The 493266-nt window shown below is 42.6% G+C and overlaps 6 protein-coding genes and 1 pseudogene across 19 annotated transcripts; 3 read left to right on the forward strand and 4 right to left on the reverse strand.

The window, feature by feature from the left end:
• Window positions 1–8499: 8499 nt before the first annotated feature.
• On the reverse strand, window positions 8500–28883 carry mettl6 (methyltransferase like 6). 6 transcript variants are annotated; one of them, XM_041184669.1, is made up of 6 exons: window positions 28752–28883; window positions 24366–24729; window positions 23057–23191; window positions 20244–20414; window positions 18194–18335; window positions 8500–9622 (listed from the first exon to the last, which is right to left on the reverse strand). In XM_041184669.1, the coding sequence occupies exons 2-6, from the start codon at window positions 24702–24704 to the stop codon at window positions 9468–9470; spliced, it is 942 nt and encodes a 313-aa protein (XP_041040603.1). In that variant the 5' UTR covers window positions 24705–24729; window positions 28752–28883; the 3' UTR covers window positions 8500–9467. The 6 variants fall into 6 exon arrangements, with proteins under 6 accessions (XP_041040603.1, XP_041040608.1, XP_041040605.1 ...); XM_041184674.1 differs by having other exon boundaries at window positions 28818–28870; XM_041184671.1 differs by lacking the exon at window positions 28752–28883 and adding an exon at window positions 28096–28188.
• On the forward strand, window positions 28375–45466 carry eaf1 (ELL associated factor 1). The gene is made up of 6 exons (XM_041184675.1): window positions 28375–28591; window positions 30685–30779; window positions 33713–33849; window positions 36488–36654; window positions 40957–41241; window positions 43191–45466. Exons 1-6 carry the CDS (start codon window positions 28489–28491, stop codon window positions 43235–43237), a joined length of 834 nt encoding a protein of 277 aa, XP_041040609.1. The 5' UTR covers window positions 28375–28488; the 3' UTR covers window positions 43238–45466.
• A 2410-nt stretch (window positions 45467–47876) lies between these two features.
• Window positions 47877–76019, forward strand: mturn (maturin, neural progenitor differentiation regulator homolog (Xenopus)). Its single transcript, XM_041184676.1, has 3 exons — window positions 47877–48260; window positions 64491–64613; window positions 73797–76019. The coding sequence occupies exons 1-3, from the start codon at window positions 48099–48101 to the stop codon at window positions 73905–73907; spliced, it is 396 nt and encodes a 131-aa protein (XP_041040610.1). The 5' UTR covers window positions 47877–48098; the 3' UTR covers window positions 73908–76019.
• A 52898-nt stretch (window positions 76020–128917) lies between these two features.
• On the forward strand, window positions 128918–318850 carry LOC121275928 (E3 ubiquitin-protein ligase znrf2-like). Of its 6 annotated transcripts, XM_041183784.1 has the most exons (6): window positions 128927–130063; window positions 246056–246151; window positions 303210–303254; window positions 304206–304311; window positions 308374–308468; window positions 314565–318848. In XM_041183784.1, exons 1-5 carry the CDS (start codon window positions 129655–129657, stop codon window positions 308429–308431), a joined length of 714 nt encoding a protein of 237 aa, XP_041039718.1. In that variant the 5' UTR covers window positions 128927–129654; the 3' UTR covers window positions 308432–308468; window positions 314565–318848. The 6 variants fall into 6 exon arrangements, with proteins under 6 accessions (XP_041039719.1, XP_041039722.1, XP_041039723.1 ...); XM_041183785.1 differs by lacking the exon at window positions 308374–308468 and having other exon boundaries at window positions 128918–130063; window positions 314565–318850; XM_041183786.1 differs by lacking the exon at window positions 303210–303254 and having other exon boundaries at window positions 128936–130063; window positions 314565–317233.
• Window positions 318851–320063: 1213 nt separating this feature from the next.
• LOC121275927 (nucleotide-binding oligomerization domain-containing protein 1-like) lies at window positions 320064–361933 on the reverse strand. The gene is made up of 12 exons (XM_041183783.1): window positions 361680–361933; window positions 358053–358277; window positions 350665–350839; window positions 346074–347883; window positions 343798–343881; window positions 341540–341623; window positions 341357–341440; window positions 338373–338456; window positions 333460–333543; window positions 332744–332827; window positions 327576–327659; window positions 320064–320201 (listed from the first exon to the last, which is right to left on the reverse strand). The coding sequence occupies exons 2-12, from the start codon at window positions 358236–358238 to the stop codon at window positions 320132–320134; spliced, it is 2829 nt and encodes a 942-aa protein (XP_041039717.1). The 5' UTR covers window positions 358239–358277; window positions 361680–361933; the 3' UTR covers window positions 320064–320131.
• Window positions 361934–375700: 13767 nt separating this feature from the next.
• On the reverse strand, window positions 375701–408957 carry LOC121276076 (annotated as a pseudogene).
• Window positions 408958–411088: 2131 nt separating this feature from the next.
• nod1 (nucleotide-binding oligomerization domain containing 1) lies at window positions 411089–474540 on the reverse strand. Of its 4 annotated transcripts, none has more exons than XM_041184910.1 (12): window positions 474351–474540; window positions 442618–442931; window positions 441045–441219; window positions 438045–439845; window positions 431362–431445; window positions 427807–427890; window positions 423893–423976; window positions 421171–421254; window positions 415524–415607; window positions 414392–414475; window positions 413361–413444; window positions 411089–411631 (listed from the first exon to the last, which is right to left on the reverse strand). In XM_041184910.1, exons 2-12 carry the CDS (start codon window positions 442822–442824, stop codon window positions 411562–411564), a joined length of 2841 nt encoding a protein of 946 aa, XP_041040844.1. In that variant the 5' UTR covers window positions 442825–442931; window positions 474351–474540; the 3' UTR covers window positions 411089–411561. The 4 variants fall into 4 exon arrangements, with proteins under 4 accessions (XP_041040844.1, XP_041040842.1, XP_041040845.1 ...); XM_041184908.1 differs by lacking the exon at window positions 474351–474540 and adding an exon at window positions 467732–467818; XM_041184911.1 differs by lacking the exon at window positions 474351–474540 and adding an exon at window positions 465444–465464.
• Window positions 474541–493266: the final 18726 nt, after the last annotated feature.

The raw sequence follows: 493266 nt of genomic DNA on the forward strand, positions 1-493266 counted from the left end.
GGCAGATGTCATTGCAATGTGGACAAATGCAAAGTTAAAACATTAGGAAAAGACAACAAACATTGGCAATGAAAGCTTAATGGCATTATCGTACAGAATACAATGTAGCAATGGGAGTTTGTGGAGTGGGGGGTTGGGGTGGGTAGGTAGGTTTTGGTGGATTGACTTATAAAGAAAGAAAAAGAAAAAAGAAAGAAATGAATAAATGAAGAGATTCATGTTCATGAAGGGCAAATTTAGGACTGGTTTTTAAAATTACTGCTTTACAAAGGAGTTGATGAAAAGCTAGAACAGGAAGGGATAGAGGCCAAGGCATTTGTTCATTTAGTAAACACTTCAATGGTATAAAATGTAAATGATACATTTGAGTTTTTTTTTTGGAAGGATGAGTGCAAATGGGCTGAAAGGTCTTCCTCATTGGAAGTTATCTTGTGATAATGCATATTTTTTGCCATGCAGAAAAGCTGTAGATAAGGGACTACAAATGTATTTAGATTCAACTCTGAAGCTCTGATACAACTTGTATAATGGAAATCTTAATTATATTTAGAACCATCTGTGCTTCACTGCTGTCTTATCATCAGTTACAGATACTGAAATTCTTATTAGCGAGAGAAACAATTTCCAAGAATTGAACGTAACCTTTACAAACCCTTCAAGTTTAGAGGTACGGGTACAAAGCCTCTTCTTAATCCTGTTAACAAATAATCCTTGCTGATTTGCCTACTCAATGGCAACTGTTAATTCTTAGCTATCAGCAATGATAAATCTTCCCCTCCACATTTCTTTATTTTGACATGGCAATTGGCATATAAAAGAGGTAGTTATTTCTATTATGTTGAATGTTAATGATTCTCTATAGAATTTCTGGCAATGTTACAAACTAATGAAGAACCAAGTGACTGGACAGGTGGCTCATGACTCAAAGCTAAATGAGTTACAGCGACCCACCACATTTTGTGATTTAATTTTTTCCTCGAGTCCCATTGGGTATCCTGTTTATCATAGATGACCAGCTTGGTGTAGTAGTTTGGAAATATGAAACTGTTAACTTAAGATTTATAAGCAGCATTTATCATCGCAAAACAATTATATTTTCCTGTATTTGATCCCACTGTTCTGGAATTGAGTTGGATGCATGAAGATTTTCCAGATTGGTCGTAAGCTGCACTTGGAATTCGACTTTTCAGTCAGGCTACTTTAGGGCTGAGACATTGATCTTCTCTCTCCTGGAATTCTTAGGCCTTGGGATGTTCATCAACAATCAACCAATTCTATGATCTGTCCAGCAAGCATCAGCCTCACCAACACAACCTCCAGAATCAATGGAAGGACAATTGTTAGTGTCCTTCCTGAAGCTAGCTCTATAAGCATTCAGGCAAAGCTCCTGCAAAATCAACTTCAATAGAAAGGACACTGTATCCAGATGGCTGTGAAATATCTACCTCGCCAGGTCATGTTTTCCCAACTCTCAAATGGCCAATGTTCCAGGGGGCGGACAAAAAAAACTTTGAAGACACTCTGAAGCTCTTCTTCAAGCGCAGCAGCATTGACATTAGTGGGAGAAGCTTGCTATCAATCATTAAAAATGGTGACAACTTGTCCAAAAAGAGCTGCATCACGCATTGAGTCACTTAGATCTTTGACCTGAACAATGACATAAATTGGGTGATACCAATGCCTTAACCTCAGTTGCTTCTCTGCCAAAACTAAGCTGACGACCATAGATATACACAATCTACAGTTTGCAGATGACTGCAGTGTCATTGCGCACCAGATTTGCCAGCCACTCTTGATGTCTTCAGTTCAACATAGAAGAAACTTGGCCTGTTCTTGAATGTTGCCAAAACTCAGATCAACATACACCTGGTCCAAGAATTTCACCTCCCTTATCAGTTGAAGGAGAGAATCTGGAATATATTGAGCACTTCGCACACCTTGGCAGCCACCTCTGTCAAAAACCATTAGTAACAAGGAGCTCCAAAACCCAATCAGCTCCCCAAGCTCAGCCCTCTACAAACTAGGGTTTGGCAACAAAGATCTCCACAAGTCAGCAAAAGTCCTAGTGTACAAAACAGTTGTCATCACACTCATCACAGAAGTATAATAATTCTCATAATATAATTGTGATTTATTATAAAAGTAGGTTAATAGTGGGATTGGATAATTTCTCTGTGTGTGTGTGTGGGATTTAATTGGATTGGAGACAGCCTATCTGGAGGATTTGATTCATCAAAAGAGGCTAGGTTTGAAATGCTAAATATGTAAACATGGCTGTCGTCTTAGAATGTAAGGTGAGGAGATTTGCATTTTTAGATAAATCAGGGCAGTTTGAATTTCAAAGAGATGGTAGGATGTTTACACCTAGCCAGAGAAGCTAGGCCAAGAAGTGCTTTTTTTTTCCCAAAGGTTACTGACAATATTAGCACCATGAAAAGATTTATATTATGAGAAAGGTAAAGTTCCAAAGACATATGGGAAAATAGAATTTACATTAAAGGGGAGAAACATGTATAAAGGGAAACGAGGCTATGTGTTAGGGAGGCATTGTAAAATCTAACAGAAGTGTGAGAAGCCTCTAGTATTTGTGCATTAAGCCTGCTGTCTACAGAAACCAAAGCTGGGAAAAGCCATTTTGAAATCTACTGTCCAAGGGATTGTGTTGAATTGCTTGGAACTGTTTAAGATTTTTTTTTACTGTTGCCTTAATGGGTGTAACTGGAAGCCATATTAATTGGGGGGGGGGGAGTGTTAGAAGTTATTATAGTAGTAGTTTGTAGACCTATGTATATGCTTGAAATCTTTTCTTTTATTAATAAATGTTTAATTTAGTTTTCTAAAAAATCACAAGTCTTGGTGGACTTATTACTTCTGAATTCAGGGCATGCATCTCAAAATAAATACAAATTTCAAAACCATTGTGATAGCGTGATCAAGTTTCCCTTGTGGATTTGATCCGCTTGACACATATCACCTGCCAAGTCATAACACACTCATGTACTGCAGTGAGAGCTGGACTGTGTATCAGTGACACATAAGAGTACTGGAGAAATTATATTGGCAAGGCCTCCGCCACAACCTCCAGATTCAATGGTTAGTGTCCTTCCTGAAGCTAGATCTACAAGCATTTAGGCAAAGCACCTGCAAAATCAACTTCAATAGAATGGACACAGTATCCAGATGGCTGTAAAATATCTACCCCGCCAGGTCATGTTTTCTCAACTCTCAAATGGCCAATATTCCAGGGGGCGGACAAAAAAAACTTTGAAGACACTCTGAAGCTCTCCTTCAAGCGCAGCAGCATTGACATTAATGGGAGAAGCTTGCTATCAATCGTGCAAAATGGTGACAACTTGTCCATCGAGCTGCATCACGCTTTGAGTCACAACAGCTTAATGATGAAGCAGAATGGTAGCAGAGAAGGAAAGAAAAGGAAGAAAAGCAAATCCTGCACTCTGGATCCCACTACCTCATGAGACATCCTGTCCTACATGCTCAAAGATCTGTGGGCCAAGAATCAGCCTTTTCATTTGAAGATCCGTGGCAGAAATCTGAGACCTTGAGTATGTGTTGTCATCAAAGGGACAGCCAGTGTCGATAAGTACATTGGAAATGTGAAAATACTGACATAAGATTTACAAGCAGCATTTATTATCACAGGAAATTTACATTTTCCTGTATTGCTGTGCAGAGTTGCTGTTCTCTGCTGCACCAATATCGCAGCTGGTGAGCTCAATGTGTCTGGGCCTGTAATCTCTTGAGTTTCACAGAATGAGAGGTAATCTCATTGAAACCTACAAAATGCTTAGAGCGATAGACAGAATAGATGCAGGTAAGATGTTTCGCCTGGCTGGGGAGTCTAGAACCAAGGGCACAATTTCAAAATAAGGGGGGGAACCAATTAGGTCTGAAATGGGGAGATTTCTTTTACTCAGAGGGTTGTGAATCTTGAGAATTCTCTACCCCAGAGAGCTCAGCCATTGACTATGTTTAAAGTAGAGATTGACAGATTTCTAAATGCCGATGACGTATGGGGTCAAGTGGGAAAAAGGCATTGAAGTAGATGATCACATTGAATGGCGGAGCAGGCTTGATGGGCTGAATGACCTACTCTTGCTCCTATGTTCCTATGTCAGTGATGTTTGCACCTTGTAAAATTGTATGTGGTGCTGCTACTGTCATTTTTGATGAGTTAGAGGGTAAAAAGATAGAAATTAGAAATTTTTCATAGAATGATCAGACAGGTAAATTGTGTATCAGGGTAATGTGTATCAACTGACCTGTATTTTAAGATATTGTCCCTTATTTTTTGGAATGCTTGTCCTTTAGGGACGTCTTTTGTCCCTTATTTCTTAGATGACAGCCCAATGTCATTAAAAATGACTACCATGAGTCAAATCACTGAGAGATTTCTAGTTCCAAGCCAGCTACAATCCAGCAGCTAAAATGGGTCTAGGGCCACCTTGTGGCCAATACATGTATTGTAGGCCATCTGGTATTTTTATTGTATTCACCTTGGGAAATCCCATCCAGAAGTATGCCATCCCGTTGCAATCTGGTGCTTGCGAAAGGTTAATTTAAATAGCTGGAAGGTCATGTGCTATGTACGCCCAATAGGGAGCACCAAGGCAGAAATTTACTGCCACATGATTGTCTTACCAAAATTCAAACCGAGAACTGCGTGGAGTATGCTGTGGAGATCCCAAACTCGTTTTTGAACTGTCTTTTCGATGTCTTAAGTACATAAAAAATTTACAACACAGAAAACTATTCAGCCTATCATGTCTGTGGTGGCTGAAAAAGAGCAATCCAGCATAATCCCATTTTCCTGCTCATTGTAGCCCTGTAGGTTTCAGTACTTTGGGTACATAATATCAAATTATTTTTTAAATGCAATCTCTATTACCCTTTCAGGCAACGAGTTCCAGACATCATCCCCTCTGGGTGAAACCTCAGTCTATCCAATCTTTCCTCATAGCTAAAACACTAAATAGCTAAATTTACATAGTTCTATCCTTACCACCTTGCGCTCATATTCTATGCCTCAGTTAATAAAGTATGCCTTCTCATCCACCTATCCATCTTGCTACCTTCAAGGATCAGTGGACATGTATCCCAAGGTCCCTCTGTTTCTCTACACTTTCAATATCCTACCATTGCCATGTTTTCCCTCTCCATTTGCCACTTTTCAGCCCATTTGGCCAATCCATTGATATCTTCTTGCAGTCTGTGGCTTTTTTCCTCAGCATCAACCAAACAACCATTGTTTATATTACTTACAAACTTCTTAGTCATGTCCTCCACATTTAAGTATAAATCGATATATATATATACACACTAAAAGCAAGGGATCCAGTTCTGAGCCCTGCAGAAATCCAATGGAAACAGCCTTCCAGTCACAAAAATGCCCTTTGACCATTACCGTCATTACCGTTTCCTGCCACAAAGCCACCACTGGATCCAACTTGCCACTTTGCCTTGGATCCCATGGGCTTTTATTTTTCTGACCAGCCTGCCATGTGGTAACTTGTCAAAAGCCTTGCTAAAATCTATGTACACTACATCAAATGTGCTACATTCATCAATTCTCCTTGCTATCTCCTCAGAAAATTCACTCAAGTTAGTCAGACATGACCTTCCCTTAACAAATCCATGCTGCCCTTGATTAATCTGTACATTTCTAAATTATGATTTCTGTCAGTCAGAATTTTTTTGCAATAATTTGCCCACCACTGAGGTTAGGCTGACTGGCCTATAATTACATGGCCTATCCCTTCCTTTTTAAACAACAGTACAATGTTAGTGGTCCACTGGTCCTCCAGCTGAACACCTGTAGGCAAAAAGGATTGGAAAATGATAGTCAGAGCCTCCACTATTTCCTCCCTTCACTTAGTAAGCAGCTTGGAAAACATTTCATCTCAGCCTGGCAGTTTATTCATTTTCAAAGATACTAAGCACAATTTTTATTTTATTTGATCTTGGGATTGCAAGTGTCACTGCTAAGGCCAGCATTTATTGCCCATCCCTAGCTGTCTTTGACACTGTGACCGTGAGCCACCTTCTTGAACTGCTGTAATCCACAGTGTGGATGTATCCACAATGCTGTTAGGCAGGGAGTTCCATGATTTTGCCCAGTTAGTGGAGGAATGACTATATAGTTCCGAGTCAGGATGGTGAGACTTGCTGGGGAACTGCAGGTAGTGGTGTTCCCATGCATCGTGCTAGCCTAAGTGGTAGAGATTTAAGGTTTGGCAGGGCTGTCAAAGGATCATTGGTGAATTGCTGCAGTGCATCTTGTAGATGGTACACACTGCTGCTACTGTGCACTGGTGGTGGTGGAAGTGATAGTGGATGGGGTGTCAATCAAGCTAGCAACTTGGTCTTAAGCTTCACGAGTGTTTTTAGAGTTGCGCTCACCCAAAATTAGGAAGTGATTACCCATTATTTGTTTCTCAGTTCAACATGTATGGCCTCATTTTTAGATCCTTCTGGCATTTTATCTCTCTTCAAAACTGAGATTGTTTTTTTAACCAGTATGCTGCAGTGCAGCCTGCAGATTCTATACACTGCAGCTATATGTCAATGGTAGAGGGAGAAAATGTTTAAACCAGTGGTGGAGTGCTGAGCAAGCAGACTGCTTTGCCTGGTTATTGAGCTTCCAGGGTAATGTTGGGGTTGAACTTGTGCAGATAAGTGCAAGTTTTCCACCACACTCCTGACCTGTGCTTTGTAAGTAGCAGAGAATTTTGGAGACAGAAGCAAATACTGTAGGTGCTGGAAATCTGAAGTACAAATAAAATGCTGGAAATACTCAGCAGGTCAGGCAGTATCTGTGGAGAGAAAAACAGAATTAACATTTCAGGTCGATGACCTTTCATCAACTGGTTTAGTTCAGTTTCTGGGCAATAGCGAGCTTCATACCACTGTGGGCAACTACCAAGCAGAAGTCTGACTTTTTTTACATGGAGCAAAAAATAAAACAATTGGACTAATAGTTGTGATCTTACTTGCTCCATAGTTCTGACTTCCAGTAGCATTTGCTTTTCTTTGTTTGCTAAAAGGCATAAGGAATAGCCCTGAATTGCAGTTTGATGTATAGATCATGACAGAAGGTCCAAAGATATATGGTGCAACAAATCGACACAAAGATAAAGGGAACTGCAACTGACTCTGAGCTACACTGTGAACATCTTTGAACTGGCCAATTCCAACCAGAGATAAACATTTCAGAGGTACCACATGGCAGACTGGTCAGAAAAGTAAAAGCCCATGGGATCCAAGGCAAAGTGGCAAGTTGGATCCAGAGATTTCAGAACTCTCTCCCAAGCAGTTATCATCACCCAGAACTCTTCTTTGGCTAGCCTTTCAGGGTTACCCTTCAGTTACTGCAGAATGGTTAGAGCATGTGTCAGGATCATGGTGACGATTTTCCCCTTGATCCATTTTTGCATCTCTTTCAGTGCTTCCAGCAATCAACAGAACGTGTCTCCAACTTCACCCTATTATGCCTACTAAGAAAAGTTCTACATCTCAGGAATGACAGAGGGCTTCAATAGGTCTTTCATGCAGAGAAGTATAATTTTATGCACAAGTAGGGCAGGATTTTGAGTTTGGTGGGCGGGCGCAGTTGGCGAGCCTAGGAAATGGGCTGCTGCCCACGATCAGCCCCCAACTGTGATTTCAAGCAGGCTGGCCAATTAACGGTCAGCCAGCGTAAAAGGAGCACAGAAATGCTCAGTGCTGCCGGGACGAGGGCAGGAGGAGGGCAAGCGCAGAAGTCAGCACAGGGGAAGCTCACAGAAAGCTCCCTGAAGGCAGGGAGAGCTGTCTCAGGGAGCTGAAGAATTCAAAAGCCATACATAAAGATTTTCAAATGCCAAAAAAAATGTGCACGCATCAGCATCAGTCACCCGAACATACAGCTGATGTAAATTCTGTCCAAACATTATCTTTCTTTAAATATTCCCGCCATTGGATGAGGTTTCCTCAAAAAAGGCAAAGACCGTCTGGCCAATCTGCCCACCCGCCAACCATAACACTGGACAGGCAAGAAAAATCACTATTGATTAATATGTTAATGGCCTTAATAAGCCTCTTAGATGTCAGCGGACGTGCTGCCGACCCTTGCGTGCGCCCACCGACCAAAATATTGCGCAAGTGCACAACGTCAGGATGCTCACCTGATGCCATCACGCTCGAGTGCACGTTTGCACACTGAGCCAAAAATTCTGCCCATAGTCTCTTCTCATTTGTAAACAGTAAGCCAACTGATCATTGCCAGAATGTTATTTTCTATTCCAACCCCATTTCAGTCAGGCAAATCAGTAATTAGACCATCAGAAAGTGTGTGTTTGTAGCTAAAAGACATGTGCAATGCAGGACAATGAAACTAGTTAGTCTGTCAAAAGTTAATAGATCTGCATGCAAGTTTTAAAGTGGTTTGATGTATACAGATACAACACATTACAAACTAAAAAAAGAAAATTTATAGGCCAGTAATGGTGTAAGTTGAAAGTTTTATAATACAATTGACAAGTACAGAAATATTTCGAAGATTCCAGATGTCTGTTTAAAATGGTAGTTTATTAATACAAAGGGTAGCAAATGTCAGAAGAGTTTATAAAACTTCCAATATGACACACTTTATAAAAGTGAAATAATTGAGGGAAGAGGGAGAGCTTCCTAAAATTTCAAACTGGCTTCATGGAGTACAATAATATTGTGATTTTTTCTAAATAAGTTTATGAAATGCTTCATTTTAATTCCTGTTGGTTCTGGTCTCTTCAGGCCGAGCTGGAAATGTTGGCAGATAATCTGCTCCTAAATTTTCAAATCAGTGTTGCCCTGAGTGAGCTGTTAAGAAGCCCACAGGAGCAGCTATGAAGTTCCTCTCTCTTTCAACTTTCTTGCACCTGTGTGGGAAGACACTGAACCTCTGCTCAGCAATCTTCATATAGACAGCAGCACAGCCGAGGATCACCAAATCACTTCCAACTCCTACTGCAGATTTCCAAGGCACTATTTACACTGCAGCATAGGCACACAGGGTGACCAACTCTCGGGAAGAAAACATTAAGGGACACTGCAGCAGGGGGGAACCACATGAGTGGACAGCAGTTGCTGGCGAACCTGTGAGAACAGGGGGTGGGGGTGCGGGCTGCCGGTGGACCTGTCAGATCGTGCAACTAGGAACAGCGCAAATGCACAGATGCGTATTGTGCATGTGCAAAATTTAATGGTCTGAAAAACGGGACAAACATCATCCTGGCAACATACAGCCAAGGACATGGGACAAACCTCAATTAAAGGACGGTCCCATAAAATCCAGGATTGTTGGTCATCCTGTTGGTACATGGGCAGGTGTAGTTTCTCTGCCTGTTTTCCCTGCCAGGGTACTATGCACAGCAAGATGCTCTAGAGGAAAATGTCAAAATATTATACTTTAACAAGACAGCAGCAGTAATATTTCAACATGAATGTATTCCCTCTGGCTTCTTAAACTTGCATTGAAGAAAAACTCTTGGAACACACAGACCTTCTCTCTTATTAACAGTTTCACGGAACACATATTCATTGACCAGCACCTCATACCCAGCAGCTGTCAGGAGCTTTGTCACGTATTCTAGAGTGAAAATATACAAAATAAGTACAAGATTTTAGAATGAACTTCTACAGAGGTGCAACCTCCAAACTCCATCATAGAAAAATGAATAATTCCTGAGATAATAGATATATCTATTGTATGCATGTCCCAATAAAATATATGTTTTGCTACATAATAGATTAATTTCATTTTATATCACATATAGATGATCATCGAACCTACTGGAATGTAAAAGCAATATAATGCAAATGCTGGAAATCTGAAAAAAAAGTGCTGGAAATACGCAGCAGATCTGGCAGCATCTGTGGAGAGAGAAACAGAATTAATGTTTTGAGTCAAATACGATTCTTCTTCAGAACTGAAAGAAGGTAAAATTTGATGGCCTTTATGCTGTTGAAGGTGGTGTGGGGTGGGGGGTGTGAAGAACAAAAGGGAAGTCTGGGATAGGTTAGAGGGCCTGGAGAGATTAAATAACAAAGATATTAAGGAACAAGAGGCTAAGGGAGTGGTCATGGTTGTGGTAAAAAAAACAAAGCATTGTCCAGAGTGAGTGTTAATGGCAAAATAATAAACAGCTCTGCCTGAAAGCAAAAACATGAGAACAAGATACAGATTAGCAGCTGGAAAAAAATAAACTACTAGAATGGTAGCCCCTGAGAATTTTTCCAATCAACCACAGCAAGACGACAATTTTAGGAAACTGCCTTGCATTTTCATGGCTTTTCTGATTAATTAGCCAAACCTCACCATTTTTTGAGAAAATTTGCAACTTGTATGGTGTAATAATGCAAGAGTGACTAGGAAACCACAGTATTAATATTAGTCATCACCTCTACAGACACATAGAAAGAGGAGTTTGTTGTAAGGGAGAAAAAGTATTAGTGGCTGATCACCTTCAATAAAGGCAGAGTCCAAGGAGAGTGCCAAATGTGGGACAGCTGGAAAAAAACAATGAAAAATTGGAAAACAGTGATAAAGGAGTCCTCTTGTGAACAGCAATCTCTAGGAACATTGTAAGGAAAGGCCTTTCAAAGAAGAAACATCAATGATCCTGAGGGAGAATTTGCACTGACATACAACATCATAATGTAAATGAAAAATAATAAGAAAATGGACCAGGTTAATTGTGCAATGGCAATGGTGAAAATAGCAGCTAATAAAAACCCTGAGGCTGAACACATGATGTGTAACAAAAGGGTTAAATTTAGGATTGTGCACCCAGAATTGGGAAAAAGTTTTAATTACTTGAAGTTAAAGATGCTGGTGTGGTTATTTTGACTCCAATTTACTTAAGCAACTCGGAAAAGCACCAAATAGTTTGCTTTATAAAAGATAAGCTTCAGCCTTGAAGTTACGATTGCGATGGTATCTGGTAGAAAATCAATTTGAACTGTTTGAAACACTTTGTTTTAATTGAATTAGAGTTTTTAAAACTCTTGTTGTTTCATACTGTTTAAATAAAAGACGAGTGCTATTATTTTAACCAATTTATACATTTACAGAACAATGGGCTGTAACCTCTAACTAGCATCGGAAAGTGCTGGCCCGCGGAAATTAGAAGAAATAAATACCTACTTACCTGGTCTTGAAAATTACATTGACACTTGCAATTGCTGGAGCTGCCTGGGGCCTACATCGAAAGACTCCTCGCAGGCCCCAGCAAAGTACAACTCCAGCGTATTCTTGGAGGTCAGGCCCCCCTTTTTTTTAAATAGCACTTGCTGCCGTAAAGCAAATAAGCTTAAAGGGCCTGGGAAATTGACAGGCCAGGGGAGGGTAAGTGTCCAAGGTAAGTTGATAGGAGGGGAGTTGGGGATCAGGGCAGGGGGACTGGGGGATTTGAGGTCGGGGCGGGGGAACGGAGGGGTTCTGAGGTCACGGCGGGGGGGTGGGGTCTGAGGTCGCAGGGGGGCTGGGGGGTCTGAGGTCGGGGAGTGGAATGAGGGGGTGTGAGGTCAGTGGGGGGTATCTAAGGTCACGGTTGGAGGTCTGAGGTCAAGGATGGAGTTGGGGGTCCAAGGTTGGGGGTGGGGGGCAGAAAGACTCCAGTGGGGTCGGCCTGGGTCTTTACAATAGTTACTCAGAAGTTAGAAGAAGTTTTAATACTAACTTTTTCTGGGTAACTATTGCTATAACCCTGGCGGAACCATCCAAAGTTTGCGATTTAAACCACATTTTCAGATGATTCCCAGCGCAGCGCAATTGTACAGAGGAAGTTTGCACTACCGGACAATTGCTGTGCAAACCCTTGCTAGAGGGATTCCCCAGCACCTCTTTGGGGTACCCCCCAAATCTGATTCTGGAAGCACAAAAATTACAAGCCATTATGTCTGTCGATGACACAAAGATAAGTAGCAACAGAAACAGTGTAGATTGATGTTTAAAATTACTAAGATATTAATAAATTAAGTGAATGAACAAAACTGGCAAATGGATTTCAATGTAGACAAATGTGAAATCATTCACATTGGACCTAAAGTATAGAACAGAGAACTTTCTAAATGGTGAAAAGCTAGAAACAATGTAAAGCCAAAGAGGCTCGAGCGTCCAAGTACATAACTAATTAATAATGTTGCTGATTAATTGGCTAGAGAAACAGCAATAAAAGGGACTCCATAGGAATCACTCACCTCACAAACACTGGCATCAGTGTGATCAAGTCTGGCCATATCTGATTTGAAAACCCATCAGGATAATGATCCCGATGTGGTAATAACCAAAGAGGCTTTACAGTAAACTGCAGGAAGGATCTGCTCGCTCCTTTGCATGAAATAAGGAGTCACTCGCCCTACATGAAAAGCTTTTGCACTATAAGGATGGTCCCAAGATAATAAGGGTCACACCTCACCATCTCAGAATATACATCAAATCTGTAAATACATCAAATGGCAAGGGGCGGAGGAGCATGCATCCGTTTTTCAGGTTATGGATACGTTACGCAGTTATTACCGGTGGGTAACAATGCTCCAGGGTAGTCAGCATCGCCTAGCCTTGCATTTAATTCATGCCCAAATAAATCTAGCTACTGCAAAGCAAGAAGTTCCAATGGGTTTCTCCCAGCTAAATAACGGTTCATGGGGAACATTACAGTTTAATTATAGGGGTCCATTGCCCACAGCAAAAAAAAAAGTCGGGGGTGCTATCAATTTAGTGTTATGACGACAGCCTATGTTATTCGCTGAGCAAGCTAAATCCCAGAGGAAAACTTGACTTACTGATCATAACTTTCTTGTTTTGTGTTTTGAAAACGAGGGGAAAACTATTGATCCCATAAGCATAGAATCCCAATAACACTTTTAGGATTTTAAAATTAAAAGATTTATTAACAGGAAGCAAAAACTTAAACACACAAGATTAAAATTATACAGTTGAAACATTCCCCAAAGAAAACCCGCTTGTTCAGAACACACAAGTAAACTACTTGACAACAGCTCCCTTATAGATTTTTAACCATAAAAATCCAGTAATATTACCCAAGGCAAAAACTGCTGCTGTTTAAAAAAGTATACCACACGACTTCTCATTCTTCCAATCTGCGGTGGAAATCCGAAGGAAGTTCAGAAACAGTCTGCTTTCAGAGAACAAAGACTTTTCTGGCTTGAAACTGGATGGCTGTTTCAAATTCACAACTTTTTTCAGTACATCTCCCCCACATATCCACACCAACTCAACTAAACATCACCCTTCAGTATATTTTTTTCCCTTTCCTCCTAGACTCCATTGTCCTAAGCACCTCTTTAAACTCAGCTTTTTCAAAACATAAAAATCTTTTCATGTCTTCCACTTTCAGGTCAAATAAAATTTAATAACCTTCCCTTGTTTATGAAACCTTTGTAAGTTGTTAAAGTCCCTTAAACTCCCTTTGAAATTTGGCAGCTGAAAAGTCAAGTCCTTACCTATCACCTAATGCAAATTTCAAAACCTAACCTATTTACTTGTACTTCCAGCTTCACCATAACCTCTCATTACAAATACATGCATATAGCACCTTTACCTTTCATCTCTCAGTTCCCATAGACAAGTTGTCTTTACTAACCTTCCCCCAGTTTAATTACCCATGGACACACACACAGCCTTCTTTACAGAATTCCCCAAAATATAAAAAAAAACATCCATCCTCACATTAGTCATTATTGATATATTTATCAGGTGGATCATAGCATTCTCAGCCTATAAAAATGTTGTTACCACAATGGGAGCAAATTTTTACCTGATGGAGTTTTCCAAAAAGGATAACAAGAAATAATGGCTCACATTTTAGAGCAAAAGTGCTGCAACACCTGTGATGCCTGGTCAGTGTGGACTAACATTTCTACATTCCCTACTGCCTGCAGTCTAATGGCATTTTGGAATGCTTTAATCTAAAGATAGGGCTAAGGAAATCTATCATTGGGGATTTGATAGATTTGGTCAAGACCAATTGTTGATTGGATTACTGCTTTGCCAGATGTTTTGATGGCCATTTACCCCAGACCAGCGGGCTCCATGGGTCACAGTCCGTTTGAACCGACCTCCGATCCCCCACTCCCCAGACACCCCACCATACCCCCAGACCTCCGACATCCTCCTGGACCTCGGTCGCCCTACCCCCCCAAACCTCTAACCAACACCCACGGACCACTCCCCAACACCCCCCCCCAAATCCTATCCACTTATCTTAAACACTTACCTTCCCCTGGCCTGTCAATTTGCCTGGCCCTATAAACTTACCTACTTTAGGGCTGCAAGTGCCGTCAAAAAGAGGGTGTAGCTTCCTTGAATCCGCTAGACTTTGCTGGCGCCTGCGAGGGGTCTTTCAATGCAGACCCCAAGCAGCTCAGGCAAATGGAAATGTCAAGACCAGGTAAGTGTGCTTACCTAATTCCTGCAGGCCAGCACTTCCCGACGCTAGTCAGTAGTTACGGCCCATTGTTTTAATGAAAAGCTCATATATCCTTCAGTCATATTCAATTTTTTTATACTTATTTGGAAAGACACCCGAAGGAAAGGTGACCAAATTTACTGTAAGCATGTGCTATTCTATTTTATCTATATTATGTATAGTTAGTAAAATATTTGTCTGAATTAAATTGGAATTATTGATGTTAGTTAACCTATTAAATTGTGAAAACCAAACTTTTTGTGTAGCCAGTGACCTTGTTTTTTTAAATTATATGAAATACACTAGTTCCTTACATGAAATTATCACATAAATAGTTGGATTTTTTGAATTTTTGACCAATGTCAAGGACTCCATGATTTGAGGTAGTTCTGACTGTTTAATCATTTTGATACTACAATAAAATGTGGGGAAAAGGGGGAGAAAGCTATTGAGCAGCCTGGTAATGATCTAAAGACATATAATTGGATTCTCCCACAGAATTGTTTCACATGGTTTAAAATTAATGGTGGTGTTGCTAATGATTTCCGCCACTTTTAACTGATATTTAATTCATAGGAACAGATAAAAATTTGGTAACATTTTTATGCCTTTGTGGCTTTTATTTAGAAAACTGGAAGTCAAGAAGCTGAAATTTAATTCTGAATTTAATTGTATCATGAATTTTTGAGGAACAAAAACTCCAAGAAGAAGTTTGGTCAAGTAAAATTTCAACTTGTACCAACACTAGTTCGATACTTTAAAGATATCATCATAATGGTGCATTGAAGAATAAATTCCCTTTAGAATGCATGAATGAATTGAATTGGTAATTACTGAATAAGAAAGAGTGATTCAGAATGCAAGATAGAAACAGGGAAATTACACAACCAAATAGGAATCTTTTCTAAAATGTTCTTTGGTGAATTGGAATAAATCACCCAAGTGCAATTCTCAAAAGATATTGATCTGATAACTATTCTTGACTTTAACTAGAATGTAAGAATAGTAAGTTGATAGCTTTCTCCTGGAGGTGTTTGTGTCTTAGCCTATAAACAATAAGAGAACCACATTTAGTAGCCTAGCCACTACCCAAGACATTGGAACCATGCAAGGGGAGATGAGCAAAGATCTCCAGGCGTCCCTTTGATCTTTTGATAAGAGCACCTTAAAACCCAAAAATGGCTTGTTTTAGATGTCACGTGTGATATTGGGATTCTGGTGTGTGATTTGTTACATATGAAAAAACTAACATGCAGAATTACATGGTGAATTTGGACTCAAATGGGTCTCAGATGTCCTCAGTTATCGTCAGTAGTAGTATATGAAATGGTAAATATGGATCATGAATCACAAAACTGTAGAATGGTTTACAGCACAGGAGGCCACCATTTAGCCCACTGTATCCATGCTGACACTCTGCAACAGGAACTTCAGCTAGTACCACTCCCCATGCCCTTACCCAGTAGCCCTGCAATTTTTTCTCCTCCGGTGCTTATCCGATTCCGTTTTGAAAGCCATGACTGAATCTAACCCAGCCACACAGGACAGTGAAACGATTTTTTAAACTATCAAGGCACTGACACATATTCCATCAAATAACCAACATTGAAAGCACCCTGTTTTTAAATAGCGCCTTTAACATAATTAAAAAGTCCCAAGATGTTTCACAGGTGTGTTAAAAAGCAAAATTTGACACTGAGCCACAAGAGTTATTAGAGCAAATGGCTAAAATTTTGATCAGAGTAGTCTTAAGAAGCATCTTAAAGGAGGAAAGGAAGGGGACAGAGATGGAGAGGGTTAGGAAGAGAATTCCATGCTTAGGGTCTTAGCAACCAAGGTTAGAGCAATTAAAATCGGGGTGCTCAAGAGGCCAAATTTAGAGCACTACAAGTATCTCAAAATACTTGTGGGGCTAGAGGAGATAAGGAGGGGTGAGGTCATGGAGGGAATTGAAAACAAGGATGAGAATTTTCAAATCGAGACACTGCTTAACCAGGAGTCAACGTAGGTGAGCGAGCGTAGGGGTAATGGGTGAAGAGGACCTTGGTCACAGGCAGCAGAGTTTTGGATAACCTCAGGTTTACAGAGGGTAAGATGTGGGAGGCCAGCTATGAGTGCATTGGAAAGTCAAATCTAGAGGTAACAAAGGCAAGGATGAGGATTTCAGCAGCAGATGAGGTATGGCGGGATGGAGTTGAGCAATGACACAGAGATGGAAACAGGTGGTCTTAGAGATGGCAGGGATATGTGGTCAGAAACCTCAAACAGTTCCCAGGGAAAGGGTTAGAGTCAGTAGCCACAGAATGAAATTTGGAGTGGGGGACCAAAGACAATATTTTGTGAGTTTTTCCAAGATTTAGATGGAGAAATGTTCTAATCAGTTTGATAATTTAGAAATAGTGAAGGAGTCAAGAGAGGTGGTAGTGAGGTATGGCTGACTGTCATCAGCTTACATGTGAAAATTAACTTTGTGTTTTGGACGATATTGCCAAGGGACAGCACGTAGATGAGAATAGGAGGGGTCAAGGATAGATCCTTTGGGGTTACCAGAAGTAATGGTATAGGAAGGGGAAGAAAAGTCATTGCAAATGATTCTCGGGCACAATTAGGTGGATAAAAATGGTAAAAACAAAAAAACTGCGGATGCTGGAAATCCAAAACAAAAACAGAATTACCTGGAAAAACTCAGCAGGTCTGGCAGCATCGGCGGAGAAGAAAAGAGTTGACGTTTCGAGTCCTCATGACCCTTCGACAGAACTTGAGTTCGAGTCCAAGAAAGAGTTGAAATATCCTATTTCAACTCTTTCTTGGACTCGAACTCAAGTTCTGTCGAAGGGTCATGAGGACTCGAAACGTCAACTCTTTTCTTCTCCGCCGATGCTGCCAGACCTGCTGAGTTTTTCCAGGTAATTCTGTTTTTGTTTTGGATAAAAATGGAATGGAACCAGGTGCAAGTAGTCCCACCCAGCTGGATGACAGAGAAGAGGCTTTGGAGGAGGATGGTGTGGCCAACCATGCCAAATGTTGCAGACAGGTTGAGGAGGATGAGGAGGCATTGTTTACCTTTGTCACAGTCACATAGGATGTTATTTGTATCTTTGATAAGAGTCGTTTAAACAGCATATACTATAAGAAGTTTACTCAGAATTAAGGAAGGGATTACCATACAAAACAATGTGTAGTAAAAAGAGCACTTAAGAGCGAGAAGGAAAAAAATCTAGCTTGCTAAGGAGAAATAGCATTCAACTATAAGTATTTTCTATCTGCTCTGCTTGTATATTGCTTTTTGTGCTGAAGAGCAATTGTAAATTATAAATAAAAAATATATTAAATATCGTCAAAGAAATAAGAATGATTGTAACCACTCAGTGACTTTGTTATTATCCAAGCAGGTTTTTGATAACATCATCCTGCAACACCTGCTGGAAGTATGTCTGATTTCAATAGGATCAAGTTAGGTGTAATGCCTCAGGCTAAATAACATGCCAAGGTCCACTGTGCATGCTCCCAGATGAAGAGCCACCTGTACCAGAGGCCTGCTGGTGGTCAAGTGACAGTACCCCAGTTTGAGTCACCAACTTCAAGAAAGAAAAATGGTCAAGGAATGTCCAAGTACAGCTTCACATAAACAAGTATTTTGCAAGCAAGTACTGTACTACTTACAATTACCATAACCAGCTGATAGTCTTTTGGAAGTACCAAAAAATGTTTTAAATAACACATCTCACCATCAGAAAAGAAGAAAGATCTTGTTCCATCTTGACGAACATAAAAATTAGGTCCGAGTTTGTGGCCGCTTTTGAATCGGAGCATGGTGTGATCATACAGTCCGTAATCTCGGAATAAGATGTGTCCACCAGGTTTCAGTATCTGTCACAGACACACAAAATTCAAAATCACAGTTAATAGGTCTTTTGCAATGATGCACTGCACTGCTAAATGAACAAAGTGGACCTACAGGAGTAATTCACTTTTATTAGCTTAGTAGGTCACATTCTCAGTGAATTAACAAAAGGAAACACAACGAGTTAAGAAGATACAAAATGCAAAAACCTTTATAAGTGAGACTGTATTTATAGAAACAAAGTGTTCAATTGTCTCTTCTAATTTTTATTTTTCTCCATCTACATCCATAAGAAATTATAATTTTTGATATTTCATAACAGCAGTGCTAAATGACTGGGTTCTTCAAAGCCCACTTGTATTTAAATTATAAAATGTTCAACAATGAGAGAAGGTAACATAACCAGTACAACAGATATATAATTTACAAAAACAAAAACAAAAAAACTGCGGATGCTGGAAATCCAAAACAAAAACAGAATTACCTGGAAAAACTCAGCAGGTCTGGCAGCATCGGCGGAGAAGAAAAGAGTTGACGTTTCGAGTCCTCATGACCCTTCAACAGAACTTGAGTTCGAGTCCAAGAAAGAGTTGAAATATAAGCTGGTTTAAGGTGTGTGTGTGGGGGGGCGGAGAGATAGAGAGATGGAGGGGGGGGGCTGTGGTTGTAGGGACAAACAAGCAGTGATAGAAACAGATCATCAAAAGATGTCAACGACAATAGTACAATAGAACGCATAGGTGTTAAAGTTAAAGTTGGTGATATTATCTAAACAAATGTGCTAATTAAGAATGGATGGTAGGGCACTCAAGGTATAGCTCTAGTGGGGTTTTTTTTATAATGGAAATAGGTGGGAAAAGGAAAATCTTTATAATTTATTGGGGAAAAAAAAGGAACGGGAGGGTATATAACTTACTTTAATTTCAAATTCACCACTTTGGCAAAAAACATTTGTCAGAAGATATGGTTGCTAAATTTGCTGATGACACAAAGATAGGTAGGAAAGTAAATTGTGAAGAGGACATAAGGAGGCTACAAAGGGCCATAGATAGGGTATGTGAGTGGGCAAAGGTCTGGCAAATGGGATTGTAATGTGGGAAAATGTGAAATTGTCCATTCTGGCAGGAAAAATAAAAAAATAAGCATATTATCTAAATGGTGAGAAATCCGAGATTCAGCGGAATCTGGGTGGCATGAATCACAAAAGGTTAGTATCCAGGTTGCTGTAATTAAGAAAGCTAATAGAATATTGTTTATTGAGAGGTGAATTGAATACAAAAGAGGTTATGCTTATATAGGGTATTGGTGAGACCACATCTGGAGTACTGTGTACTGGAGTACTGTCTCCTTATTTAAGGAAGGATGTAAATGCATTGGAAGGGTTATTAGACTAATACCTGGAATGGGCGGGGTGTCTTATGAGGAAAGGTTAGACAGGTTGGGCTCAAATCTGCTAGGCTTTTTAGAGTAAGAGGCAACTTGAATGAAACACGTAATATCCTGAGGGGTCTTGATAAAGTGGATGTGACGAGGACGTTTCCTCTCGTGTGAGAATTTAGAACTAGGGGGTCAGTTTAAAAATAAGGGGCCACCCATTTAAGAAAGAGATGGAGAATTTTTTTGTCTCAGAGGATCATGAGTCTTTGGGATGCTCTTCCTCAAAAGGCAGGGGAAGCAGAGTCTTTGAATATTTTTAAAGCAGAGGTAGATAGATTCTTGATAAGCAAGGGGCTGAAAGGTTATATGGGGTCAGTGGGAATGTGGAGTTGAGGTTACAATCAGATCAGCCATGCCATTATTGAATGGTGGAGCAGGCTCAAGGGGCCGGGCGGCCTATTCCTGCTCCTAATTAGCATGTTTGTAAATCCTTTTGAATGTTGCCCATTTACACCACTATGAATGCAATGGCAGCACGTGTACCATTAAATACTAACTTTATAGATATTTTCTAATGCCAGCTGCATCTTGTCAGGATGAATGGCAGAAAGCACGAAGATCAGTGTAACAACATCCACGGCGTCCGCTGGCACATTCTCCAGTAAATCATCTTTTGTCAGATCACACTGAAAGACCTTACATCGTTCGACTTTATACAAGCGGTTTTGCTTTAAAAAAAGAAACAAACATAGGAATGGATAAGATGGAATCTGTACAGGATGCTCCAATCAATTGCATAATTAGCTTTACTATGTTATTGTTTTTTTAAGCTTTATCCATTGATGTCTAAAACAGCTGATGGATTATTTGGGAAATTTGAAGAAGTTGCTAAGTTGAGCAATACAAGTACATAACACAGTTGACCATCCTTTATCCATACATCCAAATTCCGAACACATCCAAAAACCAAAAGTTTTTTGAACGGACCCTAGCCTGAGGCAACATGAACCTCACTGACCTTTCACACGGGAAGCCTGTGACCTGAGCCGACACGAACCTAATCAACTGGACCTGCCCTTTAGCATGGGAAGTCTGTGACCCAAGCCAACACAACCTCACCAACTGGACCTGACCTTTTGCGTGGGAAATCTATTTGTTTGCCTTAGCTTGTGATTTTTTTGGTTATTTAGTGCTTTTATTCCAGTGTCAAAAAGACCATCAGACCCTTATGAGAAAAGGAAAGGGAAGAAAATTCACTATCAATTGCTAAGAAACTGGAGCTGTTGCAAAAACTTGACGTGGTGCATCTGTGAGGCAACCCAGTGAGGAGTACTGGGTGAGTACCACCAACATATACGATTTAAAGAAGCAGAAAGACCAACTGTTGAAATTTTATATTGAAAGTGATCCACAAAAGCTAATGAATAGTAGAAAAACTTTGCATAGGTTGAAAAACGATGAACGTGGTCATGTCATGATGAAGTGGATTTGTCAGTGCAGGATTAAAAGGCTTCCGCTGACTGACCCATTGATGCAACAAGCCAGGATCTTCTACGAAGAACTGAGGCTTAAAGGTACATGTGAGTACACGACAGGCTGGTTGCAGAAATTTAAGAAGCGTCATGCTATCAAGTTTTTGAAAGTTTGTGGTGATAAAGCCTCTGCAGACCATGACACCACTGAAAACTCTACTGATGAGTCTGCTATGCTAATTTCAGACCAAAATTTTTCACCTGCACAAACGATGCTAATGAAACAAGTCTGTACTGGCAGTACGTCCCTAAGAAAATGTTAGTAATGGCTGAGGAGAGTGCACCAACAGCTGTTAAGGATGCCAAGGTCCTTGGTTGTGCCAATGTGACTAGCACACATAAATGTAAATTGGCTATAAATCGGGGAAAGCAAATGTTCCAGGTGCTTCAAGGGCATTCGGACATTTTCAGTTCACTACTATGGCAATAAGGGAGCCTGGGTAGCCAGGGACATGTTTTCTAAATGGTTTCGCAACCACTTTAAGACTCCTTTTTGAATAGTATGCTTGGTGTTGTGAACAGGGACTGGGACTGGAAGGCTTCCAGAAGGAATTTCCAGTAAAGGATGCTATCTACACATCTGTTAATGCCTGATGCCTTGTTGATAAAGACACCTTGACCAACAATTGGCAGAACCTTTAGCTCGCAACAATGTTCATTAAAGATGATAATATTGAAGACGACTTGGAAAGATTTTGTGTGAACAAGGAAGATAGCAAACCAGCTCCTTGCGTATGTGAACTGTAGATCGTTGGAATGCGTGAATACACTGGAGACCAAGGAAATCGAGCAAGTATTTAATATTGACACGATGCTCCCGTTATGCAATCTTTATCTGATGAGGAGGTTGCAGAAATGGTATTATGTCAACATCAACTTGATAAAAACATGATGACAATAGTGAATACGTAGAAAAAGTGCCCATAGACAATATTGTTAAGTTGTGTGACGGGTTGATAGATGTACTTGAACAATGTGCATTTATAAGTGAGCAAGAACTAATGTCTGTGTATAAAATAAAATAAATTTATTAAACAAAAACAAAATTGTTGGTGAGGCAGATGAAGCTGGAAGAATTAATCAAGGCAGCCTCCTCAGCCCTTTCCCTCCACCGCCTCTCTTACAAACTCCTTTACCAAGGTTTAATTAATGCAGTCATCATTTGGATCCATCATTCTTTGAGTGGATAACACCCAAATTATTGTGTAAGTGCTCATTATTTTTTAATCATGTTAATAAAGCAATGTAATATATTACAGGTGTTAACAAGAAGTAAGGTGTACAAGAGTTGGCAAATGGAGAAACAACCTGGTATTTGTTGACAATAGCTAGTCTAGGTTTAGGCTATTGTAAAGTAAGTGGACCTATGCCTACCGTATATACAGTAGGCATATCACATCTGAAAACCAAAAATATTTGAATACTGAAACACAATCAGCCTCAACGATGTCGCATGAAGGATACTCGACCTGTATCACTAAATATCAATTTCTGTTTCAGGGCTGTCTGTGGAATCCTGCTATACTGTTGTGTTTTTCATTACAATAGCAACTACACTTCAAAAGTCCTTAATTGGCTGTAAAGAGCTTTGACTTCCTGAAGTCATGCAAGGCGCTATGTAAAAGCATGTTTTCTTGCTTTTCTTTCTTTCATTCCCTGTTCTTACATTCACATCAATGCCATTGAGAATCTGAATGTATCATTTATTTTCTGTGCAAATTTATTAAAGTATCTCTAGTGTACATTTTCTATCTGATCCACCTTGAAGAATTTCAACACAACATGTAAAAAAAATCAAGAAAATGATCAAAAACAATTATTAACATTGTTTTATGTACCTTTACAAACTCTACAGCTCGGGGAGAGAAGTCACATGCATAAATGAAGACATTCAGATCATCCTCTAAAAGAGGGAATAAACAGTTCCCAACTCCACAGCCAGCTTCCAAGAGTATCAGTTTTTGATTCTGAAACTTCAAAGAGAAAAAAACAAACAATATTAAGAATAATTTGCAATTTTATAGAACCTTAATACAGTAAAATGATCCATTGTGCTTCAAGTAAGAAAAAGTGGACACGACCAGCAGCGTTAAAAGAGAAAACCAGGAGAGGCAGGGTCAGGGTAACAAGTAGAAAGTAGAATTTCAGGAGGAAGTTCAGACAGTAAGGCTGAAGGGTTTGTCAGCAATGGATGAGCGACACGGGGAGATGCACTGGGGACTTAAATCAGAAGACCAAAGGGCATGAAGTAGAATGCAAGGTTGGAGAGAAGGGCGGGGCAAGGCTGAAAATGGGTTTTGAATTCTGAATTCAGTATGTTAGAGATAGGGGACTAGCAGAGGTCAGCAAGTATGGAGTGATTGCAGGTGGAACTCAATGCAGGAGGATATGGAAATTGGAGTTTTGGATGAGTTGTTCTTTGTTAGGGCGGAACATTAAGGAGTCAAGTCTTTGAGTCACAAAAGCATAGTCGAGGTTTGCAGCAGCAATAGGCGGCTGAGACGAGCAACGCTCTAGAGATGGAAGCAAGCAGTCTTGGGGGTGAGAAGGCTATAGGGCTTCAAATACAACTAAATGATAGAACAATGAGCTTATGCACCATTTAAGTGAGGGGCTGGGAAGGTAATGAGATTGCAGCCAAAGGTGCAGACTTTGTGGCGGAGGCTCCATAAGATGGATTCAATTTTCTGTGTACAATTTGAGAAAATGCAGGCTCATTTACACTTAATTATTTGGTAAGCATTCTGGTACAAGGCGCCAATTGAATTAATGGCGAGAGAGAGGTAAAGCTGGGTGGCAGTAGCATATATATTGAAACTGGCCCCATGACTGTGGATAATGTCTCTGGTGGTAGCATGTAAACAAGGCAAGATGGTAGGGGCATATGCTGGAGATGACAATAGGGGGCAGGGGCAAAATTGCAACAGATGAGTTGGCTACAATGGGACAGACAGCAATGGTACCAAGCAGAGCAGCTTCTTGGAGGTGATAGAGGCGAGGTATATGGAATGACTGGCCACATTTACATTCCAAGAACCTTTCTTAAAACCAATATGGTATTTGCAGGTTTTCACGAGACTTGCCTATTGCTGAAAAAGCAGCTCTATAACTCACAAGTTTGGGTTTTCTGTATTCCACATCACTTACTTCTCTACACGTTTTCAGTTCTTCAAACTCCCTGGTTGTCCAATGTCTATCTTTGAAGAAGTTGGTGCTGTTCCTTTTGTAAAATAAATCCCAGTTCTTCTGTGCATCTCTTTCAAGCTTCTGTTGTTTAAAATCCGACAATAAGCTCTGATCTTTTATGAGTTTTTCTGCTTCTTCAGGGGTAAGGATCCTTCCTCTATCCCCTCTGACTTGAAAAGGCACTTCTGATTTGGAGGGTGTTACAGTTACTACCTTAGTGCTTAAAGAGCAATTATTTAGCCCTTCTCTTTGGTATGTTTGGGTAGCATAAGAATAATTTGTTTCCATGTCATCTCCCATTATGTTTGCAATATTGCAGATGTTCCTAATGCAAGAGATGAACAAACTTTAGATTGCGGTTTAAAATTCAGAACAGTCCAATACAATCAAAGGCCTCCAATCTTAAGGCTAGCACTGCATTAAAAGACAATATAGAGTGATTTACTTTTTAAATGTTGGTGAATATATATAATGAAATCTTTGTGGAGCAAATGCTGCGCATCTTTTTATCGTATCTCAGAGACAGCCAGTCATTAGACTGTATTTGCAGGAGAGCCCGTTATCAGTCCATGTATCCCAAGGGTGCCAGTTATCAATATGTGTACCTCAAGCGATTGCCTGTAGATCGGCGTATATCTCAAAGAGCTCCAATTATCAATCCATGTATCTCAGAGAGTGCCAGCTACCACTTTGTGTATCTTGGAGACTGCCAGTTACTGGTCTCTGTATCTCAGAAAGCTCCAGTTACCAGTCCTTGTATCTCAGACAGAGTTGATTACCAGTCTGTGTCCAGAATCATACAATTATTATAACATAAGGAGGTCATTCAGCAGGTCGTATCCATGCAAGAGCCACTCAGCTAGGCGCATTATACCCTGCCCTCCTTTCCCCATAACACTGCAAATTTTCTTTATAAATGCTTATACAACTCTCTTGTGAAAGCCACAATTGAAACAACTCGAGCACTCTCAAATAGTGCATCCCAGATCCTAACCAGTCATTGTATAAAAAGGTCTTCCTCATGTTGCCTTTGGTTCTTTTGTTAATGACATTAAATGTTATCCTCTGGGAACGGTTTATCTGTATCTTGGTCCGGACCCATCAAAATTCTGAACACCTCTAGCAATGAAGCCAAATGCAGCTTCTGCAATCTATCCACGTAACTGAAGTCCCTCAACCCTGGGATAATTTCTGTAATTTTCTGCCCTAGTGGCGCAGGAGGCAGACAAAGCTCGTGCTTACATCTGTTTTCATAGCTGCTTTTGCATGGAACAAGTCACTAGCCTATTGCCAGAGACTATACCTCAAGGGGCTACTTTGCGTCAAGCATGGATGACCAGGAGACTCTCCCGCTCTTACTGCTTGCCATGAACATATTGGAAGGAGTTACAGGTTGATGATCAACCTATTTGGCCATGTTATGAACACACCTTCTGTGGCCATCAAGTCCTGTAGTGGCACTTGAACCCAGAGCTTCTGGCTTAGAGGCAGGAACACTACCCACTGCGCCACAATACCTCCACATCACCCAAATTTAGGCTGGTAATACATATCAACAAAAGCAGTGGTCCTCGTATCAACACTTGGGAACCCCAGGATATACCCTCCATCAGTCTGAAAAACAACCATTCACCATTACTCTCGGTTTCCTGTCACCCAACCAACTTTGTATCCATGTTGCCACAGTCCCCTTTATTCCAGGGGCTTCAGCTTTTCTGACAAGTCTTTTAATGTGGCTCAAATTATCAAACGCCTTTTAAAGTCCACAAATCAACTGCATTACCTTCATCAATCCTCTGTTACCTCATCAAAAAACTCAATCAAGTGCATTAAACATGACTTACCTTTATCAAATCCATGCTGGTTTTCCTTAATAAATTCACCCTCATCCAAGTGACAGTTAATTTTGCCTGAGATTATCGTTTCTAAAAGCTTCCCCATCACTGAGTTTCAACTGGCCTGTTGTTGCTGGGTTATCCTTATACTCTTTTCGAACAAGGCTGTAACATTTGCAATTCTCCAGTCTTCTGGCACCATCCTCTTAGGAGGACTGCAAGATTATGACCATTACTTCTGCAATTTCCATCCTTACCTTCTCTCATGTATGCCATCTGGTCCTGGTGATTTATAAACTTTAAGTACAGTCAACCTTTTTAATCTTCCTCTTTGTCAACTGTTACTTATCATGTATCTCAACTACCTCCCCTTTCACTATGGCATCTGCAGCCTCTTTTTCCTTGGTAAAGGCAAATGCAAGGGAATTATTTAGTACCAAGCCCTCTGCCTCCATGTGTAGATTCCCTTATCAGCCCTTCCTCTCCCCACCATTTATTATTTAAATGCCTATAGAAGACTTTGCATTCCTTTTTATGCTAGCTGCCAGTCTCTTCTCATAGCCCCTTTAGTCCCTTTGCCTCGTGTGTCCTTTTCACTCCCCCGCACCCCCTGAACTTTTCTGTATACAAACTGGCAGCTGTCATAAAACACACTTTTTCTGCTTCAGCTTACTCTCTTTTTCTTTGGTCATTCAAACGCTCTGGCTTTGTTTGCCCTACCTTTCCCCTTTGTGGGAATGTACCTCGACTCAATCCGAATCATCTGCTCTTTAACAAATGCAGCCTTCAAAAACAGAATTAGATGAATACTTGAAAGAGAAAACATTGCAGAGATATGGGGAAAGAGTGGGGGAGTGGAATTAACTGGATTGCTCTTCGAAAGAGCCGGTGCAGACTCAATGGGCTGAATGGCTTGTCTGTGCTGTACCAGTCTATGATTCTATAAATTTAGCCCATTACAATTTTGCCTGCCGATCTTTGATTCCAATTTATCTGGGACAGATCTGTTCTCACCCCAATTAAATTGGCCCTCCTCCAATTGAGTCTTTTTTCATAGTGAACCTAAACCTTATGATGCTATGAGCACTGTCTCTTTAATGTTGCCCTACTGACACTTGAGCTACTTAAAACACTATATTCACCAGCATCAGATCCAGCAATCCTTCCTTCCTTATTAGGCTGGAAACATATCGAACAAGAAAATTATACAGAACACACTTCAGAAATTCTTCCCCCACCACTGCCCTTTACATCATTATTATCCCATTTTGTGTTAGGATAATTATAGTCCCCCATTATCACTGCTCTAAAAAGCTGTGGATGCTGGAAATCTGAAATAAAAATAGAAAATGCTGGAAACGTTCAGGTCCAACACAACCATTCTGATGAAAGGTTAAAGACCTGAAACGATAACTATTTCTGTCTCTCCACAGATGCTACCAGATCTGCTTAGTGCTTCCAGCACTTTCTGTTTTTAATCACTACTCGGTAGTCCTTGCGCCTCTCTCTAATTTCCCTGTATCTCAGAGAGACCCTGTTACTCAGTCCGTGTATCTCAGAGACCGCCAGTTATCAACTTAATTACCTGACAACCTAAAACCTAGTTGGGCCCTGAACTGTCTAAATGCTTGAAAAGGCGTTGTGGGAATGCAAGTTGTTGTTGTTATGCACGACCTGAGCGACTCTCATTCGAGTAGAAGAGAAAGGGAGAGCCGGACAGAAAATAACCCGCTAAAAAAACAAAGATTAAAACCTCCGAGCCCGAACATTTCTTACCGAACAAATGTACCCCAACCCCCCCCCCCAGAGGAACAGCAAGACGATCGAATCTGGGAGCGCCGCGTCCTAGTACGCACGTTCACGCGAGCCACGCCGCTCCGTCCTCGTCCGTGCGCCGCGTCCTAGTACGCACGTTCACGCGCACCGCTCTGTCCATGGGCCGCCTCCTAGTACACACGTTCACGCGCGCCGCTCCGTCCGTGGGCCGCCTCCTAGTACGCACGTTCACGCGCGCCGCTCCGTCCTCGTCCGTGCGCCGCCTCCTAGTTCGCGCGCGCCGCTCCGCCCTCGTCCGTGCGCCATGTCTGAGACAGCGCGCGCGGGCGCGCTCGCGACATTGCCATGTTTACTGTTTGAATTTAACGGCCGCCCCCTACGGGTGCTCGGTCGGTCGCGTTTGAAAAAAAAATAATCGGAAAGGAAAGACGGCAGCGGCCGGTCCGGAGGGTTGATGACTGAAGCGTTCGGCGATGAATGGCACTGCGCAGCCAGCGCTGGGCAAGGAAGAGCATGTGCTGAAACTGGGCGAGAGTTTCGAGAAACGGCCCAAGAGCTCATTCCACACTATCCGCTGTGAGTGAGTGGGAGATGGGGGTAGGTCGAAGAGGGAAGCCCGAGGCCTAGGAGCCTGAGGCCTGGGGCTCGGGCCGCATCCACCGTTGTGATCTTCAGTGGGGAAAAGGGAAGCAGAGAGAGAGAGAGTTCCAGCACTAAAAACGTAAAGCGAACGAACCAGCCACGCCACAGTGTTCAGCAGGCGGCTTTGAGATGACGGGCCTGATGTTGTTCCGTGACCCACCCTTCAAGCGTTGCCCATCCCGTCGCCTCCCTCCTGTTTCCCTGGTTACCCGGAGCCCCGCTCCCCGGCTCCCACTCCAGGTAGCCAACAGGGCAACTGTAGGATAGCAGGATCTAAAGGGCTGAATGAAAGCCCCCTCCCCTCACTCTAGGTTAGTTAAGCTTGGCTTTGTATCCCTTTAATTTATTTTTTGATAAATATACTTTATTCATAAAATATTTGGAAGAACATTACAAAACATTTCTCAATCGCCATCACAAAAAGTGCAATCAGATTCAACTTTTACACGTGGATCATGAGGTGCTTCAATACAATCAATGAATATTACAATCATTTCAATATGGTCATTACCGACAATCAGACAGTGCAGTGGTATTGGATTTATCGACACATCATGTTACACTCTGAGGTGCTTCAATGCAATTATAATACAATTAGTATTCAATCCATACAGCCCGAGGGGTCTATACAATTCCCAGCCCCTTGGTGCACCATGGCAGAAAGGTCTTAGACAGCGTTTACACGGTTGAGGGGTAATCCAAGCACACTTGCCTTTATATATCGCTTTTAACTACCCTGAGATTCCCCAAAGCGCCTCACATTTCAGTTCTGAAGAAGAGTCATACGGACTCGAAACGTTAACTCTGTCTTTCTCTCCACAGATGCTGTCAGACCTGCTGAGTTTTTCCAGCAATTTTTGTTTTTGTTTCAGACTTACAGCATTCTCAGTATTTTGCTTTTATCACATTATTAGAAACCTGGCATCCAATTTGCATACAGCAAAGTCCCATCATTGACAATGTAATCATAACCAGACCATTTACTTTCTCGTGACGTCGGGTTGAGGGATTAAGTATTGTGAGAACTCCCCACTCTTCGAAATAGTGCCAGGATATTTTACATCCACCTGAGAAGATGGACAGGCCCACCCTTTGAAGTCCCGAATGACAGACGGTGCCTCTGACTGTGCAACACTCCTTCAGTATTGAGAGTCATCTGCGATTTTGTGCTCTGTTGGTTTGAGCTCACAACATTCTGATGAGAAGCAAGAGTGAGTCAAGGCTGACACACTGATCTGAATGATGTATTTAAAATGGATGAGGGATTTGATAGGGCATGTACAGAAACTTTTTTCTCCTAAGGAATCCAGAACAAGGGGACACAATCTTCAAATTAGAATTTGGACATTTTGGATTGAAGTCAGAAAGTCCTTTTTCATAAAATGTGTTCCCTAAAAAGTATTTAATTGCAATGCTAAAGGCATGGAATGATAGATTTTTATTGGGTAGGAGTATCTACGGATTTGGAACATAATTGGGCAAATGGAGTCGAGGTGCAGATCAGCCATGATCTAATGAAAAGCAAAGTAAACTAAGAGCCTGAATGGCCTACTCCTGTCCTAATTTTGTACTGTGCTTAATGTCTGACCAGAGTACAGGAACCTGCTCTCCCTACTGCGGGCCTTTCTCATGATCTTAATTATAGGGAATTTCAACGAGTGAGTGCATTCCACCTCATTGCCAACAAATGACTGGTGTGCAGTGCGGTTTTGGGATTCCCAGCATTTTTTTGTCTATTTTCTACCTCTCTCTCCTATGCTTAGTCATTGGCTACTTGTTGGAATGCAACTCCAAAGGCCTTAATCCTAAATCAACAGGGATTCTTGTTCCCAATTGCTGTCCAATGACCCTTGATAGACAAACGTTGGTGTGTGCAGAACACTAGGCATTGTGATTCTCTCATAGTCAAATCACTCATGGATGCTCACTGCTCACATTCATAGGCAAAGAAGCAGATATATGCAGCCATATTTGATCTGTTGAAAAGTTCATACTTTTTTGATAACTGTTCTGTGCATTTCTTTCAGATGATTTTAAACCAGCATCCATCGATACCTCTTGTGAGGGTGAGCTACAGGTTGGAAAAGGTGACCAAGTCACCATAACTTTGCCACACATCCCAGTAAGTTCTTATAAATACAGGTTTTGTTCTTGTCAAATCAAAACTGTTTCCACCTCAAATATGGTTTGGTCCACAAGATCTGTATATCAGAACATGAATAGCTTGCTGTTAATCCATCGAGCACCTAATCCTTCCCGCTGCCTTTTGATAATACACATTTTAAGATGTTACAAACATAAGTGCCAGATTCAGCACATTCGGCATCCAAAAGAATATTGTGAGTGAGGTGCCCAAGGTAACATTTATTTTAATCTCAATATTTCAAATATCCTCTCGTGGCCTCTGAAAATAAAACTTCTTAAATTACAACAAGAAATTATTGTGATTGTGTGCTAAATTCCTGCATTGGCTAGTTGTTCAGTAAAAACCCTACAATGCTTGAAGTTGTAATGAAGATTTCTCTAGGTCAGTTTCAGACTAGTAATTTGGAAGATATTTGTCTCCCAAGTGGGTGTCATAAAATATCTTGGTGTTTCTTAAGGAGGTGGTGGATGCCAAAAGTAAAAGAGAAATTGGGAAAGGTGAGCAAAGTATGTTTGGCACTGCCCAGGAAGTGCCTCCCTAATCTGCTTCATTTTTCTCTTTTTAAGATCTTTCTTAAAATTAACCTCTTTGACCAAGATTTTGGTCACCCTCCTGATATCTCCCATGAAACTTGTTGGGATATTTTTCTTACTTTATAAAATCAGTATAAATGCAAATACAAAGGAATATGCAGGCTGGAGACAGTTATAGAGTAAATGAGGGGTAAAGCCATTTGTAAGTAAAGATCAGATTTTGGACAACAGGGAGCTGATGGAGACTGGAAATAACAGGGTGGTGAGCAAGCAGAATTTAGTGCAGGACAGGATGTGGGTGCCAGAGTCCTGAAAAAATAGAAATTGCGAAGAATGTAAGTAGGTATATCAATGAGGATGTTTTTGGAAAACTTACAGAAGTATTGATAGGCATCTCAGCAGTGATGGATAGATGAAGCAGACAGTATCAATTAGAGCTGAAATTCTGTTGTCATGGTGATAGGATGAATGATTTGAAGCTTTGTTCTGGCTTAAATAATATACCAAAGTTCAATCCGCATTTAGCAGCCAGGGAGTACAATGGAACAACCAGTAAAAGTATGGAAGTTTTTGACAAGAACCAAATAGGGTGCCTTTGTGTGATCTTCAGTTGCGGAAGTTCTGACATTGGATAATCAACCTGACAGCACTAAGATGGGCATGATGTCATGGATGGTGATGAAGGGGTAGGGCTGGCATTATCAAAATACATGTGGAAACTGGTCCCATGTCTATGGATGATGCCTCTGAAGATATCAGGTAAATGTGGAAACAAAAGGACCAACTATGAACCCATGGGATACTCTAGAGGTGATTGTGTGGGGTGGGAAAGAAAGAAGGACTCGCATTTATATTGTGCCTCATGGCCTCAGGACATCCCAAAGAGATTTACAGTCAATGTAAATAGTTTTTGAATTGCAGTCACTGTTGCAATGCAAGAAATACTCATCCAATTTGCACACAGCAAAGATCCACAAACAGCAATACGATCATGATCAGGTAATTTGTTCATGGGTGTTGATTGAGGGATAAATATTGGTCAGGACACCTGGAAGACTCTCCTCTTCAAAAGAGTGCCATGAGATCCACCTGGGAGGGCTGATGTATCCTTCAAAAGACAGCATGTCTACAGTGCTATACTCCCTCAATATTACATTGGCGAGTTGGCCTAGATTATGTGCTCCAGTCAAGAACTCATTGCCAGAGGTGCCTTGGTTATGTTGGAATAGATATTAGCAATAATGCTAGAAATAGGGTAGATAAGAGGTGGGTTGTCTTGCTTTCACCTGTGGTCTTTAGTAATCTTCCCCAGTGTACCTCCAAGTATATATTTACTTGGCTGTGTGATGTCACCAAAGGTGGGATTTAGCGTAATTCTTGTTTTCTAAACAGCAAAAAGATAGGGTGTTATTAGGCAAATCAGTACACAGTTTCATGGAGCAAATTAAAGGTCTATAGCATGAACATGCATTTGGAAATCATCAGATCCGTTACTTAATATTGGAAAATGCGTGGTGTCCACTTAGCAGCCGTCCAGGCTAGCAAATTTGAAATTGAGAATTGAACATATGGGGATCTGTGGTCCCATCACATCTTTAAGTAATATGCTGAAATATTACTGAAAGTGACTCTTGAACTTGAGCAAGTTACACTACTGGACGAACAGTGAAATTGTGTATCACTGTTTTATAAGTTTCTATTTCAGTGTTTGTCAGCTCCAAGTGTGTTCAATCTAGTTATTTACTACAAACTTCTTAAATTTGTATTCATTCAATAATCCCATTAACTGTTGCGTTTTGGTAATACTTAGTGCTATTTCAGATAAGTGTTTTTGATTTGAAGTAAATATTCTGCTCTCTGAATTTTTCTATTCACACTACATTAAAGAAATGACCTCAAAATTACTTGTCAGCCACCCAAAGTATTTATGCACAGATATTCCATTCCAATTTATATGAATGCTCAAAAGATAGAAGTTTTGTGAATCAGTAAAGTATATTCTTTACTTCAATTAAGCAACATGGAATTATCACATTTTCTGTACTAAATTCCAACTTTACTGTTATGGGCATTGCTTGATTAAAATTATTGAATAATTCAGCAATAATCAACTTGAAATTTTCAGTAGTAGAGTAGTACAGAATTTTTTTCAAAACAAACTTTTTCAAATCAACTTTTAGTGCACAATGTTTGTATTGTAACAGGCCTTTACCTTTCCATGTAAGATGTATTTACTGAAGTAGAAATTATCTAGGACCTTTGTTAGAATATTAGTGAATATTTGGTGACTGCAGTTATATTGTTTTGCCAATTTGAACTCTGGCGCAAGCCAAAGTAAAACAAAACTACAATAATATCTGATTTCTTGGTCACCAGGGCTCTACTCCACCAATGACTGTCTTCAAAGGTAATAAAAGACCATATCAGAAGGATTGTGTACTTATCATTAACCATGATACTGGGGAGTTTGTGCTTGAAAAACTCAGTAGCAGTATACAGGTGAAGAAAACCAGGTGGGAATATATACCGGCTTTTAAGTTGATTTGAATAATAATTATTTTTCTGACTGATAATATAGTATTTCTGTCAATACGATACATAGGTTTTTTATCCCATTTTTTTCTGATTTTACACTTGTATAAAATTTTACAATCTAACTAACTATAATACAGTAATAGTACATTGGGTATTTATGGAATCTAAGAACATATCACATAGAAGAAGGCTATTGAACTTTTCGTACCCATACCAGCTCTCAAAGGGCTTACTCGTTCCTCCACTCAGTCCTGATGACCTTTAAGTTGTTAATTTTATTCTCCTAACATCACCCTTTTGTTCTTTTAGTGTTTATAGACACAATGGAATGAATGATCTCCTGAATTATAAAATTAATATCTTTAAAATACTCAGCTTCCAAGATTTCTGCAGATATCAGGCAGATTGCCACTTGATTTTTTTTAAATATCACAATGTCGAAAAGCATTTAATGTTCACCAGTTATTTTATGGCGGCATGGTTTTTTTCATGCGATTTGGACGTCTCTGGCTAGGCCAGCACTTATTGTCCATTTCTAATTACCCTTGAGAAGGTGACAGTGAGCCGCCATCTTGAACCTGCTATAGTCAATGAGTGTACTCCCTGTTAGGAAGGGAGTTCCAGGATTTTGACCCAGTGACAGTGAAGAAACAGCGATGCAGTTCCAAGTCAAAATTGTGTGTGGCTTGGAAGGGAACTTGCAGGTGGTGGTGTTTCCATGCATCTGCTGCCTTTGTGCTTCTTGGTGGTAGAGGTTTCAGGTTTGGGAGGTGCCGTGAAGGAAACCTTGGTGCGTTGCTGCTGTTCATTTTGTACAAACTGCTGCCACTGTGTGTTGGTAGTGGAGGAAGTGAATGTTGAAGGTAGTGGATGGGGTGCCAATCAAGTGGGCTGTCTTGTCCTGGGTGGTGTCCAGCTTCTTGAGTGCTCTTGGAGCTGCATTCATCCAGGCAAGTGGAGAGTATTCCATCACGCCTCTGACTTGTGCCTTGCAGATAGTGGACAGGCTTTGGGGAGTCAGGAGGTGAGCTACTCACCACAGAATTCCTAGCCTCTGACCTGCTCTTGTGGCCACTGTATTTATATGGCTGGTCCAATTCAGTTTCTGGTCTGTGGTCCTGTTCCAGGATTTTGAAAGTGGGAGATTCAGTAATGGTAATGCCATTGAATGTCAAGGGGAGATGGTTGGATTCTCCCTTGTTGGAGATGGTCATTGCCTAGCACTAGTGTGGCACGAATGCTACTTGCCATTTATCAGCCCAAGCCTGAATGTTATCGAGGTCTTACTGATATGGATATGGACCGCTTCAGTATCTGAAGAGTTGCAAATAGTACTGAACATTGTGCAGTCATCAGCGAACATCCCCACTTCTGACCTTATGCTGGAGAGAAAGTCATTGATGAAGCAGCTGCATTTGTTGGGCCATCTTCCTATGACTCCAATCAGTGGAGAGTTTCCCCCCTGATTCCCATTGACTTAAATTTTGATAGGGCTCCTTGATGCCGTTCAGTCACATGCTGCCTTGATGTCAAGGGCAATCACTGTTACTTCACCTCTTGGGTTCAGCACTTTTGTCCATGTTTGGACCAAGGCTCTAATGAGGTTAGGAGCTGAGTGGCCCTGGCAGAACCCAAACTGAGGATAAGGGAGCAGGTTATTTCTGAAGTGCTGCTTAATAGCACTGTTATGTTGTTATCTAGCTATGTTCTGCACGTATCCTAGTTTCCCCAGACAATTTTATTTTAGCCAAGATTGGATACAAAGTAATTCAGTGGATCATATGGCTGCAGTGAGTGTTCTCATCTCTTCTGGTGATGTAAGTTGAAGACTTTTATTGAAAACAAACACAATTAAAATGAATTGCAACAGGCCTTTCTAAGTGAGAGTTCAGTCCTTTGGCATTACAGTTAAGTTCTTTTCAGATTATAAAACAAAAATTGAGGCTTGAATTGTAAATGTGAAATTATTAAGAACCTGAAATGGTTTGTAAATGTCTTTAGTCTTGACAATGTTACACACTTAGACACAGTACAAATTCTTGAATCTTTTCTGGTTGAATTTTTTTGTCTTCTGTTACTACCCATGTTTTTTTTCTAACTTTTGACAACATGGCGTAATCATGAGAAGTTTTACAGGAATAATTCTAGAAAAACATTGTAATGTCTGCTTATTGGAGTCAGTTTTTCACAATGATATACTTGTGCCATTGCTGATCACTACTCGAGTTATTCCTGAAAAATGTGATTATGAACATTGGGTGAAGATACAGTCTTTGTTTTGAGGCTTCCCACAACTAATTATCCTCCTGACACTCAGTGTTGGTCTCAGACATGAAGAATGGCCACTTTGAGGGCAGTTGGTACCCCTGGAACTATGCTCCATTCAGAGTTGATATCTTAGGAGAAGAAGCAAAAAAATGGACATGATAAATAAGAAATGGGAACATTTTTCCCCTTCAAGATCTACTTGTTCTTAAGTTTTATGGAATAATTTAGATATATTCTATTTTCTACAAAAGCTGTTTTTGAGTTGGAAATGTTAAAGGATTTCTTATTGCTGTCTAATAATTGATGTCTGAATACACCCTAATGTTCAACTGCCAATAATTGTTTCAGAGCTGAAGGAAGCAGTAAAATCCAGGCTCAGTTGGAGTCGCAGGTGGTGCGAAGATCTCAGCCTCCTGCACAGTTTAGAGCCCCAAACAAGCCATGTCCTGGACCAAAAACGTCTCCTTCAAAGGACAACCCATCACCTGAACCACAACTTGATGATATAAAAAGAGGTATACAAATAAAAGATTGTATAGGTGTCAACATGGAAACTTTTAGGAGCAGGGAAAACTATATGATGCAACACGCCCCAACAGCTCCTTCCAATATTTTACAATTTAGTGTATATTTTCTATCCTGTTCCTCTTCCCAAAATGTATGACCTCACGTTTCTCTACAGTTTATCCATATGCCCTGCCTACAAACCTGTTTGTCCTTCTGAAGTTGTTTATAGTCGTCTTCAAAGTTGGCCAAGCTTCCCATTTCTGAGTCATCAGATGGAAGAGGTCTGGAGGGTTATGGACTAGGTGCAGGTCAATGGGACTAGTGGAATAATATTTCGGCACAGACTAGAAGGGCCGAATGGCCTGTTTTCTGTGCTGTAGTGTTCTATGGTTCTATCTTTAGATTTTGATAGAGATCTGAGTCCAGGTTATTCATGCATATATGTTTGATAAATAAGTATGTTGAAGAAGTGACCAATTTGGATAGACAAAGGAATACAGTAAATATACTGATGACATTTCAGAAGGTGTTTAATAAGTTACCTCGTAAGCAACTTGTTACAAAATTTCAAGCCTGATATATGAGCAATTGTAGCAGCATAGATAGAAAGTTTGTTGACTAACAGGAAACAGAAGGTGAGGGTAAATGGATAATTCTTTGGAATAGAAAAGTCTTAACAGTGGTGTTCCCCATCAGTCAGTACAAGTAAAGGGTTTGGCTAGTTGGGGGGTGATTGTCAGACTTCAGGAGGTCCTGGATAGGCAAGAGAAACAGACTGGTGATTGGCAGATACAAATTATAGTAGATAAGTGAGTTTTGTATTTTAGAGTATAGTATGCATTCAGAAGGAAAGTCATAAAAGATATGTAGCAACAGAAAGACCAGAGGTTTAAATAGTTCCTTTAAAGTATGAATTCACGTAAATCGTTATAAAAAGGCCAGTAACATTTTGGGTTTTCTAAATTGGGGCATAAAAGTTATGAAAAATAGTTACAAGGCAAAGGTCGAAGTATAGTCGAATGCTGTATGTACATTTTTGGTACCCCATTATTTAAAAGACATTGGAGCCATAGAGGCATACAGCATAGATCCAACAGGAATGAGAAATTATAGTGATGGGGAGATACTTGAGATGAAAGCAAAATACAGTGGATAATGGAAATCTGAAATAAAAACAGAACTGCTGGAAAAACTCAGCAAGTCTGGCAGCACCTGGGGAGAGAGAAACAGAGTTAGCTTTTCAAGTCCAATATGACTCTTCTTCAGAACTCCAGATAGTTGAGATGCTTGGACAGCTTCTGATAGAACAGAGGGGATGAAAAAGAGATTTTAATAGTGTCTTTTAATTATGAAGAATTTTTGACTATTTCCTCCAATTACAGGGGACATCAATTTAAAATTATTACTGATTGAGGCAGGAGTTGTTAGAGCTTGGAATGCTTTACTGCAGACAGTAGCTAAGTAGCTCACCACTGAATCTTTTAAAAGAAAGTTGATCACTATTTGAAGTTGAGTAAGATACTTGGCTGTTGAGAGAGAGAGAGAATCGGACAGTTGGGTTATTTCATGGCAAAGGGCAAGTATGGATATCATGAGTCTCTTTCTGGTCTGTAAACTTCAATGGTTCAACCACTACCATTTAAATCTCTCTAGCTCAGAAAGCATCTATTAGCCACCATTGTTTCTATTCTTTAGCCAACTTCCGATTCGTTTTTTCATGTTTCCTCAATGTAAATTTTTGAGACATAGGAACAAAGCAACAGGGGTGGACTTCTCAGTCCCTCTGTCTTGTTCCACCTTTCTACTAGATTGTGGCTGATCGATATCTTAACTCCATTTACCCACCTTAGTTTCACATCACTTAATACCCTTGCTCAACAAAGACTTCTCAAAAATGTTAAAACTTTGATTATTTGACCTAGCCTCAATAGCTTTTTGGGACCTTCCAGATTTCTACTACCTTAATGTCAGTACATTATTACCTTGAATGCACTAAAATGTAACCTTGTACGGTCAATAATATCCACCTCAGAATGATGAACGTGGAGTCTAACCATATCTTTATACAATAATTTAGCTTGTTTTCTTTGTATTAATTCTCCTTGTTTATGCAACTCAGCAGTTTGTTTTGCCTTCTTTTACTGCAAACATACACTATTTGGTTTTATTATTTTCCACCACAACCTCAAATCTCTTCTGTGTGCCCCATCATGATTGAATTCAGAAAGCATTGTTTTAGTTCCTTGATTACACATTAGTTTTTATAATTGTCAGTATTCAACTGCATGCACCATCTATTTGTCCTGTTTCCCAAAAGATTCAAATTTTTCTAAATTTATTTGCCCTGGTCCTCATTATCTTTCTACCACTTTAGCTTAATCTACAATTGAAGTCTTGGGGCAGGTTTTTCTGGTCGATGGGCGGGGCCCGCTCGCTGACGCATAAAATGACGCGAGGATACCTTGGGCATGCGTCCCGACATCACCTCACATCATTTAGATTTTCAGTTTGGCGGGCACGCAACTGAATCGCTGCTCACCCGCTGAACTGTCAGCGGCCTATTAAGGCCATTAAAAGACTAATTAACTTGATTGACAGACCTGCCCATCCAAGCTTAGGGTTGGCGGGCAGGCCGGGAGCCCAGGTGGGCCTCGGAAAAAGCATGAAACCTCATCCACAGGCGGGATGAGGTTTCATGAGGGCTTTTAAATGTTTATCAAATGTTTAAATATAAATTAAGGACATGTCCCAATTCATGTGACAGTGTCACATGAGGCGACACCGCCAGGGAAATTTTTTAATTACCTTTCTGTCAACTTTTGAATCAGAGCCAATCTCCCTGAGGCAGCACTTTGTCTCAGGAAGATCTGTGCGCTCTTTCACATAGTGCTTCCTGGCGCATGTCACGCTGAGTTAATTGGCCTGCCCACGTAAATGGTGGCACCCCACCCACTGGGGGCACCAGTTGGAAGGCCAGACACTGGTGCCTGCTCCCGCACTTCCCCTCTGACGGGGGGATAATGTTCCCCTTGGTTTCAGTTCCCTTATGGATCTGCTTATGTCTGTGATTACAATCTCTAGTAGCAGAAGCAATGACCCTCCTTATTTTCAAAAAGAAGGTAAAGAAATAGCTCTGTGTGTGAAGAAATAGTTTTGTTTATGCTTGAATAGGAACATCGGAGCAGGAGTAGGCCATTCAAGTCATCAAGCCTGCTCCACCATTCAATATGATCATGGCTGTTCCTTCCACTTCAATGCCTTTTTCCCCACAGGATCCCCATTTCCCTTTATGTCATTGGCATTTAGAAATCTGTCAATCTCAACTTTAAACATACTCAATTACTGAGCTTCTTTGGCCCTCTGAGGTAGGGAATTCCAAAGGTTCACAACCCTCTGAGTAAATAAAATTCTCTTCATCTCAGTCCTAAGTGGCTTCCCCCTTATCTTGAAATTGTGTCCCCTGGTTCTCGACTCCCCAACCAGGGGAAACATCTTACCTGCACCTACCCTCTCTATCCCTTTAAGTATTTTGTAGGTTTCAGTGAGTTCACCTTCATTCTTTGAAACTTAGAGAATACAGGCGCTGTTTCCCCAATCTCTCTTCATAGGATAGTCCTGTCATCTTGGGAACAAGACTGGTGAACCTTCGTTGCACTCTCTCTATGGCAATAATATCCTTCCTAAGATAAGGGGACCAAAACTGCACACAGTACTCCAGGTATTGTCTAACCAAACTTCTATACAATTGAAGCAACATGTCACTATTCCTGTACTCAAACCCTCTTGTGATAAATGCCAACATACCATTAGCCTTCCAAATTGCCTGCTGCACCTGTATGTTAGCCTTCAGTGACTTATTGACAAGGACACCAGGTCCTTTTGTACTTCTACACTTTCTAATCTCTTACCATTTAATCAAAGATTTTGCCAAAGAAGTTCATTATTTTTTTCCTCCCATTAATAACTGTAACTATCACAGATATATTTTTTTCTTTAAAATGTATGGCCTGGTTCTATTTACCACAGATGATCAGAATTACACGGCGATGATATGTCCATGGATTTCAGCTTTATGGCGTAAGGCATTGAAGGTGGAAAAGGATAGATTTTTAAATGAACTTGGTCATTAATATAGTTTTAAATTGTTGCCTTTATTTTGCTGTATTCTATCCTTCCCTATTGAAAATGTTTATTGTTAATGCAAAAACAAGGCACAATGTCTTAGAAAGATTGAGCTACATCTCTTCAAACAAAGCCGGTGAATTTAGAGCTGATATCCTCTGTTAATAGTTTTTTCTTCCCCATTCTAGAATTGAGAGCTGAAGTTGATATTATTGAACAGATGAGTAGCAGCAGTAGTTCCTCAGATTCAGGAAGTTCCTCTGGCAGTGATGACAGCTCTAGCAGTGATGTGGAAAATGAAGCTCACCCCTCCTCTACACCACCACAGATGCAACCCCAACAGCAACCCCAATCCCAACCCCAGCCCCAACAGCAACAGCAGCCACAACAGCCATACCAGCAGTACAGTAACAGAAATGCTGCTACAAATGGCACCAGCAGACCAGGAAGCAATCAGCTTATGAGCACACTGAGTAAGTATGCAGTGCTTATCTGCGTTCTGCATTACTTGTGGTTGTACAAGATACCAAGTTTTTATGTTCCGTTTTCCTTCTGTGCAATACGTGTTTGTAATTAGATGCATGGCACTTAATTAGTCAATATCAAGCTAAAGTAAAAGCTGCTAATGCCAATGCGAACATGTTTGTTATTGGCAAGAATGCCCCAAACCAGTTGGTTATTGCCCAGAGTATTGCCCACTGTCTGCAGTGATTACATAGTTTTCAAAAATGTCCTGAAAAGCTACAGATATCCCCAGTTCCTATCCAAAGGCAACTTTTTATCTCCTGTTTGAGAATATTAGCAGTGAAAATGAACCTTAATCAAATACCCTTAATTTTGATGTCTTATAGCAGGCATTCTCAATCTTTAACTTCTCAACCCCAGCCACCCTCATGCCCCTGTTTTTCCACAGACTCCATTAACACAAGTATTTTTATGTATAAAAATTAGTTATACAATTAAACATCTATATTTATTATTTTTGTTTTATTTAATGGGAAACTTGGATATCCTGAGGAATTTGCCCCAGCTTCCATCATTAAGATCTGTATGTTTCTAAACCCATGCAAAACTTGACATAAGTAGAGATATGTATAAATTATTAATAAATATTCAACATTTAAGTTGGGGAAAGGTATCAAAAGTGGTTTTGTTTATTTTTAATCACTGGAAAGTTTGCAACCAAAAGTCCAACAAGATCTTGCAGGAGGTCCAGACATGGCATAAGAAGATACCAGCTTTGCAGCAGAAAAATAAATGCAGCTTATTCTGTAGTCACTTAAAGAATTGCATTGTTTTCAAATAGTTATTACAATAAAATCCAGTTTTTATAATAACAAAAGCCAAAAACGGCACACACCTTGTTAAGGCCGGTCTGATAGTGATCTATCTGTTCACCCGACCTGTCAGTATTATTAATTTACACCAGCTGGATTCTTTCCCTCTTGTTGCATGCTGCAGGGTCTGTAATGGCTGCAGTGCGTTTGGTCTTCAGATGCAGCCAGTAACTGGTTTGCATTCAGCAATTTTACACAATTCCTATGTCTACATTGTCATATTTAACACAGAGGGACTGTGCCATCTTCTCATCCACCTTGAAGAGAGCAAGAGGTCCTGACTGCTCCTGCAAGTCTATGTTGTGCCGTTATTGCGGACAACCTGGGCTTGGATTATGTGAACTGGCACAAGAACTACATTGTAGCAGATTGAGATATTCCTGATAGGCTCTGTACTCCTCACCCTCAAGCCTTATTAGTTGCACTGAGTTGTTTTCCCACTGCTTCACCCTCCCCACCCTAAATAGGGTTCAGAGGGTTTTGCTACCAGGCAGTGGTAAGAGGTGGAGGCAAAAAGCAGTATCAACTGGGATTTTAATTTTGATTGATCCCTTGAAAGCTCATAGACACCTATGGGGCTGCGTACCAGTGGGTGAGAACCCTATCCTACAAGTGAACAGTAGGACACTAATAGTTTGCTGTGATATATTAGTTTCCATCTAATTCTTAAGTAGCACTGTCCATGACATGTATAGGATAACGAATAGTCAGCTACCTGAGGTTTTTCTTCTAATTATAGAATAACTTATTACGGGAGTACTCCTGCGAATCCCATTTACAAGATTTGGACTTCCACCATAGGCCCCACTTCCCATTGGCAAAATTCTCCTGGGGCCCCTCCCCATGACTTGCCTGGTGGCCTTTGGGCTGTCTGATCCTCATAGGCCCAAATCAGTTGAGCTACCTCTAGATGCCCTTTTCAGGTTGGCAGCTGGCTTGCAGGATTCTACTGCAGTTCCCAGGTAGGTGGCCTAGCCAGTACTTAATGCTCCCCCTATAGGAGAGGATTAGCTACAAAGTAAAAATAGATGTGAAAAGCTACATAAAAGTTGCTTGCTGTATATAACATGAACCTTTATTTTTAGGAAATGACTTGCAATTGAGTGAATCTGGAAGCGACAGTGATGATTGAAAATGGACCACTACCTCCACAATGACCTAACACGGAGATGACGTTGGTGTAGAAGTTTGCTGATGCATTAGCTAGATTTGTGATTTTACTGTTAAAACTTATTGTGTGTCCTTACTGCAGTTTTGATATCAGATGTGAGTGTTGGGTGATTAATGCAGTGCGTTTTATTTTAAAAATATATTTAACTGCTTTTTTAAAGTTAAACTAGAAAAATTTGGTTTACTTGTATATTTTGTCAGGTATTCCGATTCATTTTTCTGAAGACTTATTGATCAAATATATTTTAAATGGATTGAACGCCAAGCTTACACATTCAGAATTGAACCTATAGCCAAGTAGAAATAGATTTCGATTATGTATAAAGGCATTGTTTACCTTACATATTAACATGAATTATACAGCAAGTTTATATATCAGAACAGATATCACACAATGCAGAAACCAAACAATTCTCTGGAAGAACTAGTGTCCCACAAATACAAAAGTGTTTGTGAAGTGACTGATATTAAGTTGGCTGGTTTTATGATGGTTAATGACATGAATCTTTATTGGATACTAGCCTGAAGCCTTTAGCAAGGACTACAATGTGCATGTTAGACTTTATATGAATCAACAGCAGGATTGTTTCCTTTTTAAAATTTTCTTTGTGGAAAAGGTGCTATACTGGGTTTTAATTTCCAACAAAGCCTTTTGGGCATGGTGATCTGAACATATAATAACAATGTGAATGAAATACATCTTGAACAGCATTAGCATCTTTTTCTTTGATGGAAGAATATGTTTGAGACTAAATGCTATGTTGACTGAGCCCTCCCCCAGCTTGCAATGTTTCCTTAGTGTTTCCATATAAAATGGACATTTCTTACTGTTTAAGCAGTTCAGTGAAAATTACTGTAATCTATGTCCAGAATATTTTTTTGAATTTCTCTCATTTGATTGATATTTTTGAATTTTGTGTGCATAAAATAGAGAACACATTCCTGTTTATGTCTGATGCAATTTTGTCTTCTCCTTGCTCACAATCACTGTATTTCATTCCTAGCCCTAATGAATGGGCTGCTGATCTGTTCCCAACCCTCTTCCAATAACACTCAGTAAACAGTCGCTGGAAGGTATGTAAGGGGGGGGCACTTCGGGTGATTCATCTTTCTATTTTTGCATAACTTTCCACTACATCCTCTTGCAACTCATCTAAGGTAAGAACCTTATCATGATTTATGATTTGTATCTGCTTGTGTCTGTGAAATATCACTCACGATTTCCAATTGAAACAGCATTGCATTGGCACCTTATTTAACAGTCCCACTGCTTTCCAAACTGCAGCGGCTATGCCCTTTCAATATGGAACGATTCAAAATAAAGCATGCAACAAGATATTTATACGTTTAGGAAATTAATATTTAATGTTTTCTAACAAGATTGATGTGTAAGACTAGAAGCCAGATACTGAATGCATCAGCCTGCCAAATCAAGACGCTGTGAGCGGAATAACATACATTTTAATATGAAATGTCACTGGATACATTAAGAATGTTATACTCTGCTAAATAGTAATTTGCAAAATAAAATGACTAATTGAGAGGAATAACCTGATTTTCTCATAACATTGAAAGTCTGGGAACAGGTTTCTTTTGTTTCTCTCCATTAATTTTTATGGCTCCTGCTCTTCTTTCCTCTCCACATCTAATTGTCCCTTGAAATATATTTACAGTGACTATTTCATAGCCATTTTTCTAGTAATTTATTCCATAATTATATTACTCTTTGAGGAGAACGTTTTTGCCTCATCCTCTGACCCCCTGTTATTTGCAGTCTTCCTTTATCAATAAATTTCTGACAACCAGTGTTTCAATACTGTTGTTAGGTGGTAATATTCTTCCAGTGATTAGAAGACCACCACTGTGGATAGCTCTGTTGATGGGTCTGATTAAAACTTTAACATTTATACATCCCTCTGCCAATGTATTCCTGCACCATTTTTGCCACAGCCACACACTGGCTTGATGGATTCATAAATCTCAGATTTCATAAATTTCACTTCAGATCTCTTTCATGATCAGCATGCTGATGACTGTTCTGTTTTAATGTTTACATTCCTACCCCTCTAACTTCTTTATTGTGTGATTGTGTTGCTTAATACAGCAGCTTGATGTATGTATTTTGTTCATTACAATTTAAATGTTTGTAAAGCTAGTACCGCTGAAGAATATTAAAAAACTTTACTCAGGACTAGTGTTTCTTAGATCTACCTATCACATTGAGGGTTACACTAAAATGGAGGAAATACCTGTGTAAGTTGAAAACTTAATGATCTAATAGATCTACACTACTAATTCCAGGTTAGTCATATGCCTTGGCTGTTAGATGCTGGTTGGGCTGAAGGTAAACTCAGAGGCTGCCCTTCATTTTTGTTTTCAACATCAAGGTAACTTTTACATTTTATTTGCAGATTTGAAGAATATTAAGCTCTTTCATTGTCTTTGGAAAATTGCATAAATCTAAACAGAGTACTTGTTCGTGTCTCCCTTGAATAAAGCTGCTTTGTGTCCAGAATATACACTCAGTTGGTGATGTTAGTTGAGTTATTTAACGCCACTCCACAATTGTGGCATGTGATCTTTGTTCACCCATCTAAACAAGCAGAAGGTAAAAAGGCTATTATGGTGATTGTATAATTTATCTATAGGAACATAAGAAGTAGGAGTGGATCTCACAGCCCATTGAACGTGTTCTGCCATTCAATACAATCATGGCTGATCATGGGCTTCAACTCCATTTTCCTGCCCGCTCCCCATATCCCTTTATTACCCAAAAGATCATAAATCTGTCTATCCCAGCCTTAAATGTATTCAACGGTGGAGCTTCCACAACCCTCTGGGGCAGAGAATTCCAAAGATTCACAGCCCTTTGAGTGAAGAAATATCTCATCATCTCAGTTCTAAATGATCAAGCCCCTTATCCTGAGGTTGTGCCCGTGTTTAAGATTCCCCCAACCAACAGAAACAATCTCTGTATCCACCCTATCCAGCCCCTTCAAAATTTTATAGGTTTCAATGAGATTGCCTCTTATTCTTCTAAATGCCAGAGAATGTAAGCCCAATTTACTCAGACTCTCATAATAGGACAGCCACCTCAAGAGACCAATTTAGTGAACCTTCGCTGTATCGCCTCAAATGCAAGTATATTCTTTCTTAAACATGGAGACCAAAACCGCACAGTACTCCAGATGCAGTCTCACCAAAACTCTGTACAACTGTAGCAAGAGTTATTTATTCTTGTGCTCCAATCCCCTTGCAATAATGGCCAGCATGTAATTTGCCTTCCTAATTGCTTGTGGCACCTGCATGCTAACTTTCTGCATTCTTTGTACAAGCACACCTAAGTCTTTTGGAATATCAACACCTGCAAGTATTTTACCTTAAGAATAAAATAGCAGAATATATTTTTTTAAATGACCAAAGTGAATAACTTCACATTTCCCTATATTATGTTCCATCTGCCATCTTGTTGCCCATTCACCTAACCTGTCTATATCTATTTGCAGCCTCTGCATCCTCCCTAAAGCTTACCTTTCCATCTAGCTTGGTGTCATCAGCAAACTTAGATACATTACTTTGTCTTTTCATCTAAGTCATGAATGTAGATTGTAAATAGCTGTGGCCCCAGCACTGATTCTTGTGGTACTCCACTATTCACTGCCTGCCAGTTTGAAAAAGCCCCATTTATGCTCACTCGCTATTTCCTATCTGTTAACCAATCCTCTGTCCGTGCTAATATATTACCCCCAATTCCATGAGCCCTTATTTCGCCTATTAACCTTTTGTGTGACACCTTATCAAATGTCTTTTGGAAATCCAGGGATACTACATTTACTGATTCCCCTTTATCTATTCTACTAGTTACATCCTCAAAAAGCATTAATAAATTTATCAAACAAGATTTCCCTTTAGAAAAAGTCAACTTGATTTTGCCAATCATAATATGTTTTTCTTTGCTTTATCTAAGCAGATGATCTAGCTTATGTTTGTTCTTAGTAAAATATATGAGTAAATTTAATACAATGGATAACTATGTAGCAGGTTGGCACCCTAGCTGGTGTGGGACTGGAGTCACATATAGGTCAGACTGGGTGTGAAACTGCATGTTTCGTTCCATCAGTTTCGAGACCACTTACAGATACAGCTTTTTATATTTTTCAAGCAATTCAAATTCTCGAATTGTGGTGGTGGGATTTGAACTCCAGTGGATAATTAGTTCAGTAACATACACATTTCTTAAATTATAACAGGGAATGCAGTCGAAAGATGCCTAATTGGCAGTAAAGCTCTTTGAAATGTCAAAGGCGCTACGTCAATGCAAGTTATTTTTACTCAAGGTAACTCATGGTAACACACAGTGCCCCCTGGAATGGACGTTCAGGGGAAGGCCCCACTCTCCCTGCGGTTGGAGGGGGAAAACCAAAGATTCAATGAGAGATGATAGAGAAGCACGTGCAGTGTTCCTGCCATTGAAATGTGGGGCACGGGAGACTGTGAGGCGCGCGCTGGAGGCTCCACCTACCCAACTCTGCGGCCATTCGATTGGTCAGCGTGCTGCTGGGCGCGCGGGTTCTGGAGGAACGCGAGCCGGAGTGAAGGAGAGCGCGGCGGCAGGTTACAGCCGTTGAGCTGCACACAGTCCGCCACAAGGGGAGTAGCGACCAGTCCGCATCCCCCACCCCCGACCTCCTCCCATAGAGAGAAAAAAAAACAGAGCGGCGCGCGCCATGGGCCGCGCTCTCCCCTAGGCCGATGCAGCGGCAGAGATCGCGCCTGAGGTAACGGACCGGACCACACGCACCCGCACCGGAGAGGCGGCGGCCATGGAATTCCAGCAGTTCGTCGACATCGCGGACAAGTGGTGCTACAACACCCCATTCGAGCTGATCGCCACCGAGGAGGCCGAGAGTCGCCTGGATTTCTACGCGGACCCCGGTGTCTCCTTCTACGTCCTGTGCCCGGACAGCGACTTCAGGGATAATTTCGTGAGTGAAAGAGCGGGCGGGAGGTACCCCGGGGGCGATTAATCAGCGCATTCCCCCCCCCAAATCCGGGTTTGACCCGGATCGGTCTCGGGCCGGTTCCTGGGTTCGGTTGTCGGGGCCCCTCCACCACCTGTGTCACTCACTCCGCACCGATTGAACGCGAGTCCCCCGTCCGTCCCGTTCTCCCCCCCCCCCCCCCCCCCACGATCATGGCAGAAGCCCACCGGGAGGGGTAGGAGGAGGAGGGGGTCACCTATTGAGCCTCAACCCTTTTCTCTCCCCCCCCCCCCGAAATCCCACCCGGGGGTTCACACCCACCTTCACCCCCCCCCCCGCCCCCCGATTATACGCACATCGGGGAGGGGGATGGTTCGGCTCATTGCCCTCGCTCCCCGCTAATGCTTGCCGAACAAAAGACCCAAGCGTCAGACTTCATTGCGTTTTCCTTGTCGAGAATGACACTTGCCACATTTCTGATCGGTGAATGCGGGCAGCTGTTTATTGAATTACATGCTCCGAGTTTCATATCTGAGGGGGACCCGGAGTGGGTGGGTGGGGAGCTGAGTCTACATTCATATGCAAGGCGCAGTTACATAATGCTGCAGCTGATGTCCCTCCCTTCGCCTTTACAGAATGCAGAACAGGTTGTTCAGATTATCTATCAAACCTCTGTTTGGAAAGTTGCATACTTATATAACCTTTTTTTAAAAAAAATGGTAACGTCCACAGCCAACTATTTGTATGCTACAAGTTTCTCGTGTGTCGCACTTATCAACGGCTGGAGAACCCGCTTTGGGGGTAAATCGGAAGTCTAAATTCATGTCCAATTCATGTCGTCTACTGTTCTCTCGCCACCCATTTAGGAAAGTGTTGAAAGAGCTGGGGGTTTTTTTTAACTCTCTGGAGAACTGTGTGGATCCTACACACTATCACGTAGTTAGCCAATTGTTGCCCACATCAAATTATTTAATTGCTATGCCCTTGTCAGTATGAAAAATTAGATGACTTGCCTCGTTCAGTGTGTTGCCTCCACAAGCACACTGATCACAAGTAGGCATTCATTATTAATGGCTGTTTGTCTGGAAAACAACTGTTTTTTGGGAAGAATGGGAGAAAAGAACTTTGGCTTTGGAGACCACAGCTCTGAAGCTTTTAATGATCAAATGTCATGAAAAATAACGAAATTTCTGTCCTTAATTTAAAAAAAATAAGGGTGCATGAAAGACTCCCTACCACCTCTCCCCGTATCAAGTGGCCCAGCAAGGAGCTGAGCTGTACACATCAATATCCTCGGTGTAACTTTTGGTAGGGCAGTGAAGGAGGATACTAAAGCTAGCAAGAGCACCTCCTAGGTTAGAGAAGAGTTTGCTATTCCTTTTGGGAAGTGAACATGGGTGTGGATGTTGGGCGTAGCTTTGACACCCTCCACTGTCCATTGGGTCCAAACAAATGTTGGCACTTGGAGGGGACATCAAGGGTTGGTGGGGGGAAGCAATGATGTATAAATTAAATCACAAAGTTTTAAACAGTCACAAGAGGTCTTGTAGTAAAGTAGTGTTTTAAAATATCTAACCTTGTATGTCATTTGTTCATATTTTGGAGATTGGCTGATCTTCAGCCAGAAGTGCCAAGTGGATGATCCACCTTGGCCTCCTCCAGAGGTCCCCAGCATCACATATTTCAGACTTTAGCCAATTCGATTCACACCATGTGATATCAAGAAACAGCTGAAGGCACTGGATACTGCAACGGCTATGGGCTCTGACAATATTTCGGCAATAGTACTGAAGACTTGTGCTCCAGAACTTGCCACTTGTCCCTAGCCAAGTTGTTCCAGTATTGCTACTGCACAGGCATCTACCCAGCTATGTGGAAAATTGCCCAGATATGTCCAGTACACACAAAAACAGGACAACTCCAACCTGGTCAATTACTGCCCCATCAGTCTACTCTTGATCATCAGTAAAATGATGGAAGGGGTTGTCAACAGTGCTATCGAGTGGCACTTGCTTAGTAATAACCTGCTCACTGACACTCAGTTTGGGTTCCACCAGGGTTGCTCAGCTCCTGACCTCATTACAGCTTTGGTTTGAACGTGGGCAAAAGAATTGAACTCCCGAGGTGAGGTGAGAGTGACTGCCCTTGACATCAAGGCAGCATTTGACCGAGTATTGCATCGAGGAGCCCTAGCAACAGTGGAGTCAATAGCAATTGGGGAAAACTCTCCATTGTTGGAGTCATACTTAGCATAAAAGGAAGATGGTTGTGGTTATTGGAGGTCAATCATCTCAGTTCAGGAACATCATTGCAGAAGTTCTTCAGGGTAGTGTCCTAGGCCCAGCCGTCTTTAGTTGCTTCATCAATGACCTTCCTTCCATCATAAGGTCAGAAGTGGGGATGTTCGCTGATGATTGGTGCTGAATATTGCACATTTGTGACTTCTCAGATACTGAAACAGTCCATGGAGAAATGCAGCAAGACCTGGAAAATATCTAGGCTTCGCCTGACAAGTGGCAAGTAACATTCACTCCAGACAAGGCAATGCCACCTCCAACAAGATAGATTCATCACTGAATCCCCACTGTCGACATCCTGGAGGTTACCATTGACCAGAAACTGAACTAGACTAGCCATATAAAAACTGTAGCTACAAGAGCAGGTCAGAAGCCAGGAATTCTGTGAAGAGTAACTCTTGACTCCCCAAAGCCTGTCCACCATCTACAAGGCACAAGCCAGGAGTGTGATAGAATACGCTCCACTTGCCTGGATGAGTGGAGCTCCTACAACACTCAAGAAGCTTGACCCCATCCACAGTGGCAGCAGTTTATATCATCTACAAGATGCACTGCAGGAACTCACCAAATCTTCTTAGACAGCACCTTCCAAACTCACGACTGCGACTAGAAGTACAAGGGCAGCTTACACATGGGAACACCACCACCTGGAAGTTCCCCTCCAAGCCATTCACCATCCTCACTTGGAAATATTTTCCCGTTCCTTCACTGTCACTGGGGCAAAATCTTGGAACTCCCTTCCTAACAGCACTGTGGGTGTACCTACACCACATGGGCTGCAGAGGTTCAAGAAGACAGCTCACCACCACCTTCTCAAGGGTAATTAGGGATGAGCAATAAATGCTATTCTAGACAGTGATGCCCACATCCTATGAACAAATTTTTAACAAATGAAATCATAGGATTGCTCTATACTGAAGAATACTGTGAAAGTAGTGTTTCATTTTGGTTGCTTGTCATCATTCTGGATACCTATAAAGACATATTTAAGATTCATTAAATTTTGCACCAGATATGGAAACAATTTGGCACAAAGTGCCAGTGCTGTCTCTCTGAAAAAACTATCTACTTGGTTCTATTTTCTTGCCTTTTTAAATATTTAATTTTCAAATATTTATCCATATCCCTTTTTTAAAAATGTGATCATACATTCTTCTTCCTTCATGGTTTGTAATAGGCCATTCCACGTTCGAACAATCCTCTGCATAAAAAACATTCTGCTAACCTCTCCTATCATTCTAATTCCTGGCAACCATGTGTCTAGTTTATGCTGAAATGTTACATTGTCCTAGGATCTGGAGTTCTCATTATTCACAAAGTGATATTTCTTATCTACATCTAATTAGGCAGCAAATTAATGATGCAACTTCAGAAAACATGCAGTTAGATGTATTGAGAGTAAATTAACTAAAGCATACTTTTTTGAATGAACAGCTGCATGTTTTAACTATGCCTAACTAAATCCTTTGTAACTGAAGTCACTAGTTTAGACACTAACGATTTTCTTAACAGTAAATTCAAAAAACAATCACAATTACCAAATGATATATGGGTAGCTTGGCTGTTTGGGTTCTTGCTTACAAATAAGGGATATTTCTTTCAGTGCTGCTATAGGTTTTTTTTTAAATCTGGTTAGATTTGGATGACCAACCTGGTTTTAAAGAAAAGCCCTACTCATGTGAACTGTTAATGTTTTACAGGCGAGTTTGAAATACAAAACCAGTGACTGACTAACTGGCTTAAATTCACTGCAGTCTGTTTATCTGGTCAATCCTCTGTGAAAATGTACTTGAGTATTTTTGTTTCCTTCCATTGTGTTCCTTTTTGTTCAGACATAGAAGATTGCAGAGGCTCATGTTTGAACCTTAGCTTTCTGGAAGGTGGGGTGTTGTCATTTTCCTGTTGGACTTGTAGAATAAATTGGAATACTGCACTGTCTGCACTTAGCTTCAACTACAAACCTTTTCCATCCCCAAGATCACTTGCATCCACTGTTACAATGTCTGCTGCCTCAGCACTTCTACTTGAAACAATTATATGTGTCTTTTCATCTCCAAACTTGACTACTCCTGCACTTTCATTGGCCTTTTGTAAGCTTGCAGCAGCACTAAGTCCTGTATGCCCCAGTGCTCACTGACCTACATTGGCTCTCTATTCCTTCGTTACTCAAATTTAAAATCATCTTTACATTCCTCCATAGCCTGTCCCCAACATATATATTCTCCCTCTTCCATCTCTATAACTCCCACAACTTTCTATAGTTTTGACTCTTTTGCACTCTTGCCCCTATGGCAGATATTTCATTTGTCTTGATTCTACTTTCCAGAATCCCCTTCCTCAGCTTCTCCTCATTTTTCTCCTTTAAAATCCTCAAGATTTTGACCAAAATTTTGGTCAATGCTCCAAACCTTTCTTTCCTGGCTTGGTGACTGTTTTTCATATCCCACTGTGTTTTACAGAAAGTGTGTTTTATGTTAATATAAACTCTTCCTTGTGTTGGAAACAATTGGAATGTTTGCATAGATGTGCACACAGGTGGCAGCACAATAAGATACCAGGCTTTTTATTTGGTTCAGTTCTCTCAGAAAGCAGAATTAACATTTTAAGCTGAATTGGGACTCCCACTAGTTCACACAGTGACAGAGGGATAGGGATGTGAATCATTAATTAGTTCTGTCCATTTAGTGGAAGCACCTGCTACCTGTTGAAGTCCTCAATGAGGCATTCAAACTGAAGTAATACAGCTGACAACACAACAAAGCTGTATTGAACATGTTTGGAGATAAACTCTTTTTCTCTGAGTGGAATTAGTAGCATCTTTTTAAAGAACCCTGTTGTAATACAAATGTTTTCACTTGTCTTAGTTATCTGGAAAAACACAGCAGGTCTGGCAGCATCGGTGGAGAAGAAAAGAGTTGACGTTTCGAGTCCTCATGACCCTTCAACAGAACTCATGAGGACTCGAAACGTCAACTCTTTTCTTCTCCACCGATGCTGCCAGACCTGCTGAGTTTTTCCAGGTAATTCTGTTTTTGTTTTGGATTTCCAGCATCCGCAGTTTTTTGTTTTTATGTCTTAGTTATCTGTTTGTTTTTACAATGACTGAAAGACACTTCAGTGTACAGTTGTTCAATACAACATAATTATTCTTTTGTGGGAGGCACTGGCAAGGCCAGCATTTGTTGCCCATCTCTAATTACCCTTGAACTGAATGGCTTGCTAGGCCAATTCAGAGGGCAGTTAAGAGTCAACCACATTGCTGTGGGTGTGGAGTCATGTATAGGCCAGACCAGTTAAGGATGGCAGATTTCCTTCCCTAAAGGACATTAGTGAACCAGATGGGTTTTTACAATGATCGATGATAGTTTCAGCCACTATTACTGAGGCTAGCCTTCAATTCCAGATTTTATTAATTGAATTTAAATTCCTCCAAATGCTCTGGTGAGATGTGAATCTTACCCAGAGGATTAGCCTGGGCACCGGGTTACTAGTCAGTGACGTTAACACTACACCACCGTCTCTCCTCCTCTCTCTCTCTCTCTAACTCTCTCTCTCCCTCCCCCCCCACATTAATTATGCACCATGCCTCACCATGCAGTGGGAAGCTGAAGTTTGTGTAAACATATGTATTAGGAGCACGAGTCGGCCATTCAACCCCTCTCGTCTGCTCTGCCATTTGATAAGATCATGGCTGATCTGATTGTGGCCTCTACTTTCCTGTCTACCCTCCATACCCTTTGACTCCCTTGTGAGAAAAGAATCTATCCAACTCAGCCTTAAAAATATTCAATAACCCTGCCTACATTGCTTTCTGGGGAAAAGAATTCCACAGACTAAATATCCTCAGAAAAATTCTCCTCATCTTCGTCTTGATTGGAAGATCCCTTATTTTTAAACTGTGTCCCCTAGTTCTAGTCTCTCCCACAAGGGGAAACATCCATTCAGCATTCATCCTGTCAAGCCCCTTCAGGATTTTAAATGTTTTGAAAAGATCACCTCTCATTCTTCTAAACTCCAATGCATACAGGTCTAACCTGTCTAACGTTTCCTCAAGGCAACCCCTTCATTTCAGGAATGAGTCAAGTGAACCTTCTTTGCACTGCTTCCAGTGTAATTATATCCGTTCTGAAATAAGGAGACCAAAAACTGTGCACAGGATTCACATTGAGTGAGTGGTCTCACCAATGCTCCATACGACTGTAGTAAAACTTCCCTGCTTTAATATTCCATTCCTTTTGCAATAAGCAACAACATTCCATTTGCCTTCCTAATCACTTCTGTACCTGCATACTAACTTCTTGTGGTTCATGTATCAGAACACCTAGATCCCTCTATAACCCAAGAGTTCTGTAATTTCTCTCTACTTAAATAATATGCAGCTTTTCTACTCTTCTTGCCAAAGTGGATAAGTTCACATTTTCCCACATTATACTCCATCTGCTACATTTTTGCCCATTCACTTTTTTTTCATTCATGGGATATGGGCACTGCTGGCTAGGCCAGACCATCCTTAATTGCCCTTGAGAAGGCGGTGGTGGGCTTCCTTCTTGAACCACTGCAGTCCAAGTGGTGTAAGTACACCAACAGTGCCATCAGGGAGGAACTGTTGGGACTTAACCTATCTATATCCTTTTCCAGACTCCTTGTCCTCTTTACAACTTACTCTCCTATCTATCTTTGGTTGCTAAATTTGCTGACGACACATACGTTCAATCTCTTCATCCAAGTCATTGATATAGATTGTAAGTAATTCAGGTCCCATCACTGATCCCTGTGGCACTCTACTCCTCACATCTTGCCAATCCAAAAATGACCCATTTATCCTTACTTTCTACTTTCTGTTAGCTAACCAAACAAATCCTCTATCCATGTTAATATGTTACCCCCTACACCATGAGCTCTTATTTTGTGTTGTAATCTTTAATGTGGCACTTTGTCCTTATGCCCTCTGGAAATCCAAGTACAACACATCTACAGGTTTCCCTTCATCCATATTGCTTGTTAACCACCTCAAAGAACTCTAATAAATTAGCCAAACACAAATTCCCTTTCACTAAACCATGTTAACTCTGCCTGATTGCATTAAAATTTTTCCAAGTGCCCTGCTATTACCCCCTTAATAGATTATAGCATTTTCCCCATGACAAATGTTATACTAACGAGCCTCTAGTTTACCACTTTCTGTCTCCCTCCTTTCTTGAATAGAGGAGCTACATTCGCTATTTTCCAATCTGATGGGACCTTTTCAAGAATCAAGGGACTTTTGGAAAATTAAAACTAATGCATCTACAATCTCAGCAGCCACTTCTTTTAAGGCCCTAGGATGAAGTCTGTTAGGGCCTGGGGACTTGTCGGCCTTTAGTTCTGATAGTTTAAAGACTCTGAGAAAACTAAACGAGGGGGTGAGGAATCCATTGTAATTATAGCAAGTCAAGGGGTAGGGTCAAGGCAGGAGAGCAAAATAGTAATATGGGAAATGAGGGTCAGAGAATGGCAGGAAAGGACAGAGAGAAAAACCTAAGAATACACCAACAGTCAAGAGTAGATGTTACAAAGATAACAAAGGACAAAACTAAAGGCTCTATCTGAATGTGCGTAGCATTATAACAAAGTTAATGAATTGATAGTGTACATTGAAGGAAATAAATATGATCTGATAGCCATTACGGAGACGTGGCTGCAGACTGAAAAGGATTAGATCCTGAATGTTGAGGGATTATATGACCTTCAAGAAGAATAGGAAGCTAGGTGAAGGGCTAGCACTGTTAATCAAGGAAGGCATTGGTGCAATAGTTAGAGATGACCTTTGTTCAGGAGATCAGGATGTAGAATCAATTTGAGTAGAGATGAGGAATAGCAGGGGAAAGAGGTCACTTGTGGGAGTGGTCTACAGGCCCCCTAACAGTAACCACAATATAGGACAACGTATAAAAGAAGTATTGGATGCTTGTGATAAAGGGACAACAATGATCATGGATGATTTAAATCTACATATAAACTGGAAAAGTCAAATTGGCTGTACTAACCTGGATGAGGAGTTCACAGCTTGCTTTCAAGATATTTTCTTAGTGCAGCATTCTCTGGAACCAAGTAGAGAGCAGGTTATATTAGACTTGGTATTGCATAATGTGACAGGATTAATTAATGACCTCGGAGTAAGAGCACCCCTTGGTAGCAGTGACTATAATATGATTGAATTTTACATCCAGTTTGAAAGGGAGAAGAGTGGGTCTAAGACTAATATTTTAAACTTTAATAAGGGTAATTATGTGGTCATGAAAGCTGAGCTAGCTGAAGTGAACTGGGATACTAGGCTAGAAGATAGATCAATAGAGAAGCAGTGGCAGACATTTAAGACGATATTTCAGAATACATAGAATAAGTATATTCTTACTATAAAGAGAAATTCTAAGGGGGAGGACTCACCATCTGTGGTTAGCTAAAGAAATTCAGGAAAGCATCAAACTTTAGGAAAAAGCATATAACTGTAAAGGTGAGTGGCAGGTCAGATGATTGGTAAAAATATAAAGAATGGCAGAGAATGACTAAAAGGTTAAGCAGGAGAAGGAAATTAGAATATGAGAGGAAGCTAGCTAGAAATGTAAAAACAGATAGCAAGAGTTTCTACAGGAAGAGTGAGCGAATTATCAAGCCCCACTAGTCTGCAGGCCATACTGTTAATTTAAATGTTTAATTTTCTCATCAAAATGCCTTATAATGTACTTATACCTCTAGTACCCAGAAGAAAAGGAAATTCTGGCCTGGCTTCTTTCAAAAACTTAGAATGATTAATTTATTTTAAAACAAAACTTCTTTTAACAAGTTGCAAGTACTGGTTAACACACAATTGTAATCAGGGAGTATAACTATCTATCTCTTCCTAAAGAATTCCCCCAGTATACATACACACACACACACACACACACACACACACACACACACACACACACAAAGGGCAAACAGATAGAGTGTCTCTGTAGAGATGGACTTTACCTAAAACTAAAGTAAAGGATAAAGTTTACAGGGTCTCGAAGTTGTCAACCTGGAGTTCTCTCATGTGAAGACGGGCTGGTACCTGTGGATGCCTGGACATTCTCATCACTGGTCTCAGTTTTGCAGGTCCAGGTGCAGACTGGTTACACTCAGATGAGGGTTCTCTGGCCATAGGTTGATAGCCACACACAATTTTAGGCAAGGTAGATAGAGGGAGCCAGTCAAAGTAGCCTTCTTTCCTCAGCTTGCTCTCCAGCAAGACTGTCTTCCAAACAAGCAGGTTCAGTACTTAAGTTTTTTCCCCCCCCCCCTGCCATGTGATTGCCTTTTGTCTCCCAGCTTTTCATTAATTTAAGAGCTTTGCAGTTCGACACCCACATGAACAACTTCTCAATTACCATATGGGTCAGGTGATTCTTGGAAGAGCCCTGCCTTTTTTAAAAAATCCCAGGTTAGCATCCAGATGACCAGATCATGCCTGGTCCTTCCATTTTGTAAAAGAAAACTTCAGCCTTGAGCGATATGATTCTAACATCACGTTTAGTCAGTTGGATATTTAACCTACATTTATAGGTCTGTTCCTGTGTGCACAAAATATTGGGATGCCCTCATTGTCCCCATTCACCCAACCACCCCCCAAAAAACATGTCCCTGAAAGAACTACCACTAGGCTCCATCCTGGTATCGCCAACATGCGGCCTTTTTTCCCATGCTTTCAAATTCCAGTGTTACACCATGCTAGTGATTCAGTCTCCCAACTGATTGCGTGACATAACACCTCTATTGATATTAAACCTCCAACTCTTTGTAAGCCATGAGATTTGTTAATTTATATTTATTCAGCTGTTATATTTATTTATCTTAAGGAAATCAGAATCTACGCTTTAGGAACCATTCACAAAACCTTGGATCCCCAAAGCTATCAAATTCAGGAATTTACCAATGAGCTAAGATGCGTGTTCCCTTGCCACAGTGTTACTGAATTGCAAAACTTTTTGTCCAGTGTTGCTAAACACAAGGTGCCAATCTCTAAATTAATTTTCTTGCTTTGTATACCGGACACTAAACCAAATGTGATAAAATAAAATCCATTGATAAATGGATATATAATCAAGGCCTTGGAGAGAGTGCAGAAGAGCTTTAGTTGAATGGTGGCAGGGATAAGGAACTTCAGTTATGTGGACAGACTGGAAAAGCTAATGGTGTTCTCCTTAAGCAGAAAAAGTTATGAGACTTTGGTTCAAAATCATGAATAGTTTTGATAAGAGTAAATCAGGCGAAACTGTTTCAAGTGACAGCAGTCCAGTGTTAGCAACCAGAGGACAAAGATTTAAGTTGATTGGCAAAATAACCAGATGTAAACCATTTTTAACAGTGAATTTTTGAGATTTGCAATACAATGCCTGAAAGAGTGGTGGAAACAAATTCATTAGTAATGTTCAGAAGATAATTGATAAATATTTGGAAAAATGACATAGCAAGGGGAAGATCAGGGGAGTAGGATTAATTGGATTGTTGTACAGAAGAGTTGGCAATGGCACAATGGACCATATGGCCACATCCTTCTGCATCACTGAATGACTAATTAATCTGTTTTTGGTGGTGCTGAGGCATAAATATTGGCCAAGACGTCCCTCTGTTCCTATTCAGTGATCTTAAAGGAATAATTTTACTTACACCTGAACTGATCATGGACTAATTGTTTGTGTTTCAACCTTGTCTATTCACATAAGTTCACAAATTTCCACTTCTAGATTCAGCACTGCTTTGTTATAGTGGGCGAGAGTAGGGGTTGGGTTCAGGCTGTTAAAGACTAACTTCCCAAGTATTTACTAAATCCTAGATCTTTGTGAAATGCCCATTCACTATCCATCAACCTGTAAATCATACAGTGAGCATTCTAGAAATGTAAGTTGCTGCTGAAATTCATTTGTTCCTTGTACAATGTAACTTTACTGTGTAACCAGCCTCTAAGATAATTGGATCTCAATTTTTAAAAAAAACTTATTGTGCTATGTTTTCTGGCTCCATTCTAGAAATTTTTCTTGACTGATTATGTAATCCTGCCATTGCCAGCACATGGTTTGCTGAGTCATTATGATTGCACTATTGCAAGGGGCCATATTAGAACATTTTGTATTGCTTTTTGTAAGTAAATACAGAGCTCTCATTGACATTTTAGTTTTCCTCCAGCAGCACTTGCCTCATTCTCTTTCTCTGAACCAAGTAATATTTAAAAAAAAAGCTTGTGTAGGGTAGCTGACCAGATTAGGGAAGTCAATGGAACGGAAAGTTGGACCACATATATAGCGGGTGGCTGGATTAACTTCTGCCTGGTTTGCATACCCTTCAAAGTTGAAATTTTATGCGTGTGGCTCCATATTTAGATAGTAATGCAATCTGAAAGGTTGTGAATTTAAATGAAAGTGTTTGCCAAGATTCTTATTGAAGCTGCAAACAGTCTCTTGATTCATTTGGATAAAGCTCTGCACATATAGTAAATAACCATACCAACCACATGGCACATCCAGGTGTAATGTTGGATGGGACACTGATCGGATTGGGGGGGGTGGGGTGGGTGCGGGGCAACACAATAGGCCTTGTAAGGAAGAGAAGATACATGATTGTGAGTTCATAATCCTCGCTAAAAATCTGTATAAGTAAGAACGGGCTCTGTAATGACCCTTCTGTAGTTGAATAGCTCACTAACTTCTAGAAGTCATGAAGAATGTCTGCTTAGAGAAGTTGCTGGATAAATGTAAGCGTCATTCAAACCCTACACAACCATAATGCATTGTTTCTGAAGTTTAAAACAGAGTGATGGGTTGAGGAAGGAAAGAAGTGTATGCTCATTTCAGGAGTTTTATTTAACTGAATTAACAGTCTGTACAGATATAGTGGGTAACTTTAAAACCAATGAAATTATCTTAGGGTTTTCAGAAAATGTCAGAATTATGTGGAAATTGGTAAATTCTGTAAAATGTTCCTTACGTTTAGGTCATCTAAGCCCCCAAAAATTTCAATAAACTCACTTTCTAAGCTCCTGAAAATGACTTCTGTGAAAACAGGATCTATTTTGTTCTCATCCTGTTACCTCCATCCACTGAGATGCACACACTGCCAAGCAGTGGACCATGATCAAGCTTGGATACGTTTCTTGTTCACCCTTTCTACAATACCTCTAGGAATTGCAATGTCTAATATCACAGACTATGGGATCTTTTAATTCATAAAATCATAAGAAATAGGAGCAGAAGTAGGCTATTTGGTCTATTGGACCTACACTACAATTCAATAAGATCATGGCTGATCTGATTGTCACCAAAACTCCATTTTTCCTCCCTTGTCAATGAAAAATTTGTCTAACTTGGCCTTGAATATATTCAATGACCCAGCCTGCATTGCTCTCTGTGGAAGAGAATTTTAAAGACTAACCCTCAGAGAAGAAATTCCTCCTCATCTGTCATAACTGAAATCCCCTTATTTTGAAACTGAGCCCGTAGTTCTAGATCTCCCCCATCAGAGGACATATCTTCTCAGCGTTTACCCTAGCAAGCCCACTCAGAGTCTTATGTTTCAGTAAGATCATCTCTCATTCTTCTGAATTCGAATAAGTATATGCCCAACCTGCTTAACCGTTCCTCATAAGACAAACACTTCAACGTATATCCTTCCTTAAGTAATGACTAAAACTCTCTGCAATATTCTAGATGCGGTCTCACCAGTGCCTGGTACAGTTGTAGCAAGACTTGACTATTTTTATATTCTATCCCCTTGCAACAAAGGCCAACACTCAATTTGCCTGCCTAATTACTTGCTGTACCTGCATGCTAATTTGTTGTGATTCATGTACAAGGGCACCCAGATCCCTCGGTACTTCAGAATTTTGCAGCGCCTCTTCATTTAAATAATATTCTGCTTTTCTATTCTTCCTGTCAAAGTTGACAATCTCACATTTTCCCACACTGTACCCCATCTGTCAAAACTTTACCCACTCACTTAACCTATCTATATCCCTTTTCTACTCTTTGTATTCTGCTCACAACTTGCTTTCTTACCCACTTTTGTATCAGCAACAAATTTGGCTACAATAAAGTCAGTCCCCTCATCCAAGTCATTAATATAGATTGTAAATAGTTGAGATCCAGCACTCATCCCAGTGGCACTCCACCAGTTATAGTTTGCCAACCTGAAAATGACCCGTTATCCCAAATCTGTTTCCTGTTAGTTAGCCAATCCTCTTTCCATGCTAATATATCACCCACAGCGCCATGACCACTTGTGCAGTAACCTTTTTTATATGGCACCTTACTGAATGCCTTTTGGAAATCAAGTATACTATCTCTACTGGCTCTCCTTTGTCTACCTAAATATCTTGTTACTATCTCCTTAATAATGGATTCTAGCATTTTCCCAATGACAGATGCAAGACCAATTGGCCAATAGTTTCCTGCTTCCTTGAACATAGTTGTTGCAGTTGAAGCTTTCCAATCTACTGGGACCTTTCCAGAATCGAGGGAATTTTGGAACATTACAATCAATACATCTTGTATCTTTGCAGCCACTTAATATAAAAAAGTTCTTTAATTCTTTCACGAGATGTGGGTGTTACTGGCTGGGCCACCATTTATTACCCATCCTTAATTGCCCAAATTCGATGGCAATTAGGGATGGATGATAAATGCTGGGTTAGCCAATGATGCTCACATCCTGTCAAAGAATAACAACAAAAAAACCTCCTTTAAGACTTTAGGATGTAGGCCATCAAAGGGACTTGTCAGCTTTTCATCCAATTAGTTTTTCTAGTACTCTCTGTAGTGATCATGAATGTTTTAAGTTCCTTTCGATGGTCTCTTGCCCCCTGCTTTTCCACTATTCTTGAGATGCTTTTTGTGTCTTCTACTGTGAAGACAGATACCAAATACTTGTTCTACTTCTCTGCTGTTTCCTTGTTTACCATTATTAATTACCCGTTCTTACCCTCTAAGTGACCAATACTCACTTTAGCTACTCTTTTTCTTTTTATATACTTGTAGAAGCTTTTACTATCTTTTTTATATTTCTTGCTAGTTTTCTCTAATGCTCCAATGTCTCATTCTTTATTTTTATTTCAGTCATCCTTTGCTGGTTTCTAAGTGTTCCCCATCTTCTGGCCAACCACTAAGTTTTGCTGTATTGTACATATTTTATTTCAATTTGATATCATCCTTAACTTCCTTAGTTAGCCACAGATGGCGTATCCTTCTTGTAGTCTCCTTCTCAATGGATTATATTTTTGTTGAGAGTTAAATGCCTGCCACTGCCTTTCCACCATCCTACCTTTTAACTTATTTTCTTGGTCCACATTTGCCAATCCTGTCTTCATACCCTTGTAATTACTTTTATTTAAGTTTAACACTGGCTTCAGATCCAAATTTTTCACTTTCAAACTGAATGTGAAATTATTTCATGTTATGTTCACTCTTACCTAGAGCATACTTTACTATGAAGTCATTAATGAATCCCATCTTAGTACATGTTGCCAGGTCTAAAATAACCTGTTCCTTGGTTGGTTCCAGAACGTAATGTTTTAAGAAACTATACCAAATGTACTCTATGAACTCATCTTCCAGGTTACTTTTTCCAATTTGATTCATCTAATCTAGGTGAAGCTTAAAATCTCCCACAATTGTTCTAGTATCTTTCTTATAACCCTTCATTATTTCATGATTTATACTCTGATACTCTGTGCTAGAGTTTAGCAACTTCAGGGGGCCTATAAACCACTCCCACCTGTGACTTCTTTCCTATTTGCTATTTCTTATTTCCATCCAAACGGATTCTACATTTTGATCCTCCAAATCAAGATCCTTTCTCACTACTGATCTCATCCTTGATTAACAGAGTTACCTCACCACCTTTTCATTTTTTCTATCCCTGTGAAATATGAAATATCCTTGAATATTCAAGTCCCAGCCATGGTCACTTAATCATTAGAGACATGGTTGCAATCATATCATACTCATTTATTTCTTTTGTGCTATCAATTCATCCATCTTATTACAAATGTTGCATGCATTCAGATAGGAGTCAATATCCCTGAACGTTTCAGTACATTTACCTACTAAACCATGGCTTCAAAGACTTGAGTATTTTTATCTTTCCTCTGCAGCCCTTCTCAAGTAATGAGTCTTCAACAGCTGAAAGACTAGGGTTAAAAAATAATAAGCTGATTTCTGCTTCTACTTATGTGAGAGGAAAGGTGAAGGGAGAAAAGAAACTCCCCAGAAAAACAAGGTACCCTACTGGAATAAGATTCCAAATGTCAGTAGCATAATTGATAGCAAAATCACTCTTTGACTTCTAATTAGCCTGATTATCTACTAAGACCAATTGATTTCCACATTGTAAAGCAATTTCATCATGATCTTAAATGACGTACACCTGCATTTTAGCAATAAAATAATGCATTGTTCATTCCATAGTTAAAAAGTTTCTCCCCTTATAAAATAGTGCATTCTCTGATTATTATGACTTATGCGACAGGAGATCAGGAGGTGATTTTTTTTAAACTTGTGTCAGTCACACTCTATTGCAGTTTGTTACAAATGGAGATTTTTCTTTTAAAAAGAGCAACAGAAAAACAAGCATTTTATCTGTGATCTGGAGCCCAAAACTTAACAAGCAATGCGCTGACCTCTAAAATGAGATATTCACCAATGGTATATGAAAGACTACAGATAAGTACATAACTGACATACAACAAATTCACACTGTTGCATATCAATTAATAATTTAGCATGATTTATTGAAATTATTCATGATGCCATAATATTTCATGGCCATTGGGCTGGATACTCCTGGTACCTTGTTTTTAAAAAAATGTAATTGTGGATTGGATTATATTAAACTATTAGACTGTTCACTTAATGCATGCTTTTCCCTCCTATCTCCATCTCTTCAGCATGTGTGGAGTGAAAGTGAAGACTGTCTACCGTTCCTACAGTTGGTACAAGAGTATATCTTATCCTGTGGAAAGAAGACTCTCTCTGAAGTACTGGAAAAGGTCTTTAAATCATTCAAACCTGTAAGTGCCAAAAGAAAAAAAAAGTAGAATTAATTACTTGAACCAAATGTTATTTTATAGCTCATCTTTTAAATCTTATGTACAGACTGCAGAAACGTTTTTCCGCTTTATGCCCTATTAGTTGTTTGAAAGGAGCCCGATTGTATTAAGGCCAAATATTTCATCCATTCCCTTGCTGTTCATTACTGAAATGATTCTAATGACTATTCTTGATGAACCGATGATGTTTAGCGGGATGTTGCAATGGCTTACACAGCAGCCTTTCAGATGTAGTACTTGGGTTTGAATCGAGTCCAGATCGTGTGCACATTCTTAAGGCACATGTGAAATTAATTTGGGCAGAATTAGCTTAGTTCCTAGAAAAGCAAAATACTGCGGAGGCAGGAAGTCTGAAAGGAAAACAGAGAAAATGTTGGAAACCCTTGGGTCAGGCAGAATTTGTGCAGAGAGAAACAGAATTAACTTTTCAGGTATTTCCATTGTTTTCTGTTCTTATTAACTTAGTTCCTAATGGGCATGGGGCCTGTGCACAGCTGTCTGTAATTAGTCATTTTTTTTTACATTTAACTACTAATCTCACTATGATCACAGGATGGTTGGTCCTGGAAATGGAAAAAATGTGTCAGTGGTACAATGCTAGGAACCATTTGAGGCTCAGACAAGTTGGGGCAGAGGAGGAAGAACCTTGTTCTGCACCGAACCTGACAAGGTAGTGCTTAAAAATAATGTGGATATCTGAAATGGGTATTGTTCCATTTCCTAGCACTTCCCAACTGCTTTTCTTGTCTCCTGGTGTCTTGCCATTCCTCTATCTTTTTGTTGGGAATTTTCTCTAATAAATATCACCTTGGTTCTCTACTCCCCTTACTATCTCTACTATCTTATCCTACTAGCTCTCACTTTATTTCTTTGCATTCTATCCCGCCATTGTTGTCTAGCTGCTGACAAAGGTAGTACTGCTGTAGTATGGTGCAAGGACCAGTACCTGCTTAAGATTCAATCTCCTCCCTGAGAATGGATCCACTACAAAACGCAGGTCAGACTCACTGATGTTATGTTTTGGGAGACTGTTTCCAACCTGCTTGCTTCTAAACATTTTCACTATTTGTAGCTCCTCCATTGGATTCACAGGGCGTCTCAGCAGACCCATGGTTTTAGTTTGCTTCTGTTCCACAAAACCCATTTCTTTATTCTCCTTCCTCTCTGCCTATCTTTACCCATCTACCTGTGTATTTGTAAGACACTCAATCCAATCGTCTTTTAACCCCAGGCGTCCATTCCCTTCCCCAGAATGATTTTTGAGTCTTTGCTGCTTCTTTGAGCAACACTCCTCCCAGTCTGCATTTACTACTGGCCTCTTCCACTTGATAAAACCTGTTGTGCCCTCAACAATTTTTTTCTAAATTCATTTGACTTTCTCCTGATAAAATGTTAAATGTGCGCACGGTTTCCAGCTATACACGTCTTGGCACTCACTGCCCTTCCCTTCCCCCCCTACTCCACCCCCCACCCTTGAACTCTTCCTCCATTACATAGGTAGCATTCCTGAATTTTAAAATCTGTCAGGTAAATGGGATAGAATTTAAATTTTATCTACAAAATAAGGATACAGTATAGAAATTGCAAGGAAGGCTTTATAGTTCTGAACCTGTTTTGATACTTTCTGTCATGGATATGGTAAAAGTAGGGCAAATCCCAAGATATTCTATAAGTATATCAATGGGAAGAGGATAACCAGGGAAAGAGTAGAGCCCATAAGGGACCAATGGGGCAATCTATGGGTGGAGCCAGATGACATCGCTAGAGTGTTGAATGAATACTTCACATCTGTCTTCACCCAAGAGAATGAAGGTATTGAACTCGGGGAGAGAGACTGTGAGGTTCTTAAACAAATTGATATGGGGAGTGACGAGGTATTGGAGGTGTTGGCAGGCTTAAAAGTGGACAAATCTCCAGGTCCAGATGATTTGTGTTCCAGACTGTTGAGGGAGGCAAGGGAGGAAATCACAGGGGCTCTGACCCAAATTTTTAATTCCTCTCTGGCTACGGGGGAGGTGCCAGAGGACTAGAGAACAGCTAATGTGGTTCCACTATTTAAGAAGAGTTGTAGAGATAAGCCAGGGAACTACAGGCCAGTGATTCTCATGTCTGTGGTAAGGAAACTATTGGAGAAATTTCTGAAGGAGACAATCTATCTCCAGATGGAGAAGCAAGGTTTGATCAGGGATAGTCAGCATGACTTTGTCAGAGGGAGGCCATGCCTAACAAATTTGATTGAATTTTTTGAGGAGGTGACCAGGTGTGTAGATGAGGGCAGTGCAATTGATGTAGTTTATATGGATTTCAGCAAAGCCTTTGACAAGATCCCACATGGGAGACTTATAATGAAGGCAAAGGCACATGGGTTACAGGGTAATTTGATAAGGTGGATTCAAAATTGGCTTAGTTGTAGGAGATAAGGTGATGACAGAAGGATACTTTAGTGACTGGAAGCCAGTGTCCAGTGGTGTACCACAGGGTTCAGTGCTGGGTCTCCTATTATTCTTCATTTATATAAATGACATAGATGACTTTGTGGTGGGTAGGATTAGTAAGTTTGCGGATGACACATAGATTGGCCAGGTGGTTAACAGGTTGAGTGTTTTGGGCTACAGGAAGATATAGATGGGATGGTCAAATGGGCAGATAGCGGCGGATGGAATTTAACCCTGAAAAGTGTGAGGTGATACACTTTGGAAGGAGTAATTTGACAAGGAAGTAGTCAATGAATGGCATGACACTAGGAAGGTCTGAGGAATAAAGGGACCTTGGCGTGTGTGTCCATAAATCTCTGAAAGCGGAGGGGCATGTTAGTGGGATGGTGAAAAAGGCATATGGGACACTTGCCTTTATCAATTGAGGCATAGATTACAAAAGTAGGAAGGTCACGTTGGAGTTTTATAGAACCTTGGTGAGGCCACAGCTGGAGTACTGTGTGCAATTCTGGCCGCCACATTATAGGAAGGATGTGATTGCACTGGATGGGGTGCAGAAGAGATTCACCAGGCTGTTGCCTGGGAATGAAACATTTAAGTTTTGAAGAGACTTGGGTTGTTTTCATTGGAGCAGAGAAGACTGAGGGGCGACCTGATCGAGGTGTTCAAGATTATGAGGGGCATGGACAGGGTGGATGGGGAGCAGCTGTTCCCCTTAGTTGAGTCAGTCACAAAGGGACATAAGTTCAAGGTGAGGGGCAGGAGGTTTAGGGGGGATGTGAGGGAAAACTTTTTTTACCCAGAGGGTGGTGATGGTCTGGAATGCACTGCCTGAGAGGGTGGTAGAGGCAGGTTGCCTCACATCCTTTAAAAAGTACCTGGATGAGCATTTGACACGTCATAACATTCAAGGCCATGGGCCAACTGCTGGTAAATGGGATTAGGTAGGTAGGCCAGGTGTTTCTCACGTGTTGGTGCAGACTTGAAAGGCCTCTTCTGCACTGTGATCCTGTGAAATGCTAACTTAAAATTATTTGGTGGAGGAATGGGGGTCAGCTTTTTGAGAGGAAATATCGCAAATAGAGATATGGTTTTACCTCGAATGTAAGGTAGTGGAAGATTTCCCCATCACTACCCGTTCCTTGAATTTATATTTGGTGTGATTGCAACGAGCATTTGTGTATTGCCTTAAGTAGCACTCTTGCTGAAAAGCACTAATAGCATGCTTCTTGTGGTACTTTTTTATAACCATTACAGTATTACACTTCTCAACAATTCTAAACAGATGGTAAATAAATGGCTCCGGTCCCCTCATTTTTCAGCTAATAATTGCATGTTTAGGGCCATATTCACATTAGGAGTCACCTTCCGTTTTTAGCTCAGAAGTGCATGTTTGGGGTTATACTCAGCCTCAAAAGCAGGCACTGTTCCCAAGAAGATGCAGGTGTTTAAGACATGCCTACACAGAGCAGAGCATGCATGGCAATCAACTAACAAAATGGGCCCTTCCAAAAAAAAAGTATGAAGCTAGTTTCAAGCTAAAAGTTGTAGCATTTGCTAACTTGTCAAACAACTGTGCTGCAGCAAGGTAATTCGGTATGAATGAAAAACTGCTGTGAAAATGGAAGAAGAAATCCGCCCTGAAGAAGATGCCTGAGGACAAATGTTCCTTGAACAGGGTCTAGCCACAGGTCTGATAGTGAAAAGCGTGTATTGGAGTGGGTTAAAAATCATGAGAGTGGTTTAATTGTCGCAAAAAATGCAATACGTATATATGCACTTAAGTGAGTCAAATCAAACGTCGAGTCTGGCAGATTTCAAAGCAACAACCAATTGGTGTAGCTATTTTATGGAATAAATAAATCTTGTGTGTGGCAGAAGAGCAACATCGTTCAGGGACTACCAAAGGATCTTGATGCCAAAATTACCAGTTTCCAGTGATTAGTCATCAGATAGTGGTGAAAACAGGAGTGCCTGTTGTTACATCAGCAACCAAACTATGAAGTGGAAAAATTTGAGAACAGTTTGAGTAAAAATCACAGGATGTGAGAAGATGATATTCACGGTGGTACTAGCCTGCATGGCTGACAGAAGAAAACTAAGGCCTGTAGTAATTTTCAAATGTGAAGCCATGCTGAAAATCAGGTTCCCTGGAGGAATTTTTTGTGCATACCCTTGACAATGTTTGGGATGGATGACGATGGAGTGAAGTTGTAGATTTACAATGTGTGAAATAGGCATCCCACCGGCCTACACAAAGGACACAGTGTCATGTGGGACATATTCAGATCCCTTATAATTGATGAGATTGAGGTGCCTGATAAGAAATATCATCCACATTTCAGTTATACCAGGGGTTCAACCTTTGGATTCAACTATTTATTCAAGAATCATGTTCATGCCAAATGGAATAACTGGATAATTAAGTTTTTTTTTAAAAAAACCTTCACAGAGTGGAATTAAGTGTGCTGCCCCTATTTGATGTGTTGTGTGGTTTTGTCATCAAATCATGGGATGTTATTAGTTATGCACAACATGTCATCAGATCATTCAAAAAATGCAGAATATCAAAATCAGTCCATTGAGGGGAGGATGATTTGTTTATGAAACTGAAAGCACCACATCTGATTTAGATTGGGATCCTTACGATGGCGCCTTTGCCAAAATGACTCAGGATGAATTTGAGTTTGCGCCAGATGCCAAAAGCGATGAATTTGACGGTTTCTAAAATGTGATTGCAGTTCAAACTATGCTTGTAGGATTATTTCATTAAATAAAACATGACTTATGGACTTAATTTGAATTATCAATGTTTTTTCACATTTTACACTTGGTGTATAAGTCAATCCTCTACTTAGAAGGATTCTTCAAAGGTCAACCTATGCACCACAATCTATGGTCCCAACTTATTCAGATCACAGTTCAGTTTTGTTTTTAGAAAACCATTCCTACTGTGTTGTGTAATTTTTCATGGGGAATGATGCTGAAATGGAATGGGTTTTCATTAGCCATTCACTGCCAAACCTGGCTGACCACATCAAGCACTGTTAAGTGTAGTTCTCATCTGCCAAAACTGTTCACTATCCTAGGATCATCTTGGAATGCATAGTTAACCCCGAGCTTTTCTCTTCTGGAAACTTCCTTAAAGCCCTCTCCTCTGTCTCCTCCACCCCCACCTTCAACTACATACTTTTGTCTCTAGGATTTAGAATATCCAATCAGCTACCTCTGCTATTTTCCTCTCTTCTGATAACCAACTGAGCCAAACTTTCCCTAAATCTCCCCCCTGCTGTAACCCTGAATGTGCATTGATCTCAAAATTCTTAAGGGAGATGGTTGTGTAATGTCGCTGGAGTAGTAATCCAGAGGTCCAGGCTAATGCTCTGGGGACATGGGCTCAACTCCATGGAATTTAAATCCAATTAAATCTGGAATTGCTAGTCTCAATAATGGTAATCATGAAAGTATCATCGGTCATTGTAAAAACTCATCAGGTTCACTAATGTCCTTTAGGGAAGGAAATCTGCTATCCCTACCCAGCCTCATCTACATGTGACTCCAGTTCCACAGTAATGGGTTGACTCTTAACTGTCTTCTGAAATGGCCTAGCGAGCCACTCATTTCAAGCAGACAAATGCTGGCCTTTCCAGCAACACCCACATCCCATGAAAGAATTTTTAAAAATTCTATCCTATCCCTTCTTACTCATCTTGTCCAGGAAAGCCACCACCTGTTTCCTCAACCCTATTTGCACTCAAGTGCTCGTTCCCATGTTAGCTGATGTAATCAATGGTTTTCTCTCTCTCTTTTCTCTCTCTCTCTCTCTCTCTTCCCCGCCCACCCCCCCCCACACACCTCCAAATCTGTCTATCATCCCTCTCTAAAAACCAACTGTTGGCCCTCCGTTTTTGGAATCTACCACATCATCTCCAACCTCCCTCTCCTTGGCGAAGTCCTTGTATTTGTGGTCACCTCCCAAATCTATGTCCATCTTTACTGAAACCCCATGTCCGGAATCCCTCCAATCAGGTTTCCGCCCTGCCATAATACCAAAATGATTCTTATCAAATAACATGCTGTTTAACTGTGACAAAGATAAACCATCCCTCCTCGTCTTCCTCAACACCATGTTCCTCTAACACCTCTCCGATGTTCTTTCTTAGCTATATAATCACAACCAGCAAATCGTCTGTAAAAGGCTTTTCTTCCCTTGTCTGAATTGTGGCCTCCTATTTCTTCTCTACATGCTGCTCCTCCGTGACAGTATCCAAAAGTACTGCATCAGTTTTTACATTGACACTACCCAGCTCTAACCCTTCCTGACCTCTCTCCATTCCTCCACAGTCTCTAAATCATCGGACTGCTTATCGGACATCTAGTACTGGATAGGCAGAAATTTTCTGCAATCAAATATTGCAAAGAACAAAGTCATTGTCTTCGGTCCGCACTACAAACACCATTCCTTAGCCCACTGACCCATCCCCCTCCCTGGCTACTGTTTGAGGCAGAACCACCGTTCATAACCTTGGTGTAGATTTGACCGTGAGATGTGCATCCAACCACCTATTTGCACCATTGCTACTAAAGCCGTGTTTTTTCCAGCTGCGTAACTTTACCTGACTCTGTGCCTGTATTTCTGTCTTCCCAGCCCCCACCCCATCCCAGGGATGCTCCTTTAAACCTACCTCCATGACCAAGCTTGTGGTCATCTGCCCTAATAACCAGCTCCTGTGGCTAGGTGCCAAATGTTGTTTTATCACACTCTTGTGAAGCATCTTGAGACATTTTATTACATTAAAGGCGCTATATCAATACAAGTTGTTGCTTTAGCTAGTTCTGAACCAGTTAGTGGTAACTGCAGGTGTTCCTAATATTAGAAACTTGCTTCAGGAAATTCTAACTCTGCTGTCTGATTCCAAGGAAAGAATTGAATGAGAAACAAATGTGAATATTTACTTTTTTAAAAAACCAGCATGTGGAGCAACGCTGACTTTTTCTGCATAAGTGAAAAAAGCCAATGTGTTGAGACATTAAAGAAAAACCACAAAAGTCTTTTATAATTGTTGTACCATTTGTCAAAAATTGTGAAAGTGAAATAAGAGCAGATGAGGTTAATTGTGTTTAATTATTTGGAGGTGGTAGGTATTAACTGGGGATCCACATGTACTCCTAAGAATAGGAGCAGACAATCTTTGGTGGAGGTTGGGTTGGAAGGTGATGTGTATCTCACTAAAAGCATGTAAAAAGTATGGAAAAATTGGCCCCATTTCTATCCTTCACCATCTCATTATGTAGGCTATAACACAGGTAAGAAATAGATAAAGAAAAAAAATGCTGTATAAATCAAGTCATAATTAAGCAACTGGAATAAACTGTGTCTGAAGAACACTGTGCTTTGGAAGTAGAGGAAAGGAGCATGAATGCATGCCGTAATAGAGAAACAAAGTCAAAACCTGAAATGGTACATCATAATTAGATTGTGTAACTGAGATACAAATTGTAACTGGAATATGCGTGAGATGGCCAGCTGATTAAAGTGGAGGTATGAGATTAAAAGAAAATGATTACTGATACCTTTTGCACAATGCAGTTGAATGTTTGATAATATCCTCACTTCTCTGTCCGAGAACTATATTTGCGACAGATATTCAGAGTCTCTCTCTTGGAAATTAAACACACTCTCTTGTTTGGGCAACCTATATCAAGCATGCATGAAATAAGTGCCAAGCTAACATTTGTCAAAAATTTTTAGTTTAAAGAATATACTTAGTCTGATGTTTGGCTCGTCCTCACATGATGCCTGCTGGCCCTTGCCGTTTGCTGCGCCCGGCCTTTTCTCTTCCTCTCGCGCCCGCTTTCTTCTCTCCATTGATCCATGGCGATGGAGTTTTATATTACAACATTGCATTTCAGGTTGATATACATCTTTGTACACTTTATGAGGAATCTCGGGAAAGGGATACAGTGAATGGCTTATACATAGCTTATTGCTAATGTAGTGAGGAACTTTGTATTATTTTAATTATTTGAATGTTTACTAATTCGTTCAGGAGAGTTCTGGCCTGATGGGTTAAACACAGTATTCAAAATTATTGCATAATGGTAATATAATTTTAATGGTTACTTTTTGTTCTCAATGAGCAAGTCATGTTGAGGAACGGTTGTATGAGCATGTTCAGGTGGTTGTCACGGTAATGGGTAGGCCACTGAACACCAGGGTTGGTTTGTCTTTTATTTAGTTTCAGCTACACTTTGTGAGGTTGCTTTGTTTGCAGTGCTGACACTGCAGAAAGCTGAGTAATTGTGATGTGAGTTGCTACAGTTGACTCTTGCTAGCACCGAGAGCAGATGCCTAGCTGCAGCTTTTCCTTCCCACCGACTACTGGTTTGTGAGGAAAATTGTTCTTAGTTTTTTTTTTGAGCAAATGGAATAAATTTCATATCCCATACAACATCCATGCTTCCCGATGAATACCTCACATTTTATACACACATAGACAATGTGTACTATTGTCTGTATTAGGTGTATATTGCATGCTTTTATTAAGTGCCCTTTTTGATAACTCGGCTCAATAAAACTCCTTCCAGCTGCTTTTTATACTGTCTACGTTTTGAAGTGGGTAGGGGGCTCAACTTTTGCTCAATTTTCTACTTTGTTCATTTTGTTTTTTATGATTGTGTGCACTAACTCAGCTTTTTGTTCACTCAGTTGCTGGGTCTTCCTGATGTAGATGATGATGCATTTGAAGATTACAATGCCGATGTTGAAGAGGAGGAGCCTGAAGCAGACAGCCAGCATATGAGCGTCAGTCAACAGTAAAACAGCAGAGAAAAGTCATCTTGTGTGAAGTTCAGTTGTTGATGGATGACCCACATTCATTCTCCCCAATACCTGTGTGGCCCATATTTCTATCAAGTTTGAAACTGCATTCCTAAACCTTACCCAGTTTGTTCTATATATCATTTAACTGTTCATCATTTTGTCAAACTGTAAGGTGTGAAAGTTTTGTTATCAGGCTACATGTACTAAACTTTTTTTGAGGGGGAAAATCCATTGTTTGGATTAACCTGTTAGGATGTATAGGGCTGCATTAATTTCAGGTTAGTTTTTTGTTAGTTGGGCCTTTTATTTAAAAAAAGGAGGGGTTTTTAAAAAAAGGGATTGGTGTAATCCACATTACAATTAATATGGCTTTTGAACAATACAGTGTGATTGACCTCCTAAAATGCTCCCAAATCGCTACAAGGATTGTTCACTGGGAAACATATTGTTAGTTTGGTACATAGATTAAATAGATGTTAGAGCACAGAAATAGGCCATTTGGCCCAACTGGCCTGTGCTGATGTTTATACCCCGCACTAGCCCCCTTCCACTTGACTTCATCTAACCCTATTTTGCATAATCTTCCATCGCTTTTGGCATAATTTGAATTTCAAATACCTAGCTTGATTAAATATTTTTAAAGAATATTGATTGTGGTTATTTAACTGAAGTCGCCCAACAATGAAATTGTTCCTAAGCAACCAGTTGTGGCAAGTCTGGAGAGTAACTGTTTTTAGTACAGGTTTTACTTTAAATTCTATCAGGTAGTTTTACAGTGATTACTTCACTTAAAATATCCTTGAAGATGCCAATTAAAATGCAACACTGAATTAGAACTGACATCTGCTTGCATCAACTTGTTACATTGTAAAATCAAAAGAATATGCTGTTGTGTAGAAGCTTGAGGGCATTAAATACTGTTTTCTGCTACTGCTGTATGTACTGCGGATACTGTTTACTGTACTGCATTAATTATTGCTTGGCTTTTAATGCACTACAGTCTGTTGGCTACTTTACTGATTACTTCCTATGCATCTTAGACAAAATATTTCCAGCTCTAACATTCCCAGTTATAGATCAAAAAGCACAGACTTTAGCTCTCTGTTAATGTGTGTTACTAGAAGGAGCTGTAAACTTGCTTTTAAGTTGGGGGAGGGGGGAATTAGTAATGTGCATATGAAAGAATTTTAAAAAGATGTACTACTCATTGAATAATGAGTGGGTTATTCAAATGTTGTAAGTGGTAAATTGTACTGTACCTGGCCTGTGGACCTCTTGTATTATATCTGTGTGTATACTGTAAAATAGAATACCTTGTGTAATCCTAGGACATTTGAGGTTGCAGAAAATCTTAAGCATTTAAAAATTCCCTTTTAATGAGCTGATGATTTGAAGCAGGTCGGAGCATTCCTTTGCCTTGCGGTTGGCGAGTCTGTACCTTTGTTGACTTGGATAAGTTATGGCCATGGACAAGAGTGTAAATGTAAATATTCTATTCTACAGTATATATACTGTACAGATAATCAAAGTAAAAGCTTGGTCTGTACTTTGTGTGAGCAGTACCCAGTGTTTTAATATGTTAGGTGACAGCTGAGCATCTGATTTTGTTCATCCTGAAGGACGGAGGAAGCATCCTGTTAACAGCTGTTGAATTGTCTCTTTCTTTTAAATGCATGGCTGGTTGATACAGCAGGTATTATTTTAATTTTGGTAGTTTATAAAAATTACTTTTTGTTGATGTGTCATGCTCTGTTACAACCTAAAACACTTCATTTATAGATACCTCAATGCTTTTGTTGACCTAGCAGTCTGGATTTAAAAATGGCTTAAAAACAAATTGGACAGACAGATTTCTCTAATATAAACTAGCCTCACTTTTTGAAATTATATTAGATTTAATAAAAGATAATAGTATTACAGAAATTGGTTATCTCTCCTTTTGGATTGATTTTAAAGCATTACTTTTGTGCATTTAGATTGAATTTGTAAAGCAAATGTGTTTATTTGTTTTTAATAGTTATGAAAGGTAACTTGGATAGGTGAACAAAAGGATACTGTACTTTAACATGCTCAACACTAAACATGCTGGAAATAAATTATTTAAACGTTGCTATCTCCGTGCCCTCAATATGTGAAGTTTTAATTCAAATGAATCATCTCAAATGAACAGCTGTAAAATAGTGGCAAAACTTAATGAGGTGTTTATGTTCAGGCCACCTGTTTTAATTTTGTGTGACCTGAAGAAATCTGTTAGCCATAATGAATTAGCAACACAAAATACTGATCTTAGAAACATTTTAACTGAGTACATGTTCATGAGAGTCATGGACTTTGCCCAACCCATCTGACAAGCTGTTCTGCACAATATCTCCTTTCTCTCCAGGTACGTTGAGCAAAAGAGGAGAATGTCTCTAACCATGCACCTTAACTTTACTCATCCAATGTAGTCTGACTTTTCTGCAGCTCTAGAATCATGTTTATGATGTATTCTGTCTGTGTCTATCTGGCTAGGAGTGGAATAGGTTTAGACGCTCACTGTCATATATACATTTGTATAACAAAAGAAATTAATATTTCATTGAGCTAAGTGCTTTTGCTTGGAAGCTGTTCTACACATCTGTTGCAGTGAAGGCTGAAGCATTTCCATCTAATGTTCAATTTTGCTGACTTTAAATACAAAAATATATGACCCCAATGTGCCCCTTCTGCCCCCAATTGCCTTGAGCTCTTCTAAGTGCCCAGCTATAACCTCCTTAATGATCAATTGTAACAATTTCCCAAGAACAATGGCAAGCCTATAGTTTTCTGCCTTGCTCCCTTCTTGAATAGAGGGGTTATATTTGCTACTTGCCAGTCTGATGGAACCTTTCCAGAATCTAGCAAATTTTGGAAAATTAGCACCAATTATAAAATCTTTATGGAACAATAAGTAGAGAATACAAAGCTGACACAAGTTGGGTACCAAACGGTACTGATAAGAAAGCTGGACACGAACAAACCAATTTAGTGTTCACAAATGAAATACCAACAATTAAATACTTAGAAAGTTACCAAGTATCTCATGCAGATAAGTGTGAATTTCTTTCATTTGCTCTCAATGTGGGTGTCAATGGCAAGGCAGGCATTTATTGCCCATCTCTAGTTTCCCCTGAAGATGGTGTTTGACTTAATGATCTGATGAACGACTTGCTCAGCTATTTCAGAGGTCAGCTAAGAGACAGCCACCTTAGGTTGGATCTGGAGTCACACAAAGGCCAGACAAGATAAGGATAGTAGTTTTCCTTAGGGGACATCAATGAACCAGCTGGATTTTTCACAACAATCCAACAACTTTCCAATCACTTGTACTGATATTTGCTATTTATTTCCAAATTTATTAAATTGAATACAAATTTTCACTGTTGTGGGATTTGAATTTGCATTCTCGGATTAATCGATCTTGCCGTACCTGTGAATGTTTTGTCAAGTTTGTGGGGGTTTGGATGGTGCAAATGTCTTGCAAGTGAGAATCCCCTTAACATACTGCTTGGCAATAGGCAAGATCACAGGGCAACATTCTTTGAGATGATATTGCTATGATAAAAGGTTTGGCGATTTTTTTTTTTTCTCTCCCTGGCAAACAAGCACTGCAACACTGGTGAGGATGCAAGGAAAAACTTTTTTGTGTACTTATTCTTGTCAGCCTTGCACGTGTGTTATGTATTCTTCTTACCATGAAAACAGAAAGTTGTGTGTATTTTGGGCAATTTTAGCCAAAAAGGAAATTTAAGGTATAAGTTAGTTTTAAAATAAGTTCAACGGTTCTATAGGTAGTAGCCATCCTGAAGCACTTTGTATAAGCAACTTTTTCATGAGTCTAGCCAATGAGTGGTCCATTCAACAGGGAAACCTGGTCACACTGCATACAATTTTGCAATCCTGGGCCTTTCTAGCTTTACTCTAGGTATTTTGGCTTCTATATTTTGGATTTATGTTTTGGCTGAATCCTGGCCCACTATAGCTTTTGGAATTTTCTGATAAAGTTCCTACAACTAATCACAATCTTGAGTTATTCATTTTACTTTTAGAAGGTCTGGTATTTAAGATGTCTCAAAAGCACTTCCCAACCACTTAATTGCTAGTGAAAATGTAGAAAGCTGTTTTATAGGCAAAAATTGCAGCCTGTGTATTCTGATAAATGAGGTCAGTGCTGTTATAGCACATACTCTCTGCTACCTTACTAGTTCTCTTAATGCTACATGGGTCCTGTTCATTCTATGCAGCAGTTTCAATGACAGTACATACGTGAATCACTTCATAGTTCCTAACCTGGTGGTAGAGCTGCCCCAATATTTGGGGAAATCTGTTTTCTTTCATGCTGTACCTCCACTCCTTGAATTCTCAGCAATTTTTTTCTATATGTAAGTAGACCACATCTATAACCTGAAACCTGCAAATTAATGAATGATACAGTATAGGCTTGAAATACACCACACTTGGACCATATTGTTTTGGCAATAACTAGTTGTGCAATTTATATTCAGGAATTGTAGTTACACTGAAACAAAATACAACAAAATAATGCTTGCCTTACACACTATAGTAAACAGTCCTGAAAACAAAAGTCAGAAATTCTGGGGACCTTACAGGATTTTGTTAACTGAATCTTTTGAATATATTGTGGGTACTTGAGCTATACTAAGCCCCTCCAATTGCCCCAACCAGAAATTGGCAAACTGCCATACTTGTTCAATTCCAAAAATTGGTTTTCTTGCACAATCCACAAAGTCATATAATTTATTCCACCCTTCAAGTTGTCCATGAAATCTTCCCAGGATCTTAAAAGACAGCCAAACATCTGAAATTGCTGAATCTAACTCATGTTATTTCAAAAATCAAAGTGCTTTTCAAATAACTGTGGTCTCGTTAGTTTCTGATGAGGCCGTCCCATTAACACAGATGGGGTGTTTCAATTTAAAGTTGATTGCTGCCTTTAGATAGTACTTGTGGATTGTCTGTCTGCCCTGAAACAAATCAAGAAATGTTTTTATTTGAGAACAGCTAGCTGTTCTAGCCAACTTCAGTGTCACACTGTAGTTGACTATAATTACCTCAGGGCAGTTTGTGATGGACAATAAATACTGGTTTGTCAATGTCATTCATATTCTAAGTGCAAATTTAAAAATTAGTTTCGGTCACCAAATCGTGAAGAGAATGAAGGTTTACAAAGAAAATATTTGCATTTACAGAGCACCTTTCACAAATATCCCAAAGCATTTCACATTCTTTTAGAAGTGTAATGCAGATAAAACAGCAAGCAATTTGTAAACAGGCCCCACAAGCAGCAGTGAAACAAATGACTAGATAGTTCTCTAGTGCTGTGGTTGAATATTAAATATTGGTTAGAACCTCTTCAAATACCACCATGGGATTTTTTACATACACGATATGGGGAGGCGGGGGCGTAGTGATATTGTCACTGGACTGGTAATCCAGAGACCCATGGTAATGGGCAGACAGAGCCTCAATTGTAACATCTCAACTGAAAGGCAGCTTCTCCAACATTGCAAGGCAATGCAACAGTATCATATAGCGATTTTGCACTCAATCTGTAAAGCAAGGCAAAACTGACCAGTTTCTGCTGAACGACACCCAAATATATTTTTAAAAAAACATTTACTCAAGGGGGTAGAATAAGGGATTCGTTTCCATTTATATTGAAATATTCGACATTCCATTATGTTTTTCTATTTTCAGAAAAAGAATAATCCCTAAAAAAAAGTCTGCATATGAGCTAGTTTGATATGAACATGTTTCATATCTTGTAACTTCTTCAGTTCTCAGCCTGAAGGCAGGTCCTTACTGATTATTTACCAAACTATGGAAAAGTGCTGTGATCTTTTTTATTATGGGTGGAGTGAAGTGGCAGGCCCTGAATCTACCTTATCCAGAACGGGAATCAAATCCTGTGCAGCTGGCATTAATCTGGTTCATACATTAACCGCCTATCCAACTGAGCTAACGAGCACTCCCCACCTCCCAACCTGCATCTGCGGTAATGGCAGGAAAGCATTGCAAAATAACTAATTGGGGTTGGAGAGTTTAAAAATGTTAGCTCTTTGTTGACTTGTCATAGGAATAGAAGCAGGCTATTCAGCCGCTTGAATCTTTTCCATCATGCAATTAGATCATGGCTGTGATGTATCCACTCCAATTGCCAGTCTTGATTCTGTAACCCTTGAAATCTTCAATTATCCTAGCCTCAACAGCTTTTGAGGGAAAAGAGTTCCAGAATTCCATTAAAAGAAGAAAGAAAGACTTGTAATTATATAGCACCTTTCACAATCCCAGAACACCTTAAATCACTTTATAGCCATGTGTGTCACCCTTTGTGTATAGTTTTGGTAAGTCATCCACAAAAAAATTCTAATATTGCTTATGTTTGCTTTCTTACTGTGCTGTGTTTCTTCATTCCAATCCCATTTGTGTGGTCTCATTACTTTAGCTCCATGTTAGATCAATTTAATAACAGTTGTTTGATAGTATAGAACAAGAATATTGCTAAAAAGAGAGATACATTGCTGAACTTGTACTCATCAGGACAAATACAAGAATGCCAAATTTCAAAATCACAACAATTTATACTAAAGGAGAAAAGGGTGTTGATTGGTTGTCAGGTCAACTTGATTAGCCATGGAGGAAGCAATGAGGAACCATAGGGTCCCCAAGCTCTTGGGTAAATCAAAAATGAGCAAGATGTGAACATATTCCTTTAGTTTTCACAGAATGGGTCCTTGCATCTGAATGTATGTTGCCTCTACCAAGTGCAAATGAGCCATGTTTCAAGCTCAATTGATTATCTTAAATTGGTTGTTAGCGTAGCAATTAGCACGCTCAGGATTGTTCAGCAATTGCTGCCCAATCATGGAATCATTTAATATCAGAGGTTTGTTTAGGATTTTGCAAGTGTGGGCTGGTTGAGTATGGCCTACACTCTGCCTATTATGAACAAACGAAGAAACCACCTCCAGTGCAAGTATATCCTTCCTTAGATATGAAGACTAAAGCTGCGCACTGTACTCTGGGTGTGGTCACACCAAAGCCCTAAGCAATTATAGCAAGACTTCCATATTCTTGTACTCCCATCCCCATGTAATAAAGGCCAACATACCAATGTCTTTCTTATTACTTACTGTGCCTGCATGTTAACCTACTGTGTTTCTTGTATGAGTACAGCCAAGCCTCTGAGCATTAACATTTAGAAGTTTCACACCTTTAAAAATATGTTCTGCTTTTCTACTCTCACTACTAAAGTGACCTCGCACTTCCCCACATTATACTCGATCTATCACATTTTTACCCACTCAGTTAACTTGCCTATATCTCTTTGCAGCCTCTTTATGTCCTCCACACATCTTATGATCCCACCCAACTTTGTATTGTCAACGAACTGGATACACTTCTTTTGGTCTCGTCATCTAAGTCATTAATATAAGTTGTAAATAGCTGAGGGCCTAGCACTGATCCTTGCAGCACTCCACTAGTCACAACCTGCAAACTTGACAATTTCCCTTTTATCCCTACTCTCTGGTTCATGTCTGTTAAGTGATGCTCCATCCATTCTAATGTGCTAGCCCCAATTCCACAAGCACTTATATTGCATAGGAATTATTTGTATGTCATTTTATTGAATGTCTTTTAAAATCCAAGTTTATTATATCTACTGCCTCCCCTTTATCTACCCTGGTAGTTATATCCTCAAAAACCTCCGATAAATTTGTCAAATACAAATTATCTTCTGTAAAACCATGTTTGTTCTCTCTGGTCATACTATAATTTTCTAAGTGCATTGTTAAGACTTCCTGAATAATAGATTCCAGCATTTTCTTGACTGCTTTCAGGCTCTCTGGCCTGTAGTGCCCTGTTTTCTTTCTCCTTCCTTGGATAGCGATGTTACATTTGCCAATTTCCAATTCTCTAGTTGTTCTAGAATCTAAGGAATTTTGGAAAATCATAACCAGTGCATCCATGATCTCGTAATTACCTCATCTAGAACCCTAAGATGTAGGCCATCAGATCCTGGGAATTTGTCAGCTTTTAGTCCCTTAAGTTTCACCAGCACTTTTTCTCTGCTGATATTAATTAAATTCCTCATTCTAATTAGCCCTTTGGCTTTCCTCTATTTCTGGTTTGTAATTTGTGTCTTCTGCTGTGAACAAGATGTATCTCTGACATTTCCTCATTCCCCATGGTAATTCCTGTCTTTTAGGACCAATATTTACTTTAGTTACTCTCCTTTTTATAAAAACTTTGTAAAAATTCTTAAATCTGTTTTCATATTCCTAGTTTATTCTCATGCTATTTTTTCCTTTTTTATCAACTTTTTGCTGGTTTCTAAAACTTTCCCAACCCTCAGGCTTGACAACATTATAAGCCTTTCTTTTTAATCTAATACAATTGTTAACATCCCTAGTAAGCCATGGAAGGCTTTTTCTCACTCAGTTTTTGTATTTTAATGGAACATATTTTTGTTGAGCATTTCTTTAAATGGTTCCCACTGTTTATTTACTGTCATACCTTTTAATCTATTTACCCAATTTATGGTAGCTGGGTATCCCCCATACCTATTTAATTGGTTTTGTTTAAGTTTAAGATTTTTTGTTTGTGACTGGAGTATGTTGCTTTCAAACTTAATATGGAATTCAATTATATTATGATCACTTTTTCCCAGATAGTCTTTTACTATGTGATTACTAATTAATCCTGTCTTATTCCACATTACTAGATCTAAAATAACTTGATCCCTAGTTGTTTCCACAATGCATTGTTCCAGGAATCTGTTGCAAAAATATTCTACAAACTCTTCTTTGCCAGCCCATATGAAGATTAAAACCCCATGATTATTACATTGTCTTTGTTATAATTCCAATTATTTATTGTCTAATGCTCTTTCCAACAGTATAACTATTGTGAGGGAGTCTATAAACTACATCACCCAGCACTTTCTGACTCTTGGACTCCTAAACTTCACCCACACTGATTATACTTCCTAACCTTCTGAGCCAAGATCCTTTATGTTTTCCTTTACTCTGTTATTCTGTTATTCTGCCTCTCTTTTCAAAATATTGTGTACCCTACCCAGAACATTTATTTCCCAATCTTGGTCACCTTGTAACCTTGTCTCTGCAATGATGATTAGACTCAAACAATTTATCTCTATTTGTGCCACTAGTTCATCTATCTTGTTACAAATGCTTTGTTATTTAGATAAAGAGCCTTTAATTTTATTTTTTTAAATCATTATTCTTTGCATGGACCTTATTCACTGATGTGCTAATACTTTTAAACTCTCGGTCTCTTCTTGTTCCACTCTGCTACTCTTCACTCGCTACACTATGTTGCCTTGGCTTTTTTTGTTAGATTTCTAAATTTCCCTTCACCTGACTACTCTACCCCATCTTTTAGTTTAAAACCATATCCACAGTCCTAGTTATACAAACCACCAAGATGCTGATCCTAGCCCAGTTTAAGTGGAGTCCATTCCAATTGAATTGTTCCCTTTCCCGCAGTAGTGTGCTGGTGCCCCATGAAATGAAACCCTTTCTTCCCACACCATTCTGAGTCACATGTTTAGATCTCTAATCGATTTGACCTTATTCCAATTTACATATGGCTCAGGTGGTAAAGCAGAGATTATTATTCTTGAGGTTCCGCTTATTAATTTAGAACCTATTTCCTCAAACTCCCTCCACAAAACATTGTTTTTAGTTCTACCTATTTGTAGGTTCTTACATGGACCACGAAAACTAGGTTGTGCCCCTCCCACCAGAAGCTCTTCTCCAGCCTTGAGATGTACTGAATCCTGGCACTTGACAGGCAACCTTTGGAACTCCTGGTCATGGCTGCAGAGGACAGTATCTGTTCCACTGTCTATACTGACCCTCTGACTACCCCATTCCTTTTCACTCCCCCCCCCACCTCCTCCACTCCCCCATTTGAATGGGCTTCTCTGCAATGGGTCTGTGGTCAGTTTGCCCATCCATCCTTGCTCTTATTAATATACATAGGTAGTATACATATGCATAGGTAATATACATATGCATAGGTAGCAAGTACCTCATACCAATTGGACAAAAATAAGGGCCAAGCCTCCTCCATCACTACAGGTCCACTTTCATACTAATGGATGTCGGGCTGTTTTGATCCTTCCTTTATCACAATTCCTTTCACAGGTCGGCTATCGAGCCTTCGTTTATCACAGCTCTCCTCACAGGTTTGCTCTCGGGCCTTCCTTTATCACAGCTCCTCTTGCAGGTCCACTCTCGGGTCTTCCTTTATCACACTCCTCTCAGTTTGCCACAGATCTACTTTGGGGCCTTATTTTATCTCCAACTGCTCCTCTCACTCTATTTGTCTTGGACAAATCTATTAAGTATTTTGAGGTTGTGATCAGCAGGGCATTTATGGGAACAAGTGAATGTGGTGTATTTGGTATTTTTTAAAAAAACGTCAGTAGGGTACCACACATGAGGTTATTACAGAAAATTAGGGCCCATGGGATGGGGTTTAATATATTAACATGGATTGAAGATTAGTTAAAGTACAGAAAACAAAAAGTACCAAGAAATGGGTCACTTTCAGGTTGGCAGGCAGTAACTAGTGGGGTACTACAGGAATCAGTATTCAGACCTCAACTATTTAAAGTTTATGTTATATTTTATAATGTATCCAAGTATACTGAAAATATCAAGTTTGGTGAGAATGTAAGTTGTGAAGAGGATGCAAAGGGATATCAACAGGTTGAGTGAATTGGCAAGAACATGGCAGATGGAGTATAATGTGGGGAAGTGTGAATTTATCCACTTTGGAAGGAAAAATAGAAGAGCAGATTATTCTTTAAATGATGAGAAAATGGAAAATGTTGGTATTCAGAGAGACCTGGGTATCCTCACACATAAATCACAGAAAATTAACATGTATGAACTACAAGCAATTAGGAAGGCAAATGGTATGTTATCCTTTATTACTAAAGGATTAGAATATAAGAGTAAAGATGTCTTACTAAGATTGTGTGGGATCTTGGTAAGACCACACCTGAAGTACTGTGTACAGTTTGGTCTCCTTACCTAAGGAAGGATATACTTGTTATGGAGGGAGTGCAACAAAGGTTCATGACACTGCTGCCTTGGATGAGGGGTTTGTCTTATGAGGAGAGTTTGAGTTGACTGGGATGCTAATTCCTGGGATTCATATGAATGAGGGATGATCTCATTGAAACATAGAATTCCTATAAAGGCCTGATAATCTAGATGTTGGAAAGATGTTTCCCCTGGTTGGGGAGTCTAGAACAAGCCATTACAGTCTCAGAATAAGGGGTCAGCCATTTAGGACTGAGATGAGGAGAAATGTCTTCACTCAAAGGATTCTGGATCTTATGAATTCTCTACTCCAGAGACAGGTGGATGTTCAGTTGTTGAACACACTCAAGACAGAGATCGATAGTTTTTTTTTGGATACCAAAGGAATTAAGATATATGGGGATAGTGCAGGAAGGTGAAATTTAAGTAGAAGATCAACCATAATCAAAATGAATGGCAGAGTAGGGTCGAAGAGTCAAATGGCCTACTTCTGCTCCTATTTCTTATGTTCTTATGTGAAAGATGCTGTAGAGATACATGTTGCTGTTGCTCATGATGGCATTGAAGCAACTGAGCTTTGAGTATGGGTTGCACCATTTATCTGCACATTGACCTTTCCAAATCTGAATCAGCTACTGCATAAAGAGGCTTCTATTCCACTGCTGTTAATATTTTACTTTATGACAGTGAAAGTTCAGCTTCAATTTCACTAAGAATTCCATATTTCCCCACTGGAGGGCTCCATAGGGTCTTTTTACATATATCAGGAGTTATTTTGGATAAAGGGTTAAAACTGATACTAATGGATGTTGGGCTGTTTCAAATGCCTGTTTGAAAGTCTGTATTTAGAACACAACTTTGGTCTTAACTGTTGATCACCATAATTCAAAGTTGCCTGGAGGTACTAAACAAGACACGTACAAATACTCAGTGCTGATTTGACACAATTTTTGTGGAGCAGTATGTAATAAGACGAAGGATTGGAGTGGCCAAAGATGCATTTCAAAAAATGAAAAAGATTGTGATCAACTCAAAATTAGCCATGAAAACAAAGCTGAGAATCCTGGAACACTACGTCACACCAATTTTGACAAATGGAAGTGAACGTTGGACGATCAGTGAAGCAATGCAGAGAAGGATCGAGGCTGCAGAATTGTGTTTTTTGAGGCGAATAATGAAGATATCTTGGACAGGTCAAACTACCAATGAAGAGGTGCAAGTAAAATTTGAGACCAAATGAACTCTGCTGACCAAGATCAGGAAGAGACAGTTGGAAATTTCTTGGGCACAAAATTGAAATCATGATTTAGAAAGTCTGATGCTGATGGGAAAGGTCAATGGTAAAAGCGACTGAGGTAGACAAAAAAATGACCTTTCTAAAGAGCCTCACAAACTGATGAATATACAACCAATGAAGATGATTTACGCCTCCAGAGCAAGATGAACATGGAGGTCCAATGCCCTCTCAGGGCATGGTACCTGAAGAGAGAGGGTATATATGAGCATCTTGCATCCATTTCCACTGAAGATGTGGAGTATGCTGGCTAATACACAGTGGCACTTTGCAGGTTGGCTCATGGGTTGAGAGAGCACACAGGTTCTGAGACATGATATTTTTGGACCTAGTGAAGGAGATTTGGAGGAACAGGAATAAATAACATCTGAGGTCACATGTCCTCCTGCCCCTTTGTCTTGCAACATCAAGTTCAGTTCTGCCTGACCCCATTGTTATCATCCCGTAGAGTCATAATCATAGAGCCATAGAGGTCTAGAGCACAGAAAAAGGCCCTTTGGCCCATCAAGTCTGCGCCGGTCAAACAAATACCGAACTACTCTAATCCCATTTTCCAGCACTAGGCCCATAGCCTTGTATGCCATGGCATCACAAGTGCGCATCCAAATACTTCTTAAATGTTTTGAGGGTTTCTGCCTCTACCAGCCTTTCAGTCAGTGAGTTCCAGATACCCACCATCCTCCGGGTGAAAAAATTCTTCCTCACATCCCCTCTAAACCTCCTGCCCTTTACCTTAAATCTATGCCCCCTGGGTATTGATCCCTCCACCAAGAGGAAAAATTCCTTCCTGTCTACCTTATCTATGCCCCTCATAATTTTATACACCTCAATCATGTCCCCCCTCAATGTCCTCTGCTGCAGGGAAAATGACCCCAGTCTATTCAATCTCTCCTCATAATTAAGACTCTCCAGCCCAGGCAACATCCTGGTAAATGTCCTCTGCACTCTCTCTAATGCAATCACATCCTTCATATAATGCAGATTCCAGAACTGCATGCAATACTCTAACTGTGGCCTAACCAGTGTTTTATACAGTTCCAGCATAGCCTCCCTGCTCTTATATTCTATGCCTCAGCTAATAAAGGCAAGTATCCCATATGCCTTCTTAACCACCTTATCTACTTGTCTTGCTATTTTAAAGGACCGATGGACATGCACACCAAGGTCCCTCTGATCCTCAGTACTTCTCAGGGTCCTACCATTCAGCATGTATTCCCGTGCCTTGTTTGTCCTGCTCAAATGCATCACCTCACACTTATCCAGATTAAATTCCATTTGCCATTGATCAGCCCATTTGACCAGACCATCTATATCCTCCTGAAATCTAAGGCTATTCTCCTCACTATTTACCACTCCACCAATTTTTGTGTCATCTGCAAACTTACTGATTAATCCTCCTACATTCAAGTCTAAATCCTTTAGATATACCAAAAACAGCAAGGGACCCAACACTGATCTCTGTGAAACCCCACTGGATACAGGCATCCAAATCACAAAAACAGTTCTCAACTATCATCCTCTGCTTCCTGCCACTCAGCCACTTCTGGATCCAATTTGTCAAATTGGCTTGGATCCTATGGGCTCTTACCTCCGTTATCAAGCTCCCATGCAGGACCTTATCAAAAGCCTTGCTGAAGTCCAAGTAGACTACGTCAAATGCATTGCTTTCATCTACACACCTGGTCACCTCTTTGAAAAATTCAATCAAATTGGTCAGACGTGACCTTCCCATAACAAAACAATTAATCCCTGCCCCTCCAAGTGTAGATTAATTCTGTCCCTCAGAATTGCTTCCAATAGTTTCCCCACCACTGAGGTTAGACTGACTGGCCTGTAATTCCCTGATTTATCCCTTCCTCCCTTCTTGAATAACGGTACCACATTGGCTGTCCTCCAGTCCTCTGGCACCTCTCCTATGGCCAGAGAGGTATTGAAAATTATTGTCAGTGCCCCTGCTATCTCCTCCCTTGCCTCAATCAACAGCCTGGGATACATTTCATCTGGGCCTGGAGATTTATCTACTTTAAAAACAAAAAAACTGCGGATGCTGGAAATCCAAAACAAAAACAGAATTACCTGGAAAAACTCAGCAGGTCTGGCAGCATCGGCGGAGAAGAAAAGAGTTGACGTTTCGAGTCCTCATGACCCTTCGACAGAAGGGTCATGAGGACTCGAAACGTCAACTCTTTTCTTCTCCGCCGATGCTGCCAGACCTGCTGGGTTTTTCCAGGTAATTCTGTTTTTATCTACTTTAAAGCCTGCCAGGCCACTTAGAACGTCCTCCCTTTCTATGCTAATTTCTTTAATTATATCACAGACCATCTGCCTGATTTCCATACCCACGTTGTCCCTCTCACTTGTGAACACTGACACAAAGTATTCATTTAGAACCCTACCTACGTCTTCCGGCTCCACACACAAATTACCACCATGGTCCATAATGGGCCCTACTCTTTCCCTAGTTATCCTCTTACTCTTAAAGCACTTGTAAAATAACTTTGGATTTCCCTTTATTTTACCTGCCAATGTTTTCTCATGCCCCCTTTTTTGCTTTCCTAATTTCCTTTTTAAGCTCTCCCCTACACATTCTATACTCTTCTAGGGCTTCTGCTGTTCTAAGCCCTCGGTATCTGCCATAAGTCTCCCTTTTTCTCTTTACCCAATCCTGTATATCTCGCGACATCCAGGGTTCCCTGGATTTGTTGGTCCCACCCTTTATCTTTACTGGAATATGTTGGTCCTGTACTTGAATGAGTACCATTGCTCTGCCACAGATTTACCTAAAAGTAGCTGCTCCCAGTCCACTCTAGCCAAATCATATCTGGTCTTATTAACATCGGCCTTCCTCCAATTTAGTTCTAGCCCATCCTTGTCCTTTTCCATAACAACCTTGAATCTAACAGAGTTATGATCACTATCTACAAAATACTCCCCACTGATACCTCTACCACTTGCCCAGCTTCATTCCCTAAAATTAAGTCCAGGACTGCCCCTTTCTTGTAGGACCTTCTATGTACTGGCTTAAAAAGCTCTCCTGGATGCATTTTAAGAATTCTATTCCATCTGTGACTAACCAGTCAATGTATGAGAAGTTGAAATCTTCTACTGTTACTACCCTATTATTTTTACACTTCTCTGAAATTTGCCTACATACCTGCTTTTCTATTTCTCTCTGACTGTTTGGGGGCCTATAGTATACTCCCAGCAATGTGATTGCTCCTTTTTTGTTTTTCAGTTCTACCCATATGGCTTCATTTGAGGAGCCTTCTAAGATGTCATCCCTCCTTACTGCTGTAATTGATTCCTTGATTAATATTGCGATACCGCCTCCTGTTTTACCTCCTTCCTTGTCTCGCCTGAAGACCCTATATCCTGGAATATTGAGCTGCCAATCCTGCCCTTCTCTCAACCATGTCTCTGTGACAGCAATGTCATCATACTTCCATGTGTTAATTTATGCCCTCAACTCATCTGCCTTATTGGTCAGATTCCATGCATTAAAATAAATACCATCCAACCTTGCCAAGGACTCGAAACGTCAACTCTTTTCTTCTCCGCCGATGCTGCCAGACCTGCTGAGTTTTTCCAGGTAATTCTGTTTTTGTTTCCCTTGCACGTTAACTGGCCTATAATTTCTATGCCATCCAGACTCACTTGCTCTGTCTTCTAATTTTGGCTGTTCATCTCCCCCTGCTGAACCCCCTGTCAAGATCCCATCCCCCTGCCAAGTTAGTTTAAACCCTCCCCAACAGCACTAGCAAACCTCCCCGCAAGGATGTCGGTCCCATTCCGGTTCAGGAGCAACCCTTGTACATGTCCCACCACCCCCAGAAACTGTCCCAATGTCCCAGAAATCTAAAGCCTTCCCTCCTGCACCATCTCTCCAGCCATGCATTCAATTCATCTGGACTAACCTCCTATTCCTATACTCACTAGTGCGTGGCTCCGGAAGTAATCCAGAAATTACTACCTTTGAGGTCCTGTTTTCTAATCTGCTTCCCAGCTCCCTAAATTCTGCTTGCAGGACCTCATCACTCTTTCTACCTATGTCATTCATACCACAATCTCTGTCTGTTTGCCCTCCCACTTTAGAATGCCCTGCAGCCCTTCCTTGATCCTGGCATCAGGAAGGCAACATATCATCCTGGAGTCACGTCTATGGCCGCAGAAATGCCTGTCTGCTCCCCTTAAGATCGAGTCTCATACCACTATTGTTCTTCCCCTCTTTTTCCTCCCCCCACTCTGCAGCTAAGCCACTCACAGTGCCATGAGTGTGGCTGCACTCCCCAGAGGAATCGTCACTCTTATCATTTCTCAACACAGAAGAACGGTTCTTGAGCGAGATGCACCCTAGGGATTTCATGACTACCTGCCAGACACCTTTCTTCTGACTGATGGTCACCCATTCCCTCTCTGTCTGCGCTTCCATAAGCTGTGGGGTGACCACATCTAAAAATGTGCTAGCCACGAAACTCTCAAACTTGCGGATGCACCTCAGTGTTTCCAGCTGTTGCTCAAGTTCTGAAACTCAGAGCACAAGTAGCTGCAGCTGGTGGCACTTCCTGAATATGTGGTCGGTCAGCGCGCAAGGAGCTTCTAGGACTTCCCACATGTTGCAGGTGGCACATAACACGGGACTAAGCTGCCGTGCCATGCCTCTAGTTGAAAAAAACCCTTACTTTAAGTTAAATACAGTAAAAAAAAATGTTTAATTAGAGTTCAATAACTTTTTAAAAGAGTTTGGAACTCCCAGTGACCGACTTAAAGGAATTGCAAGACAAGATTTCAAGTCCCAAGAGATTTACAGTAGCAAACCAGCAATGTGGTTGACTCTTAAATGCCCTCTGAACAAGGCCAATTAGGGAATGGCAATAAATGCTGGCCTGGCCAGCAGCATCCACATCCCATGAATGAATAATATTAAAAAAAAACAAGCTAAAAGCAACATTGACTAAGCATTGCTAAGTAAGCAATTAATAGTCTAAACTACTGAACATGTATTCCTTACTAGTTTCTTAACATGACCAGTAACACTATGATATGGCACAGCTGATGGTAAATGCTGAGTTGTTCAAATCCCAAAGGGAAACTTGAAACAACTGCCACAACTTGTTCTGCAATTTGTATAAATTTCAAGACATGTGCCTTGAATTCAGTAGTAATAAGACCACCAAGTCTTATAGGTTTTTACAAAACTGGGTTAAACATCTGTTAACAAGAAACATTATTTTTAAGTACATACTTACGTCTACAAATTGCTACTGTAATAACTTCTAAATCCCTTACTTAATCTAACTCCCAGTTACACTTTCGTTAAGGCAACAGTAAGACACATAGATTTTAAAAGACCCAGACAAGGTGACACACAATACCCTGAACCAGCCGAATTCAAAGTGAGTTTTCTTAGCTTCAGTTCTTTGAAGACAGCAACTTGAAGCATAGATGCTGAAGGCTTTTCACACTTGTTAGATCTTAAAATGCCTACCCTTACACATAGCCTTCACTCCTTTATACATTTTTTCCCCTTTGAATGCAAATTCCCATTGTCTCACTATGTCTTTGGACTTTACCTTTCTGATCATAAAAATTTAGCATAGTACCCATTTTACCAGTAATCTTTGGGAAAAATAAACACACTGTTTCTAAACTTCATCTGACTATGTGACACATTTCATTCCTCCTTTGAAAATAATCCAGTGTGGATTATTTAAAAATGCAAATGTTCCCTTGATACCTATGTTTACCTACTTAACATTTCAAAACTAGCTCATCTTCCAGCACATCAAAGCCTCCAGACCAGCTGCCTTTAATCCAATTTAGTCTCTCTCACACACACAAAGACACATATAGATACTATTTTGCAATAAATTCCAATGACATTATTATATCTTCCTGAAGCCCAATATACACTATGCCACACTCCCAGCAGAACTGTAATCTTGTTTTCAAAGTCCTGAATCCCTCCTGGTGGTTTCAACAGGCTCTGTTCTCCCTGTTACACTGGGTCAAGTCTTCCAGAATCTTTTTAAGAGTCTTCTCATCCAATCCTCCTGAGCATACCTGAATGGACTCCAGAAGCAAGGCATGTGTGGCAATTTCTCAGTCTTCAAATCTCTACAAGGTTCATTTCTTACAACAGGGAATCTCTTCTCACCAGCATTCTGCTCTCACAGCCATAGCTTCCCTGCGTCTTCACCCAGCAATATCTCTCGCTATGTCTCCAGGGTCTCTAAGTCTGACTGCCTGGGAATCTGTACATCAGCATGAAGCCGGGACAGCTGCTTCTCCCTTTGTGTTCAAGCATTAAATCTGGCTCTTGGGTTTCAATAGCACTTCACCTGGATAGCCCAGCCTCCATGACAACTGGGTCACATTGGCTTGTCGCCGGACAGAGCTAGTAGGAGGTCACATGCTCCATTTCACCTTAAATTAAAAGAGACAGTTTAAAACACAACCATCTTAGAAAACTTGTACTCATAACACCATGTTTTCCTCCCATTCTTCGAGAGGTACCCCTAGCAAGATCTCCTTGACCAAGTATTCCCTTTCTCATGGTGACTTCTATAGGGCATCCAACAAGATGGAGGAGTACAGCACTTAGCCCTTTTAGGAGGCGTCCTCAGGGAATTTGTGGAATAGAATTTGTGGCAAGAGTGTTGGTGAATTCTTGACAAAATATACTAGAAAGTCTTATGATGTGTTTCAGAAGCCCCCCCAAATCCTCAGCAGCAAATGAATGCGGAAAGGTGAGTGTCTCTTTAAGTAGTGTTAGAAATACCCAGCAACGACCTGCTACACACAAACAGCTGATAAAAGAGAGTGTCAGGACAAGCGCTAGCCACCAAAATGCTGTGCAGCCTTCTAAATTAGCATTAATAGACATCTTAGGTGGCAACTGTTCCTATCCAGGTAGCCATTCATCATGCACACTTCAACTCCTTTACCAAAGTGGCATCTTGTGCTAAATATGGGCTAAACCATGTTTGAGTTTAAGTTCCCATCCTGGTCACATCAGAGGCTATGTAGCTCCTGAATTGGTGCTGAATATAGCTCACATAAAGTTTTGCTACTTTATCGCCAACTGAAGGGGGAGGAAATTTTCAGTTCAACAGTATCCCTACCGTTCAATATTCAAATAGTGTGTTTTACCAGCTCCCACAATTGCCCTAGACTCTCTAGGAATTAAAGGTTAATCTCTTGGACACTTTCTGTGAGTATCCTAGGAGAAATATCATAAAGCCATTAAAAAATTAAATGCTCTTTTTCCATTTTGTTTCAACACATTTGCTTATTGGTTCTACAAATATTGGATACAGCAGAAAAAAAGGCTGTTTGATTGGGCAGGGGAGTTGGAGACAGGAGGTCATCTCATGAAACCTCCAAGAATGTTCAAACAGAATTCACAACCCTATTCTCCCACGGTGTAGAGCTTACAATATCAGATGGTAGAAGTGATATTGAAGAGTGGATCCAAATGCTAACCTGTTGAAATCTGTGTTTGCTTTAAGAATGACATGAACTCAGGAGGTCCCAAAGCACTTTAGTAGCAGTTTTGAAATGCAGTCACTGTTGAAATCTAGAGAACCACAGAAGCCAATTTGCACACAGCAAGGTCCCAGAAACAGCAAAGAGATAAATATCCAGATCATGTTTTAGTGATGTTGGATGACAGATAAATATTGGCCAGGACACCAGGGAGAACTTCCCTGTTATTCTTTGAAGTGGTGCTTTGGAATCTTTTACATTCAACAGAGAGGACAGACAAGGTTTAACATCTCATACGAAAGGGCTGATATAGTTTGCAGATCAGGTTCTTATGGTTATATCTTCTTTTTACACATTGGTTCTAACTGAGGTTCAGGTAACTCATGCTCCTACACCAGTTTCAATTGTTTGACTGAAATAGGTTTTGAATAAAAACAAAAAACTGCGGATGCTGGAAATCCAAAACAAAAACAAAAACAGAATTACCTGGAAAAACTCAGCAGGTCTGGCAGCATCGGTGGAGAAGAAAAGAGTTGACGTTTCGAGTCCTCATGACCCTTCGACAGAACTTGAGTTCGAGTCCAAGAAAGAGTTGAAATATAAGCTGGTTTAAGGTGTGTGTGTAGGGGGCGGAGAGAGAGAGAGAGAGAGAGAGAGGTGGAGTGGGGGTGTGGTTGTAGGGACAAACAAGCAGTGATAGAAGCAGATCATCAAAAGATGTCAACAACAATAAAACAAAAGAACACATAGGTGTTAAAGTTAAAGTTGGTGATATTATCTAAACGAATGTGCTAATTAAGAATGGATGGTAGGGCACTCAAGGTATAGCTCTAGCGGGGGTGGGGAGAGCATAAAAGATGTAAAAAAAAAAATAAATAAATAATTTTTTTTTTTCTTTTTCTCTTTTTATAATGGAAATAGGTGGGAAAAGGAAAATCTATATAATTTATTGGAAAAAAAAGAAAAGGAAGGGAGAAACAGAAAGGGGGTGGGGTGGGGGAGGGAGCTCACGACCTAAAGTTGTTGAATTCAATATTCAGTCCGGATGGCTGTAAAGTGCCTAGTCGGAAGATGAGGTGTTGTTCCTCCAGTTTGCATTGGGCTTCACTGGAACAATGCAGCAAGCCAAGGACAGACATGTGGGCAAGAGAGCAGGGTGGAGTGTTAAAATGGCAAGCGACAGGGAGGTTTGGGTCATTCTTGCGGACACTCGAAACGTCAACTCTTTTCTTCTCCGCCGATGCTGCCAGACCTGCTGAGTTTTTCCAGGTAATTCTGTTTTTGTTTTTGTTTTAGGTTTTGAATAAGTTGACCCCAATTCTTTTAATATTAGATTACAAAGTTATTATACTTTGCACACAATTAGTGTTAGCTTCGAAGTTCAGAGTAAGTCAAACTTCAGCAGTTTGAATGGACTTAGAATAGAGCTTATGCCAAAAAATATTCTTCTAAAAGGCGTTCATAGGCTTAAAAGGCACTTTGTCACCTATGTATAGAAGGTTGTGCACAAAAAAATGCCCTATAAAAATCAATGCCATAGCGTGACTGATAGGTATGTAACAAAATCTTTGTTCTTCTTATTGTTATTGTAAATGTAAGAAATCTGCAACCAACATTATAAAAATTCAGAGACACTTCACTGTTTATTTCTCCTGACATTTAATCTGTTGTCAGTTGAGCAGCAATTGAGTCACTGTCCTTAAAACTTCATTTGCCTAAGCCTCTGTTCCTTCAAGCTGGAGGTCATGCCTTTTTAATTTATGTGCCTAGAGGATATTTCACATTAACTGAACACAGTAGGCATGTTCCCAAATTGGCCACCACATTGATGTCTGTCACAGTTACTATGCTGCCTCATTAATGCATTCCATGACTATATCAACATACCACTTATCTCAAAGTGCTTCACAGATACAAGCCATGTTTATCACTGCCCTTTGAAATTAAGGTTGCACTTCAATCTGTAAAGTGTTCTGAAAATGGTTTATAAATTAAATTTTCTATTCAAAGGCCAAAGAAATCTTAATTGCCCCCAAAGAACTTTAAATTGAAGTTGAAATGTGATACTTGTCTGAATGATGGTTTCTTCACAATCTGGCAACAATACACGGCATCATACATGTTGGTTATCCGCCCTATTGTTTCTGTTCTCCTGATCATTTACCTATTAGTTGAAAATCTGCTTTGTGTAAATCTGACCCTTGAGTAGGATTGCCAATCCAGGTAACACATATTCCTGGAGGTTTTATCATACGACCTCCTGCCTCTAACTGCCCTGCCCTCCATGCTGTCTCCATTGGTTGCCCGACATGTCCTTTCTCATAGTGCACAGCCTTCCTATGCCTGTTGAAAATTGAATCAACTCTTCATTACTTGATGGGATGATTCATGACTGTCAGTCAAACAACCTTTTGTCACTGTGGCCAATATTTTTACCACTGGTAAACAAAAGTGCTAGACTTTTAATTCCTGGAGACTCCAAGTCAATCCTGGAGGGTTGGCAACCCTACTCTTGAGTGCATTTTATTTTCAACAGTGTGTGCTCAACAGGAAGATTGGAAACACCGTCACCTCCCATTTCTCCTCTTAGTCATGCACCATCCTGACTTAGACATTTACTGCAGTTCCTCCTTCATTGCTTGGTCAATACCCTGGAATTCCCTCCTTAACATCATAGTGCAAGCACAATGACCACAACGGCTGAAGTGGTTCAAGCAGAAAGTACACCACCACCATAGGGTGGCTAGGGATGGGGAATAAAACTGGCTTTTTCAACATCAACCACATTGTGAGAACTATTCTGCTTTATGCTAGATATATAGACTCTGCTTTCTTCATATTTCCTATTGTGTAATATCTCTAACGAACAAAATTACAGCACTTATGTAGCTAGAGCAACACCAATCATGTTCATCCAAGCTTATGGCACATGAAAACCACAGGCAGTACTGTTTACTCGATCAGCAAAATGGAGACAGTGAATGGCAATCTATTCCCATTAAAAATGTTACATACCCTAATTGAAAGTGTTCTGTTTAGGAGCTTGAAAAGTCATAAGAATGAAGGGCATGAAATAGCAGCTGGGAGTCCTTTTTTGCAGGATGTCAATACTGTTCAATGCAGCTGCCTTTACATACTGTGGCTGATATGAAAGTGCTTTCTTTGACCAGAAAACTAAAGAAAAGGACACTACTTTTTTCTAAAAATTATTACTATCCTCATGTGAATGTACTGCTGCTCCTATTAATGCTCCATATTATGCTCCTAGTCTCCATTAATTCTCTTTTGCAGAAGAGGGAGTCAAGATCAGAGTGCAGTCTTCAAGTGAAACTTGAGATAATTGAGTACACTGATGTGATTCAATCCTTATTTTAAAGCCATGCATTCTGTCCTTGTTTTGATTCTTTTCCAGTATAAATTCCCATGGTCACATTTATAACAATAGCTGTCTGTCACATTGTAATCACATCTTCCTACCAGTGGTGGTGCTGATGTGCCTTCTGTCAGTGGTGAAGCTGCAGAGCCTCCAATGGCAGTTGAGTGTAATTAAAGCCATGAAAGGTATAGATTTAAATGGGGAAAAGGAACTTACAATGGAAGAATGTACGCAGACTTTATACCGGCCCAGATCTTCCATCTCCGGATCATCAGAGACCCAAGATGCGCGTTAGGACCCCGCAGAAGACCATGGGAATTGCCTACAACGGGCTATTCCCCTGCTCCACGGACCCTCCGCAAAAGTCTCCAACTCTGAGTTAAAGTCAGAGACTTCAGACACTTCAAACGTGCTGACCTGGATAGTTACCCAGGAAATGTAAGACAGAAAAATCATAATCTAACTCCTGGGTAAGAACAGAACTGACTGCCTCCCACCTTCCGCACCCCCCTCCCCCCCCCCCCCCCGCAATCCCCAGACTCCCCCGACCCCAACTATCCCCGACCCAACGAGACTACCCCGACCCACCAACCCACTCACCCACCTGCCACCCCACCCACAGACCTTACCCACCCTACCCACTTACCTCAACCACCTACCCACACTACCATCTTACCCTTTCACTCATACATCCACTCAGTCATTCATCCATTCACTAACATTCATCCATTCATTAACATTCACAAGGACATTTAAACTTACCTTACGACAGCTAGTGCTGTGAAAAAGGGGTCATGCCCAGTCTTCCACCTGATATTCCAGCGCTGTGATGGAAATCTTCGACGATCTGTATGCATTTTTGGAGAAGCCAGGCTTGGAAGACAATCTGACAACGATTGCTGCTTCATGGAAGATTTGGGCAACATCAATTTTAATGAAACAGCTCTGTGAGTATAACCCGATAAATGGTCCAACATGACATGGCAATAAATCAATAAAACCTTTATTAAAAAAAAATCTTATATTACTACTATGCCATTTGTGAATGCTATACAATGCATACAAAGCTCTGAAGAACAGTCATATAGATTTGAAATGTTAACTCTGTTTCTCCCTTACAGAAGCTGCCAGACCTACTGAGTTTTACCAGCATCCTCTGTTTTTATTTCATACAAATATTATATTGGTTTAAAGCTGGTCCATGTACAAAATATAGAGCACACTGAACACATGACATGCACACCATGTAGTTTTTGAATACTCACTTCTAGGATATATATGCCATTATGTCAGAGGCCAGAATTTTTATTCTTCCTACAAAGGAAATTCTTCCTGAACACATCTAGCAAGACCAGGTGTTGTGAACTCAACATTGACTGACTACAGGCGGTCAATTTACAGTTGGTAGTGGGGAAACTTTTAGAGACAATAATGAGAGACAACATTAGGACAAATATGGGCTAATAAATGAATGTCAGTACTGATTTGTTAAAGGCAAATTGTGTTTGACTAAAACAAAAACAGAATTACCTGGAAAAACTCAGCAGGTCTGGCAGCATCGGCGGAGAAGAAAAGAGTTGACATTTCGAGTCCTCATGACCCTTCTGTGGAAGGGTCATGAGGACTCGAAACGTCAACTCTTTTCTGTTTTTGTTTTGGATTTCCAGCATCCGCAGTTTTTTGTTTTTATATCTTTGTGTTTGACTAACTTGATTGTGTTCTTTAATGAAGTAAAGTGTCAATGAGGGTAGTGTGGTTGGTATGTATATGGACTCTTAAAAGGAGTTTGACAAAGTTTCATTCAATAGACTTGTTATCAAAATTAAAGCCAATGGAATTAAAAAGATAGTGGCAGTATGGATACACATTGGCTAAGGGGCAGAAAGCAGAAAGTAGTAATGAGCAGTTGTTTTTCAGGCTTGAGTGAAGTATACAGTGGCGTTCCCTTATGCATGAGATCGGGGTTACTGCTCTTTTTGATATATGTTAGTGGTCTAGATTTTGGTATGTAGGGAAAAATTTCTGAGTTTGCAGCTGAAACAAAACTTGGAAATGTAGCAAGCATTGGGGAGGGTAATAACAGAATTCAGGGCAACATAGGCTGGTGGAATGGATAGACGCAAGGCAAATGAAAATTACAGCAGAGAAACATGAAGTTATACATTTTGGTAGGAAGAACGAGGAGAGGAAATGTGAGCTAAATGGAACAATTTAGAAGAGGGTCCAGTAACAGAGAGAACTGGGGGATTGTATGCGCATAAATTTTTGAAAGTGCTAGGAAGAAAAAGTTATTAATAAAGCATATGGGATTCTTGACTTTATTAGCACAGGAATAGAGTACAAAAGCAAGGAGGTTATTCTTAATCTCTATAGAACACTGGTTAGGCCTCAGCTGGAGTATTGTGTTTCATGTTGTGCACCACACTTTAGGAAGGATGTTAAGCCCTTGGAGATGGTACAGATGAGATTTACTGGAATGGTACCAAGAGTGAAGGGCCTTAATTATATAAAGTGACTGGAGAAGCTGGGATTGTTCTTCTTGGAGCAGAGAAGGGGTGATTTAATATAGGTGTTCAAAATTATGAAGGGTTGTGCTATAGTTAAAATGGAGAAACTATTTCTAATGGCAGAAGGGCCAGAGGATATAAATGTAAGGCATAAGAACCAAAGGTGACATGAAGAAACTTTTTTTCCACAGCAAGTTGTCAGCATTTTGAATGCACTACCTAAAGCAGATTCAATAGTAACATTCAAAAGAAAATGGATAAATATTTGAAGGGCAGAAAAATACAGGATTGTGGATAAAGACCAGGAGAGTGTAATTTGGATAGATTCACCAAAGAGCAGACATAGCCATAATGGGCTAAAGTTAAGAACAATATTGGACCCATTGCTGATGTGTGCAACCATTTTTATATTTTCATTCATTCACGGGATGTGGGCTTCGCTGGCTGGGCCAGCATTTATTGCTCATCTCTAGTTGCCTTTGAGAAGATGGTGGTGAGCTGCCTTCTTGAACTGCTGCAGTCTATGTGATGTACATACACCCACAGTGCTGTTAGGAAGGGAGTTCCATGATTTTAATGCAGCAACAGTGAAAGAACAGCGATATATTTCCAAGTCAGGATGGTGAGTGACTTGGAGGGGAACTTCCAGTTGGTGGTATTCCAATGTATCTGCTGCCCTTGTCCTTCTAGATGGTAGTGGTCGTAGGTTTGAAAGGTGTTCTCTAAGGAGCCTTGGTGAATTCCTGCAGTGTATCTTGTAGATGGTACACACTGATGCCACAGGGCACCCGGTGGTAAAGGGAGTGAATATTTGTGGATGTGGTGCCAATCAAGCAGGCTGCTTTGTCCTGGATGATGTCAAGCTTCTTGAGTGTTGTTGTAGCTGCAACATCTAGTCAGGTGGGGACTATTCCATCACACTCCTGACTTGTGCCTTGTAGATGGTGGACAGGCTTTGGGGAGTCAGGAGGTGAGTTGCTCATCGCAGGATTCCTAGTCTCTGACATGCTCTTGTAGCCGTAGTATCTATATGGCTAGTCCAGTTCAGCTTCTGGTCAATGGTAACCCCCCAGGATGTTGATAGTGGGGGATTCAGTGATGGTAATGCCATTGAACATCAAGGGGCGATGGTTAGATTCTCTCTTGTTGCAGATGGTCATTGCCTGGCACTTGTGTGGCACGAATGTTACTTGTCACTTGTCAGCCCAAGCCTTGAAATTGTCCAGCTCTTGCTGTATTTGGACATGTGGAGTCACAAATGGTGCTGAACTTTGTGCAATCATCAGCGAACATCCATACTTCTGACCTAATGATGGAAGGAAGGTTATTGATGAAGCAGCTGAAGATGGTGGAGACTAGGACACTACCCTGAGCAACTCCTGCAGTGATGTCCTGGAGCTGAGAACACTGACCTCCAACAACCACATTCATCTTCCTTTGTGCTAGATATGACTCTACCAGCAGAGAGTTTTCCCCCTGATTCTCATTGACTCCAGTTTTACTCAAGCTCCTTGATGCCACACCCAGTCAAAAGCAGCCTTGATATCAATAGTAGTCACTCTCACTTCACCTAGGAGTTCAACTCTTTTGTCCATGTTTGAACTAAGGCTGTAATGAGGTCAAGAGGTGACTGGCCCTGGCAGAACACAAACTGGGCGAGCAGGTTATTGCTAAGCAAATGCAGCTTGATAACACTGTTGATGATGTCTTCCCTTACTTTACTGATGATGAAGAGTAGACTGATGGACGGTAATTGGTTGAGTTGGATTTGTCCTGCTTTTTGTGTACAGGAAATACCTAGTCAATTTTCCACATGACCAGGTAGATGCCAGTGTTGTAGCTGTACTGGAGCAGCTTGGCTAAGGGTGCGGCAAGTTCTGGGGCACAAGTCTTCAGCACTATTGCCGAAATATTGTCACGGTTCATAGCCTTTGCAGTATCCAGTGCGTTTAGCCGTTTCTTGATATCATGTGGAGTGAATTGAATTGGCTGAAGACTGGAACCTGTGATGCTCGGGACCTCAGGAGGAGGCCACTTCCGGCTGAAAATTGCTGCAAATGCTTCAGCCTTATCTTTTGCACTGATATACTGTGCTCCCCCATCATTGAGGGTGGGGATATTTGTGGAGACCCCTCCTCCAGTGAGTTGTTTAACTGTCCACCGCCATTCACGACTGGATGTGGCAGGACTGCAGAGCTTAGATCTGATCCGTTGGTTGTGGGATTGCTTAGTTCTGTCTATCACTTGCTGCTTATGCTGTTTGGTACACAAGTAGTCCTGTGTTATATCTTCACCAGGTTGACTCCTCATTTTCATGTTTGCCTGGTACTGTTCCTCCCATGCCCTCCTGCACTCTTCATTAAACCAGGGTTGATCCCCTGGCTTGATGGTAATGGTAGAGTGGAGATATGCCGGGCCATGAGGTTACAGATTGTGTTCAAGTACAATTCTTCTGCTGTTGATGGTCCACAGCACCTTGAGTTGCTAGATCTGTTCAAAATTTATCCCATTTAGCATGGTGGTAGTGCCACACATCATGATGGAGGGTACCCTCAATGTGAAGGCGGGACTTTGCTCCACAACAACTGTGCAGCGGTCATTCCTACCAATACTGTCATGGACAGATGCATCTGCGGCAGGCAGGCTGGTGAGGATGAGGTTAAGTATGTTGTTCCCTCTTGTTGATTCCCGCACCACTTGCTGCAGACCTAGTCTAGCAGCTATGTCCTTTAGGACTCAGCCAGCTGAATCAGTAGTTGTGCTACCGAGCTATCACATCACTAGAGTGATGGACATTGAAGTCCCCCCACCCAGAATACATTCTGCACCCTTGCAACCTTCAGTGCTTCCTCCAAGTGGTGTTCAACATGGCAGAGCACTGATTCATCAGCTGAGAGAGGGTGGTACGTAATAATCAGCAGGAGGTTTCCTTGCTCATGTTTGACCTGATGCCATGAGACTTCATGGGGTCTGGACTTGATGTTGAGGGATCCCAGGGCAATTTTCTCTCAGCTGTATACTACTGTGCCACCACCTCTGTTCTACAGGCAGGACAGACCCAGGGATGGTGATGGTGGTGCCTGGGACATTATCTATAAGTTATGATTCTGTCAGGATGATTATGTCAGGCTGTTGCTCGACTAGCCTATGAGACAGCTCTCCCAATTTTGGCACTAGTTCCCAGATGTTAATAAGGAGGACTTTGCAGGGTCGACAGGGTTGGTTTTGCTATTGTCATTTGCTGTGCCTGGGTCGATGCCGGGTGGTCCGTCCAGTTTCATTTCTTCTTTGAGACTTTGTACCGGTTTGATACAACTGAGTGGCCCATTTCAGAGGGCATTTAAGAGTCAACCAATGGATCTGGAGTCACATACAGGCCAGACCAGGTAAAGATGATAGGTTACTTTCCCTAAAGGGCATTAGTGAACCAGATGAGTTTTGCCATGGATTCTGCCATGCCATCTATCACGGCAGGATTCAAACCCAGTTTCCCAGAGCATTATCCTGGGCTTCTGGACTACTAATCCAGTGACAATATCACTATACCATCAATTCCGATTGCCTCATCACAACAGTGTGGGGGCTGCTGGCTGCAGATTTCATTATAATGAGCAGGCAGTATGAAGTTGATGTGTTGCCTGCATTCCACTGAACAAGCATGTGTTAATCAAGCATCACAATCCACATGCCAGTTTTCAGGAACTACCCAATTTATAGCCCATTATCTATCCTTCTGATCACTTCAAATGCCTAAATCATGCCCCTTCAATCTTTGTTCAATTCTACTATTTTATTTTATGGGATCAGTAGGATAGATTCAGAGCCGACCTAGCAGCTCAAAATTGGACATCATTTGGGCCATCAGAATTATAATCCACCACAATCTGTAACCACCTGACCTGCATATTTCTCACTTCACCATTACCATCAAGTTAGGAGTCCAATCCTGGAATGTGGAAGAACAGGCAGGAGCAGCACCAGATCCAATTAAATATGAGGTGCCAATCTGATGAAGTTACAAAACAAGACTTACGCAAACTATAGACAAAGCTTAGCAATTCCATAACCAAAAGATCAGATCTGTAGCCCTGCCACATCCAGTCATGATTAGTGGTGGACATTTAAACAATGAACCGGAAAAGGAGATTTAATGAACATCCCCATTCTCAATGATGACAAAGTCCAGCATATGACCACAAAAGACAAGGGTGAAGCATTTGCAACAACCTTTGGCCAAAGCGCCATTTGGATGATCCATCTTGGCCACGCCCTGAGGTCTCCATCATTACAGATTCCAACCTTTGTCCAATTCAATTCACTCCATGGGATGTCACAAAATATCTGAGCATACTGGATACAACAAAGGCTATTGACGCTGACAATATCCTGGTTGTAGTGCTGAAGACTTGTGCTCCAGAACTCACCACTCCTCTAGCCAAGCTGTTCCAGTACAACTGCAGTACTGGCAACTATAGTCAACAAAATGAAAGGTTGTCCTAAGCGCTAAAAGCAGAACAAATTGAGTCCAGCCAATTACTGCCCTATTAGTCTACCCTTATTATCAACAAAGTGGTGGAAAATGTTGTCGACAGTGCTATCAAATGGCACTTACTCACCAATAACCTGGTCACTGTTTGGGTTCTTTCAGGACCACTTGACTCCAGACCTCATTACAGCCTTGGTCCAAACATGAACAAAAGAGCTGAATTCCAGAGATGAGCTGAAAGCGACTGCCCCTGACATCAAGGCATCATTTGACCGAGTGTGGCACTAAAGAGCCCTAGTACAATTGAAGTCAATGGGAATCAAGCGGGAAACCCTCTACAGGCTGGGGTCAGGAAGATGGTTGTGGTTGTTGGAGGCCAATCATCTCAGCCTGAGGACATTGCTACAGGAGTTCCTCAGGACAGTGGCTTAAGCCTAACCATCATCAACTGGTTCATCAATAATTTTCCCCCATCATAAATAAGGATGTTCACTGATGATTGCAGTGTTCAATTCCATCCATAACTCCTCAGGTTATGCACTGTAGCAAGTCATCAAGGCTACTTCGACAGCATCTCCCAAACATGTGACCTCTACCACCTAGATTAATGGTAAGGCAATAGGCATGTGGAAAGTCACACACCATCCCGTCTTGGAAATGTTTCACTGTTTCTTCATTGCCCTGAAAAATCCTAATATTGCCTGCCTACCAGCACTGTGGGAATATCTCCAATGCCCAAAGTGCCAAGGTTCAGAAAGGCTGCTCACCACCACATTCTCAAAGGCAATTGGGGATGGGCAATAAATGCTGACCTTGCAGCAGTACCCACATTCCTATGAATGGATAAAATGCCTGGAATAATCTTTTCATCATATATATCACTAGGAGCTTAACTGAAGTATGACTAATTCTTTGTGTCTTTGTGTTAGAGTAGATAAACATGGCTTCACCTTTGGTCATAGTGTCCAATTTTTTCAAATTTGATTGCAAAGGTATTAAATGGTTTGAAAATGGGAACTGAATTAGATATGGTTGCTTTGGTTCCTGGATCTTAGTTGAAATTCAGCCCAGACTTACAGGATGAAAATCTCCTTCATCAGTTCACTATAGGAATCTTGCATGAAGAGAATTCAGACTGTTCCATCTCATTTCCAATGGGTATGGACTTACAGCACACACTTGGAATTAATTGGCAATGTCACTTAGGAAAGTTGGTGAAATGGGAAAAAAAAATCCACCTTGGTGAGAGTCTGTCTTCCGAGGTTTGGGCCAAGCCATATTGTTCAAGCAGAGTATACCTCAGAGTAGCCTTGCTGTGTTGTACCTGACATGGAGCTGCTTTGTGCTGTGTATGTGATACCTGAACTGGACAATGTTCCATTCCTCAGCACTGATATCATTTTACCAAGCTCATTTAAGTACAAAAAGTATGATGTATTTATTTAAAATGGCATCAATATTGTACAAGAATATTTTTGATCCTTTCTGACACAATTCACTTAAGTTGTGTCAGGATGGGTGAGCAAAGCCATTGTCAAATACAAAATCATCAGTTAAAATAGCAGGAGGCTGGAAAGCACTGAGCACCACCACTGTGAAACAAGTGGTGTTTATATCATTGGTTCAATCAACACTTAAGGGCTGTAATAAAGGACTAACTTGATTCGTGTCTTACCAAATCTGAATATATTGTCACAAATAGTAAATGTGAGCAGAAAAGGACCTTTCTTGTATCTTTGGAAATGACCCAACCAGTTCAAGGTTGTGCGATATAGCACAAAGCATTCATAAGCTACCTAATAATATTCATTGATTGCTAATGTGGTCTGGATGGATGAGTTTGATATTGTCTGGCAAATCACTTCAAGAGTAAAATGAGGGACTCTTCTCCTTTTGTGAGTGAGAGTGATATTGGTATTTTGTTAGTCTAGAAGATGCCTGAGTTGTCAAGCAATCTTTCCGTAGAATTCACAAATTAATTCCACCGTCATAGCTTTAGCTAGTCAGATTTTTGCCTCTCTACGGGCTTTGTCAAGGACATCAAGCTATGAAGGCAGCAAAGGTGTCCAGGCCAGACTGCTGCACATAATAAGGCTGTAAAAGAAAATCATTAATTCTGCAGTGCAGAGCTGCCAGCTGATTAAATCTCTGCAGTAAGTTAGCCAACCTGCTGTTTACATAGTTGGTATGCTAAAGATCATATGACTTATTTCAGAGATTGCAACAACACTATTTATTGAACCTTAAAATGCCCTCACCTTCCTATGGAACCAATCAGGTGATCTGATGAAGTAATGAAGTGATACAGAACTATGAGGTGAAAATTACTGTTATACAGGGTCAGACATCAGCTTTTGCTGTTTTACCATTCTAGTAAATTTCCTTGGCTATTTGGAAATTGCTTTCCCCCAAAGGCGAAACCATAAGCAACTTGTTTCACTCCTCTCAGTAATCACATCGCCAGTCTTGTGTTAAAATATTCTTTGATCTCTGTGAAGAGAGAGGGAGATAGTTTTTTGGAGGGGAATAGCATATTGAAACATCTGACAACAAAGAGACAGGCTCAGGAAAGAGCAGGAGACTGCAGCAGATGAGATTCTGCCCACTGCTGAGGACAGAAGGCAGAGGAGTCATTCTGTTTAAATTAAGATAATCCACTGAAGTCGGGCAGTGTAGTGTCTTCACTTCATTACACTTTCAGGAAACTGGGACCATCTGGATTCAGGGAATGATCCCAAGTTAATTGAATGCGTTTTCTTCTTGTTTAAAGACATTTCTAAGGGAAACGTAGCCTTTTGAGAATATATCAAACCTACATTTTTCATTCATTTGATCAATTCGGTGCTGGCAACTTAAAAACTTCTGTTATGTTTACTTCCATGATGTTGTGTTATCTCTAAGCAATCCCAGCCACATGGTTTGAAAGTAGAATGAACTTCACAGTACTTTGCGATGTCCGGTTGGTCATGAAAAATGCTATGTAAATGCAAATCTTTCTTTCTTGCTCTCTTTCTCTGTACTATCTCAACAATGCACAATAGTCGAAGCCTTAAAGGGTCACTCTCTGCTTGAGCACAAAAATCCAGGCTGAAACTGCAGTTTGTTGTAAGATGTTGTATGTAGTTTGGTAGGTCCCATGAAGAGGTTTTGAGTCTTGTATAGCTTAACAGCAAGTGTTTATTAACTACTTGCCTCTATACGCATCTCTGTCCAGTACAAGGCTGCCCATAGACTTGGATCATGTGTCCCTTTACATCACAGTGTAGGCAGTAATGTACCTAATCCCATATTAACACTATGTATACCAGATCCTTATACTACACCTTCCCCCAAGTTTTTATCCAATGTATTTACAATGCACTCCTGTTTGCCCAACTTTACTTCTACCAACTCTTATCCCATACGCACCACCCCCATCAAGTCTCTGTGTTTACAGCATTAGGCGGTCTAGAGGCCTTATAATTCTTCCAGATCTTGTCTTTACAACAGTTGAAGGAGTGGTAGACTTTGTTGTACTTGGTAAACCTTGACAAATAGAAGGTTGCTTTGAGTGTGGTCATTCTGGCATCTGGTTGATTGATTGTAATTCTCTTCTCTCATTCTTCGGAGTTGAACCACTCCTTCTCAACTCCCCACCTGGTGTTATCGATGGTCATTGGTTTATCCTGTTCATTGTGGGGAGAATGAACTTGTCGCTCTCCATAGTGCTCATTCTGTTTTACTTCTTATGTGCAGTTTGCTGTGATGCATGTGGGAGTTTACGTTTCAAGAATGGAACTTTCATTTCCACTTGTTTCACAACTTTAGCCAAAAATTTGATTCCTCTCTCATTTTCCAGTGTTTTTTCCAGTTTATGAATCTTTTCATTCAGCTCAGCAACTACTCTGATAAGTTCAGTTGTCTTTGTTTCAGCGCTATCTATGGAACTCTTATGTAAGTTTAAGAACTTCATCTAGGCATTCAGTTCTTTTTGGAATGCTTTTTTCCATGATCACTGACTGTTCCTTAGACTCTTCCAATTCATTCATTAGATCTTCAATTGGTTTTGTAGAATTTTCCTTAACTGCGTTTAAAGTCTGGATTCGCTCTTCTATAGTGCGCATCTCATCCTTCATGTTGTTCAGATTGGATCGAAAGTTCATGAATTTCACCAGTTTCTGTTGTTAATTTTGTTTTCAAGCAACCGTTCTTTTGCATCAGCAACTCTTTCACCTGTTTCAGGTATTTTCCATGATGCTTGCTAGAGATTTCTGAACCTTGAATTTCATCAAGTTTTAATTGAAGATCTACCTTTGTTGAATTTGCTTCTATCATTTAGGTGTTTCAAGTCCTCTTTCAAGTGTTCTATTTCCTGTGAGGGACATTCCTCATCAGTTCTCGTTTTTCCTTATCAAACTCATCTTTCATACATGATAGACGGTTCCATAGTCGGATCAGTTTTTCCTTAGCAGGGTATAACTCTGCGCTATCCTCCCAGCCCACATTCTGTAATTGAACTTTTGCTAATTTTTTCTGAGACTCTCCATGCTCTTTTATGAGAACTTCTACTTTCTCTTGCCATTCTAGGTTCTTGATGTGCATTTCACCCATTTAATTTCTCAACAACTCCATGGTTCTCAGTAAGTTTGAGGTATCCAGCGTTTTTCCTTCTCATTCCTTTAGCACCAAATCTGCATTTTATGATCTTGCTTCCATCTTTTCTTTATCTGCCTACGGTTTGGGATGCTCTATTACTTTGCCTTCAATCATAGTCAGATGGCCAAACACTGCCCCCTGCTGTTGCAGCTTGAATACTGCATTGGGATTTTCATGGAGATTTATTTTTTTAAGACCTCTGGAATATCTCTGCCTCTCTGGCGCGATTGTTGGTTTGCTTGAGAATTGACATTTTCTCTTTTGTAGCTTTACTGGGGGTTTTCTATCCCTCTTTTTAAGCTCTGTGTGCTTTACAACTTGAAGGTTAAAGTATTTGTCAATGGCTTTTAATATTTCATCAAAGCTGGTTGAGGAGTGCACTGCATTAGGATTACTTCATCATCAAGTTTGCCAAATTAGTATAAAAATGTATTAATCTGGATTTCTTCTGATTTCCTATTTAAACATGATGTGCTCCGGTGATTTAAAAATGTTCTTCTCCAGGACACCCAATTCTGCATTAGGCTTGGCCCTTGCATGAATCCAAACTGGTCTGGTTAGGTAAATTTTTGATCCATGATCATTTAAAATTAAAAGTGTGCATCACTTTAAATGCTATTAGGTAATCCAAGATGATGCTGTCATATGCTTCTTCTCGTTGAGGTTTCCTGTGCTTTTTGGTTTTGGCAGGCTCCCACAGTAATAGCATTCATGATTTCTGTGTTTTAAAATTCTTAGCAGCTTTTCCCTGGATCTGTCTTTCTGAGTCTGCCCCACAGCATCTGAGCACTTTTGGGTCATGAAAACATCAATCTCCAGCTTTTGCTGGATTTTTTAACTGCTGAATATTGGCTATTTAATTTAATTTTTTTTCACTTGGAACGAACACAGTCGCCACATCAGGTGCCAAATTGGGACTTGGGCTGTTTGCAATGCATTTTAAAATGGCAGTTCCGATTGCTGCTGACTTAAAAGCTTTTTTAAACTCATTGTGGCCAAGAAATTAAGTTTCTTTTTGGCTCATCCCTGCTAGGTCTTCTGACTCTGCATTCTTTGGTATTAAAGTTGGGCTTCCATAGGATTCAATGGAGTCTTTTGCTGTAGTGTGGAGTTTTATTTCTGCCTTCTGCTTCCAGTCCTACCTTGGAGCTTTTCTCTGGTGAATTTCTTCTGCCCCTTCACTTCAGGTGCTTTTCGTCAAGTCAGAATGGTGCTTTTTCAATCATCCAGGTTTTAACTTTCTTCTCCAGCTTCTGTGAGGTTCCGGATTTTTCCAATAGCTACCACCATGTTGTAAGATGTTGTGTGTAATTCAGTAGATCTCATGAAGAGGTTTTGAGTCTTGTATAGTTTAACAGTAAGCATTTATTAACTGATATATATACAACATAAGGCCTAAGCTAGGAGCTGTCTCCATGCTTGCCTCTACACACGTCTCTGTCCAGTACAAGACTGCCTTAGACTTGGGTCATGTGTTCATTTACATAACACTGTGGCCAGACTCTTATATTACACAGTTCAGTATTGAACAAGTGCTCTACTGACAGGGGTGCTGTCTTTTGGATGAAACATTGAACCAAGTTCACGTCTATCCTCTCTGGCTTAAAAAAAACCTCCTGGCACTTTTCAAAGAGCAGGGATACTCTCCCAATTAAAACCTTAAAGTGTCCTTGTGAAGTGAACCACATACCCATGCCTTTAATCTCTCTGGCTGTGAACTGAGTTACCATTAGGTAAGGTGAGATTTGACAAAAATCATTAAGCTATTTTAATATACAATAAGAGGGACATACAGAGCAAAAGTTATCATCAAATACACTTAACTCAATAATTATTTTTTATACCTTTATGTAATGATATAAAACAATGAAGACACCACAGTACCCAACTTCAGTGGATTGTCTTAATTTAAACCAATGAATCATCCCTGGTGTCTTGGCCAATATTTATCCCTCAATCAACATATGGAAAGCAGGCTATCTGTCCGTTATCATATTGCTGTTTGTGGTGCCGTTTGCTATGCACAAATTGGCTGCTGCATTTCCCACATTACAACTGTGATTACAATTCAAAAGTACGTCCTTGGTTGTAAAACGCCTTGGGATGTCCTGAAATTGTGAAAGGCATTATATAAATGCAAGTTTTTTGAGTGCTCAGATGGTGCTTGTGTTGATAGCTGTATCCAACTCAGCTTATGAGGCTCTCTGAAATTTCTACTGCCAGATTTATTTGAGCATTTCTCAGGATATCTCTTCCTAGTCTAGGAACTGGGTAAACTTTTTGTATCTATTTTTGTTTCTTCACTTTTTTTTGCCCGATGCTTTTCTGAGTGGCTGCTAATCTGTGCTATTGTTGTTATATCATTATTGGTTTGTCTAGTTGTCTATCTCAATCCCTTTGCCACTGAAAGCATGTGATTTCTATTGCTTTTATGTTGTGAGATCTCTACACGGTTCCATGTAGCATTCTTATTATTACTATTGCTAGATGATCTTCCCCTATATTGTTCCCCGAATTGTTGTCCGATATCTTTGTTTTACTGCTTGTGCTGTTGTATGATTTCTTCCTGTTTGTTGCATGCTTCTTTCTCTCATTCATTGTCACTGATTGGTTCTTCCCTATTTGGTTGCCTGTTTTCTTCTCTTTCATTGATCTTGTGCTATCTCTGCATTATTCCATGTCTTTCTATTGTGTGTTGCTAGTGTGCTTACTCTCCTTCTCTGTATAGTTCCATGACTCTCTCATTGTCAATGTGTGATATTTCTATTTGTTGTTGCATTTCCCTTTCTCTCTATCATTGTTACTGTGTGAGATTTCTGTGTATTGTTCCATGTCTCCCTCATTGTCACTGTCATCTCTCTGTGTAGTGTTCCATGTCTCTCCTTCATTCAAACTGTGTGATCTCTTTGTGTAGTGTTCCATGTCTCACTCATTGTTACTATTAACTCTCTTTGTATTGTTCCATGACATTCTCTCATTGTTACATTCCAATCTCTCTGTGTAATGTTCCATGTCTCTCCCATTGTCACTGCCATCTCTCTCTGCAGTGTTCCATGTCTCTCCCTCATTCAAACTGTGTGATCTCTCTGTGAATTGTTCCACGTCTCCCTCATGTTCACCGTGTGATCTCCATTTGTATTGTTCCATGTATCTCTCGTTGTTACTGTGTGATCTCTCTTTGTTCCAGGTCTCCCGTTCATTGTTACTCTGTCATCTCTCTGTGTATTGTTCAAGGAATCTCTCTCATTGTTATTGTGTGACCTCTTTATGTATTGCTCCATGCCTATATCATTGCTACTGTGTCATCTCTCTGTGTCTCTGTGTATTGTTTCATGTCTCTATCATAGTTACTGTGTGTTTCTCTATGCAGTGTTCCACGTTCGAGCTTTCATGTCTCTCTCTCGTTGTTACTGTATGTTCACTTTGTACAGTGATTAATGTCTCTTGCTCATTGCCACTGTGATCTCTCTGTGTTTTGTTCCATGACACCCTCATTGTTACTGTGATCTCTTTTTGTATTGTTCCATGTCTTTCTCTCATTGTTACTGTGTATCTGTCTGTGAATGGTTCCATATCCCTCTCTCTCATTGTTACTGTATGATTTCTCCATGTATTGTTCCATGTCTCTCTCACTGTAATTGTGTAATCTTTCTGTGTATTGTTCCATGCCTCTCTCTTACTGTTACTGTGTGATGTCTCTGTGCAGTTTTCCACATCTCTCTCTCACTGCAACTGTGTGACCTCTCTTTGTAGTGCTCCATGTCTCTCTCTCATTGTTATTGTGTGATCCCTCTGTGTTTTGTTCCATGTCTCCCTCATTGTTACTCTGTGAACAATTCCATGTCTCACTTTCATTGTTACTGTGTGATCTCTATGTTTATTTTTCCATGTCTCCCTCTTTGTTACTATTATCTCGCTTTGTATTGTTCCTTGTCCTTCTCTCATTGTTATTGTGTGATCTCTGTGTACTGTTCCATGTCTCTCTCATTGTTGCTGTGTGATCTCTCTGTGCATAGTTCCATGTCTCTCTTGTTGTTACTGCGCAATCTCTCTGTGTATTGTTCCATGTCTCTTTCATTGTTACTGTATGATCTTTCTGTGTAATTGTGGTAAATCTGAGGTGTAATATACCTTTAAGAGAGTGTGAGCACATTCACCACATGACTGTAATACCCAATAGCTGTGTAGCGTGGGCCACCATGTTAATGTTAGTCTAGAGCAGGGCCTGGTTGGTGAAGCACACATCATGTTACTGCTCTGTTGTTTGTGTAAATAAACAGCATGTGCTTCATTTCATATTGGACTCTGTGTCTGTGGTATATTGTAATCAACTCACCATCCAACAGATAAGCGTGCAAAGGGTTCACGAGCAAAGCGACCCCATAGCAGAACATAACAACCGGTGACAAGGCAAAACATGACCAGTCGATAACACCAAGGAAAGCTGTGAAAACTCAACTGTAGTGAATCAGCTGTGCCTTGCAGGCCAATTGTAAGTACATTACAATTGTAAGACCGCACCATAGTCGGCGAAGTTATCTCCCTCTGGTATGCCACAATTTGTCCACATCAAACTGTTTGATCAGACGGGTCACATTATATTGAATGCCTTCCATTTTTCTCTTTGGTCAATGACATATTGGGGAAGAGGTGGGCGATCCTTTTATCAACATGTGGCAGTAAAACTAAGTCATAGCCTAATGGCACCCAAAGCCCCAGATTCCAAAGCTTTGATGAGTTAGTGAATCTTGTGAAAAGCCACTTTCAGCCGAAACCCTCGGTAACAATGCAGTATTTTAAGTTCAATTCAAAGTGTTGCGCCTCTAGAGTGACAGTCGCTTGCTATGCTGCAGTCTTAAAACAACTGACAGAGCACTGTGAGTTTGGGACATCGATTAATGACGTGTTAAGAGATCAGTTAGTGTGTGGGATTAACGAAGATATCATTCAAAAAAGGTTGTTGTCAGAAACAAATTTAGACTTCAGCAAGGCGCTAGAGTTGGCACACGCAATGGAAAGCACAGTCAGGGACTCAGAAGAAATCAAGGGAGCACAAAATGGCACCGTTCTTCACGGCGGGAGGGAGGCACCGGCTAGAAATGACGCGGAAGCGCAGGCTCTGCGGAAAGGTGGGAAACAGTCGCCATTAACAGACCAGCAAAAAGCAATGGTTTAACAGATAAAAACTACATTAATAATAACAAAATTGGAATCAGACAGCCTGCAAACAATTGACAACTTAAAAGAACCGAGTGTTTCTACTGCTATCGTAGTAGTTACATTATGTGATATTGCAAAGAGAGATTGAGGCAAAATTTCAAACAATAAAGCAGGAGTCATGAAATTTATATAATGGAGGAACCAGAAAAAAGAGTCAAATATTTACTTGCTATGCAACTTAAATATGGGTAAAACAGAGCCTATCTATGTGACAGTAGAAGTCAACAGAAAACCCATTTGAATGGAGGTGGATACAGGCACATCCACAAAAGTTATAGGGGAACACACGTTTAAATATCTGAATGGAGGAGGCCACCCACTAAAGCTGGAAAACTCAGATGCTAGACGAAAGACATATACCGGTAGAGACTTATGAGTAAAAGGCATATGCAAGATTCCATACAATACAGAAGCCAGTCTGCTAATTCATCCCTCATGGTGATAGCAGGCAGAGGACTGAGTCTCCTCGGAAGAAACTGGTTAAGAAAGATCAGTCTTGAGAGATTACTGAGATGTCAGTCAGAAGCAGGAAATGTTGCTGTTTGGAATAAGGAACATGTAAAGACTCAGCAAAAGGAACTCGTAGAGCTGGTGCTTCAGGACAGAGTTTGAGTTGAAGTCAGTAAACTCCAAAAAGAAAAAGAAAACCTGCTAAAGGACTTTTGCATATTGCAATAATCCCTCAGATCCCAATTTGTACCACTAAAAAAGTATGAGGAAGAACAGGAAGAATTTGGCATATCTCTAGTCGAGATGAAGAATCAATTAGCTGAAAAAGTACAATACGTAATTCTCCAGGAAACAGCTAATCAATATAAAAAAGAAGTGGAAGAACTGAAGAACCAACTACTTGGAAGCCAAGAAACCTTAAAAATAGAGACCCCTGAGTTTGCAAAGGAGCTGACAGATGAGGAAATGCTGGAAGACTCAGCCACTGAGTTCACTTAAATCGAACTCAGACCGGAGCCTAATCTGGCCAATTGGGAAGTTGAAGAGGAAGCCGAGATTAAAGTCAGCGCTGCCAAGAAAAAAACGCATCAAAAGAAGACACGTAGGAAGAGAAAGTGAAATTACTAACAAGGCCCTGAAATTTTTTTTACACAACAGGAAGCTGATTATTTCATGTTAAATTTAGCCTTGCCCAACATTCTGATTCTCAGAACCTGCCTTACAGTTGCCCTTCATATTCTTGAACTTGGAAGGGAGGGGCAGCAGGAGTGCATGCGATTGGGCCTGAAAGAGGATGAAAACATTGCTGTTGGAATCTACACCACAAATAGAAGGAACTTCTCTTGCTTTGGAAGTACCTGTAGGACCCGTTGAGCCTGGGAGAATTGAAGAGGCAAAATTGTAGGTTCCTAATGGGGAGCCTAGTCGGCAGCTAACTCCTGAGAGGGAGACCTCAGATAAACCATTTGAAGTCATAGAACTATGACAGTCGACACATTTGAAAAAGCCTCCTGAGTGACTGAATTTGTAAATAGTTTATTTATGTAAATAGTTAATATATTGTAAAATGCACTTTCAAGTAAAGTGGGAGGGATGTAATAATCTGAGGTGTAATACACCTTTTAAGACAATGTGAGCAGATTCACCACGTGACTGTAAGACCCAATAGCAGTGTAGTGCAGGCTACCATGTTAATGTTAGACTAGAGTAGGACCTGGTTGGTGAAGCACACATCATGTTAGTGCTCTGTTGTCTGTGTAAATAAATAGCATGTGCTTCATTTCATATTGGTCTCTGTGTCTACAGCATATTGTAATTGACTCACCAGCTGACAAATAAGCATGCAAACGGTTCACGAGCAAAGTGACCTCAGAGTAGAACATAACAATAATGTTCCATGCTCTCTCATTGTAACTGTGTGATCTCTCTGTGTATTATTCCATGTCTCTCTCATTGTTACCATGTGATCGCTCTGTGTATAGTTCCACATCTCCCTCATTGTTACCGTGTGATCTCTCTGTCTAGTATTACATGTCCATCCCTCATTGTTATTGTGTGATCTCCCTGTGTATTGTTCCATGTTTCTCTCTCATCCTTACTATGGGACCTCTCTGTATTGTTCCATGTCCCTCTCATTTTTACAGTGTGATCTCTTTGTATTGGTCCATGTCTCTCTATTTCATAGTTACTGCATGGTCTCTCAGTTTATTCTTCCATGACTCTATCTTTGTTACAGTGTGATCTTTCTTTGTACTGTTCCATGATTCTCTCATTACTGTGTGATATCTATGTGTGCTTTTCCATGTCTCTCTTTCATTGTTACAGTGTGATGCCTCTGTGTGTTGTTCCATGTCTCTCTCATTGTTACTGTGTCATCTCTCTGTGTGTTGTCCTGTGTGTGTCTCTCTCATTTCCACTGTGTGGCCTCCCCGTCTAGTGTTCCATTGTCTTTCCCTCATTCGTAATGTGTGATCTTCTGTGTGCTGCCCCATCTCTTTCTCATTATTGCTGTGTGATCCCTCTCTGTATTGATCCATGTTTCTCTCGTTGTTACTGTTTGATCTGTCTGTTTATTGTTACATGCCTCTCTCTCATTGATACTGTGTGATCTCTTATGTATTCTTCCAGGCCTCTCTGTCTCGCTCACTGTTACTGTGTAATCTCTCTGTGCATTGTTCGATGGCTCTCTTATTGTTACCATGTGATCTCTCTGCTGAGTGTTCCATGTCTCTCTCTCTCATTGTTACTGTGTGATCTCTCTGTGTACTGTCCCATCTCTTTCTCGTCATTACTGTGTGATCTCATGGTGTATTGTTCCATGTCTCTCTTACTGTTACTGTGTGATCCCTTTCTGTACTGTTCCATGTTTCTCTCATTGTTACTGTGTGATCTCTTTGTCTTGGTCCATGTCTCACTATTTCATTGTTACTGTGTGATCTCTCTGTGTACTGTTCCATGTCTCTCTCATTAGTGAGTGATATCTGTATGTATTTTTCCATGAGTTTCTCTCGAATTGTTACTGTGTGATCTCGCTATGTATTGCTCTATCTCCCTCTCATTGCTACTGTGATCTTTCTGTATAATGTTCCATGCCTTGCTCTCATTGTTATTGTGTGATTTCTGTGTGCATTTTTCCACGTCTCCTTCTTTGTTACTATGAACTCTCTTTATATAGTTCCTTGTCCTTTGTCCTTCTCTCATTGTTACCATGTTATCTCTCGCTGTAGTTTTTTATATCTCTCTTTCATTGTTAGTGTGCTCTCTCTGTTTACTGTTCCGCCTCGCTCTCATTGTTACCGTGTGATCTTCTTGTGTATCGTTCAATGCCTCTCATTGTTATTGTGTGACCTCTGTGTATTGTTCCACGTCCCTCTCTCTCTCATTGTTATAGTATGGTCTCTCCGTATAGTGTTTCATGTCTTTTTAAAAAATTCGCTCGTGGGATGTGGGTGTCGCCGGCTACGCCGGCATTTATTGCCCATCCTTAATTGCCCTTATTCAGAGGGCATTTTTAAGAGTCAACCACATTGCTGTGGGTCTGGAGTCACACGTAGGCCAGAGCAGGTGCAAATGGCAGATTTCCTTCTCTAAAAGGCATTAGTGAACCAGATGTTTTTTTTAAAACAAGAAATGATTTCATGGTCATCATTAGACTTTTAATTATTGAATTCAAATTCACCATCTGCCATGGTGGGATTTGAACCCCAGTCCCTAGAGCATTAACCTGGGGTCACTAGATTACTGGTCTAGTGGCAATACCACTATACCACCACCTCCCCAATACTCTCTCCATTGTTACTGTGTGATCTCTCGGTTTAATATTCCATCTCTCTCTCATTGTTACTGTGTGATCTCCCTGTGTATTGTTCAATGCCTCTCTCTCATTCATACTACGTGATCTCTCTCTGTACTGTTCCATGTCTCTCTCCTGGTTACTGTGCAATCTTTCTGTGTATTGCTCCATGTCTCTCACTCATTTTTACTGTGTGATCACTCTGTTTATAGTTCCACATCTCCCTCATTGTTACTGTGTGATCTCTTTGTCTAGTATTACATGTCCATCCCTCTTTGTTACTGTGTGATCTCCCTGTGTATCTTTCAATGCCTCTCTCATTGTTACTGTGTGATCTCCCTGTCTAGTATTACATGTCCATCCCTCAATGTTACTGTGTGATCTCTCCGTGTATTGTTCCATGTCTCTCTCTCATTGTTACTGTTCGATCTCTCTGTATAGTGTTCCATGTCTATAAGACCATAAGACTATAAGACATAGGAGCAGAAGTAGGCCATTCGGCCCATTGAGTTTGCTTCGACATTCAATGAGATAATGGCTGATCTGATAATCCTCAACTCCACTTTCCTGCCTTTTTCCCATAACCCTTGATTCCCTTATTGATTAAACATCTGTCTATTTCAGCCTTGAATATACATAATGACCCAGCTTCTACAACGCTCTGCGGTAAAGAATCCCCAGGTTGACTACCCTCTGAGAAAAGAAATTCCTCCTCATCTCTGTCTTAAAAGGGCGCCCCCTTACTCTGAGATTATGCCTTCTGGACAAAGGCTCTCCCACAAGGGGAAACAATCTCTCAGGACCTACTCTGTCAAGCTCCCTAAGAATCTTATATGTTTCAATAAGGTTGCCTCTCAGTCTTCTAAACTCCAATGACTACAGGCCCAACCCACTCAACCTCTCCTCATAAGAAAATCCTTCCATACCTGGAATCAACCTAGTGAACCTTCTCTGGACTGTCTCCAATGCCAGTATATCTTTCCGTAGATAAGGGGACCAAAACTGTTCACAGTGTTCTAGGTGTGGTCTAACTAGTGCCTTGTATAGTTTTAGCAAGACTTTCCTGTTTTTATACACTATTCCCTTTGAAGTAAAGGTCAACATTCCATTTGCCTTCCCTTTTACCTGTTGAACTTGTATGTTAGCTTTTTGAGATTCATGCACAAGGACTCCCAAATCCCTCTGTGCTGCAGCCTTCTGCAGTCTTTCTCCATTTAAATAAAATTCAGCTCCTCTATTCTTCCTGCCAAAGTGCATAACCTCACATTTCCCACATTATATTCCATCTGCCACTTTTTTGCCCACGCAATTAACTTGTCTATGTCCCTCTGTAGATTCCTTGTGTCATCCTCACCACTTGCCTTCCCACCTAATTTTGTGTCATCTGCAAACTTGGTGATAGTACATTCACTTCCCTCATCCAAGTCATTAATATATATTGTAAATGATCGAGACCCCAGCACTGATCCCTGTGGCACACCACTTGTTACAGGTTGCCATCCTGAAAAGGCCCCCCTTATCCCAACTCTCTGTCTTCTATTAGTTAGCCAATCCTCTTTCCATGCCAATATACTACCCCCAACACCATGGGCTCTTATCTTATTAAATAACCTTATATGCAGTACTTTATCAAAAGCCTTTTGGAAATCCAAATATATTACCTATCCTGCTAGTTACCTCCTCAAAGAATTCTAATAAATTTGTCAGGCATGATTTTCCCTTCATGAAGCCATGCTGCCTCTGCTTGATTAGATTATGTAATTCTAAATGCTCTGCTATTACACCCTTTATAATAGAATGTAATATTTTCCCAATGACGGATGTTAAACTAACTGGCCTATAATTATCTGTTTTTCTCTCCCTTTTTGAATAAGAGTGTTGCATTGGCAGATTTCCAGTCCTCTGGGACTTTTCCAGAATCTAAGGATTCTTGGAAGTTTACTACCAGTGCATCCACTATCTCTGCAGCTACTTCCTTTAATATCCTAGGATGCAACCCATCAGGCCCAGGGGGCTTATTGGCCTTTAGCCCCATTAGTTTCCCTAGTACTTTTTCTCTAGTGATAATTATTGTATTTATTTCCTCCCTCACATTTGCCTCTTGATTATTTAGTATTGGAATGCTACTAGTGTCTTCTACTGTGAAGACTGAAGCAAAGTCAGCTCCTCTGCCATTTCCTGATTCCCCATTATTATTTCCCCAGCTGCATTCTGTAAGGGGCCTATGTTCACTTTGGCCTCTCTCTTCCTTTTTATATATTTAAAGTCACTCCATTTTTTTCTCCCTCTTTATTTTTTTGGGTCATTTTTGTTGGTTTTAAAAGCTTTCCCAATCCTCTGGCTTACCATTAATCTTTGCCACGTTATATGTCTTTTCTTTTAATTTGATATTATCCTTAACTTCCCTGGTTAACCATGGTTGGTTTAATCTCTTCTTTGAATCCTTCTTCCTCACTGGGATATATTTTTGTTGTGAGTCATGAACTATTTTCTTAAATGTCTACAGTTGTTCATCAACCATTTTTTATGCTAAAATCCTACCCCAGTCCACTCCAGCTAACTCTGCCCTCATTCCTTTGTAATGACCCTTATTTAAGTTTAGCACAGTTATTTCTGACCCAAGTTTCTCACTCTCAAACTGAATGCTAAATTCTACCATATTATGGTCACTGTTTACTAGGGTATCTTTTACTCTGAGACCATTTATTAAACCTGCATTATTACACGTTACCAGATCCAAAATAGCCTGATCCCTGTTTTGATCCACAACGTATTGTTCTAGGAAACTGTCCCGAATACACTCTATGAATTCTTACTCATGGCTATCTCTGCCAATTTGATTTTCCCAATCTACATAACGATTAAAGTCACTCATGATTAATGTGCTGCCTTTTTTACATGCCCTCATTATCTCCTGATTTATTCTCTGTCCTACAGTATAGCTACTGTTTGGGGGCCTATAGACTACTCCGACCAGTGTATTCTTCCCCCTGTTATTTCTTACCTCCGCTCATATGGATTCTACATTTTCCGATCCAAGATCCTTTCTTGCTGTCGTACTTATTCCATCTTGTACTAACAAAGTTACTTCACTACACTTTCCTTCCTGCCTATGTCATAGCTACTGTGTGATTTCTCTGTGTATTGTTCTATGTCTCTCATTGTTACTGTGTGAACTCCATGTGCATTTTTCCAGGTCTCTCTCTAACTGTTACTGTGTGATTTCTCTGTGCAGTATTTGATGTCTCTCTCTCTCTCATTGTTATCATGTGATCTTTCTGTGTATTGTTCCATGATTCTCTCACTGTTACTGTGTGCTCTCTTTGTGCATTGTTCCATGTCTCTCTCATTGGTACTGCGAGATCTTTGTGTGTAGTGTTCTATGTCTCTCTCTCTTTGTTACTATGCAGTCTCTCTGTGTATTGTTCCATGTCTCCTCTTTGTTACTATGATTTCTCTTTGTATTGTTCCTTGTGCTTCTCTCATTGTTACTTTGTGATCTTTCTGTGTATGTGTAGTAATCATTGTTTTATTTAGTGTATAAATCACTTTTAACGATAATACTTGTTAGGAATGATCACATGATCTGTGGTAACCAATAGGAGCGTAGTGCTGTCTACTTTAGCAGTCAGTGTAGAGATACAGTTGGAGTTGAAAGCATATGTGTAATTGCTGCTGAGTAAATTGTAAATAAACTGAATATTTCCACCCAAGAAGTGTCTGCAGATCAACTCTATCATTAATAGGACAACTCAGCCACCATACAACAAACTGGCAACAAGGATAAAAAACAGGATTGAACAAGAGAAATCAAATTAAAAAGAAATCGGCATTGAACCTCACTCACGCAGTAATTGTAAGTAGCAAAGTCAGTTAGAATTGAAGAAGTTATCCCCTCTCAAAATGCCACATGTTGGGAGAACTGATCTTTCTGAACCTGCCACAGACAATTGGTCTCAATACATAGAACACCTCATGTTCCTTTTTCAAATGAACAAGATTACAGGGGAAGAGAAGAAGTGAGTAATCCTTTTGAGTACGTGTGGGATCAAAACCTACAGCTTGATTCGAAGTTTTATGGCACACTGTGCCCCAGATTCGAAGAATTTAGATGAATTGGTGGATCTTGTGAAGGGTCACTTTCAACCCAAGCCCTCAATCATGATGTAGAGGTTCAGATTTAATTCATGAAATACAGCCCTAGGTGAGACAATTGCATGCTACATGGCAAATTTGAAGCAGCTAACAGAACATTGTGAGTTCTGTACGTCTCTGAATGACATGTTCAGAGTTCGTTTGGTGTGTGGTGTGAAAGAGGACTTTATTCAGAAAAGGTTATTGTCTGGGATGAATCTGGATTTCAAGAAGGCACTAGAGATAGCGCTGGCCATGGAAAGCTCAGTAAGAGATTCAAAAGCAATATAGGCTGCGCAAAATGGCGCTGTCCTCCACATTAGGCAGGAAACCTCAACCAAAAGAGGCGCGGAAAAGCAAGACTCTGCCAAGAAGTGGGGAACAGCCCCCACTAGCCAAAGAATAAAGAAAAATAACTTAGCAGTGAAATCGAAGAATAATTTTAATAGCAGTGGAAACAATCAGTCTTTAAGTGATCAACAGTTTAAAAAATCAAATGCTACTATTGTCAATGAAATAGACATTTGATGAGGCAGTGCAAGGAAAGATTTAAGCAGGCTTGTAAACCAATGAAGTCTACAATGTAGAAACAACAAATTCATTTACTTGTTGTTTGATCTGAAAGTAGAAAAGACAGAACCAATATTTGTCACAGTGAAAGTAAATGACAAACTTGTCAGAATAGAAGTGGACATGGTAACTTCCACTACAGTAATTGGGGAACATACCTTCAGATATTTGAATAATGGCAAACATCAATTAAGATTAGAAGAAACAGCCACCAAGCTACAAACAAATACAAGGGAAGACATTCAAGTAAAAAGGCATAAGCAGAGTAACTGTCCATTATGGAAGCCAACCAGCAAAGCTACCCTTGATGGTAGTAGCAGGCAAAGGGCCAAGCCTTCTGGGGTGAAATTGGTTAAAGGAGATTAAGTTAGAATGGGCTGAAATTTTCCAGTTGAGAGCAAGTGGGTTACCAGAGCTACTTAGCAAGCATGCCACCGTCTTCAAGGACAAACTGGAGAAAATCCAGGGCCTGCAGGCCAAGATTCATGTGGATCGGGAAGCAACATCTTGCTTCATGAAGGCAAGACTGGTACCATATATCCTGTGAAAAAAAGTCGACATCGAACTGAACAGACTACAGAAATTGGGCTTTATACAACCTGTTCAGTTCTCAGGATGGGCAGCACCTGATCAAAGCGGCTGAATTTGTGGAAACTACAAACTGACAGTTAATAAAGTAGCTAAGCTAGAAAGGCATCCCATTCCAAAAATCGAAGACCTGTATGCCAAGCTGGCAGGAGGGACAACGTACACAAAGCTTGACATGAGTTTTGCTTATCAACAACTGGAGTTGGATAATGCCTCCAGGAAATTTGTCACAATTAATACCCACAAAGGGTTGTACCAATACACACGATTGCCTTTTGGCATCTCCTCCATTCATGCCACCTTTCAGAGAACAATGGAAAGCTTACTTCAGGGACTGCCCCAGGCTGTTGTCTATTTGGATGATGTATTGGTGACAGGATTCACTGAAAGAGAGCATTTGGCAAACTTAGAAGTCTTAAAACATTTCTTGCAAGCTGGAGTGCGTTTAAAAAAAAGAAAAGTGCACGTTCCTAGCGAGGGAGGTAGTCTATTTGGGTTACCGGGTAGGTTCACAGGGCCTCCATCGAGTTGAGGGGAGAGTGAGAGCCATAAGAGACACACTTGTGCCAAAGAACGTCCCAAAGCTCAAGTCATTCCTAGGAATGATCAACCATTATGGGCGGTTCTTACCCAATTTGTCTACAGTGCTGGTCCCCCTGCATTCTCTACTCAAAAAGAACCAACGTTGGTCTTGGGAGGTGCCCCAGCAAAAAGCTTTCATAAAGGTGAAACAATTGTTGCACTTGTCCTACCTGTTAGTACATTAAGACTAGACAAAAGAATTGGTGCTGACATGTGACGCATCTCCCTACGGAGTGGGAACAGTGCTCTCTCATCGGATGGATGACGGCACAGAATGGTCAATAGGTTATGTATTAAGAGCGCTCACCATAGTGGAAAAGAGATACCCTCAGATAGAAAAAGAAGGATTGTCCATCATTTTTGGTGTCAAGACATTTCACCAGTACGTACACAGCTGCCATTTTACAATCGTTTCAGACCACAAACTATTTCTCGGATTGTTTAGTGAGGACAAGGCTATACCGCCTATAGCCTCAGCAAGAATACAACGATAGGCTTTAATTCTCGCAGTGTATGAATACACTCTGTACATAGGCCTGGCAATCAAATCGCAAATGCTAATGCTCTTCGTCGTTTGCCTTTACAAGAAAATGATGAGCACGTCCCAGTTCCACAGGAACTTGTTTTACTGTTAAATTTCTTGCCGGTATGTGCTCAACACATCAGAGACTGGGCAAGTCGGGACCCAGTCCTATCTCAAATACAAGAACAAGTGCTACATGGTTGGTCACAGGAGCCGATATCTGATTAAATGAAACTGTACTTCAACAGAAGACATGAAATAACCAGCCAGAATGGCATCTTATTGTGGGAATCATGAGTGATAATTCCTCCAAAGGGAAGGGAGCCACTTTTAATTGAACTATACAGTGCCCATCCAGGAATTACCCGGATGAAGACCATAGTGTGCAGCTATCTATAGTGGCCAGGGATGGATGACAAAATAGAGTTTAGTAAAGCAATGTGCCCAATGTCAGCAACTACAAAATTTGCCAATGACAGCTCCATTGCACCCATGGAAGTGGCCAGGTAGACCCTGGGTGCGGTTACACATTGACTACATTGGACCTTTCCTGGGAACAATGTTTCTGCTCATTATTGATGCCCATTCAAAATGGTTGGACATATATGAGGTGAAGTCACCAGTGTCGGCCACTACAATTGAGAAACTACATCAGAGTTTTGCTGTTCACGGACTACAAAAGTAGCCATTTCCAATAATGGCATGGCATTTATGACTGCTGAGTTTCAACGGTTTATTAGCCTCTACAGTATCACTCATATGAAAACTGCACCGTACCACCCTTCCTCAAATGGACTGGCTTAAAGGGCGATTCAAATGTTCAAGGCAGGCATGAAAAAGCTAATTGGCAATTCCTTGGCAACCAAGCTAGCAAGCTTTCTTTATCATTACAGGACTACCCCTCAAACAACATCAGGTGTCACACCTGCAGAGTTATTGTTGAAACACTGTCTCAGGATGAGATTGAGCTTAATAATGCTGAATTTAGAGGGGAAGGTGGAAAGGAGTCAGGGAAGCCAGAAAACTAGACACGACTGGCATAGTCACGAGAGGAAATTGACCATGGGAGAGCCAGCATACATGAAAAACTTTGGGGAAATAAGTACGTGACTGGACCGCTATCTCACAACATGGAGGTGGAAGGCCAGATCATCCATAAACATGTGGACCATTTAAGGAAGAGACAGGCAAATCGCCAGGGATTTGGTTCCACCAGTGATCATGACGGGTCTGCGTTTCCTGTTGAGGATACTCAACCTAGGACTGACATGTCTGATGTTCCCCGAAGAGTCTAGGATACAGAACTGCAAGTGCCCACTGATGCACCTGATGTTCCATACAATTCCAGACAAGGAGGTTCCAGACAAAGAATCTGAAGTTGTGGAGCTACAACATTTCATACACTCCAGGAAACCACCTGAAAGACTGAACTTGTAAATTCCTTACCTAGTGTTGGTCCCTCTCTCTCGCTGTTACTGTGTGACCTCTCTGTGTATTGCTCCATGTCTCTCTTTGATTGCTTCTGTCCGATCTCTCAGCATATTGTTCAATGTCTCTCTCTCATTGTTAATGTGTGATCTCTCTGTGTATCGTGCCATGTCTACATCATTGTTACTGTATGATCTCTCTGTGTATTGTTCAATGTCTCTCGCTCATTGTTCCTATGTGATCTCCGTGTGTATTGTTCCAGGTCTCTCGTTCTGTTACTGTGTGACCTCTCTGTGTATTCTGTGTCCCTTTCACTGTTACTTTGTGGTCCCTCTGTGTAATGTTCTATTTCGGTATCATTATTACTGTGATCACTCTGTATTGTTCCATTTCTTTATCATTGGTACTGTGCAATCTCTCTGTGTATTGTTCCAGGTCTCTGTCATTGTTACTGTGTGACCTTTCTGTGTATTGTTCCATTTCTCTTTCATTGTTACTGTGTGATCTCTTTGTATTGTTCCAGGTTTCTAACAGTGTTTTGGTGTGATTTCTCTGTGTATTGTTCCAGATCTCTATCATTGTTACTGTGTGATCTCTCTGTGTATTGTTCCATATTGCATTCTCATTGTTACTGTTTGATTCATGGTGTATTGTTTCATGTCTCTCTCATTGTTACTGTGTGATCTCTCTGTGTATTGTTTCATATCACGCTCTCATTGTTACTGTTTGATCTTGCAGTGTATTGTTTCATGTCTCTCTCATTGTTACTGTGTGATCTCTCTGTGTACTGTTCCATGTCTCTCTCATTGTTAATGTGTTATGAAGACATATTAATGTCTATAATATTATTGCAAATTATTTTTTAAAATGGAATTGTAGTAGGGTCTGTGTCTATGTGTTTGACTGTGCATATCTTAATTGGATTAAAGCTAGTTACTCTGGGTGCTTTAATGTATAGTAGTTTTGAGATGTTAATCAGGTAAATGTAAGGAGGAGAAGGTAAAGTGTAAACTTGCATTTGTTGAATAAACCATTCAAAAGAATGGGTAAAATCTTGCACCTAGCTGGGAGATGCCTGTAAGCCCTACCACTGTGTCTACAAAGGAACCAAATTGCAAGGAACCACATTTTGAATTTGTAAGGCCAAATGTGCTTTGCCTGTTATCTGTTTAAAGTCTATGGGTTACTGTTGCCTTGGTGAAGATTTATCTGGGAGTGATTAATTTGGGGATTTGTTTAGTAGTTACTATGGTAGTAATTTGTAGACATGTGTATGTGTTTAATTTGTTATTAAATTAATAAATGTTTAATTTAGTTTTATATTAAAAACCCTTTTGAGGCTCTGTGGTCTTATTCCTGAATTCAGACCTGCATCGCAAACATACCAATTGAAAATATAGGTTATGACAGCTGTTTGAGTTTCCCTCTGAGATTTAAACAACTCAGCCTTTACCAACTACTGTGTCTAAACACTCATTGTTACTGTATTATCTCTCCGTGTATTGTTGCATGTCTCTCTCATTGTTACTGTGTGATCTCTTTGTATTGGTGCATGTCTCTCTATCTCATTGTCACTGTGGGATCTCTCTGTGTTGTGTTTCATGTCTCTCTCTCATTGATACTGTGGGACCTCTCTGTATTGTTCTATGTCTCTCTCATTGTTACTGTGTGATCTCTCTTTGTGTATTGTTCCATGTCTCTCTCATTGTTACTCTATGAGCTCTCAGTGCATTGTTTCATGTCTCTATCATTTTTACTGTATGATCTGTTATGACCCAGCAGTTGGTAAAGCTAATTTATTTAAAAATCCAAGAGGGAAACTTTAAACAACTGTCATAACCTATATTTTAAGTGGTATGTTTGAGATGCAGCTCTAAATTAAAGAATCAGACCACCAGTTCTCAAGAGGTTTTATATTAAAGTAAATGAAACATTTTATTAATTTACACAAGTTAAATATATACACATGGCTACAAGTTACTACTGTCATGACTTTTAACAAATTCTCAAACTAACCTTCGTTAAGGTAACAGCACCCATAGGTTTAACCAGACACCAGGCAACACATTTTCACTTTACACATTCAAAATGAGGTTCCTTTTTCTTTGGTTCCTGTGGAGACAGTTGTAAGCTTACAGCTGCTTTGATCTTACATTGCCTCTGCCCCTGCACACATGGAAACTGCTATTGGTTATATCCAGCACATCTCATTGAATGTAAATTCTCATTGTATCACCAGCCCCTTTGAACTCCACCTCTTCTAATAATAAAATCCCTTTCATAGTACCAGTTTTATTAGTACATAAACATATTGCTTGGTCTCTGCTAGCTAGGTGCCAGATTTTACCACACTTCGTGAATCCTCTATTCAAAAAATGCAAATGCACTCTAACTCTCTTGCACCTAAGTACACATCAAAGCACCCAGACTATCTGGCTTTAGTCCAATTAAGACACACCCACAGACTAAACTTCTATTTTAAAAGAAAATATTTTCCAATAATATATACATTAATAGCTTCATGACAGATATCTCTATGCATTGTTCCACGTCTCTCTCATTGTTATTGTATGATCCCTCTGTATAGTGATTCATGTCTCTCTCATTGTCACTGTGATGTCTCTGTGACTCCCTCTTTGTTACTCTGTGATCTCTCTGCATATGGTTCCATGTCTCACTCTCATTTTTACTCTGATTTTTCTGTCTAGTATTACATATCCACCCCTCATTATGACTCTCTGATCTCTGTGTATTGTTCCATATCTCTCTCATTGTTACTGCGTGATTTCCAAGTGTATTGTTCCACGTCTCCCTTTGTAACTATAATCTCTCTTTGCATTGTTCCATATCTCTCTCCCTCACTGTTACTGCGTGACCTCTCTATGTATTCTTCCATGTATGTTTCTCATTGTTACTGTGTGTTCTCTGTCTAGTATTATATGTCCATCCCTCATTGTTACTCTGTAATCTCCTTTTGTATTGTTCCATATCTCTCATTGTTACTGTATGATCTCTCTGTCTATTGGTCGATATCTCCCTCATTGTAACTCTCTGATTTCTCTATTATTCCAAGTCTCCTTTATTGTTACTATGATCTGTCTTTGTAGTGTTCCATGCCTTTCTCTCATTGCTACTGTGCGATCTCTCTGTGTATTGTTCCAGGTCTCACTCATTGTTGATATGTGACCTCTGTGTATTGTTTCATTTCTCTCATTATTACTGTGTGATCCTCTTTGTGTATTGTTATATTTCTCTCGCATTGTTCCTGTCTGATCTCTGTGTATTGTTCCATCTCTCTCTCTCTCTCATTGTTACTGTGTGATCTCTTCCTCCTGTTTGTGACGTGCCTTGACGCTAGGAAGGGGGGCAGTCAGTCAGTCAGTCATTGAGTAAGTCTCCTTCTGTGTTGTGTGTCTCGGTGTTCATGTGGCCGTCCTCTTGACTTTAATGATGTGTGCGAGTCGGCGTTGGCGTGTTCCCCTGTCGGGGAGGGAGCGAGGTGCTCCCCGAGCGTGAGGAAGGGAAAGGGGATCGTTAACGCCAAGGAAAGCAACAGCTCACTTTTTGTTCTTGCCATGCTCTTGGTTTAGCCGGCGATGGCGGAGGCAGCTGGGCAGCAGCAGCCCAGAAGACCGGCGGCAGGAGGTGAATCAGGAGCCGGGCCAGCACGGCACTCACCCTGGCTACAGGACAGCCGTCCCCTGGGCACTTTCTAAACCTTCTCCCACCCTCCCAGGAACGGGCTGGGCAAACTGCGGTTCACTCTTGTGTCTCTTTGTTGGGATCTTTATCTTCTTTACCTACACTCACATCTAAGTGTTCTGTGCTCTTTTATTAACATCTACCAGACATGGGCAGCTATTGAGAGACCTCGCCTGGTTATTTATTCGGTGGATTCAAGAGAAAAATTGGGAACGTCTTTTTTTTTGGGGGGGGGGGGGTGGTGGGGGAGAAAACAAGGAGCCAGACGTAGAAAGTGGATCAGAAGTTTGCTGGAGAGCCGGGACTGACTGCAAAGGGCCATTCCTACCCCTGCCTTGACCTCCAGTTGCCCCCTATGGGGGCTAAGCAGAGCAGCCCGGCTCCGAACGGGCGGACACGGGCTTACTCGGGCTCGGATTTACCCTCCACCACCGCCAGCAGCAACGGGAGCAGCCGCTCGGTGGCCGCTTCGAGCGGCTCGAGGCAGGGCTCAGGGTCCGGGGCGGCCACCGGCAGCAGCACGCTGGCCAGCGGCCGCATGCACTTGGTGGCCCAGCCCGCCGGTGGCCCCCGGTCGATGGCCAGCGGCAGCCGGAACCAGTCGCTCAACATCCCCAACAGCGGAGGCACGTACAGCAGCTCGCAGGAGGAGTCCGAGGGCAGCACCCCGGAGGAGAGCACGGGAGAGCGGCCAGGAGGTCAGCCAGCCCCCCGCTTACTCATCGGATCCCTCCCCGCTCACCTGTCCCCTCACTTATTTGGAGGTAAGAGACACTCTGGGCTTTGGAACATTGGAAAGGGGCGGACAGGCTGGCTACTTGTAAGACATGGTGCAGATGTGGTTTTACCTGGAAGAGGGGGAGGGGGGGAGGGGGGCAGGATAAAGGATTGGAGCCACTGAGCCTCTAACTTAGCTCCGAGTCTCTGACCTGAGCCGGAGTTCCCATTGATAAAACAAACAGCTCGGGTCAGATTCAGGCGCGGATCCAATTTACCCCGTGTCCAATCTCCCACTGAACTGTCTCCACAACCCAACTGTACACAGATATCTCTCCTTCCTTTTCGTGTTGAAATGTAGTGAGAGGGAAGTTCCACAGATTAGTGAGACCCCCCAGCCCCAGCCGTTTCATCATGACTTCCTGCCACCTGTACTATGAATATCTGGGGTTTTTGGTTCGGTCCATTCCTCTCTCATTTCGTGTTCCTGGGGCAGAGTGGCATTCTGTATATTGTGTGTTTTTGTGCGTGTTTGCTCTCCTTGATCCGGAAGGTAAATCATTCTTTCAGAATAGCACCCAGTCCCCAAGCATCATGTTCCGCAGAGACTTGGCATTCCCATCGATTTCACCCAGCAGAGCCCCATTACAAATGTCTTTTTGTTCTGTTTATTTACACCTGTGTTTTCAAAACATATCTTTGTCCCGCTGTGGTTGACTGTTAACAGGTTATAGAGGGAGATTGTTCTTAGGAACAGCAATAACAATGGGAGATTTCCATTGCTGACACTTGCATTTATTGCTCTATACATTGTTATTTGCTCAAGTGTCGGCCCCTGATTAGATTATTAAACAACTTGCACCGCTTTGGTGCTCCATATTTCTGTCAGAACTTCAACCGAACCCACTCCAGTGAACCCGCAAACATAAAGGCGGTGCGATGTGATTATTGAGTTTGACATCACAAAGTAGTGCACATAGTCAAACCCTCCTGAGATTTGTTTAGGGCGCTGAATCTGAAATGCCGATCTCAGTTCACCAATATGCTGTCCCATTAACTTACCTCTGTCGCCTCCTGTTATTCAGAGGCGTGTAGTGTATAATTAGTGAATCTCTCGTTGTTCTAATCTGTCCCTTGCGTGGGGGGAAAAAAAGAGAATCATGCTGCAGCCTGTCCTCTGGAAGGGTTTTGCCTGGTTTGAGTTGACTTACTTTGAATACGGATGAGAACGAAAGTTTATTTGAATGAAGCCACCTTGTTGGCACACAGCCTTTTGACAGCTTTTTCGGGGTGTGTAGTTGATTCCTCCATTTTAAGGATCGAGATTTTTAAATCGCTCAAAGCCCATTCATTTGCACAGAGTTAAAGTCAGACCCAAGGTTATTTTCTCCTTTCCCTCAGGTCATTGGGCCATTCCCTGTGAGAGTGCAGGAGGGTATCATTCCCGGTCTAGAGTACATGAGGGTAACAGGCCCAGCCCAGAGTTCAGGACTGTAACCTGTCCAGGCAACTTGCTTCCAGACTCTTTCCTGCCCGTGTGGGGTTGAGAAGCTGGTTACTGGGAGGTGTGATTCTACGTCTATTGTTATGATGCTTTCTGTGGGGAAGTGCTTGACCTCCGATCAACACCTCCTCTCAGTAGCGTACCCAAGATCAATTAAACATCAATTTGGACTATTCCAGACACCACTGTGGTAGTTCTTGAATGTTTTCTGCTCATTACATTGCACCCACTCCGGTGTCTAAATTATTTGCGTAGTTATTGTCTCGCCATGTGATATGGTAAGTGGTTAGGATGAGTTCAGTGTTTACACACCTACATAATTTATAATTGGGTAAGAAGGGTGAATGAGAAATAAGAATTTTAAGACCTGATTATACACACTACTGAAAACATATCAGTCCTGTGATTTTCACAAAATATTTTATCTTTGTGTTTCCGGCTAAATTCCCCCTTCCCCATCCCCATTCCCCATTCCCCATTATTCTCTCTGATGACATTAAGCTTCTCCGGTGGTGGGTAGCTATGTTGTGCCGTCCACAACATAGGAGAGGATTTGGAAGTGCCACTGTGGACCAAACATTCGTTTTTTTTCCACACCCAGTGTCTTTTTACATGCATGTGACTAATTTTTACACTTAAATTGGAAGTAAAGTAAATTAGTTTAAAAGAGATGCCTTTAAGCACAGTAGTGCAGTGGTTATGTTACTGGATTAGTTACTGGACCCAGAGAACATGAGCCAAATCCCATCATGGCAGTTTGAATATTTGACTTCAGTTTAAAAACAAATGTGGAAGTAAAAAGCTAGAATTAGTAAAGTGATCATTAAGTTCCTTATCCTCTCTTCTTGGAGCCAAGTCTCTGTTATTGCTTATTGTTGTAAAAAGCCACTGGTTCACTGATGCCCGTTTGGAAAAAAACTGCCATCCTTACTTGGTCTGACCATGAATGATTCCAGTGCCACACCAATATTGTTGTCTATTAACTGCCCTCTGAAGTGCCCTAAAGAGCCACATAACATTAAATGCGGACTTTGCCAGTGACAATTGCTGAGAATTAATTGAAAGAAAAATCAACTCAGAGTTCTATGTTGGACAAAAAATGTTTAGCTCTTTGGTTTTACCTCATGGTAAAAACTGGTGCAAGGACATCAAGTTGGTCACTATCTTGCAAGTTCGATGTATTTGCTTGGGTTGTAATATACACCGCTGCAGTTGTTTCCTCATTTTCCTAGCTATTCATCAGTTATTTGCAAAGCTACTTTTTTCACCTCTTGGCTTTCCTACTGTAAAGAGTTGCCTGCTCAAAAGATAGGAATGAATTTATTCAGCAATCCAACATGTCCTGCAGTCCTCTCCTGGGAGAGGCTATCAGAACAATCCAATATTTCAATCTGTTCAGCTTCTTGCTGTAAAAGTCAGACAGGAATGATGACCACATTAGTCTCTTAGTTGGGCTGACTTTGACAATCAAACTCTATTTTAGGGACTGGTCTAAGGGCAGGGGAATTCCACTGCTCTGCTGTAAACTATAGGGGACTGTTGGATGAGGAAGTTACAGCTCTACAAGTGATAAGTGAGTCTAGTTTAAAAAAAGAAGCTGTGTTTAAAAGGGGAAAAGTCTACTTAAAGAAAGGCTTCTGTGAATACTTTCCACTTGGGAAATTTGTAAGGCTGTTTCCATTATATCACTGGTTTCAAATATTCCATTGATGTGCTTTTATTTGCGTTGTTTTCATTTCATCACAGAGTCTTAAACTGACAAAAATGAACTTTGTCAGGCACTTTTAATGAAGGTACACTTTAGTGAAGTGCCAAATGATTCTCTTATCAGAGTTACTGTAATAAATATAAATCTGACCTGAAGTTCAAAAATAATGTGTTAATAAAACACAGTGCTATGTAGTGTCTTCGGTTTTTTAACCCTCACTGTCCAAAACCAAAATTTTTCATGATGATTAGAATCCATATTTCTAGTACAATATGATGTTGATGATACAACAGCTGTTGCTTACATTTTTTTAAAAGCTATCTAATAGCTTCAATATAATGACCATACCAAATAAGAGGATTTTGATTTGAATTAGGTGACTACTATATTTTGACTGTGCTTCACAGTATTTCAGATTTGTAACTACTTGCTGACATGGCACAGTCTATTGATATATATATATATATATATATATATATGCTGAAGAATTCTCAATACAAGGAGCTATTGTGGTTCTGTGAATATTTCTAATAGTTGTTTGACAGCTGTTGAAAATGATAAGCAAACCCTTGTGTACTGACATATGCCCTGCGGCAATGGGATATGGGGTCAGTCACGAGTTGTTGCCAGCTTTCAGCTGGCCTGTCTGCTAGTAAACACTGAATGGAGGCTGGGCACTTTTTAAAAAATTCATTCCCTGCGATGTGGCATCACTGGCTAGGCCAGCATTTATTGCTCATACCTAATTGCCCTTGAGAAGGTGGTGGTGAGCTGCCTTCTTGAACCGCTGCAGTCCATGTGATGTAGGTACACCCACAGTGCTGTTAGGGAGGGAATTCCAGGATTTTGCCCCAGCAACGGTGAAGGAATGGCGCTATATTTCCAAATCAGGATGGTAAGTGGCTTGGAGGGGAGTGTTCCCATGTGTCTGTTGCCCTTGTCCTTCTAGATGGTAATGGTTGTATGTTTGGAAGGTGCTGTCAAAGGAGGCTTGGTGAGCTATAAAGGGAAATGCTTAAGTTTTGCCACACTTTTGTATTTCCAGGCAGCTTGTTTTTCCAGTATTCATTGTCAGAATGTGAACTTTGTTGGCAAGGTAGGCACGTATTGCCCATTCCTGGTTGCCTTTGGGAATAGGTTGGTGATTTATAAGCATCACTATTAGTGCATGGTTATAAGTAATGAATGGTGCAAGGGAACTAAAAGGGAGAATACTGTATTGGGGCCGGAATATAATGGTAATAACAGACAGCTGGCTCAAAGAAGGAACAATAGAGAAATTAATGGCCCAGATCTTCCCGTCAGTGGCAGGGCTATGGCATACACTGCTGATTGCATTTTAAATTGCATGCTTACCTTTCTCGTCAGCCAGAGCGGGAACTGCCTCTCCCACCTGCAGCATGGATTCATTGTCGAGGAGAAAAACCTGGTCTAGCAGTGACGCAAGGTTGAAGCAAAACCGTGCCCCTTTGTCATTATGAACTGAAAGCACGTCTCTTGAGGTCTGCCTTCAGTTCAGTGTTTCCAAGTGTTTTAAGGCTAATTTTTTAAATCAAATTTTCATTCTAGATCCCCCATCTGCATCGCTGCATGTATGCATGCTGGGAACAGAACTAAGTAAATCAGTGCCAAAAAAAACTAAGCACGTCCCAGGCAAACAGAATAAGTTTACACACTAACAGGTCTGGTGGGGGTTCCTACGGAGCCATTTCTGGCATACTCCAAGTTCGGAGTTCCAGCATAAATTGGTTCCCCAGAATTTTACTGCAGCCCTCAATAGCGGTGAATTTGCTGCTGTTGGGACCAGAAGATTTGTGCCATTATTCCTGGTTACAAAGTATCAAAAAAAACAGGAGGGGAGAGGCGGCAGTATTAAACAAATAAACTTTTATAGAATTGGAGAAGAATGATGTATTTGAGAAGCTAAAGAGAGAATCTATTTGGTTAGTATTAAGAAATAATGGAGGAGCCATTGTGCCACTGGGTGTACACTATAGGCCACCAAATAGTGGGAAATAGATGGTGAAGCAAAGTTGCAAATCACAGAAAGATGCACAAACTACAGAGTAGTAATAATGGGGAATTTCAATTCTCCTAAAATCGACACAGAAATGAGCTCAGAAATGAGCTGTGGCTCAGTTGGGAGGGCAGTTCCTTCTAAGTCAGAAGATTGTGGATTCAAGTCCCACTCTAGAGCTTGAGCACAAAAATCAAGGCTGACATTCCAAGGCTGTACTCAAGATGTAAAAACAAAAAAACTGTGGATGCTGGAAATCCAAAACAAAAACAGAATTACCTGGAAAAACTCAGCAGGTCTGGCAGCATCGGTGGAGAAGAAAAGAGTTGACGTTTCGAGTCTTCATGACCCTTCGACAGAACTTGAGTTCGAGTCCAAGAAAGAGTTGAAATATAAGCTGGTTTAAGGTGTGTGTGTGGGGGGGTGGAGAGATAGAGAGACAGAGAGGTTGAGGGGTGTGTGGTTGTAGGGACAAACAAGCAGTGATAGAAGCAAAACAAAAACAGAATTACCTGGAAAAACTCAGCAGGTCTGGCAGCATCGGCGGAGAAGAAAAGAGTTGATGTTTCGAGTCCTCATGACCCTTCGACAGAACTTGCGTTCGAGTCCAAGAAAGAGTTGAAATAAGCAGATCATCAAAAGATGTCAACGACAATAGTACAATAGAACACATAGGTGTTAAAGTTAAAGTTGGTGATATTATCTAAACGAATGTGCTAATTAAGAATGGATGGTAGGGCACTCAAGGTATAGCTTTAGTGGGGGGTTTTTTTTTATATAATGGAAATAGGTGGGAAAAGGAAAATCTTTATAATTTATTGGAAAAAAAAAGGGAAGTGGGAAACAGAAAGGGGGTGGGGATGGGGGAGGGAGCTCACGATCTAAAGTTGTTGAATTCAATATTCAGTCCGGAAGGCTGTAAAGTCCCTAGTCGGAAGATGAGGTGTTGTTCCTCCAGTTTGCGTTGGGCTTCACTGGAACAATGCAGCAAGCCAAGGACAGACATGTGGGCAAGAGAGCAGGGTGGAGTGTTAAAATGGCAAGCGACAGGGAGGTTTGAGTCATTCTTGCGGACAGACCGCAGGTGTTCTGCAAAGCGGTCGCCCAGTTTATGTTTGGTCTCTCCAATGTAGAGGAGACCACATTGGGAGCAACGAATGCAGTAGACTAAGTTGGGGGAAATGCAAGTGAAATGCTGCTTCACTTGAAAGGAGTGTTTGGGTCCTTGGACGGTGAGGAGAGAGGAAGTGAAGGGGCAGGTGTTGTATCTTTTGCGTGGGCATGGGGTGGTGCCATAGGAGGGGGTTGAGGAGTAGGGGGTGATGGAGGAGTGGACCAGGGTGTCCCGGAGGGAGCGATCCCTACGGAATGCCGATAAGGAGGGTGAAGGGAAGATGTGTTTGGTGGTGGCATCATGCTGGAGTTGGCGGAAATGGCGGAGGATGATCCTTTGAATGCGGAGGCTGGTGGGGTGGTAAGTGAGGACAAGGGGGACCCTATCATGTTTCTGGGAGGGAGGAGAAGGCGTGAGGGCGGATGCGCGGGAGATGGGCCGGACACGGTTGAGGGCCCTGTCAATGACCGTGGGTGGAAAAACTCGGTTAAGGAAGAAGGAGGACATGTCAGAGGAACTGTTTTTGAATGTAGCATCATCGGAACAGATGCGACGGAGGCGAAGGAACTGAGAGAATGGGATGGAGTCCTTACAGGAAGCGGGGTGTGAGGAGCTGTAGTCGAGATAGCTGTGGGAGTCGGTGGGTTTGTAATGGATATTGGTGGACAGTCTATCATCAGAGATTGAGACAGAGAGGTCAAGGAAGGGAAGGGAAGTGTCAGAGATGGACCACGTGAAAATGATGGAGGGGTGGAGATTGGAAGCAAAATTAATAAATTTTTCCAAGTCCTGACGAGAGCATGAAGCGGCACCGAAGTAATCATCGATATACCGGAGAAAGAGTTGTGGAAGGGGGCCGGAGTAGGACTGCAACAAGGAATGTTCCACATACCCCATAAATATAGTCTGTCTCTCTATCTCTCTGCCCCCCACACACACACCTTAAACCAGCTTATATTTCAACTCTTTCTTGGACTCGAACTCAAGTTCTGTCGAAGGGTCATGAGGACTCGAAAGGTCAACTTTTTTCTTCTCCGCCGATGCTGCCAGACCTGCTGAGTTTTTCCAGGTAATTCTGTTTTTGTTTTGTACTCAAGATGTGCTGTATTGTCTGCAGTGTCGTCTTTCAGAGCAGACGTTAATCATTTGCCTTCTCAAGTGGCCATAAAAAAAAGACGTGGCAACATTTCGAAGAAGAGCAAGGGGTGTTATCCCTATTGCTCTGGCTTTGGGACATCTGGTGATCATGAAAGGCACTATATAAATGCAAGTCTTCTCATTTTAAACTGGAATAATGAAAGTGTAAAGGGCAAAGAGCAGGAGGAATTTGTAAAACATGTACGAGATAACTTCCTTGATCAGTGTGTTTGAAGTCCAATAAGGAAGAAAATGGTGCTGGATCTACTTCTGTGATTGAAATGAGGCAAATGGAGATTGCTTCATTAGGAGAGCATTTGGGGAACAGGGATCAGAGCATATCAGGTTTAGAATGGTTATGGAAAAGTACAGAGTACAATCAAGTTTAAAAATACTGAACTGGAGGAGGGCTGAGTTCAGTGAGTGGAAAAGGGATTTGACTCATAGTTTGGAATCAATAATTGCTAGGCAAAACAGTAACTGAACAACAAGAAGTCTTCAAAGAATAAATGGTTCAGGTACAGAGTAGACACATTCTTATGATGGGAAAAGGAATGGCATTTAAAGCTAGAGCACCCTGGATGGTTAAAAATATCAAAGTTAAATTGAGACAGAGAAATAAGGCTTATGACAATTGTAAGGCTCACAATACAGTACAGAACCAAGCTGAATACGGAAGGTATAGTGGCAATCTTAAAAAAAGGAACAAGGGGAAAAGAAAGAGTATGAGAATAGATTCACAGCTAGCATAAAAGGGAACCCAAAAGCCCCCTATAAACATAGCATACGTGGTAAAAGGATAATCAAAAGAAGGGTGGGGCTGATTTAGCAAATAAGATCACCTTGTGGAAGCAGAGGGCATGACTGAGGTACTAACTGAATACTTTGCATTTCTGTTCACTAGAGAAAGGAATTCTGCCAATGAAGCAGTAAAAGAGGAGGCAGTAATGATATTGGAGAGGATAACGATAAAGAAAATGTACCTAAAAGGTTAGCAGTTCTCAAGGTAGAAAAGTCACCTGATCCAGCTGGTAAGCATCTCAGGTTAGAGGGAAGTATGGGTGGAAATTGTGGAAGCTCTGGGCACAATCTTCCAATCCTCCTTGGATATGGAGTTAGTGCCAGAGAACTGCAAATTTTACACCTGTTTTTAAAAAGCTGGAAGAGATGGACAAACTCGACAACTGCAGAACAGTCGGACTACTTTGGCGAAGGGAAACTTTTAAGAGACAATAATTTGGGACAAATTAATTGACGTGGAAAATGTGGGCCAATAGTTGAAAGTCAGGATTCTTTTGTTAAAGACAAATTGTGCTTGACTAACTTGATTGAGTTTTTTGATGAAGTAGTGGAGAATGTTAGTGAGGGTAGTGTGGTTGATGATGTATATATAGACTTTAAAAAGATATTTGGCAAAATAGCCCAGGATAGACTTGATAGCAAAGTTAAAAGCTATGGGATTAAAGCAACACTGCCAGCATGGATGCATAATTGGTTAATGGTGTAAGCAGAGCGTAGTAACGAATGGTTGTTTTTCAGACTGAAGGGAAGTGGAGATCGCCAGGGGTCAGTAATGGGACCAATGCTCTGTTTGATCCTGCTCCTTCAGGTACCGTGCCCCAAGTGGGCATTGGTGACCGTGGACTTCCACTGGATTGCTCCATGAACATAGTTGGCAAAGCACTGCAGTGGTTTGCTGTTGCCTTCTGCCACTGGTAATCCAGAGACCCAGGGGAAGGCTCTAGGGACCTGGGTTCGAATCCCACCACAGCAGATGGTGAAATTTGCTGCAATAAAAATCTGGAATTAAAAGTTTGTTGATGACCATAAAACCATTGTCGATTGTCGTAACAACCCATCTGGTTCACTAATGCCCTTTAGGGAAGGAAATCTGTTTTTACCAGACCTTACCTGATCTGGCCTACGTGTGACTCCATACCCACAGCAATGTGGTTGACTCTTAAAGGCCCTCTGAACAGGTGCAATTAAGGATGGGCAATAAAGGCTGGCCTAGCCCACATCCCATGAATGAGTAAAAAAGAATATGGCTGACCAGGAAACTCTCCTGCTCTTACTGCCTGCCATCAGGCATACCAGAAGGATTTACAGGCTGATAATAAACCTGTTTGGCCATGTTATGAATGCACCTTTTGTGGCAATCAAGTCCTGGACTTGAACTTGGAACTTCTGGTCCTGTGGTAGGGATGCTACCACTGCACCTTAAGACCTCCACTATGTTTGATATACACATCAATGACCTGTGCATGGGTATATATTGCATAATTTCAAAGTTTTCAGATGATATGAAATGTAGTAGTAAATGTAATCAGATATGTAGTAAGCAATGAGGAGGATAGCAAAAACTTTCAGGAGAACATAGATTAGTGAAACGAGCAAGTGACATGTAATACAGATAAGTGTGGAGTGATGCATTTTCATTGGATGAATGAAGAGAGCTGATATAAGCTAAATGGTACAACCTTAGAAGTGGCGTTGGAACGTAAGAGACCTGGGGTGTACACAAAAGTCTTTGAAGGTGGTAGAACAAGTTGAGAAGTTAAAACCACATTGAATTCTTGTTTTTATTACCGGAAGAATAGAGTACAAAAGCAAGGATGTTATGCTAAACCTTTATAAAATACTGGTTATGCCTTAGCTGGATGGAGCATCATGTTCATTTCTAAGTATCTCACTTTAGGAAGGATTTGAAGAGAGAGCAGAAGAAGACTAAGTAGCTGGGGTTGTTCTACTTAGTGCAGCGAAGGTAAAGAAGAGATTGCTAGAGGCGTTCAAAATCATGAATGGCTTTGATAGTAAATAAAGAGAATCTGTTTCTAGCAGCATAAGGGTTGCTAACAAGAGGATACAGATTTGAAGTGATTGGGAAAAGAGCCAGAGGTGACATGAGGAAACATTTTTTTACGTGGTGAATTGTTATGATCTGAAATGCATTGTCAGAAAGTTTGGTGAAAGCAGATTCAAGAGTAACATTCAAAAGATAATTAGATAAAAACATGGAGGGGCAACATTTACGGGGCTATGGGGAAAGGCCAAAGGAGTGGGATTAATTGGCTGGCTCTGACAAAGAGCTGGCACAGGCAAGATGGGCCAGTGCCGTCCTCCTGTGTTGTAGCATCCTATCATTTTGTGATTCCGTGATTAGTTTGAAAAATATCAGGGCCAGAATTTTTCGCTTGGCATGCGCCCAACACGCTAGAGCGTAAAATGATGCACGATGATGTCGGGCGAGTGCCCCTATGTCATCGCGCACTCGCGATATTCCGTTTGGCGGGCGCCCACAGGAGTTGGCAGCATGCCCGCCAACAATTAAGCAGCCTACTAAGGCCCTTCAGTAGCTAATTGATTGGAATTTTTGCTGCCTGTCCAACCTTTTAGTTGGTGGGTGGGCAGAAAGGCCAAGCTGCCTTTGCATTTTTGGCAAAATCTCATCCACAGGCGGGATGAGGTTTCGAACAGTGATTTAAAAAAAAAACTTTTTACACTCCTATTTAACGTGTCCCCTGCTCATATGGCTGGGGACATGTTTTCATTATTTTAAAAATCTTTATTGATAAAAATCTTCATCTCCCTGTGCCTCAGGGAGCTTTCACTGCGTGCATGCACAAACTTCAGCGCTCGCCCTCCTTCCGCCCTTACCCCAGCAGCGTGTGTTTCACATTAGCTGCCCGTTAATTGGCCCACCAGTGTGATATCGTGGCCGGGGCCCGATTGCGGGCAACAGTCGGTTTCCTAGCCACTCCTGGGCCCCCCCACCGCGCCTGAAGAGGACAAAATTCTGCCCCAGTGAATTTTCATTGATAGAGTGAGCACATGATAATTCTTGGTCAGATCAAGAGCTCCAAGATCATTTTTAAGTAATTAGAATGATTACTACTAATTCTGCATAACCTCAATTGTTTCGTTGTAATGATTAATTTTCTTTTACCTGCTCCATAGAATGAATGTTAACAGGCTGTGCAAACACAGAGGCATTACTGTTGCACACAGTTCTGTTCTCTTCTCAGATGTATTCTCTTGCAACTGCAGTGTAATCAGGGATTGGGGGCCTAATTAATTTGCCCCTACTCCCTTTATCCTTCCTCAAACCTATTAGCTAGCAAAACATCTATTGTTGTCCCACCCAAGACCAGCCAGCTCACTATGGCTCATTGGAATACACTAACAGGAGTAGACCATTCAGGTGCTCAACTCTGTTCTGCCATTCAATTAGATCACAGTTGATTAGTATCTTAACTCCATTTGCCCACTTGGTTCCATATCCTGCAATGCTCTTGCCTAACAAAAATCTTATCCATCTCAATTTTGAAATTTTCAGTTGATCTAGCCTCGACATCTTTTTGTGGGAGAATATTCCGGATTTCCACTACCCTTTGTGTGGAGAAATCCTTCCTGACATCACCCCTGTAAGGTCAGCACCCCACCCCCCCCCCCACCCCCGCTCTAGATTATCACCCCTTTATTATCTATATTTAAGGGAATGCAAGGCCAGTATATGCAACTTTGCCTCATAGTTTATCATTCTGACGAATCTGCACTGCACCTACTGCAAGGACAATATATCCTTCCTGAGCTGTGGTGCCTAGAACCGACTGCATTCCTCTGCATGGGGCCTGACCAGAGCTTTTTAGCAAGGGTTTTAATACATAAACTTAAATGCCAAAACTTTTCTAACCAATTGCCTTAAACCCTCATGAAAGTTCGTTTTGAAGGCACTTTATTTGTATTGTGCAGCAGTGAGTTGAGCAGACAGCCCAGCCAAGGACACAAACTGCTATTAATTACAAAACAAAAACAGAATTACCTGGAAAAACTCAGCAGGTCTGGCAGCATCGGCAGAGAAGAAAAGAGTTGACGTTTCGAGTCCTCATGACCCTTCGACAGAACTTGTTTTTCTCCGCCGATGCTGCCAGACCTGCTGAGTTTTTCCAGGTAATTCTGTTTTTGTTTTGGATTTCCAGCATCTGCAGTTTTTTTGTTTTTATAACTGCTATTAATTCCCTGCTCTGTGAACAACATGGGGGAGTGTTGTACTGTGTTAAGTTTTGGATCTTTACATTTGGCAGTTGGACTTATTTGAAGGCGGCAAGCATGGCAGTGGCTGTCTTGCGAGTAACTTGCTCAGCGACATCGAGTGACTCAGTTGGCTGCAGCAAGACTCATTACACTGCAACCAGGAAATAAAGCGCCTGCCTTCCTGCAGCAGTGAAAACATGCTCAGAGATATGTGCTCTTAATGCTTTCTGTCGTGACTTGTCTCTAGGTTTTTTCTTTGCCTCAGTTGTTTTTTGCGCATGTCTGAGTCAGTCGTTTTAGTTTGCCTGGCTGTGCAGTTCGTTGGCAGGTGTTTTGCACGTTCATGTGTTCGATGCACTCGCTCCTTTGTTCTCTGGGCATGCACCACAAAGCATTTTTAAAAGCCCGGCTGCGGTGTGCTGCGTGTTTAGTGTACTGAATGCTGCCCCAGACACTGTATTAATTTGTGGTATAGTAGAGTGTATAACCCTGTGCAAAAAAAACCCCATTAATTAAAATTGAAATTCTGTCTCCATAAAAGTGCATTAACACTTTTGATACTGTCTTGTTTTAATATATCAAACCTAGAACGCTGTTAAAATTGTTTCGACATCTGTATTTTTAAGAAAGATATTTTATCTTGCCAGGGATGGCAGTGATAAATAACAATTGACAGGTGTAAGATAGTGCCTGGGCAAAACAGTATACAGTCAACTATTGGGTTGGAAGTATGTTATTTTTTCCAAGATTTCTTTAACCTTGTTCAAGTCTGGAATAAAGCCAGGGAGAAACGCTGAACTTCACAACTGTAGCTCAAGAGGTTCAATTGATAGCAAAGAGCAGAATAGGTCCTCAAATATTTTTTTCATTTGAAATTTTGTCCTTCCAATTTTCTATCCTCTCCCCCCCCCCCCCCACCCCCAGAAAATATTGATTTATGATGCAGGCTCACACTATTAACAAATTTTAGCTCTTCATTAGGTATTTTTAACAACTGAACGTCATTGATATTTTTATTTAAGTGGAGACCATGACCCTTGTGATCAGGAGTTAACACTTTTGATACTGTCTTGTTTTAATATATCAAACCTAGAACGCTGTTAAAATTGTTTCGACATCTGTATTTTTAAGAAAGATATTTTATCTTGCCAAGGATGGCAGTGATAAATAACAATTGACAGGTGTAAGATAGTGCCTGGGCAAAACAGTATGCAGTCAGCTATTGGGTTGGAAGCTATGTTATTTTTTCCAAGATTTCTTTAACCTTGTTCAAGTCTGGAATAAAGCCAGGGAGAAACTGGCCAATAGACTAACATGACCTAGTGAGGGTAGCAATTCAACCCCTTGTGAACTTTGGATGCTGTAATCCTGCATGCATCTTTCTCTTACCTTCCAGAATGCAGAAAGATTAGCACATTAGATGAGGTCAATCAAGCTGACTTATTTTCCATGTAACATATGAACAAAGAGAAGAACAGTTTTCAGCAAAATTCAATTTAATATCTATTGCTCCTCATAACATTGAAAACAACATATTGCACAAACTTGGACCCTGAGCTGACTGGCAGCAACCTTCGGAAGGGAGATCACCCGCTTTGTGAGACAATTATAGCACATCAACTGTCACCCAACTATCACCCAACCATCACCTCAATCTCCAATCAGTTAATTGTATCCACAGTATTCCTTGTCTGCATGGTCCCCAATGGACCGAATTTTATACCTTAACCCATAATTGTTTTGCTTTATTTAAGCAATATTTATTTTTGGTTTCCATGGTACTATTCCAAGTAAAGCAGATGAGCTCACCTGATGTCCTGCCAAATATTTTTCTCTCAACAATCTTATCATTAATCTCGTTATGGTATGTGAGACCTCACTGTGGGTATTTCTTACAACAGTGACTACATTTCGTTAAGATACTTCATTGCCTATAAAGCATTTTGGAATGGCCCAAGGTTGTGAAAGGTACGGTATGAATTCAAGTTTTTTTCTTTCTATTTAACTGTGTCCTCTCAAGTTTGTATAAGTGGACACATTATGGAGACTCATGGGATGGCATTCGTAATTCCACAAGAGGCTTATCTGATACTATAGTAATACAAACACATTAAGTTATGGTCATTGCCTTGATTAACATGTACTTCTCACAAGTCTTCATAACGTGCTCTGTTTATATCATGCACCTAATAATTTGATAATTAATAAGAATGCAGTGGTTGTATTCCTGTGATGCACCAAAGATTAGGTTTCATAGTGCAACTATATATTCCTCTCATTATTCTTGGGACGCAACTAGAGGCCTGGCTTTTGAGGTTATCTTTGTGGATTTAGAATGTTTATACACCTTTGACATGCTGTTCATTCATTGTGTAATTTCAGTTTAGAATGTTTGCACTCTGAGTGTTCTTAATGTCGCATGTATTTGGAGTGCTTACACTCTGAATGTTCTTTTAGCTTGTTGCTAAGCCCATCTCCTTGATCTTGTTGGCAGAATCTTCTGCTTCCTTGGTAAGGGATCTGGATTCAGTAGCATGAGCACTCGCAGCTGGTCCAGGAGCACGCTTCTCTGAGGATTCAAACTAACTGATTTATAGTGCAGATATGTCTTCAGTATGCTGTTATGCAATGCGGCTTGGAACTTTTTTCACGCAAAATGTAATCTCTGAGACAAATTGATGCCGCTCCATGAACTATGAAAACTATGATTGAAATGATACAAGGTACAAAATAATATGAATCTGGGAGTAACCAAACATAAAAAATATCAGTTGATACATGGTGTATACATCAATAATGTGTACAGACTGATTTGTACCTCAAATCTATTTATATAACTGCCCCACAGCTCTCGATACCCATATCTAACAAAAGCCTATCAATCTGCATCATGATCTTTTCAACTGGCTCAGCATTTGCAGCCTTTGAGGGAGAGAATTCCAGCTTCCCACTACGCTTTGTGGGGAAAAAAAAGTGCCTCCTGATTACACTCCAGAATAGCTTAATTTTAATTTTAAGATTATGCCATCCAGTTCTTGATCCTCCAGTTAGAGAAAATAATTTCTCTGGGCAGAGTCATCCCAGTTTTGCACAAAGTGCAGTAGCAGGCAGGAAAAAAGCCATTTTACCTGCCTGCTGCAATGGTGGGTTTTCGTGCTGTATCATCCCATTCCCGCCTCATTAATTATGCAGCCACAGGAAACTTGCCATCTCACTGCTGGGCGGCCTCTGATTTGCCCGCCACACTGTTACGTCGCTGCTTCCTTACGCAGGGCATCATATTTAAACTGCAGCTGTGCGCACACTTCTCAATGTTTGCAGCCCAGGAGGGCACTGGTGAAGACATGGCCCCAAAAGCCAAGAGTGTAGCTCCCCAATTCAGTGATGCATCGCTGACACGCCTTCTGGACACTGTGGAGGCCTGCCACGATGACCTTTATACCCCCTCTGGCTGCAGGAGGGCCATCAGTCTCAACGCTCCGGCTTGGGAGGCAGTGGCAGAGGTGGTCAGTGCCAATGCTGCGTACAAGAGGTTAACCATCCGATGCAGAAACTAGATGAACGATCTCATCTGTGCTACCAGGGACAGGCAACCATCTTATCACTCTAAACTCACACACTCAGAAGCCATCACACATTCACTGCAATTTCACTCACTGCCAGCTTAAGACACATTGCCACTCACTCTCTCACACACCCCCTCACATCTCCATCTGGCCTCATCTCCTCTGGAGACTGCCTCCTTCGGCCTCACGATCTTGAGGATACTTGCACAGATCAACATGAGCCCCCACAGACACCATGCATTACCACCCCCCCCTCCGCTTCCCCAGTACAGCCCTTGCCCTGCAGCCTCTAGGGAAGATGACCTTTATACCCCCTCTGAGGCCCGAGGCTACTTCTGCTCCTTCAGCAAGCAAGCCCTAGCCCTGCAGTTGTTGAAAAGCCACCCCCACCTTATGGCTGGTCTGGTAGGTAGAGACCTGCCTTTGAGTCCCCCTAAAAGTGATGTGATGCTACCTGCGAAGCCTGGTGCTGATGACAGCGAGTGTTGTCCAAAGCAAGATAGGCAAACCTCAAAGTCCTGAGCAATGTGCAGCTTGCCAGATGCCTGTTGCTTATGTACAGTTGTGAAACACGTTGGTGTGCCTGGATGATCCAGCATGGGGAAATGATTCCAGTGAGTTGGGCTTATAATGAGATGCTAAAGTATTCAAGTTAGGTCCCCGACGTGATGTGGTGGGAAACATGACTGCCATTGACTGGTGGAGTGGATGATGGCAAACTGGTTTCACACAGCGTGAAACTGAATTTTGGCCTTCTCACTATATTGTCTCCTCCCTCCTCCCCCCCCCCCCCCCCCCCCCCCCCCCAACCGCACCCCCTGCTCGACACCCGCCATGACGCCTGATGCCAAGGGGGCTGGAAAATCCTAGTCTCTGTGTCTATCCTTTTATTTTAAAATTCTCGATTTGATCACTGCTCAATCATTTAAACTCGAGAAGATATGCAACATATTCTCATAATTTCTAACCGTTTGAAGCCTGGTATCACTGGTGAGTCTGTTTAAAAATAAAAACAGGTATCCTGCAGGTCATTATATCTTTCCTGAGGTTTAATGCTCAGAACTGAATGCAGTACGACAGATGGGGTCCAACTAAGACTTAAATAATTGAAGCAGCACTTCCCCTGTTTTGCATTCTGACTCCCTTTTGAGGCAATGACCAACATTTCATTCACCTTTTTGATTTCCTTTTGTTCCTGTCAGCTAGAGTTTAGTGATTTATGTACACGGAGACCAAAATTTCATTTATCCTCCACATTAATAAACTACTGTAATTTGTCTGCCTGTGACCCAAAGTGGATGTCCTCATACATCCTCACATTGAACTTCATCTATCACAGGTTTTCCCACCCACTTAGTCTGTTCGTGTCCATTTCCATCCTCCAATCTCCCATCAGCACAACTTTGTGTGCCTCCTAAATGAGTGTCATCTGCAAACTTGGATACACAACTCTTTAATCATTCATCCAAGGCAATATATATAGTGAAAAGCTAAGGCCTCCAGTACAGATTCTTAGGGAACACCCCTGGCCACATCCCATCGATCAGAGAACATTTTCTTTACCCTTACTCTCTGCCCCTATTTTCCATCCAATTATCCATTATCAGGTTAAAAGATTACCTTCAATTTTGTGTACTCTGATTTTTGCTGCTTAATCTTGGTGCAGGAATTTGTCAAATGCCTTCAGCCTGGAGCAAATCCACGGCACCATGGAGCAATGAACTGCACAGAAGGGCACAGTGAGGTCTATAAAATGCACTTGCCACAGGAGATTCAATAGTCAAGGGAATAGACAACTGTTTCTGCAGTGATTGATGTGATGGTGTATTACCTGAGCGGGCAAGGGGAGCAGCCAGAATTTGTCATCCGTCTCGGTAACAATGACACAGGAAAGAAAATGGTTGAGGAACTAGGGAGGGAGTTAAAGAACAGGACTTAAAAAGTGGTCATATCTGGATTACTTCGTGTCAGGTCTTCTTCTTATCGTGTCCACGGACAGTCTATACATGGCCCAGCCAGAACTGAACACATTTTTGCGCCTTGTTGTTGAATTCGGCAAGATCTGCAACAATGCAGGGTTCCTCTAGCGATAGACATTGCAGTGTCAGGTACTAATGGGTATAGCAACAGTAAGGTAAATCAGGTTAGTGCTTTGCTGGAGAAATAGTGGAGGGTTTCTGATTCCTGGAGAAGCAGGGACTGGTAAATGATTGCCCCTCAACAGTGCTAGAAATGGTCTCCTTTTGGAGATCTTAACTGGTGTAGTCGGGAGGTTTCAAACTGATTGATGAGGGGAGGAGTATCCGAATGAAGCACTAGCGAGGAGTTACAAGGTGCACCGAGAACTGAGAGATACACACAACATTAGAATGAAGATTCATTCAGAAATAGGATGGGTCAGGTAGGGGGACTGCAAGACAGACTGGAATGGATTTAAGAGTGCATGTGTGTAAATGCTGCAACTGCTACTGGCTATTGTGTTTCCTTCATTAAAATAGTGACTACATTCCAAAAGTACTTCATTCATTGTAAAGTGCTTTGGGGTTTCATGAAAGGTGCTATAGAAATGCAGTTTTGTTGTCTTTACCTTGACACTGAGATCTGCTTCCTCCAAGTTGTAATCAGCAAATAATATAATAAAATTCCTTTCCAATCTCCATATGTTGACTGCATCCTGTAATATTCACTGATCATTTGATCCTTTCAAATTAACTTTGAGCTTACTGTCTCAAAGGCTCTGACTTCAAGAATGGTTAAAGTGTCATGAACATCTTGTTGGAAATTTCGCAAGCAAAACTAAATAAAATCCTTCAATTCCACTTTCTGCTCCAGTGCATGTTTGCTGCATGAAGAATGTAAAAAAAAATTCTAAAAAACTATCTGTATTGACCCTTTGCATGTTTAGTTTGAAATGTATGTGGGGAAATTGGGAATTATGTGACCTCTACGCAGAAACCATTTTAAGCAAGGCTAGCACCTGGCTTGATAATGTGCTTGTGATGCGATGACCTCTGTCTCGGTTGCTACAACCAGTTCTGTGCAATGAGGATGGATTTTCTTTTCTTTCTGGGGCTTCTCCCTCTAATTACTGATTCTAGATGTTCTCCCATGCCACAGATTCCATCCCCCTCTCTGGCCACTATTTCAAGCTGAACCAGACTGCTCGCAACTTTGGCATCTTATTTGACCCTGAGCTGCACTTTCAACTCCTTATTGTATCTCACAAACAGCAGCAACTTCGACCCCTACGATCATCCGTCTCCGGCCCTGTTTCAACATATCTTGTTGTTGAAAATCCATCTGTGTTTCTAGTATCTCCAATCCAATTATTCCAATGTTCTCCTGGTCAGCCTCCTATCTCCTACCCTTTTAATTTGAGCTCATCCAAAGATCAACTGCCCGTATCCTAACTTGCACCAGAACCCACAGAGGTTATTCCATGACTACATATGGTTGCAGCAGCTTCAAGTAGACACCAGCCCTGCAAACAAGGCATCGGCACAGATTGTCTCACACCACCAGCAAGGGACAACTTCATGTGTGGCACTTGACAGACTTTGCCTTTCCAGAATTGGCATGTTCAGTCATCAAAAGAAGTGCATCAGGTGATCTCGTCTGATCTTGCCAAAGTTCTGAGGCTGCATTCCCACCACCGCTTGTAGATGGAAGAATGCCAACCAACCAAATAAAGTCACATTTGATCATCGCTGATCCACAGTCTGTCAATGCTTTGATTTTAAAATTCTCATTCCTGTGTTTAAATTCCTTCATGACCTCACCCATCCTTATCTCTCTCGCCTCCTCCTCCAGACCTTCCCTCCCACTGAGGATTCTATGTTCTTCCAACTCTGATCTCTTGTGCAACCTTATTTTCCTTAGCCCTGCCATTGACAGTCCTGCCTTCAGTTGTTTAAGCCCTGAGCTCTGAAATTCTCTCCCTAAATCTCTGCAACTTTCTAACTCTCTTTCCTGCTTTTAAGAGTCCGCCTGAAACCACATGACTGACCAAGCTAATGCTGTCTCCTTTGGTTCCTATGCTGATTTTTGTCTGGTTATGCTCCAGTGAAGTGCCTTGTAAGGTTTTACTTTGTAAAAGGTGCTTTATAAATACAAGTTGTTAATTATAACTCCACTTGTGTTGACAATGATCTGAACCTCAATTTACCAGCAAACACGCACATAAGCCTCATCTGCATACTGGACCTCAATGACTGAAGTTGGAGTGATTTTTGTTTTGGATTGAAGGCAGCATAGATTGAATAGTTTCCTATCTGTTCTGTAAATTATCTCCATGCCTGTGGGTAATTTGCTAGAGGTGAGGTGCAGTATTGCAATGAGAATGATGGAGAAGAGGGTTGGTGCAATGGCACAGGCTTGTCTGACCCCAGGCTTCACTGAGATAGGGTCTTTGTTGGTTCTGTTTCTGAGGATCATGGTTTGCATGTCATCGTGGAGTAGGCGGAGGATGGCAACAAATTTGAAGATGATACTCCATAAGCCTCCACGGTTGACAGTGTCAAAGGCTTTGGTGATGTTGAAAAAGGCTGTGGACGACAGTTCTCCGAAGCATATGAGAAAACTAACTTTACACATAACACCAAGACAGTTACGGTCCTCTTCCAACTAGCTCCCACAGCACAACACCTCACCCCCATCAATTAGGATCAATGGCGCGATTCTGGAAAATGTGGACCATTTTCCATATCTTGGGAGCCTCCTCTTGACTAAGGCAGACATAGACATTATTACTTTCAATGGGCCAATGAGGAAAGAGTTTTCAAACCCAAGACTAAAGTCATGGTTTACAGGCAACAGTGATCCAACAGGGTCACTCCTGTATACAGCTCCTGTATACTTCGGTGACTTGGACAACCTACACCAGGCACCCTTGAAGCACTGGAGAATACCACCATCAAGATCCTCCAAATCCAATGGCAAGAAAGGCAACCCAACAATAGCATCCTCTCCCAAACCAACTTGTGTAGCATTGATGCGCTAATTGCTTGAAACCAGCTCCGTTGGGCAGGACATATTGTTTGTATGCCCGACACCAGGCTCCCAAAACACCTGCTATGTTGGAACTTGGTTATGGCAAGGAACTCCCAGGAGGGCAATGGAAAAGTTTTTGGGATGTCCTCAAACCATCCCTGAAGAGGTCAAACAGCCTCATTGACTCATGGGAGTCCCTGGCTTGTGACTGACCAAAATAGAGGAAGTTTATTCAAAAGGCACCGAACACAGAATTGTTGTGGTGTAGAAGGAGGTCATTCGACCCACCATGTCTGTACTGGCTCCCTGAACATTTTAACTTAGTACCAATCTCCTGCCTTTTCCCCATAACCCTGCACATTGTTTCTATTTAGATAATCATCCAATGCCCTCTTGAATGCCTCAATGGAACCTGCCTCCACCACACTTCCTGGCAGTGCATTCCAAACCCGTACTACTAACTGTGTGAAAAAGTTTTTTCTCACCTCGGATTTGCTTCTTTTGCAAAACACTTTAAAACTGTGCCCCCTGGTTCTCGATCGTTTATGAGTGGGAACAGTTTCTCCCTATGTTCTCTGTCCAGATCCCTCATTATTTTGAAAACCCATTAAGAGATTTCATAAGGCCAAGTCAAGGTGTGAGAGAGAGCGCGCAAAGCTCCCAACAATTCATCTACTCGATCCTCACAAGCACCACCATTAGCCTGGCATGTGGCAGAGCCTGTAGACTGTGCATTGGACTTGTCAGCCTAGAACCCAGAGTGAAAGCAAATCATCCTCAATCCCGAGGAGCTGCAAAGAAAAAGAGACTTCTTGCAAGTGGTGATTTTTCATACACCAACAGTGGATGATGGTATCCCATTTGACCATTGGGTGAATTATAACCATCACTGAATCTGTACTTTCCAACAAAGGCTTGCTGGATAGCTATCGAAATCGGCAACCCTGTCAGATCTGTTCCTCCCCCTCCTTTGCCCTTCCTTCCCATCTCTCCTTTTCCCTCTATTCTCCCCCTCCCTTTTTTCCTGTCCCCTCTTCTTTTCCCCTCCCCCTCCCCTAGCTATAGTTAATTTTCAACAGAAATGGGTGGACATTTGAAAACATTGGTGTGTACGCAACAATGCTTTGTATTGTGTTGCTAGATGGGGCCCCACTGAGGAAACCTTTCACTTTGGAGAGGGCTGAGGGAATGGGACCTCCGCGTTCTTGTAGAATCCTGCCACCCACCCACCCCTCCCGGTCTTGTGTTGACGAGTAATTGTTGTATTCAAGCCCAAACAAAGGTGACTGCTGTCATTGGCTGTTTTACACTCCCTTCATTTGTCAGAAATATTGGTAACATTATGAGTGAATATGCAGATAAATCTGCCAAGTGCTGTGTGCGTTAGATAAGACCTATATCCTTGATTATTGATCTACAATGATTACTGTCTACAGAATCTTTGTGTGTCTATGCACACATGTATAGAGCATGTCATTGTACCTTTTTAATATAAGACATCTCTCAGACCTGAGCAGCAATTCTCAAGCTGCTCTCTTTTGCTTCATTTATATTGGGATGGAGGAGAGAGTCTTAATGCAGTGTTAAAAAAACTCTGATTTAGTGAATGTGTTTTGTGTTGTCCTGAGGCTTTCTTAATAGTGCTGAACTCCCAACAGGTGAGGGTCTTTTCTGAAGTCTATGGTAAGGTTTTAATTCTTGCCATCATTGATACTGTTTCACTTGCATTTTAGATTTACTGGGCTGGAGTTTTAATAAACAAAGTATTATAAGTAATGTTACAATTTAACTAAAACTTGCTTTTCATATTCAGCGTTTTATATCATTAACCCCTTTTGCAGACTGCAGGACTTAATTTTGAGAAAAGAAATTTAAAAAATGAAGAATGTGTTACATTTTCTAGAATTCCTGTTAATGCATTACCCATACAGAGTACAAAAGAATTACATTTTTCTTTCCAAATTTCTATTTCTCCAGCTGTCCTTGAGCCACCTCTTGGCTGTCTGGTACAATGGTACTGTATGGAAAATCAACACCTGTCCCCAGGATTCCTCCAGTACTGTTCAGACTGGGAGCAACCTTTGGCTCAATGGTAGGATTCTTTCAAATGAGTCAGGAGTGCAGGCTTTGATCCCTGCTCTAGCCAGTCCCACTGCACGTGGAGACAGAAGTTCTGACCGAGTTTTCAGTTGACATCCAATGGGATAGGCCCGTCCAGTGGTTGTGTGAAGACTGCACCCCGTCATCCCATATTGCATTCTTCGACGCAAGCATACCAATCATACACAAGATTTGGTGAAACAATAATGTGGGTTCTTTATTTGAAGATAAGACTATATACAGATAGAGTTAACTGGGAGACTAGTACATCTGATCTCTATCCTGCTGCTTGCCAACTAACTAACAATGCATCACATCCTGTCGAAATATGTAATAATTGACAGCAGTTTAAGATATGCTCCCTTAAGGGTAATAGCATATTACAACATTGTCCCACCCTATTTATGGGCTTCCAGAACCCATACAAACCTTCCTGTCATATGGGACTAGCCACCTTATCAGCTTTGAGAAAGATAGTTACAGCCATGAAAGGAGCATTTACATTGGAAGGTGTCAGATGTGTTAGCTAGCTTGTGAATCTTTCCATTACTTTACACTGTTCTCTGAGGAAAGAGAATGAAGGTATGAATACATCAGTAATGCCACCCTGTCAGACAGTTAATCAGTCAATGAATCCTTCCACTGCTTCACAATATTCTCTTCTAGATAGGAAAGCAACCGCCATCTGACAAAGAGAAGGCGAAAATGACGCCAGTTTTTTTCTCTGTTCCTCTGGAAAGCCCTTCCAGCTTTGGTGCTACCTCTATAATTACAGCTGAGACGGTGAACTCAACGTACTTGCCCCATATCTCTCTATTGTCTGTCCTGATAATCTGTGACAAATTATTCACAAAACTCTTATTAAGCTTATTTTAAAGCCCAATACTTTATTCCCTGTAGCACTCTTATTATCTCCTGACTAATAAGGTGAGTGTGCAATTGGTTTCAGGATCGAATTGACACAAGGTGAGAAGAAAATACAGCATCAGACTTGATGGACGAATGGAACTTGAGACTCCATGTGTTCTGTCCACCAGCTGAGCACATCTGAGTGACTAGTAACACTTGGAACTCAATCTCTCCCCTTTCTAATGGGCAGTCTAGTGCTGACTCGGCAGGCTGGGCAGCATTAGCTGCTCTCTCTGCTTCTGTCAGGAAATCAACCTAAGGAATTCAGATCCTGTCAATCATGCTTGGAAAACAAGCTGGGGGGTTTTACTAGACTATGAAGCAAATGTTGTGACAAACAGAATCAGGCAAGACTTTTTTCATTTTCTACTCATTCTTTGCAGTGCCGACTATAATTTGGCTCCTCCCTTCCTTTCAGCACAATTGCTGATTTCTAGATACCTTTTATGAATGAGAATGCCAGCTGATAGCTTCATTGTCTTAAACATTATTTCCAGGCCTGGTCCAGTTGCTAATCTTCTACAACTGGCTGTCCATCTCTGCCCCTTTTAGATTGGTAGCATTGAACACTGTGTATAAAACAAAATACAAACTGCTGTGCTTTGGTTTGTACCTGTCTCTGAGTTTCTAATACTGTCATTAGGAAAAAGTATTAAAATTCTTAGTAATCTCCCACTAATGTACAGCAGCCTTTAATTACAATCTGGGTGTTATTTGTAAAACTCCAACATCTAGTTGGTTAGAAAGAAAGAGACCAAGTCTTTACTTCTTCCAGACAGAGCTTTATTCCAATTCACCCAACATTCCATCTCCAGATCACCACCCATTTTCCCTTTATATGCACTCAAGTGAGGTGCTTAACTGATCAACCTCTAATTATTAACTTAATTACTTACTGACTATTAACTATTTCCTATCCTAACATTTAGTTATTTGATAGTACAGAACTTGAGTTGTGCTGAGAAAAGGGACATGTCAAAACTTTTCATCTTGCCCTCATCAGGATACTTCACAAGAATATGAACATAAGGGGAAAACAACAGTTTATACTGTTTCAGAAGGGAATGCTGATTGGTTGGCAAGTGGACTCTGGTAGAGGCATTGACATGGAGAATGCACCAGTGAATGGTGACTGACAGTTAACTGCCTAGCATTATTTGAAATTTAAACCAGGCAGCTTGACCCTGATTGGTCGAGGCATTATCCTGAGGAATGAGTCAGCGAATGGCTGTCACTTATTTTGTTTAGCTGAAACAGGTGTAATGTGTGTACATGTTCTTTGTGTCTGCAAAGAATAGAGGCCTGTATATTAATATATGCTTCCAGTACACACAAATACCCCACACTTCGAGTCTGACTGACAATCTTAAATTATTTGTCAACATAATTCCTACATACCTAGCATCACACTGGCACTGAAATTCATATACCACATTATTCACTTGTGTGATAGGCAGAACGTCTTTTTAGCTTGAGGGCAGCATCCTGTTAGTGGTGAATAGCACCGTGTTGATACTGCAGAGTAGCAGCATGATTTGGCTAGCCTCACCTGTTGTTCGGTCGTTTGATTTATCTTGCCTTTCCAGGGTAATCTAAGGTAGACTGGCACTTTTCAGCCCAAAAGTGATGACCTTAGGCCTGTTCATAAGCTTGCGTGTTATACGGCACAAAATGCCCTGATCAGGCAGGATAATGATACTAACAGGATGCTATCATCGCGCCAAAAAGACATTCTGCCTATCACCAAAATGAGTAATGTGGCATATGAATTTCAGTGCCAATGTGATGCTAAGTGCGTAGGCTGTATATCCCAAAGACTGGTGGATCGTATCAAACAGCATGTCCCAGCTGCTGTTCACAACAGGCAAGGTATGGACCATACTTAAACGGCCCATACTTGCAAAACTCAAAACAGAGTCCAACATGAAATGTGATTCAGCGATTGGACAACATTTGCTAAATAGTCCTCAGTGTGCTAAGAATTATGCTGACAACCAATTTAAGATTGTCAGCTTGGCTTGTACTGGAAACTACATATATTAATACACATGGTCCTGTTCTTTGCAGACAGAAAGAACATTTACACACATTACGTCTGCTTCAGCTAAACAAAATAAGTGACAGCCATTCACTGACTCATTCCTCAGGACAACGCCTTGACCAATCAGGGTCAAGCTGCCTGGTTTAAATTTCAAACAATGCTTGGCAGTTAACTGTCAGTTGCCATCAATGGTGCATTCTCCATGGCAATGCCTCTCCAAATCAGAGTCCACTTGCCAACCAATCAGCATTCTCTTCTCAAAAAAGTATAAATTGTTGTTTTCCCCTTATATTGATATTATTGCAAAATGTCCTGATGAGTGCAGAACAAAAAGCTTCAACATGTCTCTTTTTTTCAGCAATGTCCTAACATTATTAACCAAATGCAAATTGACCCAACTAAAGTTACAGTGGAAAATCTGATATAAATTGTCATGCTTTAGTTGACTTACACTCTGGCCTGTTTTTAATTAATGAAAGAACGGGATGGTTTCTTTCTTGTGAAGACTGAATTCCAGCAAAGATCAGCTTTTTGCATAAAAAGAGGAAATGTTGGAAATAGTCAGAAGATGTGGCAGCAGCTGTGGAGAGAGAAACAGGTCTGTGACCTTTCATCAGAACTGGGAAAAGTTAGAAATATATTAGGTTTTTATAAAGTGAAGAGGGGAGGGGGAATGATGTCGAGGGCGGGAAGAAGAACGAAAGGGTAGGCCTGTGAAAGGGTGGAGGAATCAAAAGGGTTCATAGTGCAAGGTTAATGGGAATAGGAAGAAAAAGATGTGTCTAAAGGAGGTATAAATGGAATTGTGAATAATTGTCTTCCAAAAAGCAAAGTATAAAGGAAAGAGAGAGAAGTAAGCGAAAACAAACAAAACCCACAAAAGAAAAGAGAATAAAATAGGGGTAGAGGTTACAGTCTAGAATTGTTGAACTCAGTGTAGAATCCAGAAGGCTGTAAAGTGCCCAGTTGAATGATGAGGTGCTGTTCCTTGAGCTTGTGTTGAGTGTCATTGGAATACTGCAGGAGGCCAAGGACAGAAAGGTCAGAGTGGGAGCAAGATGAAGAATTAAAATGATAGGTAACTGGAAACCTGGGGTCAGACTTGAAGACTGAACAGAGGTGTTCAACAAGGCAATCTAGGTCTGTGTTTGGTCTCCCCATGTTGAGGAGACCTTATCAAAAGCAGTGAGTACAGTATACTAAATTGAAAGAAGTACAAGTAAATCGCTGTTTCACCCGGAAGGAGTGGTTGGGATTATGGATGGTGAGAAGCGCTTCCTGCGCTTGCATGGGAAGGTGCTGTGGGAAGGGGAGGGGGTTTGAGGGAGACTGAGGAGTGCACCAGGTTATCACAGAGGCCTGAACCCCAATTCTGTGACAATTCCTCCTACCTCTCCCTGGACCATAACCCCACCACCAAACAGCAAGGCATTGTTTTCAGGATTGTCACTGGCCTCATTTCCTCTGGATATGTTCCCTCCACTGCCTCCAACCCCAAATGGTCTGCCTCTACCTCCTTTCCAAGGTCCACAAACAGGACTGCCAGGGTAGACCCATTGTTTCATCCTGTTCCTGCCCCGCTGAACTGGTTTCTTCTTATCTGAACTCTATAATTTTCTCCTCTTGTTCTGTTTCTTCCCACTTAAATCCTCAACTCTTCCTGGCCCTCACCATCTCCTTTTCATTATGGATATCCAATCCCTCTCCACCTCATCCCACATCAGGATGTTATGACGGGACTCTCAAGGTGCTTGAATGGCCCCATCCAATACCACCCTCCTCCACCAAGCTGAATGTTCTTGCATTGTATAATTTCTCCAACTCCGCTCACTGCATGCAAATAAAAGGTGTTGCTATGGGTACCCACGTAGGCCTGCCTGCCTTTTTGTGCAATTTGTGGAACGTTCTTTATTCCAGTCCTAATTAGGCCCCATTCATCACCTCTTCCTTCAGAACATTGATGACTGTAATGGTGCCATTTCCTGATCTCTCCCTGAACTGGAAAATTTCATTAACTTTGCTTCCAATTTTCACCCCTTTACTTGCTTTCAAAGGACCTGTCTTTGACTCTTCCCTTCCTGTCCTAGACTTCTCAGCCTATTCCTAGAAACTGAGACGATCAACCAATATTCACGATAAACCTACCTACTCCCATAGTTACCTTGAATACACTTTGTCACACCAGCTGCCTGTAAAGACTCTATTCCGTTCTCCCAATTTCTCTGTCTCTGTTGCATCTTTTCTGTCAATGCAAACTTCCACACTACCATTTCTGACTATTCTTCCTGTTTTCTCAACCAAGGATTCCCCCTTGCTGTGATTGACATACACCCTCAAGTGTGTCTATTCCATTTCATGCTCTTACCCATTCCACTCTGTCCCAGAATCACAAATCCCCCTGTCCTATCCTTCCACTCCACCAGGCTCCATATTCAGCGGATCATCATCCACCATTTCTGCCACCTCCAATGTGATGCCACAACCAAACATGTCCTCCCCCTCCAGCCACAATCAAACATGTCTTCCCCCTCCAGCAGTCTGAAGGGACCAATTGCTCTGTGATACCCTAATCCACTTCTCAGCCATCCTCAGTACTCCGTCTGCCACCTTTCCATACAAGTTCAGGAGATGCAACACTTAGCGTTTTACCTCCACCTTTCTCATTGTCCAAGGTCCCTGACATTCCTTCCAGGCGAAACCGTGATTTACTTGTACTTCTTTCAATTGAATATACTGATTTGCTGCTCATGATGCAGCCTCCTCTGCATTGGGGAGTCCAAACACAGACAGGGTGGCCACTTTGCAGATCACCTCTGTTCAGTCGGCAAGCGTGACCCCAAGGTTCCGATTACCTGTCAGTTCAATTCTCCACCTTGCTCCCACTCTGACCTTGCTGTCCTCGGTCTGCTACAGTGTTCCAATGAAGCTTGACACAAGCTGAGGAACCGCACCTCATCTTTTGACTGGCCATTTTACAACCTTGCGGATTCAACATTGAGTTCAACAGTTTTTTATTGTAACCTCGTGCCCCCATTCTGTTCCCTCCTTTTTCTTTGTTGGTTTTGGTTATTTCTCTCTCTCTTGTTTCTCTCTTTTTTTTTGCTTTCAGAAAGCAATTATTCATCCTGCCATTCACAACTCCCCTGGACACATCTTTTGTTTCTTGTCCCACTATCACTCCTGTAATGGCCTTGCTCCATGAATCCTTCTGTCGTTTAATCTCTCCTGCCCACCACCCTATGACAGATCTTCCCTTTTGTCCTTTTCTTCCCTATGCTTTCCCGTCCTTTCACTTGCTCAAAACCTATTTCATTTCTAAATTTTCCAAGCTCAGAAGAAAGGACACAGAACTGCAACATTAACTCTGTTTTCTCTCTCTCCACAGACGCTGCCCCACTTCAGTATCTCTAACATTTTCTGCCTTTATTTCAGATCTTCATCATCTGCAGCATTTTATGATTGTATCAGTACTTTGCATAATTGGTCTCCAAGGATTTAATTTGTTGCCTTTTGAGTAAACAAAGTTGTGATTATTTAATAATGTATAAATTATGTGATTAGGTTGAATTCAAATTATATATAACTGCATAAAAAATCATGAAGGCCAAGTTTAAAATCTAAGGGTTGTAACTATAAGATTGTAGTTTATAAATCCAATAAAGGAACCAGGAGAAATAGTTTTGTCTAGAGATAAACGGGATGGTTGAGGTGAATTGCATGGATGCCAGTTATAAGTGCATGGGGCAGGAAGGTATTGAAGGATAATCTGATAGCGTGAGGTGAAGTATGGTAGCAGAAGGCTTGTGCAGAAGCACAGTCACAAACTTGTTGGTTCAAACAACCTGTTCCTGAGCCGTAAGTTTAATATATTTCAAGTTTTTTTTAATGGCTAGCATTATGTGAGCAGACTGCTTGAAATAGCACTCAATGCAGGAACCCCAAGGAAGGGCCTGGTATCTCATCATCCAATAATGCAGTGCATTAGTGAAATAGTAAACTGCGTCACACCTGGAACACGCCTGCTCAAACACCCTCCTTCCTGTCTCAGTATCTCACTCACTTAAAACTTGCATTTTTCTGTTGCCTTGTTGTGTCAAGATGTCTCAAAGCCCTACACAGTTTGTTAATGAAATGCAGCAGACTGTTGCTGAGGTAAACTTTCTCCCTATTACCAAGAGATCTTCTATGCACTTTGTTATTGTAAATTTTATTGACACTAAGCCACTGTCACAGCATATGGTAATGACAGTACAACAATTCCTTCTGCTAGAGCCTGCTTAAATTAGTCACTGGAGCTGAATAATGTATATAATAGGCAAATGAGTAAAGTGAATAAATGGCTGTTTGATATTTTATAAAATTGGGACAGCAATAGAAAGGAAATATGATGTCCCAGATATAATTTCCCAGACATTTTTGTTCCAACTGAAATGCATAATGGGATTTATCTGATTTTTGGGGACCAATGCATGTCCAACTTAACATAGAATTACATGGAATATATAGCACAGAAACAGATCATTCAGCCCAACCAATCCATGAGGCGTTTATGCTCTACTCAAGACTCTTCCCACCTGTCCCCATCTAAATCTATCAGTATAACCCTCTAATCCCTTCTCTCTCATATGCTTATCTTGCTTTCCTTTAAATGCATCTACACTGTTTACCTCAACTACCCTCTGTGAGTGAGGTACACATTTTCAACACTCTGTGTTAAAATGTTTCTTTTGCATTCCCTATTTGATTCCTTGGTGACTATCTCATGTTGATGGTCTCCAATTTTGCTCTACCCCTCACAACTGGAAACACCCTCTCTGTGTGTACTCTTTTGTAATTTTAAACATCTCTATGAGATCACCCCTCAGCATTTTCTTTTCAAAAGAGAAGCAATTCTGATAGATCCATCAAATCCTGATGGGTATATCCTTACCTAAAAGAGTACGATGAAAGTACTCAAAAAGAGGAAACATCAATGGATTGATAAAGCAACTTTTACAGAGAAAAATGTTTCAAGCACTTCACAGAATCATAAGCAAAAGCAGAACCAAAAAAGGAGGGATTAGCATGGGTGACTGAAAGTTTGGTCAAACAGGTAGACTTCAAAGGTGGTCTTAAATAAAGAACCAGGTAAAGAGAGGGAGAAAATTCCAGCATCTGGGGCATAGTTGGCTGAAAGTACACCATTCAATGGGAGGGAGCATGTGCAAGATACCCAGAATCAGAGGAATAAAGAGTTTGGGGCATGGGAGAGAAGGATTTATTGGCTGGGTGAGGCTCAAGGATAGGGGGGGGTGAGAGACCATGGAGTGATTTAAACATGAGGATAACAGTTTTCAGTTTGAGGTACTGCAGCCAGAGAGATGGATAAGCAAGGCTTGGTGGGTGGGATCCAACCAGCAGATGTTTGGATGAACTGAAGTTTACAAAGAGTGGAGGTCAGCCAGGCTGACATCCTTCTGGTGGTTGAGTCCAGAATTACAGGCCACAAGACAGATTTTATAGAGGATGCTTAATCTGGGATTTTGCTGTTTTGAACTTAGTACCTTAAAGAAACAAGAATTATATGGAGATGAAAATGAAGATGTGCAAAAGTGAGGTTTTTTCATAATCTTCCTTCTCCCTAAGAATGAGGCTATGGAGACTCTTCTGCGACTTCACCTTTGCATGGTAAAGAGATCTGGACTGATTCTTGGTGGGTTCTTTAGGATGGCAGTTGAGTTTTTCTGTCTAGTCTCTCCCCCGAATTCTTTGTTCTGTCTCTCCTGAAGGCAGCGACTCATGTTGGAAAACTTAAACTAAAAGATGTTACAGACATTCTGATCCCGTCCTGATTGGGCTCCACAAACTTGAGTCACTGGATGTAACCCAAAAACTGTCCAATTTTTGATCTCCATTCTACCATGGAGTCACTGAATTAGAAGGTCATTGATTCAAGTTTCACTCCAGAGATGTAAGCACATAACCCAGGCTGACACTTTAGCACAATACTCTGCTGCTGCACTGATGGAGGTGTCGTCTTTCAGTTGAGGCATTAAACCAAGGCCCGATCTTCTCTCTCAGGTGGACATAAAATATCCCTGGCACTATTGGAAAAAGAGGAGGGGAATATTTTCCCCCGTGTCCTGACTCATATTTATCTGTCAGTCAACATGACTGAACATGATCTGGTCACTTATTTCATTGCTGTGATTGGGAGCGTGCTGTGTGAAAATTGGCTGCCATGCTTCCTACATTACAACAGCCACCACAGTTCAAAAATACTTCATTGGCTGGAAAGCATTTTGGGATGCCCTGAGGTCATGAAAGGCACTACATAAATTCAAGTTCATTTTCCTTATCTTTACTGACCTCAATTGCAGCATCCAATGCACTAGCCTAACTGAAATTTGCTTAATCCAGATCAGTGATCATACCCAGTCTTAGAGTTTTATGGTCTCGCCGCCCCCCCACACCCCCCCCCCCCCCCCCCACCAATCTTTGTAACCCCTCTCCTGCATTACAACCCTCTGAGATCAATGCACACCTCCAGTCCTGGCCCTCTGGTTTTCTTTGCTCAGTCATTAGCAGCCTTGCCTTCAGCTGCCTAGGTCCTAAGCTCTGAAATTCCCTTCTGAACTACATCACCTCGCTCTCCTCCTTTTAAGATGCACATTGAGACCTAGCTCTGTGACCAAGCTTTCAGGCCCATGTCCTAATAACTCCTTTTGTGGCTCAGTGTTGAATTTTATTTGTTAATTGCTCCTGCAAAGCGCCTTGGGATGTTTTATCATGTCAGAGGAGCCATAGAAACGCAAGTGATGTTGTTGTTCTGGTCTGTATGCCTCAATGTCACTGTGTATACTTTCCCACTTGGCTATCAGGGTTAAAACTAGATTTTTAAAAGAATTGGATTAATGGAGTTCCATGTCAAGAAGATTAACAGTATTATAAACCATTGGTGTCCAGTTTGGGTTGGGTTAAATGGCTGGAGAATGAGACTGAATCTTCCGTTAATTATCAATCACCTTGTCATTTTCTGCTGATGAGTGCTTTTCGTTCTCTGGCAAATAACAGAAGCAAGTACATTTACACCTGAGACATATGGAAGAATTCTAGTTAAAAAGTGCAATGGTTTCCCTCCAGGCTGGTAACACAGGGAGAGAGGCATTGGGCCATGCTTGTGGAGGAATCCTCATGCAAATGTGGAAGGATTCTTAGAATCTAGTTAAAGGTGTAGCATTTTGCACATATTTTTGTATTCTAGCATCTTGTAACCAAATCCAAATGAAATTATGAAACAGGTTTCATGGAATACAGCACAGAAGAGAGGCTTTTCAGCCCATCATACCCTATGAAAGGGCTAAACAATTGATCTCATTCTACTGTTCTTTCCCTTTAGCCCTGAAAAAATTTCCTATTCAAATATTTAACCAGTTCCCTTTTGAAAGTTATTGTTAAATTGGTTTCCACCACTCTTTTAGGTAGTGCATTCCAGATCAGCTGTGTAGAATAAATTTACCTCATCATCTCTCTCGTTCTTTGGCTAATTATCTTAATCTTGTGCCCTCTGGTTACCAACCCTTCTGCCAGTTTCTCCCCATCTAATCTATCATAATTCAAAATTTTGGATACCTCTATTGAATCTCTCCTCAACTTTCTCTGTTCTAAGTAGAAAGATCTTGACTTCTCTAGCCTCTCCACATAGCCTGGTACATTCCATTAAATCTGCTCTTCACTCTGTCTAAAGCTGAGTCACCCTATCATGTCAGAATTGGTGGTCAATGTGTGCAATTCTCCTTGATTGATTCTGTGTTTCTAGTTCACTAGTTAGTTAGGCTAAGCATAAGCCTAAAGGAATTTGCTATGCTGTCCCACCACCCAAAGGTTACAAGTCAGCTTTCCCAAATTCAAAGAATGCTTAACAAACCAATACAGAGCCTTGCCATTTGCATGAGTAGATAGAAGCTGCCCTCAATGCACCAAGAGTAAGGTGATGATCTGTTGAATGAGTGCACTTTGATGTACATGGCAGAAAATGTAATGGGACTGAGATATTGACTGCACAGGACGTCAAGGATATCAAGCACACAGGACTGAGGAACAAAAGAAGAAAGACCTACTTTATATAGTATATTTGATTACTTCAGGATTCCCCAAGTGCTTTATAGTCAATTAACTACTTCAGTGTAGTCACTGTTGTAATGTAGGAAACAGGGCAGCTAATTTGTGCACAGCAAGCTCCCACAAAAGCAATGTGATAATGATCAGATAATCTGTTTTCTTACTGATGACGATTAAGTGGTAGATTTTAGCCAGGACATTGCAGCAAACTCCCCTGCTCCTCTTCAGACTAATTCCAGGGGATATTTTGCGTCTGCTTGAGAAGAACGACTGGATCTCAGTTTAACTTCTCATCTGAAAGACTGCACATCCAACTGTGTAGCACTCCTCCAGTACTGCACTTGAATGTTAGCCTAGACTTTTGTTATCAAATCTCTGGAGTGGGGCTCGTACCAACAACTGTCTGACACTAAGTTACAAAGCTGAAAAGTCTATTTAGTCAATGTAGTGGAATCTGTGCTGATCTGTTTTATTTAACTACCCACCAAGTGTGGTGTTAGTTTAACCAACGTGTTGGGCAGCGGGGAAGGGGGCTGGGGTAAGTGAGATATGATGCCACTTCAAATAACACTTGATGTTAATGTTGGAATTGTGTGGCAATAGAGCACATGACTTAAATTGGCAATTAAGGAAGGATTAGGGAATCATTGCAAGTGTGTAAAAACCAGTTCACATTGGGTGTTGGGGAGGGTTTGGCCTAAATAGCCAAGTGGTTATGGTACCGGGTTTGTAACCCCAAGATCAAGAGTTCAAATCTCACAATGGCAAACCATGAAACAATGTAACTTCATCTGAAACAGATGGAAACGGGTTTGTACTTGCAAGAGTTTGGGTGTTGGGGAGGGGGACGGGAATCAGATGAATCTGTGTGTTTACTCTGTAACCTTGGAAATAAATCTGTCTTAGAGCAAAGACTGGCTTCAGATTCATCCTTTTCTCAATATATGGTTACTGAATTTAACACTTGATTCAATGAGCAATCAGATGAACTGTCAACTTACGAAGTTTTACTCTTAGCTCTTTTACCAACATATGCAGAGACCATAGTGCTCTGCCCCCACCAATGCCCTCTCATTGTGCCCAAAGTACTTGTGTTCATTGACTCCCATGATGGTACAGCACGGATCAAGAACTTCCAGTTTTCTATGTGTGGATCTGTTGCTGTAGAGCTGAGGGTTTAATTTTGTTCCCAAGTAGCCGCTCTTGTTACCTGTGATATTGGCACTCAGCTCTTGCCTGTAGCAGTGTAAATGTAGCATGAAAATTGCAGTTTAGAGCTGCCAACTTGATCTGTTCTGGCTGTGCAGCTCCTCCTCAGGTTGATGTTGGAGTGACATTGGCTCTAGTGAATGGCTAGGCTGCCCCAGGATCCATTGCATATCATGATGTGCATTAGAGGTAATATAAAACTACCTACTGGTGCCAAATCTTTAGGAATGGGAGTGGTTTCTACTTACAATAGAATATATTTATAGAAAGATTTTATCTGGTTTTTGCAAACATGAGTTGAGTCAAACTCTCACCCATGGTGTTCTTGGCACTAGGCTTAACTATTATAATGCTCCTCTCCCAGTCTCCAGCCTTTATCAATTTTAGCTCGTCAAGAACTCTCCTGCCGGTATACCAACCCACACAAAGTCCTGCTCATCCATCACTCTTTTACTTGCTGGCTAACATTGGCTCCTAATCCCTCAATATTTCTAATTTAAAAGTCTCCCTCCTACATTCAATTCCCTTTATGGCCTCATCCCTCCCTATCTGTATAACCTTCTCCAGCTTTACAAACACTCCCCAAATTCTCTGTTCCTCTAACTCCAGTCTCTTTGTACATCCTCCTTCCTCGCCTCACCAATGGTGACTGTGGCTGCTGAGTTTCCACATTCTATAATTCCTTCCCTAAACATCTTTCCACTCTCCTTTTCTCCTTTAAAACCCAAGTCTTTGGTCACTATCCCCCCACCTCCCCCTCCCCCCTCACCAACACCTTTGGCTTAATGCTCCTTTTTTGATAACACCTTTTGAAATATGCACATTATTCTGCATTAAAGGTGCTACATAACAGAATGTTATCGGTTATGCTTATTTGCATTCAAAACATTGATTAAAATTCATAGTTGGTAATCATTCCACTTGGGCTTGGGTATGAAGCAGTATTGTTACAGTCTAGATGGAAGTCACATCAACACATATGAGATTCCTGTCATATTACTGCATACCTGTCTATTGTTGTAATCCCATAACTTTGAATGTTACATGGCAAGCTTGACAAGGAAGAAGACCAATCAAATCATAAAGTTTAAAGCCTGTTGTGTGAATTCTTTCCATGATTTTTTTTCTCTCTCTCATTTGGTGTGGGGCTTTGTTCATTCTGATATGCAGTGTGTATTGGTAAATATTGTTGACAAGCTGCATAATTAGTGTTTGATGTACTTGTGGCACATGTTTAGAGCTGGAGGTCATCTGACTGTTCTACTGATGCATTGTGGGAGTAAAATAACTGAAGGAAGTGACACTGTGATAGGAGCACGTATAAACTGTTCAGTCCCAGAACCTATTCCACAAACAATCATATCATGGCTGCTCTAGGTTATCAATTTAATTTGCCCAGCATTGCTCCAAATCCCTTAATATCTTACTTAATAAAAATCTATCAATGTCAGTATTGAAAATTTAAGTTGGCCCAGTATCCACACTCTTTTGAAGGAGAAAGTTCCAGATTTGTGTTGCAGTTTGTGTGAACATATGAACAAGGAGCAGGAGTAGGTCATTCAGCCCCTCGAGCCTGCTCCACCATTTAATAAGATCATTGCTGATCTGATAGTAACCTCAAATCTGCATCCCACCTACTGCCAATAACCTATCACCCCCTTGCTTAGCAAGAATCTATCCACTCCTGTCTTAAAAATATTCAAAAACTTTGCTTCCACCACCTTGTGGGGAAGAAACACTTCCTGATTTTATGACTAAATGCCCCATCTCTAATTTTAAGATGATGTCCCCTTGTTTTCGAGTTCCCTGCTGCTGGAAATGGGTTAGATGCTAAATACCCCGATTAGATTCCTCCTCAGTCTTCTAGATTCAGGAAGGTACAGGCCACGCATATGTTACTTATCCTCATAATTTAATTCTTTTAACCCTGATATCATCCTGTGCTGAACCCCTTCCAAGATCAATATATCCTTCCTGAGGTGCAATGCTTAGAACTGAATGCAGTACTGGAGATGTGGTTTTACCAAGTCTCTGTACAGCCAGAGCATCACTTCCTCTCTTTTACACTCCAGCTCCCTTGAGGTAAAAGCCAACATTCCATTAACATTTTTGTTTATGCAGTCCTATATTTTGTTTAGTGGGGCATCTCCCACACTCCAACATATACTGCATATGCTGGAAATCAGAAATAAAAACAGAAAGCTCTGGAGAAACTCAGCTAGGTCCGGCAGCATCTGTGGAGAGAGAAACGGAGTTAACACTTTGTCAACGGAGTCAACCACATTGTTGTGAGTGTGGGATCACATGTAGGCCAGATTGGGTAAGGATGGCAGATTTTTGAACCAGTTGGGTTTTTACAACAATCAATGACAGTTGTCATGGTCACCATTGAGACTAGCTTTATGTTCCCGATTTATTAATTAAACTTAAATACCACCAAATGCTATGCTGGGATTGAAACCCATGTCCCTCTGGATTACTAGCCCAGTGACTTTACCACTATACCACCGTCTCACCCAAAGTGCCAGTTCAGAGATTTGAAAACACAGACTGGGATTTTCCATGCCCGCTGGTGTTGGGCGTGTTCGGTGGTGTGAACGGACAATGTGGCAAGAAGGCCAAAAATTGGTTTCACGATGTCATGAAACCAGTTTGCGATCGTCCGCTCAGCCCGTCGAATGGCGGGCCATGTTGCCCACCATCGGACCTCAGGAACCTCATTGTAATACATCAGCATATCATTATGAGACCAGCCCACCGGACTCAATCCCCTCCACTGGATCGTTTGCCCACGTCGGTGGGCATGTTTCGCAGCAGCATATATAAGGTGGGCTGCAGGACTTTGCTCAGGACTTCAAGGTTTGTTTGCCCACCTTGCTTCAATGAACACTCGCAGTCTTCAATGCCAGGCTTCACAGGCAGCACCACATCACTTTTAGAGGTGCTCTCGAGCAGATCTCTACTTGCCAGATCAGCCATATGTGGGTGGCTTTTCAATGGCTAAAGGACTAGAGCTTGCTTGGGGAAGGGAGTGGAGTGGCCTCAGGCAAGGGAAGAGGCTGCAAGAGGAGAGTTGTACTGGGGAAGGAGGGTATCCCAGGGTGTGTGTGGGGGCACATGTTGATCTGTGCAAGTGGCCTCAAGATGGTGAGGGCTGAGGAGGCAGTCTTCAGAGGAGATGAAGCCAGATGGAGGTGTGAGGATGTGTGTGAGGGAGTGAGTGGTGATGTCCCTTGAGCTGGCAGTGAGTGAGATGCCAGTGAATGTGTGATGGGCTTGAGTGTGTGAGTTAAGACTGATGAGATGGTTGCCTTACCCTATCTGCACGGATGAGATCATTCATCCTCTATCTGCATTGGATGGCCAACCTCTTCTGTGCAGCATTGGCACTGATCACCACTGCCATCGCCTAACAAGCCAGAGTGGTAATGTAGTTGCCCTTCCTGCAGCCAGTGCGGGGGTGGGGAACATCACAGTGGGCCTCCACGGTGTCCAAAAGATGCTCGAGGGCTGCAGTCCTCTTGCCATTTGCGGCCAAGTCGTCTTTGCTGTGGGCTTGAATCACTGAGCGCAACTGTACTTTAAACGTGGTACCTGGCGAGAGGTGATGGTGTGACAGGCAAATTGGAGCCTGCCCATCATCAAAGCAGCATATATCCTAGGAATGCATAATTAATGCGGCGGGTTTGGGACAATACAGTGTGAAAAGCCACCATTGCGGCTGGCGGGTAAAACGTTGTTTTTCCCACCCACTACCGCACTTAGTGCAAACCTGGGATGATTCTGCCATCAATGTATGTTGATACTATAGTGCAGTACTGAGGGATGCTGCTTTGTCAGAAGTGCCGTCTTTCAGATGAAATGTTAAATCGAGTCCCCGTCCTCCCTCACAGGTGGATGTAAAAGATCCCATGACACAATTTGAAAATGGGGAGGCGAGTTCTCCCTGGTGTCCCAGCCAATGTTTATCTGTCAACCAACATCGCTAATTCATTATCGCCTTACTGTTTCTGGGACCATCTATGTGTGAATTGGTTGTATGTTTCCAACATTACAACGGTATCTAAATCTCAAAATATTTGAAGGGCTGTAAAATGTTTTGTGGCATCCTAAGATAGTGAAAGCCACTATATAAATGCAAGTCTGCCTATTTTGAGAGCATGTGTAATCTTAGGATGTCAGTACCGAGTGCAATATATGTTAGGCATAAAAATGTAAATTGGACAACTACCTAGAAACATTGTCAAGGTTCCAGTGATCCTGCCGATGCTGATTTTGATACTTCAACATTAAGCATTTTATTTATTGTTGCGGATGCAAAATCTGTTGACTGTAGCAGGCAGGTGCAGCAAGCAATTAGGAAGACAAATGCCATGTTGGCCTTCATCACAATGGGCTTTGAGTTCGGGACTAAAGAAGTCTTGCTGAAATTGTATAGCGCCGTTGTGAGACCACACCTTATTGTGCACAGTTTTGGTTTCCTTATCTAAGGAAGGATATATTTGCCACAGTGGCAGTGCAACAGACTTTCACCAGACTAATCCCTGGGATCTCAGGATTGTCTTATGAGGAGAGGGTGAAGAAACTGGGCCTGTACTCCCCAGAATTTCAAAGATTGAAAATTTATCGCATTGAACCTTACAAAATTCTTACAGGGTGTGACAGGGTAGATGCAGATAGGATATTTCCCCTGGCTGGTGAGTCTAGAACCAGGAGCACAGTCTGAGAATAAGGGACAGGCCATATAAGACTCAGACGAGGAGACATTTCTTCACTCAGCGGGTGGTGAATCTTTGAATTCTCTAACCGAGAGGGTGTGGAAGCTCAATCATTGAGCATATTCAAGACAGAAATTGATAGATTCTGGATACTAATGACACCAAGGGAAAAGGGGATAGCACGGGAAAGTGGCGTGAGGTTCCTGATCAGCCATGATCTAATAAAATGGTGGAGCAAGCTGGGCAGGCCAAATAGCCTACACTTGCTCCAATGTTCCTATTGTTGTTTAATTTTTGAAGTAATAATTTGGTTTTTATTCTGATACTCTGTACTTCCTCAAGGGTAATTAGGGATGGGCAATAAATGCTGGCCTACCCAGCGACACCCGCATCCCTTGAATGAATAAAAAAGTGTAAGTCCATTAGCAATATTACTTTCAAAATTTGGTGATTAAAATCATATCTTCTCTTTTTCTTTTGATATTTTTCCTGACAATTAGAGGACAGAGATCAATTGGTTGTGCTACCTCTTCAATCAATGCAGGACATGGGCTACTGGACAACTGATATTCCTCATCTGCTTGAATGAGTTGCCGACAGGGAAATGGGGAAGAGTAAAGGACAGAAATGTGAGGATTGGGGGAGCATTCTCTTGGAAGTGAATTAATGGTGGTTAGGTGATTGATTGTATTGAGGTAGAAGTTATTGTGGCTCACCCTGTATTGATGTTCTCCTGTTGAATCTTTTGCTTTTGCAAAAGACGAGGGGCGGAATTGTCCCAGAATTGCACTAATTGTGGTAATGGGCGTGAAAAATGAAGTTTTACCCTCCAGCCACAATGGTGGGTTTTCGCTTTATATCGTCCTCCTCCTGGCACAATAATTATGCAGCCACAGGAAACATGCCATCTTGCTGGTGGGCAGCCTCTAAATCATCCGCTATGCTGTTACCTCACCTTTTCCTCACTCTGGGTGCCAGGATTATTGTACAAAAAAGTGAAGGAACGACCAAATATTCCGAGTCAGGATGGTGTGTCACTTGAAGGGGAATTTACAAGTGGTGGTGTTCCCATTTGCCTGTTGCCCTTACTCTTCTAAGTGGTAGAAGGTCCTGCCAAAGGAGCTTTGGCAAGTTGCTACAGTGCATCTTGTAGATGGTACACACTGCTGCCACTGTGTGCCTGTGGAAGAGAGAGTGAATGTTTAAAGTGGTGATCACTGATTATAGAGAAAACTAATGCATTCATGATTTTTAAAACATGCTGTGAAAACAAATTCAATGGTAGATGTCATTTGTTGATCAGGTTAGAAACCCCATGAACTATTGTGTCCTTGCGCACTTGCCTGTGTCAGGGGACGTGTAAAGTGCTTCATGTAGTGACAGCAGCAGAGACTGAAGAACAACAACTCCTTGGATTTCTTTTCATGACTGTAATGACCTGGCTATTTGCATCAGTATAGATGCCTGTTGCATCTGGTTTGCTTCGCAACGAGAGACAGAACTCGAATGAAAATGATAGATAAACAAGGATCTGTAAAAATGGCCACAAAGCTGTTGGATTGTTGTAGAAACCCAATGGTTCACTAATGTCTTTTTAGGGGAAAGAAAAACTGCTGATCTCAGCTGTGTGAGACTCCGGTCCCACACTGACCTGGCTGGCTCTTAATACTCCCTGAAATGGGCTTAGCAAATCACTCTGTCATATCAAACCACTACAGATTGTATAACACCTTCATCACATGGACTGCAGCAGTCCAGGCAGAAGGTCCACCAGCACCATCAGCTTCTCAAGGGCAACAAGGGATGGGCAATAAATGTTCTCCTTGTCACTGACAATATGAATGAATAAATAAACAAATGCGATACATTTTAATGCTCACAGTGAAGACAGTATAATCTGATAGATTTAATTATATAACACCAGTTATAAGGACATAGTCTATGTGAAAATTAGGCTGGTTTTCTGCTTGAAGCAGATGGCAAACTTGCAAGCCTGTTGATGCACTGTATCTTGCTATAAATCTTAAAATGTTCTCAGGTTGGAGATATTTATCAAAGGAAGCATGAAAATGGCCAGCTGCTGAGTTATTTGCAAAAGGCAACAGATTAGGCAGAAAAAGATAGAAGTATAGAAGATTTTGGAATTGATCTTCACTCTTGCAGCTAGTGTTTTGGAAAACAGACAAACTGCTAAGTAACAGCTAAAGCAGGACTACTGAAACAACAGGTGCAATTGATGTGAAATTAATGAAATTCTCTTTAAGTCAGAAAGCAATCAAAACCCTTAAACCATTGCCTAGGTAACTCAAATTACCACAAGTATCACTAATGATAAGTCCAACTTTGGAATGAGTATCAAAATTATCTTATATTTCCAACCGTGTCTCACTATTTCCGCTCTAATTCACATTTAGTGACATCAGTCAATTTGACCTTTAGCATAATAAGGCTGTCAGGTTGGTCAGTTTGCATGATTCAATTGTACTCCAGTAGTCTTCACTGCATTTGTTGATCCTGTCAGTAGGTGGATGAATCATGAAATATTATTTTTCGATCTACTGACTTCACCCCTATCCTTCCGCCCAAATCCCCTTTTAATGTTATACATTATGGTGTGCTTTGAAGTTTTAAAAAATAGATTTGTAATTGGAAAAATTTCTTGGGACGTTATCTGAATTCATAAAATATCCATCACCTTTGGGTGATCGCACTGCTACTCCTTGCCTCTTTCTCTCAAGCTGCAGTAGATATTTTATATAAACTGTTATAATTAGGGTTGTTACATTTGAGAAAAAGGCCGCGGGGAGGTTGTACACTTTGTACGGGCATCTGTGTATGGGAATCTGTAATAATGATGCAAATTAGTGGGGGGGAGGGTTTTAGCCTTTTTGGGAAGAAAAAATTTCATAAAATTGAGTCTTTTACCCTTTCCCTATTTTGTACGTGAACTGAGAGCTTAAAGGGTTGAGAGCATAATAATTAGGGACTCATCATTGCAGCTAACAAAGTGCACATTTACAGTTAAGGCACTTCATCTAAAAAAACATTGTGTGAAGGTAACTCTACAGCAAATAAATGCCTAATTTCTCACCTCCAGACTCAACTGTTCCTATGGTCACGTAGCTAACCTCGCATTTTCCAACCCCTCACCCCCGCCATAAGATTCGGTTCACCCAAAACTCCGCTGCTCGTATCTTAAGTTGGACTAAACTTCATTTACTCATCCACCCTGTGCTTGCTGAACTACTTTGGCTGCTGGCCCACCAGCACTTCAACTTTAAAATTCTCACCCTTGTCTTCAAATCCCTCCATGGCCTTGGTCTGCTCTCACTCTGTAACCTCGTCCAGGCATACCAGCGTCCAAGAGCTCTGCGTTCCTCCAACTGTGGTTTATTGTGCTCCCCCACTTCATACGTCCCACCATTGCTGACCTCCCTAAACCAGCTTGTCTCTCTATCTCTCTCTTCTTTAAGACACTCCTAAAACCCACCTGTCTAAATGTCTCCTTTAACTGTGAAATTTTGTCTAACTCCCATTCCTGGAAATGCCATGGGGCATTTTATTATGAGAAAAGCACAATATTAATGCAATTTGCTGTTGAGCGCAGTATATTTGCGAAAGGCAAACACTAGAAAGTCCACTTTTCTCTTATCTCCTCCCCTTTCCTTAAATTAGTGCTGATTTTCCTTTCTGGAGCAGGGGATTACTGAACTCAGTTGTTTAAGGAAGAGTCAGAATTCCAGATTAAGGTGTGCATTGTGAAGGCACTACAGTTTAGTTTTCACTGTTAGCCGATCTGTCAGTGTAGTATGATTATCAGTGAAGCCCTGGGTCCTCGGCTGTGGTTATATTTCCAACAGCTGTTAATGTTAACTTTCCAGCATTCTTCCTCTCTTCCCTAGATGCTTCTAACATGCTTTCCTCAGATGTTTCACAAATGGAAAGATTGTACAACTCTCTGATACTTGCATTTCCTGCCCCTGTTTTTTTCAGCCCTGCCTGTTAAGGATTGTTTCTCTGCCATGCTTCCCTCTCCTCCCTTTCCTGTGTGTTTGCAAAGTGTTTTTTAAAGTTTCACATAACGTTGTGCCTTAATTACGGAATAACTTGATAACTCATCTCAGTGTGGATAATCCACATGGTATTATGTGGTTTTTTTTTATTGTTTCATGGGATATGGGTGTTGCTGGCAAGGCCAACATTTGTTTCCCATCTCTGATCACCCTTGAACTGAGTGGCTTGCTCAGCCATTTCAGAGGGCTGTTAGGAGTCGAGAACATTGCTGTGGACCTGGAGTCACATGGAGGCCAGACTCAGGTAAGGATGGCAGATTTCCTTCCTGTGAACCAGATGGGTTTTTATGACACTTGATGCTAGTTCCATGTTCATGCTTACTGAGACTAACTTTCACTTCCAGACTTTATTAATTGAATCTAAATTTCATCAGCTGCCATGGTGGGATTTGACCCATGGCCCCACGGCACTAGCCTGGACCAGTGCATTGCTGGACCAGTGATATTACTGCTGCGCCACCTACTCTGCCCCTACCATGTGACGGTGTTAGCCTTGGCTCAGTGTTTGCATTCTTGCTTTTCTGGGTCAGAACTTCAAGCCCCACTTCAGAGGCTTGAGCACATAATCCAGGCTGAGGAAGCACTACACTTGTTGATGGTGTTTTGGATGTAACATTAAACCTCTCGAGTGGATGTCGAAGGCAACATGGCACTATTCGTAGAAAATCAGGGGAGTTCGCTGCAGAGCGCCAGGAGACATTTATTCCTCAACCAGCACTTAAAATATGACAGCAAAATATTGCGGATGCTGGAAATCTGAAATAAAAACAAAAAGTGCTGGAAAAGCTCAGCAGGTCTGGGAGCATCTGTGAAGAGAGAAACAGAGTTAATGTTTCGAGTCCGTATGACTTCTTCAGAGCCGAAGAAGAGTCATACCAGCTTAAAAAGTTAACTCTGTTTCTCTCTCCACAGATGCTGGCAGACCTGCTGAGTTTTCCCAGAGGTTTATTACTTAAAAAGATGATTTGGTCATTTACTTCGTTGTGTTTGCGGGATCTTACTGTGCATACCTTGATCTCCTTGTTTCCTACATTACAACAGTTCAAAAGTACTTAATTGTCTGTAAAATGCTTTGGGGTGGTCTGAATTCACAAAAGGCACTTTATAAATGGAACTTCTTTCCAATCCAAATGGAAGGTATCTGGGTTATCAATGTCAATGTTGGTATTTTTGGAAGGAGTTTCGGAGTAAAGCTGGGATTTGTGCAAATAGACAAACCCGGGAGTTAACTCGTTAGCATGTTTTCTCTTGGGTAAAGTTGAATCCTGGGTCCCATGGCGAAGACGGAGGAGATTGAAGAGGACTGAGAGAAAAGGAAGAGAGTAAAAGGTCACCCTCAGAGCCAGGGGCTATCAGTTAATGAATGAATCTTTCCAGATTTTACTTTAGATGTTATCAATGTAAGTTTGTTTTATCCAGTGCCTGTTTCAAACAACAATATAGCAGCTGGCTCGATTTCTCCAATAGTCTTGGCGATGGGGTTATTTTGACGAAAATGCTTCCACATTTTTCCAGTGTTGGTATCACTTCTCTGTTCTGTTTATTGTTACGCTGTTGTTTAAGTAAGGCTCCTTCACCCTGTTCAAAGCACCTTTTCCATGACAGTGAGCACATACTTTCCTATTATTTACATATGATAAACTGATAGTGTTGCAGTTTGGAAGATGCCAGCTGCCTTTTTGCATCATTCCCAAATTCTCTTTTATCATTGTATCTGTACAATGAATGTCATGTTATCGACCACAGAGACCATCATTGCTGTGAACATCCACACATACCTATCATCCAGCAGGGATCATTGGTTAGTGATACAGGATGGAACATGCAGCTATGTTTTTATCCCTCTCTGCACCCATCTCCTCCCCGTCCCCCTCTCTTCTTCCTTCCATCCCCTCTCTTCTTCATTCCTTCCTTCCGTCCCTCTCTATCTCTTTCCTTCTGCCCCTCTCCCTCTCTTTCCATTTTTTGGGGTTTTTTTTTTCACCTAACAGAAGTCCGTAAACCCTGATGTCAGCTTGTCACTAAACCTGTCCTCAAAAATCCACTATGGCAAAAAACCTATTGTGGTCCAACTTGTTGCTATGTTTCTAAGAAACTAAAATAGCTTTCACACTGTGTCAGAGCAATAAGGCTTTAATGTTGCATTTTTTCAAGGCTGATTAGATTACAAAACTGGAGGATGATGTGAAGTGTTATAGTCCATGTTTTTTCCATTAACTCCTGGAGTGTTGAATATTCTTAGATGGTGGAAAGTATCTGTTGTAATGCTTTAGTTCAGTGGAAGTCTTTCCCCTTTCCCCTCTCAGCCCAATGTCCCATCAACATTTTTTGGAGGGGAGTAAACCTCTCTGCGATGACAGTCAAACTTCAAGCTGTGCTCTAATTGTAAATATTCTGAAAAGAGAGAACCCATCATTTAGTAAACATATTCAAACTTACAGGTAGATCATTCATTACTCTGTCTTAAAAGCAAAGCTTGTACAGATTGCAATTTTCAAAAGCAAAAGATAAGTCCAAACTCGTCAAACCTTGTGTGTGTTTTTATGGCATGTCTCAAAATATCTCTATTGAGATGTGCCAAGCAAACATGTTCAAGAGATAGTTTCTTTCTTCTGAAGCATTGTCTTTGTGCAACCAAGCAAATTGACTTCAGATAGAGAGAAATCTGATGTTTACATGGTGATAAAATGTTGGTGTTGCAAACAATGAATGGGTGATTATTTCATTTCCTTTTTCACTAGAATGAAAGGTTCATGAAATAAATCTGACAGCTGATTATTGCTTGTTTATTTTCACTAGAATGAAAGGTTCATGAAATAAATCTGACAGCTGATTATTGCTTGTTTATTTTGCTTTCTGTTAGTTTTGAAATTATAAATTATACCAAACTTTGAGTATGCTGTGTCTGTTTGTTCTTCTAATTGCACGTGTGGTTTTCTGCTTGTACCTGTTGCTGCTTTTACCTGTGTGTGGTGTGTGTGTACTTGCGCCCTTCTATATCTGTCTGTGCATGTGGGCTTTTATAAATTTATTTGTGGGATGTGATTGTCAGCATTTATTGCCCATTCCAAATTGCCCTTGAGAAGGTGGTGGTGAGCCACCTTCTTGAACTGCTACAGTCCATCTGGTATAGATACACCCACAGTGCTGTTAGAGAAGGAATTCCAGTGACAATAAAGCTGATATAGTTCACATCAGCTTGCTGTATGACTTGGAGTGGAACTTGCATGTGGTGGTGTCCCCATGCCTGTGCTGCCCTTGTTTTGCTAGATGGTAGAGGTAGTGGGTTTGGAAGGTGCTGTCAAAGAAGCTTGCCAGATTGCTGCAGTGCATCTTGTAGATGGTACATGCTGTTGCCGTAATGCACTGTAATGTAGTAGTGGAGGAAGCAAATGTTTAAGGTGGTGATAGGATATTGATCAAGTGGGTTATGTTGTCCTGGACGGTGTTGAGCTTTGAGTGTTGTTGGAGCTGTGGTCATCCAGGCAAGTGGAGAGTATTCTATCACACTCCTGACTTGTGCCTGGTAGATGGTAGATGGGCTTTGGGAAGCCGGGAGGTGAGTTACTTACCACAGAATTCCCAGCCTCTGACCTGCTTTTGATTTGCTTTATTTATATAGCTGGTCCAGTTCAGTTTCTGGTCGATGGTAACCACCAAGATGTTGATAGTTGGGTATTCAGCAATGGTAATGCCTTTGAATATCAAGACGGGATGGTTAGATTCTGTCCTGTTGGAGATGGTCATTGCTTGACACTTGTGTGGTGTGAATATTACTTGCTACTTATCAGCCCAGATCTTACTGCATGTTGGCAAACAGACTACTTCAGTGCCTGAGAAGTTGCAAATGGTGCTGAACACTGTACTATCATTGACTACCATCCCAACTTCTGACCTTATGATTGAAGAAAATTCATTGAAGTAGCTGAAGATGGTTGGGCCTAGGACCCCTACCCTGAGGGACTTTTGCAGCGATGAATGTGATCTTAGGGCCTGGGACATGCTGACACAAACATTAAAAACTCTCATACCCACCCACAACCAAGCCCGTATATAAACACTGACACACTAAAGACATCACCCCATCAGGTCCTCAGCATCACAGATGCCAGTCTTCAATCAAGATTACATACTCATGATCCTTTATTCATGGGACTGCTCCAGTGTTTGTGGAACCTTAGGACCACAGCCATGTAGCCCACCTCCATTGACCCCACTGAAAATACAAACTGCTAGGCTCCTAAACCCCTGCCACCCCTGGGCAGAAGGATCTCAAGGCCATAGAGAGGCTGCAGAATTTTAGTCACAATGTGATCCGCTGTACAATGGGGAGACCAAGCGTACATTGAGTACTTGCTTTGTGGAACACCTCTGCAGAGTCTGCAGGGATGACCTGAGCTTCTGGACACCTGCCATTCTAATTCTTCACCTTGTTTGTGAACTCTGACCTTTCTGATTTCAGCCTCCTACAGTGTTCCAGTGAAGCTCACCGTCAGCTTGAGGAACAGCATCTCATCTTTTAATTAGCACTTTACAGCCTTCCGGACTCACCATTTGAGTTCAACAACTTCTGACCGTAATCTCTGCCCCCCATTTTGTTTCCTTTTTCTTTTGCTGGTTTTGGTTTTACTCTTAATTTTCTTTTCTTTTTGCATTCGGACAGCAGCTGTTCATCATTCTGCCATTCACACCTCCTCTAGACACATCTATTGTTTCATTACTCATCCCATTACCACTCCCTTTGACCCTGCACCACTAACTCTTTAATCTCTCCTGTCTTCCACCCTGCCTCACACCTTTTTTTTGTCCTTTTTCTACACTCCCCTTATCACTTGTGTAAAACCGTATTACATATCTAACTTTACCTATTTCTGATGAAAGGGGATTGACCCATTTCTCTGTGCACAGATGCTGCCTGACCTGCTGAATATTTACAGCATTTTATGTTATTTACTTCACTGGTGCTATGGACTTCAGTTATACGGAGAGACTGGAAAAGCTGACATTGTTCTCCCTGGACAGAGAAGATTGAAAAGTGTTTTGATAGAGGTATTCAGAATCATGAATGGGTTTTGATAGAGTAAATAAGGACCAGTTTATATTTCACCCCTCTCCTGATATTACTCAGTTCTGCTGAAGGGTCATGCGGACTCGAAACGTCAGCTCTTTTCTTCTCCACCGATGCTGCCAGACCTGCTGAGTTTTTCCAGGTAATTCTGTTTCTGTTTTGGATTTCCAGCATCTGCAGTTTTTTGTTTTTATTTTTATATTATTAAATAAGGAGAGACTATTTACAATGGTGGAAGGGTCGATAACCTGAGGAACAGGTTTAACATGATTGGCGAATGAATCAGAGGTGACATGAGAGAAACATTCTTAGACAATGAATTGTTGTGATCTGAAATGCATGGTCTGAAAAAATGATGGAAGCAGACTCAGGAGTAACATTCAAACGATAATGGGGTAACTAAGATAAAAACAAAATACTGTGGATGCTGGAAATCTAGAACAAAAACAAAAACACCTGGAAAAACTCAGCAGGTTTGACAGCATCTGCACAAAGGGATACAGTTGACGTTTTGAGTCCGTATGACCCTTCATCAGAACCATCAGATAATGGGGTAACTACTTGGAAGGAAAAAAAAACACAGGATGGTGCAGAAAGATACCATTTTGCATTCAGGAGTTCAGTTGAACCAACTATTTTGTAACATTATTATTATTTGGGGAGGTGATAACATAGTGGTATTGTCACTGGACTAGTAATCCAGGGACCCAAGGTCAGGACCTGGGGACCAGGGTTTGAGTCCTGCCATGGCTGATGGTGGAATTTGAATTCAATAAAATTTGGAATTGTAAGTCTAGTGATGACCATGTCGATTGTTGTAAAAACCCATCTGGTTCACTAATGTCCTTTAGGGAAGGAAATCTGCTCACAGCAATGTGGTTGACTCTCAAATGCTCTTGTTCAAAGGGATGGGCAATAAATGCTGGCCTATCCAGCAATGCCCACTCCCATGAATGAATAAGAAAAATGATTAATAATAATAGATTCAACCATGACTTTCAAAAGAATTCGGTCATTATCTGAAGAGAGAAAAATTGCAGGACTAGAAGGAAAAGGGAGGTGAGTGGCACTGGGTGAATTGCATTGGCAGAGACACAACAAATGGACGAATGGTCTTTATGTGCTGTAACCATTCTCATTCTTTCTATTTTAATGGGATAATGGGGTTAATTGTATGGGATTAATTGGATGGCTCTATAATAAAAGCGACACAGGCACGATGGGCCCCAAAGGCCTCCTGTTGTGCTGGATCATTCAATATGGAATGGAGCCAGGTTTTCTGAGGTGCTCCATACAACAGTGGTCGTCTTTCCATCACCTTACTTCTCGCACTGGAGGAATGACCTGCAGTCAGCTGCAGGCTGTGTTCGTACAAGGCACCTGGCATATTTTTATTATGCATTGACCTGGGAACCATGTTGGTTGCTGGGAAGTGTAAATGGGTGTGAAACAGAGAGAAGATATGAGGGCATGACCAGAGAAAGAAAAGCGTGCAGAATCTAAAGGAGAGATTTAAACAGATATAGTAACAAACATTTTTATTCACAAATTCAGTTCCAAGCGATCTGGACAGGATTATAGGCACTTTTTAAGAAAAATAAGAAATGCACGCTGTGCAAATTGCAGCTCATGTACATTATTGTTCCCGATTAGAAGAATTTTACCAGATGGTATTTTAAAAATGTAGCTAATCAGGTTGCTCAATAACGCATACATTTGCCAATGAACTGTAGTAAGTCATCCAAAAACGGATGTTATGATTCAAAAAGCTGTCTCTCTGTGTTCCTGCCATAGATTTAAAGCAGAAACCAGTATATTTACAATCTCTAAATCTAGTGCAAAAAGAAAGACACAACTTGCATTTATATAGTGCTTTTCATGACCTTGACCCAAAGCACTTCATAGCCAATTAAGGACTTTTTGTAATGTAGTCACTGTTGTAATGTGAGAAATGTGCAGCTAAACTGTGCACATCAAGCTCCCATAAACAGCAGTGATATTGACCAGAATATCAGTTTTCATGATGTTGTTTGAGAGATATATAATGGCAGGAGAACTCCCCTGCAATACTTTGAATAGTATCATGAAATCTTATACGTCCACCTGAGAGAGCAGATGGGGCCTCAGTTTAACATCTCATCTGAAAGATGGCATCGCTCCCAATGTGGCACTCCCTCAACACTGCATTGCTGTCAGCTTAGGTTATGTCCTTGGAATGGGACATGCACCCACAATCTTATGATTCAGAGGTGAGAGTGACAACGTTAAGCCACGACTGACACCTTAATTGTCTGTACAGTATAGCAGATAAATACACCTTCTCCATATTCTCCTTCTGTGGCACAGTCTTGAACCATAATCACAGACAGATGCCCAAGCCATTGATCAATGCTAATCTCTAATTTGCAGACTGATAATAGCATGACAAAGGAAAGGGCTGCCCTTTGATTTTAATGGGGAGCATACATTTATTTGCTCTCCCTTTGGAGATGCACTGGCTTCTGATCACCTGGAATTGAATTCCACGTTCATTAGTTTAAACAAGACAGATTCAACACCTGTGTTAAGAATCTGATGGGATGAAGGCAAGGGGAGCTACAATGGAAGTGATGCCAATGAGTATAATTGGGTGGGATGGGTGGGGTCGGGAGAATGATGGTTCGGATGCCAATTGTACATTTAATTTGGAGCAGTTTAATTTAATATGGGTTGATTGCATACATAGTTAAAGTAATAACAGCTGTTGCTGGTCCCAATTACAGATCCATAGACACGCCTCTTTCACTTCAACCAGACAGATGGTTTGGTTTAGCACAGGCTCCAGTTTTTAAGATGACTTTTCCAGTTTGGTCTCCCCCACATCAACCCCCTGCCCCCCATACTCCCCTGTTCTCCCACCACTAAAATATGAGGTGTCCCAGCAGTTGAAGCATTTTACTTTAAATCTAGCTATAAGGTATCAGCAACAACAGCAACTTGTATTTATATAGCATCTTTAATGCAGTAAAATGCACCAAAGGCACTGCATAGGAATGATAACAAACAAAATTGACACCTAACCAATTAAGGAGATATTGGGGCAAATGCCTTTTAAAGAGTTGGCTTTGAAGGTGCATCTTAAAGGAGTAAAGTGAGGTAGAGAGGCCGAAAGGTTTAGGGAGGCAATAACAGAGCTTACAGCTTAAGCAGCTGACCTTTATTATTAATGGTCCCTCTTAAGCAAGTGTCTTCTGGGGTCAAGTTGCCTCCAAGGTGAGTTCCCACTGATGGGAGATTGGGAACCATTTTGACAAGTGTGGTAGAGTTGGGAATCCTGTATCAATGGTGTGTGTGTTGGGTAGGATTACTCGTAGGATATGTCAGGATAAGCCTGTCAATGGGAGGGAAGGCAAAATCAGGTTTCTCCCCACTCAGCTCTAGGTCAGTCTGTCAACCAATGCCACAGCCGAGTAGGGTCAACTTAGTTTGATAAGCAGCAGGAAGCTTATTAATGTTCTGCGCTGTTAAACAGCACATATTTTTAACTGTTTTAACTCCTGAAGATCCTCTATACATAATTGGGTGGCGGGGCTTTGGGTGGTTCCAAAGCTTAACTTTCTTAATCTATACTTAAGCTTGCTAGGCTTCACATTGATGGGTCCTCCACATCATACAGGAGGAAACTCTGCATCTGTGTGTTTCTCAATAGTTTGGTTCGAAGACTTTTGGAGATGCTGATGGGTATCCACATGTGTTAGATACACAGATCACCAAATGTTTGTGAGCTGAGGGAATATGTTGTAAGTAGAATGGACCCTGTGTGGTTATAATTCAGATTTGGATAGGAATGACACACCTAAATGTACAGACTACAAATTTCCATGTAGAAGTGGAAGAAATTGGTGTGTTTGACTTCCATAATGTCATTCATCTCTCACTGTTGCTGACAATCTTGTCTATGTCTTTATCACCTCCGGAGTCCATTAGGTTAATCTTCTCCCGATTCACCCACCACTTATTCAAAACTCTGCTGTCGATACCCTATCTGGCGCTGTCCTGCTCACCCATCACCTCTGTCCTTGCTGATGTACCCTTGGTTCTCCTCTATGAAGTTCCCATTGTTGTGTGTAATTTCCTTCATACTTGTGCCCTTCCCTATTTCCTTAAGCTGCTCCAGCCCTACAGTGCTCCTGCTTGCACCCTCAAACCCTCAATTCCTCTGATTCTGGCCTCTTGTGCTATCCCCCACTTAAATCTATGCGCCCTGGTAATTGACCTCTCAGCTAGGGAAACAGGTCTTTCCAGTCTACCCTATCGAGGTCCCTCATAATTTTGTACACCTCAATTAAGTCACCCCTCAGCCTTCCCTGTTCTGAGGAAAAGAACCCTTGCCTAACCAATTTTTCCTCATAGCTGCAGGTAACATTCTTGTAAATCTCCTGTGTACTCTCTTCAGAGCAATTATGTCTTTCCTGTAATTTGGTGACCAGAACTGTACACGTCATTCCTGCTGTGGCCTAACCAGAGTTTTATACAGTTCCATCATTACATCCCTACTTTTGTATTCTATACCTTGTCCAATAAAGGAAAGCATTCCATATGATTTCTTTACCACATTACCCACCTGTCCTGCCACCTTCAGGGACCTATGGACATGCACTTCAAGGTCTCTCACTTCCTCAAACCTTCTCAATATCTTCCCATTTATTAAGCATTCTCTTGCTTTGTTTGGTCTCCCCAAATTACCTCTCACTTTTCCAGGTTGAATTCTATTTCCCATTTTTCTGCCCACTGAACCAAGCCATTGGTATCTTTTTGGAGATAACCGCTATCAACTACATGGCCAATTTTTGTGTCATCTACAAATGCTCCAATTATGCCTCCCACATTTCAAAATCATTAATATATACAACAAACAGCAAGGGCCCCAACACTGAGCCCTGTGGAACGCCACTGGAAACCGCTTTCCATTCGCAAAAACATCCATCGACCATTACCCTTTGTTTCCTGTCGCTGAGCCAATTTTGGATCCAACTCGCCACCTTCCCCTATACCCTATGAGATCTCACCTTTCTGATCAATCTGCCATGTGGGACCTTGTCAAATGCCTTGCTAAAATCCAAATAGACAACATCTGCTGCGCTAGCCTCATCAATTCTCCTTGTTACTTCCTCAAAAAATTCGATTTAATTTAGCAAGGCAGGATCTTCCCCTAACAAAACCATGCTGGCTATCCCTGATCAACTTGTGCCTTTCTAAGTGACAGTTTATCCTGTCTCTCAGAATTGATTCCAATAACTTGCCCACCTCTAAAGTCAGACTGACCAACCTATAATTTTATGGCCTATCCCTCGCACCATTTTTAAATATTGGCACAATGTTCGTAGGCCTCCAATCTTCTGGTCCCTCGCCTGTATCTTGTGAGGATTCAAAAATTATCCTCAGAGCATCCGCTACTTTCTCACAGGCTTCCTTTATCAATCCATCTGGCCCTGGTGATTTATCCACCTTCAAGAATGTCAGTCACTCCAGTGCTCCCTCTCTTACTATGCTTATTGAATCTAATATTTCACATTCCTCCTCCTTAAGTAGAATGTCTGCATCACACTTCTCCTTAGTGAAGACATAGACAAAGTAGAGAAACTCGCCCACATCTTCAGCGTCAACCCAAAAGTTCCATGTAAATCTCTGATAGGCCCTACCCTTTCCTCAGTTATTCTCTTGCTCTTAATGTACGGTAAAACATCTCAGGGTTTTCTTTACTTGCCAATATTTTTTCATATCCTCTCTTTGCTTTCCTAATTTCCTCTTTTACTTCAACCCTATACCTTCTATACCTCTCTCGCCTGTTTACAGTATTAAGCCTTTTGAGGCTGCCAGAAGCTTTCTTTTTCTGCTTTATCTTGCTCTGTATGCTTCCGGATAGCCAGGGGCTCTAGATTTGGCAGCACTGCCCTTTTTCTTTATGGGCACATGTCTATACCGTGCCCATAGAATCTTGCTTTTAAATGCCACGTGCTGATTTGACACCGTTTTCTCTTCTGGTAGCTGTACCCAGTCCACTTGTGCCTGTTCACCTCTCCGCTTTGTAAAATTTGTCTTCCCCTCATTTAGTACCTTTTTTTGAGAACTTAAGTGCTTTAGAGCTTTAAGTTTTTGGTCATCCCTCTCAATATCTCCTCCTTCATTCTGGGATCTACGTTTGCCTGACAATGTCTCTGTGAAGTGCATTGGAATGTTTTTCTGTGTTGAAAAGGTTCTATACAAATGCAAGCTGTTGCTGTAAATTGTGTGAATATTTGCTTCTGAGAGAATTATTAAGGATTGAAATAATTAAAAAAATAATTTCTCTCCCTTTCTGCTGCCTTCTTTCTGTTTCTTCCATAAACTGGGAAGACACCAAGTTAGAAGAGGTGAACAGAGGTCACTGCTTCCCTTTTATTTACTTACCTGAGAAGAGGTGCCTAGCCATAAAGAAAAGAAGACTTGCATTAACAGCACTTTTCACAACCTCAGGATATCCCAAAGTGTTTTACAGCCAATGAATACTTTTGGAATATAGCCACTGTTGTAATGGAAAACACAACAGTCAATTTGTACACAACAAGATCCCCTAAAGAGTAGTGAATAGATGATCTGTTTTTTGTGATGTTGATTGAGAGATTCACAAGACTACATATTGTATAGGTTAGATGGCACAGACCATTTAGCTCAACCAGTCCATGGCAGTGTTCGATTTGAACCTCCTCCCACCTTTCCTCATCTAAGTCTACCATTGTAACCCCCCTTATTTGCTTCCTCCTCAAATGCTTGTCAATCTTTCCCCTTGAATGCATCAACACTATTCACTTCAGCCACCCCTGTGCTAATGAGTTCCACGTTCTCACCACTCTTTTGGGTGAAGACATTTCTTCTTAATTCCCCACTGGATTTCTTGGTGACTATCTTATATTAATGGCCTCTAGCTTGCTCTTCCCCAGAAGAGGAAACATCCTCTCTGTATCTGCTCCTTCCATAATTTTAAAGACCTCTATTAGGTCACCGCTCAGCCGCCTTTTTTTCAAGAAAGAAGGGGCCTGGCCTGTCAATCTGCCCCTGGTGTGTACACCGTAATTTCTGGCAAGGACACCTGGGTGAACTCCCCTGCCCTTCTTCAGGATCTCTTACATCCATCTGGGAGGATAGATAGTACCTCAGTTTAATGTTTCATTCAAAAGACAGCACTGCCAACATGGTCATTATCTCATTGTTGTTTGTGGGATCTTGCTGTGTAAAAGTTGGCTACTGCGCTTCCCTACATTACAACAGTGATTACACTCCAAAAGTACTTTGTTGAGTGTAAAGCACTTTGGGATACCCTGAGGTTGTGAATATAAATGCACGTCTTTTCTTTCAATAAATGTTGGCTTTACCAATGACTCCCCTGCCTCAAGAACGGAAAAGAAACTGGTCCGTTGACACAAAAACAAATATAGCTGGAAAAACTCAGCAGGTCTGACAGCATCTGTGGAGAGGAAGACATAGTTAACGTTTCGAGTCTGTATGACTCTTCATCGGAACTAAAGAGAAATAGAAATGAGGTGAAATATAAGCTGTTTAAGGAGGGTGGGACAGGTGGAGCTGGATAGAGGGCCAGAGATAGGTGGAGGCAAAGGAGAGATTGCCAAAGATGTCATAGACAAAAGAACAGAGGGGTGTTGACGGTGGTGATATTAGCTAAAGGATGTGCTAATGGTGACATTAAGGGTAGAACGCAGGATGAGCATGTGACAGATGGCCCTAATGGGGCTGGGGTGGGGGGGTGGTGGGGGGGTGGGGGGGGGGATTGGGGGAGGGATCAAAATAGGCTAAAAGGTGGAGATAAAACAATGGATGGAAATAAATTTAAAAATAATAATAGAAATAGGTGGGAAAAGAAAATATATTAAAAGAAGATAATAATTATCAGAAAAAAAGGGGATCACAACGGGAAGAGAGAGTTCATGATCTGAAGTTGTTGAGCTCAATGTTAAGGCCGGAAGGCTATAAAGTGCCTAATCGGAAGATGAGGTGCTTTTCCTCCAGTTTGCGTTGAGCTTCACTGGAACATTGCAGCAGGCCAAGGACAGACATGTAGGCATGAGAGCAGGATGGTGTGTTGAAATGACAAGCAATAGGCGGGTCTGGGTCATGTTGACTTTGGTCTGTAAATCTGTGTTCTGAACTTACCTGCTCTATCACTGTGAATGTGGGCCTGCCTGCACCTGACCTGTAATGTACATGCCCCTCATGAAGGTGGCACATCAGCCATTAAACAGTAACTGCGCTTGCGGGTAGTGACACCAAGTGAAATGACCTTTTGTGAACTGTGCTTTTATGGAAATGGCAATGACCTCAGTCTGAAGTTCAGTGGCTGACTATGGCTGCAAGATTCCACCTCAAACCTGCTGGCTTCCTGCTTCCTTTTCTGTCTGATATATAGGGCAAGTCACTTGTTTTTTTAAAAAAAAGGAACTGTGTCGACCACAACATTGTCGTAATCAACATCCTCCCAACGGCTTTTTTGTGTGTACAATACAGCAAAGCCTGCACTTGACAGTAAATGATTTGCAATCCTACCATCTCCTCCTTTTCCCTGTCTTCTGATCGGTTAGTGTGCATTAGAGAGGCAGCTGGTTTAAGTATGTAGGATGTAAGGAACAATCAAAATCAAACAAGCAGCTGCACCGACTCCACATATTTCTTTCTTTTTGTTTTCAGTTGTTGTTTTAGAGCTTGCAAGCTATCTGCTGGTGGTAATCACCCTTAGAATGTTTTAGTATGCGAAAGGTGATGTATAAATGGCAGATGATATAGAATGAGTTTTATTTGGTTGATCAAAATGATCATCGTGACTGATTCAGCCATATTACAGGTAAAGATTAATGAGATATTTGACCCATGGATAGAACTCTGCTCCTGTATTAGTCTAGAATAGATTAATCTTGCATCTGCACCTGTGCACTTCAATGCTTTTGCAACGTAAATTCCTACGGTTCCTCCTTATAATGGAAATTGCCTTTGTAGATGTGTCAGGCTATAACCGCATTCTCAACCCCGTAGTTTACATAAGCAATTTCCATTACAAATATGCACATAAATATTCATCCTAGAAATCCAAAGGTAATTTTAGAATGGATTGATTTAAAATGTGGACCATGTTCTATCTTTGCTCCCCGATCCAATTAACCATTGAAGAGTTCATTTGTTTTGGTTTCCCCATGGAACCTTTAGATGCAGATTGCTCCAACTTTACCTCCTCACATTGAATATCTTTTTCAATACACTGTAACAACCTTTGTTGCTCAGGAGTTTGTTTTGCTTTTCTTCAATCTGTTGCTGAAGCTTGAATAGCTTGTTCTGGTAATATACCAGAAAATGATGGCAAACGTGAGATTTTCAGTAACCTTTTCTATTGTAAGTTATTATATTCACACTAATAGTGGGAAATGTCTATGTGAACTTGTCACACTGTAAATACTGTAAACTCTTCTGCCTCGCCCCCTTTACTAAATGCACAGCAGCACCACCACAATGTAATTAGTGTGATATGTTTACATAGGCAATTTTAAATGTGGATGTAAGTTTTTCTCATGTAAATATAAAAAAGCAGACCTTAAAATGGGAACTAAACCATGATTATACACCCTATCTGTTTGGTTTTGAATCCAATTTCACCCAAAACTCATACTTGAGCTTGACTTCACATATGCAACACCACGAGAGATCATCTTGCAATTAAAATTTCCTTGTCTACCAAATGTGTGTGTTTTTAATTTTAGTTAATTATTTTAAAGATTTCTCTTAAAATAAACAAGAAATATGCTTTTCCTTTGACTCTTAACTACTTTGCCTGAAGGTTTTAATCAAAGCTCGTTCCATAGTTTCATCTGATATCCATACAAATTGACCTCATGAAGAGGAGCATGCGGTTAAGTGTTGGAAAGCTGTTTCACATTTTTTTCTTCTCTCTAGATTGTTGGGTGCTGCAATTAATTGCTGACCCATTACATGAGGTAGACAGTTTCAAAGCTCTTGTAGGATCTGCTTTCTGATGATTAATGTCACACAGCAAGGCTGCCATTCAGCCCACCTGAAGCAAAAATAGAAAGTTCTGGGAACCTGCAGCAGGTCAACTAGAGGGTGCCTAGAGAGTTGACCAACTTGCTTTTTAGGTGAGGGCCCATCACAGCCACAGTCCTGAAGAAGGGTCCAGATCTGAAACATGAAGTCTGTTCTTTTCACCAGTTCAGTGTTTGAAAGGGTGAATCAAAGTTATTGAGTATTCTGCTCCACAACCAAACTAGAATTTAAAAAGAAACGGCTAATCCTCGCTAAGGAATGTTTTTCACAATTGTGTAGTCAACACCCAAACAGATTGTGTATGTATCGTCCAACCTGCAATTCTGTAATGTACAATGGGCTGAGAAGTGCAAACCTTGTGCACTTTTGAAAAGGGAGTAAAGTCCTGTCGTCTTACAATGTATTCTCACATTTTTTGGAAATTCCTAGACCTGTATAATTGTCTAGGACGCTTCCATCATAATTTTGGGATTCAAAATCCTGTGCTGTAGAGAGTGGAGGTATGAGTCTATTTATGCCCATGGTGGCGCACATAATGGACTCCTGGTCTCAACTTGTTAATGGCAAGGTAGAAAGTTCACCAGGACACAGGGAAAGAGGCAAACTGAGCATATCATCTTTAGGTGAAGTCTTTGTATCTCCTGGTGGCCAGGAACATTCAGTTGTAGATCATTCAGCCTTTCTAACTTTTTCTACCATTCAGTTAAATCTTGCTCATCTGTGTCCTAACTCCATTTAACTGTCTTTACTCCATGTCCTTTGCCACCTTATCAATAAAAATATATTGATCCTGGTCTTGAAAATTTCAATTGATCCAGCATCCCCTGTCTTTTGGAGGAGTGAGTTCCAAATTCCTGCTACCCTTTGCGTGAAGAAACGATTTCACCCCTGAATGGCCAAGTTCTAATTTTAAGATTGTTCTTGATACACCCACCAGGAAAATTAGATTCCCTATTTCTGTCCTATGGAATTCTTTACCATGTTAAACTACTCAGTTAGATCATCCTTCAATCTTCTATACTCCAGGGAGCACATGCCAAGTTTCCACAACTTGTCTTCATAGTTTAACTCTTTAATCTCTTGTATTATTCTGGTGAAATGATGCTGCACCCCTTCCAAGGCCAATATATCCTCCTTGAGTTGAGGTGCCCAGAACTGAGCTTTACTCCGGAAAGGGGTCTGATCTGACAGAATACAGTGTAGTTAATATAGGCAGAAAACACAGGGAGATGGAATAAGTGGAGAAAATAATAGGGATTTTGTCTCCCTGATGATTTCCGATGGGTGCAGGACAAGGTGTTATATAGAAGCCAGCATAGTAGTGGGACCATAAGCTTGATTTTTAATTGGCCTTTCCCATTTTCAAACTTGCTGACTGCTGCTAGCCTGAAAGTACATTGGAGTCTGAAGTTCCTGACGAGAAGTGCTCCTGCTGTAGTTTCAGTTGCAGGCCTAATCGCGCCAGTTTAAACCGATTCTGTGGTTCGCCTTGAGGGTGTTAGCTTTTCCATTTGGGAAGCTGACTGTCGCACCTTGAATTACTATAAGTACATTTTCAGAAATTTGAATACAACCCTGGGCAATCACCCTGAGCTTAAAACTGCACAGGAATGTTAAAAATCTTCAGCTATCTTCACCTGGTAGCTCATGGATGAATACACCAATGGAGCTGGATTTTACTAGAGAACGGGATGGGACCTGCAAAATGGCAAGTGGAGGCGGGTGGGCTCGTGGCAATGTTTGCCCCCATGACAATGGCACTGCCTGCCCTCGCCAGAGCTTGCCTGATTGGCGCTGGTGTCCCCAGACCCCACTTATTTGGTTAGGAAGGCAGTATCCTCTGATTGGCCGGCAGCTCCTGGTGGGTGGGGGGTTGGGGTTTGTGTTGGGGGGTGGCGGAGGGTGGGGGGGGGCAGTGGCAGGTGACCATCCTTCAAAGGGACAGCTGCCCTGACCACAAGGGATATTAGTTGATTGACGGCCCCCCCAACCCCCTCCTCCCACCGCCTAAAATGCAATTTGGGGTCCTACAAACAGCCGAGGTGGCGTCACCCCCCCTGGTTTTGGGACAACAAAATTTTGGCCATGGTGTAGGATTGAGCCACACAGGCTATGAAAGATTCAATCATGGACAAAAGCCTATGCTAAATGAGCTGATCTGAGGTGGCAAAAAGTGAAGTCCATTTGCTCCAGTTAACCTTGATGCTCCTGAGCTAGGGAAGGGGTTTGGGAGCGTCTGGAGGAAATTAGCCAGGACTCCCACTATCCAATGATTTCCATTGGGAAATGTGCCTGTGGGGATATCAGTAGCAAAGATGGTTCTGTTAGGTTTCATACTCAGCAGAAGAAAATGCCTTCAAGGCCCAGTTGCATTCCTTCCATTTTGTTTGGGCTGCCTTGCCAATGAAGCCCCCCAAGTCCCAATAGCCTCACTTGATGTTGAGAACAAGTATTGTAGAGGGTAAGAGGTGGGGGTAGGTGAAAGGGAAGCTTGGAAGATGTCCTACCACTTAATGTATAATTTGGGGAAAAAAAATCTGCTCCAATGGAAACTTCAGCTAACCATCAATGGATTGCCATATTGGTTGGACCTACACCATTTGAGTAGGTCAAAAAGTTCCAAGTGATCTGGGTGAATGGAAAGCTGCTGTTAGCCCTCCAACAGAAAACAGGTGGAAACATTAATGATGTAAAGCCGCTGTATACAAAAGTTAAATACATTTCAGATTTTATTTTCCTATGAATTTGGAAGTATTTAATGGATTTCAGCCCCAAAGCTACAGTCTGCTTTAAATTTGCTGCTTCTGGAATCTGTCAGTCAGCATAATTGTCAATTGTGGCTTAGTGAGGGGCATTCTTGCCTCTGAGTCAGAATGTTGTGAGTTCATAGGAATGAAGGAACAGCAGCCATGTAGATCCACAAACTGGATCTGCCATTTAATAAGATCATGGCTGATCTGTGAACAATCTCCAAATATCCATTTTTACCCCCTTTCCCTTGCTTTTGGCTAGCAAAAATCTATTAATCTCTAATTTATGATTAACTTAGCATCAATTGCCATTTGCAGAGGAGAGTTCCAAACTTCTATCATTCTTTGTATGTTGACGTTTATCCTTACGTAACTCCTGAAAGGCAAGTTTTGAGGTTTTAGGCTGTATCTTCTAATCTCAGTTTCAGAGACTTGAGCGTACTCTAGGCTGACACTCCCAGTGACAGAAGGAGTGCTGTATCTGTACTGTTGGAGCTGCTGTATTTCCAATAAGAAGATAAATGGAGCCTCTATCTGCCCTCTTAGGTGGATAGAAAATATCCCATGGCAATATTCAAATGAGAGTTGTGGAGTCCTCCATGATGTCCTGGCCAATAGCTATCCTTCAATCAACATCACTTAAATAGATTATCTGGTCATGTATCTCATTGCTGTATGTAAGAGCTTGCTGTGTGCAAATTGACTGCCACATTCCCTGCATTACAATGAATAGATGTCGAAAGCACTTCACTGGCTGTAAAATGCTTTGGGAAGCCCTTGAGATTGTGACAACATTATGTGAATAGTATTTCTTTTTTGCTTCTGTACAATATGGCAAGGAAGAGACCTCAGGACTAGAAAAAAATGATCTTGAGTATGTTGTTAATAATGTGTAGACATCAACAGAAGAAGCCAGTTTTGTTGCCTGGGTGAAATAAATGTGTTGTTTTTGTCCTTGCTGCTTGTTTCTGGCCATAACATGTAACTGGCTGCGACTGGTGGCGAGAGGCACAGAGTGGGAATCAGCTTCTGGGCTGTTTATTTTGTTGATGTTGAACAGACCCTGAAGTAGGGTCACACACTAAAGCCAGCTCCAAAATGGTTAGCCTTTGCTTTCCTTGTCTTTTAAGTGACTATCTCACAATTTGTTCACTGTGATTTTGGAGTGGGTGGTGAAAGATGATTTGTGGGGCAGCTTACTGTTATCACTGCTGTATCTAATGATTTAAAACTGAATGCCAGCTATCAAGTGCTCCTAATATCTGTAGTGGTGATGAGATCTGAATCTGACCTGTGGGTGCAAAGAATTGGTGCTGTATTTGTTGAATAATTTTGAAACAATAATTTGTCCTTCAATAGCAAATGTTCATTTATTCTGCATTAATAATGACTACTTTAAAAATACTTCATTGCCTGGAAGGTGTGAAAGGAGCTATATATGCAAGCCCTTTTTGAAACATTTTTTTCTTTTCCTTTTTCTGGACCTCGAGATCCCATGAGAGTATATGGGTGTAACGAGGCCTAATCTGCATTTGCTGAGCCGCTTTCTCTGTATACATACTGCTCTTAGAAATAAGCATATCAACAATTAGGACCAGACAGAATCCATCAGAGTACTTAAGGGAACGAGGGAAACTGTCTTAGTTTATGAAATTTTATGTAGCTGATTACTCCTCCAGAAGCAAAAATACTTAGAGAAGACACAGGGAGCTATTGGCCAATTAACCTGAGTTTCTTATTGATTCAAGAGCATCCAACGGAAGTAAATGCAAATAATTCCAATTGGGTCATACATAGCAAATATCTTTTCATTATTTGGGGTATTTGCAGTGTAATGGGTGCTAATTTTTTTAATGTTTGGAAGGCATTTTGTTGAAATTTCATTTATAGCTAATGAAAGAGGAAATTGTACACAGCTTTTTATATATATACGTAATGGAGCAGACAGCCAGGGTCAGTGTGGGTAGTTATATTCTTAGCAGTGAGTAGCGGGGGATATGCTAAGGATTGTCTAGCACCTATGATGTTCATAATATAATTATACAATGTTTCAGCTCTGAAATAGGCCATTTGACCCATTAGGTCTGTGTGGGTGTCTTTTTTTCCACTGGAACCTCTATTCTCCTGCTCCCTCTTCAGACCCTCCAACAAATTCCCTTTTAAAAGAATCCACAGTTTGTGGGGAAGAAATACAATCTCCGTGTAAACAAACTGTTTTGAATCTTCTTAACCATAAGTGATTGGCTGATTAACTTGGACCACCACATATGGTACATGTCCATTTAAAATAAGTGCTATTCTGTATCTGATGTCTCTTTATAATGTTGGGAATGCCCAAGCACTGAGCTTCTTTTGAAGAATGTGAAGAGTGCAGTTAACGGAAAGAATGCTGCAGTAAATATCATTTGTGTTTCCCAGCAACAGGCAAGAAGTTCCAACTGGAAACTGATACTAAGGCTGGAAATGTTCTCCGGAGGGAATCTTTTCTTTTTCTTTTCATAGCTGGTATATTGGAGTCAGCTCATACACCCTCTCATCACCTGTCATCAGATTCCATTCCATTCTCATAAACACTTGGGGCAGGATTTTTGGGTCATTGGGTGGCCCCTGACCGCAATTTCACGCTGAGAAGCTCAGCGCTGCTGGGGTGGGAGCAGGAGGAGGCCGAGCGCCGAAGTCTGCGCAGGGAGCTGAAGAATATAAAACCCTTAAATAAAGATATGGAAAATGTGAGAAAAACAAATGTCCCCACATAGGACTGACCCACATGAACATAGACATAATAAAAATTCTGTCAAAGAGTTTTTATATTTTTTAAAATTAATGTGGGAAACCTCACCCCCCTCGTGGAGGGGGTTTCCTCAGAAATGCAAAGGCCACCTGGCTGATACGCCCGCCTGCCAACCGTAAGGTTGGACAGACAGCAAAAAGCAGCTAATTCATTGATTAGTGGCCTTAATAGGCCTCTTAATTGTCGGTGGGCGCGATGCCGACTCTCACTCGCGCCTGCTGAGCGAAATATCACGCAATGACATTGGGATGCTCGTACGATGTCATTACATGTTATTTTACGCCCGATTGGGTCAGGCATGTGCCCGTCCATGGGGCGTAAAATTCTGTTCCATAATTATTTCCTGTGATGAATTATTTTTTATTTGTAATAATTGTAATATAGACATATCACAAGAGTAATTCTGGGCTATTGTTATTCGTTCTCAGTGTGTGGGTGTTACTGGCATGGCTGGCATGTACTCTTGCCCCATCCCTGATTGCCCTTAGAAGGTGGGTTGGGCCTTATTCTTCAAACACTGAGTGGCTTGCCAGAGGGAAGTCCCGTGGAAACAGAGAGGCCTCAGCTGAGCATGAAGGAAGCCACACGTAATTAAAGTTCCCACTTTTATTTCAAGTGTTACTGGAGTCAGTTACAGACCAAAATGAGTAAGGATGGCAGGTTTCCTTCCCTAAAGGTCGTTGCAATAATCCAAGAGCCTCATTGTCACTTTTATTAATATCAGCATTTGATTTACGGATTACTTAGAACTGAATTCAAATTCTCAAGCTGCCCTGGTGGGATTTGAGCTCACATTCTCTGGATTAATTATGCCAGGCCTCTGTAGTAGACCACTACAATAATGTACCCCTAAACAGTGAACTGACTGATGAATCAGTTTCTTTTGGTACTTGGCATGTTGACCAGAATACCAGCAATTCCCTACTCTTCTTTAAGAGCGTGGGAATCTTTTATATCTTCTTGAACCATCGGAGTAGACCAAACCCTCAGCTGAAGAACAATTCTTTGCTGTACGCTGGATCTGTATTATTGCAAAAAGAGTTTTTCATTATGCCTGTCTGTTTATGGGATATGTGGAACATTCCTTGTTCCAGTCCTACTCCGGCCCCCTCCCACAACTCTTTCTCTGGTACATCGATGATTGCTTCGGTGCTGCTTCATGTTCTCGTCTGGACCTGGAAAAATTTATTAATTTTGTTTCCAATTTCCACCCCTCCATCATTTTCACATGGTCCATCTCAGACACTTCCCTTCCCTTCCTTGACCTCTCTGTCTCAATTTCTGGTGATAGACTGTCCATCAATATTCATTACAAGCCTACCGACTCCCACAGTTACCTCGACTACAGCTCCTCACACCCCGCTTCCTGTAAGGACTCCATCCCATTCTCTCCGTTCCTTCGCCTCCATCGCATCTGTTCTGATGATGCCACTTTCAAAAACAGTTCCTCTGACATGTCTTCCTTCTTCTTCCTTAACCGAGGGTTTTCCACCCACGGTGGTTGACAGGGCCCTCAAACGTGTCCGGCCCATCTCCCGCGCATCTGCCCTCACACCTTCCTCTCCCTCCCAGAACCATGATAGGGTCCCCCTTGTCCTCACTTATCACCCCACCAGCCTCCGCATTCAAAGGATCATCCTCCGCCATTTCTGCCAACTCCAGCATGATGCCACCACCAAACACATCTTCCCTTCACCCCCCTGGTGGCATTCCGCAGGGATCGATCCCTCCGGGACACCCTGGTCCACTCCTCCATCACCTCCTACACCTCAACCCCCTCCCACGGCACCTTCCCATGCAACTGCAGAAAGTGCAACACCTGCCCCTTTACATCCGGTCTCCTCAACGTCCAAGGGCCCAAACACTCCTTTCAAGTGAAGCAGCATTTCACTTGCACTTCCCTCATTTTAGTCTATGGCATTCGCTGCTCCCAATGTGGTTTCCTCTACATCGGAGGGACCAAACACAGACTGGATGACCGCTTTGCAGAACACCCTCGGTCTGTTCGCAAGCATGACCCAGACCTCCCTGTCGCTTGCCATTTCAACACTCCACCCTGCTCTCATGCCCACATGTCTGTTCTTGACCTGCTGCAATGTTCCAGTGAAGCTCAATGCAAACTGGAGGAATAGCACCTCATCTTCCAACTAGGCACTTTACAGCCTTCCGGACTGAATATTGAGTTCAACAATTTTAGATCACGAACTCTCTCCTCCATCCCCACCCCCTTTCCAATCCCCCTTTTTTCCAATAATTTATATAGATTTTTCTTTTCCCACCTATTTCCATTATTTTTAAATGTATTTCCATCCATTGTTTTACTTCTACCTTTTAGCCTATTTCGATCCCTTCCCCCCACCCCACCCCCACTAGGGCTATCTGTACCTTGCTCGTCCTGCTTTCTACCCTTAATGTCACCTATTAGCACATTCCTTAGATAATATCACCACCGTCAACACCTCTTTGACCTTTTGTCTATAACATCTCTTGGCTATCTCCACCTATCACTGGCCCTCTATCCAGCTCTACTTGTCCCACCCCCTTAAACAAGCTTATATTTCATCTCTTTTTCCTTTCTTCTGTTAAAGAGTCATACAGACTTGAAACGTTAACTGTATTCCTCTCCGCAGATGCTGTCAGACCTGCTGAGTTTTTCTAGGTATTTTTAATTTTGTTGGGGATTTTCATTTCTGTATCGATAGAGGCAATAGTGTCCATGGAAACTGAGCTAGAGACACTTTCTATGGCAGTTCAGCCTGTTGAGGACTGGTTTTGATTGCCTGGTGTGGAGAGTGGGGGTGGGAGGGATGGTGATGGTGTGGTCAGAGAATCTAGTCATGATGCTCCTGCCATCATAGAGCAGGAACGGCTTAATGGACCATCCGGACAGTAAACTAGCAGGAATTAGATGGAGAAATTGTGCAGGAAATATTATACAAACCTGCAGTCTGCATGACAGTGAACTTTCAATTCCGCTTCTTGAAATATTGTCTTCCTTCGTTTTGATGAGTGTAGCGTTCAACATTATTGTTCTCTTATAAGATTAGCTTTCATACTACATGTGTGCTTGTAAAAACAAGTGATACGGTTGCATAATTTATTGAACCCAGAGTATAACTGTGATATGTGCTCCCTGATCTTTTGCATTAGGACTGATCCATGTGCATGGAACTCATAGGAAGTGCTCCCATTTTGATCAAACCAGCGGTGATCGATGTTGCACAACTCCTATTTTACACATTGGGGCAGGCGATGGCGTAGTGGTATTCTTGCTGGACTAGTAATGCAGAGACCCAGGATAATGCTCTGGGTTAAAAGCAAAATACTGCAGATGCTGGAAATCTGAAACAAAAATAAAAATAGCTGGAAAAACTCAGCAGGTCTGACAGCATCTATGGAGAGGAATACAGTTAACGTTTCAAGTCCGTATGACACTTCATCAGAACTGAGGAAATATAGAAATGAGGTGAAATATAAGCTGGTTGAAGGGGGTGGGACAGGTAGAGCTGGATGTGACAGGTGGGGACAAAGAAGAGATTGCCAAAGATGTCATAGACAAAAGGACAAAGTAATGTCACCATTAGCACATTGCTTGGCTAATATCACCACCATCAACACTCCTTTGTCCTTTTGTCTATGACATCTTTGGTGATCTCTTCTAATGCTCTGGGTACCAGGGTTCAAATCCTGCCACGGCAGATGGTGGAATTTGAAGACAATAAAAATCTGGAATTAAAAGTCTAATGATGACCATGAAACCGTTGTTGTAAAAACCCAACTGGTTCACTAAAGTCCTTCAGGTAAGGACAACAGATTTCCTTCCCTAGTCTGGCCTACATGTGACTTCAGACCCACAGCAATGTGGTTGACAAGGCCAATTAGGATGGACAATAAATGCTGGCCTATCTAACAATGTCCACATCAAATGAATAATAATAAAAAAATGTTCCCTCCTCTGGGCTCATACCCCTTCTCCTTTGTCCAGCAGTTTACATGCATAACACATGACTGCATTTCATGGGTCAGTTGGGAATTGCATTGGGTATCCATGAGTTCTGAGATATGGCGTTCCATTCTCTTTACTCCACAAAGGTAGTATTACCAATACTTAATTATTCTGTTGAAGGGTCATGAGGACTCGAAACGTCAACTTTTCTTCTCTGCCGATGCTGCCAGACCTGCTGAGTTTTTCCAGGTAATTCTGTTTTTGTTCTCTAGGAATTAAAGGCTAATTTCCAGTGCACTGTTACTCTAGTTAATCATAGAGGTGTTTTAAAAAAAATGAGTTTTTAAACCCATTTTCTTTGAAAACATTTGTTTCCTCTTAAAAATATAGGACATGGGGAAAAAAGACAGTCAAAAGTCATATCAGATAATGAAGTCTTTTTGGTTACCGATTTGGTGTGAGGGCAGCTATGTTGGGCAACTACTATAGCAGGAATGTAGGGGGCAGCTGGGTGGGAGGCGGGCACATCTAGGGATATGTCCAACCAGAGTTTGCAACCCTTTATGAGAAACTATTGTAGTACAGTACTTGACTGTGCCTTACTGTAAAGGCTCCCCCATGTGTAAGACACTGAGTATGTGCGCCCTTTGTTCATTATTGCATGAGTCACTTATTATGGCTCCACTGAAATTGCTATAAACTGCCCTTAATGATCTGCATGCAAATAAACAGAATGCACTGCCTTTCCCTTGCCAGACAATAAAATTGAATATCATCTGTGTTTACTGCTACACGAACTTTAGCATGGATCACAAATGCCAATAGAATAAGTAAGCTATTTAACATTAAACAAATAAACAGATGAAAGACTGGCCGCTTTCTCCAATGGCAGGGCCTAAGTTCATGTTAACACCATCCAGTACAGGTATTAACTGGGCTCAGTGGGTAGTACTTTCACCTCTGAGTTAGAAGGTTGCGGTTCAAGTACTACTTCAGAGAATTGAGCATATAATTCTAGGCTGACTCTTCCAGTGCAGCACTGAGGAAGTGCCACAATGTCAGAAGTGACATCTTTCGAATGAGATGTTAAACCGTGGCCACGTCAGCCTGTTGGGTTGGTGATACTGAAGAGTAGGGGGTGCTCTGCCCAGTGTCATGGCCAATATTTATTTCTCAACCAACATCACTTTTTTAAAAAAATTGTTGTTTGTGGGATCCTGCTGTGTGAAAATTGGCTGCCAGAAATCCTACACTTTCCTAGTGAACTACACTTCAAAAGCTCTTAGTTCACTGTAAAATGCTTTGCAATGCCCCAGTGTCATAAAATGTTTCACATAAATGCAAGTTGGCCCATGCAGCAGTGTTCTTGAAATCCCTGAGTGCACTGGAGCAAACATATTCTTCACTTGCAGCACTCAAGTCTTTTGGAATGGAGTCCGGTTATATAAACTTGACATGCATTCCCTTGAGTTTGGAGGGTTGAGTGATGATTAAAGGAGGTGATGGGGCAGATGCAGAGAAACTAATTTCTCTGGTAATGAAATCCAAAACAAGGGGACATAATCTTTAATTTTGAGCTAGGCCATTCAGGAGTGCAATCAGAAAGTAATTATTCCACCCAAAGGGGTAGACATCTGGAACATTCTCCCTTAAAAGGCAGTAAAATCTTGGAACTCCCTCCCTAACAGTACGGTGGGTGTACCTACGCCACAGAGACTGCAGCAGTTAAGAAGGCAGCTCACCACCATCACCACCACCACAAGGCCTTTTAGGGATGGGCAATAAATGTTGGCATAGCCAGCGATGCCCACATCCCATAAGTGAATTTAAAAAATATTTTTATAATAGATTTCAGGAGTCTGAGACGTTTATCAATGCAATGAGACTTTATATGCCGTGAGACTTTACGAGTAGCAGTATCCTATCTCAATTCTGCTGTTCTGATGGCATTGAAATGCAATGATTTTATTGCTGAAGGTATTTGTTTAATGTGTTAAAAATTAGCAAAATTAGCATAAGATATGATATATGATATATCATAAAATATATGGGAGAGATCAACTTGTATTGTAGGAATATACAGGCCACTGTCCAAGTGGAAGAAATTTTAACCCATGAATGAAACCCATGGGCAAACAATAAAGAAATTCTTTGTCAGCACACTAAATAGGGGAGGTGATGGCATAGTGGTATTTGCACTGGACTAGTATTCCAGAGACCCAGGCTAATGTTCTGGGGATCTGCGTTCAAATCCCACCATGGTGAAATTTGAATTCAATAAAAAAAATCTGAAATTGAAAGTCTGATGATGACCATGAAACCATTGTCGATTGTCGTAAAAACCCATCTGGTTCACTAATGTCCTTTAGGGAAAGAACCTGCTGTACTTACTTGGTCTGGTCTACATATGACTCCAGACCCACAGCAATGTGATTGACTCTTAAATGCCCCCTGAACAAGGGCAATTAGGGATGGGCAATAAATGCTGGCCTAGCCAGAGATGCCCACATCCCATGAATGAATAAAAAAAAAGTTGATATTTTTAATTCTTTTGTTGGGTAAGGGCACTAAAGGCATGGAGCAAAAGTGGGTAAATGGAGTTAAGGTAGATCAGCTGTGATGTAACTAGCATAGCAGACATGAGGGGCTGAATGGCACGCTCCTGTTCTCATGTTCATATGCTCAGCTTATCATAACATGAACTGCTTTAATTTCTGCTCCTTAAGTTTGACACCAGCCACCTTTCAGGTCCGCGTTGACTCAGTGCCAAGAATTGCCCAGAGCAATCTTCAACTGGTAATAAGAACTTGCATTTAACGTGTGAAACATTTCCAGGTGCGTCACAAGACTGTTAGCGAATGAAATTTCGCATCGATGCATTAGGACAGGTGAGCAAAAGCTTGGTCAACGAGGTAAGCTTGAAGGAGTGTCATTAAGGGGATAGGGCTAGGCGGGTTCAGGGAGGAAATTCTAGAGTTTTTGGCCTAGAAAGCTGAAGCCATGGTCACCAGTGATAGAATAATGAAAATCAGAGAAGCATGAGAGGCCAGAATTGGAAGAACATGGACATCTTGGACAATTGTAGGGCTGAAGGAAGCTTCCAAGATTGAGAGGGGTGAAGCCATAAAGGGATTTGAACACAAGAATGAGAATGTTAAAATTGATGTGTTGCCGGTTGGGCAACGCGGTAGCTATACATTACAAAATTGCACCTTTCAGATTGCTCAAAGGCTAATTCATTCCTTTAATTAAAAATAATTGACTTTGGGGAATTTGTGTGGAGAGTTTTGTTGTTCTTTATTTTGGTTGGCTTTGCTTGTGAGTGTTCTGATGTACTCCAGTGCGGGGGTGGGGGTGTTCATCTAAATATAACCCTCATACCAGAGGATTAATTACTGTAATGTGATCTCTGGCACTTTAAGCCAGTCATTCTGCAAGTCTAGATAGATAAGGATTACAATGCGGTGACCAGAATTAGTCTACAGAGGCTGCATAATAGAGCCATTTAAGAGGCAAATTCATTTTTGAATCAAATTGGTTTTGTTGGGAATGTGCATGTGATGGACCAAAGATTGTGATACAGGACAGCCGATGTTTCTTGGACAGCTGCCACTTTTCCACAACACTAAATATAAAACTGTATCAGGGCTTTTCTCTGCTCTCCCATGAAAGAATCAAAGGTGATGATCAAACACTCTTTAACAATCGACAGCATATTGCTTTATTGACTCCTTACAAAATTGAACCCCAAACTTTATACGTTTTGCATTCCTGATGTCTGCCATTTCAATCTCCGCTCTTGACAAGGGAACAGATTGTTTTCCCTCCCAAATTTTAAATATTTGGACAGAGTTTAACATTGGAAACCCATTACTTCTTTCAATTCAATTGCTTGCTGTTTTGAAAGGAGGCAGGATATTTGTTTGTGCCTGAAATCAATGGTTCCCTTTAGGTAATCCTATTTCAGGGATATGAAGCTAAGGTGGGGAAATGAAGTTGAGGTGCTTATCAACCATGATCTATCTAATTGAAAGGTGGAAAAAGGGGCTGAATAACCTACTCCTGTTCCTAATCTTCACAGGATCACAGAACCACAGAATTTTAATGGCACAGAAGGAGGCCATTCGGCCCATCGTGTCTCCAGCGGCTGTCCAAATGAGCATTAGAACCTAGTGCCATTGCCCTGCCTTTCCCCCGTAACCTGCACATTGTTCTATTCAGATTGTGGCCCTTTCGCTTGCAGTGTGGTGTTTGAATATGCAGTTGAGAGTTTTACTCTAGAGAAAGTCGGGTAAAGGTACAATAGCAGCAACATTGGCAGTAGGAGTGGAAAAGCATGGTGAGGTCTCTTAACATGGAAACAACCTACTTAAACTTGTGAAGCTGTAATTACGCCCTCCCACCAGTCCATAGAGTGGAATATGTGTTAAATAAAGCATCAACCTGCCTCCCAGAAAAAGATTCCATGCATGCTGTACATTACTACAATTGTTTACCATACCACCAGGCCCAACTGTAACTCCGGGTGGATAACTTGTCCCATCTGGGCATTATCCATAGTCCTGAGCTTTGGACTGTTGCTGAAGCTGGAAGGCTGACACAGGTAGCAGATGCTAGGGCTGTGATTCCATGAATGCAAGTGAGTAACCATTGACGTAGTGTTTGGCCCCTTGTTGTATGTAGAAGTGTATACGCTGGCAGTTAATATTGTGAAGCAATAGATAATTGAGAGCAGTCACTGGCTGTGTTTGTGATAGTGGGGCCAATATGAACTTGAGCTGTCTGGCACTTCTGATGGTTGTACCAGCTGTGTAGGTTGTGCTTTTCTGTCATATGAATGTAGGTCTCCTGGAATGCACTTCCCACTTGATTATATTTGAAAGCTTTACAGCAATGGAAGCTGGTTAGTTGTGAAGAGGGTTAGTCACATCCTAGCAGCTTCTTTGTTTTGCAAAGCCTTCTTTAAGTTATTCACAGCTCTGTGTCTTTTAAATTCTAATCCTGACCCCGGCTGTTTGCCAGTTGGCTCTGACACATTCATATTAATATCACACACATCCAGCTTGTTTTTCATCCATTGACAGTCATTGCTTTTTGTACCTCAATAAAAGCTGCGTCACTGTGGGCTGATGTTGTGGTGCAGATGGCCTGCCAGATCACCAAGGTCTTTAAGGATTGTTGTTCACTTAATCACTTATGCCAAAAGCTCTGCTCAACCACTACAAGTATTAGCTGTTGGAGAATGTTTTACATGGCAGCTGCTTCATTGCAAACACATCCAAAGGCTTCTCCAAAATTATTTTCCCCACTCTTTGCTTTCCTTTGGCCTTCCCCTGTCTATGGGTGTGGATGTCCATCACTATTGTTCTGATACTGACCTCATTATTCCTCTGCCTTCCCTTTCTGAAAGATCAAGCTAGGCTATGTACTCAAGACCTGAAGAGAGGCTTGAACCGACCACCTTTTGACTGTAAAACGAAAGTGTTGCCAACCGACACTTAGAATTCATGCTGAGTTCAATCCCCAAAAGATTGAAGCAGTACAAGGCTGCCTTTAGCTGAGAATTAATTAGTATTAAATGGTGAGAGAGCACAAGGAGCTGTTCTAAAACTGAAGCCGAGACCCATTGTTGGGGTGGAGTAGGCGGAGCTTTGCTCTGCATCTAAACTCTGTCATGAGACGGTGCTTGCAATGGAAAACTGTCCTGTTCTTCAGTGCAGGCATTTCTAACCTTAGTGAACATAAAATTTACATTAAAAATTTGAGAAGAGCTGGTGGGGGTACATTTTGTAGGTAATGCAATGATCTTTTCACTCTCCTTTGGTTGTCAAATTGTATTGCAGTTCAGCAGAGAACAGGGGAATCTTTTGACTCATGTTGCTCAATAGTCCAGATGCAACAGTTCACATCTAGTCGAGTCTTGTGGCAGCTACCATTACCAGCTATGACCCAGAGCGCAAGAGTGGACAACTTGATTTCAGGTGCTGCATCACTGAAGCTTGTTGCTAAGAGATGCACAAAAATGGATCCAATTCCAACTTTCCTTGCTGGCTTATACTTGGCACCATCTTCATGGCAGGATGCTTGAGATAGAGTAGGAAGAGCATGTGGCTCACATGGAGTTGTCAACTCTGGTTGGTCTATTCTTGGAGGTTTCATCACGTGACCTACATCTCCATCAAACCCTCACACTCCCGCTGTAGGGGACCTGACACATCCAGCCTCATGGTGTCCCACCTTTGCTGCCAATTGAAAAGCAAAATGACTTTTTGTCAGCTAATAGGATGGATCTCGGGCCCCACAAAATAGTCCTTTTTCCATGCTCTGATTTTTTTTATTGATAGAAAGTACAGAAGCCTTTATTTTAAGTTCCAAAGAGTTGTCTCATGGTTTATTTGCATCAGTGTCCTGGAGATTAACCTTAACTCCAAGAGATTCCCAGACAATTCTGGCAGGTTGGCAACACTAGACTTACAGCATTGACTTGGTGCATTCCTTTAATGTTCAACATTTTTGCACCACCAAACACCTTTAGTTACTCTTCACTCTACATTGACAAGGATTCATACAATAACATTGGGGTCTGAAGCCACAGTGAAGATTCCAGTGTGATGTAACTCACAGGGCTGGAGGAGATTCAATGCCCCTGCAGTCAGTGTACCCTGAGCTACATTTCAGGATTGCTGCTGCCATTCATCCATCTCCTGAGCAAATGAGAAGCTACAATAATGATTCATTTAAAAAAAAAGCTACTATGAAATATTTTATTCAAGTCGTATGTTTCATGACACATCGAGCTGGGAGTTTGGGTCGTACACTAGTTTGATCTATCCATGTCAGATATATTCAGGGTTTCCATAGTGAAAGTGCTGACGTTCCTGCATAGTTTCTCCCAAAACTGATGTGCTGTATGCTGTGTGCTCAGTTCCAATTCCAAAATCATCGCGGTACACCAGGCATCCATGTGTCTTTGATTATTTTCTGAACAGCAAAGCCCTTGTTACCGGGCTAAAAGGGTTTAAATATGAGGACAGATTGCATAGACTGGATTTGTATTCCCTTGAGGATAGGGATTAAAGGGTGACCTAACTGAGGCCTTTAAATTATCATTGAAGTTGATAGGGTAGATAGCGAGAAACTGTTTCCTCTGGTCCAGAAGAAGGGTGCAACATGTAAAAGGGTGAGAGCAGAGTGCACTTCTCTCGAAGGTTAATGAAAATCTGGAATTGTCCTCCAAAAATCTTCACCCTGCCCTCACGCTTCCCACCAACCCGTTCCCCACCCAAGTCATTTGAAAGCATCAAAACTCAAATTGATAGATTTTGTTCTTTGCAAGGGTATTGAAGGTTATAGAACCAAGGCAGGATGATGGAGTTAGATACAGATCAGCCATGATCCAATTGAATAAAGAAGCGTGCACGAGGAGCTGAATGGCCTAATCAAGTACCTATGTTATTATATCAATCAGTTTTTTTAATTGTATTCCATGCATGAGATGGGAACTGACAAAGTGCTGACTTTTATTTGACACTTTAAGCTACTTTTCCAGCATTTTCTTATTGCTAGGTTTGATTTTAGATACAAAATATAGACCTGGTCTTGACATGACCCCGACCTCAACAATGAGTCTAAACCTGAACTTATTTGCTTGGCCAAAACCGTGCACCAATAAAATAAAAATGGCCCCAGGATTGGGAGTTGACTGGGTTGAATAATCTTCCCTTGTTCCTACAATTCTGTGGGGGATGGGGATCAACGGCACTGGCTTAAACATTTCCTGGTGCACAAGCTGTTAGTGCTGGCTCAGTGCTGGAGCCCTTGCTTCTGAGTCAGAAGGTTGTGGTTTAAAGCCCCTCCAGAGACTGACGCGCATGATTTAGGCTGACACTTCTGTAAAGCACTGAACGCTATACTTTTGGAGGTGCTATCTTACAGATGGGACATTAAACTGAAGCCTCATCAGATGGATCATATAGATCCTATTTCATAGAAGAGGCATGAGAGTTCTCCCCAGTGTCCTGGTCAATATTTATCCCTCAAACAACATAAGTAAAACAGATTCTCTGATTGTTGTCTCATTGCTGTTTGTGGGTCTATGCTTTACACAAGTTGGCTTCTGTGTTTTCTGCAGTACAAAAGTATTTCATTGACTGTAATGCACTTTCGATGTCCTCAGCTCACAAAAGGTGCTCCATAAATATAGTTCTTTGTCCCATGATGATCATCCTTCAGGGTTAGGTGCTCCAGTAGTATGAGGCAGTGCTAAGTCATGTAGGATCTATTTCACGTTACACTCATGCAACCCTAATTGACTGGAAACAATGTTATTGCACTCTGTAGTGTAAACAAGGGTGGCAGGCTGTGTGCACAGTTGGTGACAGGAAGTGAGGGCTGCATGGCCATCTGTCACTTCCAACCACTTGGTTTTCAGATTTGGCTTTGTTCTGAGGAGGATCAAGTGTCGGGCTGGGTATGAAATCTCCCCGGCAACAGGAGTACAAACTGATGCAATTTAAGTGGGTTAAATCTGTCAGATCCCAGAGCGCCACAGACAGTGGCTGATGTTGCCAGCTCAGTCAGTCCCGCGTATCCTTGATTAATGAGGATGGGTGACGAAAGAAAGAAAGAAAGAACGAACCAGCATTAATACAGCATCTTTCGTTCTGGATGTCACAAGGCGTTTTACCTTGAAGCAATTTTGGAGTATGGCTGGAATTTTCCGGTCCCGTTGGCGTCGAGCATCATGGCATGTGGGGGATGGTGGGGGGCGGGGGGAATGTGGAGACATTATGGTGAGAAGGCCAAAAATTAGTTTTATGTCGCTATATCAAACCAGATTGCGATTGTCCGCTCCACTCATCAATGGTGTGCAGTGTTTCCTGCTGCCGCTCATCAGGAATGGCATTTTAATACATTTGCACCTAATTTTAAGGCCCGCTTGCTGGAATCATCCCCCCACGTCAAATTTACCGCCCACGTTGGCATGACTTCAGAACAGCATGCTTGACAACTGCCTTTAAAGGGCATGCACCTGGCAATCTGAACTTTGAGGGGAATTCGGAGGTGAGTGCACACAACCTTGCATAGCGCTCGCGAGCATTGCCCGTAGGACATCAAGGAAGAGATGCTGCGCATTCACAGAATCACAGAATTTTAACAGCACAGAAGGAGGCCATTTGGCCCATCATGTCTGCACCGGCTCTCCAAATGAGCATTATGACCTGGTGCCATTGCCCTGTCTTTTCCCCATACCCCTGCACATTGTTTCTATTTAAATAATCACCTAATGTCCTCTTGAATCTCTCGATTGAACCTGCCTCCACCACACTTCCAGGCAGTGTGTGTTCCAGACCCGAACCACTCACTGTGTGAAAAAGTTTTTTCTCACAACATACTTGCTTCTTTTGCAAATCACTTTAAATCTCTGCCCTCTCATTCTTGATCCTCTTACGAGTGGGAACAGCCTCTCCCTGTCTACTCTGTCCAGCCCAATCATGATTTTGAACATCTCTGTCAAATCTCCTCTCAGCTGCCTTCTCTCCAAGGAGAACAATCGCAACCTCTCCAATCTATCCTCGTAGCTAAAGTTTCTCTTCCTTGGAACCAGTCTTGTAAACCTCTTCTGCACTCTTTCCAATGTGTTCACATTCTTCCTAGTATATGGAGCCTAGAAGTGTACACAATATTCCGGCTGAGGTCTAACGAATGTCTTGTATAAATTCAGCATAACCTCTCTGCTCTTGTACTCTATGCCCCTATTAATAAAGCCCAGGATACTATTTGCTTTATTAACTGCTCGCTCCACCTGTCCTGCCACCTTCAACGATCTATGCACATATATACCCAAGTTTTTCTGCACCCCCTTCAAAATTTCACCCCTTATTTTATATTGTCAGTCCATGTTCTTCCTACCAAAATGCATCCTCTCTCACTTCTCCACATTCAACTTCATCTGCCACCCATCTGCCCACTCCACCAACTTGTCTATGCCCTCTTGAAGTTCCACACTGTCCTCCTCGGAGTTCACAACACTCCCAAGCTTCATATAATCCACAAACTTTGAAATTGTCCCCTGCATACCAAGGTCTAGATCATTAAAAAAAATCAGGAAATGCAAGGGTCCCAATACTGACCCCTGGGGCACTCCACTACAAACCTTCATTCAGCCTGAAAAATATCCATTGCCCGTTACTCACTGCTTCCTAGTTTTCAGCCAATTTTGTATCCACGTTGCTACTGTACCTTTTTATTCCATGAACAATAATTTTTCTCACATTTGGCACTGTGTCAAATGCCTTTTTAAAATGTGTACACCAAATCAACAGCATTACCCTCATCAACCTTTTCTGTTACCTCTTCAAAAAACTCCAGCAATTAAACACGATTTCCACTTCAGAAATCCATGCTGGCTCTTCCTTATCAACCCATATTTTTCCATGTGACTAATTCTATCCCGAATAATTGTTCCTCGAATCTTGCCCACCACTGAAGTTAAACTCACTGGTCTATAATTGCTGGGCTTATCCTTACAACCTTTTTTTGAAAAAAGGTGTAATGTTTACCATTCTCCAGTTCTCTGGCACCTCCCCTGAGTCTAGGGAAGACTGAAAGATTATGGCCACCGCCCTGCAATTTCTACTCTCACTTCCTTCAGTATCCTTGGATGCATCTCATCTGGTCCCGGTGCCTTGTCAACTTTAAGTTTCGACAGTCTATTCATCAATGCCTCCTTATCAATTCGCAGGGACCACAGGCAAGTTGCTTTTTCCTGGCTGGCTTTCAGTGTGACACCCAGACAAGGGCTCCAGTGTGGATCAGGCCGGTCCGGGGATGGGGGGCTGGGGGGGGGGTGGGTGCACAGGGGTCAATGCAGCACAGACTGAAGGAACTACTCAAGCACATGCTGGGGGAGTTGTTGTAGGGGCAGTGGGGTTGAAGGAAGTGGCCATGCACTTGGAAAAGCTTGTCAAAAGTGAACATTCTTCTGCAGCTGAGGCCGTTCATGCTTGGAGTCGGGCCTCTGAAGATTTGCTGTCCACTCAAGCAATGCAAAAAGCATCAAAGTGCCACCAAAGCTCCAGAACTTTTCACTCCTCAGGCGCAGACTGCAAATGAATGTGCGTTTTAGGCGCAGCGCAGCAATTGTCCGACTTGGCAAGTTGTAGAATCCTCTTGCAAAAGGCAGCTGGGGCGCAGTCACCGTTGAAAGTGCTCACAGCCCCTTGCAATGTCTTTATTAAGGTCTGGACCAGTATCCTTTATGGTTCAAGCTAACAGCTCAGCCCTGCAGTGCAGGTTAGGAGAATGCCTGAACTGAGAGCACAGCATGCAGCCCAATGGCCGAAGCCGCTGTCAATTGGTCAAGTGGAGTGGGGCAGAGCTGGGTGGGGTTTCAAAAAGCCAATGAGCACACTATACACTGGCCATCCAAGTGGCGGCCAGCAATCTCCTGCATGTGTGAAGAGGTATTCAGATTTAACCAAGAGGTGTTCTTAGTACACCCATGCTCACCCACATCTGATCCTGCAGAAGGAGAACATCAAGATCATGGAGCCTGGTGATTTAGTGGGCATGCCTCATGGCTTACAGGGAACAGAGAAGAAGAAGAAGAAGAGAATGATGGAGTTGCCTGGCTCAGCAAAGGGAGGAGCACCTCCCTCAAGATGAAGGGGCTGAAGGGCCTGCTGTACACACAGCTGAAGATCCACAGAGAGCTGTTGTTCATTTGCGCCTCACTAGACCCAGGGTCTATAGATGATGCTTGTCATTGCTGCAGGTGACTGAGGACCAGTGTTGCCGAAGGCTGTGCATGTCTAGGGAACTGGTCAGCCACATATGCCACCAGCTGCAGGATTTGATGCCATGAGGACATGGAGGACATTCACTGCCAGTGTCTGTGAAAGTGACTGCGGCTCTCAATTTTTACACCAGTGGCTCCTTCCAGGGCTCCTTAGGTGACCTGTATGGGATCTCAAAAGCCTCCATGCACAAGTGTATCCAAGAGGCCATGGGCACCATCTTCACAAAGGCACAGATCCTTATGCATTTTGCTTGGGATCAGGAAAACCAGGAAGCAAGAGCGCTGGGATTTGCACAGACCTCAGGTTTCCCACAGGGTGCCATCGACTGCACTCATGTGGCACTTGGATCTCCGTGGCAACCAGCAGTCAACTAAGTCAACTGCAAGGGCTTCCAGTCACTGAATATTCAGCTGGTGTGTGACCACTTCAAAAACATCCTGCAGGAATGTGTGTGATTCCCAGGGGAGCGTCCTGGGTGGATGGCCCCAGGGTGTGCAACTATTGATCTTCCTCAATATGGGTGCCCAAGGGCCCCTGGCCGACTCCGAGGAGAAGGAGAAGCTGGAGTGAGATCAAACTGCCCCGCACCCCTCTCGTGTACACTCTGTTGGAGGCCAACTATGGCATCAGCGATGGAGTTGAGCCCACACAGCAGTGCCGGACTGATGTCCTGGACCATGATCTCCATGGCAGCCGCCATCCTACCAGTGTTGACCTCGGTGCGTTGGCATGCCAGAGCTATCACCTCAGACTGAAGGTGGACAGACTCCTCCATCGTGCCTTGCAATCTGAGAATTGCAGACAATACCCCGTCCTGATGTTACTGAGCTTGCCTTTGCAACTCCAGCAACTGCGACATGATCAAGTCCAGAGCCTCGTCATTTGACTTGGGTTCAGTAGATTTCTGGCCGCCAGCAGTCCTCCGAGTGCCAGAAAGCTGGGGAGTCCCTGCCGCTGCATGCTGCGAAGTGCTCACCAGATTGTGACCCTAAGGTTGCTCTAGAACTAGATTCCACTGAGGTGTGTGTCTCTGTACTGATGGAGGATGTGGTTGAAGATTCTTCTTCCGAAGTGTCCTCAGAGCTTGAGTCGAGGACTTGGCTCGTGGGCCCCCTGACTCACAGCGTGATTGTCTGATGGATGTTGCACTACTGGATCCTCACTTGGTAGAGCACCGCCGACCTCACCATCAGCGCAGGAACCGTCCAGATCGTTACCAGCCAGCTGGATGGCTTTATTTTCAAAGTCTGTGAGATATTGATGTTGGGCATACTTCCACCAGTCTGCGACCTCTCCCTTTTGTTGTGTGCCAACTTGTCCTCCATGAAGGCAGATGGAGAGAATGTAAGCAGTACGCCTGCCAGGCCACATGAGAAGGATGCCTGGCATGTGTGGGTAATGAGTGGTGTCTTGATGAGGACACTATCCGTAGGGCAAATGAAGGTGTGTGTGAGTGAGTGAATGGTGATGTCCCTTGAACTGGCAGTGAGAACCCTGTGGATGTGTGATGGGTTTGTGGGTGTGTGAGTTGAGAGTGATGAGAAGAGTGACTTACCCTGGCGGAACGGAGATCATTCATCCTCTTTCGGCACTGGGTAGCCGTCCTTTTTTTTACAGCGCTGGCGCTGACCATTGCTGGCACTGACCACCACTGGCACCACCTTCCATGTTGGATTTGTCACCTTACTTGCTGGCCTTCACCCAGAGCGGAAGTAGAGAGCTTCATGGTGGGCCTCCACTGCATCTAGTAGATGCCTGAGGGAGGTGTCGCTAAATTTGGGGGCAACATGTTTCCTCCCTTTGGCAGCCATGACTTTCCAGCAGCTTCCGATCCCTTAGAGAGTGCTAGCTCTGTGGAGGGGCACCCTTTAAATATGGTGTCCAGATTACTGAAGGCCTGAGGTGACGGCAGGGCAGATGAATCAGAGGCCGCCTGCTGGCGATCCAATGTGTTTCCCAGGAATGCGTTATTAGAGGTGGGATGCTCTGGGAGTGGGACGATACAGCGCGAAAAGCCACCATTGCGGCCAGCGGGTAAAAGGTCCTTTTTTCCGTCCGCTATTGCATTTGGTGTAAATTTGAGATGGTTCTGCCCATTGTCATCATAGTAGGCAATGCGGCCACCAATTTGTGCGCAGTTACAAGCAGCAATGAGATAATGAACAGAAAACCTGTTTTAGTGATGGCTGAAGGATAAATGTTGGACAGGACATTGGGAGGCTTTTCTTCATAAAAGTGCCATGGGATCAGTGCAGCAATCCATGAGTGACCATTTAAACTGTCGCAAGGTAAAATGTGACCCTCTGAGAGATAGAGAAGATATGTCAGAGTGCATGCCTTTGTGTCTGTGCGTAAAGCTTCTAAAGGAGCAACTTACATCTCTTTGTCAAACTAATAGTATTCATGAGTAGTAGAGCATGAGTTAGGGATAGATTTCATAAAAACACTGACAAGAGCAGCTGTTTGCAAATTAAACATGACAGCCTTGGTGGAAATGTGAACTCACTGCTTTAATGCAGTACATTGTCACACTTCTACTTACCCATCACCTGAGACTGCACATTTCCCTTAGAAGAGTTGTTATTTGTTCTGTGTTGATCCCAGGTTTGGCCCAAAGTTAAAAGTTATTTAATAAGATAAGTAATTAAATTGTAGCAGCCGCCATGGCAATATTTGAGGAATGTTTCAACACCTTCTCTGACTGATGTTAGTACAGGAAGGAATCAATTAAAGAGAGTGCCAGATTATCACCATAGCTTTCCAATTGGGAGTATGTCAGTGTTTATGGAAGATCCTAGGGAAAGTGTAGTACTTACAGGAGGTCCTAATGAGTTTGTCTCTATTTACAGGAAGTCCCAACGAGTGTGTCAGTATTTACAGAAGGTCCCAGCGAGTGTGTCAGTATTTACAGGAGGTCCCAGCGAGTGTGTCAGTATCTACAAGAGGTCCCAGAGAGTGTGTCAATATTTACAGGGGAGGATCCTCGGATTGTGTTTGTATTTAAGGGGAGGTCCCTGGGATTGTGTCTGTATTTACAGGGGAGGTCCCTGGGAGTGTGTCTGTATTTACAGGGGAGGTCCCTGGGAGTGTGTCTGTATTTAGAGGAAGTCCTCAGGACTGCATCAGAATTTTTAATGGATGGTTGATCAATGTCGATATTTACAAGGAACCCCCAGGAGTATGTCACTATTTAAAGGAAGTTCCCAGGATTGAGCCGGTATTTGCAGGGTGTCCCTGCATGTTGATATTTGCACAATGTCCTCAGGTGTGCTTTTGTATTTACAGGTCCCCAGGACTAAGGCAACATTTGCAGAAGGTCCCTGGGGTGTCTCATAGAGTTTATCAGGGGTCCCAGTGTTGATATGGGAGCTAGTTCTCTGCAAAGCCATGGTGACATTTGTATGCATATGCCACAAACTTGCCCGGAAGCACTTAGACTAGGCTTTACTATGTTGGTGGGTAGTGGGTTTTTATCTTATGATGAATAAAGGGTACCCTACAAGGTAGTCATTTTCAAAATGATTGTAAAATGCTTTCACTTGCCTTAAAACAGAAAATCATCTTGCTCCAGTTTGAGATTTAAGAGTGCGATGAAATGCATGCTTCAATTCTATTCACAGCATTTTCTCTTGTATCTATATCTCTCATCATAGCTGTTCTAAAATTGACTGTTGTTTACAAGTATTTTCTCATAATGAATGTTTGAGGATCATAATTTTGTAATAAATAACTGGAAGCTTGTTAAAAAAACAAATAATAAATCCTGATTTATTTATATTTTGACCCCATGCAAGCTCCTTCCTCCCAGAGGAGGGTAGAAATGTTTTAGTTAGAAACTTTACAAATGTTGTTTCCTGTAAATGGCTTTTGAAAAAAAAAATTGTACAGAGTCAATAGTTCTACTAATTATAACTCTTCCTATCTAACAGCAACTAATTGGAATTGGGTCAAATGGATGGTGAGCTCTTCATTATGTTGATGGGAGTGAAGTACTAAACCATCTCAGACACAAAAACAAAAATAGCTGGAAAAACTCAGTAGGTCTGACAGCATCTGTGGAGAGGAATACAGTTAATGTTTCGAATCCATATGACTCTTCATCAGAACTAAAGAAAAATAGAAATAAGGTGAAATATAAGCTGTTTGAGGGGGGTGGGACAGATAGAGCTGGATAGAGGGTCAGTGATAGGTGGAGGCAAAGAAGAGATTGCCAAAGATGTCATAGACAAAAGGACAAAGGGGTGCTGACGGTGGTGATATTAGCTAAGGAATATGCTAATGGTGACGTTAAGGGTAGAAAGCAGGACGAGCAAGTGACAGATGGCCCTAGTGGGGGTGGGTTGGGGGAAGGGATCGAAATAGGCTAAAAGGTGGAGATAAAACAATGGATGGAAACCATCCCAGATGTTTGGACTTCTCACCACGAAGGATGAACTGCTGTCTCACACCCTCCTGCTCCTATCTACTGTTTTTGTTTAATATTTAGACAAGATATTGTTGCTTTCCTGTTCATTCTCCTCAGTATCAATGATGTAACCTGACCCAGAGGGATGGGAGGCAACTTACTTGCGTGCTTCTAACTGGCTGTTACAAACCATGAGAGGCGATCCTCCAATTCTTATGCTCATTGATGCTCCCAAGGTCACAATCTCACCCTGTGAGGTATCACAGGAATTGATGGGAGCTACTACTGACCAATACATCACAGGCCAATATTTTTTCCATTTTTCTAGTTTGAAATGTCAGTGTAGCAGACTGAGTATCCATGGTGCAAATCGCTTTTTTCTCCCCGTTCACCCCACAATCCTGACTGCCTTTAATTTTTTTCTCACAAACTTTACAGACTTGTTGTGCTATGGCTACATTGCACTTAGGCAATCATAAGCTAGTGGATCTGACATCAGCTCTCATTTCTTCACACTCTTGTCCTATCTCTGGCTCATTCGCTCTTGTTCTCTTGCTGACTCTCAGTTTTCTTTGCTTGTTCATGGTTCTCGCTGTTGTGTTTACTTAATCTCTTGCACATGCATGTTCTCTATCGTGCTCTCTCTCCCTCTCTCTTTCTTACTCACACACATATGTGCACGCCCTAATCAGCTAATGGTACAAATAATCCAAATCTCAATATTTTCTATTAATTGAATCCCATTGAACAAATATCGGATACAGGAAGCAATCTATGGTATAAATAGAATTTCCCTCCGATCCATTGAAAACAACAACAAAAAAATCTGTCTCATCACTCATCACTTATGTCAGGTTACAAGTTATTTTTCATTCTCACTCTGTCCTTTGGGAGGTGCTTTACATTTCCCTAGTCTCTATTGTGATTCTTATTTTTTTCCAAGTCGCCTGTTTAATTAGTTGTGTTTATGGGTGTTTACCTTTTAAAAAACACTCTTTGCTCCTTACTGATTTCTTCAGATGGAAATGGGGTCTTTTGACATTCTGTGAGAAGTCTTTCAGAATCTGATCATGCGACAGAGGATGATCACACACCTCTTCAACATTTTACTTCATGCCGTTCATTTTAAGAACATATTTTTCTGGTTCAATTGAGAGTGAATGTATGTTGGTGGACAGAATAGCACTTATCATCAGAAGATGTCCAGCCTTTAGTTTGTTTAACATTTGTGGCAATTTCTGTAAATGTTTTGAAATCTATGAACTGAAGATGATGGGACTAAATATCAAGATGAAGAGAAAATAATTAGGACCACCCGACATGGAATTCAGGAAGGAAGATTGTGCTTGACAAAACCTGATTTGAGTTCTTTGAGAAGGGGACAGGTATGGTAGGTAGGGGAAATGCAGTGGATGTGGTGTACTTGGGCTTTTTGGAAGTCTTTGACAAGGTACCACAAAGGATACCATTGGCAAACTTCAGTGACTCCAATTCAAAAGTACTTAATTGCCAAAAAGTGCTTTGGGGTATCTTCAGGTTGTGAAAAGCCCTATATGAATGCAAGTTCTTTGTTTATGCCAGAATGTGCTCAGGTATCAACCCACACGATGTCTGTATCATCTTGGTGGTAATTGGGTAGTTGCACATTGGGAAAAAAAAGCAAACTAATTATGCAAGGTTAAGCTAATTAAGAACCAGAATCCAAAGTAGTTCTTTCACAGCAGGGATTACAGCCTGTTGCCCGAACTGCTTTTAGTTTGCTGGTTATAACAGTTTGCAGGAGCGAGAAAATGGAGCAATCGATGACAACTGATGTTTGAAGCATGGAAATCATGCCACAAATGATACCAAGCAAGGGCACTTTGCAGGACAGAACCTTCAGCAGGCAATGTTGGCTGCTATCAGTTACACTTGTAAGTTTAATTCTACTGACAGCCAAGCTTGGCATTTCATATGTTTCCTTTAATGCATTCTTGGGATTTGGGTGTGGCTGGCATGGGTGATATTTATTACGCTTCCCTAGTTGCCCTGAGCATTGTGCCTTTCTTTTTGGAATTTTGTAAAAGGCTGTTAATACCCCATTAGTCTACTCTCAGTCATCAGCAAAGTAGTGAAAGATTGTCATCAACAGTGCTTTCAAGTGACACTTGCTGACCAATAATCTGCCCACTGATGCTCAGTTTGGGCTTTGACAGAACCACTTGGTGCCAGATCTTGTAGCCTCGGTCCAAACATGAACAAAAAAACTAAGTTCCAGAGGTGAGGGTGACAAGCCCTTGACATCTCCTCTTGACCTTCAGTCACATTTGCCATCATAGAATCCTCCACCGTCAATATCTTGTGTGCTTCCTTTGACCAGAAATGTAATTGGGCCAGCTACATAAATATGGCTATAAGTGTGGGTGGAAGGGTTAATGTCCTGTGGTGGGTGACTCACCTCCTGGCTCCCCGGCACCTTTCCACCATCTCAAGGGCACAAATTGGGAGTGTGTTGGTGCGCTCTTCACTTGCCTAACTGAACACATGATGCTCAGAGTCATCCAGGATATGATGGCCCAATTCATTACTGCTGCCTCATTGTGCTGGTGCTCATCATCTTCAAGATGCACTGCAGCAACTTGCCAAGGCTTCTTTGAGCACACCTCTCAAACACATGACCTCTACCACCGAGTTGAACAAGGCCAGCAGGAGCATGGGAAGGCCACCACCACCAATTTCTCCTCCATCATGCTGACTTTGAAGTACATCGCCGATCCTTCATTATTACTGGTCAAAGCTGTGTACCTTCCTGCTTAACAGCACTGTGGGATTACCTTCATCACATGGACTGCAGCAGTTTAAGAAGGCAGCTCTCCACTAATTAGGGAGAGGCAGTAAATGTTGGTGTTGCCAGCAATGGCTATGTTCTGTAAATGAATAAATAAACAAATGATATAAATGAACAAATGCATAGAAATGAACATTTTCTGGAATAAAGAACTGATTTATTGGCATTGAGGCCTGAGGTTGTTATACCAGCCTGATTCATGCATATAGAAATCCCTTATGAGTTTTTTGTTATTCTCTTTAGCAGTCACATCGCCATGTATCAACTTGCTAGAAGGTTCCCATGGGTAAAATTTTTAAAAATGTACAGCATTATGTTGACTTGCATATTTTTAACTAAAAGGTCACACGTTTGCCCTGACTTTCCTCCCTCCCTGAATATGGTGATTTGTATTGAGCATGGTCCCAAGAGTGCGGGAAGAATCCTTGTTGGTCATTCTTTGTGTGTGCTCCTGGGCAGGAGAAGCCATCAGACTTACCCTGACCTTGTGTATCATTCACATCTCACTGGAATAGGAAATGTGACTGATTATTATTTTAACCCTTCCTGGGATACTGAGGCAAGTTGTCATACTTTTCACTGCCCTGCTGGCTAAGGCCAATCCAGACCATAAATGAGCAGGAAACTAAGGGCAGCACTTCAATTTATATAACACCTTTCATCACCTCAGGTTATCCAAAGCATTTTACGGCCAATGAAATTCTTTTTCAAGTGAAGCCACTATTATAATATAGGAAACGCAGCAGCCAATTTGCCCACAGCAAGGCCCTACAAACAGCAATATGATAATAACCGGATAATCTGTTTCATAGATGTTGGATAAAAGACAAATATTGCCCAGGGGACTGGAGAGAACTTCACTCTTCTTCAACTAGGGTCTTTTATATCCAACTTAGAGGAGGCTTCAGTTAAACACCATGTTTGAAAGATGGCACTCCCTTTGTACTGTACTGGGAATGTCAGCCTAGACATGCGCCGAATGGAAGTTGAACTCACAACCTTCTGACTCGGAGACAAGCTACCAAGTGAGTCCTGGCTGACACCTAACTAGAAAGATGCTCGTGGTGTGTATGGCTCAGTTGCTGATCAAGATGTACATTTACCTACTGAGCCAGAAGGAAACATGTCTAAACTGTTTAATATTTGATATCCCCATTGTTGAGTCTGTTTGACAAGATAGTATATCAGTGCGAGAATCTGGTATTGGGGATGCTCAATATGTATCCTTGCTGGCTATATCTTTGATAGAAGAAAGTGTAATAGTTGTAATTTCTGCTCTATTCCCCCTGTATATCACCTTTAGAGAGCACTTCTTTATTTCAATTGATAACACCTCATTGGTTGGGCAAGGATGGTGATGGGAGAGTTGGGGGAAAGGCCTAGTAATCTAAAAGCTTGTCATGCATTGGGAATCTGAGCTTTTCTTCAGTGGCTTCTAGTGTTGGGGAATTTTTAAACAGGAGAGTTGTTTACTTCTCCAATAGCAGACTTGCGAGCATTAAATTAATCTTTGGAATGAAGGGCGATTAAGGAGAATGAATTGATGAATAATGCATGAAAAGGAAATGTAATATTTCATGTAGTTAGACAGTTACAAAAGAGAAAACCTTAAGTAAGGAGCATTGACTGAGGAGTGAAATAACAGTAGAACTTAAAGACCTTGGGCAGATTACAGTTTCAACCAACTCTACTTCGAGAATGGTGTGAGATAAGAGGCCTTCGATAAACCCCATTAAAGTTTCATGTCAACCTAGTAGAATTCAGAAGAAAACCAAAGGGTTCAACATGGAAACTGGTGAATAATTTGCCTTCTGTAGCTATAGTGTTCAGAATATTGTAGTCAGCGGTTGTGGCGCAAGACTAGCAGCCAAGTTTGAGTTCAAAGCCCAGCCTGGCAAGTTGTGCAATCAAATTTTGTGAATTTATGGGCTGGTACTGGATAAAATGACCAGGAAAGCTCCTCGTTTGTTGTCAAAAGCAGCTGCTTCACAAATGTCCTTCAGGGAAAAGATGCTGTCATTCTCAGCTGGTCTGGGCCCACATGTGGCTCCAGCCCCACACCTTGTGGTTGACTCCAAATGCACTCAGGGCAACTTGAATTGCATGTATATAAAAGTAACCAAAGGTTAGGAGAATAGAGTTCAGAGAACTCCATGTCATAGATTCCTCATTTTTAAGTCCATCTCTTTCATCTTTTATGAATTATAATTTATTTTAATCTGGCAGTGTCTAAGTCTAGGATTTAGCTGGTGACCTTTATTTCATTCATTCACGGGATGTGGGTGTTGCTGGCAATGCCAGTGTTTATCATCCATCCCTATGTAACTTGAGGGGATTGCTAAGCCATTTTATTGAGCAGTCAACCACATTGCTGTGGATCTGGAGTTACATATAGGCCAGACTGGGTAAAGGCAGCGGATTTCCTTTTCTAAAGGACAGTATTGAACCAGCTGGGTTTTCACAATTGGGTACGGGTGGTTTCATGGTCATCAATAATGACACTAGCTTTTCATTCCAGATTGATTTAATAAGCTGAATTTAAATCACCACCCTGCTAGAGGCAAATTTGAATTTGTGTCTCAGGATCATGAGTCCAGGCTGCTGGATTACTAGTCCAGCAACATTACCACTATGCTACCATACCTTTTTGAAGACCAACCTACTGTGTCATGCTGGGCTTGCATTACATTGGATGATTTTGGGTTGTATAAGTGTTTGGGGTTTTCGTGTTGCTCGATTTAGGGAAAGTCCAGACCATGTGTGCTGGGCTGATCTTCTCCCATTCACCATATATCCTACTGCAAGATGATGCTCCAACCAATCTTGAATTTGATTTGATTTTTACCGCACAGTGTAGATATGGCCTGTTTTCCAGAGCGTCTTGATCCAGTCAGATATTTTGCTCTAAGGTCCAATCCCAGAATAATAGAATGCATTATGGTGCATCGTACAAGTGGCAGTGAATGGGTCAGCCTGTACCCATTTCAGAGATTTTGCCCTGAGGATCCCAAAAATACTGAAGGTGATTGAAATTAGTATCTATCGCCAAGGTATAGATGTTACCAAAACTGTAATCCAATGCAATAAGCTACCAATGTTCTGACCACTCCAGTATACTGTACATTACAGGGTTACAGTAATGAACTATAACCAAATGTGGTACGCATTGTGCATGCCTTTATTTGACCCTTCTGTTACTGATGGGAGTTTTTGATCAGTCATTGGTAAACCCAGGCACCTCTCCGTCTACCCTAGGCTGACCAGTGCTCACCAAGCAAAGTGATAAAAAAGAATAAGATTAGCTGGCCTTGGAGGTGAAAAATGTAGTTCAGAGGTCTTGGGTTGGTACCGGTCTGAGCTTGTAATGGGACCCCCAGAGCAAACCAGCTATATCACAGAAATAAAGCAGTAGATCATCTGCATATATCAAATATCATATGTTGTTAATACACCATTGAATCTCCATGACTGTCCTTCTGGAGCTGTATGCTGAGTGATTGCTTGATCACTAGTCACTATTTCTGGTCTCTGCCCTGATACAAGATGTCAGTCAATAGCCCGGAGTATCACCTGCAAATCCATCTGGGAAAATTTTTGAATTCTGCCCCTTAACCTCTGTTTATCTTCCTGTCTTTCCTCCTTTAAGATATTCCTTAAAACTACCTCTGACCTAGCTTTTAGTCACCAGCTGTAATATTTCCTTAAATGGCTCGATGTCACATTTTAATATTCTGTGAAGCACCCTGGGACACTTTACCAGATTAAAGGCACTTATATAAGTACACAATCTATAACCACATGACCTGGCATATCCCCCATTCTACTATTACCATCAAGCCAAGGGATCAACCCTGCTTCAAATAAAGAGTGCAGGAGGGCATGCCAGGAGCAGCACCCGGCAAACCTAAAAATGAAGTGTTAAGCTGGTGAAGCTACAACACAGGACTACTTGCATGCCAAACAGCTTTAGCAGCAAGTGATAGACAGAGCTAAGCTATTCCACAATGAATGGATCAGATCTAAGCTCAGCAGTCCTGCCACATCCAGTAGTGAATGGTGGTGCACAATTAAACAATTCACTGGAGGAGGAGGCTCCACAAATATCCCCATTCTCAATAATGGGGGAGCCCAGCACATCAGTGTAAAAGGTAAGGCTGAAGCATTCACCACAAACTTCAGCCAGAAGTGCCTAGTGGATGATCCATTTTGGCCCCCTCCAGAGGACCCCAGCATCACAGGTGCCAGTCTTCAGCCAATTCGATTCAATCCATGTGATATCAAGAAATGGCTGAAGGCACTGGATACAGCAAAGGCTATGGGCCCTGACAATATTCCAGCAATAGTACTGAAGACTTATGCTCCAGAACTTGCCGCACACCTACCTGTTCCAGTACATCTACAACACTGGCATCTACCCAGAAATGTTGAAAATTGCTCAGGTATGTCCTTTCCAGAAAATGCAGGACAAATCCAACCCAGCCAATTACTGCCCCATCAGTCTACTCTCGATCATCAGTAAAGTGATGGAAGGGGTTATCAACAGTGCTATCAAGCGGCACTTGCTTAGCCATAGCTTGCTCACTGATGCCCAGTTTGAATTCTGCCAGGGCCACTCAGCTCCTGACCTCATTACAGCTTTGGTTCAAACATGGACAAAAGAGCTGAACTCCAGAGATGAGATGAGGTGACTGCCCTTGAGATCAAGGCCACATTTGACTGAGTGTGGCATCAAGGAGCTATGGCAAAACTGGAGTCAATGGGAATCAGGGGGAAACTCCCCGCTGGTTGGAGTCATACCTAGCACAAAGGAAGATGGTTGTGGTTGTTAAGAGGTCAGTCATCTCAGTTCCAGGATATCACTGCAGGAGTCCCTCAGGGTAGTGTCCTAGACCCAACCACCTTCAGCTGCTTCATCAATGACCTCCCATCATAAGGTCAGAAGTGGGGATGTTCGCTGATGATTGCACAATGTTCAGCACCATTCATGACTCCTCAGATGCTGAAGCAGTCCATGCCCAAATGCAGCAAGTCCTGGACAATATCCAGGCTTGGGCCGACTGACAGGTAACAAGTGCCAGGCAATGGCCATCTCCAACAAGAGAGAATCTAACCATTGCCCCATGATATTGAAAGACATTTCCATCGCTGAATTCCCCACTATCAACAGCCTGGGAGGTTACCATTGACCAGAAACTGAACTGGACTAGCCATATAAATACTGTAGCTACAAGAGCAGGTCAGAGACTAAGAATCCTGTGGCAAGTAACTCATCTCCTGACTCTCCACAGCCTGTCCACCATCTACAAGACACAAGTCAGGAGCGTGATGGAATACTCTGCACTTGCCTGGGTGAGTGCAGCTCCCACAACACTCAAGGAGCTTAACACCATCCAGGATAAAGCAGCCCACTTGATTGGAACTGCATCCACAAACACTCACTCCCTCCACCATCGATGCACAGTAGCAGCAGTGTGTACCATCGACAAGATGCACTACAGGAATTCACCAAGGCTCCTTAGCCAGCACCCTCCAAACCCACGAACACTACCATCTAGAAGGACAAGGGCAGCAGATACACGGGAACACCACCACCTGGAAGTTCCCCTTCAAGCCACTCACCATCCTTATTTGGAAATATATCGCCGTCCCTTCACAGTCGCTGGGCCAAAATCCTGGAACTCCCTCCCTAACAGCACTATGGGTGTACCTACACCACCTGGACTGCAGCGGTTCAAGAAGGCATCTCACCACCACCTTCTCAAGGGCAATTAGGGATGGGCAATAAATGCTAGCCTAGCCAGCAAAGCCCACACCCTATGAATGAATAAAATAAAAACGTTGCAGCACTGAAATCATGGCAAGTGGAACTTTTGCAAAGCTGTGTTTATGCTTTAGTTCTGTTTTTCTGGCTGAGGATTAGATTCGAAAATTGGTTTGAATACACACATGGGATGGGTATTGCACAATCCTTGTGATGTGTGTAATGCAGTCATTTGTTGCTGAATGAATAGACACATTACACTGTCTCTCGGAGATCTCTACCATGTTATGTGAGGTGCTCTGAATGATTGGAAGATTAATCATTAGCGTTACCACCACGCAACTTCAGCCCTGCTTGCTATCCTGTGGACGATGTGATTAATTATAATTAAAGCTCTCTGCCTATTCACATAATGCAAGCGATGTAAAGCAAATTTCCACCGGATCTTGTTTAGATTCAGAGAATGAATGCTTTGACCATGTTTGAAATAATTCCTGATCCAATCATTTCTTTGCACCATCTGCCGCTAGTTATTTTATTACCAGATTTTAATTGAATCTCATTATATAAAAATGTTTTTTTAATTCTGATGCAGCTTTGTGAGGCACTAAAATGGCAGGCAGGAAGTACAAGCGCACTTATGACCAAAAGATGCTACCTTGTATACTGGGGCAGGACCAAGAAGAGGCATCCTTTACCACACCTGAAACAGGCATTAGGCCATTAGCAAATGCGTACATGGGGCCGAATGCTTGCCTCAGGGCCTTGTTTCACCAGCACTCTAAACACCACTAGATAAAAGAAAAAAGTTGTGTTTGTCATAATCTCTACCACTCCTGGTCCTGAGAGCCCTGACACCCAGGTCTTGGCCTTGACATCCGATCACCCTCTTCAACCACACAACAGTGCATCTGAGATCCATGATCTCTTGCTCTGCCCCATGATCATGGTCTCTGACCATGATCCAATCCAACTACTTACCTGTGCAGTGGGGCATTAATCTATGCAGTCTCCTACTCCAACACATTATTTCTTGGTGAGGTCCAAGGCCTAAAATCCAATGCTCCTCATGTCCCACTTTTGAGTGCGGGGTAGTAACATGGTAGGAGGTTGGGAAAATATAGTGCAAATTTTAATCTGCTTCAATTATTGCATTCATATTTGAAGTTGATTTGCAATGAATGACCCATAACCACTGGAGTTTCAATATCATTGCACTACATTAGAATGATTTATTTTCCTTCTTTGTTTTTAGTGGTTTGGAGTAATTATTTTTATTCTTACACTTAGAGTAGAGCTGTGTGTGGAAAATAGAATTTTCCAATTTTTGGCCTCCTATCATCTGCACACCAAGATTCAACTTCTGTAAATGTTCAGAGGAAGGAGTATTGGCAGCCCTGTCTCAAAGTTTGTGGGGACACCGAAACAGTAAGTGTGATTAATATGGTGGTGGAGAGGCTTTTGGCTGTTTGGAGAGGTGGGCAGATGATTAGTTGCAGCAGTTTAATGTGGATAAGTGTATAGCCATGGACTTGAAGAAGCAGAGGGCTTATAGGATTAATGAGCAAATATTACCAAATAAAGGAAGGGATCTCAGACGCCAAAGCATTGGGCGGGATTTTCCGGTCCCGTCTGCGGCCGGGATTTTTTAGCGCCATCGCAAACCAATGGACATCTGACTGCCTTCCCATCTGTTCCTATCTGTGACAGGTGCCACCGCGGGGGGCAGGACTGGAAAATCCCAGCCAATGTCTACATAATGTCAAGAACGTAAATAGGACCCGACATTGTATAAAAAGAATATGGCTTAAATTGAAGAATGTTTCCATGCCTGTTGTTTAGAGCATTAATCAGGCCACAATTAATAGTATTGTGTGCTGTTCTGTACCCCTTACTGCAAGGAAGAAAGGTACTGGAATAATTAGAGGACTAGAGAGCACACCATATGAGGACAGTCTCCCATTGGAGAGGGCAATTGACATTTCCAAACTAATAAGGTTCAGGGATGGTAGAGGAGCAGTTGAGGGGTATTTGATTTGATGCAGAACAGGGAGACATTAGTATAAATTGAAAAGAGTTGAGGAGTAAAAAAGCATCACTTCACCAAAAGAACAGGTCTATAGAAGACCTTACCGAGGAATATTGTAGAGGCATCTAGTGCAGGTCATTTAGGACACTTACATCCCTGCTGATTTGGGCAAGCATGCTGGAGAAATACATCACGGGTTACAACTGTGAGGAAGGCAGGCCCATGGACAGTTGATTCTTTTCATCCTCAGTAATTTGCTTTAATTTCAGTCTGAGAAAAGCACTTCGACTGTGGTGAGCAGGGACGTGAAATAAATCAGTTATCACTCCTTTGAACGAATGATGTCAGTGGGATAATGTTTCAAGCTCTTGTAATGCAAGCCCTTGGGGGTTACTTAATCGGGAGACTGGAAAAAAGATCATATGATTTTTCTGAAGTACGTTTAACTCAATTGCCACTTGTTTTATTTTGAATCTGCTTTCTCCTCCTTCCCCATCTTTTCTTCATATTTTTGCCATTATGAAAATAAAACTGATGTTAAACAAATGAAGCTGTTTCCCCAGTGCCCCAGCAAATTAACCCAATGGTTATCTAGGTCAATCAGACCAGCAACATCCCTTATCAATCAACAATAGCAATTTGCATTTATACAGCACCTTTAATGTAGTGAGATATACCAAGATGCTTTGCACGAGTGTTATCAAAAACATTTGACAGCAGGCAGCAGGGGAGGCATTGAGACAGGTGACCAAAAGCTTGGTCAATGAAGTAGTTATTAAGAAGCATCTTAAAGGAGGCAGGGAGGCTTATGGGGTGAATTTTAGAGATTCAGGCTTAGGCAGCTGAAGGCATGGCTGTCAGTCATGGATTGATGGAAACCAGGGATTCGCAAGAGCCAGAATTGGAAGACTGCAGAGATTTCAGAGGGTTGCAGGGCTGGAGGAGGCCAAAATCTGCAGAGCAGCATGGCCATGGAAGGATTTGAAAACAAGGATTAGAATTTAAAAATGTATTGCCAAACCATTGTTGGTCAGCAAACATGGGGGTCTCAACGAACAGGACTTGGTGTGAGTCAGGATCCCCAGTTTGTGGAAATCCAAAACAAAAACAATTACCTGGAAAAACTCAGCAGGTCTGCCAGCATCGGTGGAGAAGAAAAGAGTTGACGTTACGAGTCCTCATGACCCTTCGACAGTTCAGTTGGTCGAACTTGGCTAAGAAATCAGTCATAGTGGAATGGTTAACCTCAGCTGGGTTAGTGTCTGACTGCTATGAGCATGTGGTAGAACTTTTGAAGGAAGTGAATAAGATGCATTCTGGACAAGTAAGCAGAAATGTACCACAGTGAGGCATGGTGGGTGGAAAAATGCAGTAAAAATAAAATTATCTTGTGAAAACACTACACCAATGGAGTTTCTATGGGGGGTGGGAGTAGAAACAAAAATATAAATATATCATATAAATGGCTGGGAAAAAGAAGTTTGGAGAGAAAATGAACATCCTCTGATCTTTCTCATTACCTAAAGCTGCTCATCTCCAGTGTAGCATTTTCCAATTCTGCTTCAGCCCCTCTCCTGAACTGTGCCCATACATGTGTCAATCATTGGTTTTCATCTTGCACTCTGCATAAACTCCAACTGTTTCAAAATACAGCCTGTATCTTGTCCTGTGCCAAATCCTACCCATAACTCTTCCCCTGACTCCACCCACTGATCTACATTCGGCCCTGGTCCCACCACAATGTAAAATTCTTACCCTTGCCTTCCAGCCCCTCCATAGCCTCACAGCATTGTTACTTTCTCCAGCCTTGTACTCACCCCCACAACCTTCCAGCTTCCAGCTGTCCTTTTGTGCCTGCTTCCTCACTTTGCCCCATTGTTGTTGTTGGACCCTGGATCCTATTATTTCTTACAACCTCTTTGTCTCGCCGTCTCTCGCCACCTTTTGAGGGAGAAAATAAATCTTGCTTCAACTAAGTTTATGATCACTCATCCCAATTTTTCCCCTGATGTCCGTTCTTTTATCTTCTTTTAAATTCTTTCATGGGATGTGGGCATCCCTGGCAAGACCAGTATTTGTTACCCTTCCCTAATTACCCTAGAATTGAATGCCTTGCTAGAGGGCAGTTAAGAGTTAACCACAATGCTGTGGGTCTGGAGTCACATGTAGGCCAGACCAAGTAAGGGCAGCAGATTTCCTTCCCTAAAGGCCATTAGTGAACCAGGTGGGTTTTTAACAACAATCGATGCTAATTTCATGGTCACCATTACTGAGACTAGCTTTTCAATTCCAGATTTTTTTATTAATTGAATTTAAATTCCGCCAGTTGCCATGGTGGGATTTGAATCCATGTTCCCAGAACATCAGCCTGGGCCTCTGGATTATTAATCCAGTGGCATTGCCACTACACCACCATCTCCACTATTTCTTTCCATGGGGCAGAATTTTCCCATTGGCGTGCTGGGGCGGGATCCGGATGCCAACACGTAAAATGACGCACAGTGATGTCGGGCGAGCATCCCAACGTCACTGCGCACCATCGCAATATTTCGTTGGGCGGGCGTGCGATGATATCCGATGCGTGCCTGCCATTAATTAACAGACTACTTAAGGTCCCTGAGGAGCCACTTAACGGCGATTTTTTGGCATGCATGCAATCATCAGGTCGTCGCACTGGCCCGTTGAGCCAGTGGGTAGGACACATTTGTAAAAACCTCATCCATGGGCAGGATAAGAGGGCTCAGTGGGGTTGCGAGTGTGCTGTGTCAAATATTTAATTTGCAAAGTTACTGATACTTTCTTGTGTGAGCTGCAATACTTCAAAACACATACCAGCTGCTTTATCTGGACTGACAACATTTAGGTCAGCACTCTGCAGTGAAGAGTTGTTTCTGGGCCTGCAGGTTTCTGGAAACCTTCTCTTAGCCTGGGAATGGGAGTTGAACTCTCCACTGGAGGCACCTCCGCTGAGGAGGAGGGTTGGGGGGGTTGGGGGGGTGCTAGAAGGGGGAGGAGGCCAGGAGTGCACATTCAGCCTCCAGGGGAGTCACCTTTGGGAAAAGAGGCACAGGCACAAGGGGTGCAGGGCCAAGGGGTAGTCCAAGGCAGAAGGGGCCGCAGAAGATGCCACTATCCAGCTGCCAGGGTATACAGGCGGTGAAGCAGCTACCTCAATATGACTGAGGTGCAGCACCAAAGGAAGCTCCGCCTCTCAAGGGAGATAGTTAACTATATCTGTCAGATGATTGGGCCTGAGATCTCTGCTAACTGTGTGGGTGGACACCTCATTCCAGTGGCTCTGAAGGTCACAGCTGCCCTCAACCTCTATGCCTCTGGCTCCTTCCAGGGATCGGTGGATGATCTTTGCGGTGTCTCCCAATCAGCTGTCCGCACTTGTGTCAAGCAGGTCATAGGCGCTCTGTTCAGCCGTGCATTGACCTTTATCCAGTTCTGTTGGGACCAGGCAAGCCAGATACAGCGAGGCAGAGGCTTCGCAGCCAGTGCATCCCCCTGCATCCAGGGTGCAATAGACTGCACACATGTGGTCATCAAGGCGCCAGCAGGTTAGCCCGGTGCCTTCATCAACAGGAAGGGCTTCCACTCCAAGAACGTGCAGATAGTGTGTGATCACAGGATGCAGATTCTACAAGTCTGTGCAAGGTACCCAGGCAGCTCCCATGACACCTATGTCTTCAGTCACTCCCAGATGCCGGGGCTCTTCAGTGCTCCAGCCCGACTTGATGGATGACTGCTGGGTGACAAGGGCTGTCCCCTCAGAAGATGGCTCATGATACCTCTCCACCATCCAAGAACAGAATGATAATAATAGGAACCACACCTCCACAAGGGCTGTGGTGGAGAGAACCATTGGTCTTCTCAAAATGTGCTTCTGATGCCTGGACCATTCAGGGGGCGCACTCCAGTACCCCCCAGGTCATGTGTCGCTGATAGTGGTTGCATGCTGCACTCTCCACAATCTTGTGCTTGAAAGGGGGGACGCTGTGGACAAAGATGATGTAGACGCAATGGGCTGCGGCTGCACACGATGAGTCCAGCAGTGAGTCCGAGGATGAGCATGCACAGGGAAATGCTGAGGGGGCAGACGCTGACCTGGACATACTCCAGGGAGGCAGGGACACCCAGGAGGCTTTAATCCAATGAACCTTCAGCTAGCACACCACATATGGACCTCCAGGACAAGCCTGGGCTGCAGGTTCTATACTCAATAGCTAAGTGCAAAACCTGCCTGGTTAGGAACATTAACTAAGGGCCTTGTCAATAAAGCTGAATGTCCCACAAATCACTCATAACATTACTGGTAACCATCTATCTGCAGAAGAAAAGAGGCACCCTCAGCCATGGTGACATGTCTGAATTTAATGGTATAACAAAAGGAACTTAAGAGAACAAAATAACAAAGGTGTTCAACATCACACCAACTCATAAAGACCTTATTGTGGGCCAACACAAAAGCACTAGTGAAAAACCCATGGTGTTCCTAAGGTGCTTTATTTCTACCTTTTCGGGTGCTACGTCTTGGTGCTGCCGCCTTGCTGGGAGTGGCATCTGAGATAGCCTGCTGACTCTGCTGTCCTGTTGGCCTCAATGACCTTGGCGGACGTCCTCTGGCCCGTGAAGCCTGTGCTGGCCCAGCCAGGGAGGGAGCTGCCAGGTCCACAGCTGGCATCTCCCCAGACATTACAGCCTCATTGGATGCAACACTCACTGGCAGAGGGGCGGAGGAGCTGCTGCCCTCATCTGGAGCGACCTGAGAAGTGCCTGCAGAGACGACAGGCAGCTGCTACACCGACGTGAGGTGAGGTCATTTCGGACCTCCCTGCTCACCGTGAATGGTTGGGCTGGGAAACTTGGTGCCCAGACCATCTCCCACACTGGCACTAACCAGCTGAGGTCAATGCCAATGTGAGGGCTTGCTGGTTCGAGCGCATCCCCAGGATGCCCTGATTGGTCTCCTGGCAGAGCCTCTCCATGAGAGTTGCCACTCTCTCCATGGAGGACGCATGGCACTCGGACATGAGGCTTATTGCATTGGCATTAGTCCACATAGACTCCTTCACCACGGACACCAAGCCAAGCATAGCCTCATGTATCTCCCCCAGATGCTCCCACACACCCGGCCACATTTCCTGCGTTTGCTGCATTGTGGACGACTCCAGAGGTACATCATCAGGCACCAACTGAGCATGTGCCTGGTCTCCTGCTGTCCTCCAACTGCTGGTGCCATGTACACTCTCTGTCTCTGCCAGCTCCTGCAGTGACTGTGAAGTGCCCTCACCACTGTGCCCCGGGACACTAGCCGTTGATCTAATTCCCACTGAGGTGCTAGTATCTGTGCTGGTGCTTCCCTGACGGAGATGGTGTGACACTGGTGAGCCTGAGACTTCAGGGCCCTCAGGTGTGAGAGGGGGCCTCTGCTGCTCCTCCTCCAGGCCCTGCTCCGCTGATGCTGAAAGGAAGAACAAGGACATTTCATTAGTTAACGTGGAGACAATGTCAATGTGCATCCCTGTCCCCCGGATCATTATGCGCTCATCCTTCCATAAGGAACGGTCAAGCCATGTTGCAAACTTCAGTCACTGAACATTCAGCATTGCCATGGCTGTTGTGAGAACAATGGTGACCTCAGTATTGGGCTAACATACCAGCCCGTGGCACCCCAGCCTCACTGACACCAATGGACTTGGGCACATGGCACCTCTCCAGATCGAGGGCCTCCTGTTCGAACTGGCTAAGCATCACCACCTGGGCTGGCTCTCTGCCAGTCCTCACGCACTTGGCGGCATTATGTGCATTCTTCGCCTGAAAAGGAGAGAAAAGCATCGATTAGTGCTACTTGTTCCGAGATTCTCTTCACAGACGGCCCACCCCAACCAGAGTGGAACATATCAGGGCTCCAGTGCCTCTTCACCCCACTGCTGCTGAATACTAACACAAAGATGCCAGGCCTGTCCCCATCCTCCCCTTAGCCAAATGCTGCCTACATCACATTTGGCACCACACAGTTTAACCTACCATAGCAAGAAGGCGCAAACACATTGAGCACAGAGGGTAGATCAATCGGTGCCATGCCACCTTGAAGCTCCCCTCCCAGCATGTCATCACCCTGACTTTGACATTTCCTGGAGTTCCAGCACTGCGCCTAGGTGCAGCTCCTCCAGGTTGCCCCCAAACCAGTAATGTGGGTCTCAGTGTTACACATGCTGTGGGGGCAGAACCCATCTCATCAACACCCTCTCAGGGTGACCTAGGCATGGGCAATATCTGCTGGCCCACCCAGCGAAGGACACATGCCCGTCAATGATTCAGTGCAGTAACTGCACTCAGACTTGTTGGGGGGAGGGGGGAAGCCTACCTGTTGGGTTAAGTGACCATTGCCAACATGGAATTCACCCTTCCTGAGCCCAAGAAGTCATTGAGGCGCGTGCAGCACTGGATCCATGTGCATCGCACCACGCCACAGGAGTTCACTATCTCCGCCACCTCCTCCCAGGCACATTTGGTCACGTGGGGGGTCCTCCTCCTTCCGTCCTGGGGTACCAGGACCTCCCGCCGTGCTGCCACCTCCTCAAGGAGGGCAGCAAGGCAATCGTCTGAAAAATGAGGGGCACAGTGACCCCCCCCCCGGCTCTACCCTCCTGCCTGGCCTGCTCACCAGCAGTGCTTTGGGGAGCCCTTCCACTGGCCATGATTCACAGCCTTTGAAAGGCTGCAGCAGTTTTTTTAAACAGGCCGCCGGGTCGCCATTGGACCCGGCAGTCATTGTGATCAGGTCTGTGCCCGCTCCTGCTCTGCCCGCCAGGCAGAAAATTCTGCCCATGGATTTCTTTTTTGTGCCCATGCATGCTGAAGCATCTTGGGAAATTTTCTATGTACATACAAGTTGGCTTTGTTGTTAGTATACAGAGCACATGGAAGACTGTGTATACACTGCATACTGCTGGTAATTCTGCTCTGTCAGAATGGTCTATTGCAATTAACCTTGGACAGAATGGCTGACCAAGGCTGGGATTTTCTGTGCCTGCAAGTTTCGGGCGTGTTCAGTAGCGTGAGCGTCAATATGGCAAGAAGACCAAAAATCAATTTCACGATGTCGTGAAACCAGTTTGTGATCATCCACACCGCTCGCCAATGGGAGGCCGCGTTCCCCGCCATCAGACGTTGGGAGCTTCATTGTAATACATTAGCATATCATTATAAGGCCAGCCCGCCAGACTCATACCCCCCCCCACCCGCTGGATCGTCCACCCACATTGGCGGAAAAACATGGTGTTGTATTTCACAACAGCGTATATATAAGGCATGCACTTGGCGGGCTGCACTTCACTCAGGACTCCAAGGTTTGTTTGCCTACCTTGCTTAGGTCAGCACTTGCAGTCTTCAGTGCCAGGCTTCACAGACAGCACCGCATCACTGTTCGGGGGGCTTACAGGCAGGTCTCTACCAACCAGATCAGCCATATGTGGATGGCTTTTCAACAGCTTCAGGGCAAGGTCTTGCTTGGAAAGGGCAAGAAGTGGCTGCAGGACAAGAACTTTACTGGGGAAGGAGAGTATCCTAGGGTGTGTGTGGGGACACATGTTGATCTGTGCAAGTGGCCTCAAGATGGTGAGGGCCGAGGGCAGTCTCTAGGGGAGATGAGCCCAGATGGAGATGTGAGGGTATGTGTGTGGGAATGAGTGGTGATGTCCCTTGAGCTGGTATTAAGTGAGATGCCAGTGGATGTTGATGGACTTGAGTGTCTGAGTTTAGAACGATGAGATGGTTGCCATACCCTGGCTGCATGGATGAGATCATTCATCCTCTATCTGCATTGGATGGCCAACCTCTTCTGTGTAACATTGGCACTGATCACCACTTCCATCGCCTACCAAGCTGGAGTGGTGATGTTGATGCCCCTCCTGCGGCCATTCCAGGGGTGGGGAACATCACCGTGGGCCTCCCTGACATCCAAAAGGTGCTCGAGAGCTGCAGTCTTCTTGCCTTTAGGGGCCATGTCTTCTTTGCTGCAGCCCTGGGCTGGAAGCACTGAGTGAATCTATACTTTAAACATGTTGCCTGACATGATGAAGCGGTGAGGTGACGACATGGCAATCGAATCGGAGCCTGCCTGCCATGGAAGCAGTGTGTATCCCCGGGAATGCATAATTAATGAGGCAGCTTTGAGACAATGCAGCGTGAAAAGCCGCCATTGCGGCCGGTGGCTATAACATCGTAAGGTGGATGATGTTAACATGTTTTGACTCTCGTACCTGCTATTTGCAATTTACAATGCATAGCACAAATTTTTCTTTGTAATAAATATGGTGAACTTTGCAGATTTTCTCAAATCCTGTATTGAGAGTGATTTTTTGTGACCTCGGTCACGAACGGGACCATCTCTGTCCACTTCATTGTATAGTGTACCACCCACATCCCCCTTCTGTCCTTCAGTGACACCTGCTTCTATATGCTCCTGTCAAAAATACTTCACCTCCCTGTTTCTTATAACCACATATTAAAACTTCCAAAGCCCAACAGCCAAGCTCTACATTTGCCATGATATCTCTGCAAGGTACCAACCTCTCACCAATACTTTCAAAGCCCTCACTCTGAGCAAAACCTTCTCCCATCCTGATCAATTTCCTGGTACAAAGCCCCTGTCTTTGGCACCTCAAGTCCTAGGAATGCAAGCTTGTATCAGGTACACAACTGAATGCAATCCATTGCCAGAACTAGCAGACCACATCTAACAGGGCGTGTTCTCCTCTGCTGTAATTGACATTGCTCCAAGATTAACCTGCAAGATAAATATGACCTCGTTCATTTGATATACTACCATGCATATCCTTAATTCCCATTAACTACCTACCCTGACCCTCACTTCTAACAAGTGTGAGGGTTTATGAATTTACTGACCCCCCAAGATGGAGACCTTCCATTCAGCTGCCTACACTGCTCTCCCTCTCATTATCCCAAATCACTCCCAGTACTCCTTAACACAATCCGACATTTTCGACCATTTGGCCAAGCCCAAATTTTGGGATTTTTACATTACGATGCTGCTGTTGGGTTAAATTCAGCACATGAACAAAATACACATGACACACAAGCTATCTGGGAATGCATCTTTAATCCAGTAGCTAGGATTGGTTGACACGCCTTGCAGAATTGTTTTTCTCTGGAATGTAATGTTAGAATGCCTTCTCTACACTGAGCACAGTGTAGGCCATGTGGATCCCATGGCAGAGGAGGTTTTTGGATCCATGGTAGCAGCTTTAATTGACAGCTCAACTACCTAACACCTAACACACAGAGCTGGATCAGAAGTCAAGACTGACTTCTTGTGTAGCTAGAGAAGAAAGTACTTTGCAGGAGTTGCAATTGGAAAGCAATACCAAGTACTATAAGAGGAAAGATAGTTTCAGGAATTGGGACTCTGTAAAGTGAGATTAGCTCACTGGAAGGAGTAGAGTGTTGTCCTTTCTTACTTTCTATGTTACGACAAGTAATGTGAAATAGATTAAAATTGACTGAAAACTTCTATGTTACGGCAAGTTATGTGAAATAGATTAAAATTGACCGAAAATCCTTGTGCTATAATTGCCTTTGCCTTGATGGAATGTATATCAGTCTACCCTGCAGAAGAAAGGAGAAAAACATGTGGGGACATATGTGAAATTTACTGTACGTGGTTCACACAATGAGGGATCTCACCGTTACGGCCGTGGGTCACGCGATACTATGACTAACAATTGCGCAGAAATGGTACACTCCTGAGCATAGGGTTGGGGGTCCGTTTACAGGATTGTCTGCTGTTGATGAACCCAAAAGTCTGAGTGATGCAGACCTGAAATATGCAACACCACCCCCCATCACTCCATTTCAGCCCTGACCCACCATTTCTCTCTAGTTTTTTACCTATTTCCGTCCCTGCCCTTTGCAAACATTTAATTGCCTACCTCCCACCTCCTGTTCCCTCGCACTAAACTACTGACCAAACAACTATTCCTGGTCTCTATGCTAGTTAATCTAAATGATCCCCTCTACTCAAGCAGTGGCTATCCCCCTTTTAGAACTGCCACCATGATCCGTCTGTCCTTACTCGCCCCATCTTCAACCTTGCTTTGCTCCCCATTGTCTTTATTTGTTGTGGACTCACAGACCAGCCCCATTGTCCCATTTGTATCACTTCAGTTGGGCTTCTGTCCCTCTCACTGAATTGAAACATTTTCTGTAACTGTGACCACAGTGCATTATTTCTCCTTGACTTCTCTACTGCCTTTGACACAGTCGATCACACAATTGTCAGCCAACACAAATTAATGGGGAAAAAGCAGGGGTATGTCACTAATTGAATAATGTTCAAAGTGCTGTCACAGCTACAATAGGCCAAATCTCTTTTCTATGCTGTTTGATTCTGTGAACACCTCTTCTACATTGTCCAGCCTATGGGAGTTTTTTCACTTGATTCCAATCTTCCTGAACCTAACATACCCAGAGTATCTCTACCAATAGCTCCTTCTTCCAACTTCACACCTTCACTTCCAGAAAACCCCAAAGATTCATTTGTTAGCATAAACTGTAGCTCAGTGATAGCACTCTCATCTCTGAATTAGAAGAGTGTGTAAGTTTGAGTCTCACTCCAGAGACTTGAGTGCAAAATCTTGCCAGATGCTCCAGTACTGAGAAGGCTCCACTGTAGGAGGTATCATCTTATGGAGAAGGCATCAAGCTGAGGCCTGTCTGCCCTCGTCTGTTATGTTTAGAAGATCCCATGGCAGGAATTCTGCAGGATGTCCTGCCTAGTGCCTTGGCCAATATTTATTCCTCAATCAGGACCAAAAAACAGTTTACATGTACTAATGTCACATTAGTATTTGTAAGATCTTGCTGTGCGCAAATTTGTTATGTGCTTCCCACATTACAATGGTGACTATACTTGCGGAGTACTTAATTGGCAGTAGGGCACTTTGGGATATTCAAAGATTATGAAAGTCATTACATAAATGCAAATCTTTATTTTCCTTTTTCTCCTTGGCCTATTTTGCCCCTCATTTACAGAATGTCTCTTGATTACTTTCTCTACAGATATGGGGTTAGCATCCACATGTATGCTGACGGCACTCGGTTCTACCTCTTTAGCCCCTGAACAATCCCATATCCTTCCATGTCACAAAACCAGTGGCCTCCACTTTCACAACATCTGCTTCATCTACCTAAACACCAACCAATCTCTTCCTGATTCCTTCATACATTGCCAGACTCAATTAGTCCAATGTTGTACTGAGTTGGCCTCCAATTTTCGATTCTCTACAGATCAACTCATCCAAAACTCTGTTGTGCTTAGCTGTTCCTGTACTAGGTTATGCTTGCCCATTATCCCTGTCCTCAGTGGATTAAATTAGATCCAAGTCACTCAGTGACTTTTTTTTTGGCGTGCTAACAATTTTTTCTGATATTTCTTTGAAATGTCTTGGGGCCAACTAATAAATACTGCTGTTATTTCCTTTACAATCTGCAAGCCAAGTTGAATATTTCTGAGGAGGTATCTAAGTGAACAATCTTGACTTCTCATTGACTGAATGTATCACGTAAACCTACAAAAAGCAGCTTGAATGCTGGCAGTGCGGTTTGTCCATCCCGATTTATTGTATTCATTAAATTGAATTACAGTTTCAGAACATAGTGATGAGGAACCTGGCAGTGACATTATCCTTGCTGTGTACGAACAAAATTATTAGTTTTGAAGTACTCAGCAGGTCTGGCCGCATCCATGGAGAGAAAAACAGAGTTAACATTTAAAGCCGAATATGACCCTTCTTCAGAACACTTCTGGGTCCCATATCGACTCAAATATAAAATTTGAAATTTCATCTTTGTGCTTAAATCCCCTCAAGGCTTCACCCATCCCTATCTCTGTAACCTTCTTCAGCTCTATATCCTACTTCTAAATACCCTTGTTTCATTGACTGGCTTCTTCTGCATCCTCCCTCACTTTACTTACACTCGGTTGGCTCAGGCCCCTCATTCTGAACTTCCCTCCGTAAACCCCTCTTTTGCTGCCTCATCCTCTCTTCTATCAAGGTCCTTCTTAAATCCTATCACTTTAAGGAAACTCTAGGTTATCCCTCTTCATACTTCAACTTTAGCCCAGTCTATCTTTCTTATTTTGAATTACACCCCTGTGCTGTGCCTTGGGATATGTTTCTAGTTTAAGGGCACGGCATAAAATTCAAGTTGCTGTTCAATGATCTGGAATGCACACCATGAATTTATGGTAACTGACTTCAAACAATTGCCATGCTTAATATTCCAAAAGATAAAACAGATTTCTTCCGCTTTTCGGTTTTATACTTTGGAACTGAAGAGAAGGACTCTAATCTTCTCAAAGGATTTTTCATATACAAAATTAACTGACAGATTTATCATTCACGATGCGTTGAAGAGGGAGTGATCTGTGTGCAGCCAAACACGTTGGTTCGCTTGTGTTGAAATTTTTCTTATGGATGTCAGTTCCTGGAAAGAGTATGGGGTAATGAATAGTTAAAATGGTGAACTTTTGCCTGCAGTTCACAGCTGCTGTCAGCTGTCCAGGAGAAGCACTGGAGCAATTACTGAAAGACTATAGGAGCCACTGAAAGTCTAATTCTGTTGTAGGTAATGCATTATCTGCTAGCCAAGTGCATCAGGAGAACTGGGGGTGGGCTGGAAAATAAAGATGTTATTTTAATTATGGGAATTCAGCCAAGCTTATGAACATCGTCACAAATTTTACTGAGTGGCTTACTTCTGAGAAAACTGAATTCCGTGTATGCAGGGAAGTTGGCTTTGTGTGACATTCAGAAAGAGATTGCAAAGGCTAACAAAAAGTGGGCACGAGTTGTTTAAGGAAGAACGAAACATTTGTGCTTGATTTTTAATTCTGTCCTCACCCGACCTGATCTTGCCAAGCCTTGAGTGGGGAGTGTTATTGCCAATGTTTGGTTTAAGTGCTAACTTCCCGCCTCAATCTCTTAAGCACATTTGTTAGACATTCCATTTCTCTTGCCAAGGCCAGAATAGAAAAGAAATCGCCAAACCGCACAGGTTTGTTTTGAAAGTAGACATGCTTGAAGCGGCCATCTCATTTCCTTTTTTTGCCTTCGGCCCCGGGCTGGTGGCTGTAGGGCTAGATAGGGAGGGGTCATGCCACAAGTGGATTTGAACGCAAGGATGAGAAAATAAAATTGCCAGGCCAAGAGCCAATTTAGGTGAACAAACACAGGGTTGTTGGGTGAATTGGACTCGTGTGAGATAGGATACAAGCAGCAGAATTTTGGAATGAGCTGTAGTTTACAGAGAATGGAAGGTGGGAGGGCATGGGAATAGTAATTTAACATGGCATTCAGGTACTGGGTCTGGCTATTGATTAGATTGCAGACTTTGTAATAAGTGCCAGATGATGGTGCATCCACCTAGACATTGACTGCCTTTATCCCCACTGTATTGTCTGCAGTATAACCTGAAGCAAAATCGCCAGCATGGTGAAGCGTTTGCAATACACGAGTTATTTTTTATTTATCTCATCACATTTAAAATTTTCATCCAATGTTCAAATCCTTCCAGAGCTTCGCCCACTCCCTATGTAACCTCTTTCAACCCACTTAGACCTCTGCCCTCCTCTAATGCTGGCCTCTTGTGCACTTGAGTTCCTTCGCCCAACATTGGAAGTCATGCCTTCAGCTGTCTTGGAATTCCCCCCCCTAAATTTCTCCGCCTCTCTACTTCTCCCTCCTTGAGCAGATCCTCAAATCCTCCTTCTTTGAGCGAGTTTTTGGGGGTTACCTGTTCTAATTTCTCTTTATGGGCAGGATTTTCCCTTCGTCAGGCGGGCGAAGCGGGCAGGCCCTGGAGCGGCTGCAAGATGGACCGCTACCTGCGATCGAGCACCGACCGCGATTTCACGCTGACTGGCCAATTAACGGCCAACCAGCGTGAAAGGCGCACTGAAACGCTCAGCGCTGCCAGGGCGGGAGCAGGAGGAGGGCGAGTGCAGAAGTCTGCGCATGCGCAGGGTAGGGCGCACTGACAGCTCCCTGGGGGCACAGAGCTGCCTCAGGGAGCTGAAGAATTGGGCACTGACCAATAGAGATTTTACAAATGATATAAGCATGTCCCCACATGTGACTCAGTCACATGTTAAAAATGATGTTGAAATTTTTTATTTTTTTTAATTACTGCTGGAAACCTCATTCCGCCCATGGATGGGGGTTCATGAAAAATCCAAAGGCCGCCTGGCCAATTTGTCTGCCCGCCAACCATAAGGGTGGATGGGCAGCAAAAAATAACATTCAATTATTTGATTAAGGGCCTTAATAGGCCTGTTAATTGTCAGTGGGCACGCTGCCAACTCTCGCACGCGTCCACCAACCGAAATATCGCACGAGTGCGCGATGATGTCAGGACGCTTGACCGACACCATCGTGCGTGATTTTATGCCCGATCGGGCCAGTTGTGCGCCCGACCACGAGACATAAAATCCTGCCCTATGTGTCTGGTAATGCTGCTGTGAAGCATCTTGGGATATTTGAGTGTATTAAAAGTGCAACATAGTTAGAATTCAATTTAATTATGCCACGTAAAAGGCCTGTTTGGTTGTCATGTGAAGGTTGAAGGGAATAGCAAGCACATCAGTTCCATTTGTGTGAGAGACCTGTATGACTCATTCATAGCAGTGTCATCTCTTGTTATAAAGAAAGAATGAACTTGCATTTATACAGCACCTTTCACACCCTCAGGGTGTTCCAAAGCGATTCATAGCCAACGAAGCACTTTTCAAAATGTAGCCACTATTGTGGGGAAATATGGCAGCCAATTGGGGAACAAACAGCAGTGCGTTAAATGAGTAGTGTGATGTGTTAGATGGTGTTGCTTGAGGGGATAAATATTGGCCATGTCATGACCAGAGGACAGGAAGTAAAATAAATATCTATATCATCCTGGCTACTTTACACACTCATTACTTTTTTGAAAATGGACAAGTGGCTGCACTGATAAAATGGCCACAGCTGACCACATGATGGTAGTTCTGCAAGCATCTGAGCAATTTAAACACGGACTCCTGGAATGTAACACCTCATGCATTGTATAAACATTCTAGCCAAACCAACATAAAGGACTAGTAGACAAGGCATCCGCACCAATGCTGGACAAAGGCAGAGCTATTGGGAACTCCCCTCCCACATTGTGATAATTGTTCTACAGTTAGCTGCTCAAAACACAATGGGCTGTAACAAGGGGCCATGTTAGCTGAATAGCTCGACCCAAAACCACCCTGTCACATGACTGAGACTTGAGCTGTTTGAATTTCTTTAATTATACAGCTTTTGAATTTTATCTTCAGTTGCAATTTAACCTCCGAAGAGAACTGGACTCCAGCTAGCAGTCTGTCTTTGACTTCTATCTCTTTTTTTTATTCATTCATGGGATGTTAGCTTTGCTGGCTGGGTCAGAATTTATTGCCCATCTCTAGTTGCCCTTGAGAAGCTGGCAGTGAGGTGAGCTGCCTTCTTGAACCGCTACAATGTATGTGGTGTGGGTATACTTACAGTGCTGTTAGGAAGGGAGTTCCAGGATTTTGACCCAGCGACAGTGAAGGAACGGTGATATATTTCCAAGTCAGGGTGTTGAGTGACTTGGAGGGGAACTTCTAGGTGATGGTGTTCCCATCCATCTGCTGCCGTTGTCCTTCTAGATGGTAGTGGTCGTGGGTTTGGAAGGCGCTGTTGAAGGAGGCTTGGTGAATTCCTCCAGTGCATCTTGTAGATGTTACACACTGCTGCTACAATGCATCAGTGGTGGAGGGAGTGAATGTTTGTGGATAGGGAGCCAATCAAGTGGGCTGCTTTGTCCTAGATGGTGTCAAGCTTCTTGAGTATTGTTGGAGCTGCATTCATCCAGGCAAGTGCAGAGTATTCCATTACACTCCTGACTTGTGCCTTGTAGATGGTGGACAGGCTTTAGGGAGTCAGGAATTGGGTTACTCATTGCACTATTCCTAGTCTCTGACCTGCTCTTGTAGCCATAGTATTTATATGGCTAGTCCAGTTCAGTTTCTGGCCAATGGTACCCCCCCCCCCCCCCCCAACTCCAGAGTGTTGATGGTGGGGGCCTCAGTGATGGTAATGCCATTGAACATCAAGGGGTGATGGTTGGATTCTCTCTTGTTGGAGATGATCATTGCCTGACAATTGTGTGGCCTGAATGTTACTTGCCACTTGTCAGCCCAAGCCTCGATATTGTCCAGGCCTTGCTGCATTTGGACAGAGACTGCTTCAGTGTCTGAGGAGTCACGAATGGTGCTGAACATTGTGCAATCATCAGTGAGTATTCCCACTTCTCCAAGTCTGATTTCCAGAAAGAACCCTATATTTCACCTACAGAGTGAACTAATATCCAGGATTCAAGAGTATTTTGCTGCTTCTTCAACGGACTCAACCCGCAACCCAGTTCCTAGGACCAAGAACAGGAATTCTGCCAGACAAAGCCACCTAAAGGAACATTCCTTGGACATTAATTCTGGACTCGAGACTCACTTGAAATCAAAATTCTTATTTTTATTGTGAGCTTTGCCCTGAACCCCTTTCTTTCCCTTATCCCTCTTTTGTTGTATGCATTCAAAAAGGGGTATACATTGCAACACCCCTTCCCGCATATTGTGTGTGTAAAATAAACTACCCCTCTTGTTTTATCTTATGTAGAATTTTCTGTGGGGTTATTAATAGAGGATTGGATAACTCCAAAACTAAAGGATTGGGGAAAATATGCCACTACTTAAAAAGGGGAACTCAAAAATCAAAAACATCATTCTGTTTATGGATGGGTAGTGAATGGAGAAATTGGTGCTGTTTAAATTAATCCCACTCCTGTCTGTAAAAGTCAAGACACTGGAGAGAATCCCCCTGCACTTCTGAAAAAAGTACCATAGGATCTTTTACATTCATTGGAGATGGCAGACTTGACCTCTGTCTAGTGACTCACCCAAAAGGCAAACACTCTGGGAGTGCAGTATTCCCTCAGTATTGCATTGTAGTGTAAGCCTAGGCTACATACACAAATCTGTCATGTGGATTGTGAACCCACAACTGTCTGGCTCAGAGCCAAGAGTGCTACCCCTGAGCCAAGAACCAGTTTGTTTTGTTGGCTTGTAATTAGAAATGCAAAGCTTGGCTTATTTCTCCCCTTTCTTAATTAAACGGTGTGTCACAATAGGAGAGAGTAGGGACGAAGAGTCAAATCTGCCTTCCCAACACCAGAGTCAATTTTAGTTAGCACCATGTGTGTGACATATTTTTGAGGAATGGAAAATCTATTCGTTCACAGATACAAGTGCTGCTGAATATGGTAACCTGCCAATACTGGTAAAAAAAAATAGCACCGCACTGTAAAAGCAAAGTGGGTGCTCCTCTTAAACATGTTCATGTTCTTTAAGTAACTGTGTAGCTAAGTGCTTTGTAATACAAGAATACTCAGTTTATCATTAACTGAGTTGTGCAGTTTGGCAGCCTTGCTTTCAAAAATGTGCTCTCTGTTACATGAATAAATCTGTTCTGCTCTACTGTTTCTCTTCTGTTGTGGCCTTGGCAAAATGACAAAACTTTCTTGTATGGAAAAATGCATAATATAAATTACAAAATACTAGTTGATGTCTGTTGGCATCATGCACAGAATTAAGACCATTGTGGCAGTGGGATTAAAGGGCAGGAAGAAATAATTGGACCAGGGTTTATAAATATAATTCAATCTCCACTTAAAGTCTTACCCTCTCCTTTATTTCTATTTTCACTTCCTGCACCCATATTTTTAATGCCCATTGTCTATGTAAACTTGTCACCCTCCTGCTGGTGGTGACATTGCAGCCTCTCTATTGCAGCATGACAAGTATACATAGACAGCTTCCATTATAAATGTTGTTATAGATATTTATAATGGCCAGGATGGAAGATTTTAAATTTCTTTTTATTCAAATGAAAAATACTGGAATCATTGAACTAAAAATTGGAATGTTTAAGTCATTTGATTTTAAGAAGTGATGCTCATCTGTTGTATGTGCACTTAGTGTAGCCAAGCATTAATTTGTGGGTTATAAGCAGATAGATCAGGAGGCATGGAAATATTCCTCGGTTAGCTATTTAAAAGTCGGTTGAAAAGAAGGCAACAAATCTCTTGGAAAAGTTTTGATTTGGCAAGTTTGTTTGCTCAGGGAAGAATCTTCAAAGGCTTTGCCATTTCCATCATGTTGCCATGTACTCATGAGTCATGGTGTTCCAATGCAGTTAACTGGTGAATGAGGGCTGCTTTGCCCAGATTAGTTATTATGAAGGCAGTGAACAATCTATTTTATCCACCTACAAAAATGTGGGATAATTTTTGGTAGAGATATCCAAGGTATTTGACTTCATGTGTTGCATGGTCTTCTGCGCATCTCCGACTTTCTTCACCCCACCAGTTGCAGCTGTGTGCTCAGCTGCCAGGCCCTAAGCTCTGGAATTCTTTCCCACATCTCTTTCCCCCTCTACCTCCCTCTGCTTTACCTCTACCTAACTGACCAAGCATTTGGGGAGATGGTGGTATAATGGTAATGTTGCTGGGCTAGTAATCTAGAGACCTACCCAAGTGCTCTTGGGACATGGGTTCAAATCCCACCATGGCAGCTGGTGGAATTTCAATTCAGTTTATAATCTGGAATTGAAAAGCTAGCCTCAGTAATGGTTGTAAAAACACATCTGGTTCACTAATGTCTACTACCCTAATACCTACCTGCCTGCTCTGGCCTACATGTGACTCCAGGCCCACAGAAAACTCTTAACTGCCCTATGAAATGGCCTAGCAAGCCACTCAGTTCAAGGGTAACTGGAGATGAGCAAGAAATGCTGGCCTTGTCAGCGATGTCCACATCCTGTGAAAGAATAAATGAAAAGAAATTGGTCTCCTGTCCTAATTCCTCCACCTTTGGCTCAATTTTCATTATGTATGTCTGATTACGTTCCTATGAAGCACTTTGGGAGACTTTACTGTACAAAACATGCTGCATAAAGACTCCGTTGCTGTTTTGTAGTTTATTGCGGCAAACTATTCAACTGAATTTGAATTCCTTTATGAATCATAGAAAAGTGTACACTCATGAGAGTAGGGCCTTCTAACAATGAAACTTTGGTCCAGATTTTTGCTGAAAAAATATAATGTAGCAATTAGTAATGACTGTCACTCAACCTCTCATGCCCACAAAGTAAACAATTAGAAGTATGAATTCTCATTCCTTCAGGTTGTGAATTGTGAAAATTTTTTAAAAATGTCGAATTCAAATATTTTTATTTTATTTTCTCACTATACCTCTCGGTGTCTATTTCCTTTCCTGCTTAATCTGACCCTTCTTTCCCATTCACTGTTTCTCTTTTCATACCTGATTTGACATCACCCACTCTAATTCACCCACTTTCTCAGTCCTTCCTCTGTTTACCCCTTAACCCTTCTCATTGGTTAAGGAGATACACTGTTTGCTGCCCTTACCGTGCTGTAATCAGCTCACCCCTCCAGCAAATTTGTGGGCAAAACCTAAGCGTGCAAGATTAAGTCACAGGGCACACTCCAGCATGATTAACAGGGCACACTCCAGCATAATTTGGGCCTCTGTTTTGAGAAGAATTCAATTGTCCAAGTTCTTTTGCTAGGTGATTAGGTGAATGTAATTGTCCAGATTGTAACAGCAAGGCTCTCCATTTGTGCAGAAACAAATTACATGTGGGTTATAGATGGTGTCTGAACTGGGGAGAATGCACTGTCACCGTGACCTCTGTGTTCCATTCACTAGCACCAATGCCAGAAGAGGTGCAATTTGATCAGGCCTTCAGGAAAGGCAGTTACTAAAACCTTGTGGTATCACTCCATCATCATGATGATGTTATAAGTGTTTACCTCAATTGCCGTGACCATGATTAGAAAATAAAATTGCAATGCATGTGCAGTCTCATTGGTAATTTATAACTGTTGACTGGTTTATTAGCACAGCAGTGGATTATTGCCTCCAAGTAACAGAACTGTTAATCTCTGATCTCTGAATCTCTCAAGCTTAATATTTTAAAAAATGGAGTAATTGTTTTGAAAATCATTGATGATGTGGTAAAGCAACTTGCACAGCCCTTGAGCAAAGGGTTACCTTTGGTTGAGGGAATGTCATTCAGGTAGTTGTTCCTTAGGTTTCTCTGTACTTTGGTGCGTCCCAATCACCTATAGATCAATATGAAAGTGCTTGTGCATCAAATTAAATCCTTCTGTGTTGATCTAAATTTGCATCAAGCTTAATTTTTTTTTCTCTCTAAACCAGGTTTCAAGTGTCCTGTGTGCTCAAAATTTGTTTCTTCGGATGAAATGGATTTGCACCTTGTGATGTGTCTGACTAAACCAAGAGTGACCTACAATGGTAAGGAGCCTCATTTTACTGAATATGCTGAACCTCAATTTGTACAGGCCATTGTAATCTTAAATGGACCACCAAAGTACCATTTTTAGCTGTCACCATCACTTATGCATGCTATAGTGAGTAGCTCATTTTGGCATCGAAGCAGCTTAGCCTTTGCGCTGTGTTTCTCACCAATAGAAAGATCTTGTTTATTTTCTCCTCTGGTCCGGATGTTTTGTGGACTGGGATGAACAGTTTCTTTTAATTGTTCCTGTTTTGATACAGTTAGTCCAGATGTGCATCAAGGCTTAGCAAGGATACCGATCTTAGGAGTGTCCAGCTATCACCAGTGCACTGTGTGAAAGATCCAATAAGCCTGTCAGTACGAAATTAAAATGCTGCTGGTTCTGAACTAATTATTCAGAAAGTCCTTCATATTAATGAGATTGAGGTGATGATTCGGTTAGTGGTGATTTTTTGGGCTCCCTGAAATAATAAGATGGTATGGATAGAGAATGACTATCATTTTATTTGAATTTTAATTTCCATGTGCATACACACCATCTGTCAGCCAGTGGTAGGTCAGAAGATAATAGAGAACAGTTCAAACTGCTGAAATATAGGGCAATACCATCGCAGAGTATATTTTGTTCAAATCTAAATATAGGTTAGCACTGATGAAAGAATTAATCCTACCCTGAGAGAAGCTGCAATATATTTAAGCAGTTTGGTTGCTGTTACTGTAATTATCAAAGTGTGTCTCAATTCTTGGATTCCCATTAACTGACTTGCTTCATCAGTCTTAGTTTTGTTAGTTGATAAAGGATGGTCAGGCTGTGAGGTTTTTCATTCTATTTTCTTCTGAGGTGTTTCTTCCTTTAGCTTTAACCATTAACTCTGCTGTTGTGCTCTGGTCAGGGAGGTGCAGCTCACTTACATCTCTAGGTGCTGTCAAAATTGGTATTTGATCAGGCTGGTACAGATACGCTTGAGTCGCGCAGCAAGCTTGAATAGTTTCTCCTCTTGCAGGATGGAATTGTGCAGTGAGAGCCCAACACATGGCTCCATTGAGACAGGAGCTTAATGTGGCGTCTAACAGTTGAGAACCCATTCCTCTAGTGCAGGAGTGACCAATCCTGGCACAGCTCTTTTCTAAGGGAATATAGGCACTTGAGGCCTGGAAAAAGTTCCCAATTCCTTCAGTGTAACCAAATAAAACATTGCATCAAGGTATCTTTCAGTTGGATTTAGCTGCATCCGTTTAATGGAAGAAATATATCAAAGGATATATACAACCTTTTAACACTGTTGAGTAGCTGGGTATAACTGATCTTCTCTGGCATTGCACATGGATAAAGGTAAGTTTATCTGTAATTGTTCTTGGTTTCCTTCCCAGTCTGTCTTATTGTTTGCCCTCCACTCAGTGTATACCTCTTGCTCTGACTTTTGTTACATTTATCTCTCTCTTGGATGCTCTTTCTCATTCTCCCAAAGATTTTGTTTCGCTAACTGTGCACATTTATCTGATCTTATTCTGAATATTCTTCCTACTGAGTCATTTCATGTGCCACTTCTTAAAACAGCTTTCTTGTCATCCTGGATTCTCTCTCATGCTAATAAATTGCAACATATTTCTTCAATGATGTTTCCATTCACTGATTTTATCGCAACGTTTTTGCATTTTATGAGCTTATCACCAGCTCAAGCTTCGTCTCATCAAACTCGCTCTCACCTTGCTACTGGATCCGGTAAACCACAATCTCTAATCTAGCAGTGTCGTGATGACATAAAGGAAATGGAAAATTGGATTGTGGGCGTTCTAACGCCCATAAACTATATCCAATCATGTAGATTCAGGCAGCTAGAATTGTCAAAACCTCTTTTTATACATAGGGCTCAATTTAGCTTCCCCAGTCTGACAGATATCAGGCAAGGCTACGGGCTAAATTAGAATGGCAGACTTACCCACTCCTTTCCTGTCAAGATCTGGCTGACTGCACTTTTAAATTGCAGGACACCCAACCCAAGCTGGTGGTGTCCTCTTTGCAGATCAGGCTCCAGTGAGGTAACCACGGTCTGAATCACCATTTTAACCTAAGGTCTGAACATCAGATCAAACCTGTCTGGAACTGCAGCAGAGCCAGAGGTAAGTTAATTTTTTTGTTTAAATTCATTTGTGGATCGGGAGGGGCAGAGGTCCTCCTCTAGGCGCCTCAGGAATCCATTCCCCACCCTGGGATCCCCCTCCCTTCCTCTTTCCCCAGTTAGTATCCCCCTGCTGGAGTTATTGCATTTTACAGGGGTTGGTTCCCTTTGGTCAGGAGACCAGCAAGCATCAACAAATGAAGCCCAGTAATAAAATGGGCTGAACCTGCTTGGTGTCACCTACAGTGAAGCAGCCACTCAGCCCTTGCACCCCTCTCACACCCACCCCACTGCACCTGGGAGTTAAAATGTAACTCCCTTTTAAAATAAGGTGACACTTATTGAAACCTTCCTTCATAAGACAGGTGACATTAATCCTGACATAAGTTAATGCCATTGACCAGTCAGCTCTCCCAGTAATGCTAAAGATGATCATTTTCTTCAAATATGCATTTGAATAGGAACTTTACCTGTTGTCTGTTGAAAAAGGCTTTGAAAAATGTTTTTCCACCATTTGTTGATTCCATTTAAATAATGTCAACAAAGAAAAGCAGTTGTCAGGTTCAGAAAGCAAACTGTTGTTGCAGTTGATGCAACATCAGATGCTTTCCAATCTAATTACATTAAAAAACTAGTGCTTGTTTAGCCCTTCATGAGTTCTCTTTTTACAGTGCAATGTATCAGTGCAAGCAGTGTTCTCAGGAGATTTGTATCTGGTAGTGAATGTGCTTGTAGTATCTATTATCGATAGGGTTTTTAAGTATGTTAACGCCAAGATGCTGTAAAAACAAGCTTACTTGAGCCAATACTCCCATTTTGTGCCAATATGCTTCTGGTGTGCCACTCTTAATGTTCAACTTCAATTGCTGTCACCAGGCATAGACAAGTTATCAGTGTTACTTTCCCTATGTCGTTATAGTTCAAAATTCATCTCTCCAGAGAGGACAGATTCAATGCTCTTTGGTTTTCCTAGTTTCAAACACAGGTTGAGAATTTTGAATTGCCACCGGTGTGTTTTTTGCTGATATAAAAACAGAAAATGCTGGAAAAAATCTGCAGGTCTGTGGAGAGAGAAACAGAGCCAATGTTTCAGGCCTGTGACCTTTCATCAGTTTTACAGATGATGTTTCACCTTGGGAGCCAATGCGCTTCACTCATCACCCTCATCCATAGCTAGTCATTAGGATAGTAACTGTGTGTGTGTGTGTGTGTGTGTGTGTGTGTGTGTGTGTGTGTGTGTGTGTGTGTGTGTGTGTGTGTGTGTGTGTGTGTGTGTGTGTGTGTGTGTGTGTGTGTGTGTGTGTGTGTGTGTTTCTTAAAGCTTCTTAAAATGGCTTTCAAAAAGATAGAGGTGGCATTTTTCCCCCAACTATATGTTCATTTCAATACCTGGGGATTCTGAGTTTCACCTCTCTATTCAGTATAGGCTGATCTATGTATGGACCCCATTTCTCTGACTTTGCTCCATTTCCTTAGATTTTTTTCAGGTAAGGGGCATCAATCTCAGTCAGTAACATTACAATTGACATCTAGCATCCACACTGTTTTGGGGGAGAGAGTTCCAGATTTCCAATACTCTTTACCTGAAACAATTGTTTCCTTATTTCAACCCTGAATGATTCAGCTCTAATTATGACCTTTTGTCTTGGATTCTCCGCCAAAGGAAATTGTTTCTCTGTATCTAACTTATAGAACCTCTTTAATATTTTAAGCACTCAACCTTCTAAAGCCAAGGGAATGTGATTTAGCTTTACGCAACCTACCCTCATCAGTTAACCCTTGAAGCCCTGAAGCACTTTGGGGCATCCTGAGCTTAGGAAAGGTGCAATATTTGTTCTTCGATGGGTGAGCTAAGGCAGGCTCAGGGAGAGAAATCATGCACCCAGGCGCTACTCCTGTCTCCGGACCCTTATCACCTTCCGCCCAACATCGCCCCCGCTTCCCCCTACCCTACCAACCCTCCCCCTCAATCACACATATCATTTTTTCCCCCCTTTCAAGACTTACCAATCAATTTTCAATAAGTTAAGCCCTTCATGTTTAATCAAAGCCTCCATGTGTTTCAAATGTTTGCAGTTTTTATTCATCCACTACTGGTATCATGCGGGTGTGGCTCAGTTTTTATGACAAGAAGTGAATGGGCTATAAGAGTCTTTTTTTTAAAGAAGTTTATCTAAGAAACTAATTGAACTGAAAATTCATAGAATATAACGAGACGAATAGAAACTGGGAAAATTTTATTTGAAACAAAATTTAGATTTTAGGCGTCAGATCAATATTACTCGCTGATTGACATCATGATCTGCTTACACTACATATTTCTGGAAAACATTAGATATATGTCACCGTTATCAATATGGTATCTGGTACACCTTGCAACCAGAAGTGTGAGCATTTATTTTTTCATTTACAGGATGTGGGCTTCACTGGCTGGGCCACCATTTATTGCACATGCCTAAATGCCCGTGAGAAGGTGGTGGTGAGTTGCCTTCTTGAGCCACTGCAGCCCGTGTGGTGTAGGTAGATCCACAGTGCTGTCAGGGAGTGAGTTCCAGGATTTTGACCCAGCGTGTGCCATGAACTCCATTTTGGAACTTTAAAAGGCCTCGTAGCACTCAGAAACCCAATTTTGCCCCAGAATCTGGTCTTTTCCGTTTATGAACCTTGCTAAGTACAACAGATTGAGTTTCAGAATTCCCTACATAACAACATAACTACAAAAGTACCTCAGTGGCTCAAAAGCACTTCTATGAAGTTGCGAAAGTCACACTATAGATGCAAGGCTGTTTCTATTTAAAACTTTTACAAAATACACTTGGACTCAAAAGTAAGGTAAGGATCTAAAAGGTAATATAAATACAGTATCAACTCCAAATCCAGTCACATCAACAGGAACTCAGCTGAACAACTGTATTATTTCTGGGGAAAAAATAACCTGAAAACTAGCTATACTTAGGTCATTGGTTGGAAAAGAATGCTTCTATATCTCTAAACTTTTACTCATAATTATTTGGATTATCTATACCATTTCCTTCCAATTGTCAATAATTGGTTTTACCTCACTCTCATGAGCTGTCACGCCTGTTACATTTTGTTGCGTCCCTCCAATGTTGGCTTCTGTTGAGTTCCTTCGCGATGCACTTTGGTTCCTGTAGTCCTTTAGTGGCCTGGCATCTGCGCAGGAAGGTGAGAATGTGGCTAAGGGTGCACCCTATCAAAACAAAAGGCCAAACGGACTTGACCTCTCACTGCAGGACAATCGGATCTTTAATGCTGGAACTTTGCCCTGGAGCAGAGTGCGTGGTGGGCATTCCAGATCCTGATTAATCATAGAATGATAAGCACAGAAGGAGGCCATTTGGTACATTGTGCCTGTGCTGGCTCTTTGAAAGAGCTATCCAATTAAGTCCCACTCTTCCAGCTATCCAATTAAGTCCCACTCTTCCTTGCTCTTTTCTGCAACATTTGCTCTCATTCAAGTATTTGTCCGATTTTCCCCCCTTTTCTTGAAAGTTACCTGCTTTCCAAGGTTGTGTTCAAAGTCTTGGATACCTTACCATTGACGGCCTGGAATATTCCTTGCCCTTGATACTGAGCAATGGGATCCAAATAGTGGATGCGCAGCACCCTGGTGGTCTGGGAGAAGGCCAGGAGGGTGCTGACCCCTGTACTATCACCGTGTGACAGACACTGTCCAGGATGGACTGTGGGCTTTGGCAGGAGGAAGGGGGCATGCCCAAGACAGGCAACTCCCCCAACCCTGTCTCCATGCCCATGACCAGCTTGACGGACAGTCTGTAAATCAGCAGGTCCGTTGCCCTTGCACAGAGTGGAGCAGCGTATTGCAGGCTGAGTATGATGAGTCTAGCCCAGAGATGGAGGATCTGGCAGTGCTGAAGGTGGCATCAAGACCTGGGCACACTGCTCACCAGTAGCAGCAGGGCACAGAGCGGGTGCAAGAAAACCCCTGGGAGCAAGCAGTTACTCTGAAACACTCTCACCACCTCGCAACAACCTTCCTGGCAGTGGCGGGGAGCCAATAACAAGAGGAAAAAGCAGAACAGTTAAATAAAATTAAAAAGCTTCAGCCCAAAAAAAATGTAAAAAGACTGCAAATAAGACTGCTTTAGAGTGTTACAGGAAAGTGGAAAAGAGAAGAACTGCTTTGGTGCTGGTTGTTTTACATGATAGGCAGCAGCAGGAAAAAGGTGTAACCATGTAGTCGCACACAATGCCTGAGGTGGCCGCTTGAGATGGAGAGGGGTCGCTCTGCCGATAAAGGCAAAAGCTACGTGCTGAGCCCAGGCCTCCCCAAGGGCACGTGTCCTGGTGTTTTGCAACTTGTGCACCCCCCTACTTCCGAGCCTTGAGCTAGGGTGCCCTGAATGTCCTTCCTCATCTGTACATATTTAGTTGGATTTCCACCTCGCGTGCTTGGGTACCTGGCTGGCCAGTATACTTCACTGAAATCTTAGTGAAATCAAATGAATGCCAGTTATCTTCTCTGAACATATGTGCTAATGGAAAAGACAGACTCTTTGCAGAAAGCTTCTTTCTGCCCATGGAACGTAAGCTTTGGATGTTGTGTGTTGCTGTGTGCTTTAAGTTGGTTGCCAATAAATGTTCTTTCTCTATGAACAAATGTTTCAGGTTCCACTGAACAGGAGTCCAAAGGCAAACCTGTCATAATTTTAAAGATGTCTATTAGATCACCCCTAAGCCTTCTCTTTTCAAGCGGATAAGAGACCCAGCCAATTCTACCCTTTCCTGAAAGGTATAATTTTGCTATCCTGATACCATCCTTGTCAATCTCTTTTGCACCCTCTCCTTATGTCCTTTCTATAATGTAATTAAAATATAGAAGTTGGAACTGAAATATAAATCTCAGTCAAGACAATGGAGGGGTTGCAGAAAGGATTCATTAGAATGATGCCAGGGGTATCTACAATTCAGTTGACCAGAAGAGAAATTTGTGGCTCTTGCCTCTAGAACTTGAGAAGCATTAAGTGAAGATTTTATTGAGGTTAGATCTTAAAACCAACCCAGTGTGTGCTAAACAAAAAGAGATAGGGGAGGACTGTCCGGTCGGTGAGCGGGGGCGGGGTCTGCTCACCGATGCGTAAAATGATGCGGGATGATGTCGGGCAGAACTCCCGACATCATCCCACGTCATTTCCATTTTCAGGTGGGGGTTGGGGGGGGTGTTGGGGGTGTGATGGGTGGGGCAGCTGAATCAGCTGCGCGCCCGCTGACCTGTCAACGGCCAATTGAGGCCTTTTAAAAACTAATTGAAGCACTTAAAGGATCTGCCCATCCAACCTTAAGATTGGCGGGCAGGCCGGGAGCCCTGGCGGGCTTCAGAAAAAGCATGAAACCTCATCCATGGGTGGCATGAGGTTTCATGAGGGTATTTAAATATTTAATAAAGGTTTCAATAAAAGTTGTCACATGGAGGGACATGTTAGAAAAATCTTCCTATCATTTGTTTAACTATTTTTAATTTGGAGCTAATATCTCCCTCAGGGAGATCACTACGCTGTTTCATTCTCTCCACGCACCACCCCCCCACCCCCAACCTCCCCCACCCCCCACCCCCGCCCACACAGGGACGTCACACGTGGGCCTTAATTGGCCCACTCACGTGAAATGGCAGCACGCCCCCAATCGAGGGCGCCGATCGGAGGTGTGCCTGCTTGCGCCCTTCCCCTCCCCAACAGGGGGAAAACTTTTCCCATAATTTACCCTCAACATCCTACCTGATTGCTCATTAAATATAACCTTTTGCCTATATATGCCCTCTATTGCACATTTTTAAAATCAATTTTTAAATAAAACAAATACAAGATTAATGTAGTCCAGTCATATCAAACATAAACCATTTGATAGGACAATTTGCACATTTTGGCTGGAATTTTCCAGCTGTTCCCATCGGTGGGATCTTCCAGTCCTGCTGAAGTGAGTGGAAGTTTGTATGGCTCGCTGCAGTGGCACCCACTACATCGGAGGTGGAAATTCCTGGCCTTTGGTCTCGACATATGACTAAATTCAAATGCTCCATTGAAATTTCTTGTATGGAAGGATTCACCAACTGCAGTCACTATTACAAGAAATTGTAAGCAAAGTCAAAACACAGTTTGCGATTACCATATCAACTTCACCTTTATAACAAGAACATATCAACCTAAAGGTGGAGTACTGTGTTTCATCCATTTATAGAGCATACATCAAACAGCACACTTGAAAATCAAAAGCACAAATGGGGCAAGCAAGATAAAGTCAAAGAAATGAACTAAATCTCAGATGAAAGCCATGAAGTAAATTTGCTCTGGGATATTAGTGAAAGAACAGGCCATGTTTAATAGGTGGGCCAAAACATGCAGAAATTGCTGACCGATCAACAAGTTTAAAGAATATCGTCACCGTCAACACCCCTTTGTCCTTTTGTCCATGACATCTTTGGCAATCTCTTCTTTGCCTCCACCTGTCACTGGCCCTCTATCCAACTTTACCTGTCCCACCCCCCTCAACCAGCACATTTCTATATTTCCTTAGTTTTGATGAAGAATCACATGGACTCGAAACGTTAACTGTATTCCTCTCCGCAGATGCTCTCAGACCTGCTGAGTTTTTCCAGCTATTTTTGTTTTTGTTAAAAAAAGGGCTATGGCCTTAGAGGGGGATGGAAAGGAGCTTAAAGAAACAGACCAAAATAGTGATTATTGCAGACAGTAGGGTAATATTGGACCAATTAGTCCAATCATCATAACTACCTCATAGCCTGAATCTCTGAGTTTTGAGCAGAATCAGAGGCCTGGGACAGGGTTGCCAAGTTTTTGCAATGAGCAGTATCTATGTACTTTCATCCTAATTGTATTGGTTTCCCACACAACATCAGCAAATCCTTGAAATCCTTGCCTGTTAACAGGTTCATTTGCAAGATGTTCAGCAATGAGAAAAGCTGCTCGACCAATTGTGAAACACCCTACTGCCTCCTCATTGGAGAGCCGAGTTGTTTTGTAAGTGCATCCAAGTCTTTTTACTGCCACCTCTCTACCAGAAAGTCCATTCTAAGTGTTGACCTTTCTCTGAATGAAGAAGAACTTTTTGATATAAGTTGTAAAGTTTCTTACTAATTTGAACCTGTGTCCTTTTGTTCTGTTCCCACTATTTAAAGCAATAATTTGGACTTATATTTTCTGTTTCACTTACTGACTTTTTACACCTCTAAGATCACTTCTCAGACATTCCCTAAAAAGCCCAATCCTCTCCAGTCTTCCCTTATAACTCTGACATTTGACACTTGCGACTGCCTCTAGTATTGGAATGTCTCCTGAGTTTTGACGATCCGAACTGGACACATTACAATGATGCAGAGCACCATTTAATTTGACCATAACTTCATCTGACATAGATTCTAACCATATGATTATATGACAACAACAATTTATACTTATATAGCACCTCTTAATGTAATAAAACATCCTAAGGTGCCTCACAGAAATGTTATCAAACAAAATCTGGCACTGAGCCACATAAGGAGCTGTTCTGTCAGATGAACAAAAGCTTGGTCAAAGGGGTAGGTTTTAAGGAAGTCCAGTGCTTCTGTGTATTGGTTGGACATGTTGAGTATTAAGTCTCAGTCCTAAGTCTTTCTCATTTGCATACTTGGTTAATTCAACATCATTATGAAATACATGTGTAAACAGCAATTATGGTCTTAAAGTTACAGGCATGTTTAAACACCAATCAAGCTTAGCAAAGTGCATGACGTGGCATAAGACTCCTGTTCTTGAAAAACAAGGTGTCCCCAAATTCCTACTAGTGTTGTTCTTTCTGTTTCCCAATCCAGGAAATCACACTAAGCAGATTCTGTTGTCCAATTGATATAGCTTCCTTTCTGGCAAGCATACCTGTGTTATTTTTGGGAGCATTTTTTTATGGCTTTTGGGTGTGTGTGTTTTTTTGACACTAGCTCTGAGCCCTTGTAACCTGGTTACCAGTTATGTGCTGTTGCCAGTCAGATGGTATTTGCTGTGTTATTGTTCAGGTTACCATCAATAAGGGGTGACACCAGAGAAAAAGTTCATCCCTTGTGAACTGTAAAGGTCATTGCAGCAAGCGATCGGTGAGCCTAGCAACTGAAGACCAATGCTTTTGTTTGTAAACAATGAGATCTAAGGGGAAAGACTATTAAATGACCATTTATAATGAAATGTAAGCTCCTTTTGAATGTGGAAATAAGTTCTGATTCTCTCCAATATTGTGATCCTTCAGAATAGTATTTAAAGCAAGAAATTGTATTTATATAGTGCGCTTCACATCCAAAAGCACAACTAAATACTATGCGAAGTATAGATACTGTTGTACTTAGGAAATGTGGCAGCCAGTTTGCACAGAGCAAGGCCCCAAAACCATATGAAAATGACCGACTAGCATGTTTTAGTGATATTGGTTGAGGGATAAATAATTGTCACGGACGGTGGGTAAAACCCCCCCTGCTTTTCTTCGATTTCTTCTCTGGATATTTTTTGTCTACTTGAGATAGAGTTGCCAACCTTTCAGATTGTCTTGAAATCTCCAGGATTTAAGGTTAATCTCCAGGGCAAGCAACCCCGGGAGAGAAATCACTGGGGCATTAAGATAAACTCTGGTTTACTTTTTGTTTAATGTTCTTGGAACGTTAATCAGCTGTAAAAATCTTGGTATCAGGTGAAAAGTCTATTTGACTGACAGTCGAGCATTATCCATTCTGGTTATAAAGAACCTGTTTGCTTTCTGATTGATGTGGGATGGCAGTGTACCAGAAGGGTGGACATGTTGTGATGTTTACATCCAACCAGAGTTGGCAACCCTATCCCAAGAGGGTGGACAGGGTTTTGATTAACGTCTCATCTGAAGGATTGCACCTTTAACTGCACTGGAGTGTCAGCCTAAATTATAGGCTCAAACCCCTGGAGTCAGGCTTGAACACCCATGACCTACAGACTCAGATGAGAGAACGACAAACTGAACCACGGCTTTTGCAGCATGTTTCCTAACTGAATCATTGAGAAGGCTTTTTAAATGCCTAAGGGCAAAATCTTTTGGGTGAACCAAGAAACTCATTAATGAATCATTGCACTGTGCAAGGCAAGGGGCAGCAGTGGCTGTATGGTTAAGTACCAGGACTGGCGAGGTGTCTAGGCCCATGGAGAGCAGTACTGATGTTTTGAAAAACAATCATGTGGTTTAAAACTTTTTTTTTAATCTTCTTCGATGTTGGCATTACTGGCTAGACTAGCATGTAATGCCCATCTATAACTGCCCTTGAGAAGGTGGTGATGAGCTGCCTTCTTGAACCGTTGCAGTCCATGTGGCGTAGGTACGCCCACAGTGCTGTTAGGGATGAGTTCCAGGATTTTGACCCAGGGACAGTGAAGAAGCGGTGATATATTTCCAAGTCAGGATGGTGAGCGGCTTGGAGGGGAGCTTCCAGGTGGTGGTGTTCCCATCTATCTGCTGCCCTTGCCTTTCTAGATGGTAATGGTCGTGGGTTTGGAAGGTGTTGTCTAAGGAGCCTTGGTGAGTTCTTGCAGTGCATCTTCTATATGGTACACGCTGTTGCTACTGTGCGTTGGTGGTGGTGGAAGTGAATGTTTGTGGAAGGGGTGCCAATCAAGCAGGCTGCTTTGTCCTGGATGGTGTCAAGCTTCTTGAGTGTTGTTGGAGCTGCACTCATCCAGGCAAGTGGAGAGTATTCCATCACACTCTTGACTTGAGCCTTGTAGATGATGGACAGGCTTTAGGGAGTCAGGAGATGAGTTACTAGGTGAGTTATTAGGCAGGATTCCTAGCCTCTGACCTGCTCTTGTAGCCATAGTATTTATATGGCTAGGTTAGTTCAGTTTCTGGTCAATGGTAACCCCAGGATATTGAGAGCGGGGGATTCAGTGATAGTAATGCCATTGAATGTCATGGGGCGATGGTCAGATTCTCCCTTGTTGGTGATCGTCATTGCCTGGCACTTGTGTGGCATGAATGTTACTTGCCACTTGTCAACTTAAGCCTGGATGTTGTCCAAATTTTGCTGCATTTGGACATGGACTGCTTCAGTATCTGAAGGGTCGCAAATAGTGCTGAACATTGTGCAATCATCAACAAACATCCTCGTTGCTGACCTTATGATGGAAGGAAGGTCATTGATGAAGCAGCTGAAGATGGTTGGGCTGAGGACACTACTCTGAAGAACTCCTGCAGTGATGTCCTGGAGCTGAGATGATTGGCCTGTAACAACCATCTTCCTTTGTGCTAGATATGACATCCCAATCTAGGGGTGCTGAGTGTGTTACCAATATTCTCTGTATTGTGGTGTGAAGACACTGAGCATAGGGTGCTTACACACATTGGGCAGAATTTCACGTCAGGCGAGCTCGATGCGGGCAGTTGAGAAGCTGACCACCACCCGCGATCAGGGCCAGAAGGCGATTTAACGCTGGCGGGCCAATTAAGGCCCATCCAGTGTGAAACATGAGCAGCAGCGCTGCCTGTGCAGGTGGGGCGAGGAGGGCGCACGAGGTGAGTGTGAACTTCACGCATGCGCGCTAGTGAGTGCTTCATAATCTCCCTGAGGCACAGAGCTGCCTCAGGGGGATGAAGAGTTCTAAAAAAAAATAAAGAAAATAAAAATGCCATGAAACGTGTCTCCTCATGTTACTCTGTCACGTGAGCAGGGAAATGTTATTAATTAGGTTTTGAAATTTTTATTTTATTTTTATTTGCTTTAAGAAACCTCATCCCGCCCTTGGAAGAGGTTTCCTAAAAAATCCAAAGGCCGCTTGGTCTTTTCACTTGTCCATCAACAGTAAGGTTGGATGGGCAATGAAAAATTCAACTTAATTGATAATTTACTGGCCATGATTGGCCTTTTAATTGTCAGTGGGCACGCTGCTGACTCAGGTGCGTGCCCTCTGAACGAAATATCCCGATGTTAATGCAAGTCATTTTATGTTCGAACAGGCTGGGTGCGTGCCTGCCCACCGAACTAAAAATTGTGCCCTTTGTGAAGGAGGAAGATTCTGAGCAAATATTTGCTCTCATTTGCCATCTCCATGGTTTGAGTGACATCCATACCCAGAGGCTCCACTAGGAATAGGAATATTATCCAGCTCATTGCTGCAACACCAGTAACTCCTCCTATTTGAGACTCCGGTTCACAGCTACCTGCAGGATTTTGTGGTTGTATAACAACAACAACTTATATTTATATAGGTCCTTTAATATAATGAAATGTCCCAAAGCACTTCACAGGATCATTATAAAACAAGGTATGATACTGAGCCAGAAAGGCGGTTCTAGGCCAGGTGACAAAAGCTTGGTCAAAAAGATAGGTCTTAAGAATTCTGTTAAAGGAGGAAAGCAAAACAGAGAGGCAAAGACATGTAGGAAGGGAATTACAGAGCTTGGAGCTGAGACAATTGAAGGCATGGCCACCAGTGGTGGAGCGATTAAAATCAGAATGCACAAGAGGCCAGAAATGGATATGTACAGATACTCCAGAGAATTGTGGGGCTGGAAGAGATTAACAGAGATCGGGAGGGGAGAGGCCGTGAAGGGATTTGAAACGGGGACGAGAATTTTAAAGTCAAGCTGTTGCTTGACTGGGAGCCAGTGTAAGTCAGTCAGTACAGGGGTGATAGGGGAATGGGACTTGGTGCGAGTTAGAACAGTAGCAGCAGAGTTTTGGATGACCTCAAGTTTGCAGAGGGTAGAATCTGGAAGACCAACCACAAGTGTGTTAACATAGTCAAGTCTAGAGGTAACGAAAGCATGGATGAGGGTTTCAGCAGCAGATGAGCTGAGACAGGGGTGAAACCATGTGATGTTATGGGGGTGGATAAAGGTGGTCTCAGAGATGGCACGGATATGAATTTGGAAGCTCTTCTCAGGATCAAATGTGCCATCAAGGTTGTGAACAAACTGGCTTAATCTTAGACTGTTGCCAGGGGGAGGAATGGAGTTGGTAGTTTGGAAACAGTTTGGAGCAAGGACCAAAAACAGTGGCTTCAGTCTACCAATGTTTAATTGAAGGAAATTCTGCTAATCCAGTACTGGATGTTAGATACTGCTTGTAGTCTTGAAGAGTTCCCGAAGATGACCCTCTCAATTTCACTAATGCCCCATTGATAGATCATAGGCTGGTCCAGTCACACCACTTGCTGGACCCTTTCATGCCAGGAGTGTGGTCAGTCAGAATAAGCACACTACTAACATTGGGCATGATTGAGGGTGGAGCAAGTTTCTAATCCCCCAAGAAATTACAACTTTCTCTTAGTCCGATTTTGGTGTGAAACTGATTGCTGCTCAGAAGAAGTTTGAGATGGCTATGCTACAGCAGGATACCCAGCCTGGGAGAATGGGCAACTGTAATAAACAAAGTGATTAATTATCACTTCAGCCTGGCGGAGCCAATTAATTGCCTGTCCATTGTAGAACGTGCCTAATTTTCATCAATTGAGCAGGTCGTCCACTCAGTCAGATTTCTACTCAGGCGAAAGTGTAAATTGCCCCCATGCTTTATCATCATTGTGTACGCATGCTGTACTTGTGCAATTGTTCTTTTATCTCACACTCTTGCAGATGTCCAATCCTTTACACACAGACTAATACTTTATTTCCCTTTGGTGTTCTATTTTTCCTTTCTGCTCTCCTGTGGAATAAAAAATACCAGCTAGGATTTTCAATCTACCAATGTAGGATTAAATCCTCACTCCTCCACCTCCTCCCACCATTGCCCAGTTTTGGGATTAAATCACCTGGACACTGGGGCAGTTCCCTCCATCAGGCTGGTGAACATTCAGTAACCCTTATTTACCCAATCACATGTTACAATGGTCTGGATTTTGCCATCGTAATGAATGAGGAAGCTGCAGCGCTTGTCATCATTTATCCCTGAAACTGATCATTTCTGGAGTCTGCACATGCGCAGAATAATGCAGAGATCCAGAAGTTGCTATCAGTGACTCTGTGCTTCGCCAGAGGGTGTGCTGTTGAGGGCTCACCAGATTGCAATCACTGGGAAATCCTTAAACTGATGAGAGCATCCACTTTCACTGCTGGTCACAATGTAAAAACCCTTGAACAAGTTACATCTTGTTGAATGAGATGTAATTGGATTTTTTATGGTGTACTAAGATGTAATTACTGTTAGAAACCCTCACTGGTGCTGAAAAGCCAATTTTATATTTGGAATGCAAGATTTCTCCAACATGGTTAAAATAAATCCACACTTTTTATTTCTTAAAGTTTGTTTATCTTTATTTTAGCTTCTGTCTTAATCCAATCATCATCATTTATTTGCTATCTGAAATACTAAATTAAAAGTAAAGGGATTCAGTGCTTTTAACTTCCTGTTTTGTTGTCCACAAGAATACTTCAGTGCTTCCCCAGCTTGCTGACATCATTGCTGCTGCATACTTGGAAATCTCCTTGACATGAAGCCAGATTTAAACTGCTATTGGAAAAGGGGAGAGCTCATTAGATTTTTGTGGGAGGCACGGCCAGGATTTTACATTGGTTGGGCGGGCTCGGTGGTTGTGGAGCTGACCGTCGCCCGTGATCGGCTTGGCACCATGATTTCACATGGCGGGCCTTAATTGGCCCACCCAGCGTGGATTGTGAGCGTACCTGTGTGGGCAGGGGGTGGCAGGGAGAGTCAGGTCCAGCGCTGTTTCGCGCATGCACGCAAAAGAGCGCTTCAGTCCCCCTGAGCTGCCTCAGGGAGATTGAAGCACTTTTTAAAGACATTATTAAAGACATTAAAAATTCAATGAAATGTCCCCTCACGTGATTGTGTCACATGAGATGGGACATGTTTTTATTTTCAAAATAAAGTTTTTATATAATCAGTATTAGCTTTAGGTTTCCTAAAAAACGTAAAGGCTGCTTGGCCTTTTTGCCTGCCCGCCAACCGTTAGATTGGACAGGCAACGTAAATTTGGAGTTTATTAGTACATTAATGGCTTTAATAGGCCTTTCGATTATCAGCGGGCGCATAACCGACTCCGGCGCACACCTGCTGAATGAAATATCATGAGACAGCGCAATGACATCAGGACGCACGCCTGACATCATCGTGTGTCATTTTACTTTCCGGCGTGTCGGTCCCGCCCCCACATGCTGAATGTAAAATTCTGCCCCATGCTTTGAGTCCGGGAGCGAGCACCATTGTTTTGCTGCTGACCACGCCTGGGTCAATATTGCAATTGCCTGGCACCCACTCACAGTGCACATACATCGATTCAGGCATGTTGCAAAGAAAACACCATTGGGAATCTAAGGTATTAATGTACAATAGCTCTGATTCCTGTCAGGCTGAATGGGGACAGATATCTTCAACCAAAATACTTAGGACCTAGGCAGCTGAAGGCATGGCTGTCGGTAGTGGAGTGATGAAAATTAGGGTGCACAAGCAGGATTGAAGGAGCACAAAGATGTCTGAATTGTAGTGCTGGAGGAGGCAATTGGTCCTTTGTATTCAGGATTATGTACCCCGAGGCTGGCAAAATAAACTTGATGAAGATCTCAAGTCTAAGGAACTAAGCAACCTTTTCTTCTTTCATAATTTTGACTTAACCTGCTGCATATTGTCAGCTGCTTTTGCATTGGATTATCACCCTTTGAAAGAACGGAAATTATAATTGTTCTGCTGGATTCCGCTGAACTGAGTATTAAAATATAATTTTCCTACCGGAAACTCAGTGCCTTCTGATGGATTTATATCCTAGAGCCTTCGCTCTGCTGTCTTCATGGGCAAGTGCCATCTTATTTTCTTAGAAGTTTTGCTTCTGACTAACTAGTTCCCTCAGACCTTAGAAATTGGGTACAGTTATTGGGAATAAAAATTGTACATGTGCTGTTAGAAAGTATATGTTTAGTGGATTGAATGGCCTTCTGATGCTTCATGTTATTATTGTTGGGTTATAGTTTAGTTCTCAGTAATTCCCCACTGAAAAATGAAAAAATTGTTGAACCAGCCTCGTGTCGCTATATAATAATAACAAATATTCCTTGCATTTATACGTCTCATTTCACAACTCAGGATGTCACAAAATGCTTTTCAGCCAATGAAGTACTTTTGAAGTGTAGTCACTGTTATAATGTAGGAAACACAACAGCCAATTCGAACACGTTCACCCAAATATTTGAGATAAATGTCCAGATCACCTGTTTTTGTCCATCCAAGTACTAAGGCACTTTTGTTTGCAGCATTCCGTTGCTAGCAGAATCAACATGGGAATGGTAGCTTAGTGGTAATGTTACTGGACTAGTAATCCAGAGGCCTGGACTAATGCTCCAGAGCCATAAATTCATAATCCCACCATGGCAGCTGGGGAAATCAATTAATAAATTGAATTCAATCTGTGCGTCAATTCCATCTGGTTCACTAATGCCCTTCAGGGAAGGGCATCTACCATCCTTACTCAGTCTGGCCTACACATGATTCCAGGTCCACAGCAACATGGTTGACTCTTAACTGACCTCTGAAATGGCTGAAGTAACAAGCCATTCATTTATATCAAACTACCACAGAAAAAAACACTGTGGGTGTAGATACACCACATGGACTGCAATGGTTCAAGCTTTGTGATGTTTATGTCCCAATAATAAGTAAAAAAAAGTCAAGTTGAAAGGAGGGTAGAAATAGGTTTGCATTTTGGGGATAAAGTATATCAATAATGTATTACGTCAACATATGTCCAAACAGACTGTGCTTCACACAGTGAAGTTTTAAGTGGGATAGTAGATAGTCCTAGAATGGGGCTTAAACCCACCACTTTCTGACATAGAGGTGAGAGTGCTACAACTGCCCTTTCTTGGTGGATATTGATGTAGGATTAGACTGCCAAGAGTAGTAAATTCATGACCTTGATGTACCACATGAAATCTATCTAATACATAGAAGTATAGTGGAGAATTAAGAGTAGCGATTTATTTCATGGTCCCTTATAGCACCTGGTAATGGCATGTGTTCCTGGTCTAACCGATGACTCCTAGTTAATGAAATTTCTAGTAGTAAATCAGATTCCTATAAGGTGAAAGCAGGTAGAATGACCAAATTCAGACAGCTGTTGTTTTATTATGAAGAACAGGAAGTTTAATAGACATTAATAATTATGTCATACTGAGCTTTCATCTCAAATATTTTTTTTAAGTACAGAGGGATGTTTGTTTTGGTTCTGTGATTAACAATATAATGTAGGCTTTCTACCTCTGATAGGTTTACACAATAGCAGACTCATCCCCATTACTAATTCGATCATCTGGTAACTAAGCTTTAAAGAACTGTAGCTTCACAAAGGCACAATAGCTACAAGTGATTCTGAAAGCATTGAAGTATTTTTGACAGGAGCAATTGATACATTGAGTCACAACTCAGCAATTACAATAATTTTGTCTCAATGTCAAGAAGGTGCAGCTGCACCTTGTGCTTCAGGTCAGATCACTTTTCCTCATGGTCAACATAAAGCACATTCATAATCATTATTAGTGAACATAGGACTGAATCATTGTGATCCCATTAGTGCATGAAGTGTGAGCATGACTCAGTGGTAGCCCACTCACCTCTGGCTCAAGTCCCAGTCCATAGGCGGCTGGAGTGCATAATCTAGGTTGACAATCCAGTGCAGTGCTGAGGGAGTGCGGCACTGTCATAGGGACAATAAGAACAAAATATATTTATATAGTGCCTTTAATGTAATAAAGCTTCCCAGGAGATATCAGAAGAACATTATAAAACAAGGTATGACACTGAGTCACAGAAGGAAATTTTAGATCAAATGACCAAAAGCTTGGTCAAAGAAATAGGTTTTAAGGAGTATATTAAAGGAGGAAAGCATGGGAGAAAGGTGGAGAGGTATAGAGAGGGTATTCCAGACCTTAGGGCCTAGGCAACTGAAGGCACAGCCACCAGTGGTGAAGCAATTAATATCAGGGATGTGAAAGAGGCCAGAATTAGAGGAATTTTTGAGATATCTTTGAGGATGGTGGGGCTGGAGGAGATTACAGAGGTAGGGATGGGTGAGGCCATAGAGGGATTTGAAAACAAGGATGAGAATTTTAAAATCAAGATGTTGCTTGAGTGGGTGTCAATGTAAGTTAATGAGCACAGTGGTGAGAGAGGAATGAAACTTGGGGCGAATTAAGGCACAGCAGGCAGCAGGGTTTGGATGACCTCAGGTTTATGGAGGGTAGAATGTGGGAGACCAGTCAGGAGTGCATTGGGATGGTCATATCTAGAGATGAACTGAGACAGGCCAAAGTCTGGTGATGTTCTGTAGGTCTTGGGAATGGCATGAGTATGAGGGTGGAAGCTCACCTTGGGGCCAAATGTGTCACTGAGGTTGTGAACAGACTGCTTTAGACTTTGGCCAGGGAGAGGGATGTAGTCAGTGGCTAGGGAACAAAGGTTGGGGTGGGAACCAAAAACAATGGCTTCCATCGTCCCAATATTTAATTAGAGGGAACTCTGCTCACCCAGTACTGGACGTTGGATAAGCAGTCTGATAACTTAGCAACAGTGGAGGAGTCCAGAGAGGTGGTTGTGAGGTAGAACTGGGGGTTCTTAGCTTACATGTAAAGACTAACACTTGATTTTTAAATGATGTTGCCTAGGAGCAACATATAGATGAAAAATAGGAAGTACCATCTTTCAAATGATGTTAAGCTGCTCATTTGACTGGGTGGAAAAAATCCGGTGCCTTTTTTTTTGAAGAATTCTTCCCAGGGCCCTGGCCAATATTTATCCCTCAACCAACATCACTAAAACAGATAATTTGGTCATTTATCTCATTGATGCTTGACGAATCTTGCTGTGAACAAACCTGTGCACTTCAAAAATATATAATTAGCTGCAAAGTTTTGGGATGTCCTGAGGTTATTAAAGGAGCATTGTAAATGCATGTTTTTCTTTCTAAAAGCTGACAATTCCAGAGCAACCTCTGCTGATGTGGCAAACACACTTGTGTCACTGTCTATTAATCATTACTGTGAAGGTCAAAGCCTGTTATATACTGGAATAAAGTAGGGTTGCCCCATGGGCGGGCTGGTGTTGGTGTGCAAATTGGAAAAGCTTTTTTTTAAAGTGAAGGATAAGTTTGTTTCTATTTTTGTTGCACCTTACAATGTTAAGAAATTAAGATTTTAACATGTAGCAAGATACATCTCGGAACTCCTGCCATGATTCTCACCCTATCTGCCTTAGACTCAAGAAAAGGTAATGCCCTCAGTCTTGCATTGTGTAGAGCACTTAGCTGCATATTTTGCTTCAGTGGTCCATTTTAATTGATTCTTTTAAATGTGATATTATTGACCATGAATAGATGAAACAATAAAGTGCCTTTTCATATTGGCATTGGCTTCTAATAAAATTAAGGCAGAGCATTATTGAAATGAATGCTGGAGTCCATCTATTGTCACTTATGTGTTCCTGTCATCACTACTGAGCTATGCAGAATATTGATTAAATGATCTTTACTGTGGTGCAGAGGCTTTTGCCGCATATCACCTGACCATCACTGGTTGGATGGAGTCTTATGCCGGTTTTATTGCTAATTAAATCTTGCCTGCTTTTTAAACTGTCTACATGGTAGTTTGAGCTGGTGATGATCAAAGTAGCCTTACAATACAACAATGACTAAAGAATTCAATTTGAATCTTTCCACTCTGTTGCTGTTGATTTTCTTTTAAGCTATTCATATGCACATGTATTTAATCACAGCACAGAGGTTTTAAATGGCATCATGGCTGGGTTTTGCTCTGGTCATGATGAAAAAACTGTTGTCGTCTGCCAACATCACTACTGAAACTGGCAGAAACTTCATAAGTTCAGACATGGGTAGAATAGCATGGAAATCCAGAAAGTGTCAATCAGTGTGCACACCTCCATGGAGTGCTCTGTAGAGATTCTCATCAAGTACAATCTTCCTTGTAATCATGATTTAGCGAGAGTTTCGACTTCCACGCTATTAGTCTTGCTGTAAAAGCTTTTGAAAAGGTTACACTTTGTTGAATGAGGTTTTTTACGGCATTTTAACTTCATAATTACTGCTAAAACACCCTTACAGGCCCTGAAAAGCTTATTTTATACTTATGGAATGTCAGATTTGTCCACAATGATTAAAAACCCACATACTTTTAAAAACATAAATTTTCATTTTTTAAAAGCCTCTTTATGTTAGCTTCTGTCTTAATACATCAAGCATTTACTTTGCTATCTGAACATTTAAATTAAGAAGGATTTTAAATTCTTCTAACCTCCTGGTTTGCTGCAGGTGTGAATACTTCAATTTGATTGGCTGCCTACTGTTTGCTGACATCACTGCTGCTGTACACCAAGAAATCCTTTTGACTTGGTGTAAGCTTTAAACTGCCAGCAGGCAAAAGAAACTCCTGTCGCAGAGAGTGCAAGATCTTTGTGGGCAAATTTTTTCAAGGTCAGTGGCGAGCACTGTTGCTTCACTGCTGACTGCAAAATTACTATTATTCAAGTGTGAACAATTTTTTTAATGTTTACCTCAGTAATACACAGAAGTATTTACATTGTAAGAATTCGTTCCTTTTTTATGCAAATCAGCCTTTGAAAAACACCTTTTTTTAATCAACCTAAACCGATACCTGTCAGTGTCCAAGTAACCTGTGACTTTTTAAGCTCAGACATATGCAAGGCCTAACCCAAGGGAGGAGAACTCAGTGTCTGTATTTTGCAGGAACCATGCTTCCTGAGCAATACAAGTTTGAAGGGCAAGATTTATTCTCGGCAGACAATGTTGACATTCAACCATTGAGTCCCAACCTTAGGAGTGGATTTGAGCAAAGGGGTACGGACACAACTCTGGGGGGTGATGATCATCGACCCGGAAGAAATGGGCCTTTCTGGATCTTGAGATAACCATGCAATTATATCTTGTTCTTCACTTGGTTATGCACGCTACCTTTGACCTGTTAACTCGTTGCCTGAGAAGGCACAAGGCGCAAATCAGGAATGTGATGGAATACTCCCCACTTGCCTGGATGAGTGTAGCTCCAACAACACTCAGGAAGCTTGGCACCATCCAGAACAAAGACACCTGCTTGACAAAGCAGCCTGTTTGATTGACACCTACCCACCACCTGAAACATTCACTCCCTCCACCATCGATGCATGGTAGCAGCAGTGTGTACAAGATGCACTGCAGAAACTCACCAAGGCTCCTTTGATAGCACCTTCCAAACCTGCGACCTCTATCACCTAGTATGACAAGGGCAGCAGATACATGGGAACACCACCACCTCCAAGTTGCCTTCCAAGTCACACACCATCCTGACTTGGAACTATATTGCCATTCCTTCTCTGTGGCCAGGTCAAAATCCTGGAACTCTTTCTAACAGCTCTGTGGCTGTAACTATACTGTATGGACTCCAGTGGTTCAAGAAGGCAGCTCACCACCATCTTCTCAAGGGCAATTAGGGATGGGGAATAAATACTGGCCTAGCCAGAGATGCCCAGATCCAATGAACGAATATTTAAGAAAAAAATTAAACTCAAGACCTTTGTAGGGACCTTGGGGAGCATGAGGTAAAGTTCAAAGCATACCTATCTATAGAGAGCTAAGCACAGTCATCGGTCAATAGTAACCACATGAGCAATTGCTTTACATCTTTTTTTAGTAATTTGATTGCTTAAAAAAACACACTCAATGATTTAACTGGATTAAAAAAAGATTAAGAGCTTAAGAAAAGGCAATTGAGATAAAGAATGAACTTGATACCCAAAAACTGTAAGTGATATGCTGAATAACAGTCTGATTAAATTAGGATAAATGTCATTAATACAGTGGAAATAAATGATTCTAGTTTTTGTCTTATGCAGCAACAGGAGAATGAACTGAGATGTAATGTTAAGTTGTGAGAATTATGTGATCCGCTGATAAAGACTAGAAAGAGCAACAGTGAAATATTAATGGTCAAAACAGCCCATTGCATCATGAGTCAGCTTTGCCCAGTTTAGGATCTTCAGCAGAATTGCTTGACTGCAGTGCACTATGCATTATAATCCATCACCCACATTTTACTGTTGGCCTAACTCAGCAAGCAAACTTTTGACATTGAGGGAAAGTATATTTTGACATCAGTCTACTATGTACAAATTGTCCCATATTCCCACTCCATTTTTCTCCCCTGAAATTGATTACCTTTGCTGGCATGAGTTCCCTTGGCTTCCTGGCTGGTGTCCCATGTTCAATGCTCCATAAGCTGGAGGTCATCCAGAATTCTGCTACCTGTGTCCGAATTCGCACCCGAGTCCCAATCACTCATCACCTTTGTGCTCGCTGACCTACACTGGCTTCCAGTTAAGCAACGCTCTGATTGGAAAATTCTCATCCTGTTTTCAAATCCTCCTTAGCTTCTCGACTTCCTTTCTCTGTAATCTCCTCCAGCTCTATATCTGTCTAAGATATCCATGTTCCTCCAATTCTGGCCTCTTGAGCATCCTGGATTTTAATTGCTCCATGTTGGGCAACTATGTTTTCAGCTGCCAAGACCTAAGCTCCGGAATTCCTTCTCTCAAGCTTTCCATCTCTCTTCCTCTTTCTCCACCTTTAAGGTGCTCCTTGAGATTGGTTGCCTGCCCTAATATCTCCTTTTGTGACTCGATGTCAAATTTTGTTTGCGAACACTTGTGTGAAGTTCCTTTAACGTTTTACTGCATTACACGTGCAATATAAATATAAGTTTTAATTGTTGGTGGTGTTGACCGCTCTGATAAATCTCACCCCTATGAAGATATGGTCACCTTTCAGTTATGGTACAACTCTGTCGGAGAGGTCATGTGTCCAAATCACACAATTCAAATAAAGCTGTCAAGTTGTGGGCTAGCAACACAAAATGATGATGGAAGCTATTGGGATTATTGGGAAATCCAAAGGTTCACTAATGCCCTTCAGGGAAAGGAACCTACTATTCTTACCTTCTCCAGGCCAACATGTGGCTCTTGTTGACTTGAAGCTCTTGGGCCAACTAGAGCTGGGCAAAAAATACTAGCTTGCCACATCCCAATAAAGATATACAAAGATTGGATTACATTACTGAGAATGGATCAAAAAGCAAACCATGCGGATCCTCTGAGTCATGTAGAACTGAAAGCCACAGAGACAGATTTAATACACATTGAGGACAGAATTGGCTTTGACTGCAGTATTCCTCTTGATGAAATAGTCTGCCAAAACTCACTGTCACACAAGAAGAGCGACTGCTTGGATGAGGCACCTATTCCCACGGAAACATACACCAGCAGCTGTTGATGTCTACAGAGCACTGAGCATGTTATGGCACAGCCAATGATAAATGCTGAGCTGCTCAAATCCCAAAGGGAAACTTGAAACAACTGACACAGTTATTTTGCAATTTCTATAGAGTTCAAGATGCGTGCCTTGAATTCAGTAGTAATAAGACCACTGAGTCTTATAGGTGTCTTACAAAACTAAATTAGAGCTTTATTAACAGAAGAAATGGTTTTAAGTACATACATAGTTCTACAAATTACTACCATGATAACTCCTAAATCCCCTAATTAATCTAACTCAAAGTTACATTTTTGTTAAGGCAACAGTAAGTCACATAGGGCAGAATTTTGCCCTAGGTTGGCTGGTGGGCCCCACCGGCTCAGTGGCGGACAGGCAGCCGAATTCCGCCGCCGAAGCGGGCCCCGCTGCCATTTTAAGTGGGCGGGTCAATTAAGGCCCGCCCAGTGGTCTGCCCAACGGGAAGCGCTATGCACTTCCTGTGTGGGAGGGAGGAGAGATTCCCCAGCTGTCAAAGAGCGCACTGCTCCCTGAGACTAAGTGCTGTCTCAGGGAGATCACTGACAGTGCTTCAAAGTGTCAAAATAGAAAAATAAAAAAATATTAACATGTCCCCCTCATGTGACAATGTCACATGAGATGGGACATGTTAATAAATCTCACATAATGTTTATTTAAGATTTTTAGAATGGACAGGAAAACTCATCCTGCCAGTGGATGAGGTTTCATGTATTTTCAGAAGCCCGCTAGGGCTATTGGCCTGCCCGCCAGCCTTAAGGTTGGATGGGCAGGGCCTTTAGTTACCTTAATTATCCTGTCAATGGCCTCAATTGACCATTGACAGGTCAGCGGACAGACAGCTGATTTCGCTGTCTGCCCACTTTCCTGAATATTTAAATGGGACGGGATGACGTCGGGGTTCCTCCCAATGTCATCCCGCATCACTTTCCCATCGGCGAGGTTCCTTGTAGACAGTAGCTTGAGGCTTAGATGCTGGAGACTTTTCACATGTATTAGATCTTAGCATGCCTTCCCTTCCACACAGCCTTCTCTCCTTTATACATATTTTCTCCTTTGAATGCAAAGTTCCATTGTTTCATTATGTCTTTAAACTTTAACTCGCTAATAGTAAAAATCTGTCATAGTACCAATTTTACAGTAACCTTTGGGAAAAATAAACTCACTGGGAAAAATTTTCTCGCTGTTGAGGGGGATGTTCAGGAGCGGGCATGTGCAGGTGTACCTCTCTGATCGGTGCCCCCGATCATTTTACCACCATTTTACATGGGTGGGCCAATTAAGGCCTGCCCTTCGTGACATCCACCAGGAAGCTCTATGTGCTCCCTGTTTGGGGGAGGGGGGTGCAGATTACCTAAACCGAGAGTGCGCTCTTTCATGCATGCGCACAAAAGAGCGCACTCATCTCCCTGAGGCTAAGTGCTGCCTCAGGGAGATCGGCACCAAATTCAAAAATGTGAAATATAGAAAAATAAAATTTCCCTGACATATCCCCTCATGTGACACTCTCACAAGAGTTGAGACATAGCCATCACTTTTAATTAAACTTTTATTAAATTTTTAAAAACCTACATGAAACCTCATCCCGCCCATGGATGAAGTTTCACGCTTTTTCTGAAGCCCGCCAGGGCCCCTGGCCTGCCCGCCAACCTTAAGGTCTTAGGGGCACGTCCTTTAAGTACTTCAATTAGTTTTTAAATGGCCTCAATTGGCCATTGACATGTCGACGGGCGCACAGCTGATTCGGTTGTGCCCCCGCCGACCTGAAAATGGAAATGACGTGGGGTGACACCGGGAGTTCCGCCCGACATCATCCCGCATCATTTTATGCTTCGGCGAGCGGGCCCCACACCCCCGCTCGCCAAACTCAATATCCTGCTCACTGTTTCTTAACTTGTCCTGGCTAGGTGAAACATTTCACCCCTCCTTTTGAATGCAAGATAGTCTGGTTTATTTAAAAATGCAAATGTTCCCTTTATGCCTTACATTCTAAAACCTCTCCCATGTTTACCTACTTAACATTTGAAACCTAGCTTATCTTCTGATACATCAAATCCTTCAGACCAGCTGCCTTTAATTCAATTAAGATACACACACGCGCGCGCACACACACACACACACACACACACACACACACACATACCCCATAGACACAGACCCCACAATTACTCCACTTCACAATAAATTCCAATAACATTATGAAAATTATTATAACTTCCTGACAGTGCATGTGCCTACAGCACAAGGGCTGCAGCAGTTCGAGAAGGTGGCTTCCCAACAACTTCTCAAGGAAAATTAGAAATGGGAAATACATTCTTGCCTTGCCAGCGATGCCCACATCCCATGAACAAATATAAAAGAAAAGAGCAATTGAAAGGTATATGGCTTTCGATCCAGAGGTGCTTTCTGCTCTGGAGAGATCAAATATGTATTGGTTTCTCCCTCTCTCCTTAGTAATTGTTTTCTTGTCCAGTTCATTCTTTTCCATGTGTATCTCAACTGCCCCTGCTATCTTAATTAAATATTCAAGATCCAATTTTCCACACCTGTAATGATGCGCACCACAACACACCATTCTCCCTACTTATCACCAGCTTCAGTTTTTCTGCATTGGCTGCCCCTCATTTAACATGCTTAATGTTTCATCTAATGTACGTTAAACTGCCCAGTCAACAGTTTTATCCATGTGGCCTATTTCTGTGTTGTTTTGCTCAGTTTCTGGGTTGTTCTTATTTCCCCATGATTAAATCTAGCAGTTATTTTATCTTTTAGTTTCAACCTGTGTTCCATGGTGTTAGGAGGGCATTAAATATCCCATGGTATTTTTTCAAAGAGGAGGAGAGTTGTGTCGAATATTTATCTCCCAATGAAGATCACTAAAACAGATTACCTGATCATTATCACATTGCTGTTCATGGGAGCTTGTTGCGTGCACGTTGGATTCCACATTTCTGGAGGGCCGTTTCACCTTCACGTTGCCTTTGCAGGAACTCACCAATGGCTACCGCGATGGACTGTAGGTCTGCGTGCACCTCTGTGTTCTGCTGGACCAAGGTCTCCATGGTGTCCACCATCCTCCCCATGGAGAAATCTATGTGAGCACATGTGGGCACCACTTTATCAGAGAACAATCAGACAGATTCCTCCGACTCACGTGCCTCTCTGCTGGAGGCTTCCAGCAGCTCTGCTTTTTGTTCCCCCACCTTCTGACTCTCCACGATGAGTTGGAAATCTGAATCCAGAGGCTCAACACCCGACTCGGACCTCACAGATGCCTCTTCCCCTGCATTCCTCCAAGTGCTTGGGAGCTCGTCTGAACCTGCCTCCTGCTGTGGACAAGTGTCCATGCGGTGATCACCACATTGTGAACCCGAGCCTGCTCTAGATCAAGGTCCCACCGAGGTATGTCAGCGAGGTTTGCACTGGTGGAGGGTGTGGGTAAGCCCTGTGACCAATCTTCCAGGCTGCTTATTTCCTGCTTTTCAATGAAGGAGGTGTATTTTTCATTGGCAATGAGGGACTGGCTGGCTGAGGGCATCAGTCGCTTGGCAGAGCTCCCTGCGAATCAAAGTAGAGATAAGTAGTGCAAGGCAACAGAGTCAAAAACAGGAGAGAGAGCATTCACAATTGGAATGAGAGAGGGGTGATCTGGTGCAAGACCCCCACCGACCTCACTGTCACCACAGGCATGGCCCACATCCTTGCCAGCCAGCGCAATGTCACACTCCTCAAAGTGAGTGACTGGCCTAATGTAGGCCACTTCACCCCTGGTCTGGGATCTCTGCTGTTGTGAGCCAACTTCTCCTGCATGAAAACAAACTTGAGGAGGACACGTAGCACTGTGTGGAATGTCTATGTGGTGAACGGAGCCATGGGTTGGGATGACGACGCGATCTCCAAAGGATATGAGCCAAATGAGATGTGGGGTGTGTGTGAGAGTTAGTGGTGTTGTCCCTTGAGATGTGAGATCCCTGTGGGTGTGTGATGGGTTTGGGAATGTGTGAGTTGAGAGTAATGAGGTGGCTGACTTACCCTGGTGGAACAGATGAGAGCATTCATCCTCTTTCTGCACTGGATGGCTGACCTCTGGGCTCCATTGGTACTGACCTCCGCTACCTCTGCTTTCCAGGCCAGATTAGTGACTCTGGTGGACCTCCTGTGGTCAGAGTGGGGGTAGAGAACATCGTGACAGCCTTCCACTATGTCACCCCTTCCTTGGATTCACCTAGTTCTGTTGAAGGGTCATGAGGACTCGAAACGTCAACTCTTTTCTTCTCCGCCGATGCTGCCAGACCTGCTGAGTTTTTCCAGGTAATTCTGTTTTTGTTTTGGATTTTCAGCATCCGCAGTTTTTTTGTTTTTAATTCCACTATGTTCAGCAGGCGCCCCACAGAAGTGCACTAAATTTGGGGGCTGCTGTCACCTTTTGCTTTGGGGGCCATCTGTTGCTTGTAGCAGCCCTGGTCTGTGGACATGAAATAGACTGCACTCTGGTGTGCTTTAAATATGCTGCCTGGAACGAGGAAGCACTGAGGTCACAGGCGGCCAAATCCGAGCCCCATCCCCGCCAGTGATCTGGCCTGTTTCCCATGAATGCATTATTAATTAGGTGGGATGCATCGGGAAGGGAACAATACGGTGCGAAAGCCGGTGGGAAAATGCTTTTCTCAGGCTTGCTACTGCACCTAGTGCAAATTTGGGACGCTTCTGCCCTAAATCTTTTTTATTATTGATCTGAATATTTCCTGTGGCTCAATGATGGGCCCAATTTTGCCTACTGCAGCACTTTTTAGGCGACTATTTATAGTTAAAAAGCAGAGTTTTCTGCAGCTTTGGTTCCTCTCTTGGCCCATTTGGTAGATTAAGATCTGGCTGCAAAGTAATTTACTGTAATTTACAGCTTCATTTTATATAACCATAGAATCTCACAGCATCGAAAGAGGCATTTGATCCCAATGTGCCTGTGCTGGCTCTTTGCAAGAGCTATTCAATTAATCCCACTTCCCTGCTCTTTCCACAGCCCCGAAAGCTTTTATTGGTGAAACTTTCTCGCTTGAAATTTGCTTTTAGTAATGTCTCTATCACCGTCATTTATTTTTGCAACTTGTTGCCATCTGTTTTAGTGACTCATTCATTGGTGCTCTGTGTCTGCTGCAGGCTTGACTCGCTCACTGCCAGCTGACAATGAAAGTGGGATGTTATTTCGGGCATTGTACGCTGTTACATTTCAGGACGTTACACCATACCATCACTTGGTGTGATATATGTTAAAATTACTTATGCTATTGAGATGTTTGATGAAGTGCCACATCATAAACTTGCTAGCAAAATTGAAGCCCATGGTATTAAAAGGGGCTGTCGATGGCTGAAATAAAAATGTCAGAAAGACAGAACGCAGGGAATACTTGTGAGTGGTTGTTTTTCAGCTATTGGGCAGAATTTTGCCGTCAGCGAGCAGGGGGCGGGGCCTGCTCGCCGACACGTAAAATGATGCGGGATGACAGTGGGCGGAACCCCCGACGTCACCCCGCCCCATTTAAATTTTCAGGAAGGCGAGGGCACAGCAAAATCAGCTGTGTGCCCGTCGACCTGTCAATGGCTAATTGAGGCCATTGACAGGATCAATTATATAATTAAAGGACCTGCCCGTCCCACCTTAAGGTTGGGGAGCAGGCCAGGAGCCCCAGTGGCAAATAGAAAAAACATGAAACCTCATCCACCGGTGGGATGATGTTTCACGTAGGGTTTTAAAAAGTTTAATAAAGTTATTATGTAAATTATGAACATGTCCCATCTCACATGAGGGGAACATGTTAGGGAATTCTTTTTTCTCTATTTTACATATTTTTCAAAGTGTAAGCGATCTCCCTGAGGCAACATTTAGCCTCAGGGAGGTGTGTGCTCTTTAGTGCGCATGAGCGAAAGAGCGCACTCTCGCTTTTGGGGAATCTCCCCCGCTGCACAGGGAGCGCATAGCACTTCCCATTGGACTTCACGCTGGGCAGGCCTTAATTAGCCCGCCCATGTAAAATGGCGGTGGGGACCGCTTCTGACAGGCAGAAAATTCTGCCCATTGAGTTATGACCCCCAGGTATTGGTACTATAACCACTGATCTTTTTGATAGATGTTAATGACCTGGACTTGGGTATACAGGGCATAATTTCAAGATTTGCATGTGACACAAAACTCAGAAATGTTGTAAACACCAAGAAAGATAGTAACAGGTAGGTGAATATAGGCTGGTGAATTGTGCCAGATGCATGACAGGTGTAATTTAAAACAGGAATGTGTAATGCGTTTTGGTGGAAGAGTGAGGATAGAGGATGTAATGTAACAATTTGAAAGAGGCTGCAGGAGCAGAGGGAGCTGTGGATGGTAAGAAAAGTTGAGAAGGTTATTAAACAGCCAATGGGATCCCTGACTTTATACGTGGAGGTTTAGGACGGAATTTTCCATGTCCGTTGGTGGCGGGCATGTTTGGCAGCATGAGCAGACAATATGGCAAGAAGGCCAAAAATCAGTTTCTCGACGTTGTGAAACCAGTTTGCCATCGCCCATTCTGCCCGTCAATGGCGGGCCGTGTTTCCTGCCACTGCAGGTCAGGGACTCCATTGTAACATCGGGGACTCTATTGTAAGACATCTGCATATCATTATGAGCCCAGCCCACTGGGAATCATCCCCCCCGACGCTGGATCATCCACCGCTTATTTCACAGCTGAACATAAGCGCGTGCATTCGGCAAGCCGCATTTCGCTCCGGACTTAGAGATTTGTTTGCCTACCTTTCTTCGGGCAGCACTCGTGGTCATCAGTGCCAGGCTTTGCAGGTAGCACCATATCACTTGTAGGAGGGGCTCATGGGGACGTCTCTACTTATGAAACCAGCTGGAAGGTGGGGGGTGGCTTTTCAGTGGCTGCAGGGAAGTGGGAGAATTGGCCTCAGGCAAGGGAAGAGGCTGCAGGGCTAGAACATTGCTGGGGAAGGAGGGGTATCCCAGGATGTTCATCCGTGCAAGTGGCCTCAAGAGGGTGAGGGCTGAGGGGGCAGCCTCCAGAGGAGATAGGGCCAGATGGAGATGTGTGAGAGAGTGAGTGGTGATGTCCCTTGAGCTGGCAGTGAGTGAGATGCCAGTGACTGTGTATAGGGTTTGTGAGTGTGTGAGTTTAGTGTGACAAAATGATTGCTTTACCCTGGCAGCACAATGAGATCATTCATCCATTTTCTGCGCTGGATGGCCAATCTCTTCTGTGCAGCATTGGTACTGACCACCTCTGCCACCACCTCCCAAGCTGGAGTGGTGACACTACTGGGCCCCTTGTGGCCAGAGCAGGGGTAGAGGACATCATGGCGGGCTCCAACGGTGTCCAGAAGGCATCCCAGGATTACGTCACTGAGTCAGGGTGCTGCAGTCTTCTTACCTATCGGGGCCAGGTCCTGGGCTTGAAGCACTGAGAGGTGTGCGCGCGGCTGCACTTTGAATATGGTGCCCGGCTTGAGAAAGCGATGAGGTGACAGCATGGCAGGTGAATCGGAGGCTACCCGCTAGCGAAACGGTGTTTCCCGGGAATGCGTGATTAATGAGGCGGGTTTGGGGCAATGTGGTGTGAGAAGCCGCCATTGCTGCCGGCAGGTAAAACATTCTTTTTCCCGCCCTCTACTGCGCCGAGAGCAAACCTGGGACGATTCCACCCTTAAGAGTCAAAAAAGGCCACTGCTATTGCTGACACCACAACTGCAGGGAACACGCTGTTTGCACATGGAGTCGCGGTGCCTGTGACGTCACTGCCAGTAATGCTGCAGGTAGCTGCCTGCATCAAAGAACATTGTTTTGGCTGCCCATTGAATCCTGTTGAGCACCTTGCTTGCTACCCTGCTCACTGCCTCACTAGCCTCTTCACTCGCTACTTTGCTAGCCACCATGCCTGCCGCTACATTTGCTGCTTTGCTCGCTGCCCCTCTTGCCACCCTGCTCCCAAAACCTCGCCACCGTGCTCGCCAGTCCCCTCCTGAGTCCTCGATGCCTCGCTCACGGTGAGCGAGGTGGTTAGGGGGACAGTGAGAGGGATCAGGTGCAGGGTGCCGACAGGGAGGCAAGTGGGGCAGCAAGCAAGGTGGGGCGAGTAAGAGGCAGCAAGGGGTCATGAATTGGGGGGGGGGGCAAGCAGGAGACAGCAAGTGGATGGCGAGCTTTCAACAGACAATGGGTGCACAACAATGGCGTCAGCGACGGGCAGAATGCGCATGCGCCAGTGGGTGGAGTGGGTGCCCTGTTCCTGTTCAGTGACAGGAGATACCGTGAAAAAGACAAAGAAGTTGCACTAAAACTTTCTAAATCTCTAGTTAGATCGCACTTGGAGTATTGTGTCCAATTCTGGGCACCACAATTTAGGAAAGATGTTGATGCTTTAGGGAGGGTACACAGGAGATTTACTAAAATGGTACCAGGGATGGGGGACTTCAGTTACGTGGAGAGGCTGCAGGAGCTCTGGTTTCTCTCCATAGAGCAGAGAAAGTTAAGAGGAAATTTAATAGAGATGTTCAAAATCATGAAAGGTTTTGAAATAGAGATTTTTATTTTACACAGCACATTATGATGATCTGAAATGCACAGCCTGAAACTGATGAAAACAGATTCAATAGTAACTTTCAAAAGGGATTTACACAAATACTTGGGGTGAAAATTTTCCTGGGCTTGGAGGAGAGCACAAGGGACAGGGTGTCGTTACAATCTCGGTCGAGACTGGTAACTTTTGAAAAGAAATTCTAATTCCCAGTTATTAACTGAAAAGACCATGCAACAAGATTTCGCATTTTAAGCGCAAGTTCTGTGACAAAGGACAAAACAAAGTGAGCACTACGACTTAACACGATCACATAAGTTTTTATTACTTTAAACCAAAATTCCAAACAGAACACTTCCCGTTCCACTTTAAATTTTAACCAAGAATCCCTTTATACATTATGATTTCACGAGTGGTAATTCAATACTCCTGGAACCAAACCAAGGTGTGTCACTGCTTCCAGGAATTCACTCCAATTCTCCTAAGTTTCCAAGTCTGGCACCTAGACTTCCAGAACACACGGGTACGCATACACTCGCGCTCTCTCTCGCATTTGCTCTCTCGCATTCGCATGCTCGCTCTCTCTCTCTCAGGATTCCACTACCCATCTCTTCTACTATTATTACTGGGCAGATCTTGCAACCTTTAATTCCTCATGAATTTGGACTTGTTTTTCAAGCATGGAACCCACAGGCAATTCCTGTGCAGTGACTCCAAATCAGAAAAACCCTTGTTCCTGAGGGTCTCTCTCTGGTCCTTGTCCCCTGCTTTGGGCACATATAGACTACCTTCTCACAGCCTGCTCCTAGGCTGACTGCCTCATAAACTGTGAAAACAGCAGAGATATATTAAAACAAAGGAACCGCTCCCCTCTAAAGCCACCTTCTGGGCAACATGACACACATGAAATGCAAATTTGTTATCTTTAATTTTCTTTGATCTTAAAAGTATATGGATACTTTAAGACCTTCCTTAGTTTGCCAGCTACCTTCAAACTTCTTTCATCTGAGAAAATTACATGAATAATTTAAATCTTCTTAGACCATAAAACCATAAGACATAGGAGCAGAAGTAGGCCATTTGGCCCATCGAGCCTGCTCCACCATTCAATGAGATAATGGCTGATCTGATAATCCTCAACTCCACTTTCCTGCCTTTTCCCCATAACCCTTGATTCCCTTACTGATTAAAAATCTGTCTATCTCAGCCTCTCATATACTTAACGACCCAGCCTCTACAGTCCTCTGCAGTAAAGAATTCCACAGATTAACAACCCCCTGAGAGAAGAAATTCCTTCTCATCTCTGTTTTAAATGGGTGACCCTTTACTCTGAGATTATGCCCACTGGTCCTAGACTCTCCCACAATGGAAAATAACCTTTCAGCATCTACCCTGTCAAGCCCCATAAGAATCTTATAAGTTTCAATAAGATTGCCTCTCATTCTTCTAAATTTCAATGAGTACAGGCCCAACCTACTCAACCACTCCTCATAATAAAACCCTTCCATACCCAGAATCAACCTAGTGAACCTTCTCTGGACTGCGTCCAATGCCAATATATCTTTCCTTAGACAAGGGGACCAAATCTGTTCACAGCATTCTAGGTGTGGTCAAACTAGTGCCTTGTATAGTTTTAGCAAGACTTCCCTATTTTTATACTCCACTCCCTTTTATATAAAAGCCAAGATTCCATTTGTCTTCCCTATTACCTGCTGAACTTGTATGCTAGCTTTTTGGGATTCATGCTCAAGGACTCCCAAATCTATCTGTGCTGCAGCTTTCTGCAGTCTTTCTCCATTTAAATAATATTCAGCTCTTCTATTCTTCCTGCCAAAATGCATAACCTCAAATTTTCCCACATTATATTCCATCTGCCAAGTTTTTGTTCACTCACTTAACTTGTCTATATCCCTCTGTAGATTCTTCCAAGCCCACACAGACAAATCATCTCCTCAATAGACAGTTAGCGAGGTTCCCATTGTTTAAATTTAAAGTTCTTACATCATGGCTTCACTAATCTAACATAGGCCTCTCTTTAATTAACCAAAGCTGGCAGCCAGCCCCAGGCTAATTCAATTATCCTACATTTAAAAATGATCATTTCCAAATTAAAAATAATCTTACACATTTGTCACAGTGACATTATGGGCTGAATGGCCTCCACCAGTGGTGTATTATTCTATGCTTTTATGATTCTACTGAGTTAATTTAGCTCTGCAGGGGTTCAAAGACCAAAAGAGTTGGAATAGTTGGTTTAGTTTAGTCATGTAATCTGTAAAATAAGTTAATGTCTTGACCTGCCATCAACCTGGACTTGCCAGGGTATTCATAATTTACACCTATCCACCTATGGAGAAGCCCAAGTGGGGCATGTTATGATGCCCAGAGTGTATAACGGGACCATACGCCAGTTTATGGTATCCAGTTTATATGATGGGGGCATACTGTTACACTCTCCACTGAGCAAATATTGGGAAGTGCAAACTAACTCTGTGTTCTAAGGAGCGCTAGGTACATGGGGATATCTACATCAAATTTTCAATTTGCTCTGTTTCATAGATGATGGGAGTATTGGGCAAGTCTTGTGTCACCAAGTTGCATCTACTAGTGCATGTCAACAATGACATCACCACTCATGGCAGAGTTGGCAACCCTATTCGTGCCCTCTTCTTAAGGTGCTGACTTCTGCAGGGTCACAAATTCATTGACAGACACATGGCCACTCTTCCTCTGTGATAATGGACCTCGTGTGTTAGTGGGCCTTAGATATCATCAACTTTGAGCCCAATCCTGCTCTCACTCATTGTCCACTTGCATGCACTTTGCAGTAGGGATCAGCGAAGTAGAACCTAGGCTAGTTTTCAACCCTCTTTTGCCCAGAATGTTGTAATGCCTATGCAATTATCTGGGTGTACAGGATGGACATTGGTCCTGTAACATATTGATCTGTACAGCTCAGTACTGCACCACATGGATTCGTATCTATTTCAGCAGTGCCCAGTTAAATTGCAAGTTAATAAGAAATTGTAAAAATAACTGAAGAGCAGCTTGGTTTTGGATGTTAGTTGTTTCCTGTTGTGAGTATTGCCAGAGCGATTGGAATTCATTGCAGCTCAAATTCCTCATCACTCAAACATTGTCTTCCTGATCGGGTGAAACGTATTGATAATCTCTGTGTAGAGGTAACCACAAATCAGACACCTTAATATAGATCAAAAACAAAAACAGAATTACCTGGAAAAACTCAGCAGGTCTGGCAGCATCGGCGGAGAAGAAAAGAGTTGACGTTTCGAGTCCTCATGACCCTTCGACAGAACTTGAGTTCGAGTCCAAGAAAGAGTTGAAATATAAGCTGGTTTAAGGTGTGTGTGTGGGGGGCGGAGAGATAGAGAGAGAGAGGTGGGGGGGGTGCGGTGTGGTTGTAGGGACAAACAAGCAGTGAAAGAAGCAGATCATCAAAAGATGTCAATGACAATAGTACAATAGAACACATAGGTGTTAAAGTTAAAGTTGGTGATATTATCTAAACGAATGTGCTAATTAACAATGGATGGTAGGGCACTCAACGTATAGCTCTAGTGGGGTTTTTTTTTAATTTTTTTTTATATAATGGAAATAGGTGGGAAAAGGAAAATCTTTATAATTTATTGGAAAAAAAAGGAAGGGGGAAACAGAAAGGGGGTGGGGATGGGGGAGGGAGCTCACGACCTAAAGTTGTTGAATTCAATATTCAGTCCGGAAGGCTGTAAAGTCCCTAGTCGGAAGATGAGGTGTTGTTCCTCCAGTTTGCGTTGGGCTTCACTGGAACAATGCAGCAAACCAAGGACAGACATGTGGGCAAGAGAGCAGGGTGGAGTGTTAAAATGGCAAGCGACAGGGAGGTTTGGGTCATTCTTGCGGACAGACCGCAGGTGTTCTGCAAAGCGGTCGCCCAGTTTACGTTTGGTCTCTCCAATGTAGAGGAGACCACATTTGGAGCAACGAATGCAGTAGACTAAGTTGGGGGAAATGCAAGTGAAATGCTTATATTTCAACTCTTTCTTGGACTCGAACTCAAGTTCTGTTGAAGGGTCATGAGGACTCGAAACGTCAACTCTTTTCTTCTCCTCCGATGCTGCCAGACCTGCTGAGTTTTTCCAGGTAATTCTGTTTTTGTTTTGGATTTCCAGCATCCGCAGTTTTTTTGTTTTTACCTTAATATAGATGAATGTTGTGGTCAGGGAAGCCTGAGGTGTAAGGAGAGAAACAACCCAAACAACCTGCTGTATATTTAGCTCGCTGCTGTGGCTATCAGGAATTTTCAGTCCATTGTGAATCTGTTGCTCCCCACCTGCTGCCCTGCCTCTCCCCCTCTCCTGGATTACTCCTGTGCTCTCCTGGCTGGCCTCCCATCCTTCACCTTGTGTAAACGTCAGCTCATCCGAAACTCTGCTGTCATATTCCAGTCTCTCACTGGGCCCTACTCGCCCATCTCCACCACTACACTGCCCCAGCAGAAACCCCCCACCCCCCCACCATGCTGCCCTCTCTGCCCTGCTTCCAGTCCCTTAATGCCTCACACTGAACATCATTGTCTCATCATCCTTGTGTTTAATTCCTCTAATCCCCCTCCACTGTTATACCGCCCCTTAGCTCTGTAAACTATTTCAGCGCTACAGCCCTCATCTCCTCAGAAATGTTCTCGTACCCCCGCCTACTTCCGATTCCCACACCTCGACTTCCATCATCCGACTATTACTGACCCTTCAGCAGTCTTGGCTTCATGCTGCGGAATTTCCCCTCCAACCTCCTCCATCTCCATTAAGACCCTCCTAAAAGCTTGTTGCTTTGACCCTCCTAATGTCTCCTCCTTTGGCTCTTGTCTGTTTTACTCTAATGCTTTCTGTGAAGCTTCTGGGACATTTTCCTATGTTTGAGACATGAGATAAATGTGCCTTGGTACTGCTAAATTAATATTGTCAATAGGCAAGCTTTGACTATAGATATTACAACATTAAGGGCAGAATTTTCCGCTCGTCGGGCAGGTGCACGCCTGACCCAAACGAGCGTAAAATGACGCGTGATGATGTCAGGTGGGCGTCCCGACGTCATTGCGCACTCACACGATATTCCCGTCGGCAGGAGCACACGGGCATTGGCAGCATGCCCGCCGACAATTAAAAGACCAATTAAAGCCATTAAAGTAATAATTAAGTTCAATTTTTCGCTGCCCGTCCAACCTTACGGTTGGCGGGCAGGCGAAATGACCAAGTGGCCTTTGGATTTTTTAGGAAACCTCATCCATGGCAAGAATGAGGTTTCAAACAGCAGATAAAAATTAAATCAAAATGTTTAAATTTCGTTCATAACATGTCCCAGCTCATGTGACAGAGTCATATGGGGGGGGACACATGTTTTTAACAGTTTTTAAATCTTTCCTTTTTATGTTCAAGAATCTTCATCTCCCTGAGGCAGCCCTGTACCTCAGGGTGCTTTTCCTGCACACACTCGCATGCTTGTGCAAACTTGCATGTTTGCCCTCCTTTCCTCTCCACCCCACCCCCAGACAGGCAGTACTGAGCACGCTGGGTGGGTCTTAATTGGCCCGCCAGCATGAAATCGCGGTCATGGCCACAGCCCGATTGCGGACGGCGGTCGGCTTCCCGATCACTCCCGCTGAGCCTGCCTGACGAGGGCAAAATCCTGGCCTAAGGCTTGAAGTAAGCCATGGGAACAGGAGCAGGTCTCTTAACCCCTCCAGCCTGCTCCATTTGGTTAGATCATGACTGATCTGCAACTTAACTCCATCTTCTTGTCTTGGTTCCATATGCCTTCATAATAACCTGGTCTATCAGAAAGCTCTCAGTTTTGAAATTTGAAATGGGGCTGAAAGTTCCAGATTTCCATTTGCCTGAAGAATTGTCTCCTCCTGTCACCCTTGAACTGCCTACTTCTACTTTTAAGGTTCTGCCCCCTTGTCCTGAACAGCCCCATTAGAGGAAAAGGTTTCTCTTTCTCATTTCCTTTGATTATCTCAGTGGTCAGCTAGTTGGATTCCTGAAACAATGTAAAACAAAAACAGAATTACCTGGAAAAACTCAGCAGGTCTGGCAGCATCGGCGGAGAAGAAAAGAGTTGACGTTTCGAGTCCTCATGACCCTTCGACAGAACTGTCGAAGGGTCATGAGGACTCGAAACGTCAACTCTTTTCTTCTCCACCGATGCTGCCAGACCTGCTGAGTTTTTCCAGGTAATTCTGTTTTTGTTTTGGATTTCCAGCATCCGCAGTTTTTTTGTTTTTATCCTGAAACAATGTAATGTGCAAACCCCACTCTGGATCCACTAATAGAGTTAATATTTTAATGAAGACAGCTATCTCAATTAAACATTGTATATCAGTATTGTATTTACTCTTCAGCTTGAAGTCTATTGAACAATATTTCACTGTTCGATCTGACCTTTCAAATATTTCCATAAGTATAAAACCTGCATTCATCTGGAAAAATCTGGTTTATAAGTTGCACTTCAGCAGTTTATCGTAACCTTGGTTTTGTGATTTGTTCACATTGGTCCATAAATCACACAAGTATTTTCTGGCCGATTAAGAGTTACACACACAGCTTTTGTACCAATGTGACTAATGCGTTGGGATTCTAAAAGGGATTTTGCATTTTCAATGTATTTTTTAAAACAACAGTATGTGAACAGGAACTAATCAGTTGTCGCAATCTTGCCTATGAGTTAGAGGGTCGTTGGTTGCAGTCCCACTCCAAAGTCCAGGCTTAGAACTAGGGCCGTCAACCCTACTGACAACTCCAGGGCAGTACTGAGGGAACACTGCCCTGTTGGAGAACCCATCTTTTGAGTAAGTTGTTAAACCAGAGCCCCATCCTCCCTCTCAGATGGCCATGAAGATCGCATGGCACCAATTGAAGGAGAGCTGGGGAGTTCTTCCTGGTGTCCTGGCTGTTAGTTGCAGCTGAATCGACACTTAAAACAGATTATCTGGTCATTATCTTATTGCTGTTTGTAGGATCTTGCTGTGTGCAACTTGACCTCTGCATTTCCTACATCATAACAGACTACACTTCAAAAGTGCATCATTAGTCGCAAAGTGATTTGATATGCTATAGAATACAAAGTCTTTCTTTCTTCTAATCCGTTTCATATGCTTGTCACAAAATAAATTGATTATGTAAAGGGCTTGAGGTTCAAAGTCTGCAGCAATGAATTGCCACAATTTGTTAGCAAGTCTGCATTCTACTAGAGTGAGTCATGATGGCTTAAACACCTTGAACTACAAGTGACCAACAAGTTAATAAGTGCAGCATAAAGTATTTGAAATAGTACAGAACGAGGAAACCAGCCCGAACACAGAGATTTTAAAGTGTGTGTCTAAACTTCAGCATTCACGAGCTGTACTTGTGCTTCTGAACAGTACTTCTATCCTGGGTTGTCGTTCCTTACGCTTGCAAAACGATTGTTAAAGTATAACCTGATCCCCAAGCACATTCAGATGTCAGTTACTTGGGGAGCAATTCAGTGAGGTCCTTTCAGGCTGCTCATTGGCACTTTTATTTGAAAGCAAAACTGTCGGCAAGAAAAATACTGAGTGACTTAGAGGAACTTTGTGTTGAGTGGGGAGTGAATGGCTTTTTACTGAGAGCTCTGGTTGTTAAACAGGTTGTTATGATGAAAGGAGAAGGGTGAGGAAGGGAGGTATTTTGTCAAAGGCCCTCACACAGGGAAAGTTTTGGAAAGTAAACACTTTTGGCAGTTATGTGTTGAGTGAGCAGATAATTTTGCAGGAGGAAGGGGAGCGGTGGGGAGCCTTACAGAGGAAATCTTGATTAAAATGAAAATACTGACTCAGTTATCATTCACTATGCCCCTGTAGCTGAGCTACAGAGCTCTAACTCTGAGCTCTAGCTGCGCTTTTGATTGCATTCCATGGTGTGGTGATCAATTCTATCACTTTTGGTAAAATTTGAAACTTGTATGCAAAGATTATGGGGCTTGAAAGAAAGAAATAACTTGTGTTTCTATAGTGCCTTTCATGATTTCAGGCCATCCCAAAGCACTATGTAGTCAAAGAAGCACTTTTGAAATGCAGTCACTGCTGTAATGTAGGAAATCTGAAAGCCAATGTGTGCACAGCAAAATCCCACGAACAGCAATGAGATTAATGAACAGATAATCTGTTTTAGGTGTTGGTTGATGGGTTAATGTTGGTCAATACAACAATGAGAACCTCCTTGCTATGCTTCAAAATGGCGCTATGTGATCTTTCACGCCCACCTGAAAGTGCCGGTTTAATATCTCATCTGAAAGACAGCACCTCTGACAATGCAGCACTCCCTCCGTCCTTGCACTCGAATGTTAGTCTGGATTATGGGCTCAAGTATTTGGAGTGGGCCTTGCAAAATGGGAAGGAGAGAGTTAAGCAAAGATAGGTAAGTGTACAATGGGCTGCTTGGAACTGAAATGGTCAAAGTGTTACAAAAGCATCTGACAGTATGGACCAAACCTGTATTTTTTGGCTTCATCGAGATGATTCAGCAGGATCTGATCTTCATCATTTGCAATCTTGTCCACTCTGGCACTGACAGAACTGATGTCATTGTTCTGTCGAAGTGAACAGCCAGGAACAGAAAGTTGGCAGAGGGAATGGGGAAAGGACTTGGCTGGGAATCTATGAAATGCATATTCTGAGGTCTTGGATGCCAGCTGTGCCACTGAAGCAGACAGTTGTGGGTTCAAGTGTCACTTTAGAGACATGAGTTGTGATGTGCTTTGGAATGTCCCAAGGTTGTGAATAGTGTTAAATAAAAACAAGTCTTTTTGGTTTGAAAGTCCTTCTAAGTGCTTTACGCAATGAACAAAGCTTTCAAGCATCGTCACCTTGTCCTGTGCACCTTATATGTTATTGCTCTCTTAATGGCTTGGAAGCCTGTTCCCATGTGGGCATGGCTATTTGTATTTTTTATTGTACAGTTTGATTTTGTGGTTGCATTAAAGCTTGATGTTTTCACCCAAGCATTGTTGATATTGTGATCCAGTTTAAATGCCAAGCCAACGGTAAGCACATTCTAATGGCAGTGGTCAAACATTACAACTGCTGTGGTACTGGGGCTGTTGCCTTGAGCCTAGTAGCGTGTAATGAGCTCTCAGCTTCATCTGTCACCTCAAGCTCAGCATAGAGTACAAATCAATGTCATTTGCTTGCATAGTCATCAATTGCCTGGTGATAAATTGAGAGGACACAGCTAAAATTTCAACCTGAAACAGCTTGGCAGCAAGAAGAAAATCGGCTGTGTGCACATTACGTTTGCACAATGTGTACATTGGAATTACCCTTGTTCTGTGATACCTACTTGGAAGTACCAGCGCCCCTCTACAATGCTAGCAATCCCCATTATTTCAATCAGTATCATTTACTCTGCGGGTTAGTTTGAATGTAGCCAACAAAATGGCCTTTACAACTAATGGGCATCCATTGTACATAATCCTGGCAACTTAGACCCATCACCCCGTTGTGTGAGACCTTCCCGATGTCTCATGTGCCCCATTGCTGAATTGCCTCCTCAGGGAAGCCTCCTCTCCTCAATGTCCTTCTAAACTCTTGCTCTAGTCACTCATGCTTCTCTGTGCAATAGGGTTGGCAACCTGCCACAATTGTCCTGGAAACTTCAGAAATTAAAGATGAACCTTCTGAACACCACTGTGAACAACTCCGAGAGAAAAACCATATGAACGTTAAAAATAATTTTTCCTTTTATTCCTATTTACTTTGGTCACTGTTTATCGGTTATAAAAATATTGGAGGGAGGGGGGAAAGGGCTGTTTGGCCAGGTGAGGCGGTTGGAGGTGGGAGTTCGCAGATGAAACCTTCAGGAATGCATCTAACTAGAGTGGACAACCCTAATACTGAAGGCAACCCAAAGCAACTGCAATGTTGACCAGAGGTTGAGCCCTTTTAAGAAGAATATCTAGACCCTCCTGTTCACAGAAAGGCATGATCAGCTGGTGCAGCTGCATCCTTGGCCAGAACGGACCTGCCTTCTTTCACACAGCTCTGGATTTGGAAATAGGCTTTGAGAACTATAAACATGGTTCAAATGGAGACGTGCCAGGGCCTCGGGTAGCTTCACCACAACTCAGCAGGGCCCTCCATAGATAGCACAGTCCTAACTTGTTTACATCTAGCTGGTGCTTTGTCAACAAGCTCAGAGTAAACCACAGCTTTCTTTGGCCAACCTCGAAACAAGTAATTCTGGAAATGTCAGGCATCAGATGCGAGAGCACTACCACTGAGCCAGCGCTAATCTCTTCAATGCAAAACATGCTAAATAAATGCAAATATTTTAACGTATCTTTCTCTACATCTTCCATGAACCTGCTAGGGCTCTTATTTTGTAATTGGGTCTTGCAAGATGGACCCTGTTTTATTTTTTGAGACTTGCATTAAGAACTTCTTAATTTTCAGCATTCAGTAGTGAAGTATTCTGATTGAAAAGGGGTAGGTATTGCTGGCCGCAGTGCCAGCTCTCCTCTGGGGAACCCTGATTTGAAGTTTGTTGGCATTGTGCTTTGGGTTTTTTACGGTGACGGGTTAGGTAGCTTCTAGAGCTCAGAAGGGACTGGGGACTGAGGCAAGGGCAGGGCTGGTTGGTTTCATATCTGGGCAAGTCATCTGAAGGAAAAAAACAAGATGGAAACCAGCCCAGGGGGCAAACTATTTTTTGTGTATTTGATCTCGGGATGTAGGCACCGTCACATTCCTAACTGCCCTGAGCCAATCGGGTAGTGCAGAACTGGAGCCACATGTAGGTAAGACCAACGATTGCAAATTGCCCTGCTTGAAAGACATTGGCCCGGATCTTCCCCAAAGCGGCAATCATCATTGGTTTGCCACTCCTCTCGAACTTTTTTCCCTGCCCCAGTGCTGCTCCGCATTTCGTGCCAGGTCTTCCGAGCCCAGCTTCTCCAGAAATGCAGAGCGCAGCGTCCCCTGAAGAGCTCCATTGCAGCACTGTAGATAAGGGGGACGACAAGACACAGCCCCTTTTTATGGCACTAGCTGCCGTAAGGTAAGTTTAAATGTCCAGTGTGAATGTTAGTGAATGGGTGATTGGATGAGCGAATGAACGGGTAAGATGCTAGTGTGGGCAGGGTGAGTGAGGTAAGTGGGTAGGGTGGCAGGTGGGAAGGTCGGTCAGGAGGGATGTTCAGGTCGGGGGCGGTAGTGTGGTCGGCTCAGAGGGGTGGTTGGGTTGGGTCAGTAGTCAGGGCTGAGGTCCAGAAGGGTAGTCAGGTGGGAGGTGAGGTGCTGGGGTAAGTCAGTGTGATTGGGGGGGTCAATCCTGTAATTACCTAGAGCTAGACTAGGAATTTTCTGTCTAACATTTCCTGGTTAACTTTCCAAAGTGTCCTACACTAATTCCAAGTCGACACATTTGCAGAGGGTCCTGGGGAGTAGGGGAATTGCCCAACTGAAGTTGGAAATTCCCATGGAGGTCAGTGCGTCGGAACTTCGGCAGGGTCCCAACATATATCTTGGGTCATATGTCTGATCTCCAATGATCCAGAGACTGGAAGATCTGGGCCATTATGGTCAACCAGTTTAGGCTTTTTACAACAGTTAGGCATATTAATGGTGCCTCCTGATGTGTTGAAGGTAAAAAAGGCCCTTGAGCAGAAACATTTGATAGGTTTACTAGACTAATACCTAGAATGGGCGTGTTGTCTTAAAAGGCAAGGCTGGTCACGGTAGGCTTTAATCCACTGGAGTTCAGAAGAGTAAGAGGCAACTTGATTGAAACATATCCTGAGGGAGTTTGAGAGGGTGGATATGGAAAGGATGTTTCCTCTTGTGGGAGAATCTAGAACTAGGGTCACTGTTTAAAAATGAGGGGTTGCCCATTTAAGACAGAGATGAGGGAAAAAATTTTCTCTGAGGATTATGAGTCTTTGGAGCTCTCTTCCTTAAAAAGCAGTGGAAGCAGAGTCTTTAAATATTTTTAAGGCAGAGATAGATAGATTCTTGATAAGTAAGGGGGTGAAAGGTTATCAGGGGTAGGCAGGAATGTGGAGCTGAATTTACAATCAGATCAGGCATGATCTTATTGAATGGTGGAGCAGGCTCGAGGGGCCGAAGGGCCTACTCCTGCTCCTAATTTGTATGTTTGTATGTATCTCATCCTATTGCAGTTTAGGGGAGAAGTTGATGCGGGGGCGTGTGATGGGAATGGTTATGAGTTACAGCTGAAAATTTCAGTAAACATTTTGGGCTATTTCAGGAACTCTGTGCCTGTCTGCAGCCAGAACTATATTTGATTACATTTGTTTATGCAGACAGTAAGCACACAACATCATGTAATACTGAGCAGTTGTAATCCTAGCAATCTGACTTGGCTCTTGCACTAAGTGAGGCTGTGGAGCAGGCCCTGTGATGATGTAAATCTTTTCACTGAAGGATAGGAAACCCAGGTCATAAGTGCAGTGGATAAATTCACAACCCCAAGAGGTTTGTGCTACTATTTATTGTGGCATAGCTTTGCATTCGCATTGCAGTGCAGCATTGTTGCATTGGTTTCTGCTGTGGCTGTTTTGAGATATTTGTAAGTGCTGGTGAGATCACCCTACTTTTGACTTCGAGATGCTCAGCATATCTCAGTATTTTGATCCAGTGTAGGATAAAGATATTTGGAGAAATATCTTTATGGAGCATAAACTGTCACAGGAAGTAGCTGAAGCAGAGGTCATTAAATATTGCAAGTGAAAGATGGATAAATGTAAAAAGCGAATGGATGAGATCAGAACTGTGAGGTTATACTTACCAGGAAAGGCTGAACAAGCTGCGGCTCTTCCTTGGAAAGGGAAGACTGAGGAGTTTAATGGAGGTTTTTGGAATTACAAAGGGGTTTGGTAGGTTAGGCCTAGAGAGGATGTTTGCTTTTTGGGCGAGGCTGCAATGAGGGACCACAAATATAAGATAATCACCAATAAATCCAGCAATAATTCAGGAGAATCATCTTTACTGAAAATGCTTACAACGTGGAACTTGCTGCCACTAGGAGTGCACTTGAGGGAGAAAGGAATAGAAGGATATGCTGATGGTGTTAGATGAAGAGGGACGAACGGGAGGAGGCTCGTGAGGAGCAGTAGAGAGCAGTTGGGCCGAATGGCCAGTTTTTGTGCTGTAAATTCCATGTAATTCTCTTATCCCATATTACCGTAATTAAGCACCATTGGAGTGAATTGAATGCTTTACAGGTCAGAGATAGACTTGTCTAAAGGATTACTTTATGTTACACAGTGTTGCAGGAATTATGCAGTAGAATAAAATTCATAGCCGAGTTGGACCATGATCTCAACGGGAGAGATTAGAGTTGAGCAGAACGTGATTTACTTTTTACTACCACAGCCAGACAGTGGGTTACCACAAGATTTTACTACTTATTGGTTGATTTTTAATTTGGTTACCCTTGAAAGAGGGATGTTTCCTTAATAAAAAAAAGATGGTGCTGCGTTGGATTTGGATGACAATCAAGTCTATTGCTTTTTCTGTTCGTGGAACCAGTTTGATCAAAGAGGTACTAGAGCCCCAAGGTGTTGTTCAGTCTTCAGCCTTCTCTTGCTCTTGAAAAGAATCAATAAAGGTAGTGTTTAGCTTGAAACCAGCTAGGCAACACACCCGCACTATTAATGCAATAGAGTTTCCAAGATCAATGTGCAATGTAACCACCATTCAGGCACTTATTCTCCTTTGTAAGTTGGAGCAGTGTTTTCTGGTATTGTTTCTGACGATGCCACTTTGTAAGGGATTTTTTTTTTTAAGTTCATCTCATTGCGATAATGTGCTTTCCGGAAAGGTAGGAAGGCAGTTTGCTGGCAATGTGTCAGCATGTGTGTGCCCTTCAGTGATAAGGCTGCAGTTTGCATCTGCAGCTCTCCACAGCTGTTCAGTTTTGTGCATCAAGTACTGAGGTGACTAAGGGGGACGCAAGGGGAAGGGGCCAGGTGATCCCCTGGGAGAACTGAACAACAGTAAAAAATTTACATTTGTATAGCCCCTCTCATGACCTCGGGTTCTCCTAAAACACTTTACAGCTATTGATGTATTTGTAATGTAGAACAATACAGCTAATTCGCATAGTGCCAGGTTCCACAGACAATAATGGGATGCTCGAAGATAATCTGCTGTTTTTTAGGGATGTTAGTTGAGGGATAAATATTGATCAGGACACCAGGGAGAACTCCCCTACTCTTCTTTGAAATAGCACTATGGGATCTTTTATATCCACCTGTGATGGGGGACGTGGCCTCAATTTAACATTTCATCGAAAAGACATCTTTGACAGTGCAGCGTTCCCTCATTTACAACACTGTAGTGTAAATTATGTGCTCTGGATTGGGGATTTGAATGCACAACCTTCTGACTCAGAGGCAAGAGAGCTACTATCAAGTCTGATGCAAACGGTCAACAAAGGTCAAAACAAAAATAAAAACAAAAAAACTGCGGATGCTGGAAATCCAAAACAAAAACAGAATTACCTGGAAAAACTCAGCAGGTCTGGCAGCATCGGCGGTGAAGAAAAGAGTTGACGTTTCGAGTCCTCATGACCCTTCGACAGAACTTGAGTTCGAGTCCAGGAAAGAGCTGAAATATAAGCTGGTTTAAGGTGTGTGTGTGGGGGGCGGAGAGATAGAGAGACAGAGAGGTGGAGGGGGTTGGTGTGGTTGTAGCGACAAACAAGCAGTGATAGAAGCAGATCATCAAAAGATGTCAACAACAATAGTACAATAGAACACATAGGTGTTAAAGTTAAAGTTGGTGATATTATCTAAACGAATGTGCTAATTAAGAATGGATGGTAGGGCACTCAAGGTATAGCTCTAGTGGGGTTTTTTTTATATTTTATATAATGGAAATAGGTGGGAAAAGGAAAATCTTTATAATTTATTGGGAAAAAAAAAAAGAAGGGGGTAACAGAAAGGGGGTGGGGATGGGGGAGGGGACTCACGACCTAAAGTTGTTGAATTCAATATTCAGTCCGGAAGGCTGTAAAGTCCCTAGTCGGAAGATGAGGTGTTGTTCCTCCAGTTTGCGTTGGGCTTCACTGGAACAATGCAGCAAGCCAAGGACAGACATGTGGGCAAGAGAGCAGGGTGGAGTGTTAAAATGGCAAGCGACAGGGAGGTTTGGGTCATTCTTGCGGACAGACCGCAGGTGTTCTGAAAAGCGGTCGCCCAGTTTACGTTTGGTCTCTCCAATGTAGAGGAGACCACATTGGGAGCAACGAATGCAGTAGACTAAGTTGGGGGAAATGCAAGTGAAATGCTGCTTCACTTGAAAGGAGTGTTTGGGTCCTTGGACGGTGAGGAGAGAGGAAGTGAAGGGGCAGGTGTTGCATCTTTTGCGTGGGCAAGGGGTTGTGCCATAGGAGGGGGTTGAGGAGTAGGGGGTGATGGAGGAGTGGACCAGGGTGTCCCGGAGGGAGCGATCCCTACGGAATGCCGATAAGGGGGGTGAAGGGAAGATGTGTTTGGTAGTGGCATCATGCTGGAGTTGGCGGAAATGGCGGAGGATGATCCTTTGAATGCGGAGGCTGGTGGGGTGATAAGTGAGGACAAGGGGGACCCTATCATGTTTCTGGGAGGGAGGAGAAGGAGTGAGGGCGGATGCGCGGGAGATGGGCCGGACACGGTTGAGGGCCATGTCAACGACCGTGGGTGGAAAACCTCGGTTAAGGAAGAAGGAGGACATGTCAGAGGAACTGTTTTTGAATGTAGCATCATCGGAACAGATGCGACGGAGGCGAAGGAACTGAGAGAATGGGATGGAGTCCTTACAGGAAGTGGGGTGTGAGGAGCTGTAGTCGAGATAGCTGTGGGTGTCGGTGGGTTTGTAATGGATATTGGTGGACAGTCTATCACCGGAGATTGAGACAGAGAGGTCAAGGAAGGGAAGGGAAGTGTCAGAGATGGACCACGTGAAAATGATGGAGGGGTGGAGATTGGAAGCAAAATTAATAAATTTTTCCAAGTCCTGACGAGAGCATGAAGCAGCACCGAAATAATCATCGATGTACCGGAGAAAGAGTTGTGGAAGGGGGCCGGAGTAGGACTGCAACAAGGAATGTTCCACATACCCCATAAAGAGACAGGCATAGCTGGGGCCCATGCGGGTACCCATAGCCACACCTTTTATTTGGAGGAAGTGAGAGGAGTTGAAGGAGAAATTGTTCAGCGTGAGAACAAGTTCAGCCAGACGGAGGAGAGTAGTGGTGGATGGGGATTGTTCGGGCCTCTGTTCGAGGAAGAAGCTAAGGGCCCTCAGACCATCCTGGTGGGGGATGGAGGTGTAGAGGGATTGGACGTCCATGGTGAAGAGGAAGCGGTAGGGGCCAGGGAACTGGAAATTGTTGATGTGACGTAAGGTGTCAGAGGAATCACGGATGTAGGTGGGAAGGGACTGGACAAGGGGAGAGAGAAGGGAGTCAAGATAACGAGAAATGAGTTCTGTGGGGCAGGAGCAAGCTGAGACGATCGGTCTACCGGGGCAGTTCTGTTTGTGGATTTTGGGTAGGAGATAGAAGCGGGCCGTCCGAGGTTGGGCAACTATCAGGTTGGAAGCTGTGGGAGGGAGATCCCCAGAGGAGATGAGGTCAGTGACAGTCCTGGAAACAATGGCTTGATGTTCAGTGGTGGGGTCATGGTCCAGGGAGAGGTAGGAGGAAGTGTCTGCGAGTTGACGCTCAGCCTCCGCGTGGTAGAGGTCAGTGCGCCAGACAACAACAGCACCACCCTTGTCAGCGGGTTTGATGACAATGTCAGGGTTGGACCTGAGAGAATGGAGTGCAGTAAGTTCAGAGAGAGACAGGTTAGAATGGGTGAGAGGAGCAGAGAAATTGAGACGACTAATGTCGCGCCGAAAAGATCGAGAGAAGGTAAGAATCCAGAGGGAGGGGTCCAGGTGGAGGGAGAATATTGAAGATGGGTAAAAGGATCCGTTGAACTGGGAGAGGACTCCTGCCCAAAGAAGTGAGCCCGGAGACGAAGACGGCGGAAGAAGAGTTCAGTATCATGCCGAGCCCGAAATTCATTGAGGTGAGGGCGTAAGGGTATGAAACTAAGTCCTTTGCTGAGCACTGAACGTTCAGCATCGGAGAGGGGAAGGTCAGGGGGTATAGTGAATACACGGCTGGGGTTGGGATTGGAAGATGGGGTGGGGACGGAGGGACAGGCAGGGGTGGAGGGTCCTAGATGGGTGTTGGTGTCGATGAGTTGTTGGAGCTTGCGTTCCTTAGCACTTGAGAGAAAGAGAAAAAGTTTCTTGTTGAGGCGTCGGATGAGCCGAAGGATAAAATGAAACTGGGGGCACGCGCAGCTTTGAAAAAGGGTACGGCGGTGCTGCTGGAGGGAGAGGTCGAGTGTGTTCATATGGCGGCGCATGGCACTGAGAGTGGATTTCAGAATGTGACGGGAACAGCAGTCCGAGAAACGTTTTATGTCCCGGAGATACCTGTAATCCTGGGTGGGTTCGAAACATGAGGGGTTCCTAGAGGTTCACTAGATTGCTCCCCGGCGTGAGAGGCTGGTTCTACATTCTCGAGTTTAGAAGAATGAGAGGTGATCTAATTGAAAAATTCAAAATTCTGAAGGGACTTGACAGGGTAGACAAAGGTCATCTGCCTGTTATCTTATGGAGGATTGAGATAAGATAGAGGGGGGAAGAACATGAAGCGAGGTAAAGGCAAAAACGGCTCTATTTCTTAGAAAAAGCTTCAAAAAAATTGAAAATAATAAGGAATATTCATTTTTGGGAAACCCAAATTTCTGCATTCAACAGAATAAGCTTTCTAATCCAATAACCCAGTTTGAAATTTAAATACAGTGTATCATAGGATTAACTTATTCTCATCTTGATTTTATTTGAGGTTCCTTGTGTAGCTACCATATTGCATTATTGATGCCATAATTACATGTTGTAGTGGTTAATTCAAAACCAGCCAGAGAACAGACCTATGCTATTAATGTAAGCGTTTCCAAGATCAGTATGCACTGTGACCACTACTTAGCCAGCTCCTCTATAGCTTTGAGGGGTGCATTTTGGTATTGTTTTCAGCTGCCTGGGTCCTAAACAATACTCCCACTACTTGAGTTGATCCAAGTCGAGTGGAATGCCTGAGGTGGCAGCTACAACTAAGGCATCGAAGCAGACGCTGACTAAAGTCACCAAGAAGCCGCCCAAGAAGTGGAGGAAATCTCACAAGCAGAGCTATTCCATTTACGTGTACAGGGTGCTGACCCAGGTCCACCCTTCCACCAGGATCTCCTCCAAGGCCATGAGTGTTATGAATTCCTTCGTTGTCGATATTTTCAAGTGCATAGCCTCCGAGGCTTCGCACCTTTTTCACTACAACAAGCGCCACACCATCTCGGCCATGGAGATCCAGAGCACTGTTCGCCTCATGCTGCCAGGGGAACTGGCCAAACACGCCATCTCCGAAGGCACCAAAGCGCTCACCAAATACATCAACTCCGTTTAGGTCAATCATTCTAAACATTAAGTTGGGCAGGTGCACTGATATAAACGGTCCAGACACAAGCTGGTAGGGAGCAAGAGTCCATGATTGGGAAGTCATGTCTGGACTGTGGAAGGAACGAGGTTGGTGAGCTGAATGGCCTTTTCTCTCATTGTTTTTATTTTATAATCCCACTTCATTACGGCAATCTTATTAACAAGAAAATAAACCCAACTTTTGACTTCTCCTTTCAAGCTGCAATTGTCTATTTTTAAGCCAAATTCTTTTTTCATCATCAGATTGGTTCCTCTTTTGTCTATTTTTCACAAAGCCTACAGGAAGTGAGCTGAAAGAGAGAAGAGAGAGTGTTTGACGTTTGTTTCCTTTTAATTTTCTCACGCCATTTTACTTCACACAAAGCAGAAATGGGAAATTTTCAAAGCGAGTGTTTCCGGTTCAGTTCCCCTTTTCAATTCCGCTCAATGCAGCGTGCAGTGCAAATGACCAGATTGAAGAGTGTCAATGTATAGGATGACCTTGTGTAAGATGCTCCTCCACACTATGGTGATGCCGAAAGCTTTAAGATAATTGAGCAATGCCTTGACAGTACTTCAGCCCCATCTAGGTATTCCTGGAGGTTTCATCACATGATCACCCATTGCGCCACCAACACATGCCTGCCATTGGTCACCTGGCATATCCATTCCCACCATCCTGCACCAATTGAGAATTGAGATAACCCAATGAGATCACCGGCCAGTCTTCCAAACGCAAGGGAATGCAGGCGACATTTATATAACCTGTCCTCGCATTTCATCCCTCTGCACTACCTCCAACCCAATTTATGCTTAATTGTGCCATGCAGAAGAACTTCTCCCAGTCAGTATCTTGGCATCATGTCTCCTAATGTCTGACCTAGGTCATTATTTTCAGTCAAACAGTTGGGTGATAATTGAAGCTAAGAAATCTTGTATACCCCAGACAGTAGTCAGTATGTGCAGTAATATATGCATATATGATTGGGTAATATATGCACATATATATTGGATATATTTAACACACACATGGCAGAATTTTCTGTGCCCACTGGCATCAAGTGTGCTGGGTGGCATGAGTGGACAATATGGCAAGAAGGCCAAAAATCGGTTTCATGATGTCATGAAACCAGTTTGCGATCATCCACTGAGCACGTCGATGGCAGACTGCAGTCACTGGTGGAGGTGTTCACAGCCCCTAGCAATGTCAACATTTGGACCAGCATTCCGCATGGTTCAAGCTAACAGTACAGCCTTGCAGCATGGGTTAGGAGAATGCCTGTGCCTGAGCTGAAAGTACAGCATGCAGTCCAGTGGGCAATCGGTCGGGTGGAGTGGGGTAGAGGTGGGTAGGGCTTCGGGCAGACATGCAACACACTTAACTCTAGCCATCCAAGAGGGGCCTTCAGACTTAACCAAGAGATGTTCTTAGTATAGCCAAGCTAAACCACACATCTCTCTCTTTCATCATCAGGAGCATGGAGCCTGGTGAACCAGCTGTATGCCTCGTGGCGTACAGAGAGCAAAGATGACGGAGAAGAGAGTGACAGAGGTGCCTGGCTCTACAGAGGGAGGAGCAGCACCCTCAGGAAGAAGGGGCAGCTGGGGCTTCCACACACGCCACTGAAGAACCACAGTGAGCCGTCACTGGCCGGTGCCCAGCTAGACCCAGGGTCTGTAGACACTACCTTTCATTTCTGCAGATGACCGAGAACCGTGTTGCCAAAGACTGCGCATGTTCAGGGAACTGGTTGATTACATCTGCCAGCAGCTACAGGATTTGGCGCCATAGGGACATGGAGGGCATTCACTGCCAGTTGCCATGAAAGTAACCATGGTGCTCAATTTCTATGCCAGTGGCTCCTTTCAGGGTTTCACAGGTGACCTCTTGGGATCTCACAAGTCTCCACCCACAAATGCATCCATGAGGTCATGGATGCCATTTCCTGAGGTCACACAACTTTGTGCATTTCGCCCGGGACCAAGACAGCCAGGATGCAAGAGCAATTGGATTTGTCCAGATCTTGGGTTTCCTGCAGGTGCAGGGTGTGACTGGCTCAAATCTCCATCGCAACAAGGGATCACCTATGTCAACCGCAAAGGCTTCCATTTGCTGAATGTGCAGCTGGTGTGCGATCACCAAAAACGCATCCTGTAGGTCTGCGCTCGGTTTCCAGGGAGTGTCCATGACTCCTACATTCTCAATCAGTCACAGATCCCTGATGTTTTTCAGGGTCCACAAAAACTGCAGAGATGGCTTCATGGGGACAAGGGCTACCCACAGAGGAAGTGGCTGTGCAGCGGCCTCAGACTGCACCAGAGTAAAAGTATAACGAGGCTCATATTACAACTCGCAACTTGGTGGAGCAAACCATGGGGATGCTGAAAATGAGGTTCTGGTGCCTGTTCCGGTCTGGTGGAGCCCTGCGATACAGTCCGCAGAGGGTGTCACACATCGTCGTCACCTGCTGCGCCTTTACAACTTGGTGCTGCAATGGGGAGATGAGCTGGCTGAGGAGGAGATGGAGGGGCTGGAGGTCTCCTCCGGTGAGGAGGACGTCAACGATGATGAGGATGAGGAGGTCCTCGAAGGCGATGATGATGGCAATAAGATCCTTGTGCTGGCCAGTTGAGGCAGATGTGCTCAGGAGGCCCTCATAGCTGCTAGATTTGTGGAGGATGAAGACAACATGCAGTGAGGAGACACCATAGATCCTCACATTGCACCTGTGAATGTTTGACTCCAGTCTGGCTTATGGCAGCGCGCTTACCCCCTGTGATAATGCACCTGTCATGGAGACGCATTGGAGACCCTAACAGTCGCTCAATTGCAGGAGGATGATGACGACATGCAGTGAGGACACTCCATCGATCTTCACGTAGCCTCTGAGAATGGCTGACTCCTGTCTGGCTGGGGGCAGCTAGCTTACACTCTGTGGTCAGGGTTATATCCTAGAGATCAGGGTTATATCCTAGAGATGCAGCCATGAAATTGTAAAAGCACCTGATCCTTTGTCCTGAGCCTTTCAGGAGCACAGTGTCACTGGTCACAGATGCTGAAGAGATGGGGGCCAGACCCACCTTAAAGTTATTGAGAGCACACAGAGAGAATGACGGAACTCTGTGATGCCTGCCCACGACATCTGGCTGCAATGATAAGCACCATCTGTTGAGGTACAGGCATCACTAATATGTCCAGGGAGTGTGAGGCTGGACCATCACTTTGGTCTGAAAGCTGCACAAAGCACAGGGAAGAGGCCCTGGACTGAGACACCTGCCTTTATCTTGTGCAGAAAGGTTTCACATCTGAGTGACACGAACACTGCAGAACAGAACAAGGAGCCAGCAGCTGGGAACATACTTGGGAGTTTATTTACAATAGTGAACACTACATACAAGTGATGGCATGGCAGGTGAATGAGAGCTTGCCCACCTTGGAAACAGCACGTTTCCTGGGAATGCATAATTAATGTAGCGGGTTTGAGACAGTACTGCACGACAACCCGCCATAGTGGCCAGTGGGTAAAATGTCGTTTTCCCTGCCTGCTACCACACTTAGTGCAAATCTGGGATGATTCCACCCATAGACTCATATATTATATATATATATATATATATATACACACACATACATATATAAAAATATATTATTATATATATTTACACATATATATTTATATACATATGTACATACAGACACAATACATTACTCGCTGACTGAAATTGATGGATTTTTGTTAGTTAAAATTATCAAGAGTTAAATCAGACGTTGGTAAATGACACTCAGATCAGCCATGGTCTAACTGAATTGTGGTGAATAGAAATGAGGGGCTGAATGGCAGCCTCTTGTTGCTGGAATATGCCACAACATGTTGTAAAGACACACTGTAATCGAGGCGCCTCGTCTGCGTTGTAGGTTCCAGTGATGATGATGTACGAGGGATATGTGACTGTTATACAGACAGGTCCATGAACCTCTACATTAATTTAAAAGGCTTTTCAAAGTCACTTAGATTAAAATGAGAGCCTTTAAAAATAAAAGACCTAGAAGGGCAAGCAAAAACCACTAGACTTTTGGCCACCAAGGTGGAGGTGGTTTGAAGTGTCGATGTAATGGGAAGAAATGTGTGTGACCACACTTAGTGGTCGCTGCTCATATTAAAATCCTCAGCAGCAGAATTTACAACTGGACCTCCTGATTCATCTTCGTTTTAATCTATGACTGAGTTAGGCTGATTTGTGTGCTGAGAGATGTACAGTAAGGAGTTGAGCAATTGCTATAAGCTGAACATCTGCTTGTGAAGTACATGACATAAGTGAACAGTGCAACGATTGTTTCATTTTTTAACCTCCCCTGCCAGAGATTGGCATGATTGCACCACGTCACTAAACCTCTGCTGACCAAATCCGGCAGCTCAGCTGGTGAAACAGGTCAAACCCAACCAAATCCTACTCCACTCCTTTTGGTGAAAACAGGCCACTCCGTTCTAAACCGGGCTATTTGACAGAGAACCGAGGTCAAGGCATAACACCTCAAGTGAAAGCAAAGAAGCTGTCAGACCTGCTGAGCTTTTCCCGCATTTTCTATTTGTGTCCCCCAGAGAATTAACCTGAGCTTCTGGATTACTAGTCCAGTGATATTACCACCAGACCACCACCCCCCCCCCCCCGCCCCACCAAATTATATAATTAACACAATTAACACACCCCTATACCTCTCTCTCTTCCTTTAAGGTGTTCTTTAATACATTCCTCTTGATCCAGCTTTTGGTCCCAATGTCTCCTTAGGTGGCTGAATGTCAGATGACTGATAAAGCTTCTTTGCAGTGTTCTACTATTTTAAAGGTACTATAAAAATGAGTTGTTGTTGCAATGGAAAAATTCCTAATGGAAAAATAACAGTAAAAATCCTTCTTTAAACCTTCCCCTTTCTTATGTTATGCTCCTTATGTAAAACGATTCTGAGTCCAATATTCTGGTTTTATCATGGCTGGTTAGTCACGTCCTATTGCAGATACCTGGCAGGTTTAGTGCTGAGTATCAGTGACTCCCTGAATATATTGGTCTCGTTTGGTTTGCTTTCCCCGTGGCTTTCAAAGACGAGCTGCTGAATGTGACGTGAGCTCCTCAGCGCGAAACTGAGAAAGGCAGCCCCCTCTACTGGTGCCATTTCATGAAGTTGTTCAGTAAGTTTTTTAAACAAACACTCCAAAGCTTATTCATTGCTGCAGTAGCTGCTTCCTAAGCGCTCTTGGATAACTAACACACACTCAGTTGCCCTTGAGAAGGTGGTGGTGAGCTGCCTTCTTGAACTGCTACAGCCCATGTGGTGTAGGCACAACCACAGAGCTATTAGAGAGGGAGTTCCAGGATTTTAACTCAGTGACAGTAAAGGAATGGCGATATAGTTCCCAAGTCAGGATGATGAGTGGTTTGGAGGGGAACTTCCAGGTGGTGGTGTTCCCATGTGACTGCTGTCCTTGCCCTTCTAGGTGAGAGCAGTCGTGGATTTGGAAGGTGCTGTTTAAGGAGGCTTGGTGAGTTTCTGCAGTGCAACTTGTAGTTGGTACACACTGATGCTACTGTGCTTCAGTGGTGGAGGGCGTGAATGTTTGTGGGTGTCAATCAAGTGGGCTGCTTTGTCCTGGATGGTATCCAGCTTCTTGAATGTTGTGGGAGCTGCACTCATCCAGACAAGTGGAGTGTATTCAATCACAGTAAATATACCAGTAAAAACATGTAGTAAACCATTACCCCTAAAACGATTTCTCCTCCCACATGTGCACAGAAGCATACATCTAGAAGTTAAAAAAAGGAAAGATTTGCATTCATATAGCATTTTTCATGAACAATGGGCATCTCAAAAGTCTTTACAGCCAAATAAGTATTAATTTTTAAAAATATATTTACTGTTGTAATGTAGGATACTTAGCAGCCAACTTGCATACAGCAAACTCCCACAAGCAGCAACATGATAATGACCAGATAGTCTGTTTTCATGATGTCGGTTGAGGAATAAATATTGATCAGGGCACCAGGGAAAACTCCCCTGCTTTTCCTCAAAACAGTGTCATTGGGTCTTTTACATCCACCTGAGCAGGCAGATGGGGCCTCGCTTTAATGTCTCACCCAAAAGATGGCATCCCCAACATTGCAGCACTCCTATACACGTATATATACATTCTGATAGTGCACCTAAGCCAGAAAGATGGTACCCCTAAATCCAGGGGTTGTTCAACAAGCTAATTGAATGCAGCCTTTTAACACAAAGGAGCATTAGGTTTTGCTAATGAGATTGGCGGCATTAGTTCCTGCAGAACAGTTTCCTTAGCTACTTAATGAGCAGTCAGTCCTGCATGTGCAATTATGTATTAACAGGATCTTCTTACACACATGGTCTGCTGGTAGAAGCTTGGAACAATATTAACACATTAACAACCAACGGCCCAATTCCTTGTCGTAATGTCATTTATGTTTTCTTGCTGCAGAGGATGTGCTGAGTAAAGATACTGGAGAATGTGCAATATGCCTTGAAGAACTGCAGCAAGGAGATACCATTGCACGCTTGCCTTGTCTATGCATCTACCATAAAGGGTAAGTAGGCTGAAGAGCTAAGATTATTGCTGCAGGATGTGCCTTTGGGAGTCAAGAGCTCTTGTATCTAAGGAGGAAACGTCTGATAGAAACCCCGACAATGCTTTCACTACTGTAATGCCACAATCTACCACCAGGCAGTAATGATGACCTCTGAATATCACCAATGCGCTTTGGAGCATTTTGAATCAGTCATTTCAAGAGACCACTGCGTAAATGATTAAATTCACAAAAATATAAATTGCTCCCAAAGCACTGTGTCCAAGAATGTTCAGACTTGCAGTTCTTATAAGAGTTGTTTCCAGTTGTCTTCGTGCTTCCATGTTGGAATGGTTGATGGCAATCTCATAGCAGGCTAGGGTGGCCAGCGATGGTTAGAGAAATTCCTGGGCATTCATCACATGGCCTCCTGCCTCCAAGCACTCCATGCAGTCAAACAGTCTTTTTACCCATTTCCAATATTTTCAAAAATAAGAAATGAAGGAAATGATCATTTATAAAAGCATTAAAAAACATTCTTCAGGAATGCTCACAACAATGTCCAAGAGATTAATACTCAAATCCTGGAGGCTCCAGGGCATTCTCAGAGGGCTAGAAACCCTACCCTGGGCCAACTTTCACTCAGTTGACTCAGTAACATTGCCAGTGGCTTAGAAGTAAATCTCTTTGGCTCACTTTTGTCTCAGGATTAATCCATGGGACCATGGCACGAGCAGAGACTTCACAATAAGTCCATATTGGCCAGGAATTTATTACATTTGGCTCTTCATTATTGGATTCATTCATTGATTTCTAAAAGAGAGAGTCTGAACCAGGAGTTGCAGTTTATTCAAGATAAGTCGTGGAAAATTGTTTTTAAAAAATGGTATGGTTTGTTGTTCTATGAAAGCATTAAGAAAAGTGTTGGCCTCCTGAGGTCTAAGCCCTCCAACTTGTGCCCTCCCCCACCCGACCCCCACACAACTCACCGAGTTTTAGCCAGAGTGTCATTTAGGTCTTTTTACTCAGTGCTTCGTGTTCCCCATAATTTGCATTGGTGCAGAAGCAACGGAAATGTAAAATTCTGCTGAAAATTCTACAGAGGGAAAATCACTATGGGATCGGGATGATTCCCTGTCTTTATTTTTGAACGCAGCGAATAGAATGATGGAATAATTAACAACAACAACTTGTTTTTACATGGCACCTTTACTGCCACCAAACTAAGGAAGGCATGGGAGGTGGAGGAACTTAGGAAGGGACTTCTGGACAGTGGCAATTAAGGAGAGTTTAGTGCTCCTAATGATACTTGCGTCCTTTCACAAGATGGACAATAATTGTAACCCTTTCTCTATTTGGTCCACATCCTTGCTTCTTTAGAATTCATTGTACAACCTATGAAATTAGGGAATATTTTCCGAAATGTACGAGACTCCCCTCTCTATCAAAGGCAATGATATGAGTTAGTGCAACACAGTGTAACAATGTGTTTGTATAGAGTAGAAATGGGAGCAGGAATGGACAGCATGGTCCTTTGAGCCTTCTCCACCATTCAATGCAGATGTATTTCTTTTAACCTAAGAAACCTCACATGGTAAGTTAATGTTCTCAGCTGGCCTTTTGATAGTCCTGCAGAATATTTTCAACGCTGGCAGAAACCTTAAGAGCTAGTTATCTCACCTTGCTGTCAGGAAATAACAGGTTATCATGGGAGACTTGAAGGGAAATCTGAGCCTGCACACAACAGGGGAAGCTATTGGGACCGACAAATCCAGGGAACCCTGGATGTTGAGGGATATGCAGAATTGGATAAAGAGAAAAAGGGAGGCTTATGGCAGATACCGAGGGTTCAAAACAGTGGAAGCCCTAGAGGAGTATAGAATGTGTAGGGGGAACTTAAAAAGGAAATTAGGAGAGCGAAAAAGGGGGTATGAAAAAACATTGGCAAGTAAAATAAAGGAAAATCCAAATTTATTTTACAAGTACATTAAGAGTAAAAGGATAACTAGGGAAAGTGTAGGGCCCATCAAGGACCATAGTGGTAATTTGTGTGTGGAGCTGGAAGACGTGGGTAGGGTTCTAACTGAATACTTTGTGTCAGTGTTCACAAATGAGAGGGACAACGTGGGTATGGAAATCAGGCAGAAGGGCTGTGATATCATTTTTAAAATTGGCATAGAAAGGGAGGAGGTTCTAAGTGGTCTGGCAGGCTTAAAAGTTGATAAATCTCCAGGCCTGGATGAAATGTATCCCAGGCTGTTGAGTGAGGCAAGGGAGGAGATAGCAAGGGCACTGGCAATAATTTTCAAAACCTCTCTGGCCACAGGAGAGGTGCCAGAGGACTGGAGGACAGCCAATGTGGTACCATTATTCAAGAAGGGAGGGAGGGAAAAATGAGGGAACTACAGGCCAGTCAGTCGCAATGGTCTGGAAACTGTTGGAAGCAATTCTGAGGGACAGAATTAATCTACACTTAGAGAGGCAGAGATTAATCAAGTACAGTCAGCATGGTTTTGTTAAGGGGAGGTCATGTCTGACCAATTTGATTGAAATTTTCAAAGAGGGGACCAGGTGTGTAGATGAGGGCAATACATTTGACGTAGTCTGCTCAGACTTCAGCAATGCTTTTGATAAGATCCCGCATGGGACACTGATAACAAAGGTAAGAGCCCATGGGATCCAATGCAATTTGGCAAATTGGATCCAGAATTAGCTGAGTGGCAGGAAGCAGAGGGTGATGGTCAAGGGGTGTTTTGTGTTTTGGGGTTCCGCAGGGATCGTTGTTGGGTCCCTTGCTGTTTGTGGTTTACATAAACGATTTTGACTTGAATGTGGGAGGGTTGATCAGTAAGTTCACGGATGACATGAAAATTGGTGGGGTGGTAAATAGTGAGGCGGATAGCCTTAGATTACAGGAGGATATAGACAGGCTGGTCAGATGGGCTGATCAGTGGCAAATGGAATTTAATCTGTATAAGTGTGAGGTGATGCACTTGGGCAGGACAAACAAGTCATGGGAATACACGCTGAATGGTAGGACCCTGGGAAGTACGGTGGATCAGACGGACCTTGGTGTGCATGTCCCTTAAGGTAGCAGGACAGCTGAAAAGGTTACAAAGGCATATGGGATACTTGCCTTTATTAGCCGAGGCATAGAATATAAGAGCAGGGAGGTTCTGCTGGAACTGTATAAAACCCTGGTTAGGCCACAATTAGAGTATTGCGTGCAGTTCTGGAATCTGCATTATATGAAGGATGTGATTGCACTAGAGAGAGTGCAGAGGAGATTTACCAGGATGTTGCCTGGGCTGGAGAGTATTAGTTATGAGGAGAGATTGAATAAACTGGGATTATTTTCCCTGGAGCAGAGAAGATTGAGGGGGGACATTATTGAGGTGTATAAAATTATGAGGGGCATAAATAGGGTACACGGGAAGGAACTTTTTTTCCCTTGGTGGAGGGATCAATAACCAGGGGCCATAGCTTTAAGGTAAGGGGCAGGAGGTTTTGAGGGGATGTGAGGAAGAATTTTTTCACACAGAGGGAAGTGGGAATCTGGAACTCACTGCCTGAAAGGGTGGTAGAGGCTGAAACCCTCATAACATTTAAGAAGTATTTGGATGCGCACTTGTGATGCCATGGCATACAAGGCTATGGGTCTAGTGCTGGAAAATGAGATTACAATAGTTAGGTACTTATTTGACCAGCACAGACTTGATGGGCCAAAAGGCCTTTTTCTGTGCTGTAGACTTCTATGACTCTATGACAACAGAGAACATGGAAAATAGAGGGAGATGGGGGCATGTTAGGAGGAAAAGCACAAATACAGAAAGAGGCAAGAAAATGACTGTCGGAAATTTGCAAAGCACCACACTCCTTTGAAGTGGCGCCTGCCTCACAAATATGGCTGCGTGATGATTCCATTGTGTTACCTGCAATCCTCCAATTGTATATAGATTCTGCATGGCTCCATTTCATGTAATTGGCCTTACTGGCCTTTAAGAAGATGCTTTCTTTCAAGTATACAATCTTGTGTAAATAGACTTGGCGTAACAGTAATGTTGTGTCTGCTTTTCTGTCCAGATGTATAGACTCTTGGTTTGAAGTCAATAGGTCATGTCCTGAGCACCCATCAGATTAACAGATGAACGGAACCGACTGTTTGCTGTTGCTATAAGGTAATTCCTTTGTAAGCCTAGCCTCCAGCTCCTCAGTGTTGGATTGTTATCAAGATTGGCTTTTGTCTGCTTGACTGACACTACACTGAGACACAAGTCACTTCCACTTACTGAAGGCTCTGGAAGGCTTTTTAATGGCATTCACAGAATGTTTTTTGATCTGCAGCATGTACAGGATCACATACCCGCTCTCTCCAACATGCTAATAGGATGCTTATGATGTTTTCAACATTCAGTTCTCATTCGCATTCAGTGCACTCAGTGAATTGACCTTATATATCGAACTGCTTCAGACTGGAATGAGCTTACATATATTGAAACTGGCAGATGAGTCATGTAACTCCATTCAGAGAGTATACGCAGACAAGGACTGTTTGGATTATAAAATGATTTTCTGAGTCTAATTATTTTAACTGTTACCAATTATCAGGGGAGAGATGATTTGCCTGCAGTATTTGTTAGAGAAATTTGCTCCTGTTTAAAGTTCTATTCCTGCTCATCCATTACCATTTTCTGAAAACATTTGATTTTATTTCAACCAAGGGATCTTGCTTATTTGTGCACACAGTTGGTGGATAAAGAATCTATTTTCCACACTTTGTTCACTTAACTAAGGATGCTCATTGAAATGATTCACTGTCCATTCCATCTCATGAATGTTTTCCAATGTAATTGTAAATATCCTAAAATATGAAATGTTTCATGTTGCTGTAAAACCTGCTTGTGTTTAATTTGTGACTGTGAAGGATGCCGCACCCATTCACAGGTCTAGCCTGTACATTTTTTCAGACATAATGAAGTGTTCCCCTAAATGCAGTATACAGCTGCAGGCTATGGAACCGGCTATGGAAATTTGACAGCCACTATAGGTTGTCAGTGTGATATAACATATGGCATGATTAGCTATATAGAATCTTAGAGCATCAAAGGAGGCCATTCATCCTATCACACCTGTGCCAACTCTTTGAAAGAACTATTCAATTAGTTCCACTCCAGAGCTCTTTTCCCAGAGCCCTGTAAATTTTTAGCTTTCTAAGTATACACCCTCTTTCAGGTATATTTCCTTTTTCAGATATGAGGGAAAGCTAGATAACTACCTGAGGATAGAAGGTTATGCAGAAAGGGTGAGATGGAGAGGGTTGGAGGAGGCTCATGTGGAGCATAAACAACAGCATGGACCAGTTGGGCCAAATAGTCTATATCTATATTTACATTTTATGTATTTCTGTGCATCCAATTTCCTTTTGGAAGTTACTTTTGAATCTATTTTCAACACCCTATCAGCTCGTGCATTCCAGATCATTATAATGACTAGTTTTATTTCAACAAAGGTAAAAGCTGGGCAACCATACTCTGATTTTGAATAATCCCTCCCTGCAAGGTTTAAGCAGCAAACTATTTTGTTGTCTGGTAGATCTGAGGTAAAACTCTACAATCAAAAGTTGGAGCATCTGGTCATTGGACAGAATGGGTTTTTTTGAAAAAAAAGAGTGATTAATCTGCTATTCCAATTTAGCCATGACGTCTCATCTCTCCAATTTTTCCATCAGGAAGGGTTGGGCTTGTCTGTGCCTTGGAGCGCACTTCTCCATGAACAATATTGATATCCTTCCATGATTGGTTGGCAGGAGATTCATTTGGCTGGAGTTCAGGCTTCCTGCAGTTGCCTCTCCTCAACTCTCCTGTTTTCCAGTCACCAATCTGTAACCCAGGGAATCTCATTTAACTGAGGCAATTGGCCTTTTGTGCAGGTACTGGGGCTCAAACTTACAAATGTGTGAACAATGAAAAGAAATGAAAGGATGGAAACTGAATTTTGTGAAAGGTCTGAATTTTCCCTCCTCTTCTCACTCAAACTGGGTTTCTATTTTGTTTTTTGCCTCAGCCACCAGGGATCACGGATTGAATACTTGACCCTTGTGCTGTATAGAACAGTCCATCCAGTCTATCATGCATGTTGGGCATCACATTATATACACTTCCCACCCTACCCAAAACTATGTGATCCCCTGGATGGGGCAAAGCACCTAGATGAAAATTGTGGCTGATTTAAGAAAACAAACTCTTAGTCATTCCCTTCACCATCTTGATGAATATAACGGTTTTTAGCAAGCGGGATAGCTATACAAATGTTTATCCATTTTAATTTGTCTCATCTATCTGTCCTTTGAAGAGAGATTGGGGAAACTGGGCCTGTACTCTTTAGTGTTTCAAAGAATGAGAGGTGACCTAATTGAAACCTACAAGATGCTTAAAGTGATAGACAGGGTGGATGCAGGTAAGATGTTTCCCCTGGTTGGGAAGTCTCGAACCAGGGGACACAATTTCAAAATAAGGGGTAAGTCCCCCTTAGGACTGAGATGAGGAGAAATGTTTTTACTCAGCAGGCTATGACTCTTTGAAATTCTCTATCCCAGAGGGCAGGGGAAGCTCAGCCATTGAGTTTGTTTAAAGCAGAGATTGACAGATTTCTACATACCAATGACATAAAGCAATTTGGGGATAGTGTGGGAAAAAGACATTGAATGACGGAGCAGGCTCGATGGGCTGAATGACCTACTCATGTTCATGCTGTAATCCTCAGTCCAAGACTGCATTTAGTTGCACATCTTTACTGTCCGCTTTCTATGATAATTTATTCTACTACTTTAAGCAGAAGTATTTCACCTGATCTTCATTTTTCACTCCAAACTTCTCAATTTTTTTATTTGTTATTCTTGGGACTTGAACTCCTGATTATGAGCTAGGCCCCTAGAATTCTGCGGTACATCAAGGTCAATTGCTGTGCTTCAGCAAACTCAACCAAGTTTTGTAGCAAGAGAATGTATAGTGTGTGGAAAATCTGGCTCGGGTCAATCTCAGCATATTTTGCCCCCTCTCTTCCCCCACCATCCCACTTCGGACAGGTACAGTTGGACTGAGAATAACTTGTCACCAAATTGTGTGATTTTACAGGGGTTGGGGGATATCATTGGACTTTGCTAGAGAACACAAGGGGCAAGTATTCTATCTGTGATCACTGGTGGCTGAGGCAAAAACACAGTAGAAACCCAATGGTTCGCTGAGTGAGAGGATGTGGGTGAATTCAGACAGCAAAGTTCTTCAGTCCATTCTTCTGTGCCAACCATGATGAAGCAGGTAGTCCATTCCTGTGCATCCAGAGAATTGTATGTGTTGGGGGTAGCCAGTGGATGATAAGTGGTCCAATTAGCAGTAGGGGGAAGGGGTTCTATGATGCCAAAGATTGAAAAAGATAATTTGCTTTGATTATAAATATATTGCCAACTATGAATGTGGAGTAATAAAGACCTCTAATCTAGTCTTATAAGGAAGTATTTATCATATAACCTTCTAACAGGTCAAGCTGATGGTAAATCTAATGATTTGACAGCTGCACAACAGGAATTTAAACTAACATCAATAATAAAGGACTGTATTTTTACACCCAAGAATGTGTGGGTTGAGATTACTTCAGAGGTTTAAATTTCAAACTGCCTCCAGCCTGTCCACTTTGGGTTAAACAGATGACCAGCCAACTCAAGATCCGATGGCAGGTTGGCAATTTAAATATTATAATTAGGCTGGCAGTCTCTGTTAACCTGTTTTAGATGTTTGACTGTGGTCTGTTAGGCTTCCCCGGCCTTTGGGCAAGGACAGCTTCAGGGGGAAGCTAAGTACCTTTATAGTACTTCTCCTGGTACTCCCCCTGATCCCCCTAAGCTTCTTCGGTACGAAGACTCCTGGGTCCTGGATTAAACTTGCCTCATTCTACATCCTGATCTGGAGTCCTGCCTACCTGACTGGAGGCCCAAGACCTGTTGAGGCCAAAAGATGCACATTATGGTTTAAAACTCCACAGCATGGTCTGAAGCTCCAACCCCCACTGCCTACATAAGCAGCTCCTGTTTATATCCAGGCCATAATACCTTTGAATTGAAGTCTTATCAATCCTCTAATAGTTCTGGGCAAGTTTTGTTGCTGCGGCTGGGCTTGATTTATCTAAAAGGAAAAATCTCTTGCAGCAGTCAATCCCTCATTGAATTGCCAATTACATGCTTTTAAAGTGTTTTAGAAACTAATGGACCATTTCTTTTTGATCACTGGAAACTCCTGAATAAGAATGGTACTTTATCAAGCAATAATGCACATTCAAATGAGTTGACTGCTGCTTGTCCCTCTCTAAAGGTGATTGGATGCCAAAAAGAATATTAGTTGCACAGTGGCATCTCACCTCCAGCTGCAACCTGGTTCACTGGACAGCGCTGGAACTGCACTCCATTTTTAACTTAGCAACTTCATGCATGTACAAGCCCATTAGCCTTGCTTTTTAACTGAACCACCGAGTGAACCGCTTCAGCTATTGCAGAGTGGGCCAAGATCTTTTTGCTTTTACGTTGAGAATAAATTTGACTCTGAACTGAAAGAAACTCATTAAGCTTGTTAGTTTTGTAACAATTTAAAAGAAAATGTACTTAGAGCTGAAAGAAAGAATTTGCCTTTCACAACTTCAGAATCCAAACATTTTACCGGCACTGAAGTACTTTTGAAATATTGTCACTGTTGTAATGTAAAAGGCCCGTGAAGACCCTTTTAAATGGGGTAATATGAGCACTTTGGGATGGCGAAGGGATCAGAGCCTGTGTGAAGGGTTGGTAAAGGCTTTGTAAAGAGTCATACGGACTCAAAACATTAACTCTGTCTTTCTCTCCACAGATGCTGTCAGACCTGCTGAGTTTTTCCAGCAATTTTTGTTTTTGTTGTAAAGGCTTTAGTGTGTGAACTGAAGGATTCATAAGAATTAAAGCTGTGAAGGAGATCGTTTGGTCCATCATGCCTGAGTTGGTGCTGGCTCTTAAAATGGAGCTGTTCACTCCTTGTCCTATATGCTTTTATATTCTACCCTTTACATATAATTATCGAAATTCCTTACGCATGTCAGTGTCTTTGCTTCAATGCCCACTTGTGGTAAAGCATCCATGTTCTAATTATGTGAAAAAAAATCCTTCTGTCTTCCCCTTCAATCTTCTAGTGGTTATCCTGAATCACTGTATCCTTCTTACCGATCCCGCAATGAAAACAATCTTTACCCACTCGCATCCTTACATAATTCTAAAAATCTCTATTAGGTGCCCAATAGATTTTTCTTATGCAGGTGAATAAGTCCAAATTTGTTGAGCCATTTTAAAATAAATTCCTTCTACCATTCCTGTCCCATCTCTAACTGGCCTCTAATTTCCTTTCCCACCTCTATTTCTGCCCGATTTGAACCATGTGTAAAATTTTCCGCCCTCTAGCACTTGGCAATTTTTGCTCTCCCTGAACTGGGATTGTTTGATGGGATAATGGAATAATGTAGAGGGAGCTTTCCCCTGAATCTCAACTGTGCTGTACTTAATGCAGGAGTGTTTCATTGGGGCAGTGTAACGAAAGATTTAGTTTGTATCCAAAGGTTAGTTAACTTGACCTCATGGTATCAAAATTAGATACTAAAGTGTGAAAGATTTTTAAGAGATTTAAGGTAAAAAAATTTAAGGACAAAAGAAACAATGGAGACATGAGAAACTTTTTCACACAGTGTGTGTTTGAGATCTGGAATGCACTGCCTGAGGGGGTGATGGGTGCAAGTTTAAGAGGGAATTGGATTATTATCTGAAAGGGAAGAATGTGTAGGGTTATGGGAGAAGGTGGGAGAGTGGGATTAGGTGAATTGCTCATTTGGAGAGCTACCACAGACATGATGGGCTGAACGGGCTCCTTCTTTGTTGTAGCGATGCTGTGGCCCAATGTTGCCATTCACCCTAACAGGCCAACACTGGCTATATAATCTGCTGGGCTGTGGTAATTTCACCTGATGTGCCTAAGACAATGAGATAAAATGTAGGTGTCCTTTAGTTTAGTGTCACCCCACTTGTCAAATTTCAAGCCAGGTGTTCAGGGCATCCATGAATAGGGTACATAATGGCCTTTGATTTTTCTGCACATTGTGCCTGACGTTTCAGATGTACATGGTGAAGAAATGCATTTGAATTTTCTATATTAAATGTCAGAATCCTGTAAAGTGTGTTTAATTAATTTTATATTTTGTTCCTTCATCAGGTTTTCCTGTCACTTCTGTAAATGGAACAACTTGTTCAAATAAACAGGGGCTGTGACTGAATTCCCAAATGGCGAGGAGATACTTTAAGAGTACGATGATCATTGCTGCTTCCTTAGACTGTTGAATAGGAAAACTTATCTTCTGTTCTTTACAAATGATGGCTACAGATTCAGTGACGTCACATTCCTCATCTCCTTCTGGGTTTTGTTTTGAAATCCCCGCGGGTTGGCTCTGTTGCCATTTGGACATGGTGTGCCAAATATATATATATATATATATATATTTATATATATAAATATATAATATATATATAAAATATATATAATATATATATGAAGGACACGTGCAGGGTAAAAAGGTTTTTCTTTATGCGTACAGCCAATGTTTAATTGTATGGTAATTAGTTTGTGCCTTTCTACCTTTTTCGATTTGAAAGCACACACTGATTAATTTGTTCATGTTATTAACTGTTTTCTATATATTTCTTTTTGCACTGTAACTGTGCAGCTGTAGCCATTTGTGAGAGACGCGTGAATGGTTCAGTGTTTGATCTTAAAAATACTGGGATTGGGTTGTTGAAACCCTAGGATATAACTGGAACTTTCTGCCCAATATACAAATCCCACCAACTTCAATGCAGGTAGCAGCGAGCGATGGTGGTCCGGTCTAGATTTCAGATGACACATGGAAAAGTGGGATTCAACCAGGATGTTTTGAGCTGAATTTTGGACCTGTGCTTTTTCAGTACTTTGCACACACTTTTACAGAGGAAGAGTTATCATGATGGACCATGATCATGCTGTGATTTAGAGCAACCAAGCGAGCAAGCCTGTGTTTCTCTGAAGATCTGGACTTGTTTAATAAGTGAGCTTGCAAGGACTGAGTGAAGTGGGGGGCGGGGGGGGGGTTGGGGGGTTCACATTCATCCTTTGGGACCAGGCTTCTGATTCAGCCTAGAATGACAAAATTAAATCACCTCTTTCTGCTGGCATTATGGATCTGTCTCATAGACCAATCGGCTTGGGCGAGTCTCGACTTGGCTCCTATCGAGCATGGGTTTGCAATGTAATATTGACCGCATTCCAGCACTCTTGCTCAGAAATGGATCCTATAGGAAATGCTAACATCACATTAGTATAGCAAGGGAACACTCTTCCATGGCTGGAGTTCAGGCACAATATTGGAGAATCTACTTCTTGACATGGAAATGCTCAATGCTAACCATGAGTGCCAAAAGTAGGAAGATGTTCCATCGTTCTCCATCCATTTAAGCCAAAAAGGAAAAAGATGGACTTGCATATATAGCAGCACCTTTCCTTATCTTCTGGGCAGCACAAAGGCTATACAGTTTAAAAAAAAAATTGAACTGAATAATAATTGCTAGCAGCTGATAATGTTGCAAGAAACCTTGTAAACTTTGCTCCTTCTTTAGGGGTGACCATGTCTCCACCTCTGGGAGGAAGAAGAGATATTATCACAAACAAATCAACAGAAGAAAATCAATAAATTGACTATATTGAAAAAAAACCTGATTATTCTGTGCCTCCTTTGAGAAAGTGGAAAATACAAAGTTGAAGATGAGATGCTGATACAGGAATTGGGTGAAGTTTTTGTGGTTTTTGACCTTGACTATGTTTATAGAAAATAACTATGCTCAAAACCAAAAGCTAACTGGTCAGCAAAATGCACTTTGGTTCTAAGTGCAGGTTTTCTTTTCGAATTGGATACATAAAGAAAGAATTTGCTTTTATATTGCATTTCTCATAACCTCAGGACATCCTAAAACATTTTATAGGTAATGATGCACTTTTGAAGCGCAGCCACTGTTCTTATGCAGGGAAACATGGCATCCTATTCAGGCACAACAAGGTTTCAGAAGCTGCAGAAAGCTAATGAAGAAGCCATTTTTTGTTTAAAGATATTGGTTGAGGGATAAGTGCTAACTGGGACACTGGGGGAAACTCCCCTTCTCTTCAAAATAGCACATTGACACATTTTACATCCAACGGAATGAGCAGACCTGACCTCAGTTTTCATGTCTCATCCAAAAGACAGCACTTCTGACATTGCAGCATTCACTCAGTACTGCACTGCAGTGTCAGCCTGAATGTTGTGCTTAAGTTTTTGGAGTGGGACTTGTATTCACAACCCTTTGATTCAAAGATGAGAGTAATATAATTGAAAAGGTAAAATTTGCAGGGTTATAGGGAAAGGGCAAAGGAGTTGGATAGAGTGGATGGTTCTTTCAAAGAGCTTTGGCATGCATAATGGACTGAATGGCAGCCTCCTTTGTTAGTTCCCAACCAACGGACTCAGCATCGCAGGACTTCCATGTCCAACTCCCAGATTGGTCTTGGGTGATTGTTCCTAACTTGCTTTGATCCAACAAACGACATGCATTCGTGATGTTTACATAGACCCAAGTACAAGCTATCCTTGCAATCAGGCCAAGAGAAAGTTTCATAACAATCCACAGAAGTTCTCACCAGTAACCTTTGAAAGTAATTACCAAGGTAACACAATGAAAAATAATATTTCTTCCCCCTCGCCCCACCACCTGAGTAAACAAAGGTCAAATGCCTTGTGCTTGTTAATTCTTTCTTGCTGATGGCTATGCCAAAAACCAACACAGCTAAATTGTGAGATAAAAGAATACATTGGTTTGATGTAGACATTCATCTCTTATTGTCTGTTATTTTAAGTCTTATTGCTCTCATCTATTAATTGAGAAATAATGGCCTGATTCCATTAGTTTCATTGGGCAAGGGTACTGAAATTATCTTGAATCCTTTTCAATAACAGATTTGTGAAAGCTGGAGACAGTAACATACCTGATAACTGACTACTTGTATTGTTCCAAAACATTAATCTTAAGCCAATGTATAAAGCAGTCCTATATCTAGAAATTCCTGTGTAAGAACACCCTGGGATTAGTGAGTGACTATTTATGGTACCTCTCCTTGAAGCTAGCTAAAGCTCTTGACTGAGTGAGGCATTGTATCAGTTTTTTTAAATAGGCATTTGTGTCTAGTTTTGCTGAGTTTAACTTTGTTTTGTGTTTTTGACTCTTAAGCTTGTAGGAGCAAAAAGGTGCAAAGTGATTTTGCATTTTCATTTGGGGTAGTGGCTTTGATCTCCACAAAGCTTAATCTTATAGTTCACTTAACAGGTTCATTTTCTTAAAGAAATTTCAGACATAAACCTTGGCTGTATGAAGAAAACAATCATTTATTATAATCTCAAAAATGACATTAGAATTAAAGATCATCTAGGGTTTAACCATGATTTAGAATTGTTTAAACAACAATAAAAACACCTTCTAAATTCCTAAGATGCTTGACCTTTTGGAAATCAATTATATATCTTAGATTAACCACATAACAAAAATTCTTACCTACTCATGGTTGGTGCAGGCTTACAGGGAAGATTCCACGTATTTTGATGGATAGTATTGTAGTGTTAGATGGGGTGGAATTTTACAGCCCCTCCCACCAGCGGAATTTTCCGGTCCTGCCGAAGCCAATGGACTTTTGAATGGTTTGTCGCATTTTCTGGCCCCGCCCCCACCACAGGGGGGCCATAAAATTCCGCCCATGGCTACTTTTGTAGCCAGGTCATCTCCTCTGCAGGCAACCTGCAAGCCTGAACTATAAAGCTGAGGAGATAGAGAGCAGTTCTGAAAATTCCAGCTGAGGGAGTTCCACTAGGTTGGATTAATCATGGTGGAGATGTGTTTCTCCCCAATTCTTAATTTCTGTTGGGCTTTAGAAATCCTTAACTTTCAACCACACCCCTGGGGAATATGGCCTGTCGACAATAGGCTTCTCCCATGACTGATTGACATTTTCATTTGTTTTCACGTCGTGTCAAGTAGGCAAGTGTTCAAAAAATCTCCAGCTATCCTGGAGTCGAGCTCTTGTTATGATGGTCAATCACCCAAGGTGAGCTGTGTGATCTTTTCTGTGTGGTCTTTTACCAAGTGTAATAATAACCGTCCCTCTCCTTCAGCTGATTTAATATCAAGCTTTCATTTATCAGGTGTATTCTGACATGGTAACAAAACCAATTTCTGGACAGACATCCATAGTAGGTGTGGGGGGTGAACCTGGTCAATATTGTGTTTAGTTGTAAAAAGTTTTATGTTTCTCCAATATTCCCAGTGTCATTGCAATCAAGAGATCAGATTTGTAAGCATACAGTTTAAACCCATTCTACTTATATTAGCTGCTCTGTCCTTTTGCTGTTTTAAAGCAACATAAATATGTATTTATTTTCTTACAAAGGGTATCAAGGGTTATAGAGCAAATGTGGGAAAATGGACCTGAGGTGCAGATCAGCCATGTTCTGCCTGAATGGTGGACAGGCCCAAGGGTTGAATTTATGAATTTTTTGTGACTCTTTAGAGACCTCCAGTTTCTGCACCAGATGGGAGCTTCAAATTTAAAGGTATTAAGTGATGTTTTTCTACATTTAATGTCATGGTCTCGAATCCGAGTTGATTAAGTTCACAATCACTTTGAAGCTCACTGTGTTGACTGGGAGTATTTTCTATAGAGCTGGGAGGCAGCTGTAGTTACTGCAGTTATACCACAGCTACCAGTCTCAGACTCTGTAAAGCAAAAGGAGAAATGACTGATTGGAATTTCATTGCCAATCCTTCCAGGTTGCAATAAGGTCAGCTGCAGAGAAACCCTGTGTACGAGTGGTTGGATGCTCAGCTTATGCTGCTGTCCTGGTTGGCTAATATTTAGTGTTAGAAAAGGGAAGATGTGGGCCCCCAATTCCTAGCTATGTTCTAAAGAGTCCTTTCAAAACTCTGAGGGGATTGCTTGTTTTTTAAATTATGGTTGTGTGGCAGACTGGATTCAAACTGCAAGGTCAAACTGTTGAGATGGCCTTCTGGTGATATGCAAACGCGCATGACTGCTTAGTCATAGAGCTCCACTGGACTGACCAGAGCAATGCAGAGTAGACAGTATAGATTAGAGCAGCCTTGATTTAATGCAGGTGGACTCTGGCTAATCACAAACAGATCTAAAGCAGATCCTAGTCTTCAAATAAGGCCAGAAAATAATTTACTTCAGGGAATGTTTGAAGAAGGAACACCTGCACTAATACAGTGCTTTCATGATCTCAGGACACCCCAAAGTGCTTTAAAGCCATTTAAGTACTTCTGAAGCTTGGTCACTGTTTAATGTAGGAAACACAGCAGCCAATTTACACACAGTAAGGTCCCACAAACAGCAATTAAATAATTTAGCATATTGTCTATTTTAGTGATGTTGATTAAATATTGATGAGAACTCCCCACTCTTCAAAATAATGCCCGAGAGGTAAGACCTGTCCTTGATTTAACACCCTATCCAAAGGCAGTAACCTTGTCAATGCTACACCCCTTCACTACTGCACTGGGAATGTCAGACTAGATTATGTGCTCAGGTCTCTGGAGATGGGCTTGAATCAAGATAGGCTTGAACCAATGACTTTCTGATTTAAAGGTGAGAATGTTATCAAGTGAGCCAAGGTATTCCTTAACACTGTATACAGTAACTGCTCCATCAGTGGTCTAGATGATAATGCGTTTGTCTTTCACAAGATAACAGGCATCTTCTGGTGGAATGCAATTATCCTTTAGACTGAAACAGAAACAACAGATCATTACACAATTGCCATTTGCTATTTCTCGCATAGGTGAAAAAGTGATAGGAATTAGATTTGTTTCCCTCATGAAGCACTTTTAAACTCTTAAGAAGTGAAAAATGTCCCAAAAGCGTTTGTACAATCATATGCAAGACAATTTAGTGACTGATCTTCTATTGGTTCCCAGAATAATTGGATCCTTGAGGTTTCTTTTTCTGTACCAGATCCAACTACAGCTGATTTTGCAAGCCATCAGAGATCACAGATCTAGCCAAATCCAATTCACTACCAGTTTGCACTGCTCATTCTCTCCATTGTAGGCTGCTCCATGTAGTAAGGCTGGCAAGTGCCTTCCCCAAGCATTGAGGTGTAGCTGTTCGAATCACCTCCACCACTGACTGATCAGACTGCTCCAGCCTCAACAACTAGCAACGGATCATATCATTGTGAGGGTGGGCCCTGGAGTCTTGAGGAATCAAATATTAACCCTGCAGGCACTGCTGTGAGCAACCTAGGGGAAAAGAACCTTTCTTAAATTCTGTTTGTATTTTTTGCGTTTTCTTTAAAAATTTTCTTTTATTAGTTATTAAGATATTAGAGACAGGGCAAGAATCGTCCATTTGAGTAACAAAAGCCAAGTGCGGTGACGATGTGTGTCTCGGGTGACCAATGGTGAGATTTTAGCAGTTGGAAGTCATGTGATGTCACCCAGAACCTGCCCAGCCAGTGTTGGCTACATTGCATCATGTCGACTCATATGCCATCAGTTGTCTGGGATTGACCTTGTCACTCAGGGATTTACGCGTGACTGACAGATCACTTTTTTTTGGGGGGGCAGAGTCTGAGTGCTTTTGCACTTTCAGCCTATTTAATTCCCTGAAGGCCAGAACCTTGTTTGTAAGCTGTGTTTGGGAATTAACTCGGTACACCCGCCTCAGCTCCATACCGTCACCGGTACTGTGATAGAAATCCCAACATCTTTGGTTCTGCCGTAAAGTATCACCAATTCCCCTAATGCTCAGTGGCAGAACAGAAATTCATGACCTTAGAACACAACTTCCTGAGTCGCATTCATTGATGCCTCCAATACTGATCCCTCCACCCCAGTAATTTTTGTACATTGCTTTCAAAGGCAAAATCAAACATTTTATTGCATTCGATTGTCTCAATAGAATGTCACACCAATTCAAAATAAAAACACCTGCACGTAAAAGTTGTCTCATCATTGATACAATGGGTGGAATTTTCCATGCCCACTGGCATTGGGCATGTTCGGTGGCATGAGCGGACAATATGGAGTGAAAGCCGAAAATCAGCTTCACGATGTCGTGAAACCAGTTTGCAATCGTCCACTCCGCCTGCCAGTGGCGGAATGCGTTTGCGCCATCGGGAACCTCACTGTAATATATCTGTACATCATAATCAGGCCAGCCCACCGGAATCATCCTCCCCCCCTCCCCCACCAAATTGCCCACCCAATCACGCCAACATGTTTTGCAACAGCATATATAAGGCGTGCAGTTGGTGGGCTGCACTCCGAGGGGAACTCGGAGGTAAGTGCACAGTGACATTACGCAGCGCTTGCCTAGGTCATTTGTTGAACTTCAAGGTTGAGGTGGGGTTTGGGGGCGAAGAGCTGCCCTGCAGTTCCTGCGGTTGAGGGTAGTGCACAAACGCATACAGGGTGGGAGTGAGGGAAGTGGCCACGCATTAGGGAAACCTTGTATAAAGTGACCACTCCTCTGCAGCTGAGACAGTTCAGATGCAGCCACATTGATGTGTGGAGTCGGACCTCTAGCTTATCTGCCCACTCAAGCAAAGCAGAGACATGAAAGTGCCATCAAGAGCTTCAGAGCTTTTCACCCCTCAGGCGCAGACTGCAAACTGCTGAATGTTTTAGTGGACTGCAGAACAGTTGGATGATTGAGCACATTATACAATCTCCTTGCTAAAGCTAGCCATGGAATAATGGAGGCGCTCACAGTGCAATGTCATCATCCTGGTTTGGACCAGGCTCCCCATGGTTCAAGCTAACAGTGCAGTCATACAGTGCAGGTTAGGAGAATGCCTGCGCCTGAGCTGAGAGCACAGCATGCAGTCCAATGGGCAAAACTGCCACCAGTCAGGTGGAATGGGGGGGGAAGGTGGATGGGGTTTCGGACAGCCTTCCCAACCAGTGGACAGCACCCTCTGGCATGCATTGAGGGGCATTCAGACTTAACCAAGAGAGGTTCTTAGAACACCCAAACCAACCCACGCGTCTCTTTCATCCTGCAGGAGGAGTACATCCGGAGCATGGAGCCTGATGAACTGGCTGTATGCCTCGTGGTGTACAGAGAGCGAAGACAACAGAGAAGAGAGTGACAGAAGCACCTGGCTGCACAGAGTGAGGAGCAGCACCCTCAGGAAGAAGGGGCGGTTGGGGATCCCGCATTCACCAATGAAGAGCCACAGCAAGCCATCGCTGGTCGGCTCCTAGCAACAACCAGGTTCTGTAGACTCTGCCTTACATTCCTGCAGGCGACCAAGAACCAGTGTCACCGAAGACCGTTCACGTCCAAGGAACTGGTTGATTACATCTGCAGCTGCTGCAGGATTTGGCGACATAGGGACATGGAGGGCACTCACTGCCAGTGGCCGTGAAAGTCACTGCAGTGGTCGATTTCTACACCAGTGGCTCCTTTCAGGGCTCTATGGGATATCACAAGCCTCCACCCACAATGCATCCATGAGATCACAGATGCCATCTTTGCGAGGGCACACAACTTTGTGCTTTTCAGCCGGGACCAGGACAGCCAAGATGCAAGAGAGATTGGTGTTGCCCAGAACTTAGGTACAGGGCTCCATCGACTGCACTCACATGGCACGCAGATCTCCGTCACAACAAGCAGTCAACTATGCCTACCACAAGTGCTTCCATTCGCTGAATGTGCAGCTGGTGTGTGACAACCACAAGCGTATCCTCCAGGTCTGCGCATGGTTTCCAGGGAGTGTCCACCATTCCTACATTCTTGGTCACAGATCCCTGATGCCTTTCAGGATCCACAGAAGCTGCAGGAATGGCTTCACGAGGACAAGGGCTACCCACAGAGAACATGGCTGATGACACATGTGCAGCGGCCTCAAGGTGTAATGACACATGCTGCAACTCGCAACTTGGTGGAGCAAGCCATCGGGATGCTGAAAATGAGGCTCTGGTGCCTGGACCGGTCTGATGGAGCCCTGTAATACAGTCCGCAGAGGGTGTCATGCAGCATCGTCACCTGCTGCGCCCTTACAACCTGGTGCTTTAACGGGGAGAGGAGCTGGCTGAGGAGGAGATGCAAGAGCTGGAGGTCTCCTCCGATGACAAGGCCATTGAAGGGGATGAGAGTGAGGAGGTCCTCGCAAACAATGATGACGGCGATGACTCACACTGGCCAAATGAGGCTGGAACGTTCAGGAGGCCCTCATAGCTGCTCGATTTGTGGAGGAGGATGACGACATGCAGTGAGGAGATGCCATAGATCCTCACATTGTATCTGTGAACATTCCAGTCTGACTTATGGCAGCGTGCATACCCCCTGTGATAATGCTCCTGTCATGGAGATGCAGTGGAGACTCTGATAGTCACACAATTCCAGGAGGGTGATGATGACATGCAGCGAGGACACTTCACAGATCTTCATGTAGCTCCTGAGAACATCTGACTCCTGTCTGGCCGAGGGCAGCTTGCTTGCGCTCTGTGATCAGGGTCATATCATGGAGATGCAGCTAGGAAACTTTAAAAGCACCTGATCCTTTGTCTGCCTGCAGCACCTGAACCCTTCAGGAGCACAGAGTCACTGGTCACAGATGCTGATGAGATGGGAGCCAGCCCCACCTTAAAGGTGCTGAGAGCACACAGAGAAAATGATGGAATTCTGTGACGCCTGCCAACGACATTCTGGCAGCAATAACAAGCACCATTGAGGTGCAGGCATCAGTATCATGTCCAGGGAGTGTGAGGCCCGACCATCACTTTGGTCTGAAAGCTGCACAAAACACAGGGAAGAGGCCCTGGACTGAGACATCTGCCCTTTATCTTGTGCAGAAAAATTTCACATCTGAGTGACACGAACACTGCTCATCAGAACAAGCAGCCAAAGGCAGTAAGACATTCTTGGGAGTTTATTTACAATAGTGAACAGTATGTACAAGTGATTAACACCCGTGCCCAGGCTGTGCAATCTCCAAAAGAGTTACATCCTCTTAACCTTCCTAACGCTGCTGCCACGCCTTGGTGCTCACTGGACATCCACAGCAGAGGTGGAGGCAGCCTGCTGACTGCTACACCCTGTCTATACCTTGACGGGCATCCTCTGGAGGGCCGAGACCTGAAGGGCCCTGGCCTGCTTTTGGGGTTCTGCTATCTGGCAGTGGCACTCTCCTTGACCTGTGGATCTGGAGCTGCTGGGGTCACAGGAAGAGAGGATTCGGATGAGCCAGACCCTCCAGGAGTCACCTGGGTGGTTGGCATCGGGATGTGCAGCAGCTGATCCTCCTCCCTATGGGTGCCCAAGTGGCCCCTTGCTGATTCCTTGAGGAGAAGGTGAAGCTGGAGTGAGATCGAGCTGCCTTGTACTCCTCCCACGTACAAACTGTTGGAAGCCAACTATGGTGTCAGCGATAGAGCTCAGCCCGTACAGCAGTGCAGGAGCAATGTCCTGGACCAAGGTCTCTATAGCAGTCACCATCCTACCAGTGTTGACCTCGGTGCATTTGCAGGCCGGTGCTATTACCTCAGACTGAAGGTGGGCAGACCCCTCCATCGTGCCTTGCAACCTGAGGAGTGCAGCGGACATCCCTTCCTAATGTTCCCGAGCTTGTCTTTGCCCCTCCAGCAACTGAGATATGAACGAGTCCAGAGGCTCGTCATCTGACTCAGGCTCAGCAAATTTCTGGCCTCCAGCAGTCCTCCGACTGCAGGAGCCTTGGGAAGTCCCTGCTACTGCCTGCTGTGTATCAAACAGTGTGATGTGCTCACTAGATTGTGATCTCGAGGCTATTCTAAAGCTAGGTCCCACCAACATGTGGGCCTCTGCGCTGGTGAAGGGTGTGGGATGGGACTTCAGGGAGGGTGCCTTCAGATTCCTCTTCAGAAGTTTCTTCAGAGCTTGATTGGAGGCCCTGGGTCATGGACTCTGTCGGCTGTTTGGCAGACGTGCCTGCGAAAGCAAGGGGAGATAATTAGTACATGGCAGTGGCTTGTGAAACAGGACACATCACTCACGGCATGGTTCTCTGATGGATGTTGCACTGCTGGATCCTCACTTGGTACAGCATCGCCAACCTCACCGTCAACACAGGACCAGTCCCGGTCATCACCGGCAAGCTGGATGGCTCTGTTTTCAAAGTCCATGAGGAGCTTGATGTCAGCCATTCCTCCACCAGTTTGTGACCTCTCCCTCTTGTGTGCTAGCTTGTCCTGCGTGAATGGAGAGGGAGAGAGTGTAAGCAGGATGCCTGCCAGTCCAGGCAATAAGTGTGCCTGGCATGTGTAGGTGGTGAGTGGTCCCATTGATGGGATGAGGACAATGAAGCTGAGTGTGAGAGAGTGAGTGGTGATGTCCCTTGAACTGGCAGTGAGTGAGGGCCCTGTGCATATGTGATGGGTTTGTGAGTGTATGAGTGGAGAGTGATGAGAAGAGTGACTTACCTTGACCTTTCTGCACTGGGTGGCTGTACTTTTTTGCAGGATATTGGTGCTGACCACCCCTGTCACTCCCCAGCTGGATTGGTGGTGGTGCTGCCCACCCTGCGGCCAGAGCAGGGGTAGAGGACTTCACGGTGGGCCTCTCCTGAGTCCAAATGTGCTCGAGGGACACGTCATTAAACTGGGGGCCTGGGGTCCTTTTGCCTTTCTGGGCCATGTCTTCCGTGCAGAAGTCTTGGGTTGGAAGCACGGAGAGGTGTGCGAACGGCTGCACTTTAAAAATGGCGCCTGGTATGAAGAAGCAGTAAGGTGATGGTGTGGCGGGTGAATGAGAGCCCGGCTGCCACGTTTCCCAGGAATGCAGAACTAATGCAGCGGGATTGGGATGATGTGGCATGAGAAGCCTTCATTGTGGCTGGCGGGTAAAACGTCATTTTTCCTGCCCACTACTGCACTTAGTGCAAATCTGGGATGATTCCACCCAGTATCTCTGAGCTTATCCGATGGATCAGCTAGCAAAGGCTTTGTGTGATTGATCCATAAAGATCAGAAGGTCCCAGGTACAATTCTTTGCCTGTACTATCTTTCTTATAGGAACATAAGAATTACTAAATGAGAAAAGGCCAATGTTCATCTAGTTCACCTTTTACCATTAAGTCTTATCGTACAGCAATCATGGAGTTTTTGACTAAGCACAGCAATTAATATTTTATCCATCAGTCTACAATGGATCCAGAAATGACATGAAAGAAACCTTTAGTGATGAGGAGCTTTGGAAAAATATATGTCCAAAGCTACCTGTTTCTTCCCAAGCTTTTGTCATGTCTTCAGCATGCATATACTGCATCCAGAATATTATTTTCTGAAAGAACTCTATCTAATCTCACATTTTCATGCTTTCCCCTTTGGATACGAGTGGTGCAGCCTTGAATTCTCAATGTTGCACCATCTGACTCAGAGGTAGGAATACTCGGACTTTGTCAACCTGTATTGAATTAGCTGATCTCAGCTGGGGTGGTAAGGAGGATGCTACAATGTTCCGAGTGCCTCTGAGCTAGAGAGGAGGGTCACCTCCTAATTATGGTACAATAACCTGGGCTACCAAGTGTGTAAACATTATGAGGAGGCCAGGATATCAGTCTGAGGTGTAACGATCTGGCGTGAGATGGTGGCATAATGGTACTGTCACTAGACTACTAACTCAGAACTAAAGCCCAGGGAACACTGCACCTGTTGGAAAATAAATTCTGGAATTGAAAGGTAATTTGAGTAACTGGTCAATCACTGTTGTTGTAAAAACCCACCTGGTGGTTCACTAATTTGCTTTGGGGAATGAAATCTGCTGTCCTAACCTGGTCTGGCCTACATGTGACTCCAGACCCACAGCAATGTGGTTGACTCTTAATTGCCCTGAAAGTGAATGGCTTATAGGCCATTTCAGAAAGAATAAAGAAAAATATAACAAAGCCTCAACATTCCCTGAACAGGTTGATGGATAAAAAATAGTCGATAGGGTATTGAACAGGGCTGGAGCCTGATGAAGGGTCCGCACAACTTTAAGAGAAAGGGGAAACAACTGGTTAAATGATGTAGAAAGACCAGTTGTCTGATTTAATGACTTAATGTTCCTTAACAATCAGTGCTAAGTGGACGCTGACAGATGCAACTGGAATGTTGATTGAGATTTTTGCCTTACCAGATCTCATCAATGGTGTTGTTTCCTCTGAGTGAGTGAAGGAGGTGTGTAGCTCCACGGATTGTTATCTTGTTTTCAATCAACCTGCAGAATATTCATCACATTCTTGGTGATTTGCCTGTGACCATACACATGATGCCACCTCATGCAAATGTTACCACTGCAAATCTTGTCACCCCTTCTCTATTGGCTCTTACAATCTTTTCAATTCCAAGAAAGAAAGTAAATGTGAATATGTGTGTTGGGGCGCATTAAAACTGAAGTAGAGTATAGGTACAGTTGCACCACGTTTGGTTGCCAACCCTCCAGGATTGGCCTGGAGTCTCCAGGAGTTGAAGATCCAGGACACTGCTGTGTGCAACCCTGGACTAAAATCATTGGGTCATTAAAAAAGATTGGGTTTTATTTTTGTCATTCTCTTTGAACATTTCTCTATACCAGATATAAAAATATTGAAAATAGGGGGCAAAAAAGGCTATTTGGCTGACAGTCAAGCATCATCCAACTGGGTAATGAGTCTTTTTGCTTTCCAGTTGGCATAGGAAGGCAGTGCATCTCAAGGATGGACATGTTGGCTGACTAATGGCTGAAGCGTGGGGACAAGTCATGTGATGAAACCGCCAGGAGTACATTTAATCACAACTGGCAAGTCTAACACCTCATGGAGTGCAATTGTTCCAGAAGGCAGCTCACCACCATCTTCTCAAGGGCAATTAAGGATGGGCAACAAATGTTGGCCTAGCCAGTGACACCCACATCCCATGAAAGAATTTTTTAAAAATTCAATAGAATGTTAGAATAAAACAACACTAATCCAAACCGGTGCAGACTGAAAGAAGATCAAGCTAAGGATTCACCATTCAGAATTTGCTGGCCACATAGGAAAATATCGTGAGCAAACTTGTCCATTTTATTGATTGTTAGGTAGGTTGGTGTAAAAATTGAACCACAATGACTTTTGGGTGCATGTGCAGGAGAGTTCACTCCCTGAATGGTAAGGCTTGAGGCTCTCCAGATGCTGGCCCTCAGGCTCCATTTCAGTGTTGCGGAAGAAGGGTCACGAGCTCACCCCAGTGAGGAGGACTGCTGGGCTTCTGCTAGCAAAGCAGGTGATACAGTGAGGTGGGTGATGGTGTCATGATCAGCAATCAAATCCTTTTAAAGTGAACTCAAGGAACTTGCTCCATTTTCAGATATGGTTTTTTAATTCTTTCATGGGATGTGGGCATCGCTGACAAAGCCAGCATTTGTTGCCCATCCCGAATTGCCCTTGAGAAGGTGGTGGTGAACTGTCATCTTGAACTACCGCAGTTCATGTGGTGTAGGTAAACCCACAGTGCCATTAGAGAGGGAGTTCCAGGAATTTGACCCCACGGGTAGTAAAGGAACAACAATATAATTCCAAGTCTGGATGGTGAGTGGCTTAGTGAAACTTGCAGGTAGTGGTGCTCCCATGCATCAGCTGCCCTTGTCCTTCTAGGTGGTAGAGGTTGTGGGTTTGGAAGGTGCTTTCAAAGGAGCCTTAGTGAGCTGCTGCAATGCATCTTGTAGACACAATGCTGCCACTGTGTATTGAAGATGGAGGGAATTAATGTTGAAGTTCGTGGATGGGGTGCCAAATAAGTGGGCTGCTTTTGTCCTGGATGGTGTTGAGCTTCTTGGGTGTTGTTGGAGCTGAAATCATCCAAGCAAATGAAAAATATTCCATCACACTCCTGACTTGTGACTTGTAGATGATGGATAGGCTTTGGAAAGTCAAGAGGCAACATATTAAGATAGTTGGGGTACTGAACAGTGCTGGTGCCTGAAGAAAGATCTGTACAATTTCAAGTGAAAGGTTTACTCGTTGCACAATTTCCAATCTCTGACCGGCTCTTGTAACCACAGTACGTAGCTGGTTCAGTTAAGTTTTCTGGTCAATGATAAGGGCGTAGAGCACAAGAGCAAGGAGGTTATGCTGAATTTATATAAGACACTTGTTAGACCTCAGCTAGATTACTGTGTACAGTTCTGGGCACCACACTATAAGAAGGATGTGAACACATTGGAGAGAGTGCAGAAGAGGTTTACAAGAATGGTTCCAGAGGAGATAGGTAGGAAAGGTTGGGACTCTTCTCCTTGGAGAGGAGAAGGCTAAGGGAAGATTTGATAGAGATGCTCAAAATCATGAGGAGGCTGGACAGAGTAAATAGGGAGAAGCTGTTCCCGCTCGTAAAAGGATCAAGAGCGAGAGGGCACAGATTTAAAGTGATTGGCAAAAGAAGCAAGTGGTGACGTGAGAAAAAAACTTTTTCACACGACGATTGGTTCGGGTCTGGAACACACTGCCTGGAAGTGTGGTGGAGGTAGGTTCAATCGAGGCATTCAAGAGGACATTAGATGATTATTTGAATAGAAACAACGTGCAAGTGTATGGGGAAAAGGCAGGGCAATGGCACTAGGTCATAATGCTCATTTGGAGAGCCAGTATAGACACGATGGGCCGAATGGTCACCTCTGTGCCGTTAAAATTTTGTGATTCTGTGATAACCCGCAGGATGTTAATAGTGAGGATTCAGCAATGGTAATACAATTAACTGTCAAGGGGCGACAGTTAGGTTCTCTTGTTGGAGATGGTCATTGCCTGGCACTTAATGTGATGTGAATGTTAATTGCCACTTATCATCCCAAGCCTCCGTGTTCTCCCAGGTCTTGCAGCATGCTGGCATGGACAACTTCAGTATCTGAGGAGTTGCAAATGGTACTCAATGCTGTGTAATTATTAGAGAATATCCCCACATCTTATGATGAAGTGGAAGATGTTTGGGCCTAGGAAACTATCCTGAGGAACTCCTGCAGTGATGTCTTGGAGCTGAGATGACTGACCTTCAGCAACCACAATCATCTTCCTTTGTGCTACGTATGACTCCAACCAGTGGAGAGTTTTCCCCGATTCCCACTGACTTCAGTTTTGCTACGGCTGCTTGGTGCCACACACAATCAAATGCTGCATTGATGTCAAGGGCAATCACACTCCCCTTACCTCTTGAGTTCAGCTCTTTTGTACATGTTTGGATCAGGGTTGTAATAAGGCCAGGAGTCAAGTGACCTTGGTGGAAGCCCAACTGAGCTTCAGTGAGCAACTTGCTTATTGCTGTGTGCGTGTTGCTTAATAGCACTGTCAACAATATCTTTCACCACTTTGCTGATGATTGAGAGTAGACTGATGGGGCAGTAATTGGCTGGGTTGGATTTGTCCTGCTTTTCCTGGATGGGATATCCTTGGGAAATTTTCCACATTGTTGGGTAGATGTTGTAGTTGTAGTGGAACAGCTTGACCAGTTAGTTCTAGAGCACAACCCTTAGTCCTATTTTGGGATGTTGTCATGGCTCATGGCTCATGACCATTGCTGTATCCAGTGCCTTCAACCATTTCTTGATATCCTGTGGAGTGAATTAGTTTGTCTGGCTGGCTGCCTCAGGACAAACCAATCTGACAGAAGGGGGGCCTGAAACAGGCAGATGTAAAGGATCAGCACCTGTTTTAGGCTTGGGTAGAGGTCATCTCTTGTTTAACCTTGCATAACATCACGAGTGGCACATTTTTGGCCAGAAATCTACACACCCTTCTGGTCTAACATCCCTGTCCTGCCCAATAAATAGCTGATGCATGGACAATTTCCGAGATTAAAGTCTTAGTTTTACATAAGCATCAAGCTAACAAAGGGTTAGGATGAGGTAAATAGCAATGGATTGTTTTCAATGGTTGGAGGGAATGCGAGGGAACAAATTTATGATAACAAATAGGGTAGAAAAAATATCTTCCGATGGAAGCCATCAGAAACTATTGTTAAAACCATAAAGAGCCCATAAGTTCTTTCGAAAGTGAATTAGTTGCTTGAAAAAGAGTTAATTACTAAAGGGTCTGGGGAATGATAAATGAGCAAGAACATTAGATTATAAACAGAAAAGGTTAGAAACACTCAGCAGGTCAGACAGCAAGTAAGGAAAACAAGCAGCCAATGTTCCAAGCTGTTGGTCTTTCCTCGAGATTAGGAGATCATACAGATGCTTAGCATTTAAAATGGAACACAACGAGGAGCAAGGGAAAAGGGGAGACAAGACCCATGCACACATGACAAGAAATCAAAAGCTTGTGAAGAATCTGAGCAGAGGGAATGGAGGTAACTGAAGGCCTAACGAGGGAAAGCAAAGAAAGCACAAGTACAAGATACAGATAGTATGAGAGTAGAGAGAGAGGTGTGGAGAAACCAGCAGTGCATGTTAGATCCTGGTGGTCCTGGAGTCCAGTGGAAGTAGAATGAAAGGCAAATCAATGTCAAGAGTAGAGGCTGCTTATCACCAGAGGTCCTGTAGGGGGTGCCTAAACAACAGTGGAATTAGTTTATGGGACTCATGCATGTTGAGATACATTGGATTGGCCATCTTCTGTGCTGTGACATTCAATGATTCACACAGCCAGAGCAGAAGTTGGGAGACAAGACTGCTATTTGAATATCACAGATAGCATTGCAGCTGGATCATGGACTGAATTTAGCAGTCAAGACAGAGTATTACCATTTGAGTTATAAGGCCACTAGGGGAGAGCAGTGGAGCAGAGCTGAATGGAACAATAACCGGTTCAGAATATGCTCTGCTGCTGTAGTGCTATATTATTTAAATTGTAGCTTACCCTGTTGTTTCCCAGCTTCAGGCTTCGTTCCTGTTGCTGATTAAGCTTTAAGCTTGGAGAGGGAACTTGCATTCCTGTCAGTCATTAAGAAGGCTGAATCCTACCTCTTCAATCACCTCTCCTTACTCTTTGCTGATCTTTTGCTTACCTGGCTCCTCTTGACTCACTTTGTGAAGTCCCTTGGGGCATTGCGCCATATTTAAAGGTGCTATCTAAATGCAGGTGATTTAAAAGTCATTAAGACAACAGTAAGGAAACATCATTTCTGTTCAGTTTGGTTGGGTTGACAGTTCATTTACTCTCTAGAAGATAGCCAGAACCAAAGGGGAGGCTGGTGGCTAATTGCACACAGTTTCTGGAGCCAAGCAACCAAAAACTAAAATTGCGCTATGGTCCTTTACAGTGATTTATCCTACAGCTTCAGCCTCTGGCATCAGTGCTGTGACATTAAAAGAACCTAAGGTGCCATTGCAGAAGGATGAATATTAAATATTACCACAACTTTTCCAGGGATGTGTTAACTCTTAGCATTTCGGCAAAGCTTTCAGCTGCTGCATCGTCTAAGTCATTTTGTGTCAACCTGCAAGAAGGAAAATAAGTCACAATTCTATAAATCCAAAGCTGGCACTCCTGATGGGAATCTGTCTGAATAACAAGTTCCTAGATTCATAATTATCTCATGTCCAATTTAGAATTAAAAAATGTTAAAAGACAAAATAAATCATTATAAATCCAGAGGATTCTTCACATTAAACAGAATAATATAATTAATACATTTCTTTAAACGTAATAGTTACGTTTCAGCTTTCAGTTCAAGTCCTCACATGCAATTATATTGAACATGGATTAAGGTTAATTTGTAAATTTAAATTTGCCTCTAACTCTCCAGTGGCATAATAGGGTTCTCAGTAAAAGGAAAGCTTTAAATTAAAAATATATATTTGTGTACTTCTTATAAAATGTTTCTTTAATTTAGTTCTAAGTTCTGAATATGCTTAAACATCAAATAAACATTTCCTGTAGACTTATGATTCTGACCATAAGACAATGTTGTCCAAAGCTGACTTTTATTCAACTATTTTTGGATTAAATGAGCAGTAAAGTACATTTTTATCTTAGTGATTGTTGTTATTATTAGTTTTTAGTCTACAATTGCCATCAGTGTTCAACCATCAATCAACATTGACCATCTATGTAAATGCCTGTTTGTACCAGAATATTTTCAGTGAGTTGTTCTTGCAGAGTGCCTTTGCCAAGTGTTTACTGCCCTCTGATGAGATGCGGTTTGCTGCAAGGCTGCGAAAATATGGAAGCAAGGAATTTACTTACATTTTTAGTAAATTCAGTCCCTGACTGTTTTTATAATTCAATGAGAGAAACCAAAAACAACAATAAAATGCATTTATATTTTCCCCTCCCCGTTCAGCATTCCAAAGGGACCATTCCCTCTGTGACATCCAGGTCCAGTCCTCGATCATCCCCACCACCCTCTCCCCTTCCCAATGCAAAGCAGGAATTGTAACACGTTCCCTTTTACTCCCATCTTTCCCACCATCCAGGGCCCCAAACACATCTTCCAGCTAAAACAATGATTTACAAGTACTTCTTTCAATATAGTCAAACTTACTGCTCGCTGTACAGTCTCCTCTACAGAGGAGACCAAAAGCAGATTGGGTCACCACTTTGAGGAACACCTCTGTTCAGTTCACAAACACGACCCTGAGCTTCCAGTCATCAAATCGTTTTAAGTTTCCACTTTGATCCCACTCTGACTGTTCTGTCCTCAGCCTTCTACGCTGTTCCAATGAAGCTCAATGTAAACTCGAGGAACAGCATTTTTTCTTTCAGTCAGGCACTTCGCAGCCTTATAGACTCAACACTGAGTTCAACAATTTCAGATCATGACCACTGCCCCTGATTTTTTTCAAATGACAGCTGTTGATGATGCTACTGCTATTCCCATTTACACCTCCTCTAGACCCACCTTTTGTTCCTTTACTTGTCCCATTATCATCTCTTCTTTTGCCTTGCACATCACGACTTTTGTCATTTGATCTCTCCTGCCTTCAACCCTATCACAGAGCTTCCCTTTTTGTTCTATTGCTCTCCCTCTTGTTTTCCCTGCCCCTGTACTTGTTTAATCCTGTTTCATCTCTAACTTTAGCCATTGCTGACAAAAAGCCGTTGACCTGAAACATTAACTGTTTTTCTCTCCACAGATGTTGCATGACCAGTTGAGTATTTCTACCATTTTCTGTTTTTATTTCAGATTTCTAGCATCCATGTTTTTGTTTTTGCATTGATATAGCACATTTCAATGTAAAACATCCCAAATCACATAAAGAGGTAATGGCCTGATTCTTCCAAGATCCAGGGTGGCGAAACCTGGACTTAAGCCTGTGACTCACATTGGGACCCATCAGAAGTCCTGACACTCTCACGTGCACTGTAGTTACCTGAGAAGTTTAAACTTTCAACGAGCTGATTTGCGTTACTCAGAACACTATGCAAATGTCTCTTACACTGATCCCAATGTGGAAGACTTGAGCTAGATACACACTACTTACCCAGATACTTATCCTGGAAATGTTACACAGTTTAATGTGTGGTGTAATTCAGTGATTGGCCGGCATACTGAACACCACAATCACTCACCCCACGCCCCAACTGACCCGACCCGACTCTATCTCCCACTAGCCCCCCACCCCAACTCAACCAGATTAGCCCCTGCCAATCCAATCTGACAACTCCCCCCCCCACCTCCACAACTGACCTGACTATCTGTCACCACTCACCCACCCACTGAGACATCTAAAACTTACCTGAGTACAGCAGCTAATAATGTCTTTTCTTCACCCGTCTTTTCCTGTGCTCGCTGATGTTCTCCTTGAAAGGCTGTGCTGATCCACCATAGCGGCAGCCGGGACCGGAAGTGCTGGCTGAAGTAGCGCAGGAATCTTCATGGGCAGCGGCGATGCACCCAGCAAAAATGCTGGCCAGAAAATCTGGGCTAATAGTTCAGGTGACCATTAACTTGATCAAAAAGATAGGTTTTAAGTAGCACCTTACAGGAGGTAGAGAGGCAAGGAGGTTTAGGGAGGGAATTCCAGAGCTTAAGGCCTGGGCAACTGAAAGCACAATCACCAATGGTGGGGAAATGAAAATCAGGGCTGGTCAAGGGGCAATTATTGAAGGAGCACAGCAATCTCAGGGGGTTATGGGGGTAATAGAGATAAGGCAAGGTGAGGCTATGGAGGAACTTGAAAACACAAGGTTTAGAATTTTTAAACTGAGTCGTTGCTGAGCCAGGAGCAACTGTAAGCCAGTGAGCACAAGGTGGTTTCTGAATGGAACTTGATGGGAGTTAAGATGCAAGCAGCAGAATTTTGAGTGAGCTCAAGTATACAAGGGGTGGAAGATGGGTTGACCAAGAGAGCATTGAAATAGCATTAACTTTACACATGGGGCAGAATTTTATGCCTTGCAGTCGGGCGTAAAATAGCGCAAGAAGATGTTGGGCGAGTGTCCCGACGTCATCCCGCAAGCGTGCAATCTTCACGATAGCGGGCATGCACATGTGTCAGGGCCGCGCCTTCCATCAGTTTAGAAGCCACTAAAAACCCAACTGAACACAATTTTACGTTGCCCATGCAATTTTTCACTGGTCACATGGGCAGGCGGGCAGCCCACATTTTACAAAACCTCATCCAAGGGTGGGATTTAAAAAGGGTCAATAGTACTGCCAGTTTAGGAGGTAATTTGCTGCTGATAGCTTATTTGAACTTGACAGCTTCATCTCTGTTCTGAGCTTCATTCTTAGCATTAAAGAGATTTGTTTCAGGACTCATTGGTGTCTCCAAGGTCCCAGAGGATTTTGACCAAATGACCCTTCCAGGTATCTGACCTGTTACCCTGGTAATTGGGATTGTGGTCTCCACTGGTGGTACCTCCTCTTAGGAGGAATAGAGGTGCAGAATAGGGAGGAGGCCAGGTATCCCTGTGCAGCTTCCAGAGGATTGACCTATGGGAGGAGAGGCACAGGCACAAGGGGTGCAGGGCCAGCGGTCCAAGGCAGAAGGGGCCGCAGAAGATGCCACTATCCTGCTGCCAGGGTTTACAGGTGGCAATGCAGCTATCTCAATATGTTCAAGGTGCAATACTGAAGGAGGCTCCACCTCTCCAGGGAGACTGTGACCTCCATCTGTCAGATGATTGGCTCTGAGATCAGCTCCAACTGTGTGGTTGGACACCCCATGGCAGTAGCTCTGAAGGTTACAGTAGCCTTCAACTTCTATGCCTCCAGCTCTTTCCAGGAGTTAGTGGGGGATCTTTGTGGAGTGTCCCAATCAGCTGTCCACAGTTGCATCAAGCTGGTAACAGAAGCTCTGTTCAGGCAGGTAATGACTTTTGTTCAATTCTGTACAGAACGAGACCAGCCAGGCTGAGCAAGCCAGAGGCTTTACAGCAATTGCTGGGTTCCCTCATATCCAGGGTTTCATGTGGCCATCAAGGCGTCAGCGGGTCAGCCGGGTGCCTTCGTTAACAGGAAGGGATTCCACTCGAGGAATGTCCAGGTAGTTTGTGACCACACGACGCAGATTCTGAAAGTCTGTGCAAGGTACCTTAGCAGCTCCCATAGTGCTTACATCCTCAGACACTCACAGGTGCCAAGGCTATTCAGTGTTGCAGCTTGACTGGATGGATGGCTGCTGGGTAACAAGGGCTTATAACGCTTCTCTGCCACCCAAGAACAGAGATAGAGCAGCATTGTAATAGGAGTCATGCCTGCACAAGGGCGATGTTAGAGAGGACCATAGGTCTTCTGAAGATGCGCTTCTGATGCCTGGACCGTTTAGGGGGAGCACCACAATACTCTGCAGAGTGGGTGCCACTGACAGTGGTTGCATGCTGCATTCTCCACAATCTGGCACAGGCAAGGGGTACCCACTGGAGGAAGAGGATCTTGAGGCAGCTTCACTGGCCAGAGGAAGAATCCAGTAGTGAATCAGAAGAGGAGCACAGTGAGCAGAATGCTGAGGGTGTGGAGGCAGACCTCTGTGTCCTTCAGAGAGGCAGGGACGCCTTGATCCAACGCTCCTTCAACTAGGCTGCCAAAGATCTGCTTCCATCTTATGCCAGGGCATCCGCCTCCATCCTGGATGTCCGAAGTGACCCTTTTATTTAAACCCAAAGTCCACTCAGTGCCTGTGCAATAAAGTTCAGAGCCACTCACATCCAGCATTACATACTGGCATACCCTGCACCAATAAAATAAAAACGTGAAGTATACTCAGGCCATTACAACAAAAACAAATCTTTATCTCATTTTGACAATCCAAAAAAATTTATGCAGCCTTCTCTGGTCTTCATTCCCAGGCCAATAAACATGAACAAAGCATTACACAACAGAAGATCACCCATTTCCAGTCCCTCTTGTGCTCATGGTGCCTTAAACTTATGTTTGTGACTGCTATGTCTTGCTGCCTACTCCCCACGCCCCCCTTCACTGGCAATAGCACTGGAGACATCTTCTACATTACAACAGTGACTACGCTTCAAAAAGTACTTCATTGGCTGTAATGATGCTTTGAGATGTCCTGTGGTCATGAATGTCGTTATAGAAGTGAAAGTATTTTATTTCTGCTCCAGTTCATGCTTGGGCTCCTAGTCCTTGGAATGTCACGCAACAGCTGCTGGTGCAAAACCACAAGCAAAAGTCTTCAACTGCAAGGGACTTGGCCTTTGTAAGGTAAGTGCAGAAGCATTTATAGAAGCCATCTGAGCAAATGCCACATGGCTGAATGTCTCATGATCCGATGCCATGTAGTCAGGTGGCATACGGTCAAAATGTCACGTGATCAAATCTCCAAGAATACCTCCAACCAGAGTTGGACATGAGAACATATGTTCTTACTTTCCACCTTTTAGGGTAATCTTCCAGCACTTTGGTAGTGAAGGAACTGGTTGGGTTCTACTTTCTTTTCCCCCCCATAGTTATCTTTTGATGAAAAAATACTTTGACGTGAATATATATAGAATACATTTTTTGACATGGCACATAAATGCTTCTACAAACATTCAGTAGGTTTTGCACACAAACACTACGTGATAATGAAATTAGTTACCTCAGATTCTTCAGACTGTGGTGATTCTTCAATGCCTCTGCAAAGGCTTCAGCTCCTCTGTCTCCTATCTGATTTCCCCAGAACCTGCCAATCATTAAAATTTAAATTATCAGGTGAATTGTTTGAGATTTTCAAACTGTAAAATAGAAAGGAACTTAAAAAAAGGTAAACATTTCCTGTGATAAAGATGTTCAATGCAGCTGCATTGATTACAGGTGTTCATAGTAAAAAAAATAAACCTGTATTTATATATCACCTCTCAGATCCTCAGGATGTCTGAAAGTATTTTGCAGACCATGAATTACTTTCTAAGTGTGGTCATTGTTAAAAGGTAGGCAGACACGGCAACCAATTTGCACACACAAATGGAAAAATGGCTATGTCGGTGGTGCTGGTTGAAGATCAAATGTCACCCAGGACAATTCCCTTGTTGTTCAGCTTAGATCATGTGCTCAAGTCTTTGGAGTGGGACTCAAACCCATGACCTTTAGGCTCAGAGGCAAGGATGAGATCATGAAGCCAAGCTAAAACTGATGTCTACAGAACTGGATTCTCATATACCAAGACTTCATCTCTGATCCTAGTTTTGATTGATAAAATTGTCCATTACTTTCTAGCAATCTGCCCCTCAGCTGGGTTTGCTAGCTGGCACATGCTGTGAATGTGGAATGCTACCCAATGTGGGCTGAGAAGGGAAGGAAATGATTAATCAGCTATCATTAAGACCTATTCAGCACTGTGAGGTAAAAATACTAACAGATCAGCAGTCATATTGAGGCTAATTTTGGCCTATGTTTTTTTTCTCTGACACATTGGGGATGGTGCTGAATGTGAAAGGTGTGTGGTAAGAAAATGAGGGAAGAGGAAAGGGAAATGAATGAGAAAATAAACATTTTTTCCTATTCTCTGGCTTAATAGAGCATAAATATGAAGAATTCAACTAGAGCACCATTTTCCATTGATATCTAGTAGAAAACCATCATTTGAATAAATTGATGTAAATAATTTTCTGACACCAAGTTAATTTCAGGATTACTAGTCATTTGGTAGTACCCAACTCGAGTATTGCTGAAAAAAGAGACATGTCGAAGCTGTTCACCTTGCACTCATCAGGACATTTCACAAGAATACCAAATGTAAAAGGAACAACAATTTATACCGTATGAGCAGAGAGTGCTGATCGGTTGGCAAGTGCAGATTTAAATAAATCTTTGTTCGGTTCAGTGAGAAGCATGTCTTCCATGGAATGACACCTAAACTCCTAGCCCTTGCATATTTCCAATATGTGGATGATATGTTTGCTATAATCTGCAGCTGCATGTAATTTCCTTACATGTCTTAATAGGCTCCATCCTGCGATCAAATTCACCTTTCAAATGTTACAGTCAAATGAACTTCCTTGACGTACTAGTTGAGAAACCTCCCAAAGGATTCTCTACCATGGCCTACCACAAGCCTACCTTCATTGGTCAATATACGTGTTGGGATTCTTACAGTTCCACACACACTATAAAACTGGTCTTATCAGTAACCTTGTAAATAGGGCCCAAGCCATTTGCTCACCATGCAAGTTTGTTGCTGAAATGAGGCATCCTGCAGGGTAACAGCTACCCTGATCAGATCATTTCGCACTGTATATCACGCAAATTCATGAACAGGCCTAAAGCCATCACTTTCGGCCCTGAAAAGTGCCCAGTCTACCTCAGATTACCCTGGATGGGCAAGGTATCTCAAAAAATTTGAGCAACAGGTGAAGCTAGCTGTTTTATGCTGCCACTATGCAGTATCATCATGAGTGGTATTCACCACTAACAGGATGCTGCCGTCAAGCCAGAAAGACTTTCCGCCAATCACACAAAGGAGTAATGTGGTATATGAGTTTCAGTGCCAGTGTGATGGCATATATAGGCCGTACATCACAAAGACTGGCAGATCATATCGAACAGCATGTCTCAGCTGCTGTTCAATGGACAAGGTATAGACTATACCCAACTGGCCCGTGTTTGTAAAATTCAAAACACAGTGTTCAACATCAGATGTAATTCCGTGACAACATTTGCTAAACTGTCAGTTAGGCTTGCAATGTGGCACATTTGCGTGTGCTGGAAGCTACGTATATTAATACACAGGGCACTGTTCTTTGCAAACAGAAAGAATATGTACACATTGCACCTGTTTCATCTAAGCAAAATAAATGACAGTCATTCGCTGACTCATTTCTCAGGGAAATATCTTGACCAATCAAGGTCAAGCTGCCTGGTTTAAATTTCAAACAATGCTTGGCACAATAATTGGTGCATTCTACATGGCAATGCCTCAGAGTCCACCTGTCAACCAATTAGCACTCTCTGTTCATACAGTATAAATTGTTGTTCCCTTTACATTTGGTATTCTTGTGAAGTGTCCTGATGAGTGCAAGACTAAAAGTTTCAACATGTCTGTCTCTTTTTACAGCAATACTCAATTTCAGGACTCCAAATATTAAATTTGAGTTATGAAGGCGAAGAAACAAAAATTGTGAAGTAAGACATTATGTCTGAGGGATATTCAGCATGCTTTCTCTTTTTATTGAGTCTCCACAGATAGAAAGAAAAATAATCTGTCATCGCCTATGAACAAGAAGGGAATACATTCAACTTTTTAAGCTGCATCCAGTCAAAATCCCTATATGTCAAGTTTGGCACAATACACAACTAAAGTCATTATTTATATGAGTTTTAATCTCCTGTCCTTTATAGACCTTTTCTTACGGGAGTCTCCATAAGGTAAAATATATCACAGGTGTCAACACATGAAGATTGCGTTAGTCATTTACTGCTATAATCTCATCAGGGGAAATATAATGTTTTTCCAATATGTCAGATCTAGTGACACTGTAGGACTTTAGTAATAATATTTTGGTAACCTCCAGTCAGTATACATTTTAGCTCCTCCACACCCCCTATACCTCCCAACATGCCAGTACACTCTGCTATCCAACTTACCCAGTGTCTTCAATAGTTTTACTTTTTTGGATTGCTTTGGCTAGGTAAGTTCCTCCTTCATGGGTAATCATGTTAGCTCCCATCCTATTTGAAGATAACGGTGTAATATGATTCATTTTGCAGTTCTCTGAGAGTGTATTTTCAGGAGGAGTAACAGTGTGTAAACACAATTAAGTGACTCACTTCAAACGGACAAGACTGGGGCAACCTTCAATCAGCTCAGCAACATCCCTCGCGCCAACATCACTTATGCAATTCCTGTAAAGTCTGAAATAGAGTAAGCACCATTGGACTTTAGCTGTTCAAAAGCAAGTGTCAAATTAACAAACTGTGAGGTAATTATGGGCAAGAAGGCCATTCAGCCAAAGTCCATCCATCTGGAAGGACTACAATCCCCATCTCCCATTGCAGTATCCAATTGTTTCATAAAACCATTAAACCTTGTTGCACAGAAGGAAGCCATTTGGTCCATCAGGCTGGCTTCTTGAAAGAGCTATTCGATTAGTCCCATTCCCCTGGTATTTCTCCAAAGCCCTCCAAATCTTTCCCTTTCAATATATTTATCCAATTCCCTTTTCATGCTATTATTCAATCTGCTTCCACCAGCCTTTCAGATAATACATTCCAAATTGTAACAACTCACTGCATTAAAACAATTCTCCTCAGCTCCCCCTGGTATTTTTGCCAATTACTTCAAATTTGTGTCCTCTGGTTACTGACTCTCATGCCAATAGAAAACGTTTCTCCTTGTTTACTTTATCAGGGTTCTCTCTCTCCACAACAACCCCCCCACCCGCCCCCCCACCATTATGAAAATGTTTATTAAATATTCCCGCTACTCTAAGGAGAAAAATCCCATAGTCTCTCCATATATCCGAAGTCCCTCAGCCCTGGGTTTGGCCTCTCCCACTCTATCTGACAAACTGTTCAATATGCTGAATTGAGTGAGGATGAGCTTTTCTGACATATGTTCAGTTCTTCCAAGTATTACCATCATCTGTACCAAGTTCAAATTCATCACCTTTGGCATTTATTATATTTTGTGTCTCAGATTAGTCATATACTGTATCCCTAAGGCTGCGTCTATTGATGCTGCAACACTAGGGGGAGTACTTGCCACACATGCAGAGACAGTCAGTGGCATCATAGTGCTGCAAAATGAAGCACATTTATCAAAGAGACACTATCAACTAGAGCAAAATGATTTGAAGCAGAAGCACTTTTCAGCACTAAAAAATAAACGTTCATCATTGAATATTGAGAGAAGTAGCTAAAACCAACTGATAGCACGGAGCTGAGGTGGGGAGGGCAGGTTTTCTCAGCATAAATTCACAATCAGTTTATAAAGAATGAATTTCCAACTTGCCTCTGGCATAAAACAGGTGTTGTGGATTGTCCAGCCAGCATAGGAACTGCTTAATATTCATCCCACTGACTTTAATGGAAATTAAGTCCATACATAGTTACAGTGTGCCTAAAAATATGAAGTTCCGAAAGAAATCAATCTAATTTGCATTTGAATGAATGAATGAAGGAATACTTCCCGCCCCCCTGAATCTAAATCTGACATCTCAAACCACCTCCTCTTATTATCAGAGGATATTTGTTCACATCCCAGTGCAGGGAAACATTAATGTTTAACAGGAATCAAGCCAGTTGGTGAAGTCAAAACTAAGACACAGAGCCTTTGCTTGCTGCGAGAGTTTATTGACTTTGTCCAGTGTCAACATTCCCCACCCAGTGTCCCAGCTATCCCTTTTTGTTATGTGTTCAAATATCCATCATCTGTTTCCCTTAACAATGTAATTGACATTAACGAAGCCTAACAATGTGATTGATAAGACATTGACTATTAACATCTGACAATCAATAGGTGAACCATTGCGTGCTTTCTCTTTTGATTTAACTTAGATTTTTTTCCCTTAATTTGGTACATGAGGCATAACTCCATGGATGGGACATTTCCACCTGTCTGGCAACCTTTATGGAAGAAAAAACTTACATCCGTGTGGCGCCTTTCACAACTTCAGGACAACCCAAAGCGATTTACAGCACTTTTTTGAAGTGGGGCCACTGCAGTAATGTAGGAAATGTGGCAGCCAAATTGCACACAGCAAGCTCCCACATACAGCTAAATGACCAGATAAGCTGCTATAGTGATGCTGGCTGAGGGATAACTATTAGCCAGGACACCAGAGCTCCCCTGTTCTTCTTCATGGGATCTTTTCTGTCCAACTGAGAAGCCAGAGAGGGTGAGAGAGTGAAGTACTTTATCTTCCAGCCAAGCCACAGTGAATGAGAGACTTTATTACTGCAAGGGAACATGTGGGATTGTGGATCTAGGAAGAAGTAGAGCAAAACCAGGAGAGAAGAAATATAATCAAGTTTTAAAAAAACATTGTAATATACCATGCAGGCATATTAGGATTACATGCTCTCACCCGAGTGATTTGATCTTTTGATGCTTTTTGAGCTCTTCTACCAAGATATGGACTCCGTGGTCTGTGATCTGGTTTACACTCAGCCTATTTAATTTAAAAAGACATGTTAGAAGCAGACTAACTTATCAACAACTACTGTTCTAAGCAAAGACAATATTTCACATGCAACTTCAGAAATACGGCTAAATTTTACCAGCCCTATTGTACGGACTAGGTGGTAGGAGGGTTCTTAGTATGGCAGGGGAAGGTGTGTGGAGGGGACCCTGACATCATTCCACTGCCCTGGCATATTACCAGCAATAGGAATGTCAGCAGTGTGACAATTTGATACATTAAAGTGTCCAAATAAAGGCCTCTTCTCACCCCTGCCAACATTTTGCCCAAATCAAAATGGCTCACCATCACATGGGGAGACTGCCAGGTTAAACCCTGGGGTCCTGGTAGGCCCTCCTTTCTAGCTACTCCAAGGCTCACAGAGGGCCCCCCACCCCCCACCTCCAGCAGCAATGGCTACTCCCATGCCACTGGAATATGCCCCCCTCCATTCCCCAAATGTTGGAACCTGCCTGTCAGGACCCAGCTTGCTCAACAGAACTTACCTCATCTTTGAGGTTGCCTTGGCATTGAGGCACCCTCTCCCTCATGCTGCAGCCTGAGCAGTGGCCATCGCCAGCCATGGCATACGAACATACAGACAAGGAGCAGAAGTAGGCCATTCAGCCCCTCGAGCCTGCTCTGCCATTAAATAAGATCATGGCCGATCTGATAGTAACCTCAAGTCTACATCCTGCCTACCCCCAATAACCTATCACCCCCTTGCTTATACATTTTGATTGGGCCAGCAGCCCTATGCGAGGCGAGCTACCATCCTCACCGTGTTGGTGGAACGATGTTAATTGGCCACCGATTGCAAAATGCTACCCAGAGTCCCGCTGGCATATCTATCAGCTGCTGCTTTGATCCTGGTGATGGGAATCCTTCAATACTATTTGTTCGAGAAATCAAGGTACAACAAGGTAAATTACCAGATAAACTAGTTAGTTTACCTTGGCTTGGGTATACAGAGCATAATTTCAGAGTTTATAGATGATTTGAAACTCGTTGATAAATAATAAAGATTTGTGAAATGGGCTGACACATAGTGGATGAAATTTAACATAGAAAAATGGGAAGTAATGCATATTGTTAAGAAGAGAGGCAATGTGAATTAAATGGTACAATTTTAAAGGCAACAGAGAGATCTGGCGGTGTCTGCATACAAATCTTTGCAGAATAGTGGGCAAGATGAGAACGTTGTTTTTAAAAAAAAAATCACATGGAACCTTTGGCATATTAAAAGAGGAATAGAGTATGAGGGCAAGGAATTTATGTTAAACCTTTATAAACCTCTGATTAGACCTCAACTGGAGTATTTTATCCAATTCTGAGCAGTGCACTTTAGCAAGAATATCAAGGAGAGATTTATTTGAATGCTACCAGGGATGAGGGACTACAGTTATGTGGAGCAATTGGATTAGCTGAGGTTGTTCTCCTCAGATCAGAGAAGATTAAGAGGAAATTTGATCATGAATGGTTTTGATAGAGTAAATAGAGATAAATTGTTAGTAGTGGCTGAAGGGGCAATAACAGGGGCATTGATTTAAGGTGACTGAGAAAAGAAATATTTTTTTTCCTAGTGAATTGCTGTGATCTGGAATGTATTGCATGAAAGGGGGGTGAAAATTGATTCAATTGTAGAAGTCAAAAGAGAATTGGACAAGTGCAGGGCAATGGGGATAAAGCAAGTGAGTAGGATTAATTTGATAGTTCTATCAAAGAGTAAACATGGGTGCAATGGTTAAATGGCCTCTTTCTATGATCATTCTATGATAAATAAATGTTGGTCAGGACAGTGAGGAGAACTCCCCTGCTCTTCTTTAAAATAGTATAATTTTCTTTGAGTGGAATCTTTTACGTACTGTTCAGAGGGTAGATAGGCCAGACTTGGTTTAATGACTCATCTGAAAGATGGCATCTCCAACTATGCGCATTTCTGTAGTATTGTAGCGAAGTCTAGGTCAACAGCTCAAGTGTCTGAAGCGCAGATTGAACCCATGACGATTTGACTCGGGGATGAGAGCACCACCAGCTGGGCCAAGGCTGACACCTTAAAATGAAGCCTAATCCTGTATGACAATAGTGAATTCTAACATCCCAAGTATTGATGGTTCTATTGAAAGCATCTCAGTTGCATGTGATGGGGACAGAAAACACCAAAATCTGGGTATGGTGCTTACCTGAGGACTGTGAGCTGACTGAAACAGGAGAACATTTGTTCCACCCCATAATCATTGATGTTGTTGTTGTCCATCTCCAGCGCAAGAGGTGCTCGGATGTGAAGCAAAATAAATGCAAGTGCACCACAGTCAGCAGAAGAAACGTTGCAGTAGTTCAGCTTTATGTAATCGGCGCAGATATATTTGGCTGCCAGTTTGGCTGCTGCTCCATTCTGCATTTCAAATATGTACCTTATCAGCCATATGAAACGTGGTAGCACATGAACCTTGCAACCATCTTCAAGGCGTGAGCGAGGAAGACTTTGCAAGTGTGTTTTCATACAGTTGGACAGGTAGGACATTAGTACTGACTGCTTTTCCTTCACAGTTCCAGGAGATGCGAGGTTTAGCAACAGATCAATATTGCGGTTGGACAACAAGCCACAAAGGAACAACATGGTAAATTGCAGATGTTCGCTGAATGGCTTGAGGACATTTGTAGAGGAATACCTTGAAGGACTCAAGAAAGCCAAAACCAAATCACTTAGCTTATTGTTTGACGGTATTGGTATGTTACCATTATTGAACAGTGCAAGAAGGTCTCCTGGATGGATCTCATCATTTAGAACTAATGAAAAAGCAGTGAAAAATGACTGGAGTGTTGAGTGAATATATTCATATGTCGATTGGTTCCCACATCCATTATAATGGCCTACAGTTTTGATGAAGCCCAGCTGTAAATCCTCTTCCGAAATCTTTGCTGCTGCAATTTTTTCCTGGCTGAATACAAAATTGTGGTTTTCAGTGCCTTTTAGGGCTAGTTTGCTGATCCGCATTAAAGTTTCCTTTTTGGTTGTGAACAAATTTACCTGGCTTTTGGAATTTTTCTGATTTAGATTAGTCTGAGAAGAATGGTTGAGGAAGACCTCAATCATCACCAGGTAAATATCAGTCAGTGTAACAGAATGTGATAACTGCTGAGGGCTACACTTGGACTGAAAGTGTTCGTAACATTTAAATATAATCCAGCAAAACAACGGCACTGAGCATAAACTGTTCAGGTGAGGGTTTGCCTCCAGCTGGGTCAAAACTGAGGTTTGATGTGCCTCATTTTTGAAGAACTTCTTCAAATACTGCAGTAAATGGTCCTTAGAAAAGCCTTTCAGTGTCACTCTCTTTCTCACCATTCTCAGTGGTAGCTCTGTGCCAGTTCGTGCTGTCAATAATTTTTTGGAGCCTTTTAATAACTTTCCATGAAGAATGTTCATCAACAGGACCACAGGATGCATGGGGTCAAAGGGCGAGGAAATGTCAGGGATATCATTAAGGTCACAGTCAACATTAATTTCATCAAACCCGTCCAGTGTGAAGAGAACGGAAGCTGGGTGTTGTCTGATGTAGCTGAATATCTCATCAGCATCTTTGTCAGGGTAACAGTTGTATTTGAACAGTAGATCTCGAAGAGAAATCTTATCTTCCTCCTTAAAACTATTGAATATTCGACATCTAAATCTGAAGAAGAATTTAACATCAGCACAGAGCTCCCCTTTGGACCACAAGTTCTGAAGTCTCTGGAGCAGTATGGTCTTACCAACTCCAGCATCACCATTTACTAGCACTGTTTCTGCATCTTCATTGATGACTCCAGTATCACTGAACAAATTGTCCAAGTGTGAAATGCTTCCTTTGGTTTCATTGACTGCGTTGATTAATTCCATAAGAGTCTCAGTATAGGTATCGTCAAACAGAGTATCTTCCTTTTGGACATATGAAGAAGTGAACCTCGTATCTCGTCGCAATTCACCTCGGAGCTTTTCAGTATACTGGCACACTGAAAGATATGTACAATACAATAGTGAGAGATGTTGTGACTAGTTATGTCAATGACTGATTGTGGAAAGATTTATTTTTGTCATTACTTTCTATGGTGTTTTCTTGAACCTGAAATAAAATCTTCACAATCATTGGAGAAAAAAAATATTTATTTTAATCCAAAGCAGTGTGTAACTATACCTTTTGCTTCAATTTACTAGAATGGCAAAGCTTCTGTTAATAATCTTCATTTGATATAAACTTTCTACAGTGATTTATTTTGAATAGAAATCATGGCAGGATCTTCTGGTCGGCGAGCGCTCACCGGCGTGTAAAATGACACGGGATGACGTCGGGTGGAACTCCCGACGTCACCCCCGCATCATTTCCATTTTCAGGTCGGTGGGAGTGCAGCTGAGTCAGCTTTGCGCCCGCCGACCTGTCAACCGCCTATTAAGGCCATTGAAAAGGTAATTAAGGTCATTAATGGACCTGCCCATCCAGCCTTAAGGTTGGTGGGAAGGCTGGGAGCCCTGGTGGGCTACGGAAAAAGCATGAAACCTCATCCACGGGCGGGATGAGGTTTCATAAAGGTCTTTAAATTTTTATCACATCTTCCAATTAAAATTATGGACATGTCCCAACTCATATGACCGTGTCACATGAGGGGACATGGCAGGGAAATTTTTAAAATCTCTTTATTTAAAGTTTTAAATCAGAGACAATCTCCCTGAGGCAGCACTTAGTCTCAGGGAGATCTGTGAGCTCTTTTACCTGCATGCCCCAAAGAGCACACTCATGGCTGAGGGAATCCCACCCCCACCTGCCCGCACAGGGAGCCCATAGCGCTGCTGAGAGGATCTTAATTAGCCTGCCCACGTAAAATGGCAGCACGCCCCCAATTGGGGCACCAATTGGAGGCTCGCCCACCCGTGCCCGCTCCCGCAAATCCCCCCAAACGGGGGGAAAATTTTTTCCCCATTTTGCAAATGATAATTGCACAGCCTAACCTTGATCATGTTAATATAACCCCCCTGTACTTTGTTACACTTTGATATAAAGTTTTCTTTGAATGTTCTGGGGATTTCATTAGGTAATAATGAACAAAAAAATATGCATCTGTCCGTGGTGTTACTATGCCAGTGATTGATTTAATGTGAGGTAAAGCAGAGTGGTAAAATAGCCACCAATGTGTTTAAAACAATTAATTGACAAGGAGGATGCTATCATGCTCTAATTAATTCAGTCCTGGGCACTGCACCTTTTTGCTGTGGAGGTGGTGCAGCATAGATTCAACCGAATTTTACTAAGCCTAAATGGGTTCAAATATAAGAGGACTGTCTGTGAAGACTAGGCTTGTATTGCATTGAATGAGGAAGATTATCTATGAAGTGATTTAACTGAGGCTTTAAGATGGTTAAAGAAATTGATAGAATCGATAAGGAAGAAACAACTTCCTCTGCTGCAGGACTCCAGAACAAGGGTGAATGATCATAAAATTAGAGTTAGACCATTTAGGGGTAATGTCAGAAATCAGCTCTTCACACAAGCCTGAAGCACTCTCTTCCAAAAGCTGTGTTAATTGAACATGTGAAATTTTGATTGGAAAAGTTACTCAGGGTTACAGAACCAAATTGGTTAGATGGATTATGATCATTATAATCTAATTGAAGGTGGAACAAACTCATGGGGCTGAATGGCCTACTCCTGGTTATATGTTCTTATAATGCTCAGCCACATAGAGTGTGGCCATGTAAAGATTCAGATGTGCTTTCCCAGGAAGTTGCTCACCAGATGATTTGGCATTTCTTTTCAGAGGACAGCAACATAGGATGGAATATTCTGGTTGGACAGTGGACAGAGGAGGTATGAGCTGCAGGGCAGACTGGTAGATGTCTGGAAACAGGCTGTTTGACTGTCTCTCAACAGCAGAGGAATTGCTCTAGGTTGCATATTATGATAAGAGGAAAGGACATATCAAAATTGATACACATTTGTGAATAAGTTATTGCCACTGTTTGTTTTTAGCTCATGTGCATTTATTTTTGGGTTATGGTCATCACTGGCAAGGCTGCATTCATTGGTTCTCACTGGTTTTGTCTTGAGAAGATGGCAGTGGGTCATCTCCTTGAACCCATGCAGCCTTTGTGATGAAGATGCTCGCACATTAGTGTCAGGTAGGAAATTCCAGGATATTGATCCAGCAATAATAAAGGAATGGCATCTGTCTAAGTCAGGACAGTTACTGTTGGACGTGATATTGTTCCATCATTTTGCCACTCTTGGAGGGAAAGAGGTGCTGTCAAAGTAACCTTGGTAAGTTTCCTGCATTGCATCCTTTAGATTGTACACAACGCAGCTATGGTGTGTCAGTGATGGGCAGAGTAGATATTGAGATTCAGCAGTACCGGAGGCACCAATCGCATCAACTGCTCTACTCTAAAACGCTATCATTATTTTTATTATCATTTGCTTCATTTCATAATCATGAATAAAATTTGTTTCTGTGATGTGACAGTCATATTGGCTGAAGGAAAGTGTTCATATAGAGGAGATAATAGGTCAAATGATTTTCTCTGAGTATTTAGGGTTTCTACAATGTACCGCAATCACTAGTTATGGCATTGATGTGTTACTCATTGTGAGATAATGGTATAGCTCTCAGCCACACTCACTGCCCAGGCGATCACGGCAATAGATTGCCTTCTGGCAACAAAAGTACTAGATCGTCGTTGAATTAATTCTCAGCCCTGAATCTTTTGATTAATCCAGGAGCCAAATGCATTTGTGAAATACTCACCGGCATCTGTAATCAGTACTGGTTTATTCAGCAGGTGGTCTGATGGGCAGTAATGAATTTCTCTTAACCAAGGATGAAAATCTGAGTAAACCTCTTTAGCACAACTCAGGATATATAGGAAGAATTCTGCACTTTCTTCTCCTTTAGCTGAGATTACATCCAATATTTTACGAACCTGAAAGTTTTGTTTTAAAAGAAGGTTGCATGGGTAAGTATTGAGCTGGTTCATTTTTTCTGCTCTACATGTTGCATCAATTTAATAAAAGTTTTAACCCTGGCAAAATGATTTGTTTTGTCACCTTGATGAAAGGAAACGCTGAATCCTACATCTCATTCATAATGAGACACATTCATAGTGTCAGTCACGTGGGACTGAAATGAAGAATTTCTTCATACAAGAGGTTGTGAATCTTTGGAATTGTCTACCCCAAAGAGCTCTGGATACTCAGTCATGGAGTTTATCCGGGACAGAATTGATAGATTGTTGGATATGAAAGGAATCAGGGGATATGGGGATTGTGCAGGAAGATGGAGCTGAGGTAGAAGATCAATCATGATTTTATTGAGTTGGGGAGCAGGCTCAGTGCTGTATGGCCTACCCTTAGTTCTTATGTTCAATTGGCAGATCACCCCAACCCTGCATTATTTTTGAGAACTTGCTGGATTTGCTTGATTATTACACTCACCATAGAACATTAGGCTTGTACTTAACAGTGCTAAGTACCGTTTTAATCATGTGATAGTTGTTAACCAATACTAATCAACCTCTCGACCAGAAAGAGAACAATTTAAATTGCTCAATCTTATTCCTGAGCGCTGCCAATGTTGTTAGAGATTTTTAAAAAGTTGGAAAAAATATTTCTTTTAATTTCTATCTCTTTTAATTTCCTCAATCCAATCTTAATTTCCATCTCTTTATTTCTCTTCCTGTACCCAATTTGACTCTAATTCTCCCACCTTCTCAGTCGTCCTTTTGTTTCTTTCTCAATCTGAAAATCTCGAGGGTTAAAGAGATACACTGTTGGTCCCATCTGCCCTGTGGTCTTTGCTATATCAGCAAGCACTTCCAGCAAGTTGGGGCACAAAAATATTTTTTTGCTGAAGGGTATAGAGAAAAGGCTAACTAACTGGGCATGCTATGAGATACCCCAGTCCGGAAAGATCTGGTCCATTATATAATTTATAATTAATATTAGTTATGAGCTGCATGAAACATAGTTGATTGATAATTGCCTGTGAATTACACAACACACAGATTTGGGAACCTTGCAAATTTCAATTCCACAAGGATGGTTTACTTAAAACAATGTCAGAAACATAGAAAATAGGAGCAGGAGTAAGTAATTCAGCCATTCAAGCCTGCTTCACCATTCAGTTTGATCATGGCTGATCCTCTACCTCAACGCCATACTCCTGCTCCCTCCCCATACACCTTGACACCTTTAGAGTCCAGAAATCTATCTATTTCCTTCTTAAATATATTCAGTGACTTGGCCTCCATGGATTTCTTTGGGAGAGAATTCCATAGGTTCACCACCCTCTGAATGAAGAAGTTGCACCTCATCTCAGTGCTAAACGGTCTTCCCCATGTCCTGAGACTGCGACCCCTTGTTCCAGAACCACCACCCACCCCGCCACCACCACCACCACCACCACCCCACCCCCCCACCCCACCCACCCGCCAGGGGAAATATCTTCCCTGCATCCAGTCTGTCCACCCTTGTCAGAATTTCGTGTGTCAATGAGATTGCCTCTCATTCTTCCAAACTCCAGTAAATACAGACCCAATCTCTCCTCATACGATAATCCTGCCATCCGAGGAATCAGCCCGGTGAACCTTCACTGCACTCCCTCTATGACAAGTATATCCTTAGGTAAGGAGACCAAAGCTGCATATAATACTCCAGGTGTGGTCTCATCAAGGCCCTGTGCAGCTGCAGTAAGACATCCTTGCTCCTGTGCTCAAGTCCTTTCGCAATGAAGGCCAACATACCTTTTGTCTTCTTAGCTGCTTTCTGCATCTCCATGTTTGCTTTCAGTGATTGGTGTACAAGGACACCCAGGTCACTTTGTACATCAACATTTCCCAATCTATCACTATTTAAATAACACTGCCATTTTGTGTTTCCTACCAAAGTGGATCATTTTGCAATTATCCACACTGTACTGAATCTGCCATGCAGTTGCCCACTCACCAACCTGTTTAAATCACCTTGAAGCCTCTTAACATCCTTCTCACCACTCACATTCCCACCAGGTTTTATGCAAACTTGGAGATATTACATTTGGTTCCCTCATTCAAATCATTTCATATATATTGTGAATGGCTGGGGCCCAAGCACTGATCCCTGTGGTACCCCACTGGCCACTGCCTGCCACTCCAAAAAAGACCTATTTATTCCTACTCTCTGTTTCCTGTCTGCTAACCAATTCTCAATCAATGCCAATATACTACCCCGAATCCCACGTGCTTTAATTTTACAGACTAACCTCTTATGTGGGACTTTACCAGAAGCTTTCTGAAAACCCAAATACGCCACATCCACTGATTCTACCTTATCTATTCTGCTGGTTACATCCTCATAAAACTCCAGTAGATTTGTCAAACATGATTTCCCTTTCATAAATCCATGTTGACTTTCTCTACTCCAGTTGATATTGTCTAAGTGTCCTGTTAACACACCCTTTTTCATAGACTCTAGCATTTTCCCAACTGCTGATGTTAGGCTAACCGGTTTGTAATTCGCTGTTTTCTCCCTCCCTCCTTTTTTAAATAGTGGGGCTACATTTGCCACCTTCCAATCTGCTGGGACTGTTCCAGAATCTGCAGAATTTTGAAAGATGACTACCAATGCATCCACTATTTCTATGGCCACCTCCTTTAGTACCCTGGGATGTAGATTATCAGGCCCTGGGGATTTATCGGTTTTCAGGCCCATTATTTTCTCCAGCAGTATTATTTTAGTAATACTAATTTAGCCTGTTCCCTAGTCAGTTCCTCGACATACCGGTCCAAAAAAAATCTCGTACGCACATACTGGTCTAAAAAAACTATCTCGTACACATACAAATCCTGATCATACAATATATGTAAATTGTTTTCCACACACTTATTTAAGCTCATTGTTTCACATTTCTCAATGTCTCAAGATAATGTGGGTGTCCTTTCTTTCCAGGATGAGAAGGCCCAGCATCTATTGCACAATAAAGCAAGCACCAACCCTACTCAGCACCAACATAGCCACAAACAGTCCAAAGAATTTTATGAATATGTTTGAGTAAGCTGGGATGGAATGGGTGAATCACCAGTCCCTGGGTAGGAAGTCAAGAGTTCAGTAAATCACATGAGTGTGAAATTTTAATATGCGTCTACCTGAACTGTGAACACACCCAATGGTACCTTATAGCAATGGTTTGCAAACTGGGGTCCACTTCAACTGCCATGGTTTTCTGTAGTGAGTCTTGCATTTACTTGTGACTGGAGAGGAGGTGGAAGGCTAGCTGCTGCCGTGATACTATGATGCATTCAATTTGGCCTCTTGCAGTGAGCAAGAGCTATTATAATGCTGCCTGGCTGCTGAGTATTTCCAGCATTTTCTGTCTATATTATTTTCTGGTTGATTTCCTTCTTGTAATTGTGTGAAAGTTGTCAGTTTGACTTACTTAAATCTTCCACTATGTTGCAATAATGTAAATTCCTTGGATGATTAAATAACACTGAGATATTGAGCTGATTTGCACAGCGAGTACTTTGTAACAAAATTGGTGGGAAGGAAAATTGTATATTTATGGGAAATTATTTTTTAATCTTAAAATAGTCTGTTTTGATCCTGTTAAGTGTGTAAATCAGTTTTGAGAGTTGTTAATACTGTTTTGGCCAAGAGCTGCGCACAATGAATGTGATCTGTGAACTGGTTGTGTATGTATGCCTTTAACAGGCGATTGTTAACCACATGAGAAACAGTTTAGTTGGCATGCACTGAAATGTTAGAGTAATTATACTTAATGTTTATCTCTGATTTGTCTAGTCTGTCTCATCACTATTTATATTAGTAAAATAGTCCACAAATTTCTCCTCTCATCATTACTTATTTCATAAAAGCATTATTAAAACACTCTTTAAATGCAGCACTTTTGTGTTATGAGTACAATATTGTCTTATAGTTTAGATGCGAGGGCCTGTGATTAATGATTCATTTGAAAACGGGGTCCTAAAAGCAAAAAAAGTTTGTATTATAGATTTTATCCTTGCAAACGTTGTGCCTTGATATAGAATATGGAACTGTTGTTATGAATGTGAAGTTTTATAAGATGATCACTTGGCAGTACAGAACTTGAGTATTGCTGAAAAAAAGAGACATGCTGTCAAAGCTTCTGTCTTGCACTCATCAGGACAGAATCGCAAGAATACCAACAGTAAAGGAAATGATCATTTATACTACATGAGAGGAGAGTGCTGATTGGTTGGCAAGCGGACTCTGATTGGTAGAGGTGTTGCCAGAGAGAATGCACCAGGTGCTCCTGTACATTCCAAAAGTAGGTGGATTGTTTCAAGCAGCACATCCCTTCAGCTGTTTGCAACAGGCACAGTACCCAACCAGCCCATGCTTGCAAAACTCAAAACATGGGGCAGAATTTTACGAGTCGGCGAGCGATGGTGGGGCCCACTCGCCGAAGTGTAAAATGACACGCAGTGACATGGGGGGCACTCCCAACATCACCACACCCCATTTAAATTTTCAGCAAGGCAAGAGCGCAGCAAAATCAGTAGCGTGCCCGCCAACCTGTCAATGGCCAATTGAGGCCATTGACAGGGTCAATTAAGTAATTAAGGGGCCTGCCCGTCCAACCTTAAGGTTGGTGGGCAGGCCAGGAGCCCCGGCGGGAACTAGAAAAAACATGAGACCTCATCCACGGGTGGGATGAGGTTTCATGTAGACCTTAAAAAATTAACACAGTGGTGTTGTGAAAATTATGGACATGTCCCAGCTCATGTGACATTGTCACTGAGGGGACAGGTAAGGGAAATTTTATTTTTCTCTTTTTGTCTTTTTCACGTTTAAAGCCGATCTCCCTGAGGCTGCACTTAGCCTCAGGGAGATGAGTGCGCTTTTTTGTGCGTATACACGAGAAAGCGCACTCTCGATTTTTGGGACTCCCCTCCCACCGATTGGAAGCATGCTCGTATGTGCCCGCCCATCAACCTCCCCCCCGACAGGGGGAAAATTCAGCCCATGGTGTCCAACATTAGATGTGATTCTGCAATTGGACAGCCTTGATATGTAAGCCTGATTGCGCTGAGAATTACACTGACAAGCAAATTTAAAGGGGCTGAATTATCCCCCAATTGGGGGGGATGTTGATGGCCGGGCGTGTGTGGGTATGCTTCCGATTGGCGCCCCCGATCCGAGGCGTGGTGCCATTTTACATGGGCGGGCCAATTAAGGCCCGCCCAGCCTGACGTCCACTGGGAAGCATGCGCACGAAAGAGCGCACTCATTTTCCTGAGGCCATGTGCTGCTTCAGGGAGATTGCCTCTACTTTCAAAAATATTAAAAATAGAAAAAAAAAATTCCTTTACATTTCCCCTAAAAACTTTATTGAAATTTTTAAAACCCTACATGAAACCTCATCCTGCCGCTGGATGAGGTTTCATGTTTTTTCTATTGCCCGCCGAGGCTCCTGGCCTGCCCGCCAGCCTTAAGGTTGGACGGGCAGGTCCACTAATTACTTTAATTGATCCTGTCAATGCCTCAATTGGCCATTGACAGGTCGGCGGGCCCACAGCTGATTTTGCTGTGCCCCCATTTTGCTGAAAATTTAAATGGGGTGTGGTGACGTCAGGAGTTCCGCCCAACGTCACCGTGTGTCATTTTACGTGTTGGCGAGCAGGCCCTGCCCCTGTTTGCCGACGGTAAAATCCTGCCCAAGATGATCAGTTGGGCTCACAGTGTGGCTCACATCCATGTGCTAAAAGCTACGTATGTTCACATAGGGCCCTGTCCTAAGCAAACAGAAGGAGCATGTCCATGAATTAAACAAAATTCAATTAAACAAAACCTTGGGGGACAGCCATTCCCCGATTCATTCCCAAGGGCAGTGCCTTGATCAATCAAAGTCGACCTGCCTGATTTGAATTTAAACAAAAGCTTGACAGTTAACGATTCCCATGCATTCGCCATGGCAACACCCCTACCAATCAGAATGCACTAGCCAACCAATCAGCACTCTCTTCTCATGCACTATAAACTGTTATTCCCTGTGAAATTTGGTATTCATACAAATCTGTCATGATGGTGCAAGACAAAAAGCTTTGATAGCATGTCTCTTTTTTCAGCAATGTTCAAATTTTATATGATGGTTAGGTTTTAAACACTCTCCTTTAAATCAAGGTAAAATGGAATAGTTGAGAGGGGCATGAAACCTCCTACTAGTTCTTCCCAGTGATAAACTCATGTAATCTGGTTGCCATGAGGACAGAGGCTCAGGTCAAATTCTACTGAAAGCAAGGTGAAGACAAAGGAAAGGGCAGCTGGCCTTACTGTTGCCCTACTTACTTACTCAGAAACCCTAGACAGTGAGAGTGAGTCCCGGAGAGAGAGACAGGAAAACAAGAGCTGCCGTGAACAGCAGAGGAAACAAAATGCTGTTTCCCATTAGCCACCAGGCAGGATGCTGATTGGGAACTTGTTCTCTAGTTGAAGAGACAGGAGCTGTGAAGATTTAAGGATACTGGAAGATTCGCCTAGGCGTGACTGGAAGAAGGAGTCACTGGAATGGGCCTTACTGCTGGAAGTCAGTTCAGGGATTATCAGAAGATTAAGGGAAACAATTTATGATGGATACTGGATGTAATGGCTCAGCAAAACGAGGAGGTAAGCCTATTGGAAGCTGGGAATCACTCTGGACTGGTTCCTATTAAGGTTACATTCTGTGGAGAGTGCAGTTTAACTTATAAACTCATTGTTGGGTTTTCAGTTGTGTTAGGAAGTTAAGGAGGGGATAGCTTTTCTGTAGTTTAGTTTGTAGGCAACTAATACACTAATATTTTGTTGATGTTTTTTGTTTGTTACAGTAAAAGGCTTAAAACATCAAATCTTGCCATGTGATCCTTTGAGTCAGCCACTGGGAATTCAAATCTCTTATCGGTCTGCATGGGATCATAACTTTGTATAACACTAAGGTGAAGTACAGGTTGCTAAGGATTTAGTATTGCTGCTGGATATGATAGGAGTAATCAGGGAGATGCATTCAGTATCACATAGATATTATACCACACAGTAAACCAGGTTGGCTTACGCACTTTTTGCTACAAATAACATGCACAATTTCCAAATCCTAGCTACCCATTGTAGGTAAATAACCTGTAATTTCTTGGCTAGCTGTACCTTTTCATGTCGAGTTATACTTTGCTGTATGAACTCAGTATCTTCTAGCGTGAAGTATCCCAAATGTAGCAGGTTATCCAGGATGCACTCAGTGTTTTTAATTCCATTCACCAACTCCACCCGATGTACCATGAGGAGATCAATGTAAGAGGCAATCTGTTGTTTATGGACTATTGTCTGCTCCATAGTACTGCCACGCCTTTGTGAAAATCAGAATCCACTTTCCTAAAGGAAGTAAGCATTAGGATAGCTAGTCATTTTACTTTAATAAATTGACCACAGTTGGTTGATAAATACTAATGTTTTGCTCCTTTACAAAATGGTGTTGGAGTTAGGAGACTTCGGAACTTTACTCCACAGAGCTCCCTGGTAGTAAAAGCCTGCAAACACACTGTGATGGTTGACATACCCAATGTGCCCATGCTTGCAGCACACTGCCCTCCTTCATCAATGGAAAAGAGAACTGGCTCTTTTTTACTGGCTTGTTTGTCCCTACAACCACACCAACCCCCTCCACTTCTCTCTCTCCGCCCCCCCCACACACCTTAAACCAGCTTATATTTCAACTCTTTCTTGGACTCGAACTCAAGTTCTGTCTAAGGGTCATGAGGACTCGAAACGTCAACTCTTTTCTTCTCCGCCGATGCTGCCAGACCTGCTGAGTTTTTCCAGGTAATTCTGTTTTCCTTTTTTACATGATTGGATAACTGCAGTCAAACAGAACATTTTCCATTCTTCAAATTTTTTATGACCAATAAGCAAAAAGCAAATTTACGAAAGCACAACTTTTTTTATGTTCCTATGATTTTCTCCTGGATTGCTTGCAAGTGTTTTGAAGATTAATTTCTTGTTCCTGAGGACTCCGGGACAATCCTAGAAATTCTAAATGCTGATGAATGAAGGAAGGGTTTTTAAATTGAAGAGCAAACCTCTCTCAGCATCACATGTACTTGGCAATTGCAGCAGCTTCCCCTCTGTATAACCGTAATATAGATCAAAACTTCTTCTGTAAAATAGAAAGAGCACAGCTGGGAAGGGGAAGAGAGATATTGCTCAGTTCTGTATTTTTAAATTGTTGCGAATAGAGCAAGCGTTGTCTGAAAGGAGCTTATTTTTGGATGATATTGGGTTGTGGCTACTTTCAAAATTGGTTAACCAACGTAACTTAAACTAACTTTCGCAAGCATCATGTGGGCCTCCTTCCTCTTCTTTGTGTTGTGTAATGGACAGGGCTTTGTATGTTCTGGCTAGAGAAATTTGATTTGACTTCTAAAGATTGGACAGGTCCTCTCTACTTTATCTCCACCTCTTCCCCACTCCCCCTGACACCTGCTGGGGCATTGGTGCCAAATATCCTTCAATAACACTCAATTGATCACTTTTTCATCTGGAATTTCAACAGTCTATTTAGCCATGGAGACCATCAAAGCAGATCCTATTCCCTATCACCATCTGAATTTCACACTTACCTCTTGACGCCTACTTAATTTTCCCCTTCTCGAGCATTGCAGCTGAATTTGGTATCTCAACTAGAAATTCACTGAGGAACTTCTGGTCTGAATTGTCCAGTTGCACACCAGGTGATGTATTCATTCATCTACCAGGTTAATAGAATATTTATGATATCACAGGTTTTGCGCTAAAAAATAATGGAGATGCTCTTCGTGCTCACCCTTATTAAAGGGTAAATCAGAGAGCAACTTCTGGCAACTACACAATTAAACATGGAAATCAGGAAGTTGCCATTTTGAGTTGCTCTGTTCCTCCAGAAAGTGTGCTTAACTGGTACCTCACCAAAAGACTCCCCATTAAAATAAATAGAATCACAAGAATTAGGTGTACTTACCCATTATTTACCCACTTAACACACCAAACAAGTTCGAGCTTTCGATTCAAATGTAAGTGAATTAGTCATTACCATCAAATAATCTCACTGGCTTTGAAAATTAACTTTTATAAGTATGGAGTATCATTCCTTCAGATTTTTATTATAGTTTGAGATTTTTAAAAATTTAAACTTTTTTTGTATTTCTTCTTTCTTACTTTTTTCCCACTCTCTTAATCCCAAATTTCTCTCTCTATTTTGCTTTCTATATATTTGACATTGAATTAAATGCTCCAACTGGCAGTTTTTAGTTTAGACTTTACATGGCTCAGTTAGGATTCATCAATCAGATTGATTAAGGAGACACACCACTATTTGAAACAAAAACAGAAAATGCTGGAAAAACTCAGCCTGTATGACTCGAAAGTTAACTCTGTTTTTTGTCTCCACAGATGCTATTCGCCCTGCTGAGTTTTTCCAGCATTTTCTGTTTTTGTTTCAGATTTCCAGCATCTGCAGTATTTTGCTTTTATCTTAGTACACCAATATTTGTCCTGTTCACACAGATCTCATATCCGCAGTGGAGTTTACCTCACTGTTTTGTCTTTCTGCTAACAGCAAGTTCCAGTATGGAAGCCCATATAAAGTCTGGGGGACAAGCGTCAGTTTAACAAATGATCGGCACCATTCATCCACCGCTGACCACAAAATCTAGGCCAACCTCACAACGTCTCACAAACACAAGTGACATTGTTTCATGATACAATAATAACATCAATGTTTATACAGTGCATTATCAGATTGAAACATATTGAGATCACATACACCCACATACATTCATAGCCTAGAAAGAAATCATTTATGCCATTGCACCTGTGCAGCTTATATGCTAAAACAATAAAAAAAATTCTTCCCATTTCCTGACTCCCTTCCACCTTGCTCAATATCTTCTTCTGCTTCAAGTTTTTAATCCACTTTTCTCCTTAAAGATGCAATGGTCTCTGACTCGACCGCTCCTTCTAACAAAGCATCTCAAGCTTTGACAAACCTTTATATATGAACATCCAAAAAATGGGTTGGAAAAGATGAACAAGCCAGCAGCACACCATGATGACCTGAGTGTCATGACTAAACACTTTTCCTCTGCAGTCATGCAATTATCTGGGAGAAGCACACAAAAAATGCTGAGGAAAAAAAAACAAATAGAAATTTCCTTTAAACCCACTCCTCCTTTAAACTCTCCCCCTCATTCTTTTAGTGTCAATTTTAACTTGTGACTGATTTCCCCAAATGCTTAAAGCAATAAAAGCAATACTTTTGAAGGATACTGAGACTTGGGTAGAGGAATGGAGCAGCAATCTTCCACACGCACACACACAGTAACGAGATGAATGAGAAGTTTGTCTTTTTCCGGTTATGTTACTTGAAGGAGGAATAGCAGCTACAGCAATGGGAAGTTAATAATATCTTTAATATCCACGTGAGCCAATGGAACGGGGAACAGGGACAGAGTTCAATGACTCACCTGAAAGATAGCAATACTGAATAATTCAGGACCCACTCCATACTAATCCACGGTATCACCAATGATTAAAGTCAAAGGTCTGAAAGTTACACGCCCTCAGTTCATATGGCATTTAATGAAAAAAAATTCTGCACACTTCTTGTCAAATAAAAAAACTTGACTGTCTTAACATTCAAGCAATACTGCTGCTTATTATTTCAACCAAAAAAAAACAAGTTTAGAGCCTCTACTGAAGTCATTAGTACTTAGAACTACAAAGTTTTACCCTCACACTTGCCTGATTCTCCCAGCAGTAGTGTACAAGCTTAACACTGTGTGTTACACGGTGTGTATCTGTGTTCCATGTCTTCAAGGTCTTTCTTCCTTCAAAATAGTTGTTTTCACTACAATACCCAAGGAACTTGAGTTTTAGCCTTATGCCAATATGTACCATGCATAATTATTGACTTTCTTCAAGATTTAAACAGGAAATTCTAGCATTCTTTTTCCAGCAGAGATTGTTCAATGGGTTGTTCCTTTTGTTCCGCTTTGCTCACTGAGTATTTCCAAAGGGGGAAACTGTCCCCTAAATCAACGTCACCAATGGCAGTCTGACAGGATGTGAGAATCTACTTTAAGGTCATGTGGCAAACTATGTGAAATCCCATGATTGTAGGAGATAAACTGCAACTGACTGTGATCAAATTGTAGTAGCAACTTCACAGTAATGTGAGCTAGGGATAGTTTATTTCTATGAAAAGTAATGGAGTATTCCTCTAGGTTACCAAAAATGGCTTATTTTATTTTAGCTTCTCCAAAGGGTTTTAAAAATGTTCTTTCACATGATGTGGGCATTGCTGGCTAATCCAGCAGTTGTTGCCCTTCCCTAATTGCCCTTGAGAAGGTGATGGCGAGCTGCTTTCTTGAACTACTGCAGTCCATGCGGTGTAGATACAACCACAGTGCTGTTTGTGAGGGAGTTCCAGGATTTGATCCAGCGAAAGTGAAGGAACAGTGATATATTCCCAAGTCAGGTGGTGTTCCCATGCATCTTCTGTCCTTGTTCTTCTAGGTGTTAAAAGTCACGGGTTTGGAGAGTGCTGTTCAAGGAGCTTTGGTAAGTTGCTGCAGTGCATCTTGTAGATGGTACACACAGCTGCCACTGTGCATTGGTGGTAGAGGGAGTGAATATTGAAGGTGGTGGATGAGGTGCCAATCAAGTGGACTGCTTTTTGCTGGATGTATTTGAGCTTCTTGAGTGTTGTTGGAGTTGCGCTCATCCAGGTAAGTGGACAGTATTTCATCACATTCCTGACTTGTGCCTTGGTATATGGTGGACAGACTTTGGGGAGTCAGGAGGTGAGTTCCTTGCTGCAGAATTCCCAGCCTCTGACCTGCTCTTGTAGCCACTGTATTTATATGGCTGGTCCAGTTCAGTTTCTAGTCAATGGTAACCCCCAGGATGTTGATAGTGGGGGATTCAACGATGGTGTTGCCATTGAATGTCAGGGGGAGATGGTTGGATTCTCTTCTGGTAGAGGTGGTCGTTGCCTGGCACTTGTGTGGCATGATTGTTACTTGCCACTTGTCAGCCCAAGCTGGAATGTTGTCTAGATATTGCTGCATATGCACATGGACTGCTTCAGTATCTGAGGAGTCACAAATGGTACAGAACATTGTGCAGCGAACATCCCCACTTCTGACCTTATAATGGAGGAAGATCATTGATGAAGCAGCTGAAGATAGTTGGGCCAAGGACACTACCCTATGGGACTCCTGCAGTGATGTCCTGGGGCTGAGCTGATTGACATCCAACAACCACGATCATCTGCCCTTGTGCTAGATATGACTCCAACCAGTGGACAGGTTTCCCCCGATTCCCATTGACTTCAGTTTTGCTTGGGCTCCTTGATACCACTTGGCCAAGTGCTGCCTTGATGTCAGGGGCAGCCACTCTCACTTCACCTCACCTCTTGAGTTCAGCTCTTCTTTGTCCATGCTTGGACCAAGGGTATAATGAGGTCAGAGCTGATTGGCCCTGGCAGAACCCAAACTGTGCATCATTGAGCAGGATATTGCTGTGTAACTGCTGCTTGATAGCACTGTCGATGACACCTTCCATGACTTTGCTGATAATTGAATGTGATGGGACGGTAATTGGTTGGGTTGGATTTGTCTTGCTTTTTCTGGACAGGATATACCTGGGCAATTTTCCACATAGCCGGGTAGATGCCAATGTTATAGCTGTACTGGAACAGTTTGGCTAAGGACACAGCTTGTTCTGGTGCACAAGGCTTCAGTACTTATTCCCAAGCTGGATTCAGTCGCATTGTGGTGAAATCCCATTTGCAGTATAGATAAATTTCAACAAAGGCACCATGTCCTTCTTTTTGTTCTCTTGTTGATACAACAGTTCACAGTGCAGGAATATTGTCAGGACCTATAACCTTTGCAGTATCCAGTGCCTTCAGCCATTTCTTGATATCACATGGAGTAAATCTGGCATCTGTAATGTTTGGGACCTCAGGAAGAGGCTGAGATAGATGATCCACTGGATGTTTCTGGCTGAAGATGGCTGCAATGCTTAAGCCTCGTATTTTCCACAGATATGCTGGCTTCCCCATCATCGAGGATGGGGCTATTTGTAGCACCTCCTCCTGCAAATATTTGTTTAATTTTCCACCAATATCCATGACTGGATGTGACAAGGCTGCAGAGTTTAGATCTGATCTGTGGGATCGCTTAGCTCTGTCTATCGCATGCTGCTTCCACTATTTGGCATGCAAGTAGTCCTGTGTTGTAGCTTCATTAGATTGACACCTCACTTTTATCTATGCCTGGTGCTGCTCCTGGCATGCTTTCCTGCCCCTTTATTGAATCAGGTTGAATTCTCTGGCTTGATGGTAATGGTAAAGTGAGGCATAAGCCAGGCTTTGAGTTTACAGATTGAATACAATTCTGCTGCTGTAGGCCCACAGCACCTTATGGATGCCTGGTTTTGAGTTGCCAGATCTGTTCTAAATCTATCCCATATAGTACAGTGGTTGTGTCATACAGCCTGATGGAGTGTATCCTCCATGTGAAGATGGGACTTTGTCTCCACAAGGACTGTGCAGTTGTCACTCCTGCCAATACTGTCAGGCACAGATGCATTTTCGACAGGTAAATTGGTGAGGACAAGATCAACTATGTTTTTCCCTCTTGTTGGTTCCCTCACCACCTGCCACATGCCCAGTATAGCAGCTATGCACTTCAGGATTCAGTCAGCTTGGTCAGTAGTGGCTCTACCAAGCCACGATTGTTGATGGACGTTGAAGTCGCCCACACAGTGTACATTCTGTGCCCTTGACACCTTCAGTGCTTCTTTCAATTGGTGTTCAACATAGAGGAATATTGAGTCAGCAGTTGAGGGGGGCAAGAGGCATGTAGGTGGTAATCAGCCGGATGTTTCCTTGCCCATGTTTGACCTGATGCCATGAGACTTATTGCTCTGGAATCAATGTTAAGGACTCCCAGGGCAACTCCCTCCCAATGGTACACCACTGCGCCACCACCTCTGATGGGCCTGTCCTGCTGGTGGGACAGTACATACCCATGGGTAGTGATACCCATGAGTATTGTCAGTAAGGTATGATTCTGTGAGTATAACTATGTCAGGCTGTTGCTTGACTAGTTTGTGAGACAGCTCTCCAAATTTTGGCACAAGTCGCCAGAAGTTAATAAGTAGGACTTTGCAAAGTCAGCAGGGGCTTTGTGTGCCATTGTCATTTCTGGTGCCTAGGTTGAGGCTGGGTGGTTCATCTGGTTTCATTCCTTCAAAACGCTTTGATACAACTGAGTGGCTTACTAAGCATGTCAGTGCGCATTTAAGAGTCAACCACATTGCTGTGAGCCTAGAGGCACATCTAGGCCAGACCAGGTAAGGACAGCAGATTTCTTTTCCTAAAGGACATTCGTGCACCAAATGGGTTTTTATGGCAATCGACGATAGTTCATGGTCACCATTACTAAGACTAGCCTTTATTTCCAGAATTATTAATTAATTGAATTTAAATTCCACCAGCTGCTGCAGTGGGATTTGAATCCATGTCCATAGAACGTTGATCTGGGCCTTTGGTTTACTAGTCCAGCGACATTACCCCATGTCAGTTTTGTAAATTGACCGAGCTTCAAACCCCAGCATGACTTGGGGAACCAACAGGGCAATTGAATGAACTTTTAAAACAAGTTTTGAACTGAAAGGAAATTATTCATAACGATACAGACATGAAGAATATGCTACCCAAAATGTTAGCTGGGTTAATCAAACAGCACAATGGTGTATTTGTTTTTATTTAACTGACTGTCCTGTCTACTTAGCTCCTGTGGTCTATTAACTCTTAAGACTTACAAATCAACATGATAGGTAACAACCATAGTTCCACCAAGTCTGGATTGCCTCCTTCATCCTTTGGAAACATTAATATTGAAATTATTGCCGGAGCAATAAAACCCATTCACTAATCTTTCGGAACGCTGATGAGCCAAGAACGTTCCCCCATCAAAACACATTTTGTGTGATAATAATTGAACATGAACAGAATTAAGACATTGCCTTGCATGAGAATAGACTATTCACTAACCCAGGATGGGGAAGTGGTCAAATCAAGACATTCAATCGAAAGTGGCGGGATTGAGGGGTGGTTGCTTCAACAGTCAATTCTCATGGGTATCATTTCCATATTATAAAGAGGGTATATCTTGGGACAAACTTCAGCAACTTGCAAGGGAACTACAGATTTGATCAGTCACCCATACAGATGGAAGCATTCTCCTCAGAGTGATCGCCAGGGTGAGCGCTGTTTGAAATTAAGGAGAGTTAAAGGGAACAGTGTATGCAAGTATTGTTTGAACAGTGCATTGATCTTTATCAGTAGTACAATAAACAGTTAAAAGAATAATGAACTGTACTAAATTTTGAGCCTTGACCATTTTACACCACCCGGTTTAGGTTGGATTCTGGAGTTAGAGTATATGAGGCAAAGTGCAGATTCACTTATCTATAGAGGAAGCAGTGAGAACAGCTATAATAACTGAGTTTTTATTTAGGTAGGACAATGACAGGTTTAGGTATCCACTTGCACTGCTGTTTAAATTCACCTCTGTTTCCCTGGACAGTTCCTAGATCCTGAGAAATCTGTGCTGCTCAAATCAAACTTTTAGCCATGTTAATGATATTTGAAAAATATCCTCATTTTATTTGCATGAATAAGTACTCACCCACATCTAATTCTGAGCACCCTGATTTTGGCTAGTAGGCTTCTTGTTGGCTCCTACATTGGTGCCTTAGAGCCAATTTGTGCTCCTGCTTCAAAAATCAAAATCTTTTTAACCCCATCCACTCCCAACCCATATGTACATTCTTGAGAGTTAGCATTTCTCCCATTTTTTCTTGGACATTAGGCAATTTACAGGGCTATTAAAAGGCCACTAATAAATCTGCCTCCTTGTATCTTTTGAACTACTTGTGGAATCAAACTTTCAGATCCAAGAAAAGACCATCCTGTCTGCCGGCTATTGCAGCCTTTGCCCTTGCACTGAACCATAACAGTGAGTGTTGGAAAAGGATGTGACAATAAACGACTCATGATCCAGAAGAAGGGTCTATTCTGTGGTTGGGAACCAAAGCTTTGAGTGGCTCTCCCTTCTGTGGATAGGGCGCTGTGTTACAATTTGCTGATACAACTCATCATCCTCATTCATCCTCATTACTCTTATCAGACTAAATGACTGTGACCCTTTGATAAACAAATCCTAAACAATAAGAATGGTGTACACCATCTTAACTTACTAAATTTCTCAGAAAAGTGTATCAATCCTCTCGGTGCCTTAGAGTTTGTACTCCTAAGTAGTGAATTTCCTAAACTGGAAGAGATACTGAAACACAAAGAATAACTTAGTGTCTGTACAACTGAAGAATTCAATGACTCCAAGTGTACCCTCAATTCTTAGGGTTAGATATGGATAAGTTGTGATTTAAGCCCAGATCTTGGTGACTATGTTCATAAGGATGTGCCGGTAACCTACCCAGGATCCTGAAGAAGGGTCTATTCTGTATTGGGAACCAAAGCTTTAAGTGGCTCTTGCTTCTGTGGATAAGGCACTATGTTACAATTTGCTGACACAACTCATCATCATCTTTCCTCATTTCTGTTATCAAACTCCTGCTCTCAGTCCTCTGGGAATAGAAGCTTCTAAAGTAAACTTTTGAATCCATATTTGCCTTTGAATTCTGTCATGTCACTGGCCATGACCATTTTGCTCAGGAATGCAAATAAGTCAGGTGTTCAGTCTGAAGAAAGTCATATGGACTCAAAACATTAACTCTGTTTCTCTCCACAGATGCTGCCCAACCTGCTGAGTTTTTCCAACATTTTCTTTTTTTTTAAGTTGTGTTCTGTGGTTCTATTTTATCTAGTTTCTGAGAGAGTAGAATGGGTAAGAGTAGATAGATTGGTACACATTTGTCTGCTGAGCACGAGCTCTGCCGGTGATTGAACAATTGTACTTAAAGGTGCAACTCTCAGATGCAACAATGCAATATGTAGATCCTGCTTGGTCTGTCTACATTTAAGAATTAGGAATTTCACCATGTGCATCATTTGTTCTGCTAGGCCGTTAGATATAGGATAAAGAGAAGAAGTAGTGTGATTGATATTCCACTTCTCACACATTACCTGAAATGGCTTACCAATAAATTGCAGAGCATTATTGGTAATGATCTCTCTCGGCATACCAAATAGAATGAAAATTGCACTTAGAGTGTGTGCGACTATTCTACTTGACATATTGTGCAATTGTCAAATAACGGGGTACTTGGCAAAGTACAGTAGTCAATGGTGGTAATGAAATCAGTGCCAAGGACATGAAGGAGGTTGGATGTGATTTTGAACTGAGGATGGTTAGGCACTTCAAGTGGATTCAGTGGTTCTTTGTGCTGACTTGGCCTCGTACTTCTTGACGAAGGCTCAATGTGATTGTTCGTACCCTGGCTGGGTATGATAAGGCTGATACATTTGCAACAATCTTCAGCCAGAAGTGCCAAATGCTTGATTGATCACGGCCTCCTCCGGAGACCCCCAGCATCCCAGATGCCAGTTTTCAGCCAATTCGATTCACTCCATGTGATATCAAGGAATTGTTGAAGACACTGGATAGTATAAAGGCTAAAGGCCTTACAATATTCCAGCAAAAGTACTGAAGACCTGTGCTCTAGAATTTGGCCCACCCCTAGCCAAGCTGTTCCAGTACAGCTGCAACACTGGCATCTACCCGGCAATGTAGAAAATTGCCTAGGTATGCCTGGTCTAGAAAAGGCAGGACAAATCTAACCCATCCAATTACTACCTCATCAGTCTACTCTCAATCATTAGTAAAGTGATGGGAGGGGTCACCAACAGTGCTATCCAGCGGCACTTGCTTACTAGCAATAACCTGCTTAGTTTGGGTTCTGCCAGGGCCACTCAGCTTCTGACCTCATTACAGCCTTGGTTTAAACATGGACAAAAGAGCAGAACTCCAGAGGTGAGGTAAGAGTGACTGCCCTTGACATCAAGGCAGCATTTTGCCAAGTGTGGCATCAAGGAACCCTAGCAAAACTGATTTCAATAGGAATCGGGGAGAAAATTCTCCGTTGGTTGGAGTCACACCTAGCACAAAGGAAGATGATTGTGGCTGTTGGTGGGCAGTCATCTCAGTTTCAGGACATCACTGCAGGAGTTCCTCAGGGTAGTATCCTAGGCCCAATATCTTAAGCTGCTTCAGCGACCCTTCTTCCATCATAAGGTCAGAAGTGGGAATACTCCCTGATGATTGCACAATGTTCAGCACCATTTGCAACTCCTCAGATACTGAAGGAGCCCATGTCCAAATGCAGCAAGACCTGGACAATGGCCAAGCTTGGGCCGATAAGTGGCAAGTAACATTCACGCCACAAAAGTGCCAGGTAATGACCATCTCCAACAAGAGTGAAACTAACCATTGTCCCTTGACATCCAATGGCATTACCATTGCTGAATCCACCACTATCAACATCCTGGGGGTTACCATTGACCAGAAACTGAACTGGACTAGCCATATAAGAAATGTGGCTGCAAGATAAGGTCAGAGGCTAGAAATTCTGTGGTGAGTAACTCACCTCCTGACTCCCAAAAGTCAGGAGTGTGATGGAATACTTTTCACTTGCCTGGATGAATGCAGCTCTAACAACACTCAAGAAGCTTAACACAATCCAGGACAAAGCAGCCTGCTTGATTGGCACCCCATCAACAAATATTCAGCCCCTCCACCACCGATGCACAGTGGCAGCAGTGTGGACCATCTACAAGGTGCACTGCAGGAACTCACCAAGGCTCCTCAGACAGCACCCTCCAAACCCACAACCGTTACCATTTAGAAAGACAAGGACAGCAGACAGATGGGAGCACCACCATCTAGAACTTCCCCTCCAAGTCACTTACCATCCTGACTTGGAAATATAACACCATTCCTTCACTGTAGCTGGGCCAAAATCCTGGAACTCTGTCCCTAACAGCACTGTAGGTGTACCTACACCACATGGACTGCAAAAAGGCAGCTCACCACCACCTTCTCAAGGGCAATTAGGGATGGGCAATAAATTTTGGCTATAGTCAGTGATACCCACATCCCATAAATGAATAAAAAGCCCCAGTGAATAGACTTGTCTCTCTTGCAAGCCTTCTCACCCAATCTATGCCCATGTGTGAGTGGTGAAGTTGTTGAAGAATATCAGATCGCAAAGATGCCAATATGATGACCTGCCTGCCTTTAAAATGACTCCCTGGGAGATGCCTCGCTTATCCCGGTAAGGCCAAAATGATCTGACGTGTTCCTGGACATACTGAATTGAATCGGGCCATCCCTCAATGATAGTTTTCCAAAGTTTTTAAAATGTGGAACCTTTCATCATTTCTTCTTGTAGTTACTGGCATTTGAGTTGCGCAGAATGTACCAAACCAATTTGGAGAACATCTTCAATTTCAATGTCAATGAAGTCAACTTGTAGATCCAAGGAGACATCATCTGATTTTGCAAGGTTAGGCAATCTGCTAAGTGTATCAGAAGTGACCATCAAGTTACCTGACTTGTACCTAAACTCACAGTTGTACCTTAAATCTTTATCAAGAGACGTTGCACTCTTGGTGGTGCACTGGTCAATGGTTTTCACCAAATTGTCTCCAGTGGATTGTGATCAGTCTCTACCACAAATCTTTTGCCAAATAGATAGTTATGAAAACGCATGATTCCCAACATTAAAACTAATGTTTCCCAGTTGATGTTGGAGTAGTTGGATTGCATAAAGGCAGAGGATTTGAGGCAAATGAAATTGGTTTGTCTTTGTGTAATATGCATGTTCTCAATCTTTCTGTGAGGCAGCTATCTCCAGAATGGTTGTCTCCCTGGGATCGTAATATGGCAATGTCAATGCTTCTGAGAATGAGTTTCGGTGCTTCAAAGCAGTATTGGTGGTCTTCATGCCACAGAAAAGGCACATTCTTCCTCAACAACTCCCTTAGAAATGAAGATTTTAGAGCAAAGTTGGGGATGTATGGGGACAGGAAGTTAAGGAGACCTAGCCATCTTCGAAGATTGTCCTTACCTTGAGGAGTTGGCAAAGCTTTAATATCCTCTATTTTACTTGGATTGGGATATATGCCAGGACTAGAATAAATAGAACCAAAGAAATTGATCTGCTGCACATTGATGGCACATTTCAGACTGTTGAACACCAATCTTTCATTATGTGCCACTTGCATTAATAATTGCAGATTATGGTCATGTTCTGGCTTTGCTTTTCCCAAAACAGCAATGTAATTGGCAATACTGGTGCATCCTGAGATGCCGGAGTTCAGCCATGCACTCTCCCGTCCTCTCTCTCTCTCACTTACTGTGCGTTAACTTGTCCTGCGCAAGGCGAGAAGATGGTTTGAGAGCAACTGGGATTCACAGTCTTCACCAACAACCTATTGGCTACTGTGTGCCATGTGAAAGATGCACTGCAGCTAATCCAAAAGGGTTCTTTGGCAGCACCCTCCAGAGCAGTGAGCTCATGCAGATAGAAGGCCAACAGAAGCATGGCATCAGCAGCTGCTGCCCTCTGTGCCAACCACCTCTCCCCCCCCTCCCCCCCTCCACCGCCACCCCAAATACAATATGAACTTTCTGTGTGCCATGGTCAAAGACCCACAGTTGCCTCTCTACCTGCAGACTCTATCTGACCAGAAACTGAACTGGACTAGCCATATAAATACTATGGCTACAAGAGCAGGTCAGAGGCTACGAATCCTGCAGCGAATAACTCATTTCCTAACTCCCCAAAGCCTGCCCATCTACAAGGCACAAATCAGGAAATCAGGAGTGTGATGGAATACTCTCCACTTGCCTGGATGAGTGCAGCTCCAACATCACTCGAGAAGCTTGACACCATCCAGGACAAAGCAGCCCACTTGATTGGCATCCCACCCACATTCACTCCCTCCACCACCAATGCACCGTGGCAGCGTGTGTAGCCATCTACAAGATGCACTGCAGGAACTCACCAAGGCTCCTAATGCATGGGCAGCACAGATGGTGGCCTTGCAACTGAAGCCCTTGTCCCAGTTCCCATTCAGTGAGGTGCATATGTGGAGTAGAGGGTTCACTTATCCTGGTGGTGAAGATGAGGTCATTCATCCTTTTCCTGCCCGGCAGTCCAGTCCTCTGGTGAATGCAATTGGCACTCACCACCCTGGCGACTGCCTCCCATGCAGGGTTGGTGAGTCAGGCAGGCCTATTCCTTCCATCCCTTGGGTAGAGGACATCTTTCCTCTCCTTCACTGCATTCAGCAGTACTTCCAGCAAAGCATTGCTGAATCTGGGTGCGGGTGCTCCTTGGCTTCTAAGTTTCATGTCCTGGTCCTTAGTTAAGAGTGCGGTAAAGCTATCTGGGCATCTTTTAAATTAGGCACTTGGATATGATGGCAGGGCATTTGACTTCCTGCCTGTCCCGCCACGGACAATGTCGGGAAGCCCCTGGCTGCATAATTAATGAGTCCAGCATCACGGGATTTGACGCAATTTCCCACAGGCCTCCGCAGCGGACAACATTCTTGCTTCCAGCCCACGCCACAGGACTTAGGCCCAGAGCGGTAAATCCCAGCCAATGACTGCTGGTGGTCAGACTGCAATACATAGTGACGAGTTTACATAGGCAATTCTCATTGTAGATTTGAACAATGGAAAAGAAATGATGCAAAAATATGACAAAATTGTAACAACAGAGTATATGTCAGATTTTAATGAACTGTACAGCATAATTTTTCAATTTCTGAAGTATTATCTTGGCATTGTGGTAGCAACCACATACATTCCACAATTTTAACAGTTATATATTTTAGTTTTTAATCCATTTGAGTCTTTTGGGCCCATAACTTCTATGAAGTGGCAATCAGACTTGGATTGCTATTCTGCTCCTACTCACTTACCTGGAAATTAAGCCGCTCCCCTTTTGTTCAACCTTCCAACTCAGGTAGAGAGAGAACTGTGTAGTGCGACAGATTCCTAATGCTTTCTGTCAAGGGCAGGAGAATCGGAGGTAAGGAAGACACCCCGCCTTCTTAACAGCACTCGCTGCCGTAAGGCAGGTAGGTTTAAATGTCCAGCCACTTTGAGAAGCCAGGGAGAAAGTGAGTTTGTAAGGTAAGTGGGTAGGATTGGGGGGTTAAGGAGTGGGGATGTTGGGTGGTGGGAGGTTCAGATGGTGAGTGGGGTTGTTCGGGCAATGGGTGGTGTGGTCAGTGGGTGGGGGGGTGGGGGGGGTGCAGGGTGGTGGCCAGTAGGGTGGTGCAGTGGTGGGGTTGTGAAGGGTGGTCGGTGGAAGAGGATGGCAGTTGGGGAGTGCTGAGGGGATTGGGTGTGAGGAGGGTAGTCGGGGAGGGGTAGTCAGGAAGTGGTAATCAGGCATTGGGGGTGTAGTCAGGGGGTGAGGGGGCTCGTTGAGGGGTCCTATGGAGGGTTGGGATGAGGGGTAGCAAGTGGGTAGGGGGATGGGGGTTAGTCAATGGTTGGAGGTTGGGGATGGTAGACAGGAGGTACTCAGTGGGGTGTGTAGTCAGGGATGAGGAGGTATTCGGGCGATGGGGGTGGTAGTCGAGATTGTGGAGGGCAGTCAGGGGTGTGGGGGGCAGCTCCATGGGGACTTGGGGGATAGTCAAGGAGTCTCATGAGGAGTCGGGGATTAGGGGGAGTCAGGAGGGTAGTTGGGGGGGTCCCATTGGGGTTTGGGGATGCGGGGAGAGTCCCGAGAGGAGTCAGTAATTTAGTTACCCCGAAATTAGAAGTGGTTTTAATTCTTCTAACATTTTCCGAGCATCTCTTACTTTAAGACAGTCAGGACCATCTGAAGTTTGTGATTTATGTTGTAATTTTGAATGGTTCCCAGTGCAGGGCAATTGCCCATCAGAAGTTTGAACTTCCCAGGTAACTGCCATGCAATCCTTACCTGGGGAATTCCAGGAGTAGTGATGGTAGGCAGGCGGGAGCTGGGGGGGCATGGTGGCGAGTGGTAACATTCCCCAGCACATCTTTGTACCCACACCAGTTACGATGCCCCAGAGCTCAGATGTTATGGGCCATGGGGGAGGATCTTCCGGTCGGCGAGCAGGGGGCGGGGCCCGCTCGCCAACGAGTAAAATGACGCAGGATGACGTTGGGCGGAACTCCTAATGTCACCCCGCGTCATTTCCATTTTCAGGTCGGCGGGGGCGTAGCTGAGTCAGCTGTGTGCCCGCTGACCTGTCAACGGCCTATTGAGCCTGTTAATAAACCAATTTAGGTAATTGACAGGACTGCCTGTCCAACCTTAATGCGGGATGAGGTTTCATGAGGGTTTTTAAATATATAATAAAGGTTCGAGTAAAAGTGATGGACTTGTCCCAAATCATGTGACAGTATCACATGAGGGGTCATGTGAGGGAAATTTTTTAAACATTTGTCTTAAAAGTTTTAATTCCAAGGTGATCTCGCTGAGGCAGCACTTTGCCTCAGGGAGATCAGTGCACTCTTTCGCGCACATGTGTAAAGGAGCACACTCCCAGCTGAGGGAAATCCCCCCCCTCCCCCTGCCCCTCCGCCCACATAGGGAGTGCATAGCGCTTCCTGGCGGACGTCACAATGGGCGGGCCTTAACTGGCCTGCCCACGTAAAATGGCAGCGCACGCCCGATCACGGGTGCCGATCGGAGGCGCGCCTGCTCGTGCCCACTGATGCACATCCCCCCCCAATGGGGAGGAGGGCTGGGGATTTTTCCCATGGTGTTGTCATGACCAGGTGAGAAGGAGTTAACTGGCTCCGCTCTGTTCCACCACCTCAGTTAGTCTTAAGAAAGGTTTAAGTTTCTTTTTGACTAGGAGATGCATTTTCCGAATCCAAATGTATTTAACAATTTAAGCTGTGAGCAATGAGCAGCCCATCAAACAGGGTTTTCTTGCATTGAAGAAAGAGCAAATTTATTAACCAATAAACCTGGGGGAAAAAAAATAAAAAAGCAACATCACACACAGGAATCAGAAATAGGGGAAGTTAGAGTCCAACAAAAAAAGTTAAAAGAATATAGGGTTAAGTGTCCTTTGATTGTCCTTAAGGCGCAGAATTCTAAACGTTGTGGCTGATTTGGATTAGCTGGTTTCGTGGATGCAGTCAGATGTAGAAGATTTGCAATTATTATGAGATCTTGGTTTGCTGGTAGATTTCTCTTAAAGTTGGCTTCCACAGAAGTATCATACTTGTTCCAAAAGAGATAGAGGGAGAGAGCCCAGCTTTTAGCCTGTTTCTTCTGCTGAAAACCTCTCTGCAGTGGCTCCAGCCTGGCTTTGAAATATTCCACCCTTTGTGTATTTCAAAGAGGGTTTGGGTGTGTCTGCCTGTGGTAGCCATTGTTTCAATATCCAGCACTTTGTATTTTATTGTCTCTTGCTTGGACAGTTACAAGTTTCAATGGGTCTCTGGATTATATGAAATGTCTCTCTCTTAACATTCCCCCCGAGGGTGATTTGTTTGTTTCTCACCTTCATCTTAGAAGGTGGCCTTGCATTTTTTAAGTAGTTTGTACTCTCTCATTTCAAATCACAAAACTTCCAGTCAGTTGAATGTTGAATAATCATATTTTCAAAAATAAAAGGGCGTAGCCTCATGGCAGCATACATTGCACCACACTGCACTGTATTTGCTAATTTCTCTTCAGGTGGCATTGCAGATGTCATAGTTCCTCTGCAGAGATGCTGTTTAGAACACAATCCGTTGCTCTGTGGCTTCTTCAATGGATATTTTATTGTTCTTCAGGCTAGTTTGGGACAGACATAAGAAATAAAACACCATTAAATGGATGCTTGTGAAATCTAATCAACCAATATTATTTGTATTCTCCTTCACAACTAACCATGGTCGACAGCCAATGGAGCAAAGGCCCTGTTCTCTTAATCTACTGACCCGCCATACTGTGATTGATCACGAGGTGGCAGCCCTTTCCTCCATGTTTCCCTCCCTAGGTGCTAACAAAAGCATTGAGTGAAAACAATGATGGGGATTGAATGCAAGCTCCTGTGTTGCTGATCTGATTCTGGGTACCATTAATGGTTTAAAAGTGTAATAGTTAAATGAGTGTAGCTGAAGGTGTTACAGAAGCACACAGTTGTATGTAATGGTGAGATAGAAAGGAGGCGTGAGTGTGAGCACAAGGGGCACAGTAAATAAGTGAGAGGAAAAATTAGGAAAACTGAAGAGAGGGAGTTCATGATGTGAAGTTACTAATATCATTTTGTGAATAATCACTTTGTGCCGCACAAATTGATAGGAGTGCACTTGCCAATTGTCAGCCATAACAGAAAATTGAAATTCATATTAAGTCAGGGCCTTGCAGTGCAACAGATAGAAATAGATGTTTAAAAATGAAGAGTAATTGTGAAAAAGTCAAATTTTGTTGAGACAAAAATATGATAAAATTGTAACAACAAAGAGTGTAAGTTTCTATAGGAGGTATGTAAAATTTTTATAGACCGTATGGATATTTTTCAATTTCTCAAGTATTATCTTGGCATAGTGATAACAGCTGCATACATCACATACATTCGATATGTATTTTCCATATATTCCAACATATTTTAACTTGAGGGAGGTATTGAAATGATGACTGTGGTGGAGGGGTGGGGGTGGTAACTGTCTTAGACTTTTCTTTAGGAAAAGAGAATAATCACGTTCTTTTTGCCAGGATGATGTCATGCAAGCAATGTGATAGTGCATGTGAGTCCAAGTCACACTGTATGTATGGGAGACGATGGGCAGCTTGTCCAAGCAATTGTTCCTTAGGGGTGTTGTTGATTTAACCTGAATGTCACACCTGGCAACAGGGTAGTGATGGTTTTGCAATCTAACAATTCAATGATGAAGCCTGTAGCCTGCAAGAGCAGTGCCCAGATTGTCAAACTATTCAATTGAGACCTACAGTGTGTTAAAGAATGTTGGCGTCAATGTGTTTGCAACTGATAGTATCGTAACAGAGGCCATTTTGTTGTAATATGAAACCTGAGTTGTGCATATAGACAAATCATGCAGTCTATTATTACATTTAAAGGTGGAAATGTGTCATACAAATATATAATCAGGAGCAGGAGTAGGCCACTTGGCCCTTCGAGCCTGTTCCACCCTTCAATAAGATTATGGCTGTTCTGATTATAACCTCAAATACACATTCCCAGCTACAGCACCACCCTCAAAGATAATCTTTCAACGCCTTGTTAAACAGTGACCCCTAATTCTAGATTCTCCCAGAAGAGAAAATATCCTTTCTCCATCCCCTCAGGATCTCATATGTTTCAATCAAGTCGCCTGCTTTTCAGTTCCAGTGACGGCAGGAATCTAAGGGAGTGGTGAATTCTACCCAGAATCCAATTGTGATACAAGTGGAGAAGACTTTCTGGTATTACTGGAGGAGGAAATCCTCCACAAAATGTCTGGTCCCAGGTTCTCTCAGACCAATTGGTCCAAATATAAGCAATAGGATAACAGAAGTAATTGAGAGGCACTGGTAAGAGAACAGAAATCTAAATGTAAAATGTTTGGAATTAAGGGCAATTCGGTAGGCTATATTTCGCCTTTAAGCACCTTCCCTCTTAGCTGTTTCTCCCCAGTTAAAGGTTTTAAAATTTTGACAAGAAAATGACTTTGGCTACTGGTAGAAAACCAAAATGTGTTTTAGATAACTGCCAGCTCCTTAGAATAAATTCAGCCATGTGACAAACCTTAATTCAGCAGTGAAACAATTAGGTGTCTTAATAATGTATAGCATAGCTTCTTAGGGCTGCTCTTACCAAATCTCTTGCATGGAGCTGTTTTCTCTCAGTGCTTCAATAAGACCTTTGGCGCCAAGTAATGTAATGTTATTCTCAACCAACCTGGAAAAACACAGTTTTTTAATTTCATCCTTCTGTTTTCTCCCATTTGATGGCCTGTCTCCCTTTTGGTGAGCTTTACCCACCCACCTAGGCAACAAACTAGACCACGCAGATGCTAGTACTGTGTTGGACATGTAGTAACTATACTTGGTAATGTCAGTTATTTCCTCAGCTGAGGCCTCCTGCTTAAATGAAATTAACTGCATATCCCACTCTTCTCATCACTTTACGTCACTGACACCTATTATCCCACGTCTTCATTGTGCACCGATTATAGCCGACAATACCCCCAATGTGTGTCCTCCACATCTCATTGTCCACATTGTGTCTCCTCATCATCTCACTGTCCCTCACTTTGCATTCTCTATATCTCATTTCCCCAACTGTGTCTATGTCTTATTGTCCCCCATTGCGTGTCCTCTGCATCCTTCTATCCCCCACTGTGTGCCATCTATATCCTTCAGTTTCCCATTGCATGTCCTCTATATCCTTGTTTCCCATTGTGTGTCCTCTGCATCCTGCTGCTTTCCATTGTGTAAGATTAATTTCCTGCATGAAAACCATTCTATATCTGATTTATCTCACTGTCTCACCTCTTGTAGTCTGCTCCCCAGTGTATTCCTTCTACATCCCACTGCCTTTGGTTCTACACCCACTTTATCTTCCTATCACCAGCGTAATTTTCTCCAAAACTTTTCTCTGGTTCTCTCTCCACAGGTGCTGTCTGACCTGATGAGTATTTCAAGCATTTTTTTAATATTCCTTTAAAGCTTTACTATTTTGTATCTTCATTACATATTCCATATATTTACATACCCATTCTATATCTATAATACACCCTGCTACATATTTCAATGGGATCCAAAAGGAGTGCTTAGTTTCAGAGAAACAAGCCCATCAACCTTCAGCACTGTTAATGGTAATTCACAGAAACACAGAATTGTTACGGTTTAGAAGGAGGCCATTCAGGCCATTGTGTCTGCACTGGCTCTCTAAACATTTTAAGTTAGTGCCAATCTCCTGCCTTTTCTCCATAACCCTGCACATTGTTTCTATTTAAATAATCATTCAATGCCCTTCTGAATGCCTCAATCAAACCTGCCTCCACCACACTCCCAGGCAGTGCATTCCAAACCCTAGCTACTCGCTGTGTGAGAAAGTTTCTTCTCACCTCGCACTTGCTTCTTTTGAAAAACACTTTAAAACTGTGCCCTCTGGTTCTCAATCTGTTTACAAGCAGGAACTGTTTCTTCCTATCTACTCTGTCCAGACCCCTCATGATCTTGAAAACTTCTATCAAGTCTCCTTTTAGCCTTCTCCTCTCTAAGGAAAACAGTCCCATCTTCTCCAGTCTTTCCTCATAACTGGAGTGTCTCACCCCTGGAACCATTCTCATAAACCTCCTCTGCATCTCTCCAATGCGTTCACATCCGTCCTATAGTGTTGCACCCAGAACTGTACACAATACTCCAGCTGAGGTCTAACCAGTGTCTTATACAAGTTCATCATAACCTCCCTGCTCTTGTACTCTATGCCCCTATTAATGAAGCCTAGAATACTGTATGCTTTAGAAACAGCTCCCACTACCTGTCCTGCCACCTTTAATGACTTATGTACATATACACCCAGGTCTCTCTGCTCCTGCACACTCTTTAGAATAGTACCCTTTATTTTATACCGTCTCTCCATGTTCTTTGTGCCAAAGTGTATCACCTCACACTTATCTGCATTGAACTTCATCTGCTAATTCATCTTCTCATTCAACTATTGCAAATATTAGATTTCATTTTGACCAATTTGTTAATCTCCTGTGATGATGCTCAAAGACAAAAAGTGAAACTTATGATTAAATTGTGACCAAAAATTGAACACCTTTTTTTCATTATTTCATGTAATGCGTACATTGCTGGCAAGACCAGAATTTATTGGCCATGGCGCACTGCCCTTCAGAAAATGATGGTAAGCTGCCTTCTTGAGTATAACTGAGTGACTCGCTAGGGCATTTCATAGGACAGTTAAGAGTCTGCCACATTGCTGTGGCTCTGGAGTCACATATAGGCGAAATTGGGTGAATATGGTAGATTTCCTTCCCTAAAGGACATTAGTGAATGAGATTAGTTTTTACAACAATCTGAGTTGTTCCCAGATCACCATTACTTATACTAGATTTTGTTTCCAGATTTTATTTAACTAATTGAATATAAATTCCCCGGCTGTCATTGTAGGAATTAAACGAATGTTTCCGGATCATCAATCAGGTCTAATCCAGTCACATAACTTCTATGCTACTATCAGCCCACTGTTGATATTTTATGGATTTCTGGCCAGTTATATTGGGTATGGTACCGTAATAGTTATAAAACTGGGCTAGTAGTACAGAGAACTATAAAAAGCTGTTACCATTAAAAGTGACTATGAAGCTTTCCAATTGTCATAGGAGCCTAATGGCCACCTTTCCCTTCCCAAATATCAGGTTTGTCATCTGCCTCTTACATTGTAAAAGTGACTAGAATTCAAAAGTACAGTGTTACCACACAAAATGCCCATATTCTAATTGAACAATTGCTTAAGTTGGCCAAAAATGTGCTAACCATTATCAGTTTGTATTAAAGTCAATGTAAAGATGCTAGTTATAACGTGTTAAGTGACCTGTACATTTCAGGCCAAAACAGGGCTGCTAACTCACTAGTTACCTTGATAAGGTGCACTGAGTGCAAGAACAAGCCTAAGTGAATAACATCTCATTAAGATTCAATCACTTTTTGTATTTTATGTAACTAATCCTCTCTCAAACCCCATTAAATGGTGTTGGGTTACAGTTTGTACTAAGCACTCCATTTCCAATAATTTAGTAATGATATACATTGACTGTGAAACATTTTGTGATGCCCTGAGGTCATGAAAGGTGCCACGGAAATGCAAATCCTTTCTTGCTTTATCAACAGAATCTCTTTCCCTCTCATGCTATGGTTTTCACAGAATTACATAAAGACACAAATAAATTGAACATATCTGAAACACATACCACAAACTTTGTAGGCTCCTGTTTACTTTGAGCACATCTGCAAAGCACCTCGCTGCTTCATCATCCAATTCATTTGCTGTAAGCCTAATTTAGAAAAGTCACATTTCCAGAATATTACTAAACTCTACCATGGCTAGCTGAGGTTTGGCACTGAGTGTACTTAAGAGGATATAAGCATAAGCGTTAGGTAAAGTTAGGAAATATTATTTGGAAAGTACCTCCCTGAAAGGCCAATTTTCATTGTTCCAATGTGTTTTATTTCAAAAATACTTTCTATTTTTTGGCATACCAAAGATAGTTGGAGAAGGGAGCATTAGGAATAAGAATAGCCCATTCAGCCCTTTGAGTCTGTTCTGCTATTCTGTTAGATCATACTGGTCTGTACCTCAACCCTGTGCTTGTATCTCTTAGGCTTACCATATCCCTTAGCTAACTAAAATCTATTGATCTTAGCCTTGAAAATTTCAATTGGTTGCCAGCAGTCACAGCCTTGAGAGGGATAAGAGCAAATTCCTACTACCCTTAGTGTGAAGAAGTGATTCCTGATTTCAGTACTGTACTGCTACATGGACAAGTAGAGAACATAATACTGCACTTTTGGAGGCCTAGGATGTGGGATTTGATGGTGTAAATATTTGTTTTTTCCACTTATCCTAATGGTAGACCTCTTGCTTTCTGTATCTTCCTAGGAAAGAGTGAACCCAGAGAGGTATGCGTTGCATCCGCGGTGTTAGCATGTGTGTTGTATGTGCCATGATAACATCATACATGTGATATTCTCATATGGCCAGACTTCATTTCCAGGTGCGGAACAGGGAAAAGATTCATTTTTAAACAAAAGTTATGAGTAAATTGTTTTTAACCCACTCCAACAGCAAAAAGAATAATCCAGGAATTTTAGGTGAACTATTTTTAACAAGTAATTTTAATGCTCTAAAAATACTGCAATCCAGGTAAAGGACAGCTGGAGATATAATAGGAACATAGGAGTAGAAGTAGGCCATTCAGGCCCTCAAGCCTGTTCTGCTATTCAATTAGATCATGACTGATCTGCATCTTATTTACCCATTTGTCCCCATATCCTTAATATCTTGGCTGAACAAAAATCTATCAGCCTGAGTTTTGAAATTTTCAGTTGAATTCGCCTTGAGTTTTGTTGTGGGAGAGAGTTCCAGATTTCTATTACCCTTTGTGTGAAGAAAACCTGTTAAGCTCTGCTCTATAGTAAGCATCTGACCCAACTTCAAAATGTTACCTGCTATTGCAGCAGCATGACAATGCTCCATTGCTCATTGAGTGAAGCTGCCCACCTTGGGATCAATTAATCCACCCATGACCGTTACGGTCTAAATTAACACTTGCCCAAAATCATTATACATACCAGAAGGGATTTGCATTCCAGTTGAGCTGGAGGCTTAATCCCACAAAGTACATAGTTAAAATTAATATCAGAGTGTCTTCAGGGAACTATTGTCTTCCAATGCTGCAGCTAAACTTTTACCTCCCTCTGTGGAAATGTGATTTCCTGCAAGACTGTTGAAAAGATGTTTTTAATTAAATGAAAACAACTTTTAGATAATTCACAAATTACTTTTCTACTTTGAAGTATTACGCTAAATAGAATTGTTCTTTTATTCCCTCAGAAAAATAGTGACCGTGGGTACAGAAAATGGCAATGGTTCTGTTCGGGTGAAAGTACAGCATGCTGTTGACTGTTTTAGCACTTTAGTGTCTAAATGCCAGATGGTTTAGGCTAAAGGAGCTTTGAGAGAAAATAGGAAACAATAGGTAATATCTGAGAGAAGAAGGTGGTTTAGGACACCAGCAGGAAGAGCTGAGGGTAGTGAGATCCGCAAGCATTAAGGTCAAGGGATGGGAGACCTGAGAGAGACAGGAGATCACCCTTATTTTATGCATTGGACATACCAATATATTTTTGCAATTACGGTTGCCAAAATAACTTGGATTTCAAAGACCTTCAGACTACCTACATATTGTAGAATTTTCTCATTTCTTTAGTTGTGACCTGAGATCTAAGCTGTGGATGAACTGCGATTTGTGTTGCTTATACACAATGTCACACTGTGAATATGTATATACAAGACTGATGCTCTTGAAATCCTGTCAAACTGTACAAGAAATGTGATCTATAAAAGGTATTTTTAATGCCTTGAAGAATTATTTAATTTTGTTTTTAAGCATTGTACATTTCTTGCTTGATTCCAAAGCCACTCCATGTATTCATCAATCTGTAAATAAATCTGAATATTAGTTTAAGCCTGTATGTATTGGTCTGATGGTATATTCCTGATTTTGGAAGGAGTCAGGCAAATATGCAAGCATTTTGTAATTGTTAGTGCTAGACACATATCTCACTGAGAGAAGGAAAAATGGTAACAGTGTAGGCTCAAGATTTTAGGAGGCTTGTCTTTTCAGAGAAAACACCTTCTCACCGTGAAGATAAGACAGGAGTGTTAGGAAAAAGCCCAAAGTGCAACCATACTAATATTACATTGTTCAATTTCTATGCTTAGAATGTGAACAACAAGTATAATGCCTTTAACATAGTAAAATGTCCCAAGGTACTTCACAGGAGTGTAATCATGTAAAATTTGACACCAAGCCATATAAGGAGGTATGAGGACAGATGACCAAATGCTTGGTCAAAAAAGTAGGTTTTAAGGAGCACACCGAAGCATAGGAGACAGGTATGGAGGTTTGGTGAAGGTCCAGACAGCTGAGGGCATGACCACTAATGTTGGGGAGAAGTAAATTAGGGAAGTGCAAGTGGCCAGAATTGGAAGAAGGCAGAGTTTTGAATGGCTAAGAATTTGATGGAATTTATCAGAAGTCAGGATGATAGTGAGAATAAAAGAATATTAATTAAGTACAAACAGAGATGGTCTTCTAGTCTTTCGAGTTAATCTCTGCAGGTCTATTAGCATTGGCTCATTTTCAGACTTTGTCCGGTTTATGTCATCAAAATGCTGTAAGGAATCTGATTACCTGAGCTCTTTTAATGAAGGATGGTTTCTTATAGCTTCAGCAAAGGCCACAGCACCTACATCTCCGATCTGATTCCCCCACATCCTGTATTTCAATTCAAGATGACAGTCACTGAAGGCTCACCTGGAAAACTTTCATTTGGTAATATAAAATGGTAGGTAATTCATTACCTGGCTGTGTACTTAAATGAGATACAACATGCATTTTATTTTTGCTCTCAATACTGCACCGGGAGTATTTTGCAAAGTTTTGCGCTCAAGCCTCTGAAATTAGGCTTAAAATTCATGATCCTGTGTTTCAGAAGCAAAAATATTACCACTGAGCCAAAGTTGACACCTTTGGAGAATGCCAAAACCAGTGCACAATTAATTTGTGATGGGAACATACATACATTCTTGATACATCACAGTTTCTAAAGGTAGGCTACAACATATGATTCATATGTAGTAGTAGATCCTTTGATGAAGTATGCGCAAAAAACAGAATGAAAAGGGGCTGTTCTGATAATTTCACTTGCTCAAGGTAGGGTTTTTTTCTGTTACTCCATGACAAATAAAATGTTAACCTTGCCTCAGTGGTAAGCCCTCTCAATGGCTTTCACAGCCATAACGACACCAGTCTAAGATTGCATGGCAACAAGCTGAGTTTCCACTGCAGCACCCAGACCTTGGGTGGCTTCTGCTTGTGCTGTCATGAAAGCTGAGACATCTGCCATCAGATGCTGCATTATGGTTGGGATTATAAATGTTGTAATGAAGTTGACCGATTTTTCCAAGCTGCAAAGGATAGGATCCAAGCTCATTGCAAAGCCCTGTGCAATTTTGATGCTGGACTTCTCTAGGCTCATTGACATAGATCATAGTCCTTTTGGCAGGCCTGTGCATGCACCAAGCATTTCATATTCCATATCCATCAGCATTCTTCTGTAGGCTGCCCCATCAAACTGCTCATCTGAGTCCTCTACAACAAAACTCATGTGAAACTTCACTCTCTGGGGAGCTGGCACCTGTGCTACTCTTGCCCCTGTTAGAATTCACTGCTCATTCTCTGAGTAAAGGAGAAATCTGGAGCCAGTCTTTCCTTAACATAGGTTTATTCACAAAACCCAGAGAGCACAGGCGCAGACTTTTTCCTTTTCCCCCATACAGGTGGAAACCAGTTCTTATACATACTTAAGAATAATGCCCTAACCTTTCCCCAGTTGGTAACAGCTACTCTCACTGACAACCGAGCATGCACTTCATTGTGACGGGATTGCAACATTAACAGCTCACTGCCCTGACTGCAGCCCACTCATGCCCAGTGACCTATCACTTTCATATCCCGGCACTAAACTGTCCTCTAAAGTATACGGTGTTGGTGGCTGCAAATGAGAGATTAAGAGGCGATGTTTCTTCATCATTACTGGCTTCTTTCTCTTCTGCCTGTTACTGTTCAACCTCAGCCCTGTTGGGGTTGCACTTCTTGGATATCTGAAAAGGGAAAGGCAGAAGTGTGGGGTTGTGGTGAGGGAAGTGGGTGGGGAGGGAAGTTGGAAATGCATGTTTACAACATCAGTAGTTCGTGAATCAGAAGAAATTTTGAGATGAAAGGGAAGTGGGATTTGTGAAGGAGGATTAGGTATGAGGATAAAGTCATCTTCAGTTTCAGCCCCACCACTACTGCTATGATGGCCATCATTGTCACCCTCATGAGGATAAGGACATACAGCTGTGCCTATTCCCTGCCAGTTAGCTTCTGCTGCCTATGATTATCGTTTGCCACCTTGTCCTGCAGGAGAGAAGGAAGTGTGTCAGTTGGCAAAATGTAATGCCCTCCCCTGAGGCAAGGTTGGAGGCAGGTGGTGGTGGGGGGGTGAGGGATTTAGTCGGGTGGGAGGGTGCTGGATGGGAACCTCGCAATCATTTCACCTCTGCCCTGATTAAATTAATACCCACTTAAGGGCGTCATCCCACCTCTGTTGGTGTGCACCCTGCATGGGCGGGGATCTCGCCATGCGAGGAGTGAGAAAAGCGAAACCTGTCAGCTTTGTTTGGAGGCTCTGGGGGGGGACCTCAATGTTAGTCACTTAATACCTGATTGAGTGATTGAGGTGCCCGACATTGGGAAGATGCAGGGGTGGAGGTGCAGTGGTGGGGGCTGCTGCTGAAAGCCACCCTCCTACCCTTGTCCCTTGCTGTTGACCCCCCTCGACCCCATTCCCATAACCCCCTATCCCTCACATACTTGTGGCCTGGGTCCCTCACTGATCCTAGGCTTCTGATGGGTGCATTGCCAGCAGCTGCCATCACTCCTGCTGGCAATGTATGCAATGGGCAGCTGCTGGCTTCTGCCTGGCAGCAGCACTCGGGGCTCGAAGTCTATCCCCCCCACTGGCCACTTAACGTCCTGATAGGCAGGCCTCTCCCAAAGGAGGCAATGTGCAGCTCTCACTGGCTCTCTAGTCAATGTGTACTCCCTGTTGCCTGGATTAAATACCACCCAGTGAGTCTGATGCAATCTGTTTGGGGATGCGACTGTCATGGTTGAATAGCTGGGAGTATGTGCAAGCTGTGAGATGTGGGTGTGAGGCCTGCAGTAGTGCTAAGTGTGTGAGGGTATATGTTTGATATATGAGTCCTGAAGATAGATGTCGTTGGTGGGTGAGTAATGGGGCTGCGGTGCATTGAGCAGTGTCTGACACTAGTGGAGCAGTTGGTTGAATACAGCACTTGAAGATGCATTCGCTGACCTTAATCATTTGTATGAGGTCATTGAACTTTCTGTGGCATTGCATCCAGCTCCTCAGGACTTGACTCCCCGCATTACTCACTAAAGCTATCTGCTTCCATTGCCTTCTGAGAGTTTGTCTGGAGGGTCTCCTGTGGTTAAAGGAATATCCCTCTTCCTCTACATCTCCTCAACAAAGGCCTCCAGTGCATCTTTGATAAACCTGGAATCTGATCTCAGATTCCGTTCTTGCATGTGCCATTCTTGTCTTTGCCAGGTCAGAATCAGTTGACCTTCAGCACTTGCTTCAGCCACAATGCACCTCCCATTTAAGAGGTGTGAGTTGACTTTAAGTAGTGCAGACAATCTTTAACTGGTGCCAGCCTCTCACATTTTGTGCCACCTGCTGAAGTGTGTACACAGAAGGGAAAAAAAAAACAGTAAGAACTGGAAAATAAGAATACTGGTTCAAACTGGCATTGTATACCTTAAAATGGAACACCAGTAAAAACTGGGTAATTAGAGTACTGGTCCAAACTGTTTTTTTCCTTCTGGGTAGTCACTCAACAGCACAGTTGGCATGTGGTGAGCAGGGAGCACCAAGTTGCTGCACTGCCTGCATTGGAAGTAACAGGTGTGGGTTAATCACACATCACAATCCATTTTTATTGATTTTTGTGGTTATTGTCATTTATGTGTCTGAATAATGTGAGCAAGGCTGCATTGACCTTGTAGGAACAGATGGAAGCAAATAAACTTTACCATGAGAAAACAGAGTTACAAAGCTGTAACCCCGATTTGGGCATTAGTAGCTTGGGGAGGGCAGATGGTTTTGCTGGTAATAATTGTGGGGTCATGCATTTTTATTGGCCTCCATGTGTATTGACATCTTCTTTCTTTCTATAATCTCCTTGAAAAAAGAGTCAGGTTATTATTTTAGTGAAAGGGTGAAAATGGATGCTAAGTGGTTGCTGTGTCAGTATGACATGTCGATGTCCCTTTTTTGCCAGTAATTTAGAGGCTAATTGGTGATGATTTAAATGTCAGGAGCACTAAATGGGAGACCTGTATGCCTACCAACCAAGCACTTATTAGGAGCAATTTTCGTGGAGTGGTATTTATTGCCTCCATTGAAGATGTGAAATGCGTTGGCTGACAGAAAACGGCATGTATCAGGATGGTTCAGGGATCAAGGGAGAAGACACAAAGGTTCTTGGATGTAGCACTGGAGATCCTGGCGGAGAGGAGGCTGAATGTCCTATACCCACAGTAGGAAAGGAGGCCACAGAGGCAAATAATGCAGTGTATGTGACAAGGTACCGCAGGAAGTCTCCCATTTGTAACAAGAGTCCTCTTTAAATTCCGTGTAGTCAGTCAATTTCCAGCGGCAACTGAACAGTAAAAGTTGTCGCTGTGAGTAGTGCTTACCATCCTCACCAATGGCTACTCCTGTCCAGCTAGCCACTGTCAGAAAAGGGCATTAATTGCAGCACTAGCTAGCAAAATGGTGTGCAGCCTCTTTAAGGGATGTTGGAAGTAAATTTAACTGGTCGTCAAAGCCTTAATCATGCTCTTAAACTTCTTTAGCAAGACAGCATCTTGTGCTAAAGGTCAGCTACCAAAGTGTTGGAGTTGAAGACCCAATCTTGGCCACCTCAGTGACTTTAGCATCTAAAGTATCCAGGCAAAATCACCCTCTCGGTATTTTATACGTAACCTACACATAAGCATGAAGTTCTAAAAATAGTCTCAAAATGACAGACAATGCAATTGAGGTAATTCTGACTCTGAACATGACCCCAACGTATGAATATATTGGAGATTCATTTCTTCAAATCAATATTTTTTTTAAAATGCAATATTTGTTCATGTTTAACAACTCAATATAACTGATCAGGACAACATGAGACACATCATTCTCCATCCTTTCCCTTACTCATCAGAGGTGTTTGATTGTCTTACTTTTCCAAACTGCTTGTGCTAGCTTTTTCCCTCCTTCAGTTGTAATCTTGTTGTATCCAATGTTTTAAATATACAAACAAAAAAGCAATTAGTTTAACATTTTTCGCCTCTTCATCAATGTGCCTTTCGCTATCAAAGGGTCTCACTGTAGCTGAGATTGAAATATTATGGAATTCCTTGGGATGCTCAGTTTGTATACACGTCAGTGGCTTTGTAACAAGCTCCTTCAGAGCATTACTTGGTGAGCTGTACCTCTCCACCACTCAAGATCTTTGGCTCTGCTCTCCCAACTCTTCTCAGGCAGACATTTTCCTACAGTGATGGCTGAAAATAATGATCATAATAAATTTAATACTTCAAACTCACTGTTAGTTAAGTGTTCATATCAACCCTTACAAAGGTTAAGTTTCTGGGAACACACACACTTGTAAGGTTGATATACTAGTCTTCAGTACAATAGCTAGTAGCTAATTCCTCACTATTTTATCAAGTGGGGATCAGCCAACAATGGTTAATGGAGGCAGTGTCTAAACAGAGATTGATGTCATGGTGACTTTCAGGAATTCCTCCCTTATGGTAACTGCCATGTTGGAATATTTGAGCTAATAATTTGGGTTAAAAGACTAGACCAGGGAAGGTGTTTTCCTCTGTCTTTATGGAAGGTCTTCTTGAAGAAAAGAAGAAACCTTGCGTGAACTTCCAAATCGTTCTATCCTCTGTCAAATACCATCTGCTGACGAAGATAGCTTAGGTCTCAGGTTGGGGGTGCACTGCTGCTTTTAGGTACCAGGCTTTGTGCAAAGATGCACAATAAAGATGTTTCTAAATTGGCCCTGCACCACCCTTTCAACCTGCAATGAAGTTTAACAGTTAATCAAGGACAAATTAGCTGCGGCAAAAAGAGTTGATGGGAATGTTACAAACACCAACTGATTAAACAAAGGTAATGGCCACAACAGGCCCATGAAAGCCCCACTGTAAAATTTGCCATCAATTGTGACTAATGTTAATGATTAATCATTTAAAAGTGGCTCCTTTCATTCAAAGATTCAGCTTGAATATCTTTACCATTTTGTGTACCATCTCATTCCAAAAGTGTCAGATGCCTATAAGTTGATTGGTCTTCAAAGCCTTAATCATCCTCTAGGTTGACTGTTCCTAGCATGCTCTTAAACTCTAACACTTTTGGAATGAGATGGTACACAAAATGGTAAAGATATTCAAGCTGAATCTCTGAATGAAAGGAGCCACTTTTAAATGATTAATCATTGTCATTAATGCTCCACTTCCTAATTTATACTTCATCTGTGGGCTCTTTATTGAACATATGTGAATGGATGCAGTGACATTCTTTCCACACTTAATTTTGTCCCTGTTTTAATTCCAATCTTATTAGATCATCACTAGATGGAGCTGCACAGCAGAAAGTAGATACTTCCTGATGGTGCAAAAACTGGAAGGGTGAATTTATCTTGTCCAACTTGAGGCATCTGTTTGAAAAGCTGGGGTGTAGCTATATTGAGTATACTCTTCACAAGTCTATGAGAAACCTGATGCTCAGAAATTTATGCATGCAAGGAGGGAGCACAAATCAATCTGATGTATTTTGGTGACCCACACACCTGTCTCAAGTCTTTCTGTGCGCTCAACAACCAGCTGTAAGACACCATTCCATGCCACTTTAATCTCTGAAAATAGGCTATCATACAACCTGACCTCTGACTACATGAATAGTTTAAGTCCAGACCTGATAATTGAAACTATGCACAAATTCATACGTATACTTACGTCAATTTGATGAGACTTGGGCATTCATCGATTAGCGTAGAAACATACTGGGCACCAATGTTAGTAATCTGATTTTTGTATAAGCTGGAAAACCAAATGTGAATAACAAAGTGGTAACACTGGGATCTCATGCAGAGAAAATAATGCAATAATATGCAGTGAGACCACCTGAAGCAGTGATCATTTCAAGTTCTCTAACTGTAGAAAGAGCAACCTATCTCTGTAACCTCCACCAGCCCTCCAAGAACTCTGCATTCCTCCAATTTTAGCTTCTTTGCAATTCCCACTTTCTTCATTCCACCTTCACTTTCATTCAGCCATTCAGCTGTTCAGGTCCTAAACTCTGGAATTACATCCCTAAACCTCTTCCCCTTGCTTTCTTCCTTTATGTCACTCCTTAAAACCTATCTTTTTGTCTAAGTTTTTGGTCATCATTCCTAATGTCTTCTTATGTGATTCAGTGTCAAATTCTGTCTGGTAAGTGTCTGTGAAACATCATGGAGTCATTACAGCACAAAAGGAGGCTGTTTAGCCCATCAAGCCCATGCTGGCTCACTATAAAGGAATCCAATCAGTCCCATTCCCCATTTTATCCCCATAGCCCTGCAGGTGTATTTTCCTCAAGTGCTCATCCAACTTCCTTTTGAAATCATTCATCATCACAATTTCTATCATCCTAAGAGGCAGGAAGTACCAAGTCATTACCACTTGCTGTTAAAGCCAGTATATATAAATGTAATTTCTTGTTTTTTAGTTACATAGTGACTGTTTCATTTGGTCTACATTCCAATGTGTGCTCATGTTACATTGAGTTAGCAGCTGAAAGCAGACCTCTGGTGTATGTAGATTTGCACATTTTGTGTAGTCTTTCACATCACAATAGGGCTATTGTGATAGAATAATTGTCAACTCTAATCTAAAATAAATTCAGCTGAAGAAGCCAGAATTTCAGAGTGTTAACAGTAAAACAGAGGCAAGCAAACCTCTGGTTAATTCAAATAACGCTTAGGGGTGAAGACATTATGGATTGATTTCAGTTAATGAATTATCCTTTTCTGAAGCCTGTTAAAGAAAAATGCCTTGTATCCAGCAAAGAGCAGAGGTGCCGGAGAACTGGAATTCAAAACAATGATCCACTGTTTTGAAGACTGAAAGACATCTCAAAGAAATACAAGCCATCGTGAAAATACGTCTATTGCAAATATGTTGTAAAGAACATAAGTTGTGTCTACCTGCTGTCACCACAACAAGAATTGTTCATAGCTATAATCCTCCCCAAGCTAGAAATAGGTTTTAAAAAATGTTTTCATGAAGTACCTCTTTAATGGTGGTTAAGCAGATAGTCAAGAACTTTTGTCATATCCGCATTATTCTAACAAAAATACCTGTTAATTTTAAAGCTTTTCTTAAGATTTAAATTTCCTCATATAGGCAGCCTCAGAATGAATCCGTATGATAACTGCTCCAAAACCTCCATATCATTCCTATAGTGTGGAACCCAATACTGTACACAGTACTCTAACTGAGCTCTCCGTAAGGTTTTGCATGGATTCATCATTGCCTATTGGCATTTATATTTTATACCTCGTCATAAATCCTAGAATTCCATAATTCCAGCTTTATCAATGTGTAGCTGTACCCCCAAATCCCTCTGCTCTTCCACAACACCTAGCCTACTTTTATTCAGGGTACAATTATTTAATAAAAATACATTACCTCAATTTTTTGTTTATTCTTTCATGGGGCATGGGTACCGCTGGCAAAGTCCAGCATTTGTTGCCCATCCCTAATTGCCCCTTGAACTCAGCAGCTTGCCACACCATTTCAGAAGGCAGTCAACTACACTGCTGTGGGTCTGGAGTCACATGCAGGCCACTCCAGTTAAGGATGGCAGGTTTCTTTCCCTAAAGGACATCAGTGAACCAGATGGCTTTTTTATGACAATTGATTCATGGACACCACTGCTGCATGAGACTAGCTTTTCATTTCCAGATTATTAATAGAATTTTAATTCCGACAGCTGCCTCAGAGGCATTTGAACCCTTGTGCCCAGAACATTAGCCTGGGCTTCTGGATTACAAGTCCAGTGGCATTACCGCTATGCCATCATTGCCCATTACTGACATTGGATTCCACCTCACATTTTTAGACTATTCCCTCGTTTAGTCAATATTCCTTTATTCTTCATTTAAAGCTTTTACTTTTTTGTCGACTGTTATTTCAATACCATTCTCTATCAGTTTCTATCTAACTCACTGGTTACACGTAGTGAATAGAAATCTATACATTATACAACTAAGCGTCTGCATCATATGCATCAACATGGTACACTAAATAATGAACCATCTTTTACTAAAACACTTATTACACATTGAAAATAGATATACACTGTTCACAAGTTATCCATCTGTCACTGCATTTCCTAAGGTTCAGGGGAAGAATAGAATTTGAAATATCTTTTTATCTTGCTAACTTACCCAAGAAATTGAATAATTTTGTACTTTCTAAGTTCTTCAGTTAACACTTGAACCCCATCGTCTGTGATTTGGTTTGCATTCAACCTGAATGAAGTTGCAGTAGGCGATATTAGAATGACTGAGGTAAATTGGATATAAAAAACTATTTCAATAAAGAACAGGGAAGCTGTCCCTGATGTCTTGGTCAATATGTATTCCTCAGTCGACACTAAAGCAGATTACCAATCGTTTATCTCACTGGTGTTTGTGACCTTACTGTGTGCAAACTGAATGCTGTGTTTCCTACATTACATCAGCGATGACACTTCCAAAGTACTTCTTTGGCTGCAAAATGCTTTGGCAAAGCCTGAGATTCTGAAAGCCGCTATATAAATGCAGGGTTTTTTTTATGGAGCTAGGGTGACTAATCTGATAGTATAACAAAACTGTGAAGAAATACCTGTTCAGCTGGATTAGCCAATTACAGGTTTACATTAAGTACAGAATTCAACCACATTCCAGGATGCTTTATGGCAATTTCTGGCTGCATGGCCCCTTTCTGCTGAAAAGTCACCCACCTGGGCCTGCTTGATGCAATTTTCAAGTGATTTTCATGGTAGCTACATTCATCTAAAGCAGACAAGGACTTATTTAACTTTGCAAATCAGGGCCCTCGTCCAGTTGTAGGACCTACTTGCAACACCAGTGGGTGGAACAAGTGACGTGCACACTTGGCCTTTGGTACTCAGGCTTGGGTGGCAGGTCCCTGAAGCAATATAGAGGCTATTTACAAAATAGCTTTAAATATTTTCCCATGTATTTTAGTGGGGCCCAGCGGCTGCCATTGCTAGCTGGAGTTAAGCATTTTCAGAATATTTGACCTGTGTATCTGAAGTGGCATAAAATCGAAATAGGTCAACTTTGACAGTACAGACTCTTGCATCAGCAAAAGCTTAAGTCCATAAAAAAATCATTTTTGGGATGCAGATATCACAGACAAGGCTGCATTATTGGCCCATCACAAGTTTACTACAACTAGTGGTTTGTTAGTCCATTTCGGAAAGCAGTTAAGGGCCAACCATGTTGGTGTGGGATCGGAGATACACATTGACCAGACTGGGAAAGAATGATACTAATAAATCAGTTATTCTTTTTAACCATAATCCTATTGTGTCATGACAACTTTTACTAAAAAGCAAGTTTTCAGCTTTTTTATTTCCAGATTTATTTTTAAATTATGTTGAATTTCTCAAGCTGACACAATGAGATTTTAATTCACATTCTCTAGAGTACGAATCTAGGCCTATGGATTAATAGTCAGTAAAATTACCACTCCATGACTGTACCCCTTCTTATATTCTAGGTACGGTTGATTTTTGATACAAAGAATTCAGTGACGTTGTGTGTCCAGGTAAATAAATTCACTAACTCTCCTAAGGTAAAACAAAACAGAAAAAGCTGGACAAATTCAGCATGTTTGACAGCATCTGTGGAGAGAGAAACAGAGTTAACATTTTGAGTCTGCATGACTCCTCTTCTGAGGAGTCGTGTGGACTGGAAATGTGGGCCCTGTTTCTCTCTCCACAGATGCTGCCAGACCTGCTGAGTTTTTCCAGCATTTTCTGTTTTTATTTCAGATTTTGAGCATCCGCAGTATTTTGCTTTTGTTATAGTCACTAAATCTCTTACCTGGTTAGTGTTCTAATGTCTATGGAAAACTTATGTGAAGCAATGGGATTCAGTGACTTCCAGTTACAAAAATTTTAGATACCTTAAGCTGCTTTAGTTAAACTCATGGGTCATGACTTCAGCCAAAACCTGTGCCTGAGCTGCTGATACATAACTTATTAAACTAACAAAGACTTTCCCCTTCTTCCAACTATACATGGATGTGCTCATACATAGGGAAACACACACGGGCAGTTACACTGAAAGGACAGGGGATAGGAGTTTAATATGTGTATAAATCTTACCCAATAATGTGAAGCTTACTGAAACAAGGAATTAGTTCTTTCACTCCATAGTCATTGATGTTGTTATTGTCTAGTTGAGGTGCAATTGTTTTCTGAAGATCACGTAAAATAAATGTGATTGCACTGCAGTCAGCAGAGTAGATGTTGCAATAGGTGAACTTTATGCAATCTTTACAAATCCCCTTAGCAGCAAGCCTGGCTACTTCTTTGTTCTGCGCTTCAAATATGCACCTCAATAGCCATTTGAATCGTGGGACAGCACACATCTGATAGAAATCATTGATCGTGTATGTTTTCACACAGCAAACAAGGTAGGACTTCAATGCCAATCTCTTCTTTCGGACTTGTGTTTGGCAAGTCAAATGATTCAGTAAGTCTATCTTAGTTTTGGAAAGCAAACCACAAAGGAAGAAAACAGTTAGCTGAAAATGTTCTCTGAACTCAAGCAAGCATTCTTTTGAGCTCCTCTTTGATTATGGTATGGGATTAAAGAGATAAGCATGTGTTGCAGCCTTCCACAGGGAACGTGTCCAGTGAAAAACCTAATGGTTTCCTTCGCACTGATTTCCTCATCTACAACCAAGGAAAATGCAGTGAAAAATGACTGGAGGGTCAAATGAAGGAACTCATACGTTGACTGGTTCCCACATCCATTGTAATGTCCCGTTTTCTTGACAAAGCCCAACTGTAAATCATCCTCTGAGATGTCAGCCGCTGTGATTTGCTCCTGACTGAAGATGAAGTTGCTGTTTTCAATCCCCTCTTTTGCCAATTTGCCCAATCTAATTAGTGCATCCTTCTTTGCTTTGAATGTCTCACTTTCACTATTGTTTCTTTTGTTCAATCCTGTTTTGGAAGAACGGTTTAGGAAAACCTCTAACATCAACAGGTAAATGTCAGTCAATGTGACATATTCCAACAACTGCTGAGAACTAGACTCGGACTGAAAGTGTTCGTAACATTTAAATATAATCCAGCAAAACAACGGCACTGAGCATAAACTGCACAGTTGAGGGTTTGCCTCCAGCTGGATCAAAACCGAGGTTTGATGGGCCTTATTTTTAAAGAACTTCTTCAAATACTGCAGTAAATGGTTCTTGGAAAACCCCTTCAGTGTCACTCTCTTTCTCACCATACTCAACGGTAGCTCTGTGCCAGTTCTTGCTGTCAATAATTTCCTTGAGTTTTTCAATAAATTTCCTTGGAGAAGATTCATCAACAGGGCCACAGGATGCGTGGGGTCAAAGGGCGAGGAGATGTCAGGGATATCATTAAGGTCACAGTTAATATTAATTTCATCAAACCCGTCCAGTGTGAAGAGAGCAGAAGCTGGGTGTTGTCGGATGTAGCTGAATATCTCATCAGCATCTTTATCAGGGTAACAGTTGTATTTGAACAGTAGATCTCGGAGAGAGATCTTATCTTCATCCTTAAAGCTATTGAATATTCAACATCTAAATTTGAAGAAAAATTTAACATCAGTACAGAGCTCCCCTTTGGACCACAAGTTCTGAAGTCTCTGGAGCAGTATGGTCTTACCAACTCCAGCATCACCAGTTACAAACACTGTTTCTGCACCTTCATTGATGACTCCAGTATCACTGAACAAATCATCTAAGTGTGAAATGCTTCGTTTGATTTCATTGACTGCGTTGATTAATTCCATAAGAGTCTCAGTGTAAGTATCATCCAGCAAGACGTCTTCTTTCTGGACATACGAAGTGATGAACTTTGTTTCTCTCTTCAATTGACATCTAAGTTTTTCAGAATACTGACAAACTTAATGTAGAAATCAGAAGTTTGAAAGAATTTTTCATAATCATAACAGAATATATATTCTTTATTTATACATATCTTATGCCACATTGGGCAGAATTTTCCCAGATTTGTAGTAGTAGCAGTAGTGTAGTAGCAGGCGGGTAAAACGATCTTCTACCCACCGGCCGCGATGGAAGGTTCTCACAACTTTTCATCCTAAACCCGCCATATTACTTAAGCATTCCCGGGAAGCACGCCATTTCCATGGCAGGCTCGCTCTCATTCGCCCGCCTGCCATCACCCCGCCGCTGCATCAAGTTGGACGACATATTTAAAGTCCGCCCACAAGCACACATGTCAGTGCTTCCAGACCACCACTGCTACACAGAAGAAACTAAAAAAGACTGAAGCCCCCAGGTTCAGCGACGTGTCCCTCGAGCACCTTTTGGATGCCGTGCAGGCCCACCAGGATGTCCTCTAACCCCGTTCTGGCTGCAGGATGGGCAGCAACAGCACTAGCCCAGCTTGGGAGGTGCTGGCAGTGGTAGTCGGCACCAACACCCTTCACCCAGTGCCACAAGAGCATGAATGATCTCCTCAGTTCCGCCAGGGTAAGCTCATCACTCTCAACTCACACTCTCAAACCTTTCACACATCCACAGGGCCCTCACTCACTGTTGGTTCAAGGGACATCACCATTCACTCTCTCACGCACAGCTTCATTGTCCTCATCCCGTCCATGGGACCACTCACCGCCCGCACTGACCAGGCATACTTATCATCTGGCCCGGCAGGCATCCTGCTTCCACTTTCTCCATCTCTGGCACACAACAAGAGGGAGAGGTTGCAGACCAGTGGCGGAATGCCCTAAATTAAGGTCCTCACAAACTTTGAAAACAGAGCCATCCAGCTGGCTGGCGAGTAACTGGACCGTTCCTGTGCTGACGGTGAGATCAACACTGCTCTACCAAGTGAGGGTCCAGCAGTGCAACATCCATCAGACAACCATGCTGTGAGTGATGTGTCCTGTTTCACAGGCCACAGCCATGCACTAATTATCTCCCCTTGCTTTCGCAGGCACATCTGCCAAACAGCCAATGGAGTCCACGATCCAGGGCCTCCAATCAAGCCCTGAAGAAACCTCTGAAGAGGAATCTGGAGGCATCCTCCCTGAAGTCCCATCACAGCGCTCAGCCACACCCTCCACCTCTGTGGGGCCTAGCTTTAGAATAGCACCAGGGTTACAATCTGTTAAGCACATTGCGCCATCCGATCCACAGCAGGTGGAGGCAGAGACTTACCAGGTTTCTGGCACTCGGAGGACTGCCGGAGGCCAGAGCTTTGCTGAGTCCAAGTCAGATGATGAGCCTCTGGACTCGGTCATGTCACAGTTGCTGGAGCTGCAAAGGCAAGCTCAGGAACATCAGGAGGGGCTGTTCTCTGCACTCCTCAGATTGCAAGGCATGATGGAGGAGACCGTCCACCTTCAGCCTGAGGTAATAGCGCCGGCATGCCAAGGTCAGTACTGGTAGGATGGTGACCACCATGGAGACCTTGGTCCAGGACTTAGCTCCTGCGCTGCTGCACGGGCTCAACTCTATCGCTGATCCCATTGTTGACCTCCAACAGTGTGTAAGCGAGAGGGATGCTGGGCAGCTCAATACCACTCCAGCTACCCTGGCCCCACAAGTTGTCAGCCTGGGGATTCCGGGCACCCATTGGGAGGTGGATCAGCAGCCGGTGCACACTCTTGGTCCATCCATCCAGGTAACTCAGAGAGGGTCCAGCCCATCCGACTCCCCTCTTCCTGTGATTCCAGCAGCTCCAGCTCCACCAGCCGAGGAGGATGCCACTGCCACACAGCAGGACCCCGAAAGCAAGCTGGGCCCTCCAAGTCTCGGCCCTCCATAGAATGCCCGCCGAAGTCATCACAGAAGGGTGTCACAGTCAGCAGGCTGCGTCCCCCTCCGCTGTGGATGTCTGGGGAGCACCAAGATGTAGTGGCAGAGTTAGGAAAGTTAAGGAGTTACACAGCCTGGACATGGGTGTTAATCACTTATACATAGTATTCACTAATGTTAATAAACTCCCAAGAATGTCTCCCTGCCTATGGCTCCTTGTTCTGTAGTGTTCTTGTCACTCAGATGTGAAACCTTTCTGCATAAGATAAAGGCAGGTGTCTCAGCCTCGGGCCTATCCCCTGTGCTTTGTGCAGCCTTCAGACCAAAGGGATGGTCCAGCCTCACACTCCCTGGAAACATTACTGATGCCTGCACCTTAGGGTGCTTGTCATTGCTGCCAGAATGTAGCAGGCAGGTGCCACAGAGTTCTGTCATTCTCTCTTTGTGCTGTCATCATCTTCAAGGTTGTGCTGGCCCCCATCTCTTAAGCATCTGTGACCACCTGATGCTGTGCTGTACTGTGCTCCAGCTCCTGAAGGGCTCAGGTCCTGAAGGCGGACAAAGGGTCAGATGCTTCTAAAGTTTCATGGCTGCGTCTCTATGATATGACCCTGATCACAGAGCGCAAGCAAGCTGCCCTCGGCCAGACAGGAGTCAGACATTCTCAGAGGCTATGTGACGATTTATGGAGAGTCCTCACTGCATGTCATCGTCATCATCCTGCAATCAAGTAACTATTAGGGCTTCCACTGCATCTCCATGACAGTAGCATTCTCACAGAGGCTATTCATCCTACCATAACCCAGATTGGAGTCAAACATTCACAGATGTGATGTGAGGATCTATGGGGTCACCTCACTGCATGTTGTCATCATTCTCCACAAATCTAACAGCTATGAGGGGCCTCCAGAGTGTGCTGCCTCATCCCCATCATTGCTGCCTCCGAGGACCTCATCCCTGTTGCCATTCTTCTCATCTGAGTAGGCATGCAGCTCCTCCATCCCATCCTCAGCCAGCTCGTCTCCCCATTGGAGTGCCAGGTTGTTAAGGATGCAGTAGATGACAAGGATGATGCATGACACCCTCTGAGGACTGCATTGCAAGGTTCCAGATTGGTCCAGGCACCAGGAACTCATTTTCAGTATCCTGACTGTCTGCTCCACCAAGCTGAGAGCTGAAGCATGAGATTCATTATACCATCGCTCTGCTGCTGTCTGAGGCCGCCGCATGGATGTCATCAGCCACAGCCTCTGTGGTAAGCCCTTGTCCCCAAGGAGACATCCCTGCAGCTTCTGTGGACCCTGGAAAACTCCAGGGATCTGTGACCGACTGAGGACGTAGCAATTGTTCACACTCCCTGGAAACCATGCACACATCTGCAGGATGTGTTTCTGGTCATCACACTCCAGCTGCACATTCAGTAAATGGAACCCCTTGTGATTGGTGTTGTCCACCGTATGTTGTGATGGAGATGTGAGTGCAGTCGATGGCACCCTCCACATGTGGGCAACCCGAGATCTGGGTGAACCGAATCGCTCTTGCATCCTGGCTGACCTGGTCCCGGGTGAAATGCACAAAGTTGTGTGCCCTTGAGAAGATGACATCCATGAACTCATGGATGCATTTGTGGACAAAGGCTTGTGAGGTCCCACAGAGGTCACCTGTGGAGCCCTGAAAGGAGCTATTGGCATAAAGATTGAGTGCCGCAGTCACTTTGATGGCCACTGGCAGCGGATGTCCATGTCCTCCATGTCCCTGTGGCGCCAAATGCTGCAGTCGCTGGCAGATGTGACCAACCAGTTCCCTAGACATGAGCAGTCTTTGATGACATTGATTCTCAGTCATCTACAGGAATGAAAGGTGGTGTCTATAGACTCTGGGTGTCATTAGGCACCGGCCTGCAATGGTTCACTGTGGCTCTTGGGTGGTGTGTGCAGGAGGTCCATCTGCCCCTTCTTCCTAAGGTTGCTGCTCCTCTCTCTGCGCAACCAGGATCCTCAGTCACCCTCTCCTCTCTCATCTTCATGCTCTGTAGGCCACCAGGCATACAGCTAGTTCACCAGGCTCCATGATCATGAAGTACTCCTCCTGCAGGATGAAGGAGACACGTAGTTATCATGGGTGCACTAAGAACCTGTCCTGATTAAGTGTGACGGCCCCTCAACACTTCCTGGAGAGTGCTGGTCACCACTTGGATGGCCAGAGATTAGTGCGCTGCATGGCTGCCCTGTTAGTTTGAACCATGGGGGAGACTGGTCCAAACTGGGGTGCTAACATTGCAAGGGGCTGTGTGCGCCTCCAGCAGTGACAGCTCCATGGCCAGCATTAACAAGGAGATTGTACAACATATGCAGTCATCCAACTGCTCTGCTCATGAATTTGCAGTCTGTGCTCGGTGGGGGTGGCGGTGGGGGTGGAGGAAGCACTGGAGCACTTGGTGGCACTTTGATGCCTCTGCGTTGTTTGAGTGGGCAGTTAAGCTAGGAGCCGAACTCCAATCACATCAATGTGGCCGTGCCTGAACTGTCTCAGTTGCAGGGGAATGGTCACTTTATACAATTTTCCCGAATGCGTGGCCACTTCCCTCACACACCCGACCCCCCACCCCGAATTCTTGTGCGCTACATTCAACAGCGGCGCTGCCCTTAACCCCCACCCCTCCCTGCCACCAGTCACCTCAATGGCAGGGCTGCCCTTAACCCCAACCCCCGACACACTTCAAGTCCAACAGGAGACCCTGGTGAGCGCTGCACAACATTACTGTGTATTCACCTCCGAGTTCCCCTCAAAGTGCAGGCCTTATATGTGCTGTTGTGAAACACGTCGGCCAGCTTTCCCGCTGATGTGGACGGACAATCCAATGGGGGCGGGCGGGGGCGATCCAGCAGGCTGGCCTGATAATGATATGCTGAAGTATTACAATGAGGTTCCCGACATCCGATGGGGGAAACGCGGCCCGTCTGAGCGGACGATCACAAACTGGTTTCCTGTCGTCATAAAACTGATTGTCTCATATTGTCTGCTCACACCACCGAACACGCTTGACATCAGCGGGAACAGAAAATTCCACCCATTGTATAATATAGGTCCCTTACTCCTGCCACAATTCCTCCCTCAAATAATGAGAATGTTAGTTCAGTGATGTCCTATTTTCCTTGCAAGCCTGTATGTTGGTTTCATTAACAACATATTTACTTACCCAGCATCTGTGAGTAGTACTGGTTTTCTCAATAAATGCTCAGGTGGTTGATACTGAATGGCTTTTATCCAATCTTGGAGTTCTGGATAAACCTCCTTAGCCCTGTATATCACATGTACAAAATATTCAGCAGCTTCATGTCCTTTGCTGTGTATTATATCAAGGATTTCACGCACCTAAAAAGAAGTGTATCAGCAACCTTAATGTTAACAACATTCAAAAGAGTTTCAAGATGATGGATAATGTGCCAATTAAGGGCTTATAAATATTCCAAAAATTACCCTGAATCTCAGTCATTCACATCTTGGTCTGCTTGCCAGTCATTTGCATTCCTGCTGATCTACACTGTTTTGCCAACACATATAAATACCCATGCCTTTGTCCCACCTTAGATCTTCCCCAGTTTCTTGTTCCATCCTGTGTCGCCCTGTCATCTTACTCTTGCCTCTCTCCCTTTGTTCAACTCTTGCTGACAAAGTCCAGCCATCTCGGCTTATAATAGAACCCTTCTGTCTCCAAACCCTTCAGTATTCTCTACCTCTCATTTTGTCTTTACAAATGTTCTCGATTCCCCTGGATTTGAGCAAGGTGTCAGCCATCTCTCTTAGCTCTCCAGCGAAGTCTCAGTGTACCTTTCTCCTCCTGCCTTGGGATTTTATTTTTTTTATATGCTTAAGGGTCTCTATAAATGCATGATAAGACCAACTGATTTCTGCAGCTTTGATGACAAGCAAGTCTGATTTTGGGAGCGGGTTGTGATGTGGTGATATGTTTAAGCCGGTCTGTCTCTTAAAGGCCACTGCACAAATACAATCTTCTGCTTGTAATGGGCGCATAATGCAATTTGCTCATTATAGGCAATTGTCTGGTTAAATCAAAATTAGGTTAATTCTCCTCATTTCGATCTCTGTTAAGTCTCCTCATTTTGACCTCAGTGTTAAGTCTCCTCATTTCATTGCTATAAGAAATTGAAATTAACAAATTTCAGAAGGCTTAAATCAAACATAATATTCAACTGCTAAGGATTAATAGCCACGAATGAATTTACAACCTGCTTCAATTGTGCATTTCTCTCTCACCTTCTTTGATGAATTCAATTACCAAGGGGCAGATTTCACAAATGAGTGAATTGAAGAACCTACTGAACTGCCCAAAACACTTGGCACATTTAATACATTATGAGCAGCACCATATGGTGATGACAAACGGTTAGTGTCATTTGCCTAATTTTTTAATATTCTTTCATGGAATGTGGCCATCGCTGGCAAGACCAGCATTTATTGCCCATCTCTAGTTGCCCTTGAGCAAGAAATGGTGAGATATCTTTTTGAATGCAACTGAGTGGCTTGCCAGGCCATTTCAAAGGATATATAGGAGATCCACATTGCAGTGGTCTGGAGTCACATTCAGGTCAGATTAGGTGAGGGTGGGAGATTTCCTTCCCTAAATGATATTAGTGAACCAAATGGGGTTTTAACCACAACCTGGCAGTTTCATGGTCACCTTTACTGAAACAAGGGGCTGAATCTTATGATCTTTGAATTTTTTCAGCCATTGGAAACAAGTGAAAATCCCAACTCCGATGGTGGCAGCTACCCACACAGCATCCTGATTTTACAGCAAGCTGCCAATTAAGAAGGCGCCTACCTATTTGCCATCAAAGTAAGGATGGTAGGTGTAAGTGAGGGCACAGGCAGCAAAAGTTTGGGCGTCCTAATCAAAATAGGTTAATTCTCCTCATTTCGATCTCTGTTAAGTCTCCTCATTTTGACGTCAGTGTTAAGTCTCTTCATTTCATTGCTATAAGTTAACATATTTCAGAAGGTTTATATCAAACATTATATTCAAAGAAAGGTCAGCTTATTAAAAGGTAACAAAGATGTCAATCAAAAGTAAATACTCAAACACCATGTTTGAATCTCTCCAATCAGGTTTCCACCTCTGCAACAGTACCAAAATATCTCTTATCAAACCCACAAATGACATCTTAAGTGACTAAGAGTAGAACGTGGGAGGCCAGGAGTGCACTGGAATAATCAGGCGCAGAGGCAACAAAAGTATTGTTGAGATTTTCAGCAGCAGATGAACTAAGACACAGGTTTGGGGGAGTCATGCATTATTATGGAGATGGCAATAAGTGGTCTTAGTGATGGCACGGATATGTGATTGGAAGCTCATTTGGGTCAAATAAGGCATCAAGGTTGCACACAGTCTGGTTCAGCCTCTGACATTTGCACAGGAAGGGGATGGTGTCAGTGACTAGGGAGCAGAATTTGTGGAAAAATGAAGACAATGGCTTCAGTCTTCCTAATATTTAGCTGGACAAAATTTCTGATGATCCAGTATTGGATGTCAGCCAAGCAGTCGGATAATTTAGAGACAATAGAGATGGTGTGGTAAAGCTGCGTGTCATCAGCGCACATATGGAAACGGATGTGTTTTCGGGTGATGTCACCAAGGGGCAGCATGTGGATGAGAAATAGGAGGGGACCAAAGATACATCCTTGGGAGAAACCAGATAATAGTGTGAGATACATTGTAGTTGATTCTCTGACTATGATTAGATAGATAAGAATGGAACCAGGCCAGTGTAGTCCCACCTAACTGGACAATGGAGAGAAGCATGGAGAGGATGGTGTGGTCAACTGTGTCAAAGACTGTAGACAGGACAAGAAGAGTGAGGAGGGATAGTTTACCTTTGCCCCAGTCACTTAAGTCATTTGTGTATTTGATAAGAGACATTTTGGTACTGTTGCAGAGGTGGAAACCTGACTGGAGAGATTCAAACATGGTATTTGAGTGTTTTCTTTTGATTGACATCTTTGTTACCTTTTAATGAGCTGATCTTTCTTTGAAGGATTTATTTTGGTGCCCATGTGTTTATTTGCATAAGATTGGGAGGTGTGGAGTGGATGGAAGCTTTTTGTCATTGATGTTGTGAATGGCTGTGTGTAATTGACAGTTTTATGAGAAGGTGAGAGAGGAATTTTATTTCAAAGGGAATGCTAATAGTTTTTGTTTGGGTTCCCGACTCAAGACTAAGTTTCTCTCATGGTTCACTCTTCTGGCCATGTTCACTAACAGAACGGCTCGGTTCTATCAAAATTGTGGGGCGGGGGTTCAACATTTGTGCCCCTGAAATGGAACTGGCATAAGTGGGAGTGCTGTGTGCGAGTTACTACCCACAGCCTTATCCCATCCCAGCAAAAGTTGCCGGAAATGGGCATGGGGTGGGAAACCCAGAATAGGGTCCCATCTGCCATTTCTATAGGCCTTCTGACTCAGCCCAGTTCCACAATAGTCCAGGCCTGATTGTTTCATGGCAAGTTTGTTTCAGAAGGTGGTCACCCTGGAGCTTAAGAGTGTGCAGGCAGAGAGAGAGAGAGAGAGAGAATGGGTGGCTATCAGATAAATTTGACCGAGCATGTACTGTAGGGTCCCCTGAATGTATCTCACTCTCTAGTCGTGATTTAGTTCTGAATGGCCAATTAAGTGTCACTTAAGGATCTCGTACCACCCAATCCATCACCAGGGTCTGCATGACCCCTCTCAGTGAGCTCACACCACTTACCTTTACTCCATGGCTGTTCCTGGCCTGGGACCTACTGAACAAGTGCGATGTCATACTGTTGATCCTCTGAGAATATACTCTTTCTGTTAGATCATGAGATGGTCCTGCCACCACTACAAACATCTCAATATCCACACTGATTCCATACTCCTGTGTCTCTTTTGGAGTCCTCTAAGGGAACTGGGTTGCCTAGAAAGGATGGTTCCTCGTCCTGTGAGGTGAATTCCTTGAGCATCTCTCTTCCTGGCATACACAGCTGCTAGCAATCCCTTGAGGATGACCCAAGGATCTGTGTGGATGATGATTGTTAGGTTCTCTCATGCAAAGGGCATATCACAAATGAACAAGAGCAGGCACTGGAGATGGGGACTGCAGTGGAGAGTCCCTGTCGGAGGGCACAGGACACTCAAAGCTTTGCTCAGATGAATGCAGATGCTGAGCTTTGGGGCTCATCCACAAAGTGGACAACTGTGGAGCAGCAGCAGAAAGTGTTTAAGATTTTTGGTTTTTGATTGACAAGGGAGTCAAGAGTTATGGGGAGGCAGGCAGGAAAGTGAGTTAAGGCCACAATCGGATCAGCAATGATTGTATTGAATGGTGGAGCAGGCTCAAGGGATTGAATGGCCTACTTCTGCTCTTATTTCTTAAGTTCCTTTGGAGTTCCAAGAAAGGTAGGCATGGATTTGGAAGGTGACAACATGATAAAGTACCTTGAAGAGGAGACTAGGTTGGAAATGGAGGTGATATTTGCAAAGATGGAGGGTTCAAGGTTTAGTTTTTTTGAGGAGAGGGATAATGATAGTAGAGGGACAGTACCGGAGGTAAGAGAACCATTATCAAAATCAGCTAACATGAGGAGCAGGAAAGGCAGTTGCAGTTTGGTGGGAATATGTGTCATGGGTTTCATGAAAAAGATGAGCTCAGAGATGGCGTGAGGAGAACCCTGACAAAAACTAGAGAAAAATACAAGCTCAGGGCTAGGGCAGTGGGGAGTCATAGAGGAAGCCGAGCCCAATGGGATAGGGGAAGTGGCAGAGGCAGCTGATCGGATGGTCTCATTCTTAGTGGCAAAGAAGTCCTTGAACTCCTTGCCCTTGTTGTAATTCAAAACTGTACTTCATTGACTGTAAAGTGCTTTGGGATGTCCTGAGGTATGAAAGGCACTAAATAAATGTGAGGGTTTTTTAAAAATGACGCTAGGGTAGTAGTTTCCATCTAAAATACAAATCTCCATAGAGAGTAAAAAAAATTAAAATAAATATCTTCTTCCAGACAAGAAATCTCTTTATGGTTTTAAAACAAAATTACACAATCTTCACTTCTTCAATAAACAGACTGAACCTCAAAGGCCCAGCTAATATTAAACAAACTGGATACCACAGAGCCAACCATTTAACATTTTTTGTGAAAGGTACTTCCCCCTTTTAATGTCTTCCACATAATGGGGAATTTTAACTTGGGTAGATGCTGGCAGCTGGGGGACTCAGAAGCCAGGATGTGTGGCTTCAGATCAGAAACCTCGGAAAAGATTTGGAGGCCTTGTGGAAGGATTGGAGGGCTCGGTTAAGATCAGAGGTATTGGAGAAGGGAAATTGGAGGCCATGGGAGGGGATTGAATGTTCCGGGAGGGGGTGAGGATAGGGAGGTGGATGGGAGACCACAGTCAGGGGAGGGAAAGGTTAGAGTAGCTTAGAGGCCTCAGGATAAATCAGAGGCATCAGAGGGAGATTGGAGGCGTGTGGGGGGGGGCAGTTAGTTGGTCACCATGGGGTGTGACTGGAGGCCTCAGGAGGGAGATTCAAGGCCTTAGAAGAGGTCTGCATGCATTGGGGGTGGCTGGAATTCCCGGGGTAATTGGTGGCCACGGGGAGATGACAGGGGCTTCAAGGGTTTGAATGGGATAACTTGTGGGGAGATCAAAAGCCATGAGGGGAGTCAGAGGCCATGGGGATATTAAAGAGCATGATGGGGTGATATCAGGGACCTCAGGAGGAGAATTGAAGGCTTCAGGGTTGGGGGGAGGGGGGTGATGCTGGGATCAGAGACCTCTGGGAAGGAATAGGATGTCAAGCCTCAGGGGGACTGATCACAAGGGTCAGGGGTAGGAGTTGGTGTCCAATTGCAAAGGGTTAGTGAGGCAGAGAAATTGGTTCCAACAGGTAAGTAGAAAGGCACTTGAGCTTCCCTCCCTTTTGCCAAAAGGTTTCCCTAGGCCTGGGATTTCCAGCCAGACAGAGTTAAATTTGAGATATTGGTTAAGTTTGAGCAGAAGGGCCTCATTGTAATATTTAAATTGCCAACCCATCTCCTGGGAGTGGGTTCATTGCCCATCCTCTATGCTGCCTCCATTAAAATCTGACCTGAAAGACCCCAAACCCGCCTGCTCTCAGGGGGCTAAAATTCCACTCATTACATTATATACACATTGGTTAAAAAATGTGTCCTAGTTATCAAGAATTACCCTGTCACTTGTCATCTGTTCAGGAGACTGGATGTTCTGAGCCATGGCACTAATCTTAGTTTGACTTACTGATTGCCACGAATAAGTGGGGCGGAGGCTCCGCAAAACTGTGCCTTAGGAGATGAGCGTCAAATGTTGCACAGTGTAGGGATTCAGGCTGATTCTGCTGAGTCCCCCGGGCCACAGTAACACTGATGTGGGGAGAGACATGGTAACAACAAAAGAGTTGGTCATGCATCCCCTCGAGCTTGATCACCATTCAGTTTGGTCATGGCTGATCTGTATCTCAACTCCATTATCCCACTTTTGCTTTTCATATCCTCACCAAACAAAAATGTATCAATCTCACCCTTAAAAGTTTTAACTGGCCACTTGCACCTATATCCTTTTGTGGGAGCGAATGACAGATTCCCCTTCCATTTTTTTGTGAAAAAAGATCTTCCTGATTTCACTTCTGAATGGTCGAGCGCAAATCGCAAAATTATTCCTCCTCATTCTTAATTGCCTCCACCAGAAGAAATAGTTTCTCTGTACTTAATCTATCACGTCCTTTTGACATTTTAAACACCTTGACCAGTTTACCCCTCAATCCTCTAAACTCAAGGGAAAACAAGTGTATGCATCCTGTCCTCATAATTCAACCATTTAAACTCCAGTACCATTGCACACACTCTGAACCCAATATATCTTTCCTGAGGTGCTGTGCTCAGTATTCCTGATGGGGTCTGACCAATCCTATATAACAAAGTATATAACAGAGGCAAAACAAAAACAGAATTACCTGGAAAATCTCAGCAGGTCTGGCAGCATAGGCGGAGAAGAAAAGAGTTGACGTTTCGAGTCCTCATGACCCTTCAACAGAACATGAGGACTCGAAACATCAATTCTTTTCTTCTCCGCCGATGCTGCCAGACCTGCTGAGTTTTTCCAGGTAATTCTGCTTTTGTTTTGGATTTCCAGCATCCGCAATTTTTTGTTTTCATATAACAGAGGCGGCTGCTACGAAAAGAAACTCTGGGAAATTTTTGCCTAACTATACATGCTAGGAAACTGCCCTGTTCTTATCGAGAATCGTTGATTTGATAGTCCATTTGTACCTTGTTATGTCGAATTGTATTCCTCTGTACAAGTTCCTTATCTTCCAAGGTAAAGCATCCAGACTGTAGCAGGTTATCCAGGATGCACTCGGTGTTTTTAATTCCATTCACTAACTTCACTCGATGCACTGTGAGGAGATCGAGGTAAGAGGCAGCCTGCTGTTTATAGGCTGCTGTACTTTCCATAGCAAATGTGGAACAATTTCTTTTTCTTCTTCACTGGTATGTAAACGCATTGGGGAGAGTGCAGAAGAAGTTTACAAAAATAGTTCCAGGGATAAGAAATGTCAGTTATGAAGAAAGATTGGAGAGGTTGGGTCTGTTCTCCTTGAAGAGGAGAAGGCTAAGAGAAGAATTGATAGAGGTACTCAAAATCATGAGGGGGCTGGACAGAGTAAATAAGAGTAGACTGGAGCACTGGCCTCTTCCATACAGTTTTGGGATGGATGACAGGAATTGAAGCCAAGGATCATGGGGATTGAGGCCAAGGATGATGGCAGATTAGGCCAAAAATCATAGCATGGACTAAAACAACTCAATTTAAAAAAATAAAATAGTGTTTACATGCATGTAGTTTCCTTCTCCACCCTCTCATCTGTCAGGGTACCAGGGCTCTATTTCCTGGTCTCCTTTAGGAACTAGATGCTGGACGTGCTCCCCAAGTGAGGTTGTGTACAGGCATGATACCAAAGTACTTGCAGGGATCGCAGCCCAGAGAATTTCTGGAGCGTTCACAGAGGCAAAAGTGAGCTCGTAAGGGGTCTGGACAGAGTAGGTAGGGAGAAATTGTTCCCATTTGTAGAATGCAAAAGATACAGAGTACACTAATTTAAGTTGAATGGCAAAAGAACCAAGAACCAGACATGAGGAAAAGCCAGGGAGCTAGATGGGAAAGGGAGATGATTTGGGGATGATAATGGGCTGACCACTGAAAGTATCCAGTCAATGGGATGACAAGTTTCAACTCGTACAGCTCGAGCTAATAACAAGCCTAAATAGGTGTCTTTAATTTAACCCCTTGGTAAAACATGTTGAATTTTTCTCCGCAATATTGGTGTATTAACATTAAAGTTTAAAGGTCTCCATTTGTGTACTAAAAGGAGATAAGGAATCATGTGTAATTTTATATTACCATTCAAGTACAGACATAAAGATGTTACATATTTTTCAAAACAGTACTCCTTTTAAAATGGACCCTGATGAACTGTAAGACGGCTGCTGAGAGGGTCACCTGATTTTACAACTTCAACAGCCTAGCAAGCTTTCTGGAAAGTTCCAAATTGGATTATAATGGGCAGGAGCATCCCTTGAATGGACATGCCTAAATAGCACTATTCTGTGGAATTTCACAGCTTCTATTGACAAGGCTACTCCAAAACTCAGGGACAATAAACTCCCAGACTCTGCCTTATAACAAAGGAGGACTATCGAGATTAAGTATCCATCATGAATTGCTAAAGATCACCTTCTACCATATATCAATGGCTTTTGACCATGTGTCTGGAACTCCTTCTTCATTATGAAAGACCATCATTTGCCTTCCATCGTGTATCAATGGCCATTCATATGTGATCGAAACTGCCCTCTGATTTTGAAATCCTTTCATCCAAAAGCTGAGAGAGAGAGAGTGAGAGAGACTGGGAATTTGGCAGAACACCAGCAACAGCATCAAAGCTACAAAGAAAAGGCTGTGTGATCTGGCCTTTTCAAGACTTGTGAGGCTTAAAATCTTTTAAAAGCCTCCTCCAAGCAGCTCTGAGTTCACCTGTAAGAAATTGGGCCTCCAGTTTCAACAGTCATTAGGGCCTGCCTATACGACCAGCCGAACAGTCCTTACTTTGAAGGGACTCTGCGGTTTATCTAGGTTTGACCCCAGCCATCTGAACTTACCTGAACTTCAGTTCTAGATTAGGTAAAGCTCCCTCCTTCACTGCAGTCTCAAAGACACATGAATTGCTAATTAATCTGTTTGGTTTTAATATTTGTAGAAGTGCACCACTGTCTTTAATTGTATCTTTCTTGGGCGTGTACGTTGTGTGATTAATGTAGTGATAGACTTTTCTGGAGTGAATGTGTGAATAAATAATACTCCTTGTTTAAAACTGTGGAAGTCTGTTGCTGGTGACCACACACTAATGGGGGGGTGGGGGGGGTGGTGGTGTTGGGATGGCATGGTGTTGGGAATACACAGCTGCCTTATCAAAATTAAACTACACTGATTACAGACAAAGGTAATTGGGGGTTTCAGTCCATCTCTCTCCCCTGTATGTAACTATATAGACATATTTTTTGTTTACAAACTTAAGTCAATTCATTCCCACAAATTTATTTTTATTATCCACCAGTATGTCATACCATAAATAACCATAAATAAGTACAAACATTTAGCTGCCGGCATCCGTTTGAATGACAGAAATTCCAATTTGACACTGTTTCAGTATAAATTCTGTTAATTTATGGTGGAAGAATAGTAATGATAGATGTCATGGTTATACCCAGGCCTTTGCAATGAAACCTTGGGAGTGGTGTCAGCAGCTACCGTTGCTCATATCCGATGAGTCACAAAGGCATTTTCGATGTATCTTGAAGGGTCAGTGGAAAATACCATGGTTTGCATGCTGGTTTTCCAGCAAACTTTATTTCCTTTAGATTGTCCCACTCACTGAAACCCATGTAGAAAACACTTGGCAGATTTCTTTTTGTTCTGTAGGTAGGTAGTGTTACAACTGTTGAACATTTTTCAGCTTCACGGTGTACGATGGCTCCAGCTAATCGCACGGGAAATATCATTCAAAGCACAATCCGCTTTTCTTTCTTAAACCTTTTGGCTTCTTCCGCAGAGATGCTATTACCATTCAAGCTGATTAGGAAAGAATTCAAACAGGTTAGTGCCTGTCCCAGAGGTCCACAAAATGAAGTCTTAGTGACTGCTAAGTGCCGGATAACACACAACGATTCTTATTTACAAGATTTTGTGAAAGAACAAAGATCTACACAAATTTTATTGAAAAGAAGCATTATTGGAATCTTGGATTGCAATGTCTATTGGCTGGTTAGTCCTTATGAGAAGAGGGTTTTATGGGCTCTCACAAACCATATGGTGAGGGGAAGTCTTCCTCAGCCACTCCAAATGAGTGGATTTCAACCCAGAATTCAAGGGCAGAGCTCCTATCTCCACAGACTGGGACTGTCTGGAGCAGCATTTTGAACCCTGCACCTCCTGACTCAGGGACCAATGCTACCACTGAACTAAAGGTTTACTTCAGTTAAGTGATTATGACCCTTTTATGCTGCAGAGCTGTTTCTAAACACTCTAAGATTGCCTGAGGCTATTGGCATTTTGTAGATTCTCCTTTAACAATGTAGGGCAAACTGCTAAACACTAGCACAGCAGTAAAGCAACAGTTAAAACTGGTGCAGGCTCTAAAGCTGAATTATCCATAATAATATACTCGTAGTCACAGCAGCAAGTACCCTAGCCATGTGGTCCAGGTCAAATAAAAGGATTTTTACTCAGAGGCCTCACTGGGGAAGGGTTCTGTGAGCGGTGGGCGGCGAGGCTGGGGTGGCTGTGTGGGGGTGTAGGGGTGAGCGGTTTTGGCCTGGAAACTCCAGCATACGAATATGCTTGGAATCCACAGTGTTGTCTTTTTGCCAACACGTTCCCTGCCTAGAAGTCAGCCTGATTGACTGGCTTGGCTCCCTACTGGGCAGGGAAGAAGGCAGCAGGAGCAGGGAAGGAACCTGCTACAGTGTTAGTGGTTGGATGGGGTGGAAGGGTGGGGGTTGGGGGCACTGATGAGGAATGGGAATGTTGGGAGGGTCCAATCCTTGATGCTGGAGGTGGGGCTCAGATGGGGAGACTCCAATGGTGAGAGGTTGTGGGCATTTGGTGGCAGTGAAGGTGGTAACTTGGTGGGCCGGAGCGGAAGCACTCCCACTCCTCCTAGCCTACAAGCAGCACTGTAAGAGAAATTTTCTTTTCCCTGAAGCTGTCCTTGTGTTCCTTGAGCTGCCAAGTTTCCAACCACCTGGAAAACCCAGTCAACCATGATTAAACCTTCAAAAGTGAGGTTGCCAACTTCATTAAAATATTTAAAGTGCCAACGCACCTCCTGTGAAAGGGTTAGCTGGCCGTTCCCCTGCCCTTCCCCTTTTAAATCCAGAAGTGGGTCAGCTTGGGGACAGGTTCAAGATTTAAAAAATTTTTACATCTCACCTGACCCCAGCTCCCCTGTTTCTGGTGGTTAAAATTACCTCCAGAATCACTGATGGCTAGTTGTATCCCAGGGACATTTCTTTTGTTAGAACAGTTTTACCTGAGAGCAGAGTCCTTTCCAATGTCTCCGAGATGGATTGATACATAGCATGGAGAATCACCACTGAGGACAGGATATTACATTGACAATGTGAATGCTCCAGGGATTGGATATATATTTGAAAGGGAAAAAATTGTAGGACTTTGTGGAAAGAACAGGGGAAGAGAGGTAACTGGATAACACTTTCAAGGAGCCAACTCTTTGTAGTGAATGGTCTCCTTTTGTGTTGTAAGATTTTATGATATTCCCAGGCAATAAGAATTTTCTTACCAAATCTCTTCTATTGTTGCATTTTCTTTGAGGATCTCGAAGAAATGATTTGCTCCCACCACTGTAATTTTGTTGCTGATCACCCTGTAAATAAGATATTTCAATATTATCTCTGCATAATACCGTTTCTCGTTATTAAATCGATATACTATGAATTTCGGTTCTATTTTGCCGAATGTGAGGCTTCATGACAGTAATTACATTATTTAATGAGTTGCCCTCCTATCTGCATCACAAGTTCTTCCAGACCCGGCAATATCATCTGTCTCTGCCCCTGTTTCAGTCAATCTGCTGCTCATCCATGCTTCTGATACCTCTAAACCTGGCTATTCCAATGCAGTAAAATAAAATCAAACTACTGTGGATGCTAGAGATCTGAACTTAAAACATAAAGTACTGGAAAAACTCAGCAGGTCTGGCAGCATCAGTGGAGAGGGAGAGAAACAAGACTTAATGTTTCGGGTCCAATATGAATCTTCTTCCACTGACTGCATCCTAACTCACAAAAGACCTATTCGTCCATCACTCCTGTGCTTGCTGACCTACATTGACTCCTGGTCCAACAATGCCTTGATTTTAAAATTCTCATCCTTGTGTTCAAAACTATCCACGGCCTCACTCCTCCCTATCTCTGTAACCACCTCCAGTCGTGCAACCCTCGGAGAATCCTATGTTATTCCAACTCTACCCTCTGTGCAAGCCCCACTTCCTGTACCAAAAATTGGAGGCCATGCTTTCAGCAATCTGGTACCTGAGCTCTGATAGTCCTGGAAACTCAATAAAAGCAAGATTAATCTTCTGGACACTGCTGTAAGAAATCCCAGAGAAAAATCATAGTGTCATCAAAAATGATGGTGTGTGTTGTTTTCCCCATTTTCTTCAAACGCTTTCATTTATTAGTCATAAAAATATTGGAGGTGGGAGAAAGAGGTTGTTCGACTGGGTGGGGCAGTTGGAGGTGGGTGCAAATTCTAATCCTGTCTAACAGAGACAAAGGAAATGTATTGTGCAGAATGCACACAGACATTTACCATAAGTGAAGTAGGCTTTTGTTGACCCTGAGTGCTTCAGCGAATAACTCTGCTGCTTCATCATTCAACTGATTTTCTGTCAACCTAGTTTACAGAAGAAAATGTTAAAATGGTGAAAAAGCTTCTGAACTTGATATTTACTCAAACACAGTAAACACAAGTTGGAAGCGAAACAGTGGCAACCTTGAACAAAAGCACATAGAAAAGCTAGAAACGCACAACTGGTCAGTCAGAACTGATGGAAGGAACTGTCCACGATTCAGGGTGCGGACATTTCATTAATATCTTGCCCGTTTTCTCTGTCTTTGTAACAGTAAACACAGAAGTGCTCTCTTCCCTTCATGTGGTATAAGCATTCCATGTCTTGATCAGTCTGCCTGTGAATAACTTACTGGCACTAGTCCTAAATTTGCTGCTTTTAACCCTTGTTCTCCTGTCAGGTATAGTCCAGTAGTAGCACTCACGTCACAGTCTCCAGTGCATCTTCTAGATTGACACTTCAGTGCTATACTGAGCGTTTGCTGCACTGTTCAGCATGACGTCTTTCAGGTGAGATGCTAAACCACGTCATGTCTTTTCTCTCAGGTGTTTGTAAGAGAACCTATGACACTATATTTTGAAAAAGAGCAGGGGAGCTTTCCCCAGTGCCTTGGCCAATATTTATCCCTCAATCAACATCACCAAAACAGATTAGCTGGTCATCATCTTATCAGTGTTTGTGAGAGCTTGCTCTGCACAAATTGGCCTTCTAAAACAGTGACTACACTTCAAAGTAACTCTCCCTCTTTTTCTTCATTGTGCGTGGCCTATTCATTCAAGTGCGTGAAATCTTTAAATTTTTTGTGTGACCTTTCAGGTATGGTAGCTTAAAAGAGCCACCCTCCACGGAAACTTACAGGTTGCTGCACGGCTATGCAGCTTAGTGGGAACATTGCTTCAAAGAATACTTATTTGGCTCTAAAGCATTTTGGGACTTCCTGAGACTGTGAAACATCCTACATAAATGCAAATTCTTTCCTTATCTTGAAGAGCTAAGAAGACCAATCAGAAAGTTTAGGGACAACAAAGCTTTGACAAAAACCTGCTGTTCACCAGATAAAGCTGAACATTCTGAAGCTGAGATTGTTATTACCAAAATATCTCCAGGGATCTGTTGTCTCTCAGTGCTGCCGCCAAACTTTTCCCGCCCTCTGTGGAAATGCCATTGGCTGCCAGGCTAGATAAAGGACACAGATACTGTTAATACACATTAGAGAACTATGACAGCTTGAAGAATCTTCTTAGACAGTAAAGGTATGCCCCAACCCCTCCATACCCCAGACTTACAAGACGCGGTTTCCAAGCTGTGACTTCAGCTGCCTAGGCCCTAAGCTCTGGAATTTCCTCTCTAAACCTTTAAGTCTTTCTCTCTCAGGGGTTCAAATCCCTCCATGGTCTCATTGCCCTTGTTAAAAAAAGAGGCTTATATAGCAACTTTCACGAAAACTCTTTACAGCAATGAAGTAGTTTTGAAGGAAATCCCTCCCCAAACCTCTCTGCCTCTCCACCATGCTTTCCTCCTTAAAGACACTTCTTAAAGCCTCCTTGACCAAGCTTTTGGTCATCTGACCTAATATTTTCTTAAGTGACTCAGTGTCAAATTTTGTTTTATAACACTGCTGTGAAGCACCTTGGAATGTTTTATTATGTTAAAGGCAGTATATAAATATAAGTTGTTATTGAAGGGTAATGAAAGAAACATGGGAGTTGGAATAGGCCATTTAGTCCCTCGTGCCTGTTCCTAACTTCATATTCCTAATACATTTGGTTAACAAAAAATCTATCAATCTTAGATTTAAAATTCCACTGCTGAAAGGGCAGGTTCTAACGTTTAGACTCTCCAGCCAGCGAAAAGTTATTCTCTGTAATACCCTGAAAACCTTGATCAAATCACTGCTCTGCCTTCTAAATTTCAAACAATATAACCCTGGTTTGTGTAATCTTTCTTGGTAATTATAATAATATTAGGCAGGAACTGAGGAATCTAGACTGGAGGTGGATGTTTGAGGGCAAATCAACAACTGACATGTCGGGGGGCTTTCAAACATCAGTTGATAAGAATTCAGGACCGGTATCTTCCTGCTAGGATGAAGGATAAGCATGTCAAGTTTCAGGAACCTTGGATAACGAAGGATATTGTGAGATTAGTCAAAAGGAAAAGAGAAGCATTCGTAAGGGCTAGAAGGCTGGGAACAGATGAAGCCCACGGAGAATATAAAGAAAGTAGGAAGAAACTTAAGCAAGGAGTCAGGAGGACCAAAAGGGGTCATGAAAAGTCACTGGCAACCAGGATTAAGGAAAATCCCAAGGCCTTTTATACATATGTAAAAAGCAAGAGAGTAACCAGGGAAAGGGTAGGCCCACTCAGGGACAGAGGTGGGAATCTATGTGTGGAGCCAGAAGAAATGGGAGAGATACTAAATGAATACTTCTCATCAGTATTCACCAAAGAGAAGGACTTAGCAGTCGATTTGTCTATTGATGAGTGTGTAGATAGCCTGAACCATATTGAGATCAAAAAAGGTGTTAGGCGTCTTGAGGAATATTAAGGTGGATAAGTCTCCAGGGCCAGATGGGATCCACCCGAGTACTGAGGGAAGCAAGGGAGGAGATTGCTGGGGCCTTGACAGAAATCTTTGTATCCTCACTGGCTACGGGTGAGGTCCCAGAGGACTGGAGAATGGCCAATGTTGTTCCATTGTTTAAGAAGGGTAGCAGGGATAATCCAGAAAATTACAGGCCGGTGAGCCTTACGTCAGTGGTAGGGAAATTATTGGAACAGATTCTTCATGACAGGATTTACTACCATTTGGAAGCAAATGGGCGTATTAGTGAGAGGCAGCATGGTTTTGTGAAGGGGAGGTCGTGTCTCACTAAGTTGATTGAGTTTTTCGAGGAAGTGACAAAGATGATTGACGATGGAAGGGCAGTGGATGTTATCTACATGGATTTCAGTAAGGCCTTTGACAAAGTCCCTCATGGCAGACTTGTACAGAAGGCAAAGTCGCACGGGATCAGAGGTGAGCTGGCAAGATGGATACAGAATTGGCTTGGTCATAGAAGACAGAATGTTGCAGTGGAAGGGTTCTTTTCTGAATGGAGAGCTGTGACTAGTGGAGTTCTGCAAGGATCAGTGCTGGGACCTTTGCTGTTTGTTGTATACATAAATGATCTGGAGGAAAATGTAACTTTGCTAATTAGTAAGTTTGCAGACAACACTAAGGTTGGAGGAGTTGCAGATAGTGAAGAGGATTGTCAAAGGATACAACGGGATATAGATCGGTTGGAGATTTGGGTGGAGAAATGGCAGATGGAGTTTAATCCAGACAAAGTGAGGTAATGCATTTTGGAATGTCTAATACAGGCAGGAATTATACAGTAAATGGCAGAATCATTAAGTGCATTGACGGACAGAGGGATCTGGGTGTCCAGGTCCACAGGTCACTGAAAGTGGCAACGCAGGTGGATAAGGTAGTCAGGGAGGCATATGGCATGCTTGCCTTCATTGGCAGGGGTATTGAGTATAAAAGCTGGGAAGTCATGCTGCAGCTGTATAGAACCTTGGTTAGGCCACACTTGGAATATTGCATGCAATTCTGGTCGCCACATTACCAGAAGGATATGGAGGCGTTGGAGAGAGTGCAGAGGAGGTTTACCAGGATGCTGCCTGGTCAGGAGGTTATTAGCTATTTGGAGAGTTGGAGGAACTCAGATTGTTCTCACTAGAGCGACGGAGATCGGGGGGGGCAACTTGATAAAAGTTTACAAAATTATGAGTGGCATGGACAGAGTAGAAATTCAGAAGCTTTTTTCCCAGGGTGGAAGAGTCAATTACTAGGGGACATAGATTTAAGGTGAGAGGAGAAAACTATAGAGGAGATGTGCGGGGCAAGTTTTTTACGCAGAGGGTAGTGAGTGTCTGGAATTCGCTGCCAGAGGTAGCGGTGGAAGCAGGTACGATAGTGGTGTTTAAGAGGCAGCTTGACATGAATAGGATGGGAATAGACGGATACAGACCCCGTAAGTGCAAAATGTTTTAGTTGATGGGCAATATAATCGGCGCAGGCTTGGAGGGCCGAAGGGCCTGTTCCTGTGCTGTACTTTTCTTTGTTCTTTGTAACTTAACCCCTTGAGTCTGAGTATCATTCTGGTCAATCCAAGCTGCGATCCCTCGAAGGCCAAAGTGTCCTTCCTAAGGTATGATGCCCAGAATTGTTTACAGCATTGTTTACATTATTTATTGTATTTTGCGATCGTCGGGCAGGTGTGATCGGCGGGCCCGCAAGCAGACGTGAAATGCGCTTCCGCCCACGATCAGACCCCAAATGCAATTTCACGCTGGCTGGCCAATCTGGGAAGAGGATGGGTGCCGAGAGAAGGGAGAATGTGGGCTCGCGCTCCCTGAAGGCTGACGGAGCTGCAGTAATTTAAAAATGAAATGAGCTCAATAAACTGCTGCAGACTGTGACAATACTGTAAGTGCAAGCACCTGGCAGCAGGCTACAGAGCAGATCATCCCGCAAATATCGTCTTTTATTTTTTACCCCAGACATTTCATCCCGCCCTGGATGTAGTTTGTAGTGAAAATGTGAAGGCCGTCTGGCCATTTGGCCCATCCGCCAACTGTAAAAGTGGACAGGCTGCAAAAAATCGCTGACAATTACCTCCTTAATGGGCTTAATTGCCCACTTAATTGTTGGCGGGCGTGCTTCTGACTCCTGTGTGCACCCACTGACCGTCATGTTGCACATGAGCACGATGACATCGAGATACATGTCCGATGTTATTTCGCGCAATTCTACGTGTGTTTGGGTTGGAATGCAAGATTCAGGTCCAGGTGCAGTCTGACTAGTATAGCCCTAGTATAACTTTTGCCTACTTGTATTTTAGTTCTTTAGATATAATGGACAGCATTCCAATAGTCATTACGATTATTTTCTGTAGCTGTCCATGACACTTTAATGTTCTATGTAAATAATCCCCAAGTCCCTTTAGCATTCCAATAGTCATTATGATTATTTTCTGTAGCTGTCCATGACATTTTAATGTTCTATGTAAATAATCCCCAAGTCCCTTTAGACTTCCACTTTTTCTAGCTTTTCACCAATTATAAAGTACTCGGTCCTATCCTTTTTAGGTCCAAAATGAATGACCTCACATTTTCCTGCTTTGTAATCAATTTGCCACAGTTTTGTCCATTCATTTAATCTACGAATATCAATTTGTAATTTATGCTTCCATTTACATGGTTTACAATGGTACTTATCTTTATGAAGCCAGCAAACTTGGATAATGGGGTTTTCTATTCCATCATTTAAGCCATTACAAATACAGTGTATGGTTGAAGTCCCAACACAGATATTTGCAAGACATCATGAGTCAGTTCCTGCCAGTTTGGGTACCTACCAATTAGTCCTACTCTCTGTCTCCTTCCGCTTGGTCAATTTCCTCCCCACATCAATAATTTGCTTTCAATTTCATGAGCTTCAACTCTAGCTAACAATTTCTTTAGAGGGATTTTATCAAATGCCTCTTGGAAGTTCATATAATTACCATCCATAGACATTCTCCTGTCCAATATTTCTATCACCTCTTCAAAAAATTCAGTCTGGTTCTTCTTATGACCCACCCTTTGCCAATCCTGCTGGTATCCTGCCTCTCTGATCAGTGAAACATTTCAAGGTGCTCAGACGTTAGGCTAACTGGTCTATACTTCCCTGGTTTCCCTCTCTCATCTTTTTAATTGCATTGTGACATGCACAATCTAAAGGAATGATTCCCGAAACAAAGGAACTTTGGAAGATTATAGTTCGGGCATCTTCAATGTTCTCACCTTCTTCCTTTAATAAACAAGGATGGAAACCATCCAGTCCTGGGGACTTGTCACCTTTATTTTCTTCATTACTGTTATTTTGCTTATGAAAATTTTGGTGAGTCCCATCTCTGATTCGATATTAGGTTCCTAATATTACCCTCTTCCTCTACAGTAAACACTGATGCAAAGTAATTAAACATGTTTGCCATTTTCTTATTTTCATTTACAATGTCACTGCAATCAGTTTTCGAGGAGCCCGTGTTGCTCCTGACAACTTGCTCTTTCCTAACATAATTGTAGAATCATATTTGCTGCTGATTCTGACATCTCTTGCAAGTTTCTTTTCATACTAAAATAAAAACAGAAAATGCTGGAAACATTCAGCAGGTCTGGTAGCATGTGCAGAGAGAAAAACAGAGTTAACGTTTCGAGTCGAATATGACTCTTCTTCAGTGCCAAAGAAGAATCATTTTCAGCTCGAAACACTAACTCTATTTCTCTCTCCACAGATGCTTTAGACCTATTTCCAGTACTTTCTGTTTCTGTTTCCGATTTCCCGCATTTCCAATATTTCGCTTTTCTTATCACGCTCCCTTTTCTTAAAATCCCGTAAAATCAATTTTGTCACCTTTTGTTATTCTTTGTATCTTTCCCATTTGATAGTATCTGTGCTAATGTTTGGATTCTATTATGCTTTTTCTTTTATTTTTATGTTGTTCCTTACCCCTTTAGTCATCAATGACTCTTTTTTTCGCAAATATAGCTCTTGTATACTCTCAAGGCAAGACCACTGGATAGACAGGGCAGCTCAGTGACATTATATCACCATTGGAGCAAGGTTACAGTTCTCAGGGGATGAACTATTTTGGTCAAGCAGGCTTTTACGTGGTTTATGTCATCAAAATGCTGCGATAAATGAGATTACCTGAGCTCTTTTATAGAAGGGTGGTTTCTTATAGCTTCAGCAAAGGCGACAGCGCCTACATCTCCGATCCGATTCCCCCACATCCTGTAATTAAATTCAAAATTTCTCAGGTTGGCAATTGCTATTCAAACAAAGCAGATATATATACAATGTGTGCACCATCAGTGCAAACCATTTTTAGATGTAGCATGCTTAAAGCATGTGTCTGGTCTTCAGGGAAGCTATGTTAAATAGATCAGGGACCCTGTTCAGGTGGTACTTCATCTACATGTGCCCCTTCTCAGGCTGGGACTTTAAGGGCATTAAAAGTACAGTGCAACTGGACTGTACTTCACTGCAAATCACTGGTTAGGCCTCAGCCTGAGCATTGTTGAATTCTGAGTAGCACACTTAAGAGAGGATGTCAAGGCTTCAGAGAGGTTGCAAAGGCAATTTAACAGAATGGTACCAGGGATGAGGGGCTTCAGTTATGTGGAGATGCTAAAGATGTTGGGATTATTCTCCTTAGAGCTTACAAGCTCGAGAGGTCTAATGTGGAGTGTTTTGATAGAGTAAATTAGGATAAACTGTTTCCACTGGCAGGAGGCTCAGTACCCAGAAGACACTTATTTCAGATAATTGGCAAAATGACCAGAGGGAGATGATGAGAATTTTTTAAGCAGCAAGTTTCTTTAATCTGGAATGCACTGTCTGGAAGGGTGTTGAAAGCAGATATAATAAGTTACAAAAGGGAATTTGATATGTAGTCAATAGCTCTTTCAAAGAGCCGGCACAGGCATGACGGACCGAAAGGCATTCTTGTGTGATCTTAAGATTCTATGATACTTCTGACAAGATTGTTATTTATTTCCAAGAGCTGTCCTGGTACCTGACTGCCACGCTTGGGTTGAAGAACTCTAACTGCTATATTGATGAATTTATAGCATAGCAAGGAACATTTTCAGGAGTATCAAAGACTCACTGCTGCTGTACAGTACTAGTAGCCACTGGCAATCTCACTCAGAGAGGCCTCAGGGTCATTATGGTGAGAAACAGAAAAATGCTCGTGAAGTTGGAGGTTAAGCTACCTGTGACTCAGTTGGTAGAATGTCTCGCAGTCAGGCCCCACTCCAGATACTTATGTACATAATCTAGTCGGACACTCCAAGGCAATACTGAGGGAGTGCTGCACTGTCGGAGATGCCATCTTTCAGATAAGACGTTAAACCATGTAGGAGTAAAAGGCCCTATAGCACTATTTAGAAGAACAGGTAAGTTATCCCAGTATCCTGGCAAGTATTTATCACTCAACTAAAACCACTAAACAGATTTGTTTCATTGCTGTTTGTGGGATCTCACTGTATACAAATCAGTGCGTTGTGGTCTAATTTACAACAGTGACTACAGTGTAAAAGTAAAACACTTTAAAACACTTTGGGTCACCCTGAGGTTGTGCAAAGTGCTATATAAATGCAAGATCTTTCTTAGTATCAATTGGTGCCCTTCTGACATTGGGTTTAGAACAAATAGCAGCTTGTTGCGCACCTGACTTTCCTGCATTTGCCTCAGGAATATCAAAACAAAAACAAAAATACCTGGAAAAACTCAGCAAGTCTGGCAGCATTTGCGGAGAGGAACACAGTTAACGTTTCGAGTCTGAATGACCCTTCAACAGAACTAAGTAAAAATAGAAGAGAGGTGGAATATAAGCTGGTTTGGAGGTGGGGTGGGGACAAGTAGAGCCAGTGATAGGTGGAGATGCTGACATTGAGTAAAGCTAGAGATTAGGGAAAAAACTGCCCCCCCACCTCACAGTGAATAAGTGGGGAAAAAAGTTAAATTCCCCATCATTGTGATCCTTTTCCAAATATAAGTACAAAAAAAATCAGCAACTTGAAGTTAACTGCATAGTGAAATGATTTATTTTTGGGAGTGTGATTTAATGGGGAAATAGCAAAATATTTTTGAATCCTGCCAAGTTCTGATTAGCATGGATAAACAAGATACAGTCCTGGCTTGCAAGGTGGTTTACCATGATTTATTTATGATGTACACCAAAAAAAATGGAGAAAATACTTCCATATTTCTCTTTCAAAATGGATGGTCACACTGATTACTTGTGCTAGGTTTCAGTAACTAAAAGAATGTTTTTGCATACAGTTTGATACAAAGGAAATTCCGGGGTTGTTTGTTTAGGGGTCTTTATGCTGGAGAAAACACAAAACTTGTGGTGAAAATGAAACTTTGCATGGATGTTCTTTCAAAGCCACATTTCGAATTGGCATGAAAGCTGCTAAACAGAAGTGAATGCTGAAAAGTGCTGCTGCTGATGAGGTGCAAGCAAAGTTGGAGGCTCCACAAGCAGAGGCCTTCAAAGATGAATAAAAAGAGTTGGGTGCAGTATATAAACCCACAAAAGAATGGGAGGTGGAAGAAAATCTGATTTCACACCAAGTTCCTCCAGGATTAAGAAGCGATTTGATCAAGACGGCTGAAATGTTCTAAGGATTCTTTAGGGTAGGTACTTCAAGAAGTTTCTCATTACACAAAAAACGGATTCATAAATGGGATGGACTTTCATGTAGAAAGGTGGAGAGAAAAGCCCAGAATCATTTAAGAAACATTTCATCATAATAAGATGAACTAGGGTCAAACTGAAATGACCTAAGATCATTTTCTCCAGCCAAAATTATCATGTTATTTTACGAATACCAAGAGCATTAAGACCATATTGTACACTCACCCTATATCTTTGATGGCCTTGTTTTTCTGAATTGCTTGTGCTAATAATTTCCCTCCTTCGCTTGTAAGTTTGTTGAGTCCAATTCTGCAATAACAGATTGATTTAAAAAACTTTAACAATACATATTTATAAAAGTATATTGCTTCAGCCCCAAATATCATACTTGAAGTTTCCCTTTTTCCTTTATGGATTCTTCAATGCTCAAAAAAAGTGTCCCAACAGTAGAGAGTTAGAAGAGGACTTGTCTCGAGGGTTGAAGAAATTGGGAGTTCACTTCTGCAAACCGCAATTCATTCTAGATCAAGTAGTAATTTTAAGAATGTGGTTGATGAGTTTTTGTTAACCAAAAGTATTAAGGGGTATTGGGCAAATGCAGATATATAGGGCTAAATATTTAAAATATCTAAAAATATAGAATCAGTATCGGAGGTGGTTGGATGCTAAAAATACAGCCACTGCTGTACGTGCCAATTTCCCGGATCCCTCCAGGCTCCAGGTTGGGAAGTAGCAGCAGGTCTACCCACCTGTATGCAGCAGGTAGCTGATACAACTTGTTAATGGCCACTTAAGGTCAATTAAAGGAGGCCAATTGGGATTTTCTCATTGGCCTCCAGGTCCCTGCAGGCAACGGGGCCCAGTTTATCAGCCTGGTGGTGGCCTCACGGCAACAAACTCAGGTGGGGGTGTGGGGGTACAGTGCTCCAGGCAGGTCCAGAGGCCCTCCATGCCTGCCTGATGGATGCTGCAGCAGCTACAGATTACCCTGTTGAATTTCTTCAGAAAGATTGCTCTTCTTCCCAGTTCTGCCACTTCAATTCTCCATAATCAACTGGCCCCTGTATTTAGAGGTTTGGATTTAAAGGCCTTGAAATTCCTGAAGAACTGCATAAATGGTCATCTTGATCTCTGGTCTATGTTGAGTCATCACTAATACTGGGGTGAAAAAATTATTCAGTCTTTGCAATCTTCACTCTAACTCATTTCTTCCTCTTCCTTGAAAAATTGTTTTCCTAGGGTTGGATTACAGTAGGGGCTCTCAAAATCCAATTGTAACTTCAGCAAAAACTCTAAGGAAGAGTTATGACTGGTTCTTTATGCCATTTATCGAGGGTTTCCACTGATCATCTGTCAAAGCTATGGAAAGAGACTAAGAGAAACCTGCAGAAATTCTATGCTATTATTGTCATTCAGTTGTGATCCCTCTTCTTAAGGATCTGATGAACAGAAAAAGGCAAGGTCCATCCAATTTGACTTCTTTCACTGTGGTAGTTGTACAATAAAATCATAATGGAGCTGTTGACTAATCACTATCAATCTTTATCAAATAGTCAACAATAGACTCAGATTCCGCTAGTTTCTTGAACGATGTGATCTGCAAGTTGCTAGTCATGATCAAACGCTTCACTCCATCATTGTAAGCACTGATGGGTGCAATAAGGATTAAAAGAGTCTTAGCATCATAACAAGCTTGCCCTGCCCTCATCGAACACAGAGCCGGTACACACTAGGTGAACCTTCAGCCTTGCACACTCCCCACCCCCACAATTAACTTGCAAAAATGAATATTGTGCATTAGTATGAATAAAAACTCTGAATTTATAACTACAGATTTATTTTACATTACAAAGGAGAATATTATGATACCGATTGTACATTCTCATTGTTCTGCACTTTTCACAGGATATGTACAAGCAGAAATGCATATTATGGGCAGAATTTTACGCTGATCAGGTGCACGCCCGACCGGATGATGTCAGGTGAGAGTCCCGATGCCATCCCGCGCTCGTGCGATGATTCGGTTGGCAGGCACATGCAAAAGCCAGAAGTGCACCTGCCGACAATTAAGAGGGCAATTAAGCCCATTAACAGAGCAATTGACTCTGATTTTTCGTGGGCTCTCCAACCTCACGGTTGGCGGATGGGCGAATCGGCCAGGCGGCCTTTACATTTTTTATGAAACCTCGTCCAAGGGCAGGATGAGGTTTCCGTTATGAAATAAAATAAAAATAAAAATAAAAATCTGTGGGCAGCACTTTTATCATCTCTATTTTCAGGTGCTTGATCCTGTTGCTTGGACATTTTCTTCCGGCTTTTGGAAACTTTATTTGATGGTTTTCAGGTCTGCAGCTCTCTGAGGAAGCTTTCTGCCTTCAGGCAGCTTTCCCTCAGCACTCGCCTGTGCCCGCATTGACGTCATCGCCCACCCTCTTCCTACCCCCACCCTTGCAGTGTGGAGCTTTTCAGCACACGTATCACGCTGGCTGGACGTTAATTGGCCAGCGTGAAACTGCAGTCGGGGGGCCGACTGTGGTCGGCTGTCTGTTTATCGGCCGATCCCAGGTCCACCAATTGCGCTTGCCCGCTAAGCTAAAAAATTCAGGCCTATGTGTAATGTGGCTCATGATGTAATACAATATGTTCCGGCAACAGTTAATAGATAATTTTATGCTCAATTTACACAATCAATAGTCATGATGATAGAATGGACTAGATTAAATTGTGTTTTTTTATATGATTTACCAGTTCGTAGTTTTGGAATGGACATGTTGATGTACAAATTTGTAAAACTCTAGGGCAATTAAGGATGAATAATAAATCCTGGCCTAGCCAGTCACTCCCGCATCCCACAAATGAATAAAAATAAACAGAATGAGGAATCATATAAAATTTTGGAAAAGACCGCAATGTGAATACATGGAAACCTATGAGTACATCAGTATGTGTGGACGTATATCAATGGTTCTCGACCTTTCATTCCCACTGCTGAAGCCTGTTTGTTTACTTATGCAGGGTCATGAATAGTTCATTCAGTTTTTTGCCACCCTCCAAAGTTTGCTGCTCTGGGCGACTGCCTAGTTTGCCTAATGGCTGCACCTGCAGGTGGAAGTGGCAACCCTGTCTAATTTTCCCCTCCTTAATCTAGGAGCGTTAAAGCCAGTTGTAACAACCATCTACCCCTCCTGACCACCACCCCCAAGTGTGGCCTAGCTGACTGCGATCAGTCACCTTGGCGAAGACCAGAGATCAAACCTGTGGCCTTGCTGCTCAGAACGGCCCAGCTACTCACTGGAGAAACATACTCAGTTACTGGAGAACTTCATCATCTTTCTAAGCAGATTCACGACTCTGAAACCCAAAACTGTTGCAATCAAATAAAGTTGAACAATTTTCTCTCCTCTTTGTGGCCAACAGCAACTGCTGAATAAACTCATGGATTTCTATCTAGTCATTTAAAGAAACAAACTTACAGATTATTATTCTGCAGCATTGTTACAACCTTCATAATAATCAAACTAACCTAAGCAGTAACAGTGCTTCAGTTGTAGCTCAGTGGTAGCACACTTGCCTGAGTGAAAAAATTGTGGTTTCAAGTTCCACTCCAGAGACTTGAATCCAGACTGAAGCTTCATTGCGGCACTGAGAGAGTGCTGTGCTGTCATAAGGGCTGTCTTTAAGACAACTGAAACCACCCCCCCCCACCTCCCCCTACCCTGCCCTGCCTTCTCATAAAAGGCTGGTCCCATGGCATTATACAAAGAAGAATAGGGGAGATCTCGCTGGTGACTTGACCAGTTTTTATCCCTCTATCAATATCACTAAAGTAGGTTATTTGGTCATTATCTCTTCACTGCCATATTTCCCTACATTGTAACAGTGACTACCCTTCAAAAAATACTTCCTTGGACGTACGGCTCTTTGAGAGATCCTTGCTATATAAATGTAAACTCTCTTCTTTTAATGGGCTTTGCGATGACTATGAGATGCAATAATATTAATCAATCTCTTTTCTAACATTAAAAGCATGCCTTAGTATTTCTGTAGTTTCAATCTGCTATTGGTTAATCTCAATGTTGGCATTAACATTAAATATAGTACAAGTAATTTGCATAAACTGCCAGCATATTATTTCTTACTTTAATGTTCGCAGATATGGGCATTCTTCAACAATTCGGGCGATAAACCGTGCACCAACATCAGTGATCTGATTCCTGTATAGGCTGGAAAAATAACAAATCTTTTTTTTAAGAGTAGTGACTCATCAGTGGGGTGACACCTATATATCGGCAATTAATTATTATCTGCAGTTTTTAAATCTTTCCGTTCCGGCATCATCATTCACTAGCTCACAGAGCTTGTGAATGGAGTAACGTGATGGAATATGATCAGAAAATAAACAACTTACTTTTAAGTTGCTTTTACATTGGCTTCCAAAACTGCGAGTTAGTCATAGAACAGTCACAGCACAGAAGGAAACCATTCAGCCTGGTGTTGCCTCTCTGTAAGAGCAACTCATCGAGTCCCATTCCCCAACTAATTCCGCCTTGCTCTTTCCCTGTAGGTCTGCAATTTCTTTCTTTTCAGGTGCTGATCCAATTCTCTTTCCTATCTGCCTTCACCACACCTTCAGGTTGTGCATTCCAAATCCTAACCTTTTGCTGCATTAAAAAAAAGCTTTCCCTCATGTTGCTGTTGTCAACCATCTTAAATTGGTGCCCTCTGGTTCTCAACCCTTTGCCAGTGGGGCAGTTTCTCTCTATCTTCTCTGTCCAGATTCCCCGTGACTTTGAACACTCCTCTCAACCCCGGTCCCTCGTCCCTGAAACCATTCTCGTAAATCTTTCCTGCAATCTCTCTAAAGCTTTCACTTCCTCCCTAAAGTGCCCAGAATTGGATTCAATAATCCAGTTGAAACTGAAATAAAGTCATAACTTCCTTGCTTTTGTTCTCTATGCCTCTCTTTATAAAGCCTGAGATCCTGTATGCTGAAGTACAAACTTTTTACCACTAGAGACTGACAGTGAGCTGTTGGCAAAACAGGAACAGGAGTAGGCCATTTTCCCTTTGAGCCTGTTCTGCCATTTAGTTAGATCTGTACCTCTGCTCCATTTACCCACCTTATTACCATACCCCTTACTACATTTACCTGACTAAAAACTCTCTCAGTCTTGAAAATCTCATTTGACCTAGTAACCACAACATTTTGGGAGTGTGTGTTCCAGACTTCCACATACTTTATGTGAAAAAGTGCTTCCCGATTTAATTTTAAATGGCTTAGCTCTAATTTTAAGATCATGTCCCCTTGCTCTGGATTCCCCCACTGGAGGAGCTTCTTATCATTTTAAATTTAATTAGATTACCCCTCAATCTTTTACATACAAGGACATACAAACCAAATTTATGCAACTTATCCTCATAATTTACCCTTTATGCCCCAGTATCATTCTGGTGAATATGCGTTGAACGCCCTCCAAGGTGAATATACCCTTTCTGAGAGATGGTGCCCAAAACTGAACAGAGTACTCCAGTTGAAGTTTGATACAACGAAAGCATAACTTCCTCCTTTTGTATTCCAGCTTCCCTGAGGCAGAGACCAACATTCCACCACCCATTTTGATTGTTATTTGGTCCTGTACAATAGTTTTTAGTGTTTCCACTGCTCCTCCACAGTTCCTAGTTTATCACTGTTAAGAAAATATTCTGATCTGTCTTTCTTGGATCCAAAGTGGATGACCTCACAGTTTTCCACATTGTCTTAGTCATTTTCAGCAAGGGTTAGTAATGAGGCAAGACTATTTGTAGCTGTATGTTGGTTATGAAGAGATGTGTATAATGAAAAACGACGGGAAACTTAAAACAAAAACAAAAACAAAAATAAAAATACCTGGAAAAACTCAGCAGGTCTGACAGCACCTGCGGAGAGGAATACAGTTAACGTTTCGAGTCCGTATGACTCTTCAACAGAACTTATACTGCCAGCTGTGGTTCAGTGGGTAGTACTCATATCTTTAAGCCAGAAGGTAATGGGTTCAAGTCCCACTCCAGGGACTAGAGCAGAAAATCCTGGCTGAGACTACTGTGCACTACTGAGGAAGTGTTGCATTGTCGGAGCTGCCATCTTTTGGATTGGGCCTGCCCTCTCAAATGAGTGTAAAGGAACACATGGCACTATTTCAAAGGAGGGCAGGGGAGTTCTCCCCAGAGTCCTAGCCAATATTTATCTTTCAACCAACATCACTAAAACAAATTAATTGACCATTTATTTCATTGCTGTTTTTGAGACCTTGCTGTGTTTGGTTGCCACATTTCCTACGTTACAACAGTGACTAGATTTCAAAAGTACTCCATCGCCTGTGAAGTACTTAGGCCACTGCAGCCATGAAAGGCAGTGCAAGTCTTTCAGGCCTGTCTTTTTCATAGTTAAAACAGAATTATTGTGCACTGAATGAGCTCAGCCTGTGCTGTTTCTCAGAATGTAACATTTCATCATTTGTTGAAGAAAAAAAATTTTGCTACTCGAAAATACTCTATTGACAAAGGGCCGTTTCTCAGACTGAGACATAAAAGTGTGTTAAAATAGGCTTTTGACTTGTGCTACAAGATGACAATTACAGTCAGAACATCAAAATTTAGAAATCAAAACAATTCAAAACATTTCACACTCAGCTCAACAGCAGCACCCCATGAGAATAAATAACACAGCATTAATTCAATGGAACTCACGAATACTGCGATGGGAAAATGTGAATTTAGAAAACTTATTGGCCAGGTTCTCTGATCCAGTACTGAGTAATCATGATTATTTACTGAATTCTTTAAAGCAAAAGCTGGACCTGCCCCTGCCTGGAGGCAGAGATCACTTTGTGCAAGAGTGAAATGTTAATCAGGGTCAGAGTGATCTCGTGGAATAGTTCCAATTGTCTAAGAAGGTCAAAAAGGAATTCTTCAAATTTCACCACACCATGTCACCCATGTACCACCCCCTCACCCCTGCCCCTCCAAATTGGCTTGAGTATTTATCTGTTGTTTTTCTTCTCCCAGGAGATCATATGGTTTCAAGTAGGGTGTGGTAGAGAGTGTGGATATTGTGATTCAGAAGTCAGTGTGGTTTGTCAGGAGAGATTGGATAGACCAGAGAGTTTTTTCACATGTTCGCATGTTTGTATTACAATGTATTGTTGGGGGGGGGGGGGTATGTGTGTGTGTGTGTGTGTGTGTGTGTGTGTGTGTGTGTGTGTGTGTGTGTGTGTGTGTGTGTGTGGGGGGGGATAGGAGCAGACAATGACAAGCCACTGTTTCAAAACTAGTGTCCATTGTACAAATGTACAGTGATTTCCCTGACACCCAATATGGCAGATTATTTAATCAACCTGGTCTGAATTTCCTCACAGTCTGGGGAACCAGGAGGAGATAAAGCTGGAACAAGAGGCACATCCCAAAGGACCCAGAAAAGTTGAGTTTCCACCCAGAAAACCTACAGTACCTACTTCTTCCCTTCACGCGCAGATGACCTTATCTTGACCCTCAACTACTCCGCCTGGCTGTGCAGAGGTCGCGGTTGAAAGGGATCCAACTCCACGGCTGCTCAGTAGGCCCGGAGGGTCTTCAGGGCCAACAACCATAATTCACAGAATGATTACACATAATGTTGTATATTCATTGTGCAAAAAATATATTTACTCACCACTTACCCAAGGATTTTAATAATTTTGTACTTTGTGAGTTCTTCAGCCAGTACCTTGGCTCCATCATCTGTGACCTGATTTACACTCAATCTGAGTTTAATGACAAAGGACACATTAGAGTGAACAAGATACATCACACAGAAAAGACAAATAAAGTTATGATAGCTTAGCAATAACTAGCCAATCACACTGCACATGAGATGTGAAGATCAAGTCTTCAGCTAAAGTGGGGTTAGAAGGCTGGGGGACAATTGCATCAAAGAAGCAGATACACATATTGATAGTCTGGCAGAATGTCAAATAAAGAAGCATTGCTGACCATTTCATATTAATTATTTAATTTGGCTACTTTGACACATTGGATAAAGATGTGATGCATCCGTCAGGCTGACAGCCATGTGAATAACACATTTCTGATATGGTCATACCGCAGCTTAAGGAGCTACAGAGAAAGAGGAAATGGGTGGCTGCCAGGCAGTCAGGGAGGACCAGACAGGCAGTGCAGGAATCCCCAGAGTGCATCTCGCTCTCCAGCCAGCATTCAGTCCTGCATACGAGTGAAGATGATGCTTCCTCTGTGGAGTGCAGCCAGAGCCAAGTGCACGGCACCACGGGTAGCTCATCTACACACAGGCAGGGGGAAATTGGAAAAGCAATGGAGTTGGGATTTGATTATCAAAAAAACAGATTCTGCAGCTGCAGACGTGAATCCAGGATGTTAGGTTCTTCCTCGATGCAAGGGTCAAAGATGTCGCTGAGTGGCTAAAGTGCACTTTGAGAGGCAAGGGTGAACAGTCAGGGTCGTGGTTCATATCAGTACCAACAGCATAGGTAGAAAGAGGGATGATGCCCTGCAGGCAGGTTTAAGGGAGCTATGAAGGAAACTAGCAAGCAGGACCTCAAAGCTAGTAATCTACGCGTTACTGCCTGCATAGAAATAGAAGGAAAGAGCAGATGAACGCGTGGCCGGAGAGATAGTGAAAGAGGGAGAGCTTTAGATTCCTGGGAAATTGGGACTGGTTCCATAACAGAAGGAACCTATACTGGCTGGTCAGATTGCACTTCAACAAAGCCACAATGAATGTCTTCATGTGGCTTTTGGAGAAGGTTTAAACTAACCTGATAGGGGGGGGGGGGGGTGAGAATCAGGACGTAGCAATAGAAAAGAGAAACAAGGTGCACAAAGGATTGGGAGAGACTGATTTCACTAGAAGAAGAAATAGTAAGGAATTAAGGTGGGGTCAGAGTAGAAGAGAATGCAATTAGGTCTAAATTAGGTTTACTGTGCATGTACGTAAACTTTCAAAGAATGATAAATAAGGTGTAGATAACCACATGGGAATACAATGTTGTGGCAATAACAGAGACCCGTCTCAAAAAGGGCAGGAATAGGTATTAAGTATTGGTGTATACAAGATATTCAGGAAACATAGGGAAGGAAATAAAGGGGTGGTGGTATTTATTAAGGAGAACATAACAGTGCTGGAGAGAGACAACATCCAAGAAGGGAGCAGAACAGAATCTATTGATTACAGCTAAGAAACAATAGAGGGTCTATTATATTAGGGTATATTCTATAAGCCATCAACTAGTGGGAAAGATACAGAGAAGCAAATTTGCAGGGAAATTACAGAGGTGTAAAAATTATAGAGCAGTGATAATGGAGGACTATAATTACCCCAATCTAGACTGGGATCACAATAGTGTAGCATGCAGAAAGGTGGAGGGATGAGTTTTGAAGTGTGTTCCAGAGAATTTTCTTGTTCAGTGTGCATCTGGTCCAACATGGAAGCTGGATCTGATTCTGGGGAATAAGGTGGGTCAATTGGATCAAATGACAGTAAGGGGAACCTTCAGGGAACAGTGTTCAATGTGTTAAAAGGTTTAAGTTAGCTATGAAAAAGGACATGTAGCCATCTAGGGTAAAAATTTGGCGGAGGGTAATTTCAGTGGCATGAGACCAGATCTTGCACAAGTCAACTGGGATCAAATGAAATCAAACTGTAATGGAACAATGGGACGCATTTACAGAGATGATGGTTTGGTTGCAGACAAGATACCCATGAAGAGGAAAGGTAAGGCAGCAAATCCAGAACTCCCTGGATGACAAAATTGATAGAGATGGAGCAGAAAAAGGGGTATATGACAGATGTCAGGTTGATAATACAAGGGTGAGAACTAGGCTGAATTTCAAAAGAGGGGAAGTGAAAAAGGGAATAAAGAGATGCAAAGTGATGAGAAGAGATGGTAGCTAGCATAAAAGGGAGCCCCAAAAGTCTTCTACAGGCATACAAATTGCAAAAGGATAGTAAGAGGATAGAGGCCAAAAAGGGGACCTATACATGGAGAAAGAGGACATGCTGAGGTATTAAATGAGTACTTTGTGTCTTTCTTTACCAAGGATGAAAATGTTTCTGAAGTCATAGTGCAACAGGAGAACAGGAGGCAGTTCAGGCACTGGATGGGCTAAAAGTTGCTAAGTCACCAGGACTGGATGGGATACATCAAGGATACTGAGGGAAATAAGGCTGGAAATTGCAGAAGCAGTAGGCATAATCTTCCAACTCTCTTTAGATACAGGGGTGGTGCTAAAGGACTAGAGAATTGCAAATGCTACCTTTGTTCTAAAAATGGTAGTAAGGATAAACCCAGCAACTACAGCTCAGTCAGTTTAACCTCAGCGATTGGAAAGCTCTCAGAAACAATGATCCAGGGCAAAATTAACAATCATTTGGGCAAGTGAGGAATAATTGAAGAAAGCCAGCATGGATTTGTTAGAGGCAAATCGTGTTTATCTAAACTGGTTGAGTTTTTTTTGATGAGTTATAAGAGAAGTTTGATGAAGGTACTGTGGTTGATGTAGTGTACAGATTTCCAAAACACATTAGATAAAGTGCAAAGCTGAAGTTGATGGAATAAAAGGGTCTCTGGCAGCATGGATACAAAGTTGGCTGAGCAACAGGAAACAGAGAGTAGTGGTGAATGGTTGTTTTTTTGATATATATATTAATGACCTAGACTTAGGTGTACAGATGAGGCAACAATGGGTGGACACATGGCAGCTGAAATTTAATGCAAAAAGGTGTGAAGTGATACATTTTATTAGGAAGAATGAGGAGGGGTGATACAAAATAAAGGCTGCAGTTCTAAAGGAGGGTGGAGGAACAAAGAGACCTGGGGGTTCATGTGGACAAATTGTTCAAGGTGGCAGGGGGAGTTGAGAAAGTAGTTAAAATGTACACATGATCCTGAGTTTTATAACTAGATGCACAGTGTACAAAAGCAGGGAAGTTATGAAAAACCATTATAAAATACTGGTTCAGTTACAACTGGAGTTTGTGTTCAGTATTTCTGGGCACTACACTTTAGGAAGGATGTGAAGCCATTAGTGAGAATGCACAGAAGATTTATGAAAATCGTTCCAGGGATTAGGGACTTCAGTTATGTGGATAGATTGGAGAAGCTGGAGCTGTTCTCCACAAGGAGGAGCAGGTTGAGAGGAGATTTGATAGAAGTGTTCTAAATCATGAGGTGTCCAGACCGAGTACAGAAAGAGAAACTGTTCCCATTGGCAGAAGGGCTGAGAACCAGAGGACATAGCTATGAGGTGAATAACAAAAGAACCAACAGTGACAAGAAAAGACTTTTCTTACGCAACGAGTTGTTAGGATCTGGAATGCACTGCTTGAGAGTGTGGGGGAGACAGATTCAATTGTAGCTTTCAAAACAGAATTGGATAAGCACCTGAAGAGATAAAATTTGCAGGGCTGTGGCGAAAGGGCTGGGCAGTGGGACAGCTGATTTGCTGTTGCAGAGAACCGGCACAGGCATAACAGGCCAAATGGCTTCCTTCTGTGCTACAAACATTCCATGATTGTTTGTAGACATACACCCAATACCTATCTTTAAAAGCTTTACTGCAATGATATATGTATTTGTGTGGGCAAATATTGTATATAACAATAAAACAATAGTCTGACGATGTATTAGATAAGAATGTAAAGAAAGACTTGCATTTATATAGTGCCTTTGAATATCTCAGCATATCTCAAAACACTTTACAACCAAGAAGTGCTTCTGAAGTGTAGCCTGTCTTACAATGTAGAAAATGCAGTAATCAATTTGTGCACAGCAAGCTCTGGCAAACAGTAATGTGACTTAATTGATATATTCCTGTGTCATTCTTTTCTATTATAAGCAAATTTCTTTGTCCATATTTGTAATGGCATTTGATTCTATAAATTTGTTGTGCTGTAATAACGCCCTCTTGACAGTGGTGGTGCTATAGCAGCTCTACTTTGCATCTCTCATTTTTAGAGTGCACACTTCAGCAAAGCTCCAATGCCCCAGTTAACTCTACTTCCCAAATTGCAGTATTTTTTGTCAGGATCTGAGAGTGTTGGATGGTTAACTTAATTATCACTAATGATTACATTCTTTAAGGAAGGCAGGCAAATGAGTGTATTCCATAGTAAATTTTGGACATGAAGGAATTCTGAGCGAATATTTCACTCCACGTGTCAGAGAAAGACTGCAACGTATCCTTCATGTTAACTGGTCCTTAAGTCTTCACCCATTATTGTTCCTATTTTTACAGCCATGATGTAACATAAAGTGGCTGTTCTGACCCAACAACTTGAGATGGCTGAGAAATTGTTAAGTTTATAGGTGCATCCCTCCTGTAATGCATAGGATTATGAGCAAGTCAGTAAAATACAAAATTCTGTTTTGAATCAAGATTGTTTGTAAACATATCTATCCAATCCTCATGTCTTCCTCCTTAGCATTCTGAATATTCTTCACTTCTTTCCAATTATTTTCTATTCAAATAACAGTACCAAAGTATTTTCCTGAGTACGTATATATACACAATAACAGTGTACACTAGTGCTATAGAAGTGAAATAAATCACAGAATACTTATTTTCACAGTTCCTCCTCATTTTGTTGTTGGTCCTTCAAAATAACAACTTGTGTTTATAATGCATGTCACAAGAGTAGAATCAGACAAAAATTGACAATGAAAGAAAAAGTAGGACAGGTGGTCAAAGTTTGGGCAAAGAGATAGGTTTTATGGAACGTCTTACAGAAAGAGGGAAAGGTGGAGAAGTTTTTGGAAGAATCTCAGAGCTCAGAACCTAGAGAGCTAAAGGCATGACTGCCAATTGTGAGGCAACTGACATCAGGGAGACACAAGAAGTCAGAAATGGAAAAAGAGGTCTCGGGTGGTTGGAGGGCTCAAGGAGGTTACAGAAATAGGGAGGAACAAGGGCATGGAGGAATGCTTTTGCTCACCTGAGGCATTAACCTCGTCAAAGGTCACATTGGATTTCAAACTTAGCACCTTCTACTCAAATCTACCCTCATGTTCTGATTCTTAGTTTCCTCAGGAAGAGCAGAAAAGCCAGAATGTGGAATTGCGCAAGAGAAGGGCAAAGAGAGATTTTATGGAGGTGTTCAAAATTGGGTAGAATTTTGGTAGACAGAGAAATTGTTTCCATTGACAGAGGGTTGAAAGCCAAAAGATATAGCTGGCAACAGAACCCAGAAAGGAGCTGAGGATTTTTTTTTTAAACTCAGCAAGTAGCTATCATGTGGAATGCACTACCCAAAATGTTGGTGGAAACAGATTGAAAAGTAACTTTCAAAAGGCGGTTGGATATAAAACTGTACTGGAAAAAGAAACGTTAGAAGGGCTATGGGGGATGAGTAGGGGATTGGCTCTAAATGGACAGCCCTTTCAAAGAACTGGTACAGATGCAATGGGTTAAAAGGCCTCCTTCTGTCATGCATGATTCTGTGACTTAACTCACTTTGTTGAAAAATGATGTTTCAGTTCTCAAAGCGTGCACCTTTAACATGTGAGATGGAAAGAGCCTTTGTCTATCAACCTGGCTCAGAGCTGGCAATCTCTCCCCTGAGACAGAGGTTGTGCATTCAAACCATACTCCAGAGACTTGAATGGATAATCTAGTCTGACATTTCAGTACAGTATTGTGTGGGTGGTTCATCAACACTTCTGGGATGAACTGTTAAACTGAGGCCCCATTTGCCTGCTTAGGTGGCCATCATTCTCCTCACTACTAAGACAGATTAACTTGACATTAGTTTCACTGTTTGCGGGGCCTCGCTGTGTAAAATCAAATGCCACATTTACCTATAGGACAACAGTGACTAGAGTTCCAAAGTAATTAATTATCTGTAATGTATCCTGGGACATATTGGAGGATGCAGAAGATGCTAAATAAATGCAAATTCCTTCAAAGAATATACTATGCAGCTGAAGGTGCCGTCCTTCAGATGAGCTGGTAAATTGAGGCCCCCCCACCACCTCCAAGATGTCATCAGTGAACATAAAAGGTTACCGAGCACTATGTTGAAGATGACCAGGGGAGTTCTCAATGGTGTCCTTCCAATTTCTATCCCTCAACCAACAATATTTAAAAAAAGAAACAGATACCTGGTAGTTTATCATTCTGCTGTTAGTGGGGGTTTGGTCTGTGCAAATTGCCTGCCATGTTTTCCTACATTACAACAATGGCTACACTTCAGAAGTACTTAATTGGCTGTGAAGCACTTTGGGATGTCCTGACATCCTGAAAGGCGCACGTTCTTTCTTCCTTTCCCTTCTATCCGAATGACACAACTAATACTTTGATGAAGAATGGAAGAGAATCTCTGAAAACATACCTAACCACTGTGAGTTTATCAAAACAAGGAATTAGCTCTTTCACTCCATAGTCATTGATATTATTGTTGTCCAATTCAAGTGCAATTGATTTTTTACGATGGCGCAAAATATTTGCAATTGCACTGCAGTCGGCAGAGAAAGCATTGCAAAAGGTGAGCTTGATATAATCAGCACAAATCCCCTTAGCTGCAAGTTTGGCTACTGCTTCACTCTGGGTTTCAAAAATGTAGCGCATCAGCCAGACAAAACGGGGCAAGGCTTGCACTTTAGAAAATTCTTCAAATGGCGCTTGAGGAAGATTTTTTAAGTGTGACTTTACACAGTCGGCGAGGTAGGCCTTGAGCGCTGACCGTTTCCTTTGGACACTTCCTGTGGAAGCCAAATGCTTGAATAAATCCCTCTTAGCTTTAGACAATAGGCCGCAGAGGAAAAGTGTAGTGAACTGCAAATGTTCATTCGTTTCAAATGGGTCCTTTCTGTGGTGTGTGTTATAGCCCAAACATCTTAACAAAAGAACATTGGCCCGGGCTCCAGTCAAGTAGCTATCACATGTGGCAAAAAACCTAATGATTTCCATTGCACTGATTTTCTCATCCACAACCAAGGAAAATGCAGCAAAGAATGACTGGAGAGTCAAATGAAGGAACTCATATGTTGATTGGCTCCCACATCCATCGTAATGTCCCGTATTCTTGACAAAGCCCAACTGTAAATCCTCCTCTGAGATGTCAGCCGCTGTGATTTGCTCCTGACTGAAGATGAAGTTGCTGTTTTCAATCCCCTCTTTTGCCAATTTGCCCAATCTCATTAGTGCATCCTTCTTTGCTTTGAATGTCTCACTTTGACTATTGTTTCTTTTGTTCAATCCTGTTTTGGAAGAACGGTTTAGGAAAACCTCTAACATCAACAGGTAAATGTCAGTCAACGTGACATATTCCAACAACTGCTGGGAACTAGACTCGGACTGAAAGTGTTCGTAACATTTAAATATAATCCAGCAAAACAACGGCACTGAGCATAAACTGCACAGGTGAGGATTTGCCTCCAGCTGGGTCAAAACCGAGGTTTGGAGGGGTTTATTTTTGAAGAACCTCTTCAAATACTGCAGTAAATGGTCCTTGGAAAACCCCTTCAGTGTCACTCTCTTTCTCACCATTCTCAATGGTAGATTTGTACCAGTTCGTGCTGTCAATATTTTTTTGGAACATTTTAATAACTTTCCTCGGAGAAGATTCATCAACAGGGCCACAGGATGTGTGGGGTCAAAGGGCGAGGAGATGTCAGGGATATCATTAAGGTCACAGTCAACATTAATTTCATCAAACCCATCCAGTGTGAAGAGAACAGAAGCTGGGTGTTGTCGGATGTAGCTGAATATCTCATCGGCATCTTTATCAGGGTAACAGTTGTATTTGAATAGTAGATCTCGGAGAGAGATCTTATCTTCCTCCTTAAAGCTATTGAATATTCGACATCTAAATTTGAAGAAGAATTTAACATCAGCACAGAGCTCCCCTTTGGACCACAAGTTCTGAAGTCTCTTGAGCAGAATGGTCTTACCAACCCCAGCATCACCAGTTACAAACACTGTTTCTGCATCTTCATTGATGACTCCAGTATCATTGAACAAATCATCTAAGTGTGAAATGCTTCCTTTGGTTTCATTGACCGCGTTGATTAATTCCATAAGAGTCTCAGTGTAAGTATCATCCAACAAGATGTCTTCTTTCTGGACGTAGGAAGTGACGAACTTTGTGTCCTGCCGTAGATCATGTTTAATCTTTTGAATGTACTGAGAGACTGAAAAAAAAATGAAAAGTTATTACAACTGGTTTTTACTCTGTAACTGTAATCATCCAAACAGGCCTACTTATCGTATACCACTTCAGACAACTGTTGGGACCAGTACTAAGAGATAAAATCTATCAGTAAAAGGCTGAACAGGTTGGGACTTTTACTATAGAAAAGAGAATGCTGAAGGATCGAGTGAAAGGGAAACGAAGAGAAAACGTTTCCATTTCTAGGAAGTCCAAAACTAGGGCCTATAATTGTAAAACAGTTTCAAATAAATCTTTTCCCGAAGAATGGTATGAATGTGAAACTTGCTACCACAAGTAGTTGAGGTGAGTGGCATAGATGTATTTAAGGAGAAGCTAGATAAGTCCATGAGGAGTAAAGGTCAGAAAGATATGCTGATAGGGTTAGATGAAGAGGGATAAAGGAGGGCTAATGTGGACCATTAATGGTGGTTAGACCAGATGGGGTGAATGGCCTCTTCTTGTGCTGTATATCCTACATAATTCAATGCAATATCTCCCAAATTTCACCTTAGGGGTATGGTTTGAAATAAATATTGTTCTTGGAAAGAACCCTTCTGTGTTCATCATTCTCCCTTGGTCTTTCTTAGACACTCTCCAATAGTGATCAGAACACAAGCAAGTTCACAGACAGGTGGCAGCAGTGGAAATTACAAGGAAATATTAATAAGGTACAAATTGTAAATTTTGTTTCTTCCTTTTACACAGACGTTGACAAGAAGAAAACCAAGGGAGTAAAAGAAAGATGCATATAATCCAGAAGATTCGAGCACTAATTGTTCAAAGTGTTGTATAATTAATAATAATCTAGCCAATCTCCTATTGTGTTGCAAATAAAAGTCAAGCCACGTGTAATCTTCAGGTGAGGTAGGAGGAGCGGATTTAGAGGGCAAGGCATAATTGGACCAGGGAACATAAATAGTTAAGTTTCCATTTGAAAATCGCATATTCTGTCCTTAATTTTGTATCTGTGTTACAAATTCCCATATCTCTGTTTATAGCAAACTGCTCATGCAAACTTGTTAGGCTGCAGTAACACTTTTGTGCCCTGCCATATCACCACCAGGGGGAAGGTTTAATTACAGTGAGACAGGTTTACCTCAGGATGTACAATGGAAAAAGCTGAAAGGAAGAAAAATTTATAATTAATTAATTGATTGGATATGTGGAAGAAATACTTACTGGCGTCTGTGATAATTACTGGTTTGGTCAGTATGTGTTCTGATGGCTGATACTGTATTTCTTTCAGCCATGGGCTAAGGTTGGTGTAAACCTCACTGGCCTGGTACAAAATGTGTAGGAAATATTCTGCTGTTTCTTCGCCTTTGCTCTCAACCAGATCCAATATTTTTCGAACCTAAAAGAAAGCACGTTACATCGTAATGGATGTCGCAGACATTCACCAGGATTCATAAATCAATCTGATAGTAAGGGCGCAGTGAGTTTGGAGTCTCAACCCAGGTCCTAGTGGGCTGCAGAGCACAGCAGTCCCTCATTTGACTCAACCTCATGGGTCCAGAGGAGGTTCACGAGAACGATCCCAGGAATGAAAGGCTTAACATATGAGGAACGTTTGAGAACTCTGGGTCTATACTCGATGGAGTTTAGAAGGATGAGGGGGGATCTGATTGAAACTTACAGAATACTGACAGGCCTGGATAGAGTGGATGTGGGGAAGATGTTTCCATTAGTAGGAGAGACTAGAACCCGAGGGCACAGCCTCAGAGTAAAGGGAAGACCTTTTAGAACAGAGGTGAGGAGAAACTTCTTTAGCCAGAGAGTGGTGAATCTATGGAATTCATTGCCACAGAAGGCTGTGGAGGCCAGGTCATTGAGTATATTTAAGACCGAGATAGATAGGTTCTTGATTGGTAAGGAGATCAAAGGTTACGGGGAGAAGGCAGGAGAATGGGTTTGAGAAACTTATCAGCCATGATTGAATGGCGGAGCAGACTCGATGGGCTGAATGGCCTAATTTCTGCTCCTATGTCTTATGGTCTTATGATCCAACAGTATGGTTAGTTTTACGCACTGACTTGCCTTTCTTGGATTTTAATTTCTTCATCAAAGCTCTTTGTTCAATACCTCTGACTATTTCCAAAGATTTGTGCCTCAAATGGATATTTTTACCTTACGACGGATGTACGGAGCCACCAATCACATTTGTGTATTCTAACTAGTGTGGTTTGCAGAATTTACCCTGCATGCCATTGAAAGATATACATGGATATGTCTCCTCATTCTGTGAGCATCTGAGAAGTTCTTCAGTTTTAAGGAAACTGAAGATTGAATTTTCAAAGCTTTATTTTTTTCTTATATCATGTATTATTGGGATAGTTTTAGCCTAAGCCATCCACCAGGCATGGAGGGGGCTTGGGTCTCTGTCAGTTTTACAACCCATATGATTTAGTTCTCCAATTAAATCAACTGCAAGGCCTCCCACTCCCTTCTGTGCTCACAAATCCCTAACACGTGGTCCCAGTGCTCTCTGATTTAAAAAATATGCCCAATACACCCAGACACTCATCCTTGTCAATGCTCACAGATTCCTGTACCCCTCCCCCTGTAATCCCAGTACTTGCTCCAGAACCTCTGTCACCAGTGTAGCCAGAACCATCTCCCGTGCTCCAAGATTCAGGGTACCGTCTCAAAATACTGTAGGATCTTGATGCTACCCCTGCCAGACCTAGGCCCTCTCTTGGATTCACCCAGATCTCTACACAGACATTTGAGCTGTGGTGCATGGAGTCATTACCTTAGCTGCTTGTGTAGGATGCTGCTGTGACAATTCAGCCTCTTCATTGGAAATGTATTCATGTTTTATCAAGTTGTTCAGGACACACTCTGTGTTCTTGATGCAACCAACCAAAACCTCTCGGTGAAACTTCAGCAACTTAGTAAAGGAGTGGGTTGATATGATTGACACTTGTTGCTGTGACCCAGGCTGGCACACACTATCCATTCTTGCACAAGCATCCTCTGCATTGGAATCAAGGACCTCTACAATCTTCCCTTGCCAGGCTGGTCACTCAGATGCAGGATTTCATTTCTGGATTCCGCATCATGCATCTATGTAAATCATAATATATTAAAAACATAAAGGTTAAACTATTAATACCAATTAAAACATACTAATGGTGCAAAAAAGGTATAGCAATGCAAAACAGTCAAATTGCGGAACTACAGGGCACTTACAGAAGGAGATAAAAACAAAAAACTGCGGATGCTGGAAATCCAAAACAAAAACAGAATTACCTGGAAAAACTCAGCAGGTCTGGCAGCATCGGCAGAGAAGAAAAGAGTTGATGTTTCGAGTCCTTATGACCCTTCAACAGAACTGGGTGAATCCAAGGAGAGGGGTGAAATATAAGCTTATATTTCACCCCTCTCCTTGGATTCACCCAGTTCTGTTGAAGGGTCATGAGGACTCGAAACGTCAACTCTTTTCTTCTCCGCCGATGCTGCCAGACCTGCTGAGTACTTACAGAAGGAGGTCATTTGACCCACTGTGTCTGTGTCAGCTCTTTGCCAGAGCAATCCAAAATTAATCCCACTGCCCCACACTATCCTTGTAGCCCGCATCTTCCTCCATTTTAAATGTTTACACATTTAAGTTCATCATTATCTCTTTCCTCTTGGACTCTATGTCCCTAATTATAAAATCCGTAATGCTTCGCGTTTCTTATAATCCCATTTACTGTCACCCGGACTTTCAGGGAATTAGCTAAATTATCCACTAGCTCTCTCTATTCGTCCACACCTATTAGTACATTTCCTTTAAGTGTTTATTCCCAATCCTTGTTCATTCTTCCAAAATTTACCTCCCTCTTGCCCACACAAACTGATTGTGCTGAATGGCCTCATTCTTTTACAAAAAGCTTTAGAAGGACTTGTTTTCAAAGATAAGAAAAGTTTTGTAGGTCTTTCCTTTCGATAAAGATGTTTGCCATTCTAAGGGGCAACAAACTCTAAGGCCTAGATTTTTGCCATGACAGAGAGGCTCTCCACCATGGCGAAAATAGCATAAATCACAGAATCACAGTGCAGAAGAGGCCCTTCGGCCCATCGAGTCTGCACCGATACGTGAGAAATACCTGACCTACATACCTAATCCCATTTACCACCACTTAGCTCATAGCCTTGAATGTTAGGACATGCCAAGTGCTCATCCAGGTACTTCTTAAAGGATGTGAGGCAACCCACCTCCACCACCCTCCCAGGCAGTGCATTCCAGACCATCACCACCCTCTGGGTAAAAAAGTTTTTCCTCACATCCCCCCTAAACCTTCTGCCCCTTACCTTGAACTTGTGCCCCCTTGTAACTGACCCTTCGACTAAGGGGAACAGCTGCTCCCTATCCACCCTGTGCATGCCCCTCATAATCTTGTACACCTCGATCAGGTCACCCCTCAGTCTTCTATGCCCCAACGAAAACAACACAAGTCTATCAAACCTCTCTTCATAACTTAAACATTTCATCCCAGGCAACATCCTGGTGAACCTCCTCTGCACACCCTCCAGTGCAATCACATCCTTCCTATAATGTGGCGACCAGAACTGCACACAGTACTCCAGCTGTGGCCTCACAAAGGTTCTATACAACTCCAACATGACCTCCCTACTTTTGTAATCTATGCCTCGATTGATAAAGGCAAGTATCCCATATGCCTTCTTCACCACCCCATGAACATGCCCCTCTGCCTTCAGAGATCAATGGACACACATGCCAAGGTCCCTTTGTTCCTCAGAACTTCCTAGTGTCATGCCATTCATTGAATACTTCCTTGTCAAATTACTCCTTCCAAAGGGTATCACCTCACACTTTTCAGGGTTAAATTCCATCTGCCATTTATTTGCCCATTTGACCATCCCATCTATATCTTCCTGTAGCCCATGACACTCAACTTCCCTGTTAACTACCCGGCCAATCTTTGTGTCATCTGCAAACTTACTAATCCTACCCCCCCACATAGTCAACTATGTCATTTATATAAATGACAAATAATAGGGCACCGAGCATGGATCCCTGTGGTACGCCACTGGACACTGGCTTCCAGTCACTAAAGCATCCTTCTGTCATCAGCCTCTGCCTCCTACAACTAAGCCAATTTAAATGGCTGAAAATCCTAAGCCCCACTCCCAAAGATGGCATTTCCCACTCTGGTGTTGGGCTGAGCTTTGCACATGCACATTTTCCAGAGGCAGCCAACCATTTAAGGAACCAGCTGCCTCCCCTGAAGTGGGATTTTGGTAGGCCAGGAGTGTGAAACCCAGCGTGTGCAGATTAGACCAGATAAGAGCTGCTCTGAACTTGGTAGACTTGTTTGGATAGCCAGGCTACTCCTTTGGAGAGGTACAGTATCCCTTTGGGTATGGTCCTGGGACACTTTTGAGAGAGGTAAGGCACCCTTTGAGGAAAGCTAAGGCACCCTGCGGGAGAGGTAAGTGATCCTTTAGGATTGTTAAAAGTAAATATGATTGTGCAAAGTGTATAAACTCGTGGAAATGTCAAAGTTGTCAAATTGCCAGAACTCAGTGGAGCTATCAAAGCTGTCAATAGATTTAATTCTGCTGGGCTTTAAATTTAAAGAGAGTAAAAAAAAAATCAGTGCTTGATATTTCATTTCAGTCTGCTGACATAGCCTGAGGACTTTCGTGATAGGATTTGTGCTGCAATGACGGATTTTACAAACTAACACCATCACAGTGGCGTGCCTGTTAAGTGAGCATTTTGACAACTACAAGTGGTTAGAGAATAGAAATATTTGTTTTCATAAGAGATTACCGTAGTTGAAGAAATTTCTAGGTATTGAATGGTTTTTAATCAATGAGAGTGTTTTCTTGTTTAAAATCGTGACGTCATCAATGGACACATAACTTTTATTTTATGTGAGCATGCTCATGAGGTTTGCCCAAGGTGGAGACTAGGTGAGTTGGTATGGAGCAGGTAAGGGCAAAGGGTGGTGGGTGGGGACATGGGTTGGCATGGGGATATATGGATATGAGGTGCCATGGCAGGGTCAGTGGAGGGACATGTGTTGGCATAGGGGTATATGGGTATGAGGTGCCATAGCAGGGTCAGTGAAGGGACATGTGTTGGCACAGGGGTATGAGAAGCCATGGGTAAGGGGCATGAGATGGCATAGGTTGGCATGGATGGGATATGAGGAGTGTCTTGGTGGGGTGAGGGATGGCAGCTGGAAAGTGACTCAAAGTGGAAACAACTTTTTGGCTCGAGGATTGTTTTTTGTTTTAATACTTTTTTTTATATATATAGAATTCAATAAAATGCCGGAGCACAGAAGTAGGCGTCCCACTCGGCCCACCTCTGCACGCAGCAGCCTCCACACTCGTGCTAAGGGTGGTGGACCCAATTCCTATTCCAGCCTGTCCCCGCCCCCCCCGACCCCGAATGAAAATTGGCTCTTTGGGTGGCCTTTTTTTAAAGGTTGGAGTCACAGAGCCGGGAATTCTCCCGAGTCTGTGCACCTGACCCAGGAGTGAAAACCTGGGCCTAAGTTGAGTAATTTTATTTCAGTGAGTTCAGTGAATGTCACAAAGGTTTTGCAGAATAATTTAGAAGAATAGGAGGTGATCACTTTGAAGTATACAAAATCCTTACAGGGTTTGAAAGGATTGGATGCGGGAAGAATACTTCCCCTGGGAGGGTTTAGAGCCAGAGGGGGCAGTCTGAAAATAAAAAGGTAGGCTATTTAGGACTTAAATGGTGAGGAATTTCTTCACTCAGTGAATCAAGCACAGAAAAAAAAAATCAGTGTTTGATATTTAATTCTATCTGTTGACATAAGATTAAGGGCTATCACTGGAATCAATCTTTGGAATTCTCTACCTCCGAGGGCTGTGGAGGCTCAGTCATTCAGTATACCCAAGACAGAGATTGATAGGTTTCCAGGTAGTAAAGGTATCAAGAGGTATGGGGATAGTGCAAGAAAATGGCACTGAGGTAAAGACCAGCTGTGATCTAGTTCAATGGCGGAACAGGCTCGAGGGGCGAAATGGTCTCCTGCTTCTATTTCCTATACTCCTATTTACCTAGTCATGAGCTGCAGTTATGCAGTGATGGGATCATGGTTCACCCTTTGATCTCAAGACAAACAGACAGAATATCATCTCAATTTTTGTAGCGAGTTCTTTGATAACTGATGAGACCTATTTTTTTCTGGAGGTGAGCATCCACAGATTGAACAGTGCCTTCCCAACATACCAGTTTGGGAATTCTGATTCGTCAGGTGAAATTTCCTCAGCTGGCGTTTATACTCAACATCAAGCAACATAACGTGCCTCAAAATATGAGGTGTCTTTGTGGATGGTTTCTTGCCATGCTCCCATAGCTTGAAAAAGTTGTTTCCACTGGTATACATGGATTTGGCACTTTCAGAGTCACTTTTAAGTGACACTATCTGTCGCTTTTGCTGACTGAAAGTCCACTCTTTTTCCTGAATCATCAGTTCCAAAACTATGTTGGCCAGAATGAGATGTCCATGCCAACAGCTGCCCCATTTGCTATCAGAGAGTTTTAACTGGGCTATAATTTCTCCATGTGTTTCTGCCTACAGCAGCAACATAGATGTGTTCGAGCTTAATCCATTGGCTGGATTTTATGGGGCACCGTGGTCCCCTGGCTAAAAGATTCAGGTGGAATCTGCCCATCATCGCTACGGCTGGCCCACAGCAATTTAATGCTGGGAGCAGAGTTAATTGCTTCAAGGTGAGGATTCTGCCCCTTTCTCAGGAGAAAGTCCCACCTTAGAGAGCTGCTGGCCAAACGGATTGTCTGGCAGCCCCAGGAGTCCGAGCAGCAGCAGCATCACCGGTTGCCACTGCTGGGAATACAAGTGGTCGCCAATGCTGAGGAGCCTGGACTGACAGATAAGGCCAGGGTTGGGGGTTGTGGCAAGGTGGGGGGTGGGTGGGGATAAGTGGTGTTAAAGGGGGTATGGGGGGTGGTGGTGGGTTCAAGAGGCTGGGTGGCAGGATTAAAGTCGGGGTGACCTTGATGGGGGGCTGGTGCCTCCATTGGGCCAAAGGGGCCCCCAAAGGAGGTACCCCCTTGCCCGACACCAGCTGGTGAAGCTAGCGCTGCTGGGGTCTCCACGCCTGAGGTAAAATATTGGCGGGGGTGGGATGAAACCCTAAAGTGGCCATCAATTTTCCACTTAAGAGTCTCAATGGCCCCAAGGGCAGGTGGGCTGCCTGACACCTTCACCGTCCCCCTTAAAAGTTCAGACAAGATTGGGCGCAAGCAGGTAGGCAGCAGGAAAGTCAGCCGCTGGATTTTACATGCGCCTCCCAGCCTTCACACCTTTTTTAAAAAAATATACTTTATTCACAAGATATCTGAAAGAACATTACAAAACATTTCTAAATGGCCATCACGTAAAGTGCAATCATATTCAATTTTTCCACATGGATCACGAGGTGCTTCAATACAATCAATGAACATTACAGACATTTCAACATGGTCATTACAGACAGAGATAGCTAGATCATGTTGCACACTGAGGTGCTTCAATACAATTATGATACATTTAGTATTCAATGAGTACATTCATTATGAGTCGTGCAGCCCGAGGAGTCGATACAATTCCCAGTCCCTTGGTGCACTATGGCAGAAAGGTCTTAGATAGCGACCTTTCCCCACTACATCTTTGCAGCAGCTGCCCCGAGCTTTAGTGCGTCCGTCAGCACTTAGTCCTGGACCTTGGAATGTACCAGTCTGCAACACTCGGCCAGGGACAACTCTGCACTGGAAGGCCAACAAGTTTCGGGCAGACCAAAGAGTGTCTTTCACCGAGTTGATGATCCTCCAACTGCAGTTGATGTTTGTCTCAGTGTGTGCCCCTGGGAACAGCCCGTAGAGCACAGAGTCTTGTGTCACAGCATTGCTTGGGATGAACCTCAACAAAAATCACTGCATCTCTCTCCAGACCTTCTTTGCAAAGGCACATTCCACAAGGAGGTGAACAACGGTCTCTTCCCCACCACAGCCACCTCGAGGGCAACGTGCGGAGGGGGTGAGACTCCTGGCGTGTAGGAAGGATCAGACGGGGAAGGCCTTGCTCACCACCAGCCAAACTACATCTTGGTGCTTGTTGTAAAGGTCTGGTGATCAGGCATTCTGCCAAATGACTTTGATAGTCTGCTTGGGGAACCATCAGACAGGATCCACCATCTCCTTTTCCCGCAGAGTCTCTAGGATGTTATGTGCCAACCACTGCCTGATGGATGTGTGGCCAAAGGTGTTTCTCTGCATACATTTTTCCCACCCCCTCCCACAACACCTTTAATACCACTTATCCCCACCCAACCCCCTTGCCATGACCCCAACCTTGGCCTTACCTGTCAGTCCGGGCTCCTCAGCATTGAGGGACAGGTGGTGCGGCACGGTCCAACTACTTGGAGAGTTCTGCAGGAGCGTGGCCAGACCCATCCTTCACGACATCGGGGACAGGTAGAGCCTCAGCACATGGTGACACTTGGTGTTTATGTACCGAGGGTCTATGCACAGCTTGATGCAGCCACACACAGAGGTGGCCATCAGGATGAGGGCGATGGTGGGCATGTTTATCCCCCCTTTATCTAGAGGTTGCACATCATATCCCTGCGAATACAATTCCTTTTCGACCTCCAGATAAAGCGAAAGATGGCTCAGGTGATTGCCACCATGCAGGAGTGAGGAATGGGCCAGATTTGCACCATGTACAGCAATACCGAGAGTACCTCACATCTGACGACCAGGTTCTTACCCGCAATGGAGTGGGAGCGTTGCTGCCACATGCTCAGTTTTCTTTATCACCATAGCCACTCGCTCCTTCCAGTTTCTAGCGCATGCCCCGGTCTCTCCGAACCATATCCCCAGCACCTTCAGGCCATCTGACCTGACAGTAAAAGGGTCAAAGGATCGGTCAGCCCAGAGCCCAAAGAACATGGCCTCGCCCTTGCCACGATTTACCTTAGCTCCTGAGGCCAGTTCGAATTGGTTGCAGATGTTGATCAGTCTGCACACTGACAGCAGATCCGAGCAGAAAACGGCAACATTGTTCATGTACAGGGAGGCTTTAACCTGAGTGCCTCCACTGCCTGGGATCGTCCCTCCTCTTATGCCTGGATCCTTCCTGATGGACTCAGCAAAGGGTTCTATGAAACACACAAACAGGACAGGGGAGAGGAGGCAGCCCTGCCTGATCCCAGATTTAATTGGAAAGCTTTCTGATTCCCACCCATTGATTGAAACTGTGCTACTGATGTTTGTGAAGAGCAGTTGGATCTAGTTGTAGATTCCCTCCCCAAACCCCATTTTGGAGAGCACATCCACCATGTAGGTGTGCGATACTCTGTCAAAGGCCTCCTCCTGGTCTAGGCTGATGAGGCAGGTGTCCACACCCCTGTCCTGCACATAGGCAATCGTATCCCTGAGTAGCACAAGGCTGTCAGAGATCTTCCTGCCAAGCACAGCGCAGGTCTTGTCAGGGTGGATCACCAGCTCCAGAGCAGACCTGATCCGATTGCCAATGACCTTGGACAGAATCTTAGAGTCCACATTCAACAGTGAAATGGGTTGCCAATTTCTAATTTCCTCCTTTTCCCCCTTCTGCTTATAGATGATGGTGATGATGCTTTTCCTCATGGATTCTGACATGCTGCCAGCTAGGAGCATACTCTCTTGTGCTTCTAGCAGGTCTGGGCCAATCCAACCCCACAAAGCTGAATACAACTCAGCAGGTAAGCCGTCGCTTCCAGGAGTTTTCCTCTTCTCAAAGGACTCAAGGACCTTAATCAGTTCGTCAGGAATTAGTGGTTTGTCCAGACTCTCCCAAGTACTGTCATCTAAGACCTCCGTGATAGAGGACAGGAAGGACTGGGAGGCTGTGCTGTCTGTGGGCTTCACATCATACAATCTGGCATTAAAGGATTTGCTGATTCTCAAAATGTTGGACCGTGATGACTTTACTGAGCTGTCTTCCTTCTTCAGGCTGCTGATCACAGAGTTCTCTCTGTGTACCTTTTGGAAGAAGAAATTTGAGCATGTCTCATCCTGCTCCATGGAGCGGACTCTGGACCAGAACGTGACTTTGGAGGCCTCCAAGACAAAGAGTGAGGCTTGCTGGCTCTTCACCTCTTGGAGTTCCTCCTTGACATCCACCCCCATCGACTGCAGCCAGAGCAGATTCTGCATGTTTTTCTGGAGACAGGACGTTTCCCTCTGTCCCTTTCTAGCTTTCTGGGCACCTTTGAGGATGAAAAACTTCTTGATGTTCTCCTTGATCGCTTCCCACCAGTGTGTCAGGGACTCAAAGAGGGGTTTCACGGTCTCCAACCTTTGTAATCCCTCGAGTTCCTCAATGTTCTCTGGGGTCAGCAATTGCACGTTCAGCTTCTATGTCCCCCTGCCAACTCTTTGGTCTTCCTGTAAGTGACAGTCAACTAGTAGGAGGCTGTGGTCAGAGAAGAGCACCGGCTTGACATCGGTGGATCTGACTGAACGCATGGGACACAAAAAGGAAGTCTATCCTGGAACGGTTGGGCCTGTCTGGCCATGACCAGGTGTATCTACGCTGCGCTCCACCTGCAGGGTTGCTGAAGACGTCGTGCAGCTTGGCATCCTTTACTGTTTCCATCAGGAATTTGGACGTGGTGTCCAGTCTGCTGTTGGCCCTGCTGGAACGTCCAGCAGAATAACAGGTCTGGAGGTCACCAGCAGCAGTGGGAGCTGCTGAAGGACTGCTAGCCGCTTGCTGTTTTGAGCCGGAGCATACACATTAATTAACCGGAGCAGAACGTTCTTGTATAATACGTCTGCTACGAGGAGGCGACCGCCCACCAGCTCCTTAACCTTGGAGCTGGTGAAGTTGCCTCCCGACAGCAGAATACCTAGGCTGGAGGAACGCGAGTCATTTTCTTCTGACCAGATCAATGGCCCATGGGACCACCATCGTGACCATTGCCTGTAGGAGCTGAGGTGCATTATCACACACTCCTGCAGAAGCAACAGGTCAGCTTTAACCTTGGCAAGGTAATCCAAGGTTGCAACACATCGCGTAATAGATTTAATGCTACGCACGTTAATAGATAGAATCTTTATCCCCATTTTTAAAACATTTTGTTGCTTACCAAACCTGTTGTCTCTGAGAGTTCCAGATCCGTGGTCTGCTCCTGCATACACATAATATTTTCAAATTGTCTCACTTTGGATGGACTGAGGAAACCATTGGAGATGTTCCGCACAGGTGACATTGAGGGGTTTGTGCAAGGAGTGAGGCTTGAGTTGTTCTCTGTTGGAGAAGTCTCACTGATCCACTCCCCCTCCATGGAGTTGCTGCTCCCTGCTTCCCGGAGCTGGGATGCGCTGAGTGCTTTACTGCTCCCAGCTTCCTGGGGCTGGGGTGCGCTGGCCTCTTTAAGTTGAGTGTGAAGTTGGGGTGTGCTGGTCTTTTCATTGTCTCCAATGTTCTAGAGCTCGAGTGTCTCCTCCTCCACCTCCCTAGAGCTTTCCCGCTTCTTCTGTTGGTGCCGCCCTTGTCCTTTTTCATCCAAAGAACAGCAGCCCTTGTCATCCGTGTTGGATGGGAGCTGCATCTTGCCACTCGCCTTGGAAGTGGCTTGGTCCTTTCTTAGCCCGTCCTTTTTGGTCCTTTTCACCAGCTGACACTCCCCTGGTTGATTTTCTGCAGGTTCCTCCTCCCCTTCAAACCTACTGGCAGCAGGGTGTTTATGCTGGGAACATAACATCCTGTTTCAGACACTTCTGCCAGAAGTTTATTTTTTCAACTCTTAACTCTTTAGGGTAATCAGAGCTAAGGATCAACTAAGGTTTATTGCTTTTCTAATTGGACAATTCTAATTGTATTATTAATATAAAAAATTCAACACATTTTACAAGTAGAGGTTTATACAACCTTTGAGTCAGTAGCAGAATGCAAAACTCAAAATAGCTAATTATTTGACCTCACATGCCTAAGAGGTTAACAATTGGCTGAAACCCTGCATGGTGTTCTTTTGTTTTGTCTCTGGTCAATTTTTTGGATTGTCTTCCCAACATTACTAAAATAGCTGCTTTTATATCATGCTTGCTGATGAAAAACAAGCTTCCTGACCTCTCCCCTGGTTTACAACAACATGTTGTTTAAAGCAGCTTATCACAGACTTTCAAAGTCTTACAACTGTCCTACTTTTAACTTTCTAGACAAGCCACTGAATAGAAATGGGATCAACCTTCACAGCATGCCTTAACTGTTCTTTCCAGCTCCTTTACCAAGTAATTAACTCAGTTCTAATCAATCCTGTATTTTCCTTAAAACTGATGTTTTTATTTCATATCACAAAGTCCAAAATCCCTCAATACCCTGATGCATAGCTGTGCTGCCAGAGCTTTGGCGGTTCTACATTTGAAGTGCTTCTTGACAAGAAGGCTGTTCTCATGAATCAACTTTATGATGATAACGGTTTTGATAAGAGTACACAAATAGTCGTTTGGTAGTACAGAATTTGAGTATTGCTGAAAAAAGAGACATGTCTAAGCTTTTCGTCTTGCAATCATCAGGACATTTGCAAGAATACCAATATAAGGGGAAAACAACAATTTATGCTGTATGTGAAGAGAGTGCTGATTGGTTGGTAAGTGGCATTGCCATGGAGAATGCACCTTTGATGGTGACTGACAGTTGGCTGCCAAGCGTTGTTTGAAATTTAAACCAGGCAGTTTGACCTGATTGATCAAGGCATTGCACTGAGGAACCCGATTGATCAAGGCATTGCACCGAGGAATGAGTCAGCGAATGGCAATCACTTATTTTGTTCAGCCTAAGCAGGTGTGTACATGTTATTTTTGTCTGCAAAGAACAGGGCCCTTTGTATTAATACATGTAGCTTCCAGTACCTGCAAATGCATCACACTGCGAGCCCACTGACAATCTTAAATTGGTTGTCAGCGTAAGTCTTAGCACATTAAGGATTGCAGAATCACATCTAATGTTGGGCACTGTTTTGAGTTTTGTAAGCACAGGCAGGTTGGATTGGTCTGTACCCTACCCATTGCAAACAGCGGCTGGGATATGCTGTTCAATATGATCCGCTAGCCTATTTACCAATGTTCCACTTAAGGAAGCCATATATATTTGTGCTGTAGCACTATATCATGGTGATCTAGATCTATTGCTATGGGATCCCCTCTAGACTCAGCTCTCACAAACATCATTTTTGTGTTCCATGAGCAACGTGCCTTCAAAGCAATGACACCTAATCTCCTACCCCTTGCATATTTCTTCAGCAATACTCAGATTAAGTAAGGAGAAACTGTTTCCACTGGCAGCAAGGTCAGTAACCAGAAGGCACAGATTCAAGATAATTGGCAAAAGGACCAAAGGTGAGATAAGTAGGTATTCTATTTGTGAAGCAAGTTGTTTTGATCTGTAATGCACAGAATGAAAAAGTAGTGGAAGCAGTCAATAAAAGTTTCAAAAGAGAATTGAATATATATTTGAAAAAGAAAATTTGATGAGAGCAGGGAATTGGGACTAACTGGATAGTACTTTCAAAGAGCTAACACAGTCATGGACTGAATTACCTCCTTCTGTGCTGTCTGATTCTATGACTCTACAGATCAAACTACTTCATTTACCATGCGGAGCTCACCTCTTGTTCACATAGCTGTCTAAGTAAACACAATCTCTTCTGTTTCTTCTCAAGAGGGGGGCTTTCTCTTTAGCTTGATTTAAATGGCAAATCAATGGGGGTGTTGTATTTTTTTTCAAATTGCCATGAAACATTGATAGAAAATTGAGAGGTTGCTGGGATGATTGTTTTTGTAAATAAACTTGACAAATATATGAAGATAAATATTTTTTAAAAATTCAGCTTACAGCAAATAGGAGGAAGTAGGGATAAGAAAGGGCTCTTCTACCAGCATTAGAGGCCATTTAATTTCACAGCCCAATGTTCTCAGAGAAAAGGCTGACCACTACCCGCCCACATTCCCAACCAAGTTTTGTAGGTTACTGAAAATAGTTACACAAATGAACAGTGGTTAAATAAAACCCAGATAAGGCACAGACAGTAACGGAAGCAAAGAAACCCAGAGAAATTACCCTCCAGGATATGAGCAGGAGGCTCCTTACATTGAATGAACAGATTAAAATATTGAATTTCACACAGAGTAACATCTCCAGCTTCTAGCAAACCAGTGAGGATCTGAGGGATCATATTTACACAACTGACCACACTGTAGGTTGTCAATCAAAACCTACCAGGGCAAATTGTGAAATTATTTCCACTGCACCTTCCAGAATACCTGGCTTTGAAGGCCCACCTTGGTTATTGAACTTCTACTTTCTCTGATATCCTATTTTGATATTCCTTCAGTTTTAAATCAATGGTACTCCCCTACCAGTGATCCAACAACCCCCCTGGAAGTTAGTTTTGAAATAATTCTCATCAATTTATTGAATGCTTTTTTTTTGGACACAATCTTAACATTTGTTTTTCACAGGACATCTATTCTGTATTTGTAGCACTTCCAATTTACCCAGGCCAGAATTCTACAATAGAAATTGCTGATTAGCCACATGCATATGGTTTTAGCCATAGGCACTAATTTTAGTAGAACGCACCTTACACGTAACGGAGGACCTGAATTTTTCATTTGTCAGGCGCTTGCGATTGGCAGGCCCAGAAGTGGGCGGGAAATTGGCCTCCGGCCGCCATTTCACGCTGGCTGGCCAATTAACGGCCAGCCAGCATGAAACGTGCGCTGAGAAATGCTCAGCGCTGCCGGGATGGGGGCGGGCACCAACCTAACTGAGGTTGCGGGTGAGCACTTCGAACGAGCTTCCTGAAGGCAGAAACTGCCCCAGGGAGCTGCAGACCTGCGCAGAATAAAGGGAATGACAAAAATGCTGCAAAATATGTCCGTGCAGCGCAATCAAGCACGTCTTGTCATTTTATCAACTTGCAGAAAGGTTTAAGTTCACGTGCATATGTCGTGTGAATATGTTAATTGGAGTCACATGACCAACTCATTTTCTAATTTACTAATCAGGAATGCAATTAGCCACATCTGGATTCCCAATTAATCACATGTAGCTCGTGGCTAACCTGTTGTACATCACTGATCCAGATCATTATAATTGAAAAGAAGTTTAAAAGCTTGAAGACCTTTGTAATTTGTAATTACAAATTAGTTGTAATTTTCTGGTTTCACCAACAATGTTCCTAGTATTAGTTCTTAAACCAAAGCACCACCTATTGCATAATACCAGCTCTGTAGATCAGATAGCCTCGCCTTCTCAATACAAAGTACTGTGGCTCACCTCCAGTTCCACATTGTTTCTCTGAAAACTATTGCCTATACAATAGACCTCAACTGCTAGATCTTCTACTTTCAACTCAAACATAAAAGAGGCAAGCACATGCACACGAGTTTTCACATCAACAGGATGCAACATAAAGACTTATAAATAAATTTACAAATCTGTTGTGTAATCGACAGCACTTTCTTTCAAAGTTCTGCTTTTGATTTGTCACTATATCTCTGTGCCCTGCTACTTCCCTATTTGCCTTTGAAAGACTCATCAAAATTACCTTTATGAAACTACTTTGAACCATCTTGCCTGGTTGCAGTAGCTGTAGCTCACTGACAGCACTCTTGTTCTTGAATTGGAAGGTTGGGGGTTCAAGTTCCTCTCTACACAAGTATATTTCCTACATTACAACCTCAAAGTACATCATTGGCTGCAAATTGTGCCTCAGCTATGGCTCAGTTGGTAGCACACTTGCTTCTGAATCACAAGGTTCTGGGTTTAAGTTCCACTCTAGAGCTTGAGCACAAAATTCAAGGCCGATACTCCAATGCAATAAAGAGAGAGAGTTGCACTGTTGGAGGTGCTGTCTTTCAGATGAGATATTAAACTGAGGCACCATCCCCTGCTTTAGTGGATGCAAAAGACCCCATGGCACTATTTCAAAGAAGAGCAGGGGAGATTTCCCAGGTGTCCTGGCCAAATTTATCCCTCAAAAAGCAGACTATCTGGTCATTATCGTATTGCTATTTGTGGAAGTTTGCTGAGTGCTATTAGTTACGAGGTTTCCTATATTACAATAGTGACTACACTTCAGAAGGTACTTCATTCTAAAGTGCTTTGCTCGTGGTGGTTGTGAAAATTCCTTTATAGTTGCAAGTCTTTCTTTTTGTTTTAAAGTGGCTTGAAACATCTAAGTGGTCATGAACAGTGCCATATAAATGCAAGTCTTCCTTTTGTTATTCACATAATTTAGAACCAATGCTGCCAGAGAGATTGCTGTGCTGTCAGAGGTTCTTGGGTGCGATGCTAAACTGAGGCCCTGTCCGCTCTCTCAAGTGGATACAACAGATCCCATAACACCATTTGGTGAAGGGCAAGAAACAGCATGTAAAGTGCCAGAATGAATTAGGGGAAAATATTTTTACTCATGGATCTCCTGATTAGACTGCAACAACAAACATTTATACAGTACCTTCACCAGGGCAAATCAGATGATTTGCACTGATGAGAGACAAGAAAGAAAGAACTTGCATTTATATAGCACCCTTCAGGACTTTAAAGTGTAGTCAATGCTGTAATGTAGGAAACGTGGAAGCAAATTTGCACCAAGCTCCCAACAACAGCAATATGATGGTGACCAGGTAGTTTGTGGTAGGTGTTTGCTGATTCCTACTATTCAGATTCAAGATTCAACAGTGTAAAATTGGGAGACATGCCTGTAGAGGTACAATAGGCATCAGGAGCTCATCCAATTAATATTAATGAGGCTTGAGGTCCAATTTTAGGCTGCTCTCAGGGCTCAAAGTTCAGGCATGGGTTGCATACATGCCAGAGTTTGTGTACCAAATGGCCATTAAACAATTTCTAAGGCAATCTTGTACTGTGTGGAAGATAAACTAAAGAAATCCCGACTGCTATATATTGTCAAGGAAAATTAGAGTATTCAATTGATAAATATTAAAAAGCTAGAATTCAGCAAATGAAAGTAATAGCCTGTGCTCAGGCCCTCTCTTTATATACTAGTCGTCTTGGCAACAAAATTAGGATTTGGCATGATCCAAGAGTATCTTATTGCTCCAGTTCATTGGAGACCATCCACACTCCTTATATATAGCACTCCACAGAACAATTTGGTAATGTGAGTTATTTCAGTAATGAATCCCCAAGAACAAAATCAGCTGCTATTCCTGTGGAAGAAGTACTTGTATTTCTGCAACTGCAATGAGCTGAGTTCCTGATGATTTTTTTTTTCAAATGAATCATGTGCAGGGAGTGAACTGACAGATATGTTGAGTGCATTTGTCAGGACAACCTTCACTTTGACAGATAGGAACAGAATGCAGCTTATCTCAAAGAGAGTAGGTGAGTTGCTATATAAATGCAAGTTCTTTCTTTCTAGTAGGATCAGCTGTCATTCTGACCTTCAGACATGGAGAAGAACTTGTCCATTCAACCCTAGTCATGTAACTACATTCAAATGTTTTCTCCTGGTTTATGCAAGCAATGTCAGTCTGTCCAATGGTATTCACATCTGACTGCACTGCCATCACAGCCAGTGATGTCACTCCATCTGTATGTATGAGAGGGCATTGAATCCAATAGACACCTCCTCACAGCACTGAGGCTAACAACAGGCCACAGAACCCCTGTCATATCTGTACAACTGATCCATTGGAGGTAGCTCAGATAAATGGCCAGTTTTAATATGTATATATTTGTTTGACAAGCAAACAAAAAATGAACACTCTGGGACACTCATGTATCAATTTTTCCTATTCAATTCATCTGAGCTCGATCCCTTTCCATTTCCCTCAAATGTGATTTTCTTTTTCACATCATGGTGTTTTGTTTGTGGTTTAGTTCTCTGTTTTGCCTCTGAACCTAATTTTATGAGGAATTTCCACTTCACCTTAGCTTTTTAGGAGATCTTGTGCCACATTGTTCCTTATTCAATATTGATATGATAATTTAGTAATGGTCCTGAATGCATTCTACTAACCCCTTCTCACTCTAACCATCAATGTTAGAGTTATCCCAACATACAGGTGTCAGCCTTGTAGCTTGTGTGCTTAATCCCTTTTAAATGATGTGCGGTTGCAGTTTACACTAAGCAGTGACTGCAGTAGCTTATTCAACAGCAATCTAGTACATTCTTGTTCAATAGTAGAGTACTGTAATAGTGCTACCCTGTTAAACTGGCCAATTTGTATAGAGGCGACATCATATTTACATCAACAAGCCTGCTATAAGCAGTGGCAGCTGAGCTTCATCAGCAGTAAAGCAATTTGGGACATCCTGAAGTCATGAAAGGTGCTTATAAAAATGCAAGTTCTTCCTTTACATCTGGATAATGAAAACAATATTATTAATGCTAGGTCCTTACAACCTCTCTTGAATTGTCTATTAAGTTCTATTTTTATTTTTCCCATTGTTTCACATTTCCCACTTTACAACAGCGACTAGCCTTCAAAAGTACTTCATTGGCTGCAGAGTGGTTTGGGACATCCTAAGATCAGAGAAAGCACTTTATAAACAAAAGCCTTTCTTCTTTACCATTTGACAGTCCATAATGAACACTTGTCGCAGAATCCTTATTAATTCTCAGTTCAATCTAGAAACTCAGCCTAAACACCACCTTCAATAACCTCCTACCTTCTATTGTGTTATTTGTATCTTTGATGAATAATGTAACATTCCTTCCTTTCTCTGTCTCTTCTGAAGATTTTTTAGCCAAATTATCCATTTCCCAATCCCATCTAGCATGAAACCAAAGTGATAGCTGAAGAGTTAGCAACTTGCTTCCAGTCATAGAACAGTCATAGAGAACAGGGACAAGCAAGTATGCTAATTTAAAATTATACTCTTTTTAACTTCTTTTCTGAAAGGAATTCTGTAGAATAAATATACAAAATATTGAATAAGTTCATAAATATCTGTGTGGAGATTCCATAGACAGATGTTACATGTCGATTGTGTTTGGAGTACCATTGCTTTGAAATGTGGATTGCATGTCAACCTTGCAGATACCTAAAGATCAATGAGAGTTGTCCTCAAGACAAAAAAAAGCAGAGTTATCTCTTTTAAACCCCTAGGATGTTGGCCATCAGATCCTGGGGATTTGTCAGGCTTTAGTCTCTTATGTTTCTTCAGTACTTTTTCTCTGCTGATATTAATTTCTTTAGTTTCCTCACTCATTTTAGCACCAAGGTTATCCTCTATTTCTGGTATGCAACTTGTTTTCTACTGTGAAGTCAGAAAGAAAATATTTGTTCACTGTCTCTGCCATTTCATTGTTCTCCATAATAACTTCTCTTGTCTCAGCTTCTAAGGGACCAACTTTTAATTTAGCTACTTTCCTTCTGTTTACATACTTGTAAAAGCTATTATAATCTCTTTTAATATTTCTGGCTAATTTGCTTTCACATTCTATTTTTTCAATTTTTATCAACTTTTCGGTGGCCCTTTGCTGGTTTCTAAAACACTCCCAATTCTTAGACTTGGTACGAATCTATAGAGAGACTTTATAACCTTCTTCTTTTAATCTAATACTATCCTTAACTTTCTGAGTAAGCCACAGATGGATCTTTCTTGCTGAGTTTTTGATTTTCAATGGAATGTATTTTAATTGAAGATTTTGAATTGTTTCTTTAAGTATTTCCCATTGTTCGTACCAAGCCATAACATTTAGTCTATTTAGCCTTTGTCAGTTATGCCCATATACCTACATAATTGGCTTTGTTGAAATTTAAGATTCTTGTTTGCGATTGGGGTATGTTGCTTTCAAACTTAACATGGAATTCAATTGTATTATGGTCACTGGTTCCCAGAGGATGTTTTACTGTGGATCACTAATTAACCCTGCTCTTTACATAATACTAGATCTAAGATAGCTTTATCGCTAATTGGTTCCACAATGTATTACTTCAGGAAAGTGTCATTGAAACATTCTACAGATTCATCTCCTGGACTATCCTTGCCAATTTGCTTGGTCCAATCTATATGAAGAATAAAGTCCCCCACTATTATTACATTTCCTTTGTTACACACTCCAATAACTTCCATGTTTAATACTTTGTCCAACAGTACAATTACTGTTAGTGGACCTGTAAATTACTCCTACCAGCGTTTTCTGACTCTTGCTATTCCTAACTGATTCTACTTCATGATCACCTGGGCTAAGATCCTTTCACACTAAAGTTCTTAAGTCATCCTTCACTATCAGAGCTACCTCTCCTCCTTTGCCATTCTGTCAGTCTTTTTGAAATATTGTGTACGTTGAATATTTATTTCCCAGCCTTGGTCACCACGTAACCATCTATGTAATGTCGAATAAATCTAAATCATTCATCTCCATTTGTGCCACTCGTTCACATTGCAGACACTTTGTGCATTCAGATAAAGAATCTTTCATTTCAATTTTGTTATTACCATTTCCTGCATGGATCTTACTCATTGATGCATAAAAACTGCTAAATTCTCTATCCCTTCCTGTCCCACTTTGCTTGATTTTACCTGTATTGCTACAGAGTTTTGTTGCCTTGACTTTTCTCTTTGGATTTCTAAATCTACCTTCATCTGAACCCTCCCCTTCCCCTGTTGGTTTAAAGCCCTACCCACCACCCCAGTTATACGATTTGTCAGTTTCAGAAGGATAATGAGTGATTACTGGCAGTTCACTGTCAAAAACCTGGCAAACTCCAGGTCATTGTATGGCCAGCTCAACCAGGGAACCCAGCTCGGGAGAGACCCTAAAATGGCTGCTGAAGGCCTAGGCCACCTGCCACAGTGCAGCATGGCCCCAAAGTGAATGTTTTGTTATAACAGGAAGTTCCATTCCTATCCTGCTCCAGGCTAGATGATTACCTACATGATTAGGAGCCCTTTCAATATTTAAAGGGTCCAGAGATTTGAGAACATAATCCAGTGCAGTACCAAGGGGGTGTTGCACTGCTGGAGGCGCCATATTTTAGATGAGACCTTAAATCAAAACCTTGTTTGCTCTTTCAATTGTGAGCAATGGTAACAATTGAACAGTGTATAAAATTCCCAAGGAACAGACCAGGGGATGGAAGTTGGTTATTCACAGCTGATGGTAGACAGATAACCTGAAATTGGGCCTCAGGCCTCATTATATCTCCAGGGCCACTCACTATTTCAAGCGGCTGAAGTTCAGGCTGCTTGACTTCTCACCTAAGTCTGTGGAATTGTGGGAGGTGGGGAAGCGGACAATGAGAATGGGGACCAGTTGTGGGTTGGCACTGGTTCTCAGGAGTGCTGTGGAACGAAGAAGCACTGGTAACTGCTCCTCTAGCCTTAAGTATCAGCCTTCAAAAATAAGACTATATTTTAATCACAGCTGCATGCTGCACAATAACTTGCATTTATACAGTGCCTCTAATGTAGTAAAACAGCACAAACCATCCACTCTTGCCAAACAGAAGCAAAACTGGCCCAGCACCTAATCCACATTCATTCACGTGTGCTCTGCCTGAAGGCAGGTCCTTGACTCATTGTTTGCTGATGCTTCATCCTGAACTGTTTAACTTGGTAGTTTTTGTCAGTGCTGGTTTGTCAATGCCTTCCACTCTCAGGGGCAGGGCAAGGAAGCAGGTTCCAAGTCTAGTTCAGCTTGAACAGCAATTAGACCAGTGCAAATGACGTTATTCTGTACCACATGCTAGCTATCTAGCCAACTGAGTTAACCATTCCTACCCACCCCTCCTTGGGTTAGGTAGCTATTAGGTCCCTCATTAACCTATGCATGGAACTTAATGCCTTGTTTTAGGTGGTCTCCATGGACAACTGATAATCGACCTGGCCAATGTGGCATCAGGTGTTTCTCAGACATCCTTGGCACAGGAGGACTTGGCCCAACAAAATCGGTCATTTTTGCACCCTTCCCACTCCCTCCCCCACTCTGTTTTCTATCTGAAAATCAGGCAGATTTCTAAATCTGAATACTGTAGATAAACATGTGCAGGTTGCTGATGAAACTAGAAGAAGCAACTGTTAGAGAAGGGACTATGAAAGTCATAGCTGGTCAAACTGCTGACATATTCCTGGATCACGAGATGCAACTAACAAAATAGGGGAGACATTTCAATTTCTGCAAATGTAGAGAGGAAGGAAATAGTGGAAAGCTAGCGCCAACTCCCCTTTGAATTTGTTATTTCCTTCTCATATAACAGAAACAGCCAGTATAGCAGCTCTGTGTAGCAAAAAAATGTTCCTCCTTGCTTTGTTTTCCACTTACAATGCTTTGAATTGTACATATCTACTGTAATTCTGTGTTGGGGCTTTACCTCATAAAGTTAGTAAGTGAAAGGTTTAATTCAGTTAATTTTGATCCAGCATTCTTATTTAGCTTTTTGCTTGAAGAACTCATTCGGAACTTTTACATTAATTAATTTCCCAATGTCATTGAAACTGAGTCTTGCTAGCCTGCCATTTTAATCTTCCAAAACAACAGTGAGACATGGAGTCTCGTTTCTTCTGCAGAATCTCTCTCTGATGCCAATGGTTGGCTCAGTGGTAACACTTTCACCTCTGCGTCAGAAGGTTCTGGGTTCTGAGCCATGAACACTAAATCTAGGTTGACACTCCAATGGAGCACTGAAATACCAATGTACAGTTGGAGGTCTCATTTTTAAATATGTTAAACGGAGGCTCTGTCTGCTTTCTTTGGTGGGCATGAAAAAAATCCCGTGCTGTCTATTTGAAGAAGAGCAGGGGAGTTTTCCCTGTTGTCCTACATAATATTTATCCCTCAACTATCATTACTAAAGGTCATATATCTCAGTACTGTTTGTGGGACCTTGCTGTGTGAAAACTTTGCTATTTTCCTACACGACAACAGTGACTATACTTCAAAAGTACTTCAATGGCTGCAAGTGCTTTGGGATGTACTAAAGTCACCACGTAAATGCAATTTTTTTCCTTTTTAGTTCAGCAGTGACTCAGCAACATGTCAAATCAAGATACACCAGAACTCATTACGCACAAAAATTGTTTTGAAAGGTAGCACCTGCCAGAGTCTGCCAAAGTTGAGCAATGGCCTACTAGATCACTGCATATGAACCTTTAACATTAACACTTTCCCAAATGTCTAAAGGCAGGCCCACCATACAACCACCATAGGGTAAAGCTGACATCATTCTATCATAGTTAAAACAATCAGCACAGCTTACATTAACTCAAGTAAATGTTGAGCATAGGATGAGTGAGAAATCAGAACGTAATAACCCACAAAAACAGATTTACTGTTAAACCAATATTGAAGATAAAATCAGCATAGTAAATCTTTCAGAGAAGCATTGTAATAGTGACTACACTTCACAAATGTTTATTAGCTGTTATGAAAAGGTGCTGCATAAATGTAAGCCTTTCACTGTTTTCTCCCTTTTAGACAACATTTTGTGATTCTTCATAGTATGAGGTAGTGCAATGCTTATGTTATCAGACTAGTAATCCAGAGGCCTGAATTAATAATTTGAAGGTGATTTGAGTAATAATTTGAACCACCATGGCAGTTTTTGAATTCAGTTCTTAAAAATCCAGGAAGAAAGCTGATATCAGTAGAGGTGTCCATCACGCAAGAGCCCAGCCACTGGTGCAGGCAAAGCCAGTGTGTCTTGGTGCCAGCCCCCAACCCAGGTCATTGGGGAGGATCAGCGGTAGAAAGGGCCTCTGGATGAAAAACCAACCGTCAAATCCAAAAACAATGGTTGGTGTGTAAAGGGTGATCAACCAGCATTGTGATGACCCCATGTAACGTGGTAAAAGCCAAAAGTAGAAGAGAGAAAATAGAAATAGTGAAAGTGACCATACAGTTGTCTGGTTATCATAAAACCACAGTTGGTTTACTAATGTCCTTTAGGGATGGACGTCTGCTATCCTTACCCAAACTGACCTATTTGTGGCTTCAGACCAACAGCAATGTAGTTGACCCCTCTGTAATAGCCTTGCAAGCCACTCAGTTACATCAAATCAATACATAATATGACCACATTGACTGCAGCGTTTCAAGAAGGCCACCAAGGCAATTAGAGATAGGAAATTAATGTCAGCCTCGCCAGTAACATGCACAATGAGATTTTAAATGATTCATTTCCCCCTCAATAACAACCTGTATTTATCTAGTGCCTTCATCATGGTAGCAAAATCACAAGAGTTATCAGACAAAAAATGAACAAAAGTTTGTTGGCTTTCCTGTGTTCAACTCCAGGGGCTGAGCAGACCTTAGGAGGAATACTGAGATAAAAACAAAAAACTGCGGATGTTGGAAATCCAAAACAAAAACAGAAATACCTGGAAAAACTCAGCAGGTGTCATGAGGACTCCAAACGTCAACTTTGCTCTACTCCGCCGATGCTGCCAGACCTGCTGAGTTTTTCCAGGTAATTCTGTTTTTGTTTAGGAGGAATACTCTCTTGCCCTTGAACCAATTGTTATTTAATTCACTCTCTGATTTCCCTCGCAACCCATGGGGAGGGAAGCACATGTTCTCAGTCTCTCCTCCAATATCCCGGCTGACATTCCAACTCACCGTCTTAGATATCTGCCAGATTGGAGGCACCAGGCTCACCTAGTAATCATTTCAAAGCCAGCTACACGAAACTTCCCCACCCCCCCGCAGTGAGGAGGATGCACCTACTGAAACCTGTTTAACGTTAATAAGAAAAGGCCCAGTTAAAAAAAATTCTAGAGCATAATTTTTACAAAATGACAACTCCTGTGCTTAAACTATACATAGTTGTGTAAAGTCAAAATTTTTTAGATCAATTTTTTTAGGCCATCAGTCATGGGGCTGACTTTTATACAGGAATGTTTTCCAAAGGTTGACATGGATGCTTGATTTGGACCTAAGCGAGATCCAAAATAGACCACAATGAACTGTAATAATTAAAAATGAACTGTAGCAATTACCAGTAAATAATTAATAGTCATAACACGGTTTGTCATTTATAATCTGATCGTTTTAATAATTTGAATAAATAAACTTAAACATATAAATGTTTTAAGTGTTTATTCACCGGTACTCATTTTCATTAGTTTTTAAACATTGATAATTAAATTGAATTATTACCATCTCTACGATTATACTTTGGTTCTTAAACATTTGGGCTGTTAACCCTGAAAAACTAGTCGAATTTTACATGAGGTATATGAGAAATTACAATTCTTTAGGCCAAAAGTTATGAGGTTGATTTTTACATGCTTTCGACTTTTACACACATATATACAGCAATAGAATGAATGAAAAATCAGAATATGATAACCCACTGAACAGATTTGGTGTAAGAAGTAAATGTTTCACAGAAGCATTTCCTATAATACAACAGCAATTACACTTCAGAAGTACCTCACTTTACAAACTACTTCACAAACTTCACTAAAGTAAAGCACTTTAGGATGACCTGAGTTAGTGAAAAAACACTATGGGCAGAATATTACGGGAGTTGCGGTGGGGGGGGGGGGGGGTTGTTGGGAGAGGTGCCCACCTTGGAAGCAAATGCGGCACAGAACCCTATTTTACATGCACCCCTGCCGAAAATATAGCCCGCGACGTCATATAAAGTCCATCCCTACGTACATGTAAGGTGCTCATTCTCTTTCTTTCAAGCAAAATACACCACCTCTTCACATTATGAGCTTTTGGCATAATAGTGCAGTGGTTATATATATCTGTACTACGATAGTAACCTAGAGCCCTGAACTAATACATTGAATTTGGGTTCAAATCCCACCAGTATTTGAATTCAGCTTTTAAAAAAAAATCAGGAAATAAAATGCTGGCATCAGTAAAAGCAAACACGAAGCTGTCAGGTTATTGCAAAAATACAACTGGTTCACTAATGTAAAGAAGGAAATTGCTGACCTTGCCCCACCCGGCCTATATGTGACTCCAGTCCCATACCAATGTTGTTGACCTTTAACTGCTCTCTGAAGTATCCCAGCCAGCCACTCAGTTCCATTAAATCGCTACATAGAATAACCACATTGACGGCAGAGGTTCAAAAAGAGGGTCGCCATCACTTTCACAGGACAGCTACCGATGGACAACAAATGCCAGCTCTGCCAGCAACAGACACGTTCCGAGAAATTTTTTAAATTAAACTTTCTTTCAACAATAACAACTTGTATTTATATGGTTCCTTTAAAGTAGGAGTAAAATCACAGAAGCGTCAAGACAAAAATTTTATACCAAGTCACTGGTAAGGCAGGGAAGCAAAAGCTTGGTCAGGTTGCAAGCATCAATGTATTAAGTATGGATAGAGAGAGAGAGAGAAAGAGAGATTTATGGAGGGAATTCCAGAGCTTAGGGTCCAAGCAGCTGAAGGCAAGTCCACCAGTGGTGGAGTGAAGGTAGTGGTAGAAATGTACAAGAGGCTAGAATTGGAGGAACGCTGAATTCACAGAGGATTGTAGGGCTGAAGGAGTTTGAAGTCTCCTTGTATCAGACTCCAGAGATCATACACGTTACAAGGCAGACTTTCCTGTCCCTTAGCCAGTTATTATTTCACCCTCCGATTTCCCCCACAGCCCCTGGGGAGGGAAGCACCTCTTCCCATCCCCTCCCCCAATAATGCAGATGACACTCCAACTCAAATGTCAAAAATCTGCCACAATGGAGGCATACCTCTCTAACAATCATTTCAAAACTTCTTGCACAACATTTTATTCCAGAGTGAATAAGCTACACCTACATAAACCTGATTTACATTAATACAGAAATCTCCAATTAAAAATTCGAGGAGCGTATATTGTACCAACTGACATCATTTACAATAAGCTCCTATACTTGCACAGCATTTTCAATAAGCAGTCACGTACCAGAGTCCCAGCGACATACACTTGTATCTATCTGTCTTGTTCTTCTGCCTGACTACAGTATGACTCTTGCAGCCACATACGGGAAATGAGGCTGGCTTGTAGCAATGCCCAGTAAAGTATGGGTGCCTGCCAGAAAAACTGCAAGCAAAACCTACGGTATGCATTTCTGGAGCTCCGATGACGCAGTTGTCAAGTGAGAATATATCTGCTTTATTTTACAGGAAGCCAGGGATTAATGTAGCATTCCACACCCTTCACACAGACGCAAAATAATTGTGATCAAATCCTTTACTCTTCTATTGCAAATTTATGCAGATTTCTGACCACTTCATAGACAGATGTATGGTTATATAGAATTCTTTCATTTGTCATCAAACATGGAATTCTGCACAATTAAGGTTTTATATTTCTCAGTTCTGCAGAAAATGTCTTAAGGAAACAAAAATGTCTTAAACATTAATTTACATGTTTTTCCTTTCATGAAAGAAAGATGCACATATATATGAAAAATAAAATGTACATTTACTACCTTCATTCTTGCATCTTAGTGCTGTCATAGTCCAGTGACAAACATTTCTTTTTACAAAAGAATGCATGAATATATTTGTTAAAATCACCATGCAGTTTTGTCATGTGGTATCTGCAGGCAAATGTTTTTGAAATTCATTCACAGACTATGAAAATTTAGAAAGACTTGCACTTATATAGCACTTTTCATGACCACTGGAGTCCCAATGCACTTTGCAGCCAGTTGGTATTTTTGAAATGTTGTCACTGTTGTAATGCAAGAATGGACGGTTGCATTTATTGCCATTCCTAGTTGCCCTTGAGAAGGTGCTGGTAGGTCGTCTTGTTGAATTACTGCAGTTTGTATGGTGAAGGTGAAGGTTCCTAAATTGCTTTTAAGGAGTTCCAGAATTTTAACCCGGTGACAATAAGGAAACGATGATAATATGCCCAAGTCAGAATGGTGTCTGAATTGGAGAGGGAATGTTAAAGTGTTGGTTTTCCTATGCACTATGCTGCCTTTGTCCATGTAGATGATGGAGATTGCGGATTGGGAGGTGCTGTAGAAGACACCTTGGTGGGCTGCTGCAGTGCATCCTGTAGATGTTACACAATACAATCATAGTGTGCCTCTGGTGAAAGAAGGTGGTGGATAGATTGCTGATCAAGCAAGCTGCTTTGCCCTGAATGGTGTTAAGCCTCTTGAGTATAGCTGCAGTGACAGAGATGGAGTTGTCAGTTTGGTTGTACACACTCTAGGAACAATGCACTGTTTTGGGGAACAAGATAATTTGATGATAGTTCCTTATGGCTCTGGCTGCATTAAATATGCTCTTTGTGGGCTAATGCAAGCAGATGATAAATTTGTGGTCTCACTCTCATCTTTTTGGGGGGGAAATTTGGAGGCACCTGACACATTGTGGCCAGTAGCAATCCTCTGACTGACTTATCTCCTTTAGATCTTGCATGCATCTAGTTATAGAGGGTCAGACATGTTTTTTGCCACAATAAATGGGGAAGTGATATATCTTCCTGCAGACACCAGTGACAGTTTGCACCAGACTATATGTTAAGGAAGGATAAAGATACTCTTCAGTTCATAGACCAGTGAATACAGACTGCAAGGCTCGCTGGGGCCAAGTGCTGCACAAAATGGCTGAATGCAGGGGCATGATCAAAGCATATGTAGTAGTGTACCCTTCAGGTCATAGTGCATTAGCAGTGGAATGTGTAGAGCATCTGAAGGTTTCAGTCCACTCAGTGTATCATGTTCTGCTGCCTTCAGCTTTTTAAAAATTTGTTCTTTAGGTGTGGGCATAGCTAACATTCATCATCCCTCCCTGCTTATGAACCTGCTTCTTGAACCACTGTAATCCATGTGGTGTAGATACTCTCACAGTGCTAATAGAAAGGGAGTATCTCTACCAGGTACAGGTAGAGGGTCTATTTTCATCACGTTTCTCTCCATTATTTCACTGTTACCAACACTGTAAGTGTTGCTCCAAAACGTTCAAGGTTCCAGGCCTGTGGAATTTTGGATCCACTGTCTGAGAGTTCCAGAAGCAAGTGAGGAACTCAATAGAATCATAATGCACAAAAGGAGGCCATACAGCCCATCATACCTGTGCTGGCTCTTTGAAAAAGCTATCCAATTAATCCCATTCCCCTACTCTTCCCTACAGCCCTGCAAATTTTTGCTTTTCAAGTGTGTGCACAGTTCTAGTCTCCATAGTACAAAAAGAATATGGAGTTACTGGATAAGATGCAAAAGAGATTTACAACTGTGATACATGAACAGAAAAGTTATAACCATCAGCAAAGACTGAAGGGGCAGGGAAAAGAGAAGGCAAAGGAGTACCTGAAAGTAGTCTTCAAAATTATAGAGGTTTGATAGGGTAGTTGTAGAGATTATGTTTCCACTTTTGGGGGAGTTCAAAACTAGGAGTCATAAATATAAGATAGTTATATGAAAAATCTAATGAGGAATTCAGCAGAAACTTCTTTACCCATATAGTGGTTAGAACCTGGAACTTCCAAACATACATTGCAAACACACATGAGTGCATATAAAGGGAAGCCAGATCAGTACATGAGGGAGAAAGAAATAGAAGGATATGGTGATAGGATTAGATGAATCAAAGTGATAATAGGCTCTTTGAAGCATACGCATTGGCATAAATCGCTTGGGCCTTGGGATGTTTTACTATGGGTAGAATTTTTTGCTCGGCGTGTGGGCAGGCGCCTGACACGATCGAGCATGAAATAGCGCACAATGACGTCAGGCAAGCATCATGATATCATCGCACACTCACGTGATACTTCAGTCGGCGGGCGTGCGCAAGAGTCGGCAGCGCGCCAGCTGACAATTAAGAGGCCTATTAAGGCCATTTAACTAGCAATCAATGGCGATTTTCCGTTCACCGTCCAACCTATAGTTGGCAGGCGGGCGAATCGGCCAGGTGACCTTTGCCTTTTGAGGAAACCTCATCCAAGGGCAGGATGAGGTTTCCAAGATTAATTTTTAAAAAGATTAAAATGAGTTTACAGCATCTGCATGCTGAGGTGACTTATCCTATGTGTGGACATTTTTTCCAGATTTTAAATTCTGCTTTTATTGATTTTAAATTCATCAGCTCCCTGAGGCAGCTCTCTGCCTTCAGGGAGCTTTCATTCCACACTCCCCCGCGCCCTGCGCTGACTTCAGCGCTCGCCCTCCTCCCGCCCCCACCCCGGTAGTGCTAAGCCTTTCAGCGTACCTTTCATGCTGGCTGGCCATTAATTGGCCGGCCAGTGTGAAATTGCGGTCAGAGGCTGATCGCCATCAGCGGTCCGCGGTCTGTTTCCCGGCCACCCCCCCGGCCCACCAACCTGAAAATTCTACCCTATGTTAAAGATGCTATATAAATGCAAGTTATTGATGAATAACCCATTTTTGTGCTGTCACTTCAACATGAGTATATATCCAACATCCAAGAATAAAAACTAACATCTGCTATAGACATTCGATGAGACCCACATAAATGTCCATTTCCCTTTTAAGTGAATATATCTATGCTTCAAAAGGAATAACATACACCAACAATTCTAGTAATGTATGAGAAGACCACTTGCTACTGGAAACACATTCCACTCCTCTGATTAGGCAATAGCCTAAATGTGAAGGATTGCATTTCCTGTGGAATTACCTCACACTGTTAACTATGCAATGTCTTGAGAAGCTGCTTCTCTTCTTCATCTTTGACCGAGTTAATTCATAACAGACTGACTCAAACTGTAAAAATCTCTTGATTACCGACTTTCAGTGATGCATATTAAAGGATAACCTCTGCAGCTACTTTTAAGTTAACTTTCCTTCAATTGTACAGTGCAGACAGGTGGTTTAGCTGTGTGCAGGTGGAAATGTTTATCTATGCTTTTCATAGCTTTGGTGGCTATGAGCTAATCACACAGGGCTAGTGATCCAGAAGTCAAAAATTCAAACATCATCTTGGCAAATTGTGAAACTAAATTAAATCTGCTAATCTGTGGAATTTGCATGAAAGTTTCTGGATTGCAGCAAAACCCAGTCAGTTCACTGAAATGCCCCAAGGAGAGAAACTCACCACTCTTCTATCTAGCTTATACATCATTGCATTCCACACTATGTTTAACTTTTAAGGTCTTTTAACATGTCCACTAAGTTCAGTTACAAGGAGGTAATTGGACTGGCCTCTCAGCAATGATCCAGGCATATCAATATCCAGGAACAGAGCAAAACGGACGTGCATGTCCGACTATGCTTATGGAGCTACTGGCCACCTAATGCTATTTTGATTATTGACATTGAGCTCTTGAGACTCAAGTGAAAGGAGTATTTGGTTTGTCTCCTATTTTGCCCTATAAACATGGGCGAGCTTGAAGATTGTGCATTGGAAATGCAGGCCTTGACTATTATCACACCACATTTACCTTTTACATCTACAACTTGCTTTATGTCAGCAACAAATCTGCTTCTCTCATGTTCCTTTTGGGCTGTAACTTAAAATCTGATTATCTTAATCCTGAGCTTTACTTTTTTAATTTTTAAAAAAGATCATGCTTGGCTTTCTGATAATTTTATGTTGTGCATGATCAAGTATTAACATCAAGGTGTTTGTATAAAGGGAAGCTTTGCACTGTGTCTTTCACAACCTCAAGACATCAAAACACTTTACAGCCAAAGGTTTCATCCCAATGTAAGGAATGCAGCAGCCAAATTGCACAAAGCAAGATCCCACAATTCAGCATTCCCCACTGTTCCATCTGACCTCACCATTCACCCCCCTCAGGGCTTTCTCCCCTCACTATTGATTCCCCGCTGTTCCATCTGCCCTCACCATTCACCACCTCAGGGCTTCCTCCACTCACTATTCATTCCCCACTGTTCCCTCTGACCTCAACATTCATCCCCCTCAGGGCTTTTTCCCCTCACTATTCATTCCCCACTGTTCCTTCTGCCCTCACCATTCACCCCCTCAGGGCTTTCTCCCCTCACTATTCATTCCCCACTGTTCCCTCTGCCCTCACCATTCACCCCCTCAGGGCTTTCTCCCCTCACTATTCATTCCCCACTGTTCCCTCTGCCCTCACCATTCACCCCCTCAGGGCTTTCTCCCCTCACTATTCATTCCCCCCTGTTCCCTCTGCCCTCACCATTCACCCCCTCAGGGCTTTCTCCCCTCACTATTCATTCCGCACTGTTCCCTCTGACCTCAACATTCAGCCCCCTCAGGGCTTTTTCCCCTCACTATTCATTCCCCACTGTTCCCTCTGCCCTCACCATTCACCCCCTCAGGGCTTTCTCCCCTCACTATTCATTCCCCACTGTTCCCTCTGACCTCAACATTCATCCCCCTCAGGGCTTTTTCCCCTCACTATTCATTCTCCACTGTTCCCTCTGCCATCACCATTCACCCCCTCAGGGCTTTCTCCCCTCACCATTCACCCACCTCAGTGCTTTCCCCCCTCACCATTCACCCACCTCAGTGCTTTCTCCCCTCACCATTCACCCACCTCAGTGCTTTCCCCCCTCACCATTCACCCACCTCAGTGCTTTCTCCCCTCACCATTCACCCACCTCAGTGCTTTCCCCCCTCACCATTCACCCACCTCAGTGCTTTCCCCCCTCACCATTCACCCACCTCAGTGCTTTCTCCCCTCACCATTCACCCACCTCAGTGCTTTCCCCCCTCACCATTCACCCACCTCAGTGCTTTCTCCCCTCACCATTCACCCACCTCAGTGCTTTCCCCCCTCACCATTCACCCACCTCAGTGCTTTCCCCCCCTCACCATTCACCCACCTCAGTGCTTTCCCCCCTCACCATTCACCCACCTCAGTGCTTTCTCCCCTCACCATTCACCCACCTCAGTGCTTTCTCCCCTCACCATTCACCCACCTCAGTGCTTTCCCCCCTCACCATTCACCCACCTCAGTGCTTTCGCCCCTCACCATTCACCCACCTCAGTGCTTTCCCCCCTCACCATTCACCCACCTCAGTGCTTTCCCCCCTCACCATTCACCACCCCCCCTCCCCCGGGCGCTCTTTCCTTCCCAGTCATCCCTACAGGATGCTCTCCCCGCATTCCCCCGGCCCCATTTCCCTCATAGACCCCTTGTACCCCCCTCAGATCCCTTCCATCCCCTTTGGACCCGTTTTGACCCACCCCCAAGCCCCTTGTGCTCATCTCCCCAGGGTTCCTCCCAACCTTCTTGTGCCCCCTGCCTCAGAGCTGTACCCCTCGTCCACCCCAGGGCCGTTTCTACCCGTTCCCCTCCCAGCCCTGATACTCCCAGACCCCTTGTGCGCCCCCCACCCCCCTCTCCCCCACCCGCTCGCTTGCTTGCTTGCTTGTGGCCATCTCATTTTTCCCAGATGTTTCCGAGCTGCCACTTTAAACAAAATAACACGTTGATGAAAAGTAGCAGCTATGCAGAATGTGCAGTCCGCAGCCAGGGAGATGAGGCAGAAACCTCCCTCTCACAGTCCGCTGTTCAAGGCAGGGCTCGGGCTTTCACCTCGGCCACCGACACACACTCTCACCCCAACCCCAACCCCAACCAAACTTCCCCCGACTCTTTCCCCTGCTCTCACCTCACAGCCTCGGCTTGGGAAGAGGCAGCGAATGCTCCGGAGGATCGGGTCTGACCGACCGGCCGGCACTGCCAGGGCTGGCCAGATAACCGAGCGCCCCAAGTGTGAATCAAATGACCCCAGCAGAGCCACCAGCTCGAATTCAACCAGGAAACAGCCAACCACCTCCTGAAACTATCACCCAACCTCCGAGAGGCTGCCCTCACCCTCCTCTTCGCATTGCAGAAAGAGCAACTGCAAGTAAACAAGCACAGGAAAGTATAATCCCTTCCTAGTAATTAACTCATTTTACAAGAGACTTTCACTTTTCTTCCATTCTTTTCTTCATTCCTTGTTACATTATGTTTAATTTCTCTTTTCCCTTTGCACGTGTTAATACTTTCACATTAACCTTTAAAAATGTAATGCATTTAATACAACCTATGATCCTAAAATAATTTGAGTGATGGTACTTTGTAACAGTGATTCACCCTATCTTCACAATCAATTGACTTTGGGCTCAAACACAATCAAATTTAATAATATGCAGCCAATTAAGTATTACTTGAATTATAAATATCAGCTTTTTGGACTCCATTGGTAATTTAAGTGCATGACCCCTTCAAGTTTTTTGCCCAGTCAGACATGTGCGTTAACTTAAAGGGGCCAGTGAAGGCTCAAGGAAGGGCAGGACTTGGTACTAAATTTTCCTGGATACAAGGCAACAAATGCTGGCCTTGCCAGTGACAGTCATATCCTATCAAAGAATAAAAAATGTTCAGGAAAGATAGGGAGGGAAAGAAAAGAGGAGGGATGGCTGCAATGATTAAGCAGAATATTACAGTGCTGGAGAGAAAGGATGTTCTGGAGGGGTTCAAGGACAGAATCTATTTAGTTAAGAAAAATAGAGGTGTCATTATACTACTGGGTGTAACTCTTTTGAGTACAGACACATTTCCTTCTGTTCCTATTCAGATGAAGTTACATTGTTTCATAGTTTGCCATTGTGAGATTTGAACTCTTGATCTTGGGGTTACAAGCCCAGTACCATAACCACTTGGCTATTTAGGCCAAGCTACTACTGGGTGTAATTTGTAGGACACCAACTATTCAGAAAGTTATAGAAGAGCAAATTTGCAGGGAAATTACATGTGCAAAAACTATAGGGTAATAATAATTGAGGACTTTAATTATTCTTATTCTGGGGTAGTAATAGTGTAATGGGTAGAGAGGGGGAAGTTCAAGAGAATTTTCTTCATCAGTATGTTTTCAGTCTAATGAGAAAGGAGGCATTGCTGGATCTGGTTCTGGGGAAGGAGGTGGATCAAATGCCAGTTAGGGAACTTTTAGGAATAGTGATCACACTATCAAAAGGTTTAGGTTGGCCATGGAAAAGGACAAGGAGCAATCTAGAGTAAAAATATTAGATTGGAGAAGGGCCAATGTCATTGGGATGAGAACAGATCTGCCCCGGTTAAATTGGAATCATAGATAAGCCAACAAAACTATAACAGAACAATGAGCTGCCTTTAAAGAGGAGATAGTTCAGGTACATTTCCATGAACCTGAAAGTCAGGGCAAGTTAAGCCAGAGCTCCCTGGATGACGAAAGAGATAGAGATTAAGATGAAACAAATGTTAGGTTAATAACATAAGTGAGAACCAGATTGAGTGTAGAAAGTTAAGAGAGGAAGTATAAAAGAAAATCAGAGAGTCAAAGAGGAAGTATGTGAAAAGATTGACATCTAGCAGAAAAGGGAATCCAAAAAATCATCTATAAGCACAACTAGTAAAAAAAAAAGTGCTATGAGAGGAGGGATGGGGCCTGTTAGGGACCAAAAAGGTATTTTACGCATGGAGACAGAGGGCATGACTATGGTACTAAATGAATACTTTGCGCATGTCTTTACCAAAGAATATGCTTCCCAAGCAATAATGAAAGAGGAGGTAGTTAAGACACTTGAATGGGATAAACATTCATAAAAAGGAGGTATTAGAAATGCTGGTTGATAAAAGTTGATATATCACCAGATGAGATGCACCCTAGGATGCTGAGGGAATTAATGGTGGAAGTTGCAGAGGAACTGGCCATAATCCTTCAATCTTCCTTTTATACAGGCATAGTGCCAAAGGACTGGAGAATTGAAAATGATATACCCATGTTTAAAAAGGGTGTAAGGATAAGCCCAGCAACTGTAGGCTAGTCATTTTGACCGCAGGTCTGGGAAAGCTTTTAGAGATGTTAATCAGGGACAAAATCAACAGTCACTTGGACAAGTGCAGCTTAATTAGGCAAAGCCGGCCTGGATATTTTTTAAAGGCAAATCATGTTCAACCAACTTGATTGAGTGTTTTGATGAGATAACAGAGAGAGTTGATGAAGCTAATGAGGATAATGTAGTGTATGTGGACTTCCAAAAGGCATTTGATATAGTATCACATAATATACTTGTCAGTAAAGTTGAATGCCATGGAATAACAGGAAAAGTGACAACGTGGGTACAATTTTGGCTGAGTGACAGGAAACAGAGTAGTGGGTTTTTTTCCCCAGACTGGAGGTAGGTATACTGTGGGATTCTGCAGACAGTGGTACTCGGACCACTGCTTTTCTTGAGATATGTTAATGACCCAAGCTTGGTGTGCAGGGCACATTTTCAAAATTTGCAGATGACACAAAATTTGGAAGTATTGTGAACTGTGAGTAAAATAGTGATAAACTTCAAGAGGACATAAACATGCTAAGGGAATGAACGGACACGTGGCAGATGAAATTTAGTGCAGAGAAATGTGAAATGGTAAATTAGTGGTAGGGGAATGAGGAGAGGCAATATAAAATAAAGGACACAATTCTAAAGAGAGTGAAGGAACAGAGAGGCCTGGGGGTATTTTGCCCCACAAATAGTTGAAGGTGGCAGGGAAGGTTGAGAAAGTGGTTAAAGTGGCATAGGGGACTCTGGGCTTTTTAAGTAGAGGTAAAGAGTACAAAAGCAAGGGAGTTATGATGGACCTGTATAAAATACTGGTTAGCCTCATCTTAAGTATTGAAAAACTTTAGAAAATATGTGAAGGCCTTAGAGAGGGTGCAGAAAAGATTTACAGGAATGGTTCTAGGTATGTGGGATTTCAGTTACATGAAGAGATTGCAGGAGGTGGAGAAGAGAGAAGGTTAAGAAGTGATTTGGTAGAGGTGATCAAAATAATGAGTTTCTGGCCAGAGCAGATAGGGACAATGTTTCCATTGGTAGAAGAGTTGCGGACCCGAGGACACTGATATAAGATGATTGGCAAAAGAGCCAGCAGTGACATGAGGAAATACCTTTTGAAACAGCAAGCGGTTAGGATCTGGAATGCCCTATCTGAGGTTGTGGTGGAGGCAGACACAAATGAGGTTTGCAAAACAGAATTTGATAAGTACTTAAAGCAAGAAAAATTGCAGAGCTACAGGGAAAGGGTGGAGAACAGAATTCCGCTTGCAGAAAGCCAGTATAAGATTGATAGGCCAAATGGCCATCTCCTATGTTGTAACCATTCTAGGATTCTATATGCGCGACCTGCATAGGAATCTGCATGGTTTAGAGGAACATTGGTGGCCGTTGTTGGAATAGGAAACAGGGCAGCCAATTTGCACACTAACATCTCCACTAACAGCAATGTGACAATGACAAGAAAATGGTCCTTAATTTCTGGGCAGTAGCAATTGAGTCAGCTTACCACTCCACTTGTAAATACTTGCCTTGAAATCCAGCCGCTCCTATCTTGCCTGGCCTCCCGACTCAGGCAGGGTGAGATTTGTGTAGCACAGTGGGTTCCTAAGGCCTACGAGCAGCTCAGTCAAAGGTAAGTAAGCCATACCCCCTTTTTTACGGCACTAGCTGCCATAAAGCAGGTAAGTTTAAAGGTCCAGAGACTTTGACAAGCCAGGGAGAAGTTAAGTGGTAGGACTTAGACTGGGGGTGGGGATTGTCCGGTAGGGCCTAGGGGGATGGGGGGAGGCAGGGTTGGGCAGGGTCAGGTTGAGCCTGAGGGGGTTGTTGGGCTTGGAGGGAGGGTGGTCAGGTCAGTCTGGGTCAAGCCTTGGGTTGGGTCAGACTCGGTGGAGGGGTTGATTCAGGTCAGGTCAGGTCAGACCAAGGTGGCGGATGGGTCAGGTCAGGTCAGTGGGTTGGGCTGTGGGAGGAGAGGGGTCCAGTCAGAGTCGAGGGTAGTCTGGAGAGCGTAGTGCAGGTTGTGGAGTCCCTTGGAGGGTCAAGGGGCTAATGGGAGATGGGGGATTCCCATGGGGGGGCGGTAGTGGGAGAGTGTGAGTGGGGGGTTGGGGGGACTCCCATGGGGGGTGTCAGTGGGTAGTGGGAGGGTGGGAGGAGTCCTGTGGGAGATGGCAGGTGTCGTTGGGAGGTGGAAGGAGTCCCTTGGGGGGGGGCGTCATGGGGGGTAGTGGAGGGTTTGGGGAGGTCCCATGGGGGTTCGGGAAGTTAGTGGTGTGTGGGGGCAGTCCCGTGGGGGGTGGGGGTGGGTCAGTGCTATAGTTACCCAGAATCTAGAAGTGGTTTTAATTCTTCTAACTTTTTCTGGGTAGCTATTGCTGTATGATAGTCAGGCCCATCCGAAGTTTGCAATTTAAATTGCGTTAATGGATGGTTCCCAGCGCAGGGCAATTGTCCTGAGGAAGTTTGAACTTCCTAAGCAATTGCATGCAATCCTTACCTGGGAACTTCTGGAATGGGGTTGGGGAGTGGGGTGGGTTTTCCAAACGTATCTTTGGGGGCCCCCCAGTTGCACTGCCCTAGAGGTCGGAAGTTGTGGCCCAATCTGTTTTCATGATGACGGATAAATGTTAGCCAGGGCAGCAAAGAGAACACCCTGCATCTATTCCAAATATATACAGATACACAAAACACAAGGCTGTACAAAATTACAAAGTTTTGTGTCAGCCTTGACTCAGTTGTTTGCTCCCTAGCTTCTGTCCTGGGATAGCAATGAGGCCTGAGAGCGGCAGCCAGTGAGAGCAGCACAAGTGAGGGAGGAGGCTAAGAAATGTGGCAGCATCTAATCAAAAGACCAGGGAAAGTGTCAGCAGTGAATCAGGAGGCCAAGGAGAGTGGCAGCAGCAAGGCTAGTGGCCATAGTAAGTGGAATCAACAGAGAGTCCAAAGGCCAGGGAGGCTAACCAATTAGGGGAAAGCAAATCTTTGAGCATCCTCAACTCAGTCCAGTCTTTGACAAATGAAAGCACTCTGTATGCTGCAGCAGGCCCACATAAAACTGAAGCATGCTCAGATTGCAGTCCTTTGTTGTTGCAAAAAGCCAATGAAAAGCCAAGACCAACTTACAAAGGTCAGGAAGTGGGACCAAAGTACCAATAGTCCAAGAACTGAGACCATGTTGAGGACTGTCTTGGCCGGTATTAAATTAGCAGGCTAAGTCAGGATCACAGAGGCAGCTAACACTGCGGTTTCTACAAATCTCTGTGAACAGTGGGAAAGAAACAATCTATGCTGTGTTCTAGCAGTCATCAGTTTCACAATAGGCACACCCAACATCAGTCCCTTGGGGAAAGAGAGAAATGACACTTCTTTAAAGCTGTAAAACTGATTACCTATTAGAAGATAATTTTCCCATGCCTTCCTGAATAAGTAGAGGTAGTGGTGAACCACAGCTGGTGCATGCTAGGATGGCGCCAATCTAGGATGCAGCTTTGGCATGCTAGACAAGAAGCACACTTCGATTTGAAATGCAGAGATGGCATCTACTAAGGGTCAATACCAGTGGATTGGGGTTTCTAAAAGGGCCAGTGTTACCAAGTGAAGAAGAACTTTGATTGTCCCTTTAAGATTGCCTGGTTAAATGTGCTCACTCTAGATCTTACAATGCACCTCAACAGCACATAAGCTGTAATTAAAAAAAAAGATTGTCCAGCACTCTGGCAACTGTTCATCTACTTTGCAAATGCAGAGATGTCCTCAAGTTTTTGTAGGCTACTTTCTACTTGTTACCATACCAGTACAGTTTGCCTGTGACCCACTAAATATGACAAGCTGGAGATAGGGGCTGTGATAATACAGGGGTCCTACAGGCTGCACATTAGGAGACTCACATAAGGAGGAGGCTGTAGGGCTGGATACTTGGATGATGCACATTTGTTTCATTCCAACCTGAATGCCTTTTCTATCTATTAACAGGAGAGATGACAGATAATAGAAGGCAGCATATTGTATACTGAATGGGTGGTCAGCAATCTAAGACCTTATACTCCCTGCAAGGACAGAGCGTTCTAGATTAAATGGAGGGCAGGAGGTTGAGATTGGAAGCCTTCCATCAAGCTCAGAGCTGATAGCATCTTTTGCATTTTATTTGCTGTGAGTCACTGATGGGAGAGAATGATTGAGTGAATATTGAGAAATATGGATTGATTAAATGGTGAACAGAAGAACTGAGACAATCTACACAAGCAATAGGAGACCAGGATAGTGTAACAACAAGAACTTGCATTTATATAGCATCTTTAATGTAGTAAAACATTCCAATGTGCTTTATAGGACCATTATGAAACAACATTTAACATGGCACCAAGTAAAGAGATATTGGGACCAGTGGGCAAAAACTTGGTCAGAAGTAGGTTTTAGGGGGCATCTTAAAGAAGGAAAGAGAAGTAGTGATGTGCAGTGATTTAGGAAGGGAGTTCCAGGACTTAAACCTAGGTTGCAAAGGTCATGCTGCCATTGGTGGAGCAGTGGAAACTGCATCTGTGAACGAGGCCAGAACTAGAGGAGTACAGAGATTATGAATGGTTGTAGGGCTGGAAAAATTCCAGGTTGGGGAATGGTGAGGCAATGGTGGGATCTGAAAACAAGGATGAGAATTTCAATATCGAGGTGTTGCTGGACAGGGAGCCAACAGAGTCAGCGAGCACAGGATCAATAGAAACGGGATCCTTAAGAGGATACCTGTAGCCCAAGACCATTAAAAATTGGGACAGCAGCAGACTAGGAAAATGCAAAGATAACAGAATAATGCACATCAGTGGAAAAACTTACAAGAAATTTAGCTTCCCTATTTCCACAGAGCTTGAGGTTAACATTGACCAATCAAATCAGCAGCATGTGATTTCTGCGGACCAATCCGTTCACTCAATTTGAATGCACCTATCAAATAGCTAGAAGAGGACTCACAGCTAAGTTTTTAATAATCAATATTCTGACCCCTACAGAAATAGTGGCCCAGAATTTCTGATCTCTGAGTGGCCATACCCTGGAGGTGCCCTAGAAGACCTGCTGGAGGACCACCTGGAAGTTCCCAAGCAAGGACTGCAATGCAATTGTCTGGAAAGTTCAAATTTCGAATGGGCAATTACCCTGCACTGGGAGTGTTGAATTCTTTTTATTTCAGCTTTCCAGAAGCATAGTAGTTTTCTTTCGTACAAATAAAAAAAACAACTTGGGTGGCATTGCCAGTTTAAGTTGTATTGTTTGCTGTTGATTGTGGTTTAATTGTTCACGCTTGCATGTGTGAGGCACAAAATTTTGGGTTCAAGTCCCATGCCAGAAACCTGAGCATATAATCTAGGGTTGACATTCCCTAGTGCTGAACTGTTGGAGCCTGGATTTTCCTGAGCTCACCAGCAGCCCACCAGCATTGGAACCATTTCCAGGTCCTGACCCTGCTAGAGGTCGGAGTGTGTCGCATGTCAGCATTTTGCGGGAGTAGACCAATTAGTGAGTCACCTTCGTGACATGTGTCCAATCACGGATGGCGGGCTTGATAAGAAGGCGGGAGCTGGAACTTGTAGGCACCATTTAAAGGGCACCATCGGCCTTCAAAGAGGATGCAGCCAGAGAGCGTCAGGCCTGAGGGAATAGGCTTTCAGATCGATAAGATGGCAGTCTTCTATGGTAGGGCGGCCCTATGGTATACCGACGCTTCACTGGTAGTGATGCTACCGGGGGCTCCAAGCTGGGAGGAACATCTTGTTTCTGGGGAGCAGCGGGAGGAGACCTGCCAGGCAAACAAAGAAGGCACAGATAGAGGTCATCAGAGAAGTCAGCAGTTACAGCATGGAGAGCAGGGCTTGGGTCTAGTGCAGGAATCATTTCAATGACTTTCTGCAGTCTGGCAAGATGAGTAAGATGCAAAGCCAAGCTGTCAGCCCTGTGGGTTTTAAAGGGATGGCAAATCTCTGAGCAGGAGTGTATCAAGGCAAGCAGTGTAGAGGAGCACCAGGGATATGTGTGCACAGTAACAACCCTCACCTGAGGGAAGGTGTCAAAGCTATGTAAGCTTCAGAGGATGGTAATATAAGCCCTGGAACAGAACAATGATAAGATCATCACCTCTTACTGTGGATCATGATGGGGAAATGTGATGGTTATCTGTAGTTGAACGCTTCATTCTGACATTGCAGGAGAAAAGATCACATAACACCTTCCAAGAGGAATCGTTCACGGTGGAGTGGCCAACCTGACAATATTGATGCCCATAAAGGAGGAGGCCTATTAATGCAGCTGGTGCAGTGTGTTGTGGTGCCATCACATGCATCACAACTGCGAGGAGGGGTGCCGCGGGCATTTCAGCTTTTGTGTCATCCTCTCGAGCAGCTGCCTCACACCTGGTCCAGCCACAGGGGGAGCATCATGTAGGAACTCTCACACGAGGGCACAGAAGCAGCAGTTGCATCATGTTGAGTTTCAACTGGGTGCAGAATATAATACTTTTATCCCACGCTTGTACTTTAATGTGAGTAAAACGGCTGCAGTTTCGTGTTTCATGTTGTTTTTCCTGGGAAACTACAACCTCGTCACTAGGCCCTCCCTGTGTGTGAGGTCTGGCAGTGCCATGTGGCCATGTTTGCTCACAGAAGACTTGCTGCATCATGAGTGCTAAACCTCATGAGAAGTGGACCTGCCCTTGTACTCTAGATATGGGTGGGTATGTATATGGCAATCCGGATTAGATTCTTCCATTGGAGGATCTGCCGGACCATTCCTGCATCAGGGCATTCTAGACTTGCCTGCCACCCTGGGCAGTGTGTCAGTGCATGAGTCTGATGCTGGTTCACCCTGACATTCCTCGGGCTTGTCCACTTCAAAATCCTCATACTCCAATAAGGCAGTGCGGTCTTCCCTAGGGACCTTCTCTTCTCCTGTCTGAACGGCCATTTTGTGCAGCGTGTAGCAGACAACAATGCGGGAAACCCTTGAATGGGGCATACTGGAAGGAGCCACCCTACCCCCAAATCAGTCAAAGCTCTGGAACCTCATCTTTAGGATGCCAGCGGCCTGCTCAATGGTGGGTCCGGTGTTGCAATGACAGCGGTTATGTCTCACTTGTGCCTTAGTTGTGGGATTTCAAATGGGGTCAGCAGCCATCTCTTCACCGGGTACCTCTTGCCCACCAGCTGTCACCCATGGAGGCTGTGCGGCGGAATGAACAGCTGTGGCACTGTGAATGCCCCAGAATGAAAGAATCATGACAGCTGCCAGGAATCCTCGCGCACAGCTGCAGGAAGTGCTTACAATGGTTATATATCAGCTGAACCTTTATTGCGTGGATGAGTTTCCTGTTGATGAATGTTCCTGCCTGAGATGACAAGGCTTTGAAGGCCATATGTGTTGAGCCGATCGTGCCCTGAACCTGAGGGAATCCTGCTATTGAGGTGAACCCCACATCCCTCTGTGCCTGGCTGCATCTGTCTTGGATGTGACAAAGTCAGATTCCCTCAGAAAAAGTACATCCATCATGTGAGGTAAGCAACTGTAGTCTGCTGATTGTGAAATTCCACATAGAGCAGCTGCTGACCACTGAAAGGTTACTAGAAAGTTGAAGGTCACTGTGAGGTTGACAGCAAACTGGCATTGGAAGTCCCCCCGTGTCCTGTGACATAAGGTTGTCCTGCAGAAGTGCACACAACTCAGCCACCAATTGCCTCAATGGGGGCTGTCATTGCCAGCACAGCTGCTCCAACATGCTCAGGAAACTGATCCTCTGGTGATCCATTTGATTCTACAGGGTAACTCCTCCTGGCCCCTCCTGCCCCTTGACCAGCACCTCTGTATCCACGTACACCAGGGGACTGCCTTTGTTGCTGGCCCATTGCTTCAGCCCAACTCTGAGTAGATGACTCCCTCAATCAGGTACAGCCTTAGTCACTGGGACTTCAGCTGCCATATTTTGCCTTGCATCTTGATGAGTGAGCCATTCTCCAAGGTCTGCCCCCTTCATCAGCACTCCCAATTCTGCAGCCCTGCTTAAACCATGGCAAGTCAGTCTTGGTTGCTGATTCCTGCTTTAATACAGAGCTTTTAGTGGCTGCTTCTTCAGTCAAGAGGCTCTTGCTGTGCCATTGCCTCATCTCCTCTGCTTGGATGAGGTGCTTTGAGAAATTTGCCACCCTGCCTGAATTGCCTTATCTTGCCAAGATACTGCCTCCAGAAAAATCATGTGGAGGTGGCTACATGTGGGGCAACTGGCACCCCACACTGCAGAGCAAAGATTCCGGCTTGTCCACCCTCTAATCAGCCTCTGCCTCAGTAGCAAAATCCAGCCTGTTGTCTTTCAGACACCTCTACATGTTTATTTAGATATTTTACCTATCGGAAAAGCTAAGTATTCCAGGATGCTTTATTAAGAGGCCAAGAAGTCCTTGACTGGATGTAGCAGTTATCAATCTCCTGTAATATCCAGACAAACAGGCACTGAAGATGAAGACATGGGGAAGTCTTTGATTACTTCCAGCAAACTATCAATCTCCCACAGTAGCTAGATTAAGAAGTACGCGAGCGAGAGATAAGGCAAGTGCAAGTTCCTCATGTTGAGGCAGAGAATGCCCTGACAGCGTTCTGAAGAAGAGTCATATTAAACTCAAAACATTAACTCTGTCTCTCTCTCCATGGATGCTGCCAGACCTGGAGGTTTTCCAGCATTTAATGTTTTTATTATAGCCCTGACATTAACGCTTCTCCCAGCAGAACCATGTAGTATTCTGTCCATCGTATTAATCACTATATCTTGTTGAAGTGCTGGGCCCTTGTTGAGTGTAAAATTTGTGCTTTTATAGTGAGCCAGCCTGTTAACTGCGTGACTGCCATGTGTTCTTTTTAATCTGTTGATAAAATATTCCTTCACCAATATATTGGTTTGGTCTCCTTCGGAATCTCTTTCAAATTGGCAAGTGCAGGAAGGATGAGAATATGCACAGAAGTACAGGGATCCCAGGGTGATTTGTCAGTATTATGAATCAATCCAGGGTGAACTGTAGTGCAGCCACAGCAGTGAGGGTTCTGATCCTGCAATTAAGTTGATCATGGAGGCAACCAAAACCTTTAAAAAGGAACTATTAGGCATCGCCAAAAATAAGGAAATCCAATCTGTGATCAAGGGAATTGAGGCTGTTTAGCCTTGATGGAGAGTGAGGAGCAGTTTTAAACATTGAGAGAGCATGTAGATGGTGTGATAGAGAATTAAGAGTTCTCTGGAGAGGGAGGATGGTAGCGATTGTGCTATGCTGCTCAATTCCGTGTGGAACGGACTTCAAACCGTACAAATAATTCTGTTGTTCATTAAATCTTGCACCGTGAACTCATTCAAACAGTCCATGATATTATTAGAGAATGGGAAATTGGGCACTAATAAATATCTCTTGGTGATTGACAGCATTTAAAGGTACTCTTGACTAAATTCGTCAGTTCTGTTTTCACAGGTGTTGTGGTGTGATATTCAGTCCAGCAGTGGGAGCAGGCTGGAGTGAGGACAACAGGCATCTACATATACTGAGAATGATAAGGTCTGGAGCATTGTTTATAATGTAACTCATGGAAACCAGCCAGCTTTTGTCTATGTATCTCTGACCAAGAACTGCAGACATACCTGAACGTGGCTCCTTTAAAGAAAGGTTATGAAACAGGACTACTGACATCTGGGGCGGCAAAACATTGACAGTGTGAGGATTCTGTATGAGAATACAGAAGGAAATCAGGTGGGAATATGGTTTGGTGTAAGGTACAAAGATTTACATTGATCTGTTATGCCTGGAAAACTTGCAAGCAAAGTGACATTGTTGAATGACTGATTTCCTCTGATGGTGGTGTAAGGACTTGTGAACTTTCCATTTTTCTGCACAGGGATGGGGGTACAATGGAAGTTTCCCTGCAGATGTGGCTTGAGTGCAGACTGTGTAGACTTGAGCTGAAATCTGACATGAATGTGATGAAATGGGGAGCACAGGAAAAGGCGCAAATCATGTTTACGAAAAATCTGTGAGCGAACCTAGCAAAGCAAACACATGAAGCTTTTTATTATATATTTGAAACAGTCACAGCCCCATCACTTGAAGTCTTCAAAACCCATCTTTAGGTTATTTCTATGTATAAGTTTTCATTATCAGGACTATCATCTCAGCAGGTAGGCTGGTTTAGCCAGTGTCACCCATATGAATGTTGGCAGAATACGAATATATTGGTCTGTGATGTCGACACAACTAAAGCAGAAGCTGAAGCAGAATTTATCCCTATGCTGTTAAGTTTTTCCTTTTATATCCTTTGCATTGTGTAATTGAAAATATGTAGCATTTTATTACAGGGTGCTTAGAGAAATTGTGTCCGACAGGTCAAGATGCCCTTGATGAGATGTGGCAGTTATCAATCTCCTACAATAGCCAGATCAACAGACAAGATCAACAGAAACAGAATAACAAGATGGAAAGGAAGTCCTTCGTTACATCTAGTGAGCAGCTTTTGGTTCATCCTGAGGTTGTTTTATAAAATGCAATTTCTTCTTTTCTTTCTTTACTGATTTGCTTTTTCTGCCCACCAAGAACTGGCCTCTTTGAAATGGGCCTAGGAATGAGCCAGGAGAGTACCAAAGAACTATGATAAAAGCAACAGCCAAACCAGCTGCTGTAGTGATTCTATCTACAATTCTGTATGTTTACCATTGATGATGTTGCTCAGGGCATCCCAAAGGATGCTTTGCTAGATCCAAGGATTTTTCCTTTGGGCGGAATTTTCCAAGCCCGCTGGCAGCAGGTGTGATAGGTGGTGTGCGCGGAAAATATGGCAGGACACACTTCACAACGGCGTGAAGGCAGGTTGCGATCTTCCGCCCAGCCACTAATGGCGGGCCGCGTTTCCCACCATCGGTTGGCGGGGAGCTGATTGTAATACATTAGCATATATAATTAAAAGGCCATCCTGCCAGGCTCTGGACCCCCGCCATATCGTCCGTCCAGATTGGCAGGAAAGCACGCCGACAGCGCGCAGGTGACGTGCACTTGGCGGCCTTCACTTTGGGGGAACTGAGGTGAGTGAGAAGCAGTGTTCTCCACAGCTCGCCTGTTGTTTACAGGCCTCAGGGGCGCTGGGAGCGGGGGAAACTGACGCCTGGCCCTGGAGGTGACTGCTGAGGGGCGGGGGGTATTTGGGGGCAAGTGCTGACCAGCCTCAGAGGTGACTGTTGAGGGTAGGGTGTATCGGAGGCGATTGCTGAAGGGGGCGGGGGTGTCAAGTGCTGCCCTGGTGCTGCATCCTGCGCACAGGCAATCGAGGTGGGGGGCAGGGTAAGCAAGGGAAATGACCACGCATTAGGGACTCCTGTATAAACTGACCAGGCCTCAGCAACTGAGGTAGGTCAGGCGCAGCCACAGTGATATGATTGGGGTCGGGCTCCTAGCCTGCCCACCCATGCAAGCATCGCAGAGGCACCAAAGGGCCACCAAGCGGTCCATACCTTACCACCAAACCCCCCCCACCCTCCACACCCCCCCCGCACAGATTTCAAGTCTGCCACCATTTTATTGGACCACAGAGCAGTTGGACTGCACACGTTATACAATCTCCTCGCCAATGCTGGCCATGTAGCAGTCACTGCTGGAGGCACTCACAGCCCCTTGCAATCTCAGCATCCTGGTTTGGACCAGTGTCCCCCATGTCACAGGTTGACAGGGCAGCCATGCACATCTCTGGCTTTCACCTCAGACTGAAGGCGGACGGACTCCTTCATCACAGGAGGACGATGACAACATGCAGTGAGGATACTCCATAGATCTTCAAGTGACCTCTGAGAATGTCTGACTCCTGTCTGGCCGAGGGCAGCTCACTTGCACTCCATGATCAGGATCATCTCAGAGATGCAGCCATGAAAGTTTAGACGCATCTGATGTTGTGTCCGCTTTCAGCACCTCAGCCCTTCAGGAGCTGGTGCACAGCATCACTGGTTACAGAAGCTGGTGTGATGGAAGCCAGCCTGACCTTAAAGGTGCTGAGAGCACACAGAGTATAAGATAACTCTATGGCACCTGCCCACCACATTCTGGCAGCAATGACTAGCACCACCAAGGTACAGGCACCAGTATTGTTTTCAGGAGTGTGAGGCTAGACCATCACTTTGGTCTGAAGGCTGCACAAAGCACAGGGGAGAGGCCCTGGACTGAGACACCTGCCTTTATCTTGTGCAGAAAGGTTTCACATCTGAGTGACAAGAATACTGCTCATCAGAACAAGGAGTCATAGGCAGGGAGACATTCTTTGGAGATTATTGACAATAGTGAACATTATGTACAAGCGATTAACACCCATGTCCAGGCTGTGCATCTAATTCTTCTTAACTGTCTTAACCCTGCCGGCACGTCTTGGTGCTCCCTGGACATCCACAGCAGAGGTGGAGGCAGCCTGCTGACTGTGACACCCTGTCTGTGATGACTTTGGCGAGCGTCTTCTGGAGAGCTGAGACTTGGAAGGCCCCGGCCTGCTTTCGGGGTCCTGCTGTGTGGCAGTGGCACCCTCCTCGGCCTGTGAAGCTGGATCTGCAGAGGTCACAGGAAGAGTGGAGTCAGATGGGCCGGTCACTCCCAGAGTCACCTAGGTGGATGGCCCTGGAATGTGTACCTGTTGATCCACCCTATGAGTGGCCCAAGGGGCAATGGCTGACTCCATGGGCACAAGGGCTAGCTGGAGTGAGATCGAGCTGCCCAGCACCCCTCTCACATACACACTGTTGGAGGCCAACTATGGTATCAGCGATGGAGTGCAGGATCGATGTCCTGGACCAAGGTCTCCATGGCCGCCATCCTGCCAGTGTTGACCTTGGTGCATTGGCATGCCGGCGCTATCACCTCATCCTGAAGACAAATGGATTCCTCCATCGTGCCTTGCAATCTGAGGAGTGCAGCAGACATCCCTTCCCGACGTTCCCGAGCTTGCCTTTGCAGCTCCAGCAGCTGTGCCAAGACTGAGTCCAAAGGCTCATCATCTGACTCGGACTCAGCAACATTCTCCAACAGTCCTTCGAGTGCCAGGGGCCTGGGATGTCCTTGCCTCTGCCTGCTGTGGATCAGAAAGTGCGATGTGCTCACCAGATTGTGGTCCCAAGGCTACTCTAAAGCCAGGTCCCACTGAGGTGTGTACCTCTGCGCTGAAGGAGGGTGTGGATGAGCGCTGTGATGGGACTTCAGGGAGGGTCTCTTCAGAGGGTTTCTTTGGAGGTTGCTTGCAGGCTCTGGGTCATGGACTCCGTCTGCTCCTTCCCAAATGTGTCTGCGAAAGCAAAGGGAGATAATTAGTCCATGGTAGCGGCCTGTGAAAGAGGACACATTACTCACAGCATGGTTGTCTGATGGATGTTTCACTGCTGGATCCTCACGTGGTAGAGAAGCGCCGACCTCACCGTCAACACAGGACAGTCCCGGTCATCGCCGTCCAGCTGAATGGCTGTGTTTTAAAATTCTGTGAGAATTTTGAATTCTGTCATCCTTCCACCTGTCTGTGACCTTTCCCTCCTGTTTTGAGCCAGTTTGTCCTACATGGATAGAGATGAGGATAATGCATCAGGACTCTGGCCAGGCCAGATGATAAGTATGCCTGGCATGTGTGGATGGTGAGTGGTCCCATGGACAGGATGAGGACAGTGATGGTGTGTGTGAAAGAGTGAATGGTGATATCCCTTGCACTGGCAGTGAGTGAGGGCCCTGTGGATGTGTGATGAGTTTGTGCGCCTGTGAGTTGGGAGTGATGAAATGAGTGACTTACCCTGGCGGAACAGAGATCATTCATCCTTTTGCAGCACTGCGTGGCTGTCCCCTTCTGAAGGGCATTGGTGCTGATCACTGCCTCCCTAGCCAAGTTGGTGACATTGCTACCCATCCTGTGGCCAGAGCAGGCGGGGGGTGGTGGTGTAGAGTACATCCTGATGGGCCTCCACGGCATCCAGCAGTTGCTCGTGGGACCCATCATTGAAGCGGGGGCCGGTGGGGGAGGGGAAGGGGGGGGGTGTGTGTGTGTGTGTGTGTGTGGGGGGGGGTGGGGGGGGGTGGGGTGGCAGCTTTTAAAGATGGCAGCCGGTGTGATGCAACGGCAAGGTGATGGCAAGTGGGCAAGGAGACCCCGCCTGCCATGGAAACGGTGTGTTTCGCAGGAGTGAATATATAATGAGGTGGGCTTGGGAAAATATGGCGTGAAAACCCACCATTTTCATCGGTGGGTAGGACTCCATATTACACACCCGCTACTGCACATAGTGCAATTCTGGGAAAATTCAGCCCTTTGTCTTGTTATTCCCAGTCCCATCATCTGGTTATTGTGGGAGATTGATAGCCTCTAGTTGTAGGAGATTGATATCTTGCTAGATCAAATCGAGAGTCTGCCCTTGTCTTGCCATTTAGAACCTGTTCATTTTAACTATTGTGGGATGATGACAGTTGCTTTCCCACAGCCCAGAGCTCAATTTGTGGACTCTCCTGCCACTCAGTGGAGCAGGAAGTAACTGCAACATTTTTCTGAGTCCCCATACCACCTTCCTGTGGAATACCAAACAATTGTTCAATAAATAATACTTTCCCCCCTGTGCCCATACCATAATGAACACAGACAGATTGGAGTTTGGGAAGCTCCATTACTGTAAATATGGGAACCTAGCAGAATATGACAGTGTCTTACTACAGACCACTGAACACAAGAGCGGCAGAACCAGAACCACTTGTGTTCTTGCCAAAAGTTATTGAAATCCAACCATGGGAGGTGTAGTAAATTGTGCTGCTGGGAGAAAAGTTACAATCGGATTCAGTGATTAAGTGAGTGGATAAAACTATAGCAAATGGAGTGTGAAGTAATGCACTTTATATAAGATTACATTTGATATGGAACACAGAAATGGGCTATTTGATCCAACCAGTCTTTGCCAGCGTTATGTTCCACTCGAGCTTCTTCCCATCTTAGCTCATTTAAATTTGTCATTGTGACCCTTAATTCCCTTCTCTCTCGAAAACCTGTCTAGCTTCCTCTTAAACGCTACTTGTTGCAACTACTCCCTGTGGTAGCAAGTTTCACATTGTCACTACCAGCACTCATAAGATAAAGACATTTCTTCTGAATACCCTATTGGATTTCTTGCTGACTGTCCTATATCGATGGCCTCTAGTTATGTTCGTTCCCAGAAAAGAAACCATTCTCCCTATTTCCATCCTATTAAATTCTTCCATAATTTTAAAGACCTCTATTAGGTCACTCCCTCAGTCCGTTTTTTTTTGCAAGAGAGAGATCTTTTCTGATATGTGTGCCCACACATCTCTGGTATCATCCTTGTAAATCTTCTCTGCACTTTTCCAGTGCCTCTATTATGGTGACCAGAACTGCATTACATTGGATTACAGAAGTGTAATCCAAGCAACCTTCGATACAGATTCAACATAGCTTTGCTACTTTTCAAATCAGTCCATCTAAAGATAAAGCCTAGGGCTTGGTTTCCTTTTTTTTAAATGGCCTTGTTGTTCTATATCTTTAGGTACAAGGAAGGCAAATCAGAACATACAAAGGGAATCAAGGAACTGTGGTGCAGCAAATAAATTTGGGTGTTTGGGCGTCGTGTATCATTAAAAGTTAATGCACAGATCCAAAAGGTAATGGATAATGGAAGGTTAGCCTTTATCTAAATGGGCGTGGAATTCAAAGGTGGTGAGGGGTGAGGGGGAAATAATGCTTCAGTTGTACGAAGAGTTGGTCAGGCCCCATTCTTGAGTACTACATTCAGTTCTAGGCTTTGGATCTCAGGAAGGCCTCGGGATGGTGGACGGGGAAGTGAGGTGGTTGGGGTGGTGCGGCAGGTAGTGCAGCGCAGCTTCACCAGAATGATATCAGGCCTTAAAGGGTTAAGCTGTGAGGACAGGCTACATATTCTCCTTGAGTTTAGAACGTTAAGAGGTGATCTAACTGAGCTGTTTAAAATGACAAAGATTTGATAGGGAGAATTTTTTGACTCTTTGGTGGAACTTCAGCTTACATTGATATAGCACCTTTAACACAGTGAAAAACAATCTTAAATTACAGGAGCATTATTGAACAGAATTTGGCACTGAGTCAAATAAGAAGATATTAGCACAGGTAAACAAAAGTTTGATTAGAAGTATAATTTAAGCAGCATTTTAAAGGAGTAGAGGTCAAGAGGCATGGAGGGAATTCCAGAGCTTAGGGCCTAGGCAGCTGAAGGCATGACTGCTAATGGGGGATTGATGAAAATCAGGGATACATAAGAGACCCAAACTGGAGGGAATGCAGAGCTCCTGTAGGGTTGTAGGCCTGGAACAGCTGTACAGTCTCCATGTCAAACTCTGGGAGGCTCACATCAGAAGGCAGGCTCTCTTGCTCCTGAACCACTCTTATGCTCAACAATTCATAAAGGTGGTGGAGGGTCCCCAGCCTCTTTTCCATCCATTGCTCCAATCAGTACCTGCTCCACCTTCCCCAGCCCAGCAGCAGGAAAGGGGAGGTCAAAGGTTGGAAATTCTCCTGACTCTCCAAAGCTTGTCCACAAGGTACAAATCAGGAATGTCATGGAATACTCTCCATTTGCCTGGATAAATGCAGTCCAAACAACACTCAGCGGAGACCTGATGTAACTGAGCCTCCACCATTTCAGCCAATCGCCTGCCAGTCTCATAGTGGAAGACTGTTGGAACCCTT

Source organism: Carcharodon carcharias, chromosome 3 (genome assembly GCF_017639515.1).
Source record: "Carcharodon carcharias isolate sCarCar2 chromosome 3, sCarCar2.pri, whole genome shotgun sequence".
NCBI classification, from domain to species: domain Eukaryota; kingdom Metazoa; phylum Chordata; class Chondrichthyes; order Lamniformes; family Lamnidae; genus Carcharodon; species Carcharodon carcharias.

Coding starts and splice junctions, on each gene's coding strand:
- mturn (XM_041184676.1), top strand. CDS start 48,099: ATGGAATTCCAGCAGTTCGTCGACATCGCGGACAAGTGGTGCTACAAC. Junction 48,261..64,490: donor GCGACTTCAGGGATAATTTC/GTGAGTGAAAGA, acceptor CCATCTCTTCAG/CATGTGTGGAGTGAAAGTGA. Junction 64,614..73,796: donor TCTTTAAATCATTCAAACCT/GTAAGTGCCAAA, acceptor TTGTTCACTCAG/TTGCTGGGTCTTCCTGATGT.
- LOC121275928 (XM_041183784.1), top strand. CDS start 129,655: ATGGGGGCTAAGCAGAGCAGCCCGGCTCCGAACGGGCGGACACGGGCT. Junction 303,255..304,205: donor GTGCTGTTTAAGGAGGCTTG/GTGAGTTTCTGC, acceptor TTCTTGCTGCAG/AGGATGTGCTGAGTAAAGAT. Junction 304,312..308,373: donor CTATGCATCTACCATAAAGG/GTAAGTAGGCTG, acceptor TTTTCTGTCCAG/ATGTATAGACTCTTGGTTTG.
- nod1 (XM_041184910.1), bottom strand. CDS start 442,824: ATGGATAGTGTGTGCCAGCCTGGGTCACAGCAACAAGTGTCAATCATA. Junction 439,846..441,044: donor AGTAATTATCACAGACGCCA/GTAAGTATTTCT, acceptor TTTTTTTTTCAG/TCTCTCAGTACATTCAAAAG. Junction 431,446..438,044: donor GATAAACTCACAGTGGTTAG/GTATGTTTTCAG, acceptor CATTAAACTCAG/ATTGAGTGTAAATCAGGTCA.
- eaf1 (XM_041184675.1), top strand. CDS start 28,489: ATGAATGGCACTGCGCAGCCAGCGCTGGGCAAGGAAGAGCATGTGCTG. Junction 36,655..40,956: donor ACTTGATGATATAAAAAGAG/GTATACAAATAA, acceptor TCCCCATTCTAG/AATTGAGAGCTGAAGTTGAT. Junction 41,242..43,190: donor TCAGCTTATGAGCACACTGA/GTAAGTATGCAG, acceptor CTTTATTTTTAG/GAAATGACTTGCAATTGAGT.
- LOC121275927 (XM_041183783.1), bottom strand. CDS start 358,238: ATGGAGCAGACAATAGTCCATAAACAACAGATTGCCTCTTACATTGAT. Junction 333,544..338,372: donor CACAGTCTGAAGAATCTGAG/GTAACTAATTTC, acceptor ATATTTTCGCAG/CCTTGCAGCAAACCGCATCT. Junction 327,660..332,743: donor ACATCCCTGGAAAAGTTGTG/GTAATATTTAAT, acceptor AATATTCTGCAG/GTTGATTGAAAACAAGATAA.
- mettl6 (XM_041184669.1), bottom strand. CDS start 24,704: ATGGGAGATGACATGGAAACAAATTATTCTTATGCTACCCAAACATAC. Junction 20,415..23,056: donor GAGCTGTAGAGTTTGTAAAG/GTACATAAAACA, acceptor CTTTTTTTAAAG/CAAAACCGCTTGTATAAAGT. Junction 18,336..20,243: donor CATTAGAAAATATCTATAAA/GTTAGTATTTAA, acceptor TGTCTGTGACAG/ATACTGAAACCTGGTGGACA.